Consider the following 447,591-nt stretch of genomic DNA (forward strand, 5'->3'; position numbering starts at 1 on the left):
GTCAGTGCTTGGGGATCTGCCAATTGAGCTGGTCTTGCCCACTCAGACCTCACGAACCTTTAACCCTCAGGGTGATTGAGAAGGCCCTGGGCAGCCTGTTCTGATGGATGGCAACCCTATGCACAGCAGGCAGATTGGAAATGGATAAACTCTGAGGTCCTTTCCAGCCCAAGCCGCTCTCTGATTCAATGATTCTTGTAGTGTCTCATGGCTAAACAATTATAAATGTTTAATAAGCTCCAACAATGTATATTAATTTTGTATGTGATCTCTTTAATTCTTCAGAGAATCATCAGTCAGATAATTTCGCCTCTCTTTAAAATCAGTAGGAGATACTGAATTATTCATTTTAAACCATCTGCAGTCTTGGAGACTCCTATCCGGAGGAGCTCAAAGCAATTGCAATTTTGAGTCAGAAAAGAGAGACTTTTGGAACAAGGCAGGGAATTAAATCCTCAGAGGTGCTCTCGATGTCCTTTTCAAACAGCTTGCCCCACTAGTCCATCCACCACACTTCTGTCTGCCCCAGTGTGGCAGAGTCCCTGAAATGAGTTCGGCAGCACAGGAATATCAGATGGTTTGTTGCAGTTTTTTTCCCTACTTTGCTCTGCTCACATTTTCTTGCAGTACCTGCACTGTAAAATACCAAGCATCCCCTACAAACACAGTTGGATCATTTTCATGAGACACAGGAAGAGTTTTCTGGTCCAAAAGCTGTGTTGCCTTGGATGGATCCCAACATAATTATCATTCTCTTTCTGCCAACTTATTTTTTACATTTTATAAACCAGAAGACATTGCATGGAGGTGCTTTTGAAAATAAATGCATTTGGAACAATGAAATGGTGCTTCATTTCCTAGCCCAGGCATCACTAAGATGGTTTATTTCATTGCTTCAGCTGTTTTTGTTTGCACTATTGCATTATAGTAACAGTGGAATTTTAGGCAGTACTAATATAGCACATTTATCTCTAAAACTTCAACATTTGACCCAAAAGAGTGTTTGGGTCAACAAGCTGGTATTTCTTACAGGAGGTGTCAAAAGTCAGAATTAGGGTGTCTGTCTCTCCTGTGACATAGGTAGTTTCACCTGTGCCCAAAGTTCTGCAGTGTTCCCTGTGGCAAGCTGACTTATTGCTGTGTCACCAGTGGGCACAGCTTTATTTAAGTTTTGGAGGAGTGTTCAGAGACCTTCAGAATTTTTATTTCTATACAGCTCAACAACTCCAAGTGCTGCAGTGAGGAATGCTGCTGAGCACCATTTATTATTTGCTCTCAAACAGTTTTGTGGCTGTCATCTGCTACTCGCATACAACAAAAATGACCCTTTTTGAGTATTTCACACCACGCCGAGGTGCTGTGATGAATTCAGAAGCCACTAGGTGCCAGTGCAGTTTTACATGAGAACAAGCTCTCCACTGAACAGAGCCAAAGCATATAAATTTTTTTAAGAATTTAGGCAACTTGCCAGTTGTTAAATTTAGCTTTACTCATCACAGTTGCTCAACAGGGCTGCTCTCCTCTGATATATAGCCATTTGTGCCTTGCGTACGTGCTGAAAAGGCGAGCAGAAGTTCCACCTTTTTTTATCACAGAACATAAACTAATACGAACTTCAGAAACTCATCCAGGAGGTGCACACATCTATGTGCTAATCCTGGCTCTGCTGACCTGCTTTGCAAAGCTTGATCATGCTGCAATTGTCCCTCCCAAATTACCAACAGTATTTGGTTCTGTAGTAGAGAAGATAAATTAGGATCTGACCCAAGGCATGGGAGAGAAAGAGGAGAATTTCACTGCAGTCTCTTGGTTTTCCTGTGGGCTTTTGAGAGTTTGCATGTTTCACAGAAGACCTTTGCAGGTCAACCAGCCAGCAGCTATGGCAAGGATCTGGCTCTGGAGAGATGCTCAAGGTGCTGACGAACCTGCCCCAGATACACCCAAAGGAGAGAGAGGGCCATAGGTGGGGCCGTCCACACAGCCTATGGCAGGTCTCAGTATTGACAGGGAGAGTAATTTCCACTCCTTAAAGGAAAGAAGCATCCCATAAGAGTGACCCGAGGCTGCTAGTCTCTGGCTTGAATGTCATACTTGAGAGCATTTTTCCCAAAAAAGGGGAGATCCAGGTATGTGTGTTATTGGAAGATGAGAAGAGATGGTCTATGGAGCTATGGGAGACACGCAAACTCAAAAATAAAGCAGATCACATTCAGAATCCCTGAAGACTCTATCCCATAAGTTTCTAGAAAGGTTTCCGTGGGATGTGAAAGATACTTTCCAAGTGGGATGTTTCAGGGTTGATCCAGCTACAGTGAAGTCTGCTGATTTTTCACCATTTATCTTCTTATTGCTCATGGCTGAAATATATCTGGGACTTATTTGTTGGAGGATGTACATAGTTTTTGGATCTGTGTTGCTATCCACTAGGAACCTGTATCTTTGCAAAACAGAAATAATGTTTTCTTTTAAGTTAGGATGCGAGTTTCAGCTTTCCAGTTTTCCTGAAAATCCTCCTTGCTCTCTGTAGTGGAAATGCTGAGTCACAGCCTGAAGCAGTCACTGAAGGCAGGGCCAACCCAGGGGAGCTCAGGTGCAAGCAGTGCACCTGAATGACAGCAAGGGGCAGAGCCAGGATCCCTTTCAAAGTCCTCTTTGAAGGGCTGGTGGTGGAGGTGAGGTTGTCTTTTTCAGGTATTCTAAAGGTAAGCAGCTCTTTTCCTTTGTTTATGTATCTGTGGCTGTTGTGTTTGGGCTTGTTCTCATTTCCTGTAACCTAAGACTTTGCCACCCTGCTATTCTCATCCTGTTATAGCATTATGCTCTCCAAAATTCATCAGCCAACTGTAGAGCAAAGAGGGAATCTCTGTTCTCTAAAGGAGGGGAAATGTTACAGCACAAAAGTGAGTCCTGCCATTGCCCTGATTTTAAACAAATGAAAGCAGGACATCAGGAACATTTAATAAGGTAAAATAATGGAGCTGGCAAAGCTGTTGCTCTTGCTAGAGCCCAGAATACAGCTGACCTCTTTGTAAGTGTCTAAAAACAATGTTACACTACTTTGGAGAAATCCTTCTTGGCTTGACAGGGATGCCTTCTGTTGTATGTTGTACGCTAGCAGGAGAATTAGCGATAGGTTTTCCCATATTTCTTGGGGTCAGGATCCCTCTGGAGAAGGGTCCCAAATGTGCAAAACAAGAACTTAGGGCTTGCACTGTCTGAATGTTGGGTGTGGAAGCAGGAATTGCTACCACTCAGTCATTCAGCTGTTAAAAATCAAGTCCTCATTCTCTTAAAATGGCCATGATGGTAGCAGTTTTCTCCTTGGAGAACTGATGTCAGGCTCTTCTCATGGTGGGACCAGCCCTAAATGCTGTATCACCCTGTCTGTCCTCTTACTTTTCACCCTAAGACATCTTAAGTGGGATCAAGTAGGGAACAAAGGTCATACGTTTACCACAAAAGTGCTTCCTGCACTGACAAGGAAATAAATATTGGCCAAAGAGATGGAGGAAAAAAAACACCCAAACTCTTGATTTTTTTAAATGTAAACGTATAGAAGTACAACAGTATTTTCTGCTGCGTACAAATGCCAGTGCCACCAAAATGCATGTTGAAAACTCTCAGCATTGCCAAGCAGTTTGTGACCTTGACTGCATGACAGAATCACAGAATGGCCAGAGTTGGAAGGGACCTCAAGGATCATGAAACTCCAACCCCCTGCCACATGCAGGGCCCCCAACCACCCTATTTAATACCAGACCAGACTGCCCAGGGCCCCATCCAATCTGGCCTTGAACACCTCCAGGGGTGGACAGGGCATCCACATCCTCTCTGGGCAGCTGTTCCAGCACCTCACCACTCTCTCTGTAAAGAACTTCCCTCTGACATCCAACCTAAATCTTCTCTCATTCAGCTTCAAACCATTTCCCCTTGTCCTGCTGTTATCTACCCTTTCAAAGAGTTGATTCCCCTCCTGTTTGTAGGCTCCCTTTAGGTACTGAAAGACTGCAATGAGGTCACCTTGCAGCCTTCTTTTCTCCAGGCTGAACAAGCCCAGCTCCCTCAGCCTGTCTTTGTAGGGGAGGTGCTGCAGCCCTCTGATCATCTTTGTGGCTCTCCTCTGGACCCTCTCCAACAGCTCTCTGTCTTCCATGACCTCAGATCCATTCCTGCAGAGCAAAGTGTGCTCTTATTTACAGTGTACAGGATGACTCTTTTAGATACAACTTAAGGTATGAAAGAAGTGAGGCATTCATATTGGTTTTAAAAGTTTTAATGAGATTTCAAAGTCCAGTTAATGCCTTTTGATTACTTTAGAATTACAGATTTGCTTCACAGAATTTAATCCCGGTTGTCATTTCCTCATAATGGATGATTGAGATGCTATTTTCACTTCATTCTCTTTAAACGTACACAATTGTTCTCCAGTAAATGGATGATGTGATTTTTCTACACTTCATAGTGTTAAAACTATACAAATATTGTACTAAGCGTACAAAAATAAGTGCTTCATGCACACACTTTAATACTGCTTCTTGTCCCTTTCTTTGACATCTTTCTGAACTTATATAAATAAATGAAAAAGCAGACAAAAGTTACTGAACATGGAAAGGAAGAAATGTTTTCTGCCAATCTTAGTATTTTTTTCTTAGAGAGACACACGGATATATCATTCATTGGCAGTTTTCTCAAACACAAAATAGACAGAGGAGAAAGTAAAGCCACGGTACCAGTAACACTCTTAGTTATTTCAGCCTCTGTGAACAGGATCGTCATTTTCTGCAAATCAAAGTGTGCTGAACAGTAACCACAGAGGGCTGTAATACCTTTTGGACCACCCTAATGAGCTACTTTATAAATAGAAATAGTCTAATGTGCCACAAACTGTACAGTTTTATGTTTTTGTTCCATTCCTAAGCAAAATCAAATCAGCCCAAGTATTAGAATGCAAAACACTTGGAGCCTGCTCATCAGCACCTTGTCCCAGATCATCGTGGCTGGTACAGCTACAGAGATGTGGGGAAAGCTCCATCTCAAGTGACAGAACTGCTCATATGGTGCCGCAGTACCTTATTTAGTCTGGATGGTAAATTAGGAGCCAGATCAGCTGGAACTGACAGGCAATGCCAGCCCATCCTGGATGACTTCTGCTACTATGATTTTGGCTAAGAAACTTGGGTTCACCCTCTGAAGGAGGAAACTATAGTGGTGAAATAGTGCCATGGTAGAACCAGGCAGGGATTCAACCTTTCAGGTCATAAATTCTCCACGTTAGCACACTAGGCTGAGCTGTTTCAAGTTTTCTTAGCATACATGGGCTAGAGGATTAAAGCATGCACTATAATTATCTAATATCAGCTTTATCCTGTATCTTAAGGCATCGTTATTCCTTCTTCATATGGCTAAAACAAAGGGACAATTCCTTCCTGCCATAAACCAGAGGGAACTCTCAGCATCCCCAAGGCATATGGACACACCACTTATCAGAACACAAAGTGCACTGCTGGCAGACGTGAGCTGCCCCAGTGAAGCCCATTCTGCTAAATTAACTTTTGCAAGAATCACAGCAGCCTTGCTTTAATGCATGAAGCAGTGTTATCAGCCAGACAGGGCTCTTTCTACCCTGTTGAAAAAGTCGCCTGTATATCATTTTATTTGTGTAGCGGTGCCTCTTATTACCAGGCAATGGCTGAGCTCTCATGGTCTAATTAAGTAGAGAATTGGCCTGAATAAATAGCACTTCTCTGGTCCTCAGCTGTAATTGTTGAAAAAGTGTTCCTGTTTTTCACTGAATATGTCACTGGATAGGAGGTGGGGGGGGAAAAAGCCATTATTTGTGGTCTTGTGATTGTAGGTACAGCTGGAAGTAGCAAAGTCAGAGACAAAACTCTCCTGAAAGCGTGCCTCTTGGTTAAAATTGGATCATCATGAAGGAGAGTACAAAGAAGCCTGTAAGTCTGGGCAGACACATTTATGATCAATGGCTCTTTCCTTTGGCTGTTTTCTTCCTGGTTGGAGAAATTCTGGTGTATGCCTGGCTGATGGTTTGGGGTGAACAGAGGATAGTATTGCTGTGTACTGGGGATTGCTGGGACATGCTCTCCTTCCCACGGGGCCCCACATCAAAACCTCCAGGGGAAAGGCTGATTTCAGCACGGTTTGTGGCTTGTAAACACACATACAATGGTGTTTATATTCATATGTGTATATACACATATATATAAACACACCTGAGAACCACTGGTTTCCTGGGCTGAGATTTTGCTTTCTAATGTGAAATCTGATTTTGAGTAATTTTTTTAATTTTCCTTCTCCCTTAATGTCCTATAACGAAACTAAAGAACTAACAGAATGAAACTCTGACTAAAAATTAACTTCGGGTGACAGATTAGGTTAAAATCACGAGGGTGTAAGAATTACCAGACTGAAAATTTTCCTACCCGTGCCTGATTTAAGGAAACTCACAAAGACAGGACTAAAATGCTCCATAGCCATCACTGCGTGCAGCAACTGCGAAGGCAGGGTAGGCTTCATATGCTGCATATGTGGCCAAATCCTGTCCCATCGTCACTGCCTGTTTGAGCTGAGTGGCTGTGACTGTTGAGGCAGCATTAGCAATGGTGTATCCTGCAAGGGGAAACAGAGAGAGAAGAAATGTGGATTCATGAAAAGGCATTAAAAATCTACCACTGCCTAGTGTTTGCTTTGTTTTGTTTTTAGCGGGAAGGCTGTTGTCAACAGGAATCATGTAGGAAACAATCCATTAAAGGGAAGACAGGTGTTCTTCACACAGCTCACCACACGTTACAAAGGAAAAGAAGCACTGCAGAGAAAACTTGGTCATCTTTCTAGAGAAGACATTGGCACAGCTGGGGAAAAACGTGGCTCTGACATCCTTTGTGGCCCAAATACATGCAATTTGGGACAGCCGTGTTAGGAGGGAAAATGCTCTATGCAGTATAAAGGAGAAAATATTTGGCAAACTGGATTTTTTTCCTATCGGTTTATAATGGGAAACGTGGACTCAAGGCTTTGAAATTTTCTATGGGAAAATGTTAGCTTTGCTGATTCAAAATGAATCACTGGGAAAACAAACATCATTTGGGGATGCTTTGTCTGAAAGCAGAGTATATATAGTAACTCATCAACCGGACCACAGTATTTTGCTGTGAGTGAATAAAGAATTGAGATGATGCTCCAAAGTGGGCGGAGTAACTGGAGTGCCTGTTGGCTCTGCTACAAGACTACACCTCCCAGATCCAAAATCTTTGACCAAACCAATGGGATTGACTCAAGGTCAGTCAGATCTGCAGTTTTCTTGGGGCAGGAAATGGAGATATCAGGCAATGCAGGAGTATGTTGCCTCATTGAAGGTGGTACCTTGGGGGGAAGCTTGAGGAATTCATGATGACTTCAATGTTGTGGTCACTTATAGTATTTTCTTTCCATCAGCAAAGTGAGGTGCAATTTGGTTGGGAATTAAGAAATATGTTGTTTAAGATGTGTCTGGCACAATCCTGAGAGAAATGAGCTGCTACCTGGGCATGGCCTGATCTATGTGGGGCTCCAGTGAGTGCAGGCCAAGCAGTGGTGTGTGCTGCTGGCAGAAATATTAATGTGTGTCTATTTGTTGAGTTTCCAAGACAAATAAATAAGGGTGGATGAAAGAAAAATGAGAGATTATAATTAAGCAGTAAGTGGGGACTGGATTCAATAAAGAGCCCATTTGGTTTCCACACTGCGGAAGCTTGCACAAACCCAGACAAATTGATTTTTCTGTGGCTTTTGTGGACTCCTGTAGCAGGAAGACGGATAGATATTTTTTTTTAATCCATCCTTGAGACACTCCAAACAATTCAGTAGTACTGACTAATGCATTCCTCATGTGCAGCTTGGCAAATGTTATTCCCACTACATCAGAATACCCATTACGCTGGAGAGCAAAACGTGATGGCTGCAAGCTGGATTCCTGCACCTGGCTTATGTTTTTCATGATTTCCCAAACTCTTTTGGGTCGTTACAAGAGTTCTTGGGAAAAACAAACCTCCTTGTAGAGGTGGGAGAAAAATGGGATCAGATCTGGCTTTCACGTCTGTGCCATTTTTTTTGGCAAGTGAAACTCAGTGTGTTGATTCAAAGGGAGCTGGAATGCTAGAAGAGGATGACTGATCATGGATCAGTCAACTAGAGTGGCACTGGCTTGGGCATAGCCATCAAGTCCACAGAGGTGATGCATCACGGATGTGGAAAGCATCTGGTCCTGTGTCCTTCTTGGTGCTCCCATTGAAGGGAGGCATCAGCAACTCAGCAGCCATGAGTGTGTTAATTCCTGACACATATAAGGAATAACGTAGGAAAAATAACAGCGCTATACAGACACTGATATACCTGGAAAAGCTGGTGCTGCAGGAGGTACCTCTGCTCCTTCAGTGGGAATCCCCAGTGTCTGCAGGGTGTACTCTGCGGCGTAGGTTTTGGCTTCATCGATATAGGCGCTGAGCTTGGGAGGTGTGAAGGGATGGCTGTGAACACAACAACCTATTAACTTTTTTTTTTCCTCCCTCTAGGCCTTTCCTGCGTAATATTTTAATCCAGCCGTAGTTGGCATGATATCACATATCGAATAGAAACACTGTGTTATTGTGCTGATGCATTAACACTGCCTCGCTCCTTGTAGCAGCCCGGCTTATTCACTGAGATTATCAGTCCTGTGTTGATTTTGATCACAACATCTTTTCAGAGCGTGCTATTCTCACTCCAAAGGAAACCCTGCTGCAGTCTTTCCTTCTCATTAAAATATACTACAAACAGTATTTCAGATCAGAAGTGCTTAAGATCATATTTGAGGCCTAATTAGCATCATGTTCCTACCAGCTGTTTTCTTTTCCCTTTGTGGACTATTGTATGTTTCATTTTCCTTCTAATATGCACTCCTTTGCCTGCTGATTTCTAGCTATTTGTAACTCCTGAACCACCATAAGGAGCCTACTAAACATGGCAGAAATCATTATTGTTTTTTTTTTGTTTTTTTTTAGCTTGTGGATGATTTTCTCCCTGATATTAAAACAAAACAAAACAAAAAACAACCAACAAAATAACCCTGGAAATAGAACATGTGCCACTGTGTTTTGCAGACAGATGTTATGTTAAATATGCTTTTAAAAATTTCAGAAAACTTAGATAGTTACGTACATGGTGGGGTTCTGGCTGGCGAGAGCAGGGATGGTGATTTTGTACAGGAAGAGCTGTCTTTGGTCTTGGCCAATTGCAGAGTGCAGCTGGTAAACAGGCTGTCCCCAGTTATTCTTCTGGCAGATTTCTTCCAAGATCTACAAAGAAGAAGGGATTCGCTGAGGTTAATTGCTGCATGTAGCCTCCTGCCCCAACTTCAGCCCCTGCACTGCCCAACCTCCTCCCTGGAGGAGGGTTTTCCAGGGTGCAGAGGCAGGTTCCTCAGGTCTCAATGTAAAAGTAAACCACAGATAAGATATTACAGCTCACCTTGAAATACAAGATTCACCTAACATATTATACCTTAAAAATGCCTCAATTCTAGAAGCTAATCGTTACCTCATTAAGTTGGAAGTCATTTTGCTGATTAGCCGTTTCATTCTGTAATTTCTATTATCTGCACAGTTCTATCTGAATTCTCCCCAAAAGCTCCATCTATGCATGTCTTTTAATGTTCTAAAAGTACCACAGTTGCATTTATCTTCACTGCTCTGGTGCCTCCCTCCCTCAATGGGTACAGTGTAAAGAAAGAAGAAAAGGCTGTGTTTCCATCCAATTAATTATTCAGGCTTCAATAGGCGATTTCTGTTCCTCGTTTGAAAGAGAAATGCTGAATCGCATTGCCCTTGGACTGAGCACAGCTTATTCCACAGTAATTGGGAATCACTCTCTGGAAACGCTCTTGGTTTTACTTTGTATTCTTAGTTTTAACCCACAGGCTCTCTGTCCCATTTGGGTCTGATGCCATGCCATGCTTCTGTGCTCCCCACCAGCTGTGGGGGTAGCTGCACCACACTCATTGCTCAGCTGAGTAGTCGCTGGGTCTTGGGGCTTTTCCTACTTGAGCAGAGGGTGGGGTCTCCCCAGCCATTTTTCAGTGCCGGAAGGATCTGCATCTCAGTGACACAGGAAGGCAATTTGGAACTCCAAAGCAGGACAGAAGATCAAAAGTTGTGATTGTCTATTGAAATAGGAATGTCCCCAGGCATGAAGCTGAGAACTGGGTTGTACCGGAGACCCTCAGTACCTACAGTCTAAACCTTCCTGCAGCACACCTTATTTAAAAACTACGTGTAAAATGTAAATGTTAATGCTGCTTTACATCTTGTAGATATAGCTCTGAAGTTTGCTGCTCTGTGCATGTACCCCACCCAGTTCATCAGATTTCTTGGCTGCAGTGACAACTGTTCCCTGCTGTCCCAAAGTCTCTGTACGGATGTTGTTTTTGCCATGTTACATCACCACGTAAATTCTCAGTAATGGAAATGCATTTATAAAGATGGAGGTAAGCATCAGGGACCAGCTGACAGGTATGAATGAGGCTGTCTTGAAATAAGCTGGACTGAGTGGGATGTGCTGTTGTGAAATGGCAATAGTGAGCAATTAGGGAACTCAGCTGTTGGCAAAATATGCCCCCCAAAATTGGTGTTGCGAGTGGTCAGTGCTGTTTCTGTGTTGTCTGGCACACACTGACCTGGCAGTGGAGGGGTTCATCGTGGGTTGGAAGAGCAAAAATGCTGAACTACACCTGCTTTAAGGCAGTGCAGCAACGGTCAGGCTATTTCACCCCTCTTATACATTGGTAACTTGGAGTAAAGAACAGTGAAACTGTGCAGGGGAAGGAAAAATCCATTCTGCAGGTTTCTGAAGGAGAAGAGGTTGTTTTATAGACATTTGGTAAATGGAGTGCTGTGGCAGTTTAAATGCTATCAGACAGAGATACATTTTCATATCCAGGGTGCAACTTCTTGGATGATTCAAAGGGAGGGGAGCTTCTGGAAGAGAAGTGTCCTGTGAAACCTCGGGACCTTTTCTGGGTTTGTTCTGCTCCATCCCTAGCTATCAATCTGGACCTCACTGCCATGCACACAACCATGCCACAGGCTCCTCACGCACCCTGAGCTGCAGCATTTGGCCGGCTATTGTCCCATGGTTATTCTTGGGACACGAATCTATGACTTGGGATTTTGTCTCTCAGCTTCAGTCAAGCCCTGCTCTCTTGCCGTGTCATGGGAGACAGCATGAGCTTATGCGCATACACACACCTAGATGATGTACTCCATTATTTTTCCTTCTTTGTACTGCATTGGAGTAATAGCACTGTGGCAGCAGAGCTCTGTGCAGTGCCAGGGCCAGTTTGGAAAACAGATGATTCTATTTTTTTTTTTCCCAGCAAAGACGCTATTATTTTTCTATTTGTGCGAAATAGTTCCTTTTTGAAGTCCCAAAGTACGCATTTTATTTATTGTGTCCGTTTTAGTTGAGTATTTCTTTACTCCACACAGTGTTTTTAAGGATGGAGAATCATAATTGGATTTCATCATGTACCCGTGGGAGCTCATAAGAATTTGCCTCAAAGGAGAGTGGGAAGTGCCCTCCAGCAAGGCAATTGCACACTGCAGGATGCAAATAGTGCTATTATTGTTGTTTCACGTATTTAAAGATTTATGAATGGATGTAGTTTTCAATCACCAATGCAAATTCAAGCAGGGGCTGTTTTCTGGTAGCAACTTAGGCTAAGTTCCCTGGCCCACCTTTCCTGCACATACCTGAGGAGCAAGTTTGACGCCTTGGGGCTTTAGTGTGACGTGGTTCATCGGCGTGAGCTCCATTCCTGGCAAGAGGTCGTAGAGTTTATCCTCTCCCCTCTTTTCTCCTTTGAGCTGGTATCCACGCCCCAGGCCCGTGTACACCAGATAGCCGCGACCTCCCAGTCCTCTAACTCCCGCAGCCCCTACAGGTACATTCATGTAAATTTCTAGGAATGTAAGAAGGTATTAAACTGAATCAAATCACCGGAAAAGTTACCCTGATTGTCCCTGCAATGGAAAAGTTAGGCTCACTGACTTTTGGCTTGGGAAGCTGGAGTTTGGGAAGGAGGTAGGCAGGTGCCCCCAGCAGCCTATTGCTGTGGCTAGGCATCGTTGTTGCATCTTTTGGATCTGGAATGGGTGGAGGTGTGAAGTGCTGGGGGAACCCTGCTTCCTCTTGACCCAGTTCCATCTCCTGTGCCCTAAGCAGCCAAGAGGAAGTGCAACTTTCCACACAAGTCAGTTTTTACTTTGTGACACCTTTCTGACCAGATTTGTAATCAAGAGTTAAGTATCTCTCACCACTCACCAATGTAAATTCAGTTTCTAGAGTAACTTAGATATTTGACAACTCCTCCCTTATATGAAACAAAGCCTAGTTTTCAACCCCCATTACATTTTTGTTTAAAGAACCATGCTTGGGAGTTTGGGGAGAATGAAAGGCAAGAGAGGGCTGGTGGGCTGGTACCTTAGCCACATTGAGATCCCTTCAGCTACAGGGCTGAAGGCAGGAGGTTGCTACCACTGGCACTATCTTTGAAAGACAGACCAAGGGTATGTCTCTTTTTTTTTTTTTTTTGTAGCCCCCAAACTTAATTCTGCATGTACCAGAGGTTGGGTTGCCTGAGTGTGGGGATTTGCTTTGGTCCCAAATGTCCCATATGAACCCATATGGGTTCAAAGACAGAATCTCAGCTACCTTCGTAAATATTCTGTTTTCATAGGCTATTTATTGTTAGATTAAAATTAATCAAAATATTGTTTGATAAAATTATCATATAATTATAATAAATATTTACAAAAAGTATTATATGTTTTTAAAAAATCACATATCCCAAAGCACAATATTAATTTCTTGTTTGTTGATTTATTTCTGTTCTGGTTCCTCACACTGCTTCATCACAGTTTTAAACTCCCTAGGAAATGCTGCAGCTTTGGGTCAGAAAGCACTTGGACTGGTAAAAATTTCCTTGTAGTTTTCGAAGTGAAGGGGATCTACTGCAAAGGGCACAGCCTGTGGCCAGTTGATGGAGCTGGCTTTGAAGGGCAAGGAAAATTGTCTTATTTGTTTTTCCCTGCTGGGGCAAAACCAGGAGGATTCTCAACTTATTTACCCTGGAAGGAGAGAGATCTGGAAGCTGTTTCAAGCTCATTCTGGGGACTGGTTATTTTTTCTTTCCCTGATTAGTCTGCTGGAATATGACCATGCCTTTTGGGAAGGACAGTGACTACAAACTCTTTCCTATCCCTCTTTCAAAGGGATGCAGGATCCAGGGCAAGGCCAAAGCACAGAACTGAACAAGGGAATAGCCTCCAAACACAGGAAGAGTTAGCTTGCTAGAGCTGAGTATTGTCAAGACTGGAGTTACCTCTGATGGATGGGGGCCGGATGATGCTCCTGCTGCTGAGGCCTTTGGTGGCTGGGAAGTGGAGGTTGGGTATGGCTGCATAGGCTTGGGGTGCGTAGAACACTGGGGCACCCAAGTAGGTGGCAGCAGGGTCGTAGACATGTCCAAAGGCATAGGCATATTCTCCCTGCAGCATGGCTCCTCTGCCACCCGTGCCCCGGGTATATCGAACATAGCTGTCCTTGTCAACGGGTTTGGCTAATGTCACCTCAATGGGGGACCCATCCAGCACCTGCACACCAGAGGAAGCGCAAGGGTGAGGCAGTCTCCAAAATACAAGAGGATTATCCTAAGAAGGCAGCTTCCCCATGTGGTTTATTAATAAAATGGGAAAACTGAGAAAACTACCCAAACCTGAACCCTCCCATGGATGGAAAAAGGCATTGGGTAAATGAATATTCAACCTGGATAGAGCATCCAGCCCTGACACCAGTCAGCAGGGGCTATTTAACTGAATTAGCAAAGTTGTGAAACCTTTTGAAAAGTTTCCCTTCCCTCCAAAGCAGTATGTAGATCAGCCGGATTATAAGTTCTCCTATGGGACACAGCAGTAGCACTAAGAATAGGAGCGGGGTTAACACCTCTTTGGGAAAAACTCTTGCATTACAGCACCGTGAATTGCATGCAGTGCAAAAAAGTACTAAGTACAGGAAGCTCCTTGCAAGTCTGCCTCCAAATTTAGAGCAGATGTTTAGAGTTGACCTTGTTTGTCCCTCTCTGCCATTCACATGCTTTCCCTTCCAGTGTTTCTGTTGGTGAACGTGAACTAAGCATGAGAGCACAAGCCGAGGGAACTCAAAACCATTCTTTTTCTAGATCTCATTTTGGCACTGCTTTGTCTTCTTTTTTCATTTCTTTTCTTTCTTTTTTTTTTTTTTTTTTTTTTTTTTTTTCCCCACGATAAAATCTACCTGTGTACTGAAAAAAGCTAGGACCTTCAGGATGTTTTTGTAACTAATAAGCTAGGCAGCTTTGTTTTAGCTACATTATATGTATTATTGTGCAAATAAGTCCCACAAATTCATGTTTACAGCAGCTTTACCTTCCCATTCAAGGCTTTCATAGCATCGACTGCATCTTCTCTTTTATTAAAGTGCACAAAGGCATAGTCTCTGATTTTCTTCACTCTCTCTACTGCACCTATGGAAAACATTGGAATATCAGTTGAAAATGTGTGTTTGTTGGAAAGTATAGATCAGAATGAGCAATTGTGTTGAGCTGCGAACCCTTGGAGAGCAAAATCTAAGTGGAAGAGTGAAAGTGTATGGTTTCTTCATACCTCTTAAAATGTATATACCATGGAAAAATGAAGACAATGGCTGTATGATTTCAAGTAAAATAGAAACACTTTTTGTTCAGACAACATCGAGATTGCCATTAAACCGAAGTGGTTTGATCCTGTCCAAAATGCTCTGAGGCTGTCTTTGGTTTTATGTCTCCCTTCTGTAACGGATTCTCAGGACCTGAAGGTCTGAGCAAGGCACCTGGGACCTGGTTAGCTACAAGTCACAGCACTGTGTGTGATCACCATCTCTGTTTTCATACGCACTTAGTATGAACTTACACCCCCAAACATATCTTGGAAATACAGCTAACAGATCCAGAATTACTCTTCTATTGCTTTCTTCCCTTTTAAAGCTGAACTGGTACACAGGGAAATATGTTATTGCTGCAAGAAAGCAATTACTTAAATAACTGCAAAAGAAAAAATATTTAGAGGGAAACATTAGGAGCTCCAGGGGACTAAATGAAGTCTGTCCCAACCCACAGCTGGAGCAGCCTGTACGTCTGCAAAATGGCAATGAGACGATAAGCAGCCCTTTGTGTCCCCCTGGGATCAGTTCTAAGCCCAAAATTACAGGTACTGTATGCTGATGCCTTGTTTACAAGTCAAGATTTTAATTAACTCTCTGGGTTTTGAAAATTTCCCTTCCTCTCCTTGAAAGCATGTTGCATTATTGAACCTAGCTTTTAGCATCACCCCACTTGAGCTGCTGAAGGCTGGAGCCCATTTAACTGAATGGAAAATCCTCCAGGGAAGGGGATTTTTGCTGAGCTCTTGGGAGCGGGGGCAGGGCTTTTCGGTGATGCCTGTTTCTAAAGAAGCCCTTCAGCTCTGGATTTGGCACAGATGTAAGGGTAATACTTATAGGGTATTACGACTTGGGATGCATAAGCAGTGTTCCTGGTGGCAGCTAAGTGAAGCAGGAGGTGAATCACTGCAGCCTCTTGCTGCCTTGTTTGATCGTATTCTCAGTAGAATTCAGCGTTTAGATAGATTTGATGAAGAGCAGTTGTTTTAAATCACGGCTGTTATTTCTGTCATCATTCCTTTCTGTAGATGAAGGAAGCTGAAACTACCCAGTTGTTTTACTAACTCATTTAAAGGAACACACAAATGACTCAAAATCATTTTTATGACATGGGTATCCCCACGCATCACTTTGGATCTCTTCCAGTTGCCAGTTGTCATAAAAAGGGTGATAGTGTCAGTAGCTGGGAATTTAGCAGCCCTTAGTGGAATGACATGGTGTGCATGTTGGATAGCAGTTCAGCCTAAGGACAATTTTTGTGGCATTACACGCAAACATTTTATAGTGGAAAAACTGTTATTTTTGTCTCTTCTTTTGGCATTTTATGAATGAAAAATTATTTCCATTTGCAGTTGCTGTACTTACTCAAGGGCTACTATGTCAGTGAGTTCCTACCTTGTTTGATGTTGTTGAACTCCTTCTCTATGGTCTCTTCAGTGGTTGAGAGCATGAGGTTCCTCACATAGAGAATTTTTACTGATGACATAGTGTCTTCATCCACCTCCACTTCTGGCTCTGCCCAGTCAACAGCAATAGGGTGTCCCCACAGTTGAATCCTTCCTTTAAAGGGATTGACATCGTCAGTGCCAGACAGGCTTTGTTCCTCTCACTTCTGCTCACAGAGTATTTCATATGCAGTGTCAACAGTAGAGTAGGACAATTCTACAAAAGGAACTGAACGAAGTTTTTCTAGCACAAAGTACTGCCTTTCAGTTAACTCATTTCCAAAAAGCAGATGCTCCCACTTTCAACATACTCCCACTAATACCTTAGATGCTGCAGAAATGCAGCAGCCGGAATTTTTAAAAGTGAAAATACGGCATGACTCACTAGCATCTGCATTCCCTGAAGCGCTCTCTAAGGGAAATATTTTCATGAATATACTTCTAAAGATCCCTGTTGGATGCAAATTTTTAATTCCCTAGATAATTGAAAAGGGATCCAGAAGTCCCATTGGATGAAGTGAAATAGTAAAAGTAAAGATGTCCCTATGTGCAAGTATTTGAAGTTGCATGGGCAAGTGCAATTGGGTGAAGTTGCAGCAGGAGTAGAAAAAGGGGAAACAAAAAATAATGAGGGTGTGGAGGAGAAGCAATATGGGTTTTATACACAAGGGACTGAGCTGTTGAGGGGCAGAAAATAAAAGGAACAAATGAAGAGATAGTTAAAAACTATGTCATCGTGTTATCAATCACATTGAAGTCCGTCATCATCTGCATGGAGTTACCTAACCCATTAAGTAATTGATTAGCCAATTAGTGATATTCAATACATAATGAAAACTGATGGCTACAGCTTTGCCTCAAAGCCATGTGATGTTGCAATAACCATTGCTGCCTAGTCCATTCTGTCTCCTGCAAGGAGACCTTTTCCCACTGCTCTTCAGGAGTGGCTGAAATAAGGCCTCTCCTCAAAACCCAGAGCTGTACATCTGCTGTCTCCTGTGACCTGCTTTTTCTCTGGCAGTTTTCATCAGCCCAGCAAACCATGGCATTGGATGCACAGTAAAGACCATTCTCTGACTTGTAAATATGATCACTGCTGGATATTCCCCCAAAAGAATGAAATGTCTGTCTCTTTTGAACATTTCCCTAAAAGAGTAACCAGGCCTGTCTGTGGTTTTCTTTTTCTTCTTTTATCTTTATGACGTGAAGCTTGGGTCCTCCAAGACCCGAAAACATACTAAAACTTAGGAGAAGCTTGCAGAGAGAAAGTGAAACTCTCAGTAAGCAAGAGATCTTTATCATTTGTCAACATCTTTATCATTCATTTTTAAGAGATCTTAAAAATGGCATCTCCACTTGGATTATATACCTAGGATGGGATGGGAGCTCCAAAATACAAGAAAATTTGAGAGAAGAGGTAGAATTTGGAGACCTGTTTCTTTTTTTTCTTTCCTTTTTTTTTTTTTTTTTTCTCTGTAATAAGACTGAAAAGTTGAAGAAACAAAATGTGAACGGTCTACTCCTTGCTGGGAAGGCTTGTGAATTAGCTAGGATCTGCAGAGCTCCATGGGATTTACATTCAGCTTTTTGTGCTGCTCAGTCTGACTCGGGAAGAAAAAGATAGCAGCTAACAGCAGCCAGCTAAAATAAAATCATAGAATCATAGAATGGTTTGGGTTGGAAGAGACCTTTAAGATCATCTAGTTCCACCCCCCCTGCTACAGGCAGGGACACCTTCCACCAGACCAGGTCGCTTAGTCAGGCAATGCTCCTTTTTCAATGTTGCCATTTTCAGCTCAGTGGCCAAAATAATGACCTGGCTGATTCGTAGTAAGAAAGTAAGCTTGGTTCCTGCACTACCAGCTTGCTAGAACCCAGGCTTCTCCTATCTTCTTATTCAACCTGGAGATAAGACAAGGTTTTCATAAATAGCATTTTACTTCTTGAGCTTTTCTACCTCTTCTACATGCTCCCTCAGAAAGAAGAGAGTGTCAAAGTCAAATAACTTAATAATTATATTCTATTTCACGTTCATCCAGTGCATCAGCTGGAGACACAATTCAGTCCTGGCTTGAAACTTTTTTCAAACTCCTCCTGTATGTTTGCAACTTCAGAAGACTCTGGCTCCTGCTCAGGTCTATGAAATTCCACAGACTGTTTATCAGAAATGTCCCTACATTTGAAATCACTAGCACACTGTACAGGGCTGCTCATGGCTACACGCTCATTCCCATCTGTTTCACTGTCTCTGCTCAGGATTTCAAATGTATTGCTCCCTCAAGGCTGCCATCAGTGCAGGTGCCTGTCTTTGCTCCTTCCTTCCTTCTCAATATAGAATTCATGACAAAGCTGTGCTGAGGCAAAAACTAACAGTAAGCATTCTTCTAACTAGGAGTATGCTATACTGATGCAGAAAGCACAGAATACAAAGAAAAAGAGTCAGTGTGAGATATCCCTCTATAGCTAATACTAAGATAGATACTAACACTTGAAAACCTGCTCATTTTTGACAAGATGACTTTAAAGACATGATTTTAATGGACCATCATATAGAAAGAATTAAAGATTGGTGAGCTTGATGAGAGAGGGACAAGTCTCAAAGCAGGTTTATTTAATTCTTTCATCAGCAAGTGAGCTGGCTTTGACAAAGCAGTACTGGAGCTGCTGAGCAACCAAAAGCATGAGAACAAAAACAACAGTGGAATCAATGCAAGTGCAATTAAGTATTTCCTTTGTTTATCACCTATCAATCCTCTCTGCTTCACAATGACCCCAGCACTAAATGACATAGAATTATTATCAATGTTATTTATATTCTAGAACAATTTTGAGGTTTCTTTCCTAGATGAAAAATACTAGTTTTCAGGAGCATCCTCAGTACATTTTCAAAGCTGAGTATGTTCCTAGATCCTTCCCCAAGTGATGCTTCCCAAGTGATCATAGATGTTTTATTTGGAAACTAGGTGAACATAGGATAATATATATCCTGTAACAGGGCTGAATGGATACGCACAGCTAGATCCATCTTGCTATATTTTAATCATTTCAGGTTCCTAAATGAGGTGCCTGGCGAATGAGCATGGCAGCAAATCAGGGTCTGCAGAGTCCCCTATACCATACGCCAGATTAAGGGCATCTCCAGCAGCCAGCCCAGCATACCAGGGACCTCCTTGCTTAAAGTGAATCATTGGCAACCAAGATGAGAAACCAAGCCGTGTTTGCTTTCTTGGTTACATAGTTGGAGATTTCTGTACTGCAAGGTGCACACATGCATCTGCTACGCTGAAGCTGCCCCTACCACCCTCAGCACCTGTACAAACCTGGGAGCAATTTTCTCCTGGCCATTGCTGCTGCCCGGTGGCTTTCATATTCCACAAAAGCAAAGCCCCGGTTTTTGGTTTTATCAGCTGCACTAGGGTACACAATGACATCCACGACTCCGTCTGTAACTTTCTTCATCTCTGCTAAAATTTCCTCTCTCTTCTTCGTTTTGGGGATCCCCCCCACAAACAGGCGGCAGTTGTCCACGCTGGCACAGACTCCGAGTAGACGCCCATTCCTGTGGATAAATGACATTGCTGGCTAATCAGGAGCACTTGGAGAGAGGGAAAAAAAAATCTCCTTTTTGTCCCAAAACACAAGGTGTTTGGAATGGAAATGCAGGTGATCTTGCTCAGTGCAAGGGTTTAGATCCAAAGCGAAGGCTCTGCTAGATTTGACATCAAAGTAAAGCAGGGAATTGAGAAGAAACCTGAGCAAAATTTTCCTTTTGACTCCTGGGATTCTCCCTTCTACTAATTCCAAAAACAGCTGCTACTGGGCAATTACACAGACCAACTAGACATTGCAGGGACTCTTGATTTGCCATCAGTGTAAGCCAGATTTGTTTTGTCCACCATGACTCATAGCTTCATAGTGAGCCTCACAGCTGGGATTCTGGGAGAAAGAAAATCCCTTGTTACGAGGACACACTATTTCAGAGTTTACTGATGCCCATTGCTGTGCAGACTGCAAGGAAAAATTTCCTACTGGCACTTTGCTCACTACTTTGTGCTCTAAGTACCTCCTGCAGGTCTTGAGAAGTAAAAACTTTGAATTTAACTTCTTTAGAACAGTCTTTGGAACAAGCAGAATAAGAGGAGGAGGTAGAAGTGGCTCAAGTCTGATATGTAAGACCCTCCAGCCTCTGATAAAAATCTCATTTCCATACTCCCTTTTGTACCTTGCAACTTGCTCATTCTTAGGGCTGCTGGTAAAGCAAACACAATCATAATTCAGAACAAATAAAATAAGAGCCTTAAAATTGGTTGATCTCCAAATGCTTCTAAGCAGAGACATCTACTCATCCCACTTTGAACTGGAAAAAAATCAACTAGGGATGAAATCAAAACAAAACGTATTGATAGACCCATATGTTGTTGATTTCTGTGTTTTGTTCCCCATTTTTAGTCACAAACAGGAGGAATTTTTCTATTTCTACCTATTAAGAAATGTCACTGTTTTGTCAATTGGTTTTTATCATATTTTGTTGGGTTTTTTTTGCAATTGCTCTGTTTCTCTGAACGTATCTGCAGTACAGCTCAAGTGAGACACTGTGGATAGGAATATATCAGCAAAAGCCCAGAAGGAAACATAACAACAGTGGTTCAACGTCTGTTAATTTGATTCAAAGCAAAATATTTTTTCCAGATATTTAGTTTATCTTTAAAGAAGAAATATCCTGCAAAAGATTTTGAGACTGAGTGCTATGCACTGCCTTTGGACTACAGTATAAAGCAATGACTGCACAGGCAAATAAACAGTGACTTCCTACAAAGTTTAAGTATCTAAAGAAGCTTTCCTTAGGCTGTAGGGACAAAAATTAATTAACACAGATTAATACAGCATGTGATTTAAAGTAGAAGTGAAAGTGTTTGCCATGCTTACCTAATTTCATAATTATTGAGTTGCTTTATTGCATTCCTTGCCTCCTGTTTATTTGAGAAGGTTACAAATGCATAGCCCCTATTGTTGCCATTGAAGTCCATCATCATTCTCATTTCATAGATTTTGCCAATCTGTAAATCAGAAGAAAAGTCATTCCTTAAAGAGATGTTCGCCTGAAAGGTGGAGAGGTGTTTCAACAAGGCTAGATGCTTCCTTGGCTATATCATGCCAGAACTCTTCAGATACTTCTGTCTACAGATAATCATCTATATACTAATGAACGATTAATATACTGAGTCACAATTCTACTTTCTTGCCTTTTTTTCTGATAAATGGAAAAAATCATTAAAAACGGCTGAAAGTGCATAAGTGAGAAGAGTTTTGGGAGGGAGGAGTTAAAGGGGAGTTTGGCACTGACTCTAGCAGCTCCGGGATTTCTGTTCTCTTCCCATCAAGGAGTCTGTGCTCTAGTTTTGAGATACAGTAGAGACACCAGGAAAAAAAAGGGTCTGAAACTGGAAGGCTGAGGGGCAGCATTAGGACTGCATGGTCATTGGCATCTGAATGGTATCATCTGCTCAGGTTTGTGTGCAGCAGTTGGATGGGTATGTCCATTTCCTAGGTGGAGGGAGGCTTGTTTTATACAGCTAAACAAATATAGGGGGAACAATCTCCCTCATACTCTAAGCAGGACCAGTTCTAGCAATAGATCAGACCTGGTCACGGAGGGAAGGCATCGTGGCAGGAGGTCAGAAGGGCTGCCACTAAACCAAGGGCAGTCTGGGACAGATAACTTCTAGTTGAGGCTGGAAAGGCAGAGCTGAGCATCTATAATCTCTGCTCAGCGATTGCCTGCCACAAAGCCTTACTTTTTCACACAGGGGTATAAGTTCATCCTCAAAAAGGTCTCGAGGCAGTTTCCCAATGAAGATCTCACACCCCCTCTCTGGCGGAGGGCCGTCCCAGCCGGGGGGTGGGCCACCGTATTTCCTCTGCCCATTTTCCTACCGTGGAAAAAAGAAAAAGTATTGTTTAAATGCAGACTTCAAACGAGGATATCATCAACCCCTTATGAGGAATGAAATTTATGACACACGCCATTACCAGAGTGCTTGAGGCAAACACCCTCCTTCCTCTCAAGGAGCAATCCTTATGGACTCAAGAAAAGAGAACACAAGTGTGCACTGGCTGTCCCACCATCAAATCTGTGCCCAGAGTATCCCAGATACTATGCTGGTGAAAGGTCTGATTTGTACCTAGCTGAGTTTTTCTAAGAAACATGCATCAGTACCTTCAGCAAGAGACTGCTGTCACAACTTATACGTCTGGAGACAAACACCCTCTCAGACAATCTGGGGCAAAGGAGACACCTGGCTAGCCAGGACTTACTTTATGCAAGGAGCAGGACTTGGCACCCAGTGATACCCAAAGACGTGACGAGCCAATTATTCCCACTTAGCCTACGTTTGTCCTAGGCTAGCGTCTCTCTGGTATGCTGTCCTAGTTTAAACCACCTTTACTATACTTCTCCTTTTTTCCTTCATTTCTATGCTTTCTTTCTCTTTCTTTCTGTCCCTTTTTCTCCATTCCTCTCTTTCTCTTCCCTTCTTCCTCCTATCTTCTCCACTTCTCTCCTTTCCCTCTCCTGCTGTCTTTTTCTTGCAGTGATGTCTTGTGTCCAGAGGGCTGACACTTTGGTTAATTTTCTCTTTTTGTCTATTTTCTATAGTCATTTCCCACCCTGGATTATTCCAGGAAAGAGAATGACTGAATGGATGACTTACCAAGAAAACATGAAGGACTTAAGTTTACAGCAAGCAGGGGTTATTTCAGGAAAATAAGAATATACCACAATCAATTTCAGTTTTCCTAACCCTGTAACCAGCCCTAAATTATTCACGCTCATTCCTGTTTTGCAAATAGGTCCAGCATATTGATGGAGGTATTTGAAATTACAAATTAATTTTCAAAGCAAAACTAATGAGAAGATCGTGATGTTTATGGCTATTTCTCTGATCTCAGTTTACTGAACTGAGCACAGTGATGGCATGCGATGTTCTGTCCCTTGAGCCATTTGTTAGAATCGATGGCTGTATATTTTGTTATGGTTGTCTGTGCTCTTCACTGACAGGTTGGCTGGAAGAAGCCTTTGGTCATCTAGAGAAATGCTCATCTCATAAGTAACAATCTGAAAAGGGCGGCATAATTTTAGCATCCTGTTTTAAGTTGAGTGAGAGACAAGTGGTTAACATTTTTCATTTTGTCAAAATATGTGGGAGCTTATATGCTGGGAGAGAAAAAGTCTATTCTCAGTCCAGAGCATCTTCATTTGTGGCTTCAAGGCAGCATCTCACCAAACTCATCTTGATGAGGTCTTGGAAGGAAAGGAGAATTTCAAGAAAAAGAAAAGAGAGAAAATGTTAAGTTTGAAAAAAAGGGAGAGGTAGGAAGAAGGAAGAAGGCTCTGGGTGGGTGAGTAGGCAGAAATCTGTGGTTTAGGAATAAGCTATTGCCAGATGTAATTGTACAAAAGTCTGAAAATCAGGATAAAGAAAATCACAGGAAGTCTAATACAGAGAGATGCTACTTATCTTCTCCTGTATGACAGAAAGGCTCCTTGAGTGCAGCAATCCCAGCTGTCAGCCTGGTCTGGGGGCATGCACAGAATGAAGGGTTATATGAAAATGCTTTTTCCCAGGAGTCTCAGCTTTTGCTTTGGACTTTTGTGCCCTCTAGTGCTATGCAAAGCGAGCCCAAGTTCATGGCAACCACCAGCCTAAAGTTCGCCATTTTCAGTTCCTTCTTCCAGGATGCAAGGTCAGTCATATTACTACCCAATGCTTTTGAAAAAGGAGTTTGTTTTGGTCATGCTGACTAAGGAAGACTTATTGAAATGATTTTGAAGGACCTGCCACTCTATATGTGCTATAACCAGAGGAGGCTTTGTGCTTGGAGACCCTGAAGGCCGTACTGAGTGCAAACCTTTGGTTTTGGGCATGAGACACCTGCACTTTTATGCATGCAAAGGTAGATCTGGGTCTCACACACTGGACTTACCATGACCAAATCTGGACCCAAGCTCCCCTGAATCTTTGCTTAGTGGGTTTGCTCTGCTCCTCTGACACTGCAGCCACAGCACGTAGACAGTTATACTAACCACTCCCAAAACATAGCTGTGCTCTGTTGTTATTTCACCCCTACCATAGTTTGTCAGGAGGAATCCAGTGCTGCTGCGCGAAAGACAGCCCCTATTATACACAGCTCTGTGTAATATGTGGATTAGAGAAAACCAGAGACAGAGGAAGAAGCAAGGAACGCTTCATGTGTGCAGATTCACTGCACGAGCCCCTGGTGCTTCATGATGAAACCAGACACTGCACATGAAAGGACGTGACTGTAAGTTCCTACCTGGATCAAATTATATCCCGTTCGCTGAATTAATGCACGGAGGGCGGCTTCTTTCTGTGTGCCGGTCAATCCATCCCCGGATTTGTGATTTGATTCCATTGTGAGTGATTATCAGCAAAAAATCAGGTTAATTAGGGGTGCTCACTGCAATCAAATTTAAGATAAATTAAATAAATTAATATGGCTAGGAGGAGAAAGTCCACTCTCCTGAGAAAGCTAACAGGATCATTCTTCGTAAGTCAGTCAGTTTGAGATTCAAAAAATGAAAAAATAAAACCAACTACAGACCATGTAATAAAGAAAAATATCCCCCTCTTCGCTGGTGCTTGAAAATAAACAGGATTAAAACGTGGAAACTGATTTTGTCCAGTGAGACTGCACACATGTGCATGTGTGTTAGGAGGGAAATGAGTGCAGGGTGCCTGCCCTTACTTTAACCACACGTCAGTGAGTCCTCCATGCCACAGCACCCAGCTGGTGCTGGAAAGGAGTCTGGTACAAGCCGTGTCCAGTGCTCTGTGATACATGAGACATGGGGCCAGATGTGGCCTGTTTTTGAGAACTCAGGAACATGGGAGTGCTCAGACCTGTATCTAAGTTCAGGGCGGAGACAACCCTGGGTTCAGATGTTTTGATTCAGAACTGCAGTTTTAAATAATACCTAATTGAAGATTTTTTTTAAAAAAAAGTTTATTTTTTGGGCCATAAATACCATAAAGCTGAAATCTGCAACTGAATTGGGCCACACATGCTGGCACGGGGATTTCTGAGAACTCACAGCTTACAATTTCAGGTTGCACTCAATGGTGAGCTTTGAGTCTATGCAAGCATCATGGGTCTGCAGATGTCATGCTCAGCTTGAGGACGTCTGCTTAATGACAGATTTTGGAGCGATTTATTCTTGGGTTTGTGGGTTGCTTTGTCTCTGATTTTGTCCTGTTCAAATGATCTCTGGTGTTTTAATTACTACCAATGTGCAGGTGCTGGAAGCTGGGCTGCACCACGCAATAGCTCTCCACCACCTCTAATTGCAAAATGAATGTTGTCTGCAGCAACTGGAGTCTGATTGTTTTGGTTTATCTTTCATAGAATCAAGCCCATATTTAAGTGTGTGTTTGATTTTTTTTTTTTCATGTTATTCAGATCAAAGGGCTTCTTTAACACCTAGGAAAGCACAGAGTGAGCCTAGGGACCCAACCACGACCCCATTGCACCTTTGTCAAGAACAGCACTGAACCCCTCTGATGCTCACAGTTCCCATGCCTGCTGACTTCTGCAGAGCTGGGTTTGATATGGCACAAGGTGAGATTTCCTCTGGCACTGAGGCCAAGCAGAGCCACTGGCGCATCTCTCCACCATGCTGGGAAGTAACTAGCTGAGCCTCAGTGTGTTTCCATAAATGCTGAGCTTCTCAGTTCTGTCTCAAGCAGCATCCTAGGTAGATGGGCAGGCTCAGAGCATCTTCCCTTGCTCCCTGGCTGCTCTAAATGCATTTGCCTGTGTTGTCGTAGGTGCCACACGTCCCTACACCTGCCATCTGAGTAGGTGTGTCACATCCATCCCAAACCGTGACATCATTTCCAGCAACATTCAGTCCAGGGGATGGCTTCTTGTTGAGTAGAGAGAGCAAGCCATAGTGACGAGTGAGAATACCACATCTTGTGGTTGATATGTTCATATCAGGAGCAGTGTACCTCTTGGGCTTCTGCCTGAGTTGGTAAGACCAGACGATCTCTTCTTGTAAGGCATCCTGCACATCTTAGCCTATTTGAGAGCAGCACGTCTAGACAGCTGTGTACTCCAGCAGAGAGGGACTGAGCAATCCCGATTTAGAGTTCGAGAGGAGCATAGGAGCTGTGGTTGCACAATGCTGTGCCTTTAGGGCTGGGATCTACCCACAGCTGACCCAATGCGCCCTCACATCCTTTAACTTAGAAGGATTGCAACCATTTTCCCTTATTACAGGTGTCAGCCCCATTCTGGCGAGCACAAGGGAGGAGAGTTGCTTTCATGGGATTGAGGAAACAAGACTATTTCCCTCCTTCTTTGTTCTCTGCCATTAATCAATTAGCAAATTTGCCCTGGCAGGAGGAACACTCCCCATTCATGGCTGCTCTTAGGAAGTGTGAATACCTGCAGCAAATTAAGACAATATTTTTAGCATTATTTAACAAAAGACGTGAAATTTAGTTAATTGTTCTGGAATTCAATCATTTCCAGGGGCTTGACCCTTAGATCGATTGCTGCTAATAATGACTATAATGATGAAAACTATTTTTGGAAAGACAGGAAGATGATGCATTTTATTCAGAAGGTGTTTCAGTTAGGATCTCCAGATGTGCAGACAGTTTGGGCATATCTCCTACTTCATGCTCCTTTTTGACCTAATTTTTAACAATACTATTGTTACAGACCCACAACTTAGAACCCCGGGTCATTAGGAATGGAAGGCAATAATATGATTTTAAATCAGAGCATTGTTGCATTTGATTTTTCCTTCTCCGCAGCAAATGCTATCATTTATTTTAGGTTTCTATCAAACCTCCGAAATGCCAAAATAAAAAAATGCACTTTTTTGAGTACGGTGTCCTTTATCAATGAGAAACAAACTCATCACAACGTCGCTTGCTTCCTTACAACCACTTCTATGCATCGTTTCCTGGCCAGCCAAGGCATGCAGACTTCGTCCCTCTGTCCATCTGTCCCTGCAGTGGAGGAAAGATTGGACCCTGTTCTGCCCAGCGCCCACTTGCAGCCCTTCGCAGAAACCTGGTTACTGTTTCCATGAATGAGATAACAAAACCTTGTTTATCCTGCACCAATCGATGAGCCTTCTTGTTTGAGTGTATCAAGACACTTGGACACATCCAGCAAAGGCTGTCCTACAGCAGTTAACCCTATGCGAACAGAGGATTAAAGCCTTTGGAAATGAGTGCCTTCACTCCTCACCCCTAATAGCCCAAGTATGTGGTTACTGGAGAAAACTTTTTGTTTAGGTTTTCATCTTCCTTCATTTAAGGATTTGGACTTTTCTCTCCCTTCTGGCTCCGAGCATGCTTCCCATACATATATCCATGACATGAACTATTCTTTATATTCTTCATCAAATCAAGTGCTTAAAGTTTCCTGGGCAGCTGTGAGATGCACCAGCTCTGTTTGTGTGAGACGTGTTGCAGGACAGAGTCCAATTAAGCAACAAGGGTGAAACCCCTCTTTTCTTCAGGAAGGAGGTATTTTCCAGGTTGTCTCATAGAAAAAGTAGGATTTTTTAGGTATCTAAAAGCAAACTGCATAAATTCCCTAGGTGCAGTGTGCCTTGCGGTGCCCACATACAGTGTTTGCAGTATGCAAATCTTGGGAAAAAAACTGCCTTTAATATTGCTTCAGAAGGTGACTGCTCTCTTGGTAACAGCCGCTTTACTAAATGCACATGGTGCACCCCAAAAAGCCCATCAGAGGAGATGGCTGGTACTGAGCCTGGCTTCTTTCCTCCCCCCATTAGACTTGCAACACCGCGATGTGTCAGATGCTTTGAAGCCAGCCTCCTCTGGCACCCGCCTCTGCCTCCTTCACCAAGGAAAACAGCACGAGGGAAGCATCAAGAACTGGGCAGAAAGCCAGCTATTTGGAAGAGATTAGTGAAAACTGAGATTTTTAGGAGCAGCAATTGCATTTGAAAATGAGGCTGATCTTTTGCAAAGAGAATGAGGAATAAGAAGACAGTGAGTCTGCTGAAGCAGTTTCTAATGCTTCATCCCAGAAGTTGCACTTTAACAAATCAAGATCGAATTAGCGCAGGGAAGATTCCTCCTCCCCCTAGCTTGGTCTGGCTTCATTTTTTAGCACCCATAGGCTATGAGCATGAGGAAAGTGCTAAGTTGCAGGGATGATGCCAAACATACTTATCTGCTTATCAAAGTCAAGGCAGATGCTGCAGGGGCAAGCATGGGGTATGCAGGGCACCCTGGTCTGCCCCATCGGTGGCTTGCACCCCATGGTGGAACCGCGGTAGGAAAAGGAGCACGGTGCAGCCTCCCCATCCCCACCCCAGGTGTAGGACACCGGCCAAAAGGCCCTTCCATGGGGTGGCTCTCCAAGCCCTCTCCTCGTACCCCAAAACCTCATGGCAGGATAATCCCGAGGGCAGCAGCCTACCTGAGCAATCTGGGAGATCACCGCTCAGGAATAGCTCTCCTTGATTATGGGGAGTTTGCGACGTGTCACTCCGGCTATTCCCCAATCGTCATATCAAACTCCAAAGGTTCAGTGGCCCCGGGCTGGTTTACAGTCCCTGCAGGTTAAACGTTAACCTGCTCTATCTCCCAGCTCCCCGCAGGCCTTTGACCAGATAGCTGGGTCACCGTTTCTCAGACAGCACCTATGCAGGCTGATTTTTGTAAATAAATAGACAGGACTGCAGTCAGACCATGGCCCAGGGGCAGGTGTGGAAACCAGGCCCTGCTCCCATTTATGCACCCTGTGCTTTCTGTGCCAACCCATCTCCATTGCTACTGTTCGCAGCAGAGCTTGGTGGGAAGGGCAGGGTGCAGCTCACAGCGGAGGGTTGGCTGCCTAGAGGAAGGCCAGCCAGCCTCACCACCAGCCTACATGTGAGCTGCAAGGTGGCAGAGCTCCTTGTGAAAGATGCCATTCTCCCACTCCTGAGACCTTGCTGAGCTTGGAAAAGTGCCATAGTGCTGTTTGTCCAGCCTTAAAAGCATGAAGTATTCCAGTGTGGTGGGAAGATGTCAGGGCCCTGCTCAGCCCAACAGCACATGTGCCTGAGCCACAGTCCCAGTGAGGTACCGGTGCACTGACCCATTTCTTGGCTTAAAACTGAAGCTGCTCCCAAACTCTCTCTGCCCTCTGTTGCCCAACTTTTTGCTGAATTCAGGGAGTCAAGCACAGATTTTGGAACTTATTTTAAAAAGAAAAAAAACAACCCACAACCACCAGACACTCAATCCAGTCACAACCAGTATTAACTCCAGCATCCAGTTTGGGGTCTGCTGCTTCTCCTGGACTCCCAGGAGTAACTGGAAGACATGACACCACTTTTTGCCCCTATTAGAAGGGCTTTTGTCTCTTTGGTGTGCCATCCTACCTTATATGTCATAAGAAACCAATCAGATTTGATCACAACTGACATCAAATTTCAAACATGGTAACAGACCAGTGTGCCACCAAATGCCTCAGACTCTGCAGGGAAAGAATCTGAAATAATTTGGTGACCAGACAAATGCTGCTGCCCTGAAACTGTGATACCGGGAAGAGAAAATCTTCTCCAAAAAAAGTGAAGTACTGTGCATCTTCATGTGACCGTCATGAAAGTCATGAAAACTTTTTTCTGGGGAAGAGGAAGAGAGAGAACAGCATAAGATGAGAGCAGAGCAAGTGAGTGAGATGCGAGCAGAACTGGAAAGTGCAATACATACAGTTGTGTCTGACAAGTTTGATGTCTTGTCAAGGCAATCAGCCATTTTACAAATTTGGGATCTTGCTCTGAGAACAGTTTTCTCTCCATGTGTTTTCTCAATGATGAGCTTTTCCAAAGGAAAAAAAAAAAAAAAAAAAAAAAAAAAAACCCCACAAACCAAACTCCAACTCATGCAGCCACAAGTAACTGTGACAGCATTACTAGGGAGGAAAAGCCATCTGCTCGTTAAGTAGAATGCAAACAACAAATGGTGTTATATATGTAAATAAATAGAAGATTTTGGGATGAAAATTTGGTCATTGAGCCCCATTTTTGGTAAAAAACTGTCTGTGCTCCCACTGGTTTGACCCACAGGGATGGGGAAAGTGGGACAAACATGTATGAGTGCAGGCAGACTACATGAAACCCCTCAGTCACTAAAGGAGGTGGGATTTCAATTTGAATTTTTGGAAGGCCCTCAGGTTGTGTGGGAAGGGCAGCTGTGATGTTTTTCTCCTCTCTCTGGGGCAGACTTTGCTCAGAAGAATAGACATGATCTGTTTATGCTTCCTTGAAAGCCTCTCAAGAGACATAGTTGAGAAACCCCAAGAGAAGTCAGACATAATTGCTTCCTTTTCCATAATCACTGTGGATTGCTTGTTTGAGGGCTTCCCACAGCTTGCCAGGTGGAATTAAGTAAAAGCACTTCCAGCTCAAAAAAAATGACACTTGAGCAAACATCATCCCTTGGTGTTAATTATTTGCTGCCGTGAAAATCCTAAATTAAGCCCAATCTTCAGCTTCCTATGGAAGTGCTTCAAGAAGTTTCCTGGGATGCCCAGCAAGAGCACATGCAAATCTCCACTGATGAATCTTGCTGGCTGTGGTTGGGATCAGAAGCTTCTTGTTAGTGTAATAATGAAGCCATTGAAAACATCTTTGATTTCAGAAGGAGCAGTGTGCTCTACCCAGGACCTATCAGGGAGTCACTTGTTGGTTTCCACTCACTCAGGTTTTGTAGTAGGGAATTTATCTTTGGTCTTTCCTTGGGCACTGGAGTTCCTTTGTCCCTGTTCCTCTTGCTGGGGAGTCCCCATCTTCTCAAACTGCTGCTTTTCCCAGTTTTTGGCTGAGATTTTTCAGGTTTAATCATGCCATAGCGATGAAGTAGTGATTTGTCAACCAGGAGCACTTTGCCTTGTGCCAAGAGGGTGTCAGGTTGCTCTGCTGCCAAAGAAAATAGAATAAATTATAAAAGCTTTGTGTGTGGCCTCAAGATAAAGCCGTGGTCATGAGTACTCATTTGATGTATGATATTATGATATGAGCTGTGTTTGCATAGGGCTAACGTTTGGATTTTGATTAAAAATTGACACACTGTGCTGGTCTGTAAGGGTTCCTCTATTCTTCTGCTTGCAAGTCTGATGTCTCATAATGAGGTGTGTAACCCTGCTGCCTTACTGCAACTCCTTCATTCCCATGGGTTTTGCTGTGTGAGTGAGAGGCATGAAAAAGTATTAATAATGCTTTGTAACCACCTGCTAGCTTCATGGTGCAGTGCTAGAGAGAGTAATCATAATGCAGAAGTAGAGACCTGTATGTGACTGCAGGTTAGTATGTGCTATTGAGCTGATGAAACACCCTCATTCCTAATTTGCCTGCTCAACATCAGTTTCCAAAATCCATGTCAAAAAGCTATTGCAAAAAAGAGCGATTTCCAATACAGGAACTGGTGGTGACATTGATTAGGAAGATGTTTTCATCTCTTCATTTTTAAAAGCATGCTTTCCTTCTGTACCTACTGGCATGTATTTCCTCATAGCAAATAATGCTTCAAAAGAAGTAGAAGTCACTAGACCCAAATTTTTGGCAAGTTAATTGAAAGTTACTTTCAGCTACCTTCAATTACACTGAAAACTTCCCAGCATTCTTCCTGACTTTTTCCCTTCTATTCTTGTAATTTTTTTAATACTATTAGTATGATTCACATGTGGTTTAAGAAAAAGATGAGTTTATCTAATAATATACATATTTATACCATAAATAAAAAGTAATGATTTTCTTATAAAGCAAGATTCTCAACTTATGATGGAAGATACGAAAGCAAACCTTTAAAGGCGTACGTTTTAAGGTTTATATAATGTTAAATTAAAAAAAAAAAAAAAAGAGGAAATAAAATATTCATTAGAAAGAAAAGCTTCTGAATACATCCTTCACAAGTAAAATAGAAGAGCTTTGACAATAAAAATGAAGACCTGAGTCAATCTTTCCCTATCATGAGGGAGTAGGTACATTTTGAAATTGGCTCACTTCTTGGTTATTTTTCCTGTTCTTTCTGGAACAAGGCAATGATAAAACAATTTGGTACGAAAATGGCTTTCTCTAAGCTTTGATTTCCCAACTGGCGCTTATTTCACCTTTACATTCATTCCAAAGCATATGGGAACTGCTAGGTCATGGCCTGAACCACTGATAGAGCACCTGGTGAAGGGGTGAGGCCAGCCCTGGGAGCACAGGTAGAAGCAATTCACCTGAATGATCAGGGACCCAGGGTTCCCCCCTCCCAGACTCATTTAAGGGCTGGCAGAGGTAAGGGCAGTGTCTTTATTTGGAGATCATCTTTGGAGTGCTTGGTAAACTCTGATTCTTAGAAGGTGGGTGATTCCTTCTTTAAATAAAGAAGATAAAGATTGTGACCTTTGCTGTTTTAAAGCAGCTGTATCTGCTATTGCCTTTCTCTGTGTGAAGTAATATGGTGTTCTAATAGTAACAGTTCTAACAGTAACTAAAACATTAGTGAAAAATAATAATTGGATTTACTGTACTAATCTCCAACAGTAAATAATCTGATGTTGTTAGGTCTTGTTTAAATACTCCATGTGCCATAACTCTTAAGCTTCACTGTTTACATTTCAGTCTATTAAATGCGTAGTTTAAACTCTGCTTGCTGAAGTTGTACCTTGTGAAACAATTAATCAGACTCCAAGGCCAGATGCAGCTATTTTGTAGTACTTTTTGTGGCTTATTTGTGTTCAGGAGAGAAAGGCTTCTGTTTTTGTTCTGGTACCAGCAAGAAATGATGCGGGAGGGGTGAGTTTTGCACATTTATTTGTCTGAATGTTTAGGAAGGGCATCCTGAAAAAGTTTTGTGAGCTCTACGTGCCAGAGCTGCGTGTGCTTTTCCTACAGCAGGCAATCCACTTCTAGTATTTTTTTTTTTTTTTTTTTTAGCAGTTCAAGAAAGGTAATCCTGAACCACTTTAGTTGAAATGAAGCTGTTCAGTAGCACATGGACCTCAGTGCCTGGGCTCCAATACAGGTGTTACTTCAGCATTCCTTGATTTCTTTGGGTTTTTTATCTTGTGACGAAAGTTCAGATGAAGGGAAACCAGAACCATGCAAACAGCCATTGCTAGGTGTTAGTAATCAAAGTGAAGAAATACACCTTGTAGTGGTATCACAAGGAGGAGAATAGAAAGCATGAAATTATTCACGTGACTGTGAACATTCCTAAGGAAAGGTCCACTTCTAAGGAAAAATTATTATGTTGTTGAATGAAGCCTTGTCACCACCATGGTCTCCTGCTTGTTGTAGTGGGAGATCTGGGTCACTAAATATTGCAGCTGTTTCCTGATTCTCCTGTGAGCCCAAGTGATGGAATACGTCCCCTCAGGGAGCAAAGCAGCAGGAATTAGCCAGGTGCTGAGTAGCTGGTAACATTAACGTTCATCCTATATCGTACCTAATAAGGGGAAACTGGTGGTGAATGGGATTTTCCTATGTATTTATGGGCATGCAGAAAGAAGAAGGGGTCAATGACTTCGGGTTTCTTTTCTGGAGAGAGGAAGTGGTGAACTGTGTGATTATACATGAAACAAAGAGAAGGTAGGAAATGCAGTATTGATCTTGGCATGAAAGGACACTGAGAAGAGACAGTGACATAAAATACTTCATGAGGCTAGGAAGGAGAGAAGGGAGAAAGGAGGCTTGATGGCACTTAAATATATTTACGTATTACAAATAATTATTTTTTAAACAGTAATGTATTGTAAGCTTGATGACTCGTATTGAGAGGCTGTTGAAAACATAAGATTTTTCTGAGTAGCATGCTGGCAGTTGTAAGCCTGACTTTGCCTCTAAGCGGAGCTTTCTAGTCTTCAGCCACTTGGGAGGCAAGAGCAAGTTGTTTGGGAGGCTGTGCTCTTCCCTGTGGCTTCTGCTTTTTTCCCCACTTATGCATTGCTTCAGGGACTATTCTGTAACTTCTGTGCCAAACTGGAGAACGCAGGCATGCAGAGTATTTCCAAGCTTGCTACAAGAGGGGAGTGATGTTTCTGTGACTCGTACCTTTCTAAAACTTATTTTTTTTTTTTTCCCTGAAAAGCATTTCTGTGGCAAACCAAATTGCAACTTGTTTTATGACGATGTGACGCTGAAGAAAAGGGTGTTTGGTATTGTTCAGGCAACAAGCACAAAACTTTATGCCATGGCCACGTAACAATTACAAATGATTCCAGAGCAAGTTCATAACTGTAGGACTTTGACATCCTGACTTGAATTTTGTAAGTTTTTGGCAATTCACAGAGGAACAAAGGAAAGAAATCACCCTAGTCAAAGCAGTGTGGTGTGTTGGGTGAACAAAGCAGTTAAACAGCATTTACTCCTGACTTGTACCAGGTGGAGCGAGCATGGCCCAGCTATTTCCCTATAGCAGGAGGAAAATTATTTACTTGGGTATGTATTAGATAACGGCAAGGAAAAAAATGAATTCAAGTTCTTGCTGAAGCAAAGGGAGCCATGAGAATAAAGCAGCAATGTGTTGTCTGTCCCTTGCTGTATGTCACAGCTTATATGGTACTGTATAACCAAGATGTTATAATCACAATATAATTGTGTATAATCAATAAATATCAAGATGTTATAATCGCAATATAATCAAGAGAGTAAGGCAAAGCAGACAACGATAACAAAAAGAGAATAAGTGGAAGAGCTTACCCTTCAGTTGAGCTCACCAAAAGACACCAAAAGAGGGGATCTCCAGAAGAGGTCCTTCCCCTCTGGTAGCCAGCTCTTAAATAGGTCCAGGAAGGGTGGAGCCTGTCTCCACCCCTTCCAGCAGCACAGGTGAATTGCCTTCACCTGTGCTCCTCTGGCTGACTCATGGCTCACTTCAGGTGATCAATCAGAGGTTCAGGCCGTGACTCAGCAGTTCCCATACAGGTACACATTTTGGAGCCCCCTAAAATGCAAACATCTTAGTAGCAGAGACTCAGGTACCTGCATCTTAGACAGCTGGCTTCTGAGTACTGAGAGCCAGAATCAATGTTAGCCAAGTAGTAAGTTTTTCTTTGACATTTCTGAGTCAGATTGTTTTTCTCTTTATTTTTCCTTTCTCCCAGTGCTTTATCAGGTGATTTGTTACCTAGTGGGTTGGTTTTTGTCCTGGATTTTCTTGCTCCTGGAGATGCAGAGTGGCAAGGGATTTGCCTATTGGCTCTGAGACATCGTCTGAGCCTAGGTCATGGAATTATACTGTATCCTGAGTTGGAAGGAACCCATGAGGATCATCGAGTCCAACTGCTGGCACCACCCAGGACCACACAAAAATCAGACCAGACGTCTGATGATGTTGTCCAGATGCCTCTTGAACCCCAGCAAGCTTGGGGTCCTGCCCACTGCTCTGGAGAGCCTGTGCAGTGCCCAACCACTCTCTGGTAAAGAACCTTCTCCTAATACACAGCCTGACCCTCCCCCAGTGTAGCTCCATGCTGTTCCTTCAGGTTCTATTGCTGTTACCAATGAAAGATCAGTGATGCTCCCCGTCATGAGGAAGCTGTGGGCCTCAGGTTGGAAACAGATAGCTTGTTTCTTCTCTGGGAGGATTCAAATAGCAACTCAGGTCCAAACTATGAGGCCTGGACCTTCCACCTGGTCGAAATGTGACCTCGCAGGGCTGGGGTTGCAGCAGGCGGGTGGCTCAGATGGGTGGCTGGGCTGCTCTTCTGTGATGGGCCAAGTTTGAACAGAGCAGGGCTGTGTGGTGAGGTGGTCTGTTTATTTTTGGGTATGTGACTGCTAGCCACTAGCAGGGTAAATATTTAATAGAAAAGAATGGAAAAAATAGGTTAATCTGAGTAGTTTAGGCAGGACTGTGTCACTAGAGCATAGGGGTAAGGATTTTTTTTTCCTTTGAAGCGTATTTTATTTTTTTCTTTAAATGAATTGGAGCCCTTGTTAGCTTTTGGGGTGTCACAGTTTGTTTTGCTGTTTAAAAAGAGCTCCGCTAGCTGATGGGTTGCCAGCACCCTCTCCGGAGCTCCCCTGCCTGATGATGTATGGGAAATGTCTTCATTTTGAAGTGGTGTTTTTAAACAAACTTCTTTCACCTGCGGCCAAGTTTAAGTCTTCAAATATTTTCTTGCCCAGAGAAATGCTGTTGCTTTTGAATTAAAAAAAAAAAAAAACAACAACAACAACAAAAAAACTGACAGCACTGATCCAGACTCTATTCTGATGACTTCTGAGCTGTGACCACTGAAGCTATCTGAGGCTTAGGTTATCTGGGATCATGAAACATGGCTTTATTGGTAGGAACTGCTTTGGGCAGGTGAGACAAAGCCATCATAGAATGGCTTAGGTTGGAAGGGACCTTAGAGATCATCTAATTCCAACCCCCCTGCCATGGGTGGGGTGACCAACCCTACGTGAGGCTGCCCAGGGCCTCATCCAGCCTGGTTTTGAATGCCTCCAGAGATGGGGCATCACAACGCTCTCGGTAAGATGTCTCGGTGAGTAAAAACACTGTGAGTAAAAAGCTTCTTCTGAACATTTAACCTAAATGTCCCCTCCTTCAGTTTAAAGCCATTTCTCCTTGTCCTGTCACTACCAGACCATGTAAGAAGTAGACTCTGCCTCCTGCTTATAAGCTCACTTTGAGTACTGGAAGGTCATAATGAGGTCTTCCTGGAGCTTTCTCTTCTGAAAGCTAAACAAGCCCAACTCCTTCAAACTTTCTCTGTGGGAGAGGTACTCCAGCCCTTTCATCACCTTCATGGACCTGCTTCTACAGCTCTGCATCCTTTTTGTCCAAGTCTGAGACCCATAGCACACAGTACTCCAGGAGCCTCATGGGGCAGAGCAGAGGGGGACGATCACCTCCCTCTTCCTGATTGTCGTCTTTCTTTTGATGTAGTCCAGGATATTGTTGGCCTTCTGGGCTGCAGGAGCATGCTGCTGGCTCATGTCCAGCTTTTCTGCCATTGTGACACAGGCACAGACATGAGGCCCAGCAGTCTGTAGTTCCCCAGGTCTTCCTTTCTGCTTTTCTTAAAAATGGGAGTGATGTTTCCCTTTTTTTCAGTCACCAGAAACTTGATCTGACAGACACCATTTTTCAAGTATGATAAAAAGTGGCATGGCAACTGCATTAGTCAGCCCCTTTGGAACCTCAGGATATATGCCGTCTGCTCCCATAGATTTGTGCGCATTCCATCTCATCAAGTGATCTTGAATTTGCTCTACTCTTATACTGGGTGGGATTTTGCTCCTCCAATTCCTCGCCTAGAAGTTTAGGGACATGTGAGCTATGAGAAGTCCGGCCATGAAGACAGAGGCAAAGACCTTGTTAAGTATGTCAGCCTTCTCCATGAATAAGAGAAGAGCTCTCCCTTCCCATTTATCGGGGGGGGGGGGGGGCTGGGGGGGAGGGGAAGTACGCTCTCCTTTGCCTGTCCCTTCTGCCTGATGTAGCTAAAGAATCCTTTCTTGTTTTTCACATCCATCACAGAATTAAGTTCTATCTGCATCTTGGCTTTCCTGAATCTGTCCATGCATGTGGGGATTTTAAAGCTGTGGGAATTTAAGAAGTGTTTTGGGTAGTTATTTTTTAATGGAAATCTCATGACGGTGAACATAGTAAGGTCTAGTAGGTGTATGTGAATTCATAGCTCAAAATTTTTGCCTCTCCCTAGCAGAGAGTGCCTTTTTAACTTACTGTTCCTAAAACACCTCTGTCCCTGGTAACTCCCTCTTCCTACCCCTAGGAGCCTTCACTTCTGCTCATTCTTGCTGTGAGCTGAGACTAAGAAGTCTCTTCTGAAGTTCTGACTTTTCAGACAGTTTCAGCTGTGGCAAACTGTCATTTTTCCAGGGAAATTGTGGCCTATTGGGCAGCTCCAGGATGATTTTCTACTGGAGCTGTCGCTACAAAAACATCCCTTTTGTGTAGCTGAAGGAGTGCAGGGATGCTCACCAGCAAAGGATGCTGTCCCAGATTTGCGACTCAATCCCAGATTTGCGATTCAATTTCTTGTTTTTTAGCTATTCTGTCCACTGCAAGTGAAGTTGCTGTGAATCATGGAAGTTGAATACACAGCTAGAAAGGAGATGTTACTCTTCGGCCTTCATTTACCTTCTAATTTCTGTTGCCAAAATACCCTTCCTGGCAAAGCAAGCTAGCAATATTGATGTTGTGTGATGCTTTTTTTGGTCCCTTTTGAAAGCAGCTGAACTTGTCAAATAACTTTTCTCATCTGGAGATTACTGAAGTCTTTCCAGTACTCAGTAACAAATAACAGTTTTGTGATAATACATAGTCCTGGGTATTGCTTGGAAATGGCATGTTTCAGATATTTTAATTACTAATTTGTGTGTCTGGGGAAAAAAATGTTTGGATTCCCTGCAGCCAAGCAAGGCATGTAAATTCTGAATCAAAACAAATATTCTCCCTGGGACTATAAACTTTTGGCAGTTTACAAAGAAACAGATATAAATGGGGATTCATTCAGCTGCTCTATGGAGCGACTCAGATGTCCTGGATGTCACAAGGGTGCAGATTTAGCCATGCTCCACCCCCAGCAATAAACTATTATTGTTACTACTTGCTTGGTACAGCCCCCTGCTAAGCAAGGAGTAATGCGAAGTTCCCCATGCATTCTGAAACCCTGTACGTGGACTACTTAAATTTATTTATTTATTTCTAAATTTTGGGACAGCAGTGGCAGCAGACTTTGATTGGATTGGTAGGCAAAGATTAGAGGAGGAAGCTGGGCCAGTGATGGGGGTGAGCAGGATGGGGCAGCACCAGCCCCCCCCCCCCCCCCAAGTAGGGTGGGCCTCTCATTGGAGGATGTATAGGAACTGCTGAATCAAAGCCTGAACCTTTGACTGACCACCTGAGGTGAGCAATGAGTCAGCCCTGGGAACACAGGCAAAGGCAATTCAGCTGTGTGACCAGAAGGGCTGGAGCCTGGCTGCAGCTCTCCTAAACTTGATTTAAGAGCTGACTAGGGGTGGGGAAGGATCTCTTTTGGAGATTATTCCTCTTGGAATCTTTTAGCGAGCCCAGGACAAGGGTAAGTTTTCCATCCATTCTTCTTTGGTGTGGTGAACTGTTTAGCCTAACTTTCCTGTATGTTTCTTAATTGTAGCATCTATATATTCATTGATTATACAGAGGACAACACAGTTTTAGAGTTGTTGAGCGATAGCTCAACGAGTTTCAATGAGTTGAAAGCGATAGCTTTCAAAGTGATGTCTGGAGATCTGTTGCTCAAAGTAAACTCAAAGTTTTCTCCCTCTACATATAGAATATATATATTCTATGTGAGTCAGTTTTGTGAAGATGACATGTAAGTTGAAACCTCAGCTTTGTAGGTTGTTTGGTTTCTTCTCTAACATTGCTAGAGATTTTCTGCTGCCACAACATCATGTCTTTGAACAGAGGTGCTACAAGTCTTGGAGAGGGTGCTGGTGGGGGTGATGGTTGGTACTTGTGTTTCCTGCAGGACTGCTCAAGGAGCTCTGAACAGCTTGTGGGTGGAAATTTAAAAAAAAAAAAAAAAAAAAAAGGCATGCGGTGATGCCTTGCTCATCAGCAACTACTATTTTTATTATCAGAAAACATCAGCAGTAATTAACTTCTAGTTGTATTGATGAATGTTAATTTGAAGACTAGGTGTCCATATTGTAAGAGCTATTTCACAGAAGAAACCTTATGGAACTAAAGAAAAATGGTGACTGGGAACAAGAAATGGATTTCTTCCTTGAAGAAGAGAGATGCACCAAGTCTTCAACTCTCCAAAATATTCCAGATACACAGGAAGTAAAAATGCCCTGTCCCTAATAGATTCCTTGGTTGTCTTACCGCTGTCTCTTTGCTGTAGGTAATTGCTTAATTGCTTGTCAGAGGAGGGGTACACACTTACTTAATTGCTTAATTTAATTTTAATTAAATGCTTAGTTTCTCCTGCACAGATAATTAATCGGATTGCTGAAATCAGTTGTGGAGTCTCAGTCACTGCCATGTGCCTTGGAACTCTCCTGACATTCAGCAAGACAGTCCAGGGCTCTTAGTTTCCATCAGTGATTGGGACTATGGGACTCCTTTAAGGAGGAGGGGGTCCTGGACCAGCTGTGTGAATGTGTGGGCTATCCTCAGGCCTTTCACAAGTGGATGAAGCAGGAACCTTTTGAGAGGTTCCAAGTGGAATAACTGCATTTAAAGTACGATTGTGGCCAACTCTGACTGTCCCAAAATGTGTTAGGATTTGCTGCACTCTGGGTGACGTGTGTAGGTTTTTATAAGGTGTTAGTGCAGAGCTGAGGCAGCCAGCAGCATGCTTGCTGCTCTTCTGCTTTACTCATCATGAAAAGAATCCAGTGCTGTTCTACTTGCAAAGCTTTGCTCTTGGGGCTACAGCTTGAGGACAGACCTGGGTGGGAAACTCTGTTCAGCCAGCAAACTAAAAAGTATGTACTTTTGGTCAGCTAGAATAATTATATCATATATAGTAATATGTATATAATAATATGTATATATTTTATATATATATATATATATATATATAAAAAACATATATATATATATATATATATATATATATATAAAACACTGTGTGTACTTCAGGTGTTTTTTATTACTTTTATTTTTAAATTCCCCTTGTGGAATGAAGAAACCTGAAATTCCTTTGGGTTGACTCAGCTACTGGGATTATTTTAAGATGAAATGTTGCACTTAGTATTGTTTGATTATAATTCCTCCCTTTCCCCATCCCCCTCTCCTTTTTGCTTATCAAGCGGGTCCCCATAGTATGTAATGGTGACTAAGTCTAATCTTTTAATGTAGTTTTCCTGCACGTTGAGCACTAAATCTTACTGTTGTCAGAGTGGGGACACAGCATTCTCTTGTCACCAGCCAGGTATCCCTGTAAGATCTCACTGCCCTGTTAATGAAGCACTACCAGTCCAGGAAGAGTCATGGGCTGGCCTCTGCTTTGGAAGGAGGTGATGAAACCCGAGATGAAGAAAGTCATGAAGTCAGAGCTCAAGTGCTGTGGCGTTGCTTTAATCATATCCTCAGCATCAAAGAGTGAGTTGTGCCCTCAGGTACTTTTTTTTTTTTTTCTAACAGATATGTAAGTTGACCTCGGAGTTATGTTTTTGTCTATTGGGTTTGGTTTTTTTTTTTTTTTTTTTTTTTTTTTTTTCCATCTTATTTTTTAACCTCACTGTTACATCTTGCAGGTGAGAACTGCCACAGTGGCACCTTAAAGGGGGGAATATCTTCTGCTGTGCTCCTCCTAGTATGCGGATGACCTGACCTGGATTTCTGCAGTGCTGGTAACACATCTGCATTTCCCTATGAAATAACATCTTAGCAGGAGGGGAGGGACACAATGAACACTTTTATTAATCCACTAACTGTAACCATCCTAAAGAGTGATCATATTGTTTTCGTATCGCTTGTGCCAACTTCTGAAGATCTTTTCAATGTAAATGAGAGAGCAGTGAGTACATATTGTGTATATATTGTGCTTCTGTTAGAGTACCAATGTCATGAGAATTTAGTGAGCAGTGGCTCCTTGCAGGCACTGTAAGACAATCAGAGCACAGGGGTTACACCTCTGTTTTTCCCCTCCCCAGCCTTATTTTTCTGCAAGCACTTTGAGCTGTGCTGAGCCAGCCTGCCTTGCAGAGGGAATGTACTTCCCTTTGGGTCTGGCACTCCTCTCACTCCACAACCCTTTTCCCTTTTTATTACCTTTTCTGGAATCAACAAGTAATTCTATTCCAGAAATAGCACTGTTTTTTATACATAAGCAGGCTCATTCAGTTTAAGTCAGATGAAAGTTTTAATGCTGTTGACTATGGGGTGGGTATATAAAACAGAGCACAGAAAATGTTTATCTTGAAATTGCAGAAGGTCCCCAGGGTTTCTAAAAGTGGCTCTGCAGGAATGTCCCAAATAATAAAATGGGAAAAATATTCAAGATATTCAGTAACTTCACCTATGTGTGTCAGTACTGAAACTGTGTTTGTTTCGGCCCTCAATGAATTGTCAGGCCATACTGTATTTACCATTAGGCTTCACCCTTACCATGATGCAGCCAGATTTCAGACCCCAGAAGAGTCACTGTTGGTTATAGAAACAGGAAATACAGCAATGCCTTGCAAGATATGAGGATAACAACTGGCTGTGCTAGGTAAAGCTACTATTTGTTTTCTACTGGAATGATCCACTTTTAGCTGCCTATAAATTTATTGAATTTAGACTGGATGTTTTCCCCTTAGCCTTGGGCTGAGTTATGTTTCTGAAAGGTTTTATCTTGTGAGGGAGGAAAAAAGCTAAAGAGCAGCAATCCTGCCTGCCATCAGCTGTGTAATACCTCTGGGCTCCGGAATGGCTCAACCACCAGGCATCCCAGGATTCTGTGACTTGACCAATTTCTTGCTGCCTGACACAGTCAGCAGTTCTCATGCCTTTTTGTCTTCTGCCTTTAGCTGGAGCTTCTGTGTTTGCAAGAAGCTGAACCCAAAGGTCATATGCGAGTCTTCTATATAGGAAAGTCTGTATATTCTGCTCAGAGTAGAAAAAGCAAGTAGCCTTCTGGAGATGATATTTAACAGTGGTTACTTCTCTTGATATTTATTCCGGGGCAGCCACCTGGCAGAAGAATGGGACCTCACTGCTTGGACATGGGATGCTTGCAAGCACGTTCCTCTCAAATAAAAAGTTACGATGAAGAGTTTAGAGCTGTTGGTCAGATGCAGCCAGGTGGGGCTTAAGTCACACAGCACAAATCATCCATAAGTACAAAACTCTGCAAAGATCATGGTTTGTTTCCAGATATGCAGCACTGCTGAAACTCTGCAGGGATTAAATCATATTAAAATGTGAGGGGCTGGCAAGACTGATGGCATTAAGTGCATGTCCTATGCAAATGCACTTTGATTTTTAACTAAAACAAGAGGCTTTTAGACTTTGAGAGTACCTCAGGTGTATGTAAGCTACTTCTGAAAAACGTGAAGCTGTGTGAGGCAGCAGAACAGTGGTGCTACAGGTGATGTAGATCTTCCACAGAAAGATACAGCAAGCATCAACTTAAAAATCCTGCAAGTACCACTCAGTAATGCTAACAGCCTTTGCTGTGTGACCAGTAGTGTCTTGCATCAAAAATCTTGCATTTTGATCCCTTCTGCCAAATATACACCTTCATTGCAAGCAGGAGAAGGACTTTTGCAGTGCCTTTTTTATAAGCTTCACATTAAACCGTTGTTACTCTGCATATGCATCTTCCAGTGTAGGGTCACCCAATCTGTGGCTTCTTGCATTTCAAACAGATATGTGATAGAACTTGTTATGGTGTAAGTACAAGCATATATAATAAAAGTAAAACATGGGGAGAGCCCATTTACAAGTAGGAATGATCCTGCTAAAGCACTGAAGTCAATTTGGAGTCAGCTCTGTAAATCCAAGGTTGTATTTAATGGGCCCTGATCTTGCTGGAGAGTGGGATGAAGAGGTTTCATCCCCCTGGGTTCTACCATCTCAGTTTTCTTCTTAATATATGAAAAAACAGATTCTTGATTCTGGATGGTAAATGGTGACTTTGAACGGCAAATCTCTGCTGTCCTTTTCCTTTAAAAAAACAGCACTGACTGTTCTCTGATGAACAAGGCTGTCCATGTGCTTACCTAGCTGTTCTAAGGCTCTGACGTGGGGAACTGGTGATGCGTTAAATGCTCAAATGCAGAACAAACCCACCAGAGGAAAAATATTAATTTATATTAAGCACATCTGGTTTTGTTGGTTTTGCTCAGTGCGCTGAGCTGGTCTGTACTGCAAATGCTCTCATAGCAAAAGGTGCCTCTTGTTGCATTTGTGTTTTCATCTTTAACAGACGGTATAAGGAAAAAAAAAGTCATGAATATAGCTTTGGGCTTGAAGTGAAAACCAGACAAGGCTGGCAGATTGTGACAACTGTATGCTATATGCAAGATTCGGCGTGTTAAGTACTCACAGGCTGAGGCTGATATTGATGGCTCTGTTGGGAAGTTTCATTGTTAAAAATGCTGCAGAGATCCAAATTAAGAATAGGAAGCTACAGGGTGTTCTGTGGGAGTGCAGGTTTTGCTGAAAGAAAATAAACTGTTAATCCCAAACACCAAAAATATTGCTACAAAGATGGAAAAGTTAAACAAGCAAACAAAAACACCACAAACAACAACAGCAACAAAAGCTTAATTAATCATCAGGGCAGGGCAGTAGCCAGCCTCATCTTGTCAAATATTCTTGGCATGGTGGTTGAAATTCACATTGTGTTTTTAGGAGAAGTTGGGCACTAATTAATACAGGAATAATAATAACCAACAGTGGATTTAATGACAGCACTGCCCTGCAGTTGGGCTGCAAATGGCCTCATTGATGAGGAGCCCCATGGACCTGAGTTTAGAGAGACATTTTTGACATCTCAAGTGATTTCCTAGCTGTTCGTGCTAGAGTTGTCATCTCTAGCGTTATGCTCAAAGGCAGTGGATTAGCAGAGCTCAGAAAGGCAAAGATGGATTATGCCTGAAAGCAGATTCCCCCAGACAGCCCCAGCCATAACACAGCCAGCTTTTGGAGCCAACCGGATATAAACTTGGAGTGGTGCTCAGAAGAGCAGCCCTTTGCCTGGTGTCATTTTCCCAAGATAACCATCAGTTGTCGGGCTAAGCGCACTGCTTTTATTTTGGCACTTGAGAATGACAGCAAGGAGCAGAAAGCCTTTTAGATTTGTCACAGATGAGATGCTGAGCATTTTACATAGACATGTTGGTCTCCAAATAGACCTTGAGTGGCTTAATATATTTGTAGAGGCTGCCAGCAGCTGTGCTGTGTGTCTGGAAGTGCCTCCAGCCCCAGGCTGTGTGACTGTGAGGTGGGGGCCTGAAGCCACTTCCCTGAAAAGATCCCAAAGCCTTCAGTCTGTCCTGTCTCTTGTGTGATGGACGTACTTGTCTAAGTGATGAGACCACAGAATCGTGGAACGACAGGCTGTGGAAGGCACCTTAATGCCTGTCCAGTTCCAACCTCTGCCATGGGCTGGTTGTCCCCCGCTGTGTCTTGAGCATCACTGTGCAGTGAGAGGACAAGGATCTACAATTATGTTTTAAGCAGAAGTCATGAGTTTTGTGTCTGTAGCTGCTTGAGTTATCTTATTAAGAAACTATGCAATGGGTTCATAGTAGCTCGTGTCAGAGCAGGGAGTCCCTCTCCTATAAGAACTGCACTGTCTGGGAAGCACAGAGCCCTTCCCTGATAAAGCAGGGTGTAAAATGGCTCAGGGCTCATCTGGAACCCCCCTGGTTAGCTCATGAAGGATGCTGTGAGTTCTCAGCACAGTGAAGCGTTACAGGAAGTTGGAATCAGGTCACTCGTCTTTTCCCATCACCAACCTTGGAGCAGCTGCTTTATCAAGAGCTTAATTCTTCTTAATACGATTCTTTCTTTCTGAAGAATGAGTCTGGCATCTGTAACTGTTAGTCTGAAATATTTCCTTGTGTCAGACCCCATTTCACAGTATTAATGCCAGTAGTAATAACAATAATAATTCCTTATTTCTTATGCTGGGGAAATGTATCTGCTCTGTATGTCAGCTCGCTTTATAGAGGATCATTTGCTTCTCTTTCCAAAAAAATGATACTTAAAGAACGGTAATCGCAGAGACTTTCCTACTATGAGAAGTCTTGAGGTAGGAAAATGTATATACTTGGTTTTGAAGTCCTACAGATCCTGAAGTCTTTCTCTTTAATAGAGTAACTCCCTGCACGTGTGCTGCCTCCCAAGGAACCAGGGGTGTTTCTGGCTTATCTGCTAGCAGCCCAGGTGAGGGCCACGAGGAGCTGAAATGCTCTGTGGGCTGTTGGAGGTGCTCAAGGCCTGGATGGGGCCCTGGGCAGCCTGGTCTGCTGGGGGCAACCAGCTCACAGCAGGGGTTGGAAATGGGTGGCTTTAAGGTTCCTTGCAACCCAAGCCATTCTATGACTCTATGCCTCCTTGCAAGGTGAAGGGATTTTTGTTATCAATTCTATCATTGTTTTCACTTTTTATTATGCGTCTTAAAATATACATTTACAAGAAAAAAAAAAACATAGTTCAGAAAATTCTGTGCCTTCTGTGATTCATTCATTTCTTCTGCCCATGCAAAATTTTGCAGACACTTGTGTGTAGCAAGGAGTACAGCCTCCTTAGCTATAGCTCAAGGGAGGGAACCCTTTCTGGGGCAGCATAGGACAACCTGCAGGAATGCAGGTGTACGTGCTCAGAGTGTGTAAATATGGATGACGGATTTCTGCAAAACGGAACTGTGAGCAGATTAAATGTTATGGCCCAAATCCTGCATTTTGATGACCAGGGAGGCTTCCTCTGGCCCAAGGCTGCCTGGGAGCAGCAGCGTTGCTGGAAGTGTGATGGCTTGCCTTTAACAGGAGAAGAAACATCCATGCTTCTATGGAACTGCCTGAGCAGCGTCAGCCAGGACACATGCAGCAGAGTTTTTTCACTTCTGAAATAGGTAATCATGAAATTTAGTTTGTTTTATGTATATTATTTTCTTTTTTGTGTAGGTGATATGCAAAAACTGCTTTCTCCTCAAGCAGCTGGGCCATGGAACCAGCAGAGGCTGGGGGGGGGGAGGGGATAAAAAGCATCGATCTCATGCATCCGGGCTGCAGCTCAGTGTCCTGTCAGAGCTCAGCGAGGGCTGCTGGCACAGCCCTGGTGGGGAAATTACAGCTGTGGGCTGAGTAATGTCTATGATCTGACCGTGTCAGGGGGCCTGGCATAACAAATGAAGGAGCTGATCCTTCCTGTTCGATAGCTGATGTGCTCACATTGCTTGTGTGCTGATAGCTGCTGCCAAGGGGCTGTGCTGTTGCCTGCAGCAAGGAGCTGAGGATGCGGGGTAGCACGAACCCAAACTCTTCCATGGCATTAAGCTCCAGGTACTGCATTTCCAGCCCCGCACCCCCACAGCATCCCTGGCCCCCACCTGGGCTTTGCTGGGAAGGTTGGAGGGCTGAAGCCAAGCAGGAGGCCTGGCCTTTGGCTCATGCTGTGAGCTATCTCGGTGCTTTTTGGAAGCTGTCTGTCTGTGGGTAGCACAGGAGTGGCCAGGTGCCAGGCTGCTTCCTGGCAGGGGCTGGGGTGGGGCAGTGTTGGGTGGCGGGGAGGGATGGAGTGCTACAGAGACTCATTGCTGATGGATTCAATTCAATCTCTGCTCTTGATATCATCTGCAAATATCTAAATCTAGATGTATGTATGTATAGTCCTTATAGTCCAAAGTAGATCACTGTATGTGCTTCCTCTTCTGCAGCTCCAAAGCAGCCAGAGCTGGCTGGGATAGTGGTACTGACCATGTGCTACAACTGAAACTAAGATCACAGAGAGACCTGCTTTGCTGCTCTGTCCTTCTTTAACTGAAGCAATGCTGCTTTGGGACCAGCACTGCAGAGGTGAGCCTGTTAGCCTGTGGTGGCAATGGCAAGGCCTTAGCCATTGCCATAATTGGCAGTAAATATTTTTACTTAATTCTTAGCATGTTGTGTGTCTTCTGCATCCACGTGTAAATAAAAATAGGACCTTTCCTACAACATTTGCATCTATCTCCATCTCTGATTAAAACTGCCTTATGGCCTCTCTTTGCACCATGATTATTCCAACATTTATTAGATTCCTGCTTTCTGTGTGAGGCCAGTTGTGTAGGCAGCCCTGGAACCACACACCAAGCAGTGCTTACAGCATAACCCTGGCAAGCTCTGGCCGACAGCAGAGCGATGTAACTTCGATGTCTTGCTGAAGATAGAGCGCGCCTCCCCCGTTCCTCGGCAGCAGTTAATTTTGCCAAGTTCCTTGAGGTGCTCCTGCTTTCCTAAACACCCTCCTCCTGCAACAGTGGGAGAAAGTTCGCTCTGTCTGTCGGTCGGTCCGTCCGTTGGTCCGCCTGCCCCGCGCAGCACGGCGGTTCTCGGCACCAGATGGCGCTCGCTGCCTTTCGATGAGCCGAACGCGCTCAACTTTTCCCGTCCCTTTCATTCCCCCCAAACCCCCGGCCCGACCCAAGGATGCTCCGGGCTGTTGATGGAGCCCAGGAGCCACTGCGGCCCCGGGGCGGGCATATACCAAGCCTGGAGGCTGCGGGAACAAACCCAAACGTGGGGAAACAGCTCCCGGCCCCAGCACATTAACAGGGAGGCCGCTAATTGCCTTCCCCGCTGACCTCAGGCTTGCCGTGCGCAGCCGCTCCCCCCGCGCTCCCAGGCTGCCCGCAGCCGCGGCCCTGAGCTCCATGATGGGCTCCGCTCCCTGCGGCGTGGGGTGGGACACGGGGAGCCCCGGTGGGACGCGGGGTGTCCGTCAGTGAGGGACGTGGGTGCCCGCGAGGGGTGGGCTGGGGGTACCCGGAGGGAAATGGGGGCCGAGGGGAAGGATGCGTGCCGATCTCGGGGAGGGATGGAGATACCCCCGCGGTGATCGGGGGACGCTGTGGGGTCGGGGGTGGGATGGGGGAGGCCGGGGTGCCGAGGGGGGACTGGGGTGCCGAGGGGAAGGGCTGCGGGCGCGGTGCCGGGTACCCGGGAGGAGTCGAGGGGGTGCCGGGAGGGCGGTGCCGGGGCTCCACGTGGCTCATTAGCGGGCGGCGATTTAATATTTATGAAGTGTTCTTGTTTGAATCCCAAGTCTTCGGCTCCAGTTACAAGGAGCTGCGTCACCCCGCGATCACATGGTAATTGTTGCTATTTCCAGGATCCCAGTCTCGCGGAGTGGCACAAAAAGCTTTTTCCCTTTTTCTCCGCTTTTTTCCGAGTCCCCTTTCTTCTCCCTCCGCCTCTCCCTGCCGCTCCCCGCCCGGTGCCGGGCGATGCGGGGCCGGCGGCCGTGAGCGGGGCGGGCAGAGCCGCCCCCGTGCCCCCTCCATGCGAGCGGCGCGGCCCCAACATGAGCGAGCTGGAAGGGGACTTCACCAAGCTGCTGCTGCTCAAGGAAGAGCGCATCAGAGAGCTGGAGCGGCGCCTGGGCGAGAAGGACGAAGAGATTCAGGAGCTCCGCCGCCGCCTGCACAAATGCCACTCGGTGCTGCCGGCCCCCAGCCCGCACATCGGGCCTCGCACCACGCGGGCGCAGGGCATCTCGGCCGAACCGCAGACCTACCGCTCCTTCCACGACCTCCGCCAGGCCTTCCGCAAGTTCACCAAAGCCGAGAGGTAGGGCGGGGATGCGGGACCCCTCGGGGCTGGGGGAGAACTTTGGCTCCCGCGGGCGCTGCCGCCCCGACCCCGTTCCTCGCCCCTCGTCCGCTCCCAAACGCGCCCCGCGCCCACGAGGAGGCTTTCCGGAGAGGGCGGGGAAGGGTCGGGTTGAGCGTCGCGGTGCGGTGGGAAAAAGGGGAAGCGGCGCCCGACCGCATCCCCGGGGACGTGCGGAAAGTTGCGAGCGGAGCACGGCCCTTCCTGCGAGCATCGCCGGCCGCGTCCCCGCTCCTCCGAAGCCCGCTCGGCGCGGCCGGGGCAGCGCGCACCTCCTGCGCACAGAGCGCACCTTGCCGCCGCACTGCCCGTGCCCCCGCTGCGCGCCAGCGAGTGGGGAGGAGAGGGAGGAGAGCTGTCCCTCGGCTCGCCGTACTTCTTTAAAGACGCATCAAGAGCGGTTGCTGCGGTTTGGACTTTTTTTTCCTCTTTTCTTCCTTTCTTCCTTTCTTCCTTTCTTCCTTTCTTCCTTTCTTCCTTCCTTCCTTCCTTAGCTGTGTGAGAAGACTGAATAAAACTGAGCAAAGCACTCTGTTCACCTCCGTCCCAGCTAAGCGCATCCCTTCTCACCCTCTGCCCGAGGCACAGACCCTGCCCCGCAGCAGACAGGGATTCCCTTTCCCCCTTCCCTTCACTCTCCCCAGACCAAACCCCTGCATTGGGCCATGCAGCACCCACAGTCCCTACCCTGCTCGAAACATTTCCCTTGCGGTGCCCCTGGGTTGGAACTCCCATCCCCAGCACCTCCAGCACCGCACTGGGCACCCGTGCCCACAGAACCAACCCCACCACCATAGGATGGCATTTGGATTAAAAGTTTAAAGTGAAATGAGTGAAAAGGAAGGTCTGCTTCATTCCTCTCCCAACTCATTACCACGGTGTGATGTTGCATATGCCCCAACCTGCCCTCATCTCCCATGCCTCCTGCCTGGCTCAGATCTGCAGGAGCTTTGAGAAGCACACAATGTGCTGCTAAAGCCCAGCAGTGCTCTCATGTCCCCACCCCAACACGGTGTCTGGAGCCACCTCCTCCCTTTGGGCACTGACTGCAGTGCCAGCAGAGACCTTCTCACCCCGGCCTGGCATCGGCCTCCAAATGCTTTGTAATGTCTGAAGATAAACACAGATTGATCTGCAGTATGATGAATTCTATTTATGGCAAGACGGTCTGCGGTGCATACCGGTGTTTGAAACTCCCAAGAAGTTGGAACTGGTAAATGGGACACAGAAACTCCAAAAAGTGGGTAAATCCCAGCTGGAAGCAGGAAGCTGGGTCTGTTTCTGTGTGGCCACGGCAGTGTGCCCTGCAGCCTGTCCCTATAATGTGGTACATACGTGGGCTGAAAGGGGGCAGTGAGAACAGAAGGTGCTGAAAGAGGTGCTGTCTTTTGTCTGGGTGCTCTCATGCTGGTATTCCCCCCAAGCACTTATTTGCCTGGGCTTTAATGGAAGAAGGGAGAGCGTTTCTATGACCATGAGTACAGCACAGTTCTGATAACAATCAGAGCTGTGCCTGATTTCCAGAATGCAGCCCTTTTCTGTTGTTTTCTTGCTGCGTTGTTGCTCAGAGAGATGTGTGTAGAGAGAGGAGACCCCTGTGAATGATTCTGTGTGTGAGTGTGCTGAATGCATGCATCACACCAAGCCAGCTGCTGGCAGGTACTGGGGGCGAGGAGGGAACCTTAGCAGCAATGCCCTGGGCATGAGTGCTGGATGCAGCTGCAGGTGTGCTGGGAGCAGTGGTGGAGCTGCCTGCTCCTGGCAGTGAGGCACTCCTGGGAGCCCAGGGCTGCTCCTCTGTGTGCTCAGCACCTGGAGATTCTTCATGCTGCATGAAAGATGGGTGTGAGCCCTGAACTCTGGGTAAATGCCTCAAAATGTACTCTCTAATTCAGAGACGCAATACTTAATTCCAGCTTACTGCTGCTTGTTGCAGCTGATAAGCCCTATCTGAACCAGTGCTGCGCTGCTTTGGGAGCTGCTACATATTTGGAAGCAGGCAATAAACCCCTGCACACAGGTAGATGTGTGCCAAGGCTGCGGCACTGCTGTGCATGTGGCTGTGCTCCAGGTGTGTGGCCGCATCCTTGGGTTGAACGGTGCTGTCTGTCTGTCCTTCCGTGTCAGTTCATGCCAGGGCATCTCTGAGGGGAGCAGATCCCAGCCTGCTCCCAGTGACTCTTCCACTCACACTTGCTGGGCTGGCAAACTTTGCACTCAGTGTTTGCACTTTTTCCCTCTCATTTTGGAAATTATCTTCATTTCAGGATGCGTTTGCCACAAGATGGCAGTGGGGACCAAGGTTTTGTGTGAGAAGCTGGGACTTGGCAAGCTCCCAGCCCAACAGCCATCACACAGCTCTCGTGCTGGGTCTGTGCTTGGTGCTATCCTAGTAGGAATCTCTCGCTTCTGCCCCTTTCTCCTTTCCTGCAGGTATAGGACAGCATGCTGCTGCAGAGCACATCGCCCACCGTGCAGGAAGGTCGAGTGGGTCCTTTTGGCAGCAGCATGCAGTGAGCAGGAGCTTGTGGTGGCTGTGGCACGATGAGCTCATTACGTGGATGGTAGTGTTGAGGTCAGCAGGGAGTGACCACATGGCAGGGAAGAGTCGGACAGCTCAGAACCAGCAGCACTAGGGCTGTCCCGCACAGCAGCTGAGGCTGCTCCTGTAACCGGAGTATCCTCCCATTACTGTGCAGCAGAGGTGAGGAACTACAGTACGTGTTTAATCTAAACCATCCCAAAAATGCCTCTTTTTCCTTCATTTGTCCATTACCAATCTGCTTCCATTCAGAGTGCTGTGGCAGTACATTCCTATTTCACCACCGGTTGATTGGCAGGAAAGGCTTTTATTTGATTAATCTGAAGGAACTGTATTGGATTCAATGATATCAGCATACATCCAGCGAGAGCTAATGCTCCAGGCACTCCTGTTGCTTTTTGTATCCTTATCTTATCACTGTCCCAAAGAGAGGAAAATCCAAAGGGGGGAAGTTTGACCAAGCATTGTCTAACCTGCAGACAACCAGATAGCATTGCAAAGGAGCAGCAGGGGCTGGAGCCGGGCTTTGGGCAGCCTTCCCTTGGACTGACATGCCAAGTGTTGGGGTGGCACATCCATCTGGGGGGGTTTGGTGGCTCATCCATCCGGGGGGTTTAGTGGCACGAGGCATCAGGTCCCCAGGGATACCTGGAGTCACAGAGAGAGGCAGAAGAGTTTGAGAGGGAGAACAAGAAGCAAGTGTTCACAGCTAATCGATAGAAACTATTTCCTGTCGTTTAATTTTTAATGGGCTTCGAGCTACTGCTTCCCGTCAGCGAAGGGAGGGGTAGGGCAGAGTGGCCAAATCGAAAATCATGGAACCCTGTGTTTTAATTGTCTGGTATTTCTTAATGAAGCCATGCCAATGGGTGACAATCCTACAGCACACCTTACAGCAGGATTTTCCTGTTTTGGTCACAAATCCCCAGAATGGGAATGCGTATGAACTGTGAAACCAGAGCCACTCTTGCAGGTGAGATGATTGTTGATGTGAGCTCATTTAGAAGATTTAAAAGGGCTGTGTCATTCTTCTCGTGTCTCATGGCTATCACTGGAGGTCACTCTGGGTATGGAGGAGAAAAGAATCTGGGTCTCATTTCAGAATTGCAGACTGCTTGGCCACAGGAGTTCTTTGTTTGGCTTTTCTTTGCTCACAGCAATGTCACTTTTTCTCAGAACTTCAGGCCACATTGTGGAAAAGGTAATTCTCCAGCAGAAATCTCAAGGGTGACAAAGTGCGTCAAAATGAAATGAGAAGAAGGACTAAAATAACCCTGCAAGTCCTTCTTTGCAGCTTTCCTAATGAGAAACTTGGGAAAAAGCCTTCCTGAGGTACGTGCTCAGCTGCCTGTGGGGCCGATGGAGGTCCTGGAAAAACATGGAGAAGGGTTGGCATGGGCTCCTCCAGGAGTCTACCCAGTGCCACGACCTCCCAGCTGGAAATGGACTGCTGCAGCCTTCTGATTTTTTTCCCCTTTGTTTTTTTTCCAGTTTGTTGTTGTTGTTGTTTTATTTTTTGCTTGTGGTTGTTCCATGAGTCTTGCAACCCTGCAGTCACAAAGGAGGCACAATGGAGATGCTGAAATAGCTGGAGAGAGGGAGGCTGTGCTCAGGATCACACGTTGGTGTAGCAGCTTGGATTCTCCAAGCCTGTCTGCCAGCATTTGCCATCACAAATAATGATGCTTAACTTCTGACTCAAACCCACATTTGAGACAAAACCCAGGTGTTGTGCAAAACTCTGTGCTGGTGGCTGGGGAGCAGTGTGGCCTCCAGGGAAGCTTTGGACACCGAGAGGTGGGAAGAGTGGGTGGCTGCTGCATACAGGGCAAGAAAGGACCCCTCCAACCCACATCATCCTTCGGTTGGTTTAAACATTGGTCAGAGCATCTCATCCTAGAATACAGCTTCCCCTCAGACAGTGAGCTTTGAAGGTCGTATTGAAACAAGTCTGTTGCATTTCCCCTCCCAAGTGATGCTGCTGTATCTCTGAAAGGGTCACTACAGCTGTCTGGTAAAATGTGAAGAGTGTGCTACATATACTGAAGCACAGCTCTCTGTTCTCTTCACCGCTTGGAAACCTTTATACAATTTACAGGGCAGTGCATAAAGAACTTTTAAGAGAGGTATGTTATGGGTAGCAGCAGGTGAATTTGACATCCAAGCATTCCCGATGCACAGTGATGTGTAATTTGAGTTAAATATGGTAGCAAAGTATGAGCTGAAGATGTAGCTAAGCTTTATCATATATTTTTTACACTTGGTTTGCAGTGATGGGGTACAAGGCTGTGACTGATTCTAGTGCAATAGGATGGTGATTTGGAGTGATATTGCTTTGTGTTTTGCTCTCCATTGGAAATTCCTCTAAAATCCCGCAACATAAAACCACATCAATATTTTAAATATTTTAAGTGGCCAATGCGTGTATAATTCCTATTAAAAAAAAAAAATCTGTTTGCAATAAGGAATCTGGCTCAGAATCTTGTAATTCTACTTCCCATTAGGTGATATTTATGCCTGTGATGTTGTCACTAATTTCTTTGAACTCCTTAACATTTCACATGCAGGAGATTGGCCCCAGAAGAGCGTTTGCTTGCTTACGCTCTGTTATATACCCTGCAGTACATGAAATTGGGAATGATAACTGGAGATAATTTCTTCAGGTAATGTGGTGAGATGCCAAAGAAATGCAGCCAAATCCTCTGAACAACTTCATGTGCACGCTGAAGTTTGCGTGCATGGCTGATAGTTAGAAAAGCTTTTGTTTCAGCAGGGAGCAGCTCCCAGCTGGGTTGGGGGGGATAACAGGCTGCAGCATGGTAGTGAGAGGTAAAATAGCTGGAAAGCTGCTTTCTTCTGCCCGCGATTGGTAGTAAGAAGGCAGCATCTCCAAGGGAGGCATTCCTGCTTTTCATCTCCCGGCACTTATCACTGGAGGGCAGTGGTGTCTGAGAAGATGACTGGAGGAAGAAAACTGCAGATAAATAACGTGGCACAGCTCCTGGAAGACAAATACAACATGTGCTCGAGGATTAGAGTGAGGATTTCAAAATTTACTGACACAGAAATACCTTCTGCGCAATTTAGCCTCTGCATGGAAAACCTGGGCTTGTTCTCCACAGCAGAGGGAAAGGTGCTGGTTTGAGTTGCAGGGCCCTGGTGGGCCCAGGGCTGCTGGAACTCAAGGAGTGTTGGGCATCACTCTTAGATGTAGGGTTTGCATGGTGCTGTGTGGAGCCCACAGTTGGACTCATTAGTGCCCCTTCCAATTTGGGATATCCTGTCTTTCTGTGATTTTAGGATTCTATGAGATTAGCCCAGAAACCAAGGCCAGAGTGCCTTCTTCCCACTTGTGAGACTTCTGTGGTGGCAGAAGGAAATGCAGCACAGAAATGCCTTGCTGCACAGCCCTGCTTTCTGCTCCTCCCTGGGTGATTTGCCCTTTCTTTATGCAGATTCCTTTTTGTTCTGCTCACACAGAGATGCTCCCGTAAGGAGTCTCTAAATGCAGGGCAGCTCCAGCAGTGCCATAGTGAAAGACCAGGAAGGTGGGTCCATTCACATTCCCTTGCAGCAAACACCCTGCACATTTTCACATGAGCACCACAGGCATTAAGGACTGCTTTTTTTTCAGTCATGTGTTGGGCTACAAACAAGACTTGAAAGCCTTGCTCTAGTGAAATCCATGGGGATTTGGAAAACAATAAAATGACAGTGTATTTGTTTTTCTTTTTTCTGTTCTTTTCCTGTTGTCTTCTGTTTAGAAAGCAACAGTCATCCTATAATTATTCAAGGGATATTTTAGTTTTTCCAGTTCCTCAAACAGCAGATTACTTTGAAAGGACTAGAAAAAATTCTTGAACTTTAAACAACAAACAAACAGATAAACAGTTGACTTTTACTTTTATTTTCCTGCAAGGATAATACAGGGCAAGGTTTAACTGCAGAATCACATCTAGCAGCGACAAGCATGTATCTCAGTTTAGGTTCCTTTCATGGCTACAATGTGGAGGTCAGCAAATGTCACGAGAACTTTACATTGCTAACATGTTTTGGTTTCTTTTATGATGTGATCACTGGTAGAATGGAAATAAAGTTGTTTACAAGAAGATAGTGGGATATTGATCTCCTCAAGATAACTGTCTCCTAAGTGTATCACTTGGATCTTTGTACTTTTCTAGTAGAGATGCACACGTGGTATTCACCAAGCAGCAAGAAGCTTTAGCTATGCTTGCAGTAGGAGAGCCTTTCCGTGCAGGATGATGCTTTGTTCAGCTACCATAACGTGCAATTAAAGAATTCAATTCCCAGGTCACAGGAACCACCAGCTTTCTATTGAGTTCAACCTGCTTGCTTTCTTGACCTGTTGGCCTTCGTATATGGCTCTTGCATTTTGAAATTCAGTTTTCCAGCAAGGGAGTTTATCCACATCGGCTGTGTGTTTACTGAGTAATAGGTGTCAAACTGTGGATTTTTTTATTTTTTTTTTCAATGTTCTGTAACAGTTTTAATATTTTGGTCTGGAACATGAGAATCGTGGTTGCAATTTTGTCGCACTGAAGATAGGGGACAAACATGGAGCTCTGGAAGAAATGTGAAGTTTAAGCATGGCAGACAGCGATGAACCAGACTTTGTTTTAATGTGGAAAAGAAGAAATGATGATTAATTGGACTTAGTGGAAGTGGGGAAGAAAACTGGCTTTATGACTCTGAGGTACATTATGTTTGCTTAGACAGATATGATTTATATGAGTGTTTCCACTGCAGTGAGGAGGAGGATGTTATAGTCCTGGAGAAATTGCCCATAAAACTAGCCACAGTTTCACATTCCTTTTGCTGCATCTGCTTTTAGACCCTTGGAGTTAGCTTTGTGAATAGCAAAGACCCAGGTAAGTGCAATAACGTTTTGAAGAAAATCCACTAAAAAAAACAAAAACAAAAACAACCACAAAAACCTTCAATCTATTTTGAATTTAAGATGATAGTTTTTATGTGAGATCCCACTATTTAAATGCACACATCTGTTATTCCGAATGCTGAGAAATGTTTAGCTGGTATTGGCAGATAGAGCACTGCCACACATGGGTTGTGCAAAAGGAAAAAAGAATGAATGCATTGAGAACAGTTGTTTTTATTGCACAACAGACCGGACAGCAAAACTGCCCTATGTGAGTTGTTGTTGTGCAGTTACTCCCAAATACATATGCTGCTCATTTCCTTGGCAACTAGGGGTTGAAAAAGATTGAGCTCAGAATCAGCTCTGAGTGAGGAGGTTCTCCTTGGGATCATACTTGTTCCAGGTCACGGTGGGGCTCCAGCTCCATCAAAAGGAGCCACCAGGATGGTGGGGGTGAGGATGGAGCCATGAAGCTCATGCAAATGGAAAGCAGCAGGAGTAATCAGCTTTATAGGGAACATTTTCATAGTTCTCTATAGAAAAACACCACAGGTGTTAGAAGATATTTTTATCTGTACACTTGAAAGCATTTTCCTTTGGAAGTGAGTCCCTTTGCACTCATTTTGCAGATGATGGGAATGTGAATAAGCTTCTCATTGTCGGTTTGCTGGCTGGTAGCAGGGTCAGGATAGGAGCCTTGTGCCCTGCAATTTTGTGGACATTGCTCAAAGAGAAGCATTCTCCAGGGCTGTGCAAGCTATACTTGCAATGTTTTGCTTGTTTTATGCATTTCCTTTGCCAGCTTCTGCTGGTGACATTGTATAGAGTGGTAACCTTCGCATTTCTGTCTGACTTCAGCTCTCTCTGTAGCTCGGAAAAGCACTATTGAATATGTAAAAAATTAATATAAAAGCAGCATTAACGGTTCTTATTTTTTTCCTCTCACTCATTGATTTTCTTTTTTTTCGTGCTCCATTAAGAAATCTGTCTCAAGGTAAAGGGAGAAATCTGTCCATTCCCTTTCATTGCATAATGCATGGCTGGGGCATTAGAGTGGTGTGTTGGCAGTCAGGCTCTCCCTGCCTTACTTTGATCTGCAGTTTTTATTATCGATGTCCAATTCTGGGAATGATCAGGCTCTCTTCTGCAAACACAGACCATGGTAACTTATCTTCCTTGCAGACACCCTGATCTTTTTATCCTCTGCTGGGCTCACTTTTCTGCACAACTCAGCTGTTGCAGAGCAGAGATGGCTGAACCAAAATGGCAATTTGTTCTTCCCTTCCACAGCATTAAAATAATTATTTAAATTTCTATGTGAAAGTCGACATTCTGACTTCTGGAGGGGGATTGCTTCAGCCAGAAGCGTGCTCCTCTGGGAAGAGCACCTGGAAAAGATGGCTCAGGTTGCCTTGGGTGTTCTGGATATGAAATGAGGAGATGTGCTGTAGTAGTTTCTTACTTCATTAATGTATGTGCTTGGGGCAGAAGGGGAAATATGCATGGGAAAGGGAAGTGGGAATGGTGTTGGGGTTAACTGGAGGACATTTTTACAGAAGTTTTGGTGCCTGATTAATCTGTGTCTCTGTGGTAAACTGTATCCTGGTAAAAATAACCAGCTCCTTGTGGGACTTTGTGCATCCAGACTCCAAACCACTTGTGATTTCCCTTGCTCATCTCTTTATAAGCTCTTGCACCTTTTCTACTAGGGTGACCCATCTGTGCTATCGCTGCTCCAATCTGAAGGCCAAGGTAAAGCCAGTTTCCACCTTGAGCATTAGGTTGGTTGACCAGCTAGCATGGGAGTCTGTTGGGGGAAACTGTTTTCTCATTCTGTTGCTAAATATAAAGCTGACAAAAATCAAGTCTTTTAATTTAAGAGTTTTTAAACAAAATCTAAATAAAACACAAAAAATAGGGACAGGAAAATCACATAAATTTAGTGGTTAGTTGTCTGCTTGAATTATGTCATTAATCTCCCTAAGTCATGTTTCTGCAATCATTTTGCCCAGGCAGCATGTGAAACAGTCCGTTTGAGCTACTTCTTTCCCACCACGAATGTTCCTCTGACCCCATCCTGGGCCTGTGACTCATTAGGAACTGGAAGCGGCAGTTATTTGCGTGGGTGTTGAATTTACTCATCGTGCAATCATTTTCACATTGTGAGGCATAATATGGAGCTGATAAAGTCTGTACATCTGCATTCTGTCTGGGCTTCCGGGCCAAGAAGTCTGTAGGATGTTGGACTGACAGCATTAGTAAATTCAGCGCGTAACTGTGATTTACAGAAAAAGCCTTTACAATTGCATTTGTATTCACTTTTGAGCCTTTTTACCGTGCCTGAAAGATATTGAGTAGCCAAAGAATGAATGAAAATGAGTTCATTTTTCACAAGTGTTTCTGTTATAAGGCCAGCAAGTCCAGCTGCAGTCATCTAGCCTGACTTGCAAGAGATGGGCCATTAGCCCTTTTGGAAGTTTTGTTCTCTCTAGTGTATTTCTGCCTTAAAAATAATAATAGTAATAAAAAGCATATTTGCTAGGGACTAAGAGAACACCATGATCCCTTGAGAAGATGGATTGCCCTAATAGCTGTGCCTTAAACATTTGTTTTGTGTTTCAAGCCTTGGTTCATCTGGCTTGACAGCGCTGCTGACCCCTGCTGCTGTTGCTTGTGGGGTGAGCTGCTCACTCTCATTACTTTAACCACAATTCTGCCAGGATGAGGAGCACTGGGAGAAAAACGTGCTCACCAAGCTCTTGTTTATAGGTCAGTGTACAGCTGTTATTGCACTACATCACTGCAGATGCTTTTTCAACCAAATTTGCAAGTGATTTAACAAAAGCTACTAAGTTGGATTCATAACATCTATTTCCACAGTGTCATATAGATTGGCATTTGTTATATTGCCTTTGTTTCTTCAGCAGTTTCTGAGAATTTTGAGAATTGAGAATTGCATATCCCAGATGCTGCCCAGGATCAACATCAAGCCAACACCTGTACAATCCATTTGACATTCTAGAAGTGTTTGTGGAACACTTGCTTTACTCTGACCATCGTGTTTTTTGGTATTTGAAAACTTGCTGAAGATCATCATCAGAGAAAACTTCATCGTTCCTTGGTCCACCCTTCTTTCCCAAATCTGAAATCTAAGTGTATTAAGAATTGATAAAGAGCCCGGAGCATTTCCCCTTTGAGGAAAGGCTGGATAACCTGGGTCATTTTAGTCTGGGAAAAAGAAGACTGAGAGGGGATCTGATAAATATAAATATCTAAATGGAATTGGGAGGCAAACGGGTGAGGCCAGGCTCTTCTTGGTGATGTGTAGTGATAGGACTAGGAGTAATGGCCTAAAACTTGAACATAGGAAGTTCGTGTTAACATGCGGAAGAACTTCTTTGTGGTAACGGTGGTGGAGCACTGGAACAGGCTGCCCAGAGAGGTGCTGGAGTCTCCTGTCATGGAAATATTCAAGACCCATCTGGACTCCTACCTGTGTGACCTGTTATAGGGTACCTGCTTTAGCAGGGGGATTGGAGTCAATGATCTCTTGAAGTCCCTCCCAACCCCTGCAATTCTGTGATTCTGTGGTTCTATTCCATTCTCTTCTATGGAGACAGATGGAGAGATTTGGGGTTGTTCAGTCTAGAGAAGAGAAGGCTCCAGAGAGACCTTATTCCAGCTTCTAGGCTCTGAGCAACCTGATCTAGCTGTAGATGTCCCTATTCATTGTGGGGGAGTTGGACCAGATGGTCTTTAAAAAGGTCCCTTCCAACGAAATGTTTCTATGATTCTAGGAATCTGATTTTGTTTGTCCGTAGACCAAGTCTTGCTCTATGTTTTATCTGTTAAGACACTGACCCATAGAGTCATTATGTTTTCCAAGGATTTTCTGTTGATTTTGCCATCCTAAGGAAGATTTGACTGATGAATTTAGTTGTTGTAAATTAAATTGGTGGCCCTGCCTGCGGTGGGGAGATTGGAGCTTGATGATCCTCGAGGTCCCTTCCAACCCAAGCCATTCTATGGTTCTGTGAAGTGCAGCTTGTGCAATTCCAGTGTTTATAACCAGGCTGTGCTTAGGTGGGCAGGCGACAATTCTATCTGCCCTCTGATGTCTTGGCAAAGCCATGCTGGTGCTTTGATTTGTACTGTAAAAGCTCTCATTTCTCTCATTTTAAGCTAACCTCTTTCTCCTCTATCTGATGCCTGGCACTGTAAGCAGAGGTGGTCCCGATGTTCTGCTAATGAAACTATTGAGGTAACGATTTCCTAAGGAGTAGGAAACATTTTCCTGGCATTAGCTTGATCTAGCCTTCAGTCCCACACCATGATAATGGGATGATTGTGAGCCAATTTCATGTGCTTAGACACTGCTTTCACTACAAACAGGTTGTTCCCAAGCAAAGGAAATGTCATCCTATTGCCTGCTGCTCTTTAAAACCTTCAGGTAGTTTCCCATGTTTGCCTTTACAACTAAGCTTTCACTTGTATATACTTAGAGGTGTATGATATTTATTCAGCATAAAGTAATTGTTGTGTTTATCAGTGTGATAAAGTAGGTCCTGTCACACAAAAGTAAGTGGTAGGTTACTGATCTTTAACCAACATGGGGGTTAAACACAGATTTTCGTTTTCTAATATACTTCTCATATGAGATCATTGCACAAACAGCAAGCAGGCTTGTAGCAAGACGCGATGCAGGCAGTGTGGGACTCACACAGCAGGAAGCTCCAACATCAGGTGAAGCTTTCCTCAAGCAGTGGGACAACAACTGGAGCAAAAACCAAATCCAAACACGTGACCAAAAACATGAAGCGGCAAAAGGATGGTGTTCGGGGTTTTAAGAACTACAGAAGTGTATCTCTAGTTCTAAAAACGCTGCATCTGAACTGAAAACAGTGGCTCAGCAGGAGCTTGTGTCTCCATGCTGCACTGGGCCCCAGTGTAGGATCTCTTGGGTGGGTGAGCTGCAGGTTGGTGCCAGCAGACAAACAGACAGCTTCCAGCAAGACAGGAGAAAGAAAGTGCCCGTGGTCATTCCTCCTGGGGCATCTGGAACACATGGAAAGGATTATGAGCTCTGAAATCCTAAATACTTTCCCAGAAGGTTTGGTGGAGAACAGTGGGGGTGAGTGCGTGGGATACAGCAGTGTGTGCATGTGTATGACGTGGTGGAAGTGGTTGAAAACAACCTAAAATATAGTGTTTCAGCTGCCTGCTGCCAGCGGAGGGAGGGAGAAGCTAGAGGGCTGCAGGGACCCAAGGCCTTCCAGAATAAGAGATGCTTTCAGCCCTGTGTCCCCACCCTCTGCTGTTGTAAAAGGACTCATAGAGCAGCGGCCTTTAGCAGCTGGTTTGCATAAGGTAAAGTACACAGCGGGCAGTGCTCCCGGTGCTGAGGGTAACCACTCCTCCCCGGGGAGCTGGAGGATGCAGCCAGAGGGACCGGCAGGGCTGAAGGGCTGCACTGTTCACACACAGGTATTTATATCTGCCAAACCCCTGGGTTGGAGCTGCCAAGCTCCCAAACAACCGCACGGAATATTTTCCTCGGCGGTGTTGGGGGCAGTGTTGCTGCTAATGGAGGAGGCGTTGGGTGGCTGCGATATACTCCCAGTCCTGCCAGGACACAGTGGAGGTTTTAGAGCAAGATCAACGTAGAAAAAGGGTGGGTGATACCAACCTCCTTCTCCTTTCTGGGTGTTCTGAAGATTGTGCCACAGCTGTGTGGCTCTTCCCTAGGGAGAAACCAGTGCTTTGAGTGCAACATTCTGGTTTGCAGTCAACAGTCGACAGTCTTGTCCCTCAAAGTGCATTGTATCGACAAAGCAAAATAAATATATAAATAATTTAAAAAGCAACAAAGAAAGGTGCTTGATGGAGAGTTGCAATTTTTCAGATTCCTTTAAACTGTATCACCTATAAATAAGTGCTGGATGTGGGGGGATTTAATGCATGATCCTTTTGGTGGCTAAGTGCAGCCTCCTGCTTCCCGGCTGTGATCCCAGCTAAGGTGGGGCTGGCTGAGCTGATGGCTGGCGTGGACTCCAGCAGCTCAGCTGAAAGGCATCGAGGTATAAATAATTAATTCCCACTAAATTATTCAAGCTGGAAATACAGTACATGAATCTAGCAAGCTGACCAGGATAAGAATGAGTAATTATGTTAATTAACCCATAAAGCATGCAGCTAGTAGGAGCTGCAGTTAGTTCACATTTTAGGCTGCCTTATGTTTTGAGGAAGAGAAATAAGGCACGTTGGTATGAACTGCAGTTACAGTTATGAGTTAAATGATACAGTTTGAATGATCTACAGGCAAAGAGCACTTGCCTTTCATCAGCTTTGTGCTCAGTTGGCAGGCTGGCCCTCTCTCCTTTGGGGGTGAAAGCAGATATGTTTAGTTTTTAAAGCTTTCAGTACTGCTCTCTGCAAGAACTCAAAGCCATTTCCAAATATTAGTAGTGCAGTGCGAGAAGTTGTTCCTTTGATGTTCCACTTCTGCTTGCTTATACTATTTCTTTCCTATGTGTCACTGAGTAGGGAGACGAATAGAGGCAAAAATCAATTAAAGTATTTTCTTTAAGATCCATTAGCATCATGGAAGAAGTGCTAATAACAATGTGCAAATTGAAGCTCTAGTTTTGCAAATATATGTAAGTAGCATCACGCCACTCAGTGGGTAACAAAACACAAATATACAGTGAAATGCTTTTCCAGTAAAAATAAAGCATCACTGAGTAGTTAAAAAGAAAAGTACAGCACTAATTCAAGGCTTTGAGTTCAACAAATTGGTGTTAACTGAGATTTTAGAGCTAGAAACAGTCATTATCCAAATGTTCAGCTCTGTCTGCAGTATTGTCTCCAGTGAATGAACAGTGCTCAGCCTGCAGAAAGCAGATTTTTTTCCCCAGAATATTTGAAAAAGCTGTGTTCTAGACAGGTAACTGATTTTTACCTTCAGATGGAAGCATGCACTCTGACTTCTCAGGTGTACAAATGAATATGTACAGATTTGGTCCTCTTTTTGTGTGGACTGCATTTTCCCTAAAGGCATCGTGCTGAAAAATGTATCTGTTGCTTCTGATTTAAATGAGGAGGCACCTGCCACCCTGACTCCTTTCCATGAAAGCCTGTTTGGATCTAAATGAGGTTCCCTGAGGACTCCGGTTTTGTCTTGCTCCTACTTTGTTAAGAAGCACTGCTTTTCTCTACAAGGGTCATTCTTAGTGAGTGTTGAATTTAGATGGATGCTCTTTGCTGTGGGACTGGAAGAATGCTGCTAAAGTGGGCCAATGAGAGAGAAACCAGAGACATTTTTCTGTTCCCCAAGATGAAGTGCAAAGGTTTGGTACTTTTCTCTGGGCTTTTCCTTTCATCAGAGAGGAGGGACGAAGGGATTCTCCTCCAAAAATTTTAAAACCTGCTTTAGAACTACAGCCTTTGGTGCAATTTTCTAGTAGGATGCATCAATGGACTCTTCTCTCTTACTCTCTTATAATGTTTATAAGAACATTATTGGAGAAGAACTTGGGTTGTAGACACATGACTGGTACAGTTCCTGTTCCCAATACATCTGCAAAGTCCATGGAGATGCTGCAGTGATATTCCCGCTCAAAATGTAGGAAGAAGAGCAAGAAATGTTTGTGGTGAGCCAGTTGCTTATTTCTCTGAAAGAGCACAGGTTGCAGAATTGTGCTCGGTTGTATGCTGCACGTCAAACAGGGTGTACATCTCCAGCTTCATCTCACAATAGGAACTTTGTGGCTTACATCATGAAGGTATTGCAGAGCTGTTTAGTGGCTTAGCCTCAGGATCTCCCTTCCAGTGTCATGAGTTGGGCTAGTAAATGGATTACCTTTGCCTCCAACGTTCACTAGGATATACTATGACTTTTGACCATAATCTAGGCTGCCCTTACTTGGCCAACCAAAGAATTCGGTTCTGCGCTGTTCTGACCTGAGGGTAAATGTATTACTGTGAACCGCTTAATCTGTTTGGGTTTGATTTCCCTATTAAAAACATTACCTACTGTGTCTCCTAAGAGTCCCCTGCAAAATACATAAAAGCTTGAAGGGAAAATGCAGCTACTTAAATCTATTGTTCTAGTTGGGCTCCCATATTGATTCTTTTCCTATAATTTAGTCTTCTGTCTTGGCATTTGCTGTTCTGCCATCCCGTCAATACCAATTCTGTCTGGAAATTACATTAAATTTAAATAAGAGTTTCCCTGCTCAGGTGTACAGAGGAACTTAAACTTTGGAGTCTGGGAGGTTTCTTTGAGGTGATGGATCACTAGCAATCTCAGGGGTAGCTGTATGTGTGTAGTGGTATTAACAGGAGTTGTTGGAGTTCAGCTGAGTTTTCTGAATGTTTTGTAGGAAATATAAGCAAAAAATGAAAAGATTTAGTGTTCTGAGAATAATTTAAATATCTAAAGAAATGAGGCTAGATCCAAACTATGATATGTATTGAAAAAAAAAAATGTCCTTTTTCAGATCAGTCATGTTTAGCAATTAAATTATTCTGCTCATCCTAAGAGAGAGATACTTAGGTTTATGCATTCTGAGTTAATGTGTGTGCCCAGCATCGTCACACGTTATCACAGCATGTATCGGGTTTTGAGTTGAGAGCCAGAATCAGTGTGAATCGATAAGCTCCTAAAGGCTCATGTATCAGGCCTATTAGTAAATCAAATCATCGATTCAAATGTTCAACAAATCCACCTTATGTATCTCTTCAAGGGGAATGCATATGTGGGTAAATCTAACCCATCTAAAATGGGAGGTCTGAGCTGTGGAGCTGCTGGGTATAGAGTTACTGTACCTTGGGAATTGTTAAGGCTCTGCCCATCAGGTAAAGTGAATAATGAGGAGAGAAGGCTGTGAGTTTGATTATTGCAAGGAACGTAGGGAGGGGCTGCACTGTGGTCTACATGGATGGCCTCTTTTGTAGAAATAGGCCCCGCAAAATGCCGTGCATTCACTTCTTCAGAGTTACAGCAGCGAACTCATTAAAAACTTCCAGTATTAACCACGCTCTCTTGCTGAGAAAGCAACATATCAGTGGGAACTGAAAGTTGAGTGTTATCAATGCTCCTCCCCCTCTGCCCTTTTTATTTAATTTTTTAATACATACATGTTTTCGTTTCTGCATTGCCTTCTGGCTGACTTTTTGTTGGTGATGCCAGTATGATTTGATGTGAGCATGCAGGGCAGCAGAGGGCGGCATTACTCCTCCTGTGCTACGCTCTGAGAAGAAATCAGAATTAAAAAGCAAGGGAAAAAGAGAAGAATGTGGAGAATGCTGCGCCTGCCAGAGCTGCAGGCCATGTAAGGGAACAGAGCAGGGCCAGTACCCACCGAGTGGGGTGAGGGCATGCGGTGCTACGTCATGTCCAAGTCATGGGCTGAAGGCTGTTGTTGTACTGATAGCCATGCCAAAAGAAATAAAAAGAGAAAGAGCAGGTTTTACAGAAAAGACATTTGTTTGTCTCCAAAGGAGATTTTTGAAACTGGTTGCAAGTTTTCATTCTTGTAGCAGAGCAGATGCAGAGTGTGTTTTCTGTGCCACACCGCGAGTTTTTATGCTGCGTTCCAGTATTGACCCCTTCTATTCTAACAGCATGAGAAATGCTCACAGCATGTCAGAGGGTTTGAAGATGAGTTTGTAGACTGAGCTTTGCACAGACAGATTGCATATATTAAGGTTATTTGGATTAAGCCATGCAAGTAAAAGAATGGGTGATCAAAATTCAGCAGAAATTCCTTTTAACAGGAGGCTGTAAGAGATTGTGACCGAAGTTAGAATTGCTTTTTAGGGCACAGAGAAGCAGCCCCCAAATGCATGTTGCCTTTGCAGCCTCACTGCTTACAAAAGATTTTTACTGCCAGATTTGAAGGATCAAACAACATTGTTGTGAGTCAACAACATTGCTGTTCTCCACCTGGATCAAAAATTAGGAGGTAGTTGAGAAGAGTTCCAGTAGTGAAGCTTCCCAGTGTGTTTCATGGTGGAGAGGAGTTGCAAAGGTGAAGCTTCCCAGCATATTTCAACACAGGTTTTAGTTCTGCACAAGATAGCATGTCAGGACCAAGCAGAACAAGGAGATGGAGTGAGAAGAGGGCTGGGGGTCCTGGGCTTTCCTAGCTCGTTTGCCCATCGTATGCACAGAAGTGGTCATGGGGCTGATCTGATTTGGAACAGGACTTGCACTTTAGAGAAAAGTTCTGCCCATCCCCTGATGTACCCAACGCAGCAAGACAGTCATCAAAAGATGTTGGCAATGTGTAGGAAATCAAGCGTTGGTGGCCTCTAATGCTCTGATGAGTAGAGCAATCAGTTTGAGCAAACTGACAGAGAGGATGCTGTGAGCAAAACATTTTTTTACACAGTTAGAGAGCCTAACCTGATGAAGTTTTCCCAAGCATGAATAAGAAATAGCTGTAGAAGTCAGTGAAGCGCTGAAAAACCTTTGTGAAACCCAATGTGAGCCCCTGCTCACATCTGCCTGAATGATTCACAGACATTTCCTTGGTGTCCTAATGAGCTGGGTCCTCTGTGGGATACTGCCATTTATTTGGAGCCATAAATGGCCATGAGCATCGACTTGGAGCACAAAGCCTTTTTGAAAATGTATTCTGCAAGAGAGGGTTTAGCACTGCTAAGAGTTGTGGACATAAACAGTTTCAGAGACGTGAATAACAGTCTGGTATTTTGGTAAAATATGCCTCATTGCTCAGGATGTGTTGGTGTCAGAGAAAGACTCGAAAATAAATTCTGGGATGAATCCACTTCTAGAAAGGCAGACAACTTTAAGTGCAACTTAATTTATCTATAAGGAACAGCAATCTGTCCAGTTGCATAAAATACAGGTTTAAAATGTGTTTTTTTTTGTGTGTGTGTGCTTATTGTTATAAATACCTGAAACATTCAAATGACATTTTATAATAAGCAGAATTAATTTGATTCCAAAAAGAGACAATGCAGTTGTTCACAATGCATCCGTCATAAAATAGTGATAACGCACTGGCTATTTTCATACTGGTCACAGTGCAATCCATGTTTATTTCTAACCCAGTTTTGAATATAAATGAATTGTTTTGAAGGCTGGATAGATCAGCACAATGCGCCAAGGCAATTACGGCAGGTGACTGGCACAATACTGGCTACAGGAGATAAGAAACGCTGCTGGGTTGGGAAGGGTGAGGAGAGGCACTGCCCAGGGCTGCCAGGGCTTTGCCACTGTTACAGCTGGGAGCTAAGAAACAGCATCAGGCAGCCTCAAAATCGTACGGTAGGATGAGCCACTATGGACTAAAATAATAATAGCCGGGGAGGGGGGGCAAGCAAGTCTGTCACTGCTTATGCCTTTCTGAGTGCTCTGATTTTGACTTGTGATGAAAAAAATCAGCAAAAAGATGATGGAGGGATGAAGCAGTGGAGGATGTGGAAGGATGCTAAAAGCTGGTGACTCTAGCTGAGTTTTTGTGGCGTTTTATAAGTATACCAAACATCTCAGGCTGACTAAAAGGCAAACGTCGCTTTTGATCAACCCTAGTTTTTACCAACATGCTGCTGAATACCAATGCAAAAATCACTGCTCCTAAACATACCAGGAGATGCTGTTACTGCTAGTCAGAGCCCTGTGCAGCCTGTGCACAGAGAGGAAGGTATGATCCCACACTGAAAAGGTTAGCAGGAGCAGGGGTGTGAATTCAGAAGGATGGGGTCTGACCCCAGATGCCCCGCTGAGCACCTGATTGCTGGGATCACACAGAACAGCACAGTCGGACCCACGTTCTGTATACGTGCCTTTCCAGAGCAGTGTAATGCAAAGGTGTCATAGTGCATACGTTGGGCAGCTGGAGGGTTTCTGGCTAGGGAATAGCAATGATTGAATGGTCACGGGCCATTTCAAAGCAGCAGCAGCTCCGATGCTCGGTTTCTACCTCCCTGCAAAGGCTGCAGCTTTCTCTGGCTCACAGATGTGAGGTATAAGGGTCAGAGTGAATCTGCTTTGCCAACTGTCAGTGTTTTCTATGAACTTCTCCTCCTTGATATCCTGGATATCAGGGCTCCAAGACCTGATCCAAGATCCAAGATCTTTTTCCCTGCACTTTGTTTAATTGGTCCCTTGGATCATTTGCTGGTAGCTTAAGGCTGAAAGCAAGAAAACAACATTGCCAGGGCTCTCCTTGCCTAAATGCTGCTTTTGCTCTACATAGTAAGTACACTGGGACTGCTGAGAAAAGCAGAGGCATAGACAGTGTTTAATTGTAACGACTGCAAAGCAGCACCAAGTATTTACTTTGGTGGTTTTCAGAACAAGTTGCTATTTAACATGAGCTTAACACAAGATTTCTTAAGGAAGCTGAATCATTTTGAAGCTTAACCCAGCCTGTAGTGAGATATGCCTAGGTCTGGCCTTGGCAGGTGGGGAAAAACCTGCTGGAGCTGTTCAGGGAGTGGAGAGACAGAGGTCCTCACTTGCTGTCTATAGTCTCAAGAGTGTGTGAAAATGTGTTTGCTTTCTCCTGGAGAAAGCTCACTTCCAAAGGCTTCATCTAAGGAGGTGCTACCTGGTATCCTCTCCTCCCTCACAGGGACCTGTGAGTGGCACTGAAGGAAGGGGAGGGAGACCCACCACCACGGGCATCTGATGGGGCAAGATGTTGAAAATCCAGCCTTCTTTGCCATCGTGTGTTACAGAGACACTTTTCAGCCAAAGCATGCCAGATGCTGGGTCTGTGGTTTCTGGAGACACATAGGCTGGGAAGGTGTGAGCAGGGAACATAGCTGAGAGAAGGAAGCCAGAGGAACTTGTTGTTCCAATGGAAGAGGCTTTGTATTGTGTTGAATATTGGGAATAATTGATTTTGTCACATAGGCATAAAGCTGGTGTTCCTCCTATAAATGGTGCTCTATTGTTTTGGCTCTACAACCCACCTGGCTGTGACACTGAAAAACAAGGATCGAAGAATTATGCCCTATCTTTCCAGTACATCCTTTGCCCATGAAGAACAGGAGACTTGAATTTTAGGTCTGATTGTGGCACCCACGTGTGTGTGTGAAAAGGGAGGGAGGGCTGAAACTGCCCTATTGTATTGCATGGGTAATTCTGTGTGGTTTTACACTTATCAGAGACCATCATTTTGCTTTGCGTGACACCAGCATTCATTTCTGCATTATTAAGTATGCCCCTAATGTGATATAAAAAGCTAAATGTTTTACCAATTACCATACAGCACATTATTATTCCTTCTTGTCTTTGCAGCATGCCTTTTTTTGTTACCATTATTAAACCTTGGGGTATTTTTCTCATGCACTTTATTTGCTCCAAATGATCCTTATGCTGGGAAGATTTCCTACGGCAGTCTGGAGCAGTTGCACTCTCCTTACAAGAGCTTCTTCTTAGTGCTTCTTACTGATAATGGAAAAAATCTACATACTAAAGAAAAAAAAACCAACAACCTTGAGATAATCCATTTGATGTGTTACTTCCAGCCTTTAGGACTCAATGGGGTTTAAGAGAGAGCACCGGCTGGAAGAATTCCCAGCCCTGGGTCTCTCCATCCTTGTGGTGGGGAGGGACAAGCGGGTCCAGGTCTCACTTTCAAAGGCTCCAGAAATGAGGAATGTCCAATGCCAGGAGAAAGCGGGGCTTATTTTCAGAGAGAAGTGGGGCTGAAGTACTTTCCAAATATTACCAGTTCCTGCTCCATAGTCTTAGCAAGGCTGCTTTGATGCAGTAGGTCCAATTTCATCATCATCCTTCAGAGCTGAACTATTTCCCAGCCCTCCCCTTCAAATCTGCAGGACCAGAAGGAGGTGCTGGAGGCAACTTGTTTGGGGCAGAAAGTGAAAAGAATGGTCAACTGTCCTGGTAACGTGGGAAGGTAAAAAGGAGGAGCTTGTTCACAGATGGAGCTGTACCCATTGCTGTTGAACACCATCTCCCTTCTCACTCTATGCTAAATGTAAGGGAGATTATAACCTTGGCTGACCAATAGATGAGTTTTATGCATGTGTTTTGCATATGTGTGCTGCTCCCTTCTAGGTGGTCTTGTATTTTTGCTTCTTCACATCAGAAAGGTGTTACCCACTGGGAATGCATTTACCTCTTTCCCATGGGTCTCGCACCTTGCCCAAAGTCCTGGCCAACATCATAAAACCCAAGTAGTTCCACTTTCTTCTGCAGGCTGAGCTGCTCCCTTGGATCCTTATGAAAGGGAGAAAGGAATGGCTTGTAGAAAAAAGACAAATAATCTTCTATGAGGAGAAAGAGGTTTATGTATGTGCTCAGCAGTGCATCCTTAGCTTCTCCTTATGCACTGCCCTGGCCACAGTAGCAAGGTGGCGTTTGCCTGCTAGCCATCCTGTATGCTACTTGAGCCTGTCATAGTGAGCCTGGGAGGTGCTTGCAGAGTGGGGAGCTTTTTTGCTTGGAAAATGGCAGCTGAGTGGGTACATTTGATGGCAGATGATCCTTGAAAGTGAAAGCTATTAAAACTCAGGAGTTGTGCAGAAGGGAGTTACTGTGAGCACATCGGAGCCATTCTGGGGAGAGGCAGGAATGGCGCGGCTGTGCTTTGTGGGGCTGCCTGTGATTCCAATCAGTGAGCCATGCTGTAGTGTTTTGGGACAGGTAGATTGCAGATGCTCTATTTTTTTTTCTTCTTGGGCAAGGCAAGGCACAGCATTGCAACAGCCGGGTAGAAATACACTTTAGGATGATGACTACTCCCTTAACAAACTGCATGCGGCCTCACCCCGTTCTCCTGCAGCTGATCCACTCTGTGCATTCCTGCCATTCTTCTCTGCAGAGCCATTTCTTTCCATTCAGAGGCTCAGGAAGACAAAGCAGCTGCTTGGAGAGCCTGTGATTTTTTGATGGGAACATGAAGTTGGGAGCACTGGGAAAGGAAAATTTATTTTTCTTGGAGGGGGGTGGTAGCACCTACCTGAGGTGTTCTTTACCAAAAACAGGAAACCTGCGGCTGCCTTTGGGCGGCAGAACTCAGCTGGCAGCTTAAGAAGATCTTTAGAGTGCTTCAGTCTCTGGTAACCAGGGAAGACCAGCCACAAGTTTACTGGTTATAGCCACAGATCTAAAATTGAGCCATACAGGCTCTCCTCTAGGTTTTATGCAAACTTGTCTTCCACCTGTAAACAAAGATCCCCTTTACATATACTTACATTCTGTGGCAGTTTTATTTCTCATAATTTCTCATGTTTTTCTCTGCATCCTTTCTTATCTCTGTAATGTTGTCTCAGTTGCAGGCTGTGTACCTCCAGTAAGAACTGAGCAGTGTGGCTTTAGTGCTTGTCATTGAGAAATTATACATGAGTTTCCCCTAGGGTTGTTGTTCTCTGGGAACCTGGTGGGCTTCAGCTAGCTGTATCGCATCTTCCTCGTCCGGGGGGCCACATTGCTTCTGGGGAGAGGAAAACAGTAAGACTGTAAGCACATTGGTTCCATGCTATTACATTTGTTTTATCACTGACTTCTAGTTTGCAGGCAGCACACATGCATCTATTTAACACCAGTCATATTTAAAATGGAAATGTTCAGAAGATATTTGGTACTTTTGTTCCCAGTGAGTTATGGAAGGTTGCAATGGAGGGACTGTACAAAAAGCACTGCCTGAACTTAAAGCATGGCGGCAACCCATGAAAGCAGCCAGGGAACTTTGCTTTTGTGCCTGGCACATGAGTGTCAAGAAGAAGCATTCTGCATAACCTTTTTTATAAATTATTTTTGCATGTGCATCTTGCAAAATGGAGGTACCAAGTATGTTGGCCAACCTGCAGATCCCTACTCCAGGTTTCTGAGCAGAGCCCAGGCCCTTTCAAGCAGCAATGCTGGACAGGGAGTAGCTGCCATTCCTTCTTCATTCTTGTTTGATTTTTTAATTTTATAAGACCATCTGCAGGGTCAACTTTGGATACAACCAAGTGCTGCTATGCGATGCCAAAAAGAGCAAAACAACTCCATAAACACTGTCTGGGTCTCTCTTGCTGCCTGCTCATGCCCTACAAGGAGGTTGGCATTGCCCGCTGCCACGTAGGTAAAATACACTGCAGAACCCATCCACGGCTGCATCCTTACTCTCTCCTCCTCACACCAACCTCCTGGGAAGGAAACTGTGGCCCAGTCATGCTGCCTCAGGCAGGGCCCAGGCTCCGTCCAGCTGTGCTGCAGGGATTTTACCTGATTCCTCCCCGTGGTGCAGCGTTACCAGAAAGCCCAGCACAGCGTGCCCACGGCCCCTCTCTGAGGCCTGGGAGCAGTGCTGTCACGGTGCCCAGCTGTTCCCCCCGTGCACGGAGACAAACGGAGCCATTTGGTGCCAACGTGGCTCCTCGATTTCTTGTTTTTGTGTCACAGCCCCGCAAACGGCACGGCACGGGCAGAGCCTGGTGTGCAGCGGTGTCTCACTGCTGAGAAAAGGCTGGTGGGTTTGGGAAGGCAGAAGCCGGCACTTGTGGAAGCAGCGGGGCTACACGGAACCTGCTGCCCCGGCTTCAACTTATTTAGCGCTCTGAGCCTCGCACGCCCCACCGTTCCAGCACGGCTGCTTGGCCGGTATCCCCACTGAAACAGCCAGGCTGAGCGGGAGCCGTGCCACCGGGAGCAGAAAGCCCCGATTCACCAGTTATTGAAAAGGAAAAGTACGGCGGCGGGAGCGGGAGGGGAGGGCTTAGAGGTGAGCGCCCGCCGCGAGGCGGGGACCCGCCCAGCCGCTGCCGCCCCGGGGCCGGGCTCTCCGGGCGGCCTCCCCCCGCCAGCCTAGGCCGGGGAGGGGGGGGCCCGCGGCGGGGGCTCCCCCCGCGGCCCCCGGAGCTGCCCCCGGCCCCGTCAGGCGGCACTGCCTCGGCGCGCTCGCCCCTGCCCGCCCGCCCGCCGCCTCCCTCCGCCCCGCCGCCCGCCCGCCAGCGCGTGCCAGCTGCCTCCCGCCGCCTCGCAGCCTCGCCGGGCGCAGGCGGATCGGGAGCGCCCCGCGCCGAGCCGGCTCCGGGGCCGCGGGGGGGGCCGGCCGAGGGGCCCCGGGCCGGAGGGGGCGCGGGGAAGTCGGGCCGAGCGCCGGGTGGCTCCCAGTGGAAAGTTGCCGGGAGAGGCTCTGGACGAGCGGGGAGCATGGGCACGTTGCGGGATTTACAGTACGCGCTGCAGGAGAAGATCGAGGAGCTGCGGCAGCGGGATGCGCTGATCGACGAGCTGGAGCTGGAGCTGGACCAGAAGGACGAGCTGATCCAGAAGCTGCAGAACGAGCTGGACAAGTACCGCTCGGTGATCCGGCCCGCCACGCGGCAGGCGCAGCAGCAGAGCGCCCGCAGTCTGCAGGGCGAGCAGCGGACCAAGCGGCAGGCGATCTCGGCCGAGCCCACCGCCTTCGACATCCAGGACCTCAGCCACGTCACGCTCCCCTTCTACCCCAAGAGCCCGCAGTAAGCAGCGCCCGCCCGCCCGCCCGCCCGCGGCGGAGGGAAAGTTGCGAGCGGAGGGCTCGGCGAGCGGCGGGGCTGCGGGAGGGGCCGGGCGGCGCGCGGTGCCGGGGCGGCTGCCGTCCTCCGGGCTTTTTCCACCGTTACCGCAGCTCTCTATTCGCGCCCGGCTCCGGGACGCGGCCACGTGTGGCACCTGGCGGGCGCTGCCTCCCGCCGCGGAGCGGCATCGGACCCCTTCCTATCAAAGATACCAAAGCCGCGCCGCTGCCGCTGTCCGGCCGCTCCCCATCGCCCTGCGCGGGGCCGCTCGCTGCCCCGGCACGGCGGGACTCCGCCGCCTCACCCTGCCCGCCCTGCTGTGCCCCGCCGTCTCCTGGCAACCGCCCCGCTAGGGATGGCTGGCTGGATGGAGGGGAGGGCAGCCGTGGCTCAGCCCCGCCGCCGCCCCGGGACCCTCTTCCCGACTCCCCCTTCCCGCTGCCGTTTCTCCGCAGATATTTTGCCCTTTTAAGGCGAACGGCTGCGGCTCAATCCGGCGGCGGGGAGGAACTGTGGTGGACCCACAAAATGCCCCCAGACTCCCCAGGAAGCTGTGTGGGGGGTGGGCCGGCTGCTGAGCCCCCCCGGTTCCGGGCAGCTGAAGCAGGGCAAGGGCGGCGGGGTGCTGCTCCGTGCCGCCTGCACACCTGTGTGCCTTCGGGACACGTACACGATGGGGCTGCTGTGAGGGACACACTGTGCCTCAGCCACAGCGCACACCAGCCTCGCACCCACACAGATACGTGTTTTTCCGTCAAAGGCTGTGTGTTTGCCCCTTGGTAACCCCACGAAACGGCGGTGGGTGGCAGCAGGATGAGGCCTTGTTCTGGAGTGGACCGGTGTGGAACGACCCCAGCCGCTGCCCTGCAGCTCAGGGTCAGCTGGTGTGCTTCTCCTGCTTTTAAGTCTTGAACCGAAGGTTTGGGTTTTAAATGAGCCTCCTAGAGCTTCAGCTTTAAGCAGAGCAAATCTTGAGTCCCTGCTGCGTACAGCAAAACATGTAGGAAGCCTATCAGGGCCTGAATTAACATTTTCCAGCTTGAATGTCAGTTAACGTCTCTGTAAATGCCTTCTCGTACCTTCACTCGGGGTGCAGTGCACTGCCTGCCCGAAGCAGTGCTTAGTATTGAACTCCCATGGTCAGTGTTAAACTTGTTGTCCCCTTGTGCCATTTACAGTGCTCTGAGCTACGTTGCTGCTGCACATTTTGTTACTGAGGTGGGGAAAACGGCTTGCCCATAGTCCCAGGGGTGTGCATTACTCTAGGAAGTATTCACTGTTCTGCTGGGACAGCCTTGATTTGATGAGCAGGAGCTCTCAATGCCTCACACCTGGCCTGCAAGGCAGTGCTAGATCTGTGGCTAGGCGGTTGTTTCAGTCACTTACTGAGTCCATGGGGTACGGCACTGCTGAGCATTTTCAATATAAGCATCTGAATGGAAAGGAAGATATCCCTATGTAAAAGAGAAAAGTAAGCTGTGTGTTCCACTTACCGGGAGTGCTTATCATTAAAATCCAGACGAGCTGCTGTTAGTGGTGTCTGCACCTGGGAGACTGAGGAATTGCACCTGGTTTAATTTATTGGGATCATTAATACCTAAGTAATGGTTTTTCTCACACCTCTATGAGCGTGGCTTGCACAGCATTTAAAAGCAAGTCTTCCTCTTGGATAGATTGTGCCTAGCAATCTTTAGGATGCATTGCTTAATGCAATCGTGGTGGTACTGAAGGTTGAGGCAGAGAATATCTGGAAACAGCAGGAAAAAAGGACTAAAATGTGAAAAGTAGGACTGACTTTTTTGTCCAGTGGATGCTGAATTCTAACAGCTCCTGAGGTGATGGGATCCAGCCTCTGATATCTGCCCATTTTCCAGCATTGTACAAGGTGGAATGCCGAGGAGACAGAGGAAGCATTCATTTTTAGTCACCATTGCAGAGTTGGGCTTATTTTGGCTCTGATTAGTTTTTTATCTAGCTAATGTAAAATACGAGTTCACATGAAGAGTTCATGACTAAAATATGCAGGACACATTCTGCTGATTTCCTGTGAGTTAGGAGACCAGTGAGGCATATTGGACATTTCATAGAATTGTTAAGGTTGGAAAAGAGCTCTGAGATCATCTAATCCAAGCATCAGAAGTGGCACGTTTATCAGTCTTTGTATGCAGGTAACTAGAAAAGAAGTTGTCCGAAGTAGCTTTTCTTTTTTTTCCCCCACCCCAGAGGTTGCCAGAAGTGGCTGCAGTAAGTGGGAAAAGACTGTGGAGAAGTCTGGGTGGTTTTCCCTGCTTGAAAAATGCAGTGACAAATCTTTATCTCCCCTCCATCTCCTCAGATTGCTGCTCTGTTTGTTTTTCCACACCTCTGACCCCTCACAGGATATATTCTGCCTGCTAACAGCCTGCCAGCACTGAAGTGATACCGTGAGACAAAGTTTGTACCAACAGTTATTTCAATTAAGATTTTACAAAGCTGCGGGCCAGAGAATAACTTGAATTAGGTTCTGAGAGAGGAATAGCCAGGCTGTTCAGTGAGATGTAACATTTGTTTCTCTGCTTTCTTGTTTTGTACTTAAAATGAGAAAATAAGCCAGGACTTTTACTCTAAAAGGAAGTTTCATTTTGTCATTGGTCACAGCTGTATCCTTTTTTCTTTTTATTATATTTTTTGAAGGCTGTGTAATCAGCATATTTTGTTTTTCAGGAGAAAAAAAAAAACTGTATGAGCAGAATAGAAACCAAAGCAGAGAGCTAATGAGCATGAAGGATGTGTAGGGCTCCATCTCCTCTTGTCAGAGGTGGTGTGTGCTCTGTCACTGCTTTCCCTGAGCTGAGGCAACGTGCTGCATCATTTATAGGGGCTGTTGAGTAAGATGGAAAAAGTCTTGGTTTTATGAGTTAACAGACTTAGGAATGCTTCAAATGTAAAGTTGGGAAATCTTCCAAATACGAGAGATTCGTTTGTGAGGGGAGGAGCAGTCTGTGAGTGGTATTAAAGAATTCTGGGTTTAAAAATCCAAAAACGACATTTCATTGCATAGCCTTAGGGAAAGTACAATATATGTACAAGAGATTTAACAACTAAATTGGTTCTTTGAAGGCAAATGTGTATGTCTGTGGGCCAGGGGCGTATTTGTAAGCAGTCATAATAGTAATAAAAAGCCAGAAATATTTGAAAGGCACTTCATATTCAGAACATAAAATGATCTGCTGATATTTATAAATGATATCTATGCCGTGGTACCTAGGAGCCGTCCGTTAACTCAGCAGCTACTTCTAGAGAAACCAGCAGCCCCTTTTCGTAAAGCCCACACTTTCCTGTTTCTAAAATAATCCAGACGATGGTTGCAATATCGTTTGACCACTCAAAGCAGAGATTGATGAGGGGCCTGCGATCAGGAAGGGAAACAACCGCTGCAGTGATTGCTTCCTGAAATGTAGGGCAGGAGCTGTGAAATGAGGAGAGGACTGGTGGCCTCTATAGTCGTGTTGCATGCAGGTTTTGCTGTTGTGCTGCAGAAGATAGCAAAGGCTGTCAGCAGCCATAGATGTAAACAGGCAAGGGTGATGCAACCTTTCATTTTTCTTCTGTTTGAAACTGGAATTCCATGTGATGTGTCCAGCGACCAATTGAAATTCATTTAAGATTAAGTAATGAACTGCTGGAATTGCTTTTACATGCTACATGATAGAATGCTGATTCAATCTGAAAGTGGTTTAATATTGTTCTGAGGAGGAATCTGTATGCCTGGGTCTGCTGCTTTATGCTTAAACTGACATCAGTCAGCATGCTGCTGGCTCTGGGTCCATGGGACCTGCTGCCCACCCAGCAGCCTGGTCCTACTTGTGAGATGGGCTGGGGCAGCCCTGCAGAGCTGCCTCGTGAGCAGTGTGTTCTTCTGGTTCCCCTGCCATCCAGTCTGCTCGCCTCCTTTTCCCAGAGCAGCTTGGAGAGCAGGGCCTCACGCTTTGCAGGGATGAGTTTCCACTGCAGAGGATTATATGCTTCCTGACAGCAGTTTTACATGTGGCATGTCAAAGACAGTGCAGAACGCGAGTCAGTCAAATGCTGCTTTCCTCTGTTTTGACAGGCCAGGTTTGGCAGCAGCGAGGTGCCACTGCTGGTGGATGGGGCTTTCCTATGCACTGGATCACACGTGTGACTCATGCCTCAGTCTTTTCTGTTTAATGCCTTGTGAAGCAGCATGGTGAGGTTGCTGATAGGTTCCTTCTGTCTATGAATCAGCCTCCTGAGGCTTTGGTGGCCAGGGATGGTAAGAAATAACTGTTGTATTTAGTTCTTAGGCAGGGGACATAGATTTTTATCTATTGGCAAGTAGTGTATAGGGCATCTCTGAAATAAGCTTCTTTAGGCAGGTAACCTTTATGCTGAATGTAAACTAATGACCAGAGATGTTTTAGTCAAAGGAAGGGTCAAAAATAAGGCATTAACGCCATTTATTTGTTTTGTGATTTTCTGCCCGACTGCTGATTTCACTAGGGAGGCAGGATTAAACTTTGCTGCCATTTCTGTTACTTTTGCTTAGTAGCAGTAAGCAGCACACACTCCTTGAATTTCTGCCACTTCGGATGTTAATCATAGCAGCATAGTGTAATATACCAAGTTTTTAAGCACAATCACTTTTGCTCAGAAGCTGTTTTGAAATTTTACTGGTGACTGTATGCAAAACAAAACTATTTGGAGAGCATAGTAGCTTTAAACAAGATTATAGCTCGTAACAAAAGGCTGTCATTAAGGCAGAAATGATTTTTTAATTGAAATACATATCTGTAAGTTCACTTTCTAGAGAATTAGCTTTTTTGCTCTTCTCTGTGTCATTGAGTGATAGATAGTTCTAAAGTACCTCAGCAGAAATACTGCCCCAGGCTGTGGACATGAATGCCTTCTCTCCAGACTTGCTGTGCAAGTAGTCCTGTGCTTTCACATCCTATGTTCCTAAACGCAGTATGCATCCTACACATCAAAAGTGAATCAAGAAAACCCACCCCATTGCTGTGCTGACTGTGAGCAAAAATGTATGGAGCAGCACAAAGCTCCAGACAGGTTGCTCCCGCAACAAAACAAACAAAAAACTCATACCACAGTGGCTTGATATGTAACGGTTTCTTTGCTTATAATGCTTGAAATGGAGTCTGTGGGATGTTGAAATTTCAGAAGTCATGGAATGTGCACCTTGTCTTAAGGTAAGGGCTCCCAGGAAACTGCTTTGATTTACTGTCTTAAATGATACCACTTGCTGCCTGCGCTGCTAGTATTTGTAGACTCTGGCTTTTTGTGGTGCCAGAATGCTTCCTTTTGTAGCTGGCTAAAGAATAAATATCTGTATGAATGTTTTTCAGTTGCTGCTTTGACATTTCCAGGGGGTATGTGCAGGCAGAGAAGTCCATGCCATTTTGTGCAGCTTGTTTTTGTTTTGAAGATCTAAAAGAGCAGAAAAAAAACAGAAGTGTGTGCTATGCTGGAGCCTAAAACAACTCCTTTATCAAATTATTCCTTTATCCTTTTCTGAACAAATACAGAAAGTGGCGTGGTTGCAAGTGTGGGCATTGCTTCAATACATACTGTGTATACTGACACCCTGAAGTCTGAAATTGTATTGAAGGTCTCTGAGAAGCAGTGGAACAGCATCTACCTGGGAGGGTTTGTGTCACGGAGATAGCTACAGCGTACTTGTGAAACAGCGAGCTAGGACTTGCATTTTGCAATGTTCATGCAGTCACTGGTTTCCTTGGAAACTAGTGCCTGAGCGCACACAGCCAAACTTGAACATTGGTGCATGGTCTCAGAGCAGAAAATGGGCTCCCAGACTTTAACACTGCAAAGTAGAGTTAGGGTTATTTGTTTTTTTTTTGTTAGTAGCAATCTTGGAGTAGGATGTTCCCGAAATAGGGCCCCTACTCATATTGTGGCATTTTTTGTATCTGCATCTGTGTTTTGTTCTCCAAACTCCCCTTTTTGACTTGGTTTGTGAGCATATTTGTTGGAGGTGTTTCCCGTTCAGCACACAAACTGTGTTAGGAGAGCCACGGAGCAGCTCTGTGCTGTAGGCTGGAAGTGGCTCTGCAAACTCTCCAGGCAGGCCAGCTCGTTTTCTTCATTACTTATGAGGGGTCATCAAACAAGTAGGAGAAGTCATCAGGTGGCTGTCTGGGTTGTCTGGAAGGGAGAATGTAGCCTTGTAGATGCTCACATACTCTGTTCGATGTTTCATCATAGCCTAACCCAGCAGAAGTTAGTCCCTGGGATCTCTCAGAGCTTCTTTCTATTTAAACTGCCTATGTGATGTGAACTTCATGCAAAGATCTATTGGGTGAGGGGAATTCATAAGTATTCTTGCAATCCGTGGACTAAACGAGGCAAATAACTTTCTTGGTGGGTAATATCTCTGACAAACAGAAGAAATCAATTGCTGCGTGACTCAAACAGCATGTTGAGCCAATAGGCAGGAAGGTAACAGTGGTGTAGTTAAAACAAATGTGATGCAAATAATGCCACATGGCTCCAAGTTCAGGCTTGTTTGAAACAACCTTAATTGTCTTAATTGCTATTGATATGCTTTGAAAATCATGTCCCCTAGGAACCTGAGAAATTCCTTAAGTTAGAATGGAAGATTGTCTTTCTGAGTTGGAAATACATGCACAAACACATGCAAATGTTTGCCGTGCATTTTCAGTATGATTTACATTGGTAAATTTCTGTATTGGGTTTTGAACGAAGTTTGTAATGGTAGCTAAACCTGATCACATAGAGGAGGTGTGCATTTTTTGGTAATTACTACGTTTTGTTGTAGTTTTACTGTTTTTTTTTTTTTTTTTTTTAATTAAATGAAATGGATGAATGGTTTTGGCCCATGATAAATGACAGTCTTGAGCCGTGTTGCTCATCACTGCAGATGTGGTCTTGGTGACAGCTGTGATAACAGTTCACGTTTGTTGTCTTCGGCCAGCATGCTGGATACCTGCTGGGAAACCTGCATGGAGATGCAGAGCAGGCAGCAGCAAGAACTTGCTGAAGCAAGACAAAATTTTCTCTTTCATCAGAAGTTAGGACAGAAAAATTGAATTTTCAGGTGTTGTGAAACCGGGCTGAGGAGGGCAGAGAGGTTGGTACTTCTTCCATCTTTCAGCACTGACTGGTAGCTGAACACAAACAACATTGTAAGTTGATATCTGGGGGCTGAATTTGTAGCGTCTGTTCTCTTCATGTCAGACTCCACGTTCCCTCAGAGATCCCTGTGTGTGTGCCAGGGGTGTTCTCTATCCACTTTGAGGCACATACTTTGAGACACGTGATGGCTCTGTGTTCCCAGAGCCCTCTCTCTGCTTTTACCCCTCTATCCTCTCTGCCCACTATGGCAAGGTAAGCTGCACTTCCCAGGAAAGGGCCTCTTCCTCCTTACTCTCCTTTACTTCACTGGATCTCTTCTTCATTCCTGCATCTCCTTCTTTTCCCCAAGGTTTTTTTTTCTCTTCCTACAGATGTCTGCTTATCTTTTTCCTCTCAACCCCAAAGCTCTTCATTCTGCTAAGCTGTCCCATCTGTTAGGCTTTACATCTCCCTAAGAAACCTCCCTCATTTCCTCTATATATCAGCAGTCAGAGAGCTTCCAGTGGCTGTCACATAAGATAGCGCGGGAAGCTTGATTTTCCTGACAATACAGCTTTTCTGTTGTGTCAGTTTGCACAAAATCAGTGCCTTGTGGCTGATCAGATGTGATGTCCCACAGGCCTCCTGTTACGGACAGACAGCAATTCCGTCAGGTTGAGTGCCTGGACCTTGTTCAGCTCAGCCAAAAGACCGATAGCTCACATTGCTGCCCTGAAAACCAGCACTAAAAAGGACACGCAGTGACCTGTTCTCCTTGCATCGGGGCATTTAGTGGCAATGGCTTTGAGTTGTATTGACAAAACATTGCAGCGCATGCAGGATGATGGCAGGATGTCATTCAGCTGTTACTCGATATGTCTTGGTGCAGAGCTTGATGAAGTGCTGCTCCAGTACTGACGTAAAGCTGAGGTTAGCTGTTGTTACTTGTCCCCTCTGCAGTGCCTATAGACTAACAGTCATGTCTTGCTGGTGGGCAGAGTGCAGATAAAACATGGAGTAAACCTCAGATAGAAACAGGGTTTTCTGCCTTCGTGCCTGTATATAACTTACTGTTGAGTGCTCTCGTGGTGCTGTTTATCTAGACTTGCTAGGCAAGGACTAGTTGAGCTGTGTATATGTGCACATACATATTTTCTCCCATACACGTCTTTGCACTTTTAAATCTTGTTAGCAGAGCAATTGCAAGAAGGGGAGAAAACATCTCCTGCTCATCAGATACTTGATTGCTTTCTGTTTTCCCAGTAGAAGTGCAGATCTGCAAGGCACACGAGAGAAATGAAGCGTGGAGAGATGACGGCTTTTCTCCATTAGCAGTATACCCAACACAGATGTACTCAGATACTGTGATAATGAGTACGTTGGGGAAGCTTAAATAAGGCAGATACTCTGATCTTACTTGAAGTTGCTGTGGTCAGAGCTTTGCTTACAGTTTCTGAAAGGAAGAGGCAGCAATTGAGTTACCATTTGAACTTAGACCTGTTTCTGCAAGAAGATATTTGAACTTCCACAGCATTTCCGCTTGGAGAAGAGACACAGGTGGTACAGCTCACTTATTTTGTTGCTTAAGTGGCTCTGACGTGGTGTGTCAGAGCCACAGCTTGCCTTGGCGTAATGAGCTCATGCAGCCTTTTTTTGGCAGTGGTGCAGGGATCTGTTGTGGGGTGAATACTGTGTTGCAACCCAGCAGTCTTTCATTAGAGGAGACCCATGGGAATGCTAACTATCCGTTTTATTTCCCTCCATTCATTAGCTAGATTTATTAATGTCCCTGCAGGAGGGTGTGCACCATCAAGGGATGCTTTCTGCAGACATGGCAAGCCTGAAAGCTGGAGTAAAAGAGCCAGTAATGGTGACAGTGGGATGTGAATGTGTCACCGCTACTGATACGTATTAGGCAGTGGGATGAGGGACGTTTGGCTCTGTGTGGCTGCAGACCAGTCCTCTGCTTCTGTCATGCATGAAGCAGCTGCTCTACCTTCTACTTTGCAAGTGTTACCTCCTTATCAGCCATTGTGGCAGGTACTCCACAAACATACATTGTCCATCATGACTAGGAGCAAACTGATGCTTCCCTAAAATTCCCAGCTTGTTTTCCTTCAGCCGAGGATGGATGAGGAGATGACTGTTACTGTTATTTAGTTAGGTAAAGCAAGTCCAAAAGTGACAGAATCAAACAGACACCAACTTTTTGATTCCATGCTGGTAGTCTTGCAAAGGTACAGTAAGTATTTTTTTCTAGAAAGCCAAAAAGAGCTCAAAAGAGTCAGCCACTAGCCTGATGGATCCTTGTTCAGGGTGGTAAACCTGGGCTGAGGCATAATCCTGGTATTTGCAGATGCGAATGGAAAAGCTTCCCCAGAGCGTGAGGCTGTCCCAGCAGTGTAGTGAGGATGGACACCTGGGAGCCTTGGTTGAAATCGGACAGATCCAGGCCATGCCTCTCAATTTTCAGGTGGGGACTTAAGCTCTGGAACATGGTGGCTCTTTTTCTTACCTTCGTTTTGATCAGCAATTCCATCCACAAGCTACTGAGGACTCTTTCTATTGCAGATTTAACCAAAATGAACCTGTTTCTTCTTTAAAAAGCAGAAACAAAACCTGTATCCACTGCAAGAGGTTCTTGATGCAGTCTGTGATGGACGAATGTTATAAATGAGAGTCGTCTCACCTGGTTAAACTTACTGGACTTAATGGCTGCAAAAATTTAGTCTGTGAGGCCAGTACTAAGGAAGGCAGCTGAAATACAGTCAAATAATCTTCCAGAGCATTGCGGCAACTTTGTTAAATCAGTACAAGATTTATGAATATGTGAAAAGTATAAGACATCATGAATTGGTGCCCAGTTTGGGTAGGATGTGGAAGTGTAGGTGGAAGTAAAGCAGGTGTCCTAGTGATGGCTGAGACAACTGTATAAAATGTGCATGCTTGAACAAGGAAGATAGGATCTTTACAGGTATTTAAAGCTCTTACGTATATTGGAGACCCTTATAAGGCTCAGATGCTAGTTCCTGAGTAGTGCCTACAGAGGAAAGAGCCTGTCTTACTTGTTCTCCTGTACAGGTTTTCTTCCTTTCACCTTTATCTGCTTGCTTTCAACCTTCCAGGCACTTTGTGCATTTTTGGAGACCTGAAAGTCTTGGTTTTTTATCTGTTTGTGTTGGTGATCCTGGAATTGCTCAGCCACGGCCACTGAATACCTTGATACCATTTTCTCTGGATTGCTTTGTAGACTCAAGTGCACTTTTCTGCAGTACATATATTGAGAATAAAGGGCCGCTACCTCAGCAAATTAGCGTGAAAGCATTGGAAAAAATTGTAGAGTATGGTTTTATTTAGGAGTAAAAAACTACCCTTTGTCACCTGTTGCCTGTGCTCTTCAAAAAGTATCTGTGAGGGTTTCTGAGAAGTGAAATGGCTTGTCTGTCTGTGCCTTTGGCACTCATCTAAAGAGGTAAATCAGACGCTGCATTGACAGCGATTTGCCTCTATGATAGAACTTCAGCAAGCAAAAACTGGTTTCAGTGATAATGGAAAAAAAACCATTCAACATAGGTCTAGCCCTACAGTGTGGTAGTTTTCATTGCAAAAAAAGTTCTCTACATCCTGCAGCTGAACAGGTATGTGATTCCATTGAAAAAAATATCTGAAGGGCTATCATGCTTTTTAACCAGCAATCTCAAAACAATGAAACCGAGTTTTGCTTACCATCCAAAAGAGCTTTTCTTAGAAGCAGCCCCAATTCTGAGTACAGCCTGTCTAAACCTGCCTTGTACTGGCACCTGTGTTGTGCTGAATGAAATAGAGCAATTGACAGCAGGCCCATCTTGAATAGTCGCCTTGTGATGCATCTGCTTGGGTTGTCAGAGGCTGGGTTCCTGGGCTGGGTCTTAGCAGAGTGCCTTCGGGTAAGGCTGAGGCTAAGAGGCCATCCTGCTGCTGGAGCTTCAGCTGGAAGCTGCCTTTTTGCGCCCAAGACTCAGCTGGGTGGCCATGGTCACTTGTGGCAGAAATTTGTTTTCAGGAACAAAAGCAAATTCCCCGTCTGAGAATATAATAGAATGGTGATGCTAAGCTGGCTCCTTACAGTCTCTAAATACAGAGAAAATAGCACACAGTAGAGAAAAAAATGTTTGCTGAGTTAAGTGAGCTATATTTAGGTGCCAAACAAACAGATTTCTGCTTTTGACCCTCCCCCTCACACCCCCAAAACCTCTTTTTATACTGTCTGCAAATGTCTTGGCTGTTCGTGGCTTCTGTTCTCTGCAAAAAGAATAATTGTGAGCAGCAGGGAGAGGACATCTGTTACAGCTGAAAATAAAGAAAGGCAAGCTCTTAGGCATACAGCCCCTGTGCCCATCCACATTGCTCTCCTCAGTCCCCTGTGAGTGCTGCATCTATGGACTCTTGTAGTTTCAACACAGTTGATGCTTAAAACAAAACAAGATCCCCCTGAACTCTCCTCTGTCACCTGCTTGATCCAGACGTACTGGTCTGTCCACACGTTTTTGCCTCATGATTTGTCTGGCATTAGAGGTGAGACACCAGGTGTCACACCTGCGCGGGAGGAAGCAGCACAAGCTCCTGTCTGCCCACTGCTATGCAGGCTTTGTTCTGTCTGGCTTTCTGTGCTGATTAACAAACCTTTGTAAATTCCTAATTTTTGTATCCCAGAGAGTGTGTTAACTCTAATTCCTTCATAAGCACGAACACTTGGTGATTAGAAGTTAGGTTTCATAGCTAATTAAATAGCAAACGACAAGGCAGAGCCTTTAACAAAAACAGGTCACTTAAATTGCCTGTGCTCTCCTTTATTGGGTGTTCTTTTTCACAGGAGGAGGATCTTCCCCATGTTTCCACCTAAATAAAAGAACTGAGTGCAGGTATAGATTGATGAGTGGTTTATATAGCATTTTGTTATTAACTTGAGTGCATATTGCACAACAGTATTTAAAATATGGCTTATTGCTGTTGGAGTTGTCCCAGGCATGTGAACTCCTGACAGTTCTGAGTAGCTAAAATTCAGTTTAAAGCTTTGGTCTGCGTATTCTCCCCATCGCTAAGCCTGAAGGCTTTGAGGAGCCCAGCTGAATTCTTGGAAGGTATGGCTGTTGTTTGGGGTTTCTGCTGCTTAACTTCCAGCTGCGTGTGCTGGGTGGATCTGTCCAGAATGTGAAATGAGAGTACCTGCAAATCCTGATTCTGTCTGGCACTTTTTTGTTCTCCTCGACCTCTCCTGACTCTACGGACTTCTCTGAGCTGCTTGGGGAAGAAATATGACAGCCATAAAACTGAAGCTCAGGGAGATATCAGGGAGACAGCAACTAAGTTTTGAATTGCACTGTTGTTCCTCAGTGCAGTCTCATAGCACAGGACAGCACTCAGCATTCACTGGACCTCAGAGGCCATAGTAGGAGAATATCAAAGAGGAAACGTCACTAGAAATTCAGTTTCCCAACTAGGGTCAGGTGAGGAATTTCTTGGATATTATGGGTTTGTAGCAAGTCATGGCATTTAGCTGTCAGTGCTCTTATTGGATTTGTTTAGATAGATAGGATTTCATTGTTCCCCCATGCATTTGCTGCCTTTCCTGGGTCTTGTGGGGGCTTTTTGCAGTGTTAGTGTCTCTGTAGGTGCTATTAGCTGTGTAATTAAAGTGATCGTGTGTTGTGCTTTTTTGCTGTGGCATAATCGTCAGCATGATTGTCAAAACTGTTTAATTTGAAACTGTGATTCAAAGATGAAAAAACCCTCTAGCTGCTTTGAGTGAAAGCAAGGGAGATCTGAGGAAAGTGCCTTGTTAGATAGTTGTGTGGCATGCTCAGTGATTTGTATGGAAATGTTCGTGGTTGGGTATCACCCCTTTACAGGAAGATGGTAGAAGGCAACTATTTTGTGCTGGGGACCCAGGTTAAGCAAACTGGTAAGTACCTTTCACCCCCTCTTAGCCCTGTTTCCTCCCTTCTCTATTTTACCAGCTTATTTTCTTGCCAAAAGGTAACACAGAGCTTTTTCCTTGCTTGACAGCTGATCAGGATTTATAGCTGTGGCTTATCCAAACAACCTGTTAAAATGTTATGGAGTGTTTCAAAAATAACAGTTGTCATAATTCAAACGAAGAACAAATAAACATTCATTGTCATGTTCTACTCAGTGTACACAAAACTGTGTGCACACATCAGCTGAGATTGGAGGGACAAATATTAGCCTGAGATTTCTTTCTCTCTGAAAGGGGCTGTCTAAATATTCTGTTTTAATAATACGGAGGCATTAGAGCTCCACAGACTGCACCAATTTACTTGACCTTTATACATAGAACAGCATCATATCCCTCCTTGCAATAAAAGAAAGTAGTGCAGATTTACTATTCACCATATATAAGACTTGTTAGATTTTATTCCTTGACCTTAAAGGCAGATTGTGCAAGTAGAAATTGGACAGAACAGCACAGCACATACCAGCTCTCTCACATCACTGCCAAAAACCAGCAGATGTATATACATAAAACCGACAGGTGAAGATTATTGTGTTTGTTAGGCCTCTTGCCTTTGATTTCAACTGACTTCTATGAGTTACGGTATGGGAGGAAAGAAACACTGTGATATGTTGGGCACCTTGTAATGTTAATGCCACTGACCGCTAAAATCATGCGCTGTAGAGAAAGAAAAATGGGGGAAGCCAAATCTTAGTAATGTGTTTAGCATCAGGTTAGGGACATTACAAATAATGTTCTAGAGAGCTTTTGTCTTAAGGTTTAAAGATAAGCAAAAGGTTTAGAATTGACACAAGTAGACAAAACCGAGTAGTTACTTCAATTGCAAGAGGTGGGTATCTGTTCTCATCATGGAGAAATTACAGAGGCTTTTGCTTCTGGAGTGAGTGTGCCTCATAGGAACACAGGTAAAATTAAAGTACATTAAAAAAAAAAAAAAAAAAAAAAAAAAGTTGTGTTAGATGAGCAGAGGAATTTCATTTAGAACAGGTGAATCCTGCATGACCCAGTGGGTGACCTACGCACTGCATGGGATAGGGCAAATAAGCTGAAGTCCTTCAAAACTAAAGAATATTTGAAAATTGCTCCAAAGGCAAGCTTAAAAGTGCAGTTCTGTAGGCAAGTAATCAATGAAGTGCATAGAGATCAGCTGCTGATTTTGGTATTGTCACAGAGCTGTCTCTTACCTCCAGCTGCTGTGGCTGTTTGCTAGCAGGCAGGAGTTAAGCAGGCTGAATTTAGGTTGGGGGGAAAAACCCAACAACTGCAAGTTCTGCTGTTTGCTCATTCACTTGAAAGGCTTGTATATTTTTGTTTCATATACTCACTACAGGGGAGGTTTTTTCTCAGGAGCTCATGTCAGTCAGTTCCTTGGCTCATTGGTTTAACGTGTGCTTGGGCTGATCTTTTTGCTCTTGAATATGTGTATTATTAATGTGTATTCTGTGGACTTGTATTTGCTTTTGACTTTGAGGCAAAGAACTGTCTGAACATCTTTAAAACGCAGTTAAATGTCTTCTAAGTAATGCTATTTAGGTCTGTCAGGGTTAAAGTTTTTTGAGTTGTTTCAGCTCACTCTAGTAGTTCCTGTTTCCTATTTCCTATTCCAAAATAACTCCTTGGCATGCATATTCTCTCCATCTCTTGTTAGCTCTCACTGTGTATTGCTTCTTGTAAATATTTCCAAAACGCAGCCTGTGTACTGTGGAGCAAACTGAAATGTGAAAGAATTGTAGTGATGCTTTTCAAGGAGTGAACAAAACTGCACTCCTAATTCTGTAAAATATTTGGGACAGAGGAAACTGTTTCCCTAGAAAGCCACTCATGGGAGGAGCACTCTCACCAGTTCTTTGTGGTATGCTTATTTACTGTTCCACTTCTGTGTGTGTGTTTCCCCCTCCCCCTTTTCCCACCAAACCTAATGTGAGTTATCACCTACTTCTGCCTCTTGCACACTGAGCCTACAGAGCCCTCTTGTTTTGCTCAGCTCTGCTTATAAGCTGGCCATGTCTTCCTGCAGACCTTTGCCTCCTTGTCCAAGGCTCAGCTGCTTGTGTCCTGTTGCAGGCTGTGGTTGCCTCAAGCCCAGTGAAGGAGCTGGAAGGATAGGGAAAAGGGAACTGTGTGATGCAGTGGGAATGTCAAGTAAGGTACTCGGAAGAGAAAGAAGGACGACCCAACGTTGTTGTGCTTGGAGCAGGCAATTCTGGTTTTGAAAGTGGTGTGGGAAGGTGCTAAGACATAAGGGTGCTGGGAAAGAGGAGAGTAAATACAGGATAGTAATGCAAGGAAAACAAAATAAACATGATGCATAACAGGCATATGAGCAAACTTACTTTCTTGTTCACATGGTGCAGATAAGTGTCATTTAATTGTGTGCTCTTTTCTGGCTTACTTCTGTCTTTTTGCTGTCTTGAGAGGTGTTTCTCCACTCCCTTTAGAGCCTTCCAGATGGTCTGCTCTTAAGGACCACGGCAGCAGACCTGCAGTGCTTCTTCATTATAAATTACGGGCAGCAGGGCCATTGATAGCTGCCCACAGCTATAACATACGTTGCAGTAGGTGCTCTTAAATTGGTGCACAATAAACCCATCCCTCTTCTGTGTGTCGTACATTGTATTTTGGGAGAAACAGTGAAAGCTGAGATACTGTTAGAACTTATTGCTGAATTATGGGATACCAATGTCCAAGTGGCATATTCCCTTGGATTTCATCAGATATAACAAATCCTAGATGTGGGACATCATTTGAAATGATGAGTTGGTTTTTTAGGGTCTGCCAATTGAGGATTAAAAAGTTAATCTTTCCTGCAGCTGTTTGAGCTGTCTTGCATTCCTCTGATTGGGATTCAGGTATTTTGGTATTTCCTCTTGTGTGATTCTTGTTGCTCTTTGTTTACCTCCCAGCACATCAGTATGTGTCTGTCCTTTTTGCGCTTGTGCTTGCATTATTGTCATCCCATCTGCGTTCACCCAGTCTGCATCTGCAGTGCTTGAAAGGGGATTCCTCATCCCCTGCTGCGACAGCAGCAAGCTTCAGCTACACTTCATGCACCCTGCCTTTGAGAGCAGAGCCTTGTTAGCTGTGTTTGCCCATCCTGCGATGGCAAACATGTATGTCTCAACAGAATGAATCTTGAGCATACCTGTCTTATTAAAGGAATTGCTTTCTTGGCTCTGGAGGAGGCAGAGTAGCAATCTACTTAATGCATGTTGTAGGCTATACTCCAGAAACAAGCAGTGCCATTGTTTCCTGTTGAAATGGTCCTGCTTGTAAAGAGCAGAACTTTCCCTTGGGAGCACCTCAGTGTTTCTCATGCTGTGATTATGGCTTGCTTTTCTGCTAGGCTGTAATGCTAGTAGGTTACAGTTGCTTGTAGGGGGGGTGGCCTTACACTGCAATCATCAAAACTCGCTAGAGGGATGAAGTCCCAGGTGAACATGCTGTTCCTTGGCCTTACCTTGCCAGTACACGTTTATGTTGCTGCTTCCTCCTTTTGCTTTTGCATGTATCCGTTCCTGTTGGTGTTCCCTGAGGGCAAGTGGTACCATAAAATGTGAGGTTACTAGTGTGCTGCTACTGCAGAAATATCCTCTTCTTTGCAAGAAATAGGATGTTTCTCTTGACAGTGTACTTTCAGGCCGAAGTTCCTGGAAACATTCAAATCCTCTGGAGGGCAGTTGTTTTGATCAAAGGAGAGCCATTTCCTAGAGTCCTTGAAATCAGTCCTTCTTCTCCTTGCCTTCCCCTTAAACTTGGTACCCTTCTGATGTCATTTTTTTTGTCATGATTACTCTTCAAAACAATTATTTTAACTTCTTTCTGACTTGCATTTACTCTTGATTGGATGGAGTGGAATTGCAAATATCCAGTTTGTCTCTGGATAGTGTATGTGGGAAGATTTATCTGAATTTCCAACATCTGTAAAGGTTCTCCTTTAGTAGGCGGTAGGGACTTCATGGGTGCTGCACTCTTGGTAGACTTCCTAAATTAAGTTTGAGAAGATTGTTGCTGTTGGGATGTTCTTCAGAGCTCACTCATAGGGATGGCTGGTACTCACGCAGTGGAAATACAGATTAGAAGGCAGTACTTTGAATATCACCATTTGTCCCTGATCTGACTTTGAATAGAGAGAGACTGCTGGTGGTTGGCTCCTGGTGTGATCCCCAGCCTCGCTGCTTTTCCCTAGGCAGCGTATGTGTTTCCTGCTGCTGTTCTGTCTCCATTTAAATGTTATAAAGTTGTACGACTTGGTTCCTTAGAGTTCACGTTGTCTGCCAAAAGGTGCTTGTCCGAATGTAATCTGGTTTATTAGTAGACTAGACAGAGCCCGCATAATGGTGCTCCCACAGCTCCGCTCAGGACCGCGGTGTCCCCGAAGCGACCTTTTGAGAGCGGATCCAGCGGCAGCGCTTGCCTGCTCCTTGGCTCCTGGGTGAGGATGTTATTTAGGTAAACCCATACATCCTTCCACTATTTTTCTCTCAAAGCATGGCTGCTACTGTCAGTCTTTTTACTGACCCTTAACAAAAGAAGAAATATTCCTGGAGATATTTATTAAAGGACTAAGGCTCCAAATGCTTGTCTGCATTCTGCTCCTGAACACCTATATTATTTAAACCAGGGACTTTGCCAGGCAGCAGAAAAGCAGAAGCAGTGAAACAACTTACGTGGTGACAGTGCCATCCATCAGAAGTGTTAGGTGAATCAGTAACTGGCATTAAATCTGTCACTTTTTTTTTTTTTTCCACAAATCACATTTTCTGTGAAGCCCCATACTAAATCTAAAGCTGTATATTTGCACTGTCGTGATAGTTTTCTCTACTGATGCCCTTCTGCTGAGGAGAAGCAAAGTGTTTTTGCAGAGCACATTCATTTTGCCTGGACAACAGCACATTTAGAAAGGCTTGCAATGTGTTTGTAGCCTCTAATCCAAGAGACGAGAGCGAGCTGTCTCTGCTCAGAGGATCTCTAATTGGATTTCTGCATCTATTTAAATTAGGTTATCATCCACTTGGCAGATTTCCTGCTTTTTCCACCAGGGTGAAGTCCATCTCTGCAGCAGCTATCTGTGACTTTCTTCTCCAGGGCATCTGAATGCAGTTCTCTCTGTAAGTGTTCATTTATCACTGTGAAGCCATGCAGACCTCAAAGTATGCTAATAAACTTTGGGAAACTGTTTTAGCTGCCATTTAGCTGCAGTCCTCATACCTGCCTCCAGTCAGCTTGCTGCTTGGAGCTGCCAGGAGTGGAAATATATGTGGATAATTGTTTGATTGATGGAGAAACTCTTGCCCTGAAAGTAGGAGGTTCTTTTCAAGATATATTGCTGTGACCTTCAAGACATTTTGTCTGGATCTCCATGGCTCAGTCTTGCAAACTGAACCCTGCTGGAGGAGTTTGGGTGTTGCTGCATCCCTTGGCGTTGCAGCATATGGGTACATATGTTTTCTCTGCTATTTCTGTTGGTGTGAAAAGTCTCTAGCGTAGTTACACTGGATGTGAGCACCAAAACTGAGAGATGTGTGAGAACACCACTCCTCAAAAGACCATGTTGTTTAGCCAAGTGTGTAGTATGTAGTTTGTTCCATTCCTGCTTTGACATTCACTTACTATGCGTGTTCACCTCTGGTAAACTGCCCGAAGTTTTGCTGCTTCCTTCATCTAATAGAGTGGCTGTTTGATCCTGTTGGGAGGTATTGGTAATGACTTCTCAAAATGAAGCTCATGTGGGAGTTGTTCAGAGGTGTCAGGCATCTCAGAAGCAGGCACATTGTGTTGGGAGGAGATGATTTTCTTGCTGACAGTGCCAAACATTTCCAGTATCTAAAGCTGGGTTTTTGTAGGATGGAAAATAGTAGCCTAGAAGAGGGTGGTGAAGATCTGTGGGGTGAGATATATTTAAATACAGAAGTTAACAAAAAAAACTTCCCCAAAGAAACTTGCATACAGCATTTTCATTGTAACAATAGTTTTCAATAAGGGAAATTCAAGGAGAATTAACATTCTTTTCCTTAAATTATTTTTGGACATGATTTGCAGGACAAGGGGAAATGGTTTGAAGTTGAGGGAGGGAAGATTTAGGTTGAATGTCAGGGGGAAGTTCTTCACTGCGAGAGTGATGAGTTGCTGGAACAGCTGCCCAGAGGGGTTCTGGATGCCCCGTCCATCCCTGGAGGTGTTCTAGGCCAGGTTGGATGGGGCTCTGGGCAGTCTAGGCTGCTATGAAATGTGGAGGTTGGTGGCCCTGCATGTGGCAGGGGGTTGGAGCGTGATGATCCTTGAGGTCCCTTCCAACCCTGGTCATGCTGTGATTCTGTGATTTTGCTTCTTAGACGTTGAATATCAGAATATGATATAATGAGCAACAGTGTAAATGAATGGCACGTTTTATTGATATATTTAGAAGTGCTGAGCTCTCTCATCAACACGTTCTCTACAAAGCTCCTCTATTTTGCAACTACAGGTCGTATTTACATACAAGCAAAATGGAAACATGAGGTTTATTTTCCTTTTTTAAAGGCTTAGATCAGGGCACGGTGGCTTTCCCTGTTGCCTCTCTAAACAAAATGTCAGTTTGAATTGTTTTTAGTGTACTCTTCCAAAGAACATGTTCTTCCATCCAGCTAAGCAGTAATGGCCTTGGCTCAGGATGCTTCAGATCCCTCCCAGAAATGTTCTCTTGTGACCTGAAGCAGCACTGCTGCTGTCTGTGGTGGGAAAGGCAAGCGCTGTCATGAACATCAGCAAGCATTGTAAAGGCTCCATGTTACTCCGCCCTGAACTTGGGTCCTGCTGTTTTTCCAGTTAATGGGACAGGAATAGCTCTCCTGAGTTATATTTACGTTTCCCTTTAAGAAACATTTAAAGCGATTTTTGTCCGTAGCCAAAACAAATAGAGTTATCAGCTATTAACAGTGTTGCAGTTGAGCAGGACTGAGACTTTACCAGAAGGTCTTTTCTGTCCTGTTCTGCTGCCACACAGTGTGCGAGTCTTAAAAGAGGATCCATTTATCCTTTTGCAGGCTGCATTTTTAAAGCCAGCCAGCCAGCATTTCTATTGCATTGCTATCATGCAAGAAGTACCCGCTGCCAGCCTGCAGCGCCAGATGTCCCAGGGCACTGCAGGTGCAGACCTCCACCTTTCTGTAATTGACTTGTCTGAAATAATTCTCCTCACAGCATAAACGCTTTCATTTCAAAACCACCTTTCCCGAGGGCAGAGCTGAAGTTGGTGGTTGAGGGATTGAAAAGTCATCCCTGAAAGTTGTGCTTGCTGCCTCTGTCTTCTGCGGGAGCTGAAGAGACGCCCACACTAGGTAGCAGCGCAGGGAAGAGATTTCAGCTGCGTTGTTGACAGTCGTTTCGATATCACAGAAGGCTTTCTGATTTCCAGGCTCTTGTTCTTAAACCGCTGTGTGTGTGACTGGCCGTGCGGCGGTATTCGTAAACAGAAGATGAAGTATCTGGATGAATAGGTGGCTGTGTGGGATGTGCAGCCTGCTTGTAGATTGGATAATAACACAGTAAGCAACAGCAATTGTACAGCAAGGCTTTTGTGCCAGACATTGCTGGTTTTTGGAGGATGTGGGCTTTTTTGTGCTCAAGGGGCATCTCTAAAGAGAACTTCTAAAACGTCTTATTCAATGGACTTAACTTGGCTGCTCTTAGTGATGCTGTCCTTGAGGCTTACACATTGATCTCTGCCAGAGGTTTTCTTGCTTTTGTTCGCTGAAGAGGAGGATGTTGAGGTCCCATTCCAGAGCAGCGTGTGAGCATAGGGGCTTAGAAACAGTGAAGTACTGTGTGAACATGGGTTTTGAGCATTCCTAAACCTATGGAGGTGTGCAGTCTTTGCACTTGAACAGGTGCTCTTTATGAAAAGGGGGTTTGTCTAGGCACAAGTTAGTTCTGCAGAGTTTTGTTTGATACTTTTTGCAGTGCGTTTCTATTCGGCTGAGTAGTTTCTGGGAAGCTGGAGCAGGCCTAATACTTAGCTGTGTGCTCCTTTTGGAAAGATCTTTTCTTTTTTTTTTTTTTTTTGTAATCCCCAGCCACATTTTATGGAAGTAAACACTTCTAAACATTTCTCTGTGTGGATTTCAAACAGGCAATTGTTGTTCATCTAATGCATTTAATTTGAACTACATTTTTGCAGCAGCAAAGAAACAGAACGAGAATGATGCTGTTGCAGTGCTGTTAAGCCAGGTCTGCCTATTAGTGAATGCTAAGTCCTCACCTTGCAGGGAGCTGCATTCTTACTCATTCTTACTGCTGCAAGGTTCAGCCCTGGCAGGGAGGTCCAGTTTAAAATGGTTTTGGTATGCAGCTGTGGCATTGTACATATGAACACTCTGTCATTCAGATCTGCTTCCAGATGCTCATTGTTGGCGTTGTCTAGTAGATATTCTGTACTACTTTTGTTTTTCTTGACCATCCTTTGCTCTCTATTTAAATTTAAGTCTTGTGCTAACTCCCCTGCAAACTAATGCTGTGCCTGTCTAGTGCAGGTCAAGGAGGGCTCTCTGATCCTGCAGTCTTCCTGGATGTATGCTGCAGTAGTCTTTTCGTTTTCCCTTACATTCTTCCTTTCCTTACACTCAGCAAGCAGTTTTCTGATGTTGAAATAAGATCTTTTGGGACAAAGATTAGCTTTTTGTTCTGAGATTGATCATACAAGCCCAAAGGTACCTGTCTAACATGACACATGTGGATTTTGGCTGTGAGTTAAGTGACTGAGGTGACTATTAATTTTGCACTTTGTAAAAAGTAAATTATGGACAGAGTAACGATAGGCTGTACTGTGGGGTTTGGTATATCACTGTGTGCGTTGCTATCCACCGAAGCCTTAGCTTTTCTTTTTGTCTAGGGCTGCACGACACTTCAGGTTGTATCTTTTGCTTTCATGTGTTAGTTTGTGTTGCCAACGGGTATTAGCAGCAGGGCTTTGAGCACAGATTTTGCGTTTTATGACCACTGCAATAAAGCGAACTGTTAATCCTGGCCTTTTCCAGCACCTGTGCAGGGTCCCTTTGTGCCAGGACAGAAACTGCAGATGAATTTTTCCCAGGCATTTTGCTCTGAGGTTGAAATGCTGGGGAGCTGTCTCTGAAGGACTGGAGCAGCCCCTGCTCGGGGCTGGGCAGTTTGCAAAGTAATGCACTTCTGTATGCTGTTCTTCTGAGGGGCACTCGCAGCCTGGCACAAATGTTTTCATGGATGAAACGCATTTATAGCAAACTTCTTACGGTGCTTTTTGCATGACTTCTGCAAATTAGGATGCAATTAGCTTGTTCCTACTGATGCCTTATTAGTTAGCGTGATGGGCTTAAACTCATTTGGGTACGGATGTATCACAGATGATTATGCCCTTTTTATTTTTTAATTTTCCATTGCTTTTGATCATTATTTTTTCAGAAAACACTGCTGCAGATTTCTGCTTCTGGAAAGTGAAGATGATGGCTTCACTCTCTGCCCTGTACAGCCCCCTGCATTAGGAGCTGTTCAGTCGGACCCTAAGTAGATATTCCTGGAACATGGTCACTCAGAAAAAGTTCCATTATAAATACTGTGTGTTTATTTTGTTTGCAGGTTGCTTCTATTAGAAACTTTAATTAAAAAATGCAGCCTAAATACTCTTCAACAGTAAGAGATATTCAAACAGCTGTATCTTGTTTAAGCCACTTGCAGGTGTTTTAAATACCTTTTCTTGTATGAACAGGTAGATTTGCGTGTTAACACTTCTGCAGTGGATGTAGTTTTCAAATAGTAATGGAGATGATTAAGGAATGGTGTGGTTCGCAAAAGCACTGGTTCCGGGTTAATTGGGAATTATGAGCTAATTTATATGCTTTGAGTTTCACATCGCATAAAAATAAATAGAGAAGAAGAAAAATCTATTTACCTGGAGCTTCATCTGTGAATTACATTGAAATAAAGCTGTGTAATAAAATAATGTGGAAATTGCTGAAGGCCCTGTATGCACAAGTATGCAGGAATGGTAATCTACATTGCATGAATAATCTTTTAAATTATTAGACTGACGAATACTCTCTTGCAGGGAACAATAGGGTAAATCTTATTGTAGCTATGACAGTGTATTTTTAGTATCAACTAATTTTCAAATACGTCAAGCTAAGCTTTGCTGTTTTTTTTTTATTTTTTTGAGGTGGATGGAATATTTCTAGATGAAAAGGTCTGTGGCTTACTAGCTACAGAGTGTGGTTTGTTTTGATGCTAATATGCTCAAAACATGCTGTTTGGATCACAAGATGCTTGTTCACTTCACAGGCACTGCTCTGGGGCTGCTGGAGGTGCTTTTTTCTTGCTCTGGGCTAGTTGTATTTGAAGTCTCATTTTAACTAACTATCCTTAAATAGTAACACCTATTTTAGCCATATTCAAGTATGATAGAGCTATTGCCCAGAATGCTCAGTATTTAGTTTTAAGATGCTTAGATGTTGAGAGATGGAACTGCTGTTGATGTTCTGTGCTTTCTCTTCTAATGCTAGCACTCTTCTGCTGTTAAAAGCATTTGAATGACTCAGTGGTTCTCTGAGCTTCAGTTTCTCCAGTATTTATGCTCTGAAAGTAATGCCTTCTATTTTATTCTGTTGGCTCCGGTGTCAAAGGTGGATGTTGGTGGTACAGCAGTAGAGGCTGAACCTTCCCACCAATATCCCATTCCATGCTGTTGCCATGGGACAGATGGCAGCAGAGGGGCACTCTGACAGAATGGTGTCTGACATGGGAGTGCATGTGAAGCAAAGGCGTGTCACTGAATTCTTCCATGTGTAAGACGTGGCACCCATTGATGCCATGCACCTTGGGAACAGCAAGGTGCCATGTTCTGAATGGCCATGCACAGCTGTCACACCATGAAATGAGGGGTGCCTCAATCAGCCTGTTCATGTGAATGGATGGATTACAACCACGGAACTGTGTAAAAGCTGAATATCAGCCTCAAGGAATTGGAAACCATGGTGGCAGTGTTGGAATATCACAAAGCTTGCAGCGTGTGGATCCCAGAAATGCTCACACAGAAACAGAAGGAACACCATATGCAAGTTTGTCAGAACCTATTGAACCAATAGGAGGCTGAAGATGGCAGTTGCCTGGATGGCATTGTTAGCAATGACAAGATGTAGTGTCATCACTATGAGCCAGAGTCAGAATGGCAGTTCACAGAGTGGTGATATGAATTCTCCATCAAAGGAAAAGTTCAAGACACAGCCCTCGATGGCCAAAGTGATATACATTGTCTTTTGGTATAGGACAGGGATGATCTTCCTGGATTTCCTAGAACTCTGAAGAGTTTCGACCTCTACATCACAGTGCTGGTGAAGCTGAAGGCTCAAAATTCCAGAGTCTCACCAGAGAAGAAGACAACCTTTCTCCTCCAGTGTGGTAATGCCAGATCTCATACCAGTTTGAAGACCGTGCAACACATTGTTAATCTTGGCTGCACTGTCGTACCACATCCACCACGTTGTCTGGATTTGGCACTTTGTAACTTCCATCTGTTTGGAAAAGATGGGCTGTGTAGACAACATTTTCTTAGCAACAACTGTGCCATCATAACAGTGTGAAATAGCGGGCCGCCTCCGTTGGTGCAGATTTTTATGAACACAGCATGAGGGCTCTTGTTCATTACTGGTGAAAATGCACAGCTAATGGTGGTGATTATGTTGAGAAATAGTGTTCTGTAGCTGAGAATTTGCTCTCTCAAAGAGTGTTATTTGTATCTTTGTATACAAAGCTCTTTGTATCTGTTGTAGTTTCCATGGAAATAAATAGGCATTACTTTTGGAGCAACCTATGTATGTTGAAGAGAAAAGGCTCTAGATGCCATGAATCTGTTGGTTAGAGCTACTCTGAGGCTTTACTCAGAATACTGTTAAGCTCACAAATTCCAAACCTTTGTTCATCTTGCATATATTTTGCTGCTTCTCCCCAGAATGGATTTGTAGCAGATTTTCTTAGCTCTTCTGTTGCCCCTTTGCTACTATTTAGACCAGGCTTCCCAGATCCTTTCCAAATCCTTTGTTGTCCTTCCTTCCTACAAGAACAGCATTGCTTTTTTCTGTGGGCCCTGAATTAACAGGGAGGTCCAACATACCCATGTCTGAATTCCTTGCATCTCTTGTGGCTGTTTTTCTAAGCACTCCTCATGAAAGGCTGACTTTATTTTATTGGGGAGAATGTCATTTTAAGCCTTGTAATGGAACAAATGGCTGGAATTGGAATGCTGGCTGATATGACTACCGTGAAAGCTTTTATTATGCTTTCTTTTTCAGCATGCTGTTTGAGTAATGCTAGCAATTAGTGTCTTTGTTATGAGGTTTATGGGGACCTGTGGGGGTGGCTGAGACCAAAAGAGCCATCAAGGCACAGCGTAGAAAGTCTGCTCTTGCTGTACTGTGTGGAACAAATAAGGAAAGCGAGTTATCTGCCTTATAACCAACCTTAAAATTATCAACTTCTAGCTACTGAAAGCAGTGAAAGAACAACACAGATGTAGTTTACTTCCTGGTGGTTTTTATTTGCTTGTACAAGGAATTAAATTGGTAGCATGTGAAGCATCTTGACTAAATTTGTCAAGAACAAGGTTTCTGGAGCAGTCCATTCTTTCTTGCAGACAATGCTTGAAGTCCAGTCTACTTTGCATCCAGTGCTTCAGTAGGTCAGTGCCAATGGCCTCTCACGTTGAAGTAGAGCATTTCAGAGGAGTGGGTGCTTTTGGGGACTCCAGCTTTGTCCTGGACTTAGATGTAGCATCCTCACTTGTTCCTTTCCATGAGATGCTCTAGGAGGTCTTGCAAAATGTCGTAATGTGGTGGGCACAGTCAGATTGGAGGCTTCACCTGTGTTGTCAGAAACAACCACTTCCTTTCCAAACCTTGCGCAGTTTAGAACTTCAGACTGTTAAACCAATTGCATGCCAAGCCAAAATTGAGTGTCTCATTTTGTGAGTTCTAATAAAACTTTTGAATTTTCCTGTTAGTTGTCAAAGCAATGAATTGGTGATGTTTAACAGTGATGCCTCCTCTGCTGGAATTCATGGTGTTTGGAATTTGATTAATACTCAGGGAATCACTGCAGTATCACAGACTCCTGTATTCTCCAGTTTGTGTGATTTAATAGGAGTATGATTAAACTATGCAGTAAATCCTTGGACTTCTTGTTTGTATTTCCTTTCACTTTTGTATATGGAAGATATTTTGGGTAGCTCTGTTATTCTTCAGTGTTATTACTGATGTAGCTAAAAAGAGATCTTGTAATTGCATGAGATCTATTTTCATTACAAAACTGTATCTAAAATTATTTACAAAAATCATTGCAAGTTAATTTTTTTTTCATCATCTCTGATTCTATCACATTTTTAGGGAAAAAAAAATCTGGATTTTTTTTTTTGTCCCAAAGAAATAGTCAGTGAGGCACTGTGTGATTGTCCCAAACTTCATGTGTTGTTATTGAGCTCGGTGGATGGATGTTTGGCTGAACAGTGCTTTTTTTGTTTTGTTTTGTTTTTTTATCCTGCAGGTCCAAGGAGCTAATAAAGGAAGCTATCCTTGACAATGACTTCATGAAGAATCTGGAGCTGTCTCAGATCCAGGAGATTGTGGATTGTATGTATCCTGTGGAGTATGGCAAAGACAGCTGCATCATCAAGGAGGGAGATGTGGGTTCCCTGGTGTATGTCATGGAAGGTATGGTTTCAAAAGCTGATACCTTTTTCCTTTATTTTCCAACATACATGGAGATGAAAACCTCATTTCATGGGAAAAATCATTTTGAAGAAAGAGACTAAAGATGTTTTCTAAATATGGTTGTTGAATAATTTGTGCAGACTACTTTTGCTTGGAAAATTCCATGCTGGAATTGTGTGCCTCCCTATATAAAGAAGGAGGGTTAAAGCTCTTAACCCAGCACTGAGATCTATTGGAATAAGCCACCACTAAATATAGTTCTTGGGCTTTGAGGCAATACCTATGCTTTGCTGTATCAGTGATTGGCTTAACAGAAATGGTGGTGTTACAGAAATGGAAAGTGTCTGTAAAAGGAGGAGACTGGTAATAGTTTGCTACCTTATAGACTGTTGTGAGAATGAGCTTTTGCATGTTGATAAAGTGCATGGACATCTCTGCAGAAGCAATGTGTTTCATAATGGAAAATGGTAGTTTTCTGCCCTGTGCACAAAATGAGTGTAGCATCTGCAGTTTAGCATGTCTGATTTGTCACAGTATGTGTTGTGGCAGGGTTTTATCTTCTCAGTGAGATGTGAGTGCAGCAGTGGATGTTCTGTTTTTGGGAGCCGTCAGGTTTCTGAGAATCTCATAGCTGGATGGGTGTTGTCAGCACTCTGCTTTTCCAGAATGTCAGCTATTTGCATTTTGTGTCTTATTCTTTCCACGTTCGTTAGCTTGGCGTGTTGAATTGGGCATATTTAATGTTTCATCTGTAGGAGTTACTAGGCTCGATCAAACCTGATGTCCACCTACTGCAGTGTCTACCTATCTCTTTGGCTAGTGTCTAACAGCGAGTTCTGAGGTAAATGTTGCTGTTTTAATTGAGTTAAGGCAAAAAACGAGTTCCCAGCTTGATTTGATACAGTACACATAGACAAATACTTACAAAATCTCTTGGTACCCTTTAGGAAGAAGTAGGCCTGTGAGCATTTTGTCCGGATAATATCCAAGGAGAACAAAGGTTTCCTGCTTGTCTCTGTCTTTTGAGCAAATATGAGAAAATTCCAGATTATGTATAACTTGTGTGTTTCTGTATATTTACACATGCACAAATTAATTTCTTAAATTGTCCTTTAAACAAAAATATTTTCAAGGCAGTAAGCCATCCTTTAAACATGGTTTCCTGCCAAACTCTTAATGCTGTATAGTTGCAAATATTCTTCACTAGTTTCCCAAAACAGCTTTAAGGTTCTGCCCTTTTAAGGTTAAATCCTTTCATATGGCACATATTTAAGTCCTCCAGCTTTTAATATTTACATATTTTCCACCTTCAAATGGCATTTTGCATTATGAAGTAGTTAGTGGGGGATTCCAAAGGAAATATGTGCCCACCCCAGCATTGCATGGAAAGGTGTAGGTTTTTCAGTCTCTCATTTTGAGTACAGAAACCATTTTACTGAGGTGCAGGTTTAGTCTTAGACCAGTAACAAACTGTTTTAAAGCAATGCTTTTTTTTTTTTTTTTTTTTGTAAAATAGTGAGATGGAAAGTTTTCATATCGCACAACTGTGTTTGGTTCCCAAACACCATCATGTTACCATCATGTTGGAGGCGTATCTCTGCTGTGTGACTGGGTTTGGATGATGTGTTCCATCCAAACCTCGTAAGAGCAGGGTGCACTTATGTCCTGTGCAGTGCTGTTGCATCCTTTGGAGAGGAATTCTGGGGGATTAGTGGGCAGACCTCTTCCCCCTGTTTGAAGCAGTGAGCATGACTTGCGACACAGTTGGCCTTTATTTGGTGTACCTGATGTTGTCTTTTTTTACTGTGGCTTTCCTGAATTTACAAGGTGTTTCTAATTATTGCTCCAAACTCTATCCCTTGACTCTCATCTTCTAAAATAACTGTATGTGAAAGTCAACCTCATGGCTTTTGGGCTCTTCAGCTTATTTCTGCTCTTCTGGAAGGTCTCTGTGTGTGAGGGCAGGATTGGCTCACCCCCATTGTTTGGTTGGTCTTATGATTTAATTTAAGATTATTTAGATAGCTATATAAATATGTATAATGCTTTAGAAACAAAATTATGTAGAGTTTATAGTCTGTGTTTAGAAGTAATGCAATGAGTGATGATGAAGTAATGGAAATGAGAGATGATGTTATCAAATGTCTTGGTTTATGGTTGTTACTGTGGGCTCATTTGCTCCTTTTGGCTTATCGCTGTATCCTTTCAGCTATTCAAACAAACAAAAAACCTACAACCAGTCATCTATAAACTTTATTCTTCATAGAGTTCTTCTGAAAAAAAAAATATCCTATCTTGATGAATATTAGAGAGTGATTTTTTTTTCTTGATGTATTCCTCTTTCCTTCCTTGCTTGTGATGAATATGAATACAAATTAGTCATGTTGAGTGTTTGATAACCAATACTATCATGCAGATTTCTAATTTATGATTCAGCATTTAGATAGAGCCTCTTACCAGAAGTCTGGGTTATGTATGGATGATGTTTCCTTAGACTAATTATAAATAAAGATTTAAGTGAGATGGATTTGAAAACATCCATCACTTTCATTGTTGCTTTCTGCATTTGCTGATCACTGTGAAGCAGCAGTAGTCTCCATTTTAAATTTTCACTTATCTTCATAAACCTTATTAGACCTGTAGTCTCTATGATAATTATGATCTCTGAATATTTGAGTTCTTTATCCTGGATGTTAAGATGCTTACTAACATGACACTTGCTGTGCTTGGTGAAACTTAGAAGGCTGAATAATGATGAGCCCCAAACTCTTCCTTCTTTACTATGGCTTGATTGTGCTTTCTGAAAGTAATTCTGGCATTGGTATATTTCTGGGGTGAAAATGGCCGTTGTAGCTCAGTGAAAAGTCAGGAAAGTCTTGACTGTTTTTCCATTGTGTCTTTGATCCAGTCAGAAAGATAGTTATTTACTACCCAATACCAAGTTTGGGTGAGCTGTCATTTTTTATTCATGTGTTTGCCCACGCTGGCAGGTTTGATTCTTTCCACTCTGGTTTTGTGCTCTCATGCATGCGATGAGTGAGTAAAAACTGTATTCTATGTCTTATTATTTTTTACCTTCCGTCAGAATTCCTGCCCTCCTTGTGTTTCTTTTTATTTTCAGGAGTGCTTGTACAAACTGATTGTACTCCAGAGATGACAAGTTGTTTAATAGAGTGAAGCTTGAAAAAAGACTGAAGTTACTGAGAATACAAGGAGAAAGTCTTCCATATAGTTCCGTATATCAAAATTCAAAGCTGAGTAGGGAGAAGTGAAACACAGTATTGGAAGGTGGGAGGATACTGGAAACTAGGAGAGTTATGCTTGTTAGAGAGCCCTCCAAGGTTGCACTCCCTTGGGACAGCCTTGCTGCATGGAGGCACACAGAGTCCAGCTCACGAAAGGCCAAGGATCCCCATTTCTCCTGCAGTACCCAAAAAGTTGTCTTGTAACTAAGTTTGAAGGTGAAAATTAGTTGTGATATAAGCAAGTATTTATTAGGGGCTGAGATTCTTGGAGAAAGGAACTCTGACCACATACAGCAAAAACATGCCTTCGGGCTGTTGAAGCTGGGACTGAAAAGAGGGATGAGTGATCCTTGGCTTATGCATATGAACTAGTGTCTGCTGGCACTCTGCAAGTCAAGCAATTTTGAGGATAAAATAAGCTTGCCAAAAATATTGCCTTTCTTATTAGTGCCTCATCAGGTTTTTGTCTTAAAATTGAGGTTTCTTTTGCAGTGAAAAAGGGATTATCTCTGTTGGTCAATTGTATTCTGCCTCTATAATCAGTTTGCCACCCCCAGTTTGTTTTAAGGTTAAGAAAAAACCAAAAGTTCTCCAAGCTCTGGTTTTGGAGGTTTGATTTGGTTGACTTAAAGCCTTTTTTTGGAAATTACATTTCTAAAACTTTTCAGAAATTACTTAAGAATTTGAAAACCTAGAAAGGTCTCTTTCTGAGAGATGCATCTAGATCTGTACCATGTTGACAGCTTTGAGTTATGTGTGGGTGTTACCTTGCACTAATGAGGATAAATGTGATATCCCACATCTGAAACCAAATGTTTCCTCTTTTGCTCCCTCTCTGTCTGAACCTGACAGCTGCAAGATGTCACATTTGATGGCTGCATTATGAAAGGAAAATATGTCAGCAGAGCTACTGATAAATCAGGCGACAGTGTACAAGTTTTAGGCTCTCATGTGAATAACAGTCATGCCACTATAAACAGACATTCCAGGTTTTTTTTTTTAGAAACTATATTAACAGGTGTAAGGAGCCCTTCTTTCATGTTGGTTTCTATTCCCATGAAAAATGGAAGGAATAATACTGTGAGTGGAGTGGAGGGGACCTAAAGTACTTGAAATGACTGTTTTGTAGCTTACGATTTTGTGTTGGCTGTGTGCAGTAGCATCCTCCTTGGCTCTTTGTTCTTCTGCAAATAAATATTGAGGTTGCACTAAAACTCCAAAAGCTGAGCTGAGGGAAACAGCCCCACCAACACCTGTTAGGCTTGTGGTGCTGAACTTACGGGAAGGGAAAAAGCAGCTTTGAGAAGAGCCCGTATTAAGAAACAGTCTGTGCTTTCCTCAGCCCTTATTTTAATAGCTTTTCCTCTTAAATCTCCTTGAATTTCATTTTATTTTCATCTTCAGTCAAGAGGATTCTCCTTTGGGAGACTTTGTTCCTTGCTTTACTCCTCATAGCTTCTCCAAAGTGATGAAGAAACATCTAATTATGACTTCCCCTTGGGGAATGGGGTTTGGGACATCAGAGAAGTCTTGGGAAGGAACATATTCCTGGAAAGTGCAGGATTTGCAAGGATATCAAGCTCAGAGTTTGGAGATGTCCCAGCAGAGCCGTCTCAGGTGAGATCTCCAGGATCTCAAAGCAGCTCCTCAGTCTGTTGGGATTTCTGCCAATGAATCAAAACCAAAAACGGCTTACAGATACTGCCTGTCTTCCCTAAGATGACAGCTTGATGCTGCCTTTAGGTTATCATAGCTTTTGCCTAACTTTTCTGACACTATAATGTTTTATCATTCTGTTGGCCAGCGTTCTTATCTTCCTTCTCATTTCTGAAGGTGTACTGGAGCATATCATTCTTTTCTCTCCAGTTTGCTTTTGGCAACCGTGCAATTATGTTTTTTGTTTGTTTGTTTGTTTGTTTTTAACTGGAGAATAATCACTGCAGGCTCTTGGCTTCTATATGATCATGCACAAATACTGCATTCAGTCTGGCTTTGTGTCACCCTCTCTCTGCCCCCTCTTTTGTCTCTTTTTATGGACTATTTTCAGTAAGAATCTGATTTAATAGGACATAATTGCTGTACTAGCCCTAGGGTCTTTTGAGTTAGTTCCTTCTCAGAGGATTTGGTAGGGCTGTTTTTTTCTAAAGGAGAGGGAGATGGAGAACAGAGATGAGTTTTAGATTTAAGGAGGCTCTGTGGTTTGTTCCCAAGTGCAAGTGCAGAGTGGGAGCAATAATGCAGTCACCTCAGTGCAGTGTATCTTTTGACCTTCATGTTTATTTTTGTGTTATTGTACGTTGTGTTTGCAAGAGGTTCCTCACTTTATAATGGTCTGCTACTATTGTTGTCACCAAGCCTCAGTGTGCAAAGTTCTCCTGGCTCTGCTGGTGTTCTCCAACAGTGATGGTGGTCATCGTTCATCTCAAAGTAAACTGTACACAACTGAGGCATTTCTGCATTTAAAACTTACATTGCCTCTCACTATAAGTGCCTTAGGCTCTGCCTGTACCTGTAAACCAGTTCTCAAGGGGTTGGATCTGCCTTTCCAAGCAAACAGCAAAAAACAACATCTCCTAGCACAAGTGTTAGAAGGCTCTTGAAGTTGGAGAACATTTACGTGGTGTCCATGTGTGGGAAGAAGTTAATTAGGTATTTGTGACAAAATGGGATTTTTTTGCACAGCATGCCAACAGATTCATAGTCTCTGAAGAAGCAACCTCTCACAGTACTTTCCACTGGTTGTGTAAAAATCAACTGTGGCATCAGTTTCTTTTTCCACTCATCTACTTAATGTTTTCTGCCTCTTTTTTTTCCCATCATGTTGTAGAGTCAGATCACGGTTTTTCATGTGATCTGAGAAACTGCTCCTCACTGTCATCCTGCAACCTTTGTGGGTTCCCATGAAATAAGTCTGTTTCCCAAGGAAATGGGTGGTTTCGTGGCTCTCTTTCCTTTGGGAAATTTTCATACCCCCATCCCAGATTCCTCTCTAAATACAGTCCAGTACTGACACCACTAGATATCAGGACAGGATCTTTTTGTAAGGCATTCCAAATTTAAGAAATTGTCAAGGACTGCTGTCTTCACTCTTAAGATCACCTCACTGCAGAGCAAGCTGTATTAGGACCTTCTGGAGGGAGCAGAGGCAGAGATATTGCTTGTCATTCCAGGCATGTAAGGCATCTCAGAAGCCTTCAATTGAATACTGGCCTTTCACAGAGGTAGTGTTTTTGCAAAACTCAAAGACCGTCCCTTGGGCAATGCAGATGCTTTAGAAGAGTATTCCTAAAGCTCCTTACAGTGTGAATTTAAATATGGATCCAAGGGGCAGGGGAGGTTGCCAGCAAGGTTTCTTTAGATGTTCTGTCATTGTGTGTGTTCACATCTCATGCTTCATCCTTCCAAGTGCAAAGTCCTGGCGAGGAATCTGTAGGGCGGAGGAGTGAAGGGCTGAGATCTTAGGATTGTTCAAGTGCCTCACTGTCATTACACACTCACCTGGGGATATCTATGGAGATCGCTCCACCTTCCTTGGAGATCAGGCTTGTTTCCAGCAGTCAGTTGATATTTTCGAGACTGTTTATCATTTGGCCTGGATATATGCAAGAAAACATGGTGACACTTTGAGTCCTGCTCACTTTAAGGGAACAATTCTGTTGGTTTTGACATTGTTTAGCAACTGCACTTGTACTGTTGACCCATAATATCATCATGCCCCAGTCTAAGGCATGCTTTTTATGGATGCAGCATGAAAATTCGGAGCTCTCAAAAAGTCACTGTTAACTTAAGCACTGAGTCAGAAAGGCACTTGCATGAATGCTGTGTCCGTCTGAGTTTCAAACTGAGATTTGCTTCAGCATTTCAGTAGCATCCTCATAGGTTTTTGGGCATTTATATAAGTAGAAAATATGTCACTAATGATGCAAAAACCTGTTTGTTAACTTCTGAGGCTTTCTTACTGAAATTGAACATTGTTCCAACTGCTTCCAGTTGGAGTTATTACAATTCATCATGAAATTTGATTCATCTGTTTTCCTTTTTCTTTCCCCAGAAGTCAAAACAAAGAATATTTATTAGTCAAAAAATCCACAACTAATTATCACCAAGTCTTTTTATACAAGTAGATGAAGTGCAGGCTTTGGCATGGATGCTGCATTGCTGTGGCTTGGTTTTGCACTCTTGTGGCCCAGTCTGTTTGAGCACTATTACAAAGGTTTGTTCTTGTATTTTTCCAAATTAATAAATCAACTTAGAAGTTGTTTCTAGCAGTCCTCCAGGATAGGATATATTGAATGTTCAGAGCTTACTGTGCTAGAGCCTCGTGCATGGCCGGTCTCTTTGAGAAACAGGATTGTTGCGCATTTCTGTTTTCATGCATAGGACATACAAAAGCAAGTGCTCCACCTTTATCATCCAGTTTCTTTATTTTTACAGTGTCTGAATAACTGACTCTCCTAAATGTAGTTACTTATTCTACAGACAGACAGAAGTATTTCTTGTGCTTATTTGATGAAGCGCTGATGAGGTCAAATAGGATATGAAATTATGACTGTCGCATAGGTGGTGTTTTGTGGGCAGTGATTGTGCTCATCATTAGATACAACTTCTATAAAGTAATTATTTTAAGGCTGCAAAACTGACTGTGTTTAAAGCATGAGCAATAGGAATATATAAACAAACCACTGGAATGCTGCAGCAGAGGGCTACAGGAGATGCTCTCTTTTGCCCTATCTCCAATAAAGTTGATAGTTAGTATGTATCTTAATAAGAGTTCACATGAAACTGGTCGAAATATTGTTAGCAATATTGCTGAATTGGAGCAAACCAGGCTTTGTAGAAGGAAAGATTACAGTGTTTTGTAAAGATCGTGGGGACACTCCTTGTCACCTGAGCAAGGACTAAGGAAAGAAAGTCTGAATAAATCTCACAGGTATTAGAACCTGAGCTTGCAGAGCAGAACTGCAACTCAGACAGGAGCAATGCAGTGCTTTGACTGGTGCCTCACAGCTGCTCCACTGCTTGACTAAGGTGCTGCATGGGGTGAGCAGATATATCAGCACAGGCAAGCTGCGGATTATATACTGACCTCCTCATAAAGAATGACCCAAACCCCTAACCCTAGTTAATTTGTGTGAAGTTATGGCATGAGTTTGCACTTAAATTCAAAGGGTGCTATTTAATTAAATGATTTCTTCCCAGTAATCAAAACTTAACCTGTGATTAGACTAAACCTGCATTTGGTAGCAGGAGGGGAGGAGGTGCAATCAAATCTGGGAGCTAATGACTTCAGACTTGTCCATTGCTTGCTGATGGTTATGTGATAATAATAATAAATCCATTTCCTGTGTCTCAAGGTAGTGACAAATACTGGTCGGTGGATAAGAAGGACTGCACAGTGTTTAATACCTTCATGTGCATGCTGCCAAGCACCCAAGTAACTGAGTCTGACGTGTCATCACTCAAGTCATGCTGTCAGCATGAGCTTCGCCTTTAGAGTCAGCAGAGAGCAGCTGGCAGGCTCTTAAGCAATGCTTTCGAAGTTCTAGTGTCAAGATGACCTGAAAATATTTCTATTTTAAAGATGAACGTCCAGCTTTTTTGATGACCTGCTCATGTACGTAGTTATTTACTGCTCTTGCCACTTTGCTCATCATTAGATTCTGAGGAGACTACAAATGAAGTTCCCAGTGTAGTATGCAGCATAGTACTGAGCAAGGCTGGAGTGAATTCAACAAAAGCTGTAGTCTTTATTGCTGGGGAGGAGTATCCAGAGTTTGTCGAATAGATATATTGTTCTGTAAGTGCATTCATATTCATACAGCCTGGCTCATTTGTAGGCGGCTAAGTGCTCATTTCTCCTTTTCAAGGCAACAAATGCATAGGTGTAACCTCTTAAGAAATAAAAATTAATAAAAAAAATGATTTCCAATGTTTTCTCCTCACATTAGATCATAGTTGTTGAAGGGCTATCTATTTTTCTATATCTCCTTATTCTGGGTGGTTATGCAAAGGCTGCTTTTGTCCTGAAGCAGGGTTTTATTTACAAAATAAATTGGTTAGATAAAGCCCCATTCATTTTATTAATAGCAGCAGAAAAGGGAGGCACAAATGTATTTGTCTCCTCCACTGTTCCATGATTCCCTTTTACTGAAACTCCCACAACTGAAATGTAAAATAAAAGGACTTTTCATTGTAATAGTATACATGAAAGTGCCTGGATTTTGACCTTTGTTTCTGCCCGTTAAAATACACGGCTGTATAATTTAGACTGTGTATGCCAATAGAAAGACTCCAGTGTTAGCAATCTAAACTATTGTTAAAGGAACATTAGAGGCAAAATGTTCTCTTCTGTTAGGCTTGATTCATTTTGAAATGCCTGTTTACTTTGAAAGTTGACCCACTCCCCATCTCCCTCCCCCCCAAAAAATCAGCCCTGATAGTCCTGTGCTGTTTCTTACTGCTCTGGGTACAAAGGGGGCTTAAAGTAGCTTGGGAAAGGAGAGAGACTTCTTGGAGACTGGAAAATGAGGTCATCTCTACCTTGTAAGATGTTTTCCTTTAAATACTCTGTGGAAAGTAAGAGGATAGAAATAAGGAAATTGGGAAAGAAAGGGGCTGCTGCTCTTCAGAAACCCAGAGTCGTGGGTACCAGGATTGGAAAGTGCCTCATTACAGATTGGTTGAAATGGAGCAGAAGGCATAGCTTTTAGTTTCCTTGTTTTTCTTTTAGTTTAACGTGGTGGTCCTGGTCTCAAACTTGAGACTTCCCCTCGTCTTGGGGAAAATGGAGGATTTTGTTCTTAGGAAACGATCTGATGTTTCGATATCTAAAAGATTTATATTTTGCACTGTATTCTTTTAAAATAGTGGAGATTACAATGTTTCCCAGCAGCTGCTATTTGTAGCACATCCAGACAGATTATAATTAAATGCCATCTGAATACATAGGAATTTAAGATCGAAAAACTAATAAAAACAAGATGCTTGCCATCCTTTCGCTAAACACTTTTATAACCTCTCACTTCTGACTGAAAACAGATATTTTGTGAAACGACTAGAGTATGAAATGACTGTCGGTAGGCTTTCTCATATGAAAAACAAAAACAGCAGCTGAGGTTTGAGGTGATGCAGATCTGGAGAAGCAATAATCCCAGTGTAATTATGCAGTTGCATTCTTCCAGCAGGGTTCCACAGGGGACTGCTTATCACTGCTGAAATGATAGAAGCTGCTCTTATCTTGAAGGAGGAGGAAATGTGAAGTTCTTTTCTGGTTGGATTGGGGTATTCTTTTCTGGTAATGATATATAGCTTTACAGGTTTCTCTGAGCTAATTGTATGTGGTTGCTGCTTGTTCTTCATCAGCCTTTCCAGTTTTGTCATTGCTCAGGGGAGGATGGAAGAATCCAGGAGCTTCACAAAGGCCTGTTCATAAGAAGGTGAAACCTTACTGCAGTGAGCTGTTAGGCCAAAAAATTGTGTTCCTTGCCATGTCCTCTTGTGACATATATTGCCATTGGAAAAGCAAAGACAAACTGTAATACCCATAAAAGATCTTCAGTGGGAAATAAGGAACGTTCTGTGGTAAAGCCTTTCTACCTTTACCCTGCTAAGGGGTGAAGAACTTGTGCATTTTGGCACAGGCAGCCCTGGGAAAAGAGTCCAATGGATCATGGAGTTTGGAGTAATCTACAAGGTAGACATTCTTCAGTTATTGCTGGGCAGTCAGCATGCCCCCAAATGATAGTTATCTCCAGAGGTCTCCTGTAAGCACCGGTTTCCTGTGTTGAAATTACTACTGGACTAAATCCATGGAAGATTTTTTTCCCAGGAATGTGTTTATTCCCAGTCAGTATGAGATAAGAGAAGGTGGTGTCCTTGGTAATGTTCATCTGGAAGGGACAACTGGACCTCATGGCTGCATGATGAATGAAAAGAGAGGAAGTTTATTTTCTGCTTTTCATCAGCAGCTCCCACTTGTTATCAGTTGTCAGCTATCTGCGGTATGTTGTTTTCCTTCTTGGTAAAAACAAGCCTTTTACACAGACCCCACTTGGTTGGAAATATTTAGCACTGCAGGACTAACCTTGCTCATAAGTGCTGCTCGGAGGATAATTTATTTCCTAGCCTTGTGCTGTGTTGTTTGAACAGACCACGAGGGAATTCAAACATTTGCATTTTCTTGGTGCTTCTGGTGATGGTTGGATAGACTGAAGCACTGGAGAGTGCTGAGATGTCCCAGCAGATTCCCTTAATACTTTGTCCATTAAGTGTTAGTGGTAATCTGAAATTTCCATCTTACCTTTGCAAAATAAATGTCTTTCAACAAGCAAAGGGGTTGTTTTTGACTGCAAGCCTACTGGGAAGGAGGCTGGCAAATCAAAGAGCCAAGTGTTCACAGTTGATTCTTTTTTTTTCCCCTGTAAGTTTGAAGAATCTGGGGTCTCAGAGAATGTCCTTGGCAACACCCATTATTTTACACTGCCCCCGTGCACACCTTCCACTTGGAGCTGGCTGGCACAGAGGAGACGGTGGCAAGGAAGTCCTGCCTGTGCGTGGAGCTGGAGTGCACCTGCATGAGAGAGCGGCTGCTGGGAAACATGCTGTGCTTTCTCCACCATGCTCAGAATGAGCTGAGAAGGAAGCAGGAGCCCAGCCTCCCAGAGAGCTTCTGCAGGGGGTCCTACTTGCAAGGGGAGAGAACTGCCTGCTGGTTCCAGTGCCAGGTGCAGGCAGCATGGTGGTGTCTGCCTCAGTTATCTGACTGCCGCCTAGCAGTGCTGCCCACCCTCAGCTTCTGCAAGGCTGACCATCCCCTCCGTGAACACCTTCTCCATTGAGATGATGCTTGGTATGCAAGCTTGGGGTCAACTCAGACACCTTACTGAGCCTCAAATAGGCTGAAGCATGGCATGGCATGGCCAGAAATGGATTTTAGTGTGCTCATCAAGGGGAAGGTGGTGAACCTGCCCATTCCAGATGCTCCCTGGGTGCCTGTGCCCCAGAACTGAGCAGCAGACACTGCTCATCAGGCAGTGGGTATCTCTCCTGCACATTTTCTCCACTGCCCAGCCCTACTTTGGGGAACCTGACTTGGTGCAGCAGAAGATGATGCTGTGTGGAGGCTTGCAACGGAGAGCTGTTAACATGCAGGCGGTGACCACTCAATGTCTTGGAGGAACTTCATGACCTCTGGGAGCTCCAGCCTGTGCACAAATGTCAATAAATTAATTGTATGTACAGACACTCTGTCCATGAGCATCTGGGCAGAGCTTTGCTGGTGAATGTAGGCATGGGGGCTGAGTGCCCCACTGCTGCACAACCAGTGAGCACTGCAGAAACACGGACTGATTGAAGTTGGAAGGCTCCTCTGGAGGCTACATGGGGGGGGGGGGGTGTAAGAAAGAAGGGGAAAGACTCTTTAGTATGGTCTGTCTGATAGGACCAAGGAAAATGGTTTCAAACTAGAAGAGGGGAGATTTAGATTGAATATAATAAAAAGGTATTTTATGATACGGGTATTGAAGCACTGGCATGGGTTGCATGGAGAGGTGATGGATGATCCATCGGTGGAGACATTCAAGATCAGTCTGGACAGGGCTGTGATCAACCTGATCTAGCTGTGAATATCCGTGTTCATTGCAGGGAAGTTGGACTATATGGCCTTTAAATGGCCCTTCCAACTCAAACCCTTCTATGACTCTGTGATTATCCATTAGGGAAAGTGTTGCTGGGTGTCCTTTCAGGGTTTCAGCTGTGTGTGATGGGCTACAAGCTGGAGGATGAATGGTCAGAGCCCCTTGGCTTGGAGGAAAGTGGCTGGGACTTGTGCTACAGCAGTGTCCTTGGAATCCATGTTCTGCTGTTGCTAAGACAGGTGTGCTTTCCTCAGCGGGTGGTAGCAGTTGTTACCTGAAGGTTGATTGCTAAGGCTGCAGGTTATCTGCTCTTTTTTTGAGCCTAGATGTTCCATCAGTCATTTTTCAGTGTGCTTTTCGTTCATTCTGTTGTCTCCAAGAACTAAAAAAAATCTGACTAATCCTCTTGAAGTGTAAGGCTACTTAACACTCTATTTCTTCTTAGGTATTAGATTTTAGGATGAAATTGCAATTTTTTTTTCTTGTTTCCCCAAACTGCAATTAAGGTACTTTCGCATTTTAAGCCAGGTCCTTGTGTGACAGCAAAGTCCTGTCTGTCAGTGAGTTGCTGTCTCCAAGCTGTAGTGATCTGGTGCTGTGTTGTTCCACAGGTAGGTGATCAGTAAGTTCAACATTCCTCTTAATGTCTTGTGCTCAAGTAAGGCAAATGAAATGAAGGAGAATGAAAGGTTATGCCAAAGCAAGAATAAGTAAAGAAATAAATAAAACACTCACAGGAAGAAAATACGAGTGGGAATAAATGTGGAGCAGAACAGTGCATTTATGCAGAGACTTTCTGAGATAATTTTTCAACACTGATTGGGCTAGGTCAGTAAGAAATGAAGCAACAAGATAAATGCTGTAACCTAGGTGACATGTCTAAATAGTCTGTGGGTTAACAATTCTCACTGGGCTTTTATTAACTCTTGATAAGTTACAAGGTTGATACGTCTTAAATATACAGCTTTAGTTTTTGAAGAGCTGTGACTTCAAATTGGCATTCAGGAGGCCTTTTCCATAAATCTTGTATTGTATTGCAGCATGCAGAAGAGCGAGGTACTGAAGGCTTACTTCACTGCCTTGAGATGTGTTATATTCTGTATTCACAATATTATGCAGATCAGCCGTCAAACTGTGGAGTATCTGAGCGAAGAATTGCTCAGAACTGAAAATAGAAATCTCTCTAATATTACAAATTAATGATTTTGAAGAGCTCCATAAGAAGTAGAAAGAATCCTCATATATAAAAGTTTGCTGCAGACATCTGTGTGGTGTTTGAGCATTGTGGCTGTCATATCGGCGTTTCTTTGTCTTCAAGCCCTACCAGAGACCTAGTTATTTTCAGGTAAGATTGTTTGGGATGTTGCTCTCTGAAATGTCATTTTATAGAGCTGTTGGTGAGAAGGGATTTCCCTCTGACCTTGCAGGTCTGATCTTCAGTGAATGCAGCACACCTTAACCTGCACACTCTTCCAGAAACTTGTATATTTTCCTAAATCCAAAGAAATCCCCCTTTAAAGTAAGTAGAGAACAAAGTCTCATCTCTGTCCTTGTGTAGAGGGTTTTGTCTCATGTCCTTTGACAGCCCTTTGTGGGATTTTCAGAATGCCATTGGGAAGGGCAGAGAATCTTTCTCAAGAGTAACGTCCTGAAGCTGTTAATAAGGGTTGTGAGACACTGAGGGAGAAATAAAAAAGTTGTGAATGTGCCATTGTAAATCCACCGAAATAATCCCATTAGTACAAAGGGCTGTGTACAAAGTGAAGAAGTATGCAGTATGTGCATTTCTTGTATGAAGTCAGGCCTAGAAGAAATTTGCAAATAAATTTAATCTGACTGTCTGGGAACAGAACTGTTCCAAGGTGTGCTGCCGTGAACTGAATTAGATACACGCTGTTACTCGATTAGCAAATGACTTTTCCTTAATTACCATCCTGTCCCCTTTGGAAGCTTAGCATCCATGGTGACAAATGTCAGAGTACAGAGATGTGTTCCCTTGTTGGAATGGCAGTGGAAGAAGGTAGCCAGTTTCTCCAATAAGCTGGTGGGGGGATGTGCAGTTGTGCTTCAGGCATGGGGTCGTTGTGCTTTTATTTTTGCTGCTACATTGTGGTAAACGGAGCATATTTCAGTTCTGCTGTCAGTTAATGAACAGCTTTGTGGGTTGGAGTTAATGGTTTCACACCAGAAACCTCTCTCACTTTTACAAATAAAATGAAGAAGGAATAAGGAAAAAATACCTATTCAAAGCTGTGCTAGTGATTTAAAAATTATCACAGAAAGGAAAACCTGATTACATATACCAGGGCAGGCTAAAAAAGGCACAACCGTAGCATGTTGAAAGCTGAAAGCGTTGACTTTTTACATCTTGTATTGGTGGAGGAGTAATATGCTTGTGGGTTAACAGTAACGAGCAGTTTTGCAGAGCATGTTTTGAGGTCACCTGCTTGCTTTGCCAACCCAGCTCAGCACTGTCTGTTTGCTCCACTAAGTCTGGTGAGCAGGAAACAGGCTCCCTTCCACCTTGGATTCTGCAGCCTCAGAAGCCACCTTTTATTTTTCTACTTTTCATAGTTTTTATTTTTTTAAGATCCCAGACTGAGTTTTACTTAATTTGGCAGGTATATAAATAGTATCTGTAAGCTGAGCACAGTTGCTGTCAATGAACTCTCAAGACTAAACCTCAGGCATCACTGTTGTGTGGTGCAAGGCTTGGCATGTCCTCATGTTATATCTCTGTTATGCTGATGCTGTATCAAAAAGGCACTGTGAAAGCTCAAAGTGTGGTAGGGAGAGGGATGCTTGGATATGTGGACTAGCTTCATTTGGAGGAATGTCTTGATAACTATTATGTTTCTTTTGAAAGAAGCATGTTGCCAACATTTTCCCCCTATTTCTTTCCCGTCCTCCTTAGGAAGCCTAGTGATTACCAAATAAACATGATCAGAATTGGCTGGAAGCCACAGATGTAACTGTTCAACATCTAAACCTAGTATCAGGGCATGATGAGGAAAAATATTATCAATCTGATGACAGATGATTGCTGATGTGCTGAAATATTACTGTTGGCTCTCTCTAGACTGCTTTGATTTCTGACATCATTCTGTCATACAGTCAGAAAACCAAAAACTATGAAAACAGCCTGGTTTTTCTGGAGATGTTGAAGTCCTTCATGTCATGAAGTTAAAGCAGACGTGGAATAAAGAAAATAAGTCTGAGCTGATTTTCTAAAATAGTTCCTTGCTGCTCTGTGTTAGCTACAGTAGTTCAGTTGGCAGCTGTCTCTCTCTAGTGAAAGGTGTGCTGCTTCTCAGAAGATCATAGCTTTTATCAGCTTTACAGGCCAACCAGAATTCACTTGCTGTGTTTTGAGTGCATAACACACATCTGCTCTGTGAGTAGGTGAGTTTGCACCCACTCTGTTATGTAAAAAATGGTGATTTTACATGGGTTTTGGTGAGATGCAACTCAGCTCCTCTCCAGTGCTTCCAATCACAAGAAGACTGTTTTCCCCTTCTTCTTTGATAGTAGGGAGAATACAAGGCTTCAGTTTGATTCAGGTTGTTAACAAAAGAGGATGACCATTCCAGCAGTGTGCTTCAGCTTTCTCCTGGCTGGTTCTATTTGGGAAAGGACATCTGGAGCTCTTGTCTATGAAAACCCTCATCTGAACAGAGATGCTGAGTGCTTTGTCCTCCAGTTCATGTTGAAGAAGGCTAAAAGTGCCTCTAGTATGGAGTCTGGGGAGCTGCTTCTGCCAGCTGAGTTCTCACTGTACCAAGAGAATTTGCACCCATCAGCTGCCACAGCTCTGTGGATGAGTAATGATGCAGTGAAACAAAATAGGAAGGAACTGGGAAGTGAGGGATCATCTGTGTATAGCAAGATATGAAAATACAGGCTGTGCACAAAGCAATAGAAGCACTTAGTAGCCACTGGTGACTTGGTCCCCATGGAGAATGGGCTCTGAGCCTGCATGCCAGCTGCGGTGACTGAGGAGGGCATGAAGGAAACAAAGAAGTGGATTGGAGTAAGCTGCAACCATCAGTTTCCCCAAGCACACGCAGGCTTTGCAGTTGGCTGTGGGAAGAGATGCACCTCAAGGGCATCCCATTGGCAATGCCTCCATGGCTCTAGCAGCAGACATTTCTTCTTTGTGTTTGAAGAGGCTCTAAGGAAGAAGAGTTGCAATATTTTGAGAGCTAAAATAATAGCCAAACCACAAATCTCCATGAGAAAATGTTGGCATTGTGGTTTAAGAAACTGCCTAAGCAAAAGGTGTTTGTTTTCACTTGCCAAAAGCAATCACTTGGTTTGAATTGCTGTTCAGTAGTGTGCCTTGTTGAGTGATCAGGTAAGATTTAGGAGTGCTCATCAGTACAAAGGAGGAATCTAAAGGAATAGTTTGTCTCACTTAATAGAAAAGGTACACAGGCCCATGCGTAGCTAATAAATTTCTGTCTAACTTCTGAAGTTTGGTGCGTGTTAAAATGCCTGCTGTACATGGTAATTATTAAACCATTTTTCTGTTCATTTAAAGTCCATGTTGAAATAAGACTTCTGATATTCTGTTGGACAGAAATGGTTTGTGCCATTCTTTTCTCAAAAGAAGAAAAAAGAAAAAATTGTATTAGGATTACAACTTTGTCTTTCAAATTTAAAGCCCATTTGCTGAAGAAAGTAAGATCTCATATCTTGTCTTCCATTTCCAAAAAATAGGACTTAATGCAGCAAGTTCCACTGGAGGGACTCTCCAAGTGAAAATCCTTCATAATGGAGTCATTGTCATGGCTACACATTAAGTAATGTGGGCTTTCATTTGACTTGCTGTTGCGTCAGTGAAACATGCCAGCCTACTGTCCCTAAGCCTCACATTCTGTGTGGGATGGAGAGATGTGGCTGTTTGGATGGTAACACAGTGCTGTCTGCATGTAAAGGCAGAGCATTTTAGAACTTCCTTGCAATTTATCCATCTTTTGATCTTAAAGAAACAAACAAAAAAAAACAAAATACAGACCCCAGACCCCGCACTCCATAAAGAAAACAAAAAACAGCCACAAAAGCAAAACCCAAAGCCTCCAAAACTATCTTAAATCACTTCAATATGACAAGCATCTGGTTGAATTGGACCAGCATTAGCTCTTTGTACTCTTTGGCTAACGTGTGTCTTTGAGGGTATCTGTATCTTTTTTTCCTTTCCAGCTTTCCTGAGTGACTACCTGATGATAGTTACCAGTAAGTTTGCTAACAAACCTTATTGAGGGATTTTTCTTGATCTCATGTTGTACTCCCGCTTCCAGGTGTGGAGACTTTCTTCCATGGAGACTTTCAGAGTGAGCTTGTAAAGGGCTCTTCTCATCCAGCAAATCAAAGTATTAAATGTGGAACTGAACTTTTTTTTCCCCTTAGCTGATAAAACTGGTTCTTTAGTGAGAGATACTGAAACCTGTCTGTACTGAGCAATATCAGTGCTTGGCTTGACACTGGCCTTAGAGCTTCAAACTGAGGGGGAGCAGCTGCTTTGCAGTGGTACCCTCAAACCCCCATGCAGTTGCATTTGTCATCAGCTAAAGCCTCTGCTGATTAGCCCTACTCTGCTTCTGTTTTTTTGCAAAACCTAACCCTGATGTTGAGGCAGGGTCTCCAGCCTGTGAGTTTTACCTGCAGCATTCGATCTGTGTTCTCTGAGCAGCATATGTGCTACTGATGCCAGCATTAGGTTTATCTCTTCCCAGAAGAGGTAGGTATTGCTGGGCCTCTGTTGTAAAACTTTGGAGTGCAGCTTTCAACAGTGAGTGGCTGAATTGAGGTGCTGGGGTCTGTGTGTGAGCATTGCAGGGCTCCTGAGACATCGCATCCCCATCTTGCAACCATGCCAGCATTGGTCTCCTCTGCACCCAGTGCCTCAAAATATACTGTGTCCTAAGCTGGGTTATTCCGAAGCTGGCTGGAGGGGCTTCAGGATCCATGACTACATTAAAACAGCATCATGCATTATTACATCCTCCCCAGCTTTCCTCCCCTTAAGAGCAGTATTTACTAAGTAAAGCATAATTTAATTTAAATAATTTAAATAATACAGCACAAGAGCAGCCAGATAACATTAACAGATTTTAACAAAAAAAAACTTAGAGGAGGTTGTTGATTTTTGTTCCTGTTTTCTGCCTTTTATAATTGTTGTTGCTAAGATGCCTTGAGAATTTGCATTTCAAGGCAATCTCCAACTGTCTTAATTTAAAGAACAACATAACCCCAAACAGACGCAGAGCTGAAACAATTGCTGCTACATTAGGTGTATTAATCATGCCAGTGGATAACTGTTTATGCTGCTATGTGAAGCAGAGGAATCCATTTTACAAGATGCACACAGTTCTTGTCAGCTCCCCAGCGCAGGTTAATAACCTCAAAAATGATTTTGATTCACAGCCAATACGGCTGAGGCTTACAGGGGAAGGCAGTTTGGCTTCAGAAATAGGCACCCTGAGTTTGTCTTTCAAAAGATACCATTTCTTGCACCTTAGGAGCCTGGAAAATGGTATGATATCGTGTGGGAATATCCTCTGAATGACCGGGGGAAAAGAAGATGCCTAAACAGATGAAGCAGTTCAGAAAAATAGCAAAGAAAGATACTAAGGTCTTACTGAATGCTGCAGTTGAATGGCAGATTGTGTTGGTGGTCAAGTCATTGTACCTGTTTTAGCCCCCAAAAATTCTTGTTGATACAGTTTGGAGCATCAGGGGCGTCTGGGGTTCTGTCTGGATTGTGTAGGTGCTGACTCTTAACATCAGCCGTGGTTGAATAGGAAATGTAACCAGATGGCCTGGGAGGTGCAGGTGAGCACACAGGGGGCAGGACGAGGAAGAGTGACTGAGTGATGTGTGTCCAAGGGATCCCATCCTACACCTTTGGCCTGTGGTCACACCCCCAGAGTGCTGGGGGGTTTTATTTCCTCTGCAACGCAACCCTACCAAACCCTCTTGTTGGGGGAAGACGCTTGTTTTTAGAAGCAGGCTGGTCTCATGCATGCAGCAGAATTCATGTATTCAGGTTGTAAGTATTCAAAGTATTGGTTCTGAGCAATCTGCATGCTGAGAAATAGTCCATGGACCCCATATGAATAATCTGGAGTGATGTATATTAGGCAACTACACAGTCTTTTCATTAGCGATTCAGGTAAAAATCATCAGATTTGTTTTGGCATGCATTATTGACCAAACCCCATGGAAGCACCAGGTGGCCGAGTATTTTATTGTCTTTCTCGGTGTCTTTTGATCAGTAAGAAATAGCATTTTCTCCCTCAGACTCGCACTCCATTATCTTGGCTTCCTTTCCTGTGTGACAGACCATGTGCCAAGGCCTGTTTGCGGTACATGTGGGTGCTGGTGCTCCCATCTGACAGCATAGATCAGCTCTTCCCTAGAACAGGCATTACAGGGAACAGCTTCCCCACAACAGCAGGCTCTGCACCAGCACCTCTCTACAGGGTCACCTAAAAGCCACGCAGAAATACATATCATAATTGCCATTTCAGGAATTGGGGGGATTTGCACCCTGTGATTTCTGTCCCAGCCTTCCATCCCCACATCAGAAGAATTGCATTTGCCCTTTGGGTTCCTGTTTCTCAGCCTGAAAACGCTTTCTTTCCTGTCACTCATTATCTGCTTCACATTTTTGAATGGGTCAGGAAACAACCTTTTTAAAGAGGGAAAGCAGGTGCTGAAGTCATTTTTTTCCAGCAATTTCAAGGCGATACAGGAGGTTGGCTCTGAAAATGTTGGAAGGTTTAAAAATGTCTTTGTCTTTCATATGTGAGAAGGAAAACCTGTCTGTGATCCTTTATGCATCTTTGTTTACTCATTTGGAGGGTACTTAAAGAAAAACCAACAAAGATTTAGGGGGAGTTTGCTACTTAATGAGTAGATAAAGTAGCTGATGAGGTGAGAATAATAACTAAGAAATATTGCTTACTTAAATACCATTTTTTTTGGCCAAAATAAATATCACGTACACAATCCTGAGACCTGAGAAGCTCTCAGCAGCAGCTATGGAGAAATAGGTATGGGTGGGTGATGTCTCCCCAGCGTCCGCTACTGCCTTCTAAACACTGCTGTGCCTCTTCATCCACAGCTCTAGCGTCTGGCTGTGATTCATCCCACATCCTCTGGCAGTTCTGGCAGCCATTTGGATGTTTTATTTTTCTCAGACATCAAGGTAGAGGTGTTTAATAATTAATTTAATAATTAATTGCTCGGCTTGTGCCCTTTCAAAAAAAAAATAATCATCTTGTGGCAAGGTGCAACCGTATGTTTATGAGGTCATGGTTTTAACTGGATTTCTGTGATGGATCTAATCTATCAGGAGATTTGTGCCTTCCTTACGTGTGATAGGCATGTAACACACAGGAATTAGTAGGCTGTTTCTTATGTTCTATGGTGTTTTGGTTTGAAAATGTTTATATCCAATGTTGGAAAACATGTACTTTTGTCTTGCATATTAACTGAAATATACTGTCTTTTCCTGCAAACAGAGAGACTGGTGAGCTGCCTGCAAGTCTGGCAGGTGGCTGGATATGGTTTTGGAGATCCCTTGCTGTTGTAGTTGCATAAGGAAGACAGAGGCAGCTGAGCTGATTGTATATGTATGTTTATGTAATTAAGTGGTTTGCTGTATTACTCTTGAATAGTCATGGCTTTCAAAATGTCATTTTTAATAAATATTTGACTGCTGAATGTATAGCAACATGAGGAAACAAGGGCTAAACACCTGCCAAGCAGAGCTTCCCAGGAGACCCTAAACATATAGTAGCTTGAGTTTCCTACATGGCTTGGGTGTGTGTCTACAGAGAACTGTCCTCTGGTGAGTGGAGCTCTGTGTATCATTGCAGTTAGCATCTCAGACCTCCTTGTGCCCTTGAGGCGGTGCTTCAGCATGTATGTGTTGTGATGGGCACAGCATGTCTTACCAGATTGATAGTTTGTTTGAGACCTTGCAGTTTTGCTGAAATACTTTCTGAGTTTTGGAGGGGAAGCAACATTTGGAGCAAGCAAACTGCCTATGGCCCGAAGTAATCAGTGGGTACGTTGGATTGGTCATCTGAAAAATGTTTGCTTAGGGCTGAAATTCAGGTCTGTGTATGAGGGTCAGGTGAGGAGCCCTGTTACCTTCCGGATTACACTCAGCTTCTCTGAGTTGTCAAGAGCCCTGATAGAGCCAGGAGCCACTTTTGTCACCTGAAGTCATTCTGGAGCACTGGTGCCAAGTGCTTATCACAGAATCACTGCATCACAGAATCACAGAATGGCCGGGACCTCAAGGATCATGAATCTCCAACTCCTCTGCCACAGGCAGGGCCACCAACCTCCCTATTTAATACCAGACCAGCTTATGAGGAACTGAATGACAGATGTGGGTTTCGGATCATCACAGCACTGCAAATAACACCTCCCATGTGAAGTCATCTTACGTTTCACACCCTAGCTGTGAAGCCTCAACCTTTTCAAACTTCCGAGCATGAGGCATATGAAGAGCTCCCCTCTTTCATCCCCACAGCTCCTTGGGACTTGAGTTGGCGTGGTGCCTGCCCCAGGCAGCCTTTAGCATGCAGGCAGGGCAGCTAAGGCTGGAAATCAGTCTGTGCTGCACTCTTAGAGCACTGGAGACAATGACCTCATCAAGCTCCAGGACAAGCGAGGCTTTGCGAAAGGACGGAGCCACCAGTGCAGAATTGCATTTTCACTCTGAAGGAAGCCTGGCAACAGTACTGATAACCCCTAAGCAGGAGAGAGCAGAGAAGCAACCAGATGGAGGACTCCTGCAATGCAGAGGCATTATGCTGATGTAAATCTCACCAATTCAGACTTATTTGTTTGAGAAAAATGATAGCTTGCCTTGCTAAATGCCTGAAGTGTTCCCAGTGAGAGAGAGCTCATGTAGAGGTGCATAGCAAATCTCTGTAGAGGTGCACAGACCGTTTTCTAACTTAGATACGCCCCAAGAGAGAGATTGCACAGCATCAGTGTTAAGCTTCACCTTTGTGCCAAGTTCTGTATTAAGCATTTTGTTCCTGCTCATTTTCTATAACAGATTCATTGAAGCTTCTGACATACTGTTTTGAACCAGGATGCTCAGTTATTTGTCTATTCTGACAACTCTTTTAATCATTTTTTTGTTTTAATTAGGTGTCCATGTCTTGAATTTCATTGCACTTGCACCAGGCTGCCGGTATTTGCATTTGAATTGCTTTCCTGGGTCTGACCAAACTTTAATTTTCGATTTCACAATTCTTTTGCAGTTAGTCAAATGAATAAAAGATGAAATGTTGCTGCCTCTGTTTTGACCTGTACGAATTCTGCATTTCAGAAAACTTGCAGAAGAGAAGGTTAGTTGTGTTTGTGCACTTCTATTTGTACTCTTCAAATACCTCTCGTGTCCCAAAATGACAGTACAAGGCAGAAGGTAATGGCCAGTGATGAGGACGAAAGATAGGTTATGAATTTTGGAGCAAAGATCACCTCTCTGTCCTCATACCAGCCTGTTGTGCAGACGTTGGTGTGCTGTGCTGCATGCAGGTCCAATCGAACAACCTCTGTATCTCCAGGATGCTTCGGAGAGAGTTTGAGTGGTGCAAACCTCTTTTCCCAGTGATGATGCTGTCAAACCTGGAGGAAGGATGCCAAGGGAGGTGTTTGTAGAGCTGAGCACAAGCGTGTGGTACAGACCGCTGTGGTCCTTCGGAGCTTCATTCAGTAGTACTGAGTACACAAGGTAACCTGAAGGAGATACATGCAATTAGGGAAGGAAACCGCCAGGCATTGGTGCCTAAAGGTGCATTAACCACAGTGACACTGCTGCCTTCCTAATGCCATTCATGTTGTTTGTGCCGCTTGTGCAGCTCTGTGCGTTCATGGGAAGTTCACTGCACCCGTAGCAATTCAGCACAGCAGCCAGTAATTCGGACTGGTAAGTGGTGCTAATGTGGTCTCACACAACCAGAGCGGCTGTTTGGTGAGTTAGCTTTATTGATATGTCTCCCACAGTACTCCCGTTACTACTTGGGCTATTTTTCTGTATTCGGAATAACTTGCTGTTTGACTTCCTTAAGTAACTGTGTTTCTTGATTAAATAACCTCCTAGCTTAGTCTGCATGAAAGGGAGTTACTGATGCACCTGTTGTACTCTTACTCTCTTAAAGCCTCTAGAGGCTGCATCTTCACCCCCACCGTTACTCTGCTGAGCCCCCACTAATGTAACAGGACTGTGAATATCGACCGGCAGTAGCTGATGATGGGCCCAGCCCCACCATCCCGCCCTTGCAGGGGAGTTCTGTTGGCTGTAAGAGGATGGCAATGAACAAGGAGTGGTGGTGCATCCTGACCAGCATTTGGCTCCGGGCGTTCTGAATGACCCCCCAGCATGGGCTCAGAGGGACATATTTCCCTTTCTCACCTCTCCATTTACCTCTCAACTGAGACTTTTGAGACAACCTCCATCCACACCAAACAGTGGTTGTATTATTTTCTTCATCTTTGGGGTTTTTTCCCCCCCAGGAGCAAAGCGAATGCCCTTTGTGATGAGAACAGCTTTCTGCCTGAAATGGAAGCACACTCATTTTCTACAGGACCTAAAATCATTTCCCCACCAGTTCTAATTAAGCACTGTTTGCACTTGAAATCAGAACTGTTTATACAAAATTAATGCTTTCAAATGTGATTAAAAAGTAAAGAGTTGAGCATAATCTCTGCAAACTAATGAAAAAGAAAAAAGTGAAATGGTTGAAATGAACTTTGTTTACACATCAGAGTTACTTTGTATGCATATTCACTGCTAGCTACACTTTTTCAAATCTAATTGCTCTTTTCCCACTAAGCAGGTGATAATCAGATTTGCACGGTCAATTTAAAGAAGCAAAGTATATTTAAAAGAAACAAGCAAACAAAAAGCTCACTCCAATCCCATCTTTTATTTTCTGTTCTTCCAAGTTTGACCTGGTATGAAGAAGCAACAGGGAGAGGGCTATGTCAGTAGCAGCGCAGATCATGATGCTGTCTCTGTTTTAAAGACAGCTAAAGTAGATTCATTTTTACTGAAATGCAATCAGCTCTATGTGTCTTTGTCCCAAAAGAGACCAAAGAATGATAATTATCTACTGGGGTTAGCATTAGGAGACCTTGCAAGAAACTCTGCTATTTACTTAATCTTTCTCTTTCTGTTGTTATTTTTCCCCTGCAACAGAAAGAGCTGCAGCTGAGACTCTTGCAGGGCACTCACTGCAAGAGATGTGCTGATCTACAGATTGTGGCTTTGTTTGGCTGAAAGCATTCATAGATCTCAGGTGTTTGTTGCTTCTCTTTCCTCCCATTTTTCAACCTGGAAAACCTTTTTTTGCAAAGTGCTGTCAGCATGCTAAGCTAAAATTTGCAGAAGGACTTTCAGCCCTTTGTCAGAGGTAAGTAAAGGCAGGCAGTGGATGGCTGTGCTAGGCTTGGGGTGAGGCACCAGGGCTTGTAGTTCTGCTTCAATTGGTGCACGACATGCTCAAATCGTTGCAGTAAGGGTTGCTGTTATGAAGGATGTGAGGACAAACAGCTTGCCAGTACCTGGGCTACTTGAGAGATATGGGTTGTACTGGGGTTTTGTTGAGAGCTCATTCTAGTGGTAATCTGCACTTGATGGGTTTTATCAAAAGGAAGATACGGCTGCTGCAATGATAAGAACTGAGTGAACTTTTGGAGGAACTGGCAGAAGCTTCTATTTTCTTTTTGAATTGAGTGAAACAGAAGGGGTGGTAAGTCCTTATTTTCCCAGCACTCAAGGAGAAGTTGGTGGGGTTTTTTTGTGTTTTTTTTTTTCCTCTTTTTCCCCTTTTTTTGTTTTACCCCAGGGGTACATGTGTCAGTCTGGGGCCATCAACCACTTCTATTCTTGTCACAAGGCTTCTTGAAAAAGATCTTGTGCTAAACTTTGGTTGGATTAATTCAGTCCTCCTAGGTTATCTCATGTTGTGCCTTCAGCTGCTGAGCAAAATAGATTGTGTGTGAGTGAGTGCAGTGTAGAGCAACATGTGAGCAGCTACAGAGACTGCAGATCCTGCCCTTCACTGCTGGGATGTGCAGGTGCAGCAGGGGGATGCCTGGCGTGTGAGGTCCTGGTGGAAGTTCCTCCAGGTCCATCTGGTATGGTTCTGATTCCTCAGTGACATTACTACTTCAGATTTGCAGCTAGGATGGCTTTAATTATCCTAGTACTGCATGTTGTGTTTAGAAAATTTAGAGGTAAGGAAACAGCATTCTTGTGACAACGGTGTTGTCTGGCACAGCATCTGAAGGGCAGGAGGTGGTCAGTGTGACCTCAGCCACATCCTTTCCAGAAGCAAAAGTGGGGAAAAGGGAGAAACCCGACATAACATGGAGGTGATGTGCACCAGCATGATCACTCTTGGGAGGTAGACACTGACCACTGAAAAGGTGTCACAGCCCATGCGTTGCATGGATCGGGTTTTCTTAACTGGCAGAAGAACCTGTGGTTGAAAAAGAAAACATACGGACTTGCTGCCAGCAGTGCTTTTGGGGCTATTTGCTTTTTGCCTTTCTGTTTTCTATGACCTTTTGGCTTCTCATTTCTCTCCAGTTTCATCTTCTGTCTGCCTGTTCCCACGTTTGTCTTGCCTCGGTCTCTTTTGATAGATGGCTGCTGGAAACAATTTTGATCGCAGGTCTCCTGCAGAAAACCCTTGAGATGGGAGAAGAGTGCATGCATCTCACTCTAAACTTGCTGTGAGCCCTCTGCACTGAGAGTAGCAGCTGAAGTAGTGTGTTTGAGTCTCCATGGCAATTTTTTTTTAAATGTGTTTCTTTGGGTGGTTGGCCAAGGCCTTATCCAAATGCAGTGTGTGCATGGTGAGAACTCTCAAATTGCAGGTGATGAAACGAGAAGCTAAGAAGAATGCAGATCCTTATGCTGATTTTTTCTTCAAAAAATGGAATTTCTGCAGTGTTGTGGACTGCAGAAAGGTGAACAAAGGGCAGAATGGAAGGCAAAGGAGCTTGGGGGAAGGATGTGCAGGGGAAATGACTGTTGTTCTCCCTGAGGAGAAGTGATGGGCAGATGTCTTTCAGAGTTGAAAGACCGAGCAGTCAAAGCCTAACTTGGATGGCCTGGTGATTCATGGCACCTCCTGGACTAAGCCGAAACACCCACCAGACTGATATGTGTAGTTTGTTGGAGTGGGCAAGAGGGATTTACTGAGCTGGAGGGCAGAGTTACAGTTCATCCCTTTGTTGATATGGGAAGAAGGAGGTAAGGAGCTGGTGTGAAGCTGCTGCTGCATGCTACATCTCTTTTCCAAACCTGGGTATTACTCTTGCTCCGTCCTATTAATTTCTGTAATAAACTGCTAACAGGTAAAATAATATCAGAACAATGAGTCCCAGGGTTTGATCTACTTACTGTTTAAAGAAACACAAGGGGAATGTGAGCTACACTAAATGATTGTGGCTTTTAGGGTTATGATTGTAGCTAGATTGCACCAAATGGAGGTTCTCATTTTATTTCCTTTCTGCTTACCTGTGAGTATTAAATTGCACACGAATTATGAGGTTTGCAAGCAGTGTTTTATTTTGGAATTTCCTTCATATTTTTGCTGTCTTGGAGTTGTGTTAATCTTCTTTTGCGTGGGCAAAGCTTTCAAAGCAAGGCTTGGAAATGGCGTACTCTTCCCAACCCAAGCAAGGCAGCCCTACAGAGGAGGTTGTCAGCATTATGCCCAGCTCTTTGTCCCAGCACAAGGAGCATAACATTGTGCTGCCAGAAAAAGATCACCTCTGTAGCCAGAAGAGTTGTTTGCATTTGGCTCATGCAGCCTCTCTAGGAGTAAATATTAAAATGTTCATTTTTCTCTGCTGCATTGTGCTACAGCAGCCATGAAATGCATGTTGCTGAGAGGCGTCTTTTGCAGTAAACTAATCTGTAGTCATAAAATAATAGAAGGCTGCTGAGATGTGACTTTCTGGGAAAAAGTGGGTACTGCCCCAGGCTTTAAGCTTATGCCTTCCTTTGTGGCAGTGCTTTTTGTGGCTGTATATATTTATAGCCTGCATTAATGCAAGAAAGATGACAAAAAATGGTTGAGTCTGTGTAATGTCTGTAATAATCTTGAAAACTGTGTTGTATTACAAAAAAAAAATGTTTTTCCTGATGATATCATAAGGGGCCAAACTGAATAAACAGTTGCAGTGTTGTTATTTGCTGCGCAGCACTGTGAGAGCAGCACTGATGTGACCATCTCGTGGAAGCTGCACTGCAGCAGCCCCAAATCCGCTTCACCATGGCACGTCTGGAGGAACGTGCAGGGCCGAACCTGGCTGGTTTATTCAGTAACTGCTGCTTGCTGATCATTTTAGCCATAATTGCTGCTTGGTTCCCAGAGCTTGCCTGTTATCATCCCCACAAGATGCATTTGATAGGGAGCTTGGGGATGTCTGTGAACCAGCCTGTTTCTGCTGCTGGTTCGGCCTTTGAGGAAGAACTCTGCAGCTGGGCTGAAAAAAACAGTCATCAGGTTATTTTAAGAGCAAAGAATTACCTTTCAACCCCAAACCTGTTAAAGTGTCTGAGCTCTGAACTGAGAAGCTCTGGCACTCGCATTCTGTACAGAATGCATACAATCATGTGGACCTCATGGTTGTGGTGTGTTCATGGAGCATCTGCTTTGGATCATCCCAGGTGTGTTTAAAGGGTTCCAACGTCTTAGTTATGTTGCTGAACTTTGCATTTTCAGTGATAACAACTAATAATAAAAACAATAATTAAAAAGCTCTTAAAACATTAAAGGGAGGTATTTTGGAAATGGTGAGCAAAACAGAGCAGTGCATGCATCTTCTTTGTGAGGCTATCAATTATAGTGTGCAGTGATGTTAAAGTGACTTTCTGAGCCTGGAGTAAAGAGGACTAGCGTTTGATGGAAGCAGCACTCGTTGAACATGGCGGCTCTGGTGCTGTAATGCTGTATTGCACATAACAATCACAGAGAGGCAAAGGAAGTTCTGGGACCCAAATCCTCATTTGGATGCTTGTGTCCTCTGTTCTATAGAGAACATGCCGTGGACACAATATCCTGAATCACTCAGCCAGTTTTTAACGTATTCTAGTTTTGGTCTAATTTCCAACTCCATGTGTTTTTTCAGAGACATTATCTATTCCCCAGGCAACTCTCATCCTTAAAATACTCTTAAGCAAAGGTCAGTTGCACCACACACAGCTCTGTTTTAAAGGATACGATGACCGTGCATTTTTCAGCTCGTCTTCTGAAACAAATTTGTGAGCCTCTTCATGCACATCAGCAGCTTAACATGTGAAAATACGACCCAGGGTTCCCCGAGGATTTTGACTAACGCATTTCCACTAAAATGGAGAGAAATTTTGGCTGAAGCAACAGCTGATATAAATCGGAGTAACTTCATTGGCTCCAGCCAAGCCTCTCATGTTCGTAGTAGCCAAGCTTTCAGGCTATATGGAACAGATTATTTTGTTGAATTGAATACTTTGTCAAAAAGATTAACCTGAACCATTTCTCCTTGTTTCAGAGTGAGTGTATGTTGATGGCAATGAGCAGGTTTTCGTTCGGCAGGGCGTGATTAATGAAGGTTGGAAGCTGGTGACAGAAATCAGTATATTTTTGCTGCGGATCTGATAGAGTTGAGGCTTTGCCAAGATATATCACATGTGCATTCTTATAGCTGAAAACACTTGGAGTACCCAATTCCTTAGGATGTACATCTCCATTCTGCGTTCATGGTCTGGAAGATCTAGCGCGAGCGTTTTCTTTATCAACCTGCAGCCTGATAAAAACACGGCTGTGTATTTACAGAGAAGGGGAACTGCAGGAATTGGTGAGGATGCACTTCGAGCATGGCCTGGTGACGTTGCAGCAGTGTTTGTTTGCGCAGGCATGTAGCTCAGGTTTGTAGAGCAGATGGAGCTGCAGTGCTCTTACGCTGTCTCCCAGAAGATGCTTTGCTGTGGATGTGAAAGCCTTCAAACCAAAGGTGCAGTCGGGATGTCCATGTGAAGCAGCATGTGCGAAAACAGTGTCAGTATCACCAAAATAAGAAACATTGCAGTAAGAGAAATAGATAATTTGAGTCAAACAAACAAATATCTCTTCCCTTCCACTTTTTTTTTTTTTTAAGGCCAACCCTTTTCTGCAATGCGAAGTGCTTGCTTGTGGTTTCCATTCAGCAGTAAGCAGGGGGAGAATGGATATCACCTTCACTTCTGTGGCAGTGCATGTTTGCTCATTGGATTATTTCACGTGCTTTCTGGCATCACATTTGTGCTGATGGAAGTCAACACTGTGTGTACTTTTTTAGCAGCTTGAGAAAGCTTTGAAGAAGACTCGACTATACGTTAACTCATATGAAGGAGTCATTTGTGTTTACCTTGGATGTGCAGGTTAGAATTGTTTGTTTTCTGTCTGCAGTGGAATCGCTCTTGGTCTGTCTGCATGCAGTAGTTGAAACAGAGCGTTTTGATTCCTGCTAACGTGTGTCAGTCCAAGCTCGATGCTGCCTTTTGTCGAAGCAGCAAGTGGGAGGGTAATGGAGAAGCAGTTTGTGAAATGTCACCCTGTGTAAACACACTGTTCTGCACCTTGTGCAGGAGAACAGCCAACGTGTGTGTTGTGTTCTCTTTGGGCAGAGGGAGACTGCGCTGCTTTGTGCTGCTCAGAATTATTGTGGGAGAGCAGAGCTTTCAGTCCAGTGCATTGCAAGATGTATTTGCTCTGCATCAGCTTGATTACTTGGCCACAAACTGATCCGTGCTCTTACGAATGTGGTCCTGCTGACTTCTGACCCGTCACTGAGTGTTTAATATTCAGCTGCTTCTTTACTGGGCTTCTTAGATTTTGATTTGGTTTACTTTTTTCTTTAAATTGGGTTTAAGCTTCTGAGATTGCTGAGCCCCTCAGTGCAGTTGCTCAGAGGACACCCAAGTGTTAGTGGGACTTCTCTATGGAGGCACTGAAAAGGGAAGAGACTTTGGATATTTTTTATTCTTACTGGCAAATGGAATGCATGTGAAACACAGAATGGACTCAATCTCTGCTGAAAGCTGCAGAACTTGCAGCATTTTATAAGCAGAACTCAACTGAATTCACTGTGTAATGAAATTGGAAAACACAGGGAATAAAGCATTGGGAGCTTCAGATTCATGTTCCAGAAGGACACTAAATGAGTTTTTTTGAGTTTTCATTATGTGAAACCATGGGAATTGTCCATGCTTTAGACATGTGGTATTCTTTTGAATATCATGTTAATTAAACTGGTAGATTTTCTGTTCCAAGGCTACTTTTCTTCAGAAGGTCTAAGCAAAAGTCACCATCTGCTACTTAAGTGCTGCAGAAAAACAAGCCTCTCTGCTTTTCATTTCTCTCTGAGCCTTGAGGTCATTCTGATAATTGCTGACTTCCTTGAGCTCTTGTGTAAATTTTACATGACCTTAATTTTAGCAACATTTGCCCCATGCCATTAGAAATTTGGGAAGGTGGTTAAGAGTAGGCTTGCTTGAGCTTCATCTCACAGTGTGAGTGCAGTGGGATTGGAGAGTTTCATGCAATAAACTCAGCTTTAGGATAGAAGTAGGGTAGCTTTCTCAGGGCCACTAAGAATAAGAAAGTCTATCATGTCCCTCTCTGCAAGAAGATGAAATGGTTGTTTGCCTTTTTTGGCACAAGTTTGGAGCTGGCACTGAGTTGCCCTCTGCATGAATATTATTTCTGCTGCTTCTGTGCTGGAAAACAACTGTGTAGCTGTCATCTACTTATACTCCCACTTGCTTCTGGGAGCTGCTGTGCCAGCTGCCAAACCCTGGCTGGTAATTTTGATTGAATAGTATTTACTTAGCATTTAAATCGATATAGGAACAAGGCAACGATTGAAGCCTCAAAAACATGGGAGAGTCTTCCAAGGAGAGGTGTACATTGCAGCTTGATGTGTGAAAGGAAGGCTACTTCTAGTAAGCAGTCTTCAGAAGGTAAAACAGCAGGATTTTCACCTAAAATATATTTAATAGTGCGTCTTTAAGCTCTTCTATGGGCAAAACCCAATGCACTTGGGTTACTTCCATAAGTATTTATAGATAGATAACACAGCAGAGCAACTGATGGGAGAATGCTCAGGTTTTAGGAGAGAGAAAGAAATAATTGCTTATGAGACAGATGTAACTATGTGCCTGATGCCACTATCTGAAATAGTGAAGGGTGAATGTGGGGAGTGCAATGTGGTGAACGTGCTGCGAAGTTTGCTCTGTCATGGTGATGGAGAATGGGCAAAGCAATCCATGTGAGTCCAAGCACTGCTGTTTCACTGGATGTGGGAGAGAGAAGTAAACAATGGCTATGGGTGATGATGAAGAGCGTGCTGAGCTTGGTTCACAAAAGAAAATGCAGTAATATAGAGGGTTTTTTCCCCTTAAATTTTAGGTTTTGCATTCATATTTCCTAATCTAAGTTTTCTTTTTCACATCACTTGGTAGAACTAAGAGCAATGCATAATAACTGGTGAGCTTAGCCCGATTTGAGCTGTAGATAGACAATAAACAACGATAGATTTCTCCTGAGTGCCACCTATGAAGTGTGTGTCATGCAAAACTGGGGAAGCCTGAGAAAAGGCCAGTGTTTGTGATCTTCTTTCTTTCTTTCCCCCATCCATCTGTAGCTCTTAGCAAGTCACCACAAAGACATTCATTAGTTGAAAGCAAAGCGAGGATTAATCAAGGAGAACTGAGACAAGCTGCTGTGCTGACCTGCTGTAAATGAGCTCTGCGTAGAAGGACCTGAGCGTCCTGCTGCACAGCAGGTTGACCTGAGCCAGCGGTGTGCCCTGGTGGCCAAGAGGGCCAATGGTATCCTGGGGCGCATTGAAAAGAGTGTGGCCAGCAGGGCGAGGAGGTTCCTCCCTTCTGCTCTGCTCTGATGAGGCCACATCTGGAATACTATGTCCTAGTCTCAGCTCCTCAGAAAAGGATAGGAACTAGGATGGAGGGTCCAGCAAATGATCTGGGGCATCTCCCTTTGAAGAAAGACTGAGAGCCCTGGGGCTGTTCAGCCCACAGAAGAGAAGACTGAGAGGGGATTTTATAGATACTTACCAATATATAAAGTTTCAGTAATAGTGGTCATTTCTGGTACTGGTGTTTTGTGGAGAGGGTAACTGTAGAAAGCCTTTTGGTGAGACTTCATCTGTTTTTTTTATGTGTTTAGGTCATCTAGAAACCCATGTTTGCAGCTTCTTCACAGTTTTTTGTTCTCAAAAGCCTTAAAACTATTATATGTTATTGTATATTTCTTCCTTAGATTGAAGCTATAGGTTTGGCTGAGAGAGCTGTCTTATTTGGATAATTCTAGAAATGGAAATAGCTTTACAGAGAAATTATCTGTGCTGTTATCCTGGGAGCTGCTCTTCGAGGCTTTTCCCCAGGGATCCACCAGTCAACCATCACCACTTTCTTCTAACCTCAGCTCAGCTCCAGAGTATGACTGCTGTTCTTCATGTGCAGTGACGTGGTAGTGATCCAGTTCCAGGCTATCTTGGTCTGAGAGGGGCAGGGGAATGTCTGGTTTCCAAAGCCTTTATTTTTATAGACTCAGCTGTATACTTTGTGAAGCTGTTCCCAAGAGAAGGAAATATTCATCCTTGAGAAGAGTGAGCCCTTGTCAACCATCACCTTAGGCAAAAAGGAGGGGTGTTTTGGAAAACCTAACAATTTTCCATGTGAGACTGAGGTAAGCAAAAGGCCTGGGCTAGGACTACTTTTGTGGGAAATTCCCTGTCAAGTGCAGGTCTGCATTCTCTGTAGATTTGGTCTTTTTTTTACCAGGCAAATGGATCCATCTCAAGATGTGTTGCTGATAAAGGACCATGTTAGGGAGCTCTATTGATAGTGGATGACAGTATGAAAAGTACATGTGGACGCCTGTGATTTCAAGCTTTCTTGGGAACGTATTCATGTGATAAAGGAAAACATAACTTTTAGCAGGGTGGAAGCTTTTTCCATGTCTCATCTGTTGACATTTCTTCCAAAGTTTGGGTACAACTAATATCAGATGTTTCCTATGGGAAAAATTTAAACAAAACATGTCCATTACATAAGAAAGAAAAACAAAGCACCCTTCAGAGCAACTTCTGTTATTTTTTTCTTGCCATCCATGAAAATGATTAGTAAGGCAGTCCAAATCTCCAGAAAATAGCATTCTGAAGCCTTGGAAATAGAACTTATTGCAGAATGATATTCTAATTCAACACAATAGTTTTCATGCCAGAAATCAAATATTCTCCAGGAGTTTTGTCCCTGAACTGGATTTACTGACAATACGTTACAAAGCTCCAGTCCAAGCATTATCTCAGCCTTGGAAAAAAAAAAAAAGCCACCTATTTTGCCTGCATACCTCCAAGGACCCCATGCTTCGGTTCATTTTTAAGGTCACTGACATTGCTTCATCTGCATTTGCAATCTGAAATGCCATAAACTATTTGATCAAGACCTTTTTTCATTTTCAACCTTTGCACCTGTTTTATGTAGTTTCAATTTGGTATTTTTGAAAAATGTGCCTGGCTTGCTGTGTCTTGCACAAAAATTGCCTCACGGTGGAAGCTGACAGATTCAGGATCTCCAAAACCTGCACAAAGATGCTTGCAGTGTCCCTTGGGATGCAAGTGCTGTGTGGGGTGTGTTCCTGTTCACCCAAAGGTTATGGATTTCAGTAGTAAGGAAAAGGCATTCATGAACATTTTTTGTTGATCTTCCTGTAAGCAGTAATTTTAGAGAACAAAATTTGGGTTTGTGCAAACTTCTGAGAATAGGATTTAAAAATAATTACTTTAGTAATTTGCTTTTTTGAATGCTGCCTGAAATATGAAAGAAAGAAAAAAAAAAAAAAAAGAGAAACCTGGAATTTGAGAAGTTACAACTTAATTGCTGATAGGAAAAATCTCTTTTTTCCTCCATGTTTTGTAATAAAAAAGCCTCATTCAAAGACAAATCAATCACCAGGAACTCCAGAGTGGAAATCAATAAAAATGCTATTTTGGTGAAAGGAAAAAGCAGGGGAGCAACTCTGTATTGCATCACTGCTGACCAACAGAATGATGGAGAAGAAAAGAAATCCCACAGAGAACGTGAAACCCCTCCTTTCTGTAAAGATATGATCAGCAGAAATTTGTGGCAAACTCAAACTGAACTTCACGGGTTTCCTGCATCCTGCAAAGAGGAAAGGGCTACGGAGCTGGTGGCAAAGCCCAGAGACTGTCGTGTAGTCAGACACTTCTCTTGTATGCATAAAAACAGCATCTTGAGTGTTGCACTTTTCTCCGGCGACTAAGTGTGGGCATTTCTTGTCCCCTGTCATCTCTCTCCAGTCACTGCAGTCCTTTTTTAGTTATTATTCCTAGTAGATAAGAATTTTGCGATCGTCTATTTTTCAGATAGGAAATGCATGTCTGCCCATTACGGAAGTGACACAAGGGGGAAAGATCTGCCCCAGCTTGGCATAGTTGTGGCTGAAAGGCAGCCTCTAGTGAAGGGAACAAATGGCTTAGGGGCAGGGATCCCTGGAATCACCCCTGTCTTTCTCCTCCCAGACACGGGGCTTGTTTTGCAGCTTGTATGCTGAGCCTGGTTACCAAAGGCTGTACGTGCCCCAGCTGCTGCAAACACGGATAATTTGATTGCTGGAATTTAAATATCTTCATCTTCTACATGAAAGTCTAACAGTAGTATGAATTAACAGTATTAAATTAAAAGTTGTGCATCTCAGGTATCCTCACTTCCTATTTTACATAGAAGCTCTCCCTTGTTTGCCCCGAGGAGAAGAGATGGTCAGCAGAGTGAATGGCAAGGAGTTCCAGATGGCGTCCCTATGAGAAGGGCATCCTAAGCTAGGACCCAGGTGGTCCTGCAGCCATGTGAAGGCATGGAGTAGATGGAATGAAATACCTCTGTACTTCCAGACTTAAAATTTCCATGTGTGAAAAACTGAGCTTTTGCAAACTCTTTTTAAGACAATGTTTTATGCTTGATTTCACTTCTGTTTTTTGGAAGAAAGGGTAGAATTTGTTTTAAGTGTGATTTTCCTTTTATTCTTTTCATTTCGTAAAGCTATTTGGTAGGCCATGTATTTCTGAATCTTGCCTTTTCTTCTATTTCATGTGGACAAAGAGTCGGTTTTGTAGAAGGCTATATATGGCATATACTTACCAAAAGGAAAATAAACCCAAACTGAAAATCCTTGTATCCCATCTGGCTCCAAGCCATACTTTTAAACTGTGTAAGAATATTTTAAGGTCTGGATCCAAGTTAAACACAGCATTTACTGTATGAAATGACTGCTATGCTTGTGGATAATGTATACACCCCAAGGTAACCTGGAGGACCAGCCCTTGGGTTGCTGCTGCAGAGCAGAATTAATGACGGGCAGATGTTTTACCCAAGGTCCTTTTACATCTGGTTCAAAAGTTAGATTTACATTGTTGCTTCTGGTTCATTGCACCGACTGAAACGTGTTTCATACTGGTGCCAAAACTGATCTCAAAGGCGCCAGTCAGCTCAGCTCCGGGAACTCAGATCACGTATTGTTGGTTGCCTTTGGCAGTGAGCAACAGGCTTGCAATAATATTTTTGATTGAGATGAAAGGGCTTTCAATATTTTTGATGTAATCCATTCGTAACCTCCCCTTTGTGGGTATACGAAACGGTGTTTTTTAAATAAATGTGCTTTGTAGGGCTGAGAGACAGACTTGAGTGGTGGATATGCATGAGTAGGTCTTGCTTAGTTATAATTTCTCTGTCGCTTATACTGCAGGAAGAAACAGAGGGGATGGAATCCCTAATGGAAATCCCAGTATAGCACCTCGGCCTTCCACGCGAGATTAATGTGCTGGAAAAGATACAAGAGAGATAAACCGGAGATAAACCGTCTGTTTTTGTAGTGAGGATTTTGTTAATGCCATCTTAAAACTTGAGTGCAAAATTAATTATGAAGAATGAAACAGGCAGCGAGCAAGGAAAACATGAGTGCTTCAAAGCTATTTCACTGTGTGTCAATTGCCCGAAATCTAATTTGCATTGTTTACTTTCTGACACCCCAGTTGGGTGAATATGGAGAAATCCAGGGAAATTCCTCCTGCTTAATCAGTCTGAACGTGTTGATGTTTTCTCAGTTAATCCTGTGGAAGTTGGTTTTTCAATGGAGTACTGTCCTGTAGCCTAGCATTTTCCCAGTGTTGTTACCTCTGGGGATGGTGCAGACACAGCCTTTGTGGTCTGTATGTTAAGAAGAAGACAGAGGCTGAATTTATGATGTCTTGGAAGACCTCTTGAGCTCATAAAGAGCTTGAAGTGCTGCTCCTCTAAGCTCAGGGAAGGAGGGCTCAGCAGAAGGGCTTCCATGTCTGGCTGTCTCTGTTAATCTGCTTTAATTTCCCTGAATGTCCCTAGGAAGGGCTCTTGTGCTGGAGACATCGCCCATGGAGCTGCACATTGTTTCTGGTGCTTGACAGTTTGAAGACTTTCGGTATTTCAGTCCAAATTCCAACACTCTCTCCTACTTACTCTTTCCAATATCGTGCCATGCTGAAACGTCTCGTTGATTTAATAAATTGCCTAAGCACAAAAGAAAGCCCTGTTTGGATATTTATGTTATCATTTCTCTATGCTTGAGCGAACACTTGCTTATGTCCAGAAATATGTGGCAATTGGCAAATAGACTGAGAAAAGTTACAGAAAAACAGTGTGTGTTAATCTGTGATAATGGGGATGTTTTCTAGTTTGACGGTTCTTCATTGTGTATTTGTGTGTAGGAAATTATAACTTCAACTCTTGCTAAAATAATTAAATGCAGTCTGCAAACGGGAATGCTGGGTGAGGCCCTGCCTGCTGGGGGCTTTCAATGTGGCTCAATGGTTATAGGAGTGGTGCGTTGAAAACAAGTGGGTAGCAATGCAGGTCTCTTCAGTGTCTTATGCATTTCATGTAGGTAATTTAAAGAATTTGAGAACTCTGTTTTTTATTAGCAGAAAAGAAAGTCTGATTTATTGAATCGTTTTCATTTGCAGGTTATGAAATAGCTTGTTTGTTCAATCAAATACCAAGAGGCATCTGCAGTTCTGATAACCCAAGACGTTGACTCTGCTCAGACATTATTTTTGCTTACAGCCAGGAGAATAGAAGTTTGACAGGGAAATAATGTGCTTTAATGAAGTATTCATCCCTCCTCCCCATTTTTCATCATTAAAACATCCATTTCAATTTAGAAATGAACCTGAAAAGCCATGAAATCCACCATGCAGAACAGATGGTTTTCACTGCAGATGGAAAAAACTCAAGCTGTTCCTGAACAGCAGTCTATGTGTTTTAAGCAATTAGCTGCTTTTCTGGAGGTGTAATAGGTCAGCTCCTCACTTCTGTAGGAGGCAGAGGTTATTTGGCTGTAGTGATTAACTTCACGTTTTGTCTTGAAATCAGCTAAATGAAGTTCATATTTCAGACACTGTGGTTAAATGCAAGGGAGACGTAGTTTTTTGGTAGGGCTTGGGGCTAAAAAGGACGTGTTGTTTTTATGGCTTTGCTCAATTACCTTCTGCATGGAGGAGAGATACCTGTATGTGGTTGAGTTTTGGTTCTGTTTTTATTGAAGCGCTTTGCTAAAAGCACGGCTGGTGTTGGCTGCGTGCTTTTGCTGCAGGTTGCAGCTCTGGGACGTGGAAGTTCTCTTTCACGTTCATCCCTCCCATGGAACCCAAGTGAGCACACGATGGGAAAAACTTTCCTTTGAGATGTTATTGTCTGAGATATTCCTTGCAGTCCGCGAAGGAATTTTTCCAGGCTTCTTTGTGATGCCGTAGAGCTTCCCCACGACTTCCTAGGATCTGTAGAGAAATTCCTATTCCTTTTCCACAGGTGAGATCTGGGGATGGACTGTGCCTCGAGTCAGCCTGATGCATCAGCCCTGCTTTTCCTGAGCCTGCATTGCAACAGGCAAGACCGTATCTGGCCCAAGATGTTTTGTGCAAGAACAGATCCTCACTGTGGTGCGAGAGATGCAGATCAGCTCCTAGCTTAGGCAGATTTAAGCAGCGGATGCTGTGGCCAGAGTGATTTAAAATGTTCCAGCTCTGGTTATTTTTGAATTGAAAACCTACAGAGGCACTTTCTATTCCATGTTCATCAGCTTCCAGTAGATTAAATTTCTTTTTGTAGTATTGCAGACAGCGTGACCCTGGTGGATTGTAAAATCCTGATAGGGTGCAATATTTAACGCAGTGATGCCCCCGTTGTGGGCTGGGCACAGTTTTCAGTTTATAAATACTGGCTCTTTGTTCTCCCTTTGTTTCTGCAATATCTGTCGTGCTTCAGCCCCGCTTGGGTTAGCGGACTCGTGGCAGGAGTTAATAAGGAAAGTTGACTTCACATCTAACTTCTTCCATAGAGCTGAAGCAGCTCTCTGTGAAATTTGAAGCCATGTTTCATTTGCAACTTTAGGCAAAGCTGGCAACTGTTTAACCTATTAAAGCCAACTTTTGGAATGCCTTATTAGACTTATGTTTTCCCCAGCAGCACTTCTGCCTGCCAGACTCCAAAAGCAAGGCTTAACGGATTTGTGCATAGCTCTGCTGCCATGTCCTGCAGCAACGCCTCAGTGATGCTCATGACAGCCATGGACAGGGTGAGGAGCAGTAGCTTCCATGGCTGGGAGCCACTCTCACTGCCCTGCTTGTCACACAAGACCCAAAACACTTCCTTCAGCCAGTGGGGCTGAAGTTGTAGGGGCAGAAGGGCAGATTTGATAGTGTTGTTCGGAGGAGATGAGTGATTGTTGCATCAGGACAAAGGGATGTTTCATTTCAGCCTTTCACTTGGTACCAATATACAGTTTGATTAATAAAGCTGCAGATGAAGAAAAGTGAGATCTGGGCATTCATCCTGAGCAGAGCGGGACAGCAACCACCAGTGTTCTGCCCTCACCATGTGCCTGCTGAGGCAGGACAGGTTCATCTGATCTGTGGTGGAGAAGGGAGTTTTTCTCGAGCATTGATCTTTTCCAGTCAAAACAATATATCTAATGCCAACGGAAATCCTAGCTAAAATCTTGCCTTAGTAGATTAACAAATCAGCCTTGTCTAGAAGAGCAGAAGAGTTGGTCCTTGGGTCTGTTCCAGAGCTGTGGGAGCTGTGTTGAGTTAAAGGTAAAACCAATAAGGTGCTCTAACCACAACAGAAGATCTTATGGCAATATCGAGTATCCTAGAGAAGGAATTGCAATGCAGGTTTTTTTTTTCTTTTTTTTTTTCCCACTGCACACAGACTGTGTTACAAATGTTTTTTGTACCACTAATGCAGAATGAATATTGGTTAGGTGTTGGATTCCATTTCCATGCGAAAGCAGTGTTTGCTGTGAAGGTGTTCTGCCTGTGAGCTTTGAACATTTTGCTGCATTCCAAGACTGCACATTCCAGTTCCTACAAGGAGCTGCCATCAGCCCTTGAAATACAGCCCTCCCACAAAAAAGTGCCCTCCTTACTCACTGCTGGAAAGCTTTGACTTTCGTCTTTTTTCTCCTTCCCATTTTTAGAAGGTCAGTGGCATAAAGAGACAGGGATCTCACATCATTTCTGGGCTTTTTTTTATTACGTAGACAAACCAGTGGCCTTCATAACTGAAATATTACCCTAGTATGCCAAACAGCCATTGTCAAGCTAATGAAACAAAAGGCGTCTGCCCCTCCTGACAGCTGTAACCTTGCAAGTTTTGATGAACAGATGTAGAGCAAATGCCAGTAAAGAAAGCTCAAGCACTAAACCTTCTCAACTTTGCTCAACATTTCCATATCTGTGCCAGTTATATGCAAGCAGTATTTGAATAAATAATTGAACCAGGTGAACTTATTTATTCCCCTTGCTGCTTCTTTACAGTTGTTTGCAGTATTTCCTCCTGTAAACCTGAAGAGTTTCCACATTTTTTGTATAAACACAGCCAAGCCAAACAGACACGAACAGCTCAGAAATCTCTGAATTTGCAAAAAAACATTTTTTCTGAAGTTTACAACTGATTTAATTATTCCCATATGTGCTTGTTGTGAATGTAGAGCCTGTGCTTTGCTTATACTAGGGCAGCCATCTCTCTCTTCTCTCCAGACTTCTGAGCTGGAGCCCAGGAGGCCTGATGGTCCTGCAGGGGCTGGATTTTGTATTGCTTCTGTTTACCCCAAGATCTCCATCCCAAACATCATTGCTTAATGACTGGGTACAGCTGTTCCATCTCAGGACATTCAATAACGTTCCTGTGTACAAGAGAGAAGTGCAGAACTGTTTGTTTCAGTGGTTCATCTTGTGGATGGGTTGTGGTGGAGAGCATGAATCCTCAGATTGGAGAGGACCCATCCTGCTCAGTGTCAAAGGCCCAAGACCATTTGATAATCCTGGAGATGATTGCTGTATTTATTTGTAATTAAACAGTTTGCCTTTCCAAGAAGATGTCTAGGCTTCTTGTATGCTTCAAGTCTGAGGAGGTTTTGGAGAACAGAAGCTTTCAGCTGTGAATAAGGAGATTTGAAATAAGAGCTTGAAATGCGGGGAGGAAGATAAGTTTCCCTTGCTGTAAGCATTCCTGTTTTACTCTGAAAACCAGCACCAGTGCTATGAGCAGCCTAATGCACACCGATACTGAGAGGCATCAGGTGAGTGGGTTTTTTCTTTTGCCAGCTGTGCATGGGAAGCAGTTTAGGCACAGAGATTCACTGGAGAGGAGTAAAATAAAAGGTGATCCAGCTTTCTCAGTGGAGCAAAGAAGAAATTTCAAAGCATGGAGGGTTTCATTAAGTCACTGAGGTTTTGGAAGAAACAGTGTTTTATACATCCAGTGAAAGAACTTTTTCTTCTAGAAAAACCATGAGACTTCTGGGGTCTCCAGAAAGCCCCTAAAGTTCTCATTTAAGGGCTTGATGCTCAACAATGTCCAGATCTGTTTGTACCAGAGTATGCCCTCTACAAGGCAAAGCTGTAGGGGAGCACTGCTGTCATAAACACCTTCCTTGTCAAGCAGGAGGTGTAGTCTCACTGCTCTCCCTACAGAAAAGCAGCAGAAACAGGTATGTTCCTGGTAAACATAAGAGATTTGGGAAAGTCAAAAACTAGGCTGGAGCCCCACAGTTTCCCATTCCTTTTGCTGATACCTCCGGTGGAAGGTGCTGATGGAGGAGCCTGGGCTGTGCCAGGCATGGCAATGAAGCCGTGCCCGCATTTACCTGACATCAGGTGCACTCAGCCATCACGTGTTGATCGCCCATACAGAGCTCATCCTCCTGTCCGGGGAGATACTTGGATTGCCTTCCCTCTTGCTGTCCCAGAGAGCGGAACTTGCAGTAAGGATTTCCTCTGTGCTTTGAAACAGCTTGGAGCTTTCCAACATTAAAAAAAAATCAGAAGACAAACCAGAACCATTGATACAATACTGCAGGCAGTCCCACAGCTCAGAACACATTTCTGGCTTTCCGGAAGGACTGTGGATGGCATTAATAAAATCCAACCTGGTATTTGGACCCTGGCTTCTCCTTTTCGTTATGTTGCAGCCACTAATCCTCTGCTGGAGAATGAATGCATGCTGGAGAATGAGCAGGTCCTTCAGTGCTGTTGCTCACCCCTCCATTAAGGGAGCACACGTTGGGACAGGAGGACGGGAGTCTGGCAGCAGTTCTCATGCTTCAAGGTGATCTTCAGAGATTGCTCTCATTTTCAGCCTTTTCCTGCGAGGCAGAAAGGACTGACACTTAAAATTCTGGCTTTTGCCCACTCTGGCAGTGCAAAACAGCATAGGCTCCAGGTTGGAATCCAGGGCAGAAGGACCTGAGGGTTCTTGGGGCTTGACATCAGATACTCAGCACTCCTCTTTCATTCAAATACATGGGATTCTGCAAGAGCACGATATTCTGGGCTGAGAAAATCTCAGTACTGTTGGATCCCTTCTGTTATGATGCTAAATCCTATTCTTTGCCAGCTTTTTCTGAAAGATGGAGCAGCCCAATGCAAACAATAGCCACACTGTTTAACACCCACCACCTCACATTTTTAATGTGTTTAACTCCAAGACGCTCATGCAAGTCTTGGTTCCCCCAGGAGATTTTCCTGCATGCTGGGTGTGTGCAAGCCAGTCTCTTCATTGAATTGTTTCCTCTAAGCTGTGTCTCTCTTATTTGCAGCCAAGCCTATGTGCAAACACTGAGCTGCTGCAAAAAGGCTACTTCCACCTTGACCAAATTTAGGAATACAGGAAATCTTGCAAGAGTGCTTTTTCTCCTAGGATTTCCAGTCTGGCTTGTAGATCAAAGAAGCATTGCTACACACTTGAACTCTTAGATGCTTATCTGTATGAAACTGAACCTCGAAACCTGCTGAGATTTTCCCAACTCTAGTTCACAGGAAATAGTTATTCTTATAAAGAGGAAAAAATCCCCTAGAGTTTACTTGTAAGTGACTGTTTTCCAAAAGAAATATTCCACATCTGAGAAAGCAAGGCATGAAAATTACTTTCACACTAATGCATGAATTTCTTCTTCTTTTTTTTTTTTTTCCTTTTTAACCCCACAGACACTTCTCAAACCAATTACATGCATATTGTCCTTCCTCTAAAAGCCCTGTTAAAACCCAGGGTAATATAGAGCTGGGTGAGAGAATTGTGCTCCAGAGCTGCTTACTGCTGGTGAAAACATGCCCATCTCTGCTCCTTGTCTGCTCTTTGAGCTCGGAGCAATGCACTGCAGGTTCACTCTTGCCCTGCTTTATCCCCTCTAAGTACAAGGTGGTCAAAGATATTGCAGAGTGCTGGCTGACTTTAAGGTTAGGGGTCACTACATCTTTCTCCCGTTTCTATACTGGAGGTTGTGGATGGCTCTAAGAAGCCTTGTTTATTTTAGGTGTTAACTGGAAACCCAGAGCAGATGGAGTACAGCTTTCGCATCACACCAATGTCCTGTGCTCCCAGAATAACACTGTGAACTCTTGGGGAATTTTCAGCATTGATCTCAGAGCACCCATCCATTCGGCTGCAATTATGATATAATGTTGTGAGTGAGGAAGCTCAAAGTTGCTTGGATCTCCTTTTCATTTCACCTCGTGAAATGAAAGGCGTGGATGACTGTGGTTTTTAGATTGTTTGGTTGTATCTTGCAAGGTACAACTGGTGGGCCTGAATGGCCTGAGTTGGTGGAGCTGCTCCAGGAACAAATCACTTGTTAGGTGGGCTTCATTTGTGATGTGAGCAGTTGGGCTCTCTAAAATTTAGTCTGTGTGGCTTGATGGGTTTTATGCTCCTTGTTCTTTCTGCTCTTCAAAAGCTGTGTTACGGTAACACCACACAGTGCTGATGAAAGCTTTTTAGGTTGAACAATAGGACTTTATACTAAGTTAAGTTGCATGGGTGTGTGTGCCATTTGTTGAAAAAGGATGAGGTTGACTTGCACGTATCCTCACTCATTTGCTTGTGGAGGAAAACCAGAGAGGTTTTCAAGTGAGCATATGTAAGAAATAGGTATAAATGACACAGGAAAGGTAGAGAACAAAGTGAGCAAAGAATGCTGAAGTAATCTTTCTCGATTTTTGTGTTTTGCTTCTCTGTTTATCCATGACTTTGCATGCTGGTCTGTAGGTGTGAGATCTAGCTATGCTATTCCCTTGTGCATCAGGAGCTGTGTGGTGGGTTTGAGCCAACATTTGCAGTGCTGTCACAGCCTGAAGTCAGTGCATTGGCCAACATGTTAAGGTGTGCAGCACAAATTGCAAGTCAGCTTCCTGCATTGCCACTTGCCAGCACCTCTCCAGCTCATGAACACAAATCTTATCTCAATCTGAAGTCTGCCCAAGTGTAACGTGCCAGAAGACTTTGCTTCCAGTCTTTGAAACCTTAGGGCACAGCAGGAAAACCATGTGCTGGTTGAGCATGCACATGGACCTCCATAAACACAGCTTGACCTTATTGCCATCTGTGCTTTTTTTCAATTAAAGAGAGAGCTGGATGCCTGCTCAGCATCAGTGTCAGTATTGGCAAAGCAGCTTTCCTCTGAAGGTATCTGCACAGGATGATGAGTCTGTGCTAGCCAATTACAAGTAAAAGAACAGTCTGTATGGATACAGCTGTCACCTTCTTTCATTTTACAGTGGAATTGCCAGGTCACAGCCTGAACAAATGGTTAAGCATCAGGTGAAAAGGCAGGGCTAACCCAGGTGCAAGCAATGCACCTGAGCGACCAGAAGGGCTGCAGCCTGGTTCCTCACCCTCATTTAAGGGTTAGCAGCCAAGAGATCAGTGTTTGCCTGGATAGAGTTTGGATTCCTCTTGAGCTGTTGCTTCTTGTTGGAAGAGGTGAGCTAATTTTTATCTTTATTATATGCTATTGCTCTCTGATGCCTGTATCCCATTTGAAGGCATGTCATTGCTTTCTTTTGCCATATGCGTGCTGATGTGCTGCTTTCCTGCTCGTGAAAGCTGAACACTTAATTGTACCTGCAGAAACTGGGTCACCAGCAGGTCAGAGCAAACTGCCCACTGGCTTGTGCGGCCGTTTGGTAAAGCAAAAGGCTCCAGAAAAGGTGCAGAACAGCTGTGCTATGCAGAAGAGATGATAACCTGAAGATTTAATTGTTCCAATGTTAGCAGCTGTGTGGGAATGGATGTGTATGTACACCTCATGTGTAAGGGTGATGGCAGGGAATTGCATGTCATTTTTCTGAGAGCAGTTTGCGCCCACTGTGGGAAACAGCTGATTGTGATGCAGATTGTCTGCCAATTGATTTTCAGCTAGATCAGCTTCTGCAGGGAAGTATGTAGTTCTAGCAGTTTCTAATACACACCTGGTGTTAAAGTTTTGGAATTTGAGTAGAACCCAGCAAAGCTGGGACCAGTGCCCCATGGATAAAGTATTCATCTTTTGACTAGCGTGCACCAAAAGGGCCAATCCTGCTGCCTCACATTTGGGAGTTATTTGTGTGCATTTGTTATGGTTTCTAGCAACTAGATTGTGATTAAAATGATCTTCTATTCATATGTTGTAATTATTAAGAAACGCTTATTAGTAAGCTTTTAATCATGTGCGAGAATATAGAACATCATTTCTTTTGGTGTAATGGCCTGTATTGTTAAGGGCTCAAGGTTTACAGTATATGACACTGTGGCAATTAGCATATAATCCAGTTTAAAGTTGTATTAAAGTATTCATTTGGGGGAAAAAAAGAAAACGCAAACATTTTCTAGTGATTAAAACAATTATTTCTAGAGAATGAAGCATTTGTGTCTGGAATTCCAGGAAAGCAAGATAATAGAAATTAAAATTCTATGGCTTGCTTGAGTGCTAGCAGTTGTTTAGTTACTCAGTATTTCCAGCTCAGGCAGACTATCAGGAAGCTTTACTTTTGTGCCAAGATGTTCAGGGTGTGCTCAAACCCCTCCTTAAATCTCTGCTGCCATTAAGGGCAGAAATGAACAGGGCCTCGCTGGTTTTGGTAGGTGAAGGCATCTGACTCTTGTAGCAGGATGAATCAGGCTACCTTTCCTTAGGGTTTTTTTGCCTTCCACAGCAGAATCTGCTTTGGGACAGCATCAGATGTAAGCAGCATTGAAGGGAACTGCTGGACCTTAGCCAGCATTTAGCAGAGCCAGTTCCCCAGTGCCAGAGCTGCCAAAGCTCATCTGCATAGCGAGGCTCTCTGGGGTCTTTCGGCCACCAGCCAGAGCACCTCTAGCTCACTGCGCCCTGAGAGCATGGTGCAGGCTGCGCTGGCAGTGAGAGCAGCCTTCTAGGGAATGCTGCCTGCCCATAAAGGGATGCTGCACAAGATCTTGGAGTAGAGATGCATTTGTGCTGCAAAGCAGAGATGTGCATGCAGGACGGGAGAGCTTGGGTTGTGTACACAGCATCACAGCTAATGCCATCTGTAGGCACATTCCAACACCATGCCTCGGCTGCAGGAGGCAGGTGTTGGGCTGAGCATCTCTGCAACAGCTGTGGGGAAGCCTGGGATCCTCCAGAGGATAGGTGGGGATGTGCTGGGAGGTAGTAGTGCCATCGTTGTTAAAACTGTGGGCATGGCAGTGCTGGAGTGGCTTCACTGTTTCAGTATTTACTGAAAAGCAACAGATTTCATGTGATTACGGAAGCTCTCCCAAAGGATTTCCTTATTGTTTTCTCTTTTGCTGAAATTTACTTTAAGAGTACTTCATTAAATGCGCAGAGGACTAATTCAAAAACATTTTTTTTTTCTTAAAATCTCAGTAAATTGCATGAGTTTTCTTTGACATAACACTGAAATAGCCTTTTGTAAGCTGCCAGGCTGTACCCTATCACCCTAATTAGCAACTGTTTTGAAATTCCTCTTTAAAAACATATGCTCTGTGTGACCTGAAGCCTCAGCATGCCCTTCTGTCTGCCCTGCTGTTGTTCATATCCATGCTGTAAATATGGTTAGGATTCAGTCAAGAGGGTTTGGACTTGAAAATGTTACAGTCTCAAGGATGTGGGCTTAGTAGCTCAGGCTGTACCTGCAGCCCTTCTGTCAGTGTGGGAATTGGTGGTGATGTGCAAGCGTGCGATTCTTCCATCTGGAGGCACCTGACCTCAGCTCCCAGGTTTGGCAGTCAGGGCAGTTGCTGCAATGTTTTGCTCCATTAAATTAGGTTCGTCTTACTGCTGGCTCAGGTCCTGCATTTGCACAGGCTGCGCTGCAGGAATCCGGCCTTGCAGACACTTAATTACTGGGAATGGTGGCGAGCACAGTAATTATGTGAGTACTCTAAGAAACACTCAACACGGCTGTTTGCAGCTTGTAGGCTGGTGCTGTTTCCTGTACCCTGCAGATGAGATCTGCACGCTGCTGCAGAACTGCAAAGGAGGAGTGTTGATGTGGAAACACATTGTATGCATTCATGAAGATGAAAACTATATTTAAGTAATACAACCAAAATATATTCAGATTTGCGGAACTTAAAAGTTGCATTAGACATTCCTGTGTTGTTGTAAGTAATTAAATTTTCAGGGGAGGTCATGGTCAGACACTAATTGGGTGCTTACATATGATGGATGTAACTTGTGATTCTTCATGTGTTGATGTAAAACTTTCCTCTTTCTGAAAGAGGAATTTACTCTTATTGCTCTTTTCCCATAGTGTAACACTGGTTCTGTTCTGCTTTCAGAGTGGTAGCACTGCTGCACAGGCATTAAAGCAATAAGAAGCAATTAATATGCTTATGATATTACAAGAAGCAGTAGAAAAGACTTTCACAACCTGTAGGGCTGTCTGTCTTGCACATGGTTTCAAGTCCTCCTATTGTGTCTTACATAAGCTACAAGGTAGAATGATCAGACCATACTGCAAAGCCATGTATTGGCTCTTTTTTTTTTTTTAATTCAGGTATTCTTAAAAAAGGATATTGCAAAGCAAATGCTAGGTTAATTACCATACATAATTGCATTATAGTAAAGAAAAGAATTGTAACTAGCCTGGGAATTAAAGCCAGTCATTTAGCTGGAGGAAGGTCTGATTTGTATGATTCGTTGAATTAATTTAATTTAGTGTAAAATTTTATTCAGCTTGTAAGAGGCTCATATTCCAAAACTTTGGTGGGGGATAAAGAAAGTCTGAGATATTGCCAGCTTAAGCAATGCAGACAGTGATGTGTGCTGTGTAAGGGGAGCAGCCTGACAGCTTTTTATTTACAGTAAAAGCAGATAAGATCCAGCTGCTGCAGCTAATAATTGTTCCTTTTTTTTAAAAAGGAAGTCAGGCCTATCTCTGTCTCACTGATGATCTATGGTACTTACATGCAGTAATGTGCACCTGTGCTCTGACTGCAGTTCCCTGGTGTTCTGGCTCACCTGTCCTGCAGGTGCCAGTGATGGAACACATTCTTGAAGTTGCCAGTAGGATCTGCCCATGTGACCCCAATTGTTTGTAGTTGCACAGTCACATACCTAATGCTGCAGTAGAGATAAATGGCTGGCCACGAAACTGCATTTGTGTTGAAAGCCCTCAGCTGTTTTCAACTTAGGTTTGGATACCCCGTACTCTAAGAGTTGCAGTGGCTGCTGCATCTCTCATTGCATCCTCAGTCCAGCTCCTCCATCTGTATGTGCCAGGAAGGACACCCCCAAATTTCTTCAGAGCACAGCAAAGCTATGGAATGCCTCATCCCTGGAGTGCTCAAGGCCACATTGGTTGGGGCCCTGAGCAGCCTGATCTGGTGGGGGTAACCACAGCAGGGGGATTGGGACTAGTTGATTTTTCAGATTCCTTCTAACCTGAGTCACTCCATCATTCTATGATTCTATGAAGCTGAAGGGCAGTGAGGAGAATCAGCTCTGTTCCTTACCAGCAATCACGCTGAAATGGTGTTGTGCTGCGTGGGGATCTCACAAATATCTCTGCTTGAAGTCATTGCCCTCCTACACCCTGTGCTCTTCCCCTCTCAAGTAACATTGGTATGTTTGCATTTTGTGTGCTCTTGACTATGTTAAAGCAATCTGAGTATCACTCTTGTTCTGATCTGCTTCACTGCTTGTCCCTGTGAAAGGGAGAAGGAAATGACTTATGTTCCCAGTAGCATTTACTTCTTGCTGCAGTATTCCTGACTGTAACATGCAGGGACCTGGCATTTTCACTCATTAGATATTTCTGTTTCCCTTCCAGTGCATTACCTCTTTCTGATGTCCCACAGAACAATCAGGACTTAATCACTGACTTCAATGGAGGAGAAAAAAAAAAAAAGCATCAGTAATGTATCTTTCAGCTTGTTTTTTCCTTATTATTTCTCCTCTTTCTCAGCTGATCGACCCTTCCCCCTTGGTTCTTTTTTCTTTGCTCTCAATCCTGATTTTTTTTTTCTTCCATCTAAGGTTTTAGCAGTGCTTGAAGTTGGTCATCATCTCTTGGACCACTACTGATGTACTTTGGGGCAGTAAATAACCTTTTTGATTGGCCAAGGGCTTAACTCTGTCCTTATGATGTCCTTATGGTGTGGTTGTGGCAAGGTCTATAGGTGCACCTTGTGTTCCCATGAGAAATACTCTCCTTGATTTCCTTAATTTTATTTGTGTGAAAACTGCAGCGTTTGCCTGGCACGGTGCTTATAATGCAAGGAAATCTCCCACATGGTTCCACTTCCAAGTGCCTTTGGCTGCAGGTGTCTTAGATGCACCTAAAGTCTCTGTGTCCTTTTCAACGCTTTGTTTTTAACATTGACTGTTTTGCATTTAGGACCAGCTCATATGGCCAAAGGTCTCCTGGCTGCAGTGACCCGTGTTTTTCTGCTTGATTATACCATGAAGATGCCTTGACATGTGGGTAAACTATATTGCTGTAGTAGTTCTGCAGCACAGGGAAAGCACATGCTGATCAACATCTCTGTAGATACTGAATTTTATTCATAATCAAAATAATGGAGCAGTTCTACCAACCTGGAATCAGAGCACAGGGGAGAAATCCAAGTCTATTGGCCTTGACTGTGCAAAAGTTTGACCAGAGAACATTGTGCTGTTGAAAATTCATCTCGCTTGTATGGGCTTGAATGCTAATAAGGGAACAGTAAATGGCAAGATGCTTAAAGATAATGTTACTGCCTAGTAACAATGAGTGCTGGAGGGGAAAGGAAAAACAGTGGCGTAGAAAACCACACACCTGCTTTCAGCAGTGAAAGTTGCTTGTGCTGAGGATTTTTCATGCAATCTGCATACATGTGCTGAAGGCTTGTTTTAGGGTGTTACATGCTGTTAGCTTCAATTTCCACGTGCATACAAATCTTATTTTGGAAACAACTGTTAAAGGGCATCTTCCCTTGCTGTTCTGTTTAACAGAAGGACCTAACCACTGCTAAGCAAAATAATAATAATAATTCAGAAAGCAACTTGTGCGATGAGAGACAAATAAAAAAGCACAGAGATGGAGGAGAATCAATCCCTTTTTCAGTGGCAATATCCCAGTTGGCCAGTAGGATTTATAAGAAGGGATGTCTGTGTGGGAGCACATATTTTGGGCTTACTTTGCTGGAGACTCGAACAAATGAGTTAGAGTAAGATTTACCCTTTCTCTCCTGTTCATCTCTTTGACCATCTTCATGTTGCCTGAAGACCAGACATCACAGTTTCATATTTTTTCATTTCAGAACACAGCAAGTTGAAAAGAATAAGAAAGGCTTCTATGGGTGCATCAGATGGAAAAGGAAAGTCCAGGAGAGCATATGCTCCCAAGTGAGTAACACGGGCAGGCTAGTAAAAACAGGCAAGAAGCAGGCTGATGTACTTAACTAACAGCTGCTCTATGCACAGCCCTCGAGCTGATAGTTCAGAAGGTGAGAGCTGGTTCTCAACTGCCTGAGGAACCTGAACGTCCATAAGTCTATGGGTCCTGATGAGATGCATTCCAGAACCCTCAGGAAGTCGGCTGCTGTAGTCTCCAAGTCACTCTTGATGATATTTGAGAAGTCATGGTGGTCGGGTGAATTCCCTGGTGACTGGAAAAGGTAATGTCACACCCATTTTTAAAAAGGGTAGAAAAAATGAACCAGGTAACTACTGACATCAGCCTCACCTCAATGCCAAGAAAGATCCAGGAGCAGAGCTTCAAGGAAGCTATGCTGAGTCATGTGGGAGAGAGGGAGGTGATATAGGACCTCACCAAGAGCAAGTCCTGCCTGACCCACCCTACTGGCTTTTTATGAAGGTGTAACTACATCAGTGGACAAGGGAAGAGCCACCGATGTCCTCTATCTGGACTTCAGTAAGGCCTTTGACACCGTCTTCCATATTATCCCTCTCTCCAAATTGGGAAGATAAGGATTTGGTGGGTGGCTTGTTCCATGGACGAGGAACTGGTTGCAAGGTCATACCAGAGAATGGTGGTCAATGGTTCGATCTGCAGGTGGAGCTCAGTGATGAGTGGTGTCCCTCAAGAGTAAGAACCGGGATTGATGCTCTTTAACATCTTCATCAATGACACATTGACAATGGGATTGAGTGCACCCTCAGAAAATCTGTAGATGATACTGAGCTGTGGGGTACAGCTGAGCAAATCCAAGTGTAGAGTCTTGCATCTGGATCATGACAACCCCCACTATCACTACAAGCTGAAGGATGTGATGATACAGGACAGCCCTGCCAAAGAGGACCTGGGGCTACTAGTGGATAGGAAGCTGGACATGAGCCAGCACTGAAAGCCAGCCATATCCTGGGCTGCATTCAAAGCAGCATGGCCAGCAGGCTGAGGGAGGTGATCCTGCTCCTCTGCTCTGTGCTGGTGAGGCCTCACCTGGAGTTCCGCATCCAGATGGGGAGTTCTCAGTACAGGAGAGATGTGGACCTGTTGGAGTACAACCAGAGGAAGGCCATAAAAATGATTCAAGGGATGGAACACCTCTCCTGTCAGGACAGGCTGAGAGAGCTGGGGCTGTGCAGTCTGGAAAAGAGAAGATTCTGGGAAGGCCTGAGAGCAGCCCGTCAGTATCTAAAAGGGCGCTACAGGAAAGAAGGGGACAGACTCTTTAGCAGGGTCTGTGTGATAGGATAAGGGGAAATGGTTTCAAAGTAAAAGAAAGGGAAATTTAGATTGGATATAAGGAAGAAGTATTTTACAATAATGACAGTGAAGCACTGGCACAGGTTGTGCAGAGATGTGGTGGTGCCCTGTCTCTGAGGTCAAGCTGGATGGATCTGGGCACCTGATGGAGCTGTAGGGGCCCTGTTCACTGCAGGGAAGTTGGACTAAGTAACTTCTATCGGTCCCTTCAAACTCAGAAGATTCTATGTAAAAACTTCAACAAGTTGAATTATTTGCCAACATAAAAAGTTTGCAGATTTTTGAGGCACTAGACTTGAACTTTGTGTATGCGTTGTATGCAGTTTTTCTGAAGAGCTGAAAATTGATGTGTTCTGTTCCAAGACAAACTAAGATGAAATACATTGATCTTCCTGATAAATTGAATGAGTTTTAAGATGCAGAGTCAAGCTCTGTACCTTTGTGAAGAGGCGTCAGGTTCTAATAATGTCCAGCAGAAAGCCCTGCCAGTTGCTGTGTGAGTTATCCAGCCTGGGGTGTAACCTCGGGAGTCGTTCGCCTTGAGGGTGAATAGCTACTACAGTTCAGTCTATGTGCTTTTTTCCAAGTGTTGCTCCACAGGAAGCCTTAGTTGAAGTTTGAGCTAAAGAGTACTTACACAGTGTGACCGGTGAGATAGGAGCATGCTGGAGAAGTGCTCTGGTCCATCATTGGGCTTGCTCTTTTTTTCTTTGTCCCTTTTGCTTGCTTATGTTGTCCATCCAGAACCCACAGGAGTTTATCAAGCGCAGTATTTTATACCACTGTTGCTGTGTGGGGATCAGAGGATGAAGAGTTGCTGTTCTCCTGGGGATGCTGTATATATATGTGTTTATTCAGTGCTCATAGTTGTGCAGAAGCTCATTCTTTCTTGCTGCTTTACTGCAGGAATGGAGCTGACTCCTCATACCATGGAAAGTTCATGTGCAGCAACTGGGAGAAGGAAAGTTTGTCTAGAAGACTTGATTTTTCTTTTGTCCAGGAATCTTTATCTGCTTCTTTCTCATTGCAGTTGATGTGTTTTGTTTATGTTGTATTGCACAATTTGGTGCAGTGCATGGGGCTGTTTGTAGATGGGGTTGAGCATTAGCTACCCTCAATCCTTACCTCATTCTGGACCCGGGCTTTCTGCTGCAAGTCACATATTTCTAGAAGGCATCATTCTTTTGTAGCACCTGCTACAAAACAAACACTTTAGATCATTGCCATGTGAAAATTAGGGATGATTGAAGGGGAACTGTGTTTGGAAGGGACAAACTACTTCAGTATTCAGGTGCTGTCTGTGTCAGGTGTGTACATGCATTCTGACACTCTTCTGCCAAACTCCCTCCTTACTTCTCTCAAAGAAAGCCTGTGGATCAGCAACCCCCTATGCACATACATCCAGAGGGGCAGGTGAGCAATAGGGCTTGGTTTGGGGGTGTTCGCTAACACCTGCATTGAGTACATCTGTTTACCTGGGAAATGAAATTAAGCAAAGTTGCTGTAGGAAAGCATCAAGATAAACAGTGCATTCTTGGAGAGAAAAAAATAAAATCCCCAACCTGTACAGTCATCAAGTATTTGCTCAGACATGCATCACTTGAGCAGTTCTGTGGGTCTGCATTATGCTGAGCTGTAACGCAGTGCTGTATGTTTGAGGGAGATTAAAAAAGAAAAAAATTAAGCTCTTTATATCAAAGAAGTGAAGTGTTTATTCTCAGGAAATCCAGAGAAAGCCTTCAGAAATGTTGATCTCATTTTGGCACTGAGATTTTGGGTTTGCAGTGCAAACAATAGCTGTGTTGTTACTTAAAAACAAAACAAAACAGAAAACCAACCAACCAAAAACCCACCAGGCAAAGGTTGATTTTTATAATGGGAAGGAGTAATCATTTTTGCAGCTTTGTGCATAGTGTCAAGCGGTGGTTTTAGAAGAAATAATACAAAAGCAGTATCTTCTTGGCATTGGTGACCTTGCAGGCAAAGCCCTTTCTTTGGCTTATGGATGATTAATGGAGCACATGTTCATACCAGCTCTGTGTGGAGGGTAGGGTGTCCATTCTGCTTTACAGTATTTTGTTAACCCATTAGAATACTGTATTATGAGAAGCATGATTTTGGAAAGGATGTGACTGTAGGAGCTAGATGAACTCATTTGCTTAAGCCATGGATGGGGTACCATTTCTTCTGTCAGCTAATGGTGTAAACATCACATCTTCACAGGTCTTCAGGACTTTCTGCTTGTGGACAGCATCTTATTGTAGAACCATAGAATCATTAAGATTGGAGAAGACCTCTAAGATGATCAAGTCTAACTGTCAACCCATTTGCACCATGCCCACAGAGGCATGTCCCTCAGTGCCACATGTCCATGTTTCTTGAGCACTGCTTGGGGCAGCGACTCCGCTGCCTCCCCGGGCAGCCTGTTTCAATAACTCACCACCCTTTGAGGCCTTTTTTGTTATATCCAACCTGAACCTCTCCTGGCACAAGCTGAGACCATCATCTCTCTTCCTTGGAGCAGAGGCCAACCCCCACCTCGCCATAACATCCTTTTGGGTAGTTGTAGAAAGTGATAAGGTCAATCCTGAGCCACTTCTCCAGACTGAATCACCTCAGCTCCCTCAGCTGTTCCCCATAAGACTTGTGCTCCACACCCCTCATAGCTCTGCTGCCCTTCTCTGGACACACTCCAGGGCCTCCGTGATGGGCCCAGCACTGAACGCAGAACTGAGGTGCAGCCTCACCAGGGTTGAGTACAGAGGGATTATCATCTCCTAGCTGCTGCTGGCTGTGCTAATTTCTGATACAAACCAGGATGCCATTGGCCTTCTTGGCCACCCGAGTACACTGCTGGCTCATATTCAGTGGCTGTGCTACATCTTGGAGGATCTGGGAGCCTATTGCCCACCAGTGTTTTTGAAACAATCTGCATTTCCGGTTCAGGTTGGGTTTAGAGCTGGAGATATCTCAACTCTTATGGAACCTGCAGGGAACTAGGCACAGAGGATGAATATCAGCATATGTCAATTTTTCCCAAGTCGTGGGGAAAAATCAGTTTCCTCTGCAGGTTTTCCAGGCTACCAGAGAGGGAAGCAGTGAAGCTGATGTTTCAGAGCAAAGACAAGTACTGTTTTCTGGTACTCCTCTTAGCATTCCAATGTGGCTCAATCGCCTACCTTTTTTTGTCCTATTTACTACTGCTCTCCAGTTCTCCCCCTGGCCTTGCTATTGCCTTTCAGTCCTATCCGTTTTAGCTTTGAAATTCAAGGGAATTAGTGACAGCAGGCTTTGCTGTTCTTCCTCCCAAAAAGAGGGGCTACTGCCAGTGTTTCCTCACGGTACTCAATCTGCATAAATTCACCTATGTTTCATTCATCTCTGCTTTGTTTTCAGTAGCAGTCACATGCTGTTGTGCCCACACACAAGGAAGTTGCTGTCATCTCAGCGTGTCTGTCCTGCTGCTGCTGCCAAGCTGTTTGCAGTCCTCCTGGTCCTGGAACATAAGACAGTGAGACAGCTAACGCAGTGCACTTCATTAGCAGCTGCTATTTGTTGAGCTCTCCTAAGCTGTTCTCCAAAGAGTTTTCTGCTGTTTTATTCTTGTCAGCAAAAAAGCACAGGCTAAAAGTCGTGTACTCCTCTAGTTGTCACTGGTTTGTCTCCATTTGGGTTAATTTGCTAGGGAAGTGGGCAGGTTTTGGAAAATCAACATTAAAGCAAAATGTGGCTTGTTTTCATCCATGAAGCTGTGGTAGCATGTGCCATCACCCTGGGGCAGGGTTTGCATAGGCGATGCAGGAGTCCTCCTGATAATTTGGGCATCCTTGTTATATGCTAGGGTCTCACGTTACGTTCCTTGTGCCTGGGGCTGCCCTTCTGGCTGTAAACTTCTTGTTGTGGTATCAGCCTCTTGTGGCACGTTGCCATTCCCTACAAACTTGGTGTTGCTTCAGGAGGGTGGTATCTCATCTCCTTCCCTCTTGTCTTCCACCATCTGCTGTGGCTACAAGAATGTACTGTGAGGCTGCGCGCTTTTGGGCACAGGAATTCAACAAAAAGCAAGCTATGAAAAGAAATGTTGTATATTGTGCAAAATCTGTTTTCTGTACCCAAACCTGTAGCTTTTACTGGAGCTGCCTCCCTAACTGCTTCCCTTTTTTGAGTAGCCCCAGGCATGTGGGTAGTGAGAGTGACAGGAATCCATCATTGTGTCATTCCTAATTGCTGCCTTGGCATGGCAATTTGTGTCTGGAAGCAGGCAGCCTGCTTTGAGCCTTGAGCGTAGATGTTTATTGCAAATAGACCTGAGCGCTGGGGGAGGCTCTTGGTGCCAGAGTATGCATGCTGCTTTCTCTGCTGCCTGCACTCTGCTTCCATAACCTCAGTACTCAGTGTTCAAATTTCTTTACTTAAGGTACAGTCTTGTAAACTTCAAATATGTGCAAGACAAGCACTGAGATGTATTTTTTCAAGAAGCAGGGTAAAGATGAATTTGGCTATGATAGTCCTATAATAAATGACAGGCTGGTTTAAAAAGTGATTCAGAAAATCACAGAATGGCCTGGGTTGAAAAGGAACACAATGATCATCTCTTTTCAACCCCCTGCTATATGCAGAGCTGCCAACCAGCAGACCAGGCTGCCCAGAGCCACATCCAGCCTGGCCTTGAATGCCTCCAGGGATGGGGCATCCACAACCTCCTTGGGCAACCTGTTCCAGTGCATCACCACTCTGTGTGGAAAAGCTTCCTCCTAATATCCAACCTAAACTTCCCCTATCTCTGTTTAAGACAATTCCAAATGGTTTTAAACAAATAATATTGTTGAATCATATGTAACCTGTAAATGAGTATTTCTTCATCAGGAATCGGGAACATATCATTTATTAATGTGCTGAGTCAGCTGCCTCTGCAGTATACTCTTGAGTAGCGTTTTTGACTACAAATTTATACAAAATCATGTATAGTCCCATTTTGTTTCCACGTATAAGCAAGTTCATCTTTTCAAGTTGACCATGATGTGAAATTATTGTAGTTATTTATGCATTAAGTGCTCAATGCAACCATATAGTTATTTGATTCTTTTGCCAAAGGAAAATATTCCTTGTGTAATCATCTGGAGATGGGAGCATATGGCACTTTCTATTCATTTCAGAGAAATGGATCATCCTCTTACTTCTCCAGGAGCTTTTGTCACAGGTGCTGTGTTGCCTGGAAAAAAACAAACCCAGTTGGCTCAGAGCCTTTTATTTCACCGAGCTGATTTCCTGAAGTGTTGGTGCACAGATTTCTCTTTTTTCATCCATTCCTTGAAAATCTCTGGTAGCTAAACCTCTGTCTTCTCTGTTTGCCTGCAATTGAGCAGCATTTTCTTTTTTTTTTTTTTTTTTTTTTTTTTAAACTGTCTGGATTTCTTTCCCTGCACTCACTTGTAGACAAAGAACGAAGAAAGCAAGTACTGAGAACTCAATCCAGCAAATAGCTACAATACATCAATTGTTGCAAGATTAAAAACCTCTCTGTATCTGCAAATAATAACCAGAAAAAGAAGAGTTGTTACTGTAGGATCCTTCTGTATCCTTAGGAAGGTTCCCAGCAAGTTTTCTGATGTAACAAATTGTTTTGGTTTTGTTTTGTTTTTCCCAGTTTTAGATCAGGAAATACCTTTTCCTTGCTTCTTAGCAAATTCTGTGTCAGAACAGTACAAAGATGTGGAGAGTACTGAGCATGGTCACAGCTTGTGGTGGGTGCTAGGCTTTAATTCAAGTGGCCTGAGGTGACAGATTCAAGTGAGAGTCTTATTTCAGTAAAGACTTGCTGAGTAATGCAGGTTTGGATGCAATTAATAGGTAAGGAAAGCTGTAAAAAGCTCTTCTATAAATACACTGCAACAAATACTTGAAGATCACAGATGCCCATTTTGCTTTTAACTAAGCAAAGTTGTGAAACTTGATGTGTTTCCAATGCTGTCTCTCTAATTGCATTAGTGGAATGAACAGTCTCTTTTTCTATGAGCATAAACTGGATGAAATACTAACAATTGATTAGAAGGCTGGATCCAGTTTGTGTCCCAAGGGAAGAAGGTGCCCATGCAGGTTGTGGTTGGATGCTGATGGCTGGAAGTGCTGCTTGTGCCTGTTTCTCCCGCTGCCCTGCTCTTCTCCCTTGTGTTTTCATTCTCCTCAGCAATGTTCCCCTTCTCCCAAGGGTATCAATATGTTGTTTGTGCAGCAGAGCAGAGGTGCTTTGTGCCCTGCTTGCAATGCTTATGCCCTGAAACCATTGATGGCTGGTGACCACCCAGATGTTCTGCTAAGTTTTTGAGTCCCTGTGACCACTTTGGCCACGATAGTTCATGTCATAAATCACACTCCCAATGTGCATCCTGAGCACTTAGAGCTGCTGATGGGACTGTTTTCTATGCAGATGCATGAGGCTGCTTGGTGCAAACAGCAAAGGCTGAAACCTAGCAGAAAGCTGTTGGATTTGGAGAGGGCTTGTTTATTTGTTTGCTTTATTTCTCCCTCCATTTTCACCCAGAGTAATTGGAAAGCATCACTAGAAACACCTCTGACACTTATGATTAAAGCACAGCATAAATGTACAGTGGATAGCTGCAGCCCTTTGAGTATTATCCTTTGATTTGTTCTTAAATTGATGCTGCTATATGAGTAAAAAAAAACCAAAAACCAAAAAACAAAAACAAATACAAACATGACAACAAGGTCTGTATGTTTCTAAGGATGGAGTTTTGGTAAAATCTTAATTTCCAAACTCCAAGCAGGTATTTCATTCTACTACTGTGGGCAGAGGGGAGCTCATCTTTCAGCTGTACTCCATGTGCTGTTCCTCAGGCAGCTTTGCTTTCCTTCTCTGCTGTAGAATGTTTGCTGTGTTTTGGTATGTGAGTGAGGATCACTGCCTTGGTGGGGCATTGCTCAGCTGTAAAATGTCCATGTTTGTTCCTGTGTAACTTTTAACTGTGTAACAAGTAGTTTGTGGTAATGGGTATGGTTTGCACAAGAAGATTGCTTGCTTTGATTATCTTTGCAACAGGGAAAGTACAAGTGATTCAAACCAAGCTTTTCTTGTTTTGCTGTTGTTGAATGTTGCTGTTTATAGATGGTAGAGAGCATCAAATCTGGGGTGCTTTGCCTTGACACTCCTTCCGTTGCATGATACAACCTGGAACAAACCTTAAACATCTGTTATAATTTTAGTATGCTATTAAACATTCTGTATTTTAAATAGCATCCATTAAAATTATCAAATTAAAGCACTTTTTCTTCCTTGAAAAAAGCACACTGACCTTATCATTAAAATAAAAGCTGCTAATTTGTTTTCCTGACAGAAAATTAAAACTTTCAGTTTTTTCTTTTGATCTGGAATTCAGTTTCTCTGAGAATTTTGTTTCAGCTAATTACATTTTTTTCCCCACTCAACTCTGCATGAAGATCCGGGTTGCCTTTCCTAGAATATTAAAAAGCTTCCTTGAGGGTGAACTTGGATCTGGGGATTTAGCCGGGCTGCTGCTGCCAGCATCTAAGCATGCTTTGGGTAAGGGAAGCAACAGTAGAAGTCTGCACACCAGTGAGATGTCAAGGGCCTGGTCCCCTCACCTCTTGCTTTCTTCATCATAGATTCATCGCCATAGACCCATAGAATGGCCTGGGTTGAAAAGGACCACAGTGACCATCCAGTTCCAGCCCCCTGCTATGTGCAGGGCTGCCAACCAGCAGACCAGGCTGCCCAGAGCCACATCCAGCCACATCCAGGAATGGGGCATCCACGACCTCTTTGGGCAATCTCTTCCAGTGCTTCACCATCCTGTGTGGAAAAACTTCCTCCTAATATCCAACCTAAACCTCCCTGTCTCAGTTTAAGACCGTTTCCCCCCTGTCCTATCATTGTTCATTTGTTAGCAGCATTCATTAAACCATCATTTTTGAGAAGCAGCATGATGATCCAAATGAATGGGTCTAAAAGCTCCCTTCAAACAGTGCCTGAAGGGGAAGGCTGGTGGAGCCCAGAGCTGAACCGTGGGAGCTGCAGTTTGGTAGAGCTTTTGTAACGTGTTTTCATATGCAGTGTAAAAGTTTCTGAAGGAAACTCATTCAGGCTTCCAGATCAACCCTGACGGTGTGAATAACTGATGTAGCTGGTTTTTCAGGAAGGAAATGAGAGCATTACTGTGAAACGGTGGGTACATGTGACTGTGGAAGAGAGTGGTTTTTTTTTGCTGGTTGCATAAATAACAGGCACCAATGCTCAGTTTTCCTTTGTTTTTCATGACTGGATCTCAGCAATCAATTCTTCTGAGGTGCTTTGTAGCCGGGCCATATGAGGATCGATACATCTGAATATTCTGTGCACCGGGGGAGAAAAATATGAATTATTGATAGCTATTCGTAAACATAACTGTACCTTTTCATCTCTGTTGGTCATTGCTAGTGCTCTTCCAGGTGACTTGCTGCAGTTACACATTTTGATTCAGCAACTTGTGCCCCTGTTTGCATTTAGCAAGTAATGTGGATGGTAAAGGAGCAGGGATTGGCATCTCCCCATAAGAAGGCCAAGGAAACAAAAGGTAGATGTTTTCAACATTGAGTTCAATAAATGTCAAACCTGTAGTAAAGCTAAGCACACCAAATTCTTAATAAAACACAGTGGTGGAGCAAGAAACCCTGATGTTCGAATTTTGTTTTCCCAACAATTCTTCTTCAACAAAACTGTTCTTTATGTTGCTCAAAGCTGGCATTTGATGGAGCATCACAGGACAGTTGGCTGTTTCCTGTTTACCGTTGCCATCTGCACAAAGCAAAAAGAAAAAACATGTTTGTGCTTCTGCTGGAGAGGGGAAATCTTTTGCAGGCAACAGATCCTGCACCATTTCACTTGTTCATTATTTTTTAATAATGAATTGTGAGTTGCTATTTTTGCTGGAAGCTGAAACGCAGTTGGGCTCTAATTATGATTTTCCCCCTTCGTTTTGCTGTTTAGCAGCCTTCACTGCTTTCACCCATTACTGTTAAGTGGCTTTGAAACATGTCTTTCCCACCTCCGTTTACAAAGGCAGATCGTTTTGCTTGACTAGGAAGGTGTCTGTGATTTATTTTTAACAGCCTATAATTTTGTGGGCACAATTTGGCTCACCACTGTGTTCTTCTAACATCACTCTTTCTGGATATTCTGTAGCAATTTTTTGATTCAAGCAGGCATAAAATATGGATATTCTCATCTCTGTGTTTCCTTAAATCATTTGAGGATTGCATTGAGGGCTTTTGCCCTCACAAACGAAAAATCCAACAAACTTTCAACCCAAATCTGGTTCTCAGCCATCGTTTTGAACCATTTTGTTTTGCATCCCTAAGCCATTTGCTGAACCTCAATCCCCCTCATTCCTCCTCATCCACCAGCCTTCACTCAAGCATTGACATAAAAACAGGTGTTACAGCTTGGTAGGTAGTAACACATAGCAACTGTTTCCAGATCGTTTGATACCACCAAGGCACTGCTGTTAATTTTAGTCCAAATATGTTCCTTGTTAAAGGCATTATTTTTTTTTTTTTTTCTGATGAGGAGCACAGAAGTTGTTACTTTACTGCAAAACAAGCGTTTCAAATGACTTTTTGAAAGTGAAGAAGCTGCAGAGGATAATCTCATGTTGGTTCTGCATCTGCTTGTAGACCACCAGTGATGGCATGGCTCTGCCTTGCTCTGCTTTGATTGAGGTTACAGTCAGGAGCGGAACTGAAAATGAGATGTCAGCTTCTACCGTGGCACATCCTCAGTTGGTCAAATGCAGAGAGATGTTTTTAATCCCACTAGGTCCTGAAAATACACTAAAACGTGTAGCTTCTGGGGGCACCTTTGTAGGAAAGCATTTAACTGATGCCTTACCTTGGCCAGTGCAGCTCGTGGAAAAGGTTGTGTAATACCTCCATGGTTTGCTGTTACTCTCAATATTGATTGCAACTCCGTGTCTGCAGTGAGCCTGAAATGTGATGGCAGCTTGCTTTTCAGAAGCAAGGAATTAATGAAGACATTCTTGTCAGTACAGCCAGGTACGTTCAGCTCTCCAAGGCAAGCCCTTCATTAATACCCAAGTCTTGCATGTGCAAGAACCCAGCGTGCTCAGGCTTACCAGTTTGTGCCAGAGCTCCGAAGGCCTTTGCTGCAGGTCCCTACTCAGGCATTTCCACCTTGATATGCCTAATGAGAAGAAATGAGATCGTTTTCTCTTCTTGCGTTTTTGGCAGTTGTCAATGCAAACGGCGTATCTCTTCTGCTGGAGGAACGTTTTGCTTCTTGGTCATGAGAATACTTAATTTTCCCAATGAGGACTGATGCGCTCTGGGTTAATGCCACAGGGACATCTATCTGTGTCAGGTCCTGCTGATTTTAACTGAAAACAGTCTGCCAAATCTTTCAGTATCTGTGGTGATAAGGTGTGTTTCTGAATGCGGGCCACCAGCTGTGCTCAGGAAGGCTTTCTGCAGCCTCCTGAGGAGCCTGAAGGTGTTATTGCAAAAGACATGAAGCATGATTCAGAAATGCCCCTTAGTCTTATTTGTTTTTGTTATTAAGCTTATTTAGGTATATACGTAACAAAGTTTGTACAAGACAGTTGCTAAAAAAAGCCTTGCCTGCTGGAAGGCTGTCACAGTTATGTGGGTGTTTCAGTGTAGGTGGAAGGAGGTCTGGACTTAAATATATTATTAGTTAAGGAAGAAAAACGATTATTCCTGGTCAGAGATATGCAGCAGCTCGGTTATTTTGAACTGTCTTTCTTTTGAGAAGTTACTGATGCTATTTTTAGTTGCTTTTCAAATAAACGTAATGATCAGTTTGATTGGAAATTGATTTGGTTTTTTTCCCCAGCTGGTTTGGGGCAGGGAAGCTTCAGTGTTAGTAGTAGAGTTGGTGAGCACACAGCTGCATTTTCCTAGGTATAGTGTATCTTGTATACAAGGGGACATCATGCACATATTTCCTTCATTTCCCCCTTCATGAGAGCCTGCCCCCCATTTTTACTTTGAGAAGAGAAATAATAGCAGTGTGTGAAAAACGTTTTATGTAAAGGCAGACTTGAAGCTGAGCCGTTCTCTTCCACTGAGTAGGCATTTATATCTTCTTGTGTTCTGTGTTTGACTCCATCAGGCAGTGAAGCTTCAGAAAGGTACTTCTTTCCTTCTGCTTTATGCTTAGTAACAAATGGGGCACTTTTGATGAGTTTGAACATGGACGTGGTGTCTCTGGTTGAGCTTGCAACTAACCTGTATTGGTAGCCGGTGCAGATTGGCCTGTGCTTGTGATAGTCAACTCTTTGGTGTATTGAAAGGCATTTGGTGTGGTGTGGTCATGAGAGAAGAAAGTAAAGCTCTTTGGTTTGCTGGAAAAGCAAAGTGTTTATTTAATATATGCTGATTCAAGATGTGCTGGGGCACGTTTGATGGTAGAGCCTTACTCTCTTGAATAGCCTTAAGGCCTTCAATAAGCCAGTAAGATGACTGAGTAATTAGGTCTTAAAAATCAGTTTAGCTCTTCTGGATCTGCTTTGCGGTACTGTCTGGGGGCAGTTCAGTTGTTCAGCCTTCAGGCTATGGCAAGCACATTACTCCTGCGTGTGGATGCCTAGGAGCCTAGGAATGTCTGTCTGGTGTCTGCAGCTTCAGTTACATGGGTTTTAATTAGCAGTACTGCTTGGGAAGGACTTTCTTAGTACACGCATCTTCAGAAGGAAGCTGAGCAAGTTTCAGTGTTCGTGGAAGACTTTCTCCCACTTCCTTGGGCACCTGTTGGTGAAGAAAGCATTCCTAGGACTGTGACTGCCTCTGCTGACAGCGCTTAGTCCTGACAAGCTCAAATGAATAGGAAATGCTGAAGAGCTTTAGCAATTGCCAGCTCCACATCGGCCAAGAAACGCGAGTTAGCACCATCTATATTTCAGAAAGTACCAAGGGACCCTTAATGAGGCATTAAACTTCTCTCATTCTGCTCTTCCCAGCAATGCTGCCACTGCCCTTTGGGCAAACCCAAAGGGACCCTGCCAGTTTGCTGATTTACTGGTGCTGTGCCCTGCAGAACACAGGCTGCTCAGAAGGCAGCAGCTCCTTTCCTCGTGAGATGGATTGTGTTTGTTGCATCTTTGCTGCTGGTGCTCTCTGCAAGTAAACCTAATATCAGTCTGTTTACCTTATTTGTTACATTACCACCATAGGAAACTAATTTCAGCATAAAAAGCCCCGGGGCTCAAACCTGGAGGATTTCAAGCGCTGTGTTAAGTTGCATCAGACTCATTAGCAATGTGGAATTTCTGTTTGCTTCTCCTCCTCTGCCTCTTTGGAGCAGTACTTGATGTGAAAGGCAGGCCTGCTTGCTCTTGCTGGCATCAATAGTGCCTCAATGTCTTTATGGTAATGTCCAGGCTTCCCGCTGCCTGTTTATCTAAAATCTGATAGCAAAGCAAGGAGGAGAGACTTCTCATTTCTTACTCAAGAAGGTGGGTTTGAATATCTTCGGTTCCCAAACCTTCACACGGCTGATTTAATGCCTTGCCAGCGCTGCTGGAGGATATCAGGAGAGATATAAGGAAATAATGCATTTTTAATGGAACTTTTGCTCTGGGAGATACTTTGTGAGTGTCAGTGTGCTCTTCTGCTTTTCTGTCACTCTTGGCTCCATAAGAATTCTGTTTTCTGGGGGGGGCTAGGGCACGACAGATTTGGTATTCCTCCTATCAGACTTGTACTGCTGAGGCATTTGTCACAGCTGAAATGCATTCCTAGGGGCACTTGGCACTCTCCATGTGGTGAAGTCATCATGGAGGAAATTCAAGGCTTCACAGACTTGCTGCTTTAGAAGTTGTGCTGTCAGAAGTAATCATTTTCTGTTGTTTGTGTGTTCCCTCTCACTTGATCCCTTTGCTTCTTCACTGTGGTCTCATTGCTGAGTGCAGAGAACATCAAAGCCTGGGAATGACACTTGTTAACCAGACCCAACAGTATTGCAGGTGAGGTTTCCCCCAAATGTGAGTTTTCGTTTCCTTCTTCGAAGAGCAAATGGATGCCCTCAGTTAATCTAGTTTTAAATTAGAACAAAGACAGAGTAATTTTAATGCCTTTTGGTAAAGCCTGGAGCGTTTGCTTCCTCTGGCTGGCTGAGAATTGGGCACTGCAGTGGAGCAGTCGCCCAAAACAGATGAAAACTCCAGATGCAATAGCAAAATTGGTGTACGTCTCCATAGTGAAGATATGTCACCTTCTGTTGCCTACATGTGCTGCAAATGCAAGTCTTTTGTATTTGAAGACACTTCCAACAGCATTATGGAAATTCTGGAAGAAACCTGGCAGGCCGCAAGTGCTTCTAGGAACTTTGACATAGAACTGCAGTACTTTTCTCACAAGATTGACTTTGATTAAATGCCTGGTTTTCCCATTTAGGGGTCTAGCCCCCTCATTTACACTTGGTTTGTGTGAATTAATCATCAGTTTTGCTGTGCTAAGGTAATGAGGCTGTAGCTTGAATCCAGGAATGGGATAATTATGGTATAATATTTTGCCCTTAAAATATGCCAAATGCACAATTGCCTAGCGCCACCTTGAAGGGAAAAAATAGACCTGAAGGGACAGATGAAAGCTCCTGCATGAACCGCTGCGAAAAGCACAGAGCAAAATGAACGTTTATGGGTTGCAAAGTTATGGCAGGCATTTCAAGTGTTTATTTAAGTGCTAGATAATCTGCAGAAAGCTTGTGAAGGCTGAGATTATCCACTGAGAGCCCAGGAAGGCAGGCACAGCTGCCCGATGAGCTGGGGAAGGAAATTAAAGGGAGAATCCTAGAGATCAGACAAGGAAATGGGTGGCTGGGATGAGGCTGAGCTTCTAGGTGGGGATACAGGGGACAGAAGTAGATATCTAGCGCTCAGAATGAAGTATTTCTATGAAGTGCTTCTTTCGGTGCAGCTGATGAGTTTTCATTCAGCTTCTGAAATGTTTTTCTGCAAAGGTGATCTTCGGCAGAATGACAGTTGGTGACTCCTGTGGTGATGTGCTGTTGTGGCCCATGCTTAAATTAGTAGTGTCCCATTCACACATCCTAATTATGCTTTAAACCGTTATTAACATCCATCAAAAAGAAGCATCTCTTCAGCATTATAGTTGCCTTAAATTGCTGCTGGACGACCTGTGGATTCTTTCTGAGTTGTCGTTTTGTTTTGCTATGCTTTAAAATGTGAAAATCTGCAGGCTTGAAATGTGGCTTCATTTTGGTTCTCTTGCATATCTAATATCAATGTACAGTGGGCGGTTGGACTGCTCTGGTTTTAGCAGCCAGGCAGTTTTGGGCATGACCTGCTGGGACACTGCTTTCTGTTCACATTTCAACCACCTCATTTCCTTCTGTAAACAGTTTGTTACCAGTGTGTTATAAATCAGATAAAGAAGAACCTGCCAGCTTTTAGTATCTTCTCCTATTTTCTGCTCAGAGGTGACTGATAGACTTTGCTTTCCTTATTTTTCCCCTTATCTCTGCTGTCCCTCAGTAAATTACTGTAACTCAATTTAGGGCTTTATTGAATCACAGCCTTTTAAAGAACTGGGTAAGCCAGGTGCTGAGACATATACTTTGGGCTGCACTGTAAAGCTTATAGATACCCAGGGAAAAAGAAGAGCCAACCTGTAGTGAATGATGCTTTTGTTTGCTTTAACAGGAAGTAAAATTGCATGGAAAATCTTTTGTAAAAGGGCACAAGGGAGCATGCAGTTCTTAGTGAAAGGGTCTTTTAGAGTTCTTCCTCGCTTGTTCTGATGTTAATATGGAATAGGATTCCTCCATCCTCGTGGAGCATCTGAGACTCACCTTCTCTTCGGAGTATAATGGCTCCAACAAATGAGTCTCGTGAATTTTACTGCCAATATAACGTGTTCTTCACCTCTGGGCTTTAGTCTCTACCATCTACCACTAATGCTCAGCTGTGACTACAGCTTCTCTTAAAGAAAGATTAAAAAAAAAAAAAAGATGGCTTTTAATGTTAATAAGTCTAGCATGAAAAGGCAAACATAGGCAGATATGTAGGGTTTGCAGGGCACTTGGGATCCACTGAGTCATTGGCAGGAACCAGTGTCCCTTTGGGGCTGTTCTACATCTGTCCCCATGGGCACGTGTTCACAATAGGGAAGGAAACGTTTCTCCCTTCCCTCCAAGCCTTCTTCCTGCAGCACTGAGATGCTTCATGATCTCTGTCATATTGACTGTAGTTCAAGTGGTGGCATCTCCCATCTCACCCATCAGGATTGTGTTGGGTTACATTGAGGGTCAGAAAGAGTGAGTTCAGTTTTTCATGCTCACTTTTGGATTTTATTTCTATGCTAGCCGTGGCTGTTGAAATAATTCCCTTGTTTTTGAAGGCAATACTTCTGCTATGAACAAATTAAGCTTCATCTCCCACCTCTCGTTGCTCAGCCCCACCTAGGGAAGGACAGCTCCAGGAAAGGCTCCATATGTAGATCGTACAGACCTCTGCTGGAAAAGTTTGTTTTCTGAGTTTCCTCAAGGAGAGGCCCACCCACATTTACCCAGGATAATACTTAGCAGCAGGGAAGGCAGGTGGGAAGACTTTGGGTTTGTAGCTCTCACTGTCAGTGTGCCAGAGCTTGTGTGGATTGTCTTTGAATGGGATCAGTCAGCCCAAGTAGCCTCCTTGGCAGTGCTTTCATTATCTTTTGTCAACCAGATTGTATCCTGCTATTAAAAAGAACTGCAGTGGTTGGTTTTGAAAAACCTTTATTTAAATCTCCTCTTTTTTAGAATTTATTTCTGCTTCAAACAGCAAATAATACTGTTTTCTCTGGTTCATTAGTAGGCAGTGGTCTAATATCGGTATTAGCATTAAATAATTAGTTATTTAGTGTTCTTTCAGATTGCTTTTCTAAGAAAATGAATGTGTGTGCTCTGTGCAGAAGCCTTCCCCAAATTTCCTGCGTAAGAAGGAAGTGAAGTTCTAGGCCAGAGCTGCATGCTGATAGATTTGACAGCATGAGTGGGGAGGAGGAGGTTAGAAGGATGGACAGGGGTGGATGCAGGGCATGGCGCTGGACATCAGGGCTGCTTTCATTTGGATCACATCCCCTCATGAATGGGAGAAGGTGTTTTATTTCTGGAAAAGGATGGAGGTTGGAGGGCAAGCCACATTTCTGTGATGTTTTCCTTTTGTTGGCACACCAGAGCCAGGGAGCACAGATCCATGGGGATCCGTCAGGACCCTTACCCTCTGGGCACCATTCACCACATCTGGGGCTCCCCAGAGGCAGCTCTGGGTGCTAGCAGAGCTTTCACAGCTTGGGGTTACCCTTTTTAATCCCCTACTTTTTGTTCTCCACAAGCACATGGGGCTCTTGATTTCACTGAGTGTCCTTACAGAGCCGGCTGGGGAGAGCAGTGGTGGTACGGACAGGCAGCAAGAGTCCCTTGAAGGATTTGTTCTGCAGAACTCTCCTAGGGATTTGTCATTTCACGCAGCCTCTCCTGCAGGTAAATTAGCCTTAGCACAAGCATAATTAGCAAGCATATGAGTTGGGATATGTATTCAGGAGGAAGAATGGCAGGAGAAAGTTGATAGGCAAAATGAGAGCCACTCTCCCATGAAGCAAGGAAGGGAATACAAGCGCCATCTATTTTGTTTCCTTTGTGTAACGTTTTTGTTTCCAATTCCACTTGAAGGATTCCTTGGCATTTTCATCCAGCTTCTCTGGGTAATGGATTCTCTTATACTCCCCAGCACTTGCTGGGGTGGCTTTCCTTTGGAAAGCTGCACTCAGTGTCCTACTGAACCCAATGCTTGCCTCCAACTGTGAGGTCTGTGCTTGTTTGTGTGCTTGGAAAACTTGGCTTGGCATAAAAGCAAGGATTGGCGTGCTTATTGTCATGAGGCTGAAGGGGGGCTAATTGTGCTTCCGGATGCCTTTTATAGATGCTGAAGAGTCTGGTGCCAGCTGAAGAATGTGAACATCAGTTCCTAGGTAAATTATTTCCCAGAGTCTTCTCAGTGGCCATTTGGCAGGCAATTAACCTTACAATAGAATATGAAAGATAAGTGGTGTAGTGGGTGAGAACTGAAAATTGTAAAGATTTTAAAATTGCTTCTCCAATCAACATCGCCTGCTTCTTCTCATTATCCCTCTTTGCTGTGGCTCATTTGCTGCTGTGATTCTGAAGTGGGTAAAAGGGATGCTTGGTTCCTCTTTCTCCTCCCCAAAGGCTTTGACGTACATGTTATTTCCTTCTAAGCCATCAGTGTCTGACCTTTTGGCTTGCTAGGGCCACACTGAGTGAAGAGGAATTATCTTGGGCTGCATTTATGTGGATCACTCTGAAAGTAATGCCTCCTACTTCCTTCCATGGAAACCACCACAGGTACAAAGAGCTCAAGGACTCCATTCTGCCCCTCTGCTGCCATCCATCACACGGCATCAACATGGAATGGAGCACTGCTGGGAAGGTTCAACCTCTACCACCATGCTACAAACATCTGTCTCTGATGTCATGGGCCAACAGAATAATATGGGAGGCATTACTTTTGGAGCAGCCCTCATAAAATACGTCATATAGTTAATGTATGTAACTAATTATTTATTTATTTATTTTAAATTAAGCCGTTTAAAAAAAAAAAAAAAAAAAGTGACAAAACCAGTGGGGTATTTGACCTTGTTTTATGAAACTAATTTATCAGTCTGGTTCAGAAGCAGTGGGTGCAGTTTGTAGTGATATCTCAAGGTGTTTTTTGGAGATTTTTCATGAGACTTTGCATTGAAAATGTTCACAAATGTATGTACTGAGAAAAACTGATGACATGAATAAGATGTAACTGTGAGTGGAGGGATATCTCTGTTCCGCTACACAGATTTCACTAAAGGAGTCAGGTAATGCCATATAACCCTGATATCTTCATGTTTTTCCAAGCATTCCAGATTTTGAGGTTTCTCTTTGCCATCTCTGTAAAAGGGATTGGGTCAAGAGAGCGGTTTGTGCACACCATGTGCCTGAAGCATCTTCCATTGCTGCCAAGTCAGTTATGTGGCGTGGACAAGTCCTGTTTTGTTTTTCTTGTTTCTAAGCAGAGAAGCTGACAAGGTAGGCAAATCTGGATGTGGATCTTCTTGCATCCCATCAAAAATTGCAGAGACATCTTAACCTTGGGGATTTGGGTTTGAATCTGAATGCTCTCCTTCTCTGAGCCTTGCAAAAAAAATCTTTTAGATGAGAGAATTTGATTCAAGCTCAATTTCATTTCAGAGCAATAAGTAGGAGTTGCACATGGCATAAAATGCTGTGAATATCAGATGCATACACTGAATGAGAAGTCCTTTGATAATTTATTCCATATGTCCTAAAGGAAATGCACCTATTTCTCCACGGCCTTTTCTTTCTGCTTCAGTTGTAAGTGTAGCGAATGCAGCAGCTGTAGTATTCTTAACACTAAATAAGAGAGTTACAGTACTAGGTCTGACAAGGAGATGTTGCATATACTAAAGGCTTGGCTTGGAGTGCTTCAATGGGTCCAGCATGGGCTATGGAAGAGAAGTCAGTCAGTCACGTTTTCGCTGGTCTGGTTGCTTTTTCTCTAGGATAAGCTCTGTGCTGCAGCTGGAATGGTCTTGGCTTGACATAGCTTTAATGGGCACAGACTACATGGAGCTAGGAACACGTAGTCTGGCTGTGGTCTGTGACCTTGTTCTTTATGTGCAGTCTGCCTGTTATTGGAGTAAAGCTGGTCTTTATAATATGGGCTGCTGAAAATCAAAGGGCCATTAAAACACCACCACTTAAAAAGCTTTATATAATATACTTGAGTTAAGATGTTGCCTATATTGGAAGCTTTAGCTTGCAGGGGAAAACAGAAAGCTTCTGACAGCTGTGGCTGAGGCTGTGGGTTTAGGATCCAGTGGACGACTGGATTATGAGAATCACTCAGTAAAGGCAGCATCTGAAGGAGCTGTTTGTACGGTGGTCATAAACACAGCCCAGCGAGGCTGCCTTCAGTCTGAGAGTGAGTGATTTTCAGGCAATCTGAAGACTTCTTTAATTTTCTTTTCCTTTTGTTTTGCCCTTTTGTTATGTCCCCTCTGCTGTCCTGAGCTCTAGGAATCACCAACAGCACTTTTGTGGCATGTCTGGCAGCCACCATCCCCTCCAGGGGAGCAGTGTTGTGATGGGCATGTGCACAGCAGCAAACCCATGAGCTGCTTTTGGCTTCCTGTTGCTTCCTAAGGCATGTGTCTTCATGGGCACTGCAGCCTTAGCACTGCTTTTAAGCAGAGCAGGGAAGGCTGGTTCTTACTCTTCAAAGGGACAGAACTTAAATCTACCAGAGCTATCAAGGGATCGCTTTGGCAGACGAATAGTATGTGTCCTGAAGCACAAAGTGGTTATACGACCTCATTATTTGGGACAGTGTCATCAGATGGATTCATGCTTCTGCTCAGGATGATGTAATTTTAGCAGATTACCTCCTTACATCTTCTACTTGAGTGTTACAGATATCAGCCACTACTACTGCCAACAATGGGATTGCTTGTTGAAGATGAGGAAAATAAATAAAATAAAAACCAAGGAATTGTTAACATTGTGCTATGTTAAAACAGTGTGTTTTTTTGTTTGTTTGTTTTACAAAAAACTGTTTGATCAGTACATTGATATATCCATCAAGTAAAATCCATGTAGAAGTTCAACATTTCTACTTTCCACCTGTTTTCAAAGAACAAAGGGAGAATGAGTCACTCTGAATGAGCTGGCTGTCACCTACAATTGGACTTTTGCTAATTTCTATTAAATAAGCTTATGGCTGCTTTAGAAATTTAAGAATTGTACAGCATAACCACAGTGCAAAAAGATAAGCTTAAGAAATGCATTAATTAAAGATACACCTAGGAATTAAATTATTTTCTAGCCTTTCAGCATCTGGGTCAGCTTTTGCCTGTTGACTCAAGCCCCCTGAAGTCATGTAGTCTAGGGGAAGAGAGGGGCACCCAGCCCAAACTGGTCCTCATTAGCTGGTGTTATTTCAGTCTGCAGTCACCTGTTCTTCCTGACTCCATGAAACAAACCCTTGTTCTGACTTTTTTTCTGCTAGTGAGCCCACCAAGATAGGAGTAAGCATGTTTTCTTTCTCCTCTCTTTTCATTCAGGTCCATGAATTAGCATTTTGTTCTGTACCTGTGTACACATGCACTCTTGGCTCCAGCCTATTCTTTTCCTTTATAGTCTTCTAAAATGCCTCGTTAGTACTATCAGGAAGAAAAATAAGTGTATTCTTTCCTGCTAGGGTCATAACCAAACTCTTTGTAGGACCTTTCTCCAAATACTGGGCCATTTTCTTTTGAGCACCGCATCATCTATCCAACAAGCACAGCTGGGTTTTATGGTTTCACTTCTCCAGGCTCTGGCTCCTTTCCCTTTGCATCTTTTCATGCAAGGTAAATATGAGCTTCTTGACACTAAATCCGGTTGCTGTTGGCAGGCCACAAACTGCAGCCCCAGAGCTGAGCTTAGTTGTGCCTTTCAGATTTAGTGATTTGCAGGTGCCAGAGTGTTTCCCATTACAGGGGAATGTGTGACCTCAGCCTGCCAACAGCAGCTCTGCTTTTCCTGGTCACCTTCCACTGAGTGATTCCCTGCAGAGCCACGGTCCACAGAGCTACAAAATTGTATTCATTACTGGTACTGTTTTACTGTCAGAGTAAACTTTTATCTGTCCCTTTATTTATGGCACCTGCCTCATGTACTGACTGAGCTTTCTCTCTTTACAAGTCCCATCAATCTTTGGAAGGACTGTCAGCCATTTTATCTATGAGGACATATCCCCCTGTTTCTTTTTTTTTCTTTATCATTATTCTTTTTATATTTCTTCTGTTTGTTTTCCTCTGGAACAGATGAAAAGCATCAGCAGGTTCTTGACAGAGGCAATCACCCTTCTCCTGCAAAACCCATAGGAAGTGTTCAGTGTAGGTGTCTGGATCATAAAAAAACATATTGAAGACAGTAGAATTATAGAATCACCAAGGTTGGGAAGGACCTCCAAGATCATCCAGCCTGAGTGTCCACCAATCACCAGTATTTCCACACTAACCCTTGTTCCTCAGTACAACATCTCAATGTTTCTTGAACACCTCTGGGGTCGGTGACTCCACCACCTCCCTGGGCAGCCCATTCCAGTGCCTGACCACTCTTTCAGAGAGGTAGTATTTCCTAATGTCTAGCCTAAATCTCCCCTGGCACAGCTCAAAGCCTCTAGTCTTACTGCCAGTTACATGGGAGGAGAGGCTGATCCCCACCTCACCACAACCTCCCTTCAGGTAGTTGTAGAGAGCAATAAGGTCAACCCTGAGCCTCCTCTTTTCCAGGCTGAACAATCCCAGCTCCCTCAGCTGCTCCCCATAAGACTTGCGTTCCAGATCCCTCAGAGTTTCACTGTCCTTTTCTGGACACACTTCAGGGCCTCCATGTTCTTTTTGTAATGAGGAGTCAAAACTGAACACTACACTCAATGTGCAGCTTCACCAGGGCTGAGTAAAGGATCATCATTTCCTTGCTCCTGCTGGCTATTTGTGATACAAGCCAGGATGCCACTGGCCTTCTTGGCCACCTGGGCACACTGCTGGCTCCTATTCAGCCAAGCATCGACCAGCACCATCAGGTCTATTTATTTCTTCCACACAGTGTTTCTGCCGCTCTGCCCCAAGTCTGTAGTGTTGTCTGGGGTTGTTGTGGCCAAAGTGCAGGACGTGGCACTTGGTCATGTTGAACTTCATCCTACTGGCCTCAGCCCAGTGATCCAGCCTGTCCTCTGTAGGGCCATCCTACCCCCAGGCAGATCGACACTTTCTGCCAGCTTGGTGTCATGTATGGAAAGGAAAGTACAAATGCTATATTTGGGTAGATTTTCCAGACTTCTTACATGGTAAATTTGCCTTTTCTCACACCATGATTTTGATGCCCATCTGGCATGTGGGAGCACAGCTCTTGCAGCAGGTAGAGCAGTGTCCGTGTGCTGCTGTCATAAGAAACCAGTGAAGGGGAAGGCACTCCAAGATTAAGGCACCTCTTCTTAGAAGAAACACTTGGGACTGATCAGGAGAGGAAGACAGCTTCTCAGGCGCTCAGGCTTGCACTCACAGTTGTTATAGGCTGATAGTGGAATGTACTGGGATTGGCTGAGTTAGCAGTGTTTATCAAATAACTTCAGCTTACTAATGAATTGATTACATGCATTGAAGGCTGGCAAATAACTTTATAAAAAAGAAAAGCTGTACGTTTTCTTGACGTATACTGTCTTTTCTTTGTGAGTTAGCCAGAAGATGTCAGAACTATATTAGTGGGCTTATCCTTACCTGAATTCCCACTGGTTTTATTATTGCAGAAATGCAAGGGAATAGGGAGAGATAGGAAAATGCCGATGCACGGCACGGTGATCATCTCATCAGGCTGAGTTGGCCCCAGGCAGTAACAGCACTCACACATTCCATCAGGAAGATGAAAGATTTTTCCTTTCATTAATGCCCAGAGCTGGGGTTTGGATCTGAGAAGCAGTAGTGTGGACTTCGGCTGCTGGTCTTTCAGCTGCAAGCTGCACAAATAGGTGTTCCCATCCAGCAAGCACAGTCTGGCTCTCATCTTCTTCTCATCTGAAGGGAGAAACAAAAGTGAATGTGTACAAATGGAGAAAGAAAATAGTGAGCATGGCTTTCCTGGAATTCTATGAATGCTCCGATATTTCTGTTCTTGGTGTGTCTCATAATGACACCTGTGGTTTCCCTCACCTTTAGGAGGTGACATTGCTTTATTTGTTCACTTTTTTTTTTTTTTTTTTTTTTTTAAGCCTAATGAGAACTTCCCTGCAGGAGCAGAGCAGTCACGAGATAGATCTTGGTGCTACAATGGAGAGAACAGAAGAATTTAGAGATGGAGCATCTAGTGAAGGAATTTTGCTAGGCAGAGTTAGGGCAAGATTATTTATGGGCCATCTCCTGCTTTGCAAGTTTGAACACCAAATGTTCAAAGACAACAGAAATGAGATAAAATACACTTGATTGGCAAGCAGAAGCAGTGTGCATTAGGAAACAACATCTCTAGCTGTAATGTTTATTGCTTTCTGCCACCATGAGCGCTCTTTTTGCAAAGCATAAAGGTTTATTCTAGTAATGGTGTGAGTGTCTCTGGAGGAGAATCTTTCCCAGCTTCCAGAAGTATTTTTTGTTCATCTCACTGAGGGATGGGACACCCACTGCTGTGTCATGTCCAACACCTGTATGCACTGAGAAATTTGGTGTACACCTCCTCACTTGTACCTACCTCCTTCATTCATTCCTTTCAACTCAGTTTGCTGCACAGAAATCATTCTGGGTCTCACCCAGAGCATCCAGGAATGGACTCGATAGCCAGCAGGCTCAGAAAGGTGCATCCAGCTAACCCTGGGAGAGCTGCATCACCCAGCAGTCCATCTAGTTGACTACTTTCTTGGGTCACTAACAACTCTCTTGGAATATCCAGTAGAACTTGGTTATTTCCAATTGAAATAACAAGCAGAATAACTAAAATCTCAGGGTTTTAAATTCTTGTTTCATAGATAATAATGGAAGACACCCTGCTTTCATGCGGGGGGCTACTGTGTAGCTTAGGTTATCTGTTAAGAATTAGAAGAAGACAGATTAGTAAAGGTGTACTCTTAATTACAGTTGTTTTTGACTTACAGTTAGATTTTGTGCAGTAGTGTGTTTCACTTTTCCTTTTATGTTTCTGTTACCTTTTTCTTTATCCTCTTCCTTTTCCTCTTCCTTTTTCTCTTACTGTCAAGAGCAGTTACATAGAATTAGTGATGAGTCGCAGTGCAATTACCCATTGCTCTCTGCAAGTGAAGGCTGCAAGATCTCAGTATGAGTCATCCTTGGATGAAGTGGGCATATCTCCCAGTGTGCCGAGGTCTGTGCTGTGCAAAGCAACTGTCTGACTTGTGTTGCTCCTCATATTTCCATAAGGTCTCTTTCCCCACTTAAATTCTGCCTTAAAGATTGGAAGGTTGGCAGTTGGTGGTGGCTGAGATGTTTGCTTTTCCCTGCTCGATTCATTCTCCTCAGCCTTCAATGGTTTCTAGGATAACCAAGGAAACGAGGAGCCATACTTAGAGTGGAATGATGAATTGCTCCAGAAGAGTAGCCTTGGTTTTTGCTGTTTTATGTTCTTGATGTGCTTCTGATGATGATTGAACATATAATGGGCATTTGGAGTGGGCCAAAGCGTTTACTCACAGTATTGAGTAATACGAGAATATATAGTTGTGTGGAGCCAGCCAGTGGTTCCCTCATATGCTTTCAAGCAAGAAAATTTGAAATGCCTGTGGGGTGGGAAGCAGTGCGCCTGTTGTTCCCCTTAAACCACAGTTGTCTGTTTGCATTTGAATCTCCTGAGCTTGCATCTGCGTAGGGCTGAGTTTTACTGTGTCAGTTGCCTCTAAGTATTTATTCGTGGTGCTGAATTAAATGATCGTAGCAAACTGTTAAAAGACCATTAAAACCCAATGCAGAAACATGAGCACGTCTTACTGAAGGGTTTTCTTGCTTTCAGTGCAGTAGTGCTCCTGGCCAGTGCATAGTCCACATCTCAGAGCCCCAATTTGCCCCACAGGACTGGGTTTCAGGTGGGGGTGTGGGTTGGGGTGCCAGGAGGGTGCCAAATAGCTTCTCACCTTGTCATTGGTCTGACACATCTGGGACTTGCTTCCCTGTGGTTCCCCAGCTTCTGCCCATGGAACTGGTTTGGCTTTCCCAGGTTGTTCTTCCCTGTGTGCCCCAAAATGAGCTAGTGCATATGCAGGGGTTGTATGCACAGTTGTTGGCTGCATCTCTCAGATGGACTACCATTAAGAAGCAGAGGAACCCCTAGCTGCTGAGAACAGAGCCAAGAGACCTGTTCTGAGTCTGAGAAGAGTAACCAATGTTTTCTTGTGAGACAGCTGGTTTAATAATGATTGGTTTAGCTAAAAGAAATCAATTGTACATTAAAATTGAGCACACAGTTTAGAAGAAATTCAGAGGCACTCCAGCTTCTTCTGGAGAGGATAAACAGAGGGAGCTGTAAATAGGGTGCAGATGTGGCTCCTATGGTCATTTGCTAATGTCGGGGCCTTTGTCCTGCTCAGAAGAAATCATTTTGAATAAACTGCTCGTAACTGGTTACTAAATGTAAAGAAATCATTGACCCTTACTTGCTGAATCATGAATCAGGAGTGCAGCGGTCTTGATTCTGTAGCTCATGCTTGTCCATGGATTTGTGTGTTCAGTAACAGTACAAGGTAGAAAATGACTAACTTGCTCCTAAATGGGTGACACATAAATGGGTTTATACCAAAAGATACTTGCTGAGCAGTTCTGAGAGCTAAGCTTCCACAGAGGCAGAACAAACTATGCTGCAAGCTGTTCTTACTGATCTGAAAGTATTTTTGATTTTTTGCTATCAATGGATTACACGTTCCTGATGCTGATTGTGAGTTCACAGCTCTTGTTTTGTAAGGGGGTATTAATTAGCTTCTGAATGGCAGTGCAGCACGTCTGCTGTAAGCATGCAGGGGGAGATAAGAGGGTGAAGTAAGAGCGGTGAATCCTGCATGACTTCCTTTCGCTGCCAGATTGTTCTAAAAAAATGCAAACAGGAGGAAGATTTCTATTGCAATCTTCCACTCTTGGGTACACAACAGTTTTAAAATATTAACACAAACTTAAGTTTATCATTAAACCTTTGGGGCAGCTTGCATTGCATTACCTTTTTCTCTTACACCTTTTGGCCACTCTCCTCTTAAATTGAATTTGGTATAAATGCATTGCTATTGATGGACACTAGTAATTGCACAGAATAAATACCATTGATGGTAATCACAGAGCCTTCCTGCTGAAGTCCTTTTGGCTGTGCAATAAGGTGGGCTTCTCCTCTTCCCCCTCAGAGAGATACACGTGCATGAAAACTAAGCACAAAGCAATGGCTCTATTACATTATTGTTTTCCAAACTGCTGATAAATGCAATTGTCCAAATAAGGAGAAGGTAAATAAGAACACTGAAATGAATGCGAGGCTTATAATGAATGCTTGAAGGGTTAGGGCTAGCATGTTTTTAACCTAGAAAGAAGGCCTGGAATTTGTCATATGGAATAAGCAAATGCTTTTTGAGTGAGGAAAGGTAACTGCAGTGTGAAGCAGTTGTAGTTGTTCAAAGTTACCTGTCTGAACAGAAGTGCAGATTAGCATTAGAATTTGTGTTGGGTTATGATGGATCCCAGCGCCCACATCCGTGGACCTACTGTGCTTCACTGCCCATGCCTGCTCTTTTCCAGTTTGACCTTTGTGATGCTCTAGGAGCGTCAAACACTTAAAATGCAAAATGGAGCACAGAGCCAATTAAATAAAGTGGCCTCAGATTTCCCCAGGGAGCAAAAGGATCCAACGGTTCATGGTGAAATTGCTTCCATCCTTTCTGCCTCCCAAATTTTGCTTCTGCACAGTGAGAAGACAGGAAGATGCATTTCTTTGTGACCAGAAAGTAAACAAATGAGGAAGATGGAAAGGAGTATTCATACCACTAATCCCCTCTGAGCTGCAGGGATCCATATCCCCTGCGTACTTACTGTGTGTGTGTGTGTGGTTTGTATCTTACTTTCTGTTAATCAGGAATACACCACTCTGGGCATGGCTCTGCTGTACTTTGGCTGTGCATGTGGACCAGGACCTGATGGATTAGTTGATGGCAGTGCTAATTCAGCAGTCCACGTTTTGCTTTTACAGCTGCAGGGTTGCACAGGTGAGCCACCACAATGCATCCTGCCTTGGTCTGGCTGATGGTTATGACAGCAGGAAGAGATAAATGTGCTCTATGGATGTAGCAGCTCCTGCAGGCTTGCCAATGAACTATTGCCTTCTCTTTCCCTTTCCTTTCTTCCTACATCAGCAAATAAAACCAGTTCATAAAACACAGCAAGCACACCTCTGCCACCCAACAAAGCAGTGGATGCTAAAAACCTGCTCTTAAAGTGTGTCCATCTAAGCTGTTAGATGGCAATTAACATGCCAGAGTGCTTGGACTGATGTTTCTTGGGGGTGTGCTTGAGGTTTGTACACCTTATTCTGAGATGTGCTCTCGGTGGCCCATCTGCGCACATTTCTATATTGGGATTTTTACTGGCGTTTTTATTCCTCTGTATGAATCCTGCCTTCTCAAGGTATATGAAGTAACATTTGCTCCAGTGTTAGCCTGCTTCAGGATCACCTGGTGACTGAAGCCAGGAAGTGTTCTGCTGTACATGGTCATTTGGGATTTAGATAATGCATGGTGAGCCCTACTCTTGTAACTCTGCTTCTGTTTGTGAAATCCTGTCTTCTCTGTATTTGTTGAGATTTGTGAAAACAACTCAAAGGACTGCTCCTGCCTGGTTCTAGGGCACCTCCTTCAGTTAATTCAACACGGATAGATAAGTAAATGCCACCCAGAGGCAAGCACAATGCTGGCAGAGGATGGCTAGGTGGCCAAAAGTGACCACTAGCAACGTAATTAATGTCTGCTCCTCCACTGAGGGAGAAGAAGGCATCTGCACTTTGCAAGAGCCTTCTCCATGCAACCTTTTCAATAACCCTAATCCCAGTGGTGGATTCCAAGCCAAGAATTAACAACACAACCAGCTCCTGAAGCAGGAGGCATGCAGCCAGCACCCTCCAGGGATGGGCCTTCAGCTCTCTCCCAGAACAGCTGGGTCACACACAGCCTGGGAGCCTCGAAGGTGAGATGAAATAGCTTTAAAGGTGTCAGTTCCTCTGAAATCTTTGAACTGCTCGTGCCTCGCATTTCCTGACCCTGTCGATGTTGGCAGTGGGGAAGGCAGGAGGGAACTCTTGAGTAACTGAGAGTGGTTCTGCTTTTGTCAGCCAGCTCTCTCCTTATTAGTGGCTCAGTGTGACATCACTTACTCGCTTTCAGACCTTGTGGCTGAGCTGGCAGTACAATGAGCCACCTCCCTGCACTTTGGTTGGCAGTCATTCAGTCCTTATTTGCAGCTGATGGGTGCGATTTAAGGCTGTTTAGGCTTGTATCCTGCACTGGTGCTGAGCCATCATTGTGGTTTTCTCAGGGTAGACCCATGGTAGATCTCTTACTCTGCAGTAGCCACAGCCACTGATCTGCTCATTTTGAGTAATGAGGTGCAGGTACAAGTACACTTATTTTACATTTGCTGCATAAAATTGACATCTTATTTGAATGCCATTATTCTTTCCTGATCAGCTGCTACCACTTGAAAGCATGGGTTTCCTAGGCTTTTGACATAGGAGGTTTTTTTTCCCCATCCTGTGCTAAACTAGAGGACTCTTCATCCATGGAAGGAAATCTCAGCATGCTGTGCTGGAACATGGTCTCATGGTCATCACAAGTGGTGATGGCATTCACTTTTGCTCTGCTTTTCTTGCTTGGAGGATGCTAAACCGAGCAGTGCTTTCAAGTAATACATGCCATGCTTCTGGAGCATAGAAGCTCCCCTGGCTTTGGGAGGCAGAGGATACAAATCCTTTGCTGAATTGTCTTCTCTTTCAAAAGGGGAAATCATGTTGGAGGAGGATCTATTCAATCATGGGATCATTGAGAGGAGAGATCTTACCCATCCAGAGCACAATAAATGTAATTGTGATTTTAGGGAGCACAGCTGAGGATCGTCCTACAGGTGAATCTGGAGTATGCTTCTCTGTGAGCTGATTTATACCATATTGATGACAAATACAACACACTGCAGAAACTCAATCATCCTCTGCATTTCTGACTCTGTTCAAGGCAGTTTTCCATCTACTGGTGTTCAATATGATATACTTGTTATTAAAAACCTGGAGGAGCATCAGAGCAATTATGTGTTGCAGGAGGAAGGCAACCACTTGGAGAAAAGGCTTTATTCAGACTGCTCAGAAAGGGGGAAATTGATAGATCCCCTTGGGAAATAAGTGGGAGTTAGTCCTTGAACATACACTGATGTTCCTCTGAATAAGGGTAAATGATATCCTGCAGAGCATGGTCTGCATGGTGGGACCCTCTCTGGATTTTTTCTCCTCCTTTCTCATCTCCCTGTGCAGAGCCAAAATACAAAGAAAATGAGATTTGTGGGTGGTTCTGTGTTTCTTCTTTTCTGAATCCCTTGACCATAACCATTAACTTGGTGCACCTTGTTTCTTAATGCTTCTGCACTTTCAGTCTTCAGCCTCTGACTTCAACCTGGTGTGAATTTCTCTGATTTACACTGTTGTACGTCTTCACCTGAACTTCCAGCACTTTTGTGTGTTTTGCTTTTTGGTGAAATAGGGAATGATGGTGTGACAGTGGGGCACAGAATGCAAGTACTTGGGAGCCAGGAAGCTTTTGGTCAGGAAGAAGTAAATATGAACCGAAAAAAAGCTGAAATCTCCCAGCAGTGAAAGAGATGTGGATTGCCCAAGTTCAGCAGGAAGCTTTGGGCTGTGGCATGGTTCAATATCCATCAGCATCTGCAGGGTGCTCCCATGGGATGCGGGCATCAAGGCAAGTGTTTGCCATGGGGAAGTGATTCCAAAGATGTCAACCCTGCCAAACCAAAACTGCTCTGATTCTGTTTCCCTATGCATTAGCTCATGATCCATTTGGTTTTAATGTTTGTCCCTTATGCTTATCAAGTATGGACCTTGCCATTTGGATGGGAATGCCTGAACTGGCTTCTAAGAAAAACTTGTTTCATCGCCCCTTGTAAGGTAAAGCTGCTGACCATGAGCTGAAAAATTGTCTGTGGGCAGCTCATCAGACCTGTCCGCTGTGTTTTCTGAGATTGCATGCCCAGGAACAGCAGCATTAGATTTTTTTTTTCCCTCCCACTGCCAAGAGGCTGGTGACAGAAGGCAGAAGCAAAATGGGATTTGCCAGTCTATATTACCTGGCGAGTTAATGTCGGTGCAGTGGTTCTGGCCTCTCTCTGATGTCTACAGGCAGTAATAAATCACATTTGATCGAGCTGAGACAACATGCTGATTTGCAAACATGAAGTAACATCTAATAAAAGTCTGCATTTCAGATTCTTAAAGAACAGCCTTTGGATTAACCTGGAGTAGTGCAGGTTGCAGCTGTGAACCCAAGCTTGCCACTTGGAGTTCAGTGTATACTTTATGTATGCAAAACTAATTAAAACTCCATTTGCTTCTCTTTCCAGAAGAGACTTTTCAAACACATTTGACTCAGGAATCATGTCTGTCTATACCGCAAGGTGTTTCTCATCTGGTAATTTTCCCATTTGTCAGCTTTGATTTCACACAAGAGCTCGTAGCACAAAGCAATCTTCTTGCCTCACAATGATCACCCAGCAAGCCTCACGAGAATCAGCGTTCTCACCTCAGCATTTCAAGCATTGTACAAAACATCTCTGAGCATTTTCACAGCCCTTTTGGCTGTCTGCCCATGGAGGAGAGGAACCATGATCATAACGTTTGCCCTTTAGCCCCATCTACACCTTTTTGGATATCCATTCCCAGAAATGCTTCTCTCCCGTATCCTAAGCTTTCTCTTTTAAAGTGCAGCATAGTTTCATATATGCATACTTCTTTCCGTTCCTTGTCATGGTTCAGCAAAGGTGCATTTTGCACTTCTGGTGCTCGGTTGGTGCACATTTTTCATACTGGTGTGGCTTTGGAGTGTTGGATCTTTCTAGGGCACAATGAGAATGAAGAACAGGATTGATAAAAATCAAACTGAACAGATGATTTCCAGTTGCTTACAGTGCTTTTAAGAAAAGTCTAGGTCTTAGCTAATTTCAGTATTAATTTGGAAAAAATGAGGCTGCATATGACTATGGAGGCCCCACTTAACGAAAGTGATCTGGTGCCTGTGCTCCAGTTTCTGTGTATGGAAGGTGCCTTTTTGGCCTTACATCCTGCTCTTGCCTGAGCCTACAAACACACTGCATTTTTGCAGCATTCATGAGGTCTCTTAGCAGAGTGTTTTTCTTTGCTTCCCTGAGAAGCAAGTAAGGCAAATACACAGCTCTGCATGAGGAAAGGAGGAAGGAGGAGGCTGTTATATACTCAGTTTCTCTCACTTCCTGCTTTTTATTCTTAAAACCCAGTGGCCTACTAGAGCTCACAGACCACAGATTTCTTCCGAATTTCTGACTCCTTATTGTGCTCCAGAACAGACCTTTGTTTCTATTCCAACATCAGGAACCAGGAGAGGGCAATTGCTTGCATCAGCCGAAGAGCAGGTAGCTCTGGGAGTTATGTTGTGTACAGTATGCAGGGAGATGGGATCTGGGGCAGTGCTGAGCAATACAAGAGCAACAAATGGAGGTTGTTAGGTACACTATCTGCACTAGGGTATTTTGAAATCTGGATCAGCCTCATATGAGAGAATCCCTGAGGAGTCAGCAGTTTGGTTGCTCTTGACACTTTTTTGTACTCTTTGTTCTTGTCTTGATTGTTTTGGATGGTTTTTGTCACGCTTGACATTTTTCATAGGATTTATGCTGAGCTAGTGCTGCTATTTTCCCTGCTCTCCCACGCAGAAAATGTTGCAATCTGTCCTTCCTTCACGTACAATGCTTTTAAGGTCTGGTTGACATGCTTCAGTTTGTTCTGGAGGTGCTTGGGAATCCAGCAGTGCTTCTCGTGGTAGTAAAGTGTTTTGTTTCATGGAAACTTATCTGATTTGGAAAAAATGGTTGAGAATGAGAGAAGTTGCTGAGTTGTTGGCACAGGATGAAGCCTGAGCTTCCACCCAGTTCCCAAGCCGGTAGTCTGCATGGTTCAATCTTGCTCCAGGTATTTAGTTACCACAAGAACAAGGAAAATAAGACAGCAAGGATCAGTGAGGAGTACTGCTTTGGGAGCTTGAGAACTGCTCTTGTATATAGGTAACCTTGGCTTCTGAGCACTGTGTGGGATGAGGCCACGTTTCCAAAGAGAGCAGCTGTAGAAATATCTCTGCCAGGCCAGAGCACTCCCAGTCTGGGGACAGTGCTTGCTTCTCTAGCTCTGAGGGCAGAGCTGAGCAAGGGACATAGCCTGCCCATCTGGTGTCCTGCTCCTGTGAAACCTGGTGCCTTTGATTTAGTCCCATGATGTCTCTTTCGGGACCGTGTCCAGGATCAGAGGCTGGAAAACCTTCTCATCCGAGATTTGTCTTGAGCAATTTGCATTTTGCAAAGTATGATTTCCATTTAGAGCTGTATGTGTTTGGCATTTTGTGTTCCAAGCCATATTCACTAAGTACTTATATGTGGGTAGACAACATATATAAGCGTAGAATCACAGAACAGCTCAGGTTGAAGGGGACCTTAAATTTCATCTGGCTCCAACCCCACTGCCATGGGATGTGCAGGGTTGAGAGCCACCAGAACAGGCTGCACAGGGCTCCATCCAGCCTGGCCTCAGGCACCTCCAGGAACAGGGCACCCACAGCTCTCTGTGCAAATGGCACCAGCACCTCATCACCCTCCGAGCAAAAGATTTCCTCCTAACCTAAATCTCCCTTCTTTCAGTTTAAAGCTGTTCCCCCTTGTCCTATCGCTATCAGGCTGCCTAAAAAGTTGGTCCCACAATAATAAAGGTTAAGAAATAATCAGTGTGTAAATGTTTATCACTTTTTGCCTTTTCTTATTTTTTGTGATTTCCAACTTCTACGTGAAGTGCCTGCTAGTGTTTTTGGTGTATCTGTTCTCTTATCGTTGTGTTTTGAGCACGTGTTTATCCTGGGCAGACGGGGGGCAGACGGGGGGGGGGGGGGGGGGGGGGGGAGGGGGAGCATGCTTTTGCCATTCAAAGGATCTCAGCCATTGGTTTTGCTCTGTTGTGTTTAATAAGATTGCAACGATTGCATGTCCCACTATCACTTATCACAGCGCATACTAAATGGAGTTTTCATTTTAATTAAAAGAAGAAATTAAAATTGACCGGTTAGTTCCAGCATTTTATAGGTTTATAGCTGGGACTTTTTTTTTTTTTTTTTTTTTTTGGATGACATTTTGAAATACTTCCAAAATATTTTGAAAAGCCAGGAAATGAAAGCCAGAGCTCTGGAGAGTGTTGTAGCTAGGAAGTAAACTCAGGCTAATCCCGCAGCTGCCTGAGCCAGGTGAATGAAACATGCAGGGCATTCAGCAGCAAACTTTGCAGTGTGCTATTCCATGTCAAAATCCTGAAGCATCCTTGTATCCAAAGGGATCTCTGGGTATGCTGATGCAAAGTGCTGGTGAGCTGGTTGGTGTGCCTGCATGCTGCACAGGTTTCCCACAGCCAGGGCAATAACTGACTGACGGGATGTGTTTGTTTTCACATGGCAGCCTAGTTCCAGCAAAGCCTTGCTCACACTACTCATGAGTGTGTGGATGCACCACAGGTCATGCTCACAGCAGGCCTGGAGTACCAAAATGAGGTGACTTGTGCCTGTGGGCATTGTGGTAGCAGTGCCAAATCAGGAGCCAAGGCGTGAGTTTGCCATGACAGCAGCACCTGCACAGAGCCGCCTGCTTTGGGGAATGCAAGTCTGTGTTTGAGGTTGTTGGTTTGTTTGTTGCTGAGGTTGGGTTTGTTTGTTCTTGAGATTGAAGCATATTTTTTATCGAGATAAGACTGAGTCAAATTAGAAAAGCAAACAAGCCCCGTGTTCCCTGGAAAGTGTTCAGTATTTTACCTACCGATAAGCATGCAGCTCATCTGTTCTCTTTGGTTGACTTTATTTCACATTCAGCTTCCAAAAGCAGCAGGTCAGCTCCACGTAAGAGTACAGAGCCCATGGCTTGCAAACCAGGGCTCGAGGCTGCACAGGGTGCATTTTATTTGACTTTACCTTCATGTTTTCATTTTCTCTGTCTTCTGAGTCCTCGTAATCCCTCTCTATTTGGGAGAGGCTTCTCTAGCGGCTTTTTTCTGCATTCAGTAGATTTTAAAGCAGTCTCACAGTTTCATTGCAAACAAATTCATTATCCAGTGCTTGCCTATGCAAGCTGTGAAACTGCACATACACACCTTTAGTCTAAAACTGTCAGAAGTAATTAAGGGACAGAAGATACTGAGGACGGAAGGGATTCCTGAAGTGACTGATCCACACCCTGCATGACTGTATCCCAACAGTGAGGATGTGGGGACTTAAGGTTGGTAAGAGAGGATGCACGTCTCACCAATGTACATTTCTAACTATTCTGAGTGGTATTTGAGGATGTGCATGTTTACGTGGGCTGGGTCCTCCAGGCTCTGCCATGAACCTGCCATGTCACCCCTCTAATTCAAATTACTGGCATCCCTTGTGCAGCTGTGCTTTGCTGGGGCTTCTTCGACCTTCTGGTGCTTGGCTTTGCTGTTATGCCTTCCTCTCATCTTGGGTTTGCAGCTTTCCCCAGCTCCTCTCAGCTTCTTCTCATCCTTTCTCTGGAGTAGGTCTGGATTTAAAACCAAGGGGTATTGCTGCTATATGCTTCTCTGGTCTTCTGAGATGTCACATATTAATTCTTTGCCCCCAGCCCTTTTCTTAACAGCAAACACTGAAAATCAGTTGTGTATCGTTTAGGATACAGCACTTGCAGAACTCAGAGGTTGAGATTTAAGCTGCTGTTGCAGATGCCAGCTTAAAATGAAATAATTCTGGAAAAAGTCATCCAAAGTTGTCTAATCTTTTCCAAGGAGGCATCTAAAGAATAACTCCATTTTTCTCCATGTTCAAAACATTGTCACTACAACTCGCATTGTTGCCATGTTCGGGAACGTGACTTCAAATTTGGCAAAATGTGCTTTTTGTTGTCTTCTCTCTCTACCTACTGCAGTTCTTCTGCAAAACTTACCCAAATTTGGCTAAAAGAAGAAGCATACCAGTGCTTGCAAGGGCTGGGGTGCTGCTGGGGGTCTGGATAGTGACAGGTGGTGGCTTTAGCCCCTTCTCCGATATTTGGTGGGCTCTAGCCCCTTGTCTTCCATTTGGTCATGATTTTAACCTCTTGTCTTTCATTCCTCCTCTTTCCCCCACCTGTGAATGTATCATTTTCTTTGCAGGTATTGCTGAAGTAAATTAAATTCTAAATTGATTCTTGCCTGTTGGGCACTTTGAAGTGGGAAACATTGCTATATAACGCAATAACTCCTGCCTCATCACTGGCTTGGCGTTTGAAATATATTCATTGGTGTTCAGGAAAATCTGCAGATTTTTGGTATCACTGCACAGTCTAGTTTTCTTTAGTTTCTAAAGAAAACTAACTAGCAATAATTACTGCTCTGCCTTCATTAATGGTCCAGCATGGATGCAACAAAGCAGTAAGGAGCCACTCATGAATTCTGCACAGTATCAAGTGGGAATTCCCTCTACATCCTGCTTTTTTTTTTTTTTTTTTTTTAATCATTTAGTGCCCAAATCTGTATCCTGCTGCCCACATGCCTGTTACTGAGCTCACACTGAGACTTGCTGTATTATTTTCCTGATTTCTGCAATATGCTGTATTTGTTTGTAGTCCTTTCTTGTAACTGCAGGGAAAAATCAGAGTCCTACCAGGAGTTTTGGCCATTTGTTTAGGGTTTTTTAGGGTCCAGGATCTAAACTGACACCAATCACTTGAAAAATGATAAAACTATTAAGTCCCATCAGTGTCTCAAAGGCATTGGTAAGACACACAACTGAAAGTAAGGGAAAGCATTGGTCTTTTCGAATGACTCCTTTATTGCCCAGGAGGAGAAAGAAGCAGCAATAGAAATGGAGAGAGCAGCACAAGAAGTTTGCCCATTATATGAATTACATACAGCCTGACAAATTCTTCAAGTCATCTTAATCTGTTTTTCTCTGCACCCGGAAGGAGAAAATGACCATTTAATTATTAGGATTAAAAATAACCTGACTAACTGAGAGAGTCACATGAGTGCAGTTTGGCTTGTAGTTCGATTTGTTGCAGCACGGATGCAGTTGAGACAGAGGTGCTATTTAGTGTTTTATTGGATGGACTCAACGTGATGAAGAACCATGTGTCTTCATCAAAGCAGAGCAGCCTGGGAGCTCTGCTTATCACTGCACAGGGAAGTGTGTGGGATTTTGGGATGCTCAAGTGGTTGGTTTTGCCCAAGGGTGGCAAAAGAAGGCTGAAAAAGAAGCTGGGAGCCTTCTGTGCAGCTGGGACGTCAGAGCATCTGCTGGAAGCGCAGCGTTTTGAACTATTCCCAATTTGTCTGACTTCTTGGTAGCTTTCTGCTGGAAGCAGGCAGGTGGCTCTGGAGTTGCCCTCATGCTGGTCCCGTGTCACACTTGTGAGAAACCCAAATTGGGGGCACCGTTTGAGGTGCATGTTTTGACCTCATGGGAATATGGAAGAATAGGAAATTGGGGAAAACCCAGGGTTTAGTCACCAAAATGCAGCTGCCAGCCTTTACTCTGGGCAAGTAGTGAAGATGTGAAACTTTTATTTTACTTTATATTCTGTCTACATTAAAAATGCCTGTGTGTCCTCCATTGATATTGAATACTTTGTTAAGGCTGATAGAAAAACATATGGTTTGAATGCAGGCTGCACATGCAGCTGTGCTGTAACTGAAATATCAATACTGAATTCAGTAGCACTCAATGCTTTGGCAGAAGCATGGCATTTTTGGATGGTTTCTTCTTGCCATGAGTATCACCTGTATTATATTCAGTATTTGCCTTCTGGAGATGTCAAAGGAAGATGCACATTTCTGTTAATCTCTATGAAATGATCTGTATTGCTTTGCATTTCTTTTGGCTTCTGCATCTGGTTAATGTATCAAAGCAAGCAATTTATTCCCTGCATGGAAGCTGCCCTGCATAGGCTGCCAGCTAGGAACAGCAAAGGGGTGAAATCCCTTCTCTTTAGGGCTGTCAGACGCTGTGTTTTCAAGGGAGGTGACTTTGGCTCATGCTCTGTCGGGTTTATTGTCAGGTGCTTCATGTTCCAGATTGCTTTATTGCACAGCAGGAGAATGGGACACTTGCTCTGGTGCAATCAATTGTAATTAGGCAGCACATTTGTCCTGTAGCATACTGAAGGAGAGGCAGCCATGTTCACTTGCAGGCGTGTCAAAGGTCCAATGTTTTCGCCTTTCAATTGCTTAAAAAATTCCTTCTTATGAGGAATAAAACTAGCCTGAAGGCAAATGATAAATGAGCATCTAAAATCCTTGTTTCTTAAGCTAGCGAAGTTTTGGTGTTTGTTGTTGAATGCCTCCAAAGTTGAACGGTTCTCATGTAGAGGATCCTTATGGAATTCATCAACAGAAAGTCTTGCTTTTTTTTTTTTTTGCTGACAACCAAACCCTAAACCACCTCTGGGGAATGGGAAACATGAACTGTGGTCTTTCTCTTTGTGAGTTAGCCATGAGACTGAAGCAACATGGAATTTGAGCATCTCTGGTTTTCTGCTCAGCTCTGTAGCTGTGCCTTAAAACTCAAAGATAGGATAACCATTCACAAGTCAAATAACTTCAGCCTTTTTGATCCCTTCTTCTGTAAGTGAAGCTAGTTTGCTTTAGCTTTAGTTTTGTAGGGCATTGTCATACATATTCTTGATTGTATCCAAATATTTTGGTGAGAAGTCTCCATACTTATAAAGTTAGTTGTTCAATTTCATCACCATTATGCTTCTCGCATACCAAGAGAAATGGTTGATGCTGTGAAGGACCGTAAAGACTGCATTCAAACACTGTGGGCAGTATTTGTGCCTTCATCTTGATTCTCAAAGTCTGCTGTGATACCTGGGCATGATGTGGGAAGCAGGCCGTGTGCCGATGGAGGCTCGGATAACACTTCTGTGTCTCACTGCCAGCAGCTCTTTCCAGCCCCAGGGCAATCCTTCCCAGCCTTCATCTCTGCTCCGTGGGATTTTTGTCTCCTCTTCCTTTTTGCCCTAAGGGGTTGTCCATGTGTGAGGAAGCGTTGACTTATGGCCATGCACCAGAGTGAGCAAACAATGTGTTTTTTATAAATAAGACTTTTTAGGAAAATAAATGGTGCATGGGGGAATATATGCTTTTGACCCAAAGTGGATGATCCACATGGCTTGCTTTGGGATCACGGTTGCAGCAATGGGGCAGATCTCAGAATGCTTTTGAGTAGTGGTGTTATTTGTGTCCTACTGCTCAGATTTCTTTTCCTTTTCTCTGAAAACGGCTCTGTGAGCTGGAAGTGAGGTACCTCCTTCTCTTTGCTGATGTTCGTTGTAGAGCCGTGGCAGAAAAATCCACATGTGTTTTTGAAGCATTCCAGGCCATGTTTGATGTCCAACATATAAATGTAGGTGGTTCTGGATCAAAAAAACCACAAGCTGGTCCTGAGCTGCTTTCTTTCCATTCACCTTTTGCTTTTAAATCCCCCTCGCATGTCTCCTCTTGGCAGGGCTGGCAAGCAGACAGAACAGAGTTGCTGTCCTAGGGTGAAATGCACACAAACAAAAGGCTCTGTAGGATGTGAATTAAATAATAGCCATGGGTCAAAGTAATTTTCCTTTTGGTAATAGCTGTGTTATTTACGGATGAGTGTGCTCGGGGATTAGTTGCTTGGTGAAAATGAGCAAGATTGCTCCATGGTTTTCATCTGTGGTGTTGCAGACCTAAACCTTTTTCTTTTTTAATTAAAGAAGAAACAAAGAAAATTTCACCTGAAGTATAATACATGAAGCAAAGTTGACAGTGAGCTTAGTATGCTACTGTTTCCCAACAGATGCTCTACCAAGAAAACTCAAGCGTTGAAAGGTTATATATGCAAGGCTTTTACAGCTTTTCTGAGGTTACATGCTCTTCTTCATAGTGTTTTCTTTGCCTGAAGGAAATTTTCCCCTTTTAAATAGCCTTTTGTTTTTTTTGTTTGTCTTCACACAGATGGGAAGGTTGAAGTGACAAAAGAAGGAGTGAAGCTGTGCACCATGGGACCAGGCAAGGTGTTTGGAGAGTTGGCCATCCTCTACAACTGCACTCGAACAGCAACTGTCAAAAGTAAGATCATTTCTGAACTTCGCTGTTGAATGGCTTAGGATTTCCTTGGGAAGCAGGTTTCTCTTCATCTTCCCTTTGGAGTTGCAATCTCTGTTAGATGCTGAGCTTGCCAAATTAATTAAACTCTCTGTGGTACGGATTATATTGTTGAATTTAGGAACTATGAGCAGGAGGAAGATAAAAATGAAATGCTTCACTGGGTTCTTTCACTAAGGTTTGTTCTCACAGGGCACCTCCTGTATTAAAGCAGTGGTTAATGCTACCATATGTCTGTAGTTTTCTGCATGACAGTGATGCTTACAGTAAAGATCAGAACAAGATATAGGATAGGAGCTTTTGTACCACTTGATCATGGATCTTGTGTAATTACCCAAGAAACATGGCTGTCTTTTTAGTCCTACTCCTGCATTCCTATCCTCCACCTTATATGCTCTTATTTCAAGCCCTATGGATGGACACCAACTGGCCAGATGGGGGAAAGGTTTCCCAGCACCTTACTCCACAAATATTCAAGGGAAACTTTGGAAGAAAGGCCAGTTTTTTTTTCAGAATGAAACATCGTGTTCCACCTAAACTGACTAAGCCAGCAGAACTGGAAGAAAACTGGATGGCACTGATCTTCTGCACTAAGTCTTTGTCTCTTCTCCTGTAATCGATTTTGTTTGCACAAAAGCTTGGGTTGCACAATAGATGGAGGGAAATTATATTACTATGTACACTGTACATATGTTTTCATTTAAATACAGGTTATACTTTGAGAGTTCTTGATCTTGAGGATAAGATGAAATCTTTAGCGGAGAGGTTTTATAAGGGATGGACTATAGTTCTTTGATTTAAAGGTGCTGTAGGAGAAGAGTTAGGACACAGATGGGATAGATCATGAAAGTAAAAAAAAAAAAAAAAAGTGGTATGAAAATAGCGAGGTATGTGAGTCCCTGTTTAGAAGAGAGTCTTTCAAAAATACCTAATTTTTGCCTCAAAAAGAGAGAGAAGAAAGAGGAGAAATAGACAGAAGCGTCAAAACAAGCACGGATAACTGGATGTTTTGGGAAGAACATGCTGTTCTCCATAATCCTAAAGAAGCAGACTGACGCACTCTTGCCTGCTTAAACCTCGCCTTTTTACAAGTACTGTTTATTGCAAATAAATCTTTGGCTAACCCACAGTCACAACATTGGCAGCACAGTTTATGCTTCAGAGCAATCCATAATCCCAAATGATGGAACAAATGCTAATAGCACTCAGGTCATACTAAGTCTCAGGGCACAGCCCTGGCCTCGGAGCCCTTCAGATTGCTTTGTGCAGCATGTTAGAATGCTCCCTGTGCCATGCTGCACCAATTGCATATGGAAAGCACTGCACCACGGGTATGGGTGGGAAGCAGCTGCTGATCCACCCTGGCTTCCTGCCTGTGGGTCCATTCTCCTTGCAGTTCTGTGTTTGCATCCAGTGTAAGATCCAGAGGGTTGGTGATGGAGATCCTACAGTGACGTGAGGCTGGAGAGGGCACGGTGCTCTGTCAGCACAAGTACTGCATCACCTTGCGCAGTCGCACTGGGTTTTGTGCAGTGTGCATTTGCAACTAGTCTTGCAACTGATACATTATACGGAGATTTTACTACCAGTTCATTTTACTACCAGTTCATAAAGTCACAGAATGGTTTGGGTTGGAAGAGACCTTAAAGATCATCTAGCTGCCAACCACTGTTGGTTCTACTAGAGTCAGTAATATAACATTTCAGAGATCTTCCTTCACGAAGGTGGTGGTTGTGTCTGTTGTTCTACTCAGTTCCTCTCCCACTGGCACTGTAAAATTAGGAGAATTCTGCACCTCCTTGGGTTTGCAGTCTCCTTTTTAATGTAACTTTCAGGTGGTTTCTCTCTACTGCAAAGTAAGTTGCAGTTGTAGTTGTAATTGACTTTATGTCCTTAAGGTACAGTGGTGAGCAAGGTCACAGCTCGTTTTTTGGGAACTGTTTCAGCTGGACCTATTTGAGCAGAGCCAGGTCTCTGAGGCATATGGATCAATTTAGGGCATTATTGACTTAAATTGCTGTCGATGCTGCTAATAACCAGCTTCAGACATCTGTTTGTTCTTTTGGGTAAACGATAAATAAATGTCATAAATCTTTAGAAGGGCAAACACCGTCAAATATTGCATTAGGTCTGATGAGAAGTTTGATCATTACAAGGTTTATTTCCGAAGAAATGAACAATTGATGATTATAATGAGAGCAGACACCCAGTCAGCAGCGATGCTGGGAGGGGGGAGGTGGGGAGGTGCGTCTGGGGGCATCGTTCTGCTGAAACGCTTTCCGTCAGGCCTTCCCAATTTTCAGGAGATGGATTTTTATTACCTCCAGTGTCAGAAGTGCTCTCTCATGTGCCTGCCACTACTTCATTACAGAAATGCTACGTATTTCTTCTAAAAAATGAAGTTGCACAAAGACCGAGCGAAGGATGCATGGTGGTGGTGGGAGCCCAGCGGTGCCTAATGCTGTGCCTTGAGACTGCACTCTGTCCCCTGTTATAACTCGTGTGTGTGTGCTGGCGGATAACCAAGTTTTCAGTGCCATTACCACAGCTCCTCAGCTGCCATGCACTTGAAGCTTGCAGCTTCAAGGGATCAGTCGCTACGGAAGGTCCTTTGCCTTTTGTCAGTGCTTGAGAATACTTTAAGGTTTAATTATTCTGAACTGGCTCTTTCTGGTTCCTTGTAACTTCTTGTGAGGTAACACAGGTCTTTTGAAAGCTTGCACTAGAAGAACTACTGAGGTATTTTTGTAGTGCTATTACAGTCTTAGGTGAAAGCAAGATGGGGTCTGAGGGGACTCATGCTGCTGAGTATTAAGGGCTTCCTCTTATCTGAAGCTTTTGCTTTACACTTCCAGATACTATAGGGAGAATTTATTTTTCTGCTGGAGAGTGCTCGTCTGAAGCACCATCAGAGCTTTCTGAAATGTGGTTCTTCACAAATCACTTCCCCGTGAAAGGGAATCTAAATCCCAGTCACCAGCATATTGCCTTACCTCTATGCAAACCTGAGGCTACTTGTAATGTAAAGCAGAATCATGGACCCTCCTCCCTGGCGCCAACTGATCATTTTATTCAGTGCATTAGAATAAGGAAAAGGGAACCCTACGCATGATTATGGATAACTGAGGTGAAAATGACGTGTCGAGTACTCTGGCAGAGAAGCATTCTCTAAATATGTCTTTTTACTCACATATCTCAAATTGCTGTTGGCACCTCTTTGAGGAAGGAGGTTGTGTCTTAAAATATAAGTTGTTAAGACACAACTGTGTCTTAAAATCTGTGTTTTCAGCAGCGGTACATGATGTGGGATGGGATGGGGACAGTTCTGTGCCTATGTACCCTGGCTCTCCCCAGCCATCCTGCTCAGTAGCAAACCCCTTAGGTAGGAGGCTTTTTCCCCCCTCCAAACTATGCACACAGTGGATTATTATTTCAGGATTTTGGGGCAGGAAGGTTTGATCCTGGTCACTTGGGGAGTTTGAGGAGCACTATCCATTGAAGATCACTTTGACTGCAGCTTTCATCATTGAGTAACAGTACAGAAAGCTGACAGTCTAAGAAATAGATTGTTTCTTAAGTTTCAGTCTCTGCCTCTCATAGTAAAACAGAAGGAAAGTTTGTATCTTTTTCTGACTTAAACACTCTAACCCAACCCTTGTAAAGTTCACTTGTTACTCTTTTCTCCCCATTTCAGCCTTTTTAACCCTGAAGGTCTGAGGAAAGGCAAAGCCCTATTTATCCAAATCCTAAGAATCACGAGGCTGAAATAAAAAATTACTTATTTAAATGGAAGGTTGCAAGCTCTGGCAGCATTTTATTTGATTCTCTGAAAAAAATACTTTGTCTTTCCCATTGTATTGGCTCCATTGATAAATGAGCACAGTGCTTATTTCAGTGCCTGCATGTGGGGCAGCTGCAGCCTGGGTAAAGGGGCAGAGGTAGGGTGCTGGTGCTGCCTGCTCTGCTGTGCTACAGAGCACTGAGTGGCCCTGTGAGTTTCTCCTTGTTAGTTTGTTTTAGGTTTCAGTCTGTTTCCTCATTTTCTGTAACTCCTTTTTCTTCACCTACTGTTAGGCTGTGAACAAGATGTTAGAAAGCAGTTAAGATTCACTCTCAGAAATGGGAATTGTAAAATCATTGCAGCTACATTTGCAAAACGGAGCTTGGAGAAAAGCAGAATGCTTGTTTTATGGTATAGCTGGTGAGCTAAAGGTTTGCGCACTGAGCCAGACCAGGAAGATTCTTGCAGAGCATAATGACTTTCTACATGCAGTCCTAGGAGAAATAGCTACAGTAGACTAAAGTTAAACAATTACTTTACAAAAGCTTCTTTTCCATTGTCCTGTAATTCATGTCTCCAAAAATGTTACTGATGCATGAAAACAGGCTAGAGCAGTCCTGATAAATGGGAGAGCTGAACTTCAGTGTGATAGTAAGGCTTTGCATTGAGCAGAGTTTGATAAACAAGGGCATGCAATAATGGTATTTGCAGCTTATATTAATTTACGGGCTCAGCTAGACATGGCCTTTTCTCAAACTGAGACACAAGAGACTGCAAAGGGGCTGGTTTGGATGTACCACCACGTAAAAGTTTCTTACTCCAGACTATTTCCTGGCACTAACTGCGGAAGAATGAGCTGCTTGGTACTAAGACACAGAAAAGAGCAGTTTGTGATTCAGAACCAAAGCAAGCCTCTTCTCTAAAACCACTTTAGAAGATGCTTGGTAACATGAAATTATGCCATGTTTCCTTATGTCTGTGAAACCGTACTTTTAGAAGCTACATTTAGTAGGTAAATTTTAAAGGTTTGAGTTTACTTTTCTGTACTGGAGAAATTATTCCCTACATTGGAAATCCAGCACTTCTGGCAAGTTCCCAGTGAAGTGATCTTAAAAAAAGATCTCCCAATCATGGGAATAAGCCTAAATACCTAATTAGTCTGTAAATGTCACTGCAGCTACTGTTGTTTTCAACTAAGCTGTAGCACTGTCACATGTAATGCTCTCATTTGTAGCAGCAAGGGAATTATTATAAACAGAGAATTCAGTATTAGTGTAGAACAGTGCCAAACCATCCAGACCTTTATCTTAAAAAAAAAAAAACTAAAAAAAAAGGAAACAAATAATTATAATATTACCATTGTTCATTGGAAGTGCATTGGAAGGATGTTTTTGCTCTTAAAGAATCAGAAGACTTGAGTTCAAGTCTTGAGTCGCTGCATCTGCTCTGGTTTGGTATCTTCTAAATTAAGAGCTCTTTCCCTTACTTAGGTTTCTACATTTGTACCTAAAGGACTTAAGGTAAAGTCTTTAGCTTCAGTAGGATTTCTGATTTGAAATAGCAGCAAGAGAAAGATCTCCAGTTGCATACATCGTGTTCATGAGCCATGAGCTTGAGATGAGCTTGAAGCCTACTTTCACACCCTTGGAAAGCTGTTTCACAGGAAAAAGGTCACTTTCCTTGCCCTCCTTGTGCTCCATGTCTTGGATCCTCACCCAAGGTGCTTTGACCCTGTGCCAAGACCTTTCCCGTGCCCATGGCAGTGCAGAATTAGCATACAGCATATCACCAGTACAAGATTTATTCTCTCCATAGCTAAAGGTCATCGATAGATCTCTTACAGGCCTTTAAAGAGCACATAAAACATTCCCAATGTGCTTTTGTTGACAGGTCAGCACCGATTGTAGTTTCGTGTGGTTTTACAATGACTCCTGCTTAGTCAAAATGTAGACTTGGCAATGCAGAAATGTGTGCAAACACCAAAACTGCAAGTATTCTTCTCTGAAATGCCCTCAAATATAATGCTAATTATTTATTTCGGATTTTTGAGTTTCTTTTTAGCTGTGGCAGAGCACAGTCAAGCAGGCACTTCAGAGCAGTGTAGTAAGGGAGGAATGCATCTTCCTGTCATGCCTCTGGGCACTCTCAGGGAGTAGAAATCTGGGAGCTGAGAATGGGGAGAGGCAGGAGGTGGGCAGGCAGTCTGTGAGGGGATGAAGAGCAGCTTGTGTGGGAAAGCAGGAGGGTTTGTGGGGTTTGTTGTGGCTGGTGAGCCTGCCTTGAGTTTCTGGTGGGAAGGATGTGGGTCTTCTGAAAGCGAGCTGCTCTCTCGTCTTCGGTACCCGTGTGTTTCCTGAGTAAGAGTTGTTGATGGAGCAGATGGGAAGGCCATGTGCTGCATTGCATAGCAGTCGCACTTATATTTAATGCATTAAAAAAAAAAATAGAGATGAGAGGAAACATGTTTACATACTACGGTATTGACTTTGCTTGTGGGTTTTTGTTGCTGCTCACCATCAGTGATTATGACTTACCTTCAGGAACTCTTGAGGCCTCCTGCACATAACCGTGCTTATTTTGGCTGCTGACAGTAGAGCCCAACTTCTCAGCATCTCCCAGAACAATTGGCCAAGCTAGCAGCACACTTCTCTCTGAGTTCCCAAGGTACTCAGGCCACGTAAAACTGAGTTCTTGAACCAGCATTAAGGACCAAGTATGACCAGCTGCAAATCTTTTCTCTCCCTCCTTCCAGGAGGAAGCAGTCCCTAAAGCAGAGACACAGCCAGCACCAAGACTGGCTTTTCAAGCAGACCTCTCCATGATGGCCCTGCTGGCATTCTGCAGGCATGAAGGTCCTGGAAAGGTTTCTCAGCACATGAATGCGACGTAGAGTGTGAGAGCTTCACCTCCCATGTGGGCTGTCAGGGCTGATCTCAAGCCAAAGGGAGCTGGAGATGTTTGCCGACAGCCTGTGTTAATACAGAACTTTGGGCTTTATTTAACGTCCAGCGCTTTCTTTATTCTTGGTTCTTTTGCCTTTGCTCTTGTATTGCTGAGCTGTTCAGCATCTCCATTTCATGAATGCTGTGGGAAGTGGGACATTTTAGCCCAAGTGTTGGGAAAATCCTTAAAGTTGAGAAGGAGCTGTTCAGGGCAACCAGAGTTGTGCGTCAGCATGCCTTCATCTCCTGTGCTTCTGTATCCTGATGTATTACTGTGCTGATGTGTCAATTTAATAGTTATAATTCCTGAAGAAAACCAGATCTCAATAGGATCTGAAAAATGCTGCTGTATTTTTCAGGTCTGCATATTGTCTTGTCAGATTTGCTGTCCTTTATCATCTGCATATACCCACCTGAATTTTCTGTTATCCCTATCATCTAACCATAAATCCATTTACTAGTGGCAGCTGGGCTAAGCTGAGGAAAAAAAGGTTCCCATATGCTATGATACCTTAGATGCATTTTTTAGTGACCAGTATTGACTTCAGTTTGTCATGCTGCAAAAAAGGCTGTAATTTACTTGCTCTTATCCGCTCCAAAGGTTTTCTGGCAAAGATGGATTTAATATTATTTAAGTGCCAGTGCTTAAAAGCGCTTGGATACCCAATAAATCATCAAAATGGCAGATAAACTTTTTAATTAAGAAAGCAACAAAGCCAAATTCTCAGTATTGAAGGTCCGAAAGCTCATTACACTGTGCGGATTGCATCTTCTCTCTGAATGTAATCAGAATGGGAGCATTTCATTTGCTATAGCCTCCCATATGAAACACTGGGACAACAGCCCCTGATACACATATTTCCTCCTCCTGAGTGATTTGCAAAGCCTTGCCCTTCCGAGCTCACAAACTTTGAGCGTTTGAAAGGTGCTTGGTGAAGGTTTGAGGCCCAGGAGATGGAACTGAGATGCAAATAGTATGTTATTTCCATTGTCAGGAAGGAAGAAGGTTGTCTACTCATCCCTGGGCTCACAGAGTGCATCCCCCAGACACCCAGAGAAGGGCCTGGTGCTGAGAGCAGGTGATGTGTTGGGACCTGAAGGTGCTTTAAAGGGATATGGATGCTCCAATGATTGATCTCCGAAAGTTTCCTCTCAGCTCTGGCTCTGAGCAGCTGGCACAGCAGTAATTTAGTGCCCTGTTTGTAGCGCGTCATAACTGCTGGCTTGGAGGACAGTGGCGCGCCGCTACAAACCATTCGCTCTGCGTTTAAGGGCATCGTAAAGGGGATGTTATTGCTTTCCCCTCTTCTTGATGACGCAGGCGCTGGTCGATTAGGACTGCAGTCACTGTCATTTGTGACGCTGCTGGCAGCATGAGGCTGGTGCTTCTGTATTAAAAATTCTGCTGGAAGGAGGGAATGCAGTCCTGAGGCCACGTGCTTTCCGCCTCACCCTCAATGACAAGGAGCCCTGGCTGTCCAATCTGCCCAGTGCCACGCAGGAAGCTGGATATATCTGATGTGATGCCCTGAAGGATGGAGAGGTCCAGCGTGCCCTTCCCCAGGGCTGCACCACCCCTTGAGGATGGAGCTTTTGTTAGCATCCAGCCTCCCAGAACTGGTGACAGCTCCTGGTATTCAAGTGTCCAGGGAGCTGCGTGGGGAATTAATCCAGGCTAAATCTCCCTCCACACATGCAGAAAAAAAGAACCCAAAAAAAGTCTTAGGCTATTTTTAACCTCACTATAAAAAGTTAACCTAACTTTTCAATGCAGCTGCATAAACAGTTACTGGAAGGGGCTGGGGGCAGTGCGTGGGAATGGGGAGTGTGGGAGAGAAGGAACGTGGTCAGCGCTGCTCTGGGTAGCAGTGGGAAGAAGGCAAAAGTGCATGGATCCTCTTTATTCTGTCTTATAGTGTTCAAGTAAGACTCCATGGCCTTTACAGCATTCTCGCTTCAGCCCATTGACACTTCCTGAGCTGGTAACCATGACCAGGGTGGTGGGTCTAGGAAACCTGTCCAATACAGTTGTGCCATAGAATCACAGAACCATAGAATCATTACGATTGGAAAAGACCTCTAAGATCACTAAATCCAACTGTCAGCCAGTCCTCACCTGCCCTCTAACCCATGCCCCTCAGTGCCACATCTCCACATTTCTTGAGCACCTCCAGGAATGGTAACTCCACCACGTTTCCCATCACAATTTAGTTAATGACTGATCCAGATCCTTCATTAGCTGCTGTGATCGTTGTGATGACAAGAGAAGGAGTTTTTAATCTCTCATTAAGGTTACTTTCTTTTAATCCACCCATTTAAGGAGCTTTTAATCTGCCACTATCATTTCCTGGAAGCTGTCAATACTGAAGCATTAGCAAATGTTGCTAGTAATGCTCTGTAATCCAGTCGGGTTGCTATAAGATGATTACACCTGTCTGATAGTGTTAGATCTTCCATAGATTGGGAAATCTATGGGAAATGTATGCAGCCTGTTAAATAGAGGTTTCTAAAAAGTGACTTAAAAATGAAGCATTTTGAACCTGAATGTTTTAGAAGAGTCAAATGTTATTGTAGTTCAAGCTTCATCTGGGAATTTTCTACCGTTCGACACTATGCAGATATTTGACTGCTTTGATTTAATTACAGAAGGTTTATGATATTTACTCAAGCATTGTCCCAGTTTTAATTGTTGCTTGGCAAACACTGTAATGCCTAAAAAGACGTGCTAACAGCTGTGCGCTGTGAAGCAGTGGTAAATAAGCGGAGCTGTTGGGTTTGGCTGCTGCTACAGTGGGTGTTGGCGTGGTTTGAAAGAAATTTGCCATCCTTCCTTTTGTAATAGAGGAAGATGAGGATGGTTCAAGAGCTGTATTCAACTCCTGCTTGTTGGTGGGATATTATTTCCTCTGTTCTGGGCAAATAGAAGGTATATCAGCTCATCAAGTACAATCAGTGAGGTTATTCAGATCACATGCCATTTCTTCTTTCTAGCTCTCAAGAACAGCATGGAAAGACATGGGTGAAAGCATTATTTTCTCTCACTGGCCTCATTGTCCCAACAGATATCCGTAACTGGGGCGTATACAAAATACACGTAAAGCTAAGCTTTGTATCAGTTAAACCCATGTCTGCTTTTTCTCTTGATGTTAAAATATATGCTCTAAAGACTTGGACATCAGCATCTAGAAAACATCTGTCCCATCCTCCCTGCGTTAGTACTGTTACTGAGCCCATTCGACCTTCCAACCCTTTTGAGCACAAATCCACTCATCTGTACTTACTGTGTAAGTGCTTCTGAGATCATGGAGTATGGCCATAGCTTCCTTTTTCCATTTTGAAGCCTGTGAAATGGTTGAAAGGTTTTCTGAACATCCTAGAGTTGTCGTATGGATGTGCATTCTGAAGGCAAGAAGGACCTAAGGGTAAAACCGTTGGATCTGATTCAGCTCTGCACCATGCCAACAGGGTGGATAAATCAGTGAAAGGATTAGGGCCCCAAATCCATTAAAGCCTGCAAGATTTTCTTTTACTTCACAGGACGTAAGATTATACCCTGAGTAATTTTTTGGCCGTATCATTCTTCTCTATTAATAAATTTAGAGTGATTCTGTACTGCAAATGAATGTGCCAGGAATGGGTTTGAGTTATGCTGGGCTTGGCCAAAAAGAATTGAAGATACACAATGGGTTTGCAGCCCAGCTCACACCAGCACCTATGTGGGATAAGTGAGGTTTTTCTTTCCAAAGCATTCTTTGGAAATATTTGGTTAATAAAGGAGTGAAAGCAGCCAAAAAATGCTGATGCGTTTCAAGGAACCCTGGTGGGTTACAGCCTGCCTCTCCCCCAGCCCTGAGATGGTTTGGGAGGTGGGAGCTTTGGAGGAAGGGCTGTTATTTTGGACATGTAGTCTTTTTTCTGTGTTCACTGTGTGTGCTGGGTGCTGAAAGATGAACGATAATGTTATGAAAGTGTGTTTTAAAGTAGTCCTTATTTGCTTTCAGTCTGATAAAGTGTTACCAGCTTTGTTCCCTGGTCTCAGTTTATCCTTGGGCGGCATAGAAGCAGAAGTCAGTTGGGAAATAAGTCCTTGTGGGAAGAAATATTCCATGATATTCCATTCCATATTGCTTCTTTTTTCTGTGTATTAGTTAATTCACTGCGATGGACTTGTGTAGGTGAACAGCACACAGTCTGCACCCAGCACCTTTCAAAGTGGAGCAACGTAAATGTCAGTTAGTTACTATAGTAAGTCTTCTTGTAAAGCAGCACTGCAGCCCTCCGGTGCACTCCAAACCAAAATCTGACAAGGAGCTGGGTGAGCCCTTCTGAACTGAAGCACCTGGGGCTGTTGGAGTAATGCTTTTCTGCAGACATTTGGCAACCCTGGCTTTGTTTAATGACTTAAGTAAAACACAGGTAGCTGTTATTTTACTGAGTAAGGTAAGGGATACAAACACTATGGATCCATATACACTTCCTAACATCCTTCTCTAGTATTACTTCTGGCTGAGTGGAGAAGATCATTACATTTTCCTGTGTTTGAAGCTCACCTTTGGGCAAAATTAAGGCTCTGCTCAGTGTCCTTCTGTCCCTAGTCCTGGAGTCCCCAGCACTTCAGCACTGGGCAGCAGTAGCCCTGGGATCTCTGATCCTCTCTATATACTGACCTCGTCCATCCAAAACGGGGCTGCTTACAAGGCAGTGCTAGCCTTGCTCAGCATTCCCAAACGTTTTGAGTTTGGCATCTTGGACACGGATAAGGAGATGAAGAGTCAGCCTCCCTGAACCCTTGTGAGGAGAACAGCCTGTCTAGAAAACCTTTAGTTAGATAGATTTTGTTTTAATGTGGAGTTATTTTGCAGCTTCTACAACTTATTTTTGAACAGGGATTGATCAAGATCTGTGTAGTATTTCTCCAGCAACAGAGACATTAACCTTTATTAACCACTGTGCAGACTGTGACTATTTAAAGGCTAGGATGATCATTAAGACCACATCTCGGGCTATGTTCCCTCCTACTCCAAGTCCATTAACTTTTATGATAATGATGAAGTAAAGTAGTAATTCGTTTTCCCTCAGCATGGGAAAACATTGTGTGAAGTACTGCTGTACTCAACCACCTGCATCCAAGGGGCTACCAGACATTTGTACTCATGAACAACATTGCGTTTAGCTTAGCAAAAGCACTGTAGTGACTACAGCTTGCTACCGACACCACTGATTTCATATTTTGAGGTGCACATGCTGAATGGAATAGCAAAGATACCCCAAGCTGGGAAAAAAGCATGTTTGACTTTACTCACTCTGCCCAGACCTATACCTGTTCTATAATTCTCAATTGTAACACCAAGCGAGGGGTCTCAGGTACATTCATCTTTCCTTCATATATTTATATGCTACCAAGTTTCATTCTGGACACTTTTAGGATGTTCATGCCTTGGGTAGTAAGGGTGCAATTTTTTTGCAGTAGGCAAAGTTGCATTGCGAAAGTCTTGCTCATCATCCATGAGTTGTTTTCTTGGAACCTATTCTGAGTGGCATCCAAAGCTGCTCGCAGCGTGTTTGCAGTTAATCATTTCAGGATAATTGCTGAGTGCATTTTGGTTTGTGTCTATTTTTCAACAACAGCATTTTTCTTCATTTCTTCTTACTAGAGTTTCCAAACCTGTGTGAAGTTAGCATTGTAAACAGCAGTGATGTGCGTAGGGGGGAAAGTATATCTAAATACATGGTGAGGCTGTGTGGGCAGGCAGTGGAAGAGGTTGGGAGCTCACTGCAGGCTTCTGCTCACATCACTGTTTCTGCCTGCAACATGTGTGGTTTGAGCTGGTTGCATCCCATTGTGATTTGTGCAGTTTTATTTTTTGACATGTGTATGTCTCCACATGTCTATATACCTGAATGTGTATAGGCTGTAAGGTAAGATCATGCATTTTTTCTCTTCCAGTCACAACTCCCACCTGCCTGAAAATTCTGTGCGTATTATATGGATGTCTCAGTGGTCTGAGCACTTTCTGATTTTTGAGTCAATGATTTCATTTCCCGAGGAAAGATTTTATTCTGGTCTTTAAACTTTCATTTACACATGCTGGTCTTTGAACATTTCCTAGTAACAGAAGTGCCCTGAGATACTGAGGAAGGAACTTCAGTCCGACAGGCTTGCAGAGAAGATTATCCAACATATTTGGTTAAAACCACGTTTCCCATTAAGTTTAGTTACTAATTGCTGTTTTCACTGATTTCTGTGCTCATTTTGAATAGCTGCTTGAAACAGCTCCACAGAAGCAAATTTGTTTTCATAATTCAAAACATAACACACCCAATTATTACATTGCATGAATGAAGTATATTTAAAACACATTAAATCATCAGAATATAGACCAGAATTTCTTAATGAGTAAACATACTAATTAATCCACCATTTCCATAAAATTATTTTATAAGTATGCCAGGTTCCTATGCTGTAACATTTATTGGTGTGATTACTATGCCAGTTTAAAATGAGTAAATCATAGCAAGTTGTTATAATTTATTTTTAATTAAATATGACTACATAATAGCTTTTTAATGAGGAAATGTGCTCCGGGACTGTGTCTTGGCCCTTGTGTCTTCCCTGCTAGTGACTGTCCTGTGTGCACGTATGGGATGGGTTCTCCATCCTTAGGGACACTCAGATGTCTTTTAGTTGCTCTGGGGATGCTGAAGCAAGGACTCATGGAGTATCCTTCCAAACTAAGTTATTTAATTAAATGTATTCCATGAAATAAAATGAACAGAAAGGTATTTCAGGTTGGTTTCAGTGTGTGCATACAGTGGCCGACTTGTTTTCTCTTTTTAAAATAAAGTTATCCAAATATACAAATCCAAAAGAAAATGTGCTAAAACGTAAGCACAGTTGGTTATCATTTTGCAAGTGTGCTTTTGTCATATATTTGCAGTAATTTGAATGGTGTATGGTGAGAAAATAAACCAAGGCAATGAGGATGCAAGAACAAAAAGATACGGGGCTGATCCCAGGAATGATGCTGCTAAAGGGAGAATGAACCTTCTCTGTGTTTTTGGCCCGTTATGCCTGAAATCATGCCTTCTTAGTAGGGCAGCTTTCTGTGCTACACGCAGATTTGTGTGCTCATTTTGGTGGTTTGCATAAATTGTCAGTGCTTTTGTTTAGTGCCTTTTAAAACTCCTGGGATGGTTCATTTTGGGCTGACAGGCTTGATATTTTTAGCAGTGTGTGGACTCCAGCTGCATGCAGAGCAGGCTGCTGACAGCAGTGCATAGCAGAGCCAGAGCCCATCCTGACTTCTAGACCCCAGAGTGATTTTGATGATTTTGTGCTGCTAGAGTATTAGCTGTAAATGAGACCAGTGAGACATGGCAAAGTGGGGAGCTCGTGATCAGATACAACAGATAGCATTGGGTATGAGCGAATGCCTGCCTTTACTTAGATATTCTGCAGTTCACTTTAGCAAATTATTTATTCCCAAGAGCATCTGAAGGCCAGCATTTGGTTTTCCAGCTCTGTCAGCCTGCATGTGACCAATTCAGACCGTGATACAAAAGCACCATGAAAATAGGAACAACCTTACACTCCTGTTTAGCTCTTCTCCAGTGCCTGGTTCACCTGACTCTTGTTTTCATGAATGCTGACACTCCAGGCATCAGCATTCCTTGTCCTTCCCATCAGGCAGTTCATTAATTGCACTGATGCCTCTGTGCTACCCAAATAGAGGTGACTGAATTGATCTCAGCCTCTCAATGCACCTATACGCAGGTAAAACCTCATCTTGTAGTCATCATTTGTAGAGATTACTTTTTAATTAGTTTTTTTAATTAGACCAAGAATATTCTTGAATTGACAGAGTTTTAAAATGTTTATCACCTGGGGGGACTGCTTTTAGATAGCAGAAATAAATGTGTTTGTACAAACCAACATGCTTTTGAAATAGGATGGTTTTGTTTTGGTTCAGCACCTGCGGGCGGCTTGGGAAGATAAAGCCCGCGTAGAATGGTTTTGATGTCCTGTCCATAGTCAGAGCTGTTCCCAGATTGGGGGGAAGGTGTTTGCAGTAGTTTCAAAACCAAACAAATCCAAAAAGTTCCACTGGGATTTTTTTTCATTTTTAATGAGGTTTTACTTATGAATATCTGTACACTCTTTTTGATGTGTGTAATGAAAATAAAGTCATAGAATCATAGAAGCACAGAATGGACCAGGTTGGAAGGGACCTCAAGGATCATGAATCTCCAACTCTCCACCACACACAGGGCCACCAGCCTTCACATTTAATACCAGCCCACGCTGCCCAGGGCCCCATCCAGTCTGGCCTTGAACACCTCCAGGGATGGATGGGGCATCCACAGCCTCTCTGGGCAGCTGTTCCAGCACCTCACCACTCTCTTTGTAAAGAACTTCCCCCTGACATCCAACCTAAATCTTCCCTCTCTCAACTTCAAACCATTTCCCTTTGTCTAGACAAACTCATTATAGTAAATGTAGTTGTAGTGTACTGCAGTGAACAATCTATGGCCAAGGAAGCCAGCAATGACAGAAAAACCAGTGTAACAAAAGGAGGACTCCTCAAAAAATTGTTTCTGTTTTTACCAAGGTTTAGGTGCACAATAACCCTTTGTTCTCATATTTCCCAACCTCTTTCCACTGCATGCTTTGGAACAGTGCATTTTGGTTTTGATACACTGTTTCATGAGGAACGATTGCTAAAATGACCCAAGATGGATATTGGGAAATAAATATAGCTTTAGCAGCATGTGGTTATCCACATCCCTGATGATGCTTCAGAGACCTTATTTATAATGTTTAGCATGTTATTGTGTAAAATCACCCTAGAGTTCCATGGAACAGAAAAGCAAACCTTATATAATCCCTTCCACTCTGCTGATTACCAAAACCTAATCCACAGGAAAGCCTACAGCAGTCGCATCGCAGGCATCCATGTTCCTTTCTCTATCTTACATATCTCAGAGCAGAAGCAGTCTGTGTTTTATGCTGTAAAGTAGGTGGATAAGTGAGGAAAGCCAAATAAATCCTTATTTTACTTAATACCAGCTGAAAAACCCCTCTGAGTCCTCTCTCACCCTCTACAGCCCAGGTTGCAGACGTGACTTAGAACAGGTTTCTCATCCATGTGTTTTGTGCAGTGCTCTTGTGATGGGGAATCCCTCACATTCCTGAAGGTAAAGGTTCTGCTCTGTCTGTTCCCAAAGAGAGGTGACACATTCTCTAGGAAAACTACTGCATGGGATTTCCCATCTTCTCACAGTTTTACTTTGGAAGTTACTTTGTGTGGTGCTACTTACTTTTGGAAAAGGCAACCTTGTGTCTTGGTGGAGTTCTTTGCTTTCTTGTTTATTTCCAATGATGGGTAAAATATTTTCTATCCAGTGAAAGTGAACGTTTTTGAAGTGAAAAAAAATATTGCAACAGGAGCACCGATATGTGTGTTGTTGGGCAAATATCTCCTTGATGCCATTCACTCAAGCGCTGTGGATAGGCATGGATGAGTCAGTGCCTTACGTCAAAGGCTGGCTTTCAAATGGAAAGGCAGCTTTACGGGGGAACATTCCCAGTATTACTCTGCCAAGTGACGTTATTGCAACCCCACTGTTAGAGAAAAAAATGGAAATACAGAGATTATGGGATGGAAGAATCATCTGAGAAAAGTCCCCTTTCCATTTGATGTAAAGAGGCAATTTCTGTCTGTCACTCCCTGCTGCTGCTAAATGCAATGTTTGTGCTTTCCCAAATGAAAACAGGCATAACTGAAAGGGAGGGGGGCTGGAGAATGCTGTATTAGAAGGTGCACAGTTAGGGTGGTGGGGGCAGGAGAACATCTCTATTTCCATTATTCAATATTTTCTTTGCTCATTAAACGCTTTGTAAACTCACATCTCCAAACTTCTCAATGGGTGTACTGAAATTAATTGGTTGCCTCTTAGAATAAAGATAGCGCTCGTACATCATGAATTTGACAGCTGTGCTCCCAAATGTAAAGCAAACACAGAAGCAATTTTGCTTTACATCACCAGGCAGGCTCTGAAAGTACAAAATAGAGAGCGGGCATCAGAAATACAGCAGCACTGGGCTGCTGTCGGGTTGCCTTTGCCTAAACGGGTCAGTGAGCAACCTCTGCATTCACACGCTGGGTCTTAGCATCAGCCCTGTGGAGGAGCTGGGTGCTTAGCTCTTTGTTGCAAAGCTCCTTTTCTCTCTCATCAGCCTGCAGCCTGGATGCTGAGGCTGGTTTGCCCTTGGTTTGATTTGGTTAGCTCTTGGGTTGTTTTCAGTCTGATGAATGCAGAATTAGAATTCCTTAAAGTGAAACCCATGCAGAGGGGAAGGTCTGGGGTTGGATGTCCCCATTCTGATGGGACATTGGATCCATTAAGTGGCACTGCCGTGAGTATGGCATTCTGCCGTCCAGGTCACACTGTACTTCATGTAGTCAGAGAACTGTGAAAGAAAATGGATAGAGAAGCTTCTGCTGAACTTGGTGCTTTTCCTATGGCTCTGGAATGGAAGAAACGGCTGAGAGGGCAAATGTGTGATAAGTGGGATGGTTGTGTGGTGAAGAGGCATCCTGAGGGTTCTAGTGTTCCATCTTGGGCTTGGCCTTGTGGACAGCTAAGCTCTCAGGTTCCACAGTGCCCCAAGTGTCTTTTGGAGGTGCTTTCAAGCCTTGGCATTATTAGCAACCTAAGACACAGGTAACGATGTCTGGAAACTGAGGGAGAGGTAAAGGGCACTAAGTAGGCAGGAGCAAGGACTTAACCAACAAGAAAAGAAGTAAAGTTAGAGAAGCACAGCTGCAGATGGTTTGCTCTGAATGATAAATTCCTTTTCCTCAAAGGGCTATGATTCTTAAGGATCTCACAGTGCATTTTTTAAAGGAATATGGTCTTAAAGTGCAATTTCCAGAGGTTAATACCTGGGAAATTGTTTGCTGGATGGTTCTTAAGTGGAATTATTGTGTTCTTCCTAAATCACAGTGCTTAATTAACTGATGAGATACAAGGTGTTACTCTTGCCTGGGGGTCATGGAAGCTGTCAGGTGTGCTCCCAGAGAAGAGAAAAGCCCTGTCTTGTTGGCTGCAGGAAGGATGGCACTGAACGTTTCCCACATATTGGTTTTGTTTTGTTTTCTTAAATAAGCCTCTCTCTTGTTACTTCTGGCAGTGCCTTCTATTTTCTAGGGGTGATTCCTCTTGTGCTTACATTAACAAATTAATTAGAGAGGAGAACTGAAGGACCCAGTGATGCAGCTTGTCGTAATTATGCTGAGGAGCTTAAAACGTGCAAAACTCCCCAAATTAATTGCAAAGCTATTTCATATATGAGTAGCCAGAATTAATCACTAGCCTAATAATTCCCTTTCCTACATTATTTCTTTGTTAAAAATGAGTAAATTTAATTGGATAATGAGGTGCCAGTGCAACTCGTGAATTGTACATTACCCAAGCTAATGGAGGGACAGAAGCTTACGCAAGGAGCATTACGGATGTTGTTACAAATGTCTCCACAGTGAACATTTTATTCCGATAAATTCTTAATTTATTTCCAGATGGTATCTGAATTTCTAGCACATTTACTGTCTGCTGTCAGCCCACCACGTACTGTTTGGGTTTTGTGGGCAGTGGGAGTGAGGCTTAGCCCCTCAGGTCTGGAGATGGGTCTGGAGATGGCATGGCCTGTTCCCCAGCTCCTGGCTTTGTGTCCCTTCTCTGGCAGCAATGGGTGAATGAAGGTTGCTGGATTGACAAAGTGGCACCAGATACCGAGGTTAGAAGAGGACAGGAGTAATTCTTCATTCTGGAAGAAAGGAGGGGTCTGGTTTCAAAACTGTGGAGTACTTTTCTCGTGGGATTATCAGAAAAAAATGCACAAGATTCTTCTGAAATACACTAGACAGATATTTCACTTTTAAAGAACCCACTTTTCTCATAGAATGAATGTGGTTTTAAGAAAGGATGGCAATTTAAAAACTCCTCATCTACTTGTCCTGGCCTCACCTCCCCTCCTAACTCCTGGTTACAGTAATTGCGCTCCTTGAAGCTAATTAGAAATGAATAAGCTAAGTGGATAATTATTTCCCCATATCAAGGTGCGTGTAGGTTAAATGGGTGAGAGCACTCTGCAAGGAAATGCCTTGCATATCTGATAATTGAAGAAGGAAATCGACTCTCTCGATACATTTCCAGGTGGCTTGGTCTGATTCGTCCCCTCCCCCCCCCAGTATTAAGTCATTTTTATAAAAGAATAGCCAAAATCTTTAGGATGCAGAAGTGATCTATGAGATTTAGGAAGAGGGATCTCATGGACTTTATTCAGATCTGCCGGGTTAAAGGCATACATACAGCTTTAAAGCAAACATCATGATCTTGTACCCAATACCTATTTGCCTTGGTTTGGATACTCTCAGCAAGCATTTAAAATAGGTGTTTGTGTAACTACTGTCTTCAAGCAACACATGCTCTTCTTTTTTCTTTCAAAGAAGGGCAAGGAATATGGTAAGGAAACCCAGTTGACCTTTGTGTTCTGATGGAGTTAGTTATCAGGTGTTAATCCACGCAGCTAGATCACTGGAATGTTGCTGGGATAGCTCTTCAAAACTTCTGAATGACTAATCTCAAATGGATTTTCTAGGTTGCTTTTGGTTTTCTGATAGATCACAGTTACAGGAACCATTCATGCTGATGTCAAACAGAACAGAAATGCAAGGTGCTGATTTTTAATGCACTTCAAGATATTATTTTCTTCCCATGTGTTGTTTATTCACACCCTCAGTGATTCAATCCTTGTAGCCCACATCCTCCTTGTGAGAGCTTCCTGTGCTCGTTACGCTTTATGCTCTGTGATGCTGGATCCGGATGTGACACAGGGGACATTTAGCTATGGGGCATCGCATCCTGCATCCCTTCAGCTGTCAGCAAAGATCTGCACAATGCCAACAACCGATTTCTACCGTTCAATTGTGCAAGATAGTTGCAATTGAAGTGTAACACATTTTGTTATTTGATATGATATCTGAGCCTCTGCTTTAGAGGCTCATCACATCTGGATGCCTTTCACATTATCCTGAAATCACCCAGATCGAGGTAAAGCCAAATAAATGATGTACAGCAGCAGCATTTGTGAGGACTGCAGGGCTGATGGAGTGAATGGAGCGCCTGCAGAGCTAACAAACCATCTGCTACCTGCTGGCATTGCTTGGGGCTGGCCCCTGCCACCAGGATTATTGATTAAACCACTTCTTTAGCAGCTTCCTTGGTGACTTTTCTCTTGGACTCTTGACTCCCTTCACATCATCTCCAATTCTAATCAGAAACAGAGTAGTGTTAATTAAATATTTCCCCAGTGTGCAATTAAATATTTGACCAGTGTCCACGAGTAGTCTGCTATGAGATAACATGCCTTCTCTCAACCCAGTGTCACTTTCAAGAGTGTTGTATCTCAGCTGTAAATCTTCCAGTGTTTGGAATCTTATATTTAATGTGTGCGTGGAAATGATCTGTATTTTGCAAGGTCAGTGAGTACAGACCAATATAACTCTGACTGGAATCAGCCAGCGATACTGGATGGAAAGCAGGCTGGAGGAGAGCCTGGATCCTTTGTGTTGATGATAGCAACATCAGTTGCAATATCCAGATGCAAGTTCTCACTCCAATAGCATTATTAGATGCTTTTGATATGAAGATTAATGAGTAAAAGAGAACAGGAATGGGGAAGCTGACTCAGTGTTGCTTCTCAGCCTCTCAGGTGTCTCTGTCCATCCCATGGGGATCTGTGATGGCTGCTGTGCCGCTGCTCTGCAGCAATCAGGAGCTTTGGCTTTTTTGAGGTCTGCAGTGGTCAGTGCTCATAACGGTGCAGGTCACCCAAAACTCAATCCCTTCCCATTTATTACTTCCAAACCTCACCACCTCACCAGTTTACTGCTAGTTTTATGTTTTTCTTGCCCATTTTTTTATGTTTTAATAATAATTTAAAAAAGGGAAGTTTTATTGCTTACATAACGTTAACTATATTATGTATTTTATATGCAACCCAAGACAATTCCTCTTCACTCAGCATGGCCCAAGCAAGCCAAAAGGTTGAACACCCACGCCTTACATTTTGTGCAATTTGGCTTTCCATTTTTTTTTTTATGTTTTAATAAGACTGTTAAATTATAAAAACTTTTGCACTCTTCAGTAGTAGTACCAGGTCTCTTGTTTTTTGATTAATTTCATTAATTTTTGCTTTTATTGCTCCTCACCGCTCTGTTGATACCATATATTGCTTTCCTGTTATTAGTTTTACAGAAAAAAACAATAGGTATTTTACAAAGACTAAAATAGACCAAAGGAACGAGAAAAGTAGAAATTAAATCACTAAAGATCTGTGATATGATACTGCATGAGAAGCTTTTACAGGCTTGAGGTAAGTGGGTTTGGTGAGGAGAAGGCTGAGCCCCGTACTTGTCTTGCCAGAGTGAGGGGGTGTGGGCATTGCCTCGTGCAAGACATTTGAGAATCCACACGTAACATTGATAAGAATGACCCAAATGTAAGAGGAGCTATAACCCGGAGCAAATGGGATCAAATAGGAATATTTGAGGGCTGCCTTCTGAAATAGAGCATGGGAAAACACCATTCCAAGCCAACTCTGAGAACAATGCTTTAAGGAAACAAGGAGAACGTGTGAAATGGAAGTGCACCAGGTCAGCAGTCTTACTCTGTCTGATGGGCTGAGCTGTCTCGTGTTATAGGTGGGATTTACGACAAGATAATGCTGCACAAATCAAGGAGTCTTTTGCTTGTTCAGGGTATATTTTCTAGTAAGACACAGAGATCAGCCCTGCATTCCTGCATCCTCGTGTGAATTCCCTAACCATTGCTGCTTTCTCTTTCAAACTCCAGCGAGTTACAACTTCCTTATGAATAAATGAGCGCTTGCAAACAGCTGTAGGGCTGAGTAACAACAAGCAGTTGCTTCCAATCTTGCTGAAAGATGATATGGGTAAGAAAATAAAGAGCCAAATCTAGACAAATGGTTGGACTTTAGAGAAGCGTTTGAGTATGGATGGAGGGAATCTTCTTAAAAACGTCTAAGTAATTTGATTTTAATTATGTGATTTCCTACTGGAGTTTTCTTAACAGCAGCTAAAAATCCTAAGGTGAGTAGGAATTATGAATAAATTTGTGATAAGAAGTATTCCTGGTGCGTGTGAAATGTAAGAGGTTGGTGCTTTTTTAAGCTTACCTACTGCACCTGTAGGAGAAGTTGGAAGGGCTAAAAAAAATTATGAAAATTAATGGTTTTGTTATGAAAAGTGTGATCAGCATTTTCATTTCCCAGATCTAATAAAAAATATTGACAAAAGCCAGAGTACATCCTGTCAATTAGAAATGAATATTCATTTAATATTTGCTTTTTAGAACAGCACACTGGAAGCTTATCCGTTTGCAAAGTAAATTTGTTACACAGAACGAATTGTCTGCAATAGAAAGAACATTATCCTGAAAAAAAATAAATAAAAGAAAATCCATAATCCATTGTAATCAGTTGCTGATTTAATGTCTTTTGATGCTGTTCATTTGTCATAAAATTACCTACCGAGCACATCATGGATTTCCTTCTGTTGCTGAAGGTTTTGCACACTGATCTCAGATGTAAAACTATGGTTGTTCCTTTAAATCCATATGGTCCCCAGTTTCCATAGGTTATTTTGCCATTTTTGTCTTAGCAGCCCAAGCAAAATGTCAAGCTGTTGGCATGAAATGTCTCCTGTAAATGCTGGTTGGCATTAGGATCGCATTTTGTAGCATTAGTTGCGTGGTAGCCACCAGCCTCTCTTCTGATGTAGCTTTCCAGCTGTAGAATTGTTTTTATCTCTGGCAGCAATTAGGTGATGCAGGGTCATTGTAGGCAATGCAGGAGATGCCATGCAACTTCAGCATTCTGGAAGTTTGGCCTTGAAAAATTCAGACTATTAAACTATGGTGAAATCAATACTGCTTTGGTCTCCATGAACTTTCGTGCCAGGCTGCAGACCCCAGTATATTTTTATGCTGAATTTAGCCAGAAATGCAGCAGCCTTCAATGAATCTCTTGCTTTACGTATTCAAGGTCCTATACTTGTAAAGACATCTGTCAGCTGGCAGGAAGGTTTTGCTTTATTTTGGTTGTGAATGGCATTTGAAGTGGTGATGTCTTTACGGAGCTGTGAAAGAAAGGCAGGATGATCCTCTGGACTGAATCTAAGACCCCTAAGCTCTTTTCCTGGCTCTGTGCTGTGTGCTCACTGTGGCAAAGCCTCTCCTTTGCATCTTGTTTGGTTTTGATAAAGATGAGTTAATTTGTCAGTGGTTGCTCAGCACTTCAGTGACTTTAATTTCTATGCTTCCTAGCTTTAATAAAATGTGGGTTTATACTGATAGCATTAAAGTAAATTTGTCTCTGTAAGTCCTGCCATCCTCTTGTTTTCCGAAACTGCATCTGATTACTGATAAAGGAGAATAAGTGAATACACCAAGCAGGAAGAATGCCTCATACCATTTATGCTTGGTTTCTGAAAGAAGTGCTTCCACCTCTCTCCTCTTCATAGTACCCAAAATGTGTGTGTGTCTGTGTGTGTGTATGTCTTTCTGTGTGTCTAATAGCCACAGGCACATCTGTGAGGTTGAAGTAATTGGGAAGTCTTGTAATACAGGATGGGGAAAAAAGGCTTGTTAGCCTCAAGCTTGCTAGCCATCAAGGCACGTGCATAACATCTCAGATATTAAGTGGCCAACAACGTTTCTGCATTCAAATTGCAAATTTGGGGGTATGAAAATGCAATTTCAGTGAGAGACAGGGAAAGTTATTGTTTCTTTTATGTAGCACATATGGGAGACCTTGTTCCTGAGGTAGCAACCACTTCTGATCCAGCCTCAAACATTTCCCAGCCATTTTCACCATGGGACATCCTTCTTTCTTCCAGATGAAATTGTCTTATTTTTCAGATATCAGACTTCTAAGCCTGTGCAGGACTGCACCTCTGGATTTCAAAGTTTACAGCTGTAGTTTGGGCAGGCTTTTGGAAAGAGGTCAGGGAATGTCTCAGAGAGGAAACTTACCTCTTGGGGTTGTCAGGTCCTTGAGATTAATTGTGCCAAGATGTCTAGAGTATATCATTTCTCCAGTGAGGGATAACAAATTATTTTTTTATTAACTTCTGGGAGTCCTGTTGGCTAAACTCTTCCTAAATAAATGAAGGCAGTGACCTGGCATGATGGAGAGCAGAGCAATTTTAACACAGGGAAAAGCTGTGAAGTCTGTTCTTTGTATTTTCTGTCAGCTTGGTGCATTCACTGTCACCACCCCAAAAATACTTAGGGAGGAATACTGGTATCTTTGTATTCAGTACATGCATCCAAATTCCATCTGGCTAGGTCATGAGCTCCACAGAATAGGTGGAAGTTTCGCATATGCACTGGGGGTAACTTGTAGCTATTTGATTTGATCATTGATGGGAAAAGAGTAGTTTTTGTAAGTGGGGCAAAACCCTCATGCCCAGTTCCTCTGCTGTCTGGTTTTGATGCTGTGGCTCTGCCATCACATCATGCAGTGGAGGACAGGATAGTGTTGCCAGCTCTTCACTTGCTCTCCTGTGTGAGACTTGGAGACAAAAACGTGTGTTGGGCTGGAGAGCATCTTACAGAGCTCCCATCTGTGTGCCAGGTGAGCGAAGGATACTGGATGTCTGATGTGTTGGTTTTGGTGTTTGGAGCCATTGGGATTTCTGGCATTTGAAAGCTCCTCCAAAGGGAAAGAAAGGAAAATAAATAGCTTGACAGAATTGCTTTCGGGATAATTCACAAAATTAATCCTTCAAAAGCATGCTATTATGTTCAACCACATGTTTAGATTTAAAAGTTAGAAATGACCCTCTAAGCAACAGGCCAATCCTCCCTTTACCTTCATCCTCAAATCCGTCTGTAAATGCATAATCTTTGATGCTACCTCTAGAGGTGATTAATTACCTGCAGATGTCAGGGTTTTTTGCTGTCTTCATTTGAAACCTAGGCTAAATTTTAAATCTGGGGAATGTGCTTGCCTATGTGTCTCCCCACCAGCAATAGTTGGTGTAAAACAGGACAGAAATCCTGGTGATAGCCGAATGCTTGCACTTCAGAAATTGGTGGTACTTCACAGACCCCAGACCAGGTACTCCAGAAGTGCTGAGCTGGCATAGCAGTGCTCATTTCCACGAAGTGGTGTTGGTGGTCGAAGTACTGCAAGCCAGTAGTATATCATTATTGTACTGAGGGACATGGTTTAGTGGGAAATATTGCTGGCAGGTGGACGGCTGGACTGGATGGTCTTGGAGGTCTTTTCCAACCTTGGTGATCTATGATTCTGTGATTCTTATTGTTGCTTTTTACTGCCCATCCACAATCAAACAAGAAAGTCAGATGTCAGGGTAGCTTCCAGCAATGGAATAGGGAAAAGGAGAAGAAAACTCCTGCCAAGAGATGCTGTTATATACAACATCAGGTGGAGTTCTCTCTCTGACATTTCCACGTAAAACAAGAGGTTCATGTGTTTCTTATTGACATGATAAATCTTTTGGCAAAGTGAAAGATTTCCCTTGTGCATTGCAGCCCAAGTAGTTAGCTAGCAGATTTGGTCACCATTCTGTTACCAGAAAATATAGATCAGCATCGTGTCAGAATGTTCTCAGCAGTTTTCAAAAGCTGTAAGTAACAGGATTTTGCTTGAAAAATTGTATTTGTAAACATGCTTCACATAAGGAATAGTTTTTTAATCCACACGTTTTCTATAAACTGTAAGAGGTGCTCCTTTCTCTATGACACAGGTATGTGGCTTTGAATGGATAGAGAAACCTGTACCAGTGTGATCATTCATCACTGATGGTATCCTTGCAAAATGTCCTTCTCGTTTCTCCAGTGACAAAAGCTGATTATCCCCATTCTCTAATTACATCAAGAAATCCCACGTGTCCTCAGGAGCCAGCATTACAAATTCCCATCTTCGTAGTGTGGAAAAATCTGCTAGCCTGTGAGGCTTTTCCCCTTCTGGTGATGAGGGCAAGGCCATTGGATTTTCCGCCAAGGAGAGCTGGTGATACTGAGCTTTGTGGCAGCATGTGAGCAATGTCAATTTACATTTACCTAAAGCTTTAAAAATGCATAACTCTACGCTGGGATATTTACTTGGACCTCCTTCTTCAGAGCAGTTAGACTCCGAAATCACTGCAGAGAGTTGGTTTTCAGAATCTAGAATAAATAGAGCTTCTTTAGAAAACTGTCTTAAATTTTCATGAATGTCAAACCTTTATTGGTTATTTCCAAACCAAGCATTTCTTAATGCTTTGATTTTCCAAGCTGGCAAAGGATTTTGCTGCCTTTTTCTGTGAGTTCCAGGAGCCCAGGGATCCCGTTTCAAAATCACACCCCACTTTGATGTGTTTTAATATTTAGCAGAAGAATAGAGGGACACAACTGGCATGAAAATTAATCTCTGGCATGGAAATGAGGTGGTGTCAGGTGAAGCTGGGTCTGGTAGCATTATCCAGCACGCAGTCAGTGATCCGTCAGCATTTCCTTGCCAACTCCTAATTGTAGTGAATGAGCTGGTTTACAGAGTTCAGGCTGGCTTCAGATAAAAGTAGTGTTTGAAATTAAGATGAATATGGAATAAATATGCAAATATGTTGCAACAGCTGGTGAGACCTTTGTGGGGACAGTTTAATGATGCTCAGAAATTCTTTTGCTTCTGGAAACAGAGAGTTGGCAGACGGTCTTGTTTAACTCTGGAAAGTCTGTTCTCTGAAACAGGGTGTTTGGGTTTTTTCAACTGAACCTAGCACAGCGTCTGTTTAACAGAGCATAGCATATTAGCAAAAGGATTTTGGAATGGGAAGTAAATATTGAACTGAACTGAATAGTGCTTTAAATAGGGGCTGTAGGAAGAGCTTTGCATCTGAGCCACAACAGGTTCTTGGTTAAATTCCCCTGGCTTAAGAAGGTGCCATCTTTGTAGTTTAATAATTATATTGTATTGAGTTCTGTTCTGTTATGTAGCACTGATCCTGCTAATAAGATGCTGAGTTTAACCACACAGACCCAAATAAAACTTTATAAAGTGGCCAAAATTCCCTGTATCACTTACAGCCCCCAAAGATCTTCCATCTCTGAAATAATTCATCTGATTCTTATTAACTCTGAGCTATGAAGGCATTAGAAAACAACAACGAAAATGAAGAGCGTTTCTAATTTATCAGTAGATGCTCTGTCAAGTCTTTAATGTTATTTCAGCATATTATTTCCTAGAAAACAGCATGTCATAGTTAACTTGCTTCCTACAGCTGGAAACCCTCAGGAAAAAGGTTGTAAATCCATTTAATAACCAATATTCAGGTTGGATAGTAGGAAAAATGTCTTCTCGGAAAGAACGGTGAAGCGTTGGAACGGGCTGCCCAGGGAGGTGCTGGAGTCCCTGTTCCTGGAGGTGTTAAACCCATGTGGAGATGTGGCACTGAGGGACATGGCTTAGTGGGCATAGTTGAGATTGGTTGATGGTTGGAGTTGGTGATCTTACTGATCTTTCCTTACTTTTATGACTCTGAATATTTTGAAGGCCCCATTTGCCTGTCTGTGTCCTCATGCGTGTGGTTTTGTTGTTTAAAGAGAGGGGTGGAAACTCTTCGAGGTGTTTTACCATTGGCTTTCTGGGAAAGCCATCGCAAGCCAACTCATCGGCAGATCTTGGAAGGTTTTGATTTTGGAAGATTGCTTGATAAATTATTTATGCTTTCTGAGCATGAGTAATACCAAGAAAGGATTAAATTATTATTTTATATTAGTCTACAATAAGGCTGTATACACTGTGGAATGCTAAGGATTGCTTACCATTTATAGGAAAAAGCAGTCTTTATGGACCCATGGGACTTCTAATTTTCATATGTTATTTCCAAAATTAATCTCTTATTTACTGCTTTTGGATCTCCCTGGAATTTAGTAAAATATACAATTTCTGAGAAGTCAGTGGAGTTTTTAAATTATGAACTATGTGAAATGTGCTGATTAGTTTATTAAAGGAGTATAATGTATTGAATGCACATTCAGGAATTCACAATCCTTTTGTTGGTGGAGTTGTAAATAATACAGCTCAACTTCACAGATCTCTGTTTTGTGATAGAATAGTGGATGTTAATTGCAAATATAGGTAACTACATCCCTGGAAACAAAACTTCCACTAGTTTTCCACTGGACCAAATATTAGTTTGGAAGTGGAAGAAGCATTGCATTTTGCATTTCCTCATTTCCTTTGTAGCAGAAAGCAGTAGAAATGCTGACAAAATTCCTTTTCTCTGTTGCAAGTCGTGGCATTCCAAGTGTGTCAACAAGCAGTGGACAGAATGATCCATGTGATAACATGAAGTCTGCCTGTGGTGGATGGACCTGAAATGAGCATGTGTAATTGCAGTGGAGCGCTAGAGGGAGAGTGGTTCCCACTCGTGTGAAATGTTGGAGGGGAGAAATTGGCTTGTAACGCTGTAGGGAGCTTCATTTACGTGACACAGAGAATATGTTCAGCTGGTTCCTTGGTAACGTCTGTTGATTATCTAACAGTATTTACTATAAAAACAATTCGAGACAAATACTGACTGGTCTCTATACTTATAATGATATTGCTGAATGTTTCAGACGGTCATTCTTTTCTCCATGTAAGCCAGATTATCTGTTTCTCTTTCTTTTCTCTTCTTGGCAAGCACAGATTTTAACCTGGTTTTTGACTGTAGAACTTGGAGTGCCTTATCAGGCCAAACCATCCCTGCTTCTCAGAGATGGGTCCAGCTGCTCTAAATCCTGTGTCGTAATCTGGGCTAAACTCAAGGTCAGTACTTTCATTTCTCAGAGAAGAAAGCAAGGATTAAATGAAAGAGCAATCTGTGAATCCTGTTGCCCAGGGGGAAAAGTGCCCTTTTAGGGCAGAAGGGAACTAACCGAGGAACAGGTTTCCCATTTATTTTGCAATAGCTTGCAGCTGAGCAGTGGGATCCTTTCTGCTGTGCCACACAGACAGCGTTGACAGACAAATGCGAGCTCATGCTCATATCTCTAGGGGTCCTGGGCCTTGGTCCTGCAATAGATGCTTCTCTTCAATACCACCTTTGACAAAAGCAGAGGAAATAGGAGCCAAAATGCAATTTTTCCTTCCCCGAGCAGAAGCTGATGGGAATATTGCTTCTGTTGGTCACCTATAAATCAGATTTCTGCCCTCCAGTCTGACTATTTTAATAAAAACTACCATCAGTCCTCTGCAGCCAGCACTGTAAAGGGGCAATTCAAGGCATACAAACTGCCTGCCTGAATTTTTTGCAGTGTGAAAGGACTGACAGTTCAGATTTGATTCTTGGCATGCACATCCCCATCAACCCCATCAGCTCCCTTCCCATCGAGCCACGAATCCCCACATTTCCACCCCACCTTCAGCTTATTCCTCCAAAGCTGGAGGCATCCAGTGTCCCCACAGAGATCAGCAAGGGTGAGTTAGTGCAGGAAAACGTGCTGCTCTTGGAGTCATCAGAGCAATTATTAATGCATTTTGGCCTGAGTATTAATGTGTTTCTTTCTTGCATTATCCTCCATAGTTTTAAACGGTTTTAGAAATGCTTTCAGAATAGCTGCAGTAAACTGAAGCTTTAAATAGTTTTGAGCATGAGGAGAATTTGGTGGGACAATTTGTGGGTTTATTTTTTTCACGTTGCTGATTCTAACAAGCTTTTTTTTTTTTTTTTTTTTTTTTTTTTTTTTTTTTAACAGTGCATTAATAATGGTTTTAATTTGCATGATGCTTTTCTGCTTCATCAAGTGCATTACTACCCCTGGTAATGCCTGCAGCACTCTTGTGTGCTTCAGATGTGTTAATATTTCTCTTTTAATCAAAGTAATGAAGAGCAGAGAGACAAAGGGACTTCTGTAGGATGCCAGACAGCAGCAGAGCCGGCTGCATAATATCCGTGCCCTGATATCAGTCTGCTGGCATGATGGAAGATCTGAGGCCACCTAAATGTGCTATGTGCTCATATATGTTAGTTTTGAGCCAATTACCTCCAACTCCCCGTGCCTTTTTAGTTCTCTCCTGTCCCCAAATAGTACACAAACGTAATGATAGAGGAATCTTGCTTGTCTCAATTTCATTGTGAAGCCAGCAATAAACAAGAATGATGACGTGATGCTTAGTGTTCATTAGGTTAAATAGATGGTCCTTTGATGTGTAGGAAAAGCTTCAGTCCTTCAGAAGTCATTCCCTATTGCGTTCTTCATGTTCTGCTGTTGTTATTCCTTTTTCTTTTAGTGCCCAGAATTGGTAAATACGTGATCCACTTGTTGGTTATCCAGCTCCAGTGCCTCTCCATGGTCACAAGCTTTTTAATGCTATTTAAGATCATGTTTCCAAGTGCTGCAAAACTTCTGTATTTCACTGCTTATCCACGTGCTTTGAAGCACTTTGGAGACTCATTTAAGAGCTCAATAACTGTGTTTTAAAGGACAGAAGGAGGTGGTCTGTGTCTGCCCACTCTGTGGCCAGCCAGTGAAGTGCTCCTTGCACTTTCTTCCCTCATACTTTGGACTTTATGGCTGCAAAGTCTGTATTGCAGTTAAAATTATTGCTGCTGTAAACTTTTGAGTGCCATAAGAGCCCTACTGTAGTTTTTCGCTATATCAAGAGCATGTGGTGCGTCTTGAGTGGGAGGCAGCCCCATCCACAACATGGTGCTCTAATTGTGGCTACTGTTCTTAGAACGTGGAGGCAGCATGGGAATAAGCAGTATGTGTAGCAATTTCTATAGGATTGTTGGAAGCAGAGGTTTTTTCCGAGGTACAGAGATCACTGTGTTAGCATGATGGTGTAGACACAGGCACAGCCTCTTGTGACTCCTTTTTTCAATCCTAAAACAAAATATCCACCCTCCTTAATAAGCTTCCACAGAACTTCTCAAGTTAAATAATTTGCTAGAAGGATTTAGAATTTTCTTCCCATTTATTTAATGGCATAATGTTTGTTTCTGCAGTTGCTCATTCCACTGTTTTCCAGGCATGGTGCCTGTGACAGCTTAATATCTGTAATACCAAAACACGGGCAAGGCAAAAGCAGCCTCTTAACAACTCAGTAGCATACAAAGAAATCAAAAGAATTGTTATTAATCACTATTTTAAGTCAACACTGAAGCGTGTACCCTTACGGAGCACAGCCTGCACAGCACACATTTTGATGCAAATGGATGTCATTGCTGTTAATGACAGGCAGCAGTTGCCGCTTCCGTGTAATTAAAAATAACATTGCCTATAATAATACGTGCAGTCGCTGGAATGTTTGCATCCTTGTTGTTCAACCTTGAATGGCTGAGCAGCCAATTAGTCATCAAAGAGACTTGCAGCAAAACAGAAAATAATCATGGCCAGCATCCTGCCATTGCATCGATTAACTTGTCATTGTAACTCAGAGCAGCAATAAAAATATTGGAGAATGGCGTCAAGACGATGATTATTTTGCGCTGATGACATCCAGTTTTCTTTCTCTCTCCAAAAATGTATTTTTCATTCCATTCCCTGGGAGGAAGGGAGGAGATGGACAGCTCTCCTTTGTGGTCCTTCTTTGCAGCATGTTCTGGTCACTTTTTATCTATTATAAGGCAGCACCTGTGATATTTGAGCTGGATTTACAGTGTCTGCTTCCATTACGATTAAAACTGTAGGTTCAGCACCCAGGCAGGCAGTCACAGAGGGCAAGGTGGGTCTCAAGCAGCTGCTGATCTCATTTAGATTTCTTGAAATAGCAGAAAATTAAGGCTATCCCAATCATATTTCCTCTAATACACAAAAAAAGAGGGATAAAGAGATCAAATGAAGGACACGTTCATAGTGGTGTGTGTTTTGCCTTTGGACAAGGACAGTGTCTGCTTTCAAAATGTACTGGTAAAGCAGTGTAAATATAGCACAGGCTGTATTCAGGTACAAGCTTTTTCTTTTAACAAAAAACTAGTTGTTTTTTTTTTTTAGAAGGAAGTCATATCCTTGATAAATGTTAAAGCCTGCGTCAGTCTCCCTTTTTTCCTGAAAACCGGGTGGCCAGCAGTAAGGAGAGAAGGACAGGATTTTTTTCTAATTGCATGGCCCCAAAACAATGAACTATTTTTTGGTATAAATTTGTATGAGGTTTAAACCTGCACCGAACCATGACAGAAGATGTCTTAGAGGAGGAAGACCTGCACCTTCCCCCAACCATCACTCGAATGTTTAAGTGGACATATTCAGAGCAAAATTGTTCTCACATTTTGCAGAATCACAGAGTACCCCAAGTTGGAAGGGCCCACAAGGCTCACCGAGTCCAACCACTGGCTCAACACAGGACTACCCAAACCCTGAGAATGGTGCCCAAACACTCCTCACACCCCTTGCCCTCCAGGCCCTTCCCCATCTCTGTAGCCCTCCTTTACAAGATCTCGTGTAGGTTTATGTCCTGATATTGTGGAGCCCAAACCTGCACCCAGTGCTTGAGCTGCAGCCACATCAGGCAGAGCAAAGCAGGACAATCCCTTCCCTCAACTGTCTAGCAATAGTAAATATCTTCATTTTTGTTCTCTATTACCCTTTCCTCTTGTCTTATGTATATATTTCAATTCTGTGTAAGTTTTTTTTTTTTTTTTTTTTTTTACAAATGCATTCAGAGTATGCTAAATTGTTTCCCTCATTCTCCTCTAATGACCTAATCCTTTAATACCATAAGTCTCACTCACGTTCTGGAAACTAAATACTTGTCATAACCAAGTCTCCTTCGTCAGAAATGTTGCCCCCAGCACCAAACTTTATACAGTCTCAGTATCAGGAGTAGTTACCACTCTTGTAGCAGTCTTTTGGAGCTGGCACAGTGAGCACTAACTGGTCCACAAAGGAATACCAAAAATAATTGCTTCATTAAATGGCTGCAAACATTGCTTATTGGGCAAAAGGCAAAATATTCCATCCTTTTAATAAGAGCGTATCATTCTATTGCGGTGGTCTAGAAAAGTGAAGGAATACAGAGACATCTTTAAAAACAATTACTTTAACACTTTTGTTGCCATAGCAATGAGATGCAGCTCTTGATGAGCTATCATTGCCTTAATGCTGTTAAAAAGTTTAGTTGCCGTAACAACAGCATGCATTTTTAGTTTCAGTAAGTAACACTTCTGCTTTTTGCCCTGTGCCTGTAGAAGCAACCTGTGTTTTTGGTGTGCCAGATATTTGTGTGTGTCAGCATACACTGGGAGTGGTGAATGTCCAACTGCTTTGCTGGGGTATGCTGGAACGAGCTCGCTGATCTCTGTGTCATCTTTTGTATGTCACATTTGGCTTTTAATAATCACCTGGAGTGTGGGAACTTCCCTGGAGTCTTGGAGGAGAGATTTTGTTCCTGTAAGTGTTCACTGTCGCTCAGCTGAATTTGTACCCACAAGTGCAAACTGGGGAGTGCTTTATCTGGTTTTATCTCTAACCTGTTACAACATCAGCTTGATAAATTCTGCATCTTAAAGACCTGGGTTTTTCTTTGTGGAACTGTTTGCATCTGTAGGAAGTGGCTGTATGGGTTATCTCTGCTTCAAAACGTTCAGTAGTTCAAAGGATTGAAAAGGCAAAAAGCAGATCCTGGGAAAACTCAGGTGTTAGCATCAGTGTGTGTGACAGCTAGTTCAAGGCAACCCAAACAAACCAGCAGCCAGTAAATCAGCAATTGCAAAACCCACCTTCCCAACTGCTTCTCTTTTACCTCCCCAACCTGATGCTGCAGTCCTGGCATTGCCTTGGCCAAGGGACTGCTGTTGACCTTCCCAAAGTTCATGCATGTGTATGCCCCAAATATTAGGCTTTCAGCATTAAGGGGCTTAATGAGCAGAGAGAGATTAAAATAGAGAGAATCATAGAATCATAGAGTTCCCCTTGCCACTGCTCCAGCTGTATGCTTCCAATTTGGTTACAAACCTGTTGTTGCTGATGATGCTTTTAATTGGCACTACTTGTGAGAGCTGCCACCTCTGATTGCCCCCTGCTTCCAACCCCCCCCAGCAAAGTACAACCAACAAAACTTAAAAGCAAAAGAAAAGAAATTCTGCATGGGTGAGTGGGAGCAGCAGAGGGATGAAGAACTGATTATCTTCAATTACGCAGAGCAATTCAAAAAGCCTTTGCTCATTAGCTGCGTGCTTACAGTTAGTGCCTTTACCGAAAACTGAATTGCCTCAGCCTCCTCCCTCTTTTTGTCTTCTTCCGTGTTATTTACCAGTAACTTAGGATATCATTACTCCTCATTAAAGCCACACATGGAGAGCATGTTCAGAACTGCCTGTAACTAAACAGTGCTTAATGTCCAAAGTGCCAGTGCTGCTGTTGCTGTTTCCTGCTGCCCCACAGAGCACCAAGGTGTGCACACCAGTGCTTCTCTCCCATCTCTTCGCCCTCTCAGATGTTGATTTTTAGATGTGTTTTCTGCTGTGAATTATACATGAAAGTGGCTGAGCTTGCTCTATTTGCAGCTGCATGTACTATGGGCTCAGAAATTATTATTTTTTCTCCATAAAGTTATCTTTAGCTGCACTGCATTTATGCTGTTGAGCTTATTTCAGAGATTTACTGCATGGAGCAAATTATTTTAGGCCTGCTTCTTTTAGTTTCTCCTCTCCACCCAATCGCAGGAGCAGTTTACGAGGCATTCCATGATGCACAGGCTTTCCTATGTAAATATCACTACATTTCTTGACAGTAAAACATTTTACCAACATGCGTGGGTTTTTGTTGAATGGCAACCCAGCTGCTTTCCAGGCTGTTTAAAGAACATTTCCATGGGGGGGGAGTGAGTTCATTTGCAACTTTTTACTCCAGCTCGTCCTGATTGCCATTACACCCATTGCTAACATCTTTCCTTGAGATGGAGCCACACAAGAGTCTCGCATGTTCCTGTGGGACTTTCTATAGCACTTTCAATGGTTGAATGTTATAAATGCAGAATTGAAAATGAATAATTCCTTAATTTTCAAGAAAAGTGTTTTCTTACTGCCCAAGAGGCAGTAAGCCGCAGAGAGGTGGGGGCATTATTAAGGAATGATAATCATAGAATCATAGAAGTTTGAGTTGGAAGGGATCTTTAAGTTCACTTAGTTCCAACCCCTAGTTCCTGCTGTAGTTAGTGATGTCTCCCATTGGACCAAGTTGCTCAAAGCCCCATCCAGCCTGAGATGATGCGAAACATCTCTTCAGTGGAAATACCTACCTTTCCTGGAAGTCCTGCCTGGTTAGACTTTCCAAACAAAATATAGCAAGGATAGGATAAGGTAGAGTAGGGTAGGGCAGGGCAGAGTAGAGTACAGCAGAGATAATGATTTTGATGTATTCATGTGAGAAAGGATGCCTTTTTCTTATTTAGTGCTTGGAAGTGGGAAAAAAAGTGATTTTGCAAATGGAGTCTCAGGAGATATGCCTCCAGGTCCATCCAGAAATAAAACTAAATTTTATGAGTCCTCAACGTATGCATTCTGTTACTGAGGTGGCTTATTGGGAAGGAAATTCAGTACAAGCAAGGGAATTATTTGCTTTCTGGGAAGTTAGTGGTCAGGGCCTCCAGAGACCTGAGTGCAGTGAGGGTAGTGTTTGTTCTTCACCAGAGAATAAAACAATGCAACAAAAATATCAATAGGAATGCCACTGAGCCAAGGAGAGGGACAGTGTGAATTTTCTGGCATATGTAGAATGCAAATTGAACCATTTTATGATAGCTGCTAACAGATTAGTTGTATTAAAAGCAGTATTTCCTAGTTGCACATGATTAAAGATCTGCAAATAATTTGTCATTGTTAGTGTCAAGAGCTATGCATCAAAACTAGGAAATGTTAAAAAATTTAGCCTGGTTAGACTTTCCAAATGAAATATAGCAAGGATAGGATAGGGTAAAGTAGGGTAGGGCAGAGTAGAGTAGAGTGGAGTAGGGTAGAGCAGACTAGTGTAGCGTAGAGCAGAGAGAGTGATTTTGATGTATTCATATGAGAAGGGATGCCTCTATTGCAGAAGTGCTGGAGAATAGACATGTGATGTTTTAAGTATTTCTCATCAAAGATTGCACCCTGTAATCAAAGAATGGCAAATACAGTACCTTTAATTAAGAAAGGTTTACAAACAGAAGGATGCAAATAGGGGAGGTATCACATGCTATTAGTCTGAGATCAAAAGTGCACAAAGCTTTAGAAGAAATTCCAGTAGAGAAGCTAATTAAAGACGTGGAGTTAAATGCAGTTTAAGAAAGCTGCCATCCTTCTGTTACAGAGAGGTGGACATCTCACCTGCTCCGACCTAAAGGGTATGGATTATTTTATGCTGTGGATTTCTGACAGAAATCTTTAGCCCGTTCCCAGGATGATGCACACAGACATTTGTCACCATCTTCTCTCTGCTGGCGAGTTTTCAGCAGATGTTCCTTTTTTTTTCACAGTGATTTGTATCAATAGAAACAGCACAAAACTCTAATGTCATGCATTGCTAGGTGCCATTAATTATTCAAAATCATTTCAGACATCAGATTTTCCAGTTACAGTAAGTTGCTACTCCCTGATGATTCTGGAGACAGAATGCTTGAAAAATAACCCATATCACATTTAATAATTCAGTACCATCTACTCTGCTGCTTTTATATCAAATGTTAGAGTGACATTTAATGCTCATTAGAAGGCTGTTGGTTTTTTTAAATACTCTATTGCTCCAAGATGGCAGTTCAGGGATACGGTGATTTTAATTATATTTGTCACTAAGAAGTTGTCAGAATGTACCATTTGACCTCAAGCTGTTATTCTTTTAACAGTAGGTATTTCATTAGGAAATTCTTTTGTGTATTTCATTAATTACAACATAAAAATGATGAGATTTTAGAATGAAGGTGCATCTCAACAATCTTCAACAGATATAAAATATTTCCTGAGCCAGGCTCAAAATTCCACTTTATGCCTTAATTTAATATTATTTTCTTAATATCAGAGCTTTTTGTAAAGTATTAAAGCACGTCCTACCCATCTCCAATGCTCTGTTATTACTGGAATACCATACATTCGTATGTGAATGAAACTTGCGAAGGAAAGTTCATGAACTATTCCAGACACAGTGAGAATGCCCCGTATGTCTGCCTGATCTGATCCTGAAACGGTTGTTTTTATCTTGACTGACAGAACAAGAACAAAAAGGGATAACAAATCCCATCTTGCATATACAGAAAATAATTGCTGTTGTCTTCTTTATGACTTTTTTATGACTTTTCCCGTTGCCCTTCTCCCCAGCCGTCCCAGATCAATTGGATTTGGCCCTACTGTTCTCATGCTAATCAGTCTCCTGGCCCCTGAAAGATTCCTGAGAGCCTGTTGACATCGCCTCCTAAATTATAAGGGCTGTGAGCACGCTCTGATGCACTTCAGGGCTGAGAGACGGTACGAGTGAAAAGCTTTCTCTTAGATATGCCAGAGCATTACCGTAACCCCGAGGAGAGCTTCATTAATCCAGGCACTCAGCCAGGAAGCTCCTTCCCAGCTGGCCCTATTCGTTTCTTCCATCTCGATCAATTGAATGCAGTTCTGTCAACCGTATCATTTTCCAAATATAAAAATGTTCAGAGTGAGAGGTTTCTGTGAGTGTGTTTGAGCTGCTCCCGTTTGCTTGGTGCTGTGGTTGTATGACAAACAGCAGAACTTCAGTGAGGATGTAGCGGAGTTGTGCGTGGCCCATGTTTAATCTGCTTTGCATTGATTTTGCTTTAAATTGATTTTCTTTGCAGGCCTTGTGTTAGCTAGCGACTCCGTAATGTGCCGGTTTTCTTTTTTTCCTTTTTTTCTTTTAATTTGAGCTAGAACCTCAGATAGTGCCTGTATTTGGTGAATGATAAGGATTTCTTGCAGAGGACCTAGAATGCCTTCTTACAGCCAGCTGGGCACTTCTTCCACTTCCTGAAGTCTTCTTGCCTCGGTGCTTGTGGTGAAGAGTCAGAACAGTTAAATGCACACATAGGCTATGGTTAGGATTTTGGGGCATGATGAACTCATTCCCCTTCTAGCCTCATTACTGGGGAATTGCTCTGGCATTGGCTTGTTTATCACCAACTGACTTGGAAATGAACAGCAGAGAGATGAAGGGGGCTTTCCCAAGTACAAGGAAAACCAGCCGAGAATTCAGAAAGCCTAGCAGAACTTCCTTCCCGGCCAAATGCTTTGAAGAAGCCACTTGTGGCTATGATAAATTCCCAAAACAGGCTGCTTCTATACTTTTTCTGTTCTGGACTTTTTGCTGTCATTTTGAAAATCCTCTCTCTTAATCCATCCTTTTCTTCTCTCTGCAAATGTGCTGCTACTCAAGCAAGCACCAAAGCTTTCCTGAGCCCATGATGCTTACAGCCATGATGGGAATTACTGTCACTGAATGTAGCGTGAGAGGTTGGTCGAGCTGTAGTGTTTCTTGTTGGAATAAAACCCAGGGAGATTTGCTTAGTCTACAGTGTGTGTAGGGTGGCCCTGGCGTTATGCATCTTGCAAGTGTTGCAGCAAGAGCAGAGATCAGATTTACGCAAGGGAAGGCAACTTTTCTTACTTTCTGGAGGCAGAAATTGAGGGGAGATGTTTGGAAATGCTGTTACACATGGATGATTAAAAAGAGGTCGCAGTAACATCATGTCCAAGTTTTTTCTTGGTTGCCCAAGGAGACCAGATGCCAGGCTTTGTGCTCACTGTGGTGGATTCAATGCTTATCGTGTACATCCAGGTTATGGCTTACAGTAGCACCTCAGTCTGTTTTCTGGGAGGAACACAAGCCATGCCAGCACTCTCCTGACTGACACAACTGTCTTGCTTCTGGGGGGCTGCTGTCTGTGTGCTGCGGGCACAGCTCACCTGCTCTGACTTCAGTATGGTACTCCGTGGTACCATTGAAGCCCTCTGCCCCCCTGTTGCGTGCTGCCACGCAGTCACAGAGCTCGGGCTCTCAGGGTTCTGGAAGTCAACGGTTTCACCAGCTGACCTCTTCCTCGTTCCCCTCATTCCCTGTTTTGCACTGGGATTCCAGGCTTACCTTTTACCTTCCAGAAAGAAACAGATGCAACAACTGCTCATTTTAGGGTGTGTGGATGTTTATTGGAATGTTTATGCCCAGATCCCCCTGCGCCCTCTCTGTGGCCTCCAGGAGGGCCATCCCAGCGCCGTCCGCGTAGCGGAGATGTTCTGTTGGTCCAGCACTCGGCCGCCGTTTGCTGGGCTCCATGCAGTGCCTGGGTCGCTGGTAGCGGCAGCCCCAACCTGGGCACTGTGGGCTGACCGAGGCCGATCAGCGGGGGACGGAAGGATGAACTGGAGCTGCCGGTGGTCTTCTCCAGCAGGGCAGGGAAGTGATGGTCGGCGAGATACATCAACTCAAGCACCTTTCTGGCTCGATTGCAGGGATGGAATGAGCCTGGCTGTCCTTTGGCTGGAATTTTAAATGGTTCATGAAATTGTTTTTCTGTGAAGACCATCTAAGGCTGGTTTAATGCAGTGGAAGGGATTTGGTGGAGATAATGTGCTGTGAGAGGAAGTGCGTATCGCCTTGTATCTTTGTCATGGGGTCTTGCTGTTGGTAGTTCCCTCAAATCCAAGACAAGTATACTCTGAGAGCTCTGAACATGTTACTGTCAAAGAGATTGTCCCAACATTTGGTATCCTTGTGCATTAATGGCATTAGGGTACAGATGATCATTGTCAGAACACGCATAATTCCTCACTTTATCTCCAGCAGAATTGTCTCTGCTTTGGAATACACTGTATTAAAAGTTTTCTTTTGGACTGTTCAACTGAAAAACCAGCGCCTACCATCTAGGTAGGAGACGCCAACATCAGAGAAGGAGTGTAACTGAGAAACCCTCATTGAGAATGCAGACAATAGAGCAACCATTTGAAGCTGCATACAGTGTGCATTTTGCACTACAGCTGCGTTAACATAATCATGCCAGTGGCTTTTACCTCCACATCTAACTAAGCATTAGTAAGACAGCGTCTCTGCTTCCAAGCTTCCCTCACTTTTTCGCAATGTGAGCGGCTGTGTACTCTCATGGAGGGTTTTAATGGTGCTCTTGAGATGTCAGACAGAATCACGTGGGCACATACTGTCTTGGAGTTGCATATTAAAACGTGCAGAATGAAAATCTGTTTGCAGATTCTCGCTGTTGTGGATTAGGTCTTTTCTTAGCACACGTATTTTCATTCATTTGATGTGCTGGAGTGATAGAACATGCTGTATATTCTTGGTTCTTATTCACATCTCAGTCTATCTATGTAAATACATGTTTAAAAAGCTCCTGGGGTATACATTTTTTACATCAGTACCTGTATCCAGTCCTTTTGGGGTCATTTTTGCTCAGAAATAATGGGGTAAATATGTATTTTCTAGTACTCCATCCTTGTGGACATTTACACTAGGGAGTTCTGCTTTCTAAGCACTCCTCATTTCATAAGAAAAATAAATCTTCAAACAAGCTTCTGTAATCAACATGGATTAATGCATCTTTGTCTGAAACAATGTCACAGTGAAACAATGTGCTGGATAAAGCCTTGGCCAAGTAATTTCTTGTAAATCATCCCTATAAAGTGGAATTTCAGCAAGATATGTCTGACTAAAGCCGTAAACTGCTTAGGTTTGGAAATAGAAACGAGCAGGATTATTCCCAGGCAATTTCCCTTTAGCAAATATTACTTTAAGGCACGTCGACCCCAGCAGCAGGGTTTTGACTTGGAAGAATCACTATTGTAGCCTACAATGGACGTGTTCAGCTCAGCAAGGCCAGCTGCTTTTATGACGAAAGAAGCAGCACAATATCTCAGCGAAGCTGTAAGCAATCCAACCTCTGGGGCAGGGGATCCAGTAATTCCAGTGGCCACACGTCTAATGAGACAGCAAATCCTGCAGGCTCCTGTTGAATATCAAAATAATATCTTTTCCTGAAATGGTTTCCTGTTGAAACTAGTGCAACTGTGACTTTCTTTCACATATTCTCTGTTAATTAGTTTGTCTATTACATTGATTTGGTATACAATTTTTATTTAAACAATACTGTACTTGATTCAAATAGGGAAAGTAAATGCAAACTTTCTGACTAAGCCTAAATTTTAAACCTTAATTCTCAAATTCTGCTTGCAGATAATGCTGGTCTTTCTCTCAAAAGACCCACATTCTGTGGTTTCAGTGCCTGCGGCTGTGTTGGGGCTTGAGACATCCCACTGTTCTCTGGGCTTGGAAAATGTCACTTGGAGAAATGTCAGTGATCATTTTTTGTACACCAGGTGTTGTGGTTGATGAGGCAATTCTATTGGAATCACAGAAGAACCCAGATCAGAAGGAATCCCAGGTCTCTGTTGTTTGTATAGCGAGAGATGTCACCCCCTTTCTAGCTACCCTTTATGTGGGTCTGATTGCCCTGTGTTCCATGCTGGGAGGAGGTTGGGATTTCATGGCTCATACCACATTTGAACTTCCACCAGGGAAAGTTTGAACATGTCTTTTTGCTTGCTGCTTGCACAATGCTATGAAATATTTTGGGAACTGCTGACTCTAAAGACACATAGTGAAAGATCAGTGGGTGAGACACCAATCACTAAAAAGTCCAAACTTTCTGAAGTTGGATTGTTGACCTGGAAAACAGGCTCAGATTAAGAAATGTCAAGTTGGTTTGATGTCCAAAAAGCAAAAGGATAAGAAAATGGAGATATTTAGTGGTAGCACAGACAGACTGAAAGCAGATTACTTTGGACTTCTTTTGACATGTGCTGTCAGTGCAGTATCACAAAATGCAAGATGCACATTACTTCGATGAGAGCAGATTTACTGTGGGATGAGTGGCAGATATTTATGTTTATGTATGACTTAAGAACTGATGTGCAGAACTTTTAATGAGCTGTGCAAGCCACATGAAGGGGAAAGTGGTGGCCAAAGTCTGTATCTTGAATCAGTCTCTGATTTTTTTTCTTTAATTACTGGAAATGTAGGTTTGGTCAGTCCCAGGGATTAGAAGTTCTTTGTCTTTACCTAAAAAATGTTTGTTTTTTTTTTCACTAGCTTTTGCTCTGACAGGAGCAAGGCTGGCCCCTGTCTCATTCTGTAATTTCTTAGACACCGCAAAGTGATGTTTGCTTCAATCCCTGTTGTTGCTTTTGGTGTGGAAAATACGTGGGGATGGGGAAGGGCTGGCTGGAGCAAAGGAGACTGCTCAGGCAGGCAGAGCACGTTGCCTGATTTAAAGGCCTCAGTGGTGCAATTGGATTACCATTCCTGTTTAAGCTAATAAAATAGGGAAAATTTGGAATTAGGGCGATTATTCCCTCTTTAACCCAGTGAGTTGTGTGTAATGCGTGAGCACACATGACTGTGCAGTGTTCAATTCTGGTAAAGAAAACTGTCAAACCCTGCCCCTCCTTCCTTCCTGCCTTCCTTCCTTCCTTCCTGCCTTCCTTCCTTCCTGCTTCCCCTCCCCTCCCCTCCCCTCCCCTCCCCTCCCCTCCCCTGAATTTTTTGTTTGTTTTTTTTTCCCCCCAAAGATATGTTACTCTAATGGAGTCTATCCTCTCAGTTCTCCAAGTGTTAATTGAGAACTACTCTAATGCAGAATTTTATGAATTGTAAGAAATGAAGGCTGCGAGCAAACCTCATCATGGCCTTCCGATATTTAAAGGGAGCTCACAAACAGGAGTGAAATCAACTTTTTACAAGGGTAGTGATAGGATAGGGGGGAATGGTTTTAAACTGAAGGGAGGGAGATTTAGATTAGGTGTCAGGGAGAAGTTTTCTACTGAGAGAGGGGTGAGGTGCTGGAACAGCTGCCCAGAGAGGCTGTGGATGTCCCATCCCTGGAGGTGTTCAAAGCAAGGTTGGGTGGGGTCTCAGGCAACCTGATCCAGTACATGATCTGGTGGCTGGAACCCTGGAACCCTGCCTATGGAACTTGGTGATCCTTGAGGTCCTTCCAACCCAAGCCATCCTTTGATTCTATGGTTCTGTTCAAGAATAAAAGACTGATCTGGTGTAATTGAAGGCAGACCTTCTCCCAGTATTCTGGGAGTCCTTCACTTCACAGGTCTAGGTGGATGGTTTTATTTTCCTGTTGTCACTGTAAGACTTTGCTGGCACATTGGATTTCCTATATACAGTGCACATTATATACTACCCCTGTATTTTCCTGACCTCGCTCATCAGTGGAGATAGACTCAAGGAGGAAAAGAATTGGATCTGTAGGTGAAAAGAACCTTCACCTTCAGTAATTTCTAGATTTATTCTAATGATACTTGAATTCAGCATTCCTTAGGTGTGCAAGACTTTCAGATGAGGTTCACACTGTCAGGAGTCTGTCCCCGTGATTAAAATTGGTGCTCATTACACACTAGGCACCAGGATGTAATATAATTGGAAAACATACTGTGTGTTAGCAGTGTGGAGCCTTCCGTCCAACAGGAAAAAGGTTATTTACTTTCTGTTTGTTTAATGTCTCTGCCTTAATCCAGTGCCCCATAAACCAATTTCTCAGCTCTTACCAAACAATTTAAATGGAAACTAATTTAAAGCCTCTATAACGAAGTGATCTCGTGTCTTGATGGGCAAACATTGCTAATTACTTTTCAATAAATAAGAGCGAAATCATCATCTCTGGTACAGAAATAATTTTAGTCACAGCGTGTAAATGGCAACATTTTGACCCCATTAAGACCAACAGCAAGGGCTGCTGTGGTGGCTCTGAGGTTTGCTGTGGTTTGCCCTGAGCTCAAGCATCAGCCTGCACCCACCTGTGCACAAACCTCCCAGGTTTGCAGCATTGCTCATTATTTTGCAGGCAGAAAAGGCGTTCCAGATATAGGGAGAGATGCAGTTGGGCACAAAGCTGTTTGGAGAGCAGTAAGCACTGCGCCATGCAGATGTTGTGGAGTGTGAGGCCTATTGGATTGGGTTTCTGTTTTTGCTTTGTAGAACAACACTGGTTTTGGTTTACAATTTCTTCAGACTTCTCAGAGGAAATCTTCCTGGACTGAAAATTAATTTTGTGCTTATTACCTTACTACAGTGTAATGAGGAATAAATATATGTTTTCAGAAGGGAAAATGAGCTTTCAGAAGCTGAACTATAGAGTTCAGCAAATGTAGAATTTTTCAGAAGGCTTTAATGTGTTTGTTAATTTTTCCCTAATTCCAATCAGTTAAGTGTTTGCCGAAATTACTTCCTATTTCAAATCTCCATATCTCACGGGCTTCTTCATCTGAAATTATCTAAAGCTGAAAATCAGCTCTGGTATCTAATGAGAAGTTTAGGGTTTCCTCCTGAGAGCTATAACTTTTTCATTTAAAGAAGAACAGAGTGCTAGCATTTCCAGACACAAAAGGAGTCCTGTGCACGTGCACAAGTGCTTCTTGCAGTATTAACCATTCATGTTGCAACATATTGAAACCCTCTGTATTGGAGGTGAATCTTGTGAATCTGGGAAGGTTTGTGTTTTGTGTGTGTGTGTGCATGTAAATATTTATGTCTGTATGCGTGTCATATATCTAAGTAGTCATATACATATGTGCCCTGTTGTAGTAGAACTTGCTACCCTCACACGAAGCATCTTGGGCTGGCAGTGGTTGAAGCTGAGCATCCTCTGACTCAACTGCCTTTGGAAAGCATTAGAGATGTTCACGTTATCACAGGAGTGCACCCTCACTATGATCACTTCTTTTTTCTTTGATTCTGAGTGTGTAAGAGACCTTTAAAAAAAGCTTCTTTTTTTTTTTTTTGCTTTTTTTTTTCTTTTTCTGTTCAAGAATTTTATAGCAGAACACAGGAAATTGCTTTTTAGACTGTCTCTGCAAGACTTCTTCAGCTGCAGATAAGACCGCTACATGATAATCCGGTTTTTGATGAATAGCATAGTATAGGTTTCTTTATAATGACAATGAATGTGTTCTGCGTATGTGCACATTAATGCATATTTATTTTTCAGTTGGAAAGTGTGTGAAGAGATGTGCCTTTTATTTTGCCATGAAAAAGAAAAAAACTTCAGTGAGTTGTTAGGCAATGAATTAATAATGTGGTATAAACAAGATACTCCTGGAATGCTGAGTACATATTCAATGTTTGGATTTACTTAGTATTACTTAATCTGGCTGGGATAGTATACATTCTTGGAAACTTGGTGGAGGAGGATACAAGTTGTTCAGGGGGGGCAAAGAAGTAAGGACATAGACTTGCAAAATATGCAGGTGAGCAGCACATAGGTCAGCAACATTTGGGTAATGGTAAATGGAGGGAATGAAACAGATGCTATCTGATGTGGACCATCCTGAGAACTCGTCAAAAGGAGGATCCAAGCAGTAGGAATCAGGAAGAGCAGGGAAACTTTGGAGATCTGTTGGCTGATCCTATAGGTTAGACCTGGTGATCTTCTCTGTTTTCATGTAAGCAAAGCAAAGCAAAAGCGTCCAAAAATCTCTCTTGGTCTTTCAATAACAAAGTAAGGAGGAAGATCACCCTGCAGAGGAGCTCAAAAGCTGAATTGTCTCCACAGTCATGGTGCATGGTTGCTTTCCTATGGTTTTGCAACTTCTTTTCCTTTGTTGAGAAAGGGAAGAAAAGCGGTAAGGCAATCTGTGCTGTGCATAAGTGCTTAAAAATTGGAGTTGTGCTCAAGTGCTCTGCTCCCATTTCTACAGGCATCAGACATCTAGGAACCAAAATACCTATTAAAAAATAAGTAGGACCTTGGCATCTTTGTTCATTATGAGTGTTTCAAAATGGGACTTAGGTGCCTGAGTCAAATGGTTTTTGGCATTTTATAACAGGATTTCTTGAATACTTGGCTAGGTTTTGAAAGCTGACTTGAATGCTTGGTGAAAGCTTACCAGTTTGATGGTTGCTCCTGTAATAATAAATGTAATTCAGGAGGTGGGAAGCCTGTTTCGGATGCAAATCACTATCACTGAGTAAATGTATATCCTGCTGGAGTGCAGGAAGATGCAAACTGTTGGATAAGTTCAGAGTTGAGGTAGAAGAAAGGAAAGAAGCCCACGTCACTTTGTCTCTTGCTGACACCACACGTTAGTAGCTTAGCTTCGATTAAAGAATAGCAAAATACAGTTTTATGAGTATTAAAACGACAGTTCCCTGAAAGTTTAGCCCTTGTTTTCATCAGGTTTATTGCCTGAGGGCTTGAGAGATGCCATGGAGGTGGGATGCTGGTATGTGTCAGACTGTCTGGGTTTCTGTCCTCTTCCTGGGGCTATGTACTGTGGGCTCTTCAGACTTCAGACAATATTACAGCTGACAGAGTTTGGTCTAAATCCAAAAATAGACTTAATTCCTGCTGAAGAGTAGGACCTTGTAGTAATTGAGTCATTTCGATCGACTTCCTAATCAGGTTGTATCTGACCCTAACAGTGCTCTGCTAAAAGTAGTGATACGGCCTTAGACTCCGTGTCCTATGTACTTCTAAAAGGATTTGCATATCTGAATTAACATCAGTTGAATACAAAAAAGTCAATTCAGCCACTGAGCAGAGCCTACAGGTGAATTTGTGCAAGTGGGTTTTTTTTTTTTCCAGATATTCCCTCCTGTGGCACTGTCGTCAGCAGCAGGCTATATATCGATATATTTCCTTAATTTTCCTTCTTCACCCACTGACAACCCAAGGGGTGATGAGCAATGCTGCTGTCTGACAGCCCTTCAGTTTGAGGGCAGCTGTTGTTCTTACATGGCTTTGTGATGCTGGCCATCAAAATCCCTTTCCTCATCTGTCCATCAGCATTGGGTCTCACTCTGATTCACTTGGTGAGGTGTTGACTTTGTTGCATAGCTACATGAATAATAATCCAGAGCCACAAGCCTGACAGACACACATACAGTCTTTGCAGCTAATGAGCCACGTTCAGCATAAATTTATATAAAAACTTATGCATATATATAAACTACACACAGATATCATAGCTATTTTATACGATTCTATGATATCTCTTTGTATCTCTGTAGAGACAGAGAGATACATCTATATAGAGAGATCATTTGTGTCCTTATGTGCTAGGTATCTGTACTGACATATTTGTACCAGAAGCAGTGCATGGTCATTTGTCCTTTTAGTCTACCTTAAATGTAGGATTTAATAGATTTAAATCTCTCTAGTCTCCACAGGGAAATAATACTTGGAGTACCATAAATGTTTCAGTGTAGCATTTTGTTTCAGATTTTTCTTACAATATTTATTATTTATATTTATGATGCTATAAAGCCATCATTTGTATGTAAAGAAGAGAGAAAAGTATAACGTGGGCAATTAAGATTTATCTGCTGTAGCGTGCCACTGACATAAGTAAAAAGCATTGACATTTTTAAAAACCAAAGCTCGAAGTTCTAGCTTATTTTTGTCTAGATTCTTATTAAATAAGAACCAACTCTCACTTTGATTATTCTTTTATATGTAAGAAGAAAACAAGCACAGAGCATTCTGAGAAGCTCTCAGGAAAAGCAAAGCAAAGCGCAGCACCAAGGTTTCCCTAAGAAGCAGGCTGTTGATTTCTGCTATTGCAGCCCAAAGTCTAACTCTGAGATAGGGTTATTCTGGATTTGTTTGCAGCTAAGTGAAACAAATCAACAGTCAACCACTAAAAACAGTAACAGATCAAAGCCCAACCCAACAAACCCACAAAAAAGGAACGCCCAGAAATAATTGTGAACTACTTTTCCAAGGGGTCATGAGATAGTTGTATCAGTGAGGCTAGGTAGCTCTGCAGTCCCACTCTGATGAGATGCTGGTCTAAGGCTTTTGAGCTAGTGCCTTTTCCCTGAGAACATAGCATTATTGAGGCTGCCACCCTGAGTTAAAGTTGGCACTAGGAGGCATTAATTGATGTAGATGTTATGGAGCTGGGGTTGGACAGCTGTCCAGATAGATGAACAGATTTGACAAACTGGGGAAGCAGAGTTGGCAAATGAGCTCTTTACCTTACAAAGATATGCTAGCAAAACAATAATAATAACAATGTGGTTGATGATGATGATAACAATAATAATAAATAATAAATATTGATGTGACTGGCTACTTTGGCTTTCACATCCCGTTCAGCAGTGTAAAGCCTTTGTCTCACCAAACCTTTTGCTGCAAGCAGAGGTAAGCTGTGCACCCATCACATCACCATCACCATGGGCTGATGGAGCAATCTTAACCACACCACATCCTTCCCCTGTATTACTGTGTGCATCCTGAGGCAGAAAGCACTATCCGTGTACACTGCATTTCATTATGGATTAGATATTATTAAATCATGCTTCCAATTCCCAACCTGGCAGTTGTATTCTTAAAATGAAAGCTCCAGCTTTCCATCCCATTCCCACATCCAAGAGTTAGCATATCCCATTAAAAATGGTGGTGGCAGGGCGGTCACTGCGGAGGTGCTTCTTGTCAGCATGACCACAGACAGCAAGCCCTGCAGCTGAGGATGTAAGGACAGAATTTGGCAGGATTCGCTGATATCACAGATATTGTTTGTGGTGTGTAGAAAGCTCTGGTTTCCTGTAGTTAGGAAAGGAAATGCTGGAATGACTCTTTTCTGTTGTAAGTAAACTGCAGTGAGTCAGACTCTCTAGCAACGATAGGTTCGTGCCACCATCTCTTGACAAAAATGACTTGTTCTCAAGGAGGGACTCATTCCTTTCTGTGCAACAATCACAGGTTAAAAAACTGAATGCATTTAGCTGGCGCAGATGGATTCCTGCTCTTGACAGTGTTGTTGCTGTTCTGGCCTCAGCTGAATGTAATTGAACCCAGGTAATAATTGTGTTCATTTGTGGCGCTTGTAATGGAGTGGGATATGATAACCACTTTAAAAAAATGGTTTTTAGGAATACTTTTATTCATAATATCTTTTGCTTCAATATGAAGTGAAGACAGCTTGAAAGGACAAATGGAGACCCTAAGACCTGATTCAGAAGAAGCACCAAACACAACAGGATCCAATTTGTTAAAGGTAGATTCCTTTCCAATTTCCTATGGCTTCATCTTTCTTTCAAAAGAAAGAGAACTGTTAGAGAACTATTTAAAGATTGGCTTGAAAGTGGAAACTTGAGAACTTTGGAAGAGTGAGAGCAGCAGTGCTCGAATTGACACTGGTGCTTGCGCCCTCCTTTCGGATGGGGCCATGTCTGCTTCCTGGGCATGACTTTGCCTAGTGATGAGGTTATGGCTTAATGTTTGTGGTTGAGTATATAAAGGTTGAGGACTCACCAAGGACTTTGTAGGTCTGTGAGGGATGTTTGAAGATACCACAGGACTGGCGGTGGTGTGTCTTTCCAAGTCAGGCCTGGCTGATAAACTCTGGAGGTTCTGCTGAGTTATCTGCTCAAGGAACTTGAAGCATGGGCTGCATCTTTCACATATTTCCTCTATGCTTCTTGAAAAGCCAAGCAAGCCCCCTGCGTTGCTGATGATAATTCAAGCCATCAGGACATGTCTTTAAAAGTCTAGCTTTCTTAATCTGCTTGATGTGAGCTAATGCCCTGTGTGTTGCCTGTATGGACAAAATTAGTAATTTTCTAATCAGCAAAATTGCCCAGCCATACTGTTGTTTCTTAAAAGCTGTTCACCCTGCCTATTTGTAAAACAGTTTGATAAGTGCTTCATATCAGCTCAACTTGCAGCTCATGTTGCTTGAATTGTCACCTACCCCCAGTTCTGGAGCATACTGGTGTGTGTACTGGAGCATACTTTTGTTACCCAAAAGTGGAGTGGCATTTCGGATCAGTCTTCTGGTGATCTCTGCAAAGTGTTTGGCACTGCTGAGCTCCATCAAAGTGACCTGCAGCATCAAGCTTCCTAGCAAAGGAAGGAGTTCTGGTGGGCACTGCCACAGCTTGCCTGAGACAGGGATGTCCTGCAGCAGCTGTCAAATATCTGAAAGGCATTTAGTGCTTCAGTGGCAGGTGGGGGAAGCTATTTCTGGTTGGTGATAAAAGAGCTGAGAAGAGAGGGTGAGTGAAATCCAGAAGGATACAGCGCAATACAGAGTGCACTTCGGGCTAAAAGAGCCTGAGAGGAAGACTTGATAGATTTTTTCATGGGCACTCATTGTACTGTGTGAAAATCATCCCTGGTCTGAGGGCTTGTGAGGTGTGAAAGCTCTTTGTGTCCTGTCTGATGTCAGCTGGCAGAGAGCACAGCTGAAAACATTGTGGCAAAAAGTGTCAAGATTTTCTTCAGCTTTATTGCCATGTGTTTTAAGAGGTTTTCTGGAAGTTCTAAATACTAGAAATAGGGATGCTCCTTGTACTGTCCTGAAGTCCGGGCTAGCAGCAGCAGTGCTGGCTCTACCTAGACCTGCTTGTTTATCATGAGTACCAAGGGAAGATTTTTTTGAGCACTTCACATGTGCTTATTAATTCCCAGATTTGTTTTTGAGGGCATCTGAAACGAGGACTTGAACCAGTTCAGCTTCAAGACAGCGTTTGTCAGACTTTTCAGAGAAAGCAGACCGCTGTGCTTACCATAGAATCATCTGAGTTGGAAGGGACTCTCAAAGGTCATCTGGTCCAACTGCCCTCCCTTGAACAAGGTGATCTATAGCTTCCCTGCAGTGAGGCTGCAGAACAGCAGTGATTCTTTTGCTATCTTTCCACATGCTACAGCTTGGTGTGCCACACAGCTGGCTGCTGGTGTGTGCAACCCAGAGCTCTCTCTGGTGCTAACAGGAGTTGTTTAGAAACCAGTGATGGAGCATCTAGTGAACGGATGTGGCCAGCCCTGGGAGCACAGGTGGAAGCAATTCACCTGAGTGATCAGAAGGGGTGGACCCAAGGGTTCCCCCCTCCCATTCTCATGTAAGGGCTGGCAGTGGCAAGGGAATTAATACAATGGTCTATCTGAGTAGAGATGAGAGAAAGTAAGTGCGTGCTTGGATATTAGGAGAAAATTATTCTCTGCAAGAGTGGTGAGGCATTGGCACAGGCTACCCAAGTAGAGTAACTGTTCATGGAGGTGCTGGACTCTATGATTGTTTGAGTTCCCTTCCTGTGCTTCTGAGATTCTGTGTTCAAGAACTATGGAGATATGGTACTGAGGGCATAGTATGGAAGTATTGCTGGTGATAGGTCAGTGGTTGGACTTGGTGATCTTAGTGATCTTATGATCTTTTCCACCCTTAACAATTCGATGGTTTTACATAGAAATGATGGATGTGTAAGAGACAGGATTAAGGCAAGATAGTGAAGATATTCATGAAGTCATATTGATGAAAGCATTGGCTTCATTGTGGTATTACAGTAGATAACATTTCTAATGCTATTTACTTCAACATGCAAATCAGTACTGAATATTCCTTATACATCTTCTGAAGGTTTCATTGCATGAGCCTTGAGACAGTAGAAATCACAACGGAGCCTCATCCTTTTGGGATTTAACCAAGGAGTGTTTGCTTGTTTGTTTCCAGTAATGTCTTAGTTTGTGTGAGTTCTGCACTGCTTAGTTCTTGGAGGTAAGGAATACATGGCAAGCAGGCTGATGTTTACTGTCTGCTAACAGATGAGTGTGCAGAAGCCTCACTTACTCCACGTGTGAGGTGAAATTCTGCCTGAAATGCTTGCATTCTGGTACTGAAATATATATATATACATATCATTGAAGGTGTGTGTGTGTGTGTATATATACATGTGTATATATATCTCAGTGAAGGTCTTTATATATGATATGCTGATGGCATAACCATGGCTGGGAGCCTTTCTCCAGCGTGCCCTTAGATGCTAATAGTTTCTGTAGATAATGGATTTAAACATAGAGGCTTCTTTGCTTTGGAAAGTGGTAGGATTGTAATAAAATATAGCAAAAACTAAATAGCTGCTAAATTATATAGTGAAGTGTAAAATCTATAATTAAATAATAATGTGGGTTTAATATAAAGTAGTCAGTAGCTCTTCTATCACCAAATATTTGAAGTAGTGATTATCCCATTGTAAAATACATGGCAGGCCAATCAGATGCATGTCCTTCTGCACGCTCCTTTTGGTCTATTTTTTTTTCTATTCCCCAAATTCAATAGTCTGAACATACGGATGTGAATGATTTAAAGTGGCAGCTTATTACAGGACTACTTCTAAATATTTTTTATGTAGCTGTGTAGGAGATGCCTTTGAAAGTATCTCTGTGGGATGGTAAATGACTACAGACAAAGCTCAGCTGTGGGGAAAGCAGCATTTCACTCAACAGTTGTGCTTTATCTTGGTCTCAGTAATAGTAGAAGAATGTTGGGGAGTGTCGTAGGGAAATGTACGATGGTTACAAAGCAGACTAAATTCAGATAAACTAGAAGCTGGATGAAAAGAATAACAATCCTGTTTCTCTATGGGAGCCTTGGAGTTGGGCTTTATGATTTAGGAGTGAGGTCTGTGTTGTTGATATATTGTTCCATGAAAGCAAAAGCCTGGGGATCTCCCACAAAATTCAAGCTGTAGGAGAAAAATAGCAGCATAAAAAGAAAAGTAAATCCATGGCTTGGAGTTGGGCTGACAGCATATGGGTGGTGGTGCAGATGGGAGTAAGGAAATGCTCATAAATGGGATAAAACCCAACAGCTGTCAGGAATGTGGGCCAGGTGCAGCAGGAGGCATGTTGTGGATAGAGCACTGAGGATTGCCTCGCTGCCCCAAGCTGCAAGAGGCCAGCACTCAGCTTAGGGAGAGCTCTGCTCTGTTTTGGTTCTATATTTAAAAGAGAAGAAAAAAAAAAATAGGGCAAGGGGGAAATGGTTGCAAACTAGCAGAGGGGAGATTTAGATTGGATATGAAGGAGAAGTTATTTATGGAAAGGGTGATGAGGAACAAGTTGTCCAGAGGTGTTGTGGATGCCCTGTCCCTGGGGCAAGGTCAGGCTGGCTGAGGCTCTGAACTCCTGATGGAGCTGTGGGTGTCCCTGTTCACTGCAGGAGAGTTGGACCAGATGGCCTTTAAAGGTCTATTCCAACTGAAAAAATTCCATGATTTTTGCCTGGAGGAAGTCTGATATTGCTGCACGTCAGTGGGTTGGGTTGTTTGCTTTGGTGCCACTCATCACTTTTATTTCCAGTGCATGGCAATAGGCAGAGCCAGCAGCAGGTGTGCAGAAGCTCTTAGTTTCACGCTGAGAGGACTGGTATGGGTCAGCTACATGTATTCTTAGTGATCCAAACACACATACGAGACATGCCAGTGGTGAAATTTCAGGCTGATTTTTCCAAGCTTTGATGATTTAGCAATGTAAGGCACACTGACAGAAACTCCCATAACTCAGTGCAGTGCCTGATCGTACAAATTAAATGCAGCATTTCCAAAGGGTGTTTTCCAGTTGCGACTTCAGGGGAGCAGGGAAAGACAATGTAAGCCTGCGGAACTTTTGCTTTTAAATACAAAAGAGCGTATGTTCCTCAACATGTGCGAGCAGTTTGTTCTTGTGCAGTTGCAGAGAGTGACTCAAGCTGCATTTCATGGGTTTTCATACTTTCTCTTGTTTAAGTACTAGGATTTTTTCTGTAGGTTAAGCACTTAATCATGTAAAACGCATAGAACTCTGCAAGCTATCTGAATGACTGTCACAATTATTTTCCCTGTTTGTGCTTGTGAGTTGGTTTTTTGTGCATCTTTTGCTGGAGGGTTTTGGCTGTTTAGCAGCCTGTCACAGCTGACACTGCTCTTGTGACATTCCTGCTTTTCTTCTTTCCCCCATTTGAGTGTGCAGTCACCATTTTTAAAGGTTATGTTTTACTTCTGCTATCTTTTTGCACTTTGCTGTTTACCCATTATAGCACTTATTGCTTTTTTTTTTTTTTAGTCCTGTAGGGAACAGCTAATATTTTTTTTTTTCTTCAGAACTCTCATAGGTGCAGTGAGGCAGTTGTTACGCTGCCTTGAATTTTTCTTTTTCTTTTTGACTGTCTCATTCTAGTCTCTTTTCTAGGTAACTTTTCTTTGGAAGTGAAGCATGCTGTAGTGATGGTTTTGATTTTTCACTTTCTCAGGGTTACTGAGATTGGTATTGCAGCAAGCAGACCTTTGGGTCTGGCCCAGGGGGTGTTCTTTTACCAAGTTGAGGCACTGCTGCAAGGAGGAGACTTTGGTGTTACTGAAACAATTCTGGGATTCCTTGCTCAAAGAAGAATGAGCCAAGAATTGAGCCATTGCTTAAAGAAGAATGGCTCAAGTGCTCCAGTGTCTGGCACTGCTGTTTCCATGGGGTTGTGTGCTCTATTACCAAGTGTTTCCCAACACGCTTCTGAGATGCTGAATACCTTAAGTTTAAAATAAGGCGTTGTGATTCATGTATCTTAGAGATTTTCAAATGCCTTACACAAGGTGTCTGTAGTTGGCCTTAGTTCTGCTACTTATTTTTGTACATTTTTAATAGTGCTCTTTCTGGGGTCTCTTATACTTGGATGTCAGTATTGTCCTTCTTTTAGGCTGTTGAGTCCCATTGCTAGGGATGCAGGCTTCTGAATGAAATGGTTTTCCAGTCCTGTAAGCTTCCTTTGTTCTTTGCCTTAGGAAACCAACCAATGGAATTTTATTTTTGGAGCATCATCAGCTAATGGTCACTGTTCCTGATGCCTGGCAAGCAGATCTGGTGGGAAGTTCAGAGAGTGATGGCTAGAAAAGGAACACACAAGCAATGTTTTCTCAAGAGCTACTTTTTATAGCTTTGGAACAGTGTAATTGCGGAAATCTGGCATGCTGTGAGACTTGGGGAGAGTGTTTCGCTTCAGTTTGGCATAGACATTACTGAGGGTGCATTGGCACGTGGTGCTTCTGTTTCTTGTACAGTGCTTTAAACCATTTCTTTTTTCTCATCTAAGATCATGGAAGCACAAAGGTTGGAAATAAAACCCAACTGCTTAAAGGGCTCAACCCTCAGCACGTGTCTGTAAATGCCTTCAGCTCTTTCCTGTTAGTGCTCTGCTAAAGTAAGCTGGTTCTGAATCTCCCCTCTGAATATATGTTGTATAAACGTGTTTAATAAGCCTGCAGCTTCATCTCTGTAGAACACAAAAAGACACACTTCATAAGAATTCAAGGAGGTGGAGGTAAACAGAAAGGATTCCCTTTTTCCCTGACCAAAATCACAGAGGCCAACAGTGCCTGTGCCTCTTCCACCAGCTGGAGAAGAGCAGGGGAATGGAACGCTCGCTGTCTTGTCTCATTTCAATTTCTGTCCTCATTGCAGGTTCTGCATACTTACAGAAAACAATTTCTTTCTTATTTAAGGTGCCTAACTCAGTCAATTCACAGTAATTTCAATGGTGGGATTAGACCAAGCTAATTCAATCAGTGGAATGGTGGTGAGCTGTAAGCACAGAAATAGCACTGCTGGGGCTGGAGGTCTCAATTCTCATTCTTTTAATATGTATCTGCACTTATATACTTCTCTGGATCGTCTCCAATGCACTCAGCATTTTGCAGAAGCAAAATTCTAGGCGGTTAATGTGTTGCAGTTCCCTAAATTGTAGGTGGGGGGATGTATGGGTGGTGAACACATGTGAAGCATAGCTCCTGCAGGCAGGTCAGTGTGTCCCAGCAGGTGTCATTCACAGAAGAACAGATTTTACACACATTTTAGACTGTGGCAGCCTGCAGTGCTCCTTATCCTCAATTATCCTTGACTCGACATTACCTCCCAAAAGCATAGGAACAACTACAAATGGCTGCTGACTGGGGATGGGAGAATTGTAACATAATTAATGTTTTCATTGGAAGAAAAAATACTCTGGAATATTCTCTTAGCATGATTTCTGAATGCTGAAATGCTTCAGATGGGATGCCTGATACAAGCACTGGCTTTCAGTTGGCTGTGCTCTTTTCCAGAGCTGAAGCAATCTGTAATGCTGAGATGTTCCTTCAGCAGGAGAGTTTTAGTGGGTGCCCCTTTACCTCGAGCCTGAATAAGTAAAGCAAGCAGGACAACCCTTGGCTGCTGGCCATTTCCGTGCCTCTGGCTATGTAGAAGCAGGGCTGCTGTTGAGCGGTGCATGCCCGTGGCTCGTGCTGCAGCCCCAGAGCACACAGAAACTGTGGGTTGGGTGATCAATCTGACATGCTATTAGGAGCAGCAGTAAGATGTGATGACTTTGTCTGCATGCCTGCCTGTATGTCTTACTGTGGGCAGGAAGTAATCTCCTGGAAAGGCACTTTAAATCTTATGAACAGGCATCAGGTACTATGGTCCTATTTTAATACAGGGTATTTTAGGGTATACTGGTGTGGAGGCTCAGGGCTGGGCTGTAATCCTTCTGAAGGAAAGATGAGCCCAGAGCCTGCCATCTCTGCTGGGACAGGTGTTTATCAAGGAGGCACCTATTTGTTTAAGAACTGTATCCCAGAATATTAAATTTGGTACTGATTGAAATATAATGCTGACTCCTGAATATGACTGTTTGTTAAACCTTGTTAAAGTAAACATGCCAGCAAAGCAGTCAGGTACTGAAGCAACTTGAGCAAGAGGCTGTTCTGCCTCTTGCTAGGAGAAGCAGCCTCATTCAGCTTGCAGCAAAACATGCTCCCTGCTTTGGTTCTGACTCATTGCAATGGCTGCTGTTACTTAGCCAGTTTTCCACTCCTTAGAGCCAAAGCTGGTAGTATGGGACTTGCTAACCAGAGGTGGGGTGTTCTTATTGCCTTTCCCACAGATGTGAGGCCGCTCTTCTATTTCTTATTGGCATTGCAACAGCTCATGCCAATGTTTGCTGCTGAGTTAATGGAGGTCTTAAAAGCTTGAGCAGAAAAAAAAAAAAAAGAAAAAGCTTTGGCACCACATAACGTTCTTCCTAGTTCAGCTGATCACAGCCCTTGGTGCTTTTCCACCAGCACAACAATAGGGACAGGAGGCTGACAGCCCCAGGAGTCCTGTGTTATCTACATCATGCCTGCACATCCCTGGTGTAAAGATAAGGACCGGGTAAGCTATATGGTCATTCCCCTGTTATCATCTATTAATTAAAATCTAGGGGAAAAAACATAAGAGGTGGACTGAATGCTCTGATTTAGACAGCTGTCAAAGCACAATCCCTTTTTTTTGAAAGAAGCAAAGTTCCCACACAGCTCTGGTTGACTGTGTTACTGCTCTGTGGGAATGGAGATTACCAATAGATTGCAATAGCTCGTAGCGCTGCTGTGCATTTCCCAGCCAAACGCTGTAGTTAGTGCTCTTTTCATGGCTTGGCACTCAACAGCTTGAACGTGTCAGAATTAATGAGCAGGAGAACGAAGCTGTAGTGAGTTGGAAGCACAGAGAAGAAGATGTAAAGGAAGTGGAGATGAGTGTTTGAGTCACAGCTTAAAGCTCTGAAGATTTAGAGCACTATTATCTTGTCACATCATTCAGCTGCGTTATAACAACACAGCCAGCACCCTTTTGTATCTGTTGGTGTCATGTACACTGTCCTCCTGGAGTCTTCTGCCCTCTCCCATGGAGGTATCTCAGATGCTTCCTGCAGTCCCAGATAAGTACTCTGGCTTGGATGGGGACTCAATTGAGTTGTGAGCTACTTCAACAGATGCTGTTAAGGCATAGCTAAAACATCAGGAGTGGCTGCTCTGTGGATGCACAGTGGGGCAGTGGTAGATCTTTGGTAAGAAGCAACAATATAAATATTGCTGTCCTAACAAAGTAAGGCTCTTTTTGCAGGTACCCTCTGCAGCTTGCCCTGTGGGTTGGAAGACTGTGGGAGATGGTATCTCTGAAATGGGGAAGGTTCTGGGTCTTGGGGGAAGGCGTGCAGAGGTGGAAAAGAGGTAATGAAAGGGAAGCAATGGGGCTGGAATGACATTTTTAGGCAGTGGTGGGCGATGAGCAAACAGAAGGAGAGATTTTAGGCTCTCATTGGTAATACCATGGCATCCATAAGACATCATCTAAAAAGGGAATACAAAGCAAATGGATCCAAGGGATAGCTGATGAGCCAAGCCTCTAAAAAGTGTGCTTGTGGGAATTTGCTAATGCTCAGGAGAGAAATAGCTTGAGCCTTTGGGGCTGGTGCAAGCCCTCAGACCTCTGATTGGCATTATCTGATGCATTATCTGAGTGGAGGGGCACTGGTCTGGGTAGGGTTATTTCATCATCCTGTTGGAAACGTTGCTGTTAGGAAATAGGGGAAGGTTTTAAAAATGTATTTTAAGTTTTGTTTAAAGTTCAGCTTGGAAACTCTGGTTTCATCGCTGTGATGAGCAGTTTCCATCTTGCTGAGGTTTCCAGGCGTTTGATATTCCTAGCGTGCTGCCAGAGGTGTGATTTAGCTTTTCTGACCTTCTCAAAACATTGTGACTCAAATGCATATCTCAAAGCCTTATTTACAGACAGCAGCAATTTGTACTATGCTACTTCAGAAGTATAGACAGTATTTTGCTGGGAGTACATGGCTGCAAGTGGTGAGAGGTGACAGAAACCTTCACTTGCGATGCTGTACTTGGGTGTGTAGCTGGCCGCTTGTGATGCCTGAAGTTGGTGAGACTGGTGGTTAGAAACTTAGGTCTATTTTAATCGGAATGTGGAAAAGTTTGTGCCTTAGCTCTGCCTCTGTTGGTCAGGAGCATGCCTGATCTCAGAGAGGTGACTGTTCCCATGTTGTACTGCCCTGGGCTCAGCTATCACTGCTTCTTCACCATTCACAGAATGTGAATTCCATTGCTTTGCTTAATTTTATGCTGTCCTTCTACATGCAGCAGCCCCCAAATTCATCTTTTGTTTATGTGTGTCCTTTTGCTCAGCAGTTTTCCTTGCACTTCTAGACACGCTGGCCACAGGCACAGCTCTGCAGATTTGAATGGCACAGTGCATCCCAGGGACAGCTGTACTAGGAGGGAGGAGGCAGGAAACCCAGATGAGGCCCTAGGGATCCCATTAGTTCCTGCAGCAAATTTTGCATGCTGGAGCTGTGAAGGGGTTTTATGCATAGCAGGGTGAGAAAGGTAGCATGGGAATATTTTGATACTTGTTACATAAAGGAAAAAAAAACCAGTCTATTCTGTACTCTAATTTCAGAGCTAACTTCTGCTGCTTTAATTAGGCTTCTCAATCAATAAAATTGTCCTGCCAGAAAGATGCAACCAGTCAATTAGTTATACATAGCAAAGTCATATATGATACTTCTCTCATCTCTGATGTTGTTATTCATGAATTAAAGCGTCCCACAGTGCGGAATTGTAAGTGCAAGTGTCCTGCTGTGTAAATGGGCTTCTGCATAGCTCCATGCTGATCTGTCTGCTTGACTAAGCTGCATGGGAAGCTGACAGTACAAGCCACCTTTTGGAGCTAGACAGGCAAACAGCACTTGGAGCTGGACAAAAAGGGCTGTAAGATGGTTTGATATTTTTAGGAAGCATAATTAATTTTTCTCTATGTGAACAGCTCTTTTTTTTTTAAAAAAAAAAAAAAAAAAGAAAAAGAAAAAAGCCTTCCTTTTAAATTGGAGAATGTATTGGTAGAGCTTTGTGCCCCCAGGTGTGTTCTTCTATAGCAAGACCTCCACCTTGAGATCATCTCTGCAAGTAGAAGAGTTGAACTCTCCTGGCTTGGGTTTAGCACTACCTTGGGTGCAGTGAAAGAGCTAATGCAGATGTGGGGAGTGGAAAGGTACAGCTTTGTCAGCCTAAGAAACTGCATGCAGGAGATCTGAAGTCCTGGCAAAACTTCCTGTGAGCGGCAGCAGAAATGCTCACTTCTTTTCCAAGGATGTTGTGCACTTTATAGCTTTCACAAATACAGTTACTTACAAATTGCTTCAGCTTTCCTTTTCGAAAAGGCATTGCATGTGTGCTCCTTTTTCTTATTTTCACAAGCAGACCTTTTCTGATAGCCACGTATCCTTATTCTTTCAAACAGAATATAAAATCCTATGTTTTTCCATCATTTTAAAAATACTTAGCTCCATTACAATTTCCACATATACATATCCTCCTTAGAATATTGGAGTGCTTTCTTCTCTTATTCTTTTAGCTCTGATGATAACGAAACTAGCTTTAAACTTGTGCAGATTGTCTTAAAAAATAAGCCTGAGTTCTGCCCTGTTAGTTCCCACTTCCATGCTCATGTAATGTACATTTTAACCAACTTGCCAAGCCACTTCTCAAGGTTTTCAGGCTGAACACCAAAATGTGCCTCTTTTTCAGCTACTTGGTTTGAAAGTCCCTTTCAGCAGAAGTACAATCAAAGGCACATTTGTCCAGCCCTTTAGACTTCTAAGAAATGGAACAAGTGAAGCCTGCAGGACATACTTACATGGTCATTATAAACTCCTCAGAAGGCTCTTATCTATATTCACAATTAACCAAGAGCTACAGATGCTGAAGCCTGAGGTTTTCCCTTTCTCCCTTTCTGCCCTAGTAACATAAGCTGTGCGCATGTCTTCTACACCACACGTTTGCCAGCAGCAGAGTAATTCCTCCTTTCCAGATACAGCCCCCACCCATTTAGCAGGACATTAGTTTCCACACTGGGCATTCTCTCCAAGATGTCTCATCAGTATACTGCTATTTTTTTCCATTTGCTTTTTAACAGTGCCTCAACCTTGCATCTTCATTTATCAGTTTCTCTTTCAAATTAGGGCAATATTAAAATGCCTCCTCTAGTGGGGTATCTTAAACTTCCCTGTGGTTGAGAGCCCTGTAGGCAGTGAGCAAGAACTGATCTGTAAATCTCTTCTAAATGCAAGTATGTTACTGAATTCACTCCTCTTAGGCACGGGTTCCTCTTTGTGGATCTTGGCATGCCAGTAAGTTGATGCATCCCAAGCTGATCTCATCCCCATTTTTCTCCTTTTTGAAAAATAATTGGAGACACTTTGTTTCAACCCCTCTTCAGGACCTCAAATGCAATACACAGTTATCAGTATTTGTTGTTTTAAATTAGATGTTTGAGCAACTAAAATTTAAGCTTTTGACCCTCGATGGTTTTTCGTTAGCTCACCCAACAGATACCAGCTGCCATCAAACTTAGAGTAGTACTCGAAGTTTATTTTGTGCCTTTCAAATCATTCTTTCTGAACTACTTTAAGGATCGCCTTCAGCTTTCATCTTTTATATGGATGTTCAGTACTGCAATAAATACAGATTCTGAAGAAGTTGGTGAGCTCTTTGTTGAGGAAGGTGAGTTTAATTAAAAACCTAGAGAAATGCCTGTATCGTAGAACTGTAAAAAGAGTGGAACTATATTTATACAGAAGGGATGAATAAAATGACACAGTAAAGGTTATGTAAAATAACGTTTAGCTTAAAGACAGCAAATGGCATCTAATTACCATTTTTTGTAATACAAATTATGGGGATGTGCTTTGAAATTCAAAGGAAAAAAAGCAATACAATGAAAGCCTTTCAAAAAGCCTAATTAATGCTTGTCTCGTTAAGTTTCGTGTCCCTGAAGGAGGACTGAGATATCTGGAGGGGCTTTGGAATTGGGTGCAATCGAATATCGATATTTACCCTCAGGCAAACACTGGGGCTTACTGAACAAACCACCGTGGATGGGATGAGGTCAAGTCATCTGGTAGGAGATGTGGGGTCGTTTCCTTGGAAGCGGCTGGTGAAGGTGGCAGGGCTGAAGGCTGGATCCTGCAGCTTGCTCTTGAGAGAGAACCATAGTAAAATGGGCAATGAGGTGAACAGATCCCTTTTTATTTCTGTTTTAAGTGGACCCTTTTGTTGTCACGGCAGTGTTCAGGAGCTTCAGTGGGAGGAGGTGTTGGTCCACGTTCCCCAGCACAAAATACAGAATCACAATAAAAGCTGTGGTGAATTCTCTTAGTTGTACATAATTAAATATCAACTGTGTTACTCTTTTTGTTAGCTTCTAATTAAGGCTGAGCAGAAGTTGTGGATGTAGAAATGACTTGATGAAAATTACGGCTTCCCTGCAGTGTTTCATTTGGGATAACTTTGCTTTCCCCAGGTGTCTTCATAGTTGATATTACTGTAAGGTAAACACGAGGGATGACTTCATTCTGGAGGAAACGAGCAAACAAGATGCAGGCAGCTAGAAACAGGCAGAGTTAGGTAGAGGGGGACAGTCTGTCAGAGGGCTGCTCTGTGCGTCATGTAGTATAATTCAGGAGGATTTTCTGGCAGCCTGCTAGGAGACTTCACCTACTCTGTGTATTCCTTCTGTTCCTTTGAAAAAACCCTTTTATGTGCTGCATTTTCTGTAGAGCTTGCTGAGCCCTCTCCTTCAAACTCAGAGAAGCCCTGGAGGGGGTCAGTTTTGGCGTTGTTTGCTTTCTTTTTTATATCTGTTAGGTTTTATTAGTAACCATTTCCATTAGTTTATTGTCGTAGTCATATTTGATCTTATCCAGGCATTTCTATGCAGACATTTCCAGTGCTTATTCCTATGCAAAATATACACAGATCCCGGGATATCCTGGGTCTTCATAGTTTATTGTAGCAAGAGCAAAACTCTGGAACATTTTTATTAAGTCATTTCCTTCCTGCTTGTTTCTTCCTCACTAATGCATCATCAGCATCCACTGAAAGCAGTGCTGGTCCAGCAGCCAAATGTGGCTCTTTAAAAAGCAGTACCATTCTGATCCTTACCCATTTGTCTACCTCTGATTGTATATATGTATAATGCACTGAAAAGGGGTCTTATGCCAAGGGGAGGAATGGCAAAGACCTTGGGTTTTTTGTATCCCACCCAGCATGGCTGAGAAAAAACAGTGTTGAATATCTGCCTCTCTCTGCTTTGTCACACTTGGCAGTGAGTGATGGCTTTCCTTGTGCCTCAGCTGCTGTGACCCTGCAATCGGCCCTCATTTAAGATGGAGTTAAAGGAATTTCAAGAGCAAAAACCTCACAAGGTTGCTACCAGGAAGGAGGAGCCCTGAAATCAGAATGCCTGTTGATTAGTGTACATTGGGCACACAAAGTAGGGCTGCCTCCGGGTTAATGCCCCGGCCATGCAAGGGGACCTTAGGAACGGCGCATCCCACAACCATTGCTGTGTGCTTCTGCCTCCAGGTCAGTGCATCCTACACCACAGGACCCATGGCAATGGGAGGTGCTATTTTAGTGAAACATGGTGCAAATCCAGATAAGAAATTGATTTTATTGGAGGCCTGAAAAAAGTTCAAGTACTGAAGCACCGTGGACAGCATTTACCCTCAGTACTCCAGATGAGACCTACAGCCTGGGAACTTCAGCGCACTGTGGTTTTGTGTTACATCCAGTATGTGCATTTTTGACACTGGAATAGTCAAGCTCAGAGAGGGAGACGGCAGGAAGAAAAAACAAGGAAGATCAAAGTAAGGGTGCAATCTGGCTCTACATTTGCCAGCTCACACTAATATACCAGTAATTCAGGCGCTCGTAAAAGCACACATTTATGGGCACTGTACTTTAAAGGCCATTCCCAAATGGGCAGCCCAGAAGATATGGATGGAGCAGATGCAAACTTCAGTGCACACACAGCACGTTGCTGATTGTGCTGTGTTTGCTACAAACCTGTGCTCATACCATGAGAAAGATGCAGTTGCGTGCCAACTCCAGCCACAGGATGCAAAAGTATTGTCTTCTGCTTCTGTGGATGTTTTCATTTTTTATTATTGAAATCCAGTTTCAGGAGCACTATATGATATAAATCATGCTGGAAGAAGAAACGTTAATGTGGGGTTTTTTCCCTATCTCTGCTTGAATGTTGCATCTTTCATTGTCCCAGTATAAAAGTACTCCTTTGTTCATGCAGCATGAAGTGGCAAAGTAGCACTGTGGAGTTCAGTGAGGGGATCTGTTGAGAAAGCAGAGAGTATTGGGTTGAACGCCTCCTTGTATGGGTGCCACTGTTGTCTGAAACTGGAAGCACAATTGTCTGAGAGTGGAGAAATCTGTTGTTGCTCCAGCTGTTAAATAAATCCCCTCTGTGCCACATCCTGCAGCGGAGCCTGCTGGGTCTTCCTGCATCATTCATGGTGTGTCTGAAAGGGTAGAATAATGCAATATGCTCCTTCTGTTTAGTTAAACGTACACATGCTTTTCATCATTATTTTATAAGATACACACTATGAGACAGAAGTCCTGGAAATGACTCTATTTCTGCTGCAGCTTAATTTTCTGAGCACTCCCACAACACTGAACACAAGTTAGGATGGGTACTTTACTTACCCCCACTGCCAGAAAGACCCCAAGGACACAGTTCTTTGCCTGAGGCTTTTCTGAGCTGAGAAACAGTGATTTGAATAAAACAGCCTAAAAGCAGAAGTGAGGCAATGAATTCTGCCTGCAGGGCTGGGCAATGAGGGACTCCAGGTCCTGCAGCACAGTTGGTACATGCCTCAACTGAGGATGTCAATATTGTTTTCAATTAAACTTTCCAGTTCCCCCCGCCCCCGTTTCCCTTCCTTCGCATATAGTGCAGAGAGAAAAGGAGCGGCTCCTCTCTGAGCCTCGAGCTCTTGAGTTTCACCCACTGGGTCCACTGGGATAAAAGAATGGAAAAGGAAAACTTCTTCCTCTGGCAGGACGTGCCCCAGTTCTCACCACACTGCAGCATCTCCTTCAAAACAATAAGTCTAGCCACGCTGAATACTGGAAATGCAAACTTGGATATCAAGTTCTTTTCCCCTGTCCTGTTCTCATCTGAAGAACTGTGGCTCCAACAAATGCGGTGGTGATACTATGTTGATATTTCTGATCAACAGCATCATGTAAAATGAGAGTTTTTGCGCATTTACAAGTGGGATTTAGGAATCAAAGAACTCCTTGTCCTGGGCATCCCTGTTGCCCCTTCATATATATCACAGTATGTATCTTACAATATACTCCAGGTTGTGAGCACCACCCATACTACTTTTTCATTTGTCATTGCCAGACAAAATTTAGTGGCTTCTGGGATGATCAATGATTGCATTGTGTGGAATTATAGAAATAAAGCTAAGCCCCAGCCGTCACGTCTGAAGTATGAATAAGTGCAAAGGAGCCCATCAACTTTAATTGTAGTGTAACTCCCTTTATCTCCTTTGATTGCAGTATAATATTTTATTGAGAAATCTTATGGAACCCGCATTACAGATAGATGGACACACATCTGTTTTCAGTGTTATTTACCACTAGTTTTTACAGTCAGAGAATAAGCTTTCCTCCTGAGATCATGCTTCCCAGAGAGTTTTCTAACACATGCTTTATGCAGAGGGATAGATGAGAAAATCACTTCTCTCTATCTTCTATGACTCAGTTGCTCGCTTTGGGATTGACTTCATGGTGTACTTCCCACGTACATAGCTTTCATCTCCGGGGCACTCATAAATGTATCTCTTTGAAGTTGCTAACATCTTCCAATCTCACAGAGCTCGTGCTGCTCCACACTCACACTCCAACACATTTATGGAGGATTTGAAGCCTAATGAGATGATACTCGCACCTGATTTTAAGGGTCTTATTGGCATCTAGATCTCTGCTGTCATTAGCTATTATTGCAGTATTGTTTACCGTCAGGCACAATAAAAGTATCAGCAGAGAGTATAATGAGCAGTACAGAAGGGCAGTGTCTGCATGTGCCTTCACCTGAGCTGCACAGCCCTGGTTAGTGAGCTGCTGTGCATCTGTGTCTGTTATCTTTATGTAAAGTGGTTGTGTGTAAATGTGTAGCTACACCAGTAGTGATGGAGTTGCATGTATCTACTTGCAAGTATACACATATATAACTTGGGGGTGCCAGAGGGTAACTTCACGGAGCTGTGGCTTTTTGTGGGCTCATTAAAAGCCTCTCCTCCTGTGCTCCCATGCACACTGCCAGGGCTGCAGCCATTTGTCTTACAGAACAATTTCCGGCAGACATAAATGGATCCTTGTTTTGCTCGAGAGGCGCTAAATTACCTGTGCTGTTAACCTGGCCGTATTAAGAGGCCGAGTACGAGCGTGCATGGCACATGCCGGCAGCGGTGCCTTTCTGGTCTTGGGGGACTGATATCAGAAACGATGTAGTACTTATATTGCGTCTGTATCAGAGGGGAATGAGGGAGTGTTGGCTGCTTATCTGGCTCCTCGGTGCCCGTGTGGATTGCAGAGATAGGTGGTATCTCTGCAGCTACAGCTGACCCTCTTGTGTGAAGGAAAATACACCGCATAAGATTGCCATCGACTACACGTGTGAAATAGAAAGATGAGTTAGCTGCTAGCTATCAGTCAGATTTAAGCAGTGATACTGCACTTCCTATGAGTGTAAGTGGCAGATCTCCAGCGTGGCAGTGAGGTTCCTCGGGTGGTGCTGGAGCTGTGAATGGAGCCCAGCAGGAGTTTGGCCCCAACCGGATGCAGCCATGGAGGGCCAGCTGGCTGGAGCTGATTCCGGGAGGAAACTCCCGCTCTTCAGCTGTTGGCATACAGTGATGAATCTGTTAAAATACATTGTGAATCTGCGTCGGGCAGGATTATTTATGGGAAGGATCACAGAATCACAGAATCACAGAATCACCCGGGTTGGAAGGGACCTCAAGGATCATGTAGTTCCAACCCCCCATGAGAGGCAGTAGAAAGAACAGTAAACTCAGATAATTGCTGTCTTTGGAGCTTGCTCAACTTGTGGTGTCAGCTGAACAGCTAAGCCTTTGCTGTGAAGGATGTATGAAAACAGTACAGGTGGAACCTCTAATTTCTCCCTACAGAATGTCTGCACTTGATGAACTGATGATCTGCTAAGATGTGTTGGAAAATACGTGTTCGTGGCAGAGCGCTGTGATGCCGTTGGATTTTTGATTCCAAAATATAAACTATATTTCATTCATTGTTTCCACATTTGCTAATCTTTTTAAAAATTCTTTTTTTAGTATTAAATTACCCATGGTTTTGCCATTCATGACCAACCAAGTTGCCTTATTTACCTACCAGTCCTTCACTGTACTGTATAAAAAAACAGCCTGAAATGGTCAGGTTAGCTGAAATTACCTGCACTTCTTCACATCTATGGAAGGAGCTCCTTTACAAGCCTATGTTTTCATGCTCCCACTAAATTTACTGAGACTGTGCACTTTCTGGTGACTTGATGTCAACCTTCATCAGCAAATACAACAGGAGAGCTTCCTTACCAGTGTCCCCCACCACTCTGTTAAATAAAATTTGTTTCTTCCTCTTTTATCAGAGCTCATCTGAAAACAAGTAAATGACTTAATGTATGAGAAGAAAAACAGAAAAATTGGGATACCATCCGTATTACCTGTTTCCTCCGCTTTTTGGAGTGGAAAGTGAAAAACTATTTTATGGAAGGGTCTCATACTAAGAGCTATAAATCATACTTTCCAATCTGTCTAATTCTAAAACAAAAAGCATTTCTCAAAAATGAACTTCTGTCTTGAAAACTACACTCCAAAAAGAAATTTCTGATAAATTCACTTTGTTCTGCATTGCAATTTGAGAAGAAAAATTGTGATTTGCACTTGTAAGATTTTACTTCCCGTGACTGTTGATATGGGTAAAACCACAATAACCAGACTGTGAACTGAAAGACTAGAAAATAAAAGCAAAATAATTTATTGGATTTTATTCATGAGAATGTATCTAAATATTTTATTGAAAGTATTTTCTCACTATTTTTCCCTATAGTGAAATGAGATATGAAGATGGAATTTATTGCAATTACTCTTTGAAAGAAAATACGACTGCAAAGGTCTTGAGAGTAGTTTTGTTTACTTGAACATTTCCTCTAAGAAGAAACTCTTTAATAGTAGGACTGTGTATGAAAGCGTTTATAGTTAATACAATGTCTCAGCTGCTTCTAAGATGAAAATCTGGACCATTTTGGTTTCTTTGCATCACCTTCACATGATACTGTTTTTTTTTAGCATAATGCAATGTTAATCTTTTTTATTTGATTTTGCAGTGGGATTCTTACTTCAGGAGTATATGGTGTAGTATGCGGTGTGTAATAATGAGTTCTTGAAACTTATCAGAAATGTGGCTATGAAAATTGAAAAAAAAATATTTGAAAGCTCCAAAAACTGTAATAATACCTGTGGACACCTATAAGGTCAATGAGAAGTTTGTCATAGAATCACAGAATTCTGTAGAATTCGTTTGAGTTGGAAGAGTCCTTTAAAGGCCATCTGGTCCAACTCCCTGCAATGATCAGGGACACCCTCAGTTCCATCAGGTGCTTAGAGCCTCATCCAGCCTGACCCTGAATGTCTCCAAGGATGGGACATCCACCACCTCTCTGGGCAACTTCTAACTGTGCCTCACCACCCTAACTGTAAAAATCTTCTTCCTTATATCTAAACTTCTTATCACATACATTGAAAGTAGAATGAAGCCTTAATGATTTGTTCTGCCTCTCAAACATGATAATGTGCTAAAAACATCCCCAAATCACTCATTGTTATTGGCCACACATCAAGAGTGACGTATCCCAGTTGATAAACCCAGCCCCTAATTTGTTGCCTGCTTTCAGCCTGACTTCTCCCCAGCTCAGTGGCATGATTGGTTTTAGACAATCTTCCCATAGCCCACATACAGTAGAGATAAAATTTAGCTAGATGCATATTTTGAATCGCTTCAGTGCATGCTTAGTCCATTGTCTGGCAGATGAGTTTAACATTACTATTTTGAAGTGTGTACCCATTTTCATGTTTTCTCATGACGTAATTAGTTTCCTCTGCATTTCACAACAAATTTTCAAATTCTGAAATTTTGCTAATTACATTTTTCCCCTTGTCTTGTTTTTTTTTTTTCTTTTTTTTTTTTTCTTTTTTTTTTTTTCCAGCTCTCGTAAATGTGAAACTTTGGGCTATTGATCGGCAATGTTTTCAAACAATAATGATGAGGACAGGCCTCATCAAGCATACTGAGTATATGGAATTTTTAAAAAGGTATGGCGCTTGTTTTCTTTATAAGAAATACAGTGAAACTGTTGTCCTCATCTTTGACTTTTTTGTGAATGCAGTGTTTGATTTGTGTTCTTTCAATTTCTTTTTGTTTGCTGTTTAACCATCTGTAAGTGGTATCCTCCAGCCAAAGTTGGGTGATCACCAAGAGGGGTTGCATTGCTCTTTAGTTTCATTCCCATTGTGAGTTATTCATTTGCAAAGAGTGCCACAGCCATCATGTAAATGAAGCTTTGCTATGAGTCATTCAAAGCTTCTATATTGCAGAAAATGCCCATCAAATAAAAACCTCCCTGCGGAAGCATCTGGTTCTAGAACCAAGTCCATTTTAAGTGTACTTTTGCATTTCTACAGGCAAAATGCAAGTTTCTTGTGAAGCAAAAGCTGTGGATTTCTGTAAAGTGTGGTTTAAATGAGCAGCAAGAAAAGCATAAACTTTCACTCTTTAATTTTGACCTCAGTCTCACGAACATCATTGTGTTAGTGCTACCATCCCAAAGTATGACAAATCCTCCTTACCAAAGCAGGGGCTGATATCCCAATAATTCAGATCTGTCATAGCAGTGAACAACTGCCTACATTTCGTATCAGCAAAACAATAGCAAATAGGAGCATAACATCACCGAATCCTAGAGAAAAAAAGTTGCCTGAGTCAGAGTGATGTTGTAAGTAATTCCATCGTTATTAAGTCATTACCGCAGCAGATTTGTCCCAGATCAGAACATTCTCTGATGAATCACTCCCCTCCCAAGCAAAAGTGGTGAGAGGTAATTTACCTGAGAGGAACATTCTTTTGCTGGAAGGTAGGAACTTGCACAAATTTCATCCAATTTGGGCTCCTTTTCCTCACCTCTCACCGTGGGGAGGCTATACTTGATATCTCTTTTTCTAAAAAGGGAGGTAGTAAAAATCACTTACAGACGTTAAATAAACCTATGCAATACTTTAGCTGGATGCCACAAAATTGGGCAGTCCCACAGGGGCCAGGGTGGGTGACCTCTCTTCCCATCATCTGCAGGGAAAGCTTTGAGGATAATTTAAAAGTAGTAAAAGATTGTTAACAATAACAAAGTAGTAAAACTAAAGCGATTGGTGATGCGGCCTGGCCTCTGATGAGGACAAGATGTTGCCCCAGAGAGGACCAGGAGCTCCATGGAGAAGTTCTGCTGCTCAGGAGCAGCCATCAAAGCCCAGCTTTTTCCAGGTGTCTCAATTGTCTCAGTTTGTGGTTATTCACAGGTGTACTCAGGAGAGGAAACAAAAACCTGTTGCTGTATGGGAAGCGTTTAAAAAACCATGAATTCAAATGTTAACATGCAGTGGCCTTTCTTGTGTGCTGGTGAATGAAACAAAGAAAATGAAAGTAAGATCAGTTTTGGTTGTTATTTTGCTCTGGCTCTCTTTCGAAGAAGATGCTGTGCACGTAGTAAGTTCTTAAGCTTTGAGCTTTAATAGAGCTTTTCTAGATCATCAAGATCAATTTGGATGCATGTTGCACTGAGCCTGCCCAGCTTTAATTTTAGAGCTAATAGTGTAAGGAAACAACTGATGATTTTTCTCTTACTGTATCTTCTTGTTCACGACAGTGTGTCAAGAGTGTATTAATGCTGAAAGGCTAAAAAAAAAAGTTAAGGCAAATACATTTCAGAAAGGCCAAAAGCAAGCAAATATGTTTTCTTTAAATCTTGCTATTTCAGTTTTGGAAAATGTTTGTCATACAGAATGTTGCAGCATGGAACAGCAACTTTCCATTGCATTGTCCAGTTGTGCTCTATGCATCAATAGCTACTTCAAGCTCAACATAAATTCTTTTTTTAATTTAAATGAGGTACTAGATGCTCGTCTGTAAGGATGCTTCCCTTCTAAATGTTTAAGGAAAAAAATACATTAAATCTTGATAGCGAGGAAAATGTCAGTTGTTTACTGTATTTGTTCTTTTTTCCTTTCCTTTATTAAGAAGTTAATTAAAATGTTCACCAAGAAACAAAGTCAAAATAGATATTTAAATGAAACCTATTCACAGAGAAGTGAGGGAGGCTGGAAAGCATTATCTTTGCTCTTAGCACTCTGAAAAAGTTGTCTTTCATAATCTTTTCATTAGTCACAGTAGCGTAACAGTCATTCTCTTCAATAGAATGCTTTTGCCTGCAGACAAAACACAATAGAAATGCATCTGGTCGGGGTGAGATAAGATCCTTCCTATCTTCTCATTCATCTTACTGACAGTAGCGACAGCACATGCACAGGTGTCACCAGGGCTTCATTTGGTCACTACAGAATACTACCTCTGTGGCCAGTGTTTGTCATCTGCTGTGGTTTTCTGTTGAAAGAACATATTGATGAAATGGATCTGCTATTATTTGCTTAGTTTCACTCTTTTATCTTCAGAGAATATATGGTCTAGTCCTTCCTTCTGAATGCTGTGGAAAACCATAAAATGTACGTTTCCTGGTTAAGAAATCCCAGTCTATCTTTCCAGTGGATACTGTGCTGGAAAACTGTCTCATCATCAGTTCCAAGGAGTGGTGCATAGCTCTCATGGATTTACAAAGGTTGAAATAACTATTTGATGTACATAAAACAACAATAGTCTGGAGCTGGGAGCAACTAAACATCCTCTTTTTCATAGTGTTTAGGATGAACTGGTCTCTTCATCCCGCTCTGGCGCTTGTAAAGTTAATGGATGATCCTTGAAGTGATCAAAAGATGGCCTAGTTCCATAGCAGTACCTGCTTCAAGTAGAGGAGAAATCCAGGCTGTTTTTTGATCACTGCATGTATGCCAAACACCAAATCATAGCGCTGATTCCCTTTGAAACACAAATTTTCAGTAGCTCATTATGTAGCTGAATCTATGCTAGATTAAGCTAGCTCAGAGCACAGCTAATGTGCAGGCAATGGTAAAGAGTTAAATTATATCATCTAAAAAAATCCTGTAGATTTAGTAACAATTTATGGCTGAAAATGCTGAACATCTCATCTTCGATCTTTACCCAATTTAGTGCTTACTGTGTATCATTGAATATACTTGCCCTTACACGAACAAGAAGTAGCATTATTCTGCTGTGAAAATTGTAGCTATGCTAAATCCACCATCTCCATACATCTCACTGCAACATTCGTAGTGCTAAAGTTATAGGGATTTTCTTCTTAAGCCTTTAATGAAGAACAGTGTTTAAGCAAGATCAGAATATTTCAGTTAGGGGGAAAAAAAAGCATTTATACAATAAAATTGTTCAGGAAATATGATGGGAAAAGGGAGCAGGTGTAGTCATTTCCTGCTAAATCATAAAAGTTTCAAGTTTTCAAAGTTTTCAAAAAGGCCAGGATACCTCTTGAAGAGTAAACATTTTTTTTTTTTTTTTTTTTGCAAAAAACTGTCTAGATGTGCCATAAAAAAACCGCCTGTGTTCTGGTCCACCGTGTGAACTCTGATTCATCCAAGATCCTGGAACAGATCAGGCAACAAATGATGAATATTGTATGTAGCCTTGGAGGAAGGATCTAACTTTAGATGCGGAAAATTAAAGGACATTACATGCTTACACTCACACAGCCTTGAATCTTGCTTAAACTTTATGTTAACGTCAGAAACTCTGATCCTGCTGAAAAAATCCCAGTCTTCAGCTTATAACGTTTTGTTGTAGTGCTTTGGCTTGATCTTGAGTCTCTCTTATAATCTCACTTAAGTCAAAAAAGTTTAAGTGGGAAGTTTCAATCTGATGAAGTATGTCAGAAATGTGACTTTATGCCCTCATGGTTTATCAACGTGGGGAGTTGTGCTGGTAAAGTTATTTGTGTAGAAACACAGATGTAACTGTTTCAATCCTGGAATCGGCGGCAGAGAAAGTTTTGCATTTCGTTTGAGTCATTTATAACCAAGAGGAAAGCAAATACAAAACTGTGTGGAGGTTTATTAAATGATTGCCTTTGGCGGATTACCTGCAGTTTCATGCAAAACGTTTTGCACAGTGCATCATAGGGTGAAATTATACTGGACAGAAGTGAGAGAGAAATTTAAAAAGTGAGGCAAAGGGAGGACAGGCTTTTGAAAAAGAGAGTTGGAAAGTGAATTAGTGGAATATGTATACATTAGGATAGTTTCAAGTGACTGAATCTGTGAAACAGGCCTTGGCCTAAAGAAGGCAGTTTTTGTGGAGGACTGGAACATAGGCAAAGTGAACAGTGGGGATAGCTGAGAAAGAGGAAAAGGGAAAATATTTCCAGAAGATAAATAAGTACATTTATTCTTAATGCAAATTCATGTGGAAGGACAGAAGTACTGGTTCAAACTGAGACCCCATCTAAACCAGCATCCTTTTCATCCCAGGATGGTGCCCAAGGCCAAAATGGTGGGCCCATCCTGCCTGAGACAGGTGTGCAGGGTAGGACTTTGAAAACCAACTGTGTCATCTTCCAGTGACGCTGCTCACCTTCTCTAAGATGTGGCCATCAGCCACTTCTAGGATGTGCTAGTTTTCCAGGACAATCCAAAGAATGTCACTTGCAGGAAGGAGTTGAACTGTTGTGTCAGGACCAGATTCCCTCTGACCTCAAAGGCATCAACAAGGCATTCACCCCAGCTGCCCAGACTGACACCAGCTCATCTTGTGATCTATGACCTGTGCAGTGCATAGTGTGACAGAAACCATAAGTCCAGGCAATGGTCTGCTGGTGGAGCAGAAATTCTTGAAACATCCAGCTAGCATCTCCCAAGAGCTGAAGATGAAATGGTGTGACTTAAAAGTCAGCTTTGTCAACTGTGCCCCAAAGTGACCACACATACTATGTGCTCATATTGCGTGTGACATATTGCCCAGGAAAGAGTTAAAAACAGAATGAGGTAATTAATACATGATTAGACGGAGATTGCTTTCCAGCTCCTATCTGCGGAAAGCTCTGAATCTTTTTTTCTCTTCTGAAGTATTCACTGGTACTTTTCAGGCCTCTCTTGCCTGTTAGCATAACTCAGGCAAGGCAGATCGCATGCCAGACACAATTCCAGTCTGTTTTGCAGAGCTGTCAAGCACTTCCTTTCTCTCTCAAGATACACTGCTTCTTTTATCGCCTAACACTGCCTAAAATCCACAGGTCTGCTAAGAGAGGGAAGATTGAATGACTGATCTGCATTAGAGCACAGTGGTGATTTTAACTAGAAAATTTAATCAGCTGGACTCCTTCCACAGCTGGAGACAAGACTGGCTTTGAAGAGAGCACCTGGAAATGATGGGGGGCTCTTTCTGTGCAGACCTCCATCTAACAGCTGAGATCTTTAGCCACCCTGATGCCACACTGAGGGTTAAAATTGTTCTTTTCCATGATTGATCAATGTGAGCAAAAGAGGAATCATTAAGATGGCAGAAAATCAAGTCAACTTTGAGTCCATTTAGTTCAGAATTCTTCGTGGGCTTGTAGGACTCCTCAGTTATCCTTAGAATGAAGAATGAATTCATCCTTGTTTGCAGCAAATCAGAGAACTTCCCTAAGATGGTTTGCCTTTCAGTGTGTTTTTTAAAGGTGAGACAAAAATACAGCTTAGCCCTTGACTCAGAAGGTGGTGTTGAACTCATGTGGGCTTCTAGTGGGAAAGGCTAAGCTGCGTTTTGGCTTTGGAAATGGCACCAAATCTTGCCTGTCTGTTGTTTTAAACTCAGTTGGGCTCAGGATTCTTGAGGGTGCCTTGAAGGAAGTTTGTGTGTGCAAGTGGCTGAGTGTAAGGGATGGGTTTTGCCGCACCACGGTGCGCGGGTGGGTGCTGAAGCAGAACTGAAATGATGTGCCGCAGTATCAAGCTGTCAGCTTTCAACAAGAAAAACAGTCTTTATGTTATCTTCTGGAGGCAAGGAAAGCAGGAGAGGAGATTTAAAAATAGTTTTGTAATGGCTGTTTTTTTTTTAACATAGCCTCCATAATCCCATGGTGATGCTGTTAATGCTTGTGAAGTGGCTGGGACAGGCACTTTTTTTAAGAAGTGGAGAGTTAATATTGACCAATTATGGTTTTGATCTAAGGAAAATGTCTGTTGGAGGCAAAGCACCGCAAGGGAAAGGGAGGAGGACTGAAGAGAAGGAAAAGGTATAGCATTCCTCATGATCCAAAGCAGGAGAAAGGGAGAAGAAAAACACTGTTTTATTTCAGCTCAAACAACCACAATAGCCCAACCAATGAAGGGAATTGAAGGTAGCTCACCCCAGACCACGCTCAGGAGAATGCTGGTCTCCATAAGGCATGCTGCCCTTTCCTCTCACTACTGCTGCAGATTGACAAAATCAGTGCTTGCACACAGCATATCTGGGTGCTTACCCAGCACCTGGTTGTGGGTTCAGCATCTGCTGCTAGGAATACCGTTCATACGGACTGATTTGCTCTGATGCTGCTCTGCATATGTTTACCATCAGTCAGAGAATTCTCGCTTCAGACTTGTGGGGATTTTTCTGTTTCCACATGTGGCTGTTACAGCTTAGCAGGATTGTCATAAAGTAAAATGGCTTTTCCCATTAAACATGCTTCCAGCTGAGGCAGCTTCAGGGTTTGATCTGCAGTTCAGCAGTAAATAGTTTACTGTTGGTGAGGTGACGGGCAACAGGCAGTGAGTTTGCTCCTGATGTCCATTTGTGGGGCAACTGAAGGCTTTGCTGAAATGTGGGGTTGACTTCTTTTGCAGGGAGACCAGACCAGGGAGTGCAGAGAGGGAAGAAGGATTTTGGAGTCCTTGAGTTTCTTTGCCTAGTCTTTTTTCTGGGAGCGGTAAAATCTAATTTGCTTGTAGGCTATGGAACATACTGTCATTACATTTTAAAGGAAAACAAATCAAGATCCTGTCTCTGTTCTGCCACGTAAGGGCTTCCCTTCCCATTCCTCACCCCCCTGTAGCAGTGATTGTATGAGTAAATACCTTCAAAGATGCGGTCATGATCTCAATTGACACAAGATCATATTTTGTTTGTGTTAGCCTGTAAAAATAATGGCTTTTTTTTAAAAAAAAAAAAAACACTTCTAAATTCCAAAATCACTTTTTTTATGGCAGATGCTGTCTTTGATTTGTCATCAGTTACTGTTTCTTCCTATATGGGAATCATGTTTTACTTTTCTATGTATGTAGCATCTGATCGGAAGTGCAGATCAGTCAGCCAGAAGTATTTTACTGGCAGACCAGATATTAGGATGGTTTCTTGCAGGTAGAAGGGACCACCACCTGGTTCTGTATTGTTGCAGTGGTGCTTCAGAGCCATCAGGGTGCTTACATTCGACATTCTGGCTGTCTGGAGAAGAAATCCTGTTGGTAATTTTGTGTCAGGGCAAAACCAATTCCTTCCTGCTCTCTAACCATCACTGCTATCAGGATTTGGAGGACAGGGGCTTTCTAAGCTCCCAGACAAACTGGGCTGAGCAAATGCGTTAAATGGTTCTCCGTGGCGAGTAGGAAATCAAGCTCCTTACAACTCAATACAGAACATTCAGCCTAACTGGAGATTTGTTAAGGTGTCACAGTTTGTTTAACGTAATTCAGTTCATCCTTACCCAGTTGACGTATTGTGATATTATGTGGATGTTTGTGGCTGTGTATACCAGGAAGATTATTTTCCTTTGCTTGCTAAAATGTACTAAAGAGCAGTCACCTTGAGATTTGGGGTTCATTCTGCAAATATTGAAGTAGATGAGTGTATTTAAGATTATTCTGATCACATGATAGTGTTGCTCAAAATGAGACTCTGCATGAGCTCCAGAACAAGAGCTGCAGCACATAGCTGTATGCTGGAGAGCCATGCATGGCTCTATTGGGGTGTCCCTTACACCTGAGAAGATGAAAAGCAGCCCAGAATAACTACACAAGGTGTGTTTGGTTGTTATTTTGCAAATGCTATATGATGATCATCACAGAATATCTCAAGTTGCAGTGAAACTATTAGGGTTACCAATATTTCTGACATTTGGCCAGTTTAGTTGTATTTGGTCAGTAACACTGATTTTAATGAATTATGCAACAGCTCAGAGGTGGAAAAGACAGTCAATGCGAAGCCAGCATTTTTTAAATGGATGATAGTGTTCTTAGATAAAATGCATAACAGCTCAAATGGGTTCCAGATCGTAAAAGAGGATGGATGATAGAGCTGTGAGAAACAGTAGGCTCTTAGAAAAAGTAAGAAGTGTGGCCAGAGGTTAAGCAAGGATAGCAATAAGCCTGGTGTTATAACACTGGTAATTCTGAATTATTGAAAGAAGGTGAAAAAGATTATGATGGATTCTATAATTCATTTCAAAATCAAGTTTTAATGCTTCTCTAATAATTGCATGCTGCTCTAAAGTAATTAGTTCCAAAAGGTCCTATGCCCTGTGTTGTACCAGACAGCAGAGTAAGTGGTTTATTATCTGACTTTCTCAATTTACTTATCTGTTATTTATAAGTAACTGATACCCATTTAGAATAACTCATGCAAATATTGATATTGGTTTTAAAGCTTAGGAGTAATCACAGAGAAGTCAGTCCTAATGCCTTTATCCTGGCAAAATGCAATTGTCTTTACTCCTCTGTTTATCAAGTTGTACTGCTGTAGCTTGCTGGCAATATTGGAAATAGCAAGGGGTGAGTCCTTTGCCCATTGATTTCCCTCTTACGGCCGTGGGTGATTCTGTGTTCCTTGTCAATCACTCTGCCCTCTGCCTGCATGGCCTCATGTGACATCTGTCACCAATGGCTTGACTAGGATGGCTGAATTTTGTACATTTAAAAAATCCAGGTCCATTTCTTACCATTCTTTCTCAGAGGTGAGTTTCCCAAGGCACACCCAACACTCTCCATCTCAGGCCCCAAAGCCAGTTTTGGATCCCGTGGTTAGCATGCAGCCTTTTGATAATCACATACATTTCAGAGCTCATCCTCGTGTTTGACATCTCTCACAAAAAATGTTTATCCACCTATCCAGCTTGTTATCGCACCAGACAGTCTCCATTCCAGAGTTTATTTTCCTGCTCAAATTACAGATAGATGCCTTTGAAAGCATCTGACAGTCATCTGTCCTCCAAGGAATTAACTGATATCCAGGAGAAGGATTTCAGTAGAATCATAGAATCATAGAATCATAGAATCACTAAGGTTGGAAAAGACCTAAAAGATCACCCAGTCCAACCGTTCACCTATTCCCAATAGCTCCCACTAAACCATGTCCCTCAACGCAACATCCAGCCTTTCCTTGAACACCCCCAGGGTCGGTGATTCCACCACCTCCCTGGGCAGTCCATTCCACTGCCTGACCACCCTTTCTGAAAAGTAATACTTCCTCATGTCCAGCCTGAATTTCCCCTGGCGTAGCTTGAAACCATTCCCCCTGGTCCTATCACTAATGATAGTTCCAGCTGTCTGCTTTAAAACATTCTGGGGTTTGACCAGGCAAACTGGAACTGGCCTTTGTGGTCATAGCTGCTCCACGTTGCCTTCTGTGTGGGCAGAAATGCATCTGGAGGCTTCTTTTTGCCCTTCTGGTAATCAAATATTAATAGGTGTCCAGTCCCCTGTGAAAGACTGTTATCGTTAGTACTTATTTATATGAGTGAGTAACCTAAACAATTTCTTGATAGGAAAATACAGGCTAAAGGTTAACTTCTGTATCTCTTTTTTCCTCCTACTGTAAGAAAAAAATTTCCCTCATGGAAACCTTCAGATGTAACAGATTTTTTTGATTACCTGCTTTTGGATGAAGCACTGTGGCCTGACGTCACTACTCGGATGAATTAACTTGGGTTAATATTTTGTTCTCATTTGATCAAATGATGCAACTTTGGATTTGCTTGCATGGTACCAAACAGTCTTATCAACTTGCAGCATAAAACAATGGATATTGAAAAATGGGCTGTAAGTAACAGCCTGGATTTCCTTCAATTCATTATTCTGCAAGCATTGTGGTTTCAGAAATTAGTTTCAACTTATTTTCCCTTTTTCTTTTTTCATCCAAAGCAACAATGAATAGGCAGTGGACCACTGTTCTTCGCTGATCTTGCTTTATTAACAATGCAAACCCAACACAGAGAAATGTTCTTGCCAGCACTTTTATACAAGCATTGTGTCTGGCCAGGGCAATCATGCCTTTGGGTTATATTTGTCTGGAAACACCTTTGCCATGGGATTCTGCAGTGCAGCATTCAAGTGCACTCCAAATCGCATTTTTGTCTTCCAGTCACTTTCTGTTTTGCCATGGTGGGACTGCCTAGCAAGTCATTAACAGGACTGGCCACAAAATGGCATCCAGTGCTGCACAAGTAGCTAATGACCAAGGGAAATCACTGGTCACTTGCTGGATACTGAGCATTTGCTGTAAAATCAACTTTTGCCTTTCTTATCCCAGTATAAGGGATAAGAACTCTGCATTTCTGGGCATACCTTTGTCCTGCAGCACTTCACACAGCTTCTGTTTTGGTGTATGCCAATACTTGCAGAACTGTTAATCTCCTTGAGTTGGTAGTTGGAAAGCCAATTGATGTCTCCAAGTGTTAGGGAGTTACCCATGGTCTCCAAAGAAACTATGTTTACATGCTTGCAAACGTTTAAAACTTGTTGAACTTTTGAGAAGGAAAACAGTAGACGAAGTGTCCTTTTTCTGTCCCTGGTGGAAAGGTTTGAGTACCAGCTGATTTCTAGAAGGTTATCTCAGACTTCATGTTTAAACAGTCTGTTGATCCTAATGGGAAAAATGTGCCTGCAAATGCACAATAGCAAACAGCTTTTTGGCTTTTGGCACCGTTGCCCACAGTACTGCCATTTTGGAGCTGAGGACATGTGAGATATACGCACAATGGTCAGATGGGGTAAAAGTTTGGCTTTGAAATAGTAGCAAAAGTTTACTGCAATTCAGATTTCAGATAAACTGACAAAAAATTAAAACACTCTTTAAAAATTGACTGTTAAATAAATGTAGCCATGACTTTTGTTTTCAGTATCCTTGGTAGGAAAAAGAAAGTGCTGTTGCTGAGGCCTAAGCAGTTAACAAGGTGATCTTTTAACTTCAGGGTTAGATACTTACCAAGGCAAAATACCATCCAGGAGGTAACACTTCATATGATGACCACCACTTGTAGGAAAAATAGGTCAGGCAGGATCAGTTTTATTACCATGGCAACTGCCTAATTGCTGGTGGAAAGACTAACTTGATGACTAAGTGTACCATTAGTGAAACATTAGTTTCATTGCTGGGTCTTAAGGAGGCTTATTTTTACAGTGACCTGATGGGCACTAAAATGTCAAAAACAGCAGTTATCTTTCTGGTCCTCTATGTGATTGTATTTAGGTTCTTTTCTGTGTTTCTGCGCACTGGAGGTTGTGGTTTATGTATGAGAGCTTTCTGCTGGAAGGCTTATGGGGATTTCTTCCTCCTGGCAGTATTAACACCACCATAGCTTTATGGGAATGCCAGGCTGCAGTTATTTGCAGCCATCCTGGCTTAACAGTGAGAGTCAGTTGGGTTACTCTTACTCTGAGGTCCAGCTCCAATGGAGAAACCACATGACACAATAGGAAACGTCAACATCAAACTGATGCACTGGAGGAGGTCGCAGTGGCAACACAGCCATCATGTACTTCATTTTTATCCTTTTATTTATATTGTCTAAAGTGAACGGACGTGATAAAACTCTTAAAAACTGTAGCAGTCTGTGCAAGACAGTGGTTGAGGCTTCAAAACCTCTATTTAGTTGCCATGCCATGCATTTTCATCTACTCCCGGGACTTGCAGATTGTTTTTCATGAAGCTCTTGAGAAGACCTTAATGTGCAACTTCTACACGCTTTGCATGAGAGAAATACACAGTAATTATATTATCAAATTTGTTACTTTACTTTGACAAATTCAACTTGTCATTAACAATGTCTGGTGCGGCATGGAGTGCCAAGCATTAAGACACAGCCAGAAAGAAAATAGCTGAGAATCTAGGAGGGGAATGAAGGCATGAATAAAAGCTGCAGCTTTGCAGGGCAAAGAGTAAATATTTCATGTTTAATTCCTGTCTCACTCTGTGTCTCTTACAGATGTTCTCTGAATTCAGGACTATGCTTAGACCATTCTCAAACTCTAAAATTGTGCATGAAGTTTGAGGGAAGATAAAAGACTTCGCATAGTGCTGAGGTTTGGTTTGAAAGGTGCAGGCAGGAATTATAGTATCAGCAAGTAGTTAGCACTCCATTAATTTGGAGTCCACTTTCTTATGAAGTATTCACTGAAACATAAGTTTGCTGTGAAGTTGCTCAGTCTTGAGTAGGCTCAATGATAACAGCCTCTGTCCTTGCTGCTTCCCCCTGGCACTGCTAGTAGTACTTAGTAAGATGATATTGGCTAAGAACCTGCTTTCGACTCCATTACAAAAGATGCTTTAAAAAAAGATTTGGAACGGATTGCCCGGGTTGAAAGATTTGCAGCTTGATTCAAAGCATGGGAAGTTAGAGTGTCATGGCTGGGGAATGGTGTAAATTTGGGATAGTACTGCAGAGGTGATGCCCAGCAGAGTTATGTGGTACTTAGGTGATGTTAATTCTTTTAAGAAATAAAAGGTCATTGGAAAGGAGTGACACCAATGACGCTTTTGTCTACCAGCCTTAATTGAGAAAGCAAGCCTTCTCTAATAGAGGACCATGGCAGAAGTTGAAGAAAGGTGTTACTTCTTGACATTATCTGACATTTCTTTTCTGTAAGTGTATGGGAGCTGTTGAATCACGGCCTGAACCTCTGACCACCTGAGGTGAGCACTCAGTCAGCCCTGGGAGCACAGGTGAAGGCAATTCAGCTGTGTGACCAGAAGGGCTGGAGCCTCTCCTAGACATTTTAGAGCTGACTAGCAGTAGGGAAGGATCTCTTTTGGAGATGGCTCCTCTTGGAATCCTCTCAGCGAGCCCAGGATAAGGGTAAGCTTTTCACCCATTCTTCTTTGGTATGATTACCTGTTTAGCCTAAATTTCCTATATATTTCTTAATTATAACATCTGTATATTCACTGATTATACAGTAAGTCAGAAAGATCCAGTACAGATCCACAAGTGGAGGCGTTTCAATAACTGTGACTTAAATAACAGATTATAGAGAAGTGTTTTTCTTTTTTTTCCTCTGCTGGAAAAGGTTGGCTAGTGCTTTTGAAGAGAGCCATGCTGCAAAGAGTATGTATGTTTTAGTAAGCAAACTTGCATATCAAAGGGCTTAGCCTTTATTTCATCTTTCTTTATGGGTAGCTGACAACTACTGTGTTGCCCAGCTAACCCAGCTGTGGATGAGAAACAGACTGATGTAGAAATAGAAATTGATGTGCACATGTCCCTGAATTTTTTTTTTTTTCCCCCCCCTCTTTTCCCCAAGGTTTGGTAAACCTTTACTAAAAGTGCTTTTCAGAAAGAATAAAGACTTCTTCGAGAGTCTGATATTATCTGTCACTTCAGTTAATTCTTAATAAACATAAAACCCTTAAGATGCACTCATTGAAAAATTAAGATGCACTTAGTAAGATGATATTGGCTAAGAACCTGCTTTCGACTCCATTACAAAAGATGCTTTAAAAAAAGATTTGGAACGGATTGCCCGGGTTGAAAGATTTGCAGAAAAAAAATCACTGTGTTTTGCTGATTGGAAATCCTTTGGGGATTAATGTGTGTCAAAAGTATACGTTTGTTCAAGTGAAAATGAAGTAGCATTCACCATCTTAGGAGCTTTGAGATAAAATGAATTATTGCTTCCTCTGCAAAATGGATCCATACATATGGGAACCTAAAATGCATGAATTGGAGTAGATCCTTCTGAGGGGTGATTTTAGTCTTTGTTAATAGTCTGGATGAAGCAGCTGATGACTGAAAATAAACCATGTTGCTGAACATGAAATAAACTGCAGTGAGATTAAAAATAGGGACAGGGTCTTTGAATTTGTCTTGTCACAACACATAACCCGGGAGCACATCAATGTATGCTGAACAGAATTAGAGTTTAAAGGCCAAATTAAGTAAAGAACTGGGCATGCTTCCAAAAGAATAGCTCATTAAACTTCAGCCCTCTGTTGGGCTGTCTGTTAGGAAGTGTACAGGAAGGCCACACTTTGATACTTTTTGGCAGGGAATAGTGCATCTAATTTTGGATTTGACATTAGAAAGAGATGTAGGTTCTAGAAGACACAGCAGAGCATGAAGCCTCTGAGCAGAGAAAAAGCTGCTAGTTTGGTATTTGGGTGCAATTAGAGGTGTGAGTGAAATATTGTGATAACATTGCATTATATTCATGGGAAAATAAAGGTAGTTCATATGGGACATAGATCCTTTCTGCATTTAGACTTGTACAGAGTGTCCAGTATGGAAAATGGTTTGTGTGTGTATAATCAATGAATATTAAGATGTATAATCAATGGATATTAAGATGTTATAATCACAGAAGAACAAGACAGTTAGGCAAAGTAGACTAAGATAATAAGGAGAATAAATGGAAGGCTTACCCATATGCTAGGCTCATCTACAGAAAGCACCAGAAGAGGGGATCTCTAGACAAGGTCCTTCCCCACTGGTAGCCAGCTCTTAAATAGGTCTAGGAGCCTGGCTCCACCCCTTCCGGCAGCACAGGTGAATTGCCTTCACCTGTGCTCCTCTGACTGACTCATGGCTCGCCTCAGGTGATCAATCAGAGGTTCAGGCCGTGACTCAGCAGTTCCCATACAGTGTGTTATGCCAGTGCAGTCTGTATTTATCCACTTTTATATTCTATATACTACAATACCAATATCTCTTACTCACAAGCTATTTCTACAAGTAGACAAGATTGTCAGTAGATATTTTGGCAGACCAAAGAAGCAAGTTGACTTTAATAAGTACTTGAAATACACTTCAAGTTGTCACCTGAAATCCAGGAAGAAAACTAACTCCAATGTGGTGTTAGAAATGTGCATTCCCTGATTCCTCTCGATACGTATTGGGTGACTTGAATCAAGTACATGCCTTCAGAGTTCAAGTTCTACATTTAAACTGTTAAGACATACATATTCATCCTTTTCCAAAAACTTATTAAAATATGCTAATGTTCCTCTGTGCATGCACAACAATGGCCTCTGGTGGTCTTTGACCACTTACTTTCTCCCTGTTTTTTTCCCATCATCAGCTTCATCAGTGATGGGTGCATCTAGGAGCAAAGCAAGTATTCCAGGCTTTTCTTGAATTAAATATCTCTGTCTTTGACATTAACTTTTATTGGCTTTAGCTACGTAGTGCCCCTTAAGTTATGGGGTTCTGAAGGAGGTGGCAGACTGGCAGGAGGTGAAGAGCAGTGCTTGATATGAGTAACACTTAAACCTATGACATTCTGGACTGCCTTAGATTTTCTTCTTCTTGGCCATATTAAAACATTCACAGGCATGGGGTTTCACAATTTTTCTAAGTATACTGTCATGCTCTTTTGATTTCTCACAGGTAATACTGTCTTTGGAAATACCAATCTGATAGGCAATAGGATTTCTGGCCTGTGCATTAATTCCTGATTTTCACCTCAGGTGATGGGCGAGAGCAGAATGAGATTACCACCGTGTTCTGGACATGGGTAATGGAGTATGATGAATGGCAGTGGCTCAAAGCTTGCTGTAATACCTGGACAGCCACTGGGGATGTTTTCTGTATCTCTTAATGACTTACATGCTTCCAAACATCATGTCTGTGTCCTCTGTGTGTTTTTCTCTCCTGTAACTTGGAACAAGATGAACAATATGATGAAGGTGATGATTTTTATTCTTCTGTTTAAATAACTCATGGCATTACTTTGGGCTTTTATCTTCAAAACTGAGAAAAAAAATATTTGTGACGTCTGTGGCATAAATCAATGGCTTTTACAGGAAAGGAAATTCAAAGGGAGTGCTTGGAATATGGTACTGATGCATCTTCTATTGTTTCAGCCTAAGCCCATAGTATTGTGAGAATAAGGCATTTTTAGTTTGTGGCCATAGGATACTACTTTTTTGGCGGGGCAGTGTAATATAAGGTGTGTAGAACCTGTTCATGGATGTAGATTGTCCACCAATGTACAAACACAGATCAAGAAAAGAGAATCGGGGAGTTCAGAAGTCAATTAAATAGGAAAGCAGTGGATGCTGAAGTGCTGCTGCCTTGGAGTGAGAAAAGTGTAATGCCATAATTGTTTATAGCTGCAGGAGAAATACGGTGCACGTTTGAGTATTGATGGTTAAAGAAATCATTTGAGATGGTCTGTTGTTATGGGGGCAGTATATTGTGACAGCGTGACAATAGAAAGGTTATTTGCTCATTCAAATGTGAAGATGCTTTTCCAGCAGGAAAACCCATTGAGGAAGATAAGTTCTCATTTTTATTGTGATATGCCTGAAGGCTGACAAAGGCACTGCTTATGCAGTTCGCAAAGCACATCTTCATTCAAGTCTCTGAGTACAATACATATTTTTTTACCTGGCAATTGTTGTGTATTAGCAAAGTACAAAGCCTTTAATGCGATTAGAAATAGCTGTTCAGTTGTGTGTCTCCTTTATTATTTGTAATTATTGTGAGAATTAGCAATCTGCCTTATACAAATAGTAGTTTCCCTTCAGAATGGTTTAACAAGATGAAGTATGAAGATACAGAAAGCATTGATCTACAGATAGGCAAATATAATTAGCAGAAAATAAATTGTTACAGGAAGTATCCAGTGGCATTTACAATGGTATATCTCATTTAGAAGCTTTCGTTCCATGTGATATCCTGCTGATTAAAGTCAGCGTGCTTGATCACTAAATCCCACAGATCACAGGTTTGGTAAAGTGCTTATTTTTATGTTCCTTGCCCCTAGTTTACAGCATCTCTTTTTGTATCACAATATTTATGAAAACTTTCCTTACGTAATGTGAGCCAACTTCCTATTGACATTGCTCTTCCTACTACTGGGAGTGCCTGGGTGTATAACCAAGATGTTATAATCACAATACAATTGTGTATAATCAATAGATATCAAGATGTTATAATTGCAATATAATTAAAAGAGTAAGGCAAAGCAAACAAGGATCACAAAAGAGAATAAGTAGAAGAGCTTACCCTTGGGTTGAGCTCACTAGAAGATACCAAAGAGGAGGATCTCCAGAAGAGATCCTTCCCCTCTGGTAGCCAGCTCTTAAATAGGTCCAGGAAGGGTGGAGCCTGTCTCCACCCCTTCCAGCAGCACAGGTGAATTGCCTTCACCTGTGCTCCTCTGGCTGACTCATGGCTCACCTCAGGTGATCAATCAGAGGTTCAGGCCGTGACTCAGCAGTTCCCATACACTGGGATAGAGGGGTTTTTGGTGAACAGAAGGAAAGGTTTTTAATGAGCTTTATTTTCTCCTTCACTGAACTGAAACTGCTGAGTTTGTGTTGGTTTGAACAAAACAAATATGGCTCCTATTTGGGAGCTTGCAGAGAAAGTGACACAAGGTGTGAGTGCAGGAGCTTCAGCAAATCAGAGTAAAGTAGAGTTCTACTCTTCAGTCTGCTTTGAGTCACAGGACATGGGTTTGTATCTGATAGATTGAGTTCTTTCCTCTTTCTTGGGCTGACCCAGATCCTGTTTCTCAGGATAATGCTGTAACCATGGAACAGTCAGATACTTGCTGTGGGGCATTCCTTAATATCTCTTGGTGAGGAGATTCCTAGTGAAGAGACTCTCCAAAGAAATACAAGTATTTACTGTGCTTGGTCTTGATCTCAGGAGTCTTTAGCTCCCATGAGCTGGTTTTTTTTTTTGAGGCCATTAATTAAGATAATTTCCATGCACATGGAGCAGTTCCTCAGCAAAGGCTGAGAGAGGAGTGTTTCCATGGTGTAAGCATTTTCCTGAGGTCTTCCAATCAAAACTACATGGTAAAGTGTGACAGTCCCTGAGAATAGTTTTTTGAATGGCCAAAATGGCATCACTAAGTTGTAATACAGTTGTTCATTTGGAGGAGTAAATACATATCCTTCCTAAGTAATTTTTGGATGCCACATTTAAGATCAGTCTGGATGAGGCTCTAAGCACCCGATGGAGCTGTAGATGTCCCTGATTACTGCAGGGGGGTTGGACTCGATAGCATCCCTTTCAATCCAAATGATTCTATGATTCTAATTTTTGAGTTTTAATCAAAATAATGTTTCGGGTTCATTTTTCTTTTGGAATGATGGCTTTTTTTTGTCATGAGGATCTGGAGAGGTGGCTCCTCCAGTGTTTTTGGTGGTTGTTTTTTTTCCCTTTAAAAGGTATCAACTGCATCTAGATGGTGTTACCCAAAGATAAGATCTCCTGTTAGCTTGAATTCAGTCAGAAAATGATTACTCAGAATGAGGGTGAGAAGATGAAAGTGCAAAGTGGTGTCAAGCTGGGGATACAAACTACCTACAGCAACCTTACCTGCTGCTGGAGCATGAACTAAAATATTCTGCTAGCTTAAATCATTTCCAGCTCTGTATGTTTAAATAACTCTACAAAGTATTTTAGGAATAACAAGCTTTCAGCACCACAACAGCGTGGAGCATAAAACATTCTACATACTGAAGAGCATCTGTATTCCTGGAGGCGTTTGCATTTGAATTAAGGCAGGCAGAGGAGGAAAGCCCATCAGCTTGGATGTACTTTCTGGATGGCTCTCAGCCAGGCTTTCAAATACAATGCAGTGAAACAACTGGGGTTTGATCCTGGGTTGCAATAACCAAATTCAGTCAATTTTGATACTGGAAAAAAAGGCCATACACAATATTTCACCCTTACTAAGAAATAATCCATATGAGCAGAAGATGGATTTGAATTTGTTTCTTGTTTTTCAGAAGTGTCCCAGGAGTCTTGGGGTAATGACTCGTGATGTGCTTCATTACCTGTTAATGTTGTTTTGTTCTGAGCAAGCAAAAAAAGGAGCATTGAGCAGGGTCCACAAGGATGTGTATTTCCTTGTTAGCAATAGATAAAAAAAAATTAAGAAGGGAATTAAAAACATCATGATTAAGAGCCAGTTGCTTGTGGTTAAGGACCAGAAGAGTGCTCAAGACAGCAAAAAATTGTTGGATTTTCTGAATGTATTCTCATTCCCAGTCCCCTGGCACAGATTAGCTTGGAGCTTTCAGTGATTTTAATATAAATCCAGGTGTGGAAAAAAAAAAAAAAAAAAAGCTGAACAGAGGTATATGAAGCAGAAAGGAAGAAGAAAAAACTAGAAGGTGTGCATGGACATCACTTTAGAAGAAGGAAAAAAGACAATGGCATCTCCATTGTCCCAGGTCCATGGAAACACCTATCTGCTGCAAGACAGTGATAGGTTTCTGAACCTGGTGTGTGTGTGTAAACTGAAGTTTTGTTCTGAGTAGGGATAGGTTTGAAATGCTGATAGTGTCTTTTGGCTCCATATGTATATCAGAAAAGTAGTGACATAAACATTTTTTTTTACTTTGGGGAACTAATTCTAATTTCATAAAGGTTCTACATTCTTACAGGAATTACGTTTTTGAAATAAAGTAAATTGGACTTAGTGAAGTTACTAAGGGGAGCATTTTCTTCTTTAGTGACTTCAGAATAGTTTAATAAATATTCCCACTTCGGTCTGGATCTGCTTAATGTTTTAACTTCCAGCCTGAGACTAGCATTGTTTTTCTGTATCCTTTGCACATTTGCAAATAGTAATGATCTTTTTATGTGTTTGTCCTCTACTTTCAAGGGATAAATTTTTAATGTGCAGGCAGAAGGTGACAGTTTTATTGCTTCTGTGAACATCAAGAATACATTTTAAATTCAATTATGTACTGTCTCTGGAAATATCACACAAGCATCTTGCCAATAAACACAATTCTTAGATTACTGAAAACTAAGGACAGTAATCACCAGACCGACTTGAACTGTGGGATTTGAGTAGAATATTCTTTTGGACAATAATAAAATATAAAATAATAAATATAAAATAATAAAAATAAAATAATAAAAAATATAAGGTAATGTATGTTGGAAAGGATAATTTACATTTCATCTATCCACTGTTAAGCCATCATAGTTGTTTCTACAACTCAAGACAAGAGAAAGAAGAGAATCTGCCCCAGCAGTTCACAGTGCAATTTGAAACATGTATTTTGAAGTGTAGAAAAAGCAGGGTATTGTATACAACAAAAATGATATGACAGAACATACTTACAGGAATTATGTTGATGAATTAAGCTTTAAACCAAACATGTCCAACCTGCTAGTTTTATGTTTTTGTTGCTGCCTCTTTTTTTTTTAAATAAAAATAGAACAAGTTTTTGTCATTATATACATTAACTACATTGTATATTTTATCTGTGGCCCAAGATAATTCCTCTTCCCTTAATGCAGTCCAAGCATGCCAAAAGGTCAGACACCCATGCTTTAGATGAAGGAAAAAAAATCAAACTTAAGTTAAAATGTCCTCGGAGGGACAGTAAATACGGAGCCAAAAAAGCCGAAACATTTCTAGAATATAAATGGTACAGATCTCATTGAAAGGGCGTCTGAGGTCTGGGGTAGTGGGATTTGCACTCAACTGGCACTTGGGATCCAAAAGCTCTTGTTCCTCTCTGCTTTAAGATAGCAGGTCATTATAATGTTTCAGTGAATTTTCACCCTTCATGTGTGAACCGTGCTTCGATTGTAGAAACTTCTTAGTTATGCCAAGTTGTTTGCTTATGGGGAACCATTCAAGTCATATAACATTATTATGTTATAGGTCCAGCCATATATATGGCTGCAAATATATCAATGGGAGCAAAGATATCAGAAACCATCATCGAGGTATTCATTTAATCTCATTACAAAACTAAGAGTAAGAGAGAGAGAGAGAGAGAGAGAGAGAGAGAGAGAGAGAGAGAGAAAGAGAGAGAGAGAGAGAGAGAGAGAGAGAGAGAGAGAGGGAGTCTTTGCTATCACTGAACAAAATGTTTTGATTTTTAGAAGTGTCAGTAACAAAGCTCTCTTTACACTTGCTGTAAATATGAGGTTTCAGCAGGTACAAAGCTTTGGAAATTGAGTTACTCCCCAGAACTCTCTGCTCCATGGATTAGGCAGCTGTGTGAGATGCAGTGGTTCAAGACTGTCTTGATGGGGTCTGGGGTCTTGGGTGTCTGAAGGACAACCTAAAATGATGGTCTCCTTATCCATTGAGATCTGTTGCAGCTTCCACAGGCAGATATATGCCACCAATTATTTGATAGAGGGAAAAAAGGAAACTTTATTTGAAAAATAGATAAATCTTGCCTCGTTGCTGGAAACTGGGAAGTTAAATCAAATCTCTGTTTGTTTATCTGATTTGTATTTCCACTAGACCTTACCTTCCTTTATCTATAAAATGCTAGAAATATTCAGTGTCTAATTTTATTCCAGTGCCAGTAAATAAAAATAAATTATTGTGTATCCAACAGTAAGGTACCCCTTCTGCACAGTGATTAGGCTAATTATTGTCATATCCCTTGGGATTTCCTAGTATTTTTCTTTCTTTTGGTATACGGGAATAGGACACAGTATTGCTGGGCTGTCTCAGCCTTGGAAGTGGTGTCTCTCATAGTTTGTGTGCTGTTATTTTAACCAACAGTAGCTGAGGTGTGGGGTTTTTTTTCTGGTTTTTTTTTTTTTGGAGGAGGTTATCTGGGAGTACCTGACTATCTTGTTTTAACTCAGTGCTTGTGTGCTTGCTGTGATGTTGTGGTTATGATCTGCGTGCCTGTTCCAAAAATGAGTTATTGAATAGCTGGGCTTTGAAAGGGCATTTTGATAAGTGTTAATCACCTGAGAGGTGTAAATTGCCTTATCTGCAAACTTGATGATTGATCATCAGTGAAACAGAAATGACAGTGAACGAGCAATAGATTTATGGAAAGTCCTTTCAAACAGCCATTGCTCACTTATTTTAACTATCTTTTGATACCTATCAATGAGTCAGATTTTAATTAATCTGAAGTGTTCCCTTCTAAAAATACATAATGGTACTTTTAATCAAGATGCCACATGGCCTTCAATAAATCAAAGTAAATCAGCCAATTTGCCATTGTCAGCCAGAGCCATAATCTTATCCTGACAACCTGCTCTCTGTGAAGAAAAACCCAACGAAACAGGCTGACGTAAATTATATTTTTAAAATAACTTTTGAGAGAGTCCAATATTCACTTTTGTTAGGACAGGCTGTGCTCATAGCCAGGCTCACTGGACGTTGCCACGTGCAAAAAGGGGCAGAAAAACACATCCTGTGTTACGGGACTCAGGGTAAAGATTCAAAACAAAAAATGAGTATATCAACTTCTAACCTTTTGGATCTGCCTCCTTAGTGGCTTGTACTTCACTGACATGCTCTTCAGCTAATTTCAGTGTCAAATTTCCATTCTGTTTTTTTTTTCCCCGTGTACAACAGGAGTCTTTGCATCCTGCTTTTCCCATGTATTATCTGTCTAAATATCAACCATGTTGGCTGAAGGAGTACCTGCTAAAAATTCACAAACACTTGAACTTCAATACTGTTTTCATCACTCTTTCAAAACGTGACAAGTGGAAAGGTGTTAGAGCTTTAACTGTGAACAGAAGATCATTGAGTATCAAAGGTCTTATCAGCTCAGAAAGATTGAAATAGAATCAGAAAATGCCTAGTTTGAAAAAGATCTTAAAGATAATCAAATACAGACCTTATTCTGAATTATCAAGTCCCACCTCTGAAGCATGTCACTTAGTGCCACGTACTGCATGCAGGTGGACAGTCATTTCCCAAGCTCTGCTGGCCATGCTGCTTCTGATGCAGAAGGCTTTTGGTCTTCTTTGGCCATACTGCTGGCTCACGATAGCTGGCCATAGACCAGCATACTCAAGTCTTTTTCTTATGGGCACTTTTCCAGCCATTCTTCCCTGGGCCTCTATTACTGCTTGGGGTTGTTGTCACCCACGTACAGCACCAAGTACCAATCCTGCTGAACGCCAAACAGCTGGATGTGACCCACCCATCCAACCCATCCAGATCCCTCTGTAGAACCTTTTTTCCTTCAGGCACTCTCATTCAGCTTGGAGTCGTCTGCAAACTTAGTGAGGAGGCAGTTGATCTCCTCTCATCAAGATTGTTGGGCAAAATATGACACAAAACCAGCCCAAATACTCAGCCCTGAGGATCACCATTTGTGTCTGGCTACCAAACGGATTTAACTTTTTTCACAGTGATGCTTTGGGCCTGGCTGCACAGCCAGTTTTTTACTGAGCAAATAGTTACTCATCCAAAACCTTGAGAATACTGTGAGAAAGAATATTTACTAAAATGCTTTACCAAAATCCAGGTAAACATATCCACAACCTTTCCCTTATCTACTAAGTGGGTCATCTTTTCATGGAGAGAGTTCATTAGCATTCCCACTGAAATTCATTTTTGGCATACAGAAACATTTATGTAGACTGCTGATATTTCATATGTTGAATAGCAATTAATTAAACAAATTGATAGGAGCTAGTGAAGCTTTCATGCTACAGTAGAAAAAGAATAATGGAAAAATAAGATGCACCCGATAGAGAGCAAAGTTACACATCTGTTGCCATTCAAGTGGAGAAAGACAAATTGAGCTTTCAAAAAGCCACAATGCAGCTGAACAGATCCAACATGCGTTGGTACAATAACACCCAGTAATTTCCCAAGAGTTTCCCTCAAGTACAAGAGTGACCATTACATGGGTCAACTGAACCACTCTCCATCTGTCTTACTGACTGCCAAGAAATTTCCCCCATTCTCCAAACCATTTTGCAACTGGAGTACATTGCAGATGCACCCATCGGGCTGGGTCCAAGCTCTTTCTACTGTTCATCCAAACCCAAGGCATATTTTGGCTCCAGTTTGAGAGTAATGTCAGTTGGACTCCATGCTCCCAGTTTGGGATGAGCTCAAACGTGGGGTTGCATCTGGTCTTAAGAGAGAGAGCTCAAAAAATCTAGGAGCCAATTTTAGGGTTACAGCACCGAGATGCGTTTGAGAAAATACAGAAGAAGAGGTAAATAGTGATTGCTTGACAGCAATGAATAGAGTTGTATTTAACAGTTGAAATAATCTTCCCGGCATGTTTTTTGTTGTTGTCAATTTTTTTTTGAAACTGGTTGTATTTCTTGCCTGTTTGCGATATTCTCAAGGTTATTTTCTTAAACAATTGAATTTTCAGACCTTATTTTGTATCTGTCAGTCTTATTTGATTATTTCTCCAATACAATCTAAGCCACTTGAAAATTCTCAACATTTAATTTGCTTTCAGCTGTGATTCATTTTCAGTGCAAAAAAAAAATGCTATTGAGGTTTATTGTACATAGCAAATTTTGACTCCTGTGATGCAAGGATTTTACTGATGGGAGAAAAAAAAATCAGCATTATAAACTCAAAGATTAAATTATTCTTCCCTTTTCTTTAATGACAAGACTGAAACTTATCCTGGAGAAAGGAAGGTGTACCATTTACAGCTTTAGAGGCATTTTAATGGTATTTGGTCTGCTAAGTTTCCTGAAACATACAATAGTATCATATATTTCAATCAGGTCCAAACTCTACTCAGCCAAACATCTATGAAAAGGCATCCAGGGATAACAGACTTCCACAAAAAGATGAAGAGCAACAGCAGCAGCTGTTCCAAGAGTATGAATAAAAGCCATTAGAAATCAGGAATTAAAAGATGACCCACCATCTGTTAGCCTTCAGAGGTTCACAAAGGATGAATGTCCCGAATTACACACCCAAATCAATAATGCGTGTGCCATCCTTTCTGCTGTGACCAGCAAATGAGTACACTGATGAGAGAATGATTTTTCTTAAAATAGGAAGGGATTTGCTGGCAGTGTATTTTTGCCTCGGGCAAAACTTCAAGTCAGTGTTCTTCTTTTGTCTCCAACTGAGTAGTAATTTAACTCTGGTCTGTGGTTGTACAGTTTAGAAATTAGGAATAAGTGGGTTTTTGCCCTTTGATCTGTTGGGTTAGAAGCTGTCTTTCATACTTGCTGAACTACCTGGGGTTTGCCACAATACTCTGACTGTAGCAAGGTCTGAAAAACCTCCGTCAAACACTCCAAGATTATTTGACATAATACTGTTCTCTTATCTCCATGCAAGCCTAGTTGATATAGGTCTGCACCATGAAGAGGACTGAGCTGTTTCTGGATTCCATTGCCTTTTTCATAATTTGTTTCTCTGAGGAGGAGGTAACTAAGTCAGTTCTTGGACTATTTTTGGTAATGATCTGCTGATCAAAAATGCTTTTGTTTGGATTTGTCCCTCTGTGAAGGCGCACTGATCCAGACTGAGAAGTTCAAAATTGCCCCTAGTCAGTTCTGCTTTTTACTGCATCTAGCAATTGATGGCACGGCCAGACACAGAGTATTGCCTTTGCACATCGAAGCTTTGGTAGTAGGGGCTGCAGGGCTGGCCTCTGTGAGCGTAGAGCTGCCCCATGCCATATCAGAGCCAGCTACAGCTGGCTCCAGAAGGGACTTGCTGCTGCCAAGCTGAGCCAGGAGCGACACTGGCTGTGATTCTGGGAAAGCAGATTTTAAAAGGGAAAAACTGCTGTGCAACAGCAGCTGGGGACGAGGAGAGAGAAAATGTGAGGGAAGCAGCGCTGCAGATGCCAAGGTCAGTGCAGTAGGAGGGCAGGAGGTGCTCTATGTGCAACACTGCGCAGAGCAATCTCACTGTCCTTATCTCAACTCTTGAGCCCTTTTTCATCATATTTTTTCCATATTTTTTCTGAGAGTGGTATAATGGATTTTAGCTGTCCATCAGTGTGAAACCACCCCACAGGGTCAGCCATGTGAATTGGCATGCAGGAACATGCTGCACAGAATTTCCTTTCTTTCTCCCTTCCCTTCATCACTGAGATGGGAAAAGACTTCTAAGGTCATCTAGTCCAACCATCCACCTACCCCCAGTATTGCAAACTAAACCATGTCCCTGAGTACTATCTCCACTCTTTCCTTAAATGGGATGGGATGACAATTTCGCCACTTTCCTGGGCAACCTGTTCCACTGCCTGACCACTCTCATCCTATCTCTGCTACCTGGGAGAGGAAATCAACTCCCACCTCACCACAACCTCCTTACAGATAGTGATAGAGAGCAATGAGGTCTCACCTGAGCCTTCTCTGCTCCAGACTGAACAACCCCAGTTCCTTCAGCTGCTCCCCATTGGACTTGTGCTCCGCACAGCTTCGTTGCCCTTCTCCTCGCATGCTCCAGGGCCAACATGTCTTTCTTGTAGTGAGGGGCCTGACACCAAACACAGTGTTCAAGTTGCAGTCTGACCAGAGTTATCCCATATAATTGATTTCTACTAGTGCAGAAACTCTTTCAACTCTTTTTGTAGTAATTAATAACAAAGAAAAAAAATGAAAAAACAAACAAGAACGTTTAGGTATTTTAATGCCTGCTTTATGAATCACATAGGTTTGTGAATCACAACGGCTGTGTCAGGGAGTACCTTTTATTTGGAAATCCACTGTACAGTCCCAACTTTCAGGTCCCTTTGGCTTGGTGGCACTAAAATGCCCACCAGTCTTTCAGCAGGTGTTAAGTTGCCTGGGAGAATGTAAAATGCTTGTGATTCTGATAATCTTAAAAACATTTACACGATGTGCTGTTCTTTTCCTAGCAGGCATGTAATTTTTAAGGCAGAAAACAATGATCTTTTTAATATGTTGGTTTAATGGTGCTGGATCAAAGGAGGTAGGTGGGATGCAGCATCAGAACAGTGTAAGAGCAGCAAACGTTGCATAACAGTGTGTGTGATTTGGAAATAGTATCGTCAGTATCATCATGAAAGATATATTATTATGACAGTTTGCTGTCAAGTGCAGTTGACATCTGTTAGAAACCAAATGTTTGGCTTAAATTGTTTTTGAAGACGATGTAAATATCCAATTTGCAGAAATGTGACAAAATGAACTATGCATGCAAATACAACTGTTTGCTTCTTTAGAATTTACAGTGCAAAGTTGTTTTCAAAATATTAGTTGATGTTTAAGAATCTCTTTTGAGATAGCACAAGAGTCAGTAGCAAGCATCTTTAATTTTCTAGTCATGGTATTTGCATCCTGTGTGAAATGATGGTTTTCATGATACACTTGGACTTTATTCCAGTGCCACAGTGATGCTTTTGTTGTTTCAGTTTAGATTCATATAAGAAGAAATTAAGCCAAATGCACTAATTTGGGATTTTCCATGCAGGCTGAAGAATAAGTGTTCATTTCCCACAAAATTTTTAATAGTGTGTATAATATTTTTAGAAAAGATTAGCGAGTTGGAAGATACAGAAGCTTTCCTTTAGGATTATCGATATAATTTGATTTGCAAATATGAAGAAATAGCAACTGCTACAGCAGGAAAAAAAAGATAAATGATGGTGTGTTTGAAAGGTAATAGTATTAGGTTTCCTGCAGCAAGTGCTGACAGAAGAGTAGCGCTACTGGCAATATGAATACTCTGACTTGAACTGGGTGACCAAAAATGTGCACCCTCAGGGTTATTGACATTCCCAAAGTAGTCATTGCTATTGAGAATTTGTAGCAACTGCCCTTTTGAAGATTAATAATCTTGAGTAAATATATCTAAAGTAAGTGAACACTTGGTGTTTTACTTGGCGTTTTTCAGAAGAAAAAAGAAATCAGTTATTTTGCTTTGATGTGCATCCTGCCCATCTTTATGTGCATTACAACTCTTATTATGCAACCAGACATCAAAATCCAAAAAAGCATGGGTTAGGTGGCGCACAGGTAGTACAGAGTAATTGTAGCAGCAATTAGAAGTAGTAATAAGGTACTCAGAGATACTAGAAATCATAATATAGCAGTATATATAGCATATTAAACATCAGTAATACTCTGGTAGTGAAAATACTTAGAGATTACAAACTTGTCTATCCTGTAGCAGCAGATATGCTTTATGATAAGTTGTATTTATCAGGAGTAGACTCGCAGTAGGTTATACTTACCAATACGGTATTACAGGAGGGGTCATGTACGTACATATGTACTATTACGATGACCAGTACCCAGTGCATCAAAGGGATCCCAGCAGGGGAGGCCTCGGTCATACCAATGCAGATGGCTCTATTTGAGAAACCAGTCTCAGAAGAGACCAACCTTAAAGGGGTCTAGGGAACTGATCCCAGGAATGGGTCCACAAAGAGGACCAAAGTGGCAACTGTCGAACAAATTTATTCACTCTTTCTGAAGTTGTGTTATTTGCACTCATTTCAAGGCCAAACGTAAGTGTAATTAGTGCAAGTGTGAGTGAATGTCGTTTTCCATTTCCCTGTCTTTTTTTCCACTAATAGTGTTTAAGATTAGCAAAATGTGCAGGAAATTGCTTCAGGAAAGCTAGCCTTGACTTACCAATTGCATATGTAATAAGTAAATACTGTGTTTCTAGAGAAGTAAATAAGCCTTTTCTGAACTTATCCTTCCTACTCCATTCCGTGTAGTGGAAAGAAAGTTTATCCTCCAAGGAATACTCATTATCTAATGGAAAAGAGAAATTATATTTTTATGCAACTGTTTGTTATACTGGAACAAAATGTCATATTGCAGAACATAGAATCAAACCTTTCTTGGTATTACTGCTCTTCCTTGCTGGCTTAGGTTAGGGTTTATTCCTTTAAGTCTTTTTTTTCTTTTTTTTTTCCTCCCTATACATGGCTGTTAGTGCACGTGACAGGAACAGAGTTTGTCCCATAACATGTAGGTGTGATGTGGGAGCAATGTAGCTTCTTCAAAAGCAGTGCCAGAACACTGTAGAGATTTTATTCTATCTGTCTGAAATTATCTTCTGTCTCCTAGAGGGAGTCCAGTGGAGGGCCACAAAGGTGATAAAGGGCCTGGAGCATCTCCCATATCAGGAAAGGCTGAGTAACTTGGGTCTGTTCAGACCGGGGAAAAGAAGACTGAGGGGGGATCTTATTAATGTTTATAAATATCTAAAGGGAGGTGGGAGGCAAATGGATGAGACCAGGCTCTTCTCGGTGGTGAGCCTGGCCTCATCCATTTGCCTCCCACCTCCCTTTACATATTAATAAACATTAATAGGACAAGGAGGCTTGCAACTTGAACGCAGGAAGTTCCATATTAACTTTTTTATTATAATGGTGACAGAGCACTGGAACAGGCTGCCCGGAGGGGTTGTGGAGTCTCCTTCTGTGGAGGCATTCAAGACTTGTCTGGATCCCTACCTGTGTGACCTGCTATAGGGTTCCTGCTTTAGCAGAGAGGTTGGGCTTGATGATGCCTTGATGTCCCTTCCAACCCCTGCATTTCTGTGGTTCGGTACGATCTCACTTGAACCAGCACCAGCCGTCTCTCAGGACAGATGTCAAAGTGGAAAGGTAAGCTACCCTTTGTGCCCTGGAGCCATGTGAGGGTTGTCTGGAGCAGTACGTGTCAGTTTAAGAAGGCAAAGAGAAGATAACATAAATGATTTCACAGTGACTTTTCTAAGTGTTTCCAATAAGGCCAGAAACAAGTTTCTTAGCTCTTTTGTTAAGGCCAGACCATGGCAGAGCTAGTAGTTCATATCTGACACAACTTGATGGCTCTGGATGGCTGCCTGTTATAGAACGTTTCTAGCTTTAGTTGCTGAAAACGTTTTATGTGAAAATCCTAAATCAAGAGGCAGCTTCTATTAGGTAAGATTTATTCTCCATTCTTTCAGAGAGGAGAGGCAGTGCTTTAGGGGCATCTCAAATGTGGTAAAGAAAGAGCAAAAACATGTAGCATTTTTCAACTTTCATTCCAGCTGGGTGCAAAAGGAATTTCAGGGAATGCAGACAGACTCCATTCCTTGTTGCTGATTTATTTTGATTTTTAAACTATGCTTACCCATCTGGCCTAAGGCAGAGAACAGTGGCAACAACTGCATTTGTTACAGTGCCAACCAGTAATAAAAGATAAAGCCTTTGTTTCTCCGTTAACCCATAAGGGCTGCTGACTGCAAAACTAGATGAACACTTCTAATGAACACCCTTTAAAAGCTGAGGAAACACATCTTGAAGTGCATTTAGAAAGTGAATAACCGCTTTTGTGTTGGGCTGAATACAACACACAGCCAAGGACCCTGCACCATTCTCACGCGTGTCAGAACAGATGCACTGTCTGTCGGAGTGCTGGCATCTGTGCCATGGAGTGTTTCTTTGGATAGAATCAGCCCCTTGGATTGCAGCCAGGAAAATTTGGAAGCCCATGCTAGCTTAGTACTGGGGTAGTCCCCTGGGATGAATGAAAAGTTACGCAGTCACCTACTTCATGTACTTCCCTGCAGATCGTAGGTGTTGGTAACAGGGAATGTTGCTTGCATCTAAGTCAGAGGCTACAGATCTCTGCAGATCAAGACATGACCTTTTGAGCCTCCTTCTACCCCCTTTCAAATTGGGAATGTCTTTGCTTTTGTATTTGGACAGAGGTTCCTCATGGACATTTTTGCACACTTGTTTTTCCCTGTTTTGGCATCCTCTGTTTAACATGTTGAGCTCCCTGTTAGCTTCCAGAGCCAGGAGGAAAGCTGCTCTGCATTTCCTACTGACAGCAAGTAATTCCCCACAGTGCCCTCACAAGGTCTATGGATTGTCAAGTACAAAACATTCCACAGCTGAATACCATGGGGTATAGCTAACAAAAAGTTACCTCATTGCCAGCTTGAGCAGCTCTTCCACCAATGCAGCTAGTTCAGTTCTGTTTTGTAGTCAAAGGAAAGTCTAGCAAAGCTAGGGACAGGAAGCAATAAAGCATTGTTGTGTTTGTGTATAGATTTAAAAACATGAAGGTTTATTGCCATTTGCTGTAAAACTCAATTTGCTTATGCAGACTTGAGCCATGAAGCCACTAACCAGGCAGAAAACCCTGGGTAGTAATCTGGTTATCCTCACTGTGTTCTAAAAAGTAGCATTGTAGGATGGCTGCTCTTCGGGTGGGTTTTGTGTATTTTTGTAGATGGAGCATATAAAATAGTAGTAGAATGGGTAGTGGTTCCTTTAGTGGAATGGAATCATTCTACTAGTGAGTAGTAGAAACATTTTTGAGTACCCATGTCACTATAAAAAACTTTGAGGAGTAGGGGGAGACTGCAGCTGAATAGAACTTCAGTGTCTTTATTCCATACCCAGATTTATGTCATTAATCTCATAACGTAGGCAGAAGTTCTTATGATTGTGTTTTTTTTAAACTGTTGCTGTTACAAGCATTACGTACTGTGGTGTTGATCACCAACCAGCTCTTTGCATCACAGGGGAGTTTGCAGCAGAGCTGGAGCATCTTCTGCAATGAAACACTCACCCACTTTTTTCTCAAAATATGTTTAAAGGATTAGGCAGCAGAAAAGGCCCTGGTCACCTTCTGTCTGACCTAGGAGTGCCCAGGGTGTTCAGCCAGGATGAACAAGAAGGGATGCTGATACATGCCTCTCCCTGAGTTGTGTCTGAATGTAGATCTTTGCCTTTCAATAACATATTCAGTGCTCTTCATTATTGGGAATACAAGGCAGCTGGAGGAAGTTCCTAGGACAGGGTTTTCAGACTTGTGGCAAACGCAGCTTGAAGGCAAGGCTGCACACGTTGTTGGCATCCAGTCTGTGGAAGATGCGGTTCTTTCACTATGTAGGTGATGGTTATGCAGAGAACATCACCTGGATGTTTTAAAGCTTTCATTACTTAAGTTTATTTTTTTAAGGACTGGGGTTAAAAACACTTCATAGGGCAAGTTTGGGTTTACTTAATTCTGCATTTTTAGTCATGGACACAGGATAGATCATTTCATAATGGAATTGAGCCATGTTTACTTTGATTTCTTCTATCATAAATAATGGATATATCTGAATTGAAATGCTGGATGTTCTGTTTTCAGACTGAAGTTTCACAATGTAGAATGTAACTCTGCTTACTTGTTGCTGTGCTACAAAATCTTTAAAGATTTCTTACTTTGGTGCCTTCTGCTCCTTTATGCTTTTGCAGTATATGTTTTCTACTCTGCTGTAGTGTGCTACTCAGATGTTTTCCTCTAAGCTGAGGCTTTATTTTCACGTGAGTGCAGGTATCGATGAGTGGAAGTACTTTTCAAAATATCAGTCCTCATATGCAGGCAGATTTTGGAAGGAGATAAGGATCTAATTTAGGATTCTGTTTAATGTTGTCATGAGGAAAACGGGAGTATATCTTATTTTAAATTGGCAAATAAAGTATACTGTGTTACATTGTGTCAATACTGTGTTATATTCTTCAGCACTTTTGGAATCTTTTTTTTTATCCATTCTACCATCAGCTCTATATATCTGGATTCATAATGTATTTCTAACAGGCCAGTAAATGTTTTCTCACTGATTTTTCACCAAGGCATTTGTTTGAAACAGTTTGGGTTTTTTTGGTTCATGTTTTTTGGGGATATATATTGGACTGCAGTGATGGGCAGTTTTGTATAACTTCCTCCAAGGAAGCCCCACTACAATTTGGCTGTACTGCCACCTCCACTAAATCCATGATGTGTTTTTGAGAACTCTTTGGCATAATGTAGTTGGAATTTGTTGTATTCTACAAGTTCATTTTCTCTCTTGCTGTGTTAAAGTTAGAAGCTTTTCTCTTAGGCAATTTTTCTTGTTTATTTAATATCCTAAGATTTCCATAATAAGACTTTTAATTCTTTCAGAGTTTTCCTGCTGTTCCCATATTTTTTTCACGTTTGGGCTATAATGAATGTGCTCTGCTATCCTTCTATGGGTTGCACAGATTCACAGGATGTAATAAGCTTTTTTTTTAAAAAAAAAGAACAAACAACAAAAGCAATAAAACAAAAAAATTGTTTGCAGTGAGGTTGTCCCCCAGTTTGGGAATGCTCTGATGCAACCACAGTAGAACTTGCCTGGATGTTTTTGAATGTTACCTTCTATTAGTTTGCTACTTACTTGGAAATGCAAATGTTTTTGAAATAAGCTTTTGTTCTATAATTAGGCCTGGGCATCACATAATGCCTTTTTAGTTGTTTTGTGGTCTGTTGCATTGCTTTTCCATTGAAAAAGAGTGCTTTCAAAGGAAGAAGAAAAAGTTGAGAGCCTGAATAATCACAATTTTTTTTCTGCATCAAGTTGTTCAATTCAGTTCTGCTGTTAATACATATTAATATATATACATTGCTGTTTCTGTTTTTAATAAATAGAAAGCCTGGAAATATGTTTTAATTCCACAGCAGTGTGGCATACATTTAAGTTAATAAAAACAAATTCTGCTTTAATTGTAATTGCAAATTAAGTTCACTGGGCACTTGACGTGGCAAGGAAGCTTAGCCTCGGACAGAGTATTATTTGCTAGCATGTTCTCTGCAAAGTCTGCAGACCTCCCTTTCTTTGTAAGGCTGAATTTCTTCTGGATGCACCAACAGCCACCAAATCGTGTATCTAGAAACTGCTTTGGGCTCATAGAACCTGGGTGGGTGATTACTACCCAGACAGAAGACAAGACCTGCTCTGCAGCAAGTTCTGCGTTGCAAAAACCTTGTGAGTTTTTGGTTTCTGGAAAGTTATGGAAGTTATGGAGAATAATATCTATGCAGTTATGTGATCAAAAGTAAAATGTGAAATCTCGTGGGGAAGGAAAAATCTGATGTGGAAGTAAAAATCTCATTTACTTAAGGTTTTATTTACTTCTCTGCAGGGATCTACCCCTAGCAGCCCACTCCCTCCTAACTGCACCTGATCATCAATGTTTCTGAGACTAGAGCAACACACTAGGGATCTAAATTTAATATTAGGAGCATAATCTTATGCATATGCTTTGCAATGAAGCATGATAAAGCAGCTCATGTTCTTGGAAATAAAACTCAAAAGAGCAATGGCATCTCAGTGCTATGTTTGTGCTAATATCTCATGTGGTTGCATTGCTAATTAGGCTACTGATGACAGGCATTTTTTAGTTAAAGTGGTTAGAGTTGTTCTTTCCTACCTCAGAAATGTACATTGTGTCCACGTGTTTTGTTTGGTGTCACCTGGGAATTTTGATGACTCAGTCAATTTCACATTGCTCATCCTCCCAGAATTCAGGCCTGTAGACCATGGGTGCATTTCTCTCCCACCTTGACCAGAAGGTCAACTCTGGTGTGGGAGATACTGGCAAGTGAAATTCTACCAAAAAAAAAAAAAAAGTGGAAAAGTTTCTACTTTGGTAAAAGAGAACAAGCAAGCCTTGGATGAGATCTTCAATAATTCTAACTGCTATTCAGTTCTTTTTTGTTGCAGTCTTTGTACCCTTTGTACTCCACATTTTTGTCTGTGTAGTCTCAGTCATTCATAGAATCATATCTAGTTTTGACCACATCCACAAAGTTCTTGGGCATGCTGTTCCAGTGCATCACCACACTCCGAGTGACAAACTTCCTCCTAATATCTAACCTAACCCTCCCCTGTCTCAGTTTAAAACCATTCTCCCTTGTCCTATCACCATCCACCCTCATAAACAGCCGTTCCCCCTCCTGTTTATACACTCCCTTCAAGTGCTGGAAGGTCGCAATGAGGTCTCCCTTGCACCTTCTCTTCTCCAACAAGCCCAGTTCCCTCAACCTTTCCTCATAGAAAAAAACTATGAAACATAGGAGAAACTAAGAAAGGATCTTTCTCCCTTTATCTGCTGCTGATTGGAGTTATTCCTTTTGCATTTGTGGTCTGTTTATTGATTTATTTGTTTGCGTCTGGTGAGGTGGAGCAGGAAAGATTTGCTCGGTCATATATGTGACTGAACAGATTTGCAGCACATATTCATTCCATTAAATCCTTAATTGAGCCATAGTTGATTACCAGCTTTGCAAGTGGTTCTCCAGATGTTTACCACGAGTGGTCTCCCGTCGTAACAAGTCAACATTTAAAAATACATCTGAGCTGGTAGATGAAGATTGGATTCCCGTGATGTATGTTGATTTTCTGCCGACCTCTTGTTCAGCCGCAAACGATGAGGGCCAAATACAAATGAAATAACTGCAGCTGAGTTTAAAAAAGATAGGGAGCTATGCATTAATTAAAATTTCTCTTGTATTGCAGTGTTCCCACATTCCAGAGCCTTCCTGAGGAGATACTCAGTAAGCTTGCAGATGTCCTTGAAGAGGTAAGTGTGTTTAATTTTGAGAGCTAATGAGTTCAGAGTTTGTGAGTCTTTTGGTAGCAATATCCAGGCTCTTTTCCAAAAGAACAGCTTCACAATTTTTCTCCCAATTATGGTTGACTAGTCCAGCATGTCAAGACTATGAGAGGAGTCATGTGGGAAAAAATGAATTCATTTCTGAACAAGGCTTACATGTCTTTGATCGGATTTCCATCAAAACATTTGTTTCCTGCATTGTGTAAAGAGGAAACCTTCTGCCCTGGGTCACTGGTAGAGAATAGGGCACGTGGAAATACCATTTCTTTTCAGATGTGATGGGAGACTTACATTAGAAGCCAAAACCAAGCCTTAGAATAGGTGTTATGGAAAGGCTACTCTCATTAGAATTACAGCAGAGATGGGCAGGTATAATATATGTCAGGAATTTTGAAAGCCTGAAGTTGTGCCTTGCCTACTTGGCTGTAACTGGTATCTCATTAGTGTCAGTCTCTCTAAAGTCTTGTCCTGTAAGCAAATGTGTAAATTGGATGCAAAATATGAGTTGAAGGCAGTTTGTCCATATAGTGTATTCAGATAGCTCTCCATTCTGGACCTGACAAATTGCTTGTTACTGAACACTACAGAAACTGTTAAGAAAACCCTTTAAAATGTAGCCTCGTGTGATTTAACTGTAGGAAACTTGTGTACAGCAAGGTGTTTTTTGACATTCCTTGTTTCTTTTTTTTTTTTTTTTTTTAATACAAGCCAATCATAGGAGCCAGTCCTAATAAATGTTTATGGGAAAGTGTTTCTCTGTACTAAGTACTACCTCTGCCACTGATTTTAAGAAACAAAGCTGCTGACATTTAACTTGATTTCTAGAGCATTGGTAGGACATTGTTATTTCTTCGCCTATTTATTTAGTATACAGATGAATTCACGTTTATCATGCAACATAATTGCATATTCATAGATAAGCTTTATTTCCTTTACTGCTGGAGAAGTCTTCAGATTTAGAACTGTATTGCCTCTTTATGCTGTGAATTAAATGTGCATATCTCCAACACACCTGATCAGAAACAGGTAGTTAATTTGCTTGGATCACATAATCAATGCTAAGCTCCTTATTGAGAGTTAACAAAAAGATTCAAGGGAGAGTGGGCTTCAGGGGGGAATCAGAACAAATATCAGTGAATAAATTAGGCATGGAAGTAGTAATCATTTGTTGGTTGGTCCAAGACCACTCTTGTTTATTTTAAACACTAAGGGCAGCTGCTATAGCCATGTTGTAAGGTTGTTCCCAGTCCTTACTGGGTGATCTGCAGGATATGGCTCCCAAAACAAATTGCTTCCAGTTTCTGATTTGGAGTCATCCTTGTTATTCCTTGTGTTTTAATTTGACTTAATATATTTTGCATAAACTATAAAATTTTACTATTACGCAGTGCATCTTATTTAACAGTATCCAACATGCTGAAACTAGGCAGCAATAGCTTTACTTTATCTTCTCTGTTGCTGTAACAAATGTTAAATAAAAGTGACTCATTCAGACAATTAGAAGCGGGGAAAAATCTTTCATAATGTCAATGTTTCATGCAATTTTTCTTCTGATATACTTCTGTAAATTAACGCAACACTTCTGTCCTACATTCTTTACATGAATTCTAAAAAGTGTTAACTAAAGCCCAGAAGAAAAGAAAAACAACATGCTGTTTAATTGCCCATTATCAAAATCAAACCTGGGAATGGCATTAAGCAGACAGAAGGAAAAAGGTCAATATTTGATGATATAATTTAATTTCTGGAATTGGTGGAAATACTAACTCAAGTTGCGTAGCATAGATGACTCGAATGAGAATTAACAAAACACTGGGGAATCTCCCTTTCAATTGCAGCAGTTCTGACTTGTGTATCATCACTCACATCACTGCAATTTCTTGTGATTTATAGGCATGTGAAAGTCAAAGCACATTTATGGAGCTCAGCATTAGCAAATCCAAACTCAAGCTACCCATTGTATTGACAAGGCCGTAGCTGCTCCCACTTCTAGACTGAAGTTTCACTGGACCCAGGCTGGCACAGCTGGCACTTATCTTGTAGGTTACAACTACAGCCAAACAATAGCCAGATTTGGGCAGAGCTTCTGCAAGTGTACAAAACCTACCTCTGTCTCCTTCCTTACCAATTTAGTTAAATTAATGTATTTTAACGTGACATAGATGCTTGCTAATTACACAATGTATAGCTGACTCTTTATTAACGTTTTTCAAAATGTCATGTAACCACTGCAGTGGTTTTTCACTGCCATGGAAAGCTGAGCAGCCCTTTCAGCAGAGACGGTGATTTAGCTTGGCTTTGATGCCATCTCTGTTGAAACAGCTCTGTTTGGCCTATGATTTTATTGCATTGTTTATCCTTGTGCTTACTGAACATAATGCATGAGTCAATGAGTAATATGTTTCTGCAGCTCAAGACTTGATGTTTATTTTGCTTGGGCTTTGGAAGTATTAAGGAGGTGGTTTGTGTAGTCACTCTGTCTGCCTGTAGGATAGTCCCCTCAAAGCACCTGCAACTGCTTGCCTACAACAAGCTTGATATGTGGGAGGAAGCATCAGTGATACGAAGTTCCTATGAGATTGATCCAAATTACTGGATAAGTAGAGAAAACAGATTTGAATTATTATGTTTTGAGTCACACAGGTGCACTTTGTGATCAGCTTCACCCTTGCTTCAAATAAACCGAGCTAGTGGCAGAGGTAGCTGTCTGGGAGAGGTGGGGAAGCAAAGGTTAATGATGTTAACACTGTGCAGGGGATGAAGGACCAAAATTAATCATTCTGCACGACAAACAACTTTGTTATCCCTCTTTGCTGCGTACTTGAGATGTGAGATAACACTCATTACTAGTGTCTAGAAAAAGTGTACTAATGACATTTTTCTGTTATCCCCAATATCTTCCTCATTTTCCTTTCTTAGTTTTCGCTTTTTCATATTCTTCTTCAGCTGAAAAACTCCTTGACCTTGTTGTGCCCTTGGCTGCTCTTTGTTCAAAATCAGTTGCTCAATGACAGTTGCCTCTGCCATGTATTCACAGTCTTGTTATCAAACAGCATTGAACTGGTAGCAGAGTAGTTTCTCTGTTGTTTTTTTTTGTTTGTTTTTGGTTGTTGTTTTTGTTGTTTTTGTTGTTTTTGTAAAGCCAGTTGAGCCAGTTGCCATGTTTATGTTTAAATACTGGAGTATTAATATAGTAAGAGGAGGTAAGTTGCCAGCATATGTCTTAAACATCACTGTTTATCCCGAAACAAGTGCTGTGTGTCTCACATGTCCTGATACCTGAATCAGCAGTATAAGTATCTTTGCTCTGTTTCCTTTGGGAAACAGTACAAGAAAGACATGGAACTGTTAGAGCATGTCCAGAGGAAGACCACAAGGATGATGAGAGAGCAGGAGCATCTCTTTATGAATAAGGGTTGTGGAAGATGGGCTTGTTCAGCTTGGAGAAGGTGCCAGGGAGACGTCACTGTGGCATTCCAGTACTTGAGGGGAGCTTATAAACTGGAGGAGGGCTGATTTTTTTTACACCATCTGATAATGATGGGACAAGAAGGAGCGGTTTTGAACTAAAAGAGGTGAGATTTAGATTAGATGTTAGGTGGAACTTCTTTTCTTAGAGGCTGGTGCAACCCTGGCCCAGACTGCCCAGAAGAAGCTGGGATGCTCCATCAACATTTGCAGAGAAGACCAGGCTGGATGTGGGGCCCTGGTCTGCCTGATCTGGTGGGCATCAATCAGCCCATGCAGGGGGATTGGAATTAGGTCATCTTTAAGGTCCCTTCCAAACCTAAGCTATTCTGTGATTTTTAGCAAGGGGTTATTAGGAAGATACTGAAGTTGCCATTGTATTTATTTACAGATTAACTCCGTTCATTATGTCCTTAAGAAAGGTTAAGCAGGTTGGTAGAAGCAGATTAAATTGCCAGGATCTGCACTACCAATGAGAGAAAGAAGGGTTTTTCTGTGGTCGTAGAAAAAGAGGAAGGTCAGGGAACAAACCACCCAAGCCCAGAGCACCCGAACTCTCAGTATGTGACTCCTCATGGTAAATGTATAGGTACAACATATAGATGGCCAAACAGACTTGAGAGCAGATACTGTGAAAAAGGAATTCATGGGCAGAGAGAGGGACAGCTGAGCTTGAGAAGATGACTGACACATCTGAGGGAAGAAAAGAAGTTAATCCAGCATCTTTGTTCCCATTGTAGCCAAGGGTAGGAATGAGCTAGTATTAAGCATGGGTAATACTCAGAGTCTCTGGGCTCTGACATCCCTTTCTGGCTTTTTTTTGTTTGTTTGTTTTAGGACAAAAATTACATACTTCACTGTGTCCTGCTTTCAGCTGAGACAGCATTATATTAGCATTATAATAGCACAGCTATGTTGTGGTTGTTGCTGAGTACTGGGAATGCTCCAGGAGGAGAGGTGGAGCCTAGACAGCTGGCCTGAATTAGGCAAGGGCTTATTCCGTAGCGCTTGACAGCATGTGGGAGGCTATAGAGCTGGAATGGGGATCAGCCCCTGCTCAGGAATTGGCTGGGCAATATTGGCTGGGCAGTATACCGGTGGGTTTTGTTCTTGTTTTTATTTTCCTTTTCTGTCTTAGTAAATATTTTTTGTCTCATCCCGTGGGTTCTGTTTTGCTTCCCGTTCTCTCTCTCATCCCACTTGGGGGAATGAGCAAATAGCTTTGTGATGCTGAGCTTCCTGCCAGGTTAAACCACAACACATTTTCATCTTGAGGTTGGTTCCCTTTCTTGTAACCTTTTCCTCCTTCAGGTATATCCTTTGTGTCATTCAAGCGTAAATTTATATCCTTGGAAGATTTATGTTGAGTATTGGTATTACAGTTAACAATACCTTGTAATTAAGGTTGTTTGACCTTTTCTTTTTTGAAACCATTTCCACTAGCTTATGATTTCGATGGCTTATCCATTTATCTCAAATTATTCCTTGCAGCTGCTGGCCTACAGGTGATTTTTCTAAATTTTTTTTCCAAGTTAGGCTACTAATCTTGTTTCAGAGAGTGAGACTGCTTTGTCTGTGTGTAGGGGATGTACATGTAATCTTCCTGAGTATCTGTCCTGGGCTTCTTGATTTACATAAGGCTTTCAAGATAGGGGTAGGAATGCAGAGGGCTTGGAGAGAATAATAGGTGATCTTATGATTTAAAAGTTTTGTAGTTACAAATGCATAGAAAGGGGTTGAAATAAGGTTTCACTGACATTTCTAACTCTGGGATTTTCTAAATCCTGTGTACTTGATGTTCCTTTGCTGTTTCAGATTTAGCATGTTAATCCACATCAGATGTTATGTATGAATCTTAGCAGCGAAATATTGTTTCTTTTCACAGATAATGTCAAACCTTTCTACATCAAATATATTTTTTCCTATGTATTATGTATCCAGGGCTGTAGATACCTCTGCGATGTATGCCCTCATGCTGGAGTGTGTACTTTTAAATATGACTTAAATTCCCCCAAATCAAGGATGCCAGCCACTTAATAAGTCCTAGGCTTTGTCCTTTTACTGCCCATTTTGGGTTGGGACTGTGTTTACACCCTGGGACTTTGTTCCTTATGTTCCATGTCTGTTTTGGAAACTCTCACTAGAAGTGCTATTTCAGAATCTTAATTTATTGTGTTGTGGAGTCCTAAGTGCTGGTAATGTGCTTTCCATTATCCCAGGAGGCCACGGCTTGGCAACATCATTGATCCCAAAGCATGTATGGTAGCAGACAAAAGAAGCTGCCAAACTCTTTGAGCGATACAAGGGCAGAGAAATGTGTTAAATACCACAGGCTGATTATGCCAAGCCTGAACTCTGTTGGGGCAGCTCACTGCACACAGGGCATGTTCTGGGAGAATGATCTCCAAGTGCTGAAAGCATGGATTGCAGCAGCACGTCTTAAGCCATTTAATTAATGCTGTTGTAAATTAATTTGATGAGATCTTCTTGCCACTCTCTTTTTTTCTTTTTTTCTTTTCCATTGCGGGCGCTGTGCTTTGACAGCTTCCATGCTAAGATGCCAACCATCCTTCTTTCTCCACCTTGTGAATTTAATACAGATTAAAAATTCCTATGATGCCTCCATTTAATTAATGGAGTCTGAATGCAGTCCTCTTTTTATGTAAGATCACATGGCTAACAGTCAATAGAATGGGAGAAATACACAAAGTTAATTAGCTTTCAATATAACCGGTATTTTTTCTAAATAAGACTGAGGATCATTCTTAGGTCTTTGTAGCCCTCAGCTGATCTATCCTGCAGGTGACAGCTGTCTCCTGAATGTAAACCTTGATGGCAGGTTATACCTGGACCAACAGTGATCGGCAAGAAATGAATAACGCTCCGATCTGGAGGAGCAAATATGAGGGGAATTAGAAAAAAAGCAAGGAAGAGCAAGAAGTTTGGGTTAGGAAAGATTTCTATTTTATATCTTCTGATTGAAGCTAGCGCTCTATTAGAGTGTGTTTAATGTTTACCAAAGGGGCTTTGGGATATAGTTGAAGTGCGACGTGTGGGGGAAGTTAAACAGATTCAAATTGCCATTGTTTCATATACAGAAGAATTTCAATTTCTGATAACTCTATTTCTTATTATCTCATTTGAAAAATTAATATTTATGAAAACATACTCCAGAAAATAAGCATTTTGGGTCTACTGCCAAAAAAAAAAACACACCACAACAGTTGGAAAAAGTCATGTGCAGCAGTACAAAAAAGTAGTCAGCTGCAATGTCCAGAGCAGTGGAATAGAATAGCAGCTTCCTCTTAAGTACATGATGCTTTTTTTTGACCTTTAAGCCTATGCACTTGTGTGCATAGGGCCTTTGCTGCTGTGGAGCTGATGCCTACTAGCATGGTTTGATCAGTGAAATGTGTGTACATTCAGTGTACACATGCTGTATTTTCCACTGCAAATTGCAGCTGTTCAAAGAACTCCAGCATAAAAAAAAAATAATAACCAAGGAGTGCTAAGCTAATTGGAAAATAGATCATCATCTTTCCTTTTTTTGTCAGGGTGTAAAATACAGGTAAATTACCTAAATATAATTCTAGTAGATACCAGGGAGAAACAGAAAAGCAGTCATGTTTTCCTCTACCTGATGACATGACTGTACAGTGATGCTAACTTAAAAAGTTGCTCTAACATTTGCATTGGGATAAAAGGTATCATTTTGATAAAAGCTTTTCTTCTGGTTTTCTGTAGCCTGTTTAAGCCCTTTAAAGGCAATGATGAATGACCTCACCCTTAATTATCACAGCAGAGGAAAGGAATTGTTTGAATATTCCCTGGTCCCTGACAATATGTCAAGAACCTCAACATCCATTTGTGCATTACAGTTACCATCCCAATTGCTGTGGTTAAAATGAAGGAGATGTTTCTTTCCATAGCAGTTAAGTCTTATATCTTCTCCCTGTTCTTGCTGAAGCATCTGCTTGCAATGGATGTTGGAGAGAGGATGCTGAACATGGCAAACAGTTGGTCTGATGCCACAGAACCCCTTCCTTTGTTTGCGAGAAGCCATTCATTGATGTTCAGGGAAACCTCTTGGAAGTTTGGGGATGAGAAAGGATAACTTCGTGACTGTCCCTTTTGCACACAGCAGAGTACGTCCCTCCAGTACGAGACTGGGCTCAGAGCATGATCAACACATCTAGTGAGTTCTTCATACAAGTAATGAGTGAGTTTTGTATAAGCACTCAAAATTTCATCAGCTAGATGGTTCAGGCTAAGTAGAACATAATCTTTTTTTATTTTTTACTTAAGACTGGTTTTTTTGTTTTGTGTGTTTTTTTTTTTTTTTTTTTTTTTTTTTTTTTTACAAACAAATGGAATAAGCTATTATTTAAGTCTTCCATCCTACTAAAAAATACGTCCATCTTATTTTGATGGCTTCCATGGCCATTCCATCCAAGTGGAAATGAACATGTAAGGACTAACAGATCAACACAGATCTGACACCCAGGGTACACTCCCCTGTGCTTTTATTGGGTAGGAATTGAATGGAAAGCTGCCCTTGTGCCAGCAGTACTGATTCTCTGAAAACAAAAATCAACCAAATAACGTCTTACACAAATAAAACAGGGATGGGAAACCGAAGGGGGAGGGCAGTACACCTCATATAACTCATGTAAATACTCAAGATAAACAGGGTTAAATTTTGGTTCATATGATGTGGTAGGGGAGAATTAGTACTGCTGTTTAATCTAAAGGTGCTGGGAAGTCAAGGTGTCATCAAGTCCTTGACTGTTTTTTCTCAATTTTATTGCTTTTCTAGATGTAATGCTGTCAGCAGCAGGAAACTCTGGTGCTATCTATATCAACAGAGCACATAGATTTCTTTAGAAAAAGCATCGGGGGATGTAAAAGTGAAAAACTTCCTGAAAATATGCATGTAGGTGTTAGTACAAAGAAGTTTATTTGTGAATCTATGAGTAGATGTTACCCTTGCAAAATTCGGATATCATAATTATAATGAACATAAAGTTTCAGCACCTGAATGGCCAAGACCTTGAATGAGTTAACCATTATGTACCTTGGAAAAAAACACATCACCTGTGCAAGAACTGTTTAGCTTGGGTTCCTGCAGACTCAGCTGAGTCTTGGCTGGATTTAACACACAAAAAACAGATACTTAGATACAAGGGGGAGGATTGGGGCAGGGAAGCCCTTATCAAGCAGGAGATGGATCAGGAGCTCTCCTTTTGGCTTCAGCAGGCCAAAGGCTATGGTGGTGCCCTGACCTCTGCTCAGTGTAAATTGTAGAGATCAAATGGCCCCGATGGAACATGAATTAAATCCCCAGTATGCAAAGAAATACCTTGGATCCTGAATGTTAATACAATAGGGCGATCCTTTACCTCTATTTAGCATACCTCTAAAATTCATTACACTTGTGTTCTGCTCATCGCAGGTTTTTTCTTTAGAAATAGCTCAATATTCCCATCTTGACTAAATCCATTCATGGCAGTTACAACAGTAGCCACTGGCCTTTGCAGCTTTGCAGAGTCTGGTTCCTCTTACAATTTCCTCTCCATTTGGGCCAGCTTGGTGATGGTCATGGTATTTTCACCTCACCTCTTTCTTCATTTACTGCTGAAGCTCTCTTTTCTCCAGTGAAATCCGTTTAGTGAACATGCATGAGGCCATTTCCATGTCTTGGAAATGACTTCTGAACTGCAAATGTATAGCTTGTGTGTCTCTGTTAGCAGTTGGGCCCTACTCACAGTGGGACCTGTTGGGTGTTTGCAGTGGCTACAGTCATTGACCAGACCAAGGCCTGCAGCCACACAGGGCTTCTGCCAAATCTGCTTTATGATTGGAGAATTATGCTATCTTTTAAACTGAATTTTATTAAATGACTTCTAAAATCTTTCAAGAAGCAGCTTGCATTTATGATGAAAATCTGAGCTGTTTTGGAAGGATCTCATTCAGAGGCTTTTCATGGGGAACTGGATTGCACCAGAGGTGGCAGGAATTTATTATTATCAATTATTAGTTGGTTCTCAGAAGTACTCCTGCCCTTTTATTTTGGCTGACTTCTTCTGCCACAAACACAAATCTGTTTGTTTTTTTCCACTGCAGATTGCAAAATGCACTAAAGTTTTGTCAAAGTTTTTGAGGCACCATGGCTGGAGAAATGCAGCTTACATGGCCCACCAAAGCATGTAGATACATGTATGTGTACAGAGATGGTAAATCTATGCAAGAATCACATTTGAATGGGCGGGAGTTCGAGGTTCTAAAGAGGTTTCCTTAGCTGTTAATACAGCACGGTTTCAGCATGGAGCAGGGAGCTGAGTATTTAAATGGATCAAAGAAGAGGAAGTAGTTGAAGTGTGGGGATGTGCCTCCCCCACCTAGAAAAGCTACAGGCTGCTCATCAACATAAAGCATTAGTTCTCCTGGCTACTCAGCAGCATCCTGCAGCGAGGATGGGAAAGCCACTGTTGGTCTTCATAGTGTGAGTGGAGAGTTCTGCAGGGAGTTGTGCCACTCTTTAGCAAGATCCCACTGGTGTTGTACAAGGGAAACTTTTTCTAGGTAGGCACAGTCATGGAGTCATCCAGATATTTCTTGATATCTATGGAAATAATAATCCAAGGTGATGTTGTGCTGTTACCCCTCCTGAGGTGCAGCCCTGGCAGAGGCTCTCAGAGCACAGCCTTAAAAATCTCTAATTTATGGCTTATTCTTTGAACGCATGCAGAGACCAACTGAGATGATGGAGTTGTGAAATCATGTTGTAGGAATGGCAATAACTTGAGAACAAGTGGAGACTCCTGTTTTCAGTCTGAATCTTGAAGTGCAGTGTTCTTGTTGCAAACTTCATGCATCTTCCAAAGAAGTTTTAGCCTTGCCTGTTTGTCAGCTTCCTCTGGAGGAGCATCATCCTTTCCTGATTATTATGCTGTCCCCCTGCGTTAAGCATCTCTCTCGTTAGCAAAAACCTCTCACCTAGCTCACTGCATAGAAAATCCACTTCTGCTGTGATGTGGTTGGTATCAGGGCACGTGACAGTGTCATGGAACAGTTTCTTAGGGAGCAGAAGTAACTGAAACACTGCTTCAAGCTTCAGAGTTTTTTTATTATAATAATAATTATTCTTTTGTAACAATGGTTGAGTGGAGATTAAGTTCTCTTTGTGAAAACTCCCTGATAAGTTACTCATTTACAAAGCTGCCACATTTGATGATGGGCAAACCTGGTTGCTCTGACAGCTTGGATTAAAACTAGCTCTAATCTATCTGGAAGGTATTTCTGTACTATCTGTAAATGGATTTTTTATCCTGTCCATCACAGCCAGAAAAGAAAGGAAAAGGAGAAAAAAAAACAAAAACAACCACCACTAACAAAATAACCTGTTCTTTTGTTTCTAGTCTTCAATGATTCCCAGGGTTTCATAGATATGAAAAAAGGATTTAAGGAAATCTGTAACGTATCATTTCCACAAGCAGATTTACAGATTTTTTTTTAAGCATGCAAAGTTGATTTAAATGAGTGGTCACAGCAAACTCCAAAGATCCAAGCAGAGGTCTCCTGTGTGATGCAGCCACGTTCCAACACCTGCTGCCTCACAGCAGTTTGTAAGAAGCATTGTAGCATGCCTGCATGTCGAAACCTGTTGTGGGTTTATCTGTGTGAAGAGGTTGGAAGGTTTGGACAAACATCCACCTACTTACTGTCTTGAAGTAAGTTTGAAAGTTTGGCACCAGTTTCATCCAGCATGATGGGCAGAGTACAGATTCGTACAGCTAATAAAAGTAATGTATTAATACTTTTGTTGCTGAGTTGTGCTAAACATGGTACAGCATTGTTTTCTCTCAGTGAATTACCCAAGAGGAAAGCCACACACAGATGTCACAGTTTTAATGCCTGCTGTGTGAGCTCAGGCCCAGCAGTCTGGTTTGCAAGGAGCACTTCTGGGGCTGATAGCAGCACCTGCTGGAGCTGTTCTGACAGCCTGGACACATGCCTCCCAAGCCTTATATTTGCATCGATGAGGTATTTGCTTGATGCCACGGCTTTGTGCAGGGACGAATGAGACTGGGGGCTTCAGCTTGCTGTAATGGGAAGCCTGCAGGGAGAGCTCATGGCTATTTCTGTCCGGTGAGATCATCTTCTGTAAGCTTAATCTAATAGCAGTTTCAAAAAATGCCTTGTTTTAACTCGCGTATTGCTGGTTACATACATAGGCTCATGTTGGTGGCAGTAAGCTTGCCTGACTTGTCTCATTTTTCTTTTCTGGAACCAAAGAAACAAAATCCAACCTTATTTGCAAATGTTGCATGATTTCCAGTCTGTACTCCTAAATGGTATGAAGCAGAAAAAAGTGAATTGCTTCTAGTAAAGCTCCTTTTATCTTTAGAAGGTGCATTGTCTGCACTTTATCTGTAAAAGCAGAAAAATATAATTAGAAATTACGTTGAATATTAATTAATTTGATGGGTGTTTTCCCTTTGATTTAAACTCTTTTCCACTGGCTTCCCTTATAGCATTGCCCACAGTGACACCTACTGGCATTCGAAACAAGGCTGGCTTGCAGGCTGATGCCTCCTGGGCAAGTCATGCGGGGGGATGAATTAATGAAATCCAGAAGATGGAAAGCGTGGCCTTGGAGATACCTCTAGCCACCTAGGGGATGGCTCTGGAGCAGGCTGTGGGTACTGCCTTCCCACTCAGTGCTGGACATCGTGCCTGGAGTCTTGTCTACAAGCTGAATGAGAGCCTTCTGTAATGGTGACAGTCAGTGATCTCAGCGCTGTGCTTAGAGAATAAGCAAACATTAGAAAGGGGAGATGCCTCCCTTCCATGGGCTGCAATGACTTCTCAAAGCATAACACTGCTGGCAGATGTTTTTGTTGCCAGGAAGTTTATTTTCCTTGGGAAATGAACTTGCCTGTGCCCTTTTGTGTAGCTTTCATTTTTGTGTCTGTATATTAAACATTCAATTAAGGTCCCGAGGTTATATGTGAGCTAACTTCTTATTTGCCACTATTGGTGTGGTATTTGCAGTATCTCGCAGTTGTAATAGTAGTAATCGAAAGTGTCTTTTTGATAACAGAAATCCATTTTATCCTTAATCCATGAAATACCAGGCACTGGATATCTTAATAGATGACCACAAGACTAAGCTGCTGGAGGAAAACAGAAAGGCATTAGGAATGGAGTTACTGATGTGGTAAAATTGAAATGGCCTTATTTCCATACTGAGCAGAATGCAACAAAACAGCCTTTGATATAAGTTTTATTTACATTTTTAATATGTTTCTGTCACTCTTAATAGGAAATTTTTAGTGAAGCTTCCCAAAGTGAAGTTTCTGGCTCTGTAGGGGTCTGATCCTGTCTCCCAGAAAAAGGGATGAGGGGTCAACAGGTGACTGCAGGGCTCCCTGTTGACCGAATTTGTGTGCCATCCATCCAACAAAGCCACCTCCTGAGCTTTCCATACCAGCCTTCACTCATCAGAGCCTTCTCCTGCTTGCCAGCATGAAAAGCTGGAGTGCTGGAGGAAAGGTGGAATGATGCACAGCATCAGCACTCTTTGAGGAACTCATTTGGTACCAGAAGAACCTGTGGGCACATCTTTGTCTACCTGCAGCTGCAGTCCTGATATGTCAAACTGAGAATCTTCCGCTTGGAAAACCTGCTGAGCCCACTGCAAGCCACTACTGGGTAGCCTTTTCCTTGGGATTATAAAAGCTGAAAATTGAAGAAGTAAGCAACTGTCAATAAAACAGGTTTTCCTCTTGACAGTGAGCTTATCGTCCACTGGAACCGATTGCTTGGTAGTGGCTAAATCCTCCTCCCATGCAGCCTGTGAATGGAAATGGGCTGGCTGGTTGCTGTAGGAGTGCTCTGGTTCAATAATGGGTTACTAGGATAAGTGAAAGGGGTGTTGATTTTGGCTTTATGTGTTTCTGAGGATGGCTGATTCGAATAGTTCATACTGACCCTAAAATGACTTGAAAAATTTTTCCTAATCCTCATGGCATTCAGGGAGTTCGGCACCGCTGAGAACTTTGACCTTTCATTTGCAATCTTTGAGGATTATGGAAATAAGAGCTCAGAACTGTACTTGAGTGTCATACACAAGATTGGGGTATATGGCTTTGGACCCTATAACGGGGCAGGAATGAAATTTATCTCAAAACATGGTTGAGAGACCCCTGAGAGTTTGAAACTTCAGCCTTAAGAGGAACTGCTGGTGCATCCTACATCTGAAAGACAACAAAGCTTGGAGACTGGCACAGTTCTGTCCTGTGGTGTACTGTCTTTGTTTGGAGGGTTTGGGAAGCTGATGGCAAAGCCTGGTCCTGTTGTAAATGTACCCCAGCAACACTAGGTGGGATTTGCAGGTTTTACTGGTGCTGTCAAGTGGGAGCTTGAGGTATTCCATCATTGCTGTCTGTCAGGTGGAAACATTACAGATGCTTGAACCTAGCTTGTTGGTGTGGCAGGAAGATGAGGTCAGCTGCTTTCTGAACATGAATTTTACATCAGATTACTTGCAGCTAGAGCTCTGAGCTGTGCCGAAAACAGGAAGAGCCATCTTTCCAGTGTGTGAGTGCTCATCATCCTCAGGCTTACATGCCAGATGGGAGCTGATGGGTTTAGAGCACCCAGGGTTGGGTTAGCATCTCCCTAAAGCCTCCTGCTCTGCGCACCAAAGAGCACTTTGATCCCCTGTTCCTGTCATTTGATTCTTCATCAGCAGCTTTGATAGCAGATGTCCAGCATTAGAAATGAAATATTAGCTGCCCTCTGGACTCCATATGCTTGAGGGGCTGTAATGTGGACAGACTGCTTCAGCTATCTGACTTGCATTTTCCACATTGGGGTGCAAGCGGACAGCTGTAGTGTTAGGAGGTCATCCGATCTCAGCACATCTCACTGCATCTAGGCAACCCCAAAAAGGGGGGCAGTCCCAGCAAGTAGCAAGGTGTGTGCTGGGAAGGCAGTGACATAGATGATGAAGCCTGGAAGTCAGCTTCCTGCTCAACTGCAGGCTTCTGGGGGGTGTCCATTTGGTCTGTCCTTGGTTCTTTATTATAGAGTCCTGGGAAAAAGGCATGAAGGGATCTTCTGCTGGAGACCCGGGTCCTTCAGATACCCCTTCTCCAATCAATGTTACAGCTCGTGCTGAAAAATAAGACTCCAAAGTATCTCAGAAATAATATAAAACGAGAATAACTGACTATGTTTGTAACTCAGAGGAAAGACAAGTGCAAAAATAGCTCATTGCTGGGAAAACTTATTCTAAAAAGAAAACAGATTCTACTGAAGAGGAAAATGCTGATGTCCTAAATCAGGGCATCAGTGGAAAAGATGCACTCTCCTGTTCCCATCCCTTCTAGTTTCAGTTTGCTATACAGGACTGGGAAATGTGAATAATGTGCCTGGTGTTACCAGCATGCACTTTTGTGGGTGATCTTTTACTGGAGGGTGAAGGTTTTCCCTGACTGTACGGGAGTGGGGTTTATCGAGTATTATGACAAGCAATCTCTGTTGAAATAAGGTCAGTTCCACGCTTGTACACCCTTAAATCCAAGTTGTAATTTTCCACAAAAGGTATAAGGTATAATTCACTTTGCTTTGGAGTTCAAAAAAGTCAAGTAGTAATCTATCTCTGGATCCATGTGCCATCCCTGCCTGGTAAGGAAATAGTCAGCTGTCCATTAGCAGTGCTATGTCTTGAGCCAAAAATGTGACCTAGATAGTATTTTCCAGTGTTGTTCTCTTTTTCTTTTCAGGACTAACGTTGAGATAACTCCAGAAACGCTGTAAAGCACGCAGCAGATCTCATCAGTCCAATACTAATACAGCTAGTCACTGTGTGAGACCTAGATGAAGGTGTTCTGGTATAGGGTTAATTCTTTGTATTCTCTGTTGGTAATCTGAAGTTTTATCATGTTCTGAATTATGAATGTGATTTTAGTTTCATGTTTCATTACCCTTTGGACAAAAGTCTGGAATAAGTTGTAGGCAGTGGAAAGATCTGGTAAAGTTTTCTGTAGAGCAGCTTTGTAGCAAAGTTCAAAGTGAGATGGTTTGAACTCTTTTTATCACTTTGTGAAGTATTTATGTTGTTCTCTTTCCACTGACGAAAGTCATTTTTGCTATTTAAAGTAATAGTTTTCCATTTCTCCTGTTTCAGTGCACGTTCAGACTAAAAGTTTACCCGTCATTGCTTTAAATAGTGTGTTTTAGGTTCTTTATCTCGCTTACGCCAATGTAATTCTCTTCCAAAACCTGTTGTAATCCACAGCAATAGTTGGCAGGGTGGGAGTGGAGCTTGCGATTTATGTGTGTGCAGTCTGATTAAGCTGTGGTTCCCTTTGTATAGTTAATGAGAAAAATCTAGGTAAAAGGATAATATTTAATATTCTATCAACAGACAAAGCCCTCAGAGATACAGAAGGCAGCAAATGCTGCGGTAGGTGCTGTTTGATTTGATGTTGTAAGGCTTACATGCTCGGTCAGAACTGATTGTCACCTACTGAAAACCCTACAGAAGCTGCCAGACTGGAAGAAAGTGGTGAACTCCATGGGCAAAATTACCCGCCTCAGTAAAAATGTAGTGCTTTCCATGCTTTTACTGCCAGTAAATTCTGTTCCTGGGGAGAAGAAGTACATTTGCATATGGAAGGGTAGGCACTCTTCTTTGATTCAGACTACAAAAAGAAAATATATTTCATTGGAGGTTACTTCAAGAGTGGCTGAGTATATTCAATTAATGTGCTCTTTTATTCCTCTTGATAGATTAGGAAATTGGTTTTGATCCTCATGGCAATACAAATAACTTCTCTGAATAAGAGTACAAAATCTGTTGCAAATTAAGAAAATATATAAAACATACATGAAGATTTACAGTGTTTACTTCCAATTTCATTTTTGCGAGGAATTGATTGCCATTTTAATAATTGTGGAATGGCTTTTTGGATTTATGAAGGAGAATTTGTGTTCCATAGACAGTCTTCCACTGAGAAGAAAAAAATAAATCAGAAATATTCAAGGAAGATGGGCAGAAGAGGGGCTACTTTTTGTACATTTCAGTGAAATTTAATTAAAAACCCACATCCTCACAAGAAGTTGCTTGCAATTTTGGATAAATTTGATGGTGCGGCGACACAACAGTTGGTTGCTGGCTGTGTTTCCTCCCAGCAAAGCTGTCAAGGTCGTTATGCTGTTGTACAGGAGGAGATCTTTTGATCCCTGTACATGCAAAGGAAAGCAAAGTGCCTCCCCTTCCCCATCAGTGCAGTGGGAGCGTGCTGCTCTCTCACTGCTGGGGAGCAGTTGGGGCAGGGAGTCCCTCAAAGTGAAGTGTTCTGAGGAGCAGCAGTGGCTTTCTGTTTGATGCTTTCTGGAAATGTCATGGGACGTGAGTTTTTCAGATAGAGATTTCAGTTCTGCAAAAACTATATGTGAAATAAAAAGCATGTGGCCCATCATAGCTCCAGCACTCTTTCCTTGTGTTAGCACTACTGATTTCCAATGGGTAACTTAATTTCTGCCTCCCCCTTCTCCAAGTTTGCATTGACCCCATGCAATTGACTCGCTCTATCATTTCATTTTTTTTACTTACATTTTACTTGATTTAATTGTTCATTGATTTTCAGTCAGAGTAACTGATTAATTAATTCCAGTCTGTTGCCTAGGTATCCTCTTTCTAATTACTTACCACTCAGTTAATTCTGCACATTTCATGTTCGTTATCTGTTAATCTGTTATTATTGTAGTCAGCAGGCAAACTATTGGCTTTTCTACCCTGCTTCTTCAACGGTCGATCTATGTCCTGATATCACCATTAACTTTCACCCAGCTAACTTGCTGTCTTTCCTTGTCACCATCAGCTCTATTGCATGTAGGTAGATGTCTACCTTCAGCGGTTCCACCTCCAAAAATCAACATTTCTGTATTCCTGGAAGTTTCCCCTCTACAAGGGTGTTGGGCTGCAGCTTGGGCATCTGCTGACTCGGTGCCCTGTGCTCCCAGTGCTGGAGCAATCACTGACCGTGGGTCTGCAGGGACAGTGCCGGACTCGGGGTCAGGTTGTGCTGCTCCTGTGCCAGCTGGTGACAACAGCTTGCAACTCAGTACATTTCCCAGGCAGAAACAGATGTTGGCTTCAGCACTGTGGACAAAAAATGGCTGTGGGGTGGCTGCCCCCAGGCATAGGAGACCTGACTTGGCTCCAGTGTCACCTGTCAGACCGTGGTTTGGGAACAGTGGGGATGGAAGGAAAGTTTAAATGTGGTTTCTAATGTGTTGTGTCTACTTTTAGAGCAAATTAAGTCAGGGAATTTATTTAGCAATAATGCATTAAACTAAATAATGTATTTTTGAGAATCTCTTTCTTCCTCTTTCTCCCTTAAAAGGGCAGAGTGTATTTAGGAATCAGAACTGTTTCTCAGGTCTTCATTACAGCCTCTAATGGACTTAGCAAACCCACGTTGTCCAGAGTCACAATCTGTCCCACTGTCAGGTTGATGTTATATCCTTCAGCCTTAGATGTGGCTAAATAAGATGTTTGAGATGCATTGCAGAGAGTCCCTGAATATGCTCAGGTTTGCTCGAGACAGGGAAAGGAACTTGAAGGTAATGGCAGGACTTAGCTTCTGCTCAAGAAATATACAAAAGAATGAAAAAGCCCCAGTAGTAGATCATTTACATAAGGCATGGAGGAGACAGAAAGGCACTGCTTCCTGTAAAGAGGCTGTCCTCTGCCTTGGATGGTGAGGAGGAAGGTGAAGGTCACTGCCTTTACACTGAGAAATAGGAAGGGGAAAGGCAGAAGCTCTCAGTATCACATGCGTGTTTCTTCCCCATTGCATGCAGGATACTGGGCCAACGTTTGTAAAATGTGGGCCTTTGTACATTTTGTTGCCTTTTATGTAGCCGTGAAAATTGTGCCTCTTGCATTGAAGTCCAGTGGAACCAAGGAAGGAAGCAAAACATGCTTTCAGTATGACAAGAAGATGATACAGCTGAAGTTTTAGACCTTCCTCATACCCTCTTTCCTCAGCGTTGCTTCGTGTAGAGCACTTTTTCAGTGAAGCACAATTATTTAATGTGAGGCTGAAAAAAACTCATTTGGGTACTTATCGCTCACAAATTACAAATGGGCCTTTTCTTATTGTCATGAGGAGAGGATGGATGTTTTGATGTGATAACATTAACTTTTACGATGTAAAGGAAATAGTGTTGGTTAGCTGTGCACCATGGGTCTTGGAAGGAGCAAGATACGGACTTCTTTCAAGTCATTGAAGGAATGAAGGAAGCTCCTAAATTATCAGCTGCAACATCATGTGTACAAAATGGTGCAAAAGTTTTTCATTTGTTGTGAAAACTAAACCACTGTTTCAAGACAGACAATTTCAACTAAGGAGAGGTTGAAGCTCTGATTAGAATGGGAAATGGCAGTTCAAAGATGACCTTTTGCTCTAAATCGAGTTTGTTAAGTTGCTTGGATTTGTCTAACTTGTGCAGTTTGCATTTTTATTACCTTATCACCTGTTTTGCCTTGTGCTGGTAGGTGCTGCCCAAAGCTAGAAGAGGGCTGGTTCCAGCTCAGTGCCTTTCTGTGGGACTTTGGAAGCAAGGGAATTTTTGAGAAGAGAAAGTAAAGAGGGTACCAATCTCAGCTGTGTTCCATATTTCCCTCCTTTGTAGCTCTCTGTGTAACACAGTGAAATTCACATTTATGGAGCAGTAATACCAAACCCCAAAAGAAACAAACAGGAAATTAAAACGGTCTTTTAACCAAAGAAGGTAAAATTAGGAACATCTATCACGTTGTTACATTTCAGAAGCAGTAAGGAGTGTTGCAAGACTGCTCATTTCATTTTGTACCCGGTGGAATTGATGTAGGCTGTTCTTGTTTGCATTAACGAAGTAATTGTTGAATATGCCTCTTGCACTGCTGCTTGTACTCCATGTTACATTCCTTTCAGCTGGAGAAATCAATATGTTGTTCTCAGAAGCATGCATTATACCTTGGTGTTACGAGGTGAGCCACCAATTGTTAGTCTAAGCTGAAAATTTCTGCTGTAATACTGGTTGCTATTTGCTGTTGAGTTGCAGCTCACTATTTTGCAGGGCTTACTATTTGCCTTTTTCGGGAAATGCAGTGAATTGTTGTCAGATTTTTGCCTCGTCTCTCAGGGGAATGCTAAGACAACTGCAGTAGAGGGTAGATAAAACAGCCATGTGAAGTGATGGGTATTATTTCAGCACAGTGGATGTGAATGTCCGCATGCAAGCAGTCCCTTTAGATGCATTACAACTCAGGGAGCAGGTGGAGCACGAATCAGAAGCAAACCGAACAGCAGAGGACACCATGACTGGCCACAATGCCCAAGCAGTGCAAAATGTGCTGAGGAGCACACTGATTTCTCACCAGCTGCACCCGGGTGCTCGGGCTGGCTAAGCAGAGAGCTGCAGTATGTTGATAATATTGCCCTTCAACCATCTTGAGGAGCAACATTTTTAGGTGCTTCATGAGTAAAGCCAGAGAAACAAAGCTTTATGATTCCCCAGAATTCAGTGCAGAGGAATTATATTTTCCTGAAGTTGTTTTTGCGGCATTTTCTAGCAACTAAATACTTCATTTTGCTAGCGTTGCTGTTGTCAGTTTAGACTTGGAAAAATATTTAATACAATAATATTGTAAATAATATTTTGAAAGCTGCTTATGTTTGGAGTTTTGCTGACGTTTTGTGGATATTTTTTAAAGAGCCAGCAAAATAACATACTTGGATTTATTTTAAATGTGTATATATATATACCTTGAAGGAGATGGATTATACATTCAGAACTGTCATCAAACTCCTGTTATCCTCCCCGGTTTATGCAGTGTAAACCTGTGACTGGTGAACGGAGCACTCAGCTGCCCAGGGTGAAGCTCTGAGCCTCAAAGCTCCCTTTATGCTTCAGTTCCCCTTACATGACCTTGTAAAAGATTTGGGCCCTTCCACACCACAGCTGACGTGGGTTATGTAGCACTCCAAATGTTCCAGCCATTTTTTACCCTTTTCAGATGTTCTCAGAGTAAACATAGAAGTTGAAGTCATCCAGCTGAAGGAAAATGAGGTTTTCTGAAGCGTAGCTGTTAGGTTGGCTGGTGTCAAGGCTTCTTCTTGGGCTTGTGTCACTACTCGTTAGGTTTCATGGTGGCTGAAATTGGTGATGGACAAAATGAGGTTGGTGGAGCAGAGCCTTTACGCACAGGTGAGCAGTGCTATCCTCTAGCTTGTTGTGGAGGAAGCCTTCAGTGCAACGTGGTGGTTTGCTGAAAGGGCAAGGCTGATGGAGCTGGGATGGGCAGCACAGAGGTGGTGGCACAAGGCTGGTCCTGTGCAGCCCTGCATCCTTGGCACACACCTGGGACACACTGCTTGGCAATTCCTCCAAATCAAAGTCTGGCTTTTGAGGTACAGTATTGGGAAGTAAGTAAAATTAGTTGAATATTTTGAGTTTCTGATCTGCAAGTCACTTTTATATTCAACAGAGGGTCCTGACAGAAACCTTCTCTGAGAAGGACAAAGTGTAGAAATTCAGATTTCAAACTCTCTCATCTTGTTCTAGTTACAGTGTCACCATTGCAGCAGTGTGTGATACTTAACAGCTCGTACAGGAAATAAATAGAACAAACAGCTTTTTGGAGAGAGGTGGTGCTGGTGATCTCTGAGCGCACCTGGCCTGAGATTTGCACATGGTCAGGCAAGCACTAGAACTTGGGTTTGCTTCCAGTGGAGACTTTGCTTGTGTTTTCAGGTATGAAGAGCACAGAGACTCTAAAAAAACAGTTATTGTCAGAACTTGGTGCAGTTTGTTGTTGTGGCTGACACCTTGCTGCTTCTAATGTCGGTAGCGTCTCATAGAATTCCAGCTACTTCTCAAGAGAGTTTCAGTTGCAGAGATGTTCCTCCATTCAAGGCTGGGGTGCTGCTGCTCTGCATAGGACCAAAGACTAAGTATTTCTCTTTCCAAAGGACAACCTGAATGGGCTGCAGGATGTGCTGCTCCTGAACTGGCTCTTCTGCAGAGCTTGCTGAGCACGTCAGAGATGCTGACTAATGGTTTCACCTGGTGAAACTCACTAAGTAAATGTTTTCCCCCTTGGAGAAAGGGCTTCTGCTTAGCTTTAAGTAAAATTGATAGCAGGGAAAACAAATAATTGTAGAAGCTGTTATTACTGGGTATCTCCAGGAGAGAGGCACTTGTATTGATGAGGCACAAAGAGGAAAACTTGTTTTAAATTAGGTGTTGTGGTTTAACCTGGCAGGTTGCTCAGCACCACACAGTCGTTTTCTCACCCCCCTCTTCCCACAGGGATAGGAGAGAGAATTGAGGGAAAAAAAAAGGTAGAGCCCATGGGTTGAGATAAAACTATTTACTAAGATAGAGAAAAGGATAAGGAAAATAGTTGTGACTGTATATATGTGTAACAAGTGATGCACAAGCAATTGCTCACCAGCTGATGACCAGTGCCCAGCTAGTCCTCGAGCAGTGGAAAAGAAAGAGATGATGAACTCCCCTGCCAAACTCCTTCTGCAACATGTCATATGGTATGAAATATCCCTCTGGACACTTTAAGTCAGCCATCCTCATGCTGTTCCCTCCCAGCTCCCTGGGCCCTTCACTGTGCATGGCCTTGGCTCTGTACAGCACTGCTTAGCAGCAGCTACAAACATGTTGTGTTAGCAGCATTGTTTTACTCCTAGAACTAAACACAGCATCATGTCATGCTGTGAAGAAAACAGTTCCGTCCTAGCTGAAACTAAGACATTAGGTTGCAAAAGATGCCTTATGAAAGATTCAGGCTTCTCTGTATTCTGAGATTGATTTTAATCCAACTGTACGTGAAGGCCATTTAGACAGAGTACTACATGAATTGGATTCAGATCTGTCTCTGATACATAGAGTTGCTGCATAGAAACTTCTCATGTTCAGTTTTTTAACAACCTTAGTTTTTTAACAACCTTTATTTCCATTTTATCTCTTTTGTATGGGGAAACGGCAGTTTGGAATGACCATAGCAATCAGTATGAAACTCTGACTGCTTGATACCTAGATTTCAATATGTTCCGTGTACATTGAATATTGACTGTATCTACACCTGGCTCGGATGCACCAAATGGCTTTCATGTGTCTTTCAGCAACATTTTCCTGAAAAATCTTGATTTTGTGATTGCATTCCAATGCTATAAATATAGTATCCTGGGTGTGCTTAGGGATTTGCTGTAAGAGCTAAACCTTGAAGTAGCTGGAGATGATGGTAACATTGATGGCAGTGGAGAGCTCGAGGGACGGTGCAAGGAACAGTGTTCACTGTTCGATTCTGATTGAGATGATAAAATTTATGCTGTTCCTAGTATCAAAATAAATGCAAGTTTGCTGTTTTGTCTGAATTACTTTTAATGCACCTCAAATGTTTAGTTTTCCATGATGGCAGCTGAAAACTACAATTTAGAGATATAGCTATTGCCAACTCTGTTTAGCTGCATCCACCTAGTTAAACCTTGTAAGGCTGAAATACAGATACAGATGCATGGTCTAGCTCAGAACCCTTTTAAAACTGCTGCTGTTTCGTTCTGTTCAAAGCCTGTTCAATATAGGGACTCCTAATCTATGAGCAATGCTGTTTAAACCTGTCCTCTCAGTTTGACTGAAGGTATGTGATCGCAAAATGTGAATGCAAAGGTTTGCCCGGATGGCTTGCGTTTCTGAAGGTGAGATCTTACCCATTCCAAAATTATTTAGGTGATTCATGGATTCCCTTGAACTGTGAGGAAATTAAATCTGTATTAGTTTTAGGTGAGGAAATGAAAATACGATGGAAAACCAATGATTATGCATTTGTCTCTGTATTACAAATGTGTTGTTATTTGTAAGAAACCAATTAGATTAGGAAGAAACAGCTATCAATTTAGCTTCTGAATGGCTTACAAACATATTCTAGTATTCTGGGATTAACACAGGTGTTTGATAAATTCCCAGGTATTGTTAAAAATAAGGGGTAGTGTGAGTCATGTACCCAATCCTGAAACCTCTTGCTCAATACTGTAGAAGGGACCAGAAGCTGGCAGTTATCCTAGCAAGGATTTAACAAGTTGTTGTGCAGAATCTGCAGGAGAAATAAAAAAGCCAGAGTCATAAAGGTTGAGAGGTCAGAAAGTGGGCTGCTCTGAAGTGCTGGCAGTGCTGCTTGACATTGGGCTGGCGAAGGGCACTCGAGAAATGCTCTGGTGACTTTGACATGCTAATTGGGCTGGCTCTCTAATTTTATTTTTCACTTCACCCTGCTCCTGTCAGTTCTGCCTTGGCATGCATGAAGTAAATTTAATAGGAATTTGAGTAAATGTAGTGTATATGTGACTTTCTCTTGCCTGTGTATGTATGTTGAGCTTTTTTCCTGTTAAAACATTCTGGTTTCGGACCTATTCATTCCCTGAGGAAACTAATTAGAGCTGCTTCTTTCCTTAGCTTTGTTTTTTCTCTTCTGACATGTTCTTTCTGTGAATACAATTGAGTGACTTTGAGCTAAGAGTTCTGCTTCATTGCAAAGACTGGGGAACCTCAAAAAGCTGGAAGTCCTGTGTCCGTAGCTCCTCTCCTTACTGGAGAACAGAGGGACTGAAATGCTCCTAGGAGTGAAACCACATATGGGTCACACTAAAATCAAAGTATTAATGGAAGACTGGATCTTTGTGGGTTGGTTAGTTGTTTTTAAGGAAGTTCTTAGTTCTGATGTTTGGACACGTGTTTGCTAAAAAGCAGAAAAAAGGTTTTATCCCTTATTTTCTCAGGAAGAGGCCTCTATCAGACATTAGGTATCCTGTGAGGCACACACAAGACACAACATTGTTAGCATTCCACAGAGCAATCTCCTCCTCATGGGCATTTCTGCACTGGGAAGGAGAATGTAATCTCCCCTAACTGATCTGAGTTTATAGGGAAACAAAGTGTTACAAGGCTGAGGTGGATCCCTTCACCTGGCACAGTAGTTCTCCCTCTGGCACTGGTGTTTTCCATCAGAATTAGTGGTACTTGGGGACTTCTTGCTTTGAAGGATTTGATCAGGTGCTTAGGACCTCTCATTCAAATAATGATAAAGCAGGTGATAAAGCAGCTCATGCCCTGTGAGGTGTACCTTGAGGGCCTGGTGTTACCTGGTAAAACAACAGTCTTGTTAGCGCAATGAACTCTCTCAATGTTGCGGCGTTTATAATTAATTGAAGCAAGCCTTCATTCATCTGTATTTGCCAGAGCTTCTAAAGCACACATCTGTGGCTTGCTGGTACTGCTCCCAGCAGTAATTTCTCAGCTCTATCGCCGTAGTTTTCCTGAGTGCTGAATCTCAGACTTTGATGCCAAGCCTCAGTGATTTGCCTCATAACCCTTTTCTCCCTGCACAACACAAGACCTCCTAACTACTGGCTTTTTCACTTGGCTATCCAGGCTTTGGCAGCTTGCACAGCTGTTTCTGCAGCCTGCGTTTCTCTTGGAGGTTTCCCCTTTCCACATATATTTTAAACCTGCTCTGTTTTCTGTCTCAAAAGAAGAAAATGTTAGAATGGTTGATATGGTTTGGTCAACTCTTCCAGCTAGGAATTAATTTCTGTGTTTTGCTCCAATTCTGTTGTGGACTGGAGGAGTTTCTGGATCTTTGGAAGAATACTTATGAGCTGCTGTGACACTTGGTTTTCAGTGGAATACAGCTAAGACATAAAATTAGCTTTGTCACAGAGCTTTGATGCTGCCTGTGAAAATGCAATATTCACAACAGAGTTCTTGGCTCTCTTCAGAGTCCCTTGAGAGGAAGTCAAAACATCAAAAAATACAAGCTCTAAACCTAAATAAAAGGTGTTTCACTGCTCACATTTCTACTTATTTGCTGATGGCAAAGGTGACTGGAAATACTTGTTAACTATTTTAAAGGCAAACTGGGAATTATTTAACCAGTTATACAGGGCTTTGAAGCTGAGTTGAAGGAGCTGCCAATGGTGGCTGTAACCTCCATCAGAAGGGTGCCCTTTGGTGGAGCCCAGCTTTTAACAGCTTGCTGGAGCTCAGCCATTGCATTGCATCTTGCAAGTGCAGAAATAGTGATGAAGTCAGTCTAAGGCTAGTAAAGGCATGTTTATTGACCTCCTTCCTTGTGATTTTAATTCAGATACTGCTCTTCTGCATGTGCCACCATGCTTCTGTAAGGCTCTCAGAAGTCCTTGTTTTCTCATGTTGCTCTCAGAGTGGTTTTCTCTGGATGCGATGGAGCTTGTGATGCTGAAAGCCACGCCATGAATTTATGCAACATACTTGCCAAACTGCTTTTTTGACAGGATACGTAGTGGTACTGTGTGTACCTGAGAACACCCTGCTACCTCTAAGTGGCCAGCTAAAAGCAAGGGCTTGTGATTATTTTTATTTGCATGTGCCATATGTGAGCACTTCTGCACTTTTCTCACTTTGCGCAGTGCTTTCAATCTGAATGGGCAGACGTAATTTGGTTAGAAGGGCAGTGCACATGGATGATTGGCTTTGTGTTAGAGAAGGAGAGAGTGTAAGACGATGGGAGTGTTGTTGGAGACAGGTTGATTCAAGCAAGAAGAAGCACAGTGAAATTAGTCATCAAAGAAATGGGCTTGAAATACCTAGAAATGAATACATGGATCAAAGGAATGGCTCAGGAAGAAGTGCCAAGGAGGAGGTCAAGCGAACTGAAAGTTCTGCATGGCTGGGAGCTAAATGAAGCACTGGGGGAAAGTGGCTTGAATGTGGGGAGAAGAGATTGCAGTGGTTTGAGTGAGCTAAGAGCCCAGGAAAAAGAAGATAAGGTAGGCAAGAGGTGCTGAAACATCAGAGGCAGGTTGGGATCCCTCGAAGCCACAGTCCCAGCGCCGTATAAAATCAGACCCTTTCAAGGTTCCTCAGTGTACATCCTCAAAGTCTGTAAGCAGAAACCCCAGGATTTCTGCTTACAAACATAACTCTGAGTTTGTGTCCACAGTGTTCCACGGCCTCCTCTCAGGCTTTCCTTCCTCCTCTCATTCTAGAACATGCAACAGGAGAGGTAGTGTGATTGTTGGAGCCCAGCGTGGACAGGGGAACCCAAGCTCTTTCTGAAATGCTTTCCGAAAGCATTTGTGACTCAGATAGTGGACTTGATTTTTTTCAGTCATTTCATTCTGAAAAGCCTAAGGGTATTGTTTGCTAATGTCTTCCTTGGATGTTGTGGTTTCCCTCACCCCATTTTTTTTTTTCCTTCAATGTTGTGCACGTTTTTAAGTACAAGCCTAATTCATTACATAATATAGTTCACTTAAATATATTTTCTTAAGAGACTTATTTTCAGTAATATTACCACATGCCCACTGCTTCCAGAGCAAGGAGTCATTTCTGTCAGATGCAACAGGTACTTCACTGTGTGCCTTTATGTGTTTTTATGTTAGAGCCTTTTATCAGTCTTTAAGTGGCACCAAGAAATTGAAGTGTAAAAAATAGATAAACACAGGTCGATAATATACTGTTGAGATAAGAAAAAAAATCTTTAACTGAATTCTAGCATTCTGATTAATTCCTCTTTCTTAGCTCAAATCCATGCTGTTATTTATACATACTTTGAGTTTAAAAGGTCTGGCAGTCTTTTCTAGCGGTTTGTACTCGCTGTAGCTTCAAACAGTATCCAGCATCCACACCAGAGCTCAGTGCATGCTGTGTTTTGGGGTAGGTTTGGCACAGATCAGTGCTGGGGCGCAGCAGAGCTGATACCCGCAGCCATGTCTGCACTCTCTGCAGAAGCTTGATTAAACTGCAGCATTTGTTGTACCAGCAGGAGGTTTAGGAAAAGATGTGAGGTCTTTGCATATCCCTGCAGCTGCTTACTGCTGAAGTGATGTTTGTTGAGTTTGCAGGGTGCAGAGCATCATGCTAGCTTGGGGGAGATGCTAAATATTTCTGTGGAGTCTTTATTTTTGGTGATGTATGAATGCATATTGATTTTGATGGGGCATTGCGAAGGATGAAACTATCCTATTAAGTTTGTATGCAAGCTCTGATAAGGCATGACATTCAGCAGTAAACATTCCATAAGACACACACACACAAAAAAAGACAGGTTAAACTAATGAAACAATGGGGAAAAGATCAAAAATTATTTGTTGAATAAAATCTTTGGTGGCAATGCTGGGAAAATACCTAAACCACAAAAAGTAAAATAAAATAAAAATTGTAAAAATGGTTATTGCAGCTTAATTCATGTACTATATTCTCTGTCAAAAATGCCTGTGTCAGGTTTGCTTAGTACAAGTGGATTTAGGCTGTGAAGATAATTCATCTGGGCAAAAGCTGGCAGCAGCACAGTAATAAGAAAAATGGACAAGACACAAATGGTTTCTTTTTAATTATTATGTTGCTGGACGTAGGGCAATTCTTAAATCACAACCAGTGTCAAACTCAGATAAAATCAGTCCAGGGCTATGTCTCCCTAAGTGTTATCTTGTAGAACTGCCAAATTATCAGCTGAATAATAGTCTCTGATTGTTTGTTCTTGTTCATTTTAAATTTTTTTTTAATATATTTTTTACAGACACACTATGAAAGTGGAGAGTATATTATCCGACAAGGTGCTCGAGGGGACACTTTCTTTATAATCAGCAAAGGAAAGGTAAGTTGACACTCTTCTAAGGAAAACATGATGGTCATGATGTGCTCTTAAAATTCAGTGCCAAGCCAGTGCTTTCTTTCCCCTCCCCAAGGCACAAATGTTGCAACACTTGACATTTAATTAAACTTCTTGGCATTGTATCAGTAGGGAAGAGTGGCCTGAAGGGGGGAAAAAAAAAATAGATCTCATACTGTTTTACATGTGTTCACCATGAACGCTTTGGGATTTGAAAAGAGATATTAAGTCTCAGTGGATGACCAAAAAGCTCTGTCTTTTTTCTTTGGATGGGTTATCTGCACTGGGGAGTTCTGTGCCACCCTAAGCAGCTAGCTCAGTTTCTGCATACCATGTGTATCTCCTGCTTTGTCTCTCTTTTCAATTTTGCTTTTTCATTTGATGATGGATGCTCCCGTACTCTTCTCAGAATCCCTGCAGGCTTCTTTATCCCATAGCCTTTTTCTTTTTTTCCTTTTTCCCAATATACCCTGCAATAGTCAACTTTTCTTTGCCAACTGTCCCTCTTGGAAGACTGACTTCCAGTGTTTATTCCCATGACTATCACTTTATAGCTCTTCCAAATTAAATAATAGGAACCCAAAGCAGTCTCAGCTTTCTCTTCGGGGAACTAAAAAAGGTCAAAGTTTTGCTGCTCCACTGCTCAGGGGGAAAATTTGCTTTTTGACCTCTTTTCATATAATATCCTTGTGGGATTTTGTAGATCCAGCTTTTTCCTTCCTCTTGACTATTTTTTTTTTTTAAGCTGGCCTAATACTATTACACTTGAAAAATATTTGGCTTCTTACCACGTAGCAGGAGAGAGATATTCAACGGAATACACATTGATTTCCCACTGCAGATCAGATGTGATACATGAAAAGAAAACACAAATGGGCAACTACACTTGAAAGCAGGCCAACTCCAGCCTCCTGGTTCATGGGTTTGATGTTTGCACCAAAGCAGATGTTAATATAGTCCTTGCATAATTAAGGACAGCAAAAACAAACCCATGTCATCTAGAGAGGAAGAGTGTGTGTGTTGTACTGTTATCTCTCAGATTTTAAAAGTAGTTTTCACCATCTTTTCCTCTATCTATGGGAGCTAATCTTTTCAGAAAAAAAAAAAATATATGGTCTTTTTCAGGTGAATAAGAAGATCACAGCAGGTTGCTGAAATGAAGCTAATGATGGTCTGTAGAGATGCAAATTTCACGGTATTTTCTTGTGCTTTTGAGTAGGGTTTCATCTTCTTCCAGAAGAAGGACAACTATGACATACACTAAAAATCCTTTCCAGAATAAAGACAACTATGATATACGCTAAAAATCCTTTCTGCTCAGACCATATCTGAGGCACCTCCCTTTGCCAACAAGTGTTAAAAGTCCTTCTCGGTACACAGGTCAGCCTGTTGGTGGGGATGCTTTTGACCAACTTGATCAGGTGGTTCCATCCCTTCCTAGCAGTCCTCAGAGTCTCTTGGTTGCAAAATTCAAATCCTGTTGACTACTGGGTAACCAGACTACTGGGTACTACTGGTACCCAGTACTGGGTAACCAGACCTGCCTGGTCTGTCCATCCTCCTCATGCCCTTGCAGCTCACCAGAAGATGGAGGAGAAAAGCAGATGGTCCCTGTGTCCTTGTCCATTGCTCCAGAGCTCTCTAATTCCCTTAGAGAAGCTCATTGGCTTTATCTCCCAGGCCTCTGTTGTTTTATCTTCACGTATCAGCTGATGGCCAGAAAAAGGAGTTCAAAGCAATGCACATGGGCTTGCTGAGAAATTCCCAGAGCCTCAGCTGGATCTTGATGGCTTGACAGAAGTTCCCACAGGGATGGTTAAATTCAGCCTAGTTTTTTTCTTCCAACCTCACTGAATTGCAAAAGAGATATTGGTGACTGAGGAAGGATGGAAGTGGGAGGGTGTTTAATTTAATGCTTGTATTTAGACATGTGAGCTGCGCAGTGATATCAGAACTTCTCCATGCAAAGGATACAGCCCAGGATAGGAGAGTAGTGGACTGGCAGTGAAACAGAAAAAGTAGCAATGAAACACAGAATAATCATATCAATATATGCTGACTGGGACTTTCTGAGGCAGAGACATGACTCTCTTGCCTATGCTGAAAGCAGACCCAGGAGGCTTAGCAAGCCAGAAAAAAGGCTGGCTCCTTCTCGCATAACTGGGATCTTGCATGTACTTCCTGCATTCAGCAGCATCTTGTTCCAGCAGCAAAAGCTACTATTAAAAGCTCTGTCCTGCCTTTTATGATAGAGCTTCTGTAGTGACAGTCAAGTGATATTTTTTAAATTTCTGAGCTCAGCATTTTTTCTTCCAACCTGTGCTTTGTGAATATTTCTTTTCATAGCAAAAGCCTTTTCTCTTTTTTCTCCCTCAGCTCCATCCGCTGCAGTTGATCTGGCTGCTGTTGTCATTTAATTGTGTGGGGCATGTGGCTACTAATTTAACCCATCCACGTTCCTCTGTTGGAGTCTGCCTGTGATCAGCAGGCAACTTCTTTAGAATTGGGAAGGTGCAGCAGCTCAGGTGCTTTTAGTACTACAAAAATGTCTGGGGAACTATTTCTCATGTTTATTAGTGTGTGTTTCCTCAAGTCCAAGTGAATAGAAATCTACTTTTGTTCAAAACAGCCTATGTGCAGAAATCTGTTCGATAATACCTTCAATGAAAACAGTTTGATCCCTTCTGGTTGCTGCCTGCTGCTGCTCTGTCCTGTTTAGCATCCTTCTTTTACCGAGGGGCTGCGTGTGTGTCATGCTGTGCCACTGTACACCATTTTCCCTTTAATAGCAATGGTGTGGCACCAATTTGATACTATATTGTGCATGTTTGTCAGTGGTACTGTCACTGTTCAGATGTGTCATCACATTGAGCTTTGCAGAAATGACACTCTGGTAATCCCTTAGCATTCATGTCTTAGGATCAGCAGAGGTCATGCAGAAGGAGCTTAAATACACATTAAAGTTGCCTTTGTTTGTCCAAATTTGTTTTTCATCAGCTACAAATCTTCCTGGCTCATCTGTTCCGCTCTCCCTACTCTCATCTGATCTCCAGTGAGTCATTGCAGATGTTAAATGTAGTATGTACTCAGCGCTCTCTAATGACTCAAACCCTCTGTTCTACCTACAGTGCAAGAAAAGGTGCAAGGCAGTGCGACTAAACTAGGATGTCTCTAAATCAGAAGGGTAGTGTCTGAAGTCTCAGATTTTGGCTTAGTGAATTTGCATATCCAAAAGCTCTGATGAAAGCAAATGAACAGCCTGAGATGGAGAAGTGAGATGAAGGATTCTCCCTTGTAAATCCTCCAGAGGGTTGCTCATCTAACCTACATTTGGATAGCTCAGATTTTGGGAATGCTGTTCTACTGACTATAAACAGAACATGGACAAGACAATTTATAGTTGGTTAATGGCAGGAGAGATGATCCCTGCTGCACCCTGATTGCTGTAATTCACCTACTTGGATATACCATAAGAAACATGAGTTCCCTCTAATAAAAGTTAGATGAAAAGGAGAAAATATTTCTCATAGAGAGCCACTAGATCCATAACACACATCTTTCGTGAAGTCTTGGCAATGAGCAGAGATGCCAAGCCATCCTCAGCTCCCAGCACTGTGCTGGGGCTTTGTCATCATGCGGCTGCTGGGATTTATAGCCCATGCTGGCTTGGGCCACTTGCAGAGATAATACAAAGGCAAAGTTTGTTTAGATGATCAATTACTGTTTTTTTTTCTGATATTTTTTCAGAAAATAAAAAGGACCCCCTGTGATAGGGTGTCATCACTCACAGATGTGAAGCCATCTGCCTGTTGTTTCAGTGCCTTCTCATACTTGGGCATGCACTAGGTTATGTGCCACCCAACATTTTACAGTGGGTAAAAGTCTCCATTCATCAGCACTAGCTGCTTTTCTTCTACTGCAAAAATAAAAAATAAAAATAAGATGTTATTTTCCTTTAATGTGTGATTTTTGCTCTAGCTAGAACTATTTCCTCCCTGAATTCAGTACATGATGAAAAGGAAAGGAGCCATTCTTCATTCCATAATGCTCCAAACTGTTTCATTTAAGTTATGACTAAATGTAGTTGTTTGGTTTTTTTTTTCCCCTTCAGTGAACTTAGCAATGCAAAAAATCACATGGAACAAAGCTAACAGAAACCTATGCCATGTGTCTGTCTTACGCACATAAAATATTTGGAATCTGTTTCTGCTGTTGACTCCATATGGCCAATGATGGTGCTTGTGCAGCCAACGCCATGTTTAGAGCTTAAAACCTTTGAATGCACACACGTACTGAGTTTTTCCAGGAGTGGCAGATATCTTAATGGAAAATAAGTATTCATTTTCTTGGATGGGTTTGAGACTGGCTTACGGAGAATTAGTAATTGCTTGCTGATGGGGGAAGAGTGCAGGCCTGGAGAATTACTTGATTCGCAGAGAGGATATGGACCAGAGCGTTTCCTGAGGGATGTGGGAGGTGACTAACCCCTCTCTGAACAAATAGGCTTTATTCATTAATGAAAAGTTTTCTAAATGCTGGTGGTTTTGGCTTTTCAACAGGTGAACGTCACTCGTGAAGATTCCCCCAGTGAGGATCCAGTCTTTCTCCGTACTTTAGGAAAAGGAGATTGGTTTGGAGAAAAAGCTCTACAATGGTAAGTGCTCCTTATGATGTAGCAGTTAGTTTGAGGTCATTTTCCAAGGACTTCCATGGGCCTCAGAGGGCTCTTGCAATCTGGAAATAGCCTAGAATTACATTGGAAGTGGTGTTATGCCTTTGAAGTTGTGCTTTGTCACTTAGTGCTGTATATTGCAATGAGGCTGTGCCTTAATGAGGGAATAGGATTTCCTGCAACTCAGTGGCCAAATGTGGAGCTTGCCTTGTTTGTAGGCATAAAAAAATAGTTTATCTTGGTGCCGTTCCTGATTGTGCATTTGAAGATCTGAAATGTTCGATATTATGCAGTTTGATATTTTGCAATTTGGGCATATTTCTCATGGATGTCAAGGACATTATTACAGCCCAATGAAGATGGGGTAGACAGCTGAAGGCAGGGCAGTGGTGGTGTGTTTCAGATTGTCTTATTGTGTATCTAGGATTTTGATGGAGGTGGTAATTGTGTATGTGTGACCTGCTTTATATAAACAATTTCCTTTGGGGGTGACTTGGATCAACTAAGAGAATAACAACTATAAATCCATATTCAACAGATTATAAAAATACACTTTATTTCTATAGGAAAGGATAAGAATAAGAATAGGAAAGCATGCTTTAGGCAGGAGCATGGGGCACCAATTAATCTTAGCCGACAAATGTTTCATCTCACTCTGAGTTCTTATCTGTGCGTGCAAGCTGTTGGTCTTCTGGATACTGTGATAATGTATTCTCTCCCTCTTAAATTTTCCAAAAAGAAGCCAGAATGTTTGAAGATCAAATTTTCTGTCACTTCTGGCAGCCATCATGACCTGTCCAGCACAAAGCTTGTCTTGTCTCTGAAAATCTATGCATTAATTCTAAAATAACATTGTTGCTCATCTATGCTCTTATTTTGGTAACTTCCTTTAATACTAATAGCAAGAGCAGGCAAACCTTGCATCTTTTGAAGACCGGATACGGGAAATAAAATACCTGGCATCCCTGAATAACTGTAGCAACATGCAACATCACCTTTAGGATAATTTCTCAGCATTTGAAGTAAAGGTTTTTGGCTAACTGGCTCAGTCTGAAATTAGTGAATTTACAAGAAATACTCGTCTGTATGTATTTGAATTTTCAATATACAGTGACTGATCTACTGAAACTGTTAGGTCGTATGTTGTGATTTCATGTATGAAGGATGTAGTAGCAACTAAAGGCATTTCTTTCTGGGCAGTATAAAACCAAAGCAGCAGTGTTGATTCTGCATATTGCAGCACAGAAGGAAGATGGATAACAAATATTGTCTAATCTCTGCTAGAAATACTTACACTGCCACAGAAATCCAGCACTGATATACGTTATTCTGTTTCTCTCACTTGCACCAGATGGTAGACATTACTTCACAGTATCCCATTTTATGCCAGCAGGAGCAAAAGAAGTCATGAAATTATCAGCCCCATCACCTTACAGTAATAGTCAGGGCTCCCAACTATTACACTGCTCTCTTCCCTTCCTGGCTGATTAAATCTGAGATCGCAGATGTATAATTTACAGTTTACCAGTATGTCATTTGCAATTACTCACAATCAGTTACTTCTTGTGATATTTTCTTAATTGAAAAAAAATACCTGAGTGCCATTTACAATAATTATTTGTATCAACAGGGAAATAACAAATTCATTCAAATAGGCAATGGAAAAGAACTCAGTGCAACCTTATGGCCAATTTACTTTTTACTAAAACTGGCTAATAGTTCTGTCATGCTGCTTTGGTGGTTATCACAGCTGAATTCCTGAGCAGGAGTATCATCTGTACTATGCTGCAGAGATAGAAAACACGTTTCAGTCTGCGTTGGACGGTCCTGGGGAGAATAGTAGAGGAATTAAAAAGGACAAGAGAGGGAACTGGCAATGATTTCCCATTGGCCAAACCCAAACAGCAGCAGTTTGAGCCATTACTTCCCTACTATTACGTTATTTTTTACGTCATGTATTTGGATAGAACTGTAACCTCAGATGCTGGGTGGAAGGATTATCAAGTTTGGAAACCAGGTTATTAAGTTAGGAAACCAGCTCCAAGTCTCAGGACAAAATAGTAATGGCAGAGGGCTGCTGCTTTGAAGATACAGTGTGAGAGGTCTGCAGATCTCTTAGGGGTGGCAAGAGCAGGAGAATCAGTGGGAGAGTATGCCTGGTTGGGCAAGCCCTTAGTTGGGTGCTCTAAAAATATTGATATATTTATATTAACATTACTAAAAGTGCTGAGGGCACATCATACTGAAAAAGAGTAACAGAAAATAGAGGCTTTGCTTTGATTTAAACTTTCACAAATACATTACACGCTTCTTTCAGAGATGTTGTCCAAAAAGCAAGATGAAAATTGTCAGCTTGCTTGTTTTAATGCTTTTCTGCTTTACTTCTAGGCTGTTGCCTTTGAAAGGTGTGTTTTTTAGGTGTTTATCACCAGAGGTAGCTAGTTCAGTGTGGCTGACACAGATGTTGGGGAGGCAAAAGAGGTTTATTAAAACAAAGCTTAGTTTGCCAATTTGTGCTGTCTTTGAAAATGATTTGTTTTTTACTTAGAGTTTATCATCTTCAATCATGTTTATCAACTTCAATCGTGATGATTTATAAATCATCAGAACACACATTTGCCCTGTAGGTGGTTTTTTGTGTTGTTAGTTAAGCCAAAATGAAACATCTAAGCAAGCAAAACTATAGCAGGGTGACAGCCTGTCAAAAGAGATGATGATGTGTTGGAAGCTGGTTTTAATTACTTGCCAGCATGGCATGTTGAAAAGGTTTGGGGACTGGGAGAATTTCCCTGCCTCCAGCAGTGGTGGAGGGTTGGTCCAGGGTGAGTCCTGGAGCACTGGCTCCCGGCCAAGGCAGCCCCAGCATAGGGCTTCTTCTGCCTTGCTTCCTCATTTGTAAAGAATAAAACAGAGGCTTTACAAAATGTATTATTTTTTCAATGTCTGTGGTGCACAAGGTGAAGAAGTGCTGGCCCTCAGGTCATGGACAAAGCGCTCTGCCATGGTGACAATTATAATGACACTTCAGCTCCTACTGTAACATACATACGTTGATGATCTGAAAATGAGTACAGCTATGCTTATCTCTCGTGGGACATAGCAGCACATCTTTTAAGAGGTTTTTTTGCTGCTTCCCATTTGTATCTCCAGCTCTGCAGGCTCCAGTGTAGTTGCGTTCCTGCTGTTACAGAAAGCACCTGACCTGTATCTACCTTCCCAAAAATCTCTGGTGTGTTTTGTGTGCTGATAATTCACATGGTAGATTAAATACGGTAGCTATAGCTGTGTGTAGTAGAGTAAAAGAAAATTTCCTTGCTATGTACGTGCCGAGAAAACTGTGATGTGGGGAGGGACAAGTGGCATAAGAAGTAATGAAAGTGGAAATCATCGGAACATAGAATGGCTTGGGTTGGAAGAGACCTCAGAGGTCGTCTGGTTCCAACTCTCCCCGTAGGCAGGGTTGCCACTCACTAAATCAGGCACTAAACCAGATTGCCCAGGGCCCCATCCAACCTGGCCTTGAGCACCTTCAGATATAGGGCATCCACACCTTCTCTGGGCAGCCTGTGCCAGGGCCTCACCGCCCTCTCAGTGAAAAATTTCCCCTGACATCTAATCTAAATCTCCCTTCTTTTGTTTAAAACCATTCTGTTTTGTCCTATCACTACTTGTTCATTTTAAAAGTGGATTTCTCTCCTCCTTGTAAACTCTCTTTAAATACTCGTAGGTCACTGTCAGGTCTCGCTCAAGCCTCTTCCAGGCTCAATAAGCCCAACTCCCTCAGCATGTCTATATGAGAGGTTCTTCAGCCCTCTCTATGTGAGATCCTCTTTGTTGCCTACTGTGGACGTGTTCCAAAAGTTCCACATGTGGGGGGTAGAATAGAGAGGGACAATCATGTACCTTACCGTGCTGGCCACCCCTCTTCTGATGCAGCCTGATATACTGTTTGCAGTTCAACCTCATGAGGCCATCTCATGTCTGCTCTGCTTTATGGTGGGAGGGGTTTTGCCCTACCGAGAGGTTAATGATGTGAGGTCCAGGGATGAGACACATGAGAAGTCTGGCTGACGGTGAAGGCTGGGGCAAAGAACTCTGAGTACCTCAGCCTTCTCTGTGTCTGCTGCCTGCTGTTCTCCTTTCCAATTTACCAGAGAAAATACAATCTCATTGGCCTGTCTTTTCTGACCGATGTACCTGTAGAACCACTTCTTGTTATCTTTTTACATCCCTCACCAAGTGCAGTTCCATATGTGCCCTGGTTTTCCTGATCCCATCTCTGCATGTCTACATAGCATCCCAGTATTCTTCCTGGGTAATACATCCCTGTTCCCACTGCCTGTTCATGTCCTTTTTTTCCCTCGGTTTGACTAGCAGGTCCTTGCCCAGCTGTGCTGGTTTTCTGCCTCCTCTGCTGCTTTTCCTATACTAGGGGATAGGAAGGGGGAAGGGGAAAGGCTTCCTTAAAGAACTTCCAGCTCCACTCTGCTCCTCTTGTCACTGAGAACAGCTTCCCAGAAGATCTCATCCGGTGATTCCTTAAACAACCAGAATTGTGTTCTCCTGAAGATCAGGGTCTTGACATTGATTTTTGCCATGCCTATCTTCCTCAAGATCACAAACTCCAGGGCATGGTCGTTACAATCCAGAGTGCCTCCAGTCTTAACCTCTTTAATGAGCTCCTTTGCATTAGTGAGCACCTTTAATGCATCTTTATATCATCTGATAACATCAGAGCTTTACTTTTCCAACTAAATTAATACAGGAATTAAATACAATCCCCAAAACTTTTTGAAAGATCTTTTAGCTGGCAGCCAAGATGAAAATGAGACATCAGTAGGGCATTAGAGTATCGACAGTAGCATTGATTTGCTTATTTTTCTGAAATGCTGCTATTTTCTCTTGCTATGATTCAGTTTATAAGCAAGCTTCCTAAATATATCATTCTTATTAAGTTTGTTTAAATACTGCATGAGGTGCTGGGATTCTGCTAATGTTCTTTGTCTGCTCCCTGTAGTAACAGCAAGTTTTTATGGGATTGTAACATTGCTCTTGCTCAACTTACCTTTGTATTAATTCTTCCCCAGGTAAGAACCCAATAGTTGTTTTAATCAAAAAACTGAAGTACCAAAACCTGGAAAACTGTTTAACTGACTGCCTTGCCACCCTGCTGTCTTTTCTTCACTTTCTGCCCTTTTACCAATTTCTCTTCTGTTCTTCCAGAGATACTTTTCTGCAGTTGCTCACCAATAGCTTTTGAAGGAGTACAAGGATTTATTTACTGGTTTAAATGACAAAGGATCAAAACTGTTACTCAGCAGTTAAAACATAGCTGATTTAGATGGTAAAACAGATTCATAATCTATTTGAAATACTGCTTTCTGCAATGCAGCACCACTCACTCATTGCCCCATACAATTCACAGCAGCCGTAGCAGCCCTGCAGAGGAAAAGTACCAGCTGTGGTGGTTGCTATTTTTAATTGTTTTTCAGTTTTATTTATTTTGTTGCTTTGTTGTTGCTGTTTTGGTAAAATGGGCACTACTGTTGAAATTAATCCTCCTCATGCTCACAGTAACGCTGGGTGTATTTCATAATCCCTTGCTGTCAGTTGTTTCCTATTTTACCCCATTGTTGGACATGCAGATTTTGGATTATTACAGATCATCTGCTGGGACATATCTAACAAGTTGCAGTTTGCTAAGTGCCCTGTCATTGCTCCCAGCCCTCGCTGTGCCTGAAGAGTTGTGGACAGAGAAAGGACAGAGAAAGTCCTTGGCTGAACCTCCCAGAGAACACAGAGTCATGTTTCACCTTGATCGGACACTTTGCTCTCAATGCTATGCTTCCATTAAAATCTCACCATCTGCTGACCTATTAACCCAATTACCTTGATTTTTTATTTTTTTTTTTTCAGAGAAGGAGAAGGTAAGAGTGGCTGGAAGTGCTTGTTGCTCTGAGGCATTTGTTGGCAGGCAGGGAGAGGTGCTCACACAAACGTGTAAGTGGCAAACAGAAGTGTCAGCACAGGTTGTTGTTACAGGTCAGGAGCTCAATTTCTGTTTTGCCAAGAAGTACCTATCCTTCTCTTTCTTCTCCTGGGACACATGATGTACCGCACAGCAGCTCTCTGCCCTGTTATGATTTTTGAGTTGCTGTTTTTCAGTGTTTACAGCTAAGTCAGGTTTCTTTACCTTTACCTATCCTATGGATATAAGCTCCTAGAGACTGGCCACTTGTCTAAAAGAAGGCTGTGTGCATTGTAGCACTGCAGAATTGAAAGTTACCCATCCTTTCATGGGGTTCATCACAGTCCTTGGGCACAAGAAGAAGCCCCTGTGGCTTTCAAATTCCCAAAATATAAACCAAACAATGCCTGTGCTCCTTCCCGCTGCCTGCTCTGGCCCCAGCTGAAAGTATGTTTGTTGATTCTTTTTACTTTGGAAGCCATCAGTGCCCTTGGGAAGCAGGTGTCACACCATTGGCAGCATGGAGGGGGCTGTAAGAAGGATTTTTTTAGGAGCCTTTTTTAGGAGCCTGTGATAGGGACCAGGATGCCCACTGGGGTGGTGGTCATAAAACTGAAGCAGTCTTCAAATACTGAGGCACAGGGGAGTACATTTAAAAGCACAGTAATCTTTTATCTTCAGTTTATAGGAGGAAGCACACTTCATCACCCTTGTTGCTAAATAATGAGACTTTTACTCTGACTGTTCAGCTGCCCTTCTCCTGTGCAGCTCCCTGTCTGTACATCCGGCATGCGGTCTCCAGGGACCTGCAGGAAGTTATTTTATCCATTACATCAGCTACTTTTTATATTTATTACCAGTGTTAGGCAATCTTAAAAGGTATTTCAGCCATGATGGCCTTATTTCCTGCCCTCTCCTCTGGATAAGATGGATCTCTGTCTGTAATGCCATATGAAGCCTGGGAGCAGCTCACAGGGGTGCAGGCTGATGGGTTTTGATGGCAGAGGAAGTTATGGGTTTGGAATAAGGTTAATGGTCTGAGAACAGCCCAGGGGAGCCCTGATTCAGGCAGTGTGGCACTGAGCGGTTTCATCCCACAGCACTGGGAGCTCCCGGAGTTGGGAGGGGGTTCTGGAAAGCTGCTGGCAAAGATTTGAAATAAATCCTCTGAGGCTTTGGGAGACCAAGAGCCCCGACAGCTGGAAGCAAGGAGGCCAAGTGACAGCTCGGGAGTGTCACTATCTACTGCTCCCCAGGGCTCAGCATCCTCCCCAAGTATCTGGCCCTGCTGGAGCCAGGGTGGTGGCAGGGAGACTTCTGCATTGGTCTTATGAGTGCTCACCACGTTTTCCATTAGGCACCATTAACTGTCTCTGCATCCCATCTGGGCTGGTTGTCTGGGTCAGTGCCCTGCTATCAGGGTCCTCAGGCAGAGTGTTGCTCTAGAGCAGATGAAGACATTTTATAGATTAATTCCCAAAAACATAACTACTTTTGGAAAGTAAATTATGAAATCTTTATCAGGGCCTCAGCAGTCTGTTTAATTACATTATTGCAAGCAAGTAGTGGTTGCTAATGCAGATGCCTCACTCTGTGTTTGCCATAAAACAACAGCCAGTAGTACATTGGCTTGCACAGGAGCTCACTTTGGATACCTTCAGCCTGTTGCAAGGAGCTTGTAATGCACAGGGAATGGCCGTGGCAGTGCTGAGGATGCTAGTTAGGGGCTCAGCCTGTAAATGAGTAGGCAGGTTAATACCAATTCCTGTTACACATGCTCCGGCTCGCAGCTACAGAGACATAGCTGCGCCTTTGTCACCAGGTGAAAGTCAGAGTTCCTTTTAAATCCCTTGAAAAAGCTGAGGAGCAAGGAGATGAAAGGAAACAAAGGGACAAGAGGTACTGGCTTTAACAGCATCCTGCCTGCAAGAGCAGCGTTGTGACTACAGCCATGAAGGGTGCATTATGCTTTTCAGACAGCAGTGAATTGATAGTATTGACTCTTGCTGCCTTAAGTAGGACCATAGATTGATCACACTTAGTGAAACCGAAGGTCCATCTAGCTCAGAATCCCTTCTGCTAGAGCATCCAAAGGCAAAGCAAGAACATCCTGAACCAGAGCTCTGGCTTTGATTTACAGCCCTTGATGGATTTTCAATTTGCTGTCAAACTCAAGTAAGCATTTTTAAAATCCATGGCCTTCTGTGGCAATTAGTTCCATGGTTTAAGTATGCAAGATGAGAAGAAATGCCATTTGGGGTGTTGGTTCTGGATGGGGGAGGGTTGTTAGTTTTTGCATGGGCCATCTGCTCCTCTCATGAGATGCATCCTAGTCCTTAGGCACGCAGTTGACTGATTGGCTGAGAGCTCAGCAGCCCATCGTCTGAGCCTGCAGACAGGCAGCAAGCTTTTTACTAAGGCTAATAGTTTAATCTTACTTTGTTTGCAGTGTCTAGCATCTCAAATGACTTGCTAAGATCTCTGAAACTTGATCCCTCTTTTTTCTTTAACAAAAAGTCGAATTTTTATATCAAGTTCTTTGCAGCAAGAAGAAACTGAGCGCAGTAGCATCCTGCATTTTGACAAACAGCTATTCAGTTGGTTTTTATTAGTTCATGTCCCTGTGATACAGGATACTCAGGCAGGTATTGGTGAGTTTCCCCTAGCGGTGTTTTAGATTTGTGGTGCCCAGGGTGTCCAGGAGCTGTCCTCCCAGACTTGCATAGACTAAAGCTTTCTTTAGGATCAAGGCAATACAGCAATGAGGGAAACTGCGACACCATCTGTGTTAAAAGGAGAGTCATACGTGCAGTTTTTGGTACTTCATTTTGTGCTCTTTGGTTTTAAGGTGACTTCTGTTGTGTCATTTAAAGGTCTCACACCTGATTTTATATTCCAAATACTTTTCCTAAGCTAAACTATTTTGAAAGCCATGAGAGTTTGTCCATGTATTCTCCCACCTATCCTAGAAGGGAAGATTTGAGATGCACAGCTACTGCTCACCCAGATTACTACACCTCCCTCCTGGCTGTGTAGTGCTTGCTGAGCCTGTGCTCTGCTGCAGGATGTGTTCTGTGTTCTCTGGAGCAGGATGTGCTCCTATATCCACACTTTCAAGCAGAAAAAGTGAAGTAATTAGCAAAAAAATAATATCCACAAGGGGTTTTTCAATGTCTGCATTCAGACGAATACTGAAAAGCTTGAGTAGGGCTGGATTTAAGCAATGAAATTGTGAAACAGGGGGTTCGGCTGCTTGATTTTTTCATTGTCAAATATGTTTCCACATTTCATGAATTTTGGGGCATTTGACTTGGAAATCAGACACAGCTTTATTTTGTAATAATGCTGAACAAAACCCATTCCAGTTGAATAACAGTAAACACTGCATTAAGATGGGAAAACAAATGATTATATACTTTAGCAAGATCAGTGAACACCAGAATTGGAGCCCTTTGTGTCTTATCAATTGCCCGCCTTGCTCTGCATTCTGAGTAGCCGCTTTGCATTGCAGAAGGCTGTTTACATCAAACATGTAATCATGGCAATACATCAGTTATTGAAGGAACGTAGACAGTCACATTAATAGAAGGCCTTTGCACAAAATCATCTGCTTTTTTGTATTGTCTGAGGGAAAGAAAACAAACATCTGGCTTTTTATTTAGTCTGTCCAATAGAAATGTTCTTTTTGAAAAAAATAGCCATTAGGAGATAATAAGCAGTGAATCCAAAGTACTGCTTTCCTACTCCTAACATAGGGAATATAAAGTTGCATCAGTTTCTACAAGGGAAGTCATGCTGAAGGCCAACATCATGACTCGACTCAAGTTCGTAAATAAGATTTTTCTGAGTCTTTAAGATAGTAATCATTAGTTTATAAGAGCACAAATTATTATTAGTTCTGGCTTTTTTTTTTTTTTTTTTTTTAAAGACTGAATCATGCCCTGGGAACTGAAACTGTCTGTTTGTTTTCCTCTGAAAATACAGTCCTACAGCGCAAACATGCTATTCTTCCTGCTGAGTTTTATATATATATACATATATATATATATATAAAACATGGGACAGCAAGATTTTGCCAAATGAGAGAAAGCAAAATTACGAGGATTTTATTATTATGAACGTCCGCTTGCTGCAGTTCGTGTCTCTGAATTTTCTTATGATGTCTTTATCCCTTAGCATTATTTCAGAGCTTGGATCAGAGCCCTGTTGCTGAAGTAAGTAATGCGCAGGCAATACCACAGAGGTATTGTATTGCTACTTTTTGATAGATGTCTGACCTCCTAGAATGCCATTCATATGAGGTGTATGCTCTTGTGAGGTATTAGAGCAGCACAATTTGGGGATGTGTCCCCTCAAGGGGTGAAACCGTTAGCGATAGAAATGATTGCAGGGATCAGAACTGGTAATTCTTGCTTATTTAAAAGAGCGTAAGACTTAGGCTGCAATTTGCTTCTCCGCCTGGGGAATGTGAAGTAGCCATGATGGGCTGCAGGCTGCTTCTGGTGCAGGCCAAGTCTTCCAGGCTGTCCTAAAGGAAAGGAATGCTGATTTCTGTCTCAGAGCAAATTTCACTGATTTGTTTTGTGTGTTTTGAACAGCACTGAGATTTGTGTCGAATCATTCATTCAAAGTGCTGGTTTATGACACATGTTTCTAGCTGGGAGAAAGAAGACCCATCATCATAAGCACATTAATAGGTAGAGGGTTGAAAATACCTATAGAAGGAAATCATACATTTCCTTAGCAAAGTGTTTCCATGAAAATCTTCCTTCTAGCTCTGCTCAGGTTTGTAAGCATTAAGTGAAACTGAAACACGCAGCACAGCTTTATAATTCTCTCTTGACTGCTCTAGGGTAAACAAATAACATTGCTTCCTGGGATGCAGAAGCACAAGCCTGAGTATCTGCGGAGTGAGCGGTGCGTGGACTCGCAGCCCTCAGCTGCAATGTGTGCTGCAGATGGGATAATTCATGTTGGCTAACCCTCACAGCAGGTTTACCACTGTATGTAATCGTAGGGAAAAAAAGAAAAGAGCAAAGCTTTCATGCTGCATCTCTTTCCTTTGCCCAGCTCTTGAATCATCTAAGCAGCAACGCACATCTTTACAGTACAGCCCCGAGTATCATTTGCACCCGTGGCATTCCAAAAATGATGCTTGCTTTTTCCTCTTCCTGGGATGGCTGCTTCCCAGGGTAGAGGACTCAAAGCGTAGATGAGCCCAGGTAGGGCATGCCTTGATGTGGCTTCTCTTCAGGTCTCCTCTTTGTGATGAGGATGGATTTGGCCTTTCGCATCAGGCTTGTGGCTCCCTTTACAATTGTCCTTTATCAAATTTTCATGCATGGAGAACTGAATGCCTTTCTGCTAGCATGCATAGCAACATGGTGTTGGGATGCAGTACCGAGTCATTTTGTGATCGTTCTACAGACTCTGTGATAATAAGGCTTGTGATTCAAAAACAGAATGTTCCTTATAGAAGCATATCAAAGTAATTCAGAAATAGAGAGTAATAAATTTTCGTGGCTTTTATTCTGAATGCCAAGCAGTTCAAATAGAAAGAGTGGGCCATTTAAATTGGTGATCTGAACACAGTCATAATTTAGCCACAGTAAAAATCCTCATGCTTGAAAGAACGAGCTGGTGCAAGTTTGTATTTATTTCATATCATCTGTTATTTTCTTTATTGTGTTCTCATACTGAGTTTTATGAACAATACATAATCACTTTTCAGTGTAACTTCTGTGTCCCAGGATTCAAGATTCAGTGCTGTGGGAAAGTGAATCTGCACTTTACAGTCTGTAAGATGACTCTTCTGTGGCTGTACTGTGTGTGTGCACAGCCTGTTCCCCTTCTGATCTCTCAGGCAAGTCAGGATCACGACGTTCTTCAGCATAGGATACTGGCTACAGGTTATCTGTTATCCTGCAAACTAGGAGGTAACCTGTTCTGCTCTTAGCAAAATGCACATTTATGAGTTAAGAAGAGGAAAAAAATGCAGCAACAGTAAAAACTAAATTAGCGCTAAAGAAATGTTAGATGGATTGCACAGTTCTACACCACCATGAAATAATCTTTGTTTGTTCCAATTTGTACATATTTTCAGGGTGCTGCACATCACACCAATGCTTCACTTAGGGGGTCAGTAGGCTGTAGTTGTTTTTATGATTTACAGAGATGCAGTGGCCCTTCCAAGGGATATGACTCATGCTGTAGTGAAACTCCTCTGGGGTCTGTCCCTTCCGGAGTTGCCGTCTGTCCGTGGCACACAGACAGATGGCTGGACAAGATCCCTCCTTTTTAGCAGCCTAATGGAGAGCAGCTTTATTTCCTTTGGGTTTATAAAAGAAAAAGCCTCTGAGTGCCTGCTTGTAAGTACTGCCAGTGGGAAGCCTAATATTGAAAATCTATTCTCCAGATTTCACGTTACTCCCATCCAACCGTTCAGTAACATAGTTAACTGCCATGGACATGCTCAGAATTAAGGATGAAATATTTATAAGGCTGGAGCTGGCTGTTTGTCTGCATGAATGCCTATTTAATTCTAGTTTGTTAGGAACTCTACTATATTAAAATACCATTTGAAGATCAACCTTTTCGAGTGACGCTCATTGAAATCTATAGTAAGATATCAAAACAGCAATGCTCTCTTGTAGAGCACGTAATCCGCTTGTGCCTGGAGTATCCAATTGTGGATTTTTGGGAGTTTTTTTTTCTTGTTCTGTCTGAGGCATATGGTTGGTGATGAGCTAAAATGTCTCTCAGTGGCAGGGTTTAGAGATACAGCATCACTTGTACACGAAAGGCTTCAAAGTTGTATTGCTGAAAGTCTAGACAGGAGAATCTGGTGCTCTCATACAAAGTTATGACTCAGCCTCATGCCTCAAGGAGCATTTCTGCAAATAATTGAGCTTTTCACAGACCAGGCTCTGCACTTTCTTCTCCTGAGCAAGAACAAGGAGCAGAGTTTGAGGCTGCCTGCCCTTCATCAGGAACCCTCCCCCATTATCTTGGGAGCAGGGGAAATTAATTGCGCTCCAAACCTGAGCTTAACCTGGCACTTCTCATGTAAAACTTAATAAGCAAACAAAGCTCTCTTTCTCCTGCTGTTTAGCTGCCTTTATCTTCTTGTGCATCCCACCCATGGCCCTGCTATCATCCCTCAGGATGTTGAACCTGTTTGTTTTTCAGCCAATGCCTGCCAGCATTTGATGCATCCCAAAAGGCGCTGTGCAGGCACGGATGCCTGTGGCATAGGGAGCAACTGTGAAAGCAAGCAGGAGAGCTGGCAAACTCAGAGAACGCAAACATGAGCTGCATCTTCCAGGAAATGCAAACCAAAGCATATATTTCAGTGGACCACAAAGGCTTATGTACTCTGCTGTAATATATAAAAATGTTGAGCCATGCAACAAGAAATCCCATTCTCTGTGTTGCTTTTGTGTGTTAAAGAAGTGGCTCCTCTTCCTGGGCATTTTCAGTTTTAATACCGGAGCTATTTTCTGTTGAAGAGCAGGCATGGTTCTTGCAGCAGAGGATGTCAGGTAAGCAGCTATGGCTGCAGAAAACCTGGTATATAATTATGGTTTGGTATTGTGTCCTGCAGCTGAAAAACTGTTCAGCCCACGTGGATCCATGTAGCTAATAAACTGAAGAGATAAATGATTTCTGTAGATGCATTTAATGATATCTGTTGGGCTAATTACCTTTCCAGCTCATGGTATATCACCCTGCAAAATGTATCTGAGTTGCCATAGACAAAGAGTCGCTGAACGGGAAATGTCGATTTGAGAGTAGTGCAGGGATGGGCTTCTGTGCATTACATCTACCCTGCCAGTGAAAAGCTGCCATTTAGCTCTTCTCGATGTGTTAGAGAGGGGAGCTTTGCAGTCTGCGGGGGTCCAGCCACTGGAGATGGTCAAGCAGTGCTGGCTGTACAAGCAGTGGGAAATGTGTGCGCGCTGGGGTTGGATGATAGGTGCAAGGCAGTGGACCAGGTTTCTTGAGGTTTGCTTTTCTCCCTTTGTAAGCACAAGGAATTTCCTAGAATGTCTGCTACTCCTATGCCATATCTATTTGTATTTTGTGACAATTACCTCTCTAGAAGGCCCCTGCTCTGAAATTGATTCTTGTCATCAGCATTGTTTTTAAGTCCTGGGATAGATCTTTTCCCAGTTTCAAGACTTTTCAGTGGAACCTTTCCACATTAGCAATGCAGTATCAGGCTTCAGCAGCTCCACTTTTGGTTGCAGCCATTGGACACAAAATAAGTGACACTGGCTGTTCCTGTGAATGATACAGTTAAGCTTGTAAGTACGCAGTATGCGTTAAAGCAAATCCATCTTGTTCAGCCTGTCCCCATTTGGTGCCGGTGATGTACCCAAAGGGAAGCTGCAGCCAGCAGAGCTACTGGGAGCGTGAAACATGGAGACCAACTGGAAATACCACCCTCAGTGTCTTAACATTTAAAAATAAACAGATTGTGTTTATCACTGAACAAAGTCAGGTTTTATTTTAGGCAAACGTGAAATCTGAGCATAGCTTTTGAAAGACACTGCTGTGCTCCCATTACAGCATCGGTACTCCATGTGGAAAGCTTATGTTACATTTATGTTGGGCTCCCATAGTAAACAGGCAAAAGCAGATTTTAAAAAATGGTTTCCCAGTAAGAGTGTGTTATTTATATCTATTGTTGATGTAAATATCTGCCTAAGGTATCTGTTCACTAAGCACAAAAGATTCAGGTTATATGAAGCGTTATTTAGAACCATTCCTTGCTGTAGGTGATTAATGACCTACTAATATTTTTCTAGGATGATCCATGTTATTACTGAGCCTTAAAAATTTCATCTGGGCCTCTGAGTTTCCATTTTAAATTTGCTTTTAAGCAGGCAATGAGCTGTAACTGTGCCAATTGTGTGGGACATGGCTCGAACTGGTCCGACCCCGCTGCTGGAATGGGAGCCGTGCTGCCAAGCTTTCCTTTAACCTTCATAGCTGGGATGCTGCAAAGCCCTGCAAGCAGACCTTAAGGGATGGTTTATTATTGTGCCACCCTGGTAAACAATGATGTTTCTTTTTCTTTCTTTTTTTCACCAAAAAGTATCTACCCAGATGGGGTATTCTCTGCACTGAAATCTGCCTTAATGCGTGCCTCAATGAGGTATGAAGAAAGAGTGGTACAAAGCCTGGAAATTACTGAGAGTGGCAAAGCAATTGCTTTTTTCTGATATTTAAAGTAGATCAAGTAGAAATAAAGTTAAAATCACAGCCATCCTCAGCAAGCATTTGGCTGGAAGGGAGTCCTGTCCATTCCCTCTTTGGGATCACCAAGACTTCTTTCCCATCCCTGGTCCTGTCCTTCTCCCTCAGTCCGGCAGCAGGGGATGCCCTGCAGTGTTAAAGCTCCAAGCCTCCTCTTTCTTTCTGTCCTCTAAGTGCAATCCTTACCCTCAATTCCATTTGCTCTCATGCTGCCAATCTACCCTGGCACAAATGCTGCAGCCATACTGATTTCCTTAATTATGATTGTCTTCTCTGTTCTGCCATCTCGTTAAGTAAACAACAATCCCCAGCTGTCTTTTCTTTCTCTGAGTCATTCATCAAGCTCACATCTCCTTTCTCTGTCCAACATTTCACTGCTTTTCTCTAAGATAAATGGACAAGACACAACCCTCCTGGCTTGCTATCCCACCTGCTACCACAGCTCCTTCCCACCTCTTGGATGTTGTGGATGCCAGAAATTCTCTCCTGCTCTCTTCTAAGCTGATGGAGTATATCTTCATGATCACGTATAAGATTGCTGCAGAAAGCAGTGGGAGAAAAGAGGGGAATAAAACCGGTGTAGCACAGACCAAGGATGGGGCAAGAGTGCCTCATGCTCACTGCTGCTCAGCTGTCCTGGCCGGGTGGAGATGTGCCTGGCCCCTGTATCCTGCCCCCATTCCACCTCTCTACTAAGCACAAAGACAGAGGCCAGCCTTCGTTTCAGTTTTTTTCCTGGGTTTGTTCAGTCTGAAACAAATGTTACACATTTATATGGCAGAACTTCCCTAATGAAGCAATTTCCCTGTGGCTGCTAAAGGGGCTGAGATTTAAATTCATATAATTTTTATACTACTATAAAATTCATTTTTTCCCCCAGCCTCTGGGCTTTGTAAAACCAAGTTCTTGATTTTTGAAGTCTAAAGCTGTAAAACGCACATCTTCTGGGCACTTGCTAAATTTCATTATTTCCTCAATCATACTATAATTAAGTGAAAAAATGTTTTCAATTATAGAATTGGGAAGAAGCTGGAACATTTTAGAAAATTTTCCGCCGTGATCTTATTAAGATGATAATGATTATTAAAGCAGGCCAATCATCATTTATCTTAGGTGCTATTTTATTTTCCCATTCCATAGTGTAATTTTATGTACAAGATGTTTGGGAACTTCTCAAATAAGTTGTCCTGAATTGTATAATAATGTAACTCTGACTTTTTGCTTCCAAACAGACCACAAGCCATTGAAAAGGGTATAAATTTGGTAAGAGGGGCTAAGCATTAAATATGGAAGGAGAGATGATGGGTTTGCTGGCTTGACTTTGACTTTTTGTGTCTAAATCCATTTTATATTGTCCTGGTATTGACATTGGCTGTGCTAGTATCACAAAAAGAAGTTTTCAAAATAAGCTATCTATTCCCTTCACTAACTTCAGTGTTGTGACCAGCCCAAGAAATGCTGTGTGAGGAGTTAGTAACATTAGCAGCAGCCCAATAATAAACAAGCTGCAAGTCAAGAAAATGCATTATTTATTTCTAATTTTTATATCTGACTTCTGCAATATCAGGATGACTTTTGTAACATGCTGAGATGGGGGTAGCAATGTCAGACATAAAGGTGAGCTTCTTTTTGTCCTGGGTAGAGCCATAGAATCACAGAATCATAGAATCCTTAGAGTTGCCCTAGCAGCCACTTTCTCATCATCTTAGGATTTCACATGCACTGCAGTTTTGCTGGCACCTCTCAAGGTAGTGGGTCCTTCAAGGCTCTTGCTAGCACCTTGTCCCTGAAATCTAGCTATGCCATCCCACAGCTCCTCGTGGGAAGGCTCGCTATTCCCCCTGTTCTCCTTTCAGACTCAGTTTAAAGCCCTCCCAATGAGCCCCACTTGCTTTTCCCCAAGGACCCTTCTTCCCCTTTGAGAAAGGCAAACCCCATCCAGTGCCCACAAACCCAGTGCCATATTGGCCATTTGGTTGTCCAAATATTAATCTTCAAAGTGGTTGATCATCTTCTACATTTGAGGAGACAGGGTCACATGTAACACAGGGGAAGAAAAACTGAAATTAATTCATGAAGAGGTAAACAGATGCAATTATTTACCAAGGAACTGACAGGCTGAAGACATGCAGCTCCTTCATGTAAAGCTTTTGTGCAGTCTCTTTCTAGAGCCAGCTCATCTACACGCTTGATTGCAGAGTTGGTCAAGGGCACCTTCTTATCTCTGCACTGATGACAGTAATTAAGCAAGGTAAAACTTGATGAAAATATTTGGAGATTAAAAGGAGTGTAATTTATGATTCAGTCAATAAATAGCTAGAAATATTTTGCAGAAGGTATGCACAGGCTTTTATGCAAAAGCCGTGGACTAAAGCTTGTTCCATTACCTGGAGTCTGCAAATAATTGGGAGGCAATGTGCTTTACACCCCTCACTTGCTGGCAAAGGCTTCCTCATGATTTTTCTATCCTGACCCCTGGACATTTTGAAATTTCCTTCAGTAATAGCTGAGGCCTTGCAAAAAGAGATGGAATGAATTTGAAACTCAATTTTTATTTTATTTTATTTTTTTTTTAAATCTGGGTATTTCCAACACCTTACATTACCATAGGTTAATGTAGTATTTTTGAAGTAAAGATGATTCTAGTGGTGATTTTCTTTCCTGTCTTGCATCTGCAGTCCTCATCTAAAATTCTCTTAGTGCTCTCTTCAAGATTTGTCTGAATATATCTTCTTTAAGGCAAATGAAGATGCTGGCATAAAAAGGCCTCTGGTTCCTATTGTTCAGGTGACCCAAACTTGGTACCATGGTTTTTAAAGCTTTTAGTGCCAGAGTGAGAGTTTTAGTCTAGAAAGTAACCATTGTATTTTCTCATGATTAGTTGAATTGCAGCTGCTGCATTCAAATAATTCTCTGGGAAGAAGTACTAACAGATGTAATTTAAACCAAACAGGCTGGCATTGAACAGGGATTATTGTTGCTATTGGCTTCAAAAAACTGCTGAGCCCACTCTTTTATTGCAATGAAAATGGGAATATATCTCGTCTGCATGGGCTTCAGGGGTGCCACAAGAACTGAGGGCTTACAATATGCTTCATGATATAAATTTGTGTAGTAAGATCTGCATCGTGAGCCCTTCTCTGGAGACCTGGAGACTCTGAGAAAGACTTCAGTAATTTGGCATTTTTTGAGAGATCCCTGTACCTAGGACAGTGAAATGCAATTTGGACACTGCAAAAAGCTTCGGCCTTTTGGGCTTATGGTATATTGCCCAGCTGCTACAAATAAATTATCCAAAAATTAGGTTTTAATGAACCCTGGCACATGTCCTTGAGCAGCCTGATGTTTTACAGGTAGATATTGCCTTTCTAAGCCAGGGCATCTCATAGGACTGCAAGCAAATTTATGAATTGTTTTGTAGTTCTAAATCTGAATTTTTTTGTTAACCTTATAGCCCTGTTTTTCCTTCATTGTTTTTTGTTTGCTTGTTTGCTTGTCTCCTTCCTTTTATGGTCACAGCAGATACTTTTCCCATAGATATTCCAGGTTAGAGACATTGAAAGAGTGGAAAGGAAGTATTTTAATTGTCTGGTGCTTTGATTAAGTGATGAGATGCTGCCATCATGACACTACAGCTCTCCTAGCATTCTCAAGTTCTCCAAAGAATGATGGGAGTGATGAGGCAACCACAGAATAGGGATATTAATTCAAACCCCCAAACCCAGAAAGTCTCCCAAATTTTGTTACAGCTGCAGAAGTCCTCAGTTTACTTACAATTTTGGCCATGGTGTTGTTGGCAGTATTTGGATACTCAAACAGTTATGGTGATGAAATTAGTTGTGCTTCAATGCCATGCTTGGACCAGATGGCCTTCAGAGGTCCCTTCCAACTCTATAGATTCCATGATTCTATGTTCACTCTCATTTTTATAAACAAAAGAGGAAAGCAGTCATGCTTATCTGAAAAATGTCACTTCTACAGAAAAAGAAAAGCACCACGTTCAGGGAATTAGTGAACATATGTGCCAGCAGCCATATGGGAATCCAGGGCTGCAGTTGTGTCCTTACGAGCCCTGTGGCAGCAGAGCGAGACTTTGCAATCCCCAAACTCATTTAAGATGTTCAAAGTCAGCTGGGTTATCTGCACAACACTGCTGTGTCACAGAGGCAAACCTCTGCATTCAGATTTAGCTGGAATAGAAATGGCTCACTGCTTGGAGTTTATTTTTTACAAACGGCAGATGCACCTTCATAGTGGGAGCTGCTAGAACTGTACCATCAGATGGTATTTATTCATCGCTATAGGCATGGCTTATTGGATCATTTGATACGTGATGAAGTCTGCTGTGCTGGAATTCATGGCTATTGGTGTGAGCTTTGTCTCACTGCCTCATTATGAACATGTGATGAGCATTATGAAATTATGCCGATAATATGTTGGCCTCTTGTGTGCAGGGGCCAAGAAGATCTGTGCTCTCTTGTACTCCAAGCACAGAATCAAAACGAGCAGCCCAGCTGATAGGAAGCACATAATTAATGAGCACACAATTCAGAATAAAGGAGGCTAGTTTGATGCTAGGCTTTGGTAAGATCTGTTTGCATTGCAGATTTCTTCTAATCGCTGCCCTGATTCTTTGGAAATCTTCCTTTCTGACTTAATCTTTTAGTAATAGGGAATGGGAGAAGTAGTTTTCACATTGCTTTTCCAGTTTTCATTTGAGAATGTAACGGCTCATCTGTGCCTTTCATCTTTGTGTCATAGACACAAAAAGTGGTGCAGGACTTCAGTTTCTTTCCTGTGTCCATGGGTCTTACCTCTGTGAGCAGCAGGTCTGTCCTGCAGGGTCTAAATAAGCTGTAAAGAAACAGGCGTGTAGCAGATCCCTCTAATTTCATTCAAAGACAATATTTCACTAGACTTCCCTGACTGATATAGCTTAGGATAAACTAAACAGAACCCCCAAGTTCTTAATCTGATTGTTCAGTTCTGTACAGGTTTATCAGAAGACCATCTGTTTTTATTAACTAGGCTTTGATCTCAAATTTTATCCATGCTATTTAGCTGGATGAAATTCTGCTCATTAATATGTTTTGAAAATTAATTGGTTTACTAATAATAGGACTTTGCTCTCACCAAAGTCTTTGATTCTTTAACAAGGTTTAAATATCAATCTATCCCAACATGAGGTAATTATTTGAAAGTGTGATTTTTTATCTATTCCCTGTTTGTATTTATCTCTAGTGACTTATTAAATAATATGCCAAAGACCAGCTCTGGAGTGCTTCACAAAGAAAATGGGTCAGACCCCTTCTCATGGGGCTCTACGCTGAATTCTGTCGCTGCTGTTCTGCAGATTACTTTTCTGCAAGTAACATTTGCAGAATTCTATTCTTTGCTACTTATTATTTCCTTTCCAAAATACTTTCAAAGGAGCATTTTATAACGTTTAAAATGTAAAATGAATTAGAAAGTAATGGTGATGTACATGTGCAGATATATTTGTGACTTACATCGTTCAAAACTTCTTAAAATATGATGCCTTCCCTGTTCAACCATAATGCCACTTCTCTTGAGGAAGTCTACACAGATGGGTGATTTCCTCTTTGTACATGCAGGTTTCTTTGTCTGTTGGCTTTGTCCAGCCTTGTGCTGACAGATCAAGATCATAAGTAACTTGTGCAAAGAGGGTGTGCACAGCTCCAGCTGGTAGCATTCTGACTTGCCCCATTTTTAATCGATCTTGAATGGAATAATTAGAATTTAATATGCCTTAAAAACACTGCCCACTTGCTGTTTGGAATAGGGATGTAATGTGTGTGGTAGGACACTAGTGTCCTTAAAAGACAGCTTTTCTTTCAAAGAAAACATCAGTCATTTCATACTTCTGAGTTGTTTTATGTGAGGGCCGTCTTAGTTACTTGCTAGTCACTGATCCATTGTGATTTACAGGCATAATTGGTTTATAATTTGTTTAAGACATTAACAGATGGGGCAAATAAGTAGATATCAGCTACTTAGCAATCGGAATCCTTCTACAGAAGGATGTGGGAGATGTGGGAGAAGCTTGAAGAGGTTGTGTTTCCTCCACAGCGGCTCTATGCAGGGTCAAATGAGCAGAGAAAAGATACAATGGAGTTGAATAAAACCAATGAAGATTCAACAGAGTATAAAAAGAAGCCCAAGGTCTTTGTTCTTGTGATGAGAATTACATAATGAAGCAAGAGGAAACAACAATGCTTCCAGTAAAGAAAAGGCTGGGGTAATGCTGGTAGTAACAGATGCAAAAAACCAGCAGTTGTACAAATCTCCTTTGTAACACACTTGCAAATTAGCATTTCTAGGAGGAAAAGTAGAAGGTTGTAAATGAGCAAGGTTTTGTTCCTTAGGCACTCAAGGCAGCAAGCTATACATATTAATAGATATGAATCTAACAAATCCTTGTTAGCTTCTTTTTGTAGAAATTACACTGGAATCAGTTGTTCTAACTTAGGTCCTTGTCATATAAGCTGGTACAACAAAGGTCTTCGCTTTGGATTTGGTCAATATGGGGAGTTGTAATCGTCCTATGCAGGTCCAGTGCTGAAAGTAAATGTAGGACAGTTGCAAATCCCTGCAAGTAGTACAGACTCATGCAGTTTTGATGCAAGAAGTCTCCTGAAAACTCAAACAGTTGCTAAAAATCCTGGAGACGTGAATAGGAAAAGAGAAAGTTAAGGGGGGAAATGAGCCAACCATCACGAAAGACCTGATACAGAAACTGCATCACTGCAACTTCATCCAAAAAGCTAAGATGGAGCTGGAATCGACGCTGTGCTGTGTTCCTTCGTGTGCTCTTCAGACAGGGTTGTGAGTCTGCTGCTGTGATGTGCTTGGACTTTCAGCAGAAGGCTGAATGAACGCTGCTATCAGCGCTGGCACGGAGTGCGGTGCGCTCAGCGAGTCGAGCCGTGACGAGATTGGAGCAATTGCAGTGTTTTAAGCTCAGTGATGTTCCATGCATGGCACAGGATAAAGGAGATATTTATCTCTTTTTCCTCTTTGCTCTTAAAAGACTGTACAATGAGAATGATTTCAGCTGCGCATCCGTAGTGTATTTCCTAAATGCGTTCTCACAGCTGTTTTGTCTTTATTGGATTTCCCTCACCAACTAGATGGATTCCCCAAGGGACAGCAGGAAACAGGCGTTGAGCAAGTTACTCTGCTAAAAAGGCAGAGCAGAGCCTGCCTAATAGCCTACAACTACTCCACTTTCAAGTGTCCTCCGCACCCTGATGTTGCCAGTAATCCCTTTGTTTCCCTAAAGCAACAAGACAAGCTGATTAAAATTAATAAAGAGAGGGCTTTTTCAAAGTAGCTCATACAGGCTGCATGCTCCTGTGCTCTAGTAATTGCTGTTTTGCTCTTTCAAGTTTTAACACCTGGGTGAACAGCTGATGTGAGGATAGTTGGTAGCACTTCTTGCAGGTTTGTAGGCGTGCTTCCCAGGTTCATCTGATGTGTTCCCTGGTGCTACCTGCCTTCAGAAAAATGATGCTTTGGCTTCTGCAATGTGGCTGACATATCTAATTCACCAACCCAGATGTAGTGATTAGAACAGCCAAAGGAAACTTTGTTCATCTGGCTTTGGTTAGCTGTTGTTTGTAACTCTTGGTAAGTGCTGTTTGCAGCAAACAATGTGGTATACTTTCCTGCATCTTTTGCAGGATGCTGCTAGTATTTGTCTTTCTTATGCACTTGGTGAACACATGGATGTAAAATCAAACAAAAAGGGATTCAGATGTGGTTTTCTTTTGGACAGGTAGCACTGGTACAGGGTAGAAGCTTAAACAAAACCTTAATGTTTGCTTTGTTTGAGTTTTGTTTTTGTCTTTCGGAAAACAGGGAATGATCATGATTTAGTCAGGAAAGGTGATGAGAGGGATGTTAGAACCTATTTTCTTACTGTTACTTACCTTCGGTGTTTCTCTGTGTCACTTGGAATTCCTCATGGATTGGTTTTCTGTGCTGTGTGTGTATTTCTGCTCTGTGATTCCATGAAGTATAGAGCTCAGCTTGTAATACACCATTCAGATTATGGCCTTAAGGTTTGAAATAACCCCAGCCCCCTCTTCCAACACTTTGTCACATGCAAACACATGTACAAAACCAGATTGAATAAAAGCCATGAAACAGATATTTCAATCTTAGCTTCTTGGTTGTATGCACTATTTGGTATGATGTTGTTTTATGGATACTGCTCAAAAAAGAAAAAAGAACTGAGATAGATTTTTTTATTTAATGTCTTAGATTAACACTTAATAAGCTTTTTGGTTCTAGGGAGATCTTCATTTTGCCTCAATAAACCTAATAGATAACCTTAGTGGAAATATTCCTGTGAAAGTTTAGCACGCTGGGAAGGCAATAATTTTATTTAGTCGTTTAGGTGGTTTTTTTTTAATCTATTTTGCTGTGTGATGAAGACATCAGAATTTCACATCTTCAGAAAAGCAATTGAGCAGAAATTAACTCTGATATCTTGAGAACACCCAGCAGTGTTAGTACTGCCAAGCAAAGTCTACCTTGTATATTAATATATTGGTGAATATTAACATAGCAGGAAGAACATGTGTAACGAGATGTCATTCTGGGTGTCCAAATCACTTCTGCAGGTCCTCAGTGAGTCTCAGTGAACTATTGTATTTGAAAGCAGTCTGTATAATTTGGCTGTAGACCTTAGTTCTATAACTGAGCTTCCTGGGCTTGCCACTGCTGCCAGGTGAAGTGAAAATTGCAGGCAGATTCAAAAGCCCACCAGATATCTGTCATTTGGTGCAGGGTTTATGCCTTGCTGTTATGGAAGATGAAATAGGCTTCAATATAGTAGAAGAGTACAAAGTAATCCTTGTCAGAGTAATTTTGTGAAGTTTTATGAGTTCGGAGAAATGATACCCATAAATTACAAGTGTAGCCTACTTAAAATTCTGCTCCTCTCAGCAGCGATTTGTTGGCATTTGAGCTAAATAATGATTATAGGGAAGAAAGCCTGGGTAATCTTTCTGTTACTTAATACATAACAAAAACTCTCCTTTTTCTTGTTCTGGAGCTGCTATTACCAAAACAGTAGGATTTTAACAAGTCAGTATGACAACAAACCATAAGCAAACCTCCAGCAGTTTGTATTGGGTAACTAAAGTTTTGTTTTTAATAGGTTTGCTGTCCAAATTCAGATCTTGTCTGAACTTTGTCCCTTTCCAGATCTGAAAAGGTGAAATTTTCTTCATATATACGGAGGTGGGTTAGTGTTAAATGAATTAAGAAATGGTTGAAATCCAACTTACTTTGATGTTCTTGATCACTTTATTTAAGCTTAGGTAATATTTCTTCTTCATCCTACTGCATTTTTAAGCCTTTGCATCTGTAATCAAATTTACATGAGAGGTTGCCCATGTTAACACTGGAGATGTTGTAATGCTGCTCCAGAGAGGTACTTCACCCAGCAGAGGAATGTCTCAATGCAACAAGCTTGCTTGCATCCATGCACAAGTCATTCAGGCCTTCAAGTACTGGGATGAGTGGTTTCATTTCACATCCTTCCATCCTTCCAAGTTTGGGTTTGAATTACAAATACTGCACATACTGACGCACATTTGCCCTACCAAAAGAGGAAAGTCCTCATTTGATTTAAAGCCATATAGCACCCTAGCATTGGTGAATGGGACTGCAGCATATGGAGGATTTTGCTCTAAGTGATGGCAGTCCAATAAATTGTCTATAAACCAAATGGCTGAGGAGCTGTGGTCCTGCAATGCAATACCTTTGCATGCTGAATGTGTGAAGGAGGGGGAGCCTCAGTTTGCATCTGCTCATTCTTACAGATGGAAGTAGTTCAACTATTTCCCATGTTAATTGACCTAGTATTCAAACATGATATTAGGATTCATCACAGTTTACTTTTAAGTACTTGATCTAAATTATGAAAAAGAAAAAAAAAGGGGGGGGAGAATGTAAGTTTGTTGAAGAACTGTAATAGTTAAACTGTCTGTAAGGCAATAGGTAATTGCCTAGGGTTTTATTGTGTTCCCTGCCACTGTCTGCTGGATCTTCCATTTTGATATTCAGGTGTTCATCAGTGCATGTCGTACCAAACTGGCCCTTGAAGCAATAAAATCTATCTTACCAGGCTGGTCTGTGTTCATCCAGGACAAGAGCAGCTCCGCAGTTTGCCCAGCACCGTGCTGAAGGAGCTGCTATAACAACATGCTGTCAAGGCACAAGGCCATCCCTGCAGTAACATACCTAAGCTGTCACATTTCTTCTGTGCAGCTTGTCAGGCTTCCTTTGACTGTTCTGGTGAAAAATATCAGAAGCAAGGCACAGCAGGGCACAGCCTCTGTGTCAGGATACGGAGGGAAGGAGCTCTGGCTGCCGCCACTTTCCCGGTGCATTAAGGCAACAGCAAGATTCATCACCAAGGCAGCGACTAGGACCGAAGGCCAGGGATGAGAATCCATCACTTTCCTCTTGGGAATATGATAGGTGACAACCCTAATTGCTCTCTTAACACTTTTATCATACTCCCAGCAACATAATTTCCTGTAGGTCAAACAAGTGGCACCCCCACTGGGGCCAGAAACTAATTCGTTTCTCTTCATGTCAGCTCAGTTCCATGGCAGGATGCTCACAGTGACAGAGGAGAGCTGCTCACAGCCACTATTTATAACTCTTTTAGAAGTGTTGGTTGTAAAACTTAATTTACTGCAATGTTAAAAAAAACAGTCATTTTTATCAGCATATTACACTCACTCCTAGCAGTTATAATATTCTCAGATAACAAATATGAGGGATATTCCTTATAAGAATGTGTTTATCAGAGTTCGTTCTGATATTATTTTTAAAGCTGGTCTATAGAGCAGGCTCGTGGAGAGTCAAAAGCATCTCAGATGCTTGCTTTGTGACTTCTTGTTCTTATTGGGATTTCCTAGGGAAATATTACTGAAAATGAGGCTGTGTAAGACTGTGGTAGGGATATATCACATCCCACGTGCACAGCATTGCTTAGGAGCAATAATCTTCTTTGGTTGAAGATCAGTTGTTTTCAAGATGAGGCTTTATTTTCAAAGTGTTACAAGAGCTCTCTGCTACTGGGAATTTTGTCTAATTCCCAATTAATTTTGTCTTTGAAGACTGTAACCCAGATGTTTGGTGCAATACTTACACCAGTCTTCTCAAAATACTCTGTTTTGTTTTTATCTCAGGAGCGTAGAATAGCTCCGATCTGCTGCTCATAAGGAGCAATGCACAGCCAGCTTCTGTTTTCTTCATGAAAGATCTTATGACTGAGGTACAACTAGGCTGAATAGCTATGAGGTTGTTTTTATCAGTTGGAATTTTGCTTTTTGTTTGCTTTTTTTGCTATTTTTTTCTTTTTTTTTAAACTAAATTAGGAGTATGCTGTAGACATGAGATGGTTGTCACAGCTGGCCAGGATGTGACTGTAGGCCAAGAGGAGAGTGATGGGACATTATTACAACTAAAATTAATGAGAACTTCATTCAAAAACAAAGAGAGCTTAAGTTTAGAGGGCCTCATGACTGCCAGCCTCAAGTTCAGATTGTTCCAGTTTCTGAAGCCACACATGTGATTCTCATAGGAGCTCTCATAACTGGGAAAAACACAGGAACTACATTTAAAGCTCCAGCAGAAGCTGGGGTGATTGAGGCAGCTACAAGCTGAGAAATGGCAATGTTATACATTATTTTAATGATGCTTTCCTTCAAAAGTTGCAATGGCTTGAAGAAAGACAGGTGTCTGCACAGAACCATTTTTTAAGATAAGATAATGTGGATTGTTTGTCTTGAGTGGGGTATTATGCAGCAACAAAGACAGATGCAGAAATTAAACAGCATGAGATGGAGATTAGCGTATGAACCGGGTAGTATGAAAAGTTCTTGCTGTGCTGGAATAGAATCTGATGGATATCGTTAAGCAGAGGACTTAAAACTTATTCTGTTTAATTAAGATAATTTGTACCGTTGTACAAAACCCTGATGAGAGCTAATCTGTAGTATTCCAAACCACAAAGGACTCTTCTGTTCACGGAAAGTGAGCTCACACTGGACTAGGTCTGAAGAAAGGCTAGAGATTAAGAGAACTTAAAGCAAAATAGCAGGAAACCTAGATTGATTTATCTGGAAGTATCTTCAGTGGCTACTCTGGTGAAGCTAATTTTGCTTATAATATGTAAGTTTTTTAAAGGCTCTATAAGGGATATCTGAAATGGCAAATAAATTTTTCTATCCATTAAAATAATTCTTTCTGTGAGATTTGGGAAATTCGTCCTGGATCCAGATGTCCTAGAAAATTGAGAGAGGCTCCTTTTCCCATCCTGCTCCAGAATTCACATTACATCAGCTCTGGTGGGCATCTCTGTTCAGCCCCAACTCTATAGACTCTATTGAATCTGAGATTGAAGTCCGACTCAGTGTACTAATGCAGTCAATAAAAATACATATCTGCAGTGCTGTGTCCAGGCCTGGGGCCCTCAGTACAGGAAGGATGTGGAGCTCTTGGAGGAGGGCACTAAGATGATCAGAGGGCTGGAGCACCTCTCCTATGAGGAAAGGTTGAGGGAACTGTGCTTGTTTAGTTTGGAGAAGAGAAGGCTCCGTGGAAACCTCATTGTGACTTTTCCATATTTGAATGGAGCGTATAAACAGGAGGAGCAATGGATGTTTACGAGGTTGGATAGTGATAGGACGAGGGGGAATGGTTTTAAACTGAGACAGGGGAGTTTTAGGTTGGATATTAGGAGGAAGTTTTTCACACAGGGGATGGTGAGGCACTGGAACAGGTTGCCCAAGGAGGTTGTGGATGCCCCATCCCTGCAGGCATTCAAAGCCAGGCTGGATGTGGCTCTGGGCAGCCTGGTCTGCTGGCTGGTGACCCTGCACATAGCAGGGAGTTGGAACTGGATGGTCATTGTGGTCCTTTTCAATTCAGGCCATTCTATGATTCTATGATTCTATGATATACCTGCTTTTCTTGACGGTAAAGAACTGTTGCGTTATAGGTAACATGCAGGAACACAGGTATGAATACGCATAGGGAAAAAACAACAGCAAAACTGAGAGTATCTCCTGAATACGAAGGCAGCCACACCTGAACTGACATCAGATGCAAGAAAGGCAAGCCCACGCTTTTTTATGTGCGTTAGTGAGCGCTTAGATGTCATGTTCTCTGCTTTTATAGGATGTGAGCATGGATTTGCTTTGACAAGTGAAGGTGATCATTACCAGCTACAAAGCACCACATGTATTTCTAGTGCCATTCAGCTTTTAGATGTGGCTAATAATTTCCTATTGGAATAGATGTAGGAAAATAAATACATCCACCTCCAGAGTAATTAGCATTAACTACATAAATGTAAAGTGTCATGCAAATGAAGGTGGGTGCTGCACAGCTGCTTCACCAGTAGAAGAGGAATGAAATACTCCACAAGCTAAATTCTGCAGTGGTTTTTAATTTGTGTAGCAGTTGTGGTTATAAATCAGATGGGACTGCCTGGAGTATCAGCAGCTTAGGGGCTATGTTTGTTTTAAGTTGTGGTTTATTTTTTGTTGTTGTTACTGAAAGAAAACTGTAAAAACAGATTTCCCATTGCTCCTGCATGTTGAGTGGAGGCAGAGCATGAAATCTTGTTGGGCTTGTTCAAAGTTTTGGGTTTCTTTTCAGGCTGCAACAAATCAATTTTTTTTCAGAGTTTTTTTACTTTTATTTTCTAGAATTGAAATATGGTGCTCTTCAGGCATTAAGTAAGGAGGTTTGGGTTTTTGTTTTCTGTTTGCTTGGGTTTTTTGTGTGTGTTTTTTTCTTTTTTTAGTAAGTCTGTTAGTGGTAATGCAGCATGTTCAGGCTTTTGTTAGCAGTGCTTTACAAAGTGTACCATCTCTTTTTGTTACCTCTAAGTTTGTCCATTAAAGGCAGTTAATGCTTTCTAAAAAGGTAAAAAGAAAATAGGTTTGTGATTACATCTTTCAAGAGCAAAACATATCATTTTCTTTTTGCTTTGGTTGCTGCACATTTTAAGCAGTTGCACTGCAGTATTTGGTCTTAGAAGTGCTGTCTTCCCATAGCTTGCAGTTTGTCAGTGGTCATTCCTAAAGCGGGGAAATTACAAGGGAGCATCCAAAAGAAATTAGGATTTCTAGTCACAGCTTCACAACTTTGGCAGCCCAGACAGGAATAAAGGCTTGGCCATAGACAGACTAACACAAACAATTCAGGATGTGGTTATGCCATCACCTTATGTGAGTGTGTGACTCTTAGAGCCAAAGGGGCTGGCCCTTCCCTTCTGACCATGTGCTCCCACCTCATCCCCGAGCTCAGCACCAGTGAGTGCTGGCTTTGGGGCAAGTTGCACTGATGTAGCAGAAGACTGAACCTGTAGAACCTGTTTGATTTATCTCAGACCAATTTCAGGTGGTCACAGAGCTGCACTCTTGAGCAAACTATAAAATCTGCTCTACCACTCTGTGGACAGAAGGGAGAAAATAAGGTGAGGAAATGAACAGCTTCATTTCACGTCTTTACTGATGATAAACTTCACCCATAATTTTTCCTTCTATGGCTTCACCACTGTAAAATAACACAGAATGATAAATTCAGCACTCAGAGTGAAATATGGTCCTACCAGCACATCAGTGCTGCAGACCAGGACGTAGCAGAAAGATGTTCAGTTTGGCTTTATGGGCTTAAACGTGGCCAATGAAGGAGCTGAGTGTTGAGCAAGGCACAGACTAATGGAGCTTTTGCAAATCTTCTGCACCTGCCAAAATTTGGGTCAAGGCTCTCCGTGCAACAGCACTGAGCAGTGCTCAGAGGAAAACCCAGGCTGCATGGAAGCTGTCTTGTAGTCTTCGAAGAGCTAATCACATCAGTGGGAAGCTTGGAGAAGTTTTTGGAGGATGCTGATTTCTCACAGGAGCCCTGATAGCCAGTCTGGAAACTGTCTGTGAAACATTGCTTAATGAGATGCGAAAAGGCCTCTGAAGGGAAAGCAGCAGCGAGTGTCTGCTAGCTCCCTTCCTGCTCGCTGTATCCAATGCAGTTGCATCAGCAGGTGCCAACGTGGACCTCTGTGTTGTTAACTGTTAGTATGCAGGGTATTAACTGGTTGTTCCATTTCAAGGTGGAGGCTTTGGGCGCTTCCTGCCCACGGTGCTTCTGTTCTCATTATTGGTGTGACGCTTCATGCGGTGTCTATGCATGAATTTGACAGCAGTGAGAACTGTTGGGTACCGTGGGAGAAAGTCAAAGGATCTGTGGGGAAACAGTGGGATACAGTGAATTTGGCCTGTGGAAGTGAAGAAAGGATGGATGGACCTACAGTAGCACGGAGATGAAGGTAATATATGCATAGTCAGCAGGTTGGAGGTAGTAAGGTCCAGTGGTAGAGGCAGATCAGTGGCCATGGGAAGATCACGATGCCTCTGCCCTGCCTTAGGAGGAGTTGAAGTAACCTGAAATATGGGGGAATGGGAACATGGTACCAAAACCAAGGGCTGGTAGCATCATCTAAGGGCAAACACTAGCAAAAAAAATAATCTCCTGTGGCTTCTCATCTTCATCCCACTGCTGATACCCATAAAGGAGAAGGCTCCCTTCTTCCCAGAGCTTAGGAATTTAACAAAAGCGTCATTTAAATTGTAATTCTTTTCAAGAAAAAAAGATAATAAAGTGAATTCACTGTAAATCCTTACAAAAAATGTTCTCAATTGAAAGGGCCTCTTTTTTTGCTGCAGATAGGCCAGATATCCTTGCTCTGAGACATGGCTTCAATAAACAAATCCATTGCTTATCGCTTCAGCATCACTAGGAGTATTTGTCCCAGTACTCTGAATGCGCAAAGCTGAGGAAGAAAAGGAAAAGAACAGTTCAAAGAAGTGGAAAAAGAAAAAGAAAAAAACGCAGCTGTTTAGGGACCTGTAAGAAGTGATTAGCACATAGAAGGCAGGTTGCTGGCCCTCTGTCCAAGTGGCCTGGTTCAGGTTAACAGGATCCCTGCCCCTGCAGCAATCCCATGTGTGCGACCTTAGCAGCATGCCAGCCTGGTAAGTACATTAGGCCAAATTGATGCAGCGTCATTAATTCCTGACGAGAAGCCAGATGCCAGCGTTGTTACTGTTGAGGCTGATCGCTGGCTATATAATCCAATGCTCCTCATTTATAGGCTCCTTGTTCATTGGCTTACCCACTTAGAGAATGTGCTTACAAACATTATCATATGCCTTGACTGCTCCTGAGATTTGATTGTGATCGTGAGAAGCCCTTCCATATTTTAAAATGGCATTACGTAAGCAGAGTTGATCTAGTTAATGTGTAATAGATACAACTCATTTAACTCTCAGATCACATGTTGATTTGATTTTAATGTGGTTGTTTCCAGCACTTAATGACAAAATAGTAACTTACTGTGCTGGGAAAGTGAATGTTGGTTAAATTAGTCGTGGTGGAAGTCACAGATTATTTCCTGAGTAGTTAGCAGTTATCAATTTTGGATTAAATGTGGTGAGAATATAGTGAAAGTGATAACTCATTGTTAATGCCATGACCCATGTTGATCATAACTCTTGTATTGCTGCAGTGAAGATTACCTTGCAGAGAGGAGCTGGCAACAGAACCTGATTATGTCTCTCAGCAAGATCCCATGCTGACTGCCAAAGTAGCAGGTACTGCCAGCTTTATGCCAGCTTCTTAGTAATCAAGTGGCAGCAAGAACCTTTTCCTCTGCTTTCAGGTCACAAGGCACACATACCTTTCTCTTCTCAGAATAGTTTTCAACTGACAAAATCCCCTCTTGGTTTGCTGAATTGCCAGCAGCTTTAAATAGTGTATATAAATATGAAAGTGGCAGGCAGAGGCCTAGTTCAAACCAGTTCAAAATGCTGCTGAAGTTCCCCATATTGGTAACACTTCTAGCCCTCTGCGTTTCCTTAGTTTGTTTTCTAAGTGGCAGAAGTAGATTCCTGGGGGCTGGAGAAGCTCAGCAAGAGGAGATCCCCATTAGCTTTCAGACCCCTGGCATCACACAGCTCACTTACGGGCTGGGGTTGGGGACTGCGGGGTATTACTGAGCTTCCCAGGAACTAGCTTGAATTAATTGCAACTGCTGAACCATGTTGTGCAAATTGTATTGCAGAGGATGCAGGATGTAATTGCAGTTTAAGGTGGGTGATGATAACAAAAAGATACCTATGAGCTTTGCTATGCAAGGTAATCAGGCTGTAAAGGAAGGTGTTTTGCATGAACACTGCCTGTCACAATGCCTCTACTATAATTAGTACTATTTTTAGCTATATTTATCTGCATTATTGCTCTTGATATGGGCAAAGGTGTCTTGATAATGTAACACTCATTAATTCAGCAGCTTTGCTATGTCAGATTACAGTGCCTGTAATAGCAGATGTGTTTTCTATAATTTCTTCTGCCTGTAGAAATGTTCATAAATCAAATTAATTTTTCTCATTTTTATGTGGCACTTAGATATAGAGTAGTGAAATGGCTTGTTCAGGGCTGTGGTGGGAAATTTTTGCCAGGGCTCAACTTTTCTATATAGGCCACTGGGTTTATAGCCTGCCAAGGGGCTCTTGGCTGTAATAATATAACATTTTGTTGTTGTTGTTTCTTTTTTCTTCCTCTAAAAATGCCAGTGACAACCCGTTCTTCTTTGACACAATGACTAAAGGACCAAACACTAAGGGGAGGTGGCTCAGCACGTGGCCCTTGGTGGTGGCCTTGCCAAAACCACTGCCAAATCAGAAAGGGCTCTGGTAGAAAGCTCATGTCCTATGAGACTTCTGGAAATGAGACTTCAGATTTTTTAAATTAGCTAGAAATTGATCTTAAAGAGGGTTTTTGAAGAAAAGATTGGAAGAAAAAATGAGACCTTTCCTGGTCTAATTTTGCTGCAAGGAAGCTGCTTGCAGATCCCCAGTTTGCTGATATTCGAATTCCTTGGTGCATTTTCCCACTTCCCAGCGCTGCGCACTTGATCTCGTTACAGCATTTTTAATAAGCTTGATTTAAGGTTTTTAGGACAAGACATGATTGGAGTGAGAGGAAAAAAGTGTTATGGGAAAAATTGGTTAACAACTTGAATTTCAGAGTAAGCAGCTCATAAACCAGCATCTCTATCTCCTCTTACTACTTTGTTGGGTATTTTCTGATTGCATCCTCACTTTCACATTGGAGGTAAAAACTACCTTCACTGGGTATTCTAAGAACTACCCAAATTTGGTGATCTTCTGAGAAGGAAGTCCTAGCTCTGTCCTTTAAGGAGAGGGTTTTGCCTGTCTACAGACTTCAACACATCTCTTCTGTATTTTAACTTGCCATCAGTTTTGCCAGGCAAAATGCTACCCAGGGGAAAGCAAAAGAGGCTCAGCTCCAAATTTGACATTTCCTGAGTCTGTATGCTCACACCTCCTAAAAAAGCCTCAAAAAAGGACTCAGCTCGCACCTTTCGGTCCTTGTTCTGGAAATATTAATAGTGATTCCATTGGTTGGAGGAATAAGTTTCAAGCCAATATGATAACATTTGCTGAATGGAATCATCTAAACTGTGGTTTCTGTTCATATGAAGGATTGTGTTGATGTTATCAAGGGGCAGTGTGTGGCAGGATGTGAGGGCTGGAACAGGGCTCGGATTCAGAAAGCCAAAAGATGGCAACCATCTCCAAGATCTTAAAATCTAAGTTACATTTTTACAGTCAAAGTAGATAGAATTACAACAGGGGCTGCCATGGGACCTTCTCTCAGATCCAGGCTGCCTGTGTTCTCCTGTTTTCCAACACAGCTATATAAATACGGTGTATCACTAGGTTTGTATCAGAAGCCTTTCCTGGGAACTGTCAACAAAACCACAGCTCTTAAATTAACCTGCTGAAAGCTTATCAGGGTGAAAATGGTTGAAATTTCCTGAGATCTTTGCAGCAACAAATTGTAGCTAGGAAATATTTATGTGTGTTTTCTGCTAAATAATGCACTGTTACAATTTCATAAGGCTGGAGGGAGAATGCCAGTGATCTTCGGGAATGAAGATACCAAATTGTTATGTAACTAGATAGTGCCACTGCGAACAGCCACGAGACATGCTGCGTTGCAAGAGGTGCTCCATTACCCTGATTCTCCCATGGGGTTAACATGTGGCAGTTGAAGCAGCGTGGTGACTGGTATCCTACTGTGCCCGCTCCAAATTCCACTGCTTGCATTTCCCCCCAAGCAGCAGTGACCTTTCACCAAGTAAAGAGGTTTGAGGCTGGAGGGGCTGTGAAATACCGGAGCGCGCCTGGAGGAAAAAACAGGAGAACTAGCTGGAAGCCAGCAGGCATTTCCTGGGAGGAGATGGTGAAGGCAAGCATCAGCCATGGGTTATTCGGACAGTGAGAGCGACTGCTCTGACAAAGAGCTCTATTTCTCTGGGAGCAGTGATGAGTACTCGTGTGATGAAGCCGAGAAAGTATCCGAGTCAGTGCTCGCAAGCAGAGCTTTCCAATGCTTGCTTGTTGCGTATAATGCCGTGTAATTCACATAACTATTTATTGCACTTAATGCCCTGTGCCACAGCTTTTGTAACATGACCTTTAAAATGTGTACTGACCATTTGTTTTGCTGCAAGGTAGTTGAGGTTAATGTGTAGGTGAGTTGCATGTCTCTGGATGTATTTGCAATCTTTAAAGGTACAGCAAGATCAGGCAGTGTTTAAAACTCATTCTTGTATTTCACAGCTGGTGTGTGTAAAAGATTTATATGTAGAGCTGAAAATGCATTGGCCTTTTTCTTCTGGTTTATCCTCCTGTTTCTGGAAACATGGTTAGATTTGTAATTCTGCATGGTGGGAAAACCCCCATAATAGCAAGAGCTTACCAAGTTTATATAACCACTTAAAATCAATTTAGAGTGGGGGAACAAGGCTGCTCAGCAACACAGGAGATCCTGAGACCTGTTACTTTTGTGACCCATCTCCACCTTGTGACAACGATTTTCCCTGGAGCAGGTGATAGGAAGGCATTGGCACTGTGGTGGTGGAATGCAGCCATGCTACCAGTGGTGACAGACCACCAAAACTCAATGTTGGCTGTCAGTCCTTTCGCTGAGCTGACCTTGCTGCCAATGGCACCTCTGCCTTCCTCCCTGCTCCCACAGAAGGAGCAAAATGCCATTTTCTGCAGGAAGAACGTCCCTGTTGGAGGCACAGGGAGGTTTTGTAGCACAGAGGGAGGACCTCAGAGCATCCCTTTTGGATTAATGCTTTCTCCCCCCATTTGCAATTTCATTATTCCCCTTGAAAAGTGCTGGAATGGGGGGTTTTAGGGCTGTTGGGTGTGCAAACCATGTCCCAGCAGCTCACCCTTAAGCTTGCAGTGCTTCAGGGTATTCAGAGGTGCTTATTTCTTGACTTAATATTTTGTGTATGAAGCACTATATAATTCATAAAAAAAAAAGAAAACATTTTTTCCCCTAACTTATCAGTTATTTCTGCTTGTGCAAAACATAAGGAAGCCTTAGAACTGCATGACTTTCTGCATTATAAAAGCCTTTACATCTCTGTTTGTGGAGTAAAGTGTCCTTTGGAGAAGAGCCTTCATTCCACACTAATTTCATGCTGATTAAACACACAGATCAGGTACAATGCAGTGGAAACCATAACAGTTATTTGTGTATTTTAATCTTTAATGTTGAAGTTTATTTAAACGCTTGAACTGAAGCTGTAAACACCTGTGTTTTACTTCTCTGCAATCTGAGAATACGTAACACTAAATGCTTTGTGATAGAAAGGCATCCAGGATAGCAGAACATCTACGTGAAGTTTTAGTGGGAATTAATGCACAACCAAAAGCATTGCATCCTCATTTAATAATGCATTAATATCTGAGCAGAAGTTGGCTACAGCAACTTAGTAGAATATTAAATATTATAATTTCTTATCCTCTATATGTTTACCAAAGTTTTAGAAGTTAATATAAGTATTTTAATAATGCTGTTGGTCTACTTTCTTTAATTTGTTTTAAGTGATAATTTTGTTTATTGGCATGGATAAATTAGCACTAACACATTTACTTTTATTGAAAGTGATCTCAAAGAATGCTTTGGATTGAGCATTAACATTTATTTCAATTTTATTTCTGCTTGCTCTGCTTTAAAGGTAGCTTAAAGATGGTTAAATTGAAGATAGCTTGAAAGCAATGAAAGTAAATGTAATTAACAATTAAAGGGAGAGTACCTGTTCCTGTATGGGTGTACATGCACCACTCTCCTTTTCACCACACTGCTGCTTTAATACTTTCAGTCTTTGAAGAAGAGAACTGCTCTTTCCAATGGCATTTCTAAATCTCATTTTCTACTTCAGTGGAAATAAGCAGTGGTTTTCCAGTCTAAATGAATTAGATGTGTTTAGAAGAGGTGGACCTATTTTGCCTGTAATCCCTTTATATTTAATAGGTGAAAAGATTTTGAGTGGATTTGTGACTCCTGCATTCTGGTTTGCCAGCGCAGAAAATGCAGTGGCATTCAAAACATGATAAATAGATCTGATTAAAATTGATTTGTAGGTTGGGCTGGCCAAGGCCAAATTGTGTGGCAGGAAAAGGGAAAACACTGAATATCTAATAATAAAGATACATTGTGCCTCTGGTGTCCTTCCTAACTGCCTCCTTAACCTTTCAACTGTGAGATATTGCCCTCTGAACCATGGCCTGGGGAGAAAAAATGAAGGGTTTGGGGGAGGAGGACATAGGTAGAAGTTCATCAACACATCTATGCAAATAGCTAATATTTCTATAGCTGTTTCCATATATACAGAAAGATAGAAGACCTTGCCAAACAAAAGGGTGTGGGCCAATATGTTGCTAGATGCCCTATTTACAAGGGGACCCTACTTCTGGTTTTCTGTTCGTGCATGTTTTTTTGCTCTCACATGCTTGACTCCTGTACAGGTGAAGAACATCTTTCCAAGGAAAATGTTGTGAAAACCTCAGTTTTATTCTTGAAGTGTTTAGAATGAAGTACGTCCAGAAGTATAAAGTTTGCTTAAGAAATATATTTTTCTTTCAGGGAGGATGTCAGAACTGCAAATGTCATTGCGGCTGAAGCAGTAACTTGTCTGGTCATAGACAGAGAGTAAGTACATAAACTTCCTGTCTTGTGGTGGGGTGCATCTCCAGTTCACACTTCTTATAGGTTTTAACTGCAGCCTTTGATCATTTTCTGTAAAGTCATTTAATTTTGAAAAATATATTCACAGTACATTACATGTCCTTGATAAAGTAGAGAGAATATTCCTCTAGATGAGTAAGTCGAAGTTCAGTGATGACAAATACAGAAAATTAAGAAGTACAGAATGACAAAATGGAAATAAATAGGGAGAGAGTGGAAACAGATCCAAGCGTTATGGCGGTATGCAGATTGAGGTAGCATCAGCAAAATATCATGAACCAAAGAAATCTTCTGACAAATGCTAGAAAAACATGTTGTTATTCTTTACCGTGTAGGGTTGGAGAGCCCTTGTCTATAGGATCTAGCCCAGCTTAAAGCTCTGCAACTCCAAGAGGATAGATCAGAAGAGCAAAATAACATTTTACCTATTATAGATGGAAAACATCGAGGAATTGGGCATTTTTTCATCTAGGCAAGAATTGCCTGCACTTCAGGAAAACAGTGCTGCAAAGTTGACTGCTGAGACTGGTGAAAAAATAGCATTATCTTGAAAATCCACTGTGACTCTTGGGGTGGTTTTCCGATGATGAGGGCAGTGATGAAGCACTGGAATACACCATCGCACAGAGAAATCTTCCACCTTCACAGTGGAAAGTGTTAGTTGTGATTTTTATTGCTGCATAGGGAAGACTGGTTTTGTAATGGACAATGCCACAAAAAAATACCAGCTCAGAGTTCAGCAGTGATTTAAAAAAAAAAAACAAAACCAACAAATCTATTGTTAGGCATTAATAGAATTTTTTTTTTTTTTCGTAAGTAAATCTATGGTTTGTCTGTGCTTCACACACTGTGTTGTTCTTGTTCCCTCCAAAATGAAAAGTTAAACCAAAAAGTTGTTTGGAGATGGGTAGAAAAAATGATTGATGGAGAAAATGGCTTCTGTTGGAAAAATAAGCAAGTAGGTTGAAACTCTGTTCTGGGAAAGCAATGATGAAATGAATTTCTCACTGCCTCCCCAAGCGTGAGAACCCAGAGGTAAGTGCAGAAAGGAAGTGAGAGCCAAAAGGAGATGGCTCTTCACACGGGGTGGCTCATGGAGCTCCTCCCTATAGGAAAATGAGAAGCTTACAAGTGTTCAAAAGGAAAAGAAATCCACTGGATTTATTAAATATGCAGGAACTCTACTGCTGACTCTAGAGAGTCTCTGAGAGGCGTAAGAGTATTGAGACAAATAGAAATGCTGGGTCTATGTTGAAGTCTTGAAGACAGAAGGAGTTGACGTAAGATGAAGTCAAGGGCAGCTGCTGAGTTACAAGTGACTTCTGAGGCATTCTTGTAGTGTGATAAGATTAATAGGAGATACATCTCATGTTCTCTGGTAGGCATGAGCTAAATGCACCCAATCCTTTCTAATACAGGAGTTTTATATTCAATTATTGCTTATCGTTTATCCCAAACCTTTGTTGTAATGTTCTGAAATAACAGAATAAAGATGAGTACTTGAAAAATCTTAGATCTCCTGATCTGCTAGCTCACTTATTGTCAATTTTTTTAAAAAGCCAAGCAATTAAATTATGGTTTAGCTGTTGAAAACAGATGGTGAACTTCAGGACTGTCAGCTGAGTGGCATTCTTCCACATATACAGGCAAGGTAGCCTGACAGATAAAATACATATTATCCCTTGTTATTCTGTGGGCAATAAGATGAATCAGCAGAATTAGATATTGTAGCAAACATTAATTCAGAGAAATATAAAGTAAAGAGTTATTTCTACATTTTTTCTGAATTCCTCTATGGGGGTCATTTTTCTTTTCCACCATAAGCATTGTAGAAATGAATTAAAAAAATAAGTAATTCCAGATTTAATCCTTCCTGAGTATTTTACAGACCTCGTCTGATATCCCCTTTATTTTGTATACAATGACCTTGAAATAGTAAGGAAGTACAAGTTAAATTTAACTGATGAAGCTGTAGTTCATCTACACCAGGAATTCTAGTAATGCTCAGCAATTAGTAGCAGAGTAACACTATTTATAAGAATACTATTTATAGATCAAGAAATGTAATGCTATTTATATCACTATTTATAGTTCAAGGAACTCTGTTCTCTGTCTTGACTAGTTCTGACTTTCTTGTCATAGCTCTTCCCTTCCACTATTGTATCATGGTTTGCAGATAACCATAGAAGCTAAGTTTAATATGGAGAAAATGTAGTAAGACTTACGTAAATTTGGAAAATTGTGCAGGCACTGTTCTGCTAATGAGGGAAATAGAATTTTTGTATATCCAGATATACTGAATATTAAGGCATTTGGTTTGTTGTGGTGGTCAGCATAAAGGTTTGCACTGAGTTATGTGCTAAGTAGCAGCAGAATCTGGGAGTCAGCTTTACTGATTATGGTTAGAAGTTCTTCTGCACAGAACGAGGAGAGGTGCTTGTCACTACAGTCTTTTAGTATTTTCTATTACAAGACAAGCTCTTTGCTTAATCAAATGTAACTACTGAAGCAGCACTCTCATGCTCTATATATCAAGCTAAAATGATGCTCAAGGAACATTGGGACACTGCTCTCAGACATAGGATTTGGGTTTGTGTGGTCCTATGTGGTCATCAGGTTGCACTCGATGATCCTTATGGACTCTTCCATCTCATGTTATTCTGTGATTCTATGTGCTTATAAAGTAATAAGGAAGAGAGCGTAACAGCATGACAGTTAATAGCAAAAAGGGGAAATATATATGGAGTATACTCAGGGAATAGAAATTATTGAAGGTGAGAGAATGTAATTGTTGAGCTGAAAGCTGTATATGAACAATGTATCTCATGGTATGGTTTCTGAAAGAGGAAAAATAGGAATGTGATTATGGAGTTTGGGTTGGTTTTGGAACTGTGGAGAAGATGTGTGAGGGACTGAAGAGTTATAGGTACCAGTCAGACATCAGAAGTCTCTGTACAGACCACGATTCTTCAAAAGTTGCAGGCAGTTAGAGCAGCTGGGAAAGAAAGGAGGAAACCTGGCTCCAGCTAAGAGCTGGAAGCAGTGAAGAAATCCAGTCTGTGGCTGTAAAAGAAGGAAGATTTTGCAACCATTATGGGAATTCTGCAAAACCAGGAATTGTATATGGAGCCAGTGAAGGCAACTGGAATCCTCGTAAGCAGAGAGAATCTTCATCTTGTCCTGAAAACAGAAAGGCATGCTGTGTTTCAGGAGTAAAGGTGCTGCATTTGCACAGAGATAACAGAAATGTGGTAGAGGAGCAATGAACCATGGAGTTTGTTTCCTAGGGTTCCAAAAGGCTGCAACCTATTACAGAGGTGTCCAGCATAGATACCTGGTGTGGGTCAAAAGCGCTATGGACAGAGTAACAGGACAGTGGTGAACAGACACCTGGATGTGTTTGGAAACGGGTACGTTAAGGTATAATTAGGATAGATGTGAAAAAAAATTTTGGCTATGGAGATGTCTGGACTTACATCAGTATTAAATGACTATAAATTTCCAGAGAAAAGGAAAAATAATTGCTAGTAATAGTGGAATGTTGTTGATCAGGCTTAAAGAGAAAGTCTAAATAGTAGTTAGATTGTGGGAGAGAAAAGGGACTCTGAGATCAGGTAACAAGAGCACCTTTTATTCTTTCCATGTTCTTAGTAACTTTCTCAGAAACTTTCATCATAGAAAGGTGACATTTTTAGGAAATGATTTATAGGGAATTAATGTATAATCTACGTGTTTGTTTGGGGGGAATGACTGTAGAAGATTCGCTAGTTGGTTTGAGATTGATATTCTGCCAGTATTTAGAAAGTGCACAGAAAACAAAAGGAGCTTCAGATGCGGAATCTCTAGACAGGATGGCAGCGCTGTAGGCAGGACCTGCCCTGTAGTGGCTACACTGGGAGCACCATTGATTTTGTTCACCCAAGAAACCTGGCAGTCCATTGGCAAAGAATAATATAAAGGTTTGGGTTAAAGATCATGAAGTTACAAACCTCCGCCATTGGCGGATTCCACTATGGTGTTAATCACAGAATCACAGAATGGCCAGGGTTGGAAAAGACCTCAAGGATCATGAATCTCCAACCCCCCTGCCACATGCAGGGCCACCAACCTCCCCATTTAATACCAGACCAGGCTGCCCAGGGCCCCCGTCCAATCTGGCCTTGAACACCTCCAGGGATGGACGGGGCATCCACAGCCTCTCTGGGCAGCTGTTCCAGCACCTCACCACTCTCATTCTAAAGAACTTCCCCTTGACATCCAACCTAAATCTTCCTTTCCTCAACTTCAAACCATTTCCCCTTGTCCTGCAGTTACCTACCTTTTCAAAGACTTGGTTTCCCTCCTGTTTGTAGGCTCCCTTTAGGTACTGAAGAGTTAAGAGTTTACTTCTTGCCATATAAAAAAAAAATAGCATATTTGTACCAGTTCATGTGTATTTTAAAAAACGAGCTTTGTAAAAGTTAAGAAAGATTTCCACAGAATTTCAGAATATATTCCAGGTTTCAGCATGTCTGTGCACACTGTCCTGGAGGAAGAGGTTCCATTAACCCAACAGGGCAAACAGATGCCAGTGGTGGCAAAGCTGACCGTAAGAGGCTAACAGCTTTGTAAGGAATTTGGACAGGCTATCTGTCTGGAGCAGCAAAGGTGCTCTTCTTGCCATCACTGAAGCTGTGGGAATTGGGAAATCAGCTTGAAAACGTCAGCAAAATCCACGTGTTGTTCATGGCAATTGTCAGACTACTCAGCGCAGTTTGTGACTATTTGTGATTTGTGGAACCATTATGTGCATGAGGAACTAGAAAGCTTTTTGCACAAGTAGTATTTCCTGCTGATGGAAGATATGATCTCAGTAAACATATTAATATTTTATAACAGTTTTCTTTGTCAGATCTCATTTACTCTTTTTTTTCTTTTCTTTAAGAATCCATAGGTTTTTCTTGTATTCCTAACCTGCTAAGGCCCTATGTGAAACAAAGCAGAAGCTGGTGGTTACATGTTAACTATTGTGGTACTGCAGTCATTTATCTTGTAGGAAGAAAGTAATGGTGGGAAGTGGACAGCATGGTTGACTTCAAAGTATTTCAAACTTGGCCTTGAAGTGACTTTTCTTTAGTGATTTTTTGGGCTCTGTGAAGGTGTTATTAAGTTTGTTGTAGAAGTAGAATGGACCGGTTGGGGAAAAGTTGGCAATTTGAATATGATAGAATGTGAGAGACGCTTTAAAGCTTTGCAAAAGGCATCTGATAAAAACCATGTCGTGGGACAGCCTTGAGCATCTGTTTTGTAACTCAATTTGAATAAACACGTACAGACACACTTCACTTGTGACTGCTTTGCATGGAGTTAAAGCAGGAAGAAAACTTGCAAAACACGTTTGTAAAGTTTTGATCATTATTGACACCCTAGGAGAGCAGTTTGTGCAGCTTTTTAAACTTTTTTTTTTACATCTACATACTGAACTTAGAATAGCATTCTTCTTAACTGTAAGAATATTTGCACTGAAGCTGATGATTCAGATTAATCTTTTATTCATATGTGATTTTTTTTTCCTCCGTATGATTTATTTAGGTTGATAACAATATTTTCCTGGAGCACCGAGGTTTCCAAGGTGTAAATGTTGTGGGTGCTGGGAGTACAAAATTACCCAATGCAAATGACGAGCTGAAACTCAGGGCACAGCTGCTCCTGACAGAGGCTGGCAGTGCTGCAGAACTGTCTGGTATTTGCAGATATTGAGTGCTAAATGATCTTTTTCTGCTTACTGTCTTCTTTAGTTGTACGTGCTCATTTAGGGGCAGATATTTTTAAGGAAACCTTTTAAATATTTTGGGTATTTTCAGTTTGGATTTTACAGTATTGTCTTTATTTGTAAGCCTTCTTTTGGTTTGTGAGGGGATCACTCTAAGGTGCTGAGAAAGGTTACTGTGTCAAATCTCTCGGCAAAGGAAATCAGAGGAAAAAAAAAAAAGGTATTATCCTAGCATGACTGACCTTACACAAGCTAAGCTGAATGCTTTCGTTGGAGATATTCATTTCTGATGCTTTACTATTTTTCCCAGTTGGGGTGAGATTTATCCATGGAGAAAATTGGTTATGAGGAGAGAATGGAAAAAAAAAAAATGAAAAGAGAAGGCTGTGCAAAGAAAAACTGAGCAGTTCTCTGATGAAAGTCTTGGGGATGTTACAACCAAGATGACAGACAATAAGAGAGTGACTCCAGCGGGCTTCAGAATCCCTCCCAATCCAAAATCTGGTTCAGGACAATCAAAGAAAAACTGGAGGGTATACAGATTATAACAACTGACTGTTGTTACTCCTTCCTGTGACTTCTTTTTTGCCTATGTAGTCTATCACTAGACAAAAATCTGTTCACATTGCCAAAAAAAAAAAAGAAAAAGGAATGTCTAACCCCACCACATTTTCTTAACCACATGAAAGCAACCCCAAGCCTTGCTATTTTAAATTGCATTTGAAGCCTTAGGTCATGCCTTGTAGCATGCCAGGAGGATTACAGTGTTGCTCAGTTGCCTAAATAGCAGTTTGTGAAGCATTAACATCTATGTCTTGCTTTACTTTCACTGCTGCCTTGCAAGGGCTTGGCTTCATCCATTGACTCATATTCATCTCTAGACAAACAGACCTTGCTGCGTCAAACCCTGGAGCTGAATTTTTCGTGTTTTCACTGCTGAATAAGGGATTTTGCATTGAAAAGATCCTCTGGTTAATAACACATCCAAATAGCAAAGCATACAAGCTGCTTAACTTCTGCCTTGCTAGAAGATCCTAACACAATGGAAGAGCAAAGGGATCCTTTCCCTCTCCTTTTCCTTAATGAGCTCTTTTAGCTTTCCCTGTGTTGCATAAACGATTCCCTGGACTGCATAATTAATATTGCAACTTAAGCAAGGTTGCACAATGAGGGAATTTGTGTGGGTACAGGATATTTTCAGAACGGTGTTGACTATAATTACACAAAAGGCCACGGTGGGAAGCCCTGTTACAGCATGTAACTCTAGATGCAAACAGTATAAATAGATCTCCCAGCTGTGACCTGTTGTCTTTTATTTATTACAATAATGGCTAAAATGCAGCTTTTTCCAGCTGCCATTTGTAAAGCAAGAGCAGATAATAATTAAGCCTTACTTCATTCTTCTGGAAATTGTATCCTCTGCTCGTAGTGCACACACCATGCTACTTCTCCTAAGGTCAGACATCTCCTGATGCAGCAAGACATTTAAGCTCCCACTTAAGAACTTGCAGCATGTTTGAGATTATTCAGCAAAGCATGATCCAAACAGCTTCACCACCCTTAAAGGCAAAGGGGACGCGATGTCACAGGATGTAGTGTTTTCTACAGATACATTCTATTAAAGCCAAATGCATCCGCTGGATGAAAATATTTTATCACCATATTTTCACTAACAGATGAGATTCACAGCTATCCTTATCCTAAAATGTCATGCATTCTGAAACCAAATCTTTAGAGGAAAAAAATACAAACAAACTGAAAACTATTACCTTCATCTGTTTTCATCACTGATGAAAAGCATTAATTCTCTTTTGTCCTGAAATTCTTTAATAAGACAGGGCAATGTGAAGTATTTTCTTCTTTCTTCTGTGTGTGTAAATATGGCCCTAGATGTTGTTTTCCTGTTTTTTTTTTTCAACTTTTAAGTTACTTTTAAAAAACTTTTTGATTAAAAAGCGATTCTGTTCTTCTGTTTATACCTCAGGAGGGTCAGGACCATATAGAAAAGAACTGCAGGGTCCTCCATTTTGAATTTGTGGCCTTAGGGCTGTGATTAGTCACAAGGCATTGTAGCTGGGAGCAGCTCATCCTTCCAAATTAGCTTAGCTCTTTCCTCATTTTGCAAGTTCATTCTTTAAACTAAAGTCACACCACATGCGAGACACACGTGCACTGGCAAATAATACAAGAGTGTAGAAGGGAAGAATAATTTTCACTCAAATTTTCAGTTACAGATTTTAATTGATTTCAGTTATTATTTAAAACATTCAAATTTGCATTCCTTTTTTAGTTTCTGACGCTGTGTAATATCACTTACACAGACACAACAGTCACCATTTTAATTGTTTTTCCTCTGGAGCGATGCTTGTTAGTTGATTGACTGGTCATCGGGTCCATTTGTTTGAGTCACTCATGATATAAAAAGATTTTTTAAGTCTTTTTCCCATATGTTTATGCCTTTTGCACCTCCCCTGGGGCAGCGGATGGTGTTAGGGGACTGCTCAAACTACTGCTAGCTTGTACCAGGAATGGCTCAGGAGTGCTGATTGTATCAGGCACTCCTGTTGTTTCATCCTCTCTCACTCAATGTTTAGCCTAATTAAAGCCAAATCTTGTTAAGCAATCCAGCTTATGATTATTTGCTTATCTTTCTGCCTTGCTTTCTTTTTCTTCTCTGCTTTTTTTGTTGTTTTTTTTTTCCCCTCTTTTTGTTTTTCCCTTCTGTTTTTTGGTTGCTGCTTCTCTTACACTGAGAAGGCTTAGGTATTGAAGTAAAGATTATCTCTCACTTCAAAAACAGGGATTTCTTGGGTTTCTGGTTGGAGAGCAGGGTACAATAGTGGCACTTCAACATCATGGGACTTATCAGCCAAATTGACAATGCCAGATTTACTGTGAAACTTGTTAGGGATTGGGTTCAGTCTCTAAAAAAGCTGGATAAAAAAGTTTGGACATTCATGGTTATTATCCAGGGTCATCAAGGGGCACCCCCTGGTTGCTGCTGAAGAGCAACATTGGCTTGTATGGCTCCCTCCAGATGGACATTGTTCTCTTACCAAAAATGCACATTTATTTCTTTTCACAGCTCCTTCAAACATCTGATTGGTGGCCTAGATGACGTTTCCAATAAAGCCTATGAAGATGCAGAAGCAAAAGCAAAGTAAGTGCCAGCTTGTTGTGTTCAGCATAGAATCTTCACCTAATTTTTCTTTTTCTAATGGTTTTCTTGATACTGAATATCGTAATTCCAAAAAACCTGCATTTTCTCAACATAGCAGTGTAAAACAGCTCAAACAAGCAGTGAATGAAGTGTTTATTCTTACTTTTATTCCGGATGAGCCTCATTGTATCTCCCTGGTGCTCTCTGTGAGTATGGAAGGGCCAAGTGTCCCCAGGCAGGTGCCCATCTGGGTGGTCCCAAAGTCACTATGATGTGTGAGTCCAAAGAAGCCTCACACCTTAAAGAAAAATCACAAAGTTGTTCTTCTGAAAGTAAGTATTTCTGGGAAATTACAGATCTTGAAAACAGCAAGTAATGAGGGAAATTGCTGTTTTATATGAGTTTTCTTTAGAGAGCTGCAATCTTTCTGAAACATTTTCATAGTGTCAAAACCTCTTCTGAGACAAAGAATAGTAAGTCAAGTTTGTCATTTTTGAGTGAATGCTATAGTTATTTTGACATGAAGCAATATATTTGTCTGAATTCCTAGCTATAAATACTCATTTGTTTCAGGAGTGAGCTGCAGTGTGTTGTGATTTTAATATATTCCCCCCAAAAAACACTCATAAGTCATTCTTGATGTACAGTTGGTTTTTAAATGAAAGATTTGTGTATGTCTACAGTTGATTCTATATCAATAATAAAGCTTTTAGAGAAGAACATATTACAATTCAAGTGATGGTGAGTATAAACCAGTAAGATTCAAAAGCCATAGTTGTTTAAGACTTAACTGACGTTGCTATGTAAAAAATGATTGTGCTGTTTTTTTTCTTCTTCTAACCACGTTAAAGAAGGGGTTGGGTGAAGGGGTTGGGTGTTTTCTCCAAATCAAATACTGAGAATGAGCATCTTTCAATCAGTGGTCGAAATTTAAGACTGCTCTGAAGACTTCTCATTAAAGCAAAGAGGCTCGAAATAGAGTATTGCAAAGGTATTCACACTTCTACAGCGAGAAGAGGAGACAACCTAAACAATTATTTAACTAAAAATAACTGTTTCATTGTTTGCTTCAGAAAGCAAATATACATCCCAATAAACTTAGTTTCTTGGACAAAACTTACTAATTTTGCAAAGTACTTGGAAATTAAGGGTTTTTTTTTCTTTTATTATCATATTTGATTGATACTTGAAATACATTTTTAATTGTGTTTTTGTTTGTTGTGGGGTACTAGAAGGCACCTGACGGTTTCATTATTCACCTGCCTCTAATCAGACTTTTAAGGTTTCTTTTTCAAAAGCTGAAGTTCCCCAAAATCCTTCTCTTAATTAAAAAAGGGAGGAGGCTATCAGCCTCTTCTGCCGTCCCAGAAGACAGATAAATGGGGCACAGAACATGAATTCAGATGGACAGCATGTTGTCACAGTGGATAAATAGCTATCATGTGTTATAGACAAATGTGATGTGCATTACTATACATACAATGTGATAGTACCAGCTACAAACTTGAAAATAATGTTACTGATTTGAAAATTAACCTAAGTGATTTACAGAGAGATTGTCTTAAGTACTCCAAGGTAGTATGGCTAGGTTGCAGTTGGACTTGATGATCTTGAAGGTCTCTCCCAACCTGAGCAGTACTATGATTCTAAGCACTTTTATTTTTTTCAGATTTTATTCTTAGTGTTACTCTTCGGGATATTGTGATTTCCTTCTGAAAAAAAGGTGGAAAGCATTGATAATGAAATTGGGGATTTTTTTATTTTATTAATATGATGATGATGTTACCACAGACACTTTAATGAATCACGCCAGAATCCGTTGGCACTAAGCAAAATTTACAAATAGAACTTGCCATTTCCCATTTCATCATCTGTATTCTCACATTCTCAATTCTGAGCTGCATTTTTAATACGGTATCATGTAGTCTTATTTTCACAGTGTTTGTGTATGCAGGTTGTAATGGAGAGTTTTTCATGCTGGATTTGTGACTTTTAGGGAAAGCTTTCAGGATCTGCTGCACACTTTATAGCTTACCTTTAGGAGGACTAATTTTGGGCCTGTTTTGGATAAATTCATCATAGAATCATAGAATCAGCAAGGTTGGAAAAGACCCACAAGATCATCCAGTCCAACCATCCACCCATCACCAGCAGTTCACCAAAAATTCAGTTTATTAATTAACATTTTGTTCTTTTACATTCATTCTGTTAATCAACAGTTTTGAGCTTTTACATCCTTTATCCCTGTCCTTTTCTTCTAATGCCAACTATTTTGTCCAAATGAAAGAAAAAAGCAGAGGGTTGCTGATGGTAGAGGAGTTGTTTCCTCAAAGGAGGAATTGATTGATTTTGTCAGCAACTGTTCCTGCCATCTTAGAAGTTAGAGGCCAATGCTTGAATTGTGTCACTCAATACTGTAGGGGATGGTGACATTATTAACTATCACATATTGACTTTTTGTCTTTGGAGAAGCAGAAGGGATCAGTGCTGTCTGCCTTGAAAAACATTACAAAAGAAATGCTTTTCCAAAATAATATGGCAGTTTTTAGTCCAATACCACATTTGCATTTGCTTGGCCCTTGAAAGCCTACAAAATGATTAATAGAATAGGCAATGATAGCAAAGTTATTCCAAGACTGGTGTGAGATACATTGCAAAGTTTTATCCCTCATGTTATTGTTTCTATATCTCACAAGATAAAACTCCTCTGGGGGAAGAGTCTACTTGGCAGAAATTTTAACCTGGATTACTTTTCAAGCTGCTGTTAATTAGCTTTAGCTAATTGTCCTTCAAGAGCTTATCTTCTCTGAGAAGTTTGCAAAATGAAAGAAAACAGCACATAAAGCACATTCAGGTACTCAAATAAATAAATAAATAAATAAATTCCTGTTTTTGAATTCTTGTAGCTAGAATCTCATTTTCAGTGTTCACATGGCCAGTGACAGAAGGCATTTGGATGGAGAGAAGTTTTTTGTGTATCCTTATTCACCATGTATCAGGTAGATCCACACAAAGGTCAGACGTTCAGCAAGCATAAACACACAGAGTAAATGCAAAGGACATCATTCTAAGACTTCATTACAGCGTCAGACCCTGCTTTTGGTTGATGTGGTGGTCACATTCGGAACCGATGTTTGAACAGTGTAACATTTCATCTATTTCTGCCACTTAAGAAATACAAAGCATGTTTTCAAAAAATCCACGGAGTAGCAGCAAATACATTTTCTTATAAATCTGTCAGAATCAAGATGGTTGTTAAATTCCTATTAATTTGTAGATGCCTGATCTACAAAAGCACAAATGTAGACTACATCCAATAATGGGTTTGTGTTCTTAAAGTAGGACTTAGGCCTTGGGCAAGGTGTTCTTTGCAAAAATGAGTACTAAATTGGTAGCACTGTATTTTATTTTATATCTGTTTTAGAAGATGGCAAGAATTTTGCAGGGCAGAGTTATGGTCTCAGTGTGGGACATGTCTGAGAGGTTGCTGGCAGAAGTTACAGGGTCAGAGGAGCTTTCCATGCATGCAGAAATCCTCCAGTTCCAAATGGGCAGAACAGCTTCTTGTTGAGTTCATCTCTTTCCAATCTGATGTTTTCTCAGCCACCCCTGAGATGTGGCTGGTGTGCTCCTAGATCCACAGAAAACATGGTAGCTGTCAAAGCGAACAGCAGACGTACTGCTGAAAGCAGCACCATTCAGTTTCTCATGCGCTCAAGCTGAGTTATCTTCAGTGCTGTATTATGAGTTGCCTTAAATTCATGTGACTATAGAAATTCTAGCTTAATGTATCTTCTGATATATCTTCTTAGTTTTATATTTTAGAAGGACTTTTTCCTTTTTTTATTTTGTTTTTTTTTTTGTTTGTTTGTTTGTTTTTGTTTTGTTGCGTTTTTTTGGGTTTTTTTTTGCTATCTTGGGTGTGTTAGTTCCCCTTATATCCATTCTCTGTGCTCAGTTTCTTTATTCATAAAATCAGTGATTGATGTTTGAGTTGGAAGGGACCTTTGAAGACCATCTGGTCCAACTGCCCTGCAATGAACAGGGAGACCTTCAGCTAGATCAGGTTGCTCAGAACCCTGTCCAGCCTAACCTTCAGTGTCTTCAGGGGTGGGGCACAACTTTGATTTAATCACTAGAGTTAATATTCTGCTTACAATGTATTCAGAGAAGTTAATAAATTCATCAACTAATAAATATTAGAGTTACACTCCTGCTGGTGTCAAGGTGAAGGCAAGAGGCAAGCTTTTAACTTGGTTCATGTTCTGAGAAGGCAGGAGTTTCAGAAGAGGACCACACACTGTATGCAGAGCTTCATTGCTTTTTGAGGCAGGACAGAGATACCTGAGCAAGCAGACCCATCTAAGCGTAGATTCATTCCAAATGGAGTCACTAGTGCAACTCAGAAATCCAAGAAGAAACTGGTGGTTTCTACTGTAGTTATTGGTGCTGTGTGAGGTGAGAATTCAGCAAATGCTGCTCTGACCAGCAAACAAATCCTTTCTGCTGAGTCTTCCTCATCCAGAAAATTCCTGAGGTTAATCCCTGCACCCTCCTTTATGCACTAACATGGCCATCAGATGAAGTCAGGCTTGGTCCCACTTGTCCTTGACACAGCTGAGGCAAGGGAGAGGCCCCTGCCATGAAAGCAATGGGGACAACTGCAAGGCACCCCTCACCAGCACACCAGGAATATTGGCAACTGCCTGGGCATTGCTCTGCCAAGCAGAGCATGTCTGCCTTGATGGCCAGGTTCCCCACGCTCCTCTTCTCCCATCACAGCCAGAATTGTCTGCTGATGTTGATCTCCTGTGGCAGCGGGGCTTGAAATTAATACCCTATTGAAATCCAGACACTGGTGCCTTCATGATATTGCTCCAGGCTCTCTGCAGACATGGGCTATTTTGATTGCACTTTTTGCTTTCTTTCATTTTAGTTCCATGACAACCCTGAGGGTAAACATTTGATACTCACAGCCAAATTCGTCGTCTTTTTATGAGACTTGAAGGAACAGGGACCTTTGTGTAGGTATACAGAGGCCTTTTCTTTTCCTAGCAGCTCTGGCCCTAGATGCCATCATCTTTACTTGTTCTGTTTTCTAAAAACAGCTCCATCCAAACCTTATATTTTATTTGGGCACTCATCCCTTCTGTCCTTTTTAGCCTTTGTATTTCATTACATTTTTTATACCAATGCATCTCAACCATTTATTGACTTAGTTTCAGTGCAGAGCGTTATTAATATTCTTTAATGTTGTATGCATACTTTCTAGGCACTTTTCCCCTTCCATCCCAGCTTTAAAGGTAAATCTGACATTATTCTAATGAGAAAGATACAGGTACCTCTTTACACTTCCAAGTAGATAAGGTGGCATGATGCCCCATCTTCCAAAATGGTGATATGTAGGATACATTTAGCACTAGCATTGTCTGCCATGCCAATTTAGGAAGACTTTTTGGCTCAGTGAGTACCTGTGTGCTTGGCTGGTGCAACCTGCTGGTGCCTCTTGCATGGCCTGGTAGCTGATGCACAGGTGCCATCTACTGTTCAGGACTTCCAACATGTTAGAGGGAGAAAGCATTTTCAGGTATTCGGTGTTCTTCAGTGGTGCATCTTGGAGGGCTACTGCTAGCTCTGTATATGTTTCTTACCTATGCAGCCTTTGTCTATTTATTTATTTATTTATTTATTTATTGCTTTATGAGTTTTCCTCTGGGAGCTATTTTTGTAGTTGAAATTGTCTATGGGATTTGCATGCTCATTGCACTAGGTCTGTATGAGGAATAGCACAGATTGGTAAGAACGGATTTACAGAGAAAAAAGAAGTGTTGGTGGCAAGCACAGACTGTGCATTTCAGTGGAGCTTTACTTTGGAGTACTTCAAAGTCTGCTTCCTTCATACTTGTTGTTCAACAGTGCTCGGGGCAGTGCAGCACATCTTCCAGGCTGGCATCACCTGAAGGGAGCCTAGTTCTCTTCTTAGTGTGGAAGGGAGCTGAGGAATTGCTTCAGAAGTGTGCTTCTCATCTGGGCTGAGAGATGCTTCAATGCACCTTGCAGCTAAGACTATTCAGTGATTCTCTCATTGCAGTGTTTCCCTGCAGGTGAGGCAGCTCTCTGGTGACACGTGTTGGTGTCCCTGTAGCACAGACGTCAGCTCTTCTGTGCTTTGCAGTTTCAGGGTGTGAGCTGTGGGCAATGCCTGCATGCATGCTGTGAGGCTGGAGTTGGCCCTAATGGTGCTCAGCTCCAAAAATGTGCTGTGGCAGGACACAGCTTATCTGCCTGCCACCTCCTGTTCTGGTAAGTTGGGAAAGTTTTGCATGCAGGTGCTGGGTCTGCAAGCACTGCTGCACGTGGTGGTTTGGTCAGTATAGCCAATGCATGGATTTTGTGTGAGTGATAAAAGGATTCTTTTGATTTCTTTATGTTTTAGAAAGATGAGCCAAGAAGGATTTTAACCCCTGACAAAAGTGAGACTTTTCAGTTAGAAGTTCCAAAATGGAAGCTACTGTTTAAAGAGAATGACTCAGAAAAGGCTTTACTTTCTGTTGATCCACAGCTTTGGAAAACTTTGCTGAAATAATCCATTGCCCTCCAGCATCAGTGAAGTGTTGTGTGATTAGATTATTGTTCTGCAAGAGAAAATACTTTCTGGCTTCCAGCATTCCAGAAGTTGGATGGAGCGAGGGCTGCAATAATTGGCTCCATCTCCCTCTGTGTCAATTGTTTTCTGCATTAGTGACCATATGGGAACTAGCTTTTGCCTTGGCTGGGTGCAGTGGGGGGGAAAAAAAGGCTATGGTTATTCAGAAAGGGAGGAAAGAATCACTCATAACTTGCCATCATTTCTTTTAGGCTCTATAAACAATTCAAATAACTCTTGCTATTTTGAGAAAAGGGAAACAAAAAAAAGAAACCACTGAGAATGTGACTTTGCCTTTACATAGCAGTGTTTGGCCTCTGGTGTTTGGGACCTTTCTTCTTGCTGGAGAATTTTATACATGGCAGAGTTTGGCGTTAAATAATTTGTAATTGAGTCCATTGACAGTTTGCATCCATGTCTACCTATCAGTTCTTCCCAATTACCACAGCAAATACTTATCTGGTTAGAAAATAAGTTCTCAGAAATTAAGATCATCCTGAGCGATATCCCTACATGCAGGCAATGGAGATGGCTGAACTGTTACCTTTTTTGGCTGTGAATTGATATTTACTTGCAGACTGGCATTACTCATGCAGAGATGTGCGCTGAGTAGACTTTATGGCTGCTTTCCTCTGGAGAAGATGCACTGTGTAATGTACTGTGTCTCTCACAAGGGATAGATTAGATTAGCTTTTAAAAACAGGTCATTTTTATTTAGGTAATAATCTATATGCTTCTTCCTTGCTAACTTGACCTTTCAATATGATAATGGGCTGTGTCAGATGGCAGATTGAAGCCTTAGCAAAAAAAAGCAAAGAAGTACTTTTGAAGCAGGCTGCTATTATAATATTCTACTGCATTTGTTTTATAAAATTAGAGCCCATCTGAGCTCAGAGATGATGAAATAAAAATGCAGCAGAAAGCTTTCTGAAGATTATGATTCTCATTCCAGTGGAAACAGAAGAATATTGCTGTGAATGCACCTAGACACTCAGCAGCTGAAGTTGTACCTGCTGGCACTCAATGGAGGAAGAAAGGAGGTCTATGTATAAAAATATGAAACGTTTTGGCTTGTATCTAAATGTTTTATTCTGAAACCACTGGGAATACTTTACTAACCCTAGCACGGCCGTTTGTGTAACGTAGTCTTGGGAGCTCTAAGCAGAAACTTTGGTAATCCATAAAGAATGGAGAGGCAGTGGTAATGTGAAAACGTCATTGTAGTTTCCATTTGATGCTCACTATGTTATTGAGCTGTCCTAAAAATGACCTCTGTAGCTCTCCAAGTGTTACGGCATGGGGAGATGGGCTATTTTTGCCCTACTTTCTTCAGAGAGATGTCAGTAATATGTGGGTGCTTGAATGGAGTCAAATATGTGATAAATAAAACTGTGATTCTTCTTCTGTAGGGACCATCTGTTTTTGGAACTGCTAGGAGTAGTTGTGGGATTATTTCTGGCTTTTTTGGCATCCACTAGTGCAGTTGTCCATGGCTATACCTGACTTACATTTATGAGATCTACCAGGATTTGGCTCACTTTCAGAACAGATCTCACTTTCAGAACACAAAGCTGGTAAGGAAAGAAAGAAACATGAAGCCAGGCACCAGGGGGAGGTTTGGGAGGAAGAGATCTGGGCTGCAGGGAGGGGAATGAGGAGGGAGAGCACCATCTCCCCACTGCTGACATTTCCTGGCAGAACTGGGAGCGATGAAGAACTTTCTTCCTGTTTACACAGGAAAGTTCAGACTGAGATGCAATGGGATCAGCTATAAAGTTTTGAAATTTTGGTGTATGCAATTATTTAAATGTAAGAGAGAGGAGAAATGCAGAACTTCACTCTCTGCTCTTTTGAAGATGAATTAATATTGTTTTCCCTGGGAAGGTAAGCATGGTACCCAAAAATGCATAGCAAATTCTGCTGACCCCTGAACAGTAATTGTGTCACATTTAAAAATGAAATTCAACCACTGAACTGTGAAATGGAAGAAATGTAATCCTGCTCTAGGTGAAAAACTCAATGCAAGCTTAACTCCAAAATTACTGCTGACACCTCCATCCCACCTGCAGCAGAGACACCAAAACAAACCTTTTGTCTTCCTTCTCACCCTTCTTCCCTATAAAGTACACACAGTCAGTTTTCCTGAAGGTTCAGATTAATTTCTGGAGAAAGCTTACAGTGTAACGTAGCCCACACTCAAGTTGAGATTTCCACCCATGTCTCACCCTTATCTAGGGAGCATGAGCAATGGTGGACCATTGCAGTACTGGCAGTGCAGTGCCTATGTTGCAGGCTGCCAAAATTCAACTGCGAGTGCATTTGCTATAATTTTTTCTCAGTGCCTGACTGGATACTCCATTAAATGATTTGGGAAGTGCTGAACTTTAAGTACTTAATTGTGTCCTTAAAAAAAATAATAATTAAAAAATACAGACCAAGAGGAAAAGCTCATGATTTAACTCATCTCACAGCTCTTTCATGTGTACAAGTAAGATAGAATGTCAGAAATATAGATAAAATGAAGTTTAGTATACGTGAGAAAGCTGAGTCTCTGCAAGCCTCTGGAGAGATGAAAAAAGTCTGATCTTGCTCATTATTTTGGACATTAATGTAAAAACTACCTGGAGGTTTATAGTAGGGCTATTATAATTAAATTTCTGATGTAACTTTAAAGGACATCATTCACAACTGTACTGAAATTCATGTTCAGTAATGGGAATTAAGCATTTCTAGCTCTATCTGCTCAGCACACCATCACATGCAAATGTTTTTGTGCTCTGTCTTTAATATCTTGTAGACTTTGCTACTTCATTTTCAGGTCTGATTTTGAGGGCACTCTGCTGAACACATCAAACAACACAATTTGTTGATAGCAAAACAAGGGATTAGTCTGATACAATCTCAACAAATTGTGCTCAGGAAGCATTTGTGGATTTGCAGTTGCTGCTCCTGAGTGAGGAAGAAGATTTGCCTGCCTGCTGATTATCTCCTGTAAATGACTGTGCTGTACCTTCACCCACACCCAGCACAGCTGCAGGTGCATTTTCGGCTCCTTGTACTGACCCTAGGTTCAAATTAAATCAGGAGATTTGCTGCACTTGGTGTGTCACCTAATCTGTCATGCTTTAGGAAGATGCTGTCTAATAAAGGTGCATTTCTTGCAACTGAGGTTTTTAATGGATAGCTGTTCCTTATTTCATTTAGAGCGAGTTTCTGTGCCAAAATGCTATCATTCATCTTTGATGGCACAGTATATTCTTATTACTTGAGCTTCTTCTGGGAGCTGGTAATAAGCAATGTGCTGGCAGTCGTCTGTGGCTCTTATAACGTGTAGGGAAGTTGCCAGTCAGTCCCAACAGATGCTGGTTGTGCAGAAAAGCTAGTTACTTGGATGCTTTGAAAAATGAGCCATCTCTTTAAATTTCCCCGGCTTTCTAGCACGCTTTCTGATTTCATACACTTAAGGAAATGAAGGTCTTAAGTTTATCTTTTCAAGATTTCAGAAATGCTTTATGATCTCATTACCAACCTGACTACTTAACCGATAAGCTGTTTTAATAAGAATGCAAAAATTGAATCGTTAGATTTCGTATCTGGGTCAGGTTTGGCTGTAAAAATGTTTGTTAAGCACTGAGCATGTGCTTAGTCAAAGCATTAGCTCCTGCTTGTGGAAGATATCATTGAAACAAGAAAATAAAGCTCCAAAGTTCAAAGCTCAGGAAAGAAAGTCCTGTAGGAAATTATTACTGTTTCTAATGCACCCTTGCTAAATGATGAAGCTGACATTTAAAAAAAAGGAATTGCTTTCACTTTTATTGTTGCAGCCTCTGCAAAGGGTAAAGTCCTCCAAGATTGAGTACCAGGAGCAGCCTCCCTGGCCCTGGACTGTGCTCAGCGTTTCACAAAGTCCTCTTAAGATTAAATACAATTGCACTTTCCTTCCAATCAACTAAAATAAAACTCTAATAACCAGAGCCTTTAAAAACTCACTTTAGGCAAACTTTTAAGAAGTAAATAAGTGCAAAATTAAGGTATTTTCCTTCGTTTCTCTATGCCTTTTTTGTTTAAAGCAGGGAGATTTTTAGCATTGTCCAGAAAATCCAACTCCTAGTGCTCCTGGAAATGGAGAATATATTTAAGGGAGAAATACAAGACATAAAGGCTGGAAGCAAGCAGTCCTGTTTCCTCACTTTTTCCTAATGTGTTGCATAAAAGTTGGTGACGCTTTTGGATGAGTTAGGAGTCCCCTGAGTGAAGGGCCCTTTTATAGTGAGCCTCTTTGAATGGCTTCAAGCATTCTGCAATATTGCTTTGAACATGGGTGGAGAAGAAATTTCAAATGTTTGTTTGACGGGCAGCATCTCCTGTGCCATTTTAAGAGAGGAGACTCACATGAAAAGGCTGAGCTCTGGGTGTGCCAGGGGCCATATCACTCAAGAAGCCAGTAGGAGCTACAAATAATGAATTCCCTTTTCAACATAATGATTGTTGGATGTCACGTGTTGGCTTGGAGAAGAAAGGAAAAAAAAAGAAGAAAGAATTCTTACTCAGCTGAGATATTTTAAAGTTTTCCTAATTTCCCAGAAGTTTTTAGTGGGTGAAGTGCTTAGAAGCTGAACATTTTTAGTAGACACTGGTACAATTACTTCTGCTGGGGCTCAGACCAGCCATCACCCTTAGGAGGCAGCAAGATGAGGTGCTGGGGCCATTCATAAGGGGAATTAAGTATTTGTATACAGGTGCAAATATTTTTTTGCCTGAAAGCATGTTTAGAAAAATGCCTGTCAGGCCAGGCAGATGGCTACAGCTGTATCCTGGATGGGCCACTTGGGCTGCTTCCACATGGATCCAGCAGGGCTGGAGGCTCAGCTTACATGGCTTGGAAGCCAGGAGGTTACTGCAGGAGTTGATGTCGGGGAGGCATTTTGGGTGTGCTTTGAGCTCTGTGTTCCATTGGGATCACCCAACGTAGAGGGGTTTCCTCTGGCTGCACATCATTTTTGAGCTGGTTTTGCAAAATCTGTTCCACAGAACCTACCCTATGCTATTGGCATGACTGTGGGAGCTGCTTATAAAATGAGCAAACTCATATAGCAGATAATTAAAGCACTGTGCACAATCAGAAACAGTTATTCAAAGAAGAACTTTGCTCTATATACCAACACTCATCTAAAATGATAAAATCCAACTTAAAACATCATAAACATCCATGAAATGAGTGTTTGTTGCTCCATTCCTGCAATGCTAAGCTCTAGGGTAAATATATGAGATTCAGTAATGATTTAGCTTGCCCAGGGAATTCAGGATGAGGGCCGCAAGCATTTTGGTTGTTCTGCAAATGAATGCTGTGAATGAGTTTTGAGGCCACAGTGGCCTCATCTAGAATGTGATTTGATTCTAGAAAGCAGTTATCAGCCTGTTAATAGTCAGCACTCATTGACTCCAGTCTTTACAATTTATATTCTTTCTTCTTCTTTGACAGGCTGACCACTATCTAGCTTTTCTATTACAAGAGCACTCAGACCCAGTGCCTGTTGTTCATATTTATACGTCTAATAAAACATAACACTGTCAGCTTAGACCTGTTCATTTGTATTTTACACTTTCACTCTTTACTCTCAGTTTCTATGGGAACCCGGGCTGATGTGACAATAGAGAATAAAGAACTGAAGAGCAATCTTCAAACCGTAGCTTCTTTTCTGTGCTGAATTGCCAACATTACAGAGCAGGCACAAGCAAGTACAGAACCAAATAAACTTGGATGGGAAAATCAAGGCAAGTTAGATACAAGAAAGTTAATGGTAAATGAGTTTCCTTGTGGAAGAAGCATGGGGAGAAGATCGTCCTTCCTAAAATATTTTGCTTGGGTTGTTCTATGCTTTTTTGCTTTGAAAATCTGAGTTTGAAAACTGAAAGTTAGGTTTATGTTTTCTAACGAGGAGATAACAGTGTTTATTGCCTGTTTTTGCAGCAATATCAGGGCAAGGTTCTCCACTACAAGCAACAAGAACCTCTCCGTTTGGTAAAATTATTTACAGCTCATGAGTTGGAAGCATGACACATGCGTGTAATTCCATATATTTTGCTAGGAAATATTTTCTAGTTCATATATCGCTGTATATCATTTAGCATCCACTGCGTCAATATCTGCAGGTGAATCAAGGTTAGTAATATAGATTAGCTGAGATAATTAGCTGAAGTAATTAGTAATTAGTAGGAAATAATTAGGAAAACCTCTTCAGGACATTCCTACAGCATTGTAGCATGTACGTGAATTTCCTAGGTGATGCTTACATTTCAAACTATCTTGGTTGAATGTGAACATATTACTTTGAATGCAAATTGTATAATGCTATGATTAATCAAAAAAAAAAGCATGTCTTTCAGCAGGTTTGGATTTAAAGACAGTGGCTTTGCCAAACTTTGCTCTTATACAGAGTCACATAAACAGATATACACGGAAAAGGTCTTTGAAACTGAGCTTGGTAGGGCTAACACCAGTAAAACTTACAAGCAGCTCTACATCATGTGTTTGTTTTAATGTTCATATGCACTGAGGTGGATTTTCACATCTGTGCTGCTGAATATCAAGAAATGACTTCAAAGAGATAACATGATGTTCCTCCCACAGTCAGCTGAAGCAGGGCACCCTTTGGGATGCACAGTGGTATCAATACTATGCTATTTTTTTTTACAAGTGCTTGTTTTGAAGGTCAGTTGATGTGGCAGTCACACTGAGATAACCCTGCTCCTGATAGATACCTTTTCCTCTCACTACTCTCTTGAAGTTGCTTTTCCCTGTGCTTCCTGGTTGCTTTGTATTTGCAGTAAAGTGATTTAAAAATGATCTTTTTATGTAACATCTGAACTGGGAGGGGTGAGCATTTCACCTCTTAACACAGCATCTACACATACATTTTATCCATGCCATGAAGTTCGTTTCTTTTTTCAGGCATCTCTTTTCAGTTTTACCCACATATTTATATATGGTTGTGTCTGTTGGCCATGAAATTGCCTTTGCAGTTTCAAACTGACTTTTCATTTCCAACAATAGAAAAGCTTCATTCAGCCCTTCTCCTGGGCAGATCTATATAATTTCTGCTGTCACTTGCCCAGATGATGGTCAGGACTTTCTGTCCTCTCTACCATAGTGCTTTGCAGCCCTCTGAAACATCCCTCAAAGTGTCTCTCCATTGCTCAACAGAAATGAATGAAAAATACAGCAACTAGATTCTCTTCCCTTCTGGTAAATAGGTAGTTTTGGGGATTTATGTTTGTAGATGTTCATTGAGATAAGCAATGATGGAGCTGCCTTGGCCACTAGTTCTCCATGACTTCTTCTGGTGCTGCACATCTCCATGGTGGGAGAGAACCAATGCTCAGGGCAGAAGTCTCCAAAAAGTGGTCTCCTTCACCTCCACTGAAAGCTTTGGACCTCCCCAGTGGGTTTTTTTGACAACTTCATAAAGGCTTACTAACGATGTAGCCCACTCCAACAGCTTGTAGCATCACAGCTTTGGAAGTAACAAAGAACAGGGAAGGGTCACGTCACTCCCATATACAAGAAGGGGAGCAGGGAGGACCCGGGGAACTACAGGCCGGTGAGTCTCACCTCCGTGCCTGGGAAGATCATGGAACAGATCCTCCTGGACAACATGCTCGGTCACATAAAGAATGAGCATGTGATCCGAGACAGCCAGCACGGCTTCACCAAAGGAAGGTCATGCCTAACTAATCTTGTGGCCTTCTATGATGGAGTGACGGCATTGGTGGACGAAGGGAAGGCGACCGATGTCATTTACCTGGACCTGAGCTAGGCCTTTGACATGGTCCCCCACCACATCCTCATCTCCAAATTGGAGGGAAGTGGATTTGATGGGTAGACGACCCGATGGATAAGCAATTGGTTGAAAGGCTGCAGACAGAGGGTGGTGGTCAATGGCTCTATGTCCAGGTGGAGGCCGGTAACAAGTGGTGTCCCCCAAGGGTCTGTCTTGGGACCGGTGCTCTTTAACATCTTTATTAATGACATCGATGAGGGAATTGAGTGCACCCTCAGCAAGTTTGCTGACGACACCAAGCTGAGTGGTGCGGTTGATACGGCGGAAGGAAGGGATGCCATTCAGAGGGACCTCGACAGGCTGGAGGGCTGGGCTCGGGTGAACCTGATGAGGTTCAACACGACAAAGTGCAAGGTTTTGCATTTGGGTCGGAAGAACCCCAGGCACCTGTACAGGCTGGGAGGAGTGGTCCTTGAGAGCAGCTCGGCAGAGAAGGACCTGGGGGTCCTGATGGACGAGAGACTGAATATGAGCCAGCAGTGCGCTCTGGCAGCTCGAAAGGCAAATGGGATCCTGGGCTCCATCAGGAGAGGGGTGGCCAGCAGGGACAGGGAGGTGATTGTCCCTCTCTACTCGGCTCTTGTGAGGCCCCATCTGGAGTACTGTGTCCAGGTGTGGAGCCCTCAGTACAAGAAAGACATTGAGATTTTGGAAAGGGTCCAGAGGAGGGCGACTAAGATGATCAGGGGGCTGGAGCACCTCCCCTATGAGGACAGGCTGAGGGAGTTGGGCTTGTTCAGCCTGGAGAAGAGAAGGCTGCGGGGTGACCTCATTGCAGCCTATCAATACCTGAAGGGAACCTACACCCAGGAGGGGAGTAAACTCTTCAAAAGGGCTGACAACAGCAGGACTAGGGGAAATGGATCCAAGTTGAAGGAGGGAAGATTTAGGTTGGATGTTAGGGGGAAGTTCTTTACTAGGAGAGTGGTTAGGCCCTGGAACGGGCTGCCCAGGGAGGTTGTGGATGCCCCGTCCTTGGACGTGTTTAAGGCCAGGTTGGACGGGGTCCTGGGCAACCTGATCTGAATGTGTATGTTTGGTGGCCCTGCTAGGCAGGGGGGTTGGAACTGCATGATCCTTGGGGTCCCTTCCAACCCGGGTGATTCTGTGATTCTGTGATTCTGTGAACAGGTGGCCATGCAAAGAGGCTGACTGTGACATAGTGTTTGAGGACCCGGGCATCAGATTTAGCCCTCTTGTGAGAATTCCTGAAGTAAAATGTGGCCTCCTGGTTCAGATCACAGGCAGCCTCTGGGAGGTCAGCTCCCTGCAATAGGCACAGGATCTCTGCTGCAGCCCCCGCAGGAAGAGCCAGGGAAGGAAAGCTGCCATCATCTCACACCTCTGTCCTGAATTCAGAACTGTCACCTACTGTGTGCTGCCCATACATCTGAGCTACTGGGTGCTCTCAGTGTTTTGGTTTGTGGAGAAATGCGATCCCTGTGGCTTATTGCTCCAGATTCCCACACACATCCGAACGTAGGACATCGGAGCTCAGGGATTCCTCACTCCTTCCCCAGAAGGGAGAGAGACAACAGAGCTGTATCTCTCCTGGTGTGCTTAAGCCACTTGGTTCCCACTGCGAGACTTGCATCTGGACCTGTGCCTGCTCCTGGGGAGTATCCAAACTATCAGAAACCATCAGGAACAAAAGGAAATTACTCAATATTGTGTAGCATCCTCAAGGAAGCAGGCATTTCCGACAAACCTTCCATTCGGCCATAGCAAGGAACAGCTATAAAAACTGAGGGTTAGAAGAAAAATGGCAGAAAGGATGGATTGAAGCTGCCATAGCCCAGTGGTGTCAGCAGTGACAAAGAATAAATTGAACAGGATGAAGACATAGAATTAATTAGGTAATAATATTTTTTTTACCCAAGCCTCCTCTTCCTTTGCCTCTGCAATTTAAAAATAAAAATGAGTGGTGCATAGACCTGATGTTAGAAAGACAGGATTTTTAGATCAGTTTGGAGCCCTACACCACAACTGCTGTGAAAAAGGCTCTTTCCAGTCTTGGCTAGAAAAGGCTGAAACCCATTCTACTAGCAAATATGTATACGAGATGAACCACTGTTATCTGCATGTATTGTTTTTTTTTTTAAAACACTTCTTCTAATTATTACTGTTTTGTCCTGCTGGATGCAGACATTCATAATACCTGTGTATCCCTTACAAGCGGTTCTGACCTTCCTTGGGCTGCCTGTTTTTAATCATGAGTTGATGATGTTTGTCACCACAGGGCCTTACGGTAAAAATTTCACAATTACGCTTGTTAGGCATGTAGCTGAGTTCAGCCCTTTTCTAATTCATTATCAATTCCATGTCATGGCAAGGAAAGCTAATTCAAAACCACTGCTGCTAATTCCAGGAAAAGAAGAAGGCATTAACTCTCTTTTGGGAGTTTCAAGTGACAGCATAGCCATTAGCGGAGGGGAAATGCAGGAAGACAGTCTTTATCAGAAACCAAGTTTGTCTGCATAATTCCTCCCCAGGAGTCAGTATTTACCTTTTGGCTAAGTATTACTTTTATTATCTGGAGAAGGAAGTGCTATTGGGTCTTTCCATCTTATTAGCAAATAGCAGTTACAACTTTGTTGTTTATTAACGATGCTGACAAAGCTCGAAAAAGAGCTAATTAAAAAAGTGTGTGATTCTCTTTGAGAGCAGGAATGGATGAAAGATTTTGTATGTAAAGTAACCAGTAGGTGATACTGGAGAAGTGTTTGCAGTACAAAAATTGCTTGCTTTGATCTGATCTTTGTATCATATCACTACTTAGGTTTCTGTTGAAATAAGTGTCTTTGTGGCACAAATATTCATTAAACTTAAGACTTCAATGAAAAAAAAAAAAACAACACCTTGTATTTATTAGATAATACAAAATGGTGGCATAGTCCTCTTCTTATTATGGCCAGTGAGATGCTAAGCTATGTTTCCTGCTCCAGAAGCCCTTGTTTTGGAACTTTTTCTGAGGGTGATGACTTCAAGGATCATTTTGGTGTCAAAACTCTGCTTCTTCATGTAACACATCTATAGTAGCTCCCGTGAAACCATTGAGTATTTAAGGAACTGGCACTGCAGGCTTGCCCTGCTGTCCCTCAGCATCCTCGTGGTTGTTCTCCAGAGCACACGCTGAGCTAAATGGGCTTTTGAGCTGATCCCACACATTCCACAGATGATCCCTTCTTAAATAAGTCTCCCAGTGGGTCTTCATTTTACAAATAAGGAAACAGATGTGGAGAGATTAAGCAAATGAACCAGAAGTCAATAGAGAAAAGCCAAGACAGAACTGGAGTTGGCACTATCCTACTGTTTCCCATTCATGGACAGAAATGTAGCTGGCAGAAAAAGAAACAGACTGGGAAAAATTTTGCCTGCAGAATTGCCTCCTTTTTTTACTAGTACCTCCTAGTACTTTAGGAACTAACATAGAGCCACTGTAGAAAACAGCAAGACAATTTTGTCATTTCTAGTTTAAATTGTAGAAGAATCAGTTTTTAAAACTTGGGAGCTTTAGTTTGGAGAAGTGTTCCCAATAGTGGGCCGTGCTCACTGTTACCTAGATATTGCTCAGATCTTAATGCTGAGATATTAAGCATTTATGTATGTGCAAATATGAAGTAAATCTTGAAAATGCCAACTTGCAGACAGTTTTCAGGCTCAGGAGTCCTGGCTTAGTCAATCATTATTCATGTAGAAGTCTTTACCTTTAACCAAACTTATTATTTCTCAGCAGCACTGTATCTGTACCAGGTTGAACCAGAAGGGCATGCAGCTTCCAAGTACTGTTGGTTTGCACACACAGGCATGCTGTTCTCTGTTCCTTACCAGTAATCCTTGACATTCAGTTTGTCTTTTTGACAATCCTTGACTGTTGAACCGTTCCTTTCATGGGACTGGTTGATCCTCTCAGAGCTCATCGCATGCGTAATTTAGGTTATTTTTTCTGTGTACAGAAGTTCATCTCTGTTTTGTTTATCTGACATTTTATTGTCAAATCGCTGAATCTCATCAGGTCTTTCCGCATCTGTTTGTTGTTTTTTTTTTTTACTTTTCTGAATAGCTTAATGTCAACAGAAAACCTCGTCACTTTGCTGTTGAACCTTTATCCAGATGACTTTGAAATCCATCAGATTCCAGCACAGCGCCCTGCAGGATGGCAGGTGACTGACCTCCACTCCCTGCAGCAATTATTTCTGCATTAGATCTTCCCTTGTATCTCCTGGCAGCTTAGTGTACCTTATTGCCTTGGCTGGGCAATCTTCTGAGATGCCTTTTAGAAACCAAATGAACTCTGTCCAGGGAATCAGCCTTATCCATCACTCTTCCAGTAACTCTAATGTGTCCCTTTTCCAGAGTATCAGATTTTTCCTGTGCACATTACTTCTGCTCTTGATTATAGTTTTCACTAATTTAACTACAAACATTACAGATCAACTCTGCAAAATGTTTTTACTGCCTCCTGGGTAAGCAGTGAGGTTGTGACCTACCATTCATCGCAGCACTTCCAATACATTTGTTATCTCCACGAAAGATATTTGAGAAGCATAGGAGACCTTGGAATGCTGTAGGTAATGCAGGCAGTGGGGCACTTCTGGGGGGGAATGGCCTTATATGAGACATATTAAACCTAATGTTGTAGTTGTAATGTTTTTTGGAAACAATGATATTATTAAAAAAAAATAATAATGAGGATACTCTTAAACATGGAATAGAAAATGAATTAATCTGTAATCATACAAGAAAGTCTTCTGAAGGCAAGGCCTTGCTAGAGCTTTTCTGAGCATCTAGGTCTGTGTCAATGAGCTGATGGAGACCCATCAGGTGGATATCGGGTGGATAAGTGAGATATTCCTGCCCTCCAGTGGAAGTACGGGAAAGTGCCTTTCAGAAGTTGTCCTGCCTGGAAAATGGGTGGGAGTCTACAAAGGGATGTTAACAAGCTTCCAGCAAACTCGTTGCTTTTGGTTCTCTGTCAGTTATTATCGGCATTTGTCAGCAGAAGCCCTTAGTCCTCTCCAAGTCTCCATATGTGCTGGTACATCCATCGTTATGTTTACTGAATTTAATTTCCTAGTTCTGGGGCACTGAACCAAGTGTGTAACCAGTGACATTTCAGCAGCACGGTGTACGGTCACTCAGCAATGCCAGTCATGTTCCACTTTTGTCATGTCCTGAGCCCCTCTCCAAAATAAGCTGAGCCCTTGGGAAGTGTGTTAGGAAATACTTTCCTCCATTACAAGAATGGCAAATGAGTTGTTGTACTGCTAACATCTGAGGAGTTTTGATCCTTCTTGCTTCCTGACGTTCCCAAAATGAGACAACTTGCATCACTTTTCAAGCCACAGAATGATCTGCAGTAGAGAAACTTGGGGGTTTGAGTGGTTTGTTTGGTTTCTTTTTTTTTTTTTCTTTAATTAGCACATGATAATATTGAAATGTTGACAGAGCACTTGGCAGTTTTCTCAAGTGGTGAATATAGGATTTGCGTCAGTGAATAAGTGAAAGCTATGCTTCTTTCTTTATGCGAACCACCATATGTTAAATACTATCTGATAAAAACTTCCTTTTATTGAGTCAAGACAAGTTGTAAGATTGAACAGTTCATCTCTCCCCTTGTAGAACAAAAACAGACATCCAGATCAGGCGCCAGGCACAGCTCTCTATTATACTCAGTGCTTTTATACATTACAAGAAGGGTCCTTGAGTTCCTCAATTTATTCCTGTCTATTCATATACGGATACTTTGGAAGTGCCAATATACAGATGGCCTCACTGGGTTGGTCAGACAAAAGATGTTGCTTAACACTATATCCTGTCTCTGTGTTCAACAGCACAAATACCTAGGAAAAAGAGCCAATTAAATGCTTATTGATTGGTGATCCACCATTCCCCAGTGATTTGAGACTCAGGGATTTCCTGCATGTGGCTGCTTTCTATCTAAATAGAAGCCCCTAGTAATTTTTTTCCCTTCAGTCTGCTGAACTACTTCCCACGTCACACATAAGTTCAAGACCTTTCTTGTCTCCTGAGCAGCCTATTTCCCATGAGGAAACCCTGAATGCAGTTATTCCTGCAACAGAAATCAATCCAGACCTGTATTCCTTACAGTTATACTTCTTGGTACTTTTTTCCAATTCTACTCTACAGTTTTTGAGATGGGAGGAGGAATAAAAGTGGCCAAATCGGCCCATTATTGCATGTGTAAGATTAGGATTTTTTTCTTCCTGATTTTCATCACCGTGTTTCTTCAGAATTTAGAGCTTATTTAATATCTTGTCCTTTGGTATCTTTAAGTTCTTTTGTATTTTTTTATATTGTGCCATTGTTTGCTGTTGTTTAGTGATTTACTATCCTTGACGTTGTCATTTTACTTATTCCTCCCTTTTACAGATCATCTATAAAGATGTTGAACAGAAGAGACTTGAGCACTGTTAGCCTCCATCCATTAGGAAAACCAACCATTTATTTCTATCCACTGTTTCCTATTTTTAACCTACTTATAATCAGTGCAAAGACCTTCCCTCTCATCTCATGGCAGCTTAATTTCTCTAACAGCCTTTCAAACCTTGTCAGTTGCCTTTGGAAATCCAAGCCAAGTCTATCGAGCAGACCTCTCCTGCCCATGTGCATGTGGACTCCATCAAAGAACTCCAGTAGACTTGTGGAACGTGTTGGCTCTTCCCCAAAGCAGTTCAGTTTTTTCCTGTGTCTACTAATTCTGTTAGGACAGATGTTGGGCTCAGTGATATACAGCACTCTGGATCCTATCAAAAAGACACTTCCATCCTTCGATGAACAGAGCTGGTTACAAACCACAGCTCGTAGTTCGCCTTGAGTTCATCCAGAAGCGCTGAGTGAGCACCAGCTGGGCCTGGGGATATGTTCATGATCATTTAGTGGGCTTGGATCCTCTCCTGGCACTTGGACTAGTGCTGGTTACTCTGGTAAGAGGAAGGAGTCAGCAGGATGTCCCCAAGATCTTCCTTGCTGAACCCAGGGGTAAAAGTGCACTGAGCTTTCCTTCACACAGCTTTGTTCCTCTCAGTGTGCTCTTTGGAGAACACGAGCCTCTGGAGACCCTACAGCCCATGGTCAGGCTCCTTGCTGTTGCTGTGATTGAGAAGGATTTATTATTTGTCTTCAAGGCTTTTGAAGTTGTAACTTCACGCTTTTTTTTTTGCCTGCCTTATGGTGTTTTCCCTTTTAACCGAACAGGGTTTGATTCTTTGTTTTCTTTTTTCTTTTCTCTTTTCTGTTTTTTGATTTGTTTGAAGCTGCTTCATGTTTGAAAGATGTCTTGCTTTTAATATACCATCTTGTCCCACTGTTCAGCCCCACCAGCTTCCGTCTGACCTATCCCACGTTCATGTTTGATGTGTGTTTGCTAGATACTTGCAGCCACTTCTGAGCTGCTGCTACTCATTGAATTACTCTTTTTAAGTTTTTAAGTGTAAGAGTGGTGCTTTTATTTTAAACCTCTTTTCAGACCTTCAGTTATGTTAAATGTCAGAACACCGTAGTTCCTTTTATGGGAGGTTGTCCAGTGGTAGAGCATTTTCTTTCTCTCCCTTCCTGTCTTTGACTTCTTGGGTGCAACCAGAGCATCACCTGCCCCAAAACATCTGGGAGTTTTCCTCTTCCAGATGGAAGACCATTCAGATGACTCTCCAGGTATAGTTGTGGATAGGTCAAACCAATGACAGTGAGCACCCTGCTGTGTGTCCTGTTGCAGTCACCCACTAGTAGGACATACCTATGCGATCTCTTGAAGAAAGCAAGTATTTCTGTCCTTCAGGATGAGCAGACCTCTTCCAGATGGTATTGAGATTGATTAAAGTGGCAGCAAACACAGTCCTATTTCCGTGCCGTGTAGCATCTTGAAGGACGAGATGACCCCAAGAATAGTCTTTGTGATGTTGCAGCGTGTTTCCAGATTGCCAGGGCACAGTGCAAATCCCAGAGAACAGAAGTGACCTGTCCTGAATGACCATAGAGCCTACTTTTATATCCCACAGGATCCAAGACATTGATTTTCCTTTTGAAAGTGATACTCACAACAAGGATGCAAAATCTTTGTGTGTAAGTCAAATTAAAAGATTTAGTGCAGGATAGTCTGGGGACACGGTTGGTAATGTGGGACTCAGTTTCACTGATCTCTTCCCACAATTTCATCTGCCTGCCAGAATAAACAAGTGGAGGGAAAACCTCCCTTTGTACGCACACGTACTTGCTTTGTAAGGAAAAATCAGCTTCCTGCCTGCTCCCGCTTCTTCAGTAGGATCTCATGTAATATTCTCTTCCTCCCCGCCTTCTCTTTATATGTCACCTTTTTTCAAAGTAAATTAGGATGAAACATACAGGATGCAACAACTTCAGCAGTGCCAGCATGGCTGGAGCATTCTGATGTTTCCTAAATGGTAGTTTTACAATAAAGCTTTCGTAAGTTTTGCTCTGTGACCCCAGTGCAATGATTTAATGATTTAGGGATATTTTGGGGGAACTATTTAACTGAATAAAGAAAAAAGAGTATAATTCACTCATCAGCTCCAACGAAACCACCAGGTCCTAATGCTTATGGATCTGCTTGAGAATTTGGAAGAGGTTCCAGGAAACATTACTGAAATGGCTCTGGGCAGCCCTTGGGGAAGGGGCACAAGTTCACTCAAGGTAGACTAATTTTGAGCAATCCTCAAGCTTGAAGCCTTCTAGCAAATGATTTTCTCCTAGAGAATTAGGGCCATTTAAAAACAGGAAAGAAAGTCATACGTATCACTGGGCAAAACAGTGAGCTCACTCTTGCTTGAAACCTGGAGGACTTTAACAAACGTGCAATAGATAGCAAACATGGTGAGCCAGGCAAATAAATACGTCTAACGTCAGTAATATATCAGCTTGTTCTCCACATTTTTTAGAACTCTGGAGAAATAATACAGCAATCAAGTCTGCTTAATGAGATTGCTGTTGCCATGGTGAGCATTTACTTATGCAAGCAACACAGTCCTACATTAAGGGTGGGGGCAAAAGGGCCATTAAGTGTTTAGGTGGTTAGATGAGCAGATTTGGGATTCATGGAACTAATTAGCAGATTGCAACACATTAATTAGATCATGAGATTTTGTAAAGTGAAAGAGCAACAAGCAGAATTAACTGTAATTTGTGCAATGTAAAGCTGTCATTAGACTGAATTTTCCTTGAGATCACATCCCACTTTCCTAGGAAGTGCTTTCTTGGCCGTGGCTGTTCCACAGTGACTCTGATACATTGCCTTTAACTTTAGTGTTTGGCTGTGATGCATGATGACACGTTTGGACCAAGCTTGGCAGTTGGGGTTCACTGACTATAAAAAGTTCAGTTTGGATTTTAATGTGAAATGCTTTTTTTTCCGGAGAGCTTCCAAGCATGGTGTTTTCCAAAGGGGAAAAAAAAAAAAAAAAAGAAAAAGATACATCTGTAGATATCTCCTCAAAAGTAAGTAAGAGGGGTGAAAAGAAAAACCATTCATGCAGCCTTCTGTCTACAGATCCAAAAAACAAAAAACTGAATTCAGAACTAATGAAGAAGTAACAAGTTTGTCTCCTTCTTTACCATAACCCTGCTCTTCTAAATCATTGAAGGATAGTTGTCAGCGGAGAGAAGCAACCATTCATGGGAAGTTCATTTTTCACTGCCTTTATATTACTTTAGAAATTCACGTTTGAGTGCTACAAAATAATTTGGTATTACTCTTTGCACCAAAGTTGTAGCTGGCTTAGCTGGTGAATTTGGGAATTTCAGTCTGAATTTGATCTCAGGACTGATCTGTGACTTAGGAAAAGTAAACCAGGAATTAATATGTTATGAGCAAAAGTCCTGGCCAGCTTACAGTGAACTGCATTGGACTCAAGCCATGTCAGCCTGCAACGGGATGTTAGAAATTGTGCTGCAACTTGCCAGCATAAATTGAATATTTTATTTAAAAAAGTTGCTTATTCACAGTGGTGTGAGAAAAGTTCCAAGAAGGCCATTAATGGCATAAAAGGCATAAAAGGCATAATGCATCAGGGTGCTGGAATAGCAAAGATTTAAAAAGCCAGCTGAAGTGCATTGGGCTTTCAGTTTATTCTCATCAGCCAGACAGAAGGGTTTTCTCTTTGCAGTGTATGTATCATGGAGCACAATAAACATTTCTTTGCAATTTGTTCTTAACTCCACCACACTTGTAATGAGCACAGCTGTGTAAAACGCCAACAACAGCTTTCTTAGGAGTTAGCTAAGCTTTCTTAGGAGTCTTAGGAGGGGATGGGATGGCCACGACATGAAACTCAGTGCAATGCCATGAGCTAAGGCATATAATATCTACCTTTGTCCAGTTGGAGTGTTGGAGGTACAATTCAATGTTTGAAGCACAAAGAAAATGTTGGTTTTCCTTAGAGTTTTGTTTCCTGTGGCATTTCAGGTGGTGCTGTTGCTGCCTGTCTCGGAATTGGAGAAGGTTGTCCGTGTTTTCCTTTTCTACTGCTAACCCCCAGCTTAATCCAGCCTGCCATACACAGTAGCGCTGTCAGTGCTGTGCCCAGATACAGATGCAATGGCACAGAGCACATCATAGAACTGTTTCTTTGCTCTCTAGCTAGCAACACCCAGAATTCGGGGTTTTTTTGTTTGATTGTTTGCTTGTTTTTAAGAAGAAAAAGAAAAAAGAAACCAGTCCCCTTGCACAATGCCTTTTAATACTGTACAGAGCAGGAAACACCACCAAAGGAAGGAATACTCCATTTCCTCCCTCAACCCCTTTTAACTAAAATTGAGCAAAGTTCTGGTTTTGTAAGTCTATACTGTTTGAACTATTTCAGGATGTTCTTGATATTAGGAATATTACAAAAGTGGAAATGGTATACTTTCCAAAACAGGACACTGAATGAGTTTTGTTGGAAGCATCGGACTGTTTCTTTAGAGAAAAAAAAGAGAACCACGTGGATCCAGAAGATAAAATGCACATTTTGGTGATGTGTAGGTAACACTGATACAGTTGGGAAATGGAGCCCAGGCTGATGTAATACCCACCTGGGTTCAGCAGGGCGTTTGCAAAGCAGTGCAGGTAATTTGGGTGGGCACACTATGGGCACAGCAGTGCTCTATGTTGCTGCTTTGCTTCCCACTGCCTGCACATGTGGTGGGAGTTCAGAGCTCAGCACAGCAAGCAGATAGGCTGGCAGTGATCTGAGCTTGTTGGTGAATTTTCAAGCAAAACTCAGATACCTCTTTGGGTTTTTACCTTCACCTTCCTTTGAATTCCACTGAGAACCGAGGACTCGGTTCCCTAAAAAGCACCCCGATAATCTTGTGCTCTGTTGAAAGAATTCTCCTTCACATGCAGCGTTATCAACCCCCACTCAGCTGATGGTTTATGTGCCAGTCGAAAGTCATGCATTTATTCTTTTGGAAACAGACCTGTGAGTTTTCTCAGCTGTTTGCAGACCCAGACCAATGCCAAGAACTGTCAGATTTCTCGTGCCTGTGATGCAGGCATCAAGAAAAGGAGATGTTTTGAGGACTGCTAGATGTATGCAACTGCTTCAGTTCAGGCTTTTATACTGCAATCAGACATTTGCCATGAGTTTTTATTAGCAGGTATTTCTTCTTTTTTTCTGTTTAACAGAGAAAAAATAAATCCTGTTAATTATTGATACAGAAACTCTGCTTATGCAAACTGTTTCATCAGAATGGCAAGAGAAGAAATCGTGTTTGGTTCATCCAAGGAAATTTTTGCTTCTTTCCGGCATATGAGTGAATAATACTGTGTAGTAATAACAGGAAGCAGGCAATCAAAATACACCCACGTTCATAAGAGATTGTTGCATCTGCTAGAGAAGAGAAGTGGGGGGTTTTCTCATCAAGTTAATTGTGAGCGTAGACACATATGCATGTGTAGATGCACTTTAAAGAAGTGATGCATTGCCCCATATTACAAGAGGATGGGTTCCTTCAACAGATGTATGGAAAACTGTAAAATTTGGTCTGCAGGGTTTTTTTTCTAATGAAGTTCTTCTGTGCATGTCCTGTGTTCAGATAAGGTCCCACTGCAGTGCTCATGCTTGTGCTAGGCAGAAGGCACAGAAACTAATGGGCATAATTTGTTTAAGAAGATATTACCAAGCTTTTGTCACATTTAGGAATTCAGCAATATTAGCTTCAAAGTTAAGATTTTGTAAAGAGCTGGGGTGATGAGAAAGTCTTTATCAACTGTTGTAACTGACTGTATTTGAGTACATTCAATTACATTTCTCAGGGAAATTGGCCTCTGCGTGACAGAAAGTCTTTAAAACCCCATAATTCAAACAAATCTCTTATTTGCTTAACTGTTGAAACAACTCACAATGAGCATAGCTTAATAAACACTGTGTTCACCTTGCAGAGTTCTAATTGAAAAGTAACGCGCTTTTAAACAGGGGGAAGATCATTTCTCTGGTAGTTTATTAACTTTATGTTTTTAATTTCAGATCTCCTTCCCCTTCCAGAGGAAGTTAGAGATGCCATAGCTTTAATGTCTGTTTTAGCTGCAACTCAAACGCTCACTTTCTGTAAGAAAATCTAAACCAGGAGGTATGCTATTTCTCCTGATTTGAAAGTCATTAAAGGCAAGTACACTGCAAGTTCAAGTGCTGGTAGGTCAAAGAGAAATTCACAGCCCGGACATCATGAACTTGAAAAGAAAGACCACCTTTCTTTTCAATGCAATTGTCCATGCAGCTGCAGCTTCCAATTGCATGGTCGTCCCTAGCACATTGCTTTTAAAAATCCAAATGAAATCTCTCTGATTTGGATTTTCACTCAAAGGTATAAGACAGAAAGAAGTGGTAGCAGCTAAATCAGGAATTAAAGCCACTGCACTGCTGACCACAGACAGGTGGTCTGGAAGAAGGAGACCTGAACTAAGGAGAAGATATGTTACCATTATCATACTTTTTCCTTATATCTGCCTTTCTACAGGTGACTTGCCTCTGACGATTTGCTGCCCTCCACCAAGGAGGAGCAAGGAGGAAAATATTGTATTGATCTTCAGTCTTCAATTTTTTTCTAATTGCAAACAACATCGAAAAAGTAAAAGTTTTATTTCTACCTACATGTATCTGTAGATATATGTAGATAGATCTACATCTCCAAGTATCCTTAGACAGATAGTTATACAACTTCATGTATCTGTAGGTAGATAGATACCTTTTACTTTTTCAGAGTTGTTTGCAATTAGAAGAAAAAAAAAAACAGAAGAGTGGAAGATCAGTGTTTTTATTCCGTGCTCTCACCTGATGGAGGGCAGTAAATCCTCAGCTGCAAGAAAATCCTCACCCTAACAGGTCAAAATCTGTAGATAACACCCATCCCTTCCAGGAATGGGTTAACATTAGGTTAGCAAATACTGTGCAGAAAGTAATTATGGACATACTAACCTGCCTCAGCCCTGTGTCTCTGTGAAAGAGCAGAAAGTCCCTTTTGGGGTTAGGATGATGGCACGTCAGTGCCCCTGGCTAATGTTGCTGCTGATGGAACAAGCCACAGTCGTTTGGTGCTGGTACTTTTATCCAACAGCTTGGTGTCTCTGATCAGTGTCTTCCTGCTTTCACTGTTCATAGAGATGTCCTGGTACAATTTTGTGATTATGTATTTGTGAACGAGCTAATAAATTGCAATAATGAGTTGGAGTTTGAAATGAATTCAGCTTTTCTGTAATGTTACGTGACCAACGGTAAAGTAGGTAAGAAGCCAGTCTTCTTCTTGCTATTTTTGTTCTTACTGATCACAAGACGTGTCTGAAAGGGACATTTGAAAGCAAAGAGGTGCTTTGCATGTCATGAGAGGGACAGACAACTGATGCAAGAGGAAGAAACACCAAACATAGATGTTTCCCGCACAGAGGGAAGGAGGGGATTCAGGAAATACTTATTCTCTGCTACTGTTGCCTTGTAGTTTTGGGATGAGCATCTCCCTTTTGCGCACTGTAAGCCTGCTCTGCAGCTTGTGGGATCAGCCAGACTGCAGTTTGCCCACCAGGGTTCTAAGTTTATACCCTTGGTCTGGGGTTTGTCCAAGGGCATCTCCCCACCCAAGCACGTGCTGACTCCAATGGAGCTGCATCTTGATCAGACTCTGGAACAGAAGTGTTTTGCACAGGGGTGGGACTCTGAGATGAGGAGTGGCAGCACCATAAAGGGATAGAGATTTGCTCTCAATGCCTCTCCAGAATTTGCTTTCAGGCATTTCCAGGCTCTGGATCTTGCTGATTGTGTAAAATACAGTGTCGCTGTGCCATGCTTCTGTCTGTGGTTAATCCTCTGAGCCCCACACAAACAGGGCATAGCTGAAGGTAAGGATCACATGGAAACGCATGAGGTGCTTTTTATTGCTCTTTCACCCATATGACCATTCATAGACCTCCTGTTCTCCCAAATCACTCAAGAATGCCTGCTTTTTGAAACAATCATAGCAGGCAGACAAAGGGCTGGCCAGGGAGGGCTTGGGAGGTGTAGGACCATTTGCCACATCTACTCTCCCTCGCATGGCTTTCAGACACAAAGCCTCCTTGTTACATGAATCCGATCCATATCTTCTGCCACTCTTCATTCATGTTTGGAATTGCATCCCTCTTAATAGGATTAATCTCTCCAGAATTTTTTCCTTGACTTCAGGATAGCGGTCAGCCAAACAGCAGCTGGATGCCACAAGTAGTCCCAGGTTGGTTATTTTGCCAAGTGCTAAAACGTGTATGTTCAGGAGTACAGAAAGAAATAGTGACAGCAGTGACAATTTGAGGCTTTTTGAGTTTTTGTCTTTCATAGAATCATAGAATCACAAGTGCAGCATCAGTTGAAGCAGAATGGTAGAAAGAAAGTAGCCATATTGCAAGAATGATGTGGAGATGCGCTGAGATAGAACTCTAATTTAGCAGACACCAAAGTACAGCTTGCTTTTGTGAGACTTTTTCCCCCACCCCACTTGTGGCTCTCAGGCTCACTGGACATGTGCTTTCTAGCAGGATGGAGCTGATCATTGCTATACAACCTTTGCAACTCAGGTTATTCAGGTCTTTGCAGAGATTCTGTATTTCTGTTTGCAAAAGAGCATTGCCTCTATGATGGGTGCTACAGAAACTGGACCAACAAAACTGAGTATAAGGCCAACAAAATAGCTGTTAAATGAACAAGTGTCTCAGTGAGGAAGGCTCCAAAATCCTGATTTTTATCCAACCAAAATTACTATGTTTGCTTATGGAGAAGCTGGTGGTTGGTTCCCATTTGGTTACAATTTACATCTAGCTGGCAGCACGCAGGTGGAGAGAAGCCAACTTTTATATCAAGATGACTGTTTGGTAACAGATGTCTAATGTTTCCCAACACATTTAGTTCATGTGATAGGAATCATGAGCTGGTTTAGTAAAGCTGAGCAGTTGGGTGATTACAAACCTTTGCACCCATCATTTTCTCCTCTGTTCTTTTTAGCTGCCTAGTTATGATGCTTCTGTTTTGTTTTGTTTTGTTTTGTTTTGTTTTGTTTATTTATACTTTTAGGAAGGAGAGCTTAAAATGTATTTTAAAGTAATCATTGTCCTGTGAAGCAATTGCTTATTTAAATGGTTGGAAATTTCCAGCAGTGCAGAAAGCCACGTTTTCCTCTCCTGCTCTGCATAACAGGCACTGCCTAAAAGCTTCGGCTGTGGCACCAGTGCTGCTTTTTCAAAGTAAAGGACATGTGGGCAACGGTATTTACTCATGATCTGCCTGTGAACTCTGCTTTCTCACATGGCTGTCCATGCTGAAGATGAGCCAACATCAAGTCCTTTTAATCAGTGTAAGGGTATTTGTATTACTGGGAGAAAAATAGTGGTCCCACACCCCAGCTCTTCCATAGGAGAATGTCAGTTCTCATTGCAGACTATTGTTTGAATGAGATTTCAGTAGTTACCACTGTCATTCAGATTTGCAGGAAACCTTGCAGAAGAGCTTGGTGGACTTAGCATGATGCTCACATGTGACCTCACTGTGATCACTTCCTCCTCTCAGCTGTTCTCAATTCCCAGTGGGAAAGATACTTCTCCTGTTAACTGCAGGAGCAAACTGTGAGCCTTGGTCAGACTAGTTCCATAGAGTAGGTTACAAAACACTGTTATGTTACACAGAAGAGCCCCATTAAGAGTGGGAGCTGATACCTTGCTCTTCCGAAAATCACAGCCTTAATTTTAAATGCTCTTTACTAAAGGAGAGCAGGCACTTGGCAAAGATACTGTGAAACACAGATTTTTTGTTATTCCTTGCTATTTGGATCATGTTCTGTTTTGGCAAGTTCTCCATATCTGGTTTTTTTTGTGTGTGTTTTTGTGTGTATGTGTGCAATTAATGTAGGAATTTAAATTAGGAATGTTTTCCATCACCAACTCATCCAGAGATCAAAAAAACATTTTTTTTTTCTCTCTGGCAAATTTCGAATTACCTTTATGTGGCTGATTATTTAGAATATTTAGAATGAGCCTTGCTCATTAGACTTCTGAGTACCAGATGGGAAGAGACATGGCATCTGCAAAGCAGTGCCCAGAGTGAATATGCCCTGACCTGACACACAGATATTTTTCCCACAAAATGCTGTGTTATTTCCCTATTGGCTTGCAGGTGTGGTCAGACCTTCTCTGCCATTCATGCTATCTCTATTATGTTCCCAGGGAATATGCCAAACATCCTCTGAATGTAGCAGATCTGAGCATATTCCTATAGACACACCAATATTTTTGGGGAATTTCTGTATTTCTTTGCACTGCTCTCCCAGTGTAGGTTAAAATTAAGATATCCCTTATATATTTTCCTAGATTTTTATAAAGGGCATGCCTCAAAGCCCTTGTAGTTTTTGTTTAGAGAGTGATGTGCTCAAATGAACAAAGTTGAAATATGACAGTTGAACACATATTCTAAGTTTTAGGATGTGGATTATGCTCTGCTGTGTCACTTACTTAATGACTTGAGGATATTCAAACTTGGAAACTAATTATTTAAGGGACTGAAGAGATTTACTCCTAAGCTTTCCATGACTGACGTATGTCAGTCCGGTTTATTAATCTCTAGGAGTTTGATTTGAAAGGGGACTTTAACCTTTGTTGCTGGGGATAAAACAGAATTCAGCTGTGACTGCCATTAGTAAGCGTGTGAAGGGCTTGCATGCTTGATTTCACACTTTTTTTTTCACGGTGTATTTTTTGAATTTCTTTTGTTTCCAAGACACCTAGAAAACTGCGTCCAATTTGTTTTGTAGGCTTCACTGCCTTGGCATTTCCAGAGGAACTGGTGAAACTTGCAGGGACTGGAGCTAGCATCCTGCTTGCCCTGCCAGTACAGGGGCACATTTCACCTACTTTTGTCCTATAATGTCACATGATGTGTGTTGTGCATCATCTTCATATAGCCATTACTCAGGATAATTTTCCTCCTTCCTTCCTGTATTTGGAGACCCTAGCCCTTCTGATATGCTGCTGTTTTGCATGTGCCGTCTTCTCCTTGCTCAGCGTTGAGCAATCCTCACGGCTTGTCCAGCAGAGAAGAGGGGATCGCTGGTTCCCTGCCTCCCTGAGCACGAAGGATGCTTTCCTCTAGCATCCCAAGCCTTGAGCAAATTTAGCACTGCTTTTTGGACAAGTAGTTTTGCCTCAGTTGTTCTGCTGTTGAATGGAAATTTTCCAAGCTGGGATTTCATCTTTCTAGCAATTATAAATCATTAGAAGTATTTAACTGGTCATGAAAGCAAAAGATACTCATACACTATCTGTACATTCATCATGAAAATTAGATCCGATCTCATTGCACTGTCACCCCTAAAATGATGTCTTTTGTGATTTAGAAGGGAACGTACCAATGTGTCTTTCACTCAGCAGTGCTTCATTCAGCTCTGGGTTTAACACGCACGCACCTGATGATCAGAGTGAAGTGATCAATAAACAGCCGTGGCACTCAAGGTTATCCCAAGTTCATAGCGGGCTGGGAGCTGATTACTTTCCAAAATCAGATGCGGTCAGGCTGCTGTGGTCACAGGAGCAAGGTCACTGAGGGGATCTGGTGACAGTATAAATAATAAAGCAGAGCTTATCTAGTTTGTTGACAGTACCCCACCCCCCAGGATAAAACTGTGCTCTTATTGCATTGTTTTTCAGGCTTTTCTGTGTGATCTCTCACCTTCTGTGACACCTCTCTTCATTCTTCTCTTTTACCACAAATATGTTTACCACTTTCTCCCCCAGTGCCATTTCAGATGTAAATAGAATAAAGAAGTTGTTTAGAAGGGAGTTAAGTCAGCAAATCAATGCCATCCCATTACTGAATTAGATCAGAGGCAGGCATGATGGATCAAATACATTAAAAAGACAGGTAGCTCATGGCTAACCCTATGATATTTTATCTTTGCTCTGGCATTTATCATGCTCAAATGAAGCGTTTGGCTGAAACAGTGGATTACGACCTGTTTGTTAATTGCAAGATAATATGCTAAAGACAAACACCGAAAGCTGAATTTGTAAGCCCCTTTCCACCTTCCATGCCTCTCTTCATGATACCATCAGTGCTCTTTTCCCATACAAGTCTGTGTCACTGATAAGCCAAAGGTTGTACATGCCCGGGGACTCCTCCGGCTGCTGAATGTCAAACTTTATGGAGTGGGAGGATCATCCATTTCCCTTCCGAGCTTTTCTAAAAATACCACAAACCTTGACAAGGAGCTATTTTTGAGGAATCATATTCATGAGGATAGTCATGGGAAGCTTATTTTGGCAGGCTTGCATGTGTTGCATTTGCATGCTTCCCTAGTTAAGAACTTCGTGAACTTCAGTTACGAGCCAGTTGCACATGAGCTAAAGAGAGAGCATCTGGATTTTGGGACCTCTGGGCTGGAATTTCTACTCCAAGTTGAGCTTATAGGAGGAAAAGAAGTGAAGATATCCTTGTAGGAATGTTAATATGTGACTGAAGTCATTCATTTCAGGCATTTGCACACCAGCCCTCAGCTTATCGGATCTGATTTCATAAAACCTGGCTGTGATTTCTCTCCAGGGACCTTAATGATCTTGCCACTTTCAATAAACATTTATAGAAAGTACTGCCGGCCTGTGGATAAGAGAAACTCGTACAAGAGACTTTTCTTCCAAAAATACTCAAAAAAAAAAAAAAAGCCAACCTTCTTTTTGCCAGAAGATCAATAGAAAATGTCAAAATGTAGTGTTTCTTGGGTAGCTGGAGCTGAATTACAGTACCAGATATGTGCATTGTAGGCATGCAGTAGGTACGTTTGCTTCTCGCACTTTGCAAACCGTGCAAATTGGAGTTATGCTCTAATTGGGACCAGTGAAATGATGAGCGTGAATCAAACTCTAAGAGATAAGATGGAAATAAAGCAGGTAAAGACTGTTCCCCACTCTTGCCATGCGGGTACAGTATTGCGCAGTACTCATGTTTGCACCTCTAAGAAATTTCCATTTTTTCGCATAAAAAAATCCAGATATGAAGCCGAAGCTGCCTTCTTCGCCAACCTGAAACTGTCTGATTTCAACATCATTGACACCCTTGGAGTCGGAGGTTTCGGACGAGTTGAACTGGTAGGTAACCTTTTCTTCTCTGAACTGTGTGTGTCTGGAACCTGTATTGTGTTATGAGTGCTTTTTTTGCTCTTCATTATTACACCAGAATTCCTGGAAGAGAAGTATGTGACAGGATTCTGTGTTTTCTAATGGTTGAAGAATGCTGCATCATATTTCTGGGTAGATACAATTGAATGAACAAACAGTCTGCAGTAATTGTGAAAAATCTATATGCTCATTTTAGGAGAGAGGGATACTTTTCTCTCCAAGTGATCATACATTGAAGCAGAACTGTTTATGACATTGACTGCCATTTAACAAGAACCTAGTCATACATTTAACAAGTCATACAATGTTAAAATTGAAAGAGAAACCTAAAATCTTATGTAGCCAAAACTGAAATAATTGTTTGATGTTCCTCTGAGCAGTTTCTAATTGAGGTCTAGATGTAGATCTACAAAAGCTGTAGCTTCAATATCTGAACTGTAATAACAACTCATAGAAAAATGTTCTCTGCTGACTTTTGGTGGAAAGGCAAAAACTGAGCTTGCTTTTTTGCTCTGCTTGGATTTAGATCTATCCAGTTCATTAAAGCAAAGTCTGAGCAAGAGGAGACCAGAAAGGCAGCCGCTATGTGCCCACTTGTAATCTAACATAAAAACAAAAATTTATTATAGAAAGAAGGAGCTTAGTTTACGTCAGCGTGCTAACCAAGGAGGAGTTTCTGATACTGAATGCCAGTACCGTGTGTTAGGATCTCCTGTAAGTTAGAGGCAGAAAAGTGAGCAGTTATTGCTACCATCACAAAATTCACTGGAAATCCTTGCTCTGCAATTGTATGGGAGCCTGAAGCACTTTTTAATGTTATGCCCATAATGCTGAGATCTGGAAAACCTGCAAAATAAGTGTTTTGGTAATTACTCCTGATGTGATGGGTAAATTCTATGTTAAAAGTCCAACTCAGTCTTCTGTGTGATTAATTTCTAACTTTTCCTATTTGATTTTATGTAAAACAATGCAGAAGAGAGGACATCAGTGAGAGCTTTGATTTCTCCCTTTTTCCTTTATTCTGTGTTTATTGATTTAATATTAACAACTGTTTTTTGGAAGGCAATGACCAGAGCTCATGCCCTTTCCCTGCTCCTTCTGTAGTCATCTGCTGCCAAGGCCACTTCAGAACAGGAGTTTAATTCAGGTTGCTCTGAACCTTCCTCCTGAAGGCCCTTCCACATCATAAAGCTCAGGAGATTTGTTTCCTAAGTTAGCAACACCATCAGCTTCTCAACCCCACTTAACCTGTAGCAAGGGACCCGATGCTGTGGGGCTTGTTCTGCAGCTTGGGAAGGAGCTTGCTAGGTTTATTTTCATTTCTAACTTTTATTTTGGAGGTGTATTGTCAAGCTTTGAGTACGTCAGGGGAGGATGTGTGAGGTTGTTATCACGAGGGGTTGCTCCAGGAACCCTAAAGCCACACAGATGTGAAAACTGGACTGTGTTATTGGTGGTCATGAGTCCTCTACCTTGGGCTACAGTCAGAATTTGTAAGCTCCAAATTTGTAAGCTCTAAGATGCTGACAAAAAGTAAATAAGATGAATGTAATAATGAACATGTTGTCAATTCAGCTTACCAAATCAGAATCTGGTGGAAATACTTACATTTTCAGATATTTCCAAATATCAGAAGCCCCCAAGAAGCCCTAACACCACCTACAAGATGGGAAAATGGGAGAAAAATTCCCATCACCTTTGTAGGAGTTTTTAAGGTTGAGTTAACCATCCCTTCACCTTGCTCTTAGAAGCAGGGGAATGCTATTAGGTCATTTTCTGGGCAAATTATAAGTACACCAGTGAATCAGACAGAGCCTCCAGCCTTCTCATCAGCTTAAAGCACTCCCCTTATTGGTCTCCTGTTGTCACTTTGTTGGTAGCACTGAAGTTGCTTACGCGGAGTGGTGACAGTTGTTCCCTGCATTGTGATCCTACCACGTGCAGGAGAGGACAGAAATAGAAGAGTTTTCCTTTGGGAAAGGTGTTTTAGTATTCAAGAGAAAGGAGATGGGGAAGAGGAAGATGTGAAAGAATCAAAGGGCTTCTGTGGGTACTGCTCCTGTAGTGATGTGATAAAAACATACACTTAGTCACTAGGAGCGACAGCATGGAGAGAGAACCTTAGATTACAGTTAGTGAGATTTCGGTTACTCAGGAAAAAAGATGGATTACATCACTAAGCAGTCCTATCCTTCTGCTAAAGAGACTGTAGCTGTTCCTAATTAATAGTGAATTACACACAGAAGGATGAAAATATTGAAAAGCTTAACTTAATGCTCTGGATTTCATTATTTTTCTTCATTACCAAGAAAAGCTATTTTAATACTCTCTTGGCTTTAAAAAACTAATTGCCTTTCCAAATTACTGTTTCAGTGCTGACTACTGGAAAGTGAGGTCATCATGTTATCAAAGCAAGAAACTATTATTTTCATCAAAACTGAGCCTAGGATTGCCACCTCTCACAGTGTACATCTTTGTACAATTTTGTACACTTTGTGTACAGAAAATATTCTTTATGGCTCAAGACTATAAATGAACTCATGCTAAATGTAGTGCAGGACCTGACTCTTTTATTCCCTAAGTGTACTAGTGCACAGTACTGCTGGAATTTGTTCCTGAGAAACATTCCCATTTCTTGCACTTTTCAAGAGTAAAATTGATTGAATTAACCAAGTGCATTTTAGGGAAGAGGATTTTAATAGTTCCACGTTGGCTGCTGAAGGCAAACCCCTGGGTATCTGCATAGCCTTGAAGCTGGTGGTGTCTGGCTGCAAGCTGGAATGTCTGGGCTTTGCTTTGCTGGCCAGGGCCAAACAATGCTTCCATTTGCCTTCGTTTTAGTGCTCAGGCGTGGTTTGTGTAAATAAGCTTTGGTATTCCGGGCACCACTGTGTATGCTGTCTGTCTTTAGAGTTCATCCCATCAGTGAATTTATATGCTGGCATGTGTCTTTTAGGCCAGACAGCGTGTTATTTAAGCAATTTTCAATTATGTGGAGATGACACTCAGAAATATCTTTTCGTCTTGATTTTATTCCTCTAATAGAAAGCTTATCCCTATGGTCTCTTGTGGTGGCCAGTCCTAGTAAGCACATATCTCCCTTTTCTAGGTCATTTTACTTTCTGCATTTGCACTGCTGCTGTATGTAGCTTTGCATTGCTGCTGTATGTGGCTGGCTAGGATTTTTAATGGCTATCTGATGCCTCTACAACATGCCTTGTCCTTACAGATTTTGTTCTGCACCTTCCTCTGCAGCTGGACTTTGCCACAGCTTCAGGCAGCTTTGAGAGCCTACAGCCTTGCCTGGGCTGCCTGGTGCCACATTCCTGGGGCAGCCCTCCTGCATTTCCATCCATAGCACAACAGAAGGGAAATAATAGGACTGGGATCCTTGGTTTTCATAGCACGGATTAACTGAGGGCATCCACTATTTTTTGCTACTCATCTTCTGAGCACTGTATCAGCTGAATATCTTCTATGTTGACATCTGGACACCTCAATAACACACAATAGTAACAAATGAATTTATTGTCTCAGGTTTGTGTCCTGGAAAGCACCATGTTGCAGAGCATGGAGATGTAGGTCAGGTGTGCTCAGCCTTCATAAATCATCTCTCCTGGACTTTATTGCTCTTGTCTTTGTTCTTTAATTTCCTTTTAATGTAAGCCTTATATTTCTAATCATCTGTTCCACATCAGGAGTTTTGGATTTAAATCAAGATTATATTAGACAGCTGTGAAATAAATGTATGAGGGTGTCTGAATGTACGGGGTCAGAGTAATTATTGCTCGGAAATCAGTTAATGTAGGTGATGCTTGAGCACAGGTAGCCTAGGAATCAGCCCAGGCCTGCAGCCATGTCTTGCTTCTATTGATGTGCTCAGTTATTGCTTTGAGCAATCACTCAGATGGAGGAAGGAGATTTTAAATTGCTCCTGTTATTACAAAATTGTACAAATCGTATGGTCCTTCCACACCCAATCACATGGCTCAGGGCATTCTGGAAGCAGTGGTGGAAACTGGCAGATTGAGGATGAGCCCAACACTTAGCTCTGGCTTGACAGACATTCAGATGTTGAGCGGTGTTGCAGAAGTCAGTGACATTTCCAGCCCATATTTCAGGCTGGAAGGGACCTAAACAGATTACCTCTAATCCGGTGGCAGAATCAAACACATCCAACCAGTCTCCAATAATATGACATTGAAAGTCTGTAGGAAATTAGGTTCCCAAAGCAAGTTATCCCAGTGCCTACCCATTCCTTGCTGCAAGAAAAGCCTCCCTGCCATTTAACACCTCCCAGCTGTAGCCAGCCCAAGTTGTTTTTCTCTCAAGCAGACTCGGAGGCAGTTTCTTCTCTTTCCTTACAGTATGGTTGTATACATTTGAAGATCTATCACATGAATGCTGTCACATAAGACTGTTATCACTGAAATATTCTTCTTCAGGAAAAATAAGTTCTTCTTTTGAGTTTTACCAGTAATTCATGCTTTCTGGGGCAGCAGTCATCATGTTTACTCACTCGCCAGATGTTTTCCTCTCTTTTAGAAGTACTCCAAATTAAGTGCTTTTATCTAACATGGGCCTCCCCATGGTCAGGGCAAGCAAGACAGCTGCAACAAAATGCCTGTGCTGTGACTGAATTGTGTCCCTTTTATTTCAAGCCATCACTGCGATTTGTAAAATTTAAATTGAATTCCCTTGCTCTTCACTAAAGCACTTACCGTCCTCTCTGGTTTGGCTTTAGTATGTGCAAAGCTAATAATATTCTCCTTATTTTATTATCCCGGACATTAATGAAAGCAGTTAATGGTGCTGTATACTAGACAGATGCCTTTGAAGTCCTCCTCAGAACATCATATCATCTTAATGATGGACACTAAAAACTAAATTTCTTTATAATAGAAATTGATAAAGACATATGCAGCACAAACAAGCTTTGATTTCTGCCAAATTTCACTAGTAGCATGTGAGACCTTTCTTAAATGGATAGTATGGCATTTTTCATTTTTATTTATGTTTTAAGAAAAATCTAGCCACAGATGATGCAGTGCAATCAAATTTATTATAGCCTCTAGCTTTTTTTGTAAACAAAAGCTTTAGTGAATTAATTGGATGGCAAGGAAAAATACCCTATAATTGTCTTCCAATAGTGTGACAGATGCATAATTCAGACATTTATTAGTGGAAATTTCCAATTCTGTAGTTGTCGTTTCGTTCTAGCTTATTATGAAGCTTCTCATTATGGAGATCAGTCTTCTCTTTGAGATCCTTGAAATATTAATTTTTTAATTGTTAAAAATCCTTTGGCCTCCTTCCTTTTGAAAGATTGGATATCTTGAGTGCAGTCAAGGTGAGAAAATTGATGTTTTAGTGAAGGATTTGAAGATCATGCATCTGAGCAAATCCCACATTCAGATGACAATGAAATTGTGGAGCTGAGAAAAATGCTGCCTTTGAAGATTTGGCCAATTCTTCTTGACTATGTGCAAAGCATTAATTTGAAACCTTTAAATGATACTCTCAGATGGGAATGGAAGACAGCAAAGATTCTGTTTTTCTTTATTTTTACCTTAATTTTTAATTCTTTATGGATTCGAATAAAGCTGAGCAAGTGTTGCTTTGTAGATTGAAATATGTTTCAGTGCCCGCAGCAGGGAGGTTGGAACCAGATGATCTTTGAGGTCCTTTCCAACCCAAGCCATTCTATGATTTTGTATTCTTGGAGCTTGTCTGTTAATAGAATGGATGCTGCCAAGGGCAGGAAAAATGAGGTGCTATTTTTGCCCATCAAACAGCATCAGGGTCCTCATGAGGTTTCGAGCTGTTAAGTTGAAGGCTTGGGCTCAGGCTGAAGATAGGAGTAAGACACCGAAATAGGTGCCATTTTGCAGACAAAGCCAAACTCAGGAGTGTGGCCAAAATCATGCATGGTGTTGGAGGCTTTAGGTCTTTTCCAGAAACCACAGTAGTGAATGCTTCCATTAGATTTAACACATTTTAGCTATACAACCCTTCTTCTGATATTTACTTTTTATTGAAATGATTTTATGCATGAAACAGTTTACATTCCTCACAGGTTTTCAGCCTTTTCCTTCTAGACATTTTTGAAAAATAATATTTACCTCTGGGGTTTAGAGAAAGGCACCGATTTTAATCTGTTTCCCAATGTCCTTGCTTATAAAAAATTTAATTGTACATGTTGTCAAGCACTGAATAGCAATTTTCCGTACAGGGATCAAAACTTAGAGTTACAGATTTTGTGTTTACTTATGTGTACTCATAGAGTATAATTCTGCAATTTGTTTTCCCAAGGAGTCCCATAGCACTCAGACTGTGCTGTGTGGTGGGATGTGGTAGTGATTTACCAAGCAGTTGGATCGAGATGTTTTTAAAGCAAATGAGGATACCGGCATGGACAGTTTCCACTCTGCTGCCTGTTTATAATTCATTCTTGATTCAGCCTTCAAAATTTGGTGTATCCCTAAAACTTATTTTTCACACTTTTTGATTTTTTTTTTTATCTTGAGATCATTTGTTTAAGTCTCTGGTCTTATCCAGTGCAATCACTGTGGCTGTTCACACATGGACCCCAAAAAACGCACTGCTGTTTTTAGAGCAGGTGAACTTATCCCACCTCTTCTTCCAACAGCTGTGAGCATGGAGCTAACCAAAAATTTGTCGTGTGACATGATGCACGAGATGGGAAGGATATAAGAAGAAGCACAGGGTAGCATGCTTGTTATGATTTGGTGATGCATGCTACGGTTTCTCTCTAAGCCTTAGGTCAGGAGTGCAGCTAAATCCTTCCTAAAGGAGATGCGCAAAGTATATTCTTAGTGGAGACATCTGAAATACTTTGAAGCATAAATATGCACAAGATATTTCCCCAGTTCCCTATCAACAAGAAATAAAAAATAAAAGCAAGGTGTAAGGCAATGAGTATTATTATGAGGAAGTCTGTTTCATCCGGAGAGAACATAAACATATTTAATACTTAAAACAGGCTGTACTCGTCTGCTAAGGGGAAGAGCGTCCACTTGGTTGGTGCAGCAGCTCAGCTGTTGGGATTAGGGGATCTCAGTTTGCCTTCTCCTTAGCCTGTGTGCAACCCAAGTGCTGCACTCAGCAACAGCTGCTGCTATTTTTGTTGGTTCAGATGCATCTATCTGGAAAATAAAGGACCATGTACATGCCTAGCAAGCAAAAGCATTTGCACTTCAGCTCCTAAGCTGTGACACAAAGATACTCACATTTCATGGTAGCACTGATTTCTACATTCCTCCCAAATATTGCACACACGCTGCAACTACCAAAAGTCCTATGGGAAAGTTCCTAAGTACCATCTTTGTTGGTATCAAGGTATCACTGTGCCCACAGGGGGTGTTGAGCAGCAGACGGCAGCAACAAGAACTTGCCTGTGAGTGGTGTGTAGAAGATTTCAAGAAAAGCCTGTGGCCAGCTCCTAAAGAATCACTGTTGCTGAGCATTCAGGAAAAGCCACATCTCCAGAGTAAAATAAATATTTTTACTCAGAAAAACTCTGCTCACTGTATGTTCTCATTTAGCTAGGAGCCAGGCCAGCTGCCCTGAGGATTAGCAGAACACTCTGAAGCTTATGAGCAAAGTTTTTGTGATCCTAGAGTCCAGAAACTGAAAAAGTCCATGTTCAAATACATCCATTCTGTCTGTTAGAATCTGGGGATTTTTCAGTGTGACTTTAATTTTAGCTGCAAAAATGAAGGAAGGATTAAGTGTGTTCAGGCCCGCTTTCATGTACATGAGTCTGTTGTTCTTTCAAGTCTTTCATGGCTTTAAGTGTCTGGACAAGAGTATCACAGAGGACGACATCTGTAGCAGCTCTGTAGGGAAAATGCCCAGTCGTAGGGCGTCTTGGAAAACCCACAGCCAAGTAAGACTGCAACCCAGAGGCACAACATCTGCAATAAAGGGGAATTCGAGAGATTCTTTATGGTCTACTCCTCCAAGGAGATCATACAGGAATAGAAGACAGGGTAGTCAAAATAGTACATCCTCAGTCTACGTCTGGAATATGACAAGGCTGAAGTATTTCACTCATCCTCATTGAGAGTAAAACCTTCTTTTGGGGATTGTTCAACGATCTGGTGAATATTTATCGAAGTGTAAAGGTCAGCTTATATTTTATCTGAAAAGTTCTCACCGAAGTTGCACAGAAATTGCTAACACTGTTATTTTATATAATGCACATACATATATAATTTATTATAAATAAACATATGGAGAGAGAGATAAACTTATGATGAGGGAGAAAGAAACAGAAAGAGGAAGGATAAGGAACAATCAGATTCATGCATTTGCTCTTTCTTTCAGCCTTAGATTTTGTTTCCAATTTACCCAAAAAGCTTAAAAAGGCACTAAGGTAAAACCATATTAATTTGTAAGTGAATTATAGCTGTGGTAACAAATCAGGCCTTGAATGCACTGCATTTCAGAAGTTGCAGAAGTTTGTACATCATAAAGTAAAACAACATTTTTGGAGTGGTTACAGTATTTCTATGCAAGCCCAGAAAGCCCAGGAGAAGCCCTTTAGAAATAAGGAAGGGAGACTGGATCTCTTCTGTTGTCCTGATTTTTTTCCTTCTCTTTCTCCATCTCCTTCTCCACTTCTTTTCTCTTCCTGTTCTCTCCTCACCCATGCTTGCATCTTTTCCCATCCTTGCAGCATTCCGCTTCTGCTCAACGCTCTACCAACACATCTTCACCGCACTTCATAAGGGACTTTTTCAAGTTTCTTTACCTAAACACCATTACCTAAACACCATGTTTTTCACTGCTGAAAACTTGAATGTAGTCCTGTGACTTGAAATTATTAGCAGCAAAATGAAGACCATTTCCTTGACTTGACTTCAGATCCTCTTCAGGGAATTTCTTTGAATGTATGTGACCCATCTGTTTGGGTCACCTCATTGTGATGACTCAGGATGCCAAAAAGTGCCTGCTGACTTGGGCACGGGCATCATGCTGAATCATAGCAAAGAGGAGAGGGGAGGCAATGGCTCAATGAGAATGGCAGGGGATTGGAAGTGGATGGACTTTGAGGTCCCTTCCAACTCGAGCCTTTCTATGATTATATGATAAAAGGCAGGAGTCTGATTGTTCCCATGTAGCCTCCCCAGTTCGTACCTACAGAATAGTGCAGCCATTCTGTGGCTCCAAATCTGACTGTGATATCCCATCTATCCCATCACTGCAACACGTGGGCCAAATATATTGCAAAATATGTATGCATGTATTTATCTTATACATATAGGCAAAATATCTATGTATGCAAAATAAAAACTATGTCTTTTTTATTATATTTTGCTTCAAAACTGGACTCATTTAGTTATAGACAAGATTTCTGCTGTTATTTTTGTCACTGAGATGCAGATCATTTCCTGCATAAGAATCCTACAAAATGACCTGTTCCAATCAATTTTACCTCTCCTGTCTCTAGATTTGTACATCACTTCTTCATCGTGGCATTTGGCGTTATTTAACCATGCTCTTTATTGAATTTTCTTGTCTTTTGAAGAGGTAATATATTCCCATTCAACAAATGAAAAGGTTTATGTCTCCCTCCAGAGATTCATTTCTAACACAGGGCAAGATGTCACACAGATTCACCATACGGGAGTCCCACTGGGACCTCAGTAGCACCTATAGGTTTACAAGCATTCAGTATTCTGGGGATTTTTGCACCAAATAGGATAGAGGTTTGCTGTTCAGCCTGCTTTTTTTTTTTTTTTCTTTTTCCCCCCACCGTTTCAGTAAAACAGACAACTTCAATTTTATCAGTGAATGTGGACCTTTACACTGGCAAACAGTGCCCTAACCATTTACTGCATTGCATCTCCCGGAGAGATCATTCTGGAGAATTTTGCACTGGTGAAAAGGCAATGAGTATTTAAAGGCAGAGTGAGAAGTGGAGTGAAAACCTGAGAGAAGGGGGCAGAAATTCTTTCTGCTTGCAAAAAAAGCAGATAAAGATAGAGGCTGATGGTTACTCTGTGTCAACCATTTCAACAAAGAATGATTGAAACTGAAGGCTCCAGCAGGTCTCCACCAAATCAATAGTCCTGGGGCCTTTGATATTTAAGATGTTTCTTCAAGTTGTGTCAGCGCTGATCTCCCTGGTGTGTAGCAAAAATGGCTCCTCTACAAGCTGCTGGCCTTGGAAAACTGCATGCTTTTCCTCTTCTCTTAAGCATTTAGGAGATTCTTGTGGTGGGTTTGTTTGGAAGGCTGAGCTTCCTGCCTGGCATATCCAGCTCCTTCTGAGATGAGAGACAAAATCTTTGTGGTTTTGTGGCTTCATGTGCAATCATTTTTTATTACATTTGAAGGACAGGGTGTTCTTAGCCCGTTCTCAGCATCTCAACATGAATCTTCTCTTTTGAAGTAAAAAATCCAGTTAGCTTCTGGATTTTTTTTTCTACTTTTGAAATGAGATTAAGGTTAGACACATGTTGTTTTTTGTGTTTTTTTGTTTGTTTGTTTGTTTGTTTTCTATAAACTATCAGGAGCTTAATATTAAATATTACTGTTTATTGGAATAATAAAAATGACGTGGAGATCACCAGCTTTACACTGCAAAGACATCATCACAGTTTTCACATTCAGCAGTAGCAGCAGAAACCCCAAACCAAGGGGGAGAATAAGACGTGTTGAAGAAGGAGAAGTCTGCAGGATTCGTTGTCCATGTGGACAATGAGCTCAGAGAAGTACATAGGAAAAAGATTATCCAAAATTTAAGCCTTAGATTGAGTACCTCAGTGGTATGTTTCAGTGCATCAGCACATTTAATGCAAATTAATCCCGCCGTGCTCTCAAACTCTTGTAAATCCTCTGCATTATCAAGCACATCATGAGTAGCAATGGAAAATTTATCCAATTCTCCTGTGGCAAAAGGTCAGAGTCTTGTATTAGCTAATTGTGGTTGCACGTTTGTTCTATATTTAAACATTTATGGCAATGATGACATTATAAATACTGAATACAAATGCTGCCTTTTGCTTCCCTATAGTAATTTCTTTCCCTGTACTTCTTTTGGACGTATACAAGCATCCTGAAAAAACAAGATTTTTTTTTTAATTATTTCTTTTTTTTTTTTTTTAAGGAAGAAATAGCAGTCAAAACCTATGGTATTGAAATGATACAGCAGAAATGGACAAATTGAGATTTGTTCATCCTACCCTTTGTTCTATAATTTTGGAATGCAGCGATCTGAGACTCCACTTGGTTGTCACATTTATTTTTAACACTGACGTCTAATAAAGATTAACATTAGAGAACTAGGGATTTGTGTTCTGAGTAAGTTTAGAAGTGCTAAATATAATTTTATTAACAGTGCTTCCTGCTCAGATTGCCTGAGAAGTGTTCAAATCTGCTAGCAGAGCTACTTTCTTGGCTCTCGTGTTCACTTATTGCTTGTCTCTGGACAACCTAACTGTGAAAAATAGGTGCTAAAAGAAAACAGATCTGATCTGTAACACATGATATGAATTTGCATGGTCTCTTGCTTGAAATAATTTTGTTGGCATTTGATTCACTTCATTGGATGGGTGAATCTGAAGGGAAGTCCAGCAATCAAAACTGCCATCAAAAGCAAGAGGGATTTTTCCAGAAATACATTTTTGATCATAATAAAAACGGATATTTTTTTTTTGCAAGATTTGATAAATTGCAGTCAGCATAAGTTGTTCCTTACTTCATTATCATTTCTTTCTGTGTCACCTCACTAATCTTCCTACTTCCATCAAACATCCTGCTTTGATTTAGATCAATGTCAAATAACTTTATTCAAACAGTTGTACTGAAGTTCATATGCCATTTATTCAAAATGAAAGAAACTAAGAAAAAGCCTTCACCCCAAACCAAAACCATTTTTGTCATCTTCAGTCTGCAGTAAATGCAGAATTTCATTCTGGTCAAAATGCATCGTTGTACAGCAGAGCATCGTTGTACTGATGCTGTTCAATAAATAACCAGAGAACTCAGTAAATAACCTCAGAGATGAAGGAAAATGTTTTTCTTTATTTTATGCGGATTGTTTAGGCCTTGGTATCCTGTCTCCATGACGATTAAATGGTGATCACAGACTTCGTGCAAAGATAATGAGTCTCTGAGTCTCTGTGTGAAATGCAGAATTGTGCCTTTGGAAAAACAAGTTTTACATGGGACTGAAAATACTTGTGGCTGCAGGGAAAATGAATCTTCACAAATCTGAGGACAAAAACCCCATGGTTTTAAAATGGATAAATACGTGCATATGTATGTACATACATACTTATTAACATGCATACTTGAGCACACCAGTATTGTGCCTACAGCAGCGAATACAGACCTGCCAGTCAGATCCTGCAAGAGCAGAGTGCTTTTCTCAGCGCAGTAGCAAAGCTGCAAAAATTGAGATGTCCACAGGTGTTCTGGGAAAGCTGTGAGACATCAGGAAGTTCATTCTGTCTTCTTTCCTGACTCGATTCAATTCTACAGTCCTAAACTGTGTCATGCAAACTACATGTCGTGAAGTTGTGCAGCTTCGTTTCTAGCGGGCAGTAACAAGGTCTGTGGTGGTGATGTGAGCTAACTAAGAGGCTTTGTAGGCCTGTGATGAGATTCTCTCTTGTTTGCTAGTGTGGAGAGGCAGGGGCAGCTGGGGGTTACGGAAAGGGTCTGCAGCAGAGGGCGGTGGGCATGGAATGGGCTGTGCAGGGCAGTGGGCGCAGCCCTGAGTGCCGGAGCTCAGGGAGTGCTGGAGCGCTGCTCTCAGACATAGGGTTAGGGTGGTGCTGTGTGGAGCCCAGAACTGAACTTGATAGTCCTTGGAGGTTTCTGCCAACTTGAGATATTCTGTGATTCAGTGACAAGAGGAGATGTCCAGAATGGAAAGGATGACTCAGTTGTCATTCTTTCGGGGATTCCTACCTGTTGCTCAGAGCTGGGAACGTCTTGAGGCTCAGAAGTTACCAGGGTAACACTGGTGAACAAGCAAACAGCTTCCCTTCAGCCTCATCTCTGGAATTTGGGCTAAAAATAAGTGGCTGAGGCTTAAGGTTAAAAGTAAAGACATGACAAAGCAGTGCAGTTATAAAGCCAGCTCTACTCATCTTTTAAAAACATCCAAGGACTGCCTTTCCCAATCAGAGGCAGTGCATGTGTTACTACTTATAGAAGACTTCATGAAACCTGTACATTAGCTAGAAACATCTTTTGACTTGAGAGTAATGCTGATAGTTGTGTTTTCCCTTCAACAATGAGTTTTGGAAATGGCCTTTCAACTTAACAGCATACCCTCGTAGCAATCAGCATTACCTGGGTTGAGTAGCAGTGGTTTGAGAAATCTGGCTTTACAGCCAAGCTCTTGTTCAACTACATGGTGCTTTCCAAGGAGGAAATTTGGATTTAAACTTTTCTGAAGGTAGGGTGGTGGGCCCATGCAGCTAGCTTAGGATCCTGCTTCTAACCAGCGTATTTGCCTTCTTTACCCAAGGTCCAGTTGAAAAGTGAAGAGACGAAGACGTTTGCAATGAAAATCCTGAAGAAACGTCACATAGTGGACACGAGGCAGCAGGAGCACATCCGCTCGGAGAAGCAGATCATGCAGAGCGCGCACTCAGACTTCATTGTGAGGTACTGTCCATCTGTCCATGCTGGAGCACAGCCACAGAAGCTGATCAAATCCCATAGGAGTAACCTATGCACCATTAAAAGGACACTTCAGTCCTAGCTTCCTGCTAGTGACTGCGAATGCAGTTCATAGAATAAGGTCCAGGCTCATAGGGAATGGGGAACTTCTTCCCAAACCTAAACTAAACCTGTGCCTTAACTGGTTTACTTGGGCTCTTGCTGACATGGCTGTGTGGCTTCTGGAGCAAACCCACCAGCAGCACAGAGCATGGGCAGAGTTTGCTGCTGGCAGCGTGTGATGCTCTGTGTAGGCATAAACACTGCAACTCAGAGTTTGCCCTGCTCAATAAGCATTTTCCTCTTCATTCTGAATTTTCATGGCACAAAAAGGAAGCTGGAAAGCAGGGTTTAATGTTTGGAGATCCTGCGCTGTCATGTGAATAAATAGCTGTACTTCTCTTTAGGGTATACTAGCTCATTAGCTTCAATTCAGGATCCATTGACTCATCATGAGTAAATGTGCTAAAATCATATGCCTCCTGAAAACTTAAACAAATGGAATTCTTCAGTGAATAAAAACAGGTGCCAGTCATTTTTATTTGTTTTTACCCTAGCAGCTGAGTATTCTGATGCTTTAAAATTATGACTGTCTGTCATCAGGAAGCAGAGACAGTTTCTTACGTTTTAGGTCAGGATCAGAACCCTGGGTGGTCAGAGCCTCTTACGAAGTAACGCATCTCCCTAAACTGGTGCTATCTAACAGGAAGACATCTTGTTTAATCCAAGGATGCTTCAGGATGCCTGAAGCCTTTGACTTTTGCTGGAGGAGATAGATTCCCTCGCCCAAAAAGAGCTCCAGAGAGGCATACTAACTCAGGATGGAAACCAGACCCTGTGACAGACTGCAAGGGCAAGCGTGTGGCAGAGCCGGTCACCCATCAGCTGCTAAGGGGGTATTTCCTACACATGCAGAACTGCTGCAAGCATTGGCTAAAAGCCTGCCTGATCCCTGGGATTCCCCAGAAGCCCAGGCTTCACCTATGTGTGATTCATTGGTGACAACTGCACGCTGACATCGTACCCAGCTGCAGTTTCCTTCACACTGTAACATTCGATTCACACTCTCCCGTTACCTAGGCTAGAGCCAAATATACCTTGCAGGCTATTTCAGCAAATAGATCTATTTTCTGAAGCTGAGCTGGCTTAGTATGTCAATGTAAAGGGAGGTGAAACACACAGGCAGCAGACTGGAGGGATATCTTGACACCATTTCCAAAATACCCATTCCTAAATAAAAGGCTGAGCCTACGGACATTTGCTGATAGAGCCACTATGTTCATGGCTAATAAGATAAATACATCAGAGTTTCTTCATTCTCACTTTTTTTTTTACTCTTTCAATAAGCAAGTGGAAAAAAAGGATGCAGTAGCCACAGGTCTAGGGCAGAGTGCTGAGAAACAGTGATGCAATGAATGATACCAAATTTTTTCCTGTTCCAAACTAAGCCCAAAAAGGGAAAAGGTTACAAGAAGGCACAGTGAAAGAACAACCTTTTCCTCTGTTTCATGGCCTGGCAGTTTCAATCAAATCAAAACCCAGCTTTTAGCATTATGCAGCCTTCCCAACATTCCTCCAACTTCACTTACCTGCTGCTGCTGTGTCCAGTCATTCATTCATATGTGTCTCTTGTGCCAGTCTGAACCTATAACATCACTATATATGTATTGATATGGTATACTTTATATAATTTTACTTGCACAGACATAAAATGACTGTGAAACACCACTCACAAAGCAGGCGATTCAGATGAAGGCAGTGTCCCCAAACTCAGTCTACTCTTTTCTTTCCATATCGTGCACTAATTCCTGTTCTTTATAGTAGTAAGCCTCTTCTAGATGCTTTTAATACCCCTTGGAAATCCTGCACTGGCATGGGACTTAAGCCATAAAGCCCAACTTACTGCATAGGCTGGAAACTAGAAAATCTTCACTGATTTATCAAACTCTCCTTTTCCCCATTGCTTGCAGCTCCAAAGGGATTTGTTATTGTCTCCTAGTTTGTGTCCTAAATTTATTCATAGCTTGTTTATACCCTTTTTTGGGCCAGGCCTGTAGCTGAGCTAATTTTTTTTCTGGGTACTGCAAAAAAATGTACCATTTTGGTAGACTAATTGTGTTTTGAGATGTTGGGTGAAAGGTGGATTTGAAATGATCTTGAAACAGGGACACAGTCACTGGGATATCAGGATGAGGAAGACAACATTACTGAAATAATATTTTCCTATTTCGTCATTAAGCTGTTTGTGAAAAGTCTTGGAAAAGTATTTTATTAAAGTGATTTAAATGCATTAAACCAGGCAAGATGGCAGAAGAGGCCAAACAGCCCTCAATAAAACTTACTGATACTGAAACTGAGAGCTTTACAGACCAAAACACAGTGTGTGGATTTGGTGAAGGGGTAAAGCCCCTTTACAGAACAAAACACTGTGTGGATTTGGTGAAGTGTTAAGCCACAGATGCCTGCAGGAGTTCTACAAATATTTAGATGAGTAAGAAAATGAATAAAGGAATGAGTTCCAGTATTGTGACATCTCAGACATCCGACTGCTTGATCTGCTGAAATACTGTGGTTTCATACTTCACATTGTACATTCCATGTGTAAACTTCGTGCTCCTATCAAAGTCACAGAATCACAGAATCACAACATTTGATTGGCCAGATTTGATGCCCTTAATGTTTTCTGGAAAGTAGTTTTTCTGTAGAGCTGCCTTAGCTAGAGAAAGTAGTGCCTTATTTCAGTGGCCTTTAAACTAACAAACTATCTAAAATATTTAGTTATTCGTAATTCATAAATTGTATGGAATGGTCAGCTAGTTTGTTTCAGCATTTCTGGGACAGATACCTGGAGTTTTAGGTTCTAGGTGTCAACATGGGTAATATAACAGTAAAAGAATCTCTGAAACACAGGTTCAGTTTTCTTCCATTGAATTTTCTTTGGGCCACAAATAGTATATTTTAGGTACAGAATATTTCACAACTAGATAAGCACTGAGTGCATTCAGTGATTTGCCTTTTTTTTCCTGTAACCACTAATGCACATGAAGGCAAGGCAAATTAGAATTGATCCAGGCAGCAGCATTAGACCCTGTCCTAATCAGCACATACCCAAAGCCTTGCCTACATCACTTTCTTAACTGTTTTTTTAACCTCTGGATTATCACATAGACCCATTACAAAATGTTGAACTGTATTTATCACTAACTTAAAAGACCTGATAGATTCCCCTCCCCTGCCAAAGGCTTTTCTCCTTCTCCTGTCCTCCTGCAGGTCTTTGAGATACTGCTGCTAACCTCAGAGCTCTGGGGGGGAGAACTAGTTTGATATTAAAATTTAATAAAGCAGCTGACAATGAATTCCACATTGTGCTCATTTCCACAGTTTTCTAGTTGTGTTGTTTAAACCATCGCATTAAACACAGAGCTGAGATTTCGCTGTATGCTTTGGATGACAGTTGAGAAGGAGGATGGGTTTATGAATGTGTCTTTAGGCAAGTTTTCCTCCACATTGAGTCCATGGGAGGAAGAGAAAGGGCTCTTTTAGATACCTAAAAGTCAGCAGTTCTGTTTAGTTGATCAGCTCAGTGGTTTTAAGGTCTGAAATGAAAAGTCAGACAGCACTTCCTTGAAATGGTTAAAGACAGCAGATCTACAGCTGTAGCTGTAGTGTGAAGAAAAAGATTACATAGACATAACTAAAGTGGTAGGGAAACTTTCAAGAGAATCTGGAAAGCCAAGTGTCAGGTTATGCCATTAGAAATGTCAGATGATTTAGTACTCAGAACAATGATGACCTCTCCTTTTGCTGCAATACACTTCATTCAAACACTCATCCTTCTCTGCTGAATTATTTCCCTCATGATGCAAAGGACTGATGAGGACTGAACTGACCTCCCTAAGCACAGCAGCAGCTCTGTAAGATCCCCCTTCTTGTGCTTCCTGACATGAAGCACATGGTCTGTGAGAAGTGGGAATGATTGGTGTTTGACTTTTATTGTGAATTTTCTATTATTTTCTTGTTCCTCATAGGCTCTACAGGACGTTCAAGGACAGCAAGTACCTGTACATGTTGATGGAAGCCTGTCTAGGTGGAGAGCTCTGGACAATTCTCAGGGACAGGTGAGTTTTAAGCAATTGTTGTTATGACAAGTGGAACATTTTTTAATATGCCTTTAGATAACCAGGAGCCTTTATCCTTCATGGGCAAAACCTGGGTCTTACCATTCTGGGTTTAATTTACGTCCCCCAGACGATGAAGAAATGATGTTCTCCTATGCAGTTAATGAGTCAAAGGGAATCCAGTTACTACTGAGAATACACTTGGAACTGATTTAGGTAGTCACCAGCATGGGAGCTAAGATCATATATTGAAGCTATAGCTGTGCACCATGGGGTTGGGACACAAAAGTGCCATGGAAAGTCTGAAAGCATGTAACAAAATACCATGTCGCAGTGCACAAGCAAATGTGGTGCTGGTATTTCCTGCCCCCAGAGGATTTGAGCTTGTGGAGTTCTGGTTTGGATGTGTGTGTGTGGAGGGAAGAGGGAGGTGGCTGTGCAGTGTGTGTGGTACATGACGGCACTGTGGGCACAAATCACATGCGGCCATGTGGTAGAATTTAATTGGAACACAGTTTAGTTACATTTGAAAAGCAAAGGAAATGCATTGTAAAGATTGATGAGAAAGCAAATATAAAATTCCTTTTAATTAATTTTCCATAATGAATTTTTATAACTCTTTCCTTTTCCTAACACCATCTCTGGACCATTAAAATGAGCTACTCCGCAAAGTTAGCTAGTGCTGGAATGTATTCTTCATCTTTGTCAGAGCCTGGTAATTCCACCTTGAATTCTCTCAGCTATAAATTGTGGTTCTGCTGCCATCTAGCTTAGAGCTGCCTTTGAGTTCAGCCACCAGCTCAAGGCAGGCAATGGAATGTGTTGTGCTTCTGAAAACTCCTTGCAAACTGTACTGAAACCAGCATCTGAGAATGCACCTTATGCTGAATTTATGATTAACACTTACCAACAACTGTGTTTTTTCTGTCTTTTGTCTCAGTCAGGAACATTATTATGGGAGCTCTTGATTTCCATAGCTCAAAATCCTTTTCTCACCCAAGAGTCAAGATTATTATCCAGAAATAACCTTTTGCCTACAAAATATTTATCTGTAAATTTTATTTTTTACAAAATGTAAAAGAAAACATTTTAAATTCAAATGTTTGATATGATGTGCATATAAATTGATGTGTAAAAGTCAGTATAGCAGTCACTTTCCATATACTAAGTGATTCTTATGACCTGTATAGATATTTCAGCAGCAGGATGAAGTCTGGTAAATGAAGAGGTTGGGCTGGCCTACTGTATGGTTTTAGGCTGTTCAGAAAAATAAATTTTAAAGGTGAGTTCAGCTATAGGTAGTATAAAAATAGATTAATTACAGGTAGAGTAGCTCACTCCTTGCAAGAATCTAGCCCTGACTTCACTACAATGGCATTGATAAGGACATATTTTAACAGCTCAGTCTTGCATGTACAAATCTCTTTATTGTCTTTCCCTTTCTTGTTTTACATAGAGGTTCGTTTGAGGATTCAACAACCAGATTTTACACGGCGTGTGTAGTTGAAGCTTTTGCCTATTTGCATTCCAAAGGAATCATTTATAGGGACCTCAAGCCAGAAAACCTCATTCTGGATCATCGAGGTTATGCCAAACTGGTGAGTGCCTTCAATGTCTAGTTTTGGAAAAGAAAAAAAAAAAAAAAGAAAAAAGAAATGACATAATTCCTGACTTTTTTCTAGTGTTACACAACTAGTATTGTGGGTAAAGAACATAGAATTAGACATAAGGGATCAGAAGAAGAGTCCACCCAGCCCACTGTCCAGTTCCTTAAGGGGCCGCCAGTAGATTTTGAGTTACAGTCAGGGCCAGCATGTCATCACTGATGACATCACTGGGATGTTTTCCCAACCTCCTGCAGACTGAAGCTGAGACTGAGCTGGAGAACACTACTTCTGGCTCTGTAGCCAGAATTCAGCTTGAAATTCAGGGCAGCAATCCTGAAGTGGAAATGCTTAGAGAAGAGAAACAGAAGAAATCCATCCAGCTATTTTTGAGCTACTGAAAAGCTAAAAAATGTGGGCTTGTATTTGTGAGCTTTATAGGTGTCAAATGAAAAATATTTTGCAAGCTGTTGTTTCTGGGTGAGTTCCTTTGTGTAAACAAACAAAAAAGTCGTTCTTAACACAGATTTTAACCATAGCCTTGTTGTGGCACAAAATGCTCTATCATCAGACTTCTTACTTGAGAAAGCAGGTTGTAATTTGGTTTGTCTTTATTTTTAAAAATATAATAACTTCTGCAAGCTACAGAGAGGGGAGAGGAAATAACAGACTTTCACAGAGAGGGTGGTGAGGCACTGGAATAGGTTGCCCAAGGAGGTTGTGGATGCTCCATCCCTGGAGGTATTCAAGGCTAGGCTGGATGTGGCTCTGGGCAGCCTGGTCTGCTGGTTGGCGACCCTGCACATAGCAAAGGGTTGAAAATAAATGATCATTGTGGTCCTTTTCAACCCAGGCCATTCTATGATTCTTTGATTCCCTTAGTAAAATTTGCTGCATCACAGGTTTTTGGAAACCCCCTTTCTAGCTAGGGAAGATGAGGACCCTTGGGAAGCTATCAGTGAAGGATGCAGCCCTAAAAAATCTGCGTCCCAGAGGAGCTGATGCCCTTCCTGAGGGTCTCAGTGGGGCAACATCTCTGCCTCTTAGGCTGGAGTTTCTTCCCTGCCTTTGAAAACTTGGACTTGTGCTCCCAGGGAGCAGTAAGTCAGACCATCACCACTGTGGGCCTTTATGGCCCAGTAGCAGCCAGCATGTGTCACTGTGACCCTCAGCTTTACGAGTGACAGCAGAGTTTGTCCTCTGCAGCATTCCAACGAGGGTTCTCGTGAGGTGGGTTAGGTACCAGACTGTCCTTTTCTCCACCCCAGGAGGATCTAGCCCAGGAACTGCTAGTCCCATCACCGTCCCTTAGCTCCTTAGACATTTTGATCTTCTTGGTTGCATCCATGATAAGCAGGGAAGTCTCTCGGATCCCGCAGCATGACTGATCCTGGTTCTTGTGGGATTGTCACTGTTTAGGATGGCAATTTAGGATGCAAGTGCAGGAAGATGTAGGAGCATTTCAGCCATCAAGGGACAGCAGAGTGTGCTACAGACCACAGCTCTGGGCAAGCACATTACCAGGGCAGGGGAGGGCAGAGCTATAAATACACTAAGCCTATTAACCTGAGTTCAGCTCAGGCCCCAAAGGATGGCTTTGGTTCCCTATGTAATCTCATTTTACGTGATTGTCTGTAGCATGCTATATCTGTGCTATAGGTTGTAAGCTGAGCCCACCAGTGCACTGCAGTGTTTTCAGATGAGTTGATTTTACTACACCACTCTTTGATGAGAAGAGAAACCTGAACTTTTCACTGGAAATTTCAGAAAGTATTTAGCCCAACCAGTTCTTTGCACAGGGACTTTCAAAAACAAAACAAAACAAAACAAAACAAAACAAAAAAAAAAAAAAAAAAAAAAAAAAAAAAGTCAACCCAAGCTTATGTGAGTTACATCTCCAAGAAGTGTTCAGCATTGTCATTTGTTCTTCTTCCCTCACAAGGATCTTCTCTTGGCATAATGAAGGGTAAATCATCAAAAAGGTCAGTGCAGTTGTCTGGTTCTTGAACAGCCCGCAGTGTTTTGGTTGCAATAATACTCCCACAAGGAAATCTTCCTTCTGCTTTGCTTCACTTCAAGAGAAACCGAGCGCATGGCTGAAATTCCTCCTCTTGCTCAGCTCTGATGCTATTCTCCTACATTTGCAGGTTGATTTTGGCTTTGCAAAGAAAATAGGATTTGGAAAGAAAACATGGACTTTTTGTGGAACTCCAGAGTACGTAGCCCCCGAGATCATCCTGAACAAAGGTCACGATATTTCAGCAGACTACTGGTCACTGGGAATCCTAATGTATGAACTCCTGACTGGCAGGTATGGGCATCAGAGATGGCGTAGCTGCTGAAAAAGGATCCAAATATTTCTGCCATTGTCACCCTGATTAGACGACAGGAAAGATTCAGAGCAGGCACGTGCTACAATGGCACAGTGAAACTTCAGTGTTGTGCTGCTGAACCTTATAATGAATTTTTCTTTTTAAGTCAGTCTCCATGCAGATCTCTCAGAAGGCAACATATGAGCAGGCGTTTTAGGAAATATGTGTGAAATGATACTGTATTCTACCCTAATTTTTGTTACTGAGCTCCTGTAAAATGAAAATGAGCTGAACATGATGGGGAAAAGGTATATAATTCAACTATGGAGAGAAAAAGCATGTATATGGTAGCAGCCCAAAGCAAGCAAACTCTAGCATCCACTTTTATCTACTTACTGCTCTTCTTCACTGAACTTGTCCCTTTTCTGTTAAACCATTGGAAGCCTAATTAATCCACACTGAAAGCATGTCACAACATGAAATAGAAAATAAGGCAGCAAGCACATCTTGGCTCCTTGTTCCTTAGGCTGCTGGGACACAGGCTGTCTTGGAGACAAGACATTTGGCATATATTGCTCAAGGAAATATGACTTTACTCTTTGGTACTTCCTTTCAGCCAGCCTCACTTAAATCCAGGCTATAGCAGAGCCTCTTGGATGTGGCATTGTCATAATCCATTGCTAGTTGACGTCTAACTTTCCTCAATTCACAGTTCCACAGTAGGATACTGGGTTTTGCTTGGTGTTTGTTTTTTGTTTGTCCGTTTCCTTCTTTAATCAAGCTTCAGTGCTGTTCTAAAGACAAATTTTTAATCTTTTTTTTTTTCTTTTCCCTCTGAAGTCCCCCTTTCTCAGGCCCAGACCCAATGAAGACCTATAACATAATATTAAGGGGAATTGATATGATTGAATTTCCAAAGAAGATTGCCAAAAATGCTGCTAATTTAATTAAAAAACTATGCAGGTAAATGCATGAAATATAATAACTTTTCTCTTATTTGTAAAGAAATGAGTTGTTGGAAGGATTAAGAAAGTAACCTAACTTGTTATTTATTTTACAGGGACAATCCATCAGAAAGATTAGGGAACTTGAAAAATGGAGTGAAAGATATCCAAAAGCACAAGTAAGTGAATTCCCAGCCATCCAACGTTTTAACCCCCAGAAACACACATTTCAAGTTCTTTCATTTTCAGCAAAACCCACATTTCTTAACGTCCTTTGACCTTCCCCTCCTATTGTGCTTTAAAGTCTAACTGAATTTGTGTTGGATGTTTTTTTCCTTGTATTTTGGTATAGATTCCAGCCTTGCCTGTGACCAAAACGCACTGCACATTGACCATTATACTTGAATTACCTGAATGCAGAAACATGTTTGGAAACAATCCAACTCTGCCACTGCCTGCTTGCGTTTCTTTGGTTTGCTGAATAATTTCCCAAAGTTTCCCTCCTCCCACAACAAACTTAATTTCCACCCATAACATTAATTCATCAAAGCTTTTGGTCTGACAGGAGAGAGTTCTTAAGTTATATTTTATAAGCTCTGTTTTGCCATAGAAATTTGTTGCAGAGTTTTCACGCTATTTGAAAGGAAAAGACAAGTTAGGGACCACCACAGAGTTGGGTTACCTCAACCATCCGTGCTCATCCTTCTCTGCTTCCATCCCCAAAGCAACAGAAGTGCATTGGATGGACATTGTGGGGGTAGACTCAACTCAAACTCAGGCCAGAGCTCACCATTCAGCCCACACTGTATTAGGCCATTAGTCCATTAGACATTTAGTGTCTGACTATATGGGAGGGATTGACCATATAGGAAGGAAAGAGCAGCTGCAAGGACACCTGCAGTGAGGAGCAGTTTTCTTCTGAGCACTGGTAATTTGTACTTGCTGTGGTGTCCCCACTAGCTTGCGACACAATCCATTTTCAGCCAAGAAAATGTATACAAACATGATTGCAAAAATGATAAGGGCTAATTAGGGAGTTTGAAGAACATGGCTGCAGGAGTTAAAAGCTACAGTTTAAGCAATTTAAATTTCACCGTCTGATATTTTAGCCACATTTCTAAATTCCTGACCTGCTTTATTCTTCTCTCCCTTACAGATGGTTTGAAGGCTTTAACTGGGAAGGGTTACGAAAAGGGACACTGACACCTCCTATAATACCAAGTGTAAGTTTTACTGCTTTTTTCTAGTTCCCAGCCAATGTATCTCTGTAACATGAATTTTGTGAGCTTTGGACACTAGTATACTATAGTGAAGTGGTGACAGCACGTGGTTTATTTCATCTGAGTGTGCTTGTCGAACAAAATAAAGCAAAACCCGATTTAAGAAGTCAATTCAGATACACTTCCACTTATACTTTGTCTCCTGGCAGTTTCTTCCAACAGACGGCTTTTTAGGGACATAACTGTGATGAATCCTCGTGGCTGCGTGGGCAGAATCACTCACTACTACATGGTTTTCTCTTTTTCACCTGCTGCGCATGTTTCTTCATCCACTTTGCACATTCCAGCAGGGAGCTGCTACTTTCACCCCTTTTCTCAGATGTGTCCTGCTTTTTCTCCTTTACTCTTTTTTTTTTTTTTTTTTTTGATGGGCAAGTGGGATTTGTATGCCATCTCCCTTTCTTTTGCATTAACCTTTCCTTCTTTTCTTTTGTGCTTGTTACCCTTTTTTTCCGTGTCCTACATGAAAAGCCCTGTTACTGACTGGTTTATGTTTAACTGGGAGCAGACTCAGAGGTACAGCTCTACTCGTTTTCCTTTGCAGCAGAGCTCTTCCTTTGATGTCTTTGTGAGCTCTTTACCCACAAAGCCCACTGCAAAGGGAAACCAAACAGGATTAGCTGATAGAAATTACCTTGGCCCCTTCTGTTTGGCAGCCTCTCCTCCTTGTTTCAACTTAATCCCTTTCTCTCCATGCCTCTCCCAATGGATCAACGAGAGAATGACATTAGCAATCGTGTTTAATTGCACCCCTTTGCTCAGTCTGCCCGTGGTCCAGTACCTCCTGCAGCAGCAGCAGGAATGGCTCCAGAGTTGAATCCACCATCCCAAAGTTCTCCTAATGTCTAGGAAAGAGCAAAGGGGTTTTGTGTCTCCCCTTTTCCCTATGGGCGACCAAAGTCACTGGCAGCCAGCAGAAGAAATGCCTAAGGCAGAATCCCCAAACAGCTTGTAGATGTTCTGTAAATCAAAACTGCATTTTTTTTTCTTTAAGCTGATTTGTAATGACTGTTAGTTTTCCAATAACTTGTTTGCCACATTTCAAGTCAGGCAATGAAATCAGGTTTATTTCTTTATATTAATTTCAGTTCCTGATTTACCCGTGCATTGTGCAGGATGCTAGCGTAGATGCAAACGCCCAGGGAAGTTTTTGTAAGTCTTTTAGCGGGTTTTCAGCTTAGCAAGAGCATTTACAATGCTGCTTTTACCCAGTGCATATATCAACCCTGCAGGTCTACCCCTCCGACCGAACAACCAGCAGTGGTGACTTTAGTAGTACCTGGTGTCCATGAGCATAAATGGCTCCATGTCACAGCTCCAACACCAGAAGTGGTCTCTGCCCCTTTGGCACTGCCGAGAGGAAGGCTGTTCTCTGGTGTTTTTTGCAGGAAGTTACACTTCAGCTAGAAACAACATGATGTCAGGAAGGATTGTGTGAGCGCCAACACTCTTTGTTAGGATTATTTCTTGGCATCCTCTCCAAAATGTACTTCCATTACTAAGTGAACCTTACTGACATTTTTCCAGCCCTGAAGCTGTCAGTCCCACTCAGCCTGATTTTCCACTGCCAGCTCAGCTTCTGTGGCACAAGTCCCAACTCTCAGTAAGGACCATATCTGGAAAGCCACCCAAAACATGAATCTCTGGGAGAAGAACTCAGTTTTTCCTTCCATCAGTGCACCTTCCCTCCTTAGCTGGGAAGGAGTCAGGACAGCTAAACATGGAGACTAGCTTTTTTTGTTGTTACTATTTATTTATTTCAGAAATAGGCCTCTTACAGCTCCTTAACTCTTAGTACTACTAGTAAAGCAGTCAAAAGCTCTTTAGCCCTCGTTCCATGGGGTTTTAGGATCGAACTCAGTTTACAGCCTGCTGCTGGGATGTTGCTTCAGGGAGCAGCTGACCCTTGATACCATAGGTTCAGTCTATCATGACTCTTCCAAAGATGTGCTGTCGTGTATCACAGCTTTTATGGCACAGATCTCTGTGCCATAATTCCTCACAAGATGTTGGTAAGAGACCAGAAGGGTGGTGCCAACACTTGTGCTTTATCCTCTCGGATGGAGATGCTTGTCCCAGAGATAGAACTCACATAGGGATGTGCTGAAAGAAACAGAGACACATGGATCAGCACAAGGGACCATGGAGGAAAGCAGAACTCAGAACTCAGCAAGGATGAGAATCGTACGGGTAAGGGTTCTCCAACACGATGGTGCTGTTACCAACAAAGTAAACAGACTTGGATAACTAAAAAAAAGAAAATGAGCATATCCATAATACAGTTGTATTGCTTTTTGTTTCTTTGTTTTCACAATGAGTTGAATATGCAAGGAGCTCCCCAAGACATTTTCAGCAGCTTTTTCCCCAAGACATTTTCAGCAGCTGGTGAATGCAGCTGAGTAGTGAATTATCCAGTATCAAATACACCTCATGGACTGTAGGTTGGCTAAAAAATAAGGTGTTCCCTGCACAGCACTGCTATGTCAAGTGCAGTCCTCTTCAGCCTGCACTGTCTGCTCAAGGTGCTGCTTCAGTATGACGTTGATTATTTTGGTCTTGATAATTGGAAATTCAGAAATGCTCTTGGAATATCAGTATCTCAGATAGGCTCCATGGGCTGAAGAATACTCAGAGGCCTAGCTCACATCCTCAAATTCAGGATCCTGGAGGCATAAATTGGGAATTCTGGGCTTTGGGGAAGAAGGGTGTGCCTGGCATTCCAAGTCTTTTCTGCCAACCTTATCCCAATTGCTAGAAAAGTTCTTGAGGCCTCTCGAGGCCCTAGGTCATTCACATCAATAGGAACTTTGCTGGCCTGCTGCAGCTAGCATTTTCTGGTCCACAGCTGTATTTCTGGGACCAGAGCAAATAAAAAGAGTAAAAAAAACCCCACTGATTACTTTTGAATGATTGCTGTTGTGAGATGAAGAGATCTGTAGAGATTCCCAAAGACAGCTCTGTTGACGGTCCCCATCTCTTTCGCTCTGTCCTTTCCACAGGTTGCATCTCCAACAGACACAAGCAATTTCGACAGCTTCCCTGAGGACAACGATGAACCACCTCCTGATGACAACTCAGGATGGGACATAGATTTTTAATGTATTTCTCTTACCTGCTTCTGCCTTGCTGAAGACAGCTTTCTGGGACATGGCTGCCAGCGAAACTGAAAGAACTGGGGAGGATTCATGCTCGGGGTCACCATGATGCCTTGATTGATGCTGCTACAGTAACTACAGTGGCATTAGGACTTATTGCTTAGATGACAATAGTACTCTTCATGTTTTATGTTCAGACTTAATCTAGCAGTTGACATGGTGGTCCTGACGCAAAGCCTTTCACCAGTAGAGAAATATGTTTTTTATCACCACAACGATCTTGCTACGCTCCAATTACAAATGTTGAAAGATTCATAGTGTAAGACACAATTAATTCTAGCTGCGAGGTACTGGCTTTATCAGTAGGATCAGTAGTAATTTATTAAGTGCTGTAGCTAAATACAGTACAGGATTTGGGCTTCTCTCACACTCAGCTCGGTAGGTCTTCCACTGTTGGCCAGTCCAGGAACAAAGGAGGACCACAACAGTGCTGGTCAAAGAGTTCATGTCAAAGCAGTAGTACAGTTTGTCCTTTTTCTTTCCAAGCAGTATTTCACGACAAGACTGAATGTTACTCTTCGTCTTTCTTTCTGAGATTTTTTTTTTAACCTGGTGAAACAAAAGCACAACTGCTCTAGATCCTGTTGAGGCAGATATGGGTCGCTTCTCTCATACAGCCGAGAACATAACGTAACATGACGTTTGTGTTTTTTTCCTTTCCTTTGGTAGAAATACGTAAGTGCATGAAAAAAGAAATCATAACATTCTCAGTTTCACATATAAAACAGTGCTTAAATAATGGTCCTATAGTAAAACGACAGCAGCCAACCGGTCTTACAGTGAGCTATTAGGCATAAAACTAAGCTTAACTTGTAACTTTCCAGAACCCAAAGGAGAAATGTAAGGCCCATAATGCATTTTATAGGTGCTATGTACATCCCTCATCTGTGAATATACCGATTCAGTCAGCCACCCTTTCAGAAATATGTAGCAAGAGGCATCATTCTCCACCATTCTCTCAGAACAGATGAGTTTATGTCTCCGTGTCTGCATCTCTTCCATGTTAATTACAAAACCGATGAAGACAACAGAATATGTGATGGAGGGCCGGTTTGCTTGCTCTGTTTTTAAATTGCCCTTAAAAATGTAATCCTAATGCCTCATTGAACTAAATCAGAAGGAGTTTCACAGGAAAGTCAGTTGAATGACACGGAAACCTGATATTTCTTGTGTTTGTGTGAGATTTACTGGCCTGCCTTATCTCCAGCACACCATGTCCCCAGCGACCGTGTTTAAGGCCTGGGGATGGCCAAAGCTGAGTCGACTCATATGAAAAAAGAGAGGAGGAAAGGATGAAGGTGTGTATACATCTTCCCCTGGCTTCCACAACTTTTCCTTTGCTTTATTGAAGCCTCTTCTCATTTATACAGGCATAACAAGGGAATCCTGTTCTATATGCCTGCTTGTGTAGTACTTGGGACATGAAGCGTATCCCTTTGTACCAACAAGAAACATCAGATTTCCATCTCTCTAACAGACCTCTCAATTAGCAAACGCTGCCCCATTTGATCTCAAGAGCTGTTACATACACTGGCAGTCAAAAGATCAACTTTTGCTAACCAATGTTCAGAAAAAATTATTTCTCCAGTGCTGAATCTTTTCCATGTTCCTATTGAAAGCGACCCACTTAATAGAGCATGTTAAAAAGATGTTTCCTCCGCTTCTTTTAGAGCACCCGCAGTGTCTGCTGTTTTCCAGCAGCCTACAGAGCTCGCTTGTCATGGGCCCCTTCAGACCCAGTCCGTTGGCTGAATTTTCTCCATAGTTGTGCAGAAGGGAAGGGCAACGACATCTGCTCTTGGACACCAGGTTATTCCTGTGCTCGCTCATCTCATGTAGCAGTACGTTAAGATTCGTTTGCCTTGAAAACTGTAGGGTAAAGACAGTCACTGCATCTACCAGGTATTTCCTGTATAGGACTAGCTCTTACTTTTCCACAGAAAGGTTGAAAACACTGAAAGCAAACGCTGAACACTGGGGCTAAAATACTCACCCATTATCCAAGCAGACGGGCAGATGGGCAATGGCCGCATTATGGCTGAGTTGTTAACCCACCTCCTTCCAGATTTTCACTCAATGCTGTGCGTGCCACGGAGGAGAAAAGTTGGAGCATCTTTTGGCTTTCTGCAGAACAGACAGGGTAGGCTGCCTCAGTGTGTAACTGAGCAGCAGAGGTTCAGTTGCCTTTGAGCAAAGGATGGCCAGGAGCGCCGCAGCTCTCGGTGCAATGCCTATCCTTATGGAAGAAAGGTTTCAAGGGGCTGATGCATTGTTTTCTTCCTTCCTGCCTATTTTCCTTGTGCCACACACGAGACCTGAATCGTGTGACATGCACTGTACTGAAAATAGATTTATTTTGGTATCAGACACCTCACTCAACTTCTTCCATCACCTCTACTTGGCACCCTTTAAACAACAAACTTAGCGTATGTATATTATAGACGCCTTCATTTATAAGTAATATATTTGAGTTGCATAATATATATATATATATATTCACAACTGATTGCCTCTGTGTTCCCACTTACTGTCCTTTCTTCTTTGTCTCCTTTTTTGATATATGGGATGGCGGTGTATTTACGTAAGGGGATATCAGCTCCCGTATTTAAAGCAAGTGTATTACGGTCGGTGTCATAAGAGACAGATGATCTGTAGCTTCTTACAGTGCTGCATTATTCATAGCAAACTCTTATTTAACAACAGGACCACAAGCAAATATTTCTGTAAATAGATATTTTCGTGTTGATATTTTGTGGTACTCATATAACTTTTTATTTAGAGTTCCATGGCATTACTTCTTCATTTTCTTATTTGTAATGTAATGTTTTTAGATCCAAGTAGACTTGAATTAATGTCATAATTGTCAGTATTATTAAACTTTATGTCGACTGTACTGTTACTCATCGTCCCATAGGTTTAGAACACGATAGCTATCTGGCATTGTTGCAAGTGCCTTAAATCCATGGCATCCTATAACAAAATACAAATTTGGTGTTATGCTGCATGACAAAGACAAACACACCTCAAAATGTTGTCCTTTCTTAGCTTGCTGCGTTTTACAGTTCTTTCTGCTGACAATTTATAAGCCTTTATTATATAATATTGATGAACTACAGAAATGATGAAGTCGTTCTCTTATTTCTGTTAAATGTACCAGAGCTGTGTATCTGTTAATGAGATACAGAGTCATTTCTGTGAAATGTATAAATGTATGTGCGGGTCAAATTAATATATGACATCCTATCAGTCTGTACACAGGTATTCCTGTTCCGCTATGCCGTGCAGCTCCAGCCCATCGTGCAGTCCAGCTCCCATCATCTTTTATAAACCCACACTCAATATCCCGCCCAGAAAAAAAAGATGAGCACCTGAATGCAACTTACCACCAAGTCTCTGTCATGAAACCAAATGCCCCTACAAAAGAAAATGCCCCCCTGGGGGACGCAGCACCACAGAGCTGCCCAGAGCCTCCTCACTTCTCCCAGCGGCCCAGCGGGTGCTGTGCTGAGACATGGGCAGCTCCAGGCATTAGCAGCCAAAGGGAAATGTCATTCGGAGTTGTCTCGTCCTGAGTCCAATCCATGCTGTTCTGACACTGGTCCTTTATTTTTGTGTTCTTATTTCTCTGGTTTTTGTATTATGATGGATTCTACATAAAAGAGTTTTTTGTTTGTCAGGAAAAAAAGGTCTGTCATTCAACGGTTGTTGACCAGTTGCACTCTTTTGATGTAGATTTAAGAACTTTTTTCATGAACTTAACCGCTTTTGTTTTGCTCTGTATTTTCCCTGCAGCTGTAATTGCTGAGTGCCTGTTGTATACTTTATAGAGTTGAAATAAAAATAATTACTTTTGAGCAGCGTGTTGACATCTGTCTTCAGCAGGAGTCAGCTTGGGGCTGGTTCTGCTGTTCGGTTGGGTTATTTTACCCTGCTTTGTGGTGATCTGCAGTAGGAGATAGTTAACCAAGCAAAGTGTCATGTGACACTGCAGGAAGCTGTGGTTGCCGTGGTCAGTAGGCAGTGGCCATGGGCACCCCAATGGGCAGGCAGGGGTCCTGCATCACACATCATGGGCATCTCCAGCCCACATTATTCCATGATCACACTGAGCAATAAGCATCTTTACAGCACATTTGATCTTCAGGGGTGAACAGTACACCCGGTGTTTTATGTGCTGCCATTAGGATCAGCAGCAGGGCATGAAGAGCACAGAGACCCGATGCCAGTTGTGATCAACACCTACACCAGAGTGGCTCACAAGTCATGCTGCCTCTGTCCCTGCTGTCATTCAGGATGAGTGATGGGAGAGGGGAAGGCAAAAAGCTGGCACTTTGCAAGGACACAGGGCTGGTCCCCTCCTTCTGAGCGGAATGCATTGGGGTCAGCGTAAGTGTGGCAATGGCTTGTAATGCTTGCTAGCAGCTGCAGCAGACACCAGGTTTTGGCCCAGTGGGACGTGATGGTGATGGGCTTGATCCCCCCAGGGTCTGCTCAGGCGGCACCACCACGAGCCCAGCTGGGGCTGCATTTTCCCCCAGAACATTCAATTTAAAAAATAAAAGGGGGAAAAAAAAAAAAAAAAGAAAAAAAAAAAAAAAGAAAGGAGGAGCACGACGCTACGGGCGCGCGTGGCCTACGGAGTTCTTCTCGCCGCCGTTCCCCGTCGTGGCCGCCAGGGGGCGCAATGGCGCAGCCGCGCCGTCGGGGGGCCCCGAGGGCGAGGGGCGGGGGGAGCCGCGCCCCTTTGATCTCCGCGCATCAAAGGCACAGCCTGGCCCGGCCCCGCTCCCCCCGCCGCGGCGTGGCCCCCCCGGCCGAGGTCAGCCGAGTGCACGGGAGGGCTCCGACGGGGCGGGCTCTCTTCCAGCCCCCCCAAACTCCGCGGGGCCGGGGGTGCTGAGCGGCCCCTTCCTGCGGGTCTGCGCTGGCGCCAGGAAGGGAGCGCGGCGGAGCTGCCGCCGCCGTTGCGAAATCCCCTCCCTCAGGGGGGGGGAACAGCGGCACAGCCCCCCGGGGCCCTTTGAAATCCCATCCCTCCTCCCCGAAGGGCGGGCGCAGGAGGCAGCCCCCCGGGTATAAAGAGGCGGCGGCGGGCAGGTAGTGCTGCTCGGGGGCAGGGAGCGCAGCTCGGAGTTACGGACGGGACGGGGCGGACGGGTCAGGACAAACGGGCGATGCGGGCTCTGCTGGCGCTGCTGGCGGCCCTGAGCTGCGCGGGGCGGGCGGGGGCCGGCGGCGGCCTCAGCTCCAACGCCATCAAGGTGGGGGCGGCCGCCAGCGCCGCCCCCGCCGCCGCCGCCCCTGCGCCCTTCGACGGCAGCAACAAGGCACCTCCGGCCGCCACCCGGCAGGTAGGAGCGGGGCGGCCCGGGGGCTGCCGAGGGTTACCGGGCGGTGGGAAGCGGCGCTGACCCTCTGCCCGCCCGCAGCCCTTCCCCTGCTCCGAGGACGAGGACTGCGGCCCCGACGAATTCTGCGGAGGGGCGGCCCGCGGCGGCGGCCCCCCGCTCTGCCTCGCGTGCCGGAGACGCCGCAAGCGCTGCCTACGCGACGCCATGTGCTGCCCGGGCACGGCCTGCAGCAACGGTGAGGGGCGGCCGGGCCGTGGGGCGCGCGTTGGGCGGGGAGTTGGGGGGGAACACGCGGGGCTGACGGCGCTGCTTCCCCCTCCCCACCCCGCAGGGCTCTGCACGCCCCCCGAGCCCCCGCCCGGCGTTCCCGAGCTGGACGAACCCGGCCCAGAGGCGCTGCCCCGACGGACGCCCGCGCCCGCCTGGCCGCCCGACGCCAAAGGTAAGTACGGCCCCGGGGAGCGGCGCGGCCGCAAGGCGCCGTCGGAACTCGGCGCTGACCTCCCTCCCGTCCGCAGGTGAGGAGGGCGACTTCTGCCTGCGGTCGTCGGACTGCGCAGCGGGGCTGTGCTGCGCCCGCCACTTCTGGTCCAAGATTTGCAAACCCGTGCTGCGCGAGGGGCAGGTGTGCACCCGGCACCGCCGGAAAGGAGCCCACGGCCTCGAGATCTTCCAGCGCTGCCCCTGCGCCGAGGGCATGGCGTGCCGCCCGCAGCGCGACCGCGGCGGTCCCGACGCCTCCCGCCTGCACACTTGCCAGCGGCACTGAGCGACACCGGGGGGCAGACCGAGGATGGACGAACGGACGGAAGGACAGACGGGGGGATGGACTCTGGCCCCACTCGTGAGAGCTCCCCGCTGTGTGCACAGCCGGAGCAGAAGGTTGTTTCTCGAGGGAACTACTCTTAAGCGACTGATTGCAGTACGTTACTGTGTTGTGAATATGGAGGTGGCACTTAGTGTACAGACGTTCTGAGCGAGCCTCCCGGACGCTCCTTCAGCCAGGACTGGGACGTGGTATGCGCTGGGTTTCCAGTTGCTCTCGATGGACGCGGCCGCCCCTTCAGGTGAAGGGCAGCCCAGGCTGCGCTGTGCCACGCTCCGGGGCGATGCCCTACGGAGGCGGCGGGGTCGCAGAGCGGGACCTCAGCGGCCCCGGCCCTGAGCCGTGCGGTCGCGCCGCTCTGGGCACAATAAAGTTTATTTTTCGCTTCACCTGGCAGTACCTCGCTCAGTTCTTCCCTCTGGGGTGGTGGTGTGGAGGGAGGGAAGGGTGTGAGTGGGAGCTCTCCCGGCCCCTTGCATTGCCATCTGCAGGAATGCTCCCGAAGCACAGCATCCCTTCTGTGTTTTACTGCGACCTGACCTCCGGTACTAATGCCTGTGGCATTAACTCTCCTGCTTAGAGACCTCTGGGGCTACCCAGACTGCTGACATATCAGGGACAGAGCCTGACAGAGCTACCTGCAATATGTCCATGCACCAAGAGTGACTGCTGTCAGAGAGTGGCTGAGGTTGGCACTGGCTGCCCCAGCCCAGCACTGAGCCAAGGGAATGGGTTCAGGGCAGCTGTGCTCACAGTGCAGGGAATGGATTCTCCCAGTGCTGCAGCCTGAACCGGTGCTTGGAGCATCCCAGCCAGTGAGGTCATGCTTCAAAGGCTTGAGCACTGCAGTTACTTTTATAAGTAGTTATTCTTTTTTTTTTGAAAAAGCACTGTTCTACAACACAGCAGTTGCAATCTTGCCCAACACCAGTCACTCATGCTGGGGCAGTGTCAGCAGCTGGCTGTGTGCAGAGGCACGGGTGGTATTTAGATGCACTCAGCTCTGGTGCTGAGGTGATGTATTTCGTCTCTGACATACAGAACAGTATCATTCAGTTCAGCACCGCAGCGTATCAAACCTTTCCCACTCACCTATTCACTTTTCGCATCCTCTCCGTGAGCACAGCCCTTGGGCCGCCCCTTCAGCCGCCGGGCGGCAGCTCCACGTCCCCCTGCAGGGGGTTAGAGGAAGCAGAACACGCACTGATCAGACTTGGAAAGGACGGGCTGAAGCGGTCCCCTTACTTTGAATTTACTGCTGCCTGCACGCGGCTCAACTGCCGCGGCTCTTTGACATCAGTGTCTCAGGATGGCATCGGTGAAATGATTCACCGGGGAGAAATAAAAGATCAAAGCATGAGCAGGAGACACAATAAGCAGGTTTTGTTGGGGGGGATGGATGGGGGGGGGGGGGGGGGGGGAGGGGGAAGAGGCTTAGCACCCCTTGTTTATGCGCTGCTCCTGGTCATACAGCTGAAAGCATTAACAGAGGTGATCTAAGAAGTTATATATCATTACTGGCACTGATAAACAGTAAAGCTGTTCTTTGTTTCTCAGAGCAGCAAAGAGCATCTAATACACATTCCCCATCTGTCAGAGGTGTGCGTTACTGCTGAGGCACTGTGTGCATGGTTTGATGTGTGACATTTCTGTTAGAGCCTATGGTGTGCCCACTTCAGTACCATGGTCCATGTGGGGCCGTTCTGGAGGTGCCTGCAAAGGCTGGGCTGGACTTTGGAGCTCTCTGAGAGCGGCTGAGCCTTCCAGAGGGATGATTCAGCAGGAGGGGGCTGGTGGAGGGCTCAGCCTCTCCAAAGTGATGCATATCACTGTTTACTGACTACTGCTTTTTTTGCAGCTTCCACCCCCCCCCCCGTGCCTGAGTTGTGTCCCTAATTAACAGCAGAGGATGAGACGAGGACAAGCCAGAGCCTTTGGGATGCTTCTGGGCAGACCCCGGGGAGGGACCAGACCCGTTAGCGGCTGACTGAGGTGAGTAATTAGGCATCGGCATGCAAATAGGCACAGCCCACGGAAAGGCTCGGCTGGGAGTCAGGGATGCTTTTAGGACTGAGCCCCTTCGGTTCCAAGCTGGGTCAGGAGAGGATTTCCCCCCTTTGAAATAACGAGGGGAGCAACTAATTATTACTTTTTGTCTGTTTTTTTAGGTACTGGCACCACAGGGCCCTGCAGTTGGCTGTTGGCTCTTAGAGAACGTGTTGTGGGGCTACAAGCATGTGGGTGTCAGGCACACAGAAAGCGCTGCTCTACTGTTTTCTTTTCTTTTTAATTTTTAACTAGCTTCCTTTCAAGATGCTGATTTTCAGAAGGGTTAGTAGTTGTACAAGAGCTCCAGTACTGGAAACATGACCCTTGGCAAACCAGGCCTCCAACCCATCGATCCTCCTTCCTGATTTCCTCCTCGGAAAGTGAAAAATCCATCTTTGTCATGCCTGATGGAGGGCTCCTAGCAGAGCACTTTGTCTGCCTGCACCAACAGGCGGATGTGCTTTGAAAAACACAAAATGGAAACATTTGATTCTACTGCACGCTTTTCAGTTAATATCCCTGTTGGGGGTTTTATGAGAATTATAATGGCTTTGGTGTGTTTTGAGTCCCTCAACAAAGAATGAAAAGCCTTCTCAAGCCAAAATGTAGTATACGTTCAAAAATGGATTTGTTTGTTATTTTTTAATCCTGGGCAACAGTGCAACACAGACATTCCTGTATTGTTTTGACCTTGTGCCTTACAGTTAGTTCTCCATCTCCTATTGATTCCTTCTGCTGCTCTGCACCTTTCCAGCTGGCCCCATGAGGTTAGGGGGCACTTCAAGGTGACAACCCAGTGAGAAGTCAGATGGTCCTGGCCAGGTGGGTTCTGGACTCCGATTCTCGTGCCCAGGCTCTTTTCTCTGACTCTTCCCCATGCACCGCATTACAAACCAGCTTTAGGCAGTCCTGATGGCTCAACCCACGCTGACCCTTCCCTGTGGCTCTGCTGTCCCAGGCACCGCACGTTTCTGAAGCTCAGCTGCACCAGCTAGAGGAATGCCTGGCCATAAATGTTCATGCAAGAAACTCAGTTCCTTCTGGCCAAGGTCCAGCCTGAGCAGGGAATGAGCAATGGCCTTGATAGCGAACAAACCCAGATCCCTTCCCCTATTTGGACACTTGCATCTTGCATTCAAGGATGCACAGGCTGTGCTCAAAGTGAAGAGCCCAAGAAGATCCCTTGTCCCTCCAGAGGGATCACTTAATCTCTAACCTTTTTTTTTTTTTTCTCGTCAAGACAAAGCACTGATATGAGCAATATTAAAGTATTTTTTCCCCCATGGGTTGGGGAGAGCTTCCAGTCCCTGCTTGGAGAGGTGCTTTTTGGGGGCAGATAGGGACATATTGTGGAATCACAGAATCATAGAATGGCCTGGGTTGAAAAGGACCACAATGACCATCTATTTTCAACCCCCTGCTATGTGCAGGGTCGCCAGCCATCAGACCAGGCTGCCCAGAGCCACATCCAGCCTGGCCTTGAATGCATCCAGGGATGGGGCATCCATATCCACAATCTGTTCCAGTGCGTCACCACCACTTCTGACTCATAAATCTTATGTCTAATAACAAAAAAGCAATAGGGGTATGAAAGGGAAGCCCTGGCAACCTGAATTACTGATGTTTTAATTCTTGCTTTAGGATTTTTGTATTCCCCCAAAGGAGCTCAGAAGCAGTTAACATCATGCCCTGCACAGAGGCATCGATAGGAAGATGTAGGGTGGGTTCCCAGCGGACTCACACTAGGATTTCCCAGGCTCTGTCCTTATGCTTCTGGAAGCCAAAGTGGTTGATGGGAAGAGAAAAATCCCTCCTGTAACTCATGGCACTGAAATACTAGTCATGTGCACAGAAAATTTCTTCAGATGAGGGTTTTCTGGAGCTGTAAACACATTCACATATATTTTTAGGTATCGTGTTCTTAAAAAATATCATTCAGTCCAGCTTTTGAGTGTAAATCTTGCTCAGATCCCTTTTTAAGCCCATCAGGATTTTTCTGGTCGACTTACATTGTGGCATCATGGCACATAGTTTCGACAGGTTCCTTATTTCCCAGCAGAATCTCCTGTTCCTTCCTCTGCTAGCAGTTTACTGACCTGTTGAATATTGAGTTACTTGCTGCCCTCTAGGTTCTTATTTGACCTTTTGTTATTAGAGTTCATAAAAGAAAAGCCAAGAAGCCAGTAGTGCATATTTGAAAGCCCAGGTATTATCTGTAGCCCTCATGTTTGTATGTGTTTTATTTTTTCCCCTGTTCAACAGATCAAAGTCACTACAATTTGGTTCTGTGTTTGGGAAAAGCCCACATTCTGCCCCAGGAGTTTTTTAACTTCACACAGGGTCTCATTGGCAGGTCCTGTGGTGGTGATGTGTCCCACAGGCTAACAGTGTGTGCCCCACCTGCTTCACAGATATGAATGTGTCTG

The 447,591-nt window shown here is 42.5% G+C and overlaps 3 protein-coding genes and 3 long non-coding RNA genes across 11 annotated transcripts; 3 read left to right on the forward strand and 3 right to left on the reverse strand.

Moving 5' to 3' along the window:
* Positions 1-4,257: 4,257 nt before the first annotated feature.
* A1CF (APOBEC1 complementation factor) lies at positions 4,258-28,829 on the reverse strand. Of its 4 annotated transcripts, none has more exons than XM_048946679.1 (12): positions 28,698-28,829; positions 24,543-24,686; positions 22,004-22,138; positions 21,135-21,265; positions 19,529-19,767; positions 16,159-16,323; positions 14,493-14,590; positions 13,412-13,682; positions 11,781-11,845; positions 9,193-9,329; positions 8,389-8,522; positions 4,258-6,627 (listed from the first exon to the last, which is right to left on the reverse strand). In XM_048946679.1, exons 2-12 carry the CDS (start codon positions 24,639-24,641, stop codon positions 6,476-6,478), a joined length of 1,626 nt encoding a protein of 541 aa, XP_048802636.1. In that variant the 5' UTR covers positions 24,642-24,686; positions 28,698-28,829; the 3' UTR covers positions 4,258-6,475. The 4 variants fall into 4 exon arrangements, with proteins under 4 accessions (XP_048802636.1, XP_048802635.1, XP_048802634.1 ...); XM_048946678.1 differs by having other exon boundaries at positions 11,781-11,965; XM_048946677.1 differs by having other exon boundaries at positions 11,781-11,989.
* Positions 28,830-30,693: 1,864 nt separating this feature from the next.
* On the reverse strand, positions 30,694-34,990 carry LOC125694042 (uncharacterized). The gene is made up of 2 exons (XR_007377366.1): positions 34,954-34,990; positions 30,694-31,185 (listed from the first exon to the last, which is right to left on the reverse strand). It is a non-coding gene; the product is annotated as an uncharacterized LOC125694042 (long non-coding RNA).
* A 14,009-nt stretch (positions 34,991-48,999) lies between these two features.
* On the forward strand, positions 49,000-440,793 carry PRKG1 (protein kinase cGMP-dependent 1). 3 transcript variants are annotated; one of them, XM_048946671.1, is made up of 18 exons: positions 49,000-49,485; positions 101,116-101,282; positions 192,647-192,760; positions 261,300-261,405; positions 296,413-296,476; positions 324,609-324,686; positions 329,261-329,355; positions 366,692-366,757; positions 375,631-375,705; positions 409,696-409,792; positions 423,333-423,472; positions 427,555-427,644; positions 429,101-429,242; positions 431,396-431,559; positions 432,401-432,523; positions 432,621-432,683; positions 433,661-433,727; positions 436,784-440,793. In XM_048946671.1, the coding sequence occupies exons 1-18, from the start codon at positions 49,220-49,222 to the stop codon at positions 436,880-436,882; spliced, it is 2,016 nt and encodes a 671-aa protein (XP_048802628.1). In that variant the 5' UTR covers positions 49,000-49,219; the 3' UTR covers positions 436,883-440,793. The 3 variants fall into 3 exon arrangements, with proteins under 3 accessions (XP_048802628.1, XP_048802629.1, XP_048802631.1); XM_048946672.1 differs by lacking the exon at positions 49,000-49,485 and adding an exon at positions 73,992-74,417; XM_048946674.1 differs by lacking the exons at positions 49,000-49,485; positions 101,116-101,282; positions 261,300-261,405 and having other exon boundaries at positions 192,664-192,760.
* On the reverse strand, positions 70,358-73,328 carry LOC125694044 (uncharacterized). The gene is made up of 3 exons (XR_007377368.1): positions 72,258-73,328; positions 71,930-72,131; positions 70,358-71,845 (listed from the first exon to the last, which is right to left on the reverse strand). It is a non-coding gene; the product is annotated as an uncharacterized LOC125694044 (long non-coding RNA).
* Positions 151,402-152,705, forward strand: LOC125694043 (uncharacterized). The gene is made up of 3 exons (XR_007377367.1): positions 151,402-151,532; positions 152,354-152,438; positions 152,517-152,705. It is a non-coding gene; the product is annotated as an uncharacterized LOC125694043 (long non-coding RNA).
* Positions 440,794-442,052: 1,259 nt separating the features above from the next.
* On the forward strand, positions 442,053-443,505 carry DKK1 (dickkopf WNT signaling pathway inhibitor 1). The gene is made up of 4 exons (XM_048945782.1): positions 442,053-442,290; positions 442,369-442,525; positions 442,622-442,732; positions 442,809-443,505. Exons 1-4 carry the CDS (start codon positions 442,114-442,116, stop codon positions 443,057-443,059), a joined length of 696 nt encoding a protein of 231 aa, XP_048801739.1. The 5' UTR covers positions 442,053-442,113; the 3' UTR covers positions 443,060-443,505.
* Positions 443,506-447,591: the final 4,086 nt, after the last annotated feature.

This window comes from Lagopus muta, chromosome 5 (genome assembly GCF_023343835.1).
Source record: "Lagopus muta isolate bLagMut1 chromosome 5, bLagMut1 primary, whole genome shotgun sequence".
Taxonomy (NCBI): domain Eukaryota; kingdom Metazoa; phylum Chordata; class Aves; order Galliformes; family Phasianidae; genus Lagopus; species Lagopus muta.

Bases quoted from the DNA above. Each gene is read 5' to 3' on its own strand.
- DKK1 (XM_048945782.1), top strand. From the start codon at position 442,114: ATGCGGGCTCTGCTGGCGCTGCTGGCGGCCCTGAGCTGCGCGGGGCGG. The intron at 442,291-442,368 runs GTAGGAGCGGGG...GCCCGCCCGCAG, and splicing joins CTCCGGCCGCCACCCGGCAG to CCCTTCCCCTGCTCCGAGGA. The intron at 442,526-442,621 runs GTGAGGGGCGGC...CCCACCCCGCAG, and splicing joins GGGCACGGCCTGCAGCAACG to GGCTCTGCACGCCCCCCGAG.
- A1CF (XM_048946677.1), bottom strand. From the start codon at position 24,641: ATGGAATCAAATCACAAATCCGGGGATGGATTGACCGGCACACAGAAA. The intron at 14,591-16,158 runs GTAGGAACTCAC...TGTTTTCCATAG, and splicing joins GTTCAACAACATCAAACAAG to GTGCAGTAGAGAGAGTGAAG. The intron at 11,990-13,411 runs GTAACTCCAGTC...TTACATTCCTAG, and splicing joins CCGGCCCCCATCCATCAGAG to AAATTTACATGAATGTACCT.
- PRKG1 (XM_048946672.1), top strand. From the start codon at position 74,107: ATGGGCACGTTGCGGGATTTACAGTACGCGCTGCAGGAGAAGATCGAG. The intron at 329,356-366,691 runs GTAAGTGCTCCT...TTTTTCTTTCAG, and splicing joins GGAGAAAAAGCTCTACAATG to GGAGGATGTCAGAACTGCAA. The intron at 432,684-433,660 runs GTAAGTGAATTC...TCTCCCTTACAG, and splicing joins AAAGATATCCAAAAGCACAA to ATGGTTTGAAGGCTTTAACT.